General features: G+C 41.8%; 1 protein-coding gene and 1 long non-coding RNA gene across 4 annotated transcripts; one reads left to right on the top strand and one right to left on the bottom strand.

The window, feature by feature from the left end:
• Positions 1-222,493: 222,493 nt before the first annotated feature.
• Plcl1 (phospholipase C like 1 (inactive)) lies at positions 222,494-529,753 on the bottom strand. Of its 3 annotated transcripts, none has more exons than XM_060368372.1 (6): positions 529,053-529,753; positions 276,185-278,659; positions 272,402-272,605; positions 260,148-260,223; positions 257,948-258,057; positions 222,494-224,065 (listed from the first exon to the last, which is right to left on the bottom strand). In XM_060368372.1, exons 1-6 carry the CDS (start codon positions 529,293-529,295, stop codon positions 223,883-223,885), a joined length of 3,291 nt encoding a protein of 1,096 aa, XP_060224355.1. In that variant the 5' UTR covers positions 529,296-529,753; the 3' UTR covers positions 222,494-223,882. The 3 variants fall into 3 exon arrangements, with proteins under 3 accessions (XP_060224355.1, XP_060224356.1, XP_021506690.1); XM_060368373.1 differs by lacking the exon at positions 529,053-529,753 and adding an exon at positions 392,951-393,266; XM_021651015.2 differs by lacking the exon at positions 529,053-529,753 and adding an exon at positions 359,283-359,357.
• On the top strand, positions 278,656-288,070 carry LOC132648064 (uncharacterized). The gene is made up of 3 exons (XR_009586433.1): positions 278,656-279,316; positions 284,016-284,162; positions 287,182-288,070. It is a non-coding gene; the product is annotated as an uncharacterized LOC132648064 (long non-coding RNA).
• Positions 529,754-545,610: the final 15,857 nt, after the last annotated feature.

The raw sequence follows: 545,610 nt of genomic DNA, 5'->3' as shown, positions 1-545,610 counted from the left end.
TGTCCTCTGAGATCCACACAGGTTCACACAGGCAAGCACATACGCAACTCTACAGAAATGGAAAATAAATTGAGAAAAGCGTTTTTAAAATAAAAAATACGGGAGCACAAAGATACAAAGTTACAGTATGGACAAAGCCAGCCACTGAAAGGACAATACTGTTTTAAAGTATGAAGAGATTAAAAACATTTCGGGCATCAATATTTTTAAGAAAGGTGTTAGAGAAACAAAGGCTGTAATAACAGGTCTATTCTGAGAGGCAGAAGCAGCAACTGTGTGTAGAGTGATATAGCCCCTGTGCGGAATGTTAGTTCTCCTCTTATCAATGTGGACAGCCAGCAGAAGTTCTGACCCCTTCGCTAAGAACATATTATGGTAAAGATAAAGACACGAAGCAAATGAGCATTTAGAAGACTGTTAGAGGACACCTGGTAAGTGCATACGAATGAATGAATGAATGAATGAATGAATGAATGAATGAATGAATGGGTGATGACAGCTGATACACTCTGGATGTATCTTTGAAGATGGAGCCATGAAGTTTTCTGATAGATCAGAAAAAGCTGGAATCGGAGACTGTCCACCCAGGTGCCATGTTTTGGGACATGAGCAACCAGCATGAGGGGGCTCACGGTGATTGGAAAGTAATTGAAAGTTGCTGATAGGACTGAGGCACCGGGTCTGGCTTCAGGAAGAGGACAAAATTCTGAACACTTTTTTCTGTGTAACATTTCCCATGGTATTAAGGGACTGTGATGATTGTGGGAGTCATCAGGGAAGAGAAGTTCAAGGAACTGTTAGTGGGTAGAAGGGACAATGGGTGTGTCCTGTCTGGAAGAAAGAAGCCACCAACTTTATCATCATGAAAGTGACATCAATTTTATCTCCATGATGGTATGTTTTCTTCCAGAAATCAAGGTGCTTGCCCTCAATTTTAATTGTCGACACAAAGACACATTTATAGAACTTTGCCCTCCTTTCCTATATATTATTAATGTTTAATGGTGATGGTTCCAGACTATCATCAAATGTTCTTTCAATCTTATCCTTTATATTTTTTTGAAAAAAAAAATGTTATTTAAGTAATATATTTCTGCAGTATTTCAAAGCACTTGTGTATTGCACAATTTGTGCACTTACTCTTATCTTTTCTTCTCCTGGTGTCTGATTTTATTTACACACTTGTTTGGCTATAGTAGCTTCTAACTGGTTATAGGAAACAAGGTACATACTAATTTTTCACCTAAGTTGTTCATACCTGCATGTGTCTATCTCACTCTGATAAATGTGTACTGATCAGTTTGGGTTGGCTCTTTAAGGTTGAAATATTATATCTACTGCACTTTTAAACGGTTGTATTTTAGAATGGTAGGATTTGCTGTTTCTGGTTTACCTTTTCTTCCTCCAGTTTCACTGGCAGATTAAGATTTTGTTGTTACTGTGTATAAAATGATGCTTTGAGGTGCATGCACACTCTTCGGTGCTTAAATCTGGCTAAATGGTGTGCCTCTTACTTCCCATAGAAATAATTTTATGTCAAGAACACTTAACACTCTTTTTATCTAAAGGACGCAGAAGAGTTGGCACAGGAGACATCCCAACAAAGATGTTAAATTTCTTGAAGACAGAAGTTAGCTCAAGCTTTGGGATTCCAAAACCCCTAAAGCAGGAGGTGCGCAGTTATTGACAGCTCACTTATTTCACATATACAACAACAGCCTTGCACGTAAACTGGCCTCACCAACAGACAGACTTCTGTCCTTCCTTCCAAGAGAGACTTGGAAACCAACTGATTGTGTATGTCATGATGTCAAACCCTCCGGGATCTATATAATGCAGTAGTCCTCATTTTATCATGAACATGGGCCTGTATAAATACACACATGGTGCATCTAAAAAGGTTTGTGAAAATAACACCTTTACTATAGAAAATGCTTCTTATGTACTCCAAACAGAATATTTCTTTTCCCATGCCGCTAAAAATTCTTTTTTTATATATATTTTAAATCTATTGCTACAATATGTAGCTTGAAATGATTACTAATTTTATATGCCACTTAATATATTGATGTACAATTAAGAACAATAGCTAACACTCTTTAGAAGGAATGCATAATGAATTATGCATTACATGAGCTCTTTCATCTATTTCAAATAACTCTGAAATAAAAGGGCTATGCTGGATGCTAGAGGAGGAGATAGATATTAGAATTATTGGTTTGTTGACTAACGTCACACAAATGGCCATATCATCCTAGACACAATATTGATAGTTACGACATTGTATTATCTCCCATTGAACCTTTGAAGTCTGATAATATGACTTAGTAAGGCTCTCCCTTTTCTAAGTACACGCAAATTCTGAAATATTTCCAGCAATTACATCTCTGAGTGGGATGTCCCTTGTGGTACCTCTGATTCTCCTTTTATGATGCCCATTCTAATTGTGTAGCAACCTGGGTGATGTCACTTGTTTACTTATATTCTCTACTTCATGCTAAACCTTATCTCTCGACTTTCTAATTAAAGGCCTGCTGCTAATTGGCAACTTCAGTAATCCTGATTCAAACTCTTGAAGGAAAGAACCTGATTGGCTCAGCTGCCTATAGGGTCAGTTTGAGCTTATTTCCACAAGCAAGCACACATTTATCATAGTGTGCATTTATCATAGTCTCAAGACCTTAGCCCGTACATAACTTCACAGCTGCCTTTTAGTCCCCCTAACTAGGTTGAAGACTCCTGTATTAAGGTCATTTTGTTTGTCTTTGTACCAGCTGATTTTATTGAATAGGTCAGACAGGAACTTAACAAGTGAAATCACTAATAAAGTGCAAACCAGAGAAAGGGACAAACAAATGAGGTTGTAGAATAATAAGACAAACTAGAGGAGTGATAGGGAAAGGTATTTATCTCTTTCAACCTTTCAAAACAAGAATTTATCCAGGAAGACTCTATAAAATATAAGTTTGTGAAAGTAGCCCAAGATAGATATATTATAGATGAACTATTTCTTGAGAATGAGAAGTGAAAGATAGAAGCAAAGGGGTTTTGCCTAAGCAGGAGTATGGAGTGAATAATGGAGCGCTGTGTTTGACCAAGCTCAAATCACAGCAAACGCATGTAAGATTGATTCAACAGGTTGGAAACAGAAAGGCAACGTTGGTAGTTTGGCTGTCACCTTTGTGTTAATTAAGAAGTATTTTGAATGTGCTGTTCATACGCATGTTGTCTGATTCGAATCACAAACGTCTAGAGAACTTAGACATGTTAGGTTCTGGGGAGGGCAAAGTTAGAAGGTAAATCATGTCCTAACTGTCAACACGCCAACTCTCAGGAGCCAACTTCAGGTTTTAAACCAACCAATCATTTCCAAGCATAGTACTTGCTAGGATGAAATGTGGCCCTGCCTGCTATGTACCTGTTTATTCATCCTTTGGAAAATAAACAAATGTGAGACCTGCCACGTGGAATGATCAGACTAAGAATGATAACAGGAAGTAATCACATTGCTATACATTCCAGTGAAGATGAAAAAGTCATGTTGGTTTTATAGAACTCAGGTTCATGTGACCCTGAACGTAGCCCAATCTATATGTGCCTTTTCTGATATTACCAGATGGTATGGCATTGCAGTGATACTAGCTTCAATCTGCTTCCCCTTGAACAAACCTAGAGATATGTGAGATGTAAATACAAAAAGTAGAAATTTAGGAAACACTTAAACTATCCCTTTTTGCTAAAATTATGACGACGTTCATATTGCTCCTTTTGTGCCTCCCGATTTTTGGCCTTCACATATCCTTCGAGTTTACACAGAGAAGAATTTACATATCTATACATTTCAAAAACAAAAACCAAAGCAAAACCCTATGCGATCAGATTAGCCGCTGTGAGTTCCTTATCCTGTCACAGTCACTTATTATGAGAGTCTTCCTCTTAGATGGTACAAATATGATTCTGAGGACAGATCCACCAGAGTTCCTTCTCATGTCTCCGTTCCTTGCCATTATCATTGTGCTTTTTTTTTTTTTTAATTTGGTCACCTGAATGGATTTTCACAAGATCGTCTTAGATTTTTCTCAATTTTTTACAAGCGTTTTACAAAGACAAAATGCTAAGTAATTTATGTTTTCATATAGTAACTTACATGGTCAGTTTTAAATGTTCAGGGTTAATTCTTTTGTTTTGTTTTTAATTTTTTTTTTATTTTTTATGTACGTTGATGTTTTGTCTGCAAGTATAAGGGGGTCAGGTCCCCTGGAACAGGAGTTATAGACAGCTAAGAGCTGCCATGTGGGAGCTGGGACTTGAACCCAGGTCCTTTGGAAGAGAAGATAGTGCTCTTAACCACTGAGCCATCTCTCCAGCCCCTGAACCATTCTTTAATTTGATCATATACTTTCTACATGTTAAAGGCTCATTAGTGGTTTGTCAGTGAGTTAATGAATAAACTAGCATAGTTCCTATGAAGAATTTGGCTTCCTAATAAATGAAATAAGCTTGTGGTTTGACACAGTGTCTGGAATGGCAAGTTTTTTTACTTTCATGTTAGGTCTCAGGAGAATATTGTCTATATCCCATTTCTGTCATTCCTTGTTTAGAAAACAAGGAATGGCTACATCAAGCTAAATCACATACTATATACATTTGCAAATATATTGGCACAGAGGCTTCGGGTCAGGCATTCATTTTCTTTATATGTAGAGCTTTCTATGATACAAATTTTTCGTCAAGATCACCGTAATTTTAAATACATAAGACAGGAAAAATTAACCACTAGTTTCTGGTTAGTTAGTGCATCATAGCTATCTATAAGACCCAGGCTTGAGGACCCCAGTGGAAGCTAAATCCAGGGTTCAGGTTATGACTGAGAATCGTATCAGAAGAAATCATATTAGTGAAAAGATATGAAGGTACTATTATAACTAAAATGCATAAATTGGGCAAATTAAGAGTACTAGGAAGTAACCAACACCTATCATGATGAATATGAAGATTAAAAAGGAAAGAAAGAACAATATACATGGTCAGTAATCCTGTTCAAAACTTCATGGCTTTAAAAAGCAGCTTTAAGGATGGAATTTAAAGGAAACATAGTCTAGGCCGATGATTTATGATATAATACAGGAACTATTTCAAACTCCCAAAGGCATATCAGGAAAGAATTCTTAATTAGAGTCACACACACATATGATGGGAGCTAGGGACCACAGTCACTTACGTCACTGATTACATGGGTCTGAAGAGACCTCATAGAGGAGTCCCGTCCCAGAGAGATTTATAGTGAGAAGACAAAGAGAAAAAAAAGAGAAGAACACGAACTAGGCCATTTGTAAAGATGGGGAGCAGATCTGAAATAGTTTTTGTGGTGTTGCACACATGTGTTTTGCTAAGAAATCAAGCTTCTTGGAGAAGCTCTCAATGCACAGGCAGAACTAAGATCTGTGGGCTGAGGTACAGCTCACAGTGCTAAGGTTAGCAAGTGTAAAATGCTAGTTCTGACCGTCGGTCAGAACGTGCTTGAATAATTGAGTCCTGTGAGGATAATTCTGAGTGCTTGTGAGTAAACTTCAAAAAGAAGAAAAAAAAAGGCAAAAATCTTGTAGCCTCAGTTTTCTTCAAAAAAACACAGATTTGTTCTTGGAAGGTGTTTCTGTGCTCTTCCAAGGTATAGCAGATAGGAGAAAGTTTACTTCAGATTATTCATTACAGCCGGATATTGTTATTTGTTTATATACCTGTGTGGAAAAGCATGTATTTGCCATGTGTGTAACGGGTCAGGCATACGCTGCTTGCACTTGCGATTGGCCACTTGACTCATGTGACTCTTCTCAGCTCTTGGTATAAATCGTCTGATGCTCTGAATAAAGTTGGTATTGTGTGAGACTTTAGTCCACTTCCTCTGAGCTCCCTAGACTTTTGTGGTTCGAACCAGACAACATGAGTATGAACAGCACATTCAAAACACTTCTTAATTAACACAAAGGTGACAGCCAAACTACCAACGTTGCCTTTCTGTTTCCAACCTGTTGAATCAATCTTACATGTGTTTGCTGCGGTTAGAGCTTGGTCAAACACAGCGCTCCATTATTCATTTCATACTCCTGCTTAGGCAAAACCCCTTTGCTTCTATCTTTCACTTCCCATTCTCAAGAAATAGTTCATTTATAATATATCTATCTTGGGCTACTTTCACAAACTTATATTTTATAGATAAAATATAAGTTCCTGGATAAATTCTTGTTTTGAAAGGTTGAAAGAGATAAATACCTTTCCCTATCACTCCTCTAGTTTGTCTTATTATTCTACAACCTCATCTGTCTCTCCCTTTCACTGGTTAGTACTTTATTAATGATTTTACTTGTTAAATACCTGTGATGCTGTTATATTTTGTTTTTTGCTTTTTTGTTTTTTTGACAAGGTTTCTCCGTGTAACGTTGCCTATCCTGGAACTCACTGTAGACCAGGGTGGCCTTGAACTCAGAGATGTGCCTTCTTCTGCCTTCCAAGTGCTGGGATTAAAGGTATGCACCACCATCATCCAACGCAATATATTTTTGACAATGAGAAATGAAAGAGGGTCTCTTGGGCTGGAGAGATGACTCAGAGGTGAAGAACACTGGCTGCATTTCCAGAGGTCCTGAGTTCAATTCCCAGCAACCACATGGTGGCTCACAACCATCTATTGTGAGATCTGGTGCCCTCTTCTGGTGTGCAGACAGAACATTGATACATAATAAATAAATCTTAAAAATAAAATAAAATATTCTATTAAAGAAAAGAGGATATATTGAAGAGTTGGTCTCTGAAGGCATTGAGGTACGCCAGAAGGTACTAAGACTGATGTATTTTGGATATTTATGTGTTCCACAGCCTTCGTTCACAAATGGAGAAGCCACCATCTAGAGCAGCATATAGTTACTTTGAGAAGGAACTTACACCCGTGCTTCCTGGTAGCAAAACCCCACAAATCTAAGCCTAATAAAATTATTTCTGAGTTTGGCATAAGAAAAAGAAAGAAAGCAAAGTAGACTGGACTGCTTACCATATGACAGGAACTTTGCTGGGTACCTTTGCCTACATTCCCCAGCTTAATCCTTCAACTCTAACATTTAGAGACATGCTCACCTTTGCAGACAAGGAATTGAGAGAACAGAGGCAAATTCAAAGAACTTCCTACTTTCTTGTTCTTTTTATTGTCATTTTTATTTTTACATTTTTATTTTATTTTTATTAATTACAGTTTATTTACTTTGTATCCCAGCCTTAGCCCCCTCTCTTATTCCCTCCCAGTCCCACCTTCCCTCCTTCATCTCCTCTCATGCCCCTTTCCCAGTCCACTCATAGGGGAGGTCCTCCTTCCCTTCCCTCTAACCCTGGCTTATCAGTTCTCATCAGGACTGGCTGCATTTTCTTCCTCTGTGGCCTGGTAAGGCTGTTCTCCCCTCAGAGGGAGGTAATAGAAGAGCTAGTCACTGAGTTCATGTCAGAAATGGTCCCTGTTCCCATTACTAGGGAACCCACTTGGACACTGAGCTACCATGGGCTACATCTGAGCAGGGGTTCTAGGTTATCTCTGAGCATGGTCCTTCGTTGGAGTATCAGTCTCAGAAAACACCCCTGGGCCCAGATTTTTTTTTTTTTTTTTTGGTTCTGTTGGTCTCCTTGTGGAGCACCTGTCCCTTCCAGGTCTTTCTATCTCCCCCTTTCATAAGATTCCCTGCACTCTGCCCAAAGTTTGGCTATGAGTTTCAGCATCTACTTTGATACACTGCTGGGTGGAGTCTTTCAGAGGCCCTCTGTGGTAGGCTCCTGTCCTGTTTCCTGTTTTCTCCCTCTTCCGATATCTGTCCAGTTTGCCTTTCTGAATGAGGATTAATCATCTTACCCAGGGTCCTCCTTCTTGCTTAACTTCCTTAGAGGTACAGATTTTAGTATGTTTATCCTATATTATATGTCTAATATCCATTTAAAAGTGAGTATATACTGTATGTGTCTTTTTGCTTCTGGAATACCTCACTCAAGATGATCTTTTTTAGATCCCACCATTTTCCTGCAAATTTCATGATTTCTTTGTTTTTAACTGCTGTTCTTTCATTGTTACTCACTGTATGTTCAAATTATAATTCAATAAATATGCTTCACTGTAAGAAGGAAGGCACGTACGTAGGTGGACATGTCAGTCCTTCTGCAGCCTAGAACAACCGGGAGCAACCTTAATCCTTGTTCTGTTGAGCATATGTAGATGGGCTTGCCTCTTCATGATCTGTGGCCACCACTGGTCTTCTGTGTGCTTATTTGCTTTGAGTGGTCACTGTCTTGTGGTCACTGTCCAAGTCATTTGCAAATATTATAGAGTCTTTTAGGCATCATTTGGGTGGTCACACAGTAAGGCCAACTGTATCATGTGTTATCTATCACATATAACAAAATTACATGGCTAGAAAACCCAAAAATGACAGCACACAAATTACAGAGAGATACTTACATCTTTAGACCCATGGCCACAGTGTACCGCAGTCCCTCTGAGAAGCAGGTATTTATTCCCATTAAATTATGCTGCAGAATTAAAAAGAATCTGGAATTTATAAGCTAATTGACTGGAAGTCATCATGGGTAATGAAGTAATAGTGTCTATGTGTTTATGCTTTTCTATATGTAACCTGACCTACATGTTTAAAAGTGTAAGCTAATTTCAGAATTTATTTGTAATTATACCATTATTTATGTTTCTGTCAAGTGTGTTTTAGTGCAGTATACTTTTATTTTGGGTAAAATAATTGACAGATTCTTACAAGAAGACAAAAGGCACAGAGTGCCTACGTATTGAGTTTCCAGTCCGCTTCTCTGACATTAAAATACTAAATTTTTAAAAGTATCATTATGCTACGTTGGCTGCCATAACATATTAGTCTTTCATGATCAAATATATATTAAACACACATCTTTCAGCTGACAGTAAATCCAGTCATTCCCATTTTCTTATCATAATGTGGTCACAGAAACTGATAAAAGATTCTTAGCCCAAATGCATTTCCAAGAATGTCGGTGCTTATTGCTACCAAGTGGGACAAAATTGAGGTGTGGGAACAAGTATATGAAATATATATACAGATTCTAAACACTAAGAGAAGGTCTGTAGGAGTTTATTTCTTTCTCTGAACAATGACCCAGGAAATAAATGCTCTGAAAGATCATCGTGATAAGCAGAATGTTCTGCCCCCACCTCAAGTCTTCCGGTAGTAGAGCCTTGCTCTTACTGATGCAGCTTTGGGCACCATGGTTCCCACCTTTAATCCCAGCACTTAGGAGGCAGAGGCAGATGGATTTCTGTGAGTTTGGTCTACAAAACAAGTATAGGACAGCCAAGGTTACAGAGAGAAAGCCTGTCTCAAAAAAACAAAACAAAATAAAAAAGATGGTTGTGGCTCAACGCCTTTATTTCGTTGCCTCCAAATGCAGCTATTGTCACACCATGCCCTCGTGACATAAATGTGAATCTGACATATTTCCTTCTATCTAAATGTTCACAGCATGGTGAAGGAAAATGACAGTAGACAGTTCCGATGCAGACCCTGCATGATGAAAAGCAGTTCGGCTGAGACGAGGGACGGCATATTCTTCTGCAAATACCTTGTCTTGTGCCCACTAATTCAAATGCTGGGTGAGGAGCTTCTACATAAGTAAAAGCTTGAACTGCAGTTATAATTTGTGCTTAAACTTATCTAGTTCCCTGAAGGGAGGACAGAGCCCTGAGGAGAAATGCTAACATCTCTGAAAGAGAATTGACACGTGGACAAAGTATCTGGAAGAATGACTGGCCTCTGGGGAAGCTTCATGGTTGGTACTTGAGCTCACTGAGACTCAGCAAATCTAGAAGAACGGAATCCTGTGAACCAATGAGCTGACTCCATATGCCATACATCATGCCGGTGCCCAAGCCAGTCCCCTGTGGGAATGTCCCACTGAGAGTACCCCCACCCGGAGGAGGGTGAGGAGTAAGAGAGGCACTGTCAAGCAGTTGCAGCTAACCCAGATCCCCATGGCACACAGGATATGGCTTTAGTGGCTTTATCACAGAGCAGTCAAGGGCAGTACCTAGACTGCTAACGATGAAGCCACAGCCACAGCCAGATTAGGAAGCGTTTACGGAATCTCCTGTAAGGAGGAGTTCATACACCGTCCTAAGAGCTTTTGAAGAATTTTAATAAAGGGAACAGTTTAATCAGATTCACAATTTGGGGCAATCACTCTTCGGCCTGAGAGGACAGACTGAATGGAGTAAGTTTTCAAACACGCTGGCTAGGCTTGACCTGGCAAGATGGCAGAGCACCACCCTTTGTTGTCTTGACCATAGAAAAGCCAGGACAACACGCAAGGATTTCAGAGGTGTTAAAGTTCATTGACCTGACACTAAACATCCAAGAAGTACATGGAATGTGAAGTTTCCCACTGTGACAAGAGTAGGGGAAGACAACATAACAGGTTTTAAACTGTGTTTACAATGAGATAAAGAATTGCAAGAGCCACTCACACTTGGAAGATCTTGCAAACGATGAGAATTATATGCTACATTTTAATCTTTAAATATCATCAAATGGCAACCATTACATTAAGTAGATGCTTGAAGAAATGAATTAAACATTTAGTCAGTGGCTTCCCAAGAAACATCCAGTTCCATAATCCACAAAATGTCTTATAGAACTACATATAATATAATTATATGTATGTATATATAATCCTAAAACTCCACAGGAGACCTTTCTGTGGCCTTAAATCATTCTTACCTATTTACATTTCATAAATTTTTCAATAAAGCAGCCTTTGGTCATAAATACATTGGATTGGAAATAAAAGAGCTTGCTTTGGGAAATACTTTGTGAGTCATCCTTTTCACAGACTACAGCTACCTTATCTTGATGCTTGAGATGATGAAAATGCACAGATTTCCAAATACTCAGAAGGCCCTGTTTAGACAATATTCAAAATGAGTTAGGAAGCTATTTATATGAAGTTAAAATGCAATCTATAAACACAGTCGGAATAACATTAAGTAAGAGTTCAAAAGGAGAAATGAGCAGATCCTAGGGATTTAACAACATCCTAGCTTCATGGAAGTTGTTGGCATGAACCTCCACCTGAATCTCAGAAAATCCTGCTGCTTTTCAATTACTCACAGGTTAGATATTACAGGACGGTTTTATCTCCCCATAAATACGTACATGGTGGAAGGTACTCATACTATTAATTGCAGAGACATTCAAATAAACACGACACCCTTGATCTGTGAAGAATTTTGCTGAGACTGGTTCAGTTGCAAGAAGTATTCTATGACTGCAGTCCATCTGTTTTAAAATAGCTCCACAATAATGTATGATTTCTATTCTTATTTTGAAACCACTGGCATTTGTTCAATCCATAAACAAAAACACTATTCTTAAAACCACCAGACATCAAGTATGCAATTTTCTTCCCTAATACTTTGTCTAAAAGAAAGGCCCCACTAGAGGTTTACTGTAACCATTGTACATGCGCTCACATTCCGCCGCCATCTAGTTAAATTCATTTTAATGAGTCACATTGCAAAGCACTATATTTTTTGTTACTAAATTTATTAACATATACTTATGGGCATAGAGTTATAATGTTTTTTTTCCTTGTGGTGTTTGTGTTAGGACTAATTTTTGCTAATTTTCTTTTGTTTTTCCAAGGGATATTTTTGTCTTCCTAAACCCAAAAAAGTATCTTTGATGTAGTTACCAAGAAGAATGTGAAAGTTTCCATACACTTGGGAATATATTTCTAATATGTGTCTATTCCTCTACTTTCAAAATGGCTTCCATTTTCATCAGTCTCGTGTATTAGAAATGGAAGTCAGCATATATAATGAGTTTCCTATGTCAGTCAACTTAACACTCAGACTCAGGATCTCTGTGTGTGTTTTCAGAAAAAAACTAAAAATGAAGTAATGAAAGCAGCAACATGAGATAGGTTTTATGAAAAGTTATGTGAACTCTCCAAATCTCTGTCTTTTCATAGGTGTTGAAAAGCAATTATACCTTGATATATGAAGTAAATCAATATTAAATGAGAACTCATAAAACAGTATGTTGTGCATACCCATGAGTATTTTACCTGTAATTCTGCATATGTTCACACCTTCGTACGTAAATGTATAGGCACAAAAAATTGCCACACTGGCATACAAAATATTCTACGGTGGAGCCCAGTTACGTGAGGACCTGAGTTGGATAAAGTGTAGAAAGGCCTTATTTTCCTATTAAGGCCAGTTATATGCATGCATCATTGCTAAATAGGAAATTGGAAATTTATCCAACGTCAAGAAAAGCCATTTGGCCACTGATGATTCACATTTCGCCTCGAGTAGCCTGGCAGACTGGCAGAACACTTGCTGGCAAATTTGAATGGTATTAAATTGAACAGGTAAAAAAAAAAAAAATAGGCTTGTGAATTAACCAAATTAAATTTGTGATGTGTATTTCCGAATAGCGTGGACAAGGGAGGCTGATGTAACTTCCAGAAAGCGCAAGGACTCACAGCACAGTCATCCTTCCAAAACCGAACCTCGAGGACATTCCAGAGCCCCCGTTCCCAGCCCTCAAGCAACAAAGCGAAGGCAGGGGCTGTGTGGCCTTGGAGTTCTCAGACTCCTTGCCCCGCCGTCACTGGCCCTCACCTGTCAGATGGTGCGAAAGGCAAAGCCTCACGCAGTCTAGCTTGGGAACCCCGTGTATGTCTGTCTGCTTCTTCGATCAGCACCATCCGTTCCCAGCTTGCCTTCACTGCCATCTTGACTCTGTTTCACATCTGTACTTTGATGCCTACCTTCTGTTTCCTGGATCCAGATGATCCCTTATCTCTTGATTTTTTTTTCCTGATTCAAGACTCTCAGCCTTCAATGACAATGGATGTAGTCTGAATCTATAGTTCCGTTTTCCTTCTTTTACTACCCAATCCCTTTCAGATATCTGATGATAAAAAAAAAGTCTGTATACTATTCCAGCTACCCATACATTCTAGAGCAGAAAGGATTTATCCTAACATTGTCATCGCTGAATGTAAAGGGAAATCCCATTACACTTCTCAGAATAAATGGACAGCATTGACTCTAAGAGAGTATGAGCTGGTTCTCAAAGAAGCATTGCTTGCATGGCCTGAACATTTTCAGAGTGATTTTTTTTTTACACTTTTATGTGTCCAACATAACAACCAAACTGTAATTTCTAGAGAGTTAGGCAGAACCTGAAAGTGCTTCTCTTAGATGGTGATTTTTTTTTCTTTTTTAGTTTTTCCACAAATCCAAGTAAAATCAAAATACAACTAATTTAGAAAACTAAACTTACTCCAAGGACCTGACTAGATCCTTCAGCAAAATAAGAGCTCCTGGACACATTCCCAGGAGACAGGCCGATGTCCTGATGTTTCAAAAACAGTAACAAAGAGAGCTGAGGTTTCCAACCACCAGTCTTTCTCCTGTTTTAAATACACAGATCTTGAAGTACTGATTTAACCATAGCAAATCTATCCTTGGCCTTCGGTCTGAATATCACTGGAAGACAGGGTCTCTGTCAGACAGCACCACATCATGTCTGGGATGAATGGGGATTTTCTTTCCAAAGTGTTCTCTATTTTCACATGTCAGTTCTCTCTACTCCCAAAATATGATAGCTATGAGCTTTGGATTCCCTCACAGGTTTGTAGCTGTGTTTCTCAGGGGAGTGCAAAGGAGAGTAGCCTCCCCAGAAGCAGCCACCAACCTTAGAAATAGTCTTGTTCTTTTACTTTTCTTCTTGGGAAAAGAGGCAAGAGTCCCGTGGTTCACAGAAACCACTTGATTGTCTCCCGAAGAGCATTATTTCTCACTCTCTGCCGGATGGTGCCCTAAAAACACTTCCGCGTCTCACTCTTTCCCCTATTCAAATTCCACCGGATCGCACATTAGGTACTACCAAACACTCCATCATGTTTGAATCTCTTCATCCCTGATGGTCCTGGCATGCTGCCCTGTTGGGACTAATTAGATATCACAGACGCCATTGTTTCACAGGATAAGGAAGAACAGTACAGAAGTCGACATTTTCCTTGAGTAGGAAATAATTGCCATATTGCAGCCACACTCTCATGGATTCATCTATTACACACCTCTATAGTTTTGTTTTGTTTTCTAAAACCTAGAAAATCAAAAGCAGCCTGAAGTTCAAGAGAGAAAGGAATAGAAAAATACTTCACACACCCTGAAAAAACCTTAATGGAGGTGAAATGAACATGTACAATACAGAGGCCTGGTTTGTAGGCATGTCATTTCAAACACAGAGGACATTTGCTGTGTCATATGGAGGTCAGACTTCTTGGACATTCCCCAATACTTGCAAAAACATGAGTTTTCCTTGATGGAACTCCAGTCTGGGCAAGGGGAAAAACAGTGTTCTAAGGCTAGACATAAGCTCAACCTGAGACGAACAGTCTCGGGAAGGAGGCATGAAACACCTTTGGCAGGCAGTGGCAAAGAATGGCATGTCCTGACAGTGGGAAATGGCATACCAAAGCAGACATGCAAAACTGGAAACTTACGGTTATTTTCCAAAACGAATCTGAAAGCCACACAATCTACAAATGCTTCTTCCTCCATGGGAAAAGCTCCTCAATTGTTTCTAAGTCACACCAAATAGTGTCTCCATACTTTGCGCCGATCCTGTGTGTCACACAGAGGTCTGAAAATAAGTGGCACTTAGCCCTCGACAGAGGTCATTTTGGCTTCAGAATAGCTATTACACGCCTTCGTAGGGTGATGATTTCACAGTTGTCTTCACATATGTCTAAACATATGTTCCCACAAACAAGGAGGACTCACGGGAGAAGAGCCTCCATGCTGAAGGGCAGGTTCCAACATAGACCACAGTATTCACACAGTTTACATATGCAAAGATGTGAGACCGTATTACCACCAGTCATGATCTACAAAGGTTAGTTCACCATCTCATTTTCCCCCTCCAAAAAAGCCAAATGTGTGCATGTTGGTAGTCACAGCTAGTTCATGCTTTTAATACTGAACACAAGAAATTAAAAGGCATCCTGTTTAATATTAGGCCATAAACTAAGACATTACATATGATGAAGTATCCATGTAATATATAATTACAATAATATCAATTTTTATTTCTAATAATATGTATTTGATTTTGTGAATGTTAATTATCTCTGAAACGCCTGCAGTGCCACTTCTGATCTTTTTTGGGTTTCCATTCCTGTCTGTAGGTCCTCAATATAGTTAAAGCTATTTGATGGGTGCAGGTGAATGAGGGGATGTCTAATGGAGCTGGTATATGTTTTCTCCTTAACAGTTATTTCTTTAGAACTTCAGATTTCCCACGGCTGTCTCAAATGTATCTCAATATCTTTAATGGCATCTTACCTAAAGAATTGTGGTTTCATTATTTTTTGTTTCATAAACTATCAAGTTTATATTTCTTCCACTTTCTGCAATGATCCAAAGCATCTAGGATACTGAGGGCTCTAAGAAATGGTACATTGAGCCCTGTTCTACCTGATCCTACGAGAGAGGACCTGAGCCTGGATGTTTCACTCTGATATACAAATTTCCTTCAGACCAGCAACTTCTAAGTTCCAGCAACAAAACTGAAATGCCTCCGAGAGACTTACTTCCCCATGCTAAATGATCTGGTGATACGGTCACTTAGTGCTTCAACAAGAGCTAAACAGTGTGAGTGTCAAGCTATAGCGGTTGGGACACAGAAAACCAGTGCATGTGGCAGAATTTCAGATAAGCTGAAAGCTCAGTATGAATCTAAAGGTGTCAGAGAGGAAGAGAGGGTTAAGGCATGGGTGCTGACAGTTGAACACACTGTGGGGACATTCATTAGCCATGTGGTCTGAAGCAAGACACCTATGACGTCTCAGTTCCTCCACAAAATGAGAATATTTTCTGTGCCTGTCACTTAGAGTTAATTTAAAAAGAAAAGAAAAGAAAAACTGCTAGATTACATGAAATGTAGAGAATTGGGCCTGGCAGACAGCAAGTGCTCAATAAACACTTTAGTTCTCAGCATCGCTTCTATTAATACCATTAACGATAATATCACTGCTTTTGGGAAAGAACAAAAGAAAGGGGGGTATATTGTGAAACAGCTTGCTAAGCTCTGAGTAAGACTGAGAGGATCCGGCCTCTCAAATGCCCCATCTGCAGATAGACAGGAAGTCATGGACAATAACTTAACTGCCCCAAATCCCAAACTAAGGGACAAACAACAAAACTCACAGATGCTCCCTTTTCTGCAACTTCTGAAGAATGAAATGCTCAATTTTCTAAGTAGGAATACTATAAGAAAGTTGACTCTTTAGCAGCCTATGAACCCTAGTTCTACACCGAAGCCCTCTTCTGCAAGCCTCAGCCGAGTAGTCTTAATCTCCTGGATATACTATCCCACATTCCGAATACCCCTTTCCTTTTCTCTTGAGATCTTGCTTTGTTTGCTAAGAGAGGCTAAGAAATATTTCTCTCTCTCCCCCTTCCCCAGCCCCAACACCTTTCTAGATGTCCCACTGTTTCATGACAGCAATCTTACCTTCTGTGTTCTCAGGGTCTATTCTCAGGGGGCTCTCTGCTGTCTTTTCTATCTGACCAGTCTATTCTGCTCTGTCCTCCCTTTATCCAAAGAGCTTCATCCCCTCAGTTCATTCACGCATCATATTTACCTGCATCTTCAGTTCCACACTTGGCCACGTTCACATCACTGACAGTCATTGCGCCCCATCTACCACTGGGCATCCTAGAGTTTCAGATAGGGCAGAGACTACATTTCTCCTTTCACAGTTTGCATTCTAGCTAGGAGAGTAAGCAGAGGTGGTAATGGGCTCTACAGCGAAATTAAGCAGATTCCGAGGACGTCATCTGGAGGTAAACCTATTTAGGCACGTTTATAAGAGAGGGCCTTCCTGATGTGGTAGCATTGGAGCGGGCTTCTGAAGGGAAGAAAACAATAAAAACTATTAAAATACTCCATGCTCTCCTCTGGAGCAGTCCTGTCCTCCTCCTGTGGGCTTCAGCTTTCTCCTCTGTTAAATGATGGTCAGAGCAAACCGGTGTGACACTGGTGTTAACAATTATACAGGTGTTTGGAGGAGATCAGAAAAAAAAAATCCAGCACGGTGGATAGTAATTATTCTCCCACACTGCCTCACCCCACACTGCTCAATGCTGAGGCCTTGCACAGCTTTAGGGACTGGCCTAACCGTGGCAGGGAGGGAGTGAAGAAAAGACAAACACAGGCAGCGAAAATCTCGAGTCAAGTGGACTGGCCTCTCTGAGGAACACGCTACCACAGGCCCCTGAAAGTTCAGCGTGGTTACTGGATAGGGACTGGTAGGACAGGGAGGAGGGGCTACGTATCACCAGAACATGGAAGCAGGGTTTGTTTATGGTGGACAGCTGAATCAAGGAGGCAGGTTTGCAGTCTTCCAGCCATAAATATCTTGGGCAGGAGACAGGGATAGCGGACTTGTTCTGCACAGACAGTCATCATCCACACTTGGATCCCTGGGCTTCCTGAGAATGTCTTTGACATCCTTCTCAACCTCACCTGGTAAAAGCTTTGCCATTCCTGTGAGGCTGAGGCCTTGGAGTCCTTGGCCTGGCCACACCCATGTCAACAATAAAAATTCCCTCTCTCCCTCCCTCTCTCGATCCCTCCCTCCCTTCCTCCCTCCCTTTTGACTCCCTCCAGCCTGAAAAGCACTTTAGAGCTTGCAACTCCAGCAAAACAAGCTTATAGTAGAGAAAACAGCACAGTATGTTGAAAAAAATAAATAAACACATTTGAGAAACCCTCAGGTCTCTGAGCCTCCATACTCTAATACTGCACATGTAACATTGCAGGAAAATAATACAACCACTCCAAATTTCAGACTCTTTGTCTTCAGAACACAGGTTGTACTAAGTATTAAAGTTGTTACTATATATAAATGACACTATCAGTTTTTGCCTTGAATGCAGGTTCGGTGCTTTTCCTAAATTTATTTAGAAGAAGTTGTATGGTATGTTTACATAGTTTGAGACACAGGTTACTTCTTCTAGGCTTAATGTTTAAAACTCCATGCAATCACAATAAACTTGATAGTACTGGGGTACTTGGGGGCAGAAAGGAGCAGAACCGACCTCTTCCACCAAGTACCCTCAAAAAGAGTCTGCACAAGGAGAAGCCTTTGCAGAATTATTCTACCAAAATAAAAGTCTTTCTGCTCAAGCAAGCTCACTTCACTGAGAATGATTATCATTTTGTGAAAGGGGGGACATGCCCTCAAACAATAGCCAAGAGTGTTTATACCAAAACAAAACTCCATATGGAATTTCACCCTCCCAATTCCCCATGCAAAATCTCTCTCTCTCCCTCTCTTTCTCTCTCTGGATGGTAGTTCATGCTCAAAAGAGAGAGCTAAAATTTACCTGCAGCTGTATTGATGGCAAGGCCTACTACAGTGGGGAAGGGAATAAATGAGGATGGTGACAAGCTCACAGACCAATCCTGAGAGAGCTCATTCCCTGTTCCTTGACTAGTTTTGTGTCATCATTGCAAGTCTTGGAGGGCTCTGACTCTGAATCTCCTATCTCTACACTAACTGCCTGGGCTCACCTCGCCTTCTCTTGGGAATGAAATGTTGTGTAAACTTTGAATAATCCCAAATTTGTGCTTCTAGCCAGGCCCACTCACTAGGCATGTCTGGATATTGTGCTGGCCACCTTACCAGGCTCCTTCATGTGCCCAACCTTACAACCTTCTGAAACAAATGAGCTGTGTCTTCTCAGTTACCCCGAAACGTATTTGTTTATTCACTCACTTACAAGCTTGCTTTCCTACATTTCGAGGTAAGGTTCCCTGTGTTGTTCAGGCTTACACATGAGTGACGCTGTGCCTGGCTTCCAACCCTCGATGCTCCTTCAAGACTGTCAATAAGTCATCTCAATAGTCATTCTCCTGCTTGTCCCCACTGCAGTGAGGCCATGCGGCCGACAGCCTCAGTGAGATATTAGCTTCCTGTCTCTTCAGAACCTGCCCACGACTCTCCACTTCATCATGAAGGCTACAGTCTGGGTTGTGACTCATCGAGTCTATCGGGGCTGACCTCCTCCCCACTGATCTCCCTGGACTTGAAGGGCATCCTTTCTTTTGTGTTGTAAACTCTGCCTTCTGACATAAACTGGCTCCCCAAAGCCATACAGTTTGTCTTGTCCTTTAAAAGAACAAAAAGAGTCCAGCTCTGAGAAGCCACCTTCAGAACTATTTAGGGAAGAAGGAACCGTGTTGCCCCGTTAAGGGAAGAAGATGCTACTTCTGACCTCTGGGTGAGGACTGACCATAGGTTTCAAAGCGTGGAGATTACTGGAGATCTGAAGAGATTATCCAGGAGACTGGCGGAGGAGAGAAGGGAGGTGTTGGGGAAATCATTCAGATATAACTTGTGGAGGGACTCTGTCCTAAAATGGACCAATAAATTAGGAAGGGAGGCCGGGGGGGGGGGGTTGAAAACATGTAGACAAGAGCAGGAGAAGTTGTGATAGGAGAGGGAAGTTTGGAGATAAGCAGCTAATAAAATACTTATCAAAGCGGTATGTGGGTACAGAAGGGTAACGCTGCCTGGGAGTGTTACCCCCCAAAATAATGCTGTTATCTTCCTAAGGGGTAGCTATGAACCGATCTAAAAGGCCGTGGCGGCTGCACCGGACGCTGACGGGAACGTCGGAAGGGTAGCCCTGCGAAGCTCCCATGCTTGTACCGTGAAACGATCCCCAGAACTTCCACCCAAGGAGATTCTACCGGAGATGGGGAGCGGCAAGGAACGAGAAACGGGGGAAGGAAGCGAGGGGTGCCCAGAAATTCAATATTCCACTCCCACTGGAGATTAGCTGTTTATAGGCTTGGTTGCGAGGCACTTCATTGTATGCAAAATCTATGGGGTTTCCCGCAAGTGAGGCAGAGACAGCGAGCCTGGAGGTGTGCTAAGAAAACCCTAGGCATTATGCACTGCACCTTGAGCCCCGAGAAGAAGGATAGAAAGAAGGACGTCCTGAAAAGTATGCACCTACCCACCCAGGACTGAAGCTTTGTAAATTTCTATTAGCCTCCTGCGGAAGCCAAATGCATGCCTCAATACCTGAGACTGTATTTTTTTTTTTTCTCAATTGTGGCTACGTGTACTTTAAAAACGAACTATGGATTCCTTTAAACTAAATGTCTTGATAACATAATGAATATTAAATACATCTCAGACCCACAGAGAGGGTTCAGTAGTCTCTCTGTGGCAGCTCAGGAGTGCCCCCTACAGGCTGACGCTCAGAACGCAGGCAGAGGACTGGCAAGGAACAGAGCGTTGTGTCTGAGGATTCTCCCGCAGGCTCCACCAAGGAGAGTTAGACCTCTGCTGAGGGAGGATCTAGGAAACAGGCACACAGCACGAATTCTTACTTTTCACCTTACTGTGAAGGGTAAGAAATGGAAAACTGGTGCATGCATTTTCCTCTATTCAAGCACCACCTCCTAACACCCACAACTAGTGAAAACTCGTTAGTAAAAACAAAAAAAACAAAACAAAACAAAAAACTGCTTTCATCCTTTGGTTGAAATCAGTATCAGTATTTGAACACCCGTGAAAATGATAGTTTAAAAAAACAATTAGCTGCTACACACACAAGGAAAGAAGTCCGACCTGTGCCTAGTGTCAGAGATGATTTGCGCTTGGTGTTTGCACCATAAAAAGAAAATGCAAACAGGTTCCTTAAAGTGAAATAGAGGAGCTCTGGGTTGAGATTTTATTTATTCCTTTTTCTGTGAAAAATTCCATAGGGGGAAAGAAACTTTTATCTATGAATGTTATCACTAAAAGCTATTAGTGATTATAAAAATACGAATCAGAAAAAAGGCATGAAAAACATCCTATGGCTATTGGTAAATTTTAATATAAGACATAAATGTAACCATAAATATATTTCTATGCTGATTCTGACTATTATATAGTGTATAAAACATATTATAAATAATTGGAGGCAGAAAATTTTATAGCATATCACCTAACCTAAATTTTTGATCTGTGCTTTTGATAAATTCCACTGTCATTTCCATTTTAAAGAGAAAAGAATGGGCAAAATATTCACCAATGTCTTTGAAATGTTTTACTGAAGAGATTTTAAATACTAATAATAGTGTAGCTTAAGTTATGAATGTATTTGATTTTGAAACTATTAAATTAAAGCCCAGAATTACATAAATGCTCTGCATGGACACACATGTTTATCTAAATTAACAGCCTTTTTACATGATCTTTGAATAAATGCGGATCTTTGGAAAACTTCATTTAACATCATAAAATGTTCATTTAAAGTCAATTTCAGATACATTCATAAGATATACATAAATGTATGTGATTAAATTGACAGATTATACACACAAGCCTTTTTATAAACAGTGTTTTTCCTACTCAGAAAGAAGAGCTCAGGGTCATGGTTTGGTGATTTATTTTCCTTGCAAAAAAAATTTATAACGTATATAAATATATCTGTCCCAGTATTTAAATTACATAGCAATAGTATGAAGTATGCGCTTTCAGTAGGCGATGAGAGCCAATGTAGTTAAGAAGCCCTGTTGGATGCGTCAGTCCCCCTCAGCGTTCAGCATCTGGCCTCAGCACACTGCCTCTACCGTCCACACCGCCGTGATGGACACAAGAGGTGCCCCGATGTAGTCAGAACTTCAGAAATGCCAGCTTTCAACAGCTAGTGTACCTAAGTGTAGACTTATAGCTACTTATCTTGGGGTTCACGCACTTACCTTACAAAATATGCTTTAAAATTAAAACTGCACTCTTAATAATATCAAAAATATCTCGGGACTATGATTATCCTATGAGTTTACATTTTTAAAATTTGGGGGAGTGAGGGAGGACGGACAAAAAGAAAGAAGGCAAGCTGCGAAACGGCCCAATGATTTAAAATAATAATAATAATAATAATAACATTTACAAAACATTTCAATTAGCAATTATTAAACATAGCATTGTTTCAGAAGGAAACTTTAATATACCTCCATAATAATTATAAACTAAAAATATGCATAAGCTTTCAATATTCTATATACAGTCTTTACTTGGAAAATGTACCCAAGTACAAGACAATTTTGAATAAACTTTTATTCACATTGAAAACAGTTTGGGCTTGTATGTATTTCTTTGGTGTTTAAAAAGTGTCTGAAGTTCAGTCATTTCCTTGCACCCCAGAAAATCCCGACATTTTTAAGAAAGGCAATTTCTTTCATACTCTCCCTACCATGAAAAATGCTACCTTTTTTTGGCTAATACAAAGAAACCACAATTAACAGTGAAACCGTAAATACTTTCTGTGCTAACCACAAATGGCCTTTCCCATAGAGAAATGGCTTACATGTGTTCTGAATGTGTTTGGTTTCGTTTTGTATGGAAGGGGCTGTGGGTATGTTTTTATCTGAGAAAATAACGTGGCATGCACATGGAACGCTTTTTAAAATGAGAAACCTTCATTGAATTTACTCGGAGTTTCGACTGGGCCAGGAATTCAGGATGAAACTTCGTGGTGATGGTTTGGGATACTCTGGATCGGACTCTGGGGCCAAACTTGCCTCCGGACTCTTGGTGCAGCAGGCAGCAGGGCCCCTGGCTAATCTGGCCTGTCTGTGGTGGCTCTCAGCAGCCGTCAGTACCCAGTCCCACGCCAGCAGTGGAGCCTGACTCAGTCCCTTCACAGGGTCCACTGTGCCACTGCTCCAGTCCAGGCCTCTTTCGTGGCAGCATGAGAGGTACTGTACCTGATGTCTGCCACGAACAGACTGTGGGAAGTCACCCAAGGTGACATTTCGCATCACTGTCGATTTGAATAGAACAAGATCTCGGTGATTTTCCCCTCTGTTGTTCACACTCCGCAAACACATAGGAGAGGGGAAAGGCTTTCAAACCGGTCTTTCCTCATGCCTGGAACTAGGTCTCCTTGCAAAAGGCTTTGAGTGGAAATGAAATTGAGTCGCCTTCTATAGTTTTCCCGTGGTCATACATGAAATAAAATGAAGAAGTCAAATTGAAAATCAGAATTGGTTAGAGTTGATCTGTACCCAACTGGATTCATGCCCACAACGTATCATTTCTGAGCAAAAGCTTTGCTCTGCACAACATATCTTTGGAAACCCTTCTGTAGCGAGTATCCCGCTACAGTCCTGTTTCAAGTTTATCTTTACAAATCTATAGGATTCCTGGAGAGTAAGAGGACAAGCATCTTAGCATTCACAGGATTAAAGCAATAAACTGGATATTTGCTCTCTCAATCCTTTCTTTAGCTGTGCAAAGAGAATTAGTTAATTTTAAAAGAAGTAAACTATTTTTAAGACACAGTAAAGTGTGTGTGTGTGTGTGTGTGTGTGTGTGTGTGTGTGTGTAAGTAAGCCTGGGAATTCATTGCTTTAAAACTAATTTTAAAAAGAAATAAAAATCATCCACAAAAATAACAAAGCTTATCGTTCAGCATCATGCAGAGCTGTTAATTTAGCCATCAGTTGCCTCCTGTGCTTTGTGACTTTATAGTTAATGGCAAAATGGCTACCTTTGATGCTTATGATTCAAAGTTAGGTGGTCGGTGCTCAAACGTAAGAGGTTTGGGGGGACAGACAGTAGTTATACAGGTGGAGCCCTCTTGCCCAGAAGAAAAAATAATGGAGTTATTCACAGCTAGAGATCTTCATCTACCAGAATAACTATCGATTTTCCGTTTTACTTTGAGCTGTGTGATATTAAACCTGGAAATCCTTTCATTCCGTTTCCGCCCTTTTGGTGTGTTAGAATGTAAGCTCGCATAGACAGGCGTACATTAGAGAAGAAAGTGTCACAGTGTGCGATGCAGAGAGTATTCCATATTCAAAACCTTGTCAAATGCTCACTGACTACTAAAGGGGCAGATGCCTGGAGGTATTGGGTTTAGCTATGACTGAAATCTTCAGGCGTGATATAACCTTACAATATTAAACTAACAGAAAGTCAAAGGAGAAGGCCTTTTGGTTTATTGTCCTAAGAGCTCCTTAAAAAGAAATTGCAAGATAATCTGTAATGAAGTGGGGGGGAGGGACAATTCCTGTGTGAAATGCTGTGACTACGAGCACTTTTAAAGTCTCTGATGAAAGTGGGATTTGTTTTATTACAATGACACCTCATGTCACCCTTCAAGTCAAAACAGGTTTCAGGAAAATACTAAGGAATGGAAAGTAAAGAGAAAGAAAATAAAACTTATATTGTCTGAAAGCATCTCTCTGAGCAATTTAGATCATGCCCTGGAATAACTGTTCTCTCCGGTACGTCTGCATCTTCTAAACGCCACAATTCACGGTACCAAGAAGAAAGAGACAGGCATGACCTGTTAGCATCAAGTTTGCTGTGACATGAACGTTACAAACACACTGTCTTCGAGATGAAGCCTTTCACAAGTGCTTTCACCTTTTACCTGAAGCACGTTTACAGATAACTGTGAGAAACTGTCAATTTTCAAACTTCACCCAGGAGTTACCATGCCTTATATTTTTTTTAAGCTATTAAACACTCCCAGCAGGACGCGTGAGGCTCTTCACCCACCCTGGTCTGCTGTTTCTGAAAGGGAAGCTCTGAAGCCGCTTACTTGAGAGTTTAACTCTGAATCTTGCTTAGGATCCAAACCATAATCTCACTGGAGGCCTCAGGGAACGGCCAGCGGATGTAGTCATTTTCCAGGTCTTTGGTCACGCGGGGTCAGCGGGATGGGAGTGCCGGGCCAGGGCTTTCTGAGGCCACACTTCCTTTGTCCTCTGCAGCTGGACCTGCACCCGGCACACAGGTTAGCTGAGCACACAGCCGATGTTTGCCAAGCAGAGCTGGGCCCTTGGCCTGCGCTCGGCAGCGCAGCATAGGTCACAGCGGAGCAGGGTGGGCACACGCTAGATTTCCGGTCACCAAGCAAGCCTCGCTAACTCATGACTCAGGAGCATGAGAGCCAAGGTGCAACTTCCCGCGCTTCGGAGGCCTTGGAACCAACACCTTGCTCTGCTAAACTCCCTAACCAGGTGAAAATTTAGAAAGAAAAAAAAAAATCTTTTGTTTCATGTGCTTCTTTGGTCATTTCAACACGACAGTATGTATATTTTGTAGTACCGACTCGGTACCTCATACTGTATTTTGGTCTGTGTATGAAATAATCTTTCCTTTTCTTGTTTTTGTTCTTCAAGACAGGGTTTCTCTGTGTAGCCCTGGCTGTCCTGTACTCGCTTTATAGACCAGGCTGGCCTCAAACTCACAAATATCTGCCTGCCTCTGCCTCCCTGAGCGCTGGGATTAAAGGCATGTGTCACCACGCCAAACTACTCACTACTAAAATAGAGGTTCCAGACCCCTCACAGATTATACACACAGTATTTTCTGATGTACTTTTTAATATCTATGCATATATACATATAAATACTTAATCTGTTAGTTTTATTCAATATTACTATATTAGGCACCACAAAATATATATTTATCAAGAGAATATTGGATCTAATATGCTTAAAAACTACCCACTTGAGAATATTTTAATATTGACTCGAAGCTTCTCTTAGCACTAACTAAACTGATATTTACAAAATATTCAATTAATTAGAACTGTAACACTGAATTTAAAAAGTTTTACCAATGATCCCCTGAATGTCCCATACATGTGCCATTACTCAATTTTCCAATAATATTCAAACGCATGCATGCAGCGAACACTGTAATGTAACCATATACACCCGACTGCAGTGACTAAAACCGTGTGAATTTTCAGCTAAGTTGACTATTTTAGCATTTTCCCTGTCATCCTGAGGATATTCTGACCAAATAAATGGTTATCAGTGTCTATCTGAATTTAAACACATAAACTGCGCATAATAGCTTAGCTATATTGTCTAGATCCCTCATTTAAAAAAAAAAAAAAAAAACACCATACTTTTTAAAGTAGATGAGATTTATCCCAAAAATATGTGCATTCCTGATGTTTGTTTCCACACCAAGGACACAGTTCAAGAGATGAAAATAACTCTGATGTTATTAAAAAGCAATAACAACTCTAGGTTTGTGCCACTCTTCCCTTCACTGGAATTCTGCACCACAGGGACACTGGCTACCTTCCACCTTTTTCTTATAGACGATCACGATGGCAATGCGTTGGAATAATTGTCCTGCTCTGACTGCTGCTGCCTCCCGGACAATAGCATCTGATGCGGCCCTTGTGTTTGCACATCCCATCTGAGGGGAATGCCCTTCAGTAGATTTGTTTCACCAGGAGATGAAGAGTCCTAAGCAAGAGAGTGTGATGCAGGGATTTTCCAAGATCTCTTCCATGGACTTTTGGTTGGTACGCTGAGTGAGGACCAGCCCTGTAACCAAGTTATTTTAAGTGTAACTATCCTTTTCTAGCTGTATGAGCAGCGTGAGGCAGGGAATGAAACACCGTAAGTCACCCCCTAGGGAGTAAGGTTGTTAGGCCGTAATGGTGTGTCTGTGTTGCCCCCTTTTAAGATGATGGAATCCTGGACAAACCTCTCCACTCTTCATAGAAGTGTCTGAGCCATGTCACAGACAGAGTACTTAGGGTTACGCAGGCTGGATTCCGAGTTAATCTACTGACTCTTGCCTCAGCTAATGTCTTGATCAGGCATAACTATAAAGACTATAAAAAAGAGTGGCCATCCAGGGGAGCTGGGGATTTCAGGGGGCTTCCAAATTCTTTGTGAGAATAAGAAAGAGGAGCTGGACTTGACCACAGGGAGTCCATTTCTACTCAGCTCCCCAGGCCCTATGCCTCAGCCCAGGATTTCCAGTCCCTTCCTTTTGTATTTTCTTCCCCAGAGGACAATGGGAGGAAGAGGGCTTTATGCATTTCCACACGTTTCCCCAGAAAAAAAAAAAAAAAAAAAAAAAAAAAGAATTGGTCTCAGGCCTGCATCTTAGTTTTTCCCCAGCTGAGGAGGTCCCGACCCCAGAGTTTGGATGTATACTTTCTTAACCGAGACACAAGCATTGACGATTGTTCCCCACAAACAATGTGGTCTCCTGCTTTAGTCATACTACAGAGCCCGGGGAGAAGGATGGAAGTCCCTCTGGCAGTTGCTCAGGGACCCAGGGAATGTCTTACAAGACATTGTCACCTTCGTCAGTACTCACTTGTTCTGGTCATCCTGGGCAAAATGCGGAAGAGACAACTGCCACAACCAGAACTGAACAAAATTGAATTGGTTTGCATTTTTCAGGTATAGATACAGTAATCACTGAAGCTTCAAGTCCTGCATGATGCTATTCAATTCCACCTATCACCATTTTCTTCCTTAGTGTTTCATGGATCTCTTAAAACTTTCATATATCAGCTTTAATTATGTTTGGAGAGTTTTTGCTAAAGCAAACTATTGAAATGGCTCCCTTTGGCCTCCTTCTTTTATGCTGGTTATATATATATATATATATATATATATATATATATATATATATTCAGAATTTGTCATTCCTGGCCACACACTGCTGGGCACACACCTTGAATCTCAGCAGTTGGGAGGCAGAGACAGGACGATCACTGCAAGTTCAAAGTGAATTCCAGGATAGACAGGGCTACATAGAGAAACCCTGTCTTGAAAAACAAAACAAAAAATCTTGTCTTTCCAGATACACTGCGATAGACTGTGAGTTTTCTGAGTACAGAGACCATGCATGTATACTTGTGGGCCAACACTGTATTTCCAAAGTCTATATGTTACATGGAGTAAGTGTTTTAAAAATAATTCCAGTTGATACAGTGAATAATATTTAAGTCACAGCTGGTCGAAACTGCTTTTTGCTGCAGAGTCCCCACACGATGAACAACAGGCCATGGGCAATGTAGATTCACCATAACATTGCTGCAGACAAAAAAATCACTGACAGCAAACAATACCAAATCCTCCAGGCCCACTGTGCAGCAAATACTCTCATGCTGTTCTTTTGGTTTCTCCCATGCATCCACATCCCTTTAGCACCGTAGATGTTTGAAGGGGCTGTTTATTCCATGTGATAGCATGTTCTAAGCATCTCTGTTTTGACTCTGCAAACCATAGCAGCAGAACTGAGCTTTGTATTTGAGTCAATAACCTTTCAGTCTCCGTTAGACTATGTGGTATGTGAACGTGCGATGCTTCTCCTGTGCTTTCTGCATTGTCCTCGTGAACGGAGAGATGACTGCCTCTGACAGACATAGCTGCGTGGTGAGACAAATGGACAAGTGCTTTCCTGTGGCTAACTCGCCCAACTGAAACTACCATCTTCTTGTAGATATTTAATATGATGCTACCTGTAGAGCTGAAAATGATTCTAGTGGTTCTCAACTTTCCTAAGGCCGCAACCCTTTAATACAGTTCCTCGTGTGTTGGTGATCCCAAGCATAAAGTTCTTTTCATTGCTAATTCATAACTGTAGTTTTGCAACCTTTATGAACCAAGGTGTAAATGTTTGTGTTTTCAGAGAGCCTCAGGGGATCCCTGTGAAAGAGCTATTGAACCCCCAAAGGGGTCATGACCCACAAGTTGAGACCCACTGACTTATCCTATGCTTTGTTTCCACTGTATGTTGAAGGAAAGCTAAACATTTGCCACTTACTTCATAGCTTTCTCCCCATGTCAAATCAAGAATTCTCCACAGAAGACCCTACACACCAATTGCTGGGTTTCTACAAGATCATGGCTAGCTTTGCACCCATGGCTTTGGCATTATAACCTTGCATTATGGTCTATCATGTATTCGGCGGCCCTTAATATTGGTTCTTAGCGGATACAAGCTGAATTACTGCTCCTTGAAAGACAGATTCAAGGTGTCTGTATGTGCCAGTCAGGCCAAGGCAATCAAAATTGCTGTGTCCTCCCGGCAGCACGCACTCCCTCCCTTTTGGACAGCACAGAGACATTTTTCTCACTGTTACCCATCTCAGGCTGGATGACTGGAATTGATATTCTGTTTTCTTCACTCAAAATGGCAATGCCTGACATCATCTCTCATCAGAATTATCTGAAATTGATTTCTTAAAATGGGATGAAAGTGACTTTATGGATTGGACAATGGCAGGCTAGACACTGGAGTAGGTTCAGAACAAATAGATAAAAATTTACTTTGCCTTGATCTCAGGAGTGTTCTCGGTGGGAGCATCTTGAAAGCATGAGTTTGGGAGCTAGCATCCCTCCACTTTAACCCCTTCGCAGTAGACATGCCCAGTTAGTCAATCCAACAGGCTTTCTGCTGATCTGGACTTGATTGGGACAGACTATGTGAGAAGTTGACTTTAGTCACCAAACCCAAACTGCTGACAGGTTTATTTGCATTGTGCGTGCTCTGGCTACCAAACAGAGTTTGAAAGTTGTTGGCTCCCTAGCTTGCAATTTAAACATTCGAACAAAAGTGTTTTCTGGGTAGTGTGGGTGCAGTGTTTGCAAGTTCTAAGCTGGGTTGCCCCACAAGGCAATTACTGGCACCATTTCACTATCTTTCTGCTCATCTCATGTGGTATTCATTTTGTCTGAGGTATTTGCCTAATTTAGGAGGTACATGGATTCTGTTAAAATTACCCCCAATCCTCCTAGGCTTGGGGAATGGGTAGTCTGCACAAGCCACAAAAACCCACTGTATAAATTGAAGTACTGAAAAACAAAAGAAAGAAATCTGTAGATCTGCATTTTGTGGGGAAAACTGCCATCTTGAGGTCCAGGACTTTGTCCTTCCTGGGTCCTCTCTCCAATACATGTTTTGAGCAACAAAACAACAGCAAACAAAACAGAAAGCACCTGCATTTAGACGCTGGCCAGGTGTCAACAGCAGCCCCATGCTTCTGTCATTCAAACTTATCAAGAAGACCTTGTGGACCTTGGGAAAGTGTCTTCCAGTGTGTGTAAAAGTGCTCAACTGTGAATGAATAAGGCAGGTCGTCTCAGTACTGCCGAGGTGGAAAGAGAAAAAACAGCCAGAAAAGGAGCCAACGAGTCCCTAGCAACAGGTCACCGTCCGCTATTTTCCTGGATTTTTCATCAGGATCAAATGTTTGGGGGAAAAATATCCCAAGTCCTCCGGACAATGAGAAAAGTGAAGATTTCACCTCCATATTAAGGGATTCACGAAGAGGCACAACCTACAGATGCACAAAGCCAGGGTTGCTGTCAGGGCAGGGCCTTTGCAAGCCTGTCCTTGGAAGTCCATTCTGAAGGAAAACAAACGTATTGGAAGAAGTTGGGGGAGGGGGATAAATATGATATGATCCAAAAGGATTGTAAGAAATTCTCAAACAACTAATAAAAATTTTAAACTGCCTCTTCAGTGAATTACTTAGGAGAGCCGGTAAACTTTAAAATGAAGTGTGCTGAAGGGACCCTATCTTATGAGCAGTCGCTTGCTTTGTTCCATTGGATTTAAGCAGCACAATGATTCAAGTCATTAAGCCAAAAATTTCCAAAGCCTCAGTGGTGAAAATCAATACAGATGCCAAATGGTTGTGCGAGTTTAGTCTAGGACATGAAGACTTCTTCAGAACCCCTTAACTGGAAATTTTTTTTCTTGTCTGTGGTTTCTGTTTGTTTATTTATTTGAGGAGGTTGGGGTGTGTTTTTGTTTTGATCTTGCAAAATGAATACATCCTTTTCACATTCTCAGAACCAGTGACATCACCCAGAGCAATCTCTTTAAGTAAACTAACACAACTGAGACCTATGTTAAGAAGCTCTCACCCCTATCTTGCAGTCCTAAATGTGAGTTCAGGAAGCAGGGAGTTAAAAGTTGGCTCCCCCCACCCCTTAAGTCTGAACAATTGGAATCAGCACTTTGCATTATTTTAAAAATGAATGCTTAGAATCAGCAATTTTCTTGTATGTGTGCGTTTTTTTTTTAAGATCTTGAGGGTTTTTTTTTTTATTTAAAGTGGAAAACTACATTAAGCTCAAAGCAGACAACAAAGAAGGAGCTATAAAAGCCTAAGCTTTCCTAGAGTTATAAAATATGTCCATTGTGCCAATCCCACTGCCAGCGATGAAGTTTTAAGCATTAATATGCCTTCATTGCAGTTTTAATGCCTTAATATTGACTCTATAGCTCTTTGGGGTAATTTTGCTTTCTCTGGTACTTGAAAGGTGATGATGTCAGCGTTCTTCACACTGATTCATATGCAGGTTGATGAAGCTGAGTTATTTATTGAGTTCCATTATATTTTCTATAAACATTAGTTCTCAATAAACAGAGACATTTAGCCGAGGGTTTATTTATTAAATAGGTACTGTACAGATGGTTTTGCCACACATGATGTGCTGCAGAGGATATTACTCAGGGATAATCAGCTGTGTTATAGCTTGGCTAAATTAATAAGATGATAATGATGAAATTGATGCTTTTGAGCTAGGCTTGGTAAATGGTTTTTGCATAAACAAACTGATAAATTTGAGAAGCAATTACTTGCTTGTCAAAGATAAAAACACAACAGGGCCCATTTATAGTTAGGTCCTATTTATTTTTAAAGATTGTACCAGATTTTATGTTTAATATGCTGCAATTAAAAAATAATACTTAAATGAAGAAGAATAAAAACTAACTTTCTAAAATATCCTTCAGAATTGAGGAAGTCGTATTGCTTGATTAGATACCAAGCAAACTTTCTGTTGCATGTGAAATGGAATAATTTCTGAAAGACAACGAGAGCATCCTACATAAAAATTTTAACAATGTAGGCATGTTGCAGAAACATTTGATTGACAACCCTTCCTGTTCTACTTTTACCCTTCTATACACACACACACACACACACAGAGAAAGAGAGAGAGAGAATAGCCTTTTATCTAATCCTAAAATATAAATGAATTAATTGATCTAACTTACAGAAGTCTGTAAGAGATGCAGAATAAATCTATTTTCTTTAATCAAAGACTGAACATTGTTTACTTGGACACAGAATGTGGAAAGCCTGTGTCCATTGATAGAATATACTAATGTATTTTGCTACGTAATGCTGGATTTGATTCTGTGAAAGCCAGAACTGATCTTCAGGGTCAAGAAACTATTACTTTCTCTTATCCAGCTTCATCTGGATTTTTTTTTTTAATCTCTGAAGGGCCCCTTGTACAGGCGTGCATGCTGTATGTGTTCTACTGATAACAGTGGGAGCTGTTCACAAAATATGGTCTGCATCTGTTTGCGTGGAAACGTCTATAAAAATCTTCAGCCAATCTCTGGACACCCCACACTATCTTATCAAAGGTGGTTGCATACCAAAGAGCAGATTGCATACTTTTTCTCCTTAAAGCATTTATGATTACCAGGGGTGATTTTTAGCACACGTTTACTGCTTGAATACTTTGCCTATGCCTGCGATGAATTCTTTGTCATAAAGCATATAACTAACATACACACACAAAAAAATGAGTAATCATGATTTTAAATGTTGAGTTATTAGGGAAAAAAAAACCAAACAAACAAACAAAAAAAAAAAACAGCCCTATTCTCTGATGTAGAATGTGAAACTGCCACCGGTGAGAAGAAATTAAGCAACCTGTTCCACTGAAATCATCACCTCTGTGACTTTTAAAGAGGGCTTTGGTTTTACTCATTTCATACTATGGCATCTAAGAGTAAATTAACAGTGTGGCCATTTCAATGCAAGCTATAGTGTTAAAAGGGATATTCGTATTTTGTTGTGTGTGTCATAGAAAGTAGTCGCAGCCCAATGCTGTTTATATGCATGGTAGAAATCCTACCCTCTGGGAAGCTGCAAAAAAAAAAAAAAAGAAAAATAGATTGCTACAGGAAATGTCAGGAAGTGCAAACTGTAATGAGAGCAAGCCAGAATGAACAGAATTATTTTTTTTAAATATATAATTTTTCTAATTCATGATAAAAGAATGCCTGGTGATTTGTTCTCAAGTTCAGCTGCTATTGCTGTCTCCTGCTTAATTGGAAACAAGTGCTCCCAGGACTAATTACAACTCCATCAAAAGGAAAGACGAGCACAAATATGTTTTAAGGGTACACGAAAACTTAGGTGAGGTCCCAAAGACTAAATTAAGAAATAAAACGTTAAGTCATTCCATTGGGGTGCGACTGGGGCAGAGTATGGAAGAAACAAACACAGGAGTTGTCTTGTGCTGCTATCAAAACGCATGAAAGCGTAAGGTGTTGAGATGTGCTACGTGATGAACCCTACATTGATCAGCTTAAGAATTGATCACAGATAATAGGATTCTGATTGAGACCTGAAACACTGTAGGTTTTACTGAAAATATTTTTTAAGTGTTTAGCAGAAACCGGGCTTCTGGAAGCCCAGCACTAACATGCACACGGACCTCTTCTGGATAATAATATAATCTGGAATATATTATGTAGCTCACACTGTCAAAATCGAAGATGCTGACCACTCCCTATAAAAACCTAAGAATGGAGTAGTGCAAGGTTTACCTGCCCTGATTCCCCATTGATTTCAGAAGTGTGTAGTCACACACTGTGACCCTGGGCACAGAGAGCTGTCTTGGCCTGTTACAAATCTCCTTCGATGGTGATTTCTAACAGTATGCAATCTTCCTAACTAGAAGTTTTTCGTTCCAATTTAAAAAAAAAAAAAGACCTTAATGATTTGTTCTTTATTTATTTGGTAATCTAAGGTTTAATCATATAATAGTAAATTAAGGAAACATAACTTGGAAGATTAAAATTGCCATGTTAGCCAGGTTGCTACAGAACTGTTTTCAGGGGATATTTTTTTTTTCTTGAGGTAAAATCTCTATGGAAACACCTCACTCAGAAGTATTTCACTAGCCTCAAACTTTACATAACTTTAAAGCTTTAACTATTTATTCTATATTCTTTGTTCGTTACATTTTTGTTAATATATACTAATTTATATTTGCTATTTGCCATACTTAATAATCTTATTTTTTAAACATCAGTAGTGTTTTCAGTTAAAGAATCAAAATAAGAATCAAGTTATGGTCTCATTTTAGGCATATTTTGACTACATTAAAGTTTCTAAATTTACAATAGGACTCTAAATTTTTCAGGATTAATTCTATTTTGAAAAGTAGCTCAGAAACATTTCCTCATTTTAAAAATATATGAATGAAACAATCCTAATTCACTTATTTACAATATCAGAAAATAATTGGGGTTTTTTCATATTTATGGCATTCTTTTTTCATCAATAGGCTTTTTAGCTAAGATAATCAAAATCACATCTATTAATCTCATTGCATTAGATGAAAACCAATGGTGGCTTTATAAACTTAGGGAAAGCACAGATATCATCCTTATGAAACTATTGGAGCAGGCTTGTGGGTGAGAAAACTAAATTATGCTGATTACACAGCAATTGTGTAAGATCACTCACATGGAGTGGAACACTAAGCAACCATTCCAAATGAGGGTGGGGAATTGCAAGGGGACAGAGGACAGACTTACAGATCTTGCTCCTTTGTTTCTCAGAATCTGTTTCCTTCATATTTACCTCTCACTTCAATCCTATAGTTTGATATACATATCAAACTATATATATATGTATACATATACATATATATGTATATAAATGGAATATATATATATTTATGGGATATATATATACATATATATATATATCCCATAAAAAGTCATTCATTCAAGCCAGGCATGGTGGCACACGTCTGTAATCCCAGCACTCAGAAGGCAGAGGCAGGCTGATCTCTGTGAGTTCAAGGCCAGCCTGGTCTACAAAACAAGTCCAGGACAGCCAAAGCTACACAGAGAAACCCTGTCACACACACACAAAAAAAAAGAAAAGAAAAAAGAAAAGAGAAGAAAGAAAAATAAAATAGGAAAGAGAGAGAGAGAAAGAAAGGAGGAAGGAAGAACTCATTTATTCATTGATTCATTTACTATTCCTTTTGCTCACTGACAGAATATATGTGCACTATGAGGATGCTAAAATTTGAGTCAAGCAAGGAGCCTCTCCTTAAGGTGCTTAGGGCTGTGGGAGAGGGAGCAGAAGTATAGCCCAGTACAAAGCTCAGTATGTCCTGAAAGAAAAATCTACTTACAAAAAGCAATTGAAATCATAAGCTCAACTTTTTTATACACACACACAAAAAAAAAATGAGGTACCAAAACTTCACGAAGAATGCAAAGAAGAAATTCAGAAAGCAAAAAGACTAAAGTTGAACTGATAAAAAAAAAATGCAGTGGTGGCTAAAGAGGTGATCTTCCAGAGGAAAATGACAGATAACAGAAAAAAGGATTCTTTCAATGTTTGAATTGTCTACACCTCCTGAAAATAGCTCTTATTCCTCTATCCCTAAATCATCTTTAAGATAACAATAACTTTCCATCTTCCATTCATCCCTCGGCTGTTCTGCCAAGATTCTCAGGAAAAGTGCCAATTACTGCCAATTGTCATGATACTGAGATGTAAGAGACCCATCTTCTAATAACTGGACTGAGACTGCCCTTCATCTCAAACAGATTGTAAGCACACGTCAACAAGTAATGTTGTACATTCACTACCAACCTGGGCTCAAGCCAAGATGGCCTCTCCTGTGACCACTTTAGCATTCTCAGCTAAATAGTGAGGTCAGCGTGCATTGAAGGCCTTCCTAGTAAGGGTTCAGGAACGATGGCAGTAAAGCAACTAACTGATCATGGCTCTCGTTCTCCGTGTGAGTTCCAACAGTTAACTTTGCAGTCAGCCTTTCCCAAGGAAGGATTTTCCATCCATTGAAGTGGAATGCAGATTCAGATTTATGCACAACTTTTCAGAATGTGGAAGGCAAATTTACATATTCATGCCCCACCATAAGATGAGGAGGTAATGAAGGCCTGCTGCATGTTAAATTCCAAGGAGCAAAATAAACAGTATCAACCTCAGGGATGCATGAGCTCCATGTAAAACATTTTATAGCCATCTGCATATTGTAATTCTCTAAAATACTCTCTAAAGTAACTTTAGAGTACTTAAGTAGAGTTGATTCTCAATTTCCTATATGTATTTCAGGCTTCAAAGCCAATTCATGTTTCCTTCTGATATGTCAACCCAAATTATAAAAATCTTAGAAGAAAAAGGTAGACTAAATGACAGTGTTTCAAAAAAAAAAATCAAGAGATATGGGTTGAAGAAGAAACATAGCATAACAAAAATAAATAAATAATTATTGTTTTTTTTTTTTTTTCTTTCAGTGGCATGAAATGCAGTTGGAGCACTTAGGGATTTGGGTGGGTAGGGTGCTTTAGGATTGTTTAAATACACTCTATCTGTGTGAAAACACTGAAGAGGAAAAAGACAGTCAGAGGACAGTAACAGTTTTCCACATGAAAGCTGGGGACAGGGCAGGGAACATCCATTTCGGAAATACTACTGGCTGCCATGAAGAACAGACAGAGAAATTTTCAGTTACAAATAATGTGACTTACAAATTGACGAGTAGAAGAGGCACATATGGGGAAAGATAGAGTTGGTCTTAAGTGCTGTCTGGATGCCTAGATGCTAAATACATTAGCAAAACCGAAACACTATAGCAGGTTCAGGGATGAGTCAATGCTCTGTGGGGCATCAGGGCTGTCAAAGAGCTACAGAGAAAGCAAAGCCTGGTTTCCTCCGACCCTGGGAATCACCTGAGAAACAAATGTAATAACAAAATACAGGTAGAAGACGAAAACAGGAAATGCAGAGCTAGAAGAAAGGACATCTAGAAGAGTAAAAGAGAGCTTTGGAAACACACAGACGCTGCAATATTATCCTGCATATTCTCTAGGTTATATATCCAATCGTAGGTCAGAATTTCTGAGCCACCGAACCTGAAGCTTGCCAAATGTCACTGCCCAGTGTCCCCGCGAAGCAGGAACTCCCGGATACAGCTGTCTGGCCTGCCAGGGAACAGTATCTGAAGCCATCCAGGCTTGCCACATTGAGGGGTACTTCAGGCATCACGTACACAGAGGACAGGAATTCTGATGAGCACCTTCCACATCCAAGGACAACTGTTAATTAGGTAGGGCACAGTGTCAATAGCGTTAAAACTGGGAGCTCCGGCACGAAGTGGCTTCACTCTTTGCCTGGTTCTATCTGAGTCATTTGGCCAATAAAGTTCACCAGTGGATTGAGCTAGTATGTATTTATCAGGCTTTTATTTGCATGCTCACAGCAGCTATTCGGGTTATAAGGAATCTGCTAGACTTTCCCAGAGTCATTCCTAAAATACTACTCAGAGCAGCTTATTAAATGCATAGATTTAAGAATGTATTGAAGCTTTCAAATAATTAAGCTATCTAATATTTTCTAGTATGGCTCTGTTCTCTAAATTCTTATTCCAAATTTTTCTAAATCTCTATTTCCATTAACCATTAACTCTTCACACACACAAGCTATTGAAAAGCTTGACTAACAGAATATACACAACTTTCCTTAGCTGGCTTTACTGCTCAGCTCTCTCTTTAAAGTCCTAGAGCCTCTTCTGAATTTCTAGAACATTCCCCTTGTTTTGCATCGTGTTCCCCTTGTTGCTGGGAGTGCCGCTGCATCTGTGCAGAGTTTATTCTGGTGGCATTGCCATTGCTGTGTAAAGACTGACTTTATCTAATCATTCCCAAGAGGAAGCTGGTGACAACCACTCGGCTGGTTTGTGACTTAACTTGCAATGACTTTGGAGGATAATCGTTCACTCAAAGGACATGGCCGTGATAACGGGTTATCAGAATGCCCACAGTGCTGGGTGAAAAAAACTTCAGCCTGAGGAGGGGTGCAGCAGCAGGTCACAAACCAACCTATCTGACTCCTGAGCCGATCAGCTACAAACCTATATGCAATTGACACAACCCCCCCCCCCACGCCTTCTGCTTCTAACTCCAGGCCTGCGGTGTTTCCAAAGGCCATCACTATGACTGTACCCACACATGGCTTCAGGCAAGCTAAATAGACTGTCTCAATAGGTAAAATTCGGACTGTCACACTTTTTTAAGAAAGAGACTTAGCCTGATGGGGTAAAAGCATCCTTTGTCAGATAGAAGGGGAGGATGTCCTCTCCTATCATGGACTACAGGAGGGGCATAGGGGAAGAAGAGAGAGGGAGGGTGATATTGGGAGGAGATGAGAGAGGGAGCCACAGCCGACATACAAAGTGAATAAATTGTACTAAATAATAATAATTAAAAAGACTCCTCTGTAGGCAGCTCCTCTATTTATTTATTTATTTATTTATTCACTTTACATCCTGGTCAAAGCCCCATCCTTCCTCACCTTCAAGTCTCACCCTCCCTCTCTCTCCCCTATACCTTTATCCTATTTCTCAGAAAAAGGGAGGAGCCCTTCCCATCCACCCAAGCTCTTCAATTCGTACTAGGGCTGAGTGTATCCTCTTCCCCCGTGGCCTGGCAAGGCAGGCCCTCCGAGGGGAAGTAATTGAAAAGCTAGCAAGAGAGTCTGTGTCAGAGAGAGCCCCTGCTCCCCTTACTAGAGAGCCCACATGAGGCCTGAACTGCCCCTCAGTTACATCTTGTAGGGGGCCTAGGTCCAGGGGGCAAGGTCCTTGGTTAGTGCTTCAGTCCCAGCAGGCCCCTCTTGGTCCTGTTTGTTGTCTCTCTCCCCATTTCTTTGCAGTTCTAAACCTGAGAGTTTAAGGAGAACAACCAGACCAACAACTTACAATGTTAAACAAAACGAGATTTCCCTTTACCCAGCTATTTTGTTGGATATCCACAGAAGTGTCTGGATGTGAGAGAGAATTCCGCTGGCACACACCAACGTGATTTCTTCCAATCATGAAGGATTCCTTTGGTCTCTCTGTCTCCCATTGTCTGGCCCTCTCCGCCTCTACCAAGTTCCTCCCCGCGTGTTGGCAAATGAGGTAGTTGGTAACTTATCGCCCTGAGATGTAATCAGAAGTTACCAAACCTCACTGTCTGATGAATGAAAAAGCAAGAGGTGTATTCGTAGCTAGTAAGAACTCACAGAGAACATGTAAGACAGAACATCAGAAGGTACGCTACCGTTTATTGTGTATAACAAGTGCATCTTGGGTTGAGAAGATGAACCACAGCGAGGAGAAAGTCGAAATAAACGTAACCATAGCAAACGTATGAGAAATGATGACTGTCTCATGCCCTTTCACCTTCTGCAGTTCTCCCACGCTAATGATGAAAAAGAGCATGCTCCGAATTGCCTCTCCTTCTGGAGTGCTTGTTGTCAGCTGTAAGCTTCCTGTGGCCAGCACTGGGAAGAATGAATTAGGTTCCCTTAAGGCACGGTCTTCAGGCTTCTCTCTACTTTTAAGCGTCTGAGTGCTGGGACCACTAGGACTTCCCATTCGATAAGAAAAGAGGTATTAGACCAAAAAATGTAATCAATCACCGCCATTTTTCCATCCTTAACATGGTGATTAAAGGAACATATTCCTCACTGATGGTTGAAGAAACCAAAATGAGTTATTATTGAAGTATGTGTGCCCACTACCCAGCTCAGGAGCTGATGCTTCACGGGCTACCGGGACAGCGCATGCTCAATCAACAAACACTGCCTGCTATTTTTAGGAATAATTCGGTTGACGCAAGGGGAGGTGCCCAGTCTTACCGCAACTTGACTTGACACGCTGGTTGATATCCATGGGAGGGCTGCCGTTTTCTGAAGAGAAACAGAGGTGGCGTGGGTGGGGAGGGGAGGACTGCGAGAGGAGGAGAGAGAGGAAACTGAGCTCGGGGCGTATCATGAGACAAGAGTAAATTTTATTTTATTTTTTAAAAAAAAAAGTATAGCTATTGACCAAACTCCTGGCTGCTTACTGAAATTCCATGAATACAGTGGTAACAGAAACCAAGCCCTGTAAAGTGTCACCGTGTCCTTGATGGGGATCAGACAATCGGAAAACCATGCAATGACCAGCGCTGCGCCATGCCCTGTTGCGCAGGCTCCCAATGCTCTGTCCTGTTTATGCGCTGTAGTACTAGCAATGCGCATGTTTCTACCTTTAGAATATACAGAGACCAGAACCCCCAGGGACAAGATTAGGGAGGTAACATAGGGAAGGAAAGGTTTGAGACCCAAAGACTTCCCCACCTAAACCAGTTTGGGTTTTCCTTCCCTTAAAGGAGCTCAGGAGAGCATGCAGCATGCCAGGTTAGACTCATCACTGTACATGGAAAGCCGCCAGGCACACCCTGCATATGCTGAGGGTCCGGGGACTTCTGAAGGGTCCTCTCTATCAGCTGGTGTCTGACGCTTACCGGTGATACAATGTGTGTCCCACAAACTTTAGATTTTCATCTCACAGTTCCTTGGCACATGTTTTTCTGCATCGTCGGGTACCATCATTATGCCCCAGTTTATGAGTCATTTCGTTCCAAATGACCCAAACGAAAAAATTATTGTTCGTTATAGATGGAAGCAGATTTTGTTTTGTTTTGTTTTGTTTTTAAGTTTGATAACTTTACGCTGTCCATGCTAAAGAAAATAAGACATGGTACACAGTTTCAAAAAGATTAACTTTTGAGAGTCCATTCTTTGGAAAAGGTAGCCTATAGGAATAAGGCCTCCTGGAATCTCTCTTAGATTAGTAGATACTGAATAATATCTATAGAAGTGACAATACCCTAATAACTAATTTTATCAATTTACTCTGCTGAAAAACACTATTGACGTGTGTGTGTGTGCGTTTGTGTGTGTGTGTGTGTGTGTGTGATTTATGGTGCTTTTTTTTATAAAGTCTCTTAATAAAATTGGAGAGTGTCTAATCCAGGAAGCTCTAACATTAATCTTTATTCCACAAGCATCAATGTATATCACAAGAAATTTTCATTCATCGTGACACTTCACATGTACTGCATTGTTTTAATAGAAAAATCTAAAGTTTCATTATGTTAATGTTTGGCAATGAAAATAAAACATCATAAAAAATAAGCACTTTTTGGTGATTGGCTATAGCAATTTCCTGTAAGCTTCAAACACAATAAAAGCACAGTGCATGGAGATAGACAAGTGTCGGAATCCAGCCGTGCCAAGCTGTCTTCCCTGGAAGTCTGATGTTAAGAAGGGCCACTGCTGGCATTATATGGACAGTGCGGTAGTCAATTGTTCCAGAGAAGAGCATACAGAGTCATTCTGTCTATGCATCAAATCTGGGGACAAATCTATCTGAGCCTTTCAAAATGGCAGGCAGAAAGTCATTCATTTAAAATGTAACAATTAATGCGGGGCAAATTCAAAAAAAGAAATGTAACAAAGTGAACATCACACAACTAAATAACTGTTGTTTTTTTTTATTGTGTAAGCAATCTAATATAGAACTGATAGCCCACTAACAAGATAACCATCTCCTTTGTGATTTTATGCAGATAATGAAACCGCAGCCATTTTTATTACATTCATAAATAAGCCTACTTATTTATTTCCTGTATATGAACATGCATTTATTAAGGAATTTCTGAGAAGTACAGGTAGGGTTTAATGTGTCTCCATATTAACTGGTTAACACTTTCTTCTGAGGTATCAAAGCTTCCCCATCCAGAAGATGGGGTTTCACTTGTATTTTTCCTTTCTGACTTTGGCCTACAACTCCTTCGCAATAATGGCAGTCTAAACATTGACCCAATAGATTCCTTCCTTTCTTTCAATGAATTAGTCAGCTATAATAAAAATAATAAAATAGTTTCTAGGAAATTGGTTTAATCACTTTTCCTGTGCCAAATGAATACACTATTATGAAATACATACTTCCCCTACTTTGGCCAATTTAAATTTGTTTTGTGTCAAAAGGTTTAAGAATTATCTAAATCCTGATTATTTTAAAGAGACATTTCTCTCTTCAATTCCAATAACTTTATATACCAAAACATTGATTGTACAATAAAACAAAAATTGAAATAATCACCCAAATAGGTTTTATGATATCCTTCTTTATGGATGTGAATTTGTTTGACTTCGCCTCTTGTTAGTAACTGACTAGTACTTTACTCAGGATGTGAGTGAACGAACTTTTACCGATCCTTAGAGACAGCAAGCGACAGAGGCCTGCATTGTGCTGCATGCACTTTAGAACACACTGAATTACAAGATGTCTGTCTCTTCCCGGCCATCAAAGGATAGCTACATTGCTACAAACTGACTGTTTCTCATCGGTTTCCCGTGCTTAAAATATAGAAATTGGTGCTTTTCATCTGGCCAAGTATCAAGCCTTACTAACCTATGACAGATAACCAATTTTCAAGAGTTTTTACTATTGACAAGAAAGAGAAATGATTGTCCATCTTCTAAGAGTCCTAGAACGCCTCCTGGATCTCAGGGTCCCAGGCACCATGTCCTTGTGTCACCGACAACAGAACACTCTTGTGATGAAGCCACACACCTTGCCAAACCTTGGCCAAAACCCTGGCTAGAACCCATAAGGACATCTCTTTGTTCTGTGCAAACAAAACATACATGACTACACAACAAGGAGTCCTGGACCGGAGCAGTGTGCACACAAGTAGAACGTTGTTGAATAGTGCCTAAGGAAATAGAAGAACATTATTTTAAATTATCTTGATCATAAAATCCAAGAGAAGATTTGGCAGTATAGTAACAAAAAAAAATCCTCAAAACCGGTTATTCCTTTTAAATAAAAACAAAAATGAGAAACAGTAACTATTAGAAATCCCACCTGGTGCTTTTCCTGCGTTAATGATGCTTCTTAAATTGCATGTGGGTAAATGGTAATTTTGTCTTACACCATTAAAAACTAATGGAACCCTTGATGATAAGAAATGCCATAGCTGGCTTGTTGGAAAACGTTTAATTAATAAAGTAATAAAATTATTGTAAACTAGTGCAGTTTCAGGGAAAATTCAATGGGATATAAAACAGACAAGACATTCTAGAGACTTTGTATAGGAAATAAACATTACTATATAAAATACCATATAAAATTAAAGGGGTTTGTGCCACATAAAATGAAAATTAGCTATTGTACTAATAAAAGTTATCTTTCAGGAAAAATTATTAGAGACTGCATCTTATACAAAGCTATTTTCAGTAATCTAGTATAGTATATTAATTACAAAAATTTTAAGGTTTCATTTTTCCATAAACTGAAATGTAGAATTTGACATGAGCATAATAAGCTTTAAATGAGAAGAAAAATATTAAAATAAAAAACAGTAATTTATTCTTCTGCCTTTAAAAATAAAACTTAAAAAATATCTCTCCTAAGCTTTCCCGAGAACATTTAAAATTTTCATCAGACAATGGGATTTACTCCAGAATGTTTCAAAAGTAAGTTCCAGCATTTATTTTGAATTTGTTTTGAGTTATAGCTCTAATAATGATAAAATAGCATGTCTTTTACATTATTTTATTTTATTTTACAATTTATTCACTTTGTATGCCAATTGTAGCCCCTCCCTCATCTCCTCCTGGTCCCCCTCTCCCTTCCTCTTTCCCCCATCCCTCTCCCCTAGTCAACTGAAAGGGAGGTGTTCTCCTTCCTTACTATCTGACCCTGTCATATCAAATTTCATCAGAACTGCCTCTGTCCTCTTTCCTCTGAGGCCTGGTAAGGCTGCATCACCAGGGGCAAGTGATCAAAGAGCAAGCAAAGGAGATCAAGTCAGAGACAGCCCCTGCTCCCCTTATTAGGACACTCACTTGGAGACTGAGCTGCCCATGGGCTACATCTTAGCAGGGGGTCTAGGTCCTCTCCATGCATGGTCCTTGGTTGATGTATCAGTCCCTGTGCCCCTGCCCCACCCCCGCCTAGATTTTTTGGCTTTGTTTGTCTCCTTATGGAACTACAAAATTTGCAGGCAAATGTATAGAACTAAAAAAGATTATTCTGAGTGAGGTAACCCCTGAAGCAGAAAGACACACATGGTATATACTTACTTATAAGTGGATATTAGCCATATAATATAGGATAAACATACTAAAGTCTATAGATTTAAAGAAGCTAAACAAGGAGAACCCTAGGGAAGATGCTTACTCCTCTTTCAGAAGGTCAAACAATATAAACACTGGAAGAGATTGAAGAAAAGGAACAAGAAGGAAGCCTACCACAGAGGTCCTCTGAAAGACTCCACCCAGCAGGGGATTGAAGCAGATGCAGAGACTCACAGCCAAACTTTGGGCAGAGTGTAGGGAGTCTTACAAAAGAAGGGGGTATAACATAGCAACAGAACCAAACAATCTGGGCCCAGGGATTTTTTCTGAGACTGATACTCCATCCAAGGATCATGCGTGGAGATAACCTAGAACCCCTGCACAGATGTAGCCCATGGCAGTTCAGGGTCCAAGTGGGTTTCATAGTAATGAGAACAGGGACTGTCTCTGACATGAACTGATTGGCCTGCTCTATGATCACCTCCCCCTGAGGGGGGAGCAGCCTTACCAAGCCACAGAGGAAGACAGTGCAGCCAGTCCTGATGAGACCTGATAGACTAGGATCAGAAGGAAGGAGAGGAGGACCTCCCCTATCAGTGGACTGAGGGAGGGGTGTGGGTAGAGAAGGGAGAGTGAGGGTGGGGTTGGGAGGGGAGGAGGGAAGGAGCTACAGGGAGGATACAAAGCGAATAAACTGTAATTAATAAAAGTAAAAATGAAAAAGACAAAAAAGATAGCATATCTTTTTTTTTCCTAGAACATGACAACATTATTTACTTAATTGCTCAAATTATTATTTTGTTGTTATTTTTACTTTTTTAATTTTAATTTTATTTTTAATTACACTTTATTTACTTTGTATCCCCCCTCTAGTTCCCTCCCTCCTCCCCTCCCAACCCCTCCCTTCTTTCCTCTTCTCCACGAATGCCCCTCCCCAAGTCCATTGGTAGGGGAGGGTTTCTTTTTCTTCCTTCTGATCTTAGTCTGTGGTCAGCCTAGCTTTGCCTCAGCTCATCAGTGTGGTGCTGATTGCTGGTTGAGCCCCTAGAGAATGCTCTTACAATATGCCCCAATTGCCCCTTTCATTATCATTATTATTGATATACGCCCTAACAATTCTTCTAATTTTCTTCGGCAGCCTCTCCCTGAATTTTTTCCAATAAAAATTACTGTTCCTTACGTTAGGGGGAGGGACTTTTAACAAATGAAAAACAAATTGTAAGTGTTACACAAACGATAAATAGGACAACAGAAAAATGAGCCAAGAATTTTAACAAGTAATTTTTAAAAAGAAATAAATATACAATATGCAATGAATAAAAATATTGCAATTAAAGTACTCACAAGATTTCTTTTCTTGTCTCTTAGAGAAAATACAATTGATTATAACAAGTTAAATAATAATAAGAGGAGGGTACATTCACCTCTTGTGGACAGTATGGAGTCTCTGTTAATGTAAAACACAGCCAGCCTTCTGCACCTCTGGGTATCAATCGACCCCAGACCAAAAGAATCTGAATAGAAACTGTGCAACTGTAGTTAGCATGCACAGACTTGTGGTCCCTTGATTATTACTTCCTTCAAAATACAGTTTACTGCCTATTTATATAGAATGGATATTGTAATTGGCACTATAACTTAGAGGTTATCGAAATATACAGGGCAAATTCATAGGTTACATGCAAGTCCCTTGCCACTTTTTTGTATGTCTTCAATGTTGGCACCTATACAAGTTCTCAATCGTTGCCCAACAGGTACTGAGGGATAATTACACTTACCAAAATCCCAAACACGTGTTATTTCCAAATCAGTGGTTCTTCATTGGGAATTATCAAATGGACAGAATGGGTTAAAAATGCAGAAACTCGTGTATATATAAGAATATTCACAAAAATTTCCATTTGTTAGTTGAAACTGTAAGGGAAAATCATTACTAAGAGATAAATAAATCATACACACAAAAAGTAAAAATAGGATTAAAGGATAGCTCTGTATCTTTTTGCCTGGAAAAATTTAACACTATTTGTTAAAGGGTGGATTATAAATTCATGCCATGAAGAAAGTGTGTCTGTACATCTAGAAGATAGATGTACCCAAAACTTGGATCTAGCCATCACCCCAGGTGATAGACTATAGTAGACTTAAAGATATTTAAAGATAGATCACGGTAGATTCTATTTTACATATTTCTCTTTTGTTTCTCTATTATCTTAATAAGTATTTTCTTAAGTTTGCAAACAAAGCATGAGAATTTTTCTTTTTTAAAAAATGTACATTATTCTCAAAGATACAGAAATTAAACACGATTGAATTTTTTTGGTTCTCAGGATGGCGAGTGTGCCTAGTTAAAGAGATTAGCTGGGAATTTGAACTATTTGCTTTGCCACAATTCATGAAACTTTCAAATTTGGGTATCAAATATTCTTGGGGAAAGAAAGGAAGTATTCAACCTAGAAATAGCAATACATCTTGGCATATATTTCTGAAGCATGGCGTGACAGTGTTCTTGAACAGTTAAAAGTTGATCAATTATGCAGAGCAACAAGCAAATTAATTTCAGGATATTAGTATCTGCACGTGACCAGTCATCAGCCATACACTGTACATCAAAGCCCAGTATTTTCATGGGTATGTGTGTGTGAGGTATAACATGAATGTTACATGCATGTATAAACTCACATATGTAGGGGTACACATGCACTTGTGTTCATGTGTGTAGATGCCCAAAGCTGGCACTGAGTGTCTTCCTTGATTGTTATCAGCTATATTGACTGAGGCATCATCTTCCATGAAACCTTAAGCTTGCAAATTCTAACTTTTCTAGTCTAGCTCATCAGCTTGCCCTGAGGATCACCCATATTTGCCTCCTAAGTGCTGGGGTCATTGATGGCCACCATAAGTGCCCAGAGTCCATGCGTATTGTAAGGATACAAACTTTACAGCCGAATTTCTCTTTGTGTGACAAGGGCTTTATTTACTGATCCACCTCTCCGAACACTCATGGCCTGTTTTTTTGTTTGCTTGTTTGTTTGTTTGTTTGTTTTTAATTTGGGCATCCAAAGGTATTGAAGATATCATTAAATGACACAACAGTATTTTGAAAGTTTGGTATCAAGAAATTCTTAAATTCCAGCACTGCCTTTGTGTGTGTGTGTGTGTGTGTGTGTGTGTGTGTGTGTGTGTGTGTGTGTATTTTCATGTTGATAACCGAGCTGTTCCAATTATAGAAGATCACACTCAAAGCATTCTATATAGCTACTCAACGGGAGGAATTACTGCTGAAGCCCGTGTGACCATTCACAGGACCCTTCCTCCATGTCACCTAACACTTGTCATTGGGTAAAGCATTTGTCCTGTCATCTGTCCTCCTACTCCTCCGTGCCCATGATGTTATGTCAGGACAGACTGTTTCTCAACTGGCCTTCTGGCCTTACGAGCCTCATCTTCCATCTTCCTAATCCTGCTCTACTGACTGTTATTTCTATAAGACCTAGGGTATTCAGTGCTGACCCTGAACTCTTTGAATCCACAAAGCTTTCCTAAGACCCAACCTCTTTAAACCAAAGCTGTAGGCCTTTGCCTGTGCCTACTTCCCCAGCACTTCCACCATTGGCTTCTCCTCCTGCACCCAGAATCCACACAGTCACAGGCTTGCGAACCCTCTGGGACCCCTGTTCTTTCTGATGCTTATTTGTGTGCAGTGTTCCTTTCTTTTTCCAGGTGTCTCTCTTTCCTCTGTTGATAAGCTCAGGTATCACTTCATCCAGAAAAGAATTGCTTTCTGCTGTTTCTTCAAAGTTCTGGGGACTAAACACTCCTCTCTGGTCCCACAGCCTATTATCCATGCTAAAGGCATCCCACTCCCATTGCAGGCTATTCTAATAGCATGTTGACTTTTGAGTCTCTTGCATGACTGAGACTCCCGTGAGGATGAGGAAATGATGCTGTGTTGTTGGACACAGTAGATCATCAAGAAGTTTTTTTGTAGAATGAATGAATTAATGAGGAAAGTATTTACTTATAACCAGGAACCAGCACACAACCAAATGTTTTCATTGATAATTCAGGACTAAAACCCATAACTGGTTCTTCTTAATGGTAATTCAACCCATAATTCTCCAGTTGACTTAAGGCAAGTTTAAAGAAGTGAGAAGTGAACATAATTCTAGTGAGATTTGCAAATAGAATTCAGCAACCAGACAGTACCCGAAGTACCCAGGTTAAGTTCCAAGCACATAAAATGGATTTGCTCTCTATGCTAATGTATGACTCTAAGTCCACATGTTGTTTAAGATAATGGTGTTTCTAGTGACAGTCGTACAAAAACATGTCCCCAAAATAGGTTACTAAACCGAAGGGAATTTCTCTTGTGAAGTGTCTGGGACTGTGTACGACCTGAATAGCAACAGCAGCTTTATGGTCTGGTGAAGTTAGTCAACACACACCATAGCTGTGGATTCGGAGGAAATAAAAGCAGCAGGCAGGCATGCAGACAGATACGCTTGGCCAAAAGGCAGAATAAAAAAAAAATCTTCATAGAGAAGATCAACCATAATTCAAAGGGCTGCTGGATTTCAAGGGCTGTGGACAATTAGAGCCATGTTTCAGTCCTGGCTCCATAGCATCAGGCGGACAGTCTCCAAGTGCCAGGCCTTCCTACGTTCTGTATGTAGACAGAGTTAGCGCTCTTATACCCTGGCGTTAAACCTTGTCAAGGTATGCTATCAAAATAGTTATAACTTTTTGATATATTATCAAAATAATTTTCAGCCAGCAATACACTGTCAGTGTGGCACGAGAAGAAAGGCCTGGGTACCTTCAGCTTTTTTTAATTCACACTACTCTCCATCTTACACAAACATAAACACACATGCACGCAAGCACTCATGCACATATGTATGTATGTATGTATGTATGTATGTATGTATGTTTGTATCTATGAATGTGTGCGTTTGTACCTGTTCCTCTGTGTGTGCATGTGTGTGTGTATGTGTGCTGAATTTTTTACCCACATCTACTTTTTTTTATGTCTCCTTCATATTTACTTCAGAGCAAAGTCTTTGGGTGAAAATCTAAAAATATTTGCTTTCCCCACTGCCTTGAGGCTTTGAGCCTTAACCCTCTGAAGCCAAATTCTCAAATTCTTCCTAGGTGGTCTCTCTGTGGCTTTTTCCTTTCATTTACCATACCCTTCTTTTTCACATCTCCTGCTGTCTGCCTTCCCACACCTTTGACCATTCTTTCCCAATCTCTCTCACTAGCATGTTTCTTTTTATTGTTTAAGTTCCCATACACACAACCCCAACAAAATCATCCCTTCAAACACATGCCTGCACACAGGCACAAATACATGCATATGCAAGCAAGCACACATGTGTACAGATACACATACATGCACACACATACACACATATGTATACACATACGTGCACACACATATGAACACACATGTACACACCACCAAAGAGGAAGAGAAGTTGCTCCTTGACCCACTCTCCTTCCTGCACTTGAGGTATCTGTAGAAATGAAGAGGAGATTTCAGTTTGCTACATAAATTCTGGGTAAGGGTTTCAGACACTGAAACTTTGCAAGACCATTCTTTCTCACATCTTTTCTAAGAGGGTTGCAACTGAAGAAGCTTCCTCCAAATGTTGTCGGTCAGGAGAAGACATGAAAGTGTTAAATTCCTATCTTCCACAAAGGGAAGTCAGTAAATGATACTAAAAAGTGAAACACCTGTGATATAAGTTATTCATTTTGGAAACGAGGACAAACGCCGGGAAGTCAGCTAGAAAACTGCAAACTCTGAGAGCTGTGACAGAGGTCTTTAGGCAAAGGGCTGCTGTTTGTCACAGAGCTCCTGCCATTTGGCTTTTGAAACTTTATGCACGTTCATGTAAGAGGTGGAATGTGTACTATTCCGAAGTCATCAGTTTTCTCCAACACAAAATCAGTATTTTGATGTAAAATTTGCCTAAATGAAAAGAAAAAGATAACTGGCTTCATTCCAAAGCAGACCTCCAAGTGTAGAGCGACAGAGGGGAGGGGACGACAATAGCAAAGCGATTAAAGGGAGTGGAGGCAAGAACTGCCTGCTGGAGTGACAGAGAATTAGCCACACCCCCTTTTCCAAACTCCATTCTACTAACCAAGCCCCGAGTCTTCATAACACTTCTGCTGTAAGCAGCTCCTGTGCTGGCCGGTAGACTCCCAGGTAAAATCCCCACAGGACAATTCCTGTTTCTGACGTTGATTCTGATTTAAACGAATTTGATTCATAATTTAGATATTGGAATAATTAGTGTAGCTGTATCTTCGAGGTCATTTCTTCTGGCAGATCTCAGATCCGGTCTATTTCTCAACTCTACACACACACACTACAAACCTGAAATCCTTGCTGACACACCAAGTCTAGCATACTTATAAGATACACAGATTTTTGCATAAAATACATTATGATAGAAGTAGACACAAAACTCCCCGTATATATTTTTCCACGTTGCAGGAAGTATAAGTCCCAATGTGGCATCTTATGGCTTTACAAGTGTTATTGAATTCTGGTACCAATAATTGCTCTAATGTATCTTGTTTACAGGCATTTCTGGTTATAAAACGCAAAACAGCCTGGGGGCTTAGAAAGATGACAGAGTATTCGTTAGCAATCTCATACTAAAAGGCCATTATAATCCATAAACTATTGACCCGACAGACAAAAGTTTCCCTTTACCTTCAATCAATTAGCATTTATACATGAGCCACTCCAAAGCCATCATGTTTACAAGCCATTTTAGTATATTCCTAATGCATCGATCAGCACACAGTCAGTTATTAATTAATGACAACATAACTCTCAACGCTCTTGGATGGGTCAGGGCATTAAGGATGCGCGGCGCCCATTGGAGGACTGCACTGTGCCCCTACCCGTCTCCAGAGCCCTGAGCGCACCGTGCCTCTACCACACAGACAGCCTACAGCGCTTGCGCTGCCTCTAAAGCGGACCTTCGCCTCTCATAAGCCTGCTCCACTCTCCAGTGACGCAAGAGGCCTGACATTATCTGCATCAGTGAAGGCAGTACATTAACTTCTCAGCAAAACCCCAGATGAAATGTGCAGAAATTCACAAGGTATATAATATCTATATTACATATAGATAAATATATGTCATATATATTAAATATATAAATATGTTTTATATATATATATATATATATATAGTCAGATGTCTCTTTTGTTCCCCCACTTTAGTCCCACAGTGGCCTACCACACCCAGGCCCAAAACTGTCAGAAAATAATCTACAATAAATTAAAATGTTTTCTTTAATGCAATCACATTAGATTCATAATTTTAAAATATATTCTCCTTTGATAGTCATTCTCAAGATGTAATTTTTATAGGAGCAAATATTGTCTCTAAAACTTTAAGAATTAATTTTAGCATAAATTTCGGGGTAGATGAGAGTTGGAATATGAGCCTAAATCTGGGTCAGCTATACTTAAATACTGAATTCTATTAATGTACTTACCGTCACAGTGATAAAAGTCTTATTAAATGTGCACTGGGTTCTCAAATAAAAACTACCCGAGGAGGACCCAAAATCTATTAGAGAATGTTAACATCTCCTTTCTGTCTAATTAAAATTAACCTCCGAAGAGAATAAACATATCAAAAAGTAATTGTTACTCACCCCATCTTCCACTAGTCATGAATAACTTAGTTATTTTATATTCTCCTTAAAACTGTTTTTAAGTAATACAGAGTTTTAATTAACATTTTTTTTCTTTATGCAATTGTATTTTTTTATTTAAGAAGACTTTCAATAAACTTGCTAAATATAAAAAGAGAGAGAGAAAGAGATCAAACCACCTGAATTAAAATTCTTCATTTTTCCACATTAGGGTCTCAGCAAATTATTAATTATCCTTATTCAGAGTCACTGCAAGAAGTTCGTAGACAAGGCTGCGTTGATGAGGCGTGTGAGGTAGAGGCAGTGTGTGAATCCAGTAATCATGCAGTATTATGTCTGCCTTCAGCATCTTCTAACGCCATTCTGCCTGAAATATGGAATGGAGAACTGCGCAAGACTATAAAATCAAAATCGTCAACAACAGCATCAGCAGCATCATGTGGCCCTAAAAGAATGCTTTCAGAGGAGGTTAGGGACAGACCCAGGGCGCCGAGGAATGACAGTGCAAAAGATGAAAGGGCAAAAGGCAAGTGAACCACAGTTCCTATTCCCAGGGCTACGGATGAGTGACTCAGGTGTAGCTCATTTAATATAAAACTTCTCTTCACAGAACAGATTTTGTATCAATTTTGTCCCCCCACCTTTTTTTTTTTCTACAACAAAGATATGCTTATTTCCTCCATGAAGGAAGACATGTTTTTTTTTTTTTTTAATGGAATTGGCAGGGAGGTTATGTGTAAGGCAAATTGTGACTGAGCCAATAATCTGTCATTCTTACCCACCAGAATGTTCACATGAAGATATAAACAGAAAAAGAAGCCACTTCATATGTAAGAGAAAAGGAAGAACCAGTCTACCTCATCCAGCTTTCAAAAGCTTGTATTCACACTGCTGGTTCTCAGAGGCAAGAGTGAGGTTGAGTGACAGGGAAAGTGTGAAGGACGAGGGAAGGAGCACAGAATGGGAGTCAGACTACAAAAGATCTCCCAGTAAAGAGTAGAGAGGTTATGAGTCATCTAGAGGAGCTGTTCCCACTTCACACCGAACAAGAAATGTCACCATGCTGTGTAGACACAAGTACAAACAGAATCTTTCTTGAGATTACGCACTTCTCTTTTGCAATGGTCTCTGAGGGTTTATGACACAGAGCCAAGAGCCATCCTGCACTGAGACGTGAAGTCAGAGTCACAAGATAGTACGGGCTCAAATGGACTCAGTTCTCCCCTTGGGTTCCTTTACTTCTGTCACTGGGATTCCTAGGTTCCCCATTATTGCACCTTCATTCAGTAGAACAGCCATGGATAGTTAAAAACAACCATTCAATCTTTTGGGTACATCTCACTGTATAAACAAATCAAATCTTAAAACACACGTTATCTGGGCATGGCGGCTCATGCCTGTAATCCCAGCACGTTGGAAGCTGAGGAACTTTGCTTGAGGAACTCACGGCTTTGTCTTGAGTTGAAAGCCAGTGTGAGCTGCAGAATGAGTTATATAGGGACCAGGCTAGGCTACGTTGTAAGAACTGCCTCAAAAACAAAAAAGCCAAAATAATTGAGCTGACCAAACAAACAAAAACAAGACAAAAAGAAGTGTGTGTGTGTGTGTGTGTGTGTGTGACATGTGTGTATACCTTTGTGCAAGCATGTATGTATGAATATATATTTGTATGTATATAGCATATACACTAACTAGCAAACTAGTTATTTGGAGCAGATCATTTTACTGGCCACTTATCCTGGATGTCACTGCCAGACAGTTAACGTCTGTGGGCCTAGGAGACTATTTACTAAAAATCTTGATTTATATTACTATATGTGTATATATTAAGAGTGATGCTTAAAGAATTACATGCTTTCTCTTACTATTCTGAGACCGTGAAGAACAGGGAGCTGAAGGTCATTCATTGACCATCTGTGATGTGCAAGTAATACTTCATGTCATTTGAACACTGATCCCTTCCAATGATATCCTTATTTTACAGATAAGGACAGTGGATCCAATCAAGAAAACAAAGGCTAGATTCAAATCGAGGTCTTCCTAACCCTGATGCTGCCTTCCTCTCCACACTTTTAGTCAATTTCAATCTCGTTTACCTGGACTACTTATCATTGCCATCGCATGAGGCTATGTAACAGAATTCAACACCCTGTTAAGCACAGAAACTGCAAAGCAAGGACTCTTATCGCCGAGCATTGATGCTATCAGAATTCTACAAGAGCACCATGACTCGTGGCCTGCTACCTATCGCCAGCATAGGACTTCATAACACACGATAGGCATTTATTATTCAGTAAATAAAGAAAGCTAGAGCTTAAGGGACAAGGGTCTCTGTATGTTATAGTTTCTTTCAATAGTAGTATACTTTGCTTTCTTATTGATTTCAATAGACTCTTTAAATACCACTTAAGAGGAAATTGAAAGCAATCGTTTAAGCTTCTTCAAAAAATTTTCAAACCTGGAACTTAAAAACAACAAAAATGGCAAAATTAAAATTGATAGCAGCATGAATTTTCATGTACACAAACACACCATATAGCCATGTGTGCTTTAAGGGAAATGTTCCCTGTCTCATGAAAGAGAGGCAACTTGTTATGATTTGTGCACACGCTCATGAAATACCAGGGAGGGGGGACCTCCTGTCACTTGTCAGCTAGCTCAGTTACTGATGCTGCTGTAGAGGTACCCGAACATATGCATGTCTGCTTTTGAAAAGCCATCGAAAGTGGCTTTGGTAAACTCTGCACTAGTCTATCATATGTGCTAAAGTCAAAGTGACTCAAATTCTACTCCCCAACGGAGCCGCATGTCAGCTTCGTAACTGATTAACGACAAGTTACCACAGAAACAGAGGAAATAAATGCTCACCATCCGGATGAACACAGGAGCCACACAAGGATGGCATGTAATACTTTCCCCATGGATGAGAAGGGTGCTCTTCTCCTAGGAGAAAATTTTAGTCTGAGAATTTGGCCTTTTAAAGGATGCATCCTGAAATGAACGGACTCCACTGTTCTTCTTCAAGAATCGCTTAATATGTTCGTTATTAAGATCTGTGAAAGTACAGAAAAATCCATTCTTTAATTAAAAGTAATTCTTTCCCAAATATTCTTCAAATGCCTACCCTGTGCGGTGACATCACCAAGCGATGGGGGAAGCGGGTATTGGGGCATAAAGAAACTAAAATATATGTTGACAAAATTATGCCCTGCTTATATACTAGTAAATTTCCAGCGATGTCAAAAAGTCAGACATCAAAAGCCTTTCAGAATAAGTAAAAGCCCAAGCCAGAAGAAAGCCCAGAAAATAAATATCATAGTGACCAATGAGTATGTGAAAAACAGTGCTGCGCACAGTGGGTCTTCCACTTACATCCTTTTTCGTTCTTCAGGAAACTCAAATAGGCATTTCTCCACTGCGTGGAAAGCCACCTCATATGTTAAAAGTAAGCATTTAAACTAAGCGCAGAAGAAACTTAGCCTTTTTTTAAATGTCCAAGTAGAATCTATATTAGAAAAGTATTTCCACAAGTTCTCGAGTTGGTGAGTTGTTTCTGGGCCTTGCGTTTTACGGATGTTGATTTTCTCTCTGATTGTCCCTCATGTAAGTGTAGGCACGGCTTGCATGCTCGAGCAGAGGGAAAGCATACGGAGGGGCCAGCAGTCAGTGCAAATGCACGCTAGGTCATGCTCCTCCAAGTCTGCTAGTCCATTGACCTCTGCTCACCAAGTACCACACTCTCCAAGGGGACCAGCTATCAAGCTTGCTGGAAAGCTTCCTTCTGCCAAGATGTACCACCAAAAAAAAAAAAAAAAAAAAAAACAACACCTTAAAACGGTCTACCTATTCAAACACAGTGTCCTGGGTGCCCCATCGTAAGTCCTGCATCAGCTGCCAGCCTCAGGGACAGGAGGTGCGGACTGGGGAGACTGGCTTTCCTGTTTGAGCAGGAAGGCGCGTGGGTAGGCACCTGTAACACTCATTCCAGGAAATCCTGGGGGTGGGAGATCAGAGTTCTTGTTTCTGTGTGTCTTCTGAAGCCCGTCCTTCCCCCTCTCCTCTGCCTCCCTCCTCCTTAACACTCTCACAGAAGTAGCTGCGATGCTCTGTGAGCGGCCAGGCTGCTCCGCCCGGCACTTGGGCTGCTTCCTGCGGCTGTGCTTACCCGCGGTTCCAGCCCTCATGCCAACAGCACATTCTAACTTCTGTGAAAAAGCCAGCCATGCCAGAAGGCTATATACTTGAAGTTTTTCATTCCAGGAGAACTGCACATAGAGAAAGATGCATTTTATCATCCCGTGAGAAACAAACACCAAAACAAAACCGTGGGAGCAAGTGAGTCGCTTTCCTAAAGTGAGAACTCAGAAAGCCAAGAACCCAGGCCTTCACAGGATCTCTTCCTCAGGTTTCTCGTCAGAGGAGTTGCTTTTACATTGTTCTTTTTGCAAAAGGAAGAAAAGTTCACACAAATAGCATGCAGATAAATATGTGGCTACTTCTCCTTCCTTAGCCATTGGCACTAAGGGCCTTACTACATTCTCGCGGGTGTGTGTTCTTAGCATAACCCCCACTGTTCCGTGCCGCCACACAAGATGAAGGCTTCCAGTCTCTGCCGGCTGTATTTGCCAGGGATGGTTTGCAGAAAGCAAAGCCAACCTATGTGGAGTTAAGATCTGAAGAAAATTTCGAACTTAGGAGAAAGGAGCTCACTGGAAGCCATTAAAAAAAAATAGTAAATGATCCTACAAGGCAATTAGCAGCTCGCCAAAGTGTTGCCTCCTCTGGGCAGGAGCTGCTTGTCCTTTGCGCCAGTTCCTGATGCTGTTGGCGCTATAAAGAAACTGTAAAATGTAGAAATACAATATTACAAACCAACCTGTTGATATTTTGAAGCCGAAAGCTTCTTATAGCACAGCAAGTAAACACAAACTATAGTATAATACTTGGGGCAATCTTCTACACACTAAGGAAATCGCTGTGGGTTTAAATTCTGATCCGCTCACTCCTGATCATTTTTATGATCCGAAGTAGTTTTCTCTTCAATATAAAGTGTATCTCCAGCCACCTACTAGTTAGGAAAGCCATTAAATTTTTGCAAATTGAAGGTGGAAAAATAAATTGTGTGTATTTTAGACCCCGAATGATCTTCCTATAGCAATTTCAGAACAAACTATGAGGAATTCTGCAATTTTAATCTCCTCAGTAGCTTCCCATCACTGAACAAGCAGAGCGCCACGGTGCAAATGGAGACGTTTCGTGTCATCTTGATCTGCGGCTTTTTTCTTTCATTAAAGCTTTAATGCAGCAATTATGGCTACGTTGCCCTATAAAAAAAGGAAAAGGCAGTTTACTTTAAAAAGTGAAATTGCATAGCCTACTATTTAATTATACACAAATGTAAATGGCCTATTTTTCCATAACTGGTTATTACAGCACTGTTTTACTTTCTGAGTTTTCCCAATCTAGAAAACCTACAAAGCTTCCTGCTATATAATTGTTTTGTTACATTATTGTTTTCATCTTATTTTTTCTTTTAATGTGAGTGCAGCGGGATAAATCTTGGTTTTAAGCCAGCCACTACTTCATCTACTTAAGCTTTTATAGATGAAGATTGCTGTAATTATCAGAATACCCACTTATTTCTGAAGTATTATCCTGGCAACCTGCTGGCATTTACAACCAATTAACAAGCTTTGCCATTAGTTGCATAAGGGGTATAGTAGAGTAAACCCATTGTGTGCTAATTTTCTATTTTAGATAATCAGTTTGGCCGTCCAGAATGGAAAGAAGAAGAAAAGAAAAGGTTTGACACTCAGTGGCAGACATGTAAAAATTACTGCGTGCCCCCCAGAGACAAAGGTACCCTGCAACTCAATGATTGCTGTCGCTGTCACTATTGGTTCTTAAGTATTTCCCTTTGTCTCTTTTGGAAGAAAAAAAAAAGTAGGGATTCGGCAAAGTAATCATGTCCTGTCTCACACACACTGTCTTTTAAAGCTGACTGGTTTCTCTTGCTGTCCTGACCATAATTTGACCAAATTGGTTGAGTGTTAAACACCTTTTAAAAAGACAGAAGGAAATTGAGCATGAGTTCTTTGGCTTTTTTTTTTTAAATATAACAATGCCTTTCAACCTCTTTCCTCTCCCTTCCTTCCTTGCTATTAGAGTTAATTAATGTACAAGCATCTTTCAACTGGGCCTCAAGATTAGCTTGCAAGCTGGGTTAGTTAAAGTTGAGTGTTGTCATTTTATTGCCTTGTTTAAACAGTCTCTGATATTAATATGTCCCCAAGCTCCATCTATGGCAAGACAAGGTGCTGCTTAGACACTGAAGTTCAAGTTCATGGTAAGAAACTAACTGAGCTACCAGCCCAGTACTTCATTGCTGAGCCACACAAGACTGCTGATACTTGCATTAAGAAATAATCTGACACCCCGAGTCTTCATAAATGCTGAGTGTTCATAAATGCTTATTCTCTCTATCCGAAAAGGATTCCTAAAATCTAACTCCTCTTCCCCATGGCCAGATGATATAAAATCCATTGCAATTCTCTCCACTGCGTCAAGAAACATAAACTGATGTTTTTAAAGAGCCGGCACTGGGGGCTGTATAGATGACAGCACAGTGGCTGAGAGCACTTGCCGGGACATAAGTCTGCTTCCCAGCACCCACATGGCGCAGCCCAGAAAAGTACTGTTATGGTAAGCATCCAAATATCCTTAGCCACAGAGCTTCTTATAGGCTCATGCCAAGCTTTTATTTACTGCCTTTGATGGTTCCAAAGGCAGTCAACAGATGACCTCTCTCTGCAGACAAACTCAGCTTGAGAACAGACCAGTATCTGCCTCCCCTTGTTCAGTTTCAAGCAACCTGTCTAGAACAACAGGGTTGGGCAGTGCTACACCAAAAACCAAAAACCGACTTACTCTCATTACATACATGTGCACATGTACACGTGTGCATGTGCTTGGACGTTCCCATACCTGTGAGGAGATACCCACCGGCCTGTTAACCCATGTATCAAGTTCAAAAGTTCGACTAATTACTTTTCATCCAATAGTGTAGCCACCGATGGAGAGCTACAGCCTCAGGGTGTGACATGACACTTCTACCTTCAGGTCCAATTCACAGCTCATTATGCCATTATATGTGAGCATTGTCTTTGCAGCAAATGAAGACATTGTGTGTCCCAAATACATCTTATTCAAATCAGAAAGGGACTTGCTTTACAAAGGTTGTTACAGTCACATCCAATTGTAAAGCTCTCACAAAGAGAATTCTAGCTAACTCTTCTATTCTGTCCCGCGTGTTCATTTTGTACTTATTCCCACAAAAGGAAAGTCAGAAGCCAGCTAAAAGCTTGGAGGGAGAAAGAGAGCTAAAGAAAATACGTTAGAAGAGTCTTTCTCGTTATTACCGTCTACTGAGTGTTTGAGGTGGCTACTAGCCTTGTAACAACACAGTTCTGTTACTATGCCTATGCTTATATGTTGATTATTTTTCAGTGCTGAGATCAAGCCCAAGCTGTATGCATTGTAAGGATACAATTCAACCACTAAACTGTATTCTCAGACCCATTATTGTCTTCTCTAACCATTATTACTGTCATAGGATTCCCTATACTTAAAATTTTCTGATTTCAAATTTCAATAAGCTGAATTTAACCTCGTTTCATCTGTGAGCCCTATGGTGTGAAGAAGGGAGAAAAAGTTAATCTTAAGAGATTTCTTGGAGAAGACTGGAATTAATGGTTTCAAGAGAAGGATCCTGGTCACCCAAACAGAAACTTAGAACATCTCAGCTTACAAGGGACATTATTCGCTCTTCTTTTATGTGTGTGCTAGCTATAGCCCTGCCTCCAACAAGGTCAAGATTTAATGTAAGCAGTCTGGGTTTGCTTGTTTGTTTTTACTTAACCCAAGTGATCGTGAGTATTGTTCCTGGAGTCTTTCTCCACCTTTACTAGACCCATGAGCTTGCTCATGTCCCCTCTCCATGCTCTACTGTCTTATCTGTAAAGTGTGAGTGAGAATAATTACCCCATGGGTTTGCCTTAAGCACTGAATGAAACAATACGCACACAGCACTCAGCACAAACACAAGACATAATAAATACAAACACAAGCTTGTTATTATGTAAGTTTGTCTTACATGCAAATAATGAATGAAACCCTGCCGAAAATTGTACCAGCATCGTGAGCCTTCGGCTGATTTAGAAACAGCCACTATAAAATCTTCATTTCATGAGGGTCCCAACAAGACCAGGCAAATGCTGCTCGGAACCCCACAGCCTAGTAAGAAGCCGAAACCTATCTCTCCCAGCGCTTGAGGATCACTGTATGTCTAGGCCAGTCACGTTGTCTCATAATTCATCATGCCAGGCAGAAAACCGGAGTCACAGAGGCATCGCCATTTACAATTATTAGACAAAGGAGACTGTAAACTTGAATGACTTTACATTCTAAAATAAGTTGACACATTTTCATTTTAGAATCGATCCAGAACATACTTTACAACTTGAAAACATTTCCACTGCTGTCAAAAGGTGAAGCTGGCTCCGCCTCTCCACAGCCTCATCAAAGTTCTCCAAATGGCAGCCTTCAGCTGTTGAGCATTACAGTCCTATTATATGTGAGACAATTTTGTCTGGTGCATTTTAATTGGCAGGGGTTAAAAAACACTTTCCTGTCACAGAGAGTTTTCTTCTAAATTAATGAAAGCGAATAAACCCTTACAAGATCACCCTCTTTCAATTTGAAGTTCAAATTTGTCTACATGATATTAAGTTAAATAATATCAGCTTAAGCCATGGGAAAAGACTCAAAAGGTCAGGTAAAAGACAGGAAATGTGATGTCTTAACGTGTATCTTTCAATGCTTAGGTGGCTTTTAAAGAAGAAAATGACAAGAAAAAAAGCTTCACATTTTCCCCCTTCTATCCCAATAATTAAGAATACATTTTCATCAACCTTAAGTTAAAAAACATCCTTTCATGTTAGGTCACATGGAGACCGATAGTCATCTTCATTTCTTCTGACATCTTTATGAATAACTGTATAAAAACATAACTAAGTTTTAGTGTATCCCAGAAGTCACTCTTACAAATTGTATTATAGCACAAAATTCAAACTCATTTCTGTCACCACTACACTGTCTTCCAAATTTACATCCTGCTACTTCATAGATTATCAAATTTAATAGTAGGAAAAAAACAAAACCTATCAAGGATGTGACAATCCTTTTAAAGTGTCTACACATCCTTTTCTCTATAGTGTAATTTCCAAAGCACATATTTAATTTCCTCTTATACTTTATTAATTCATAGCGATAAGCTTCTCCTTCTGAAAGAGTGAGCATACACACACACACACACACACACACACACAACTACAACTTGTTTCGCCTTTTAACAACTTTCTTCAAAAGTATTAAAACAGCCACATATATAAGCCTATGTTTTTAAGATACTTGTGAAAAGAGTCTAAAGCAGAACAAAAATAAATAAGGGTACACAGACTCTCCCGAGGAACTGTTACAGTGTCGCCATTTGTGAAGGAGAAAACAATGAAAGTTGGGAAGGCAGCTACTCCCACAGCAGTCTAGAGAAAGCAAACCATCGCCGGCAGGTGGAGCAGGGTGGAGCACCCTTCTTGGAGAAGGGTGACCATCTGAAAAACGGTTGCTGAAAGTGGTTTCAGAATCATAACAAAAGGGGATTCTATCCTGCCTGCAGTATGGTAATAATGACCCAAGCTGTCCCAACCAGAGCCTCCTGACTCCCTTGCTGGAGACAGAGGTTGCTTGCTAAACACCTCTATTTCCCATCAGCTCAGTTTATCATTGTTGGCCCTAATGGGATCCAAGCCCCAATCCTGACAACCCACCCTCTCATTGGATACTTCACCAGAGAATGGGGAAGAAGGGGAGCGTAAATGACAAACAGCTCCCAAACACCCATAAGGATCTAGAAATTAGTAGTTCTTGCTCATATTTCAATATCAGGAGCTTGGCCTGGTAGCACAAGCAATTCATGAGGCTTAGGCAGGCAAGTCTAAGGCTCGGCTGGGATCCAGGGAAAATTTGAACTCAGCCTCAGCAAGTTAGTACAAGTCTTTCAATAAATTAGCCAATTAATTCATTAATGCTGGGGACATAGTTCAGTAATAGAATGTGTTTACCTAGCGTATGAAAGTCCTGGGTTCAATTCCTAACACTAGGGGTTGGGTTCAAACCCTAGTGTTGCTACTTTCTAGTTGTGGGGACCTGAAGTAAATTAAAATCTCTGCACTTTAATTTCATGTTCACTAAAACAGAGACACTTGCCTCATCAATGTTGAGACTCAAATGAGTGTCCAGAATCTTTGAGGGAGGACTAGCAAAGGCCTAGCCCACAGCTGCTCTCCTAGCAAGATCAAGCGGGGTTCTCATCCCTCTGCAGGATAGACAGTGTCCATCGAGACTGCCGACCCCTCCTTCCCTCGTGTTCCATAGAACAAGAGTGTCTCTGGCCACTGATTAGGAACCAGAGACTCTGTGCGCAGAGAACATGTGAACTGTTCTCTGTGAAGCCACCAGCTTGGGCATCTGCCACTTGCACATTGTATACTACCCAGAGGTGCTGAGAGGGACCCCCGTGGTCACTGTGGACCCGGAGTCAGACTGGCCTGGTTTGGAGGTCTAGCCTCTCCTGTTTCTTACTTATATAAGAAGTTAATTCGCTTAGAGACAAGAATTTTTAAAACATCAATTCCTTATCTTTAAAATAAGAGTAAATCAATAAAAAACTTGTTTCCACTGTTGTGGGAAAGAAATCAAATAGGAAGAGTGGAGACATCGTCGTGATACTTGGTGTGGTGCCTGGACTGAGAAATGTCTTCTATAGGCCTTTGGATCGGAACACTCCGTCTAAAGCAGCATTGCTGTTCAGGCAAGTTGGTGGGCACAGCCTTGATGGAGGAAGCATGTCACCAGGAGCAGGCTCTGAAAGCTGACAGCCTCACTCTGCTTCCTCTTCACTCTTTCCCCTTTGTGCCATCCCAGCCTCTTCTGGGACTGCCAGCAATTCCTCCACTAGCTGCCATGCCTCCTGGCCACTGCTGACTGCAGCCACGAGCCAAGATAAACGTTTTCTTCCATAAGCTCCTTTGGTCAGTGTACTTTACCACAGCCACGGAAAAGTAATCCACTTGGCCTGCAGAAAGCACTCAAGGATTATCATTAATGCCAGGCAAAGGTGCACTTTAGGCTCGGGATAATGGTGGAGGCCAAATTAAAGTCTCCTCAAATTGTCCACAGCTGGAACCTGGGAAGGTGCTATAATTCACAGCAAAGGGGTCTTTGCAGATAGAAACAAAACACAAAATATCTTGGTTTGGTTATCTCTGTGTCTAGCCACATGATCCCTACAAAGGTGAAATTTTCACCAGGGGTATAGCAGTGTTGGACAAAACAACAGAGCTCACATTGACTCTGAGTATGAGAAATACCCAACTTGGTTTGAAGTCCTGGGATCTAAGCACCGTGGCCACAGCAAAGGCTCAAGGAGCTGAGAGAAGGTGGCCAGCAGGTACCTGGCAAAAGGTCCTGAATGTCGGTCTGAGCCGGGCAAAGAACTACCAGCTGACAGTGAGTTCCTCCCCCAGACTCCTGACAGCCATCCATGGGCCAACACTGGACTGTGTAAGCCTAGAGATGGGCCAATACCACCTGCCAGGGTTCAGTCTACAGAACAGTGAGCCGGTACGATTGTGCTTCAAAATTCTATCTATGGCAATTGTTATAAAGCTAGTAAAAAAAAAATGAATGCCACAATTACTAATTAGTAACTACTAACATAATTACTAATATAAATGAATTTTACTGTGAGATAATGGCCTTCTCGGGTGGAATGTGGGTTGCTGAAAGACAGGCTAGGTATCACATAACAGCTTTCATCTTTAAACATTGGTTTGATAGGACCCAATGGCAAAGGCCTTCTAGACACTATCATCTTTTTACTTTACCAAATATATAAAATTCCGTACTACCAGAAACTGCTATTTTGCTAGCAAAGTAATAAGCAAATGTACAGGACGTTTTAAACAATGTCAATAACCAGATCTTACCCCCATAGAGCTACTCAAACTCTGGAGCCAAGGCACAGCAGCATGCCACAAACCACAGCTTCATGCTGCCCCCAGCAAGGAAGAGCATTGACACAGATTCTGTGCTCCTCATCTTCCTGAGTGGCTGAGCAAACCAATGAGTGGTCACCAAGGAATAGCTCATCTTTTCTGACTCAGCCGGACTTTTACAATCTGAGTTATTGGAAATTATTATAACTCAAGGGAGTCAAGGTGGTGCCACGAAGTTATCTTACTAATAAGTTCAGCCATGTAGTAGTAACAAATAGTGCGCCAAGCCTCCATAGATCAGCACCATTTCTTCTCATTTGTACAAATTCTGTCCTAAGTTCACGGCACACTGCAGACTAGTGTGTTCTCTGTACCTAACCTGAAAAACAAAACAACAACAACAACAACAACAACAAACATCTAGGGCCCTTGGTCTTGTAGATTTGTCTTCTTGGCCAAAGCTCCTTTAGGTTTATGAAGCAGAAGGTCACGTGGCGATGTCACACCTCCCTATTATGCTTCCCATGGACAGGACGACCACTTATACTCACAGGTGATTCATCTAAGTCTCACTGAACCGCAAGAAGCTTAGGATGGACAATTTGCCACATTCCAGGGAGGAGTGAGGGATCAGGTGCTGGTGAGCACTGGTTTGATCAATCAAATTCACTGAATCACCTCCTCAGAAGAAATAGATCAGCGCAAACAGTAATTGCTCTAGCTTCCTTACTGGGTCCAAAAGCCATTCAGTGTCCTGCCTTCCCACCCATACTCCCAAGCCTTCCAGGCCAAGGAAAGTTTACCATGGCTGGCCACCAATAACAATGCAATCTATGTGCCTTCCAGCACTGTAAAGGCTTTCTCCCACGATTCTCTGGCCACAGGTCTGTCCTCACATTGTCCCCACACCTGATATCTTTCAGTCCATTTCCACAGACTCTTATCAATCACTGCCAAGAAGCCAAGAAGACTCAACAATCACAGAGATTTTTTTTTTTGCTTTTTTGTAGTAAAAGTTTATCTCAAACCTACAGAAAGCGCCTCAGTCTGCTCAGTGCAGCTTTCCTATGCCTCATTTAAACACCTGTGCTGCTTTTCTTGGGTTAATTAGGAAGTGTGGGTCTTATTTGGACTTCATGAAGGTGTGAGAGAGCACAGGAAATTTTCTCTAACATTTAGAAAAGCTCCCTAAGTTAATGTATACGTCTGCAGACTTCTGCTGTTTGCCTTTGGTAGTGTGACATTACAAACCTGGAAAATAAAAACCTAAACCTCGGGAGCATTCCTGTGTTCACCTCAGAAATATTACTAGATCTCTCACTTTAGTGGAAACCTGTGAAATGTATAATTTCACGTTTCTAGAAAATTTTAAAAAATAGCTTGAAAGATGCTCTGAGGACATTTTGCCATTTATTCAGAACAATTGTTCTCCAATTAAATTTGTAGGAAAAGGATTTTTTAGAACTATTAAGAATTAAGATTTCTGGTGACACTTCTCCCATCATATAATGCTGAGCCTATGGTTTCCAGCCTACATTTTAACAAATACATAGGTGATTCTGTTTCAGTTAGGGTCACTGGCAGTGTCTGAGCTACAAAGTGCTTGTTTTCTGTCTACAATGAAACACATCACATGTGAATCAACGCATACTTCCTTTATCAATAGTTAGCTATCAACCACAATGCGCTTTGTGATAAGAAGGGAAGAGAGTGTCTTGCCTACCGACTTTCACAATGTGTTTCATGACAAGAAGAGTTTACACACTGACTCTACAGCAAGGATCTTGCCTTAAGAATAAAAAGGGGGGGCACAGAAACAGTTCAGAGGTTAAGAGCCCTTCCTGTTCTTCTAAGGACCCAAATTCTGTTCTTGCCTCATTGGGATGCTAACAGTACTTTAACTCTGGCTCTCGAGGATCTGATGCCCTCTTCTGGCCTCTGTGGGCACTGCATTCACACACACACACACACACACAAGTTAACTCACACACATGATTTAAGAGAAGCCAGTCCTATCAGCAAGTTTACGTCTATTACGCAAGGCTATTCAACACCAAAGCCGTGTGAAAGAAAGGCACATGTGAAGACAGTTTATTTCCTCTTTTCCTCACTATAAAATCACAAATGTATTAATGGCAGAGGGGCAGAGAACATAATTCTCATTTTTGCATTACACATATTAATGTGAACATAAGACGTATGAGCCAACTAAACTGAATTTAAGTAAACATAAAAAGTTATTTCATTTACTGTGTTTAGTACTGGAAATTTTAAATGTGTGTGTAGTTTTAGTCTAATGGATAATTATTGAATATCAAGTATATTCTGAATACCAATATAGAGGTCAAAGTAACCATTTTAAATTCTATTTATTATTCTTCCTGTGTATGTGATGGACACATGTGTGGACATCATGTGCCTTTGGGATGTGTGTAGAAGTCAGAAAAGAATTTTGTGGATTCAGCTCTTTCCTCCACCTTACATGGTTGTCAAGATGGAACTCTGGCCAGCAGGTCGAGCTTACACGGCAAGTGCCTCACCTACCGAGAGCTCTTCACAGGCCCATAAGACAAATGCTTGCCAAAGCTTACTTTCTCATCTCTGAGGCCAACAGTTAGGCAATGACAATCTCGTGTACTAAGAGTGATATGATAATAGTTAATCACGTTCTTAGGACTTTGTTAGCTTGCTACTCTGCAGAAGGACAAAGCAACAGAGATAGGCACTGACAGCCTGAGTAGTAGTTACCCAAAAATCTTACCCGAAGATCAGTGGGGAACTTAAAAAAAAAAGTGAACAGGAAGCTGGAAGACAGGGTCTAAGGATGAGCAGGATCTAAGACCCAAAAGAGAGAAAGTAGGAAGCAGGTTACCCTACTTCCGGTTGGAAAAGCTGCAGATGAGGATGCTGTGTCTTCCCTGTCTCCACTGCGCTTAGGAGTGAGCTCCTTGCCCACTGAATAGGAAGGCTCATCGGAGACGACACTAGAAAGGGCCCTGTTTGATCGAAACTGGTTGTTTCTCCGTGAGGGCAGTAGGGAGGTATTCTAATAACAAAGTGTTTTCCTAAAAAGGAGGACGTGATCAAGGACAACAAAGCTTCTAGACAGGCCAAAAACATAGACCAAAATGAAAATTCAGTGCAAGGAAATAACAAGGGGTGGGGAATAAATTAACATTAAAGATTTCTAAACTAGGACTGGGGGTGGCTCAGTGTGTAGAGTGTTTGCTGTGCAGCCAGCCGTGAAAAACCCCAGAGCTGCTCACCAGTTCGTACATACAAATCTCAGCCTATCACTGCAAGCTTACCATCTCAGTACTGGGGAGGGGCCTGAAACTCTCTGGCCAGTTGAATCAGTGAGCGCCAGGTTAAATGAGACCTGTCTCAGCAACTACAGTGGATAGTGCAAGAAGAGATAACCAGTTCACCCTCCACAAACCAGTACACACACGCACACATGTATATGGTAACACACACACACACACACACACACACACAGAATTTCATCAGTGCATTAGAATTTTAATTCACTGATGTTTGAGGGTGTCTCTAAGTTATTTCTCCACATGGCCTGAGCCACCCAAATTTGCAGCTACTGGTCCAGGAAGAATAAAGCCATTTGGGAGTGTTTTCATAACATTTATTCATCTATTTAATAAAAATCCATCCAAAATCATTTCTGAGATGGACTGCTATGTCCCACAAAATGATGTACAAGTGCAGACTTACTCGGCCTTTCAGGTTCAAGAGTTTAAAAGCAAATTTAATCATAACATAACTCATATCCTTTATTCCTTTTCTTAGTAATAGTGTTTCACATTTAAATAATATATTTTAGCTAAGAATATGTTACCATACCCAACCTCCACATAGGCATTGCCTCTGTCTCTTAAACAGAAAGCCGTCTTCTTTGCACTTTAGAAAATTAAGCCATGTGTTCAAAGTCCTGCTAGATATTAACAGTGGGAATCGCCAGGCAATCCCACAGGCTTACTTGAAGTCACACTATTTTTGTTTTACAAAGTCCAAAACACATAGTGTTGTAATGGAGAGTTATAAAAGAAGTAAGAGTTAACCAGTGCCCCAGGATTTTCTCATTCAATTTTATTGCATCTGAAAATATCCGACGACAAAGCACAAAATAACAATGAGTCTAGACTTAAGTGTTTAGAGAACTAACTTTTTCAGTGGGAACAGCAAAACCTGGGAAGGAGGAAACTCTAAACCACACCTATAATTGGCAGATGAATCAGGCTGTGGCTCAGGCTTTACGCTATTTATTGTTTGCTGGCAGGATATGAACCGCCACCACAAAAACAATGAGATGACCAACACGCAGCTTTCCACAAACTGATTGTGCTAGCCATTTATTTCACACAGAGAACCTGCCTAGAGTGGGAAAAATACTTTTGGAATCCACACCTATTTTACGCAGCTAAAATCTACATGATTATTATAAAGATTAAATGAAATGCATAGAAATACTTCATAAATTATAAGGTAATATATAATGGGACCATAAATAATTTGTTCAAGGACCTGACCTTACCCTATACCAGTTTCCCACTCCTGATTTGGCCTTTCGCAGGCCATGTTGGAAACCCCACTGCCTTAAACTTGTATTTCCCCACAAAAATTTTCATAGACTAGTGTATCAAAAGTTGGCTTTTAAATCTTCTCCCCACTTGATATGCAGAAGTATTAAAACCATGTTAAAAAAAAAAACACTTTCTCCCAATGAGAACAGTGCAATTATTGATAAACCAACGGAGAAAATAACAATGACAGAAGACCAAAGAACAGGAAAGAATGCTTGGGCATCAGCGCTCTCCTGAAAAGCTTGAATCCCTGCTCCCAAGTTTGTCACGCAGTTTGGGTAATGGAAGGCTAAACAAAAATAAACTCCAGGGGCAGCAATTACTACCAAAAATCAAAGTACCAGCTGCACGTGTTCTATAATAACCAGAATAATACACAGCACAGTACGCAGAGAAACAGGAAGGTTGGCCTACACCCTCAGAGGTCACTAACTCCTCAGCAGCTTATTTATTTATTATATTTTATGTGAATATGTGTCTGAGCGGATGTATGTACACCACATGCATGCAGGTGCTCCTGGAAGCCTGAAAAGGGGAATTGGATCTCCTGGAACAAGAGGTACAAACAGATGCGAGCAATCGTGTTCTAGGGTGCTAGGAAGTAAACCCGGGTCCTCTGCAGGAGCGGCAAGCACTGAGAACCAATGAGCCCTCTCCAGCCTGCGTCCTCGGCCAGCTTCTGGTTGATTTCATCCACCAGAGTTCACAGCTTTTCCGTGAGAGGCTAGGAACACCACGCACCTAACTCAGCACCGCCTTTAATTATTTACTTCTTCTTTTTTCTTAGATACCTTGTTGATTGTAAAAAAAAAAATACATTTTTAAATATTTTTGAGGTTGTACTACAATTACATCATTTCCCTCTTCCCTTTCCTTAGTCCAGACCCTCCAGTGTATCTACTTCCTTGCTCTCTCTGAAAACATGGCCTTTTGTTGTTGTTGTTGAGATATATGTATGTAATATATTCCTAATTACATAAATACAAACTGGCCAGTCTGCATCATGGTACTTGTATGTATGCTTTCAGTGCTGACTTTAGTATTGAATGTTCAATTGGTGAGCTCTTCAGTGGAGAAGACTAAACAGTCTCCCACTCTAAGCATGCATTAGTCCCCCTTTGTGTAGGTTGAGGCCTCAAGAACGTTCCTCCATCCACATTAGTGTGTCATTTGTGTTCAGGTCATATTCAGGCAGCCATGTTGTTAAGACTCTATGAGTGCAAATTCAGACATTTTTAGGAAACACTCTTTCAGAAACTCCATTCCGTTGGCTCTCTCCAGCCCCTCCTCTGCAATGATTCATGAAACTCAGGGGCAAGGGTTATACTGTAAATGTATCCTGAGGGACTGGGCTCCTCAACTCTGCATTTTGATCCCTTCAAGTTCTTTGTAATGATCTCTGTTGCAAACAAAAGTCTCCTCGCTGAGGGGTGGGGGCTACACTTATCTATAAGGACAAAACTTTAGAATGAAGGGCAAAGATGCGCCCTTCACACTTACCTCAAGTTTCTTTCGTCATCGTTGGCATTCTTAAAATTGGGGGACAAAAAAACAATGCTCATCTACATTGCAGGGTTATTTGAGAAGTGTTTGGTGGAATAGATGAGAACAAACTCATCCATTCAAAACATGTGCACTGCCTTCTAAACATCAAATATTGCCCTACACACTTGATTTAAAAGAGAACCATGAGCCCAGATGCAGAACTGATTGCCGTGAGAAATGGGTAAGGGACTTCTTAGTTGGATCTTTAAAAATTTAAAATAGAAACATTCAAAATACAAAAATGAAAACTTGGAATAAAGCAAAAAGATTATCAATGGCCCTGGTCTGGTACACCCTTCCAGGCTGCTTCTGCCTGGAAGGGTGTCTTTCAGCTCCTTCATCTCTCTGGTTTCAGAGAATTAGTAATGTCAATGATTCTGCCCCTGCAGAAGGCAACTGCTTATTGCTCTTTACATACTGACCAACCTTGCATCATTTGTAAATGCATTTCAGCTTTCTTTCCTTGCCTGTTTGTGTGAATGTGAATTTGAATTCTCCTTCAAGCAGGTTGCAACATCATACTGCTTCCCTCATTAATTAATGAATTAAATAAAATCTTTAACACATGTTCATTTTATGTTTATATGAGAAGCATAATTATACCTTTTTAAAAAAATTATCCTTTAACCATTTATAATAACTGCTCATTATGGGACCACCTACCTCAAAATAATATGCTTGGGAAGAAACCATAAGTTGTTTCTAAAGCCCTTCCAGTGCAAAGCATTAACTGCAGAGAAGAGGGTCTTCCTAATAGGACTGTAGTATTTGAAGGCATATTTGATAAGGCTTCGAAGTGTCCTTGCACTCTGATCCCACAGAGAGGGATGGAGCTGAGCCGTTGTGGGGGAAAATCCCATGCTTTTTTTTTTTTTTTTTTTTCTTTAAAGAAATAATAAACTGCATTGTTGTAACTCAGTGTAAGTAGATTGGAGTAAGGCAATAGAAAAGGGTGCCAGAAGCTACTCGGATCGTTCTTTAAAATGGAAATTCACCGTCTGCTGCATCACATGGACAAAATACAGAACTATTTTTCACAGCTTGTTCACTGAACAGATTATTGTAGAAAAAAAAAACTTTTACATTTTCTGCAGATTCCCAAATCTTAGTCAAAAAACTCTTGGCAATTTTTAGCAGTGGAACAGATTTCACTTTCAGATTGAGATACTCCATTTAGCAGTAGTCAGATGATCTTCCAAATAAATATAGACTCATTTCACTCTTCATTTTCTTTAAAAAAAAAAAAAAACTGTTTTCATGAGGTGTCTTGGAGGAAACTTGCACTTATTTGGTTTTCCCAAAAGCTAAAGGAAAGAAAACTCAAAGGTCTGAAAACCACAGCTAAACAAAAAAGGAAATGTTAGACTGAAAATGTCATTACAAATAATGCACATCACAGCACAGATAAATAAATAACCCCAGGAAGCTTCAGAATTAGCTGTAAAAATACTACAGCCTTTTTCTTCCCTAAATCTCAGCTCCCCAAAATATTACTAAACAGAAGTGAATGTGTTCGGTACACTCTAACAGGCAGCAATATGCTGAGATGCTTCACACAAAGAGGTCTCTGGGCTGCTTCTCTCTCTCCAGATTAGATTTCACACTCAGGTACAAACCCGGGATCACTGTTTTGCTCGACTACCAGTGTTTGGTGCTAGAGAAAATTAATGAGTGTATCAGCTTGATACAGACTCAATCCATCACTAAAATGTGAGAGTAATGTTAATACAATTATGTTCAAGATCTACTTTTATAAATTCTATACCTCCTTCCCAAATTTCTAAATTTTGCTGAAGATAGAAGGTACCTTTCCACAAAAGGTGTGTGTGTGTGTGTGTGTGTGTGTGTGTGTGTGCCAGAAATCATGGAGAAAGTCCAGAAATACTAGTTATGGCTTTGCTTTCATATTTATAAAAAAAAATCATACTTTTAGCAAACGATGCCCAATAAATTCCAAATAATAACTCTTGATATTTTTAGCATTTTTTATTAATTTGTTAAAAGGTTATTCCACTGACGTTATATGCTCTCAGCCTGGAATGCAAGGCAAAAGGAAAGAAAACTGGAGTTGTCACATGCTGCAGAGAGCATTATATTATTCTTTATATTATTCTTCTGATGACAATTTTCCTGTTTGGGAGACGGTCCATTGTGTCTAATTCCCAAAGCCATGTTTCTCTTGATAATGTGACATATGACAATAGGTTTGGTTTTGAATCCGCTATGACTCATTGAGGAGTTTCAAGTGGCCGAGAAGGAGCTATTTCTTTCACATCCTATTCTTCCACAAATGATTGAAAAATACTAAATAATAAGATCGCTCTTTATGGAGTGCTTTCCTGCTAGAAATTAAACAAATAAAAGTGTGAAAAGTCAGTAAAACTACCACACGACGATGGTGACATATTCAACTATAAAATTTTATGTGTTAAGACCAAGTTTTTGGCTCTGAGGCAACAGCTGAATGAAGCCAGGCTGCTATACTTTGGTAGTTTGGTGAGGATTTTGTTTTTGTAGCATTTACCAAATAGTGGAGGATGGGTCTGAAAGCAAAATGTCAAAGCTCAAAGTCCAAGATTTTTCTTTTTTTAGGCTAAAGAATAGTATTTGAAAGGAACCTAAAATTTTTTGAAATTGTAAGTCAAATGAATGAGAATATCAGACCTATGTTACAAACATTACACCACCAACAATTATATTTTTTTCATTTTATAGAAGTACTCCCAACCTATATGCCTTTAAAAATATTATTAGTGCAAAATATGTTTTGAAACTGAAGCTGGCTTAAGTTCAGACACTAGGAAGAATTTGGAAATCTGACGAGCATCAGACATCTTCATCTCTAGACAGCACAAGCCCAATGGCAAACCTGCCCATGGGTCCAGCAGTGAGCAATAGTCTGGAACAGAAAGGGGAGGAGAATGACATGAAAAGAGTGGGCAAGAAGACAGCAGCAGGTGCTAGTTTTTCTGAGTATGATAAAGTTAAAAGAAAACAAATACACAGGGAGAATTACAAGTTGAAATATTTTTACATCATTCAAAATTTAGCCCCAAATTCTGACCTTTTCTTATTTGAGCCATCTGAGAGCTCATTATATTAAAGAAAATATTAACTTCGTATTAGCATAACTAATTTTTATAGCAATAATAGCTACTGCAATTAGTATTACAATAACGGCCATTCCTAAAGTTAAATGATCTTTCCTAGGTCTCATACCTAATCTTTGAATTTATCTTTAGAAATAAGTTTTGCTACTACCTCTGGCAGCCCACTACCTAGTCTCCAATCCAGACCTGTTCAAGCCCACGCTCCCTTTATGAACCTCTTTCATCGGATGAATTAGAAAAGAACACACTGACAGAAAGGCTGTTTCAGAACAGCCTTATAGACTCGTTACAAGAACCCACAGGAAAAGGTTTAATTAAGCCAATCCGCTGAGGCTAGAATTCAGCTAGTACAGTCCACGGGTACTCAGTTGACAGCTGCAGCTTCCCAGCAAGTGAAGAAGAAAGTAGCAATGAAAGTTGACAGTGCAGACACCAGTAGCCAATGGTGTAACACCACAAACCCTAGGCGCTTAGAGAGGCAGGTACAGAAGTGAACAAGCATGGCCTTCACAGCAGAGCTGCAACCATGCAATCAATCAATCCTAAGGTGTTTCTTCAGTGGCTGTGAGTGATTTTTTTTTTTAATTTCAGCTTTGTAAGGGCTAAAGGTAAAAGCTCGTGGAGACAGCTGCTAAGTGGGGGGTGAAAACTGTGAATTTGCGACCATGTCCATCCCTTGGCAGTCTACCCCTCCCACCTGTTCCTTTTCTTCCACCCAGCTTCCTGCTGCCTGCCTAAGCCCCCAGTCCCTCTGGCCTAGGCATTGCCCTGCCCTCCCCACTACGCATGCACTTGCTCAGGCTCTTCCCACATTGCCTTGACCTTTTAGTGATGTCTTTATATATGTTTCGTGGCCCCAGAGTGTAGTATTCAAGAGGTGAGAATTCTCGTGACCATCAGGAAGCCATCCTTGGCAATCCTCCTGTGCAGACATGGGTGGCTAACGCTTCTCACTGTTACTTTGGCTTTCTTCTCATTCCTGCTCTTCTTTGGTCTTGTTTGGGTGTGGAAGAGGGAGAGAGTTTCTTACTTTGGCATCACTATGATTGTTCAGTGAGTACGGCCTTTCAACAGCTCCCATTTGTATTGGTAGAACCTCTAAATCTTCCCCCAGCGATTCCATTGTTCTCCAGAGCCACTAACTGGGCTCTTCCTCTCTCAACAACTTTAATGGACTCTTCTGTGAGTAACAATAATGTCTAATTTTTTTTAAGCTGGGCATATAACACAGGTAGGTAAAATAGGAGCAACCAGCTGAAACATAAGAACATGCGTGAACAAGGAACTCAAAGGACATTTTATCCATCTACCTCCAACTCCCTAACTTATACAAGGCAAGGCATCTCCCAAATGCAATAGCTAGTCTTCTGGACTTTTAAAATACAATCCTGTGGCTTCTCTTCACATGTATCTTTAATTTTATTATGTCTCAACAAATTAAGACAAACCTAGTTGCATTAGATCAGTGGTTATTTCCCCTTGGGAGGACTTCCTTTATGATGCCCCTGATACACTCTGCATTGTTTTTGTGACTCAGCAGTGCATTGGAACAGCATATCATATTGTCAGGTACAGCTAAGGCAGTTTGCAGTTACAGGTTGATAATTTACAAAAATTTGGGTGTGGACGGGTATTATATTTCTATTCAGATTTTCATGCCTTCGGGACTGCAAAAAAAATCATTTTTACATGAGCTTATATCCCAGGAGGGAATGTAAAGGGCTTTTTTGTCAGGCGCTTTCATTTCTAAGTCTCTGAAGAACCTACTGAGGATCGAGTGCCGCCCTGACCTTGCTCACAGAGAATGACGGAGTGCCACTGAGGTATTTTCCTAAGTAAACTGCATGATCTACTATTCCTGGGCATTCCAAGGCGGACCCTAAGCTGAATACGGAGGGTGTTCCCATATAAAGTTTACAGTAATTTGAACCTCCACGTTCCAGGGCAACCTGAGTTTTTGCACTTAGAAGGGAGTTCTGGGTCATCCGATTGATATCAACTCTACCAAAATTAGCAGAGATCAAAGTATGGACTGTCTCAACCGTCTGATGTTTATTAAAAGCTTCCTTTGACTTCCTGATGGTGCCAGTGGCTTAGATTCTGTAACTTGGTCCCTTTAATTAACCTGAGTATTGAAGCCATACTTCGCTATGAAGATATAATTTCTGTTGTTACCAAAATGATGAAAAGAAAATTATTAATAACTAAGACTTAAAAAGAATATCTTATCCCCAGGTTTAAATCCTTTCTAAGCATCTTAACTCCATGTAGGAATCAGAAGAAAGCTCAATGCATATATACGAGAAAAAAAAAGTTTAGCACATAATAAAATTAAATTGCAATTTTATTTATCCTATTAATTTTTTCTTTCTGTAATCAGTTAAAAATCTCAAAGCCCCAAATTATTCACATGCTACAAAAGAAGCTTAATTGTTTGGTAAAAACATATTATATAAAAATCTCTTCATTTTAAAAACTCCTCTGCTTTAATTTAAGTCTGACTTATTAAACTAAGATTATTTTGCTTCCCATTCAGAGAAAATATACTTACACTTTCTATTGCCATTTAACAATTAAAATCAAAAACCTATTTCCCTCCTCTCTCTCTTTCTCAAGAATGTCTGTGGCTCACATTTCTTGGGTTCTTCTAAGCCCACTACTCTGCTGTCTGCTTATCTCTCTATCCTGCCAGTCACTTCTTCATAAGCTAAACTTTCCTCTTTTAAAATACCTTTTTCTGTTCATCTGGTACCCAGCATAGAGATGAAATATCTAAATTTACAATTGCATATTCCTACCAAAGAGCAAGAACGAAATCTTCTTTAATGCATTTGGGCTTCTTATAATCATTCAATACATTTTTATTTTATTTTAGAAATAAAATGTTATAGCATCCTAACATCTGTACCCTACCACACAAAACAACATACAACTTCTCTTCATTTCTCACCAAGTTTTCAGTCAAAACTTCTTCTTGGCTATTTAAATATACTTAAACTAATGGTTTTCTGTAATTTGTCTTTTTCCCCCTTTGGAAACATACCGCGCTATTGTCAGTTTCTAAAAAGAAGCAATTTCCTGACTTTTGAGATTGAGTGGGTCAAGGAAAAATTACCACTGTTGAAAACCCATAATTAAATAGAAATGCAGCTGCTCTCTCGTGGGAAACTAAATTAAGTTTATTCTATTAATACTTGATTCTGAAATTCTGTTCTGACTTTTTAGCCAGCGTTTTCGCCAGGGCCTCGCCCACTGTCTTCACTGACCACTTGCATAAAGGTAGCATATAGGAGTGTGGTGTGGCCCTGGCCTTTGAGGAAAATTACTGATCTCTCCCTTTCTCCATGTGAAATACCATTTTCTGAAGTGATTTTTAAACACACACACACACACACACACACACAAAATAGTTTTTGCTGATGTACCTCTATTCAGAACATATATTTAAATAAGTTTTAAGCATAAACCTTCTGAATAATTCTTAAAAGGTAAGGTATTTGGGGACCTAATATAAACCCTTGGATTAATTTTTGTTCTTTTTTGATTTTTCCAAATGTACTATCACTTTATTTCAGTAAACAAAACTGACAAAAAGGCGTTTACAAAGAACACAATATTAGATTTATAAAATTCCAGCTCTATTTTCTGACTGTGGCTTTCATCATGAAATTAGGTTTCATTTAAAGAGTTAAAATGTTTTGTATAAACACAAGCCTGGTAAACAAATACAGCCATTTAGAACAATTTTAAAAGTCATAATATTTGTCATTGCTTAATTTGAGTGGAGAAGCACCCTTTAACCTCCTCTGGAAAACTCTCGTCTGAATAACATTTACATAAAATTAGGTACAATGTGAAAGCCTTATTAAAGTAAATATATAAACACCATAAAATTATCTATGTATTTAAACTCTTGCCATTCCCATGTCAAAGCCAAGGCTGGCATAAGAACAGATGAAAATATTTGCTATATCCTTAAGGATGATACATGATTTTTCAGGACATTTTAAAGGGCGCAACATTTTTTTTTGGGGGGAATAGTATTTTAACAACAAATATACTAAAATGCTTAAGCTTTTGAAACTTCTATTTTCAGGCAAAAAGGAGCAGAACTTCTGGAAAAGAATGTTCTGCTTGCTTTTGCTTTGTTTAAAATTCCTTTTAGCACATCTTTATCCAAAGTGTTGATTTTTCTAATGATTACAACTCGCTTCAGTCTAAAGCCACAGCACCGAGGCTAGGAAACAGATATATACAATAAATATACATTCCAGTAGCTACAATTTTACAGGAAGAAATCACCAGGAAGTGACAGAAGCATGCCACCTGAGCAGGAAAAACTCCCATGGAGAGCAGGGCTTTAGTGAAGAGGGTCCTCTGGGTCTCCAGGTCTCTCCTGTTACCGGTGTTACTTGGTCACTTCTATCCACATGTTAATGTGCTAAGGTCCTTGGAATTCTATTTCCTAGATGTTTCTATTCCACGGGAAAGTCTCATCCTGGGAGCTGCTGTTTGCATAAAATGCCTAAGCGAGAAGCGAGTGCCACAGGCTCCTTCCTGTGGAGTTCTGCACCAGAGTTTCTGCAGCTGGTGAGTTCAGCAGATCCCATAGGGGCTTAGGGACATCACTGAGGACAGCAGCTGGGGACAGGGCAGGGGATTCCCTAATTCACAAGCAGTAATACATTTCTGATAGAATGATTATCTGTCTCTCTATCTCTCTCTATCTCTCTTCTCTCTCTCTCTCTCTCTCTCTCTCTCTCTCTCTCTCTCTCACACACACACACACACACACACACTAGCTCATGTTCAGCCCCCAAACAACTGCACCAGATGATATTTTTGTATTTCTTGTCAGAGTCCTGTGCAATGCCTGTGGCTACGTGGCAGTAGAGGTGGAGACTCAGGCAAGGTTCGGCTTCTTTTCAGGCCTTATTTTAGTGGGGATTTTTGCTTTGCTTGGTTTTGTTTTGTCTTTTTCCCCGTCTACTTAAAAGCCCATCCGAGCAAGCTTTCTTTGTGTACTTCACACATGCGGAAGATTGCTTCGACTTAGAATATGGAAGCAATTTGAAAAATGAAGATATATAGTTTCGGGCCATTCTTTTCTCACAGATTTTCCTACCTGGCTCTCAAACCAACAATCCTAAATGTCAAGTTCGATTACAAGAGACGCCTGTTCGTGCCATTCACAGGGTTGTTGCAAAAAATAAAAAAGAAAAAAAAAAAGATTAATATAAGTAAGTTCAAAGCTAAAATTATCTGAAGCAGTTTCTGAAGCTCGTTTGATCTTACAGTATCTAGCACAGGAACAAGATGCTTATAATCCCCCTTTTTGTCATCCAACTGTTGTTTTCCAGTGCCACATATACACTATTATCTGTTTCTTAAGGATGGACACTGCAATCTGTATGACAAAGGTCTTATGACAAAGGTGCTGAGTACCAGGCACATTAACCAGCTGTGAAATCCAGGCTCTGAAATACTAAGAGTCCTGCCCAAGAAGCTCATAAAATAAGACTCAAAGTCTCTCTGCCATAAGATCATCAGCCATCGGATGGGGAGGGAGGGTGGGCTTCTCTGAAACTTTTCTGATTCATAAATGATAGAGTAGTTTACGGAGAGGAAGTTTGTGGAGAGCAGCGTTCCACAGTCTCACGATGCATCTGTTGTTCCAAAACCCAGGAGAGCTGAATCAGGAGTCATGCGGCTACGGTGGGAAAGACGCGGGGGAAATGCTGCGGAAATAATTATTAACCCGCAGTGGCAGGGCTTTCCTAGTGAGAAGCCTGAGCCATCCATGGCTGTGATGGAGGGACCCACCTGTGTGAAGAAATCCGGGAGGCTCACCTGGACTTGTTTGGAAGCATAGCAAATGCAGTTCTTGATCATTCTGTTCAAAGGCTTGCCAGATTGTTTCCATATTCTTTAATTACCAGCTAATTTTTAAAAGTTGTTTTTATATATATTGTTTGTGAATTTTTTTAGAAGAATATATCTTTAGAACTGTGTTAAATAAGGGAGTTGACTAACTGCAGTATAAAGTTAGATTAACCAAAAGCAGAATGTCTTCTATGCTCCTTCCTCCTGACCCTGACCTCACCCCTATTTTCTCCTGACGCCCAGAACATGTACACAGCTGAAAGAAAACAAAAGATTAGCGTCACATTTTCTCCATTATTTCTCTTTTAGGTCCAGAATTTGTTCTTCAGGTCTAACCTGCTTGGTTTAATGTGTCTAAGCTGGAGAGGACGAACTGAGAAATGCGTTTCTACGCAGGAATCTCAACAGGGAGGCACGGTTTGCTGCAGAGTTTCCCCGAATGAGATAAAAATCCAGATTTCTGTCTCGTGCTCGACAGTGATAAATACGTCCTCCCACAGCTGGAGAGCACGGCGGGCTCTCAGCGGAGAGGAGGAGATCTTTCACCTCCTCAAATAGGCGCAGCACAATTACGTCTATAGACTTCCAACAATACAAACTCAGAAATGTCATGCAATTAGTCTGCCATTTGCCCCCATCAGCTGGAAACATATTTTGCCAGTGTGAGGGAAGAGATGAACTAAAAAATCTCGCTGGAGTCACACGCCAGTATCTCACAGCAAATGAGCTGCGCAGCCACCAGGGAAAGAGTGGAGGTGGGGAGGGTGGGGATGGTTCGCGGAGCCAACGCACCTGCCCCGCGCCGCCTTCCGCGAGTTCCAAACCGGTTTGGGATATTTTGTTGTCGCTTACAGGATACCCTTAGCGAAAAAAAAAAAGAAAGAAAAAAAAATCTGCACACGACCGTCCCTTTCAGTACATTTTGTTGGGCTGCGCCACGCAGACACGGCCAGGAGCACAAGCCTTTAGCCATTTCCCCGCAAACGTTGACTGTGGCGCCATCTTCCGGCACGGTGCGTTCAGTGGCTGCTGCGGGCCGCCGGCGAACTGAATCAAGTTCAGGATGTGGAGAAGGGGCCGGCTCCAGCCAGGTTTTCAGGCGGGTTAAGTACTTGGAAGTGAGGTGGTTGAGTGTTCTATTTTTAAAGGTGACAGCTCGAGTCCTGGGTCTGTTCCTTTAAGTACTCACCTGTGTGAGTGGACTGCTCTTGAGTCTTTGTTCTGTCACACCGTTTACCACGGCTCCATTCTTATCTTTCCTTCCAGGGTGTCGTGCCCCCCCCCCAAAGATTTGTTTCTTCATCCACACTTCTTGGTACAGGCCTAGGCTCCTGCTGGGTCTGGTCCCTTTGAATCTCCTGGTGACACCTGAATTTGTTTCTTACTCTGACCCTGCCCTCGTTCCTAGCCTCTGGTTTCTTTTTCTTTATGCCTCTTCACTGAAACCACCATTGCGAATTTTTTTTTTTTTTACAATATTGTCCAAACAAGTAAAAATTAACAAAATGTGAAATGTAAATGATCCCCTAATTGCTTTGAACGGTCCCTGAAGCCGCACAGCTCTAGCTGCTGTTGGAAAGAAGGCTCCATCTTTTCATGTGCATTCGGCAACAGATAAATAACCAAAATAGTAATGTCTCTTTCAACCTTTCAATATGTTCAGTACGGTTAAACACCAAATGGAGCAATGGTAGCGCACGAGGGGAGTTGTGAATCTTTGCAGCGGTTTGCGATCCACCGCGGAAGACAGACAGGCAGGGGTGTGCCTGGGGTGGCTGATCAGGCTACAGACTGAGAAATAATTAGGTGAGCCCAGCAGGTCCGAACAAAAGCTGGGATCTCAGGAAGGAAGGGAGAACTTGTAAATGCCCAATTAAAAGAATACACAAAGGACGTTTGGGCATTTGTTTTTCTAAAATTAAAAAAAAAAGAAAAAGAAAAAGTTGTATGTGTGTGTTTGTAATCGCGCTTGTCAAATTCTAATCAGGGAGACAGATGAGTGACGGATGAGGTGTGGTGAAGGGAAAAAAAATGTAGAAAGCAAGAGAGAAAACAAGTGGCGTTAGGGGGAACAAATGCTGACCCTAAGAAGAAAGCCTCAGCTAGAAGGAACAGGGCTCAGGGCCCAGGGCCCAGGGGAGGCTGGGACCCCTGGCTTCTGCACTTTCTTCCTTTTCTTTAACCTTTTCCTGGTAAGCAAGAAACCAAAATAGCAATAGTTTCCTGAGGCACTGAAGGAGAGCAATGCGTCTGCCAGACCAAAGCAGAAAGCAGAGTGGGCCTCCAGCAGCAGGGCTTCCGCGGTAACCGAGCCAGGATGGTTTCCGGGTGATGCATAGCCCTGTCACAGAAGACCCCATGCGGCTCTGGCCCCGGCCTCACCTCCACGTATCCTAACCTCACTGCGCCTCTCTGCCAGCGGCTCCTGAACTTGGCTCCCTAGCACCTCTTGGGAACTCTTAAAGTTCCTAATGGACTGGAAAGGTAACGAGCAGGTGCTGCTGGAGCGGAGGACTCGGTTCGTCTCTCAGCACTCATATTAGGCAGCTTACAGCAGTATATACTCACAGCTCCAGGGAGATCTGAAGCCTTTGGCCTCTGGTGGCACCTGCACTGACATGTACCCACCCATACACACACACACACACACACACACACACACATACAATTTCAAAATAATAAAAATAAATAGTTTCAGAATAACCTTCTTATGCCTAGGTCATACTCTCATAGAGACTACTTACTAAGCTACTACATTAAATATGGCTCTCTGGGAGTCTATTGGACACTGCTAAGCTCACGTATAGTGACAGGGTTAGGGACCATGCCAGCATGCAACAGAGGCTGGACTCCAGTGCAACACAGACCAAAACTGTCCCCGGGGGCGGAGCAGACAGCTTGAGCCTATTGGTTGCCCAGGGGAACTGAGCCCTGCAATGGCCACTTGACACCCCTCTAAGTGAAAGCAAGCAACATTAACTTTTTGACCTGCTACCGATTCTGTGTCTCGGGGTCCTGTGATTTCCACTCTGAGGCCATTTCCCTTCCCCTGTACTTGAGAGGGGGACAAGTCTGTTTCCGAATTCTATGGCCAAGGACAAGCTACTTAACTCTCCCAGCTTTAGCTCTTCCTTTGTGAAGTGGGCTTTATCACAAAGCTGTTGAGAGGATCAAGTGAGATAATGCGAGCAAATCCCCCGGCTTAGTGCCTGCCAAATAGTCAGCGCTCCAAAAATGTCAGCCGTTATTATTATCCATTTATTCATGAGTCAATTCCCTGCCAACAGAAGGGATTAAAAAAAAAAAAGTCTTGTGAGAAAAGTATGAAGAACTTTATCACAGTAGCCTGGGAAGGGGACATCCAAAGGACAGCAAAAGAAAAGGGTTCTGAAGGTTAGGGGAAAGTGGAAGTGAGGCAGAGGCTGCAGCGTTGCTTTGACATCCAGAGGCAACTCAGCGCCTTATGGCTTTTTGTTTTGTTTTGTTTTAGCCCATATTCCTAATTAGAGAAATGGGGATTTCAAAATCAATCAATACTCCAACAACTGGGGAAACCGAAATGTGCACCAGGGGAAGAGAGACTTTTAAAAGTAGCCATCAGGCTGATGCTCCTTCTCAGCCTCCTGGCCTTCAAGACTGCTCCTTCGGGCCTGGCCTTCAAGACTGCTCCTTCGGGTCTAGACAAGCCAGCCCAAATCCTGCTGTCTGGTACTCCAGCAATGAAGTAGGGCCAGATGCTGCCTTTAAACCAGGCTTCTGATGCAGTTGCTGCTGGTCTGTGAGGAGACCTCCCTGTTCCCATGTGATCAGAAACTCCCCCTGAAAAAGTGAAGCCGCTCCCAGAGACTGGCTCTGTAGCCACCTGCCCTCTGTGCAAATATGGCAAGCCAATGCAAGTGTCCCGATTACAGAAACTCACTTAAGGTGCCCTCACATGAGGGATGGACAGAGCAGGAGATAGATTGAGGCAAGACTGCCAGGCCAGAAGAAACTAAACTACACAGTGAATAAGAAGAATGCTTATAATTGAGTTAAATGTATTATCTTTAAGAGGTTGAATTCTGAAAGACAAATTAACCTAAGGGGCCCATGGTAACCATCACAGTGGGGTAAAACAGCAGCTCACTCTGGGTAGGCAGGGCATCATCAAAGGCCAGGAGAGCTAGATGATTGGCTATTATGTGAAAATTGGAATCTGTTTTCACAATAATCAACTTGTTAATTTTCAATGAAATTATTTCAAAGAAATTTCTCATTTCCTGAACCCTCTATACCCGCCTCTATAACTGTCTTTCACTGGATGGATGTAATGTCAATGTTTAAAAGGAAGTATTTATGTCTTTCTTTCAGTAGTTAATTACTACCTGTCACGCAGTGGAAGATTTCAGGCCAGCCAAGCGGAGGGAAATGAGTAGCCTTTCAAAGCAGAGATGCGCTCTGTCAACACCTGATGCGAGCGGGAACCGGTTAATAAACACACTCAAACTGCAGCCCCACTACAGCGAACTCAGGCCAATAATGAACCAGGGTGTGAGGGATGGAACTGCTTCTCCCTAAAATTCACACGCTGGCACTCTCCTACCTTAAAATGGCCAGGATTAAAGAGAGAGCCTGTGATGCGGTGATCAGATCAAAACAAATCCCTCTGGTTACAGACACCGATGCAATCTGCCCGTGTTCTCGGGAGAGAGCAAAGTTTAGACAACGATATGCCGAGAGCCCACGCTCACAGAGGAAGGGCCTCTGAGGGGACAGGAGGAAGATGGGCCACTTCAAGTCCAGGACAGAGACCTGGGGAGATGCCATCCAGGTGACACTTGGTCTTGAACCTAGTCTATGGAGCTGCAAGGAAAGAAATTTGGTTGTTTTAGCCACCTGGTCTGCAACAGCTTAAAAAACAAATATACCAGCTAAATATTTACAGGCCTGTAGTTCTTCACCCGCGGGAAACTCCAACTTCCTCCAGTTCACTTCCGTGTGCCCCCTTTTCTCTAGAAGTCTCCGCTCCAATTACTCTCCAAGCCCTCCAGACGAAGATCCACCACTCTGTGTATACGAAGGGATTTGTAGTGTGTGTATTAAATATCTCATGACCCCAAGCAACTTCTTAGGGAGCTACAAAGACAACGTGCAGAAAATGTATGCGCCAACTTGTTACATGCGACTAATTCCTTTTCAAACACAATAAAAAGACTTCACTATATCAGAGAATGTAGTTTGTACAAAATAGTACAACTTCCACGCTGAAAGATTAGTTCTGCCTAAATCCAAGACACATGTCATATTTCTGGAAAGCCATTTGACACAAATCAGTCTAAAAAATAAAACAAGCAGGTGCATAATATATTACTCAGAATAAAATAAACGTGGCTTTTCTTCAAGTGCCAGCCAGAGTTTATGCGGACCATTCAATCTCCAGCAGCTACTGCGTGCTTGGTGCCCTCTTGTGTCCATTTTGGGAAAGGTTTGCTCACAGAATCAAGGAGCCATTAACTTCATGACATCTCTTCACTCCGACCCTGTAAATGCCAAGACCATACACAATAGGCATCAAAGTCCATCCCTAGGTAGAAATTATAGATGCGTAAAATGATTGTTTGGTTAGCACATAAATTAGGCTGCAAAGTCTCAAGCGCTTCCATCCCTTTTAACTGCCTGAGTACTTGAGATATCTCTGTGGATCATTACAGATAACAGCTTTTTCTTTTACCGTAAGAATTAATAGGCGCTCATATTTTGGCCCACCAACGTCTTAGTTATAAAATTCCTCTCCAAGTATTCTTTAAACATTGTTAATTTTTATTCCTTCCCTATGGAAAATTATGTAAAAGATTTTGCAAGCAAACCATAAACTGTTGAATGCCACGACAGTATACATTTAGTTTTGCTTGAAATACCAACTGCTAATGCCACCATTAGCAAAAATGAGTATAAACAAATTGCCAACACATGACCTCATGCAGACTAGTTGAGTGTGCTTGTAACTACAGTACAAAAGGTCATAGAAAACATTAAAGTTGATTTCCCCAATTCAGGTCTAATAGGCCTTCACCTTGGTTATTTCCTTGTTTGTGTAGATACCATAAAATATGAATTGGCACCTCTGTCACAAACCATCTGAGCCCTTCCCTATTTCTCATTACTAAAATTTAGTTTGAATAGCATGCATCAAAATCTAACCACCCAATTTATATTTATACTACACTCAGATATACAGCCATGTTCATATGGGACATGGGTCTTACTTCTCCTAAAGGCATTGTTAAATTCCCCCATGAGAAGGCACTCCACAGAACACTGAGTACGAAGACTGGCAAATGGACAGATAAGGACTATTTCAGAAGCTCCCGGAAATTACAAAAGCAGAATAGATATCATCTACGTCCTAAGAGACTGACAGTCGTTAGAACAAAGAGAATCAAATGTAGTCACAGCTAGGAGGCAGGGCAGAATTCGATGGCAAAGCAGAGATGGATGGGCTCTCTGACACCATGTCACCACCTAGGAGAGTTGTCGCTGCACTGTACCAACAAATACTTAAGGAAAACCGTGTGAGTAAAATGTAGCTGATGAGTCAAGGCATTTGAGTGACTTAATATGAGGTTAGGAGTAAATGTGAGAGTAATTCATCCTTTGGGGGGGAATCCTTTATTTTAAATCCTGAGAGTTAGTATAAAATTGGGGCCAAGTATGACATAACTAAGATAAATCCAAATACCTGAATTTTAGAAGATTAATCACCAGGACAAATAACTCAAGGTGATTTTTCCCACTATAATATAAACAGGTGTGTGTTCAAATGTATACCACTTTGTATTGTTTTACAATTAAATGAAATCCTATAATGTCACCGCCAAAGGATGCATCCCATCTCACATTTCAAAAACTGTCCTCAGGCAGCTAAAACAAGAAAGGACACATAAGGTTTTGAGGTTTTTATATAAATTGTCTGCTCCTCCCTCAGAGACAGTGGTATGTGGCCATCTATTGCGGTTATTCTTTTTTTCCCCCTGCCTGAATGAAGAATAAGGAAAAACAACAACAACACAGAACATCAGAAGCATCTAAGTGTGACAACAGGAGGAACCTGTGGCTGTCCCGTGCCCAAGCTGTCAGAGAGAAGCTTCCCCTTCCAGCTTTAGAGTACTCAGTCGCCTTGGTGAGAGAAATATAATGATGTGTAGCTCGCTGAATGTGGCCACAGACATGTGTGACAAAGAGCTAAGCAGGAGGATCCAGCCCTGCATAAACGTCTCGAGTCCTCTTCTCCCGAGGGCCTGTCCCAGACTGCTCCGAGTACAGTCCCCTCCCCGTAAAACAGGCTGATAGAATCTGTATACTTCAGGCTGGAGGGGTGGCTCATGGGAAACACGAGCTGCTGAAACATGAGGATCTGAGCTTAGGCCTCCAGCACCCACAAAAGTAAAGCAGGGCATAGAGGGTGTATCTGTACCCAGCCCTGGGTTCAAGGAGGCAGGTGGCACCCAGGAGCAAAAATGGAGAGCTCAGGATTCGGTGAGAAGAGCCTGTCCAAAGAGTAGTCAAAGACAACACTTGCTGGGCTCTGACCTCCACATGCAAACACATGGGCAATCACAGCACACACATGAACAAACACATACATGCACAAACATACACATACAAAGCACAGAAACACACGTACACACCTGCATAAATACACACACTTACATACATGCACACACGCATATACACATTCACAAACAGACATGCACAACCATCAGTCACACATGCAGTTAGTGTAAACCAGACAAGCCCCTCAGATGTGTCCACACACCAGCCTCATCTAGACAACCCGGCATTAAAGCTGTCTTCCTGATTATTCCAGACTGGCTCAAGCTGACAATTCAGACTAGCCATCACAACCGCTCTCGCCTTTGCTGTTCTCCTCACTGTGACCAAATACCAGACAAAAACAGCTTAAAGAAGACGGACGGGTTTAACTCGACTTCCAGTCCACGGGCCTGAGTCCTCGCAGCAGGAAAGGCATGACAGCGGGAGGAGGAGCAGAGTCCACGAAGGAGAGTGGTGAACGTACGGTGCTCAGCTCGCTTCATCCTTTTCACTCGGCCTGGCACCGCAGCCCACACACCGGCGTTGCTTACGTGGACAGTGGGTCTTCTCACTTCTGTTAACCTCACTCCTCCACAGATAGGCCCACACATTTGTTTCCTAGGTGAGTCTAAGTCATGTCAGGTTGATGGTATTAACCACACACCAACACACACACACACACACACACAAACGAACGCACATGCCTGCTGATTGTGTTCCCTAAGAATAGCATTTCTCACAGAGTCAAGCATGTACATGGACAGTATCTAAGCTAACCACTGAGAAGTATCATCTCATCTTGATTATGATTTGCATTTCCTTGATGGCTTGTTGTATCTGTTAGATACCTGTATTTCTCCTTCGGCAGAAGCCTATTCAGATGATCTCCTTTTAAACTGAATCACTGGTATCTTGGAGGTTGTTTCTTTAGCTGCTTAGTGTGTTGGTTTTTTTTTTTTTTCCTTTCATATTCTGAATGTTACTCTTTTGCCAGATTAAAATATTGAGAAATATTTTCTCCACTCTGTAAGTTTTTCTTTACTTCCTTTGCTCTGATGAGGCTCTTCAGTGTAATGACACTGATCTCTGCTTTTGTTTTTTGTCTTTGTTGGGGTTTTATTAAAGAAACACTTCCTTTACAACTCTCATGATGTAAGGCCTTCTGTTCGGGTGTTTGAACCATTTTGAATGCCTGCGTCTCCCTCAGCGTGGTGACAGGTAGGTGGGTTCATTTCAGTGGTCTCAGCCCCATCAACCTGCACGTGTGTTGTGGTGGCAGGATCACACTGTCTTGCTTCCTGGAGCACCGCAGCACCTTCTGCTGTTGGGCTATGTGCCGCAGCCAGCTTGTACTTTTTCCTTAGGACTTCCTTGGCTCTACGGAGTCCTTTGGGGGCGTCCATGTGGATTCTAGGAGTGCTTTCTCTGGCTTCAGGAGGTATAGGATTGCTCCTTTGTGTGCACCAATTCTGTGAGTTTGGACTTCTTCCCTCCTTAGTTGTGTGAATTCATGGAGGAGAAACAGGGCGAGATGAAAGGCCGACCACACTGTATTTCCTCAGCTTCCTTCGTATTGTCTCCCTGCTCAACACCTTAACCTCCTGCCTGTATTTTCGAATGGTTCTCTCTTATTATTCTCATGAAAATTCAGTATAGACATCCTTAAGGATGCTTGCTCTGTCCATTCCTTGGGCACCACTCATCACTGTCTCCTTAATGAGTTTCTTTACATGGCACCATTATGGTCATCTTTATCCCAAGCTCCTCCTCTCTCCAGCTGTGGCTCTTCTCTATATGACCACCTGTCAGAATTGGAATAGATGCATGAGCTGCCCAAGAGAAAGCCACCATTCTGACTAGTGACTGGAGACAGCTGCTGAGTGGCAAGGTGTCTCTGCACACCCTACCTGGAGCCAAAGAAAACATATGTCTTCCTTTCACCGAAGGCTGGACAAGAAGCCTGGAGTTAGTGAATCAACGACTGACTGATTGAAACAAAAAAGTGCAGGAGGAAATGCTTGAGTGCTGTGTATGGCTGAGAAGATATGAGCTTCAAGGGGAACACGTTGGCACGAGGCCAGAAAGAGGCCATCAGGCCTAGCATCAAGAGACAGATCCCGACTTAGGTAGAGGCTGAGAAATGGTAAACCCAATGAAATGATGATGGTGGTGAGGATGGTGGTGGTAAAAATGATGACAATGACTGGAAGAACAAGCAAGATTGAAAGGGAATGGAAGGTAAAGGGTCAGGAGTAGCAGGAAAAAGAAAAAAAATAGAGAAGAACCCTAGAATGAACCTGGAGGGCCCTCCCCTGACTGACAGTGCCGTGCCAACAGCAAGGAGGAGAGACAGGTGAAACGTCTGTGCTTACAAGCCAGTAACTTGTCTTAAAACGGTAAAAGAATTTGCTATTAATTTCATTGAGGAAAACTTCTTTGGGATGACAAGCCCTCATATGACATCCATGATGCTCTCTTTGAAGTTGCCATGAATTTTTCACGGCTGCCAGCATTAATTATATTGCTTGCCATAATTCCTCTTTTAGGGAAACTCTCCTAGAAAATATTTCAGAATGTGGTCATGAAGTCTTTCAAAAAAAATTACATGATCTTAAATTAATGTGAAGGAAAAAAGTAAAGACATTCAAAAAATACCAAAGAGAACATTTAATTCATTTTTTTCCAAGTACCTAACAAATCCTTTCTAAAGGAATGATTTGTAAAATCAATAATGTCTTCCTTCCTTGCCTGTAAAATCAAAGTAGTTCAAAAAAAGAAGGTAACTTTTTGTATTGAGCCTAACTGGCATTTTAAAATAATTCTTTATAAGTAATAACAGGTTAGACTGTAACTTTAGATAGCAGGCTGGCTCTCAGGACTGGGAAAATGTGCTTGGCCCCATAAAGAACCTCTGACACACTGTGCTTTGGCATCTCCCTTTGCTATTTGAATTCATTTATTCTTGGCAAAACTCAGCTTCCTGCTCCTAAGAAGAAAGGTTTTTAAAGTCTCATAAAACTGATTCCAAAGTTTACTTGGACTTCAAAAGGCTCTTAGGAAACAACATTTTTATTAGTTAAATGCATGGACTAGGCTGCATACGGATTACATTTTCTTATATCTCGAATAAGTAACAATTAGGGCAAAACCAGTGGGATGTGGAATTTGGAGAGGCTTGGCAAAGGGGAAACCCACTGGGAACTTTTTATTTACCACGAGTTACAAGAAATGACCCTCTCTCTCAACAGGAGCTCAGTTCTGTCAGGGAACTCCAGGCCTGGGGTATAGCCCTGCTTCCCTGCAGATTAACCAAGTCCATAGCCCACTGCCAAGGGAGGCAGGCTCACAGTGGGGTCCACCTCCACAGCTTTCAAAGGCAAAATCAAAAATGCCTGTCCACTGGCCTTTTTGTTAATTAATGCAGCCTGTTTCCATTTCTTCATGTCATGAGAACCTCCTCGCAATTCCCTTTTGATGAGACAAATTAGATTCTCTGCATCGTAACTGTCACCAGGCTTGTTCCAATACCAAAGGGCAAAGAGAAACAGGCACGCCTCTTGTAGTCACCTGACCAGGTGGGTCATGACCTTCAAGGGATGGAGAGACTTGAGTTTCCTTCTCGAGTAAATTACGAGCTCGGGGAGGTGGCTCTGTCCTGAGGACCCGAGTTCAGATCGCCAGCACCAGCATAAAAGCCTGGCCCTGGGGTGCACGTCTGTAACCTGACCACTGGGGACGGGATAGAGTCACATTGATTCCCAGAGCTCATTCCCCAGAAAAATCAAGCCAAACCAGAACACAAAGGCTGAGAGATGATTGAGGCAAAGGCATCCAAAACTGACGTCTAGCCTTGCCCAGCACCTGCACATAGGCTATCATGGGCATACACACTAACAAGTAAGCAGGCCACTCCCCCCCCCCGTGTGTATGTGTATGTGTGTGTTGTTTGTTTGCAAATTAAAGACTGAGCACCAACAGGAAGACATGAGGTGAGAAGGGAGCCTGGGAAAGGTGTGAGCAGTCTCCTAAAGAACATAGAACGGAAACTGCCCAACCCTTCCTAAGAGCCAACTGGGTTATTTGTATATTGTGAGTACATGTGTGGTTGAAAGCTTTTAAATTCCATCCATCAGATTTATTTCGTGTAATAGATCCTTTGTTGTCCAGACGTCAATGGCACGATTGTCCAAGGACATCAGATTGCCGAGGAAAGCAAAACATCATCATGGCATTTAATGCTCAATAGTAGCCTGAGAGCTTATAAAATTAGCCCTCTCTCCAGCCTCCCTTGTTCCTGGGTCCATCCCGTTAGGGCTGTCAAATATTCTCGCTGATCCGAGAGTGTAGATGTTGAAGGCAGTTTTCAGCAGCTGGAGCTAACTGTACGGGAAACTCCAAGTCTTGTGAATGAAGTGAGCTTTTGTGGAACCAGGTCATTCTGCATCTTACCCTGGCAGGTGGCTCTAGACAGAAGCTTCCGCCATGCTTGCGGGTGGAGAGCTCAGGGCTGATGAGCCAAAGGAAGATCCCCAGGATACGTTGGGGATACCTCTGGGTTCTAGAAAATGAGAATAATGTGGAGAGTAATAGGAATAGTGTTGGGAGGTGAAGGTCCCCGCTACAGAGGTTCTTACCAAAAAGTCATGATGACTGAGATCAAGAGAGAGAGAGAGCTCAGCAGTTAAAAGCATTTGCTACCCTTCCAGAGGAAGCAAGTTTACCTCTCAGCAACCATCAGCCTGCTTACAACTGCCTAAAACTCCAGCTCCTCCAGGGGACCTGACGCCACCTTCTGGCTTCTTTCGGCTCTTGCTAACACCCCCACACACATACACACACACAAGTAAGAAAAAAAAAACTACAAAATAAGAGAAAAATTGTGAAGATTCAAATTCTAAATGATCTTTAAGTGATAATTAAACAGTAAATTCCTTATTAGTTCTATGACTTACTATAATGAGTTCAAAGTCAGAATCAAAAGAAAAAAAACATAAATCACAAAATGGAATAGGTAATATAAAGGGGAAAAATTGAGTTGCATGTTTAAACCACCTTTTTATTAAACAAGAACTGTATATTGATATGTGCATCTCAATGTGCATAGTATTGTTAATTTTGCTACTATATTATTTTATTAGTGTTTGTACCGTATGTGTGTGCATGTCTGGGTGTATGTGTGTGCATGTGTGTGTTCTACTAAAGTAGAAGAGAATAGACAACAAAATTGGGAGTGAGGTCAACTAATACAAACACAGAAGGACTCTATGAAGGTCAGGAGACTGGCCAGCACCCTGGGCTTGCATTATCACCAAGGAAATCTCCCCTGAAACACTCGGAAAGTCACAAGAAATAACCAACCAGACTGAAGATTCAGCAGTATATTGTTAAGTGATGGCTTAGAAAGATGGTCCAAATGGGAGAGTTCACAGAGCTGGCTGGCTCCTTATCTCCTGGGACCTAAGCTAACGATAAACCAGTGATTTAACTACCTGAAAGAGAGAGAGAGAAAAAAAAAAACTTTATTTGTTGGGAAGATAGAAAAACTCAAACATTAAAGTCAATGTAAGTGCCTTGGGTTGTGAAAGGCTTGAGTACAATATACAATCGATAGTGAGCGGTCAGTTTTGAAGATTCCAACCAACCTAGGGAGGCCCTTCCCATCCAAGGCCGCTGGGTCTGTAGAGTCCAGTTTTTGTATCTCCTGCTGATGTGTGTAGTATGATATAAACGAAGAGCAATCTTAGGAAGGCAGACTCTGAAAACAGAAAGTAAAAATACAGAGTAAATCAGAAAAGCAAAAATAAGGGTACAGCCCCCTCAGTAATTTTTAAGTAGTAGATACTTTAGATATATGAAAGATCACAAGGTAATATATGAGTGACATTCACGGACCTCAAATCCTTACCTGTGGAGCAGAAAACTAGAGAGAGGTTTCTTTCATGAACGATGGGGGTGGGGCTCACCAAGAACAGGGTGGTGACACCAATCCACTCCAGCTCTCACAGGCTTCGGGCAGTGGATTGGCTACTCTGTCCCCCTGACAAATAGCTGACAAAAGCAACCTAAGACATTTCCCTTGGTGCGCGGTTTCAGGACTCTCCGTCCATCCATCGTGGTCGAAATCGTCAGTATCTGACGGCGGCTCCATCATTGGTGGAACTGTGGGGCAGGGTGTCCCGTGGAGGATCAGGAAGCAGAGAACTTTGACTGCCCCTGGAGGAGGCTCTAACCTTCAGGTCAGACCCCTTGAAACCCACTTCTGCTGGCAGGGCTTTGTGAAATCTGGAACAGGATGCAGCTCAAGAAGATACCAGATAGCTGTTTAGCTGTTGCCACAAGTTTACAGCTTAAGATATTTCTTCCTCCCCCTCCCCCTCCCCTCCCCTTCCCCTCCCCTCCCCCTCTTCTTCTTCTTCTCCTTCTCCTTCTCCTTCTCCTTCTCCTTCTCCTTCTCCTTCTCCTTCTCCTTCTCCTTCTCCTTCTTCTTCTTCTTCTTCTTCTTGTCTTTTTAGTTTTTGGTTCTTCACCTTTAGTATAAACACATTGTGTACATGCTCTTTTACCTTGGCTGTGGCTACTCATTGAGCTGGCTGCTTAAAAGAACTGGCTGAATCCTGTCATACTCCTGGGCCTCTTTCCTAACCTACCTCTGAATTACCCTTCAACCTGCCTCCTCCAGGATAGAGATAGGGACTAATTCTCAGATATGTGTCTTCCTGTTAAAGACAACATCCTTGTGAGGTGAGAAAAAGTACAAATAGAGAGCATTTACAGCTGGATCTCAGGACTGGGTGGAGAGTCCTCACAGCTGGGTCTCAGGACTGTAGGGGTGGAGAGCCTCACAGCTGGGTCTCAGGACTGTAGGGGTGGAGAGCCTCACAGCTGGGTCTCAGGACTGGGTGGAGAGCCTCACAGCTGGGTCTCAGGACTGGGTGGAGAGCCTCACAGCTGGGTCTCAGGACTGGGTGGAGAGCCTCACAGCTGGGTCTCAGGACTGGGTGGAGAGCCTCACAGCTGGTTCTCAGGACTGGGTGGAGAGCCTCACAGCTGGGTCTCAGGACTGGGTGGAGTCCTCACAGCTGGGTCTCAGGACTGTAGGGGTGGAGAGCCTCACAGCTGGATCTCAGAACCGGTGGTGAACCCTCACAGCTGGATCTCAGTGAGACCGGCAGTGGGACCTGAGACAAATCGTTGCCTCCCTCCAAGCTCCTGTTTCTAGCTGTGACACTGGGGGAGGCCAGGGAGGCATACAATCCCACTCTCTCTAAAGGCCCTGGCACACCTCGCCACTCCACATGCCACAGACAGCATGAATCCTTGAGCACAAGACTTCATTTTGTGCCCAATAAAACATGAGATAACAAATAGCAGGTTAACCTTAAGCATAAATCTGAAAAAAATTTTTTTTATCTGGGCGTTTCTGCACTCTGTCTCTTGGCCCCAGATCGGATCCAGATTTAATCATTTCACTCCAAGAGACTGAAAGCAAAGCGATGGAGAGTATGCTGCAATGTGGCCACTAGATGGCAGCACGAACCCACCACAGAACTTTTCCAAAGCAAGTTGCTCTCTACCGCGGGGACCAGCTGTTCAAAGGGAACCTCAAGATGGAGCAAATGAGGAATAACGTGCTGTCCTGCCTGGTCTCTCTTCCTGAACCTTCTTCTTCTGCTTGTGATTATGACGAATCTCTGTATTACCATGGAACACAGGCGGCCCGTTGCTTCAAAACCAAGACACGGATGTATAAGTAATGTATATTTTTCCTCATGAAATTTTGCAATTATTACGACATAGTTTTGCAATTCATGCCATTGTTATGACATCAGTGAAGAGTAGATCTGGAATTCCTTGGGTCTAATCCCCAGCAATTCAAAAGGAAAGGGGAAAAGCATATTAAAATCTTGCCTTCCTTACTTTGCTTTCAGCATCCAAGGCAAGTACCCTGCATGGTTAACTTTAGCCGTGGTTAACTTTTTACACACACACATACACACATATGTATATGTATATATGCATATACGTATATTCCTACTTGCTAATATATACATATATGTATGTATGTATGCATATATTCCTACTTCCATTAATATATATATATATATTACTTCCATTGGCCAAGAAAAAAAAAATCAAATGACTGGTCATAGCAGAATGGGTCTACAGCAGAGACCTGAAGCACAAACAGGGGCTCAGGGCTGACATTCTGTCTCAGCCTTCAGGAAATGACTGCAGAAAGATGAGGCTTGACTTGGTTTGGTCTTGCCTTTTGCGCACTGCTCTCTGTCTCACCCAGCACACCTGTCCTGCTGGGGCCCACTGTCCCCCTCAGCTAGGCATCCTCTACCACACCCTCTTTTTAAAAAGCATCCCTTTGTTAGCTCTCCGTTGCTGCAATCACACATTTTCCTGTGTTGCTCTTTACTTTTGTTGGAGCTTAGAGGAAGTAGGAAAATGGGACGGATGAGATAGGAAAATAAAGGGCAATTCAGAGAATGAAAATAACAATAATTGTTTTTAAGGTTCTAGGCCCAGAAGCTAAGGCTCTGTGTTTGTATTGCAAGCTCCTTGGAGACCGACCATCCCACCAGAACTGACAGGTGCCTTACAAAGCAGGTCAGGGCGAGTGTGAGTGTTAGGATGAGAAGTCACAAGTGAGACCATTTGAAACGCTGCCCTATGGATGTCTGAGCAGCTTTGATACCTAACACCGTAGCTGCCTCTGTGCCTTGCCCTTCCTCTGCTGCTTTGGGAGCTTAATTATTTTTCCTCAGAAATAGTTTATTAATTAAATTTGTTCATTGCATCCACTGGGTTTTTTTTTTTTGTTTTGTTTTGTTTTGTTTTGTTTTTTTTCTGCCTTAAGCCCTGCCCAGAAGCCTAGGGGCTAGGAGAGCTAACTGATGAAGCCTGCGCCGGGAGCCCTTGCTTTACCCAGCTCCCAGCATTCTCTGTAGGGTCCTCCATTGCTCTCTGGTCTGGGAACCATCATTACCAGAGCTTCCCAGCCCTCTCGATTCTGTCTGGAAATAGCTAAATTCTGGAATTAGAGGGAGGTAATAGCCCTTGATCCCTTCCTGTAAGCTTATCTGCACATCTCTGGAAAGAAGGTCACACCTCCTCAAAAGCAGAATCTTCCCTGGGACAGCCTAGAGCAGTATATCATGGTGTCACACACAGGTCTGGGGGCCTCTCGCTGGCTTCTCCTGAGCCTACCTATCTGAAGAACACAATGTAGATTTAGAACTTGAATTTTGTACCCAAATTTATCTATCCCTGACTCTAGATTCTGAGCAGGTCTTGTCTCTATTCTCTTCCAGAAGACATAGGGGCTTGGGACATTGGTATCCTAACCCTAGACCCAAACGTGGCCCACAGAGCAGTTCTTTGTGAAACTAAACCAAGGCTGGATGCCTAGTCCTGGATGCTGGCCCAGGATGCTCAAAGTGTTTGTTCAGAACTAGGAGAGGAGGAAGGAGAGGCCTAGGAGCCCATGTTCTCATCACCTTGTTCTGCTACCGCCATCTAATTCTGGAAGCACGTCTGGCCTTTGGGGTCACTCCTGGAGTACTCCGTCTGTTCAAAGAGCGAATAGACAAGCTTTATTCACTAGTGTGCCAGCTGCTGAAACTGGAAAATTCTGGTATGGGGTGTGAGCTGTCGTCCGTACTTCTGCCCTGGGCCCTGCAGAGTCAGGAAAAAGCTAACAAAGCTTCTCACTACTGCGCCAGCCCAGGAGCTTTGAAGTCCCCACACCCACACTTTAGAAATGCACACCTCCACATCGACGCCCCTGGAATCGTGCTGAGTATGCCCTTTGCTCTGTATCAGTAACAGATACACACACTTCTTACAGCAGTCTGTGTATAAAATATCTACTTGGAGGAGAAGTTATTGATCCAAATGTGTAGAAAGGAGGCAGCGACATGAGCCCTGATATAAAATTAATACAGTTAGCTCATGTAAATGGCAACTTGAAACAGGCAGAGCAGGGTAGGCTCTGTATGGGTCATGCTCCCAGGAACATGTGTTCCTAGAAGACACGGGTATGACAAGAGCATAGAGGAGACATGCCCAGAGGAATGTGCCACAGTGCCCCAGGGCTCGTGGGTCACCCAGGGCCGCATCTATTTCCCTGTTGAGGAATCTCATACCTAATCTTTGCTGTTGACAGGACAGGATTTAGAATCACCTGGGAGACGGAAAAGGCACAGCTCTGGCTCCACCTGTAAGGGCGTCTCCAGAGAGGGTTACCCGAGGGGAGACCCATTCTAAGTGTGGGTGCCGTCCCAGGGACTGGTTGGGTCAGACAGACAAAGCAGAAGGGAGGAGAAATCCAGTTGGGAGCCCGTGTTCCCCTGCCTCGGCTTCCTCCCTGCCGTGAGATGAACTTCTCTGACCCACCATGCCCTTGCTACTCTGATAAACCAAACTCTCTGCAAGTGTAAGCCAAGGTGGGTGCTCTTTCCCTGGGGAATCTTTCCATCAGGTATTTGGTAACAGGAACCAAAGAGTAACCAGTAGAACCATTCAGAGTTATTTGTGTAACAATACACCAAAGGGCCTACAAATACTCGGATGTATAGTATGATGATTTAAATAGAAACCTCTGGGTTGTCCTGTTTTGGTTCTTTTAGCCTTCTAGAAACTTCTACAAATAGGTTTCTGGTTTGCAATAGTTATGCTCCAGGCAACATTTTCTCTGTATATTGGTTTCTCCTAGCTATGCCCATGTATTCATTTAATAATATCTGTTGAGCACAGAAATGGTTAATAATAATGATTAAGTTGGCAGAACCTGGAATCAAGAGGAGATAAGCCTGAGGGCACACTTGTGACGGTTTATCTAGATTAGTTTAGCCTCGGGCTAAGCCTGTGAGGGATTAACTTGATTACACTAACACAGAGAGACCCATTCTAAGAGTAGGTGTGCCTGTTCTCTGTTTGGGGTTCTAGAGCACATAGGGAAAGGCTAAGGAAGCATCCACATTTACCATTCTCTGCCTCATGCTTCCTGTCACCTGGACATCCCCACCACGGTGGTGTTACTGGGAGGCCCTGCCCAGACCTGGTGGAGTGTCTCCCATACATTATGGGATGCCAGCTCTAAGACAAGCAAGGTCAGGACATTGTGCTGCTGTGTAAACTTGCAGCGAGTCTATTTTTCCTCTTTACTTTCCAATACAAAGCACTGCTTAAGCATCCATGGCCACTAATTCAGTTACTACTCCTATCATTTCTAGGGCAGTGATGTATCACAGCTTCAGAGGAAAAAAAATGAATCATGAAGGTTTTTCTAAAAGTCCTAGAGCATCAGGGTCTGGCTTACCAGCATCTGACCCAACTTCTTTACCTACAAGCCAGGGGCACATGCAAAGGTCCTGGGGTAGGAAAAGGCATAGTGTCTACATAGCGAAGGGTGGGATGAGCAAGAAGAATGAATGGGTGAAGGATGGCACCAGATGCTGGCAGGGCCCCTCTTTAAGGATCCCAGATGCAGTATCTGTTTCTTCTGAATGGCCCATTCACCCCTGAACACGTTAATCTCTTCTGTGTCTTCACGGAGTAAAGCCGGATGTTCTACAGGGGAAAATGACCAACTACTATGGAAGCATGACCTCTGTCATGCCTCCTCAGATCTCATGTCCTGATCTCTGTGGCCACAGGATATCCCTGACCATAAGTCAAGAAGTTCAAGTTCAGGGACACTGAAAGTGAGAAAATGGATATATTCTTAGCAGTGAATTGGCCATATATCTGTAAAAGCAAAATCGCCTTGAAACTTCATTTGCCACATAGTCTTGTCTTGTATACATCTCCTGGGAGCGACTTTCTTACCCGAAACTGCAGTACGTTTTCTTAACCCCGCTTCTCTCTCTACACTAAGCTATGCATTTTAGGGCTTCCCCACCCCATCACAACTTCCTACAAACTTGCGTTGACATTCTGTCCCTTCATATTTTGCCTCTCTTTATCACGGTAAGCATAGGTGACAAGGAGTGTGTGTTCCTGAGGGCTAAACCACACAGAATCGGGTGTCTGTTCACACATCACCTTCAGGAGACCCTGGGAATGCTCTGCCTAGTGGATTTATCTGGAGGTTCCTGGAAGAAAATTTCACTTGGCGCCTCATAGCATGTAGGACTCAGGGATCATGACATCGTTGCTGTATGACTGGGAGGAGGTCATGAGAGCATTGCTTTGTAGCACTGGGGAAAGGTCACAGGGCATCTATGTAACAGAAAACAAGGCAGAAGTGAGTCCTCCGTGAGTCTTGTTTACCTCGTAAGTTCTTCTCCCAACGGCACAGCAGAGTCAACCACATCAATCCAACATTAGGCTTCTTCCCTGAGATTTATACTGTATAACACAGAGGTAAAGGCCACATGTGGCTGCCATGCCCAGAAACTGTGATGCACACAAATGTATGAAGGAAAAATGTATGCCAATTTCATGAATGAGTAACAACAAACCAAAAGTCAGAAATGCACCTTAATATTTTATATTGATCACATCAACAACAATATTTAAGGGGTACTTGGTGAAATAAACTTGTTTTAAAAGTGAATCTGCTTCCTTTTACCTTTCGTAAGTAGTAACAAACTATAAATGAAGAGAAAGACAGAGAGAAGAGAGAGGAAAAAAGAACAAGATGGAAAAGAAAGAAAAAAATTATTGTTCCACATGGTAACCCACTTCCTCTGTCTGCCCTGGTCCTGGGTGATGGTGTCTCTGTCTTTGGAGCAATCCCCACACTCATGTTCTCAGTCTAGGAAGTTACCTTGGGAGAGCACACCGTGACCTTCCTTTGATCAGCTCTGAGTAGCCTCTGATCTCTCTGGAAGTCCTCGGGCCTTGCTCCATGCAGGTTGAGCCTCTGCTCAGGAACATTGCCAGGAAGGATAGGACCCATTCAGCAACCTTGAGCATTTGAGACTTTTGTCAGAAACGGTGCACCTAAAATGCCTCAGATCCCACCTAACTGGGGCACGGTTCACTAAGAAAGAAAGAAAAAAAAAAGGAAGTGAGAAAGAGAAAGAAAGAAAGAAAGAAAGAAAGAAAGAAAGAAAGAAAGAAAGAAAGAAAGAACAGTGATGGCAGTGATGGGAGAATTAATTATTTTCTTGCAGTGACATTAGTGCACTGAAAAGGAATACACAGGATTTTTCTCCTTGGAATAAATTTATTTCTGAATAATTAAAGACCAATTCTATTTCTCCATCTTGTTAAATGTTATAATAGTCCTAATAATTTTATGTCTTTCAACGACTATAGTCAAGTCATTAAGATATTGCAAGTTTGCCATCTGTAGAGATGCCATGAGAAAGGACAGCCCCTACATCACAAAAGGATAGCGTACCAGATTCATGTAGTGCCCTTCACCATCAATGCATATGTCCTTTCTGTTTTAATTAAATTCTTATTTTTATATTAATTATAGTTTATTCACTTTGTATCCCAGCTGTAGCCTCTTCCCACATTCCCTCCCAATCCCACCCTTCCTCCCTTATCTCCTCCTATGCCCCTTCCCCAGTCCACTGATAGGGGAGGTCCTCCTCCCTTTCCATCTGACCCTAGCCTATCAGGTCTCATCAGGATTGGCTGCATTGTCTTCCTCTGTGGCCTGGCAAAGCAGCTCCCCTCCCCTGGGGAGGTGATCAAAGAGCCAGCCACTGAGTTCATGTCGACAGTCCCTGTTCCCCTTACTAGGGCACCCACTTGGATACTGACCTGCCATGGGCTACATCTGAGCAGTGTTTCTAGGTTATCTCCATGAATGATCCTTGGTTGGAGTATCAGTCTCAGAAAAGATGCCTGTGCTCAGAATTTTTGGTTCTGTTGCTCTCCTTGTGGAGTTCCTGTCCTCTCCAGGTCTTATTATCTCCCCCTTCTTTCATAAGATTCCCTACACTCTGCCCAAAGTTTGGTTATGAGTCTCAACATCTGCTTTGATACACTGCTGGGTAGAGTTTTTCAGAGGCCCTCTGTGATAGGCTCCTGTCCTATTTTCTGTTTTCTCCTTCTTCCAATGCCCACCATTTGTCTTTCTGAATGAGGATTGATCATCTTACCCAGGGTCCTCCTTCTTGTTTATCTTCTTTAGGTGTACAGATTTTAGTATGTTTATCCTATATTATATGTCTAGTGACCACTTATAAGTGAGTATATACCCTGTGTGTCTTTCTGCTTCTGAGATACCTCACTCAGGATGCTCTTTTCTAGATCCCATCATTTGCCTGCAAATTTCATGATTTCCTTGTTTTCAATTGCTGAGTAGTATTCCATTGTGTAAATGTACCACAATTTCCGCATCCATTCCCCCGCTGAGGGACATCTGGATTATTTCCAGGTTCTGGCTATTAGGAATAAAGCTGTACAAACATGGTTGAACAAATGCTCTTGTTGTGTACTTGAGCATCTTTTGGATATATGCCTAGGAGTGGTATAGCTGGAGGAAGCACTATTCTTAAATGACTGAGAAAGTGCCAGATTGATTTCCCTGAGTGGTTGTACAAGTTTTCATTCCCACCAGCAATGGATGTCCTTTCTTTCATTCTGTTTTTTTTTTTTTTCTTTTTTGAGATCATAATCTAATTTAGAGCCCCTTCTCCACCAGTGCATCCACATGTATTCTGAAAGCTACCGTCTCCCACACATCCAGCCTTCCTCCGCTGCAGCTCCCTCCCTCACATCAAGAACCTGGCTCTTCTATTGAGGTTAACTGAAGGGGTGGTGCGCTCCCCACACAGCCTCAGAGAAGCATTTTCCAACTCGGCCACATCATGAGGAAGTGTTTGCCTGGTGACATGCTGCAGATTACTTTCCCCGTGCTTTACAAAATTTCCTGAAGGTTTTGGAGTTCTCCAGCTGGCTTCAGGGAGCATTTAGAGTGTCAGGGGCTAAGACTTTAATGGCTGTCGAGTGCAGAAAAGCTCAGCCTCAAAGCTGACTTCATTACTTCCTTCTGATGCTCCAACTCTCTGGAATACAAACCATGGAACTGGTCCACGCGTGGGCCTAGACGCATATGTCCACCTCCAAACATTTTTTTTTCTTGGTAAGCCCTAGCACCTGGACTCACAGATCCCATGCTTTCAAATAGTGTGGAATCTAAGCCAGCACGGGGTGGAGGGAATATTTCAGGAGGAAGAGAAGACATTTCTTTCATTCTTAGGGACAAAAGGCACAAGAGTTCAGCAAAGCCAGGTGCTTCCTTGTAGAGAGAGTACTCATGTGTCCCCGGACTTCATCCATCTCATCCCAGAGAGGAGTGGAACCCCTGCCACTGAAGCCAAGATGCTAATGCCCTGATGCCCATAAAGGTGATTAGAGGGGGTGGGCGGGCAGAGAGATGGTGCCAGGGAAAGGTTCCTGCTTGAGCTTGCCTCCCAGAACCCATGATAGAACAGATGATATCAGAACACATGATAGAACGATTTCTACAAGTTATGTGTCCTTTGACCTCTGCATATACACCACGACACACACATAGGTGTGTGTGCATGCACTCATGCACACACACACACACACACACACGTGTGTGGAAAAAAATAAGTATTAAAATATTACAGAGAAAGAAAAGGAGTAGAAAAATGAAGATCGCAGATACGTTTCCGAGAATGGCTACACTTTTCCTACTTCTACATATGCCTTCTTCCCAGAGTGAGGTATCTTGTAGAAAGAGACACTTTAACTACTGTGCGTTGCATGCCTGAGGGGCATCTCTTGCTTTGACCTGTTCATGGAAAGAACTGAATTCAGAGATGGGATAAGGCCAGCTAGTCGATCCAGCTGCCGCTCAAGACCGACTGCTGGCCATCTCCCCACTATTCTTCTTCCCTGGCCATAGGACACTAGACCCGTTGCTTCCAGGGAACCTCCACTACCCCGTCCATTGATACAGCTAAATACGACATCAACTGTACATCCAGACGGAGACTCGATCTGCAAGTTACAAAGCAGGGATCAAGACAGGACTCTCCATTTCCCCAGACCACTGAGTAAAGGCCGCACATTCTTCAGTATTCTCAGAAGAGCAGAAACAGTGGAGCCTAAATTCAAGCAGCTCTCGACATACTGATCTCCAACTTCACTATGGGTGAGGGTGACAATATTGTTAAAATAAACAAAAAACAAACCCGTGCGATGGTGTGGATTCACATGGAAGAGGGGACGCCCCTGCTGGAGTCAGGCTGTGTGTGAGCTGGAGATTCGGATTATAGGCTTCTTGCAGCACCCAACATGGCTTTGGGCTGAGGTTCCCACCATCACACACAGTCACAAGACCAAAATCCTCACTTTCTTCCCTGTGCTGGGTTGAGCCTTTCTAATGTCTGATAATTTTAATTTAGGATGGGTGTATTGGAACACTACCCCACAGTAAATTAGGCACAGTAAATTATAAATAAAGAAAGAGAGGGGTTTATTTTTTTTTCTAATTGGTTACTATGAGATGGTGGGGCTGTGGGGGCCCCAAATTTTCAGTTTGAGGTGGAGTCACAAAGAGGAGGTGGGACTGCTGGAATGAGAGGCAGGCCGATGGCCTCTTCTTTTTTCCTTTCTTCTTCCTTGGGAAGGGCTGTGTTTTGTTTTTGTTTTTGTTTTACTGATCTTCAGGCCTTCACCTGACTAACAAGGCCCATTTACATACTTGAAGTATATCTGCCCTTCTCAAACTCTATTGATTTAAATAATAAGATTAAAAACACCCAAAAATATATAAAATAGAATTTGACCAGATTTTTCTTTTTTAAAATTCACTTTTTTTTTAATAAATTACAGTTTATTCACTTTGTATCCCTTCCCTCATTCCCTCCCAATTTCACCCTCCTTCCTTTATCTTCTCCCATCCCCCCCCCCCCAAGTCCACTGATAGGGGCAGTCCTCCTCCCCTTTCCTCTGACCCTAGCCTATCAGATTTCATCAGGACTGGCTGCTTTGTCTTCCTCTGTGGCCTGGTAAGGCTGCTCCCCTCAGTGGGAGCTGATGTAAGAGCCAGCCACTGAGTTCATGTCAGAGACTTCATCATCAGGACTTAGCCAAGACATGAAAATGAACCATGACAAAGTACTCAGCAGAAATACAAATGCAAACATTTGAGACATCAATGGTATGCCCACCCTAATGCGTGCTGTCCATCCAGCAGGAGGCAGCGGGGGGGGGGTTGGTCAGAGCTGTATGGTACCTACTTGTCATCCAGAGAGCAGCACCTACCTCCCATGGCTGCAGACAGGTGTCCAGTCCTCTAGACAAGACCCCGTCACCAAGCTCCATCCCCACTCCTCTTGTTACCTCCTTAAAGGACACAGGGTCTCACGAAGTTGCCCAGGTTAGGACTGAACTCATTCTGCAGCTCAGGCAGGCCTTGACCCTGCTATCCTCCTGGAGTAGTTTGAATTACAGGCCTGCATCATTCGGCTTGACTTGAGACTATTCTTAACAGTCAAAAACAGGAAGTCCCAAACAATATAGTATGGGTTACATACATGTGTGACGAACTCTAAAGGAATGTGTGGGAATAAACTCAGGACAGTGGTGAGTCCTGAGGGATGTGGCAGGAAACACTCTGGGCTGAGGCTCCCAGGGAGCCCCGTGGTCTCACTAGCAGCCCCAGGCCAGCCGGGCACACCCTCTGTGCCCTCTGCTCTCAGCTGTATCCCACATGCTTCCCTGCTGGCCAGCTGCAGAGGTGGCCGCTGCTCCCGGCGGCCTCTGTTGCTAGGGCACCTCAGTGCTAGGCTTCACCGTTCAGTTAGCTGGTAACAGCTACTTTGCAACTCTTACATGGAACTCCCTTTGTGGAAATAAGCAGAACAGCGTTGCTCAGCTGATTAGGCCCTGGCTAGTTAGAGCATCGGTAATGAATATAACAAGTAATCTTGACTTAAAGATTTCATAGTCTCTAAGATGAACATCCAGGTAGGCTCTCTCACTGCCATGACTGGACCCCGCCAGCAGCTGCCTGCTGCTCTGGGGAACTACAGTTTAGCTTGCCACTACTTCCCTGACAGAATCTGATTACAATAAGGCTCAATCACACTTCGTAAGCCAGTGAGCCAACATTCTTTCATCTGAAGATGCTCCGCTCTCCCTCAGCACTGCCAACGTGCTTCCTTCCGCTTGGTCGAGAAACACCTGCCGGAATAACAAGCATAAATTACCGCGGGAGTTGTTATCAAGTGGTTCCTGCCTGCCTCACACAAAGAAAGCACGCGCGGAAATGTGCCAATTAAAATATGGCATTCATTTTTATGGCAATAAAAAGAATTCCTCCCATCCTAGGGAGAAGTCAGCAGGGAAAACAAATGGGTACAAGTTCAGGGGAAACCTATGCCAATTGCCTAGACAAACCAACACGTCCTATATGTGTATGTGTGTTTTAATAAATAATGTGCATTAGCATAGATACATATACTATTTGTAACTCTAAAATGTGTACCTATTACTTTATATAGAAATATGTTCATGCAAGATTCGGGGGGAAACTAGCCAAGGTGGTGAGGTCTTCTTACAAAGGGTGGTCGGCAAAGCTTTGCAGGTACAACATGCCAAACAATTTTTAAATTGTATTTATTATTCGTGTGTATTGTGGAGTAAAACTGAAAGGGGCCGTGTCTGCAGAGAGTGGCTGGCTGATTAGAATTTCAGTGCTGTGGTTAGAGGGAAACACTGCCCATCCAGAAGCTAACTACGTTACTTGGCTTGGCCAGCCCCCCAGAACAGACGTCTTTTGCCCACCTCTGCGTCAGAACTAAAAATCTTCTGACTAATGGACGAAAACCTTTCGGGATCTGTTAGCTTAGCACCACCTTCGACCAACCCAAATCTAAGATAGCATCTGAGGCCAATAGAAAGGCTGTCTCCATCTTCCTGTAACCAGTCTTCCTTTTTATACCTGCCTTGAGTTATGGCTTTCTTTGTTCTGTGAAACTATAGAATGTCATGAAACTGCTTCCACATCCGAACATGGCGTTTGGGGTAATCTAAATCTGAGTTTCTGAGCCATGGACACTCAGGATAAACTGTCTCTTACTCCCTTTAAGATGGGGGCTGTGGTTTTTGTATCAACAGCATGTGTGTGGAAGAATAGCACTGTGAGTCTGCTCTCTCCTTCCACCCTGATGTGGGTTCCAAGGATTAAATTCTGGCTACACACCAAGCACCTTTACCTTCTGAGTCCTCTGACAAGCCCACAAAGTATTTTCTTTTTAAATAATTACTTAATACTTTCTTGGTGAAGCAAAATTGCTTGAATTATTTGGAATTTGTGCTGTGTTGTATTTTAAATGTATCAGACAGACTTGCTTAAAAAAATAATCACTTTAATTGCCAGGTTTTAGGACCAAGCCGATCTTGTTATAATTTGTTTAGCAGCTTAGAGTCTGGCAATGTAAATATTAAACCATGTTGCTTAGTTAGTATTAAGTACATACAAACCAAAAGAAATTGTTGCAGTGTTTGGGACAGTAAATCTAGTCTCCAGAAGCTCTTTAAAATAGAAATCAGAGAAACTAAGAGCGTTTTTCATTTCAGGAGGAGTTATAAGCACACGATGACTCCCAGGACCGCTTTTAGGTTATCAACTCATTCTGACTTAGGTCTAAGACTGTTAAATGTTTTTACCAGCCTGTGAGGCTCTCAGGAGGCCAGAGTTCAGACGACACTAATTCCCCGGGCACAGTTTACACGCTACGGAGAGCAAGACAGAAATAAGCGAAATGTGAAGGTTAGCAGTGCTGCAGATGAAATGCAGACTGAAGGGACGAGTAGCCGAGGTGGAGAGGCCATCCTCACAAAGGGTGGCTGGTGAGCCTTTGTAGGTGAAGACCCAAAGGACGAAAAGCTCCCAAGCATGAGGAGCAAGTGATGGCAGTCCTGGCCCAGGGACAGCCAAACGTGCTGGGAGGTGACTCAATTCAAGGCGACTCTGGAAGGCCAAAGGCACCAGTGTGGCTGCGCCATACATGAACTATGCAAGGGACTAGGCCAGAAGGATAAGGAGGTGTTTGGCATGCGGAAAACTGATGATTATGGGAAGGAGTCATGAGAAGCCACTTTGGGGAGCTGTAGGCAGGATGTCGCACAACGTAACTAGGATGTTCTAACTGTCACTCTTCTCACCCTGTAGAGTGGCTGTTATTGAAAAGGAAAAAAAGAAAGAAATGAGAAGTAACACATGCTGGCGAGGAAGCGGAAGGTCGGAAGTGCTTGTGCGGTGCTCGTGGGACTGTAAAATGGTGCAGCTGCTGTGGGAAGCAGTGCTTCTCACAATATTAAAAATAAGATTTTGAGATTTCCATGTGATCCAGTCACTCTCTTTGTGGGTACAGACTCAGCAATGGTGAAAGCAGAACCCTAAATATCCATAGCAGCATCACTTTACCAAAGCCAAAAGCTGGAAGCAGCCCAGTGTCCATCAGTGGTCGGCCAGAAAAACACAGTGTGCTGGATACATGGACAGGATATGATCCAGCCATCCAACGAAGGATATGTACAACACATTGTGCTGGAGACTTGTGTGTCAGCTTGACACAAGCTAAAGCCACTTGCGAAGAGAGACTGTCAATTGAGAAAATGCCTCCATATGATCTGGCTACAGGCAAGTCTGTAGTGCTTTTTTTTTTTTTTAAATTAGTGACTGTGTGGGAGGTTCTGACTCCAATTGTTGGTGGCGCTATCCTAGGTAGGTGTCCTGGAAGCTGTAAGAAAACAGGCTGAGCAAGCCACGAGGAGCAAGCCAGTAAGCAGCATCCCTCCATGGCCTCTGTATCTGCTCCTGCATCCAGGTTCCTGTCCTGACTTCCTTTGAGGACAGATTGTGATTTGGAAGAGTGAGAAAAATAAACTCTCTATGCTCCAAGTTGCTTTTCATCATCATGTTTTATCACAGCAACAGAGACTCTAAGATACATATGCTTAACAAGTGAGTGCACTTTGGAGATTGTGTGGCAAGCGAAATAAACTAGACACAGAAGTATACACAGTGCATGAGCCCTCTCACATGACATGCCTGAAGTCCAACTGGTGATATAAAATGTATGATGGTGGTTACCAAGGCTGGAGCAAGAGAGAACATGGAGAGCTACTTACTACTTAGTGGGTGCAGAGTTAAACATGTGTTAGAATAAAGCTGAATAATGCCCTATTCACGTAGGTGCCACAGTCTGTGGTAAAAGCAGCCGAGTATGAAAGCACTCAGCCTACTGAAGTGTATCTCCAAGGTGGTGAGATGGTAAATTTTAGCATATATATCCGCTAATATATATATATACATACATATATATGTATGTATGTATGCAGGTACCATGCAGAGGGAGGACATAGGTACCACTCTTTTAAAATGGGGGTCTCCTGTGGTCTACTTGAAGAATTAGCTCAGATTTCCAGCTACTGCTTGTAAGACTTTAAAATCACAAAGAAAGTGTATGAAGCTACAGGTTCCACAAATTCTAAGCCTGAATGAATGATGAGCTACACATTAAAACATTTCTAATGGCCATGTGCTTTTTATTTAAAACTATATCATTATCAGCTGGGCTCTGAAATTTACCCAGTGTAGTTTTGGAGTAAGCTAACACACTTTATATTTGGCCTGTATAGTGTGTACTTACAGAAAAAAACATTTGTGATTATGCTACCATTTTAAATATTATTTGCATTCAGGTGTGGTGGGTGGTTTGAGGCCAACCGCAGCTACCTCGCTGAGACCCCATGTCCACTCATGCTCACTAAAAGATTCAAAGACCCCGTCTGTATGAATATTTGGAAATGCACTCCTTTCAAGACACAACTCCAATTTCAAAATAAGTTCTTTGATTTCTATAGTACAAGTTAGGCATTTAAAAGCAATTTCATTTTAATGTCTTAGAACAGAATCAGCTTGGGTTTAGGACTACTGTTAGCTTTTGGAATACTTGTCTGTTCGCAATAGAATAGCTCAGGGATGAATCCCAAATCTAAATTAAAGTTTACTTATTTTCCCTACGGAGCTTGACTACCTGGCTGGGAGGTGACTTTTCACGGAGGTTGAGTACGCTGTGGAAGTCAAGGGTGTGACTGTCTTCTTGTATCACACTGACTGACACTCAGAACAGACCCAAGGAGACTTTTTGCATTTTAGATGAGGGATGCTTTCTTGGACAGACCACTTCTGACTGTCTCATAAAGAGGAAAGAGCAGCCTCCATGCCAAGCTTTGGGTCTGTCCTTTATGGCTATGGTGCCATATGCCGTAAAAGCACAAATATTTTTATTTTTCAAGAATATGTTTGACTGACTGATGCAAAATGCCTCCCTTATTCTGGTGCCCATGAGTGATACTCGAACACCTCTTCACCCACAAGACTCATCCCAGAATCGTTATCTCCTTTTACATCAAAAATGAAGAATGGACTGTGTCAATTTTCCTCTTCTCTCTGGCTTTTATCTTCACTCTTTACAGCATATGAAAATCTACAAGCGCATAACTTGGTGAGATAATTCAGCATGTCATTTCATTCTGTTCTGCTCTATCCTGGAAGGAACATTATCAAACAATTCCCACTGGCATATGAACATAAATAGCTTCCATTTGTAAAACAATGAGTTTCTGATTTTTAACTCTCTGACTTCCTGAAAGTTATTTCCAAGGAAACAAATATGAAATGCTGCGTTCCCTTTGTTCACATTGGAATGGCTGTTTCCTAATGAATTCACCTTGAGAAATGTTTGTATCTTGTTCAGTAGCCAAAGTTCTGCAAATGGGCTGAGCTACGGCAGCAGAAAATGCAAATGCAAAGGGGGAAAGGTCCCCACAAATCCTCCGTTACTGCTGTGTAACCTTGGCCTAAGCATCAGGAAAGTCTTGCTTCTCATTGGAAGCACACATACTCTTAGAATGTCTTTGCCAGCTGGGACACTGAGGCCCTGCACCTGGGAGCAGGAAATGCTTTAGGTGATTTTTTTTTCCAGTCTGTGGGTTTGAGAAACAGATATTTCCACATAGCTGCTTTAACATAACAAAAAGTTGACTAAATTAGCGGTTTCTAAGAGTTCTAAAATGGGACAAATGGGGACTTGCATTGCAAAGTCAGCTTCTGCTCTGTTTGAAAATGATTTGTTTCACCATCGTGTTTAGGAACACAGCAGGCAGGAGTGCAATTTCATTTCTATTGTGTTTCCTTGGGAACCTAGTTGAAATCATATCAGAACTTCTAACTTGGCCTGGATATCCCCTCGCTGTGAGCAAATAGTAAGACTTCTTCAAAGACTCAGACTAGAGTGACTGGGTTAGGAATGAGGGAAAAGTAAAAGGCCAACCTCAAATAAATTGTGGCTTAGAACACTCTTTAGGAATTTTGTCCTAAATATTTGGAAAGCCAAAATATTATTCTATATTGTTTGAAACCACAAAACAGCTAATCAAAGCTTCTTATGAAATTGCAAAGTGAAATCCAAGTACAAATTAAATAGCCGTATAAACATCAAGAACTGTCTTTTATGGATGTTTTCCCAAAGAAATAATTATTATTTGGTTTTTGTTAAAGGCATACAAAAGCTTTGGCTCATTTTTTATTCACAAGTGAATGTTATGAGGATCAAACTACATTGCTGGCAAACTTTCTGGGTACATGGCTCACCAAAGGCCACTAGGGTGGACTTCCCTCAATGTGTGTACTTTGAATGTGGATTGTATAGAGGATGTCACCATAGACTGTTAGCAGAACAAGTCGGGTTGCCAACCAATGTTCTGTTCTTTGATATCATTTGAACAGAAAAAGAAAAAAAATCATTTTATGCACTATGAATGGTGACACAGCTCCTCTTTGAAACCACAGCTGGTCCAAACTCTCTGCACACAGGAGAAACGGCATCATCTTCCTCCAGCCTTTAAGAGAGATTCTGAAATTGGGACCCCCCTTCCCCTGACAGAAAATGGCCTAGGAAGAGGCATGAGGAAGAACACAGAGCTGTTTCCTAGCAGGGAAGTCATAAGCCTTAGGCTATAGGAGAGTTGAGAGGGAAGAGCTGAGGAGTCATGGAAGCTGAGCCATTCTTGGGACAAAGGAGCTAAAGGATTGGAGAATGGAACTATCCTGAGACCATGCTCTTCAATATAATACTGCTCTGTCTGTCCCCAGCCTCTACCCCACCTCTGAGGTTGTGTAAGACATGACATGACGAAGAAATGACAGGAGAGGAAGCAAAAAAAATTGAAGCAGGCTGTGGCCAGCAGAACCATTAGGCCAGGCTCCCGGTAGTCCCAGGGGTGCCTGAAGGGAAAAACCTTCCCAGTGTGAAGAAAGAGTTGTGGTGTGAATTATATGTAAAATTTACAAAGTAGATGCTTCCCCAGAATTACAGAACTTAGAGTCATCTAAGAGACTGATACTTTGGCTACACATTAAAAAAAAAAAAAAAAAAAAAGACTGGAAATACACACCACATTGTTCACTGTACTTATGTTTGGGTAGTTGGATTATATCTTTCTTATTTCTTCCTTCCTCCTTCCCTTTTTTCTCCCTCCCTCTCTCCATCCCTTCCTTCCTCCCCTTTCTTATCTGTATTTTCCAATTCAATAAATAACTGAAAAATCAATATTTGACTTATACCCTCCCCTTCAGCAAATGGTACCACCTTCCAGAAGTGATATTCAAACTAGGATGTTGAGAATATTCCATTTATCAAGGCTCTTAGTCAGGGAATAGTTAACTGCATCCATAGGGCTCAAGGTGATGCCATGGTAGTCATGTGAAAAACAGTAGTGTGCCCTGGACCAGAACTACACTAGCAGCCATGAGACATGGCACTGAGGGACACAGAAGCCAGAGATAGCAAGTGGACTCTGAGCACAGTGGTAAGTCAGTAAAAGTTCTTAGCTGGCAGTGCCATGACGTGGATTTTGTTTTTCATTGTGGGGAGAGAGTGAATGGGATGAGATCAATGGACATACAGTCCCTGGGGCACTTAGGAGCCCTTTGCAGCTTCCAGGGAGCAGAGGATGTGCTATTGACAGAGCTGGAATTGACAGGTCCTTGAGGCAGATGGGCTAAAGAATTAGAAATTATAACAAACAAACTGACCACAGTGATTGAAACAGACAGACAGACTCCCAGGGAGATCACTCAGTTGGTAACTGCTTCCTAGGAAAACATAAGGAAGCTGAGTTCAAGTCTCCAACATCCACATATAAGGCCAGGCATGATTGGTGCACCTGTAATCCCAGAAAAGACAAACACAGGAGGCTCACTGGACCAGCAGCTGATCAGTGAGATTCAGCCTCAGTAAGAAGCCTTGTCTCAAACAGAGAAGACAGAGGAAGACTGATGAGGATGTTCCACTCTGACCTCTGGCTTCCACATGTACCGGCACACAAATGTACAGGTACACACAAGTACAGGTACATACATGTAACACAACACAAAAAAAAGGAAAGAAAAAAGGAAGACATTGAAATCACAAAAACAGACCGTGAGAAATAAGAATGAGTGGGTGGGAGGGAGAGAAAGGGGTGGCGGAGGGAGGGGGGGATCACAGGTGCAGGGTGACAGGGGGAGGGCAGTGACCTGGCACTAAAGTGGAGATTAGAGATTATTGTGAAGTGCAAGCCTGTGTTTTGAATCATGGAGTTATAGTTGTTTACTGTGCTATGCAGAACGAAAAAGAGATCTTGAGGGTACAGACCTCAAGCAAACAAGTGGAAGGGCGTGCCGTTTTCTGAGATGGTGACTTGGAGAGCTTCAAGGGGGAAAAGGAAAAGTTCCTTTGGGGGACTGTTTAGTTTGAGGTGTTTGTAAAATGCTCACAGAAAGCTGACTGTGGGCTTCACAAGCAGAAATCATCAGACTCTGTGTAGGGAGCATTCACAACTTACTCCCCAAACTGGGACAGTTCTGATACCAAAGGATGGAGCTACTGGGAATGGAGTCGAGACCTGAGGCCACAGTTTAAATAGGGCCACAGGTGGGAGAGCAGCAGGGGAGAGGAAAGGGCCTGGAGCTGACCCAGATGGATTCCAGTAGTTAACTGAGCGGAAAGCAGAGGAGGAAAAGCTGAAGGAAGAATGGGAGCTGAGAAGGCAGCAGCACGGAGACAAAGGCCTGGCAACGTGGAAACCATCGATGACCTCAGCAGAAGTACTGTGGGTGGTACAGTAGACTGAACTGAAGAGAAGAAGCTGAGAAAATACATAGGAGAGTAAAAGAAATGGAAAGAGAGGGACAGAGAGGAGAGGAAAAGAGAGAGCAGATACGACATTTGGAAGGAAGAGGCCAGAGACACCAAAGTTGGAGCTGCACAATGTGAAATGAGGTTAGAAATGGTGAATTCACTATAAAGGACACAGAGTCAGGTTTAAATGCTGATAAAAATTATTCATAATTTTTTTCTTCAAGTACAGTGGTTCTCAACTTTCCTAACACCGTGTGACCCTTTAACACAGGTCTTCATGTTGTGGTGACTCCCAACCATAAAATTATTTTCAATGCTACTTTATAACTGTATAATTTTGCTACTGTTATGGATCATAGTTTAAATATCTGTGTTTTCCAATGGTCTTAGGTGGCCCCTGCGAAAGGGTTGTTCTAACCCCAAAGGGGTCACAATCCACAAGTTGAGTATCCCTGTTTTATCAGTAGCATTTACTGAATGTCCAGTTGTATTGACTACAATAGCAAAAACCTAGAAACAATACAAGAATCAACCAAGAGGAGAGGAAAAAACAAATGCGCTATGGTATATTGAGCCAACGGGGTCTTACGCCAGACTAAAAATGAATAAACTCCAGTGTCACACAAGATTGAAGGTAGATAAGGCCGCCATATGAAAAAGTAAATCCCAATCAATAACTGCATATGGCACTATTTATAAAGTTAGAAATACACTTTCCAGGACCCTGAATAGATACAATAAAGCTGTGCAAACCTAGAAGGGGGAGTGAGATGATGAGCATGGAAAGTTGGAGGTTTGTTATTCTATGCCATTTGTGTCCAAAAAGGTGAGTGACTGGGAAAAGGAAAACCAGTAAGCTAAAATTGACATGGGGATTGTTTCAAATTTCAAATTTGTATGGCAATTCATAGACTTAACAGATGCTTATTAGCTGAAAAACATAAAGAGTTCCATATGGGCTTTCTCTGGGGTTGTAATCTGATACTCACCACACTGATGATTGATTGCACTAGGTCTGAGTTCCTGAGGGGCTTGCCCAGGGCAAGAGTGTGTGAAAGAAATCAGGTCACTTCTTCAAGGATTGAGGATGGTCACATGCGACCTGACACTGATCATCTAGCTCCAACTTAACATTTGAGACAGAGGACAGAAAGGTGCCCCAATAACAGAGCTGGAGGCTGAAGAGAAAGTCAATTTCTAAGGAAGTTAGGGGCACTGTTATGTACAGGTATGGGGATATTCCTTCACCCTCAATCCTGGTCTTTCCTCCACCAGAAACTCTTCAGTCTATCACTGTGAGTTGTTTGGAGACCATTTTATTCCCCAAATATCTTATTCTTGCCTCACATTAACCATTTAGCAGTCTCCTGAGAATGATGAAATGACCATTCTAAGGTTGTGTTTGTTGTAATGTTTCTATCAATGTGAAACCACCTAGCTGTTGCCATCTTAACATGTTCTCATGATTCAGAGTCTCCAACTTACCAGCCAGGTCCCAAAAGAAGGTTTGGCAATGTCTTGGTGCTTGATCATACCCAGCTGAAGGCTGGGTCTTCTTTTCTCCCTACAGGAGCCACCCTACTACATTTCCCTTCACTGACTTCATCGATGTCCCTCATTTATCAAGATCAAGCTGCATCTTAAGAACAACCCGTAACTATTTGTAATTCCTCCCCGATTTTTATCACTTGCAGATGCATTCTATTGAAACACTTTCCACTTTCACCTCCAAGTGCTTTGGAAACACATGGGGGAAAGCAGAAACAGACGCACAACCATAAGCGAGTCAGGAACTTTGTCACACATGACAGCAAATGAGAGAGGACAGTTTGAAGTGAGTCGTTTCTAGCTGGGAGAACTTAGTAGCTTGGCTTTTTGTTCTGTCTTCCTAACATTGCCAGACATTCTACAGATCTAGAGATAGAGTGAAGATTTCCTGGGAATTTCAGTAACTAAATGTTTGCCCTGGGGATAAATATGGCCACATTCTCTCCCACAGAATCCTTCTTTTGAGAGAACTTATTGGCTCTTTAACGTGGTGCCTGAATCTGCGTTGGCAGAGCTGTGTCTCTTCAGACCATGGAGTGCCTGCGCAGAATTCCACTCAGAGTCGGGTAGGCCAGCTGGCACCCGAATTGCCCATCTTTCTTCTGGATCTCTATTAACTCATTGATTTGATAACCTCATTAGCTCGTTTGATCGATTAACCTTTTCATTTATGTAAGTAACTTCAGAGTCTAATACACATTCAGTCTACCATCATTTGGGGTCTACAGGATCTAAGTTAGCTGTTCATACCATGAAGAACTCACTGTGGTCCGCGCCTGCCATGTTTCAATGATTTTTCCTCCCCAGTGCAGTTGCTCTTCTTGAAAGAAAAGACAAGGAGCCAACACTTGTGATTTATGAACTCCAATACGTTGGAACTTAACAGGCTAAGCAGTAAAGGATGTGAGGCCTGACTTCCTGCCACAGCAGAAGATTGGAAGGAGACTAGAGAAACACCAGAGCACCTTCCTCCACAGATGTGGTCTCATGCTCAGGGGCAGGACTTTCAGGTGGGGGAGGGGATAGCTTAGAGGCCACTTCCTGCCCTACCCCAGCTGAGGCCAGCAGGATAAGGAGCACCTGAAATACCCTTTGAGGATGCCATTCAGAGCTACTCTATAGGTGGAAACCTGGGAATTACACACGTTGAGGGGAACGCACGAGTCTTTAAATCTGTAAGGCCTCAAAACAAAACACTGTGCAAAAAAAGTAAGTTCCAGAACTCTTAGCGCTGCCTTGCATGGGAGGCAGATATGTGCATGAAGTGCTGGAATCTTGGTTAAGTCCCATGGGAAGTGTTTGTTGTGATGGAGTCTCAAGAGGAAAACCAGTGTGTCTCCTGGCACTGAAAAGCAATGCGAATGGGATACAGAATGGCAGTAGGCATGGATGGGTCTTGTATTGCAAGGGGTCACAAACCCCTTAGGTAGGTCACAGTATAAACTGCATGAGGACTCTGTGAATCAGGCTCATACAAAGTTGCTGTGAAGAGACACCATGACCATAGCAACTCTTAAAAAATAAAAGTTTTAACTGGGGCTGGCTTATAATTCCGGAGGTTTAGTTCATTATCATCATGGCAGGATGCATGTTGGCACTCAGGCAGACATGAAAAGTTCTATAGCCAGATAAGTAGGCATCAGGAAGAGAGAGACATAGGGCCTGGTTTGAGCATTAGAAACCTTTGAGCATACCCCAGTGAAACACTTTTTCCAACAAGGACACACCTAACTCCAACAAGGACACTCCTCCTAATGCCACTCCCTAATCGTTAAACTCTATGATCCTATGAGGGACACCACACTCCACTCCATGGTATCCATAGGCTTGTAGTCATACAATCATGTAGAAATGCATTCAGTTCAACTTCAAAAAGTCCCCATAGTCTATCACAATCCAAAGTTCAAAGTCTCTTCTGAGACTTGGCAATCTCTTTAACCGTAACCCCCTATAAAATCAAAATAAAAAACAGATCCCATACTTTCAACACATAATGACACAAAATATACATGACCATTCTAAACAGGAGGAAAGGGGTTTGAGTGAGAAAATACTGCACCAACGCAAGACCTAAAACCAGCAGGGCAAATTCCAAACTCTGCATTTCTAGGTCTGATGCCAAATTGTTCTTCAGTTGTCCAAATCTTTTCAACTTTGTTGACCACAACATACTTCTCTCTCTTGGGCTAGTTAAATACTCAGCCTTCAGCTTCCTCGAGCAACTATTCCATGGCTCTTGTATCGGCAACATCTTAGGGTCTCCAAGGCAATCCAGGCTCCACCTTCATAGCTTTATGCAATGGCCTATTTTGGCCTTCATGCAGGGACACCACTAATAAACATCCGTCCTCAGTTGGCCTTCCTTAACCCCTACAGTTACAGGACAACTGATACCACTGAATGGATGAGGTAGCAACTAGAGCCTCCTGCTTTTGAGTATTACTGGGAGCCTCCTCTGGTGGCCTTTGTCCTTGTTGTGGGAAGCATTTCCAGTAAGCTATGTGCCTCCTCTCCCCACTCTCAGCCACTCTGAGGCCTTTCCTCATTCTGGAACTATCTGGTGACATCTGTACTCTGAAGGAATTCTGAGGAGTTATAACTATCCCCATCATGTTTGTTGACCCCAGCAGTACTGGCTTATTTCCACTACCTATGTCCAGTCTGCTCAGGAGCACCAATACAGGGACAGCACTGTCTATCTCTCTGCCACCAAGTCACTCTTATCTGAGGCTTTCCATTTCAACAATTCATTATCTGATTTCCTTCATATTTCAGAACATTTTTATACACAGCTCTTTAAGTCATTAAATAAAATCAGTTACACGAGTTGTGGTATAGTGTCGACCTCTGTCTCTATAAACAGAATCTAAGACATTTTATAAGACTGATAATCTCAACACCGACTTCCCAATACTAATATGGAAGGACAAAAGAGGATTGAAATTATCACTTCACACATTCATAATCTAGTCTTTAATGCTGAATGCATGTTAATAAAATGAAAATGCCAACATGCTTTGACAAGAACAGGATTACTTCTTATGGTTCCTTGTAACTCATCTAGCTCTTCTCCAATCCACACCACAGTCATAATGCTCTTTATATAATACATATCTATTTTAGGTTATTTTTTATTGCTGTAACATAGTGATAGTTTGGATAAAAATAGTCCATAAAGAGTGGCACTATTGGAAGGTGTGGCCTTGTTGGAGTGGGTGTGGCTTTGTTAGAGGAAGCGTGTCACCAGGGGGTGGGCTTTGAGGTCTCAGAAGCTCAAGTCTGGACAGTGTGTCTCAGCCTTCTTTTGTGCTGCCTGCAGGTTAAGGTGCAGAATGCTGAGCTCCTTCTCTAGCACCTTATCTGCCTGCACACAGCCATATCAATAATGGTCTAAACCTCTGAACTATAAACATCCCCAATCAAATGTTTTCCTTTATAATAGTTGTCATGGTCATAGCGTCTCTTCACAGTAATAGAAATCAGTATTACATACTAGGTGACAATTGTGAACGCTGGAAGTCTCAGATCTGTGTGCATCTGGTGAGTTCTTTCTTGCTACAACACGGCATGGTGGAAGTACATCATCAAGACCATAGGCAAGAGGGAAATGAGATGACCTGGTCTCGTTATGAGGGCATTAGTCCGTCAATAAGGGCAAAGTGTCCTCAGGATTTCATCATTTTAAAAAGGTCCTATCATGTTTTCTCCCTCTTCTGATGTTTACCACAGAGGAACTGACTCTACCCTGCAGGGTATCAAGGCAGAGGCTGAGACTCATAGCCAAATGAAAGAAGAGGGAGGTAGAGAGACCTGGAGGAGACAGGAGCTCCACAAAGAGAAAAAATAAATCTGGGCTCAGGGGTCTCTTCTCAGACTGATACTCCAACCAAGGACCTTCTTGGAGATAACCAAAACCCTTGCACAGCTGTAGCCCACAGCAGCTCAGTGTCCCAGTGGGTTCCCTAGTAATAGGAACAGGGACAGTCTATGACATGAACTCAGTGGCTGGCTCTTTAATCACCTCCCCCTAAGAGGGGAGCAGCCTTACCAGTCCACAGAGGAAGACCATGCAGCTAGTCCTGATGAGACCTGCTAGGCTAGGATCAGATGGAAGGGGAGGAAGTCCTCCCTTGTCAGTGGACTGGGGGCGGGGCATGGGTGGGGAAGAGGGAGGGAGGATGAGATTGGGAGGGGATGTGGGAAGGGGTCACAGCTGGGATACAAAGTGAATAAACTATAATTAATAAAAAAAATAAAATTTAAAAAAAAGGTCCTACATTTTCAGACTGTTGAAATGCCAAATAAATTTCAACATTTGGGTTGGAAGAGACAGCCAAGTCACATCACTGACTACTGCAGGGTGAATTTATAGACAGACAGAAAGGAGAAACATCTTTAAATATGCCTAAGTGTCCATATGAGTGTATACTCAGGCATGCCATAAAGAAATGCAGTCTCACGAATGAGAGCAGCTGCTTCTTTCTTTAGATTACAAAGACCTGCAGCTTCTCTGTTCTTCAGCCAATCAGAACTCAGGACTATCGGTGGCTGAACCCTTCTGTCCCTTAGAGATAGAGATGCCAGTGTCCAGTGAGCCTCACCTGGAGTTTATCTCACTTCTTCTCCACAAGGGTAGTCAATGCATCGACTACTAGCTGATTCTCGAGCACAGGTGTGGACCCTCTGCCCCGTGAAGCCCTTGACCAAACCCCTTCTCAGTCTTGGGAACATTACTCCCTTCTTCAACAACCCCTCAGGCTCTCTTCCTGTCCTTAAAGACATACAACTTTTCTTCCACAAACTTACCTTTGGTAAAGCCTAGAAATGTCTATGCTAGTTAGCAGCTTCCCATGAACATTCCTGTGGCAAGAAGAACAAAAGGACCAAAGTGTCCATATTGTTAAAGAAAAAAATATATAAGAAAGAAAATCAAAGATCATCCCACCACTTGACTCTATCGCTCCTGTGTTTAAGGTCCTTCCATGTCTTTTCATTACCCCCAAGGCAGATTCCTTGCTCCTCAATAGGGCTATAAAATCCCTTTCTCTTTCTTCCACCCACAGTTGAGCAGGAAGACCCAAAGGGGTTGCAGAACAGTCCATTGATTTTCTGCCAACTTCAACTATGATTCTTTAAATAGAAGTATGACAGTACTACTAAAAATTATATGTCTTTAAAAAGCTGATTTGCAAATGCTACTATTTGGGTCTAGTGGGCTGTAGATAGTAATTGATGGAAAATAGAAAATATGGTGAAGTCAATGGAGTCCCCACACAGTTCTCAATAAATCTCTCAGTCTCTAGCAAAATAATTGACCATGAAACTCACAGGAAAACATATACATGTAAATAAGAGCTATGGTGCATTGTATTCCCAAAATACTTAACATCAAACATACAAAACATACACAACTTTCTAACCACAGAGCCTGCTTTAAAAAAAAATTTTTAAGCTTATTTGCCAGCATACCCTTATGACAATAATAGACTAAACCTCTGAAACTGTAAACCAGCCCCAATTAAATGTTTTCTTTTGTAACAGTTGCTGTGGTCATCAAGGTATTTTTTCACAGCAATAGAAACCCTAACTAAGACAACAGTATTACAGACTAGGTAAATTATAAATAATGAAAGTTAGACATGACTCCAAAATGGCAGTGCACAGCACACGTGGTGTCTGAGAAGCAGGAAAGCAAAGACCAAGTATGTAGCCCAGCTATGGACTCCTAAACACTGCCTGTGTTTCCTGGATGAAAGGAGGCAACCCAGGAGCTGGGAAGCATAGTCCCAGACCCCCATGGACAACTCCCGTACCCAGGAACACATGGTTACCCAGAGACTTTAACTTACCAGAACACAACTCCCAAATACCAAGCATGTTCAGCCTCGCCACCTGAAGACAATTCCAGATTCCAGATCTAGCCTCCAGGTAGCTTTACCAGCTGCCCTGAGCAGAGCCTCCAGAGCTCAGGTTCACATGAGGTAAACACCCACACTTTAATCCTCCTGCCTATAGGTCCAGCTGGGACACAACCAGAAGAGAAAAGCTGCAGGCATATTGCAGAGATCCAACCCCCAGCACACAACCCAGGCAAGGCTTCTGCTGTATGCCTGAAAATCCCATCTGGCTCCAGAAAAAAAACAGCCAACACCGGTGGCAAACAGATGGCTAAAGGCCAGCATAGGAACACAATCAACAAAAACCAGGCCAATATGACTCCACCAAAACCCCCAGCAAGCACTGGATATCCTAGTACAGCTGAAACACGGGAAAATGACCTTAAATCTATGCTTATGAAGATGTAAGAGGACTTCAAAAAAGAAATGAATAAATCCCTCAAAGATATACAGGAAAATACAATCAAACAAATACAGGCCTTTAAAGACCTACAGGAAAATACAATCAAACAGGTGAAGAAAATGAATAAAACAGTTCAAGACCTAAAAATGGAAATAGATTTGATAAAGAGAACACAAACAGAAAATCCTGGAGATGGAAAACTTAGGGAACAGGTAAGCATCACCAACAGAATATAAGAGAGGGAAGAGAAGATCTCAGGATCAGAAGATACAATTGAAGAAATCGATACATATGTCAAAGGAAATATTAAATTGAAAACATTCCTGACATAAAACATCTGATAAATCAAGGACGAAATGAAAAGATGAAACCTAAGAATAATAAGAATAGAAGAAAAAGAAGACTCACAGATCCAAGGACCTAAAAATATTTTCAACAAAATCATAGAAGAAAATTTCCCCAACCCAAAGAAAGAAATGCCTTTAAACATACATGGGGCTTACAGAGCATATATCAACTAGACCAAAAATGCAATTTCTCCCACCACATAATAATCAAAATACTAAATGTACAGAGCAAAGAAAAATATTAAAAGCAGCAAGGGGAAAAGGTCAAGTAACATATAGAGGCAGACCAATCAGAATAATCAGAATATGTGACTTTTCAGCAGAGTCTATGAAAACCAGAATGGCCTGGAAAGATGTCATTCAGATCCTAAGTGAACACAGATGTCAACACAGACTACTATACTCAGCAAACCTTTCAATCACCATTGATGGATAAAACAAGATATTCCATGACAAAACCAAATTTAAACAATGTATTATGCACAAACCCAGCCCTTTCAGAAGATACTGAAAGAAAATTCCAACTCAAGGAGCTTAACTATACCCAAGAAAACACAAGATATAAATAACTTCACTGCAACAAAACTAAAAGAAGAGAATCACACAAACACTACCAACACCAACAACACAATCAAAGTAACTAACAATCATTGGTCACTAATATTTATCAACAGTAATGAACTCAACTCTCCAATAAAAAGATATAGGTTAACATAATGTTTGTATAAACAGGATCCCACAGTATGCTGCATACAAGAAACATACCTCAGCAACAAAGATAGACATTACTTCGCAATAACAAAAAGCCTACTAACTCATGATGGAAACTGAACACCTCCCTACTCAATGACCACTGGGTCAGGGATGAAATAAAGAAAGAAATTAAATACTTGTTAGATTTCAACAAAAATGAAGGCACAACATACCCAAACTTATGAAACACAAGAAAGCAGTGCTAAGAGGAAAGTTCATACCATTAAGTGCCTTCATAAAGAAATTGGAGAGAGTTCAAACTAGCAATTTAACAACTCACCCGAAAGCTCTATATAAAAAAATGAAAGCAGACACTTCCAAGAAGAGCAGATGGCAGGAAATAATCACACCCAGGACTGAAATCATCAAATTAGAAATAAAGGGGGGCTGTGGATTTAGCTCAGTGGTAGAGCACTTGCCTAGCAAGCCCAAGGCCCTGGGTTTGGTCCTCAGCTCTGGAAAAAAAAAAAAAAGACAAACTAACAAAAAGACCAAAAAAACAAGGTAGAAATAAAGAGAACAATACAAGGAATCAATGAGACCAAGACCTAGTTCTTTGAGAAAAATCAAACAGATAGGCAAACCCTTAGCTAAACTAACTAAAAGGCAGAGAAATAGCATTCAAATCAATAAAATCAGAAATGAAAATGGGGATATAAAAATGGAGACTGATGAAATCCAAAGAATCATTAGTTATTACTTCAAAAGCCTATACTCCATAAAACTTGAAAATCTAAATGAAATGGACAATTTTCTTGATAGATTCCACTTACCAATGTTAAATCACAATCAGGTAAGCAAGTTAAACAGTCCCATAACCGCTAAGGAAATAGAAGCAGCCATTAAAAGTCACCTATCCAAAAACAGCCTGGGGCCAGAAGTTTCAGCAGATAATTCTACCAAACACTCAAAGAAGAGCTACTACCAATACTCCTGAAACCATTCCACAAAACAGGAACAGGAACATTGCCCAACTTATTCTAGGATGCCACACTCAACTCACCCTGACACCTGAACAAAGACCCAGCAGAGAAAGAGAATGTCAGACCAATATTCCTTATGAACATCTATGCAAAAATACTCAATAAAATACTCACAAACCACATCCAAGAATGCATCAAAACTATCATCTACCATGACCAAGTAGGCTTCATCCCAGGCATGCAAGGGTGTTTCAATATATGAAAATCCATCAACGTAATCCACCATATAAATAAACTGAAAGAAAAAAAAACCAAATGACATCTCATTAGATGCCCCCCCAAAAAAAAAGGCATTTTGACAAAATCCAGCACTTCATAAAAGTCTTGAAAAGATCAGGGATACAAGACCCATACCTAAATGTAATAAAGGCAATATACCGGAAACCTATTGCAAACATCAAATTAAATGGAAAGAAACTTAAAGCAATTTCACTGAAATCAGGGACAAAACAAGGTGGCCCACTCTCTCCGTATCTCTTCGCTATAGTTCTTGAAGTCCTAGTCAGAGCAATAAGACAACTAATGGAGATCAAGGGGATACAAATCAGGAAGGAACAAGTTCAAAGTATCACTGTTTGCAGATGACATGAAAGTATTTATGTAAGTAACCCCCAAAAATTCTACCATAGAACTCCTGCCACTGATAAACCCCTTCAGCAAAGTGGTTAGATACAAAGTAACTCAAAAAAGTTAGTAGCCCTCCTGAATACAAATGACAATAAGATTGAAAAAGAAATTAGGGAAAGAACACCTTTCACAATAGCCACAATTATTATAAAGTGCCTTGGTGTAACTATGGCCAAGCAAGGGAAAGACTTGTATGAAAAAACTTCAAGTCTTAAAGAAAGAAATCAAAGAAGAAATCAGAAGATGGAAAGATCTCCCATGATCATAGATCAATAGGATTAATATAGTAAAAATGGCAAAAGCAAATCTACAGTTTCAATGAAATTCCCATCAAAATACCAACACAATTGTTTACAGACCTTGAATGAACAATTCTCCACTTCATATGGAAAAAAACCAAAACCCCAGAATAGCTAAAACAATTTTATACAATGGAAGATCTTCTGGAGGTATCTCCATCCCTGATTTAAAGCTGTATTACAGAATAATAGCAATAAAAACTACATGGTACTGGCATAGAAACAGACTAGTTGATCCATGGAATCAAATTGAAGACCCAGAAATAAACCCACACACCTATAGAAACTTAATTATTGACAAAGAACCCAAAGCCATACAATGGGAGAAAGAAAACGTCTTAAACAAATGGCACTGGCCTAATTGGATATCTGCATGTAGAAAAATGAAAATAAACCCATATCTATCACTCTGCACAAAACTCAAATCCAAGTAAATTAAAGATTTCAACATAAAACCAGACACACTAGACCTATTAAGAGAGAAAGTGGGAAAGAGTCTTTAACTCATTGGCACAGGAGACAACTTCCTGAACAGAACACCAACAGCTCAGGTTGTAAGATCTGTAATAAATGAATTGAATCTCATGGAATTGAAAAGATTCTGTAAGGCAAAGGACACTGTCAATAGGACAGAACAGCAGCCTACAGATTGGAAAAAGATCTTCATCAACCCTATATCTGACAAAGGGCTAATATCTAAAATATATAAAGAACTCAAGATATCAAATAATCCAATTTTTAAAATGGGGTACAGAGCTAAACAGAGAATTCTCAACAGAGGAATCTCAAATGGCAGAGAAGCACTTAAAGAAACGCTCAGCATCCTCAGTCTTCACAGAAATCAAAACAACTCTGAGATTCTGTCTTAAAACTGTCAGAACAGTTAACATAAAAAACTCAAGAGACAACACATGCTGGAGAGGATGTGGAGAAAAGGGAACACTCCTCTATTGCTGGTGGGAGTGCAAACTTTTACAACCACTCAGGGAAATCAATCTGGCACTATCTTATAAAATTGAGAGTAATTCTACCCCAAAACCCAGCTATATCTTTTGGGTATACACCCAAAAGATGTTCTACCATACAACAAGGACACTTGCTCAACAATGTTCATAGCAGCTTTATTCATAATAGCCAGAATCTGGAAACAACCTGGATGTCCCTCAACCAAAGAATGGATAAAGAAACTGTGGTATATTTACATGATGGAATACTACTCAACTATTTAAAACAGGGAAATCATGAAATTTTCAGACAAATGGACAGAACTAAAAAAAGATCATCTTTAATGATGTAACCCAGACCCAGAAAGACACACGTGGTATGTACTCACTCATAAGAGGGTTTTAGCTGTATAGTACAGGATACCCACACTACCCGGACCCAAAGAACATAAGCAACAAAGAGGACGCAAGGGAGAATGCTTGAATCTCACTCAGAAGATAGCAGAAGTGGTTGAAGAGAGGGAACAGGGTCCCTCTCAATATCAGAACTGGAGGGAGCAGGGGCGGAAAGACAGAGGGCTTGCAGAGATAAGAGAAACCTTGTGCTGGGACTTCTCTGTGACTAGCTGGAGACCTATGACAGGGGAAGCTCCTGAGAGGATATGTGGATGACTCTAGTTGAGACTCCTAGTAGCAGGGGTCATGGAGACTGAAGAGGACACCCTCTAACTAGACAGGACTCCTAGTGGAGGGAGGGGAATACCAACCCACCCACAAAAATGTCAACCCAAAATTTACCCTGCCTACAAGATGTGCAGGGCCAAAAATAAAGCAGAGATGGAGGAAATGTCGAACCAATGGCTCGCCCAAACTCACATTTACCCCATGGGAGACAGCCAATCACATGCTTAGCCATACCCTGCTATGTTTACAGATGGGAGCCTCCATAGCATGGAGCCTAGAGGCTCCACCCAGCAGCTGATGGAAACAGGTGCCGAGACCCACAACCAAACTTTGAGTGTAGTGCAGGGAGTCTTGTGGAAGAGTGGGAGGAAGGATAGGAGGGCCTGGAAGGAACAGGATATCCGCAAGAAAACCAACAGAGGCAAGCAACCAGGTCCCAGGGGGGCCTGTGAAGACTGAGGCACTAACCAAGGACCAACCCTGGACTAGACCTAGGCCCCCTACACAGATGTAGCAGATAGGTAGCCTGGTCCTCATATAGGTTCTCTCCTAAGTGAAATGGAGGCTGACTCTGACATGGACTCTGATTACTTTTTGATCACTTTTGCTTGTCAGGCCACAGGGAAAGAGGATGCACTCAGTCCTGATGGGACTTGATATGCTGAGATGGGTGGATGGGGATGGCTTAGGAGTAGGGGAGGGGGAAGCAGGGAGGGAGGGTTTGAATGAGAGGAGAGGAGGGAGGAGGCTACAACCAGGATGTAAAATGAATAAATCAAAACTTTATAAAAATGTTCTTTATTAGTCAATAAAACAAATATTTCATTAAAACTGAAAAAAAAAGAAAGTTGGAGAAGACAATTGTGAAGGCTGGAAGTCTCTGATCTTTGTTATACATACATATATACACACATATACATAAATACACACATATACACATATATACACACATATACACATATCCATATATACATACATACACACATACATTGGGTGTCCTTGGTAGAAGGTCATATATTGCAGCATTTTTTAGAAATGAAATTACTAAACTGGTAATTCTAGCTTCCTCAGAAATGACTGTTTTGTTCATTGGCAGAGTTCCTCATCCATGTGGACCTCACTTTGTGTCAAAACGCTGCTTTACCTGGCTCGGCAATGGACCCTGTAGCAGAGTCATTTGATAACATCAGAAAATGCTTCATAAGTGATGCTGTCACCTGCATCCTGTCAGGAGGAGGAGGCTCACTCCCTGCCTCTTCTCACCTCCAGTGACAGGCCATTCATCACACGGTTCAGTTCCCCATCAATGTTTTACCCTGCAGCTTGACCATCTGGCGACGGGCATCACCTGCACTGACTATTTCCCTGGCACCTATACAGTGTCCTTTTCTCCCATCCTACAATTCCTTTTGCATTTGGTAGCTCCCCCACCCCTTAGCTGCCAATGCCTTTTGAGTTTATAGCAGAGAGGCGAGCTGAATGTGTAACTTCTTTCTTTCAATTACCACTCTTCAGAGTAATGAACTGTGCCCTGGTTCCTCTTGTTCTAGGCCAGCCTGGATGACCCTGAGTGCAGCATATTCATCACTGTGCTGCTCATGCATATTAATGAGTGTTCAGGCACTGCTCTCTACAAAACCCGTTCCCTGGCTCTGGCCAGCTTGTCCTTGTGCTTGAATAGTCTGGGGAGTAGGTACTTTCCTGCCTCCCTGTCCTTCACCCCGACTGATGTTCCTCCCGATCCTCATTGTCTTCAAAGGCTACCTAGACGACCAGAGCTGTGGCAAGCCCGCTTCACTCTGCAATGCCTCTGTACCCAAAGTATTCCTCCCTTCCTACGAGCCCTCCCTCTTTCAGTTTTCAACTACAAACATTTATGAACAAGTAATTGTGTGTCACTGGCTCTGTTTGCATTTGTTACAGATTTGTTATTCCTCCAGTTTTCCCAAACTGTGCCTTACTATGTAACAACTGAAACAGGAGGAAGAGAGTTAACCATGTAAAGCCTCGGCACGGGATTCAGTTGCATCCCTCACACCCCAGCCAGGATGCTTAAAAGTCATTCACCTCAGCATTGTCCCTGATCAGACAAATTGCTCTGGAGGCCCTGTGTGACTAAGGAAAAAACATCCAATACTTTTTTTTTAATGAGTTCTTTTTTTAATATTTTTTTAATTTTAATTTTTATTAATTATAATTTATTCACTTTGTATCCCCCCTACAGTTCCCTCCTTCTTCTCCTCCCAATCCTATCCTCCCTCCCCCTTCTCCACCCATGCCCCTCCCCAAGTCCTCTGGTAGAGAAGGTCTTCCTCCCCTTCCTTCTGATCCTAGTCTATCAGGTTTCATCAGGAGTGGCTGCATTGTCTTCCTCTGTGGCCTGGTAAGGCTGCTCCACTCTCAGGGGGAGGTGATCAAAGAGCCAGCCACTGAGTTCATGTCAGAGACAGTCCCTGTTCCCATTACTATGGAACCCACTAGGACACTAAACTGCCATGGGCTACATCTATGCAGGAGTTCTAGGTTATCTCCATGAATGGTTCTTGGCTGGAGTATCAGTCTCAGAAAAGACCCCTGTGCCCAGGTTTTTTGGTTCTGTTGCTCTCCTTTTAGAGCTCCTGTCCTCTCCAGGTCTTACTATTTCCCACTTCTTTCATAAGGTTCCCTGCACTCTGCCCAAAGGTTGGCCATAAGTCTCAGCATCTGCTTTGATACCCTGCAGGGTAGAGCCTTTCAGAGGCCCTCTGTGGCAGGCTCCTGTCCTGTTCCCTGTTTTCTCCTTCTTCTTCTTCTTCTTCTTCTTCTTCTTCTTCTTCTTCTTCTTCTTCTTCTTCTTCTTCTTCTTCTGATTGCCTTCCTGAATGGGAATTGAGCATTTTAGCCAGCCCTCCTTCTTGATTAGTTTCTTTAGGTGTACAGATTTTAGTAGATGTATCTTATATGTCTAATATCCACTTATGAGTGAGTATATACCCAATGTGTCTTTCTGCTTCTGGGATACCTCACTCGGGATGATCTTTTCCATTTCCCACCATTTACCTGCAAATTTCAAAACAATTTACCTTGTTTTTAATTGCTGATTAGCATTCCATTGTGTAGATGTACCATAATTTCTGTATCCATTCCTCATTTGAGGGGCATCTGGGTTGTTTCCAGCTTCTGGCTATTACAAATAAAGCTGCTATAAACATGGTTGAGCAAATGTCCTTGTTGTGTACTTGAGCATCTTTTGGATATATATATATGCTTAGGAGTGGTATAGCTGGATCTTGAAGAAGTGCTATTCCTAATTGTCTGAGAAAGCACCAGTTTGATTTCCAGAGTGGTTGTACAAGTTTGCATTCCCACCAGCAGTGGAGAAGGGGTCCCCTTTTTCCACATCCTCTCCAGAATGTGTTGTCACTTGAGTTTTTTATCTTAGCCATTCTGATGGGTGTAAGGTGAAATCTCAAGGTCGTTTTGATTTGCACCAATCCTATATCTGACAGAGGGCTAATATCCAGAATATATAAAGAACTCAAGAAGTTAAACAGCAACAAATCAATAATCCAATTTAAAAAATGAGGTATAGAGTTAAACAGAGAAATCCAAATAGAGGAATATCGAATGGCTGAAAAACAATTAAAGAAATGTTCAACGCCCTTAGTCATCAGGGAAATGCAAATCCAATACTTTTAACAGCATTTCTTCAATGAAGGCAGAACTGTATTAGTTCTGCTCATTTTCAATGACTCTTAGGAATATATGTGACTGATAACCTATGAATATTACAAACTCTAGTTGTTTGGATCAGCACCAAACCCAGCTTTTTTTGTTGAGTAAACTGTTCAATACAAACCGAGACATTTGTTTTACCATCCACTAAGCACTATAGGCTTACTGAGAGACTGAGGCTCTGTGTGTGTGTGTGTGTGTGTGTGTGTGTGTGTGTGTGTGTGTGTGCTACTCAACTGTGAAGAGACACTGGGCCTTCTTGAATGTATAGGTTTAAAGCCATGAAACACAGTCTTCCATGGCAGTTGGGTTGAAAATGAGTGTTTTGGCTGAGCACTCCCTGACACTGCAAACACACAAAGTTTCTGATGTTAGTGTCTCACATTTAGATGTATCCTTTGCAGTGTCGACCCTCAGCACTTTCATCTCATCAGTGAAATATCTTCCAGAGCTCTCACCAAAGGGCAGGACAGGTTCAATCAACTTTCCCCTCTCTGCTTCCCGGGGCTGGATCGCCCGTGGCAGTGCCATGCTTTCTCGGGTTCAGCTCGGCTTGGGTTTTCTTCCCTTTGTTTAAATAAAACAACAAAGAAGAGAGGCAAATGCTAAGTTGCCCTTTCACGCCCACCGCCTTCAATGTCAAGTGACACTTTCTAACTTTTTTAACAACCGACTGCGACCCCACAAGCTCCGGCTGGATTCCCGCTGGATGGCGCTGACCTGTCAGTGCCCCTCTCCCCCTGTCCTCCTGTGTCCATGGAGGTGCAGCCGCTGGGAGAGTCCCTGGCACTCTGCAGCAGCCGCAGTGGCGTTACCCACCGTGAGCCAGCCTGCTTGTGTGAAAACACCTCCCTGGACAACACCGGAGCCTCCCGCAGGACTTGTTCTGCCCTCTTTAATTCTCTCAGTGGGGCAGAAAGCAGGCCTACACTCTGAAGCCCCCTGACTCGATCATGTTATTTGGGACCTAGAGAGAAGAAGAGTCTTCTTTAGAAATGTGAGATGCAGAGGAGCGTGGTTTCTAAACAACAGGAGACGCCTGGACAGGACCTTTGTTAAGGATCGTGTTAAGGCTCACGTGTCTCTTCCTGGGCAAAGATGATGTGAGTAAACCCGGCCAGGACCATCTCCATTGCCCTCTTATTCTACTTCCGCTAGAGCCAGAGCAATCCTGTGCTGTGCTGGAAACCTTCAGCTCCTGTCAGACAAGATCTTCCTAGGTACTTTGTATCAAAGGCCAATGTGGCTGTCCCTGGCTGAGCAGACCAGGCTCTACCCATTCTCATCCGGAGCTATGGATGTGTTGGTGAGGAGAAAACAATGCATTTCTCTAAATTGTTTCTGAAAGTGTTGTGATAATTACCTGAGTCCGGTTTTGTTTTGTTTTGTTTTGTTTTTAAGTTTCTGGACTTTACCCCAAAGCACTAGGCTAGTTATCTTAGGATTTGGTTAATGGGAGATTGCATGATGTTCACAATTCTTCCGAGGAACAAGGGATTTTACAGGAAGACATAATAATCCATGGTCTCCATCACACGAGCCATGCTTTGATTATGTGCTGTAGGAGAGTGACCTGGTAGAACACTGTGCTAAGAACTGAAATTTTGACATATCTTAGGAAACGTATAGCATAAAATGAATAGTGGCTTGTACTTTGTAAGCTGATGTTTCAATAATACAAGCTGCTAAATACACTTAGAAATGAATCACACATGTCATTCTCCTACCGTTCCTGGAAAAGCTCGAGGCTTTGTTGAAGGGCAGGAAAATGTGCTAGTTGTACCCACTAAGCTCCTCTTTCCCAGTGGAAACATGTTCTTCCTCAGCCCTGTGGTCTAGAAGGAGATTTTAGTTCGTTTTTAAATTTCTTTTCTGCATTGTGATTGGCAGAAGTGCAGAAGAGTGAACCCTCACAGAGGGCAGAGCGCCTATGAAGTGCTTAATACATTGCTCTTCAATGACAGCTTTGTTCTCTGCGGGGTTTTGCCCTGAGAGGCTCTGAAGCCCTGGGCTGTTCCACATCCGTTTTACTCACTGTCTATTAGGTAGCAGTAAGTCTGAGGCACTGTCTCACTCCCAGCGCTGGTGTTCTATGGAGTAATATCTTCCTCCTAGTCATGGTTGTCCTCTGCATCGGAATGTGCAGCACTTTCCCTGATGACCGAAATAAAGGGAGCCATCTCCTTTCCTGGATAATATGGTGTTTTGCTGAGACACTTTAAGCTGCTTTGGTCATTAGACATTTCAGCCAGTACAAAATATAAGGGGCAGAGTCCCAAACAACCAAACAAAGCAATGCATAAATATATCTTTAAAACGTCTTTGCACCTACAACTGAATATAATTTAGCATTATTTCCTATTTAAACAAAAAAAAAAACAAAAAACAAACAAACAAAAAAAAAAAAACCACAACAATGAATCAGGTACTAAGAATTAAATAAAGCCAGAGAAGACAGACTTGTTGGGAGAGGGTGTGCCAGCTGGGGGCAGTGAAGAGGCCAGCATGCAGGCGCTGCCTCCTGAGACTCATAACTGTGCTGTGATTTTCCTCACAGTGTGGTTTCCTGAACTCAAACCCCCGCTAACGTAAAAATAAATAAATAGAAGGTAGTACGGAGTACTAAGGGCTCCAAAAAGAGAAAAGAAAGACCCGTGCTACTCATTGATATCAGGACAGAAAGAGGAGGAGAAGCACAGCATCTCTGAGGTCCTGGAAGTCGGTACCTCACGAATACCCTGTACCCACACAGACTCACCTGGCTTCTTCAGACGACGTTCAGTCATCTCAGCCAATGAAGTCAGGCACCAAATTAGGCTGTCATGAAGAAGAGAGCATCTCCTTTGATGGCGCCGCCCAAATTACTGTTGTTAATATGCAACCATTTCAGATCTCTCATTCTTGAACTTTTATGGGATTTGTCAGAATAGCTCGTGCTTTTTAGCATTCCTATTTCTCTTAGTTTATTACAATAACTGAACATTACCACGTCAAACCCATCAAGAGTTGGCAGAGTCTTTATAAGAATAGACTTTTAGAACCAGCGTCAGGAAAGAACATTATAATAAACCCAGTTCAGAGGTACCCCACATCTGTTCCTGTGGAGAAGTAGCTGAAAGCGAGGTACCAGGGAACACAGACTTACTTGTGCTTTTGATGAATGGCACACAGTCTAGGAAGAAAGCAGGAAATGAAAACCCAAGCACCTGCCTCCCCAGGAAAAGTACATTTTCACTGGTGTCATAATAAACTCTACTACAGTGGTTCTCAACCCGTGGGTCACAACCCCTTCGGGACTGAATGCCCCTTCCACAGGGGTCACCTAAGGCCACAGGAAAGCACATATATTTGTGTTATGATTCATAACAGTAGCAAAAATACAGTTATGAAGAATCAATAAAAAATAGTTTATGGTTGGGGGTCACCACAGTATTAAAGGGTCGCAGCATCAGGAAGGTTGAGAGCCATCGCTCTGAGACAACACCCAGCAGAGAGCAAAGTTCTGCGCTAGCCTCAACCTCTACAGACACGTCGAGCCGGGATTTCTTTTTTTTTTTTTTTTCAATGCAGTTTATTCAGGAACCTTGAACAATCATCTGACCCTGGGGAAAGCCAGCCCACAGCTTAAATAGCCTCTGGGTAGCCAACCCAGGCGTGTCACGTGGGCAATGCAGATAGGTCCACATACATGGAAGCAAGCCAGATCCTCAGCCTTAGCCAAATGTGGAATTGTTCGTGACACAGAGCACTCACCATCGGGAAGGTGGAAGGCAGAAACCAGCTCCATCTTTAAGGCATAGCATTCCGCAGCTCTCTACAGTTCCCCCTTTTTGTTTTAGATGCATCAGGCAAGAGTAGAGGTCTGATCTCTGATATTAGAAATAAATTGGGACTTTGTACCGATGTTCATTTAGGTGTCATCCACCCAAAGAGCATCAGACCCGTCCGATATCTGTCTAAACAATTGTCGAGCTATATTTTAGGGTAATTGGACTGGAGAATTCGATACTACAATGGAGCAGCTGAGAGTGGCCATTGTCACAGTAAATTCTACCAGAGTGGACGCAGGACTAGCCACAGGATTATCATCATGGATTGCTGCAGCCATGAATCATCTGAAGGAATGGGCGGGCATGGGAGCATTAGCAGGCCTTCTGGCGTTGGTCTCCTTGGTTTGCCTGTGGTATATATGCAAGATTAGAGTCTCACAACAGTGTGATGCAGCCATGATCATTCAGGCCTTTACAGCCATTGAAGCAGGACATTCGCCCCAAGCATGGTTGGATACCATAAAAAGCTAAAATGTTACGCTCAGGATGCGAGGCTAAGCACTGCACTCAGGGTCAGCCACTTTGGACCCAGAGAAGAGCATGTCTGATTGCATGCGGGTTGATACCCCAGGTCCTGCCTCTGAGCCGGGATTTCTAACGACTCGCATTTCCTTTACCTTCAGCCACCGGCAGTTTCTAAAGTCATCAGTTTCAAAATCCAGAGCTTAAATCAACTCTTTTTTTTTTTTTTCAATGCAGTTTATTCAGGAACATTGAACAATCCTCGGACCCCGGGGAAAGCCAGCCCACAGCTTAAATAGCCTCTGGGTAGCCAACCCAGGCGTGCCACGGGGGCAATGCAGATAGGTCCACATACATGGAAGCAAGCCAGATCCTCGGCCTTAGCCAAATGTGGAGTTGTTCGTGACAGAGAGCACTCACCATCGGGAAGGTGGAAGGCGGAAACCAGCTCCATCTTTAAGGCATAGCATTCCGCAGCTCTCTACAGTTCCCCCTTTTTGTTTTAGACGCATCAGGCAAGAGTAGAGGTCTGATCTCTGATATTAGAAATAAATTGGGACTTTGTACAGATGTTCATTTAGGTGTCATCCACCCAAAGAGCATCAGACCCGTCCGATACCTTTTTCTCAGAGGCGGGACCTGGGGCATCAACCCGCATGCAATCAGACATGCTCTTCTCTGGGTCCAAAGCGGCTGACCCTGAGTGCAGTGCTTAGCCTCGCATCCTGAGCGTAACATTTTAGCTTTTTATGGTATCCAACCATGCTTGGGGCGAATGTCCTGCTTCAATGGCTGTAAAGGCCTGAATGATCATGGCTGCATCACACTGTTGTGAGACTCTAATCTTGCATATATACCACAGGCAAACCAAGGAGACCAACGCCAGAAGGCCTGCTAATGCTCCCATGCCCGCCCATTCCTTCAGATGATTCATGGCTGCAGCAATCCATGATGATAATCCTGTGGCTAGTCCTGCGTCCACTCTGGTAGAATTTACTGTGACAATGGCCACTCTCAGCTGCTCCATCGTAATATCGAATTCTCCAGTCCAATTACCTAAAATATAGCTCGACAATTGTTTAGACAGATTTGCAGCGCAGGAAAAATTCTCATGTTGTATGCTAGTGACACAAAGTCCAGCATACTTTCATTGACAGCCAGGTTGAGCGATTTGCCATAGGGTATCAATTTGCTCCTGCAAGAGGTCAATCCTCTGATTGAACACCATCAAGCTTCCTTTTAGTTGAGCATTAATTCCTTTATGTACAACTAAGGCATGAGTTACATTGGCTAAATGATTATTCAGGGTCTGAGCAGTCTGCCCAGTATGACTCATGGTTAATGCCCTGGTGGTAGCTCCAACAGCCGTCAATGAGATGGTAGTAACAATGGTGGCTGTAGTTCCAAGATCCCTTTTCTGTCTGAAGAGAGTCATAGCGTGAGGGACATCAATGGGCACAGGTACCCAGTGAGGCATGCGAGTAACCAGGGCATACCTAACTTTACTAGCATTCCAGCATTGGGCAAAAAAGCAAGTATCATTACCACAATTACTTGGCTCTATCTGGCTAATAATGAATAAAAATGGGGGATATAGACAAACAGGTGTGGGCTTATAGGAAATATTATGAGAAGCCTTAACCCCTTGTTGGAACATCCTGCATCAGTTCTAGAACTAGCAGTGGTGGTGTCCGAGATCTGAGTAGGTTCAGGAGACCATTGCCCCCAGGGGCGAGACGTGCTCCATGCCAATTGACTAACTCCATGTTTTCCTCCAATTTTGAAAGTCAAGTTAAATCAACTCTTTACTAAGCAAAATCCAAGGCAAAATTTTTTGTGACAGTTAAATAGAAACTTAATTTCATCAATATTTTCTCTTTTGCTGAAAAGAAAGACAGATAAGGTGTGTATTTGAATGAGAGGCTCTAAGGGTGGGATAAAAGTTTAGACAGCGTGGACTGAGTCAGCTAAAGATGGCACTCAGGGACTCCTGGGGAACCGTGAATTAGAAAATATGACTACGATATAATCCATTCTATAATATTTCTGGCAAGATGCCACCTTCATGTGACTTTGCATGAGCCTTTCAGTTCCCCTGAAACAATAAAGTATTCCACATTCGCCCATGATCTTCACATTTTCCTTACCTCTCCTCCTTCTCTCTGGCTTCCGGGCTTGGGCCTTATAACATGATGGAAAGGAGAATTTTCCAAGTAGGAGGTAGCTCTAGGGGGTGGGAATGAAAAGTAAATGCTAGGTGTGCTTGCAGCTAGACTGCCTAGCCTGACTCCATCTCTGTCACCATCCCCTGTGAAACACTAGGGAGGTTATTCTCCTTATGCTTCACTTTCCTATGTAAAACAGAGCAGATGACAGTTGCCCATAAAGCTATCAGCCTTGGACAGGCGACATAGTAAGGTCCGTGCCCTAGACCTTCTAGATGATGTCATTGTGCAAGCTGTCAACTATTATCAGGCTAGATAGGTGCTCATGCTTGTTATTTCTAAGAATTTGATGATCGCTTTCCCCGTATTAGTCAACTTGTGACTTGTCCCGCTGACCTGTCGCGTGGTTTTATAACCTGGATTTCCTCTGTTGCTTAGCTGTACTATTTTGTAAATCTTTTTCTAAGGCTGTCTGAATTTTGGAGATACAGTTATACAGACAATGACCTCTGTTAAATTATTTCACAGCAGTGACTATGACACTGATATGGCTCATGGCATAATGCCGTGGCCGGTGGACACTTTCCTCCTTTGTGTTATAGCAAAACTCCCTTCATACAGGAGAAGTAGCAGCTGCTTTAGGCCTGGGGATTTTCTCGCACAAAAAAAAGAGATGTGTCCAGACAAAGGGGGACAGGGATGAGCACATTACTCAAATTGCTATTTTCGGATCTTCTGCCTGCCACGTTACTGCCAACGTTATATCCGAAACACAGGTGGGACTGCTATCCCCTGTCTAAGAGTCTTAAAAGGCTCCTCACTGCCTAGAAATGGTTCAGGCTCCTTCACAGGCCCCACCCTTGAAACAATCTGGTCCACGATGCCTTTGTGAGTCCCCGTCCACTCAGTTCCTCCCCTCCACGGAGTCTGACTTCAGAACACACCTTATATTTGCTTTTAGTCCCTTGTATATATGGTCGCAGTGGCTGGCACACCTTCCTTAGCTACCACACTAGCTTCCGTCAGGGTTAACGCTTGCACAATTGGGGTTATGTCCTACTGACCTGCAGGAAAAGTTAATCACTTCCTCCCCCTCTGGTAGGGGCCCGAGTGTAAATAGTGTTAGGGATACAATGGCAAGTCAAGACAAGTATCAGCTCTGCTTATTGTAAGCAGATAGTAAAAGAGAGAGTTAGATGATAATGTTCCAATATGAAACTTTCAGCTATGTTACAAGATCACTAAGGAAGTTTGAAAAGTTTTGTTGTTGTTGTTGTTTTAGATCTAAAGAATCCTTCACATTCTTTGTAAACTGTCAGGGTCAGGGGAGTACTCTAATAAAAGGGATCATGGAGCAGAAATGCCTGGGGGCAGGAAAGAGCACCCTTTAGAATGGCTGGATGGTCCTAGCAGCTGTCTTAGAAATATTAGTGAGGTACCTAAAGTCAGCTGGCCCTGGAGAGTTACACAACAGCTTTTCCTCTTGTGACTCAATCTCCTCCAACCACTCCTCTTCAGTACCTAGAAGAGGATATCGTGAAATTTCCGGAAAGTTCCAAGCGGACTCCATCAACGGGATACTGAGCACCATCTCCTGAGGCCCGCTTCCAGCCCATGTTTTAAGTGCCTCCCATAAGGCTCCCAACACGCAGCTCATGAGTTGGGAAGTTGAGTGTACCTCCAGGGTAGCTACTGCTTAGGCAACGCTAACAGCTTATTTTCACTGGTGAGGTGAACCCACACACAGCCGCTGATCCCACAGCCAACAAACACCCCACGGTACACATACCCAATGCGCACCTCAGGAGGCAAAGAAACTAATTTCCGGGAAGACCAATGACCCTCACTAAGTATTACAGAGGAACACTTTCGTCACAGTAGTCTGATGCTGTCAGTCTTACGAAATGGAGCATGCTGCTTTGAAAGTAATTATTTCCCCCGATCGTAGAGACTCATTTGCCACGCCACTTTGTTATAATAGAAGGAAGAAAGACGCTCTATCTCTCAGAGCTCTCACTACAAAAGCAAGAGGCTTCCCAGGTGGTAGATTCTTGGGGATGAATGAGGGGGCACATTTCACCTAAGAAACAGAGTTTTGTATGTAAGTTGTGTGTGTATCACAACCACAACTAGAACGTGCAGTAATTCTTACTTGTTTCACATTCCCCACAGGTACTTATTAAGTTCTTATCATGAGGTCGTCTGTAACAACTGTGGTCAAGAATGCTTGTGGCATACGTATTTTACGTCCTTGGCTCAGACAATTAAAAGGTTGTGAAAAACAAAACAGCCTTCCACCTCTCTTTTATGCGCTTGATTTCCATCGACATAAATACCAAACGTTAACTTCTACCACGTGATTGAGGAACATTGGCATGCTGTAACTAATTACAATGCAGATGATAGACGGGGCAGCAGGAATTCTGAAGATGAGTCCAGAATCAAAGCATTTTATCACTCTTGATGGAATCAGGACGGAGCTTTCCATTCCTCTCAAGCCAAGTAGGTTAGAGAGGAAGCAAAACTGCAAGCATCCCGTCTCCATTGTAAAACTCGGGCTTTTGTATTTTTACTGTCTTTTAGGAGCTGTTCTCTATCCATTCAGGACATGGATAAGATGGAGCTGTGGCCGCCAGCAAGGCAATTTGTGTCACTAAGCCTGCTTAGTGCTGCCAGAGGAGCTGTCACCTGCTTGTCCACAGCGAGCCATCTCCATCCAGACGCCCCAGCTCACTTCTACAGCTCCCTACAGAGCTCAGCTTCAAGTTCACAGTTATTTTAAAAAGAGCCCTGCACGAGTGTTGCTTAGATACCAAGACCTCCGACTGGTGGTGCTTCATACTTCTGGCTCCTTTATGTCCTTATATTATCAAACACTCGACCTGGAATTTACGACCGTGGGGAAAGTGAATTCCCATCAGTCAGAAACGGGAAGCAGGGCAGAGTCTTCCTCCCGTTAAATCGCAATTTCGCAAGTAGACGCCTTTGTGATTCCGGAGCACACACACTCAGTATTTTATATTCGACAGAGACTCCCTTCGCTCCCCCTGTCTGGGTTCCTTCTGGAGTGTGTCAGCAACATGACGAGCTCCTCAAAACACTCCTTAAGGATTTTGAAACTCTATGGATATTGGCCATAAAGCAACTGAAAACTGGCCTGTAAACTGCAAAAGTATTACTTGGAGCAAGATACAGTAACTTCAGTTCTCTTGTGAGCTGCTTCTTTGTTATTTATTGTGATACCCTTAGTTACAAGAACAAAAGCAAACAGTGTCTTTGAGGACCACTGTGAACTCCCAGAAACCCTTATACTGGCATTCTGAAGGAGAAGCCAACAGTCCCATGTGCAGGCTTGGAGCGCCGAGACTGTGCTCAGTAAAGCTCATCAGCCAGAAAACACCAGGAAGGTTTTTCCACAGACTGTGCCTGGAAAAGCTTTAGTGCAAGCTTGCAGTAATTTAAGTGCAGCCTAGGAGTCCAAGTTCCTGCCTGCTTGCCCCGGCCACATGCTTTTCTTGAAGCAATGGCTTTCCATTGGCAGGCAAGAAAGGAATGTTGTCATTTTTGAATTGAGGTGTTTCTATTAAAACATCTATCGAGGAGCCCAGAAGGGGTAAAAAGAGGGGTCACAGAGTCCTAAGCAAGCAAAGAGGGCAACATGAAAATTAAGAAAAATGACAAAAGTTCTGTAGTGAACGTTATTAACGATGCAATCTTATCTATTTGGAAAAGCTGCGATGTGAAACTTGTGCTGTATCTTGATGTCTGCCAATTTTTGTTCCCTGACTGCCATAGCACTAATTTGTGGGTAACTTTCTATGTTCTAATTTTAAATAGCAACCACCAAACTTTTGGCCATGGAACTATCTGTGAGGTTCCTCTAAAGGAGGAAAAAAATTGGGCATTAATCAGTAAGCAGAAGGAGGGTGAGGGCTTTGCTGCTGTTTATCTGCCATGTCACCAACAGGACGTGTCACCCTTGGCAGCAGAAGCGGTTTTAAAACTACACCTGGCATGCTGAACTGAAGTATGCCACCTGCTTGGTGAAGACCGAGTCTCCAGTGACACCTGCTAAGAGCAAGTCTCCTGACCCTTCAAGCAACATCCGTAGTTTGTCCTGGGACACTTCCACGCTTTTCCACCAGCTAGTGTGCAGGTGCGGGGCCCATGCTTTCATATGGAGCAGGCCTGGATTCATCGGCATCCCGCTCCATGACCAACAGGCTATGAAAGCAACGGGTGTTCTTGCCAAGAATGTCTGTCGTTGCCACAGTCACAGGGCAGGAGAAGAATATATGTCAATGAGAGAGCCTATGGTGGAAATGCACACGTGTGTGATGGTTTTTGTTGTTGTTGTTGTTGGCAGTGGTGGTTGTGGTGTGTGTGTGTGTGTGTGTGTGTGTGTGTGTGAACACAGTAACATTCAGTAACATTGAAGGCCTGACTATTGCTTGGGCCTTTTTCACATCCATTTTGTAATAAGACAACCAATCCTAATTGTGTTTTCTGAACAAAGTAACCTCCAAGAACATCATTTTATAAATGAGACCCGCAAAAGGCATTGTTCAAGGTCATGAAGGTCAGCCGATTCCTTAGTGTTTGGTCAAAGATGCCAGAGAAAAGTCTGCAGTCTCATAGCTGTGAGGAGAATCTGTATTCTAGCAAATCTCCTGATTCTTATGCAGGTGAGAAATTCTGAAATGATTAATCACCAGTCTTATGCTCTCTCCAGTAGCAGCAAGCACCCTCTTATCTTAAATCCTACATCAGCCTTGGGGCTCCTGCTGAGTCACATTCTCAGTGACCTGGCTCTTGAGCAGCTGAGTTCATGATAATTTATTCAGAAAGCAATGAGGGTATATTAATAGTGATTTTTTTTACTTAGAAGGTATTAAATTACAGAGATAAATTAAAGAACTGTGTGGCAATTGGAGAGCTGGAGGACTTCATTTCAGCAACTGCCCTTTCTTTCAGGTGTTTGGTTGGGGTTAGAAAGAGTGGAGTCAGAGAAGCAGGAACAAGCTGAAGAAGGGTTTTGCCAACCTTCTCCAAAGCACCTGAATTAACCAGCACCACCCAGAACAGGGGAAGGACAAAAAGACAAGGAAGGAGCCACCAGCATGTGAGAGTGGTCACTGGCCTCTGTCTGCTAGCCATGAGCTGGTGACCTCAATTCACTAAATCTGTTAAGTCTTGTTTTCCTATTAGCAAAAGTAAGGCCATTTCCAGCCAGCCATTTCAGGGGGGGGGATTTTAGAGTCTTTGTTCTCAGACTCTGAAGTTTTGATTTCACAGACATCCATCCTCATAAGCGGAGACTGGCAGATCTAGTGGATTCCATGGCAAGCGCATTTCACCCCAAAGTCAAATACTCCTGCAATCCTCAGCCAGGGATGGGAGGGTGTGGGGGTGTGGGCTAAAGAAGAGGGATGAGAAGCCATGTCTATGAAAAATTACCTCCTACTTCCAAACTGAGAGAAGAGCCTCAGTGCAGCACTAGCCGTGTTTACAAAGCATGTTCTGTTTCAGCTAGGAATCCTAAGCTCCTAAAGGATGTTAGATACATAAGTGACCTGTAGGTTTACACACATCTCTTTACCCAGGAAATGCTTCCTCAGTTGCCTGTAGAGGTGTCCATTCTTGACATATTCCACAGCATGCTCCTTGGAAAGGTTCTCCTTTGTAAAAAAATAAAAAATATCAACTACAAGTCTTCTCTATCAAATACTATAAAAAGTGTGTTTAGGACAGAGAATTAAAATATTTTTTATTTCCCCATATTGGAGGACTTTTAAGGAAATGTTTTAATTCCCTCCATCCAGTAAAACCTTTGCTTACACAAAGCCCAGGGTTCTATTCTAGGAATGTGATGCTCTGGGCCGGTGACCTTTTTCTGCTAGGAGCACTGAACTCTTTCCCTTTCTCCTTCATTTCCTGTGCAACAAGGCTTTTCAGACTAGTGAAATGAGTAAGACTGTGGGCTGAGACCCCAGTCAACGGGAAAAACATACAGCCTCTTCCCAAGTTAGAATAAAAACCAAATGCATGCTCTGACTCTATATGTTTGCTCTCCCAGGCACATCTTCTTGATCAAGAGTAAAGTTTGCCTTGCCCAGACATTTCACTTGGAGTGGTGGTCTCTTTCTTTGCCACCCTGACTTATTTTCAACATCCTAAACACATTTCAAGCCATAAAAATGATGACTATATGTTCATTTTTAATCCAATCCTATTTCAAAAATCACTCAATTGTAATCACAAATAGATCTCAAATTAATCAAACCACTTTGTCTGTCTTTTCTGAGAAAAATATAGTTATTACAATTTTATTAGTGAGAGAACAGCTTGTACTTGAGACTTAAATAAAAGTATGCGGGCCAAAGTAATATGTACAAAAAAATAAAAAGACTGTTCAGAGAATTATTTAATACACAGGCGAGTGTTCTATGAGACATAGTCACCAGACTGGCTTTACAAACATTTATTGAGCAAGTATAACCCTCACGCCATCTCCCCACAATCTTCAAGAAGGCTGACCGGCAGGACGGAGGGCCACTGGAATCACCCTCGCTTCTAACACCTCTTGTATACCAAGTTAATATTACACATATTTTACAGAGTTTTGCCGGTTCATACCAGCTTGCAAGATCAGAGTGTTGAAATTTCAGGATTTTTGTAAGCGATGTTATGGGTAAGTTTATTCCCTTTGCCAGGGACTGGCTCAGAAATTGTCACATGACTCAAATTGTGACAGCATACGTCAAGGGGAACCTCAGCCTAAGTACATGGACTGACTGAGAAAAGGGATACCTGAGCACATGGAGTCTTGGAAGAGAATATTGCTGGTGTAGCACACAGAGACACACTTTAAACACAGCACAAGAAACTGGGCAAAGCAGTTCATTTTACAGAAAGGTGCGTGGTGATTCAAAGCGGCTTAGCAAGCATGCCCAAGCGGGAAGCACACTTCTCTAACACAGGCAGTGACAGTGCCTTACCCCACTGGTGAGTGCTAGCACCACATTCTGATTGGCTAACTCATAATCTTCTCAAAGGGTCAGAGAGTCTTAGAAAATACCTAGCACCCAGGGGCCGGGCAAACTGGAACATATACCAAACTGTCACATGATGCTCCCCATCAACAGTTTATGGGACACTGGCCCTCGGCAGGCTAGCCCTCTTTGAAAGATAAAACAAAACTGTTTCTCACAATCTCCCTCTCTTTATCAATATACCCTTATTCTTTTTCTTTCTTAATTCAGCCAATATATACTGACTTTCTGAAGTCTCTAATAACAGAAACTTATTGCTGTGATGAGTATCCGGGGACTGTTTGATGAGAGAAGTCTTGGTGAAGCTCTGAACCAGGCCCCTGTCACAGGAAATAATTATTCTGCCTAACCTCTTTAGCACAGTGAAAAGGTGAGCCCGCCTTCCGAGGAGTGCTCACTGGCCAGATGATTGACTGTGCCCAAAGATATGTTAGGTCTCCATCTCGGCCACAGGTTTTTTTGTTGTTGTTGTTTTTGTTTTGTTTTGTTTTGCTAGAAGTAACTTTCTCTTAATGTATCTTTACTTTTCTCTAACAGGAAGAGAGATCCTGAAATAAACATTAAAGATATATCACAATGGCTTATTTTTCACTTATCCTTTCTGTAAGAACTTATTTTCTTCACAGCTTCCTCCTCAAGCATTTTGAATGTTTGTCCTGAAAGTTTACAGTTAGATGGAAATGACAAAAATATTTGCAGATGGTTAATTATATCCGTACCTGTCACGGCATACAAAATAGTTGGGAAGGAACTACACCGCTAACAAGAGACTGACTAAGGACATCATGGCTTTGCTATAAGTACATTTAACATGATAAAGTTCTCATTAAATACTCTATGAAGGAAAGCATGTTGTAAAATAATATTTTAGTGTCGAATCAGCTTAAGATAAGTGAATATAGAAATATATAGAGAGTATAAGTACTTAAAAAAAAAAGAAATCTATCCATCCTTACAATATGTGTATACCACACACATGCAGAAGGAGCTGTCCTGGCAGGCTAGACAAGGGTTGGAAATACGCGGCTCTGTCCTCCTTCAGCCCTTCTGCTTGTATGTGTGTGTGTGTGTTGGTGTGTGTGTATGTTTGTGTTTGTGTGTGTGTGTGTCTCTGTGTGTGTGTGAAGGTGTGCATGTGAAGGATGTGGAAGTGAAATATTGTGTATGCACAAGGATGCCACAAATCAATGTGGTAAGATTTCTCATGAGCCGTCCACCTTGTTGTCTGTTTATTTTGATAAGGTTTTGCTATTTATTTGCTCTGATAGGCCTGAAACAGTCTATATGTGCCAGGCTAGCCTCACACTCACAGAAAAGGCCTGCCTCTGCCTCCTAAGCGTCTCCCTGGGTTTTTGAGACAAGATCTTTCCCTGGGTTCTGGGGCTTTCCAATCAGCCTGAGTGAGGTGACCATGGAGTCCCAGGGATCTCTCTGCTTCTACATCCGGAGCACTGCCATTGACAGTATAAGCTACCATGCTTGGCTTTTTAATTTTGACATGTGCTCCAGCTCTAATTTGGGTCCTAAGACTTGTGTGGCAAACACTAACAACTGAGCTGTCTCCCAAGCTGCTCAGATCAGATCTTGCTGAAGAGCCAACAATATGGTAATTGAAGTTGTGGAGCTACAGGAAGCACTATCTACAATAGGTACCCCATCCCCATCCTTTGCAAAAAAGGGCTCAGGAGGGAATCTGACTCAGAGCTGCAGAGGCCTTATGCAGAACACTTGTTAATGAAGGACACACATCAGCAGCCTCCAGGGTGTTCACTTATGAAGAATGGTATTTGTTCCCTAACCTAAAATACTTTTGTTTTCTTGTTTTAGTTTACATTTTATAACCTTTCTTTAATGACACATAGATATATTTTTTTTAAATTACAGGTTGTTTTTAAAAAACTGTTACTTGAAAGTGAAATGACATCGCAAGCGTTTGATCATTAAGTCATTGTTGCTTTCATATAATCTTTTGTACTATTGTTTGTGGCAATGGGGTCTCCAAGGGAATGCAGATATGACCCACCATGAGAAATAAAGTCAGATCATACAGGATGGGGTATTTCCAGAAAAAAAAAAAGCTTTCTTTCTGCTTCCCTACACTGTTTCATAATAAAATAGACATACAGAGTGTGCTATCAGAACAGACTCCAAGCTCTTTCAGGGTTGGCTAGCTGGAGAGAAGTGGTTGAAAGAAAAAAATATCAGCCAGGCATTATGGTGCATGCCTGTAATCCCAGCACCAGGGAAGCAGAGACAGGTGGATCTCTGTGAGTGTGAGGCCAGCCTGGCCTACAAAGTGAGGAGCCAAGGCTACAAAAAGAAAGCCTGTATTGGAAGGAAGGAAGGAAGGAAGGAAGGAAGGAAGGAAGGAAGGAAGGAAGGAAGGAAGGAAAGGAAGAAAGAAAGAAAGAAAGAAAAAAAGAAAGAAAGAGAGAAAAAATCAATCTGTCACAATTCTGGTATTAAATAGATGTTCTCCACATACTTATGAGATTTTTTACAAAGAAGCCAAAACCATACAATGAAAAAAGACAGTATCTTTAACAAATGGTGCTGGTCTAACTAGATGTCTGCATGTAGAAGAAGACAAATAGATCCATATTTATCACCCTGCACAAAGCTAAAGTCCAAGTGGATCAAAGACCTCAACATAAAACCAGACACACTAAATCTGTTAGAAGAAAAGGTGGGGGACAGTCTAGAACTCATTGGCACAGGAGACAACTTCCTGGACAGAACACCAAGAGCACAGGCTCTAAGATCAACATTCAATAAATGGCACTGCATGAAATGGAAAAGCTTCTGTAAGGCAAAGGGCACTGTCAATAGAACAAAATAGCACCCTACAGCTGACAGAGGGCTAATATCCAAACTATATAAAAGATTCAAGAAACTAAACACCAATAAAGCAAATAATCCAATTTAAAAGTGGAGTGCAGAGCTAAACCCAGAATTCTTTACAGAGTGATCTCAGATGGCTGAGAAGCATTTAAAGAAATGTTTAAAGTCCTTAGTCATCAGGGAAATGCAAATCAAAATGACCCTGAGATTCCATCTTACACCCATCAAAATGGCTAAGATGAAAAATTCAATCGATAGCACATGCTGGCAAGTATGTGGAGCAAGGGGGGCTCTACTTCATTGCTGGTGGAGTGCAAACATGTGCAACCACTTTGGAAATCAATCTGACACTTTCCCAGAAAACTGAGACCAGTTCTACTCCACGACCCAGCTATACTACTCCTGGGCATATACGCAAAAGATGTTCCACCCTAGAACAAGGACATTTGCTCAGCTGTGTTCATAGCAGCTTTAATTCATACTAGCCAGAAACTGGAAACAAGCTAGATGTCTATCTAAGGAAGAATGGATAATGGAACTGTGGTACATTTATACAATGAAATGCTACTCAGCTATGAAAAACAAGGAAATCATGAAATTTGCAGGCAAATGGATGGAACTACAAAAGATCATCCTGAGTGAGGTATCCTAGAACCAGGAAGACACATAAGCTCTGTACTCACTTATAAATGGATATTAGCCATATAGTACAGGATAACCATACTACAATTCACAGACCCAAAGAAGTTAAGGAACAAGGAGGGCCCAAGGAAGGATGCTTAAATCAGTCAGAAGAGGAAATAAAACAGACACCTGAAGTCTATAGAAGGAGGGAACTTGGTGGGAAAGTGGGCAGGGAGGGGAAAGAGTGTGGGGATCCAGTATAAGGAGAGGGAGGGTGGGGTGCAAGGGCTGGGAGAGAGGGGGTGGGGGAGAGGAGCAGGCATCTCTGGAACAAACTGGAGACCTGTGACAGGATAGGCTCCTGGGAGTATAAAATAAATTTCTATGAAGACCTCTTTAGTAAGAAAAGCAAGAAGCGTAAAAGACTATAAAAAATTTTCACAACAGTTACAAGTCATTAAATACATATTTAATTATGAGCAATATGTCCAGTAGGATGGATGTATTAGTTTCTGGTAGAAAGAGGGAGAGTACTTAAAGGTAAGAATACATACAGAAAAAATGTTTAAAAGAAATGATATAATTACATTTAAGGGAAATTATAAATACAGGAAAGTAAATACAAGAATAATGTATATATGGTTACTAAATTGTTAAATCCTGATGCTTAAAAATGACATGATTAGAAGAGTTTATAATTTATCTCTCTAAAATAAAATAAAGCCTGGGTATGGTGATATACACCTTTAATCCAAGCACCTAGGAAACAGATGGATGGAAGTCTTGAGTTCAAGGCCAGCCTGGTCTACACAGAAAGTTTGAGATGCTGTCTTGAAAGAAAAAAAAGTTGAAAAAATAAAATAACCAGATAGCAAATATCTTTATGATATGGTAAAGCCTCTAATTTTATCCAGCTTGCTCATCTTCATTCCTCAGCACACATTTACAGATTGTCTGTGGTGACCTCACACCCACAGAGACTGAAAACCCAGCAGAGTAACGAGCTTCCTGCTTCCTGTGCTGAAAGCTGAAAGCTTTGCAGAAAGTGCTGAGAGTGATGGGTTCCCTTTCTGTCAGCAAGACCACAAAGATTTAGGGGGTGAGTTAATGGTATTTTAAGATGAATACTCTGTAAGAATGAATAATTCACCCATTAATCTAAAGACTACTTAGAAATGGATTCAAGTGTCATGAAAAACAGAATCACTGACTTTTACAGTATTATGTAAACTTACAAGAGATCCAGAAAAGCATCAGAAAAAATAATTAGGGGACTTGAAAAAATAAAATTTATGAGACAAAGTTAGAAGAAAGTCATGACCAGCAAAGAAGTTGAGAACCCGAGTAATCATTTTCACACCCATAAAAGCTGCAGAGAAGAAGGAACTTGCTGATTCTCATCTCCATTAATGATGTCATCAGAAAGGTCAGGGGAGGACAGAGGGCAGCAGATGGACTGGATGTACAGATCCTGGCGGCAAGAGCTGTCAAACCCAAGATGAGTTACTGAAGGAGGGCGAGATATTTCCTCCTCCCTCACTGTCTGCAGTGCAATTCAAATGCAGCCCAGCCTGGGAAGGGTGGAAAGCTCCATGAATTCCAGGCTCCTCCTGCTCTGTGAGACTAAGGCAGGCTTACATGAGGGCCCATTTAAAGCTAACACAATCCCATTGCCTTCCATCACTCTCTGCCTGCCGCCCAATAATGGGACAGTTACTATAAAAGTTTATGACGCAGCACGGCAAAGGTTGGCTCCAGCCAGCAATTTTCAAAGAGAATGCCTCACAGAACAACATCCGGCTGGCTCTTCTCTGCACAGACTTCAACAAAGAAATTGCATTGTGTCCATAAACCCAATTACAGTGTTGTTTTTCCAGGTTACCTAAACAATTTGTTTGACTTGGACCTTCCTATTAAAAGCAATTCTTAAATGCAGCCATAAGACCCTTCCTTACAACTCTACCCACCAGGGTATCAAAGAAGATACTGAGACTCATAGTCAAACTTTGGCCAGAGTACCGGAATCCTTATGGAAAAAGAGGGAGATAGGAAGACCTGGAGGAGTCAGGATCTCCACAAGGAGAACAACAGAGCCAAAATACCTGGGTCCAGAGGGCCCTGCAGGGACCGATACTCTAACCAAGGACCATGCATGGAGAGGAAGCCAGCCAAAGGAAGCCCATTGGCTGCTCAGTTTCCAAGTGGGTGCCCTAGTAAGGGGCACAGAGGCTGTCTCTGGCATGAACTCAGTGTCTGGTTCTTTGATTACCTCCCCCTGAGGGGTACAGCCTTGCCAGGTCACAGAAGAAGGCAATGCAGCCAGCCCTGCTGAGACCTGATAGGCTATGTTCAGATAGAAGGGAAGAGGTCTTCCCCTATCAAGGGACTAGGGAAAGGGCATAAGGGGGAGAAGAGGGAGGGTGGGTGGGACTAGGATGAAACAAGGGAAGGGGCTGCAGTGGGGATACAAAGTGAATAAATTGTAATAAATATATAAATTAAATTAAATTTTAAAAAGGCCTTTCTTTACAAGATGTCCACAACTGATTTTGCAATCACACCTCACAGAGCTGCTTCTTTGCTCATTAAACCAACACCTGTCATAATATGGCAGTGAAAAGGAGAAGAAAAATCCAACCATAGCAATGAGCTATAAGGATTTGGGGAATGAAGCAGCATGAGGAATGTATGGGATTCAGGCTAAATTCATTGCCAGGCCTTAAATATCACCTAAATAGCTAATGTGTCTGAGTCATGATTTCTTTCTTCTAATTGTGGATTAAATGTACCATGTCATGTAAAGTTAGCATTTTAACCAATTTTTAAGAATTCAGTAATGCCACGAGGTATACTCCTGTGTGCCAATCTCCAGAATTTTTCATTTTGTAATTCTCTACTTTTTAAACTAGCACCTAACATTCCCCCAGGCCCTGGAAACAGTGTTCTCTCTACAGGCCTCATTATGACCCACTTTTATTTAAAATAATAATAATAATAATTTTAGGCAAGTACCATGAGTCTACTGGTTTATCTTATTTAATTCTACTACTTTAGGCATAATAGTGAGGAAACTTTAAGTGTGCTATGCGTTTTTAAGTATGAGCTCTTCTTCAATAGCGGAAGTAACCTGTTCATATTTCATGATGATAGTAGGTATAAATATTAAAAAAGGTTTTTATATTAGACCAGTGGAGACATTCTGGAGAGTAACATTCTGATAATGTTTAATCCAAACAGATTTGATGCCCTCAGACCGTGCGGTCTTACTCTTGGGGTTATAGCCCAGCGAAAACATTGAATAGTCCGAGAGAATTTTCATGGCAGATCTACAGTGGCAGAAAATGAACAATCTTTGTGTCTGTGCTAGGGAAGTCCATAAGTAAAACATGCCGTGTGCTCGTTACCGAGTTCTCTCGGAAGCTCAGCAGCCGCCTCTGTCTCCTGTGCGTCCAGGCTCCAGGCAACTGTAATGGTACTGCTCCGTGGGCTCTCTAAGTCACACAGGCCTGCTGGCTGTGGCAGGGCAGCCTGTTTCCCACTTCTGCCCCCTGCTTGGTAGCGTTACTGTAGCCTTTGGGCCTTAAAACTTCTGTTTAGCCTTCCCCAGGATTCTGAGCTGCTAATTACCCTGTGAAAAAGCCATTTAAGTTTTTCTTCCCTGACTAAAACTACCGAACAATTTTCTGTCTCAAAAAAGGAGGCCCAGGGTATGGCTTGTGGGACCTGACCAGCAACGCGGATCTTTGAAGCAGAGAATCGTCTGCTTAGGTTTCTCTTTCTTCACTAAAAATAACACTTCAGTGTCTAATATGTTTTATGGTCAGTAAATTTGGTGTAAATAAAGCGACTTAAAAATAAACACTCAGCGATCTCTCCAAATCTATACAAAATAGTTAGCAACATAATCTGTCTTATCAGCAGGCACAAACGGGGCTCTATTTAAACCGATCTGCTTTGTGCAAGACTTGCAGGCACCTCCGCGGAGATCTTGAATTATGCTCTGTTTATTTTTGTTTTAATTTAAACTGCAATGCACGTTCTTCATGGATCTAGTTTTACTTTAGCTTATAAGAAAGGAATTTAGGAATCTCCGGAACCTTAAGACAGCGTCTCAGATGTCCTGGAAGCAGAAAGTACATACCATACCGAGGACTGTTTAGGAGAGGCGCGGGCGCCCGTGTCCTTACAAGGTGGGTCTCATGCCCTTTTCCAGACACTTTCGACACACAAGAAGGAGAGACAGAATTTAAGGTTGGCCTTACAAAAAGAGCACAGACCCATCATTTTATAAAGCGTACGCATTTTGTCACAGTGCCTGGACCAAGACTGGACTACTAGGATTAAAGAAAAGGACGAGGAAGTCAATACAAAGAAGCCTCTGCTGACGAGGGAAACAGTTCTCCATCTTGCCACAACCACGGGCCCTTATGCAATGTTCTGTCCTCATCTTCAACTTTACTGCTGCCACTAGATATACCTTGGGGGATGGGGTGGAGGAGAGAATTGGAAAAAAAAATCTGCTCTCGTTTGACGAGCCTACTCCTAGAAAATGAAAAATTACCTCTTAGTGTTCTAAACAGAGAAAGGAGAAAGCAAATTACAACAGCACTGCTTTTGTCATTTATTGAAGTTGCTCAATAATGAGCCAGAGCGTGAAAAGCACGGCTATCAATGCCCACCTCTCCACTCATCAGCTCTGAGCCTCGAGGGAGTCTTCAAATGGGCTTCTGTTGCTTCACTGGAAATAATCCGGTCTAATCCTAGCATTAGATTTAGGAACCTAAATTATTACACCTGAAATATCTTCAAGAACTCAAAGAAAGCCATACAATTGTTATGTATTAATATAACAATGTGTGCTATTCTTATTATCTATGCAATAGCTATAAAGTTCTAAAAACACCTGTCCTTTGTCCCCCCACCCCCCCACACCCCCCAAATCCCTTTACCAGACATGGATAGTGCTCCTTCAGTAAATATTTATCAGGTGCAAATCTTTTACACGTATATGAATGACTAAAGGATGCCCTTCGGAGCGTGATTGATTGCTGGCCTACGGGGAGCTCAGAGCCGGAAGGAGGGAAGGCAGATGCTTCTCTGCTTCATTACGCTCATTCTCCCTGAAGATGCAGTGACTAAACTGTAACCACCTTCAGGATCCCTAGCAGGTGCTTCACTTGGTGCCTCTGCTCAAATTCCAAGGGCTTTGAGTACAACGGCAGAGAACAACGTGTGGAGACTAATTAAATTAGGAAAGAAAGGAAATGTGTGTCTTGGCTACTCAAAACGATTTCAAGTCACAAATCTTGCCTCTGCTGTAATAGGAGGGAGTGGAAGATGTCACACTAAGCGGGGTCCGATCGAACACTGCAGTGCTTTGTTTTATTTTGTTCCTGGAATCATCCTATGGGCTGGGCGCTTCTGTTTTAATAACTGCGTAGCCTCTAATGCTTATAGACTGTGGCACAGAAACAGAAAGTGATGCTTCTGCCTTCGAAGAGAATGTCCTCAACTAACATCAAATTATAAAGTGAATTATTGAATCCTTTGATGGGAAATCGCTTTCCAAACCAATCACTTACAATAATGACTACTTACCTGTGTGGACATTTAGTCTTACTTTTTGAATTTGAAACAAACTCTGAGCTCTTGAGGTTATTTCAGCTCTAATATTTTATAAAAGATAGGATGGCCACACTAAAATCTATAGACCTAAAGAAGCTAAACACTAAGGAGGACCCTAAAGAGGATGCCTAAATCTCATTCAGAATGGCAATCAGGATAGACACCAGAATCAGTGGAAGAGAGGAAACAGGATGAGAGCCTACTATAGAGGGTCCTCTGAAAGGCTCTCCCCAACAGATCATTGAAGCAGATGCTGAGACTCACAGCCAAACTTTGGGCAGAGCACAGGGAGTCTTATGGAATAAGAGGGGGGAAGAGATAAAAGAACATGGAGGGGATAGAAGCTCCACGGGGAGATCAACAAAGTTAAAAAACCTGAGCCCAGGGGGTCCTGTAGAGACTGATGAACCAACCAAAGACCATGCATAGAGAGGCCGTAGACCCCCTGCTCAGATGTAGCCCATAGGCAGCTCAGTCTCCATGTGAGTTTCCTAGTAAGGAGAGCAAGGGCTGCCTCTGTCATCAACTCCATTGCCTGCTCTTTGATAACTTGCCCCTGGTGATGTGGCCTTACCAGGCCACAGAGGAAGAGGATCCAGGCAGTCCTGGTGAGAGTTGACAGGCTATAGGTGGATGGCAAAGGAGAAGAGCCCCCCTTTCAATGGACTAGGGGAGGGGAGGGGGAAGGGGAGGGGGGAGGGGAGGGGGGAGGAGAGGAGGGAGGGTGAGACTGAGAGGAGTTGAGGGAAGGGAGTTCAATTGGGATATATAATGAGTAAATTGTGAAAAGAAAGAAAGAAAGAAAGAAAGAAAGAAAGAAAGAAAGAAAGAAAGAAAGAAAGAAAGAAAGAAAGAAAGAAAGAAAGAAAGATTTCATGAATTTATATACCATGGCAAGTGAACCAGGCATGAGAGAGATCTTAATAACTTCGAACTTTTGCAGAGTTGTTCTTTGGCCATAAGGAAATTGGTCTTAGGAACCCCTGTAGATGCCAAAGCCCACAGATACTCCCCTTGTGTATTTTGAAACGGCATGACCCTTGCCTGTGACTCACACATATCCTGGGTTTCCCTTACCCCTTTATTGTGGGGTCCAGGAGTTCACCAAGGTGTTCTTCAAACTCTGGTTCTTTCAGGCCCTGACTTCTACTCAAGCTCACCCAAAGGCTGACGAGAAAGCACAAGTGTCCACCGCCCAAGTTTCACAACATATAGTCATGTCACACAGTACTGTTAAATATGGACATTTCACACAAGCATACATTATACATGGAACACATCTACTCCGTAGCACTTACCTTCTCTTTGTCAGTCCTCTGCAGTCCCCTTTCTTACCCTGGACATTTTTGTTCTACTTTCATGTCATACAAACATGAGATTTTATGAAGCGTATAAAATCTAGGAACAATAAATGAGCGAAAATGCGTAATATTTGTCTTTCTGGCACTGGCTTAACTCTCTGAACATGCTGTCTCCAGTTGCAGCCCTCTGAGAACAAAGACATAACTTTGTCCTTTAGGATGATAAAAAGCTTTGATCATTCCTCTGTTGTGAAGACACCTAGATTGGTCCCAGACTTGTCTGCTGTGAATATTGCTACTATAAACATGGATGTGCAAATATCTCTATGATATGTTGACCCAGAAATAAGCCAGAGTATTTCTTTCCTCAATCTTCCTCCTCTTCCATATTTTGTGTCTTAGCTAATACCTGTCCCTCTTCATAGCTATTGTCTCTGCCAGGCATCCCTCCTCCGGCAGGTTCTGGTAGCATCATTATCACCTTTCCCTTTCAGTTTTGGACATAGCAATGTCTCCCCATTCTTGCTGGACCAAGCGCCACACATGCTTTGTTTATCTCTGGGTCATGTCTGTGCCTCTATAAGCATTCTTTCATTCGTATTTGTTTGAACATTCTGAATAAGTTCTATTTGTGTCTGGAATTCTTGATACCTTCCAGAAAAATTCTCCCATTGCTACTAGTACTGTTTGCCTGTGATGGTTGTGACTGTCATTTGTAAAGAGATGGTTTTTTTTTTTTTTTAAAGAAAATTGCATGGCGATTTAATCTCCTTTCTAATATTTTATTAAACTGTAAAATAAAAGTCATTTATCAAAAACTCAAGTGACAACCCATGCTGGAGAGGATGTGGAGAAAGGGGAACCCTCCTCCATTGCTGGTGGGAGTGCAAACTTACACAACCACTTTGGAAATCGATCTGGAACTTTCTCAGAAAATTGGGAATAGCACTACCTCAAGATCCAGCTATACCACTTCTGGGCATATACCTGAAAGATACTCAACCATATAACAAGGACATTTGCTCAACTGTGTTCATAGCAGCTTTATTCGTTATAGCCAGAATCTGGAAACAACTTAGATGTCCCATGACTGAAAAATAGATACAGAAATTGTGGTACATTTATACCACGCAGCAATTAAAAACAGGGAAATCATGAAATTTGCAGGCAAATGGATAGAACTAGAAGATATCATTCTGAGTGAGCTATCCCAGAAGCAGAGAGACATGCATGGCATATACTCACTTATAAGTGGATAATAGCCATATAATATAGGATAGCCAACTAAAACCTACAGTCCTAAAGAAGAAAAACAGCAAGGAGGACACTAAGGAGGGTGCTCAATTCTCATTCAGAATGGCAAACAGGATAGACACCCAAAGTGGCAGGAGAGGGAAAAGGACTGGAGCCTATTGTAGGTGTCCCCTGAAAGACTACCCAGCAGAGGATAAAAGCAGGTGCAGAGACTCACAGCCAAACTTTGGGCAGAGCACAGGAAGCCTTATGGAAGAAGAGAGGGGATAGAAGGACCTAAAGGGGACAGGAACTCCACAAGGAGACCAACAAAACCAACAAATCTGGGCCCAGGATGGCCTGCAGAGACTGATGCACCAACTAAGGTCCATTCAAGGAGAGGATCTAGACCCCTGCCCAGATGTAGCCCATAGGCAGCTTAGTCTCCATAGGGGAGCAGAGGCTGTTTCTGACATAATCTCCATCGCCTGCTCTTTGATCACTTCCCCCTGGTAATGTGGCCTTGCCAGCCCACAGAAGAGGATCCAGGCAGTCCTGATGAGGCTTGATAGACTGGGGTCAGACAGTAGGGAAAGAGGACTCCTTTTCAGTGGACCAGGGGAAGGGGATTGGGAGAAGAGGTGGGGAGGATGAGACCAGGAGGAAATGAAGGAGGAGGCGATAACTGGAATACAAAGTGAATAAATCATAAAATATTTTTTAAAAGGGAAAAGGTTCAAAGGGCAAGAGAAATCATGGACTAGAAGGCTGCAGCGAAATAAAGATGGAAGCAGGAATCAAGACACTGAGTGGAAGGAAAAATGATGGTGCAGAAAGCCTACAGGCTAGTAGTGGAATAGATAAGCAAGGGCATCAAGTGAATGCCGCCAGCCACCTACACCTGTGCAAAGCAAGACATTAGATTCACCAGGAACGAGACCTCTGCTCTACTCCTCTAAGTAGAATTAAAGCCTGCACATGAAGTCACTGAAATCCCAGGGCTCCCCCTCCCGCTCTGAAGGAAGCTGAGGATGAACACTGGAGGGTGGGTGTGTCAGCATGACTAGACTCAGGACCCTGTGGGAGCTAGAACACCAGCTCAGATCCAGAATAGCAGCAGCAGGTGTGTGTGTTTGTGTGTGTGTGTGTGTGTGTGTGTGTGTGTGTGTGTGTGCTGGAGAATCTGCTTCTAGATACTGATGACTAGAAATTGCAAAGAGGGCCAGAAAGTTAAGCAAAGTCACTACCCAGAGAAGCTTATAGTTACTAAGCCCCAATGTCACACCCTAAAAGTTCCTTCATTAGTTTTCTGCCCAATTAAGAATGGAAAACTAGAGCAAGAAGAACCCTCTCTCTGGCCTTCAATTTCAGAGACAACCTCATATTATAAGCACAAAAACTTGGAGGACACTGTAATTCTGGACTTATCACAAAGCTGGAAAAGTGACATTTATGTAAAAATTCGTGTTCTACATGTCCTGGATAGAAATAAATTTTGACAGTATATATGAAAATAATCTCTTGTCCTATATTTGCTTTAATTTACATTTATTATGATAAAGTGTTCAAATTGTTTATCCGGAATATAGTTGTGTCTATCGTGACTTTTATTGAGACAGGATTCTGATGGAGCCTAGAGGGCTGGCCTGAAACCCTCTGGCCTCTATAACAACCCATCTGCTGCTTCCCAGGTGCTGGATTCCAGGATTGCACCATCCTTACTCTGGACTCTTTAGACTCATATTTTAAACTTGTAGGTATTTCCTTATAGCAATATAATGTATGCATTTGCAATAATAAAGACAAAATTGGTGAGTTGTATTATTTGCCTGCAAATCTATAGGTCTTTAGAATAGATATCAGCTGTAATATTCAATTCAGTCAGAATAAAAAATGTGCTGATGAAGACATAGATAAACATGGTTCTAATGGAACTGGAGACATAGTCTGGAAAGGTTTCTTACAAAATTAAATATGCAACCACCACTATTCAAACCAATAATTGTACTTTTAAGCATTTATCCCAAACATGTAAAGTTTATCTTTAAAAAGTTACATAAAAATCTGTACAAGAACTTTCACAGTAGCTGTATTTACAGAACTCAAAGCCAGAGGTAACTCAAGTGTCTTCAGTTAGTTGAACTGTTAGATGAGCTGTGGAATATTACCCAGGCATAAGGAGGAAAACAGTACACACAGCTTGCATGAAGCTCGGAGAAAATAAACTGAATGCAAATAGAAAGAAAACCTTTATATGCTACACGATTCCATTGATTTTATTCTTGAAATGAAAAACATGTGAAAATGAAAATAAATTACTGACCACTGGGATGGAGACATAGGGGAGGGAAAGGAGGAGGGTGTAGCTATGGAAGACAAAGCTGAACGGTCCTTTAATTGAAGGCAGTCTTCCTTCTGCATTCTGGTTATCTATAGCCTAGATGTGATACTGCACTGCAGTTTTTGCAAAACAGTGTCACTGATGGGAACCAGCAAAACTCACACAGGTTCAATCTCATTGTATCATCCCTAACAACTGAACATGGATCTATAATTACTTGAAAATCAGAAGTTTAATTTAGTGCTGAAATATCAAGTCAAGATAAACGAGAAAAGAGGATACAAAGACATTTAAATAAGATATAATAAACTTTAAAAATGAAGCCACATATAGCTGGTCCAATATTTAACTAAAATGACTTCCTTTTTTAATTAAATTTTTATTCTTTATATTAATTAGTTTATTCACTTTGTATCCCAGCTGTAGCCCCCTCCCTCATTCCCTGCTAATCCTACCCTCCCTCCTTCATCTCCTTCCCAAGCCTTTCTCCAGGTCCACTCATAGGGGAGGTCCTCCTTCCATCTGACCCTAGCTAATCAGGTCTCACAAGAACTGGCTGCATTGTCCTCCTCTGTGGCCAGGAAAGGCTGCTCTCCCAAGCGGGGAGGGGTGGTCAAAGAGTCAGCCACTGAGTTCATGTCAGAGACAGTCCCTGTTCCTCTTACTAGGAAACCCACTTGGATACTGACCTGCCATGGACTACATCTGAGCAGGGGTTCTAGGTTATCTCCATGAATGGTCCTTGGTTGGAGTATCAATCTCAGAAAAGACTCCTATGCCCAGAGTTTTTTGGTTCTGTTGCTCTACTTTGAGCTCCTGTCCTCTCCAGGTCTTACTATCTCCCCCTTCTTTCATAAGATTCCCTGCACTCTGCCTAAAGTGTGGTTATGAGTCTCAGCATCTGCTTTGATACACTGCTGGGTAGAGTCTTTCAGAGGCCCTCTGTGGTATGCTCCTATCCTGTTTTCCTGTTTTTCCTTCTTCCAATGTCCATGCTGTTTGTCTTTCTGAGTGAGGATTGATCATCTTACCCAGGGTCCTCTTTCTTGCTTAGCTTCTTTAGGTGTACAGATTTTAGTATGTTTATTCTATATTATATGTCTAGTATCCACTTATAAGTGAGCATCTACCGTGTGTGTCTTTTTGTTCCTGGGATAATTCAGTTGGGATGCTCTTTTCTAGGTCCCACCATTTGCCTGCAAATTTCATGATTTTCTTGTTTTTAATTGCTGAGTAGTGTTCCATTGTGTAAATGTACCACAATTTCTGTATCCATTCCTCCACTGAGGGACATCTGGGTTGTTTCCAGGTTCTGGCTATTAAGAATAAAGCTGCTATGAACATAGTTGAGCAAATGTCCTTGAACACTTGAGCCTCTTTTGGATATATGCCTTGGAGTGGTATAGATCGATCTTGAGGAATCACTATTCCTAATTGTCTGAGACAGTGCCAAATTTATTTCCTTGAGTGGTTGTAAAAGTTTACATTCCCACCAGCAGTGGAGAAGGGTTCCTTCCTTCACATACTCTCCAGCATGTATTGTAACTTGAGTTTTTGATCTTAGCCATTCTGATTGATGTAAGAAGTCTCAGGGTTGTTTTGATTTGCATCTCCCTGATGAATAAGAATGCTGAGCATTTCTTTAAGTCTTTCTCTGCCATTCTATATTCCTCTACAGAGAATTCTCTGTTTAGCTCTGTACCCCATTTTTTAATTGGATTGCTTGATATGTTGCTTTTTAACTTCTTTACTTCTTTACATATTCTGGATATTATCCCTCTGTCTGATATAGGGTTGGTGAAGATACTTTCCCAGTCTGTATGCTGTCATTTTGTTCTGATGACAGTTTCCTTTGTTTTACAGAAGCTTTTCAGTTTCATGAGGTCCCATTTATTGATTGTTGACCTTAGAACCTCTGCTGTTGTTGTTCTGTTCAGGAAGTTGTCTTCTGTGCCAATGAGTTCTAGGCTCTTCCCCACTTTTTCTTCTAACCGATTTAGTGTCTGATTTTATGTTGAGGTCTTTGAACCACTTGGACTTTAGTTTTGTGCAGGGTGATAAATATGGATCTATTTGCATTTTTCTACATGTAGACATCCAGTTGGACCAGCACCATTTGTTGAAAATACTGTCTTTTTTCCATTGTATGCTTTTGGCTTTTTTGTCAAAAATCAAGTATTCATAGATGTGTGCGTTTATTTCTGGGTCTTCTTTTCGGTTCCATTGATCTGCCTTTCTGTTTCTATGCCAATACCATGCAGTTTTTATTACTATTGCTCTGTAGTACAGCTTGAGATCAGGGATGGAAATAAGATACCTCCAGATGATCTGTTGTTGTACAGTATCGTTTCGGAAATTCTGAGTTTTCTTGTTTCTCCATATGAAGTTGAGAATTTTTCTTTCAAGGTCTGTAAAGAATTGTGTTGGTATTTTGGTGGGAATCGCATTGAATCTGTAGATTGCTTTTGGCAGGATGACCATTTTCAGTATGTTAATCCTACCAATCTATGAGCACGGGAAATCTTTCCATCTTCTGATATCTTCTTCAATTTCTTTCTTCAGAGAGTTGAAGTTTTTTTCAAACAGGTCTTTCACTTGCTTGGTTAGAGTCACCCCCAGGTACTTTATGTTATTAGTGACTACTGTGAGGGGTGTTGTTTCCCTAATTTCTTTCTCAGTCCTTTTGTCTTTGGTATGCAGGAGGGCTTCTGATATTTTTTGAGTTGATTTTGTATCTAGCCACTTTGCTGAAGGTGTTTATCAGTTGAAGGAGTTCTCTGGTTGAGTTTTTGGGGTCACTCATGTATACTATCATATCATCTGCAAATAGTGGTACTTTGACTTCTTCCTTTCTGATTTGTATCCGCTTGATCTCCTTTAGTTGCTTTATTACTCTACGTAGGACTTCAAGCACTATGTTGAAGAAATATGGAGACAATGGGCAGCCTTGCCTTGTCCCTGATTTCAGTAAGATTGATTTAAGTTTCTCTCCGTTTAGTTTGATGTTGGCTATAGGCTTGTTGTATATTGTCTTTACTATGTTTAGGTATGTGCCTTATATCCCTGATCTCTCCAAGACTTTAAACATGAATTGGTGTTGAATTTTGTCAAATGCTTTTTCAGCTTCTAAGGAGATGAGCATGTGGGTTTTTTCCTTCAGTTTGTTTATATGTGGTAGATTTCATTGATGGATTTCCATATATTGAACCACCCTTGCATGCCTGGGATGAAGCCTACTTGGGCATGGTGGATGATATCTTTCATGTGTAATTGAATTCAGTTTGCAAGTATTTTATTGAGTATTTTTGCATCGATGTTCATAAGAGAGATAAATCTGAAGTTTTCTTTTTTTGTTGGGTCTTTGTGGGGTTTAGGTATCAAGGTGACTTTGGCTTCATAGAATGAGTCTGGTAATGTTCCTTCTGTTTCTATTTTGTGCAATAGTTTGAAGAGAATTGGAGTTAGCTCTTCTCTAAAACTCTGGTGGAATTCTGGTTCTGGGCTTTTTTTGGAAGGGAGGCTTTTGATGACTGCTTCTATTTCCTTGGGGGATATGGGATTATTCAATCTTTCTACCTGATCTTGACTTAATTTATGTGGCTGGAATCTATCAAGAATATTGTCCATTTATTTTGATTTTCAAATTTTGTGGCATATAGGCTTTTGTAGTAAGACCTAATGATTGTTTGGATTTCCTCAGTGTCTGTAGTTATGTCCCCATTTTCATTTCTGATTTTGTTGATTTGGATAGTTTCTCTCTACGTTTTAGTTAGTTTGGCTAAGGTTTTGTCTATCTTGTTGATTTTCTCAAAGAACCAGCTTTTGGTTTCATTGATTCTTTGAATTGTTTTATTTGATTCTAATTTATTGATTTCAGCCCTGAGTTTGATTATTTCCAGCTGTCTGCTTCTCTCAGGTGCATCTGCCTCTTTTTTTTTTCCCTAGGGCTTTCAGGTGGGCCATTAAGTTGCTTTTATGAGATGTTTCAAATTTCTTCTTGAAGGCACTTATTGCTATGAGCTTTCCTCTTAGCACTGCCTTCATTGTGTCCCATATGTTTGGGTATGTTGTGCTTTCATTTTCATTGAATTCTAGGAAGTCTTTAATTTCTTTCTTTAGTTCTTCCCTAACCAAGCTGTCATTGAGTAGCGAGTTGTTCAGTTTCCGTGTATGTGCAGGCTTTTTGCTGTTTCTGTTGTTGTTGAGGTCCAGCTTTAGACTATGATGGTCAGATAGGATACAAGGGATTATTTCAATCTTCTCGTATCTGCTGAGGTTTGCTTTGTGACCAACTATATATTCTATTTTGGAGAAGGTTCCATGAGGTACTGAAAAGAACGTATACTCTTTTGATTTTGGGTGGAAAGTTCTGTAGACATCTATTAGGTCCATTTGATTTGGGGCCTCTGTAAGTGCCCTTGTTTCCCTGTTTTGCTTCTGACTGGATGACCTGTCCCTTGGCGAGAGTAGGGTGTTGAAATCTCCCACTATTAAGGTGTTGGGATCAATGTGTGGTTTCAGCTTTAATAATGTTTCATTTACAAGACTGTATTTGGGGTATAGATGTTCAAAATTGTGATTTCCTCCTGTTGGAATTTTCCTTTGATGAGAAGGAAGTGCCCCTCCTAATATTTTTTTATTAGTTTTGGTTGAAAGTCTATTTTATTAGGATATTAGGATCGTTACCCCAGCTTGTTTTCTGGGTCCATTTCCTTGAAAAACATTTTTCCAGCTCTTTACTCTGAGGTAGTGTTTATCTTTTTTGCATAGGTGTGTTTCTTGGATGCAGCAGTATGTTGGATCCTTTTTCCACAACCATTTTGTTAGTCTGTGTCTTTTTATTGGAAAGTTGAGTCCATTGATGTTGATAGATAATAGTGACCAATGACTGTTAGTTCCTTTTATTGTGGAGTTGATGGTCTTACTATGATTCCTTGCTTTTTTTTTTCTTTTTCTTTTTGTTGCAAAATTATCTGTATCCTATATGTTCTTTGGTGTAGTTGTTTTCATTGGATTGGAGTTTTCCTTCTAGTATCTTCTGTAGGGCTGGGTTGCTGTGCAGATATTGCTTAAATTTAGTCTTATCATGGAATATTTTGTTTTCTCCATCTATGTTGATTGAAAGCTTTGCTGGGTATAGTAGTCTAGGCTGCCATCTTTGTTCCCTTAAAGACTGCATGACCTCTGCCCAGGCCCTTCTGGCTTTCATAGTTTCTGATGAGGTCTGATGTGATTCTGATTGGTCTACCTTCATATGTTACTTGACCTTTTTCCCTTGCTGCCTTTAATATGTTTTGTAGGTTTAGTGTTTTGACGATGATGTGACATGAAGTATTTCTTTTCTGGTCTAGTGTATTTGGTGTTCTGTAGGCTTCTTGTATGTTTATGGACATCTCTTTCTTTAAGTTGGGAAAATTTTCTTCTGTGATTTTCTTAAAAATATTTTCTGGTCCTTGGAGCCTGGAGTCTTCTTTTTCCTCTATTCCTATTATTCTTAGGTTTTGTCTTTTCATGGCGTCCTTGATTTCTTGGATGTTTTGTGTTTGGGACTTTTCTGATTTTACTGATTTTGAGAGAGGAATCATTTCATCTTCAGCACCAAAGATTCTCTCTTCCATCTCTTGTATTCTATTGGTGATGCTTACCTTTGTGGTTCCTGGTCTTTTCTCTAAGTTCTCCAGTTCCAGGGTTTTCTCTGTTTGTGTTTTCTTTATAGATTTTAATTCTGTTTGCACCATTTCCTTTATCTGAGTGAATGTGGCTCCTATGTTTTTGTTTGTTTCTTCTCTATATGTCTCTAATTTTTCCTGTACGTGGGCAGTTATAGTCTTCTGTATTTCTTTGAGAGCTCTGTTCATTTCCTCTTTTTGTTCCTCTAATAACTGCATAAGCATAGTTTAAAGTCATTTTTCCTGTGTTTCCACTGAATTAAAATATCCATTGCTTTTGGGGGTTGCTGGTGTGGCCATGGTGTCCTGATTTTTGTTGGGTGAGTTCTTATGCCTACCTTTGGCCATTTGCTTATATATGGTCTTCACTGTTTTTTCATTGAGTCTGAACTTCAGACTGGAACTGTCTTTCTCTGGTGTCTGGAGTATTTTTCAGGAAGATCAGGGAGGTCCAGTGGTTTTAGAGTGTGTGTCGTTGCTTCAGTTGTAGCTCAGAGAAGAAAACCCGCCGGCTCAGATTCATTATTGTGGGGGAGTAAGCGTGTGCGTGTGCGTGCGAGTGTGTGTGTGTCTGTGTGTGTGTGTGTGTGTGTCTGCATGTGCGTGCACGCAAGCATGTGTGTAAGTGTGTCTTGAAGGGGAGTGCTAGAGGGTGTAGGTGCTTGGGATATGGGGGTTGGGAGCAAACGCAGGAGGGGATGTGGGTGCTGGCACGGTTAACAAGAGCAGATTGTGGGTACAAAGCGCCTGGGCAGGTTTCCTGAATACCCAGTGGTCTCCAATCTTTGGAGGGCCCTGCAGGCTAGACTCTGAGGTCCGTGGCTGACACTGCAGGCAGGACAAGTACTCTCTTGTGGGCTCTGTGTACCAAGCCCTGTGCTCTGTGCTAGAAGCTGTGAGCACAGCAGGCTGGGCTCTGCTATCCACTATGTGCTTCCTCTGCCACTTCCCCCTCAGGCAAGGCTGGAGATTGGAGGTCATGGGGAAAATGTCACGGGGCGGGGGGGTGTTTGAGTGTTCTCAGTCTCAAATCTCAAGGAGGGAGATCTCTGCTTGGAGCATTGGAGCAGGCAGCACTCTGTGCAGGCAAGCTGTGTGTACTGCGGGGCGCCTCCTCTGCTTCAGCTCCTAGTTGGGGTACCCTCTGCTGCTGCCTCCCTGTTGGCTGCACCTCCACCACTTCCTCTGCTGCAGGCTTGGCTACCTCCGCTGCTGCTTTCGCCCATTACAGGAAAGTGCCCAGGAATCGATTCCCCAGGAGAGGTCCATGGAGAGAGGTCCGCGGTTGACCTGTGTCCTATTGGACTCAGATCAGGGTTTGTCCCCCTTCTCCCCGGACTCCTTGTACCGTTGTTTTGGGTTCTGCAGCCCCTTGACGCACCAATTTGGAGTTTCAGCTCCTCTGAATCGCCGCCATCTTGGATCTCCTATTCCTATTATTCTTAGATTCTGTCTTTTCATGGCATCCTTAATTTCTTGGATGTTTTGTGTTTGGAACTTTTCTGATTTTACTTTTTGTTTGAGAGAAGTATCAATTTCCTCAAGTGTGTTTTCAGCACCTGGGATTCTCTCTTCCATCTCTTGTATTCTGTTGGTGATGCTTACCTTTGTGGTTTCTGATCTTTTCTCTAAGTTCTCCAGCTCCAGGGTTTTCTCTGTTTGTGTTTTCTTTATTGATTCTAATTCTGTTTTCACGACTTGCACCATTTCCTTCATCTGTTTGAATGTGGATTCCTGTCTTTCTATGATGGCTTCTATTTTTGTGTTCATTTCTCCTCTATATGCCACTAATTGTGCCAGTATTTGTTTGGCTATATTTGGCTGTAGTTCTTTGAGAGTTTTGTTTGTTTCCTCTTTATTTGCCTCCACTTATGTAGCTATTTCTTTGAGAGATTTGTTCATCTCCTCTTTATATGCCCCTAACAACTGGATAGCCTAGCTTTAAAGCTATTTTCCTGTGTTTCCAATGAATTGAAATGTCCATTGATTTGGGGGGTTGCTGGTGAAGCCATAATGTCCTGATTTTTGTTGGGTGTGCTCTTACACCTACCTCTGGCCATCTGTTTATCTATAACCCTCACTCTTTGTTCCTACAGTCTGTACTTCAGACTGGGTCCATCTTTCTCTGGTGTCTGGAGTATTCTTCCAGAAAAAGAGAGAGGTCCACCGGTTTGAGAGTGTGAGTTAGTGTTTCAGTTGTACCTAAGGGAGAAAGGTTCGCCGGCGCAGATGCACTATTGAGGGCAAGCAAGTTTGCGCATGTGCATGGAAGTATGTCTTGAAGGACAGGGTGCTAGAGAGTGTAGATGCTTGGAATGTGGGGAGGGAGGTGCAGGCACAGGAGGGGATGCGGATGCTAGTGCTGTTCGCAGGTGCGATGTGCATGCACAGATTCCCTGAATACCGCAGGAAATCTACAGGCCACTGAGGTGTTCGATCTGTCTGGGCTCCAGGAATTGTTTGTCTGGAAGCCGCAGAGCAGGGGCTTCAATGCTGAGAAGCTATCCCAAGAATCCCTATGTTGCCCACAATGGGGGTGTGGGTGGAAGGGATCTGATGTCTGGCTACTAGGGGATCCTGGATCTGGCGCTCTGCAAGCACACACTTGAAGGCGCACTCACTCTCTATCAGGATCATCAATCGGAAAGCACAGGGGTTCCCCACATTCTCTACTCTCAGATTTGATCCTGCTGGGGCGAATGCAGGTGGAGGCTATCCATCAGCTCAGTGGTTCTGTAGCCACAGAACTTGATGCCCACCTGTACTGTGTGCGGTGCTAGGAGCCGCAGGCACTGGGAACCAGGCACTGTGCTCCGTGGTGGGCTCTGCAGGCCATCTCAGCAGCAGCTTCTACCTCTGCCAGGGAGGGAGTATGGAGGACCATCAAGGGGGAGTGCCCGGGGGGGGGGGATTGAGTATTCTCTGTCGCAGATCCTGAGCAGGTGATTCTTTGCTAGGAGCAGCAGGCACTGCGGGCTGGGCACTGTGCTCTGTGGCGGGCACTGCAGGCTACCTCCACTGCCTCCACCAAGGAGGGAGTAGGGAGGTGGTCAAGGGGAAGTGTCTGGGGATTGAGTCCCCAGGAGAAGTCCCTAGAGAAGCCTGCAGAGCATAAGACAAATTATAGTTAACTGCCATGGACAGTCTGAAGCAGCCTGATATCCCACACCTGGGAGTAAAGCAAAAACATACTCCCAGCATAACTAGGTTTTAAAAGAAACGAAAATTCTTTCTACAGGACTGATCTGCTACAAGAGTGGCATGATGCCCAGCGAGGGTCCTGTCAGGCGTGGTCTCAAACAGAGACTTTAAATAGCAAACCAATGCAGATGTTGCCTATTGAAGAGCAGTGCTGTGGCTACATTTAGGAAGTGTGGAGAAGCTCGTACAAAGAACTAGAAATGTAGCTGCCCAAAGGCTGCAGTGCTCACCTACCAAAATAAAACCCCTCATTATGCCTACAGATACCAACTGAGAAGTCCCATTTCATTCACAAACATGGACATAACTTCAGAAGAAACAGCTGCAGTGCAGGGAATGGTGATGTTTTTAAAGAGATGGGCTTGGATGTACATGAACAAGGCTATGTAGGACATCCACAGAACGTAGCCAAGTCATTTTATTAACTCAGTACTTGTTGTGTATCTTCCCATGGTTTTCAAAATGTAACAAAATAATAGAGCATAATAAAATAAATTAATAAAAATAAAATACACTTGGAAAGTCAGAAAATTCTCCCTTGTAAGATGTCATATATCAAAAATAGAGCAACAGAGACACAATTTGCAGGTAAAAAATGTGAAATTTTTTCATTCTTGGTTTAAATCAATCCACACTGGCAGTAGACGGACTAAACTAATTTGTGCATTGCAGTTCTTCTCAGGAAATAATTTATATCATTCCAATATAAAATTATATATATTTCACATTTATGTCGGCTAAATTTTATATGTCAAGGTCTCTTGATTGTTAGTAATAGAAGGTCAATTAAAATTAGGTTACAGGAAGTTCTGAACTTCTTGACCTGTGTACATGTAGGTCAGAGGTACAGATCCTTTTGCTCGGTGAATCTGGGAACTCGGATATTAGGCCTCAGCCACCAGTCTCCCCCCACCTTATCATGTTTTATTAAAATGTGTTTTCTTTCCTTAAAAACACAAACTTGGCTTAACTTACTGGTATATACCTAGCACCTAAAATAGTCCCTAGCACTGAACAATTTCCCAATAAAGAAAATACACATGCCAGTTGATGGATGAGTGGTCTTACAAACTAGTAACAAAATTTCTTTTAGGAAAGAAAACTGACTTTGTTTGCAGAATATATTCATTGTTATTATTGTCATATTGCTGAAATGTTGATGTTTTAATATTTTTATTTATTCTTTGAAAAATCCATTCATGTTTTCTTGGTCAGTGTTCTACTGCCATGAAGAAACACCATTGACCACAGCAACTCTTATAAAAGAAAGAATTTAGTTGGGGCTGGCTTACAGTTTCAGAGGTTAAGGCCATTATCATCATGGCGGAAAGCATGCCAGCGTGCAGGAAGACATACTGCAGGAGAAGTAGCTGTGAGTTCTACCTCGGGATCTCCAGGCAGCAGAAAGAATGAGACAGTAGGACTGGCTTGATCTTTTGAAACTCCAGAGACCATCACCAATGACACACTTCCTCCAACAAGGCCACACATACCCCAACAAGACCACACCTCCTAATCCCTCTCAAGTAGGGCCACTTCCTGATGACCAAGCATTCAAATATATGAGCCTATAATTCTTATTCAACACACATGTAAACAATGTATCTTCAGCGTATCTACCCTCAATATCCCTCAAGACTCCCAATCACAATCTTCCAACTTCATGTCATTTATTTATTTATAATCTATTCAGTGTTACCCATATGCACATGGGTATGTGGCCATTCACTGGGTCATAGACAACCCATTAATAGCCACACCTCTAAAAAATTTTTTTGACTCTGCCTTTCCTAGTAGCAGCCACCAACTGCTAATACTTGCTTAAGGTAGGGTCATGGAGGCTCCTTTCCACCACAGCCCTGGAACTCTGAAGCGGCTTGATCTTGAAACCACAGCTATTTCAAGTTCAGCAGCCACATCATGTTCAGAGAGCAACATTTCATAGCCCTACTCCCCATCCTCCAGCTCTTATATTCTTTCCACCCCTTCTTGTGAGATGTTTCCCAAGCCTTGGCAGGAGGTTGATACAGATGTCCCATCTATGGCTGAACACTCACAGTCACTTATTCTCAGCCTTTTGCATGGTAATGAGTCTCAGCAGTAAGTATCTTCTTACAGAGCAGTACGAAGCCCTTCTGATGAAGATTTGGAGCAACAAAAATGGATAAATATAAAAATAATATTTAGAAAGCAATTTGACAACATAAACATTTAGAAAAACAATATTTCCGGGTTCTTCTCCTAGGACCTAAGACCACTGTGGCAAGATATCCTTAAGGTGCAATGGTGACACTTACAACTTGGGGGTAACCAAAAGCTGCCTAACTGAACTTAAGACCTACTCAAAAGGAGGTAGAAGATGTCTGGGACTCTAAACCTAGCTAACTGCCCAGGGCTGGTGAGGTCATAGATCTTGAAGGAGAACCCAGTTCCACTAATTTATTAGACTGGCATAACTCCTGATTTATTCTAAAACTTACCCATAGATAAGTGTGGCTCTCACCCAATATCAAAGAAACTCTTCTTTTTTCCCTTCAGCAGATGGAAACCATAACAGAAAACCACAACTGGTCAATAAATATGCAGAGATCAATTGCTTGTGTGATGCTCAGGCCCAACAGATACATCTACAAACACTTCCTGTACTTTGGGCTCAGGGAACACGGTAGAAGAGGACGCAGAGAGGCTAAAGAGCCAGTGGATCAGAAAGCATGCTGTGAGATTGTGTGTCTTAGAAATGACAGGAAGTATGGCTTTGCCCAGTTTTCTGAAAAAGCACCAGATTGATTTCCAAAGTGGTTGTACAACTTTCCACTTCCCACCAGCAATGGAAGAGTGTTCCCCTTTCTCCACATCCTCACCAGCATGTGCTGTCACTTACTTGAGTTTTTTATCTTAGCCATTCTGACAGGTGTAAGATGGATCTCAGAGTCATTTTGATTTGTATTTTCCTGATAGCTAAGGATGTTGAACATTTCTTTAAGTGTTTCTCAGTCATTCAATATTCCTCTGTTGAGAATTCTGTGTTTAGCTCTGTACCCCATTTTTAATTGGATTATTTGGTATGTTGGTGTTTAATTTCTTGAGTTCTTAAAATATTATGGATATTAGCCTTTGGTCAGAAGTAGGATTGGTGAAAATCTTTTCCCAATCTGGAGACTGCTATTTCATTCTATTGATTTTGTCTATTGCTATATAGAATCTTTTTTGTTTCAAGAGGTCCCATTTATTTATTGCAGATCTTAGACCCTAAGCTGTTGGTGTTCTGTTCAGGAAGTTGTCTCCTGTGCCAATGAGTTCAAGGCTCTTACCCACTTTCTCACTAGCAGATTTAGTGTATCTGGTTTTATGTTGAGGTCTTTGATTCACTTGGACTTGAGTTTTCTGCAGGGTGATAAATATGGATCTACTTGCATTTATTTTACATATAGACATCCAGTTAGACCAGCACCATGTGTTGAAGATGCTGTTTTTTTTTCCATTGTACATGTAACATTTTAAAATATTATTCATGAACTTATAACACCATAATTCCAGCATCATTTACATGTATCAAGTTAACTGGCATATTATCTGACTCTAATACACACTCAACACCCCTGTTCTGGCTAGTTTTTTGTCTCCTTACTATAAGTGAGGTTCATGCGGGAAGAGAGAACCTTAACTCAGAAAATGACTCCATCACATTGTCCTGTAGGCAAGTGTGTGGTGGCATATTCTTAATTAGGGATTGGTGTAGGAGGGCCCAGTGTATTGTGGAGAGTCCTACGCATGAAGATGTGGTCCTGGGGTGATATAAGAAATTAAACCAAGCAAGCCTTGGGGAGCAAGCCAGTAAGCAGCACTCCTTCATGGTTTCTGCATCCTTACCTGCCTCCAGGTTCCTGCCTCAAGTTCTTGCCTCGACTTCTTTCAGCAGCTCCATGTTGCTGAATGGAAATGCCAAAGTAACAAAAAAAATAATAATTTCAAAATCTAAATCTTTTAAAGTGTCCTGTTAGTGCTCCAGAAGTTGGGGGGTTGTAGCATTTCAGATAAGGGTGGCATAATCTTTCTGCTAGGTTTCCTTAACAATCTTCAACAATTTAAGCCCCTACCACCATTACACATTCATGACTATAAAACAATTTCTGATTTGATTGCTATAATATGTATTACTTAACTCAATATGGGTGTATTTTTATGGAGCCTTCAGTTCCTTCTATACATGTCTGCTCACACATAATATCATTAAGGTGAATTTTCCATCTCAACACTACAGACACTGGGGAGAAGGCTTGGAATGACAGGGTGACCAATCTCACAGAGAATAAAACTCAGCCTGTGACCTGCAGATTACAGCATGTGTCTACAGAAGCCATGGGGGAGAATGCCGACCCTTTTCTAATGATTGTTCATTAGCAGTAATGACCCTAACCAAACCAAAGCCATATGCTCTTTGCCTGAAGTGTATGTTGGCTTCCAAATCAGCATGTGAGTTATCTCTCAAGTTTTATCCTTATCAACATTTGCCATTCCACTTGGGTTGAATACTCCACTTTTTCTCTAGTATGTAACTTAATCGTGTATTCTGATTGGCAGAGAAGCACCCAAAGAGAACTCTAGGCATTTCTGGTAAGTGACAGCACAGCACTACAGTAAAGTCCTCATCACCTGGATTTTCATGGTGGTGCTTGCTTGTTGGCTGTCTACCTTTTTGTCCCAACCCTCCTCTGGTTATTTATCCAAATGCTTATCCACCTCAAGACATATATCCATAAATGTACTAAAAATTATTCTAAAAACAGAAGCATAGACTTGACTTGGATTCTCAAGAATACATAATTATTATTTCTTATTTTATATGTTACTATTTTCTCACAGGTATGTATTATACAAATAAAACCCCATGAAAATCAAAGTCAATCCAGCCTATTTTATTCATCATTCTATCCCCAGTGTCTGGTCAAAGTGTAAGCTAAACAATGTGACAGTTGGCTAGGTAAGTGAATGAGTGCCTGGATAGATGACTGGATCAATGGACAAACAGAAGTCATTCATACAGTTATATAAAGAAAGGAAATGTGAAATGTATTAAATTTAGCCAAAACTAACAGAAAAGTCCTTGAATCAATAAAAATTGTAAAAAAAAAAAAAAATATTTTATTATTCTAAGAAAGGGAGGTTCAGTGTTTATCTTGCCAACATACCAGCTTGTGCTAGGGCCAGCTCTTCTCATAGTCACAAGATGGCTACCAATGCTCCATTTTCCACATGTGATGTAAAGACGCTGCTTTTCCCATGTGTCCCTTTAAAATTATACCATCTCTGTGCTTCCCAGTAAAGTTCTTCTGCTCTCACTGGAATCATAAACTTTTTCCTAAAACAGACACAGGAGAAAGAGAGGAACTACAATTATTCCAGGGTAGATGGCTTGTTACATTCCTTGAACACACTGTTGAGATGGATATTTAAAGAAAGCATCATTCTCTATTAATGATAAAAGAGAAAACTTGCCCATGCGACCACAGCAGTGCTTGCCACAGATGCTGGCAATATCGTGAGGAGAAATGGTTTACCCCAAAGTTGAACAATGTGATTTCTGTAGGATCATTTATGGCACTATCTATAGTCATATATTTATAATTACATACCAGTTCATGTTTTCTAATATTTGGATTTTGGATACTGTGGATAAATATTGGCTGCATGGTGAAAATTCCCATTATAAAACCTAAATTCTTGGATTTTTTTCTTCTTTAATTTTTATTAATTACAGTTTATTCACTTTGTATCCCCCCTGTAGCTCCCTCCTCCTTCCCCTCCCAATCCCATCCTAGCTCCCTCTTCTCCATCTAGGCCCTTTCCCGGTCCACTGATAGGGGAGATCCTCCTCCCTTTGCCTCTGATCCTAGTCTATCTGGTCTCATCAGGAGTGGCTTCTTTGTTTTCCTCTGTGGCCTGGTAAAGCTGCTCCCCCCTCAGGGGGAGGTGATCAAAGAGAAGGCCAATCAGTTCCTGTCAGAGACAGTCTCTGTTCCCACTACTATGGAACCCACTTGGACACTGAACTGCCATGGGCTATATCTGTGCAGGGATTCTAGGTTATTTCCATGAATGGCCCTTGGCTGGAGTATCAGTCTCAGAAAAGACCCCTGTGCCCAGACTTTTTGGATCTGTTCCTCTCCTTGTGGAGCTCCTGTCCTCTCCAGGTCTTACCATCTCCCACTTCTTTCATAAGATTCCCTGCACTCTGCCCAAGGTTTAGCTATGAGTCTCAGCATTTGCCTTGATAACCATGACGTTAGGTGGTCTGTTTCTTGAGCAAGCCATGCCCTGTGCATTGACTGCTCTTGAGTCTAAGAGCATCTCCTAATCCTCCACACACATACTCATGTTATTGCTTCCATAGCTTTGTCAAACCCAGACACTGTTGCTGGACCCTCTCCCACAGTCCTCTGTATACAGCAGGGCAGTGGGTGTCCCAGTCCCCAGGTATCCTTAGCCTTCCCTTACCCTCCACACAATGCTTTGATGTTGGTGACACTTTTCTTTCTTTCTTAGACTCCTGACTCTATTCTGCTGTCTCTGGCTCTCTTGTCCAATTTCCTTTGCAGGCTCTCTTCCTTTGTGCATAGACTGTAACATACCTCTCAGACATTTTTGCAGTTGAGAGTTGCTATGTGGTGTCTTCTGGAAGAGAGAGGAAGCAATGCTTATCACCTGTAAGGGCGAGGCCTTAAACCCGGAGTAATGTCCATTCTGCCAAGTGAATTAAAGATCATTAAAGGCCTAGAAGAATATTCTAATGGAATTAGAATATACTGATTAGAATTGGAATATACTGTTTCTAGTGCAGAATCAGTATATAGAGAAGAGTCCATTTGTACCATTATTCCCCATGATGGACTGTAAAGAGATGGAGAAATAAATTCCCTTTGCTAAAACTACTGAAGAGTGGTCTCTTCCAACAATTAATGCAGAGAACAGCTACCACACACATACTCACGTAATTGCTTCCATAGCTTTGTCAAACCCAGACACTGAGAATGGTCATCTTCTAATTCAGATGTCTCTCCCTGAAGACCTCATTCGCCTCACTACCCAAGGGAAAGCAGCTTGTCTTGAGTATCGCTTTCCTGCATCAGACATCAGGTATAACCAGTTGTTGCGATGACCTCACAGCTGCCTCCTCGGCTTGTGTTCTGCACCATCCAGCCCAATCTCCACAGTGCAGTCACAGTGGTCTTGGAAAATCAAGTATGACCCACTTAATATTCTCCCAGTGACCCTGAGGACAAGGCTCAGACCCTTCGGCATGACTTCAATTATCTGTCTGTTCTGTATCTTTCCAGCCGCATCCTGTATCATTTCCTCTTACATTCTATTCACTTCCTGGTGATGAGTTTTGTTATTTGCGCATAGTATAAACCTATGTTTGCTAGCATGAGTAACAGCTAGATCATATTACCTCTGCAAAGTTCCATCATTTATAACTCCGCTAGAGATCCTGAGTCAGCACAATATCATTAACATTCTACCGCGGTCTATGTTAAACATTTGAGAACTTTTCATTCCAGCAGTTAGCCAAGTGGGAACAATCAACACCAAAATATTTTTGATGCTTAAACCAGAGATGTGATCATGTACGAGCAAGCTTCCTGCCTTTGTCTGAGGAACTGTGCCGTGGGACTTCGGATGGCAGAGAGCCATGTGTCGGTTCACTGAACAGGTTTGTTTCCCGTTTTGTATTCACTCCTTCTTGAATCTATAAGCATGACCCTGAAATGACCTTCCTGCTGGCCTCTTTCCATGGAGTTCTTCTCATGCTCACTCTTCCTCAAAATCTCTCTAATAAGCAAAGAAGAAAGAAGAAAGAAACAAGGGCCTGGCCAAGAACTGCAGTATTTCCTTCCTGGTTCTGATTTATCTGCACTCAGCATACCCCACGGTACTAAAGTCACGTGGCTTCCGAGAGCCATGTTGGTGAGCTGTCCTTGTCTCCCCACTTCTATCATTCTAGCACCCCTAAGATATGTGTGCACATGTGATTGTGGGCATATGTGCTATAGCTGTTATTCTAGCCTGCCCTGCGCCCACATGAGTTCTCCAACTAAGACAAAAATTTGTTCTCCAAATATTTACCACTATTTATGGCCCATTCCTTCCTGAAAGGACCTTTGAATTTTAGAGCACGTTCTCCACCTCTTTTTTTTTTTTTTTGGAGTGGGGCAGTGGTGGCACATGCCTGTAATCCCAGCACTTGGGAGCAAAAGACATGTCTTCAGGTTTGAAGCCGCCAGCCTGGTCTACAGAGTTCCAGGACTGCCAGGGCCACACAGAGAAACACTGTCTCAAAAAAAATTTTTTTAAATAGAAGAATTAAAAAAAATTATTATTAACATTTGCTAAGAGAAAGGTTAGGCTGGAATGTGACTAGTTAAGAAAGAGCTGATCAGACTTAGCGGTCTCATCTAGGAAAACGTATGTCTGACTCACCATTGCTCAGAACTGATGTGTGAGGTAGGGCTCACGAAGGTGAGCAGGAGTGTGGGAGAGAAGACAGTAGGTGGGGTGAAGGCTAGAAGAGAGGGAGAGAAAGGAAGGCAGACTGCAGGACACAAGAAAAGAATCTTTTCCCAAGATGCAGTCAACCATGGAGGAGCCAGCACGGTGATTCCTCAGCTGAATGCTTTCTGTGTGCCAGCTCCTCCATAGAGCCACCATTATTCATCACATTGTTGTACATGACGAAACTGGGAACCACTTCTGCAAAAAGCACAGTCTTATTATATACGCAATAGAATATTAATATATTATTGATATAATAATATTTTGCCACAGTCAACATATTATGAAGCCATCATTTAAACTTTGGGGACCAAATCTAAATTCCAAACTTATAACCAAGATATTTGAGCCCATATCAAATGGTCCCATATCAAAAGAGAACAGTATTTCAGGTGTCAAGAGACTCTGCCAGCAGGAAGAGTAAGGGCTGTGGGGTCTATCCCAGAGGAGGTGGGAAGTGGCCTTTATCTTGAATTATGTGGGAGAAATTTCCAAACAATTCTGATTGAGAGAGTTGAGCAGAAGATAAGCCTAAGAGCAAAGCCTGGCACGGGGAAGGGTTCAATAAAAAAGTGTTGGCTGGAAAAGCTGAGCTAGAGTCTGAGAAAACAACCTTTGGACCCCTGGTGGCCAGTTCAGCAGGGAGTCACATTTGGTGCTGGAGAGACTGTAACAGAAGTTATTTTCAGTTCTGGAGAGCTAAGAGGACCTTGGGACAGCAGAGAAGAAGGAAAGCAGCCAGCTCTACTCAAGAGGCTGAGGGAGGCAGACGCTGGAGTTTCCCTGAGCGTGCTCAGCCTAACTTTCTGGAGATGGAGGAGAAAGGGCCCTGGCAGGTCCTGCAGCTTTGATGGACAGCGGGACTGTATGCCAAGCACTCCTAACTCCCACAGTCCCCTGATTCTGCTCCACAGCTGAGAATAAGACATTCGGGCAGAAGTCAGGGGCGAGGGAACAGAGGAAATGAAAGAGAATGCAAAGAGGTAAAGAAAGACGTCCTCGCGTTGCTTCTGCACACTGAGCTTCCCTGTGGTAGCAATAAGGTCGTCACTCAGTCACCTGGGACCCACAGGCAGCTCCTGATCATCTTGCTGACGGATGCTCTTCAAACACTAGAGCGACTTTTAGTAGGCAGTACAAATATGCTATGCCTTATTCTCAAATGCAGAGGAAGACATCTACTCTAATAGTTTTCCAGGCTTCGTAGGACATAATAAATTAATCTCCATCACTACACATTCTTAAAGGATGTCAAAGGTTATTTGAAATTTAATGATTTTTTTCCCTACCTCCTCTGCTCTAATTTGCCTAACCCCACAAGAAGTGTGGCATGATTTTATCACTCAGAGGCCTGATCCTGTTGAGTCAAGAAAAGGTATTTTCTTTCCAGCTTGGGAGCAGGTGGCATTATTTTGTTCAAGAGGGAGATTTGCCAACCTAGTAATATGATGACCGCTTACGGAGATGTGGCTATTTCCCTGTGCTGCTCTAAATATACCAGCATTAGCCAGCGCTTCCTGAGAAGACGTGAGTATTACTTCTCCTTCCTATCAGCTTCATGAAGATTGATTTCTCCATGAATCTTCAGCCTCCTACATCCTCCTTGGTGCTCCCTACTGCAGCTCAAAGGCCGTTACTTCTTTACCACATACTTTCTTGTTCTATGGTCTTCAGGCTGATCCTTCAGTATGAAAAAGTCTTTCTTCCTGTGTTCTGTACTCACAGAAACCATTTTCTTTCAAAGCTAGGCCCTAGTAGTCTCTCTGATGATATTTGTCTTTCTGTATATACTCACTCACCTTACACATTTGCCTAGTTGTTTACTTAAAATCAAAATACAATTATAATGTATTGAATTGTGAGATGGCAGGTCAGAGACCTTTGAACGCTATATTACAGAACATTCCTTTTGTTCCACACATTACATCATGGCTTTCTACCTTTCATTATAATTCTATTGATTCTTATGGTATTGGCTTCTGGTCACCCTACACAAACAATCATAAACAGTGACTTATAGCAGCATGAGGGCTGGGGTATGACTGGTCGAGTGCTCCCCTGGCAGTGGGCTCAGTCCCCAGCACTAAAACAAAATGTTCTGCCCTGTGACTCTTGTAGTTACAATATGGAAATGCTTTCACTGGGTTAACACCACACTGTTCGCAGAACTACACTCATTTTAGAATCTGTAAGAGAGAACTGTCTTGCCTTCTCCTCTAGATGCTGTTACCGCTCGTGGCTCCTGGATCTCGCCTGCATCTTTAAGGCAAACAGCATCCTCACTTCCGTCTTCAGCTGCTGCTCTGCTCCTGACTCCTTCTTTTCAATCACTTTGACTCTTCCTCTCCTCTGTCACTTGCAAAGACCTTGATAAGTTTTGTTTATACCCAGATTACCTGACCCTGTTATTCTTAACCTAATCACACACAGAAATATCTTTCCTGCCACGCAAAGCAAAAGATTGTGGTGATCAGAAAGTAGACATAGTGATGTGGGAAACCCAGTTGAGTTTCCACACACACCAAATTTACCAAAAATGATGGATAAATAAAAGCATATACGTTTAAGGTGTATAATGCTATATTTTTATGGGTGTGTACATTCTGATATAACTGCCACATTCAATCTAATATAGTCCTTATCTCATGGTTTTTTGGATGTGGTTAGAACACTTATGATTTGCTATTTTAAATGAATTTCAAATGCATACTAGCAATATATTTCTATGTATTGGATATCTAGTGCCAACTCATTTTACGCCTGAAGGTCTGTTCCCTGGAAACCAGCATTCTACCATATTACTGTGAGTTTAACTTCTTTAGTTCTCACATATAAAAGAATTCAGGCAGTATTATTCTTTCTGTCTCTGGTTTGTTTCATATAGCACAATTCCCTCAAGCTTTATCTAGATTGTTGCAAAATGAAAAGGTTATGTTCTAGTGCCAAAAATATTCCATGGCATATATTCCATATTCCTATAATTCTCTCTCTCATAAATAATGAGAACAGTATTTCAGGTGTTGATGCACTCTGCCAGCAGGAAGAGTAAGAGCTGTGGGGTCTATCCCAGGGGAGCATATGGAAATGATATTTGTCTTTCTGTATGTACTCACCTTACACATTTGCCTAGTTGTTTACTTTAAGAAGTCAGAGTAGTTTTTGTAATAGCTATACCTGTTTGCCTCCCCCTCAGTAGAAGAAAAGGGTTCTTTTATTCGCTCCATATCTCTGTCAATACCCACTATCTTTGGCCTCTGAGCATAGGCACTCTAATGGGTATGAAGTAATAGCTCACTGAAATTTGATTTACAGTTTTCTGATAATTTCTTATAATGAGAATCTTCTTGATAACAATCGAAAATTTTTATATCTTATTTGGAAAAAAAATGTATGAATAGGGACCTGACAGAGATAGAGATGAACTGAAAAGGAGCAATTACATGCCATTGCAAAGGGTGACACAGGCAACTGATCTGAGGGAGGAGCATCCGCAGGGGCAACCCCAACATGGCTGTCTCTCCTCATGTGGGATGGGATGGTATGCCTCCTGGCTGTAGTGGCACCAATAGTCCCTGCTGTTGGTGATAAGACTTAGCTAAGAGTAGGTCATTCTTTTTTCCTTTTATTACATTCTTATCATTTAAAAACTAGTTTTAAATATACTCTGATCATGTTCTTCCCCCCCCACATCCTTCTAGACCTTCTCATCCTCCTTACCTGCCCAACTTAAATATTCTTTCTCAAAAGAAAAAGCCAAACACCCCAAAACCAAGACATTCTTAAATTGCACCCAAACAAAACAAAATACTAAGCTGTAACCATAGAAAAGCAAAAACACACACCGAAAAGTGAGAATTCATTAAATGTTAGTCAACTACTAAACATGAGACCTGCCCTGGAGTGGATGATATACCCAGTCTCACTCAAGTAGAGAAAATTGATTTTTCCTCTCCCAGCATGTTTAAGTGACAGTTCTGTTGTTAACCTTTACCTTAGTAGCCAGGTTTCCATTCATTCATTCATTATTCTTTCATTAAAAAAAAGTAACAAAATAAAATATGCCTTGTTCAGTCTTCACCAGAGAAGATTCCTTTGACAGCAAATGGGAAGAAATATAGAGTCCTATAGCCAGACATTATACAAAGTATGAGAGGCCTTGGAAGTACATGAGATGTGTCCATCAAATTCCTCCCCTCAGAGCTTGGGAAACCGGCAGAAGAGGATGCAGAAAAGGTGTAAGAACCAGAGAACACCAAGAAAACAAGGCTGTCTAAGCCAGTATGATCAACGCTCACATGAACCCACAGAGACTGAAGCAGCATGCACAAACCATGCATGGGTCTGCCCCAGGTCCCCTGTGTATATATTATGACTGCCAGTTTAGTGCTTTTATGAAGTACCCCTTGGCATTAACCCATGTGCTGATGAGTCTTCCCCACTACCTCCAGCCTTTTGTAGATTAGAGGTATTCCAAACAACTCCTCACTTTTGGTAATGGAGTCTAATTCTTTTCCTTTCTTGGTCAGTGGAACACAAGGGGAAGCCTGTGATATTAGACATTTTGTGGCTTCCATCTCGGAAGGTTCACTCTGACTGTCAGGAGCAGCACTGTAAGAAGCTCATCTTGCCAGGTACAGTGCCACAAGCCTGTAATCCCAGCCCTTGGGGGGGCAGAGGCAGGCAGATCTCTGTGAGCTCAAGGCCAGCCTGGTCTACAAAGCGAGTCCAGGAAGCCAAGGCTACACAGAGAAACCCTGTCTCAAAAATAAAAGAAACAAGAAAAAGCTCAGCTTATCCTGAGTGTCCCACGCTATAAGAAACCCAAGCTAAACAGACGGAAGAGCACAGGTCTCTAGCTGACAGCACCAGCTGTGTTCCTAGCCAGTGGCCAATTTTAAATGATCGTTACATAAGCAAGTCAAACAGGCAAGGTGGGCTTCATTCAAGATATCTCAGTAGAAGACACAAGTCATTGCAGATGGTAGCCAATGTGCAACAGAAGAGAATGCATGGATGGAAGAGGAACACAATGAAATTGGTTGGGTATCAAGGAAGGAGAATTCTTGCTAACCCATCTTGGCAGAATTCTTGCTACAGCTAGGCTGGGTAGGCTAAAACAGCAGTCCAAGAAGTGACTAGAAGGCTCAGAAGAATCTAACAAAAGGAAGGTCATGGAGGAAGTCTTGTCACTACAAACCCACATCAACCACCAGTCTTGTGGGAGAACCTCATGGAGATGCTGCCTCGTCATGTCAAAGCTGCTATCTCACGGCAGTCACTTTACAGAGTACAAGAAAGAACTGCCCTGCTGGTCCTCCCTAACTCACAGAACCAGAGGGAGGATAACCAGTTGTTTTAAAACAGGGCAATTTATACTCTTTTGTTAAGTGACAATAGAGAACCCAGGCATAACCCAAAGCATTATATGTGACATAAAGATCTAGAAGCAGAGTAAACTTCTCTTCATAATAGCGTCTTCTCAGAATTCCAGTGTTAAGCGGCATGACAGCAGGAAGACCGGGACCCCTTCCTTCAGAGGCTGCAGACACCACAACAGGAAAGAGACAGCTAAGCCTTGAAGCCTGAGCAGAAGCCACAGGGTGGGGAGGAGCTGGAAAGAGAAATGCTTTGGAACCCTTCTCACTATGAAAGAAGAACCTGGGAGCTTTGAATCACAGCTTGAACACTCACTGGGTCATCCACAACAGAGTTAACAGAGTTTGAGTTAGAAGTTTGCTGGGGTGCAGATATAAAAGAGTGAATGACTGCACTGTGAAGAGAAGCACAGGCCTGGAACAAGTCGTGGTGGTTTCATTCTTACTGCCTCTCCCTTGCTGCCCAAAGCTAGTATACTGTGCCTGGCTCATCACTGACCCTCAAGCACTGAGGCTTCTCCTCCCATGGTCCTCTTCTTAAATGAAGGCCAGAGAGAGGCATGGCTGTCCTCAGAGCCTTCACCTCAGGTTCTGACCTACCCTTCCACAGCCATCAGCTAGCCATCCCTTATCAAGTGGCCACATGGAAGCTGAGACAGGCACTACCACAGAATGAAGCCTTCAGTCCAACATCTCTTCATTCCCGGAAATGACCTAACATCTGTCCACTTCTGCCCACCACCCCAAACCCTACTATTGGACACAGTCCTGCTAACTCATCTCAACAATCATGAACTGCTCCTCTTTCCCCATCACACACACAACACACACAGACCACTAGCTGGGGAGGAACAGCAGGCAAGGAGCCAAAGAGCTCAGCATCCAGGATGCTTGAGGTCTCTCTTTCCTGGGCTGCAGGGATGTGCTAAGGGAATAGTGCCTCTGCAAGGAAGAGAACAGCTTTCATTTGCCTTTTCTCAGACCCCAGTGCACACAGTATTTGAGAAAAATACAATTTAGCATTCTGGCCCACAAGGGAAAAAAATCATTATGAATGACTACAGTACATTAAATCATCGCTTGAACTAAAGTGAGGAAAGGATATTTCAGAGAAAAGATTTGGAGGTAAAAAGTTCACCGAAGATTTTCCTTATTTATCGCCCAGCCTTCCCTAGAAACGAAGAGTATTTCAGTTCATATGAGGATAATTAATAGACTCAAGAAAGCAGTATTTCTAACAAAGGAGATGCTTAGAGTGCCGATTGCATTAGAAAGCAAAATGTGCGTAAAATGTGCAGCATAAAATCACGCTCCACGTCCATTTCAGAAATTCAATCTTTCCAAGAAGATAAAAATGTCCAAAGGCCCAGCACCTTAGAAATGAAACACTGTCAGCTAAACATGAAAGGAAGCTTTGATGGTGATAGATTAGAGTGCCGTTCCGAAGCAGCGGCATTTAGCAAAAACTAACAGCAATTTAAAAGCGGTCACTTCCGCGGGGATCATCATCCAACCACGTTTCTTGCAAAATAGAAACAGCAAAACAAGGTGGACATGAATACTGTCCTTCAAGCACAGGGGAATGCCGGGAAAGAACCATCTCCAGAGCTGCAAGCAGCACCCGAAGAGAGGGGGCTGCGGCGAGTCAAGACTCAAAAGCTTCTTTCTTGCTCCTCCCTTGGGGATAATGTGACAGGGTAAAGGCTTCTCCAGCTTGTCTCAGCTGAAGCCATCTTTGGTTTCCCCCCTACCCCCACCCCTGCTCTGAAAAGTCCCACTTTGGTCCTGCTGAGTGGCCTCTGGGTTTTTACCCCATAACGATAACACTGCCTACCTCTCCATAATTCCTGAAGGTTTAAGTGGAAGAAATGGGAAATAATATGTGTGATTCTTTTTCCAAATTCTACAGTTACAGCCATTACTGTTGCCGCTAAACCCAGTCTTGCTTATGGCAGATGATGATGCCTGAGGATAGATTGCCTGTGTTCTGTGCACCTAAAGTGCCAAAGATAATGTTGCTGCTGCTGCTGCTGCTGCTGCTGTTGGTGTGTGTGTGTGTGTGTGTGTGTATGTATGTGCTGAACATGTCAGAGACATGAGAAAGACACAAAGAAATATTAGTTTGCACAGAAGTTCTTCCCAGTTACCAAAAGCCCCCCTATTTTACTATTTGTCATGATTTCATTCTAAAACAACAGGAAACTAAGAGGAAAATACAATGAACTCTATCTGACACATACGCAGCGGTCACCATTCTGCCTGTTACAGCCTAAACTGCATCTCCCTCAAGTTTATATAATAAAACTCCACGCCAGAACCTTAGAACATGACTGTTTAGAGATAGGCCCTTCAAAGCAGTAATTAAAGTGAGGCCACTAAGGCAGCCTCTGATCCAATCTGACCGGTATCTTCATAAGAAAGAGAGATCGATACACACAGAGAACATGCCACGGAGTACACAAAAAGCAGACAGCCTCTAGAGGCCAAAGAAAGCTGCACCCGAAACCTGGTATTGGCATTTCAATCTTTGACTTGAGTCTTCGGATTGTGAGAAATTAAGTTTCTGCTCAATCGCCCAGCCGATGGCTCTCTCTTATACTCACCCTTCCAAAGCAGTTCACTGACGCTTATGCAGTCTGTTAGTTTACTTTTGTTTCCCTGGGTATGTGATGCTTGTGACAATATTGCCCTTTGATTCACGGCCACCCTGTGCTCTGACCTGAAGAAGTTAGAGCCGCTTTCACACAGAATGATCAGCACACAGCACACAGGGGTGATTACAGACAAAAGCATACCATCTGTGTCAGCATGGAAAGGAACCGAACCCAAAAGCCTTTGGACAGACATAAACATCAAGATCCAAGCCCACAATTCAGACCAAAGAGTAAACCAAGAAGGGCTAAGCTTTACATATCAGCCAAACATATTCCCAGGGCACATGAGCCACAGGCTCTTTCCACAGTGTTCTTCCAACTTTGTACCAAAGAGGGGAAAGAGTCAAGACTTTTGAGTTGAGAACTAAGGAAAAAGAAGAAAGAGTGGTTTTATAATTGTGAACTAGATGTGTGTGTGCTTATGTGTGTTTGCATGTGTGTATAAAAATATATATGTAAGGATACATATGTATGCAATACATATATATGTATAGGTATATGTATAACTATAGATATAACTGTGGTGTATCAATACATATTGTATGTAGATTATTGTATGGCTATATAAACAAACCTATATATGAAAAAAAAAAAAGAAGAAAGAGTTCGGATCTTCAACTCACTTCTAATCAATCTGAAGAAAGAGAAACCAGATTTACCCTCTTGCACGAAATTGGAACACTCACATGAATGAATGAACGACAAATTAAAAAAAGCTAAACACAAAGCAACAATGACCAGTATCCTCAAAGAAACAGAAAATAAGTAAGAAGAGAATTTCTTAGCCTATGAAGCTGAAACTAGTAACCAGGCAGAGATCAGGGGTTTAAAGACATGGAGTTGACCAACAAAGAAAATGAACTGGCTACAGTTTGCAAGGCAAAGTGGTATAAATGTCATGATACACACACAGAGAAACCCAGTGGCCTATGGGGTACCCCTATTTAAGTACCCAGCTTAAGAGCCATAAAAAACCAGAAATTTGGAGAACACTTCCATTAAGAACTAGCTAAGCCCCCACATGGAAGCGAGGGACCTGCAAGGTGTGGATGTTCTCATTTATCTGTCTAAGGCCTGGGCTGGGTGGCACGATCAGTCACAAAGGTGACACAACAACAAGAAATCTGATTTTTTCCAGGCAGGGCAGAAAGTCTCACAACTCATGGAGGATTGGTTAGGAAACCAAGAAATCGTTTGGCTAAACACTTTGATCAAGGTTAAGGGCCAGACACAAAATAACAATCTATTTATAGGAAATTTAACTATATTGTACAATATTACAGAACATTTAAAGCTATTCAAAAATACTAGTATCTGTGTAGGTATAACATGCAATGCCCTGTACCCAGTCTAGCGTCATTTCCAGACAAGTACAGGGCCAAAAAGTACAAGCCCTAATGAGATGAGAAGTTTCATAGACAAAGTCAGCCAGATGTGGGGGCACACACCTCTGATGCCAGCATTTGGAAAGTTTGAGCACAGCCTTGGCTACATAAGGAGTTTAAGACCAGTCTAGGATACAACAGATTCTGTCTCCAAAAGAAAAACTCCAACTTAATAATGTCATAAAATCATACACTCTTTTTATAATAACACTATTGTAGAGATGATTATGATCCTATTCCACTGGCTCAGTAAGTTGAAGGAAGGATTAAACAAGTAGAAAATATAAAAAGAAGGCCCAATCTGAATTTTAAAGAGAAGTCTTGCATGATAAACATGGGGTAGGATTAACAAGAGTTTAGACATTGCACGGAAAAGAGTAGTGACTTTGAATACACAGCAGCTGACACCACTAAAAACACTGAAGAAAAAGAAGAAGAAGAAGAAGAAGAAGAAGAAGAAGAAGAAGAAGAAGAAGAAGAAGAAGAAGAGAGCATTGATGAACTGCAAGTCAGTTTCAAGAAGCCAAAAACATTTGTGCTTAAAGTCCTAAAAACTATAATCCACTAAGAAGCTTAATAAACCTACAGTATAAGAAACCCAAGACATATCATAATCAAATCTTTAACATCAATGATTAAGTCTTAAATGTTTCAGATATTAAAAGATAGGCTCTACACGGAGAAATGAAGATAATTATAGGAAGTAATGAAAGATACACTAAAAGTGGAGGAATGTTTGGAAGCTACAGAAAGAGAAAATGTAAGCTTCAAATAATTCATTTCAAGAACAAAGGTGCAAGGCTTAGGAGCATTCTCACAATATAGGGCAGAAAAATAGTAAGAGCCAGGGTGCTTCCGCAAGACAGGATCTTGGTGAGAGCCAGAAGTCAGGGAAGACTTCTGCAAGACAGAATCTTGAACATAACAAGGAGGGTCGCGCGCCTGAACTCACAGCAGCAATGGTCACCTACACAACGCCACACAAGATCAATGCAGCAGCATTCCAGACCGCTATGGCTGCTGGGGGAAGAAGAGCAAGTTCTCTCTAAGAGTGTGGCCAGTGGGTGACCTGACATCCATGCACATATGGGCAGCACTGATCAGTTTCTGTGGGTTGTTAAAAAAATAAACTTAAAAGAACATGTAAAGTTTAGAGGGCACTAAAATGGGAGGGCCCGGAAGAAGTAGAAGGAAAATGATAGCAGTATGATTAAATACATGTAGGAATTTCTCAGAATAAATAGATTTAAGTTCTATCAAGACTGAAGGAAGAATCATTACTAATACTTCTTTAAACTCTTCCCTAAAAGTGAGTGAGGAAGATAAATGCTTCAAACACATTTTTGAGGCAAGCATTACCTTATTACAAGACAAAAGCACTGAAAGAAATAAAAATGCTAGAGAGCAATCACTGACATTGACATAACCCCCCCCAATAAAATATTTGCATACCAAGCCCAACATATCAGAAACATTATACACTACAGCCAAGGGGGACTATCCCAAGAGGGATTTCTGAAATGAAAAGACTAGTTTCACATATTTAAATCAACAAGATATATAATATTAGCAAATGGAAACATAAAAACTACATGGGCCCCTCAGATGACACTGAGAAATCATGGGACATAATAACAGCCTTTCTTCATAATCAGTTTGACAATTTAGATATTGGATGGAAGTCCGTCAGCACAATAAAATCCACTTACCTAAACTCTAGCAAAGAGGGAGCAGTAGGATATCTCCCACTAAGCCAAAACCTCTATGAGATACCACCCAATACCCATTAGGGTGGATACTGTTAATAAAAAAAGATCCAAAACATAAATGGCGAGGGAAAGACTCTTAGAAATGTATTTCAGTATGAGTATTATATAACACACAGAGATACTAAAACGTTATGAATAAAAACAGCATGTAATCTAGCCATTTCTCTTCTTAGCACATACCTAGAATCACCAACTAGGAAAGATGGATACACTCTCGTATCCACTGCTGCATTAGTCACAACAGAAGATGTGGGGAGAAAAAAAAAAACAGTTGGTCCAGCAATAAGTAGACGTATAAAGAACTCTTCTTTAGAAATCAAAAATGGACACGAGGGAGTTTATTCAGTCTCAACAGGAAAAACAGCCTGACCTCTTCTGGGGTCAGAGGATATTATGAGAAATGCTGCACAATCTCACTAATATTTGCTATCTTAGAAAAAGAAAAAAAGGGTAAAGGCCAAATATTTAGAAATTAAGAATAAAATAGTGGTTACCACAAAGAGGGAATATGTGGGCTGAAAGAGCATAGAGAAAGGATGTGCACCATGGGAACTATAGTTAAAATCATGCTGCACTATAGATTTTCATTCAATGGCTTTTAGTTGCTCTTACACAGAGGTAATTTGGTAGGATACAGATATGTTATTTGGCTTAACTGTAGTAATCCCTTTACTATTTTTATTAAAAACACATGTTGTGAATCTCAAACATACACAAAAGTTTGTTCTAAAGAGGTGGTGAATTCGGCTTTACCCCTTGCAGGAAACAGAAAGAACGTTTACAGATTCCTGTTATGAAACCGCAGCGCTGTGTTGAAAAGCTTTTTACATAAAAATACTATAAACTACTGTACCTCATGAACACAGCTACAAAAATCATCTGCAAAGACAGCTCTTTAAATTAAATTACATGCCCAAAGCACGTATATATGCTATTTGCACACATAAAACACCGCATGATACTATGAATTGGTTCAGAAAAGGCATTTGTAAGACCGTAACACCCACTAATTATTAAAATGTTAAATGACTGACAATCTAGAAAAAAAAAAGAAACCCTCTCAAACTAAAAGGGGCATTAAACTACATACAAATTTATTATTCATGTCTAAAAACTCAGTGATTTTCTATGACAGCAGGAGCCAGGCAAGGGTCGCCACTGTATCCACTGCCTTTCATCATATAAGGATGTTGTAGGCGCTCTAGTGAGGCAAGGAAATGAAAGAAAACTCCCTTTACTTGCAAATGAAATCATTACTTACGAAAGAAAATTCTAAGGAATCTACAACTAGTTTCCTAGAATGAGTTTAACAAGGTTTTAGGAAACAAATTCATAACATAAAAATTAATCATCAGTGGGAGGAAGAGGGGAACAAGGCAGAATGGCCAACGCAAGCAAATTATATGATACAGATGTGAAGATGTCATAATGAAACCCATTATTTTACGTATTTACTAATTTTTAAATTGTATGCTTTAAGAAAACAATTCACCCTTTATCTCTATACTAGCAATGAGTAACTAGAAATTAAATTTGTAAAGAAAATTATATTTGTGCTAGCTCAAAGACTGCAATACTACTATCAGTATATGACACCACATACCTTGGTCACAGGGTGAAAACAAGCCAAGCTGCAGGTGAGCTAGAGGCTTACTTCCTGCTAGCTAGGCCTCACGTTGATGAAATAATCTAGATGAATGGCTAGGAAGAGATGTCATTCACAGTTTGCTTAGCTGTGGATTCTGCATGTAGAATACCGAATGGCTAGGCAATAGTGCTCACTGGTGCAATAGTGGTCAACTCTGTTTTGGGAGTAACCAAACACTTTCTGATTGGATTTAATGTCCACTCCGGGGGAGATAATTTATGTCTGGGACTGTCAACCTGGTCAAAAACCACAGCTGGGACAGTCCCAGGGCCCTGCTAAAGAAGCTACAGCTGTCACCCTGTTAAGTGGGTGAAACGTACCTATCAAATTGTCTTCTGAATGATTGTCTTCTATGCAAATAAGTCATTGTTTAGGTTAGGGAAGAAAAGAGATACTTTCTTCAGTGGTGTAGTCATTGGGGAAGTGACATATCCTGTAAACAAATTCCCACTCTTGCTCCTACGAGCATGTTTCACTCTAGTGAAACATGTTGGAACCTCACCCTCATACACATGCACACACACACACACACACACACACACACACGTACATGCACAAGACATAAATAGAGAGGAAAGAGAACCTAGTTGGAAAGAGAAAGAGATTAACCAGAGTGGGAAAGAACAAGAAAGGATGATGCAGAGTGAATATGATCAAAATACATTATGTACATATAGGAAGAAATGATGAAACTCATTACTATATGTAAGTAACATATTCCAATGAAGACATTTATATTCAGTGTGTTTATGAGGAAAACATACACATGACATGCCAATGAAAGAAGCCAAAGAAGACTTACATGAGAAACATTAGCATCTTCTTGAGATAATTGTAAGACTCACTGTGAAGTCCTACTCACCAACACAGTGATATATTGTGGAAAAGATAAATACATTAATCAGGGGCAAAGAAATAAAAATTCAGGAATAGACCTCTATAAATCCAATAAATTGATTTTTTTACAAACACACAAGTGAAACAGTGGAGAAAGGAAAATCTTCTCAGCAAATAATTCTGGACCTTCAATCCAAATTTTGCAACTAGTTCAGAAATTGACTCAAAAGTGATCATAAACCAAGATGTGAAATGTAAATCTAATTTCAGGAGAAAACCTGTGTGGCAGGCAGATATAACAACAAAAGCATTGAGAAATAAGTTTTGAATAATAAGCTCCGTGAAGACCTAGAGCTTTTGTTTTGCAGGCTTGAGAGAAGGCTTAGCAGTGCTTGTTACTCTTGCAGAGGACCCAAGTCCAGCTCCCCAAACCCACACGGCGCAGCTCACAATTGCCTGTAACTCCGGCTCCATAGGATGCAATGTCATCTTTTGGTCCAAAAATGCAAACACACACACATACACACACACACACACACACACACACACACACACAAATCTTATTTACAAAGTCAAGCAGGATGAGAGGAAAATACTTACAAATATCTTACTTGATGTTAGAATAAAGAATTCTCAAAATTCAACACATGAAAAATAAACCACCCATTATTTTAAACGGACAAAAATTTGAAAAAGTCATTTTGTTGACAGTTACACGGTAATGGCGAAGAAATATGTGCACAAATAGCCATCAGAGAAAAACACATAGATCAAAACTAAACCACAGTGAAAGATCCCTGTGATCACTGTTGGCCTTCTAACATGACTCGATGTACGAATAACAAATGGGGGAAAGCTGCCCAGTCCAAGCGCTGAAACGGAAGAGGATCCAGCAGACCTCTGTTGTGAGTGAGACTCCTGGGCAGTGGAACTGTTTCAGAAGATAGCTGGAGGATCCTTATCAGGTTACACACAGGGCCCGTTGATCCCATGCTTAAATACTACCCCTAGAGCAAGATTTATACTTTCTGTGAAGTTGCATAGGAATGCCAACATTCTTTTGTGCAACGCCTGCAGCTCTGTTCACACTTGAGTAGTGAGGTGAGGCCTCGCAGCAGAAAACATTGCTGATTCCCACTCCACCCCCAGAGAAATGTGCACAGGTGCTCACACAAAATCCTGAGCATAAATACTCATTGCCTTTTTCTTCATAATTGCAGAGAAGCGACTCACGCGTCTCTCAAGAAGCCAGTGGATTATTTACACCCTGTGGGAAATCCATGCAATGGATTTTTATGCAACAGCAAGAAAGAATGGATAATCAACACCCACAAAATAAGTGAATCAAAATCCTTGCACGGGATTAAAGAAGGCTGACAAAAGAGCCCATACTGGATGTTTAGAAAATTTAGAAATGTTTAGAAGTTATAGGAAATGCCAAATAATCTATAAATGACAAAAGGCAAATCAGATGTTGCTAGACATAGGCAGTACAGCAGAGGAGAAGATGGGGATTACAGGAGAAGAGTGGGGCTGTATTTGCTCATTATTGTGACTTCAACTTCAAGTGGACCTCATTGCATGTTGATTAAATGATAAGGCTATTAAGATCCAGACAATGGGCTACATCTGTGCAGGGGTTCTAGGTTATTTCCATGCATGGTCCTTGGTTGGAGTATGAGTCTCAGGAAAGACCTCTGTGCTCAATATTTTTTTTGGTTCTGTAGCCCATGGTAGTTTAGTGTCCAAGTGGGTTCCATAGTAATGGGAAGAGGGACTGTCTCTGACATGAACTGATTGGCCTGCTCTTTGATCACCTCCCCCTGAGGGGGGAGCAGCCTTACCAGGCCACAGAGGAAGACAATGCAGCCACTCCTGATGAGATCTGATAGACTAGGATCAGAAGGAAGGAAAAGAAAACCTCCCCTATCAGTGGACTGAGAGAGGGGTGTGGGTGGAGAAGGGCGAGGGAGGGTGAAGGGGAGGAGAGAGGGGTTTATGGGGGATACAAAGTGAATAAACTGTAATTAATAAAAATTAAAAAAAAAAGATCCAGACCGTTACAACTTCATTGCCTATAATTCTTTGCAGGTCGCTATTTTCTCTTCCATGACAGGAAAGAACTAACTCATGAAGAGCCTGGATGGTGGCAGCTAGAGCTTTAGTCTTTAATCCCAAATGATCTGAGTTTGCTCAGACGGACAAAACCTCTCTTCCTAAAGCTCTTACGGCCATCAGAACCAGAGCCACAGCCCACTCCCGGGATGGCCAAGCAGTTCTTGCCATTTGTCTGCCTGGTCTCTCAGAAGTCCCGGGGGAAGCCTCAGCAACTCCATGTTTTTATTTCAAGAAGCCAGGGAAGCATTGATCTTTCAGATGATATTGTCTGTCACTGCTGTGGGTCCAGCATTGTGGAAGCAAATCCTGAGGTGGAGACTTGGGGAAAGGAAGGGACGAGAGCACAACTGGACCAAGGGACAATGGAACTACTGTCAAAAGCCAGCAAAGCTGGGCTACCTTGGAGGGAGTTCTGAACTGTCCTGCTGGCTGATAGTGTATCTGCCTGCCACACCCCATCGGTAGATGTCAGTGCTTAAGAAGGAATGTGCAGGCTAGTGCAGTTAGTGGGTGTCCTCTTCAGTCTCTGTGGTCTCTGCTCCTGGTGGTCTCTGCTTGAGTCCCCCTCATATTCTCTCAGGAGCCTAGCTGACTTAGGTCCCTAGCTTGTCACAAAGATACCCCCACCCTCAGTTTGTCTTTTCGCTACAGTCCTTCTATCCTCTTGCCCTCACTCTCTCTGGGTCTGATCTCCATCCTCTTAACTTCTTGTGCCTCCTCTTTTACCTTGTTCCCTCTCTTCAGCCATTACCTCTGTCTATTCTATCTCCCCTTCCTAATGAGACTTATGCATCCTCCCTTGGATCCTCCATGTTACTTATCTTCTTTGGGTCTGTGCCTTAGGGTATGTTTATTCTGAACTATATAGCTGAAATCCACTTATAAGTAAGTATATACCATGTGTGTCTTTGCGGGCCTGGGTTACCTCACTCAGGATGATCTTGTCTAGTTCCATCCATTTGCTTGAAAATTTGTTTTTTGTTTGTTTGTTTGTTTTTGTTTTATAGCTGAGTAGTATTCCATTGTGTAAATGTGCCACAGTTTCTCTATCATTCTTCAGTTGTGGGATATCTAGGTTGTTTCCAGATTCTGGCTATTGTGAATAAAGCTGCTATGAAAATGGTTAAGCAAGTGTCCTTGTTGTATGGTGGAGTGTCTTTTAGGTATATGCCCAGGAAAGGTACAGCTGGGCCTTGAGGTCTCCTAGCAGAGGAAGGGAAACACCAACCCACCCATAAAACATTCGACTCAAAATTTACCCTGTCAGAGAGATGTGCAGGGATAAAGATACAGCAGATAAAGCAGAGATTGAGGGAATGCCAACCAATATCTGGTCCCAGGCAACACCCACCCTATGGGAGAGTGCCAATCCCTGGCACCATAAATAATACTCTGCTAAGCTTGCAGACAGGAGCCTGTCAGAGTTGTCCTCTGAGAGGCTCTACCCAGAGGTGCCTCAAAACAAATGCAGAGACTCACAGCTAAACATTGGGTGATGAGTAGGGAGTCTGTGGAAAAGTGGGTGGAAAGAGAATAAGACCTGGAGGTGACAGGAGCTCCACAAGAAATCAACAGAGACAGCTAACCAAGGCCCACAGGGGCTTGCTGAGACAAGGACCATGCAAGAACTGGCCTAGGCCTCTTGTGGGTCCTCTAGTAAGGGAAGCGGGGACTGCATGGAACAGACTCACTTGCCAGCTTTTTTATCACTTCTCCCTGGCTGGACTGCCTTGCCAGGACACAGGGGAAGAGAACATGCTCAGTCCTGATACAACTTGATGAGCTGGGGTGGATGGGAAAGGGAGCTCTCCTCTTCTGAGGAAAAGAGGAGAGGAAGGGGAGGGAGAGCCTGTTGGACTGGGAGGGGAGGAGGGATGGGGTGACAACAAAGATGTAACCGAATAAAAAAATAGATAGATAGACAGACAGACAGACAGAGGGACTTGGAGCTGCTATTCACCCCCAACACCCTACACCCAAAAGGCTAATGGCTAGAGGCTGCCCTGTCTGTCACCTAGACCAGGTACAGTCAAGGTGACTTAAAATAGTTATACCATGTTTGCTGGTCATTAAAATTCCACAGGCCAAAACAATCTGGATGCCAACCGTAAACATGGCCTCCCAGCTACTTTGTTAGGAGGGAAATGCAACGTGTAAGAAAAGAATTGGGGTGCCCCAATTAGACACAGATCTACTTCCCTCATTTCTCTTCTGTACCTTTTATGTACTGCCCAAGGATCCCAAACCTTTTCACCTCCTGGAGGGGGGAGGGGATAGGTTTCAGAGATGACTAATTAAAATAAATAAATAAAATGTAAAACCACATGCTGAACCTACCAGGGAGAAACAGCAACTCAGAAAGAGCAAGCACTGCGCGTTAATGACAGGTGTTCCTGTCTGGTTGTAGGAAACTGGCTAGCTGTAATGTAGGAAGAAAGGGACTGGAGATAATGAGCCAGCATGGGGCCGAGGATCCTATTTATGGCGCTAAGAGCTTATACTAGCTGTTGGCAGACACAGCAGGAGGAGCGTGGGCTGCCAGGGCTGTGGTTAGCGGCAGAATCTCAAGAAGCCACTGCCACAGCAGTATGAGCTTGTCAAATATCAAGAGCAAAAGGTTCATATGCTGCAGAAGCCAGAATATAACAGATCAGGAACGAGTGACTCCTGACTCCGAGTCGGTTTTCTGGAAGATGCGTCGTAGGCAGACGCTTTCCTTAATGCGGCGAGGACGCTTTGCTTCACCCTAACAGCGTGTGCAGGGTGTGGGAAAATAATGAATCGGAAATCGTGGCGTGTTTTAAACTCTCGCCCGTGTGAATGAAACGCCTTGTTTTTAATGAAGGAACACTTTGAGAGGTTTCATACATGAAGTCAGGGAACGAATGTAAACAGGGTTGGCATCGGACAGCGTGGTACAAATCGGCACCATGGGCGGGCCTTGGGTGTTTTCTGCCTCCTCCAGTTTCTCCTAGCCAGCCTCTCGTGGCAGTTTACCCACTGTAGCATGGGCTGCTTATCCCTTCGCCCTCCCCAAGCTACCCATCCATCATGCCCTGTCCATCACACCGGCTTGTCCTCTCCTCCCCTAGGACCTTAAAATTGTGCCCCTTACTAATCTCCAATTAAACGCTTCTACACTAATACGGATGCTTCTTTTAGTAGCATTTGGGTTCTTTAAAAAACCAAGGCACTTTCCTGTCTGTTGATGGAAGCAACATGACCAAGTTGCTTAGGAGTCTCCAGGGCGTCTCAGGCTCACAGTCCTAGGGGTAGTGTCTAGGTGTCCGGATAGCTCACGATTTAGCTTTCATTAAGCAAAGTTCATGAGCACGAACCTTCCATCTCCCACTTCTACGCTGAGGACGGTCTTTTCTCTCCATGATTCTCTCCTTGCCTCAATGTTGAATCCCCTCTAAGCACATTGTGGAGAGACTGGACACAGGAGAAAGAGCAGGACCCTGGACTACAGGCTGCGTTTTCTATACCTTTCACTGGGCCTTGATGAAGATAAACCTCCATGAATGTGTAACTCAGCTGTCAAAGCCAACAGCTGGCTGAGCAAGCATAAGGACCAGGTTTCAAATCCCCGGGATTTACATAAAAAGCCAGGTGTGATCTCACACACAGGCACCTGTTACTCCATTACTGTGGGAAATGGAGACAGGAGGATCACTGGGGCTTTCTGGCTACCAGTGAACCCCAAGTTCAAGTAAAGAGCCTGTTTCAAGGAAATAAGGCAGAGAGTGATAGGTCAGACTCCTGATATCCTCCTCTGGCTTCCATGTGTGCACAGGTACACACACATAAACACACACTCAGATACACACACATACAGACAGATATGCAAGGACTGACATCTAAAATATATAAAGAACTCAAAAATCTAAACAGCAAGGTAACAATCCAAACCAGAAGAAGGGATGCTAAGGGAATGAATGCAGAGGTACAAGTGGCCAATTACCACTTTAATAAGTGTCCACATGTCCTTAGCCTTTAGGGAAATGCAAATGAAAACTTCTTACTCTAGTCAGAATGGCTCTCACCAAGAAAGCAAATGGCAACACATATTGGTAAGGATGTGAGGAAAGTGGACCACTTATTCTCTATCGGTGGAAGTGTAAACTGGTGGAATCAGATGGAGCCTTCTAAAAAAACAAAACCAGAATTACTTCACGAACCAGCTATATTACTCCTGGGCTCCATATCCTGCTGTCGATATTTTTACACATATATGTTTATTACTGCTCTCTTCACATCAAGAAAACACGGAATTAGCCTGATGAGCGAATAATAAAAATGTGGCTGCATGCACAGTAGAATTTTTTTTCACCTAAAAAAAAAGAAAATTTCAGCAAAACAATACTGGACAATGGACTGTGTGTGTATGTGAATACTTTTCAAGTCATTTGCATACGTATATGGAGGTCAAGATTGACATAGGGTGTTTTGACTAACTACTCTCCACTTCATGTTTTGAGACAGGGTCTCTCACCCGAGGTCCTACTGTCTCTATCTCCCCAGTGCTGGGAGGACGAGCATGGCTGCCACACCTGACCTCTTTACATGGGTGTAGAGGATTGAATTCAGCCCCTCAGACTTGACAGCTGAGACAGCTCTTTGCCAACCAGCCCCTGAACAATATTTCGAGGGGACTGAGGCTCAGAGAAACAAATACTGCGTGTTGTTTCTCACGAGCAGATCCTAGCTTCTAACTCTCGGATATGTGTGTTTACGTGGGAGTGGGTAGAGAGGTGGGGAAACTGGAAAGGGACCTACGAGAGGCTTTTAAAAAGGGATTTAAGGGAGAGGAAGAAGGATGGAGCACCTGTGGTATGAAGATGCAGAAAGAGAACAAAAACCCTGAAGGTAGAAGAGTGAGAAGGAAGGGGCATCAGGAAGATGGAGGAGAAGGGAGGGCTGTGGGGAGGGTCCCCATGGGGAGGGTCAGCCAAAACTATGTATGAAAATGCCCTAAGGAACCCTGCTGGTGTGGAGACTAATTTACATGTTCTAAAGTTAGTTTATTTTCTCTACTCCAGAAAGAGGGTCATGGGTCAGGGCAGCCTCATGCACTCTCTTGCTTACCAGCCTAGACATTACTGTAGAAAGAATTCCTAGGCATTAAATGCACAGGAAAGTGGAAGGTGCGTTCATAGCACAAAAACCACGGGAGGAAGACTGCAGACTGCGAACACAAGCTGCCCGGAGGCTTGCAAGCTGATGGCCTCTGGCAGCCGAAGGCCTTTCTCTGCCTCTTCCTCCTCAGGGGCAAAAGGAAGGTCCTTGATGCTTTCTTCCAGAGGAGCACGCTGAAGATGAGTTGGAATCAGAAAGGCTTGGTAACTATCATTGTACAAGGTAATATCATGGGTCTGTAACTCCTTTCAGGAACATAAAAGAAAATGTTAATGGACGAAATAAGGATTCCTGAGAAGAGATGCTAGTGTAAGAAGCAACCTGTCATCCCGACGGAAAATTGACCTGGCTTCATATATTATTACCAACATCTACAAGGTAATACTCGTTTTTTTCTTAATCTCATATTTTGAAGTAAAATACCATTTAGTCTTAATAACGGTTTACATAAGCAAGTACCAAATGCTGAGGTTAGAAAGTGTTTACACCCATCTAGGACCTTGGAGCATTCAAACAACACATTCTTGCGAAGGTATGAGAACTGATGGCAGCGATGAAGGCCTTAATGAGTCTGTAGGAGTTCTCTGAGGACTCCCAGAAAGCACTAGTTAGGGATTTCAGCCAGTTGGGCTGCAGATCCCTCGGCCATGAGGGCGAGGGGCAGAAAAGCAGACCACTGGTTTGCTGCATGGATCCTCCAATTGTACTCACAGGCTGCGGAAGCTGGAGAGACATCCCGACACCTGCCAGGCTTTTTCGTCCCTACAAATTGTGATAGCACAGAAAACAAAGAAGCAAGACACCTGTGAAATGCCCCCACCCTTCAGAGCAAACCTTCAGAAAGCTTCCCAAGGCCCCTCAGAAGAAGACTGCCAAAGCAAAGTGCTCAATCTTTTCAATGTCACCTTCCCTGAATACATTTTAATTAGGAAGAGGATATATTCCCCGCCGTTCTCTGAATCTTGGTATGGTCATGACACGAAGCAGTGGGATAGCCTGCACTGATGTAAACAAGGCCATATCTCAGGGGGTGTCCCTGGGTTTAGCTCAGGCTCTACAAAGATTTTCAAACAGAATGCTAATCCTGAAAAAATGCAAACATGTACTTATGTGCCGGCGTGAGGAAGTGCCGGCCGTACTCCGAGTTGACAGAGCAGAGGAGGCGGCGGAGGGAGGAGAGAAGTTAGCGACTATGGCACACACAGTCCAGTTAGGGCATTCCCCTGACACACTCTGACAGGTGTACAGAAGCACCGTGCTTGCCTGACTTGTCAACAACACATTTATAAACAACGCTTATCTAAAAGATAGAAAAGAAACTTGGAGAGAATAGGTGGCGATGTACAGACCTCCAATTCCCTCCAGTCACAGGGTGGAGAAGAGCCATGGATCCTGACATAACTGGTACACATCTGAGAGCAGGTAGAAGACACTGGGTCTCTCTATAAAATGCTTAGATGGTACCAAACTCTGATGCTGAAGTTATGCCTTACTGGCCTCACAGGTCTGATAGTGAGATTCTGCCTTACTGGCCTCACAGGTCTGGTAGACTCTGTCTCATGTCAGACTCGGTGTTTCCAACTGGCAATTCTCCTGCTGTGACTGTTAGCAAACACCTGTCTCTAGAAAGGTGTTCTTCACAGCTCTTCCACCTGGGTGCATCAGCATTTCTGTGGTGTTCCAGAGCCATCCTTTGTGGAAAACAATTGGCACCACTATGAAACGTGATGCCCCTTTGTGGGTCCTCCTGTAAATTCACCCAGCTCCACTCACAGCTGACTCGACACACCGGGGATCAATTCCTTCAGCAGGGAGCCTGTGGCTTTCTCTTGAGGCTTCCAAATCTCATTTAGTGGCTGCAAAGACCAAATAGACGGTACTTCCTGTTGAGCAAATGGGTACAAACAGGAGGGAGACCCTTGCTGGCCTGTTGTGTGCTAGTGACCAGCTGCCTGGAAAGTTCTCCTCAGCATCTGTTTCTCCTGTGGAATTCTTTAGTACTTCTAGAGATCTGCCCGCATCCTCCAGCATTCCCCCAGGGCTGCCTCTGTCACAGTTTCTCATAATTCCCTCCAGCCTACTGCATCGCACAGAATACAGGGGCGGCATTTTCTCACAGGTGGATCACACCAGCCTCCGAACAGTGACGGCAGTGAGTGAGCACCCCCAATTTCTGTCCACCTGGATTTGGTAGATATGTGAGGAGGGCACTCTGAGGAGCAAGCTCCTGCACGAATGCACCTTTACAACGCCCTGCCCTTCCCTGTCAAGCAAACTCTTTGGGGGTGTGCCAATAGTGTCCCTGTGCCACCACTTAAACTTTCAAACGTGTGTCCTTGACTGCCAGTGTAGCATGCTCAGGAAGGTGTGCATGTGTGTGCGCAAGCATGTGTTACAGTAGTGCATGAGTGTGTTAATGAGTGTGTGTGTGTGTGCATGTGTGTGTGCATCAGGTGTGTGTGTGTGTCTGTGTGTGTGTGTGTGTGTGTGTGTGATGCCTGCCATCAGGAAGTACATGATGTTTCACTTCCCTTTTCTGATGAAGACAAGTAACATGCTCCCTATTGACAAGCTAATTCCAAAAATTATGTGATCGTGTGTGTGTGTGTGTGTGTGTGTGTGTGTGTGTCGGGGTGGGGTGGTGCTTTGAACCATTTAGAAGCATGCAAGTGTTCCCTGACTGAAATGAGAAAGTAGCCCACGTCAGCGAGATGGGTGGAAAAGGAACCATTTTAAAGCCAGTGGTCTTGAGGCTGATCAACCTGATGCCTTGTTCAGACACTGAAATCTCTTGGCGATGTTTCCAAACATTAACCCCACACAGACCATCTCCTGGGAATGGGTAGCATAGACCCATGATTTAAAATATCTGTGTAACCTTCAGTGTTTGTCTCCATTCCCAGGACATACTTCTTTCAATAGATTATATCTAGTGATGTCCCTAATAGTTTGCTGCCCTCAAGTCACATGACAGAAAATATGATGAAAGAATGAAGGTTCAGATGCATGAATACAGCCGTGCCCAGAACAGTGACCCTTGCAAACCTCCCTAATAGCAGAGATGCTTAGAGGAAAGGACTCAGCTGATCAGCACCTTCTTCTCCAAAACAAATTTCACCATCAAGATGGCTGAGAGCAAAGCCCTCCACTTCACGGCTGAATACTCCGAGGGGCTGCTTATTACACCAAGGTGTCTACTCTGCTTTGTTGTTGATGTCATTGTCTCTCTGTTGGTGTGTGTGAAATGCACATTTGTGTACATGAGCATATTTCCCGACACTGATGCCTAATTTGTGTCTCTCTGTCTCCTTAGCTAATTCCATCTTAGTCATATAAAAAGCCCCCATGATTCAGCCTTGCAAAATGCCTTAGTATAATCCAAAGTTTTTCCTTTGTGAAGAGGCACTGATTGCCTTCCTTGCCCTCTCCAGAGCATGTAGCAAATGTCACATCAGCAGTCACAGTGCACCACAATGGATCCCAAAATAAATATTAGCCAAGAAAATAGCTTTGACTTACATATATGGTATGTAGCCCAACGTACAGAGAAAATCTCGTGGTGTCCCTGGTGATAGTTGCCTGTTGCCATGGGAATGAAGCTGAAGACTCTGTGACATTTTCTGGGACCACATGAACTAAGTAGAATGCTGGGTAGACAAAAGGCCCATCTTTGTGTATTTACCTGCTGAAACATGGGGGGAGGGAAACCTCCAGAGGAACGCAATGAGAAAGAGCTGTGTGACTCAGGCATTTTGGGAGATTCTGTCTTATCACAAACCGAAGAAAGACAAAATGAGAAAAGTAAATAGATTGCCTAAATCTTAATCACATTAAATGCAGTGGTCTTCAACCTCCCTGATGCTATGGCCCTTTATAATACAGTTCCTTGTGCTGTGGTGACCCCCAAGGATAAAATTTTGGTTGCTACTTCGTAATCATCATTTTGCTACTATTATGAAATGTAATGTAAGCAGGTGTGTTTTCCAGTGGTCTTAGGCGATCCCTTGTGAAAGGGTCATTCGACCCCTAAAGCAATCATGACCTACAAGTTGAGAATCACTGGGACAGACTAGCAAAAGTCTCCCTCGACTCCAGGAAGCTTCTTATTTGCATGTTTCTAACCTTCTCTGTGACAAGCAGCACTAAGATCTGCTGTCTGCACAGTTTGGGGCCCCCAGGTTTGCAGGTTGCCACTCAATGCCTGCCATCATACACTTCTTATCTGGGCTTCGAGTAATCTGACAGGCTCCACTGCCAGCAGACACTGAACAAGGAAACCTCGCCAACCTGCACTCTCTCCTTGACCATCGAAGCCATGTTGGGCATCAAGACAAATGCTGGCCCTTTTCTACAGTCCATGGACCCTGAAAGAGGATCACCATGGGAAATCTTAACTCTGAACTCAAAGGAATGGGTCATTAGTGGCCAGTTTTCCACACAATCGTGCACCTCGGGAAAGTCCATCCTTTTCCAAGAGCTGCTGTTCCTAGACAATTAGGTTGAAAAATCAAACTAGCAATTCTCAGCTAGTTCTAACTTACAAAGCTGGCAAATTCTTAGTCCACCCACTGTATTGGTGTTTCGCTTGGTACTAATCAGAATATATACATTGAATGCCCGTGTTTGATATTTCAATTTCTTTACCTTTTGAAATATTTAAATATGTGTAAGTGAGACTTCAGCATACATCTATGTATTACCTCTCCTGGCTAAAACAATTCACTTTAAAATGTTTCAATCTTTCTATAAATATTGAACATTTACTACATGCTAGATTCTGGGCTGGGCATCATGCTCTGTGATTTTTTTTTAATGCAGTAATACTATAAGATAAATATAGTTACTACTCAATTTTATATATCGTATTGAGGCCAGATTGGAGAAAGTACCCTATTCTAGGTCTCAGGGCCCATAAGAGGTGAAACGCAATGTTACCTTAAAGAACCAGAGCGAACTAGGATCTTATGGTGTGTTCGAGCTAGAAAGAGCTTTACAAAGGAGAAAACGTAAAGCCTCCGGGTCCCCGGCAGCTGCAGAAATCTATCAAACGAAAGTGTTATGGAAACCTTGGAGATGAAACAGCAGGAACAGAGCTCCTTAGTCTATTTGGAGAAAGAAAAATGTTGCCTGACATATGAGTCCCACCCAGGCCTATCTGCCATTAACTATAGGCGTGTGCGTGTGCGTGTGCGTGTGCGTGTGTGTGTGTGTGTGTGTGCATGTGTGTGTGTGCGTGTGTGTGCATCAGCAAGCCTGCTGGAAAACAGGTGATCATGACCAGCTCTAAGTCCTCTGTAAGAAAGCAGTGCAGTGAGAGGATTCCTCACGTCAACATAAACTCTCCAGTAGAGTTCATATTGTGAATTTTTTTTTCTGATCCGAGACTTTCAAGATCCCTGCCCCGCAGCTTTCTCCTGGCTACACCCAGGCAATGATTTCTGAGGCAGTTGTTGCACAGGGGTAAGGAACCTGCTTTCAGCAAAAGATAGAGCCATTATGCAGGACCCAGTCTGGAGGCATGTGACAGGGCGACACTTGAAGAGGACAGGTTTCAACTTTAGCGTGTCTTCCTGGTTGGCCTTTGGTCTCCAGGAATGGAAGGGTAGACTGTCCTCTATATCCAAGAGGCTGATTATGGTGGTCTGGCGATTCCAGAAGCATCGGAAGACTTGAACGTCTCAGAGCTTATCTATACAAATGCTCTCATACTGAGCCTTCTCTATCAGAATCCTCCCTTCTGTCCATCCTTCCTCTCTTGTTCTCCACCATGAAAACCTGACCTCCATTGCAGTTTCCCAGACAGTTTTCCTAACAAGGGAATCTCTTTGAATGCTGCATTGAAGGACTCTGGGATTTTCTGCTTCACACTATCTACTGGGGTTGTCTGAACCGAATGTGGCCTTTTCTTTTTAAAGACTTCCATAAGCAACGCTGACGTCTTTATTACCATTAGCCTGAAACCACTGAGGGCACTGAAGAGGACCGTGGGAGCCCAAAGCAAGTCTCAACAGAAGAAAGTCAGAGCCAGGACAGAGCTGCTGTTCTATAGCTGGAATCAGCGTTATGGCTGGAGGATGCCAAGGTGGCCCCAGCACCTGACACTTGTGCTAACGAAGCCTTCCTGTAAGCTTTCTTCCGTATAAGTATGGCAGCAGAATTCTTTATTTTATTTTAAATTTTTATATTAATTACAGTTTATTCACTTTGTATGGCAGCTGTAGCTCCCTCACTCATTCCCTCCCAATCTTCCCTTTCCCTCCCCTCATCTCCTCCCATGCTCCTCTCCAAGTCCACTGATAGTGGAGATCCTGCTCCACTTCCATCTGGCCCTAGCCTATCAGGTCTCATCAGGACTGGCTGCATCTGTCTTCCTCTGTGGCCTGGCAAGGCTGCTCCCAGATGCCCCTCATCTGAGGAATGGATACAGAAATTGTGGTACATTTACACAATGGAATACTGCTCAGCAATTAAAAACAAGTTAATCATGAAATTTGCAGGCAAATGGTAGGAACTAGAAAAGATCATCCTGAGTGAGGTATCACAGAAGCAGAAAGACACACACAGTATATACTCACTTATAAGTGGATATTAGACATATAATATAGGATAAACATACTAAAATCTTTACACCTAAAGAAGCTAAGCAAGAAGGGGGCCCTGGGTAAGATGATCAATCCTCACTCAGAAAGGTCAAATGGGACGGACATCAGGAGAGGGCAGCAGAAGTCTATAGGTTAGAACGCTCACATTGTTTAGAAAGAACTCTACCAAAACCACTGAGTAACATTTGGCTTCAAGGTTTTCTCCAAGGACGTACCCTGAAAGAATTGCTCTGAGCCTTGTGTGCCGATACTGCAGGTGTTATCATCTTAATGTGTATTTGATGTCACCTCACCCCAAAACTCCTCAGAGAAGTCCCATCCATTCCTGCTCCACACACACCTGGGGGAGGTAGACACTACCTGCACCTCCCATCGTGACTTGGCCGTCACGTCCACATCTGTCAGCACCTCCCGGCACTCTCAGTGGCTTACCTGCCGCCTTAGGTGGAAAGCGTCCCCAGGTTCTTCCAGCGGTGACCCATTTCCTAGACTCCGAGTCTGCCACAACCGCACACAAAGCCCAATTTTTAGTGCCATGTAGTTCACCACTACCGTTATCCTGGTAAACATAACTAACTCCTGGCTTGCTCCACTACAGCCTGAATCTTCTAAGCAAAATTTATTCTTTTGCCGAGACCTGTTCCTTCTATACCACCCCAGTGTTTATCCCTTTGTGCTGGTTCCTTGTCAGATTGTCATACCCAGGGTCATCTGGGAAGAGGGGACCTCAATAAGAAATAAAAAGAGTCTCCATCAGCTCAGCCTGCAGGGGAGTCTGCAGAGCATTTTCTTGGTCACTGATTGAGGTGGTAGGGTCCAGCCCACTGTGGGCGGCACCACGCCTAGGAAGGTTGTCCAGGGTTGTATTAAGAAAGCAGGCTGAGCAAGCCATGAGGAGTAAGCAGCACTCCTCCATGGCCTCTGCTTCAGTTCCTGCCTCCAGGTTCCGACGTGCAGATCATGCCCTAACTTCCCTTCATGGTAAATTTAAAGCTATAATGCTTAAATTAACTCTTTCTTCCCCAAGTTGCTTTTGGTTATGGTCTTTATCCCAGCAACAGAAACCCACAACACCATGAAAACTTTCATATCGAAACCCGTGAATCATGCTAATGCCTACCTGATCCTTCATTCGCATAATCCAAAATGCCATTCTCCTAAATTCCGTCTCCCCAAATCTCCTTCAAGCCTGCCTGCTCTTCACTGTCCTCACAGCTTATTGCCTGGGTTAAGGAACTTGTCACCTTTCTAGATTGAAACAGTGCCCTTTTTGTGACAATGTCGTTGAGGACCTCCTAATCTGCTCAACTATGCTTCATGGATCCCTCCTCCCAGGAGCAACTGTATCATGGCTCTTTCATCCTATCCACACTACATGGAAACTACCTACACAGCCCCAGTTCTCCACAAGTCTCGGACTTATCGAGCTACCACTTAACGTAAAAGGTAGAAACTATCTAAGAATAAATTTGCTCATATTCCTGACAAGAAACCTGACATTGTATCTGTAGCTATTTTTATTCCTTCTCCATTTACACTGGGGGAAACAGGTAATTCTTGCTCTTGTTGAGTTTGAGCCCTTCATGTAAACACTGGGTCCCAAATAGCAGAGACTGGATCTGCCCATTAGTAGATTTTTATATCACACCTTAACTCTTCTTTCTTTTTCAGAGCTCCCCTCACAATCTAAACAGACTCAAACTGTAATTTATTTTTAGGTTGTGTTAAGATATAATCCATATGGCCCATAATTCAACCCTTCAAACAAGTGGTACTTACAGTAATTGTGAGCATACTCAGAAATTAATGATACATGATTAGTAATGGGGTAGGCAGTTTTACCATGGTCTAACTTTAGAACATTTTTATCTCCCTCTGAAAGACCCATTCACTATCGATCACACCTTATTTCCTCTTCTGGCCTACTTTTTGACAATTCTACCTCCCATGTCTGTGCATTAGCTGTTTCAGGACATTTTATGGAAATAGAATTGTGGAATTTGTGTCCCTTTGTCTGCCTTTTTCACTTAGAACAATGCTTTTGAGGTATACGAATGTTGTAGAATCTTCCAGTCATTCATTCTTTGCTGTAGCTGAAGTGGTTCTGCAGTATTGTTATGCCACCATTTATTTATTCATTAGTTAATGAGTATGTGGGCTCTCTCTCTCTCTCTCTCTCTCTCTCTCCATATATATATATATATATATATATATATATATATATATATAATTAAATAATGTCATATTTATAATTGAATAATTTACTCATACTATAATAGAAGCTGACAAGTCCCACTATCTTCAGCAAGGTGCTGAGTTAGGAGGGTCAGAGCATTTGTCCCTGAGGCAAGCAGCATAGAGACCCAATACAAACCCAAATTTCAAGCAGAAAAAAAAAAGCTAAGGTTCCACTTAGAAAGCCATCAATTTGGAATTCTTCTTATTCAGTAGAATCATCCTTTTTTTCTATTCAAGCTCTTAGTTATTGTAACACACACATACAGAGGATTGAAAGACAATCTGCTTTGTTGAGTTTGCCAAGTTAAATGTGGCTCACATCTAAAAGCACCTTAATAATAATACCCAGAATATTGCTTGGCCAAATATCAAACCATCCCATATCTCAGTTTACGTAACAAACAGTACAGGCTCATTTCCACTCTTTGTCAGTCATGGATACTCCTGCTGTGGATGGTATTTTGTGTGTGGATCTACGTTTTCAATTCTCTTGGGTCCATAGCTAGGAGTAGAGTTACTGGATCACGTAATGACCCTCTTCGACCTTTGGAGGAAGTGCCAAGCTGTTTTCCAAGCAGCTGCTCCAGTTTGCTTTCCTAGTAGTGGTCTCAGACAGTTCCAACTATATCCTCAACCACACCAACACTTGTTATTTCTGTCTTCTGGGTAAGGGCCATGCTGATGATTGCTAAGTGATATCTCATTGTGGGTTTGGCTTTAATTTCCCTGGTAGCTAATGGATATAAGCTTTTTCTACATGTGTCTTTGTAATTTCTTGAGAAGTCAATTCAGATGCTTGGCCAACTTTTAAATTGAGTTACTCTTTCTTTGTTGGCTTATAATTAATAGATCCCTATAGAGTCATATTTTCTTTATAAACAAATTCTGTAACCAAACACTGTTCTAGAAACCTCAGGACAAGCCCTGACCGTTTGGTCCTTCATCCTCAGTCCTCATTTGGGTCCTTTTTCTGTGAGATCTCTTCCCAGAAATCCTATAAGTGAGCTCAAAAATTTACCCATGGACTTGTTGCTGCCCTGTGCTTCCTCCATCATGACATTACCATTGCCTATGATGTAATGACACTCATCTTATTTTCTCCACAGGCTTATGAGATGTGTGCTACTATAATTCTTATTTTATAGATTTTCAAACTCCATTTCCTAATAAATTCAGGATCTAGAATGAGAGCCTAGTGAGTCTGATCTTGAGCCTGAATTCTTTGTGCTCTATTGTTTCTTTTTTTTATCTTTTATTAATATACTTTGTCAAGAAGATGTGTAGCAATTGCTTTTCTTAGCTTTTTATCCTCGCCATCTACCCACTATATGCTGGTCAAAGAATAATTCTAATTTGTTCAGCACTAACTTTCCAGACATATTCTAATGCTTGCTGAATCGAGTGCCTTAATAAAGCACTTTCGAATTAACTACTTAATTGATTGCTCAGATAATCAGATCACAACCACATCACACTCTGCCTAAAGACTCCAGGTGGCTTTCTTTGGAATAAATCTGTGTCATTTTGCAAGGGATAGAAGTCCTATCTTTACAAAAACAGACCCTTCTTGCTTTTATTTCCCTCACTTAAATCACATGTATCACATTTTGCAATACTCAGCTATTTATGCATAATCGTTTGCAAATCTTGTGTGTGTTTTTCATCACTGCAACATAGACTCAAGGAAAACTTAAATGTCAAAGATTCATTCTGGCTTGTGGTTTTGGGAGTTTCAGCCTTTGGTCAGCTGTCCCCACTGCTATGGGATGATGGTGGGATGGACATCATGGCAGTGGGAGCACTGGAGAGAGGAGACTGCTTTTCTCATGGCAGGCTGGAAGCCAAGAAAGAGACAGACAAGGGTCAGAATAAGAGACAGACAAATACATACTCCTAGTCTCCCACTTCCCCCCACCAGGCCCCACCTTCCACAGTTCTTGCCATCCCCCAATAACATGTTTAATTATGAAAAATCATCAGTGAATTAGTCCATACATTAGGTCAAGGCCCTCATGATTGAGTCACATCCTAAAAGCTCTATCCTGGAACACCATCACCCTAGAGAACAAGTCTTCAACGCTAAAACTTTGGGAGGAGATTTTTATTTCCAAACCATATTATTTCACTCTTGGGCTCTTCAGGTTCTTACCCATGCCATAATGCAAATTGCACTAAGTGCATCCCAGGAATTCCCAAGGTTTTCTACAACCTTGAGCATTTCTACAATTGAGCATTTCTTTGAAGTTCCAGTTCGTAGACTCCTCTGAAGTTGAAGACAAGCCCTTGACTGCAAGCCTCTATAAAAACCAAAAGCCCTTTTGCATACTCCAACATACAGTGGCACAGAATAAATAATCTTGGACTTCATAAAGCTTGAAATATTCGATCCTTCATTTGTTTTCCCTAAAAATATCTTATTTATCCATTGAAGATAACTACTTTTTCCAGGGAATTTTTTCTGACAAACACAAAACACTCTCACCACACAGCTATACATTAGCCCAATACATCAGGGAAGCCTAATGTATTGAATTTGGATTGTTTTAGTTCCCCTTCATAGAGCCACATATACCTTATAGTACTATTTGTAATATTTCTTTTTCAATCACGGAAATACAGAGCTGCAAAACTATCCTAGTGGAGATGAAAGAATCCCAGGCACAGTCCTCCTGAATCAAGGACACTGTGGTTTCTTTTAGTGCACCATAGCTTTACCATAGTCAGGAAACAGTTGGGGCATTTTCTAGGTGCCAGGCTCTATGCTAGACTCCAGAGGCAGATTGATGAGTTAGACAGGTGAGGTGTCTGCTTTTTGTCGTGTTTGTATTTCCCTGGGAGAGGCCGATAGTAAACAAGTCAATCAATAGATAAACCCCATGCTCCAAAGAGACCAGACAATAAAAGCCTGGAGAGTATTGGAGCGTATTGCTGGACAGTATATGGTCTAGGAAGGTCGTTTCTGACAAGATGATACCTGAAACAAACAAAAAATTGACACGGTCAACATGTTTCTCTAAGGAATAAGGCCTAGTACAGAGGCAGCAATAAGCCTTGTGGGCTGGAGGCTAGACCATGGTAGGAAAGGGGCAGCAGAAGATTGGCAGCAAGAAGGTGGGACCAGAGTTTGTAGACCACAGCCATGCTTGAGAATGTGGGTTTAAGTACCATCTATACTGTGTAGGGGTTTTTAAGCAGAAGCATCTCACAGCTGTGTGCATATACATGTGGTAGTGGAGAGAAAAACACATATACATCTTTCTTTTTCCCATTTTGACTGCTGCCCAATAAAACAGATGAATGATAATTTAGAAGAAAATTCAATACCACTAACAAGGCAAGAGGGGCTATGAGGTAACAGAGAGAAAAGATTCCAGATATATTTGGGCGAAGACCTTATGGAAACCTGGTTATAGATTGGACTTTAGAGGAGACAAGGATGAGTGAAAAAGTTGGTAGGTGTGAGCCACTGGGCCCTGACCTGTAGGGGGTAGGGCAGGGGATAGCCAGATCCAGGAGTAGAAATTTAGCATTGAAGGGTGAAGCCCTGTTTGTTTGTTGCTTGCTTGCTTTTGACAGAATTCTACTTTAAAATTCTCTAGTTTTTTTTTTCTTTTTAAAATGAATTAACTCAATTTGCATGTTGGTCATAGGCCCCTTCCTCCTCTCCACCCAGTCCCACCCTCTTTCCTTTATCCCCTCTCCCTTTCAGAATAGGAGAGCCCCCACACCCAGACACCCCAGCTCATCTATTCATATGAGGACCGGGTTCCTCTTCCTCACCTGTGGCCTTATAGGGAAGTCCCATCAGGGGGAAGTGATCAGAAAGCAGGCAACACAGTCCCTGTCAGAGAAGTCCCCCACTCCCCTAACTAGTGAGCCCACATGAAGCCTAAGTGCCCATCAGACTTATCTTCTTGGGGTCAATGCACTGTGGTATATCTATCCTGTACTATATGACTAAAATCTACTTATAAGTGAGTACATTCTATCTATGTCCTTCTGGGTCTGTGTTACCTCACTCAGGATGATCATTTCTAGGTCCCACCATTTGCCTGCAAATTTCATGATTTCCTTGTTTTTAACAGCTGAATAATATTCTATTATGTAAATTGCCACAATTTCTTTATCCATTCTTCAGTTGAGAGATATCTGGGTTGTTTCCAGTTTCTGGCTATTACAAATAAGATTGCTCTGAACATGGCTTATCAAATGTTGTATGGTAGAACATCTTTTGAGTATATACCCAGGAGTGATACAGCTGGGTTTTTATGTTAAACATCTCTGGTTTTAAGGGCAGGATGCATGTTTATGGCTTAAGAGAAAAGCAGTATTTTGTAAACTGCACCACAGAGGAATTGTCATGTGTTATTTCTTATTTCTCACTCAAAGAATAGTAGAATCTACTTATCATGGGTAGAAAACTGAGCTTCTGGCTGCTCAGGAATTGTTCATGAAGCAGAGCATTAACAACTGAGTATTTTCTGACTCTGATTTATTTCAAACCTTAGAGGTGCTGAAATGCTCTCTCCAAGAAAAAAAAAGGTGGTAAAGAACCTGATACTCTTAACAGATGAACAAACATAGAAACCATTTTAAAGCATTTCCTCTCACAATTTGATTTTTTTAGTAACAGTTAAAATTCCCTCAATGATCATGTTAGAGTTCTTCCTTCCAACTAAATTACATGAATGGCACAGAGAAATTAACTGACAGTGACAAAATCCATTGTAGTATTTCAACCAAAAAATAAAGTGGAAATAGAAAGGTGATCTGACTGTTGTCCAAGTACGCAGATTCAACATGAAAGCCCTTTGTTTTCCCAATGGAAAATGACCTAACCCTGTAACATCCGGTTCATCAGACAGGTTCAGAGATGGAAACGCAACCTTACCCAGGAACTGAGAAGTTAAGACGTAGATGTGGGAGTGGTACCTGAAAGTCAAAAAGCAATAAAAATGGGGCAAGGGCACTGGACTCTGAGGAGAAGGAGCATTCATAGGCAGCTATGGATGGTCGTTGATGAGCGAGATTTAATATTTTTTCAGGGATCTTGGTCTTTACTCATTTGTTTGTTTATTTTCATGAGACCTTGTGTAGTCCAAGCCGGCTCCAAATTTCTTATGTAACCGAGGAAGGTCCTGGACTCCTGGGATTATGGGTGTGTACCATGTGTAGTGCAAGGAATAAAAACCCTGGATTCCCGCATTAGCTCTAGCCATAGTGAACTTCTGTATTTAGCTGGCTTAAAATGCTAGTTGAAAACCTCAGCACAAGAAGAAATCAATGAGCTAAAGTATAATGGGATCAGGGTGTGAAGACTGCCATTTAAAATGAGAAAAGAAATCTTAAGATGAATCAGTGATAAGTCTGGGTCTTAGACCATGTGTCTCCCTATGCTCTGCTTGAGTGTTAAAACCTTAAGAGGCACAAGGAAAGAAACTAGCTCCTTGCAAATTCAATGTATCACGCAAGCTTCTTTTCCTAAGCACTATGATCGATGTACTCACCTGCCTATGTCTGACAGGATTATATTTTATGAAGGATAATTCAGTTTACATAGATGTGCTGATGAAGGAGCAGGCAATCTCAGATCTAGACCCTTTGTCTTGCGAGAGCCCATTACTTACTCTATACTTGCTGACTTGTCACAGTCGTATCATCTCAGTGAAAAAGACAAAGGCAACTCGGAGAACAGAGAATTTTAATATTAGCTACTGAGAAAACATCTCACCATTGAGCACGTGCAATGCCCCCGAGATTACATTTGAATAACACTCTTTCTCACTCAGCTGCATCCCATTATTTTCCTTAGCGATAAGGACTGCAGCGTGTTCTTATGGAAGCCATTGTTACCCTTCCCCGTGTTGGTGGTTTGTTTTCACCCATCAAGAGATTGTGAATTCCTTGTTGAGAAACTTGTGCTTACAAACATAAAAGACAGATAAAAAGGCTTGACAGCAGCAGTGTGCCAGGAGCTGTATGTTTGCTTGCTTTGGCAGCCTAAAATCCCAATATTTATCTGCTCTACTTTATGAAGCAATTATACAGAGGGGATATGACTTATGTGATGTGTTTGGATGGATAAATGCAGGTATAAAGAGTCAGTAGAACAATACCCACTAAAAAAAAAAAGAAAATAAAAAAATCTCCCTCATGTGTTCTAGAATGTATTTTCAATATATTCCAACATATATAATATTTATATGCTATTTCCAATTAGGGACTCTGGGAATTTAGGGAACATAGGGAATTTAGGGCCTAGGAGTCCATCTATACTGAATCCCAGCAAGACATAATAACAGGCTCATCATGATCAAAGATTTAAGGAGGCACAGCACTACATCTTTGAAACTACCTTAAGTTTAAACGTCAGTCCACTATGACTGCACCATGCTTTGAATGGCTTGTTTGTTTTCCTTGTGTTGTTGACAGAACACTGCAAATATTCACCAGTTTCAGAGCTACTGAGTATAACCTCTAGGACCTATTAGATAAATTCTCCAACAGCTGACTGAAGGTCATAAAACCCATCTTACAGCCTAAGAACATGGCAGAACAAAACACTAAATAACCATTCATGCAGGAATGAAATCCAAAAGAGAGAATAAACCATTACCTTTTAGTAGCACACTGTTGTCTCTTTAGTAGGAACCGAATCCCTTGAGACTTCCTATGCCGGAGATAACACGATCGCTAAATGAGTAACATCACAGCTAAACCAGAATCATTTACTTCTTCAACTAAATTTTAAAATGAGCTCACACAACACTCAAGCCAGAGTGAGAGAAACTAGCAGGAATAAGCTCATGAAATTTCTTGAGAAACAATAGGTTTTGATCCTTTTTATTTTCTTTTAATACATTTTCATTAAAATATAATTACATTGATTTCCTCCTTCCCTTTCCTCTCCCTGTGCTCTCTCTGTCCCCAGTTTTTAAATTAATAGCTTTTCCTTTTTTATTGTTACACACACATATACATGCAGATTTATTGTTACACATGTATATACATGTATATTTATTATTACACACACATACATGAATATACACAAATATATAAATAGAACTATCAAGCCAAGTCTGTTTTTGTTGTTTGTGTGTATGTGGTTTCAGAACAGATCATTTTATATTGGACAACCGATAAGGGGGCTCAGCCCTGGGAATGACTAATGCTCCCTGTCTCAGGAGTCATTTGTTGCCTGTAATTCTTTCTCAGGGGTGAGACACATAAATTTCTCCTCTCCCACATTCGCACATCTATGATGTTGCCATTGTCCTGGTCTTGTTTACACGGCCATTTATTTCTAGGAGAGGCTTTCACAGGATTTCTGTGAGGATTTCTCAATCTTCCTGCACCCTCATCTGCGATGTTCCCTAAGTCATAGATGCCAATACCCAGACAGACAGACAGACAGACAGAGAGTGCACATGCAAAAGCACGCTGCAAGAAGCACATACAAGTACTCACATGTGTATAATCTTGAAGTTATACCACTTGAGCTGACAATGCTCTGCTCTCTCACAAGAACCAAAGACTAACAAAGGCTCTCTTCCCACCCTCCACCCTACCCCTGTACCAGGCATGAGAAATCTCCTTTTGGATGGTTGGTCAGAGCAGTCCAAGTGACTCCCAAAACAGTGCAGAGAGACTACCGAGAGAGCCCTGGGTTGCCTCTCGGAAGGTAGGACCAGATCATTCCCCCGGATCTGACCTGAAAGGCTCTTTCCTGAGGTCTAGCTGCCATGGTACCAGAAAATACTATGCAAGCTGCCAGGGGAGAGAAGCAATCAATAGTCCCATCCAGATGCAACACCCATGCAGCAATGACCACGTGGCAAGATATCCACAATAATTGGCATTCACATGTTACTGGTTACCCACAGATGTCTAATTGGACACGCCCTCCTCAACAAGTGGGAAATCATGCTTAGTTCTGCAAACCTAGCCAGTGTCCCAGGACTAGTGAGGTCACAGACTTTAGAAAAGAATCTCGTACTACCTCTTTGTTCGACCAGCAAAATTCCTGACTACATTCTAAATCTCGTTCTTCTACTTACAGGTAAGCGTAGCTACCACAGTGTAGCTTCTATTTACGCTAATGCAAACCATCACAGAAAACCACAAGTAAGTAGAACACATATTTAACTGTGGTCACAGCCCTGATGAATACATCTGCATCAAACAGGTTTCTACATTACAGGAGCAAAACAAAAAGAAAATCAGAACTTATCTTGTGAAAGTTCATTGTAACATTAAGGCATACACCATAATACAAGGCCTCTTCTTAAGGAAGCACAAAAGACAAAGTCAAATTCTACTTTGAGAAAACACTAGATAGCATCTTGTTTACGGTCGATAAAGAGTAAAAACCAGTGTTTTCATGAATAAATTCTACTTCAGTTAAGTTCCTTGTGAAAACTGCTGACTTTACCTGTAGCAGACAATAGGTTTCAAGAGCAGCTAACAGTGACAGTAATGGTTTTGAATGCTTTCCCAGAACCTTCCCAGTCTTCATCATGATTGAAAGGAGTGGGGTCCACCGCATGTTGCTTATACAGATTTAATGTGGTAGGAAAGGGACCATCTGACCAAAGTGTAGCTAGACCAAGCAAGATGATGTGGTGGTAGGCCTCCCGGAATCCACCCACCTCTCTGGGTGATTTCAGTCTCTAACCTTCCAATAACCCCTCCTGATGCCAGAATAGCCCTTTGAGAATCCCACTGAGTTCTACCTAAGTGTGAGTTTCACGGTATATCTGTAAATGAAACAGCGGGCTTGGGGCTTGAGTATGATTTGTTACACGGTAACCCATGCCAAGATCTTCCTTCATCCTCAGTTCCTCTTCTAAGATGAGGATAAAAACATAAATCTCTGCAGTTACTAAGTAACAGATTTTGTATTAAGAACAGTGTTCGGCATGGAAAGGACACAGAAAACTTTAAACGTTAAAAAATGCTCCCCAAAATTCTTCAAAGATAAAAATCATTGAGCAGGGTGAAAAGAAATTTTTTGTGAAAGACAAGATGTAACAGAACATTTAAAATCAAAATCTACGATATACATACTTGAATTTCTAGTTCAAGTAGAAGTATAAGAAAATCTCCTAGGGTACAGAGGAAAGTGAAAGAAAGTAGATGATTCAGAAAAGAAACAGGAAAAGGGTATGGTGTTGACGGTGCCCAAGATGGGACAACTGCAGCACATGACACTCCATACATACATGTAACAGGTGCCAGAAAAAAAATCCATATACTGAAAAGAAAGCTTAGGCAGACATGAAAAGTCCAACTACTCATATACACATGTTCCCAGATAAAAGGACAAACCAAACTACTCAGAGGCAAAATCTCCAACATCAGAGAAAAACTGCAAATGTATAGGGAGGGGAAATGATTACTTATAAATAAAAATTTCTTACCCACTTATAGCACTGCTATGCATTTAAAGAGGTTTATTGTGGTATAACTCCATTTAATAAACAATACATATTTAAAGTACGGTTTAAACTTTAATGTTAATATGGCATATAAAATTATCCCACAACCAAGGTTAGACACACCTTGATCAGCCTTCAGCATATCAAGGGCTGAGCTCACTCCCTCCCTGTTCTTCACTGTTTCCAGGCACTCTTCATTACACTGCATATATATATATATATATATATATATATATATATATATATATGACCTGCAATGTGTAATTTGACTCTGGTTCTCTATTCATAACTACTTTTATGTCTTGCAGGAAATTACTCTATTTTGTTGAAGCTGTTAAATTTTTAAAAATTCTTTATTATTTATACTTTATTCACTTTGTATCCCCCCTGTAGTTCCCTCCCTCCTCCCTTCCCAATCCCTCCCTTCCTCCCTCTTCTGCACACATGCCCTTCCTCAAGTCCACTGATAGGGGAGGTCTTCTTTTTCTTCCTTCTGATCCTAGTCTATCAGATCTCATCAGGAGTGGCTGCATTGTCTTCCTCTGTGGCCTGGTAAGGCTGCTCCACTCAGGGGGAGGTGATCAAAGAACAGGCCAATCAGTTCATGTCAGAGACAGTCTCTGTTCCCATTACTATGGAACTCACTTGGACACTGAACTGCCATGGGCTACACCTGTGCAGGGGTCCTAGGTTAAATCCATGAATGGCCCTTGGTTGGAGTATCCGTCTCAGGAAAGACCCATGTGCGCAGATTTTTTGGTTCTGTTCCTCTTCTTGTGGCTTTCCTGTCCTCTCCAGTTCCTACTATTTCCCACTTCTTTCATAAAATTTCCTGCACTCTGCCCAAAGGGTGGCACAGTCCTCATGAGGCCACCTTTTAGCATAATCCTTATTAGTATCATCTGAATTGGTCTCTTTCTCAGGCAGCATTGGTAAATTGTGCCTTCTCTGTTTTCCTCTCATCTGTTTGATATGAAGCTTACAGTTCTATTGATCTTTTCCAAAGAACTAACCTTGATTTGTCCCACTCAATGTTATCTCTTATTTCACCACTTTCAGCTCTGATCTTTCTTTCTATTAGGTTCAATTTTCTATCATAGATTCTAAAAAAAAGTAGAAGACATTTCTGAATTTAATTAATTTTAACTTAAACTCAAAACAATATCCCTTTTTATTCTGGTTCTCATTTAATGAGATATTTAGAAATAAATTATATAGTTTGTTTCTTATTCTTTTGAGAACCCCCGAAACCAAAAACAAGCAAACAAACAGATAGATAGATAGATAGATAGATAGATAGATAGATAGATAGATAGGCACCAATCCATCTGATGAGGGAAATACAAAAAAAATGGGAGATTCTAATGGGAGGGGTACAAATAAATGAAGATAAAGAAGAAAAATGAAATAACAGTAAAGATATCTGAAAAGGTCATAAGGAATCATAGTATTTACCACCTACCTAAAAACATCTATAATACATGTAATTTGGTATAAACGTATAAAATGAGACTGATACTACAAACAAGGACCATGCATGGAGATAACTTAGAACCCCTGCACAGAAGTAGCGCATGGCAGCTCAGTGTCCAAGAGGGTTCTTCAATAATAGGAACAGGGACAGTCCCTGACATGAACTGCTTGGCCTGCTCTTTGAACACCTTCCCCTGAGGGGGGAACAGCCTTACAGGCAAGAAAGGAAGACAATGAAGCCAGTTCTGATGAGACCTGATAGACTAGGGTCAGATGGAAGGAGAGGAGGACCTCCCCTATCATTGGACTGGGGAAGGGGCACAGAAGAAGAGGAGGGAGGATGGGACTAAGAGGGGATGGGGAAGGGGGATACAAAGTGAATAAGCTGTAATTAATAAAAGTAAATAAATAATAAGAAAAATTCCATTGAGACTGCAATGATTTCTCCAAGAGCCAAAGGCTATCTAACAAAAACCCTAACACCAAGCCTTCTTGTGACTTGTTGGTCAAGGTTCCTCAAGAGATTCCCAAAATACTGTAGGCTGTTTCTACTGGCTTTTGTTGTCCCTCACTTCCAGAGGTGGAAGATGGGCCCCTATTGCTGAAAACACCATGCACTTCGGACCCGGGGTCCAGATACTCCTGAGCTTGGATAGACTTGAAAGCCTCCTTCCTCCCAGTGGGCTAGCTTTCTTGGCCTGGAAGGATCTATGTAAGATTCCAAAGGAGTGAATAAACAAACCTAACTATGATTCCTTCAGACACAACAATGACCAGCATGTCATGATTGGAGGCAACTGCCAGCTCTCTAACTGGACTTAAGACCCATTCAACAAGTGGGACTTTATGCCTGGTCCAGGAACCCGAGCTCATCACCCAGGGCTAGTGACATCACAGATCTTGAAGAAGAAACCACAATTTCCATGTCACTAATCCAACAGAATCCCTAACTCCATTCTAAATATCTGTCCTTATGCCCAGAGATAAGTGTAGACCTCACATTTCATTGAGGAAACATGGATGCAGGAAGCTCATGAAGCTTCAACCCAACGTAAAAAGACTGAAGATAGCTAATGATGCTTAGAGCAGGGGAAATAGTCTTTCACAGCAAAGGGCACATCAATCAGTTATGCATTTAACATACATACATACATTATACAGCCTGAGTAGGTTGTATTTATGTATTTAGGAATAAGTGTGTGTGTGCTCGAGTGCATGCACACAAGCGTGCGCCTGCTTGCTTGTGTGTTTAAAAAAATTAATGAAAAAGAGATCATGTCAAGGTCACCCATGACAACTTTGGCACCAGGGTAAGACTTATGACCACAGTCCAGGCCATCACTGCTACCCAGAAGACTGTATTTGGCTCTTCTGGAAAGCTGTGGTGTGATGGCCATGGGGCTGCCCAGAACGTCAACCTCACATTCACTGGTGCTGCCAAGGTAGTGGGCAAGGTCATCCCAGAGCTGAACGGGAAGCTCACTGGCATGGCCTTCCGTGTTCCTGCTTCTAACATGTCTGTCATAGATCTGACATGCCGATAGGAGAAATCTGGCAAGTATGATGACATCAAGAAAGTGGTGAAGCAGGCATCTGAGGGCCCATAAAGGGCATCCTGGGCTACACTGAGGACCAGGTTGTCTCCTGCAACTGCAACAGTGACTCCCACTCTTCCACCTTTGATTCTGGGGCTGGTGTTGCCTTCAAGAACAACCTGTAAAGCTCATTTCCTGGTATGACAATGAATTCAGCTACAGCAACAGGGTGGTGGACCTCATGGCCTACATGGCCTCCAAGGAGTAAGAAGCCCTGGACCAGGGCTCGACCCCAGCAAGGACACAAGAGCAAGAGGGAGGCCCTTGGCTGCAAAGGAGTCCCTGTCCCAGTTCAGCCCCTGACACTGAGCATCTCCCTCACAGTTTCCATCCTAGATCCCCAGAATAGTGGGAGGGGCCCAGGGAGCCCCACTCTCTTGAATAAAGCTCATAAATAAGGCTCACTGCACCCACAAAAACAAGAAAGAAAGAAAAAAAGAGATGATGAATTTGAAAGATGGCAAGAAGATATGGGAGGTTGGAAGGAAGAAAGGGAAAAGAGAATTGATGATCTCAAAACTAAAAGAAGTAATTAAAAACATTGTATTATGATAAAAATAAGCAATTCAGTTGGCTGATTTGATGAATAACTAATTAAAAGTACATAAAATAGTTTAAGCTTTATCTCGTATTTCAAAATAGCAGATTGAATTCACTGCTTGAGCCATATGCTTTGACACATATTCAAGAAAAATGATGCAACTGATAATGTATACCATATATTGTAGACTAATGAAAAATCGTGTAAACCCTAAACATATGTGTCTTTGTCATTTAAAACAGAATAGATGGTGTACAGTGTGAGCACAAAATAATTTGAGTGCTCTGATTTTTCCTTCTCATCTCTTATTTAAATGTATCAATTATATTTATTATAACAAACTTAACCTAAAGTTTAATGCAGCAAACATATTAATGACTGATACTGGAAACCTCTTTAAATGTTACAGTTTCTTCACATATTCAACGTCATATAGTAATCAAGAACTTATTTCCAGTTGTAGTTATCAATGTAGGTCACCGTTAATACACTCTACTCACTCCTGTAAAGTCAGCGACCTCCCACACAAGCCATCAACCAGAGCGCGGCACCGACACAGCCGCGGGCAGTGGCTAAGAGGCTCAGTATGGTTATGCCTATTCGCTATTTTCTTGTTATAATCAATTATCCCCCACACTCATCATGCAGGTGACTAAAACGTTGGAGATTAGACCTGGATTTGTTCTGTTTAATAATTTTAAGTGAGAACTTCCTCATGAGCACTGCATCTATATTGCTCCCACCTTCCCCCCTCCTCATCTAATGCGTCCTGTGTACCCTTCCCTACTCCATCATCTGTTCTTTAAGGATTATTGTTGCATGTAGAATGGTATTTTATTTAAAATTTAAAAAACAGCATGGAAGGCATTCATTTACCTGTTTACTGAAACATTCTGTTTCCTGGTTGGCATTCCTTCTAGCATGTGTAGGACATTGCTTTCCTTTTGTTAATACCTGGAAGAGCCCCGAGAAGAAGGAAAAGATGAGGGGGAAGTGGTGTAATGCTATTTCAGTTAAAAACAGTTTTTAGGGCTGGAGAGATGGCTCAGCAGTTAGGAACACTGGCTGTTCTTTCAGGGGTCCTGGGTTTAATTCCCAGCAACCATATGGTGGCTCACAACCATCTATAACATGATCTGATGCCACCCTCTGGCGTTTAGGTGTGCATGCAGATAGAGCACTCCTATACATTAAATAAATAAATACTTCTAAAACATTTAATAAAATATATTGAAGTCTATTTTATGATTTTATCAGTTTGTCTTTTATCAGTCGGTTTACACACCTTTGTACTGCTTCTGCTTTTTCACTGATATGGAATAACAGTGCCACGAACATTTGTGTCCCTTTTTGTGGACACGTTTTCATGTCTTTTAATGCAAACCTATGGGTCACACAGTCAGTACATTTAGCTTTTTGAGGACCTGGCGAGCTCTGCTCCAAAGCGGCTGCATCACCGTCTAGTCTCCCTAGCAGCACAGAATGGGCCCAGGTTGTGTGACCACAGCACTTGTTATGGTCTTTCTTACCACAGTGCACCCAGTTGGCGTCAAGTATTGTCTCACCATGACTTTGAGTATCCTGAGTGGCTAGATGATGCTCATCTGTGTATCTTCTTTGAAGCAAAGCTTTTCCAGAAGTTCCGCCCGTTTTGGACACTGAGTTTAGACAAAGTAGCTCCTCACATACTCTGGAGATGTGTAGCTTCTAACTGCGAGTCTCCAGGTCTTCTTGATTCCCTTTGGCGTACAAATTATAAATATATGTATTATCTATAAATATATGTAATTTATTTATATATAAATATATAGTTTATTTACATAAATATATAGAATTTTTGTATATGAATATAAAATTTATTTTATATAAAAATATATAATTTTTTGTGTATAAATATATATTCTATATATAAATATATATTTCTGATGAGACTATGATTGGTAATAAAATGTTATTAAATTTCTCTAGACACTGAAAATAGAAAAAATTAACAGTGCATTGGCAGTGATGAAATTAGAAAAAGACAATGTATTTTCAACATTGAAATACTTTTATAAATTCCTTGTCAAAACTTCAATTGTAAAATTTTCTTAAGACTATTTGGCAATTTATATCAAAACCAAAAATGCATTGGATTCAATCACACCACTTCTAGAAATTTCTTCTAAAGAAAAGTTTAAATAACTTTACAGTAGATTTTATTACTGTAATGTTTGCATATCAAAAATAAAATAAAGAATAGAGAAAGTCTAACAATAAGATACTAGCCAAACAATTATGATATAATTATTATACTTAATTATAAATTATTTTATGGCCCAAAGATCACCACTTACATGTCCACTGTCACCAGAAATAGCATCATGAGTCAGGTTCTCTGACTAATGGGACAGCATGTGTCCTTTCTAGAGAGTTATCTTCAACTGATGCCAAGCAGCATTGTGTGCATGTTAAGATGAAGAAGGAAAAGTGTCCTGGGTTGTTAAAACATCCAAGATTTTAAAGAACGAAATTGAATTGAATAGGATTTTTTTTCATTTCTCTAGCTTACCCACTTTTGCAAGACATTCAATGACTACAAAAATGCACATTTACAATTTTATCAAAATATCATGCACACTTACATACAATGCCTGAGGAAATATAAATCAAAAAGTTAGTAAGTGATAGTTTTATTTTTATGTCATACACCTATCTGTTTTTGAGCTTTCATATCAATTGTTAATGTTTTATTTTCAGAAGAAAGATGATATACCTTTCTTGTGGTGATAAGAGAGTTACGGATCTAGTTAGAATTTTAAGAATAAAGTTAAAATCACTGAATAAACACTTTTGTGCATATCAGACAGACATGAGCTTAAGTTTAGTTTTTCCATTTGCTACATCAATGACCATGACTTCTCATTCTATAAAGGTCAGTGATTATGGTTACCATCCCTTCCTCAAATTCCATTAGAGACGTGAAAGTAGAATTAATAACCGAAAGGTAATGGGTAAAAGTGCTTTCTGTATGGCAGTTCAAGACTACCATATGTGGATAGACATGTGTAGACTGGAAAATGTGGTGTGCAAATAGCAAAGCTTATCTGTCAATCTGCTTTTACTAGTTTATCCCAAGGCAATACTGTCATAAGGGCATCCTTTTAGCACTTTTTAAAGTTCCTTTCTGGGCTGTGTCTGACTAGCAGAACTTCTTGAACTCTTTCTGGCTAACAGAGATGCTCAGGGAATGGATAAAAAGGTGCTGACACTGAGTTCATGTCAGAAACAGCCTCTGTTCCCCTTACTAGGATATCCCCGTGGAGACTGAGCTGCCACGGGCTACATCCGAGCAGAGGTCTAGGTCCTCCCCATGCATGGTCCTTGCCCTGGGCCTACATTTTTTGGTTCTGTTGATCTCCTTGTGGAGCTCCTTTCTCTTACAGGTCTTTCTATCTCTCCCTTCTTTCATAAGATTCCCTGCCCTCTGTCCAAAGTTTGGCTATAAGTCTCAGCATCTGCTCTGATACCCTGCAGGATAGAGTCTTTCAGAGGCCTTCTGTGTCAGGCTCCTGTTCTGTTCTCTGTTTTCTTCTGCTTCTGCTATCCCATTTGCCTTTCTGAATGAGGACTGAGCAACTTCCCTAGGGTCCTCATTCTTGTTTAGCTTCTTTTATTTTCCATTTTTATTTTAATTTTTATTAATTATACTTTATTCATTTTTTCTCCCCCCATGGTCCCCTCCCTCCTCACCTCCCAATCCCACCCTCCCTCTCCCTTCTCCACGAATGCCCCTCCCCAAATCCACTGATAGGGGAGGTCCTCCTCTCCTTCCTTCTGATCTTAGTCTATCAGATCTCATCAGGAGTAGTTGCACTGTCTTCCTCTGTGGCCTGGTAAGGCTGCTCCCCCTCAGGGGGAAGTGATCAAAGAACAGGCCAATCAGTTCATGTCAGAGACAGTCTCTGTTCCCATTACTATGGAACCTACTTGGACACTAAACTGCCATGGGCTACATCTGTACAGGGGTTCTAGTTTATCTCCATCAATGGTCCTTGGTTGGAGTATCAGTCTCAGAAAAGATCCCTGTGCCCAGATTTTTTGGTTCTGTTGCTCTCCTTGTGGAGCTCCTGTCCTCTCCAGGTCTCATTATTTCCTACATTCATGAAATTCCCTGCACTCTGCCCAAAGGTTGGCCATAAGTCTCAGCATCTGCTTTGATACCCTGCAGGGTAGATCCTTTTTAAAAGTTCTCTGTGTCAGGCTCCTGTCCTGATCCGTTTTCTCTCTCTTCTGATGTCCATCCTCTTTGCCTTTCTGTATAGGGTTTGAGCATTTGGCCAGAGTCCCACTGTCGTCAGAACAAAATGACAGCCTACAGATTGGGAAAGGATCTTCACCAACCTTTTATCTGACGGAGGGATAATATCCAGAATATATAAAGAACTCAAGAAGTTAAACAGCAACATATAAAATAATCCAATTTAAAAATGGGGTGCAAAGCTAAACAGAGAATTCTCAACAGAGGAATATCAAATGGCCGAAAAACACATAAAAAAATGTTCAACGTCGTTAGTCATCAGGGAAATGCAAATCAAAACAACCCTGGGATTTCACCTTACACCCATCAGAATGGCTAAGATCAAAAACTCAAGTGACAACACATGCTGGAGAGGTTGTGAAGAAAGGGGAACCCTCCCCCACTACTGGTGGGAATGTGAACTTGTACAACCACTTTGGAAATCAATCTGGTGCTTTCTCAGACAATTAGGAATAATGCTTCCTCAAGGTCCAGCTATACCACTCCTAGGCATATCAGGACATTTGCTCAACCATGTTTGTAGCAGCTTTATTTGTAATAGCCAGAAGCTGGAAACAACCCAGATGCCCCTCAACTGAGGAATGGATATAGAAATGTGGTACATCTACACAATGGAATACTACTCAGCGATAAAAAACAAGAAAATCATGAAATTTGCAGGTAAATGGTGGGAACCGAAAAAGATCATCCTGAGTGAGGTATCCCAGAAGCAAAAAGACACAAGGTATATACTCACTCATAAGTGGATATTAGACATATAATATAGGATACACCTACTAAAATCTGTACACGTAAAGAAACTAATCAAGAAGGAGGACTCTGACTAAATGCTCACTTAGCTTCTTTAGGTGTTCAGATTTTAGTATGTTTATCCTATAGGCCACAGAAGAAGACAATGCAGCCAGTCCTGATGATGCCTGATAGGCTAGAGCCAGAAAGAAGGGGAGGAGGACCTCCCCATCAGTGGACTATGGGAGGGCCATAAAGGGAAAAGAGGGAGGGAAGGTGAGCCTGGGAGGAGATGAGGGAGGGGCTACAGGTGGGATACAATGTGAATACGTTGTATTAGATAAATAAATAAATTCAAGGAAAACAAACAAAAAATTGAACATAAAAAAAAGGTGCTGACAACTTCCCGGAGAGTATCAGAGGAGAAAGAGTCCACAGAATATTCTCCACAAGATGGAATAGATGCTACATATGAACGGAGCTTAAGGATGGATGGAATGAACTAGGGACTTCTAAAGACTATGTTTGACCCCAAAGCAAAGAAAAAAATTATGTATATTCTTTATGTTTTTGCCACCCAGCTTTATCACGTGTAAGTCATGGACTGATCCAAATGAAGTTTGAGACACCGAGGAAGCCTCCAGCTGGCTGATGTGAGGCAGCTCTTCTTTCTGTCAGTAGTGCTTACCCTTCCTCATATGGAATCACAACAACTCTTCTTCACTGTTAATCTCACGGTGGCTTCAGTGTAACAGGTAAAAACCATCAGGCAATCATTGCATCCTTGGGAATTTGTCTTCAAATGAACCCAGTCCTCTCCCCACACGTTCCTGGTTTTAGCCTGGTGAGTAAACTTATGATATATGGTCTGTGAAAATGGTGTGCTCTCTAACATTTTTACATAAGAAAAAAAAAACTTTGTTTTGTGGTTTGTTTGATTTTTTTTTTTTCAATAAATTCACAAGAAAAGAGAACAAGAGACCTGTTTTTGACATCTTTACTTTTTTGGTAGTGTGCAACAAGAACAGAGAATAAGAAAACTCAGAAAGAACACAGTAGCTATAGAGGATGTTGCTATTTGCAAAATTTCAACAATTATCTTCTCTAGGCTCCCCCAAATTAGCGTATTTGTTAATCAAATTAATTAAGAAGCTTTTCAAAATAAAAGCAATGTTTTAAATAAATATATTCTTTCATAACCATAGAACATTTAGTTCTGTTGGTGGTAATGAATAAACATTATATTTAAGAAGTTTATGAAGACATTAGGGTAAAATTATCTAGATAAAATTATGTACTCTAATTAGCCATTTGCTTGTGTTTTACTGTATGTTTTAAAATTATCCCATACATGCTGCCTAATTTGCTAGCTCCCAAATCTTCATAAAGATGTTATCTGACTTATAGAATTTGTCAGCTCAACATGATGGTATGATATTATTTTAACAATGTCTTTAAATTTAGTACCCTATATGAAATTTAATCCTTGCCAAGTACTTGTGTCTGCCCACAACTGATAATAGAAAATTAATCCCAAGCTCACACCTCAGGAGAAGAGGTCTTCCTACAAACCTTGAAATTTCACAAGTGAATGCCACTGTCAAATCAACAATCCTAGCTACAACAGATCATTTAGTGTGCTTCAGAGTACCGCCTGGTAGCTACCAATTTACTGTGTCGAGCTTTTCTACCAAAAGCACACGCTTAGTAAACACCTACAGAAACTTCCTAAATTTGATGTTGTATAGTAAATATTTTAATGATTTTGCTAAATGAAGAAATTAATTTATCTTTCCAGATTTCTAATTTTAAAAGATTTTTTATTCACTTTTATTTCTACTATAATTTTGAGGTTTTTTTTTAAATCTACATGTAATCTATGAAACACTTTTGCTTTGATAATTTGGTTTTCTTCAATGATAAGCTGTGCTAAGATCTCCAAAATTAAATGACAAAGGCAGAGAGACAAAACTAACCACGCAATGAGTTACAATAAATGTCCATTAGGATTCAGATTATCAGCTGTCTCCAAATGATGATCAAGATAAAAACTAAAACCAATAATACGACAGAGAACAGATTTTAACAGGGTCTCTCTCTCTCTCTCTCTCTCTCTCTCTCACACACACACACACACACACACACACACACATGCACACAGACAGCCACAGCTCAGAGTTTAAAACACTGTTACTAAAAGTTTTAACTTAGATAAATTAACTACAGGAAAATACTGACACTGTGAAAACATATGTTTATGTACAGCAGCCCATAGAGGGCATCATTTCTGTGAGCATTTGAAGAATGTAACAAAACAGAAAGACAAGAATGGGAAATCAGAGTCCCTGACAAGGGCATGTGCACTGCCCAGGTCACAACTTCCCATTCTCCTCGCTACTTTCCTTCTCCTCTATTGCTTCCAGGCTGCGCTTGCCCTTGGCCTCGGCCCCACTGCCAGGGCCTTTACTCAGTCCACAAGACAAACAGGCCAGCTGCATCTGCTTCATGTTCTCTATAGCTTCATTCTTGGCGTTCTTCAGCAGGTCTCCTTGTCCCTACAAATGGTAGAAACAGCAAAGAAGAACGTTATGGGCCAGGCTCATGCAGTGACATTGCTCTGTTTCTTGAGAGACGCCGACAAGGTATGAGACACACCCAGACTTAGGCGCTCACTTTTCCAGGGACATACCCAAAGTTCTTTTCCAGCAAGATGGGAGCCATTTTCTTGGCTCTTCAGTTCTGCAACCTCAGACCTAGCCCCCCAGCTCACTGCACGCTTGCTGGCCACGCTTTGGCATAGGAACCGCATCGGGACCTCGTGTGAATGCACTGAGAACACCGGGACCCCCCATCCCACAGTCTGAGAGTTGGTACGCTATCGCGGTTCCTGTCCAGTCAGACCGACACTTCCAGATTCTGACGAAAGCAAGGAAAGATGTTCTCCCACACAACTGAAAATTAAGCTGGCTCACCAGAGAAAACAGCACAAAGGAAAGCATCCGGTGGTGGACGGCACACAGCCTCACGCCTGCTGAGCTGCTCTAGGACTGGGTTATCTCCTCAGACCTCTGCTGGTGCATCGGTAGCTGGTGCATCGCTCTCCTGTGCTTTGCAGCATCCTGAGGACAAGGTTCCTGTCTTCCTCTCAAGGCACCACACACCCATCAAAACAAAGGGCGCACCAGGGTTGCTGGGACACGCTGGCTGTCGTTTGCATCAACGTGCCAGAAAAAAGTTTTTCCTGCTAGTTTTATTTTTGACTTGAATTTATTATATTACAGTGTTTAAGTGTGTGCACTGACACTGGCTCAGGGCCTGAAGGATGTCAGAAGTGTGCCGAAGTGGGCTGTGTTTCTGTGGCACACAGACAAAAGAGGAAGTAACTTCCCCCCCTCTCCTCCTATCCTCACACCAGTGTAGGCGACCATGACCCTGAAAAGCTGAGGGTGCAGGGGCTGCAAGAGCATTCTATGAAGCGCAGTCTCACTCGGAGAGATGACCATTGTCTGCCAGGCAACATATTCCACGATGGAATGCAACCTTTCTTTAATTTTATGGATGCCATTTTCTCGTGATGTATATAGACCACTTGCTTTTAAATGCCTGAAAATGTTCATTACCACAAACTACATAAAGTCAGTAGCTGACTCTGACTTAGCTGTTGCAGGGACAGCTAAGTCCTTTTGCTCATACCTCACAGTAAGCCGTGGCTCCACGTCGCCCAGGGTTTGTGCTAACATGAATTGACTTCAATAACCCCAAACATGGACCAGGATTTTAGAAGTATGCTTGGAGGATGGATGGGTGAAGCTTTCTTGTGAGGAGATAGGAATTACGAGGTTACAGGGCTGGCACAAGCTCACAGCCTCCTAAGGATGGACTATAGTCTTTCCTTCTAGGCCTAGGGCCCCTTCCAACACACCCTGAGACTAAGATCCTCAAAGGCAATAAGCAGAGACTGCAGGCAGAGGCCTGTCAGTTAGAGATGCATTTCCTGGGGGCAAGTGTTCACAGCATCCCTGGAAACTGGAAAAGTCTCTTAACAGCATGAATAATGAATGAAGCCTCTCTGGACCTGAATACTGAAGGCCCCTATAATTTATAGAATGAAATTATTAGGAAGTAAAGGTATTAGAACACATAAAGGACCTACTCTGTGCAGGTAATCTTTCATTCAGATGTCACAACCTCCCAGGAGATAGCTATTTTTATTAAGCTCAGTTTACCTACTGAAAAACAGAGCCCCCGTGTGACCACCTTTTCCTGAGTCACATCGCTCCTGGGTGTGGATCTACAGTTACTTCAAGGGTCCGTGGTCCTCACCACTTCAAGATATGGGCTCTTTCAAGAGTAAATCATACCCTCCCCAAAGTACAATGAAGTCACCTACTCATTGTTACCCACGGAACAACAGAGACAAAGAAAATGGCTGCCCATATGACCCTGACTGACAGACTCTGCAGATGGGATGTGGGACCAGAAATACAGGACAGAGTAAGAGCCCCCCAGGCAGGGACAAGTGTCAGAGTGCCTCCCACCAGTGGCAGTGTGGGCCACTTTCCCTTCTGTGAAGATAACTGGGACGTCTTTTGGCTTCCTCAAAGTTCTAAGAATGAAGAAAACAGGTTGAAAGGCTGTTTATGATTTAATGATCACAATAAACTGCTATAAATGATCTGAAAAGCACTTAAGCCTTTCTACTACCATTGTAAATAACCTGCAACTATTGTGTAATACGGACTTGGGGAGCATGTTTAAAATGCTTCTACAAGAGTCTGTTTGCAAGGGTGTGCATATTGATAGCATTTTTAAAAATGGAAAACTTTCTTTATTAAAAAGTCACACCTAAGATCATTTTCATAGTTTTGTTTGAAAGTCTTTAGACTTAGTTTGAAAATGATCATCAGTTCTAAAAGTAAACTGGTTTTTTGTTTTGTTTTGTTTTGTTTTTTTTGTAGTTGTAAGAGAGAAAAAAAAGAGAAACACACCAAGCTATCAGTCTTGGTGACATAAATGCATAACAAACACGCTCACATCCCTTTTCCTGCAGCAGGTTCTGAAGTGCATTTTAATCAGCCCACTGTCATTGCCCCAGTTTTGAGAGGTGGCATCCAAGCCTAAATGCCAGACCGTGCCAGTTCTGGTGAACAGAAGTCAGTCTCTCTAGAATACAATGGTCTATTGGAGAAAACAGTTTGTACCAGTGCACAAGAACACAGATACATCATGTCCTATAGACCCAGGCGACGGCACACACTAGCAGAGGAAACACACACACATACAAATTAAAATCAGTAGTGAATGAAGGAATAAAAATGAAAGGCTATGAAGAACTTGCATACAAGGGTTGGATTTACAGGAGCTAGGATTAGGGTATCTTTCTGTTCTGTGGCTCAAGAAACCATACAGTCTTTCTCTCTTGGAACTTCCCAATTAAGACATTGGAACTAGAAGAGCAATTTAGTTTCTTATTCTAGAAAATTTTACAGCGGTGATGTATGTTACTAAGGACCCTATTTCTCTGTAGTGATTCTTCCCAGTTTTTGCTCAGAAATTTCCCCTAACAAGGAATCTGCCCCTCTCTCCGTTCTGTCACAAACATCTCCGTCCTCATAGCATGTCCCTCAAGCTATATCAGGCAATTGACTCTTGAATAGTGTGTACTTAAGGCACATTCCACAAAGGCATTTTAAAGCATGTTTTGATGCTCCTCTCCTCAAGCAGAGGTCTTGGAGGGAGCGTGAAACAAAGAGGGTTTTATTTTCTTAGTGGCATATAAATTGAAACACTTCTTGTACACAAAAAAGAATCTGAGGCTGTCATGCATATAAAGCAAAATTAATGCACACACACAAAAAAATTCTCAACTTGAAAGAATGTCAAGCTGCCACTCCTGTCAGGAAGCCTGTGGGAATTCATAGCTCAGAGGGGAAGGTAAGAGTAGCATGGAGTCTCCCCAGCATACAATGCTGATGGGACACAAAGAACAGCCATGACAGGCATGTACCACTCCCTCGGCCTCCATGATTATTTGGCTTCTAAACATAAGGTTGCACAGCAGTTGCAACAAACTGAGAATGTACCAGTTGGAAACATGAAAAATCACAACACTTCATTGCAAGAAGTTGAAGCTAAAAACTAATGATAGTTAATACATATTTAAAAACAAACACTAGACATTCCTCGCCAAATTCTGTTAACTGCATAATGGCAATTAAAGTACATTGCCTAGAAATCAGGAAATATCCAACAGGATTTGGACTGTATCACAGCACTACCTCTTTAAATAATTCTGACAAGTTAGTCCTTATGATATCTAGGAAGATATCATACAATAATATCTTTCATACAATAATATCTCATAGGTTTGGGATTCATAAACAGATTGCAGTCAATAACATACTATCAGGACATCAAATAATAGCCAATGCCATATTGAAAACTGAGATACCAAGTATGAAGTGATGTCTCATTATCTCATGATACCACACCCATGAAAGGAAACAGAATTCTAACTACAAATCATAATATGTTTTTTATAATCTATTGGAAGATATTTAAGACTTTAGTGTTTTTTTTTCCTTCTTCTCTTACCAAAACCTGCAGTCTCCTCCAATGTTTCAGAATCTGGCAGAGTCACTCTCAGAAGCCATCACAGCTCTTCCACACCCACCCTTCCCGTGAGCGGCACCTCCCTTGTGAAGTCACTTCGTGAGAGCAGAGGAAAATACAGTGGCCAGTGCCTTTGTCACGTGTGAAGGAAATGTGTGGACTGTCTCAGGGCATACCACAAATATTCAAGGCAGCTGGCTGGGACTCTGGGAACAGAAAGAGCCGTACATGTACACAAAAACACACCCAAAGAAGTGAAGGTTATCTCTAAGCTGTGTGAGTATCTGAGTGTATACCCAGATACTCAATTTCAGGCAGATTTACTTCCTGATAGTCTTTCTATGGGAGAGAACAGATCCACAGCCAGGGATCCCATACCCACTAGACGCCACTGATGGAAAAGCTGCCCATAGAGACCAACATGACGTAGACAGTATGGTTTACTCCACCCACTATATGGTAGCTAGACAACGGTAGGCTTGCATGGCCATCACTGACTCGAAAGCTAAAGGTCAGGGAGTCTCCACATTATTTTAAAAGGTTAAAAGCCCAGGAGATGGGAGGAATTCTCAGAGTTAAAGGTTTAAGTGAGGGTACAGGGATTACGGAAAGGAGAGGGTAGAGTGTGGGTTAGCCAAAACTAAGGATACAGGAAGAAGTTTTAAAGCTAATTAAGAGATATAATACCGACAAAAATGAATTTGAACAGAGGTACCCTGCATGAGTAAGCAAACATGGGTTATACATTACAAGTTTTTATGCCTGGAGTTGAATCCCTCCCTAGTGGGGTATCAGGGAAGACCTGAAGCACCCCCAATAACACAGGCTATTGCCCCTGATCTTGGTTGCTGTGGTGCTTGAATGAAAATGTTCCCCATAGGTCTGTAGGGAGTGGCACTATTAGGAAGAATAGCTTTTTGGGAGTAGGCATGACTCTGTTCATTGAGGTCTGAGATGTTCAAGCCAAGCCCAGTCTTTCTCTCTCCCCCTTTCCTCTCTCTCTCTCTTCCTCTTCCTGTCTGTCTCTCTCTCCCCTCTTCCTCTTTCCCTCTCCCCCTCTCTCCCTCTCCCTCCCTCCCCCTTCTCTGTGTGTGTATTCTTGCTTGTCTGTCGATCCACATGTAGAACTCTCAGCTACCTCTCCAGCACCATGTCTGCCTGAATGCCACCATGCTTCCCACCGTGACAAAAACGGACTAAGCCCCTGAACTGTAAGGCAGCCCCAGTGAAATGTGTTTCTTTATAAGAGTTGCCGTGGCCACAGTGTCTCTTCACAGCAACAGAAACCCTACAACAGTTACCCACCATAAGTAGATGGTAACACCCTGAAGACACTGCTCACTTTTGGGCACAAAGAAAACAACCTCCAGATCATAGTGCCAGAAAGTGCTCTGTGTTGTTGGGGAAGAAAAGACATCAGTAGTCTCACCAAGTGGTGGACTCTGCACGCTGTAATACTGGCCCTCCTGTGAGATGTGTGCACGGGGAGAAGCCCTGTGGACTATCCTACTGTTGCTACTTTGCTAAATGCTCACGCTGCCAAACTGCATTCTAAATATTTATGTTTACCCCACACATTTGTGCTGCTACCGCTCTGGTCAGAATTAATGCAGAGACTAAAGAATGAGTCAAAATATGAAGCATAAATAGATGAGTGATCAACAGCCGGTGCATCATCCATTTCCACACCGCCCAGCCAAGGCTCGGAAACATCCTGGAATAATGGACAGAAAGAACACGAGAGCCGGCGGATGGGAGGAAGAGCTGTGAAATGCAGGTGTCTGAACATGATGTGACGCTAAGCACATCAACTCACAGCAGCTGTCATCACCTGCACATGAGGCACACAAGATAAAGCCTGTCAAAATTCCTGCATGGGGAGACGTGGAACTATTGGCATCTGACGGCTCCCGGGAGAAGTCAACTCTCATTTGGAGACATGGCTGCTGGGAGGTTGCTCATGTCCATGTGCATAAGCATAGCATGAATTGCACTAAAGGGGTTAATGGTAATGTGAACTGGGAGGACACGAAGTTGAGAGGGAGGTGGGAGGTGCGACTATGAAAGTTGGAGGGAGGTAATGGTGGATGGATGCAAACAAAATATTTTATAAACTATATGAACTTTATAAAAAATAAAAACTAGCATTAAAAAATAAGCCAAAACCCCTTTATCAACATCCTTCACTTGAGAAACTAAAACAGCATCCCAAGTATGTTGCTGTATTTGGAATATTGCATGAAACTATTTAAACATGGTCTGGGATTGTTGCACCACAGAATGACATTTTAACTGTGTAGGGAATAAAGATGTTTACAAGGGCTACAGGGTGCACAGGACTGCTTATTAGAATATGCATCACTTGATTGCAATAATAATTGAAAGGTCTTATTTAAGTTATCAGTGTTCAGATCACTTTTGGGAAAAATGGCAATGTATAATTTAGAGACATTCTACTTGTCACTGAAAAAGTTCAAATACATGTGAGGCCCTTGTTCCATACATATCGTCATGACAAGAAGAATGCTGAATTTTTAATTTCAGGGGGTTTTGGAGAACTATAGATTGATCACAGTGAGCATGTGTGCTTTCAGTTTCCGCTCAACACAGCTTTGGCTGTGGCTCTTCTGAACTCTGAGCCCCAAACAAACAAAACATCGCTTTTTAAACTGTTATGCTAAACTACAATTTACATACTTTATAAAACAAAAAGATAGTTCCATTGTGCACGCTCATCGATCCATTAGAATTTTAGATTTTTTTAATTGATTTTCTTTGACAATTTCACATGTATATAATACATGCTGATTACTCTCATCATCCCATAGCTTCTTTTACCTTCCTCCTACCCTGCCTATTTCCCTTCTCTATAAATCTCTGTCTCATATTCTTGTCTATTCATTTTATTTTGTGACCAACAGAGGGCTATCTGTATGACCATGGATTTAAACTATATTACTGGAGTCTGCTTGGCTTGGCTGTAGATATACAAACAAAGAGAATGACTTCCCCTCTCCCGGATTCAATAGCCAACAGTTTAAGTAAGTAGCGGGGGCCCGTGAGCTCTTTCCCCAAGACTGCTGACTGTTCTTGCCTGGCTAGCAACCCAGCTGCTTTGAGTTCATGACTGCAATGGTTATGTTATGCCAAGGTGATGGCATTTAACAGCCATTTCCCCCATATTCTAGCTCTCACCTTTCTTTTATCCCCCATTTCACAATGTTCTTTGAAACTTAGAATATTTTATTTAGGGCTGGGTCTTCAACAACTACTTATTCTCAGAATCTTGGATATCCATAGTCTCTGTATTTACTAACGTTCACTAAAAAGAGAAGATCCTCTGATTAAAGCTGAGAGTAGCTTTTGTCATGGGTGTAAACAAAGACAATGGGAAGAAAATTTGGTGCCTTGTGAATTTTGTTAAACAACAGTAGCAAGCTCTTCACTTAGGCCTATGAACTGCCTAGGCATGGGTTGCTGGCTGCGTTTACAGCACTACTCAGAGGACTCAGTTGGTGGTTCAGGCCTCAAATCCAACCAGAAGATAGCTGGTTGCACCCATAACAGTTGTGCTACTGTTTTATATCTGGGCATATCTTGCCTGGAAGGTTGACTTTATAATTCACAGAGTTTGTAGCTGGATAAGGCCACTGATGCCCTTTCTCACCCACGTGTCTGCATTTACCTTCTCCCACTTTGAACATTAACCGGTAGAGAGGACAATTCCAGCTCCAGTCCAGCCTGCAGCTGAGCTATGTGGTGGTGTCTTTAGCGATAGGGTCTACTCTCTAGTCCTGGTTGACAGCAGCAGAAATTACTAGAGCCTGCATTGTTTGGGGGCCTCTGAAGCCCCCCTTGACCAACAGCTCCTGAGGAAAACTCCCACACCTGTCACCACAAGGTTGTTTAGTAGAGTGCTGTTGCAGGTGTGGGATTATCTACCTATGCGGGTTTCCCCTATGTCTCTGTTTCACTTGCTCAGTAAGTAATGCAATACTTTACTGTCAAGAGTAACAGTGCTGTCCACTTCCTAATATATGAGGAAATTACTTACATTTTACTCCAGTCATTTACTCCAGCCCCAGGAAGTCCAATACCCTCTTCTGGCCTCCATAGGCACTGATACACATGGCACACAGACATATATGCAGGTAAAACAACTTCAAAAATAAAACTAAAATAAATCTTTAAGAAGATACCATCCTAAATCCTAATAGATCAGTTCCAAAGAGATCATTAAAGAACTCGGTTCCTAACGGACATCAACTAAGACTCTGAAGGACTCTATTAATGTGAGGGACTCATCATTTAATTCTCAGAGATGATTCCTCCTTGTAATAGCAATGAGCCCAGGTACCTCCCATGCAAGTTGGTCTGCAAAGATGGCGGCTCACAAAATTTGAGAAGAACCAGAACTCCGAGAAGGATGAACCTTGAGAGCTAAAGACATTTTGACAGTGACACAAAGAATCCAGTGAAGCTTGGGAAGATGGCCCCACGAATAAAATCAGGATTGCAACACTACTCTATCCTGGAAAAGAGCCAGGCTGTTTTTTAAGAGGTACCCGCACGAATGTGGAAGCTTTATTTGGGGATCCCCAGGATGAGTCATCCTCCTTCACCTCCAGTAACTGACTGTCTCATCACTTCAAGGCTACAGAATTCTGTGATATGCAGAAGGGTTGCTTACTCCACAGTAAAGGTTTTTTTAAACCGCTATTTAAAAAAAAAAAAAAAAAAAAAAAAAAAAAACAGGAGAAAGCAAAAATGAACTGAAGGCGTCTGTCAGCAAAAGGGGTTAATGGTGAACAGCACTGTCTGTGACAGACCTGCTATCGTTCTCTAGATTCCCTGTGATGGGTTCCTTCAAGGGTGCAACATTTGAAAGGCCATCTGGGTGCTGTGGGCAATGATTGCAAGCCTAATCCACTTACAGAAAATGTCAACAAAATTGCTTCACCACCACTGAGCTGAATAATAGAAAAACCTAAGCTAAACTTGAAAAATGTGATTCTGAAAGCTTTATGAATTTCAGTTCCCAGTGTTAAAGAATCCTTGCCACTGTTTTCACAAAAGAACCATTCAGCAGGATGACGGAAGGCAAGGCTTGTTGATTCCTCTACTCTGCCTTGCGTGCTTATGCTCTCCACCTCTAGGTTAACAGAGCTAATAAGAAAAGATAGAAGATTGACATTCACCTCTGCATTGGTGCTAAAGTAACTTCCTGCATTTCAAATAAAAATTCAACAAACCAGCATTCTTCATTCTTGCAATGTTCTAATATCTCAAAGGACCTTCCACTGGGGGAAAAAATGACCTTGAAATCTAAGTTCATCATTCCTTGTATTTGCCATCAGACAGCACTGAAAGACCTGGCGAAGCCACCACTGCAGAAGCTTCAAACCGTTTCCATCTCCAAAGACTCACCCATAACAACTTGAAAGATGTAGGATGCTCCAAAGGTCCTGGCAGACAAGAGCTGGAGCGGTCCTTACTAACATTAGAAGAGCATGTTTCTAAAGTGCAATCTGATATTTTCTGCGTAAGGTTTCTTTTTGAGAAGTTTCTAATTACAAGGCTCCAATTAGTGATTACTTGGTTGATCATCAAAGGCAATTTTGATAGAATAAGAGTGCAGGCGTAAAACCAACAGCCCGCAGCAAAGGTGAACTGACCTCAAAACAGCTTCAGCTGCTCTGCCCCAAGCTGTGCCCACAGATGTCAAAAGCAAACAGGTTTTTCTAACACTGAACCCCTTGTTCTGCAACTCCAAAGACAGCTGCCATGCCACTTTCCGGTGTTGGCACCCTACCACCCCATTACTGTGTCTGGTCTACACGTGTCCTTTCACCAAGGACATTCACTCTTTAGTCTCTGCTACTAATGTTTAAGTAGGCTGGATATGAGCATCTGTAGCCCAGGCCTATTCCCAGAACTGGAAAGCACCCGTTCCTGCTGGCCCGAGTCCCAGTTCTGTGTAAACTGGAGGGAAGGGTTGCCAAGAAGACTCGCCAGAGGGCTGACTGCAATATACTGTCTACCCAGCGAGTGAGGCTGGTGAAGCTCCTGGTGTGTGTTCTGCCTCTTCATCCTAACCAAGCTGAGTCTATGGCCAACTCGGCCTCCACAGCCATGGCTGATTGGAGAACTGGTCCGTTATGAATGTTTATTCTGTTGTCTCAAATCCATCATAGCATTTGATTAAACACCAAACCAATGGCTGCTCCACGGGAAGGCCTATACCTCTTCTCCACAAGGCTGACATCCTCTCAAGTTAGGGCTCTCACACTCAAGCTGCCCTCAACACAAACTGATACATCAGGAGTCTGTTCGTGCTGAATGTTTTTAACGCCCTACATAGGTAGGAGGGAGGTCTAGCAACTTTACTTTCCATTTACTTTCCAGTTGTTCATTCCGGGTCACACTGGCTTGACAAGTCACCACATATGTCAACACCACTCTACACATCTCTCTACAGACACAATACTTCTACTGATTAATATCCATGGAATGGACCTTAATATTCATACACTGTTAACATCTGCTGTACAGCACACACCGACTCAGCCTAAGCATCCCAGAAAAACTTTCACGCTGTTGATTTTTTTAACCGAGAGCCCAAACCAAAGTTCACATAACCCTAACACCTTTGAAGAGAATGCCTCCATCCTCAGTGGCCTCGGTGAAAGCAGAAGTGACAGACAGACACTGTTGTGAGAAATGGCAAGGCCACAGCAGCGAGCAAGCGCCATCTCCAAGGAGACTTATGTTCCCCAGTCTCACTCCTGCTGACTTTATGGAATTCGCACCACTAACTCATATATATGTGTCAAAACATTTCTTCTAAATGTCAAATAACATCATTTTTACCTTTTTATTTTTAAATCAACTTTATAAATGTATATGCCTGGGGGGGACAAAACCCACCATACATTCACAAAACCTACAGTTTTGTGTCATTCCATCGCCTCCCTGATCCTTCCTTCTATCTGGGCTTCAGATTTCTTCCCAGAATAGATTACTGTGAAAATGGAGCTAGTGGAAGCAGTGCGGAATGTTCTGCTCTTTGACAAGACAGTAGCTGATATTCCTTAGAACTTGATATGTGAACTAAGAAAACAAAGAAAAGAGTTAGAAGAACTTTCAGTTACTCTTGTAGAAAATCAGGAACTCTCTGACAAGGTTTGATGATACCTTCTGTAACCATGGATCCATAATAAACAAAGCAACCCACGACCCCTCATCTTTAACCTCTTCAGAGTACTCCTGAGTGCCAATGTTATGGGTGTTTTCAAAAGCCACATAAAATCATATAATTTTAAATCTAATCAAAATTACACATAATACACAAATGCACGCATGTATATTTTAAAAATATATGTTAATATGTATGTATATAGTTTAAATGAAGTTATGTCATTTGGAGCCATAATGCCACCCTCAAGAGCCATACACTATCTAAAACTCCAGGACCAAGCATGAAAATCCTCCTTTTGGGTGTTTGTCCAGGTAGTCCAAGAAACTCCCAGAACAAGAAGCGATTGCTGCTCTTGGTTACCTCCAGAAGGCGCTATGGCTGAAGACACCACAGACACAGGATTTAGAGGACTTAAGCTTAATCTGACCTGAAATCTCTCCCTCCATGAGGACTAGCTTCCCTGGTATTAAGAGGTGTGAGGTAAACTGCCAATGGAGGAAAACATCCAACAGTCCTACCCGACTGGGAGGCCTGTGAATCACAACAATGATCCGCACGGCAAGAGTTCCTAAAGGTGCAATAGCGGCGCTTTTATCTTGGCAGTAACCAACAGCTATCTAATTGGACCTACGGCATACTCAACAGGAGGGAAAGGGTGCCAGGCACTATAAATCTAGCCAATCACCGCCGGCTGGTGGGATCACAGATGTCAAAGGAGAGCCTCCTACCGCCACCTTCCTAAGCCAGTGTAAGGTCCGACTGTATTCTGAACACCCACAGTAACTGTAGCTCTCAGCCTACATCAAAGAACATTCTTTTCTCAGAGGACAGACAAAAAGCCTTCAGTGAAAGCCACAACACAGTCAAAATGCAGAAAACAAGCCTGGGGAATACCCAACTCCAGTATATATACTTACAACACCTTTCCTGCACCTGAGAACATTGAAGAATGAGAAACTGATGGTAAGAGCCAGAGAAGCAGAAAATCTGCTACAGGATTGTGTCTTCCAGATACGACGGGGAAGCTATACCCATGAAATGTCAGCAATACAGCTGCCTAAATGAGACATAAATAACTCCAACACCAGATTGATAACCCAGTGTAGGATGTCTCACCCCTGGACAAAGAGCTACAGTCACTTAACCGCTGCTGAGAGAGGGAGAATGAGCCTTTCCTAGAGGGGAGTCCCTAACCAGTTATCCAATCTCAAGTCGCCAGTGATGCTAAACAGACTCAGCAGGTGGCATTTACACACTTATTCACCCAAATGTCTGGATCTATACATAAAAATAACAATTAAAGAACAAGAAGACTGAATTTGAAAGGGAATGTGGGGGTTAACGTGGGGGGTCCTGAAGGGAGGCGAAGGGGGGAAACAATGTAATTCTATTCTAATTAAGTAAAAAGAAGAAAGAAAGCAGCACAAACTGACCTGGAGCTGAGGTGTACTGCCTCTCTGAACACATCCGCTCTGGCCAGATCAGTAACTGGGCCAGTGAGCTGCGAGATGGCCGAACACCAGGTAAGAATCAGGAAAACCAACTTTAACCCTTTCAGAGACTGGAAGTGGGACGTTCAAAGAGCCTTAGCCAGGTGTCACGTGAAAGAGCTACACAAAATTAAAGAGCGAGAGAAAGATGCAGAGCCAAACCTTCCTAAAGGCCACAGACCCAGAAAGACATCCAAGGACTTCCCCTCCCAAGGGAGAGGAAAAGAGCTCAGCTCGCCGTGGCCTGTTCACAGAGTGAGGGGCCTCCAGGCTCCACCCAGAAGATGCGCTCAGTGCCTCTGCTAAAGAACTCAAAAAAGTAGTCTGTGTTCCTGTAATTCAAGGAAAACTGTGCTAGGTGGGAAGGGACAAGCCTGCTGCTTTTTTGCTCTCACCACTTGCCTAGTCAATAACAATGGGAAAATTAGCTTTGAACTATGCTGCTGTCGCACTGTACGGCTTCCCAGGCACCTCGCAGAGAAAAACCAACATATTGAAAAGGAAAGAATGGAGCTGTGCCTGCTGGCAGCTCTGGGAAGAACGAGTAATACTTTCTGAATTGGCTAAGTGACCTTAAAAATGCCACTAGCTCTCCTTCTCTGGGAAACACGGGATTTAATGAGAGCTTCTCTGAGCTCGCCTGACATCCTAAAAGTTTATTAATTAGAACTTGGTCTGAACGTGCTGCATTGAGATTTACTTAATTGTGTGAAACAGAAAAGAGCACCGAGTGAAGAGGGAGATAAGAAAGTAATTAAGCGGGGAGGAACAGGATCTCTTGGGAACTCAGAGCAAGGACACATGCTTGAGTGTGGAGCGGCCAGTGAAGGCATCCTGAAGACGTGATGACTGAAGCTCAGGGGAGGAGGCATGGAGGGTAGGGTGGGCCCCCTGTGACTATGAGTACGAGACCTATGCGTGTGTGAAAGTTGGGCAGAAGTGTCTCTCACTTATCTGGCTAAAGTGGCAGCCAACAGCCATAATGGTTCTCTTGCCTCTGAGCTGCTGGGATTACAGGTTCCCACCTCCAGGCCTGGCTTTTTTACAGATCTTTGCTCATGCTCGTAGCAAGCATTTTCCTGGCTTGAAAAGAGGCCGAGGCTGTAAGGTGGCCATGCCATTTTTATATCTAGGAAAGTTTCCCCATCTGCTGTGCTATTTAAGGGGCAGGGACATATAAGAAAGAGGAGAATTAACAAATGCATGGCAAGGAAAGGCAGCCACGATGGTGGGGGCTGAGGGAAGAGACAGCTCTTAAAGGGATGTCCAGGAGGCTGGTCCAACAGGACCTGGATCAGCAAAAGGTCTCCCCCTCAAAAACCCAGTTTCCTGCCTGGGATAATTAGGGTTCGCTGGTTCGTTGAGGTAAGAATCTGACAGGCTCCACCGGAGCAGGCAGGAGAGGCATTGGCTCTGTGGGAATGAGTGGGATCATCCAGAAATAAGCAGAGATACCTCAGCAACAGAGCCACATGAGCTGACAGCACAGAGAGGATCAAAACCGTCTGAACGACACTTGAGAGAGAGAGAGGTGAAGAGATCCAATCCAGGATTGGATTTAACAGGAAGGGAAGAGTGAAGGAGACCTGCAAAGGCTTCTGAGAAGACAGCCTTAGATGCAGTAAGGAGACAGGAGCAGCATGTAACAGCGAGGACGAGGAGAAGCTCCCAAGCAGTCAAATAAAAGAAAAGCTGAGAAGTGTTTGAGGTACTTCACAATGAGGTTTTGCTGACCTTGGAGAGAATCATTTAACGGCCTGTCGGGAAGGAAGACAGATTAAAGCTGGTTTAGAATGAGTGGGAGGGAAGGAGGTGGATTCGGCATGTATAAACGACTTTGTCACTGAAGTTTGGATGTGGATGAAGACAGGAAAAACGCTAGAGGGGCCAAGTTCGTTTCTAAGAGTATTTCATATGTATGAGAAGTACACATAAATTCAGTTAAGCTGAACAATGGGTAACTAAACAATGAACTGTGAAAGGAAAAAGGCAAAATATGAAACAGAGTGCAGACAAGCCTAAACTTGAGGGCTATTTCTCAAGCTCGATTTATCCCAGCATCCTCATGTCTATTTTCTCCTTATTTCAGAATTCCTTACCTGTGTGAGGAAAACCTATTCAGGAAATAAAAATATGAGGCACGTTAATTTGAGTATCTGTAAATATACCTAAAGTTAAAAGTTTATAAAAGAGATTCCTTACGCCGGTGCACAGCTACTGCCATACAATGGGAAATTTTCACATTGTCCAGCAGGGGGCACCCCTGCTTCGAGCTTGGGTAGAAAGAGTGACTGTCCACGCACCACGTGCTTCAGGGATTATTAACATCCTTAGGAAGCCATTTAGTTCATGCCTCTGCTTCCATGTAGAGCTGCAAACAAATTCTGATAGCTTTCGGAGCCATCCAACACAATGGTGTATCCCTAACCTGCATAAGCCGACATTGCCGTTCTAAGTGAACACGCTGGTCACAGACCTCAGTGGAAGATGGTCTTAGCAAACTCTGAAACTGTCATGCATCTCCAAAGGCCTGTCATTTTATTTTCCACCATGATGCAACACACACACACACACACACACACACACACACACAAACATACATATACTTTTTCCAATATTAGTTAAAACCGGTTTTCTCGTCTGTCAGTCGGCTCAGGAAATGATTCCGTATTTTTAACTTGCTAATAGTGAAAAATGAATGTTTGAAACTTAGGTTTATAAGCCGAGCTACATAACAAGACCAGTGTGCAGTAGAGATGTCAAGGGCCTCTCCCTGTGGTCAAGGACAGCAACATTTTTGATCTCTTACTCTCCTCTTTCTTCCCTTTCTGAAAATTTATAATCTTAGGTTTACTTCCTTTTTAAGGATTCGTCTGGAGAAGTTGTGAGGAGCAGCCAAAGGAAGAGTGTGCAGAGAGAGAGAGAGGGCCAGGAGTAAGAACGGCTACCTGTAGAATTACAGGAGGACCACCATAGTTGAAGCACACCGCGAAGATGAAAACCACCAGGCGAAAAGGTGAGCACATCATTAAAGGGCATTCCTCACTTACTAAGAGGCAACAGCCCTTCTAGGAACAAATTTAAGGCACTGGGCACACCTCCCTCCACAGGATTCTGTAGCTCTGTTACCTAGGGACTCGGGGCGCTGCAGGCATGCCTGGGAATTATGTTTATGGGCATGTGCGCACTCTATGAGGCCGTGTTTGCAGGGCTGCCTAAGTGAACCAACGTTGATGGAGCACCCCAAACAGTCTAGGGCGGGATCCCCTGAGCCACTCTAACTTTCCGTGGTCACCTATTCAAGCTGACACCTGCCAGAAGACATCTCAAAGCTAGCAAGGAACCAGTGGATCTGGGCAGCATCTCAGCTCCCTTCAAAGGGCGAGCTTGAGAGGGGGAGGGAAAACAGCCCCTACTCCATACAACACAGTATTTTTCCTAATCCGTGGCCTTTTAAGTGTACCTTTTAATAAATAAATGCTAATCTCAAGGGCATTAGGCCACCACGGCCACTTTTCTTAGCCTACGCCCATAGATTGTTGTTTTGTTTTGTTTTGTTTTGTTTTGGTTTGTTTTGTTTTGGTTTGGTTTGGTTTGGTTTGGTTTGGTTTGTGCTTGGAACACACGCAGATTGACCCACAATGTATTCGCATGCAGTGCTATGCCACTTTAAAGTGAAAGTCTCCAACTTTATTCAGCTCCCCATCTACGCATATACATGGCATTTATTTTACGGAGTAGGGGAAATACAAAGACTTCCTTAGCAGGAACAAACTTCTTAAAACATATACAAAGAACAGACTCTAATTGCAAAACCTCAATATTCCGACTACTAAAAGAAATGGAAATGTGTTTCTATTTTAAGATCAAGCCTCGTTCATCATTCTGAAGGCCAGAGGAAGATGAGATTCAGACTGGGACCTGCTGACAAGAGTGTGCCAGGTCGGTAGCTATGCCCAACTTCACCATCTAAGGAATTAACAGTTCAGGGATCTCTCTTTGTCCTTTAGAATTCTGGTGTTGCTCAACAGCCAAGACAGTGTTCTCAGGGAAAGTCTGCTGCCCGTAATGCAAGAACGAGAATCTCATTTAACCTGAATGAGGCACTGCACATTTCAATAGACACTTGTGGCTAGCATTTACTGGACGGCAGAGAGGGCGGCGCCAACCTCCAGCCAGGGTGTGAATGAAGCAACAGAGTTTTCGCTTCAGCCTCTTTACTATGGTAACCTCCACCCACGGCTGCTGCACTTCCATAGGCAACGGTGCTGCGCTCTGACACCCACCTCTCCCACGTGAACGAAAGTCCCGTGTGCAGCAGCTGCGCACTTTCTATGTTAGAGCCCACTGTATGGCCTCGGAGAAACTTTACCTCTTTAAGGGTCCTCCTTCTGAAACCGGTCACAGTCTGAGGTGCCGCCATTAGGATGAGAACACATAAACCTCTGGTGACAGCACCCAGTCTGTGACATCACCCCCTCTCCTCTAGTCACACGCTATCTACATGCAACCACACTGCACTCCTTTTTTCACTTAGAGCAAGGCTGCCTACTAGACTGTGCAAGCAAGCCCGGCCTGGCCCTCTGAACACGGGCGCCTCCTTCTCTGCATTTGCACATCCGGGTTTTAAGAGCTCAGTCCAATGATACCGTGTAGCTTTTCAGTGGAAAAGCTGATCTGCCTTTTTTTTTTCTCGCTGGGTCAGACACGGCCACGTAGCGGGTGGGGGATCTTGTCAGGCTATAAGCAAGGATCCCAGGTTTAGACTGCTTGGGTCTCCGTCCTGGCCTAACCCTCATGCCTGGATGAAAATGATGACCATATTGTGATGAAGGGGTTATTCTAGAAGTATGGGAGAAAAGAAGCAGGGCGTTTGTCAGTCTGGAGTCTAGGAAAGGGTGCTCTTCCTCTAAGCATCTTCATGTCTGGGGAGCTCTAGATAAATATTTAAAGAGTGACAGTGATAAAGAAGGTGATTATTCACAAAAGGGGAAGAAACTCAAAGACTAAAAGTCACCCAGACCCTTAGAAAGATTGTATGAAAACCTCTGAAGTCCACTTGCATTATTAATAATGGGACCTTACCATAATAAACCAAAATTCTGGAGAGAATATGTGTGCCCTTCCCAATCCTCCTACAAGCCACCAAGGACAAAAGTTTCTAAAGGCTTATCCTACCAGAGCAATTTTTGACATCCTTTTTTTAATAGGTTTATATCCACTAAGTCAATTCGACAAACACATGTTGAGAACCTACCCCCATATTTCTACTCTTGCAATAAGAAAATGTGATATGAACATTAGAACTATAAAATAAAAAGTAAGGCCAGCAAAAATTCCTTATACTCTGCTGCTCTGTACTGTGCATACACCCAGGACATGGGTGCGGGGAGACAGAGCACTCGCTGCTGGAGGAACCTGTGCATCAGCGGCAGTCATCAGCAACAGTCAAGAGGCCACCATCCAGAGGAGGAGAAAACCAAGAATGGCAACGAACATTAAGACCCAATTCCCAGTCCAGTGTGTAAGCGAGCCTGTCTGTAGCCCACAAAGATAGAACACCAGGGGTTGGGTGAGGGAGACTGAGTTACACAGAGGTGAAGGAAGGAAATCTTCAGGAAGTGCAGAAGCAATCTGAGTCCCAAGAGACAAAGAGGCTTTGAATCTGTGGATTCAGGACAGGTTTGGCACGGTAGTGTCAGACTGGAATGGTGCACACGTTGAATGAGGCTGTTAACAGGCTTTGCAGTCACACAGGACAAGGGTTTTACTCTCCTGCTTATTGGTTAGTCACCTGTCTGGCGCCCACCCTGTGGCCTCGGCACACTTGTTTTTCTGACCTGAAGTTAATAGCTGTGCTCACCTTCAGTCCCAACCCGAAGGAGCTGACTCAGCATTCTCAAAGGAACAAACCGTGAGAATATGGTGACTTAGCAGAACTCAGGGATGACACGGTGTAAGCCTCGGGTATTTTTAAAGAGAAGGGGTGTTGAGTGTTGTGGGCAGAAAGCTTCCATAGAAAGTAAGAGAGGAGCCTGTGTAGGCTTGAGAGAGCAGCTAGCTGGTCAGGTGACTAGGGAGGGCAAGAGGACACCTAGGAGGGCGCGTTCCTGAAGCCGCATTGGTGTGGGTGGGTGGTGCTCCGTGATCTGGAACACACAGCCCAGATGAAGGCGCAGAGCCTCCTGACAGCGGCCTTTTCCAGGCCAAGAGCATAAAGGCTTTTCTCTCATCTGAAAGACAAACAGCAAATCATTTCTCTCATCCAAGTATGCCTGGGTTATTTATAAGAGTGTTCTTATTTTAATGTCCTTAAATAAATTCAGAGCCTTTGTTTATTCAGGAGACTAAGATCTGTCCCTTGAGTTTTCGATTATCAGACGTTATACTAGACTTGAAAAAGAGGACCAAATGTCCTGAAAATATGAGCTCTGGCAAAAATCTAATTCTCCTGTGGAGTTAGAAATTAAACTATGTTTACTTGTCAAATTCATCTAAGGCTAAGATCTAGCTGAAGGGCAACTGAAATTCCCTCCTTTAACATTCTCTGGGTCTTTAAGATTCTCTATTGTGCTTTAGTAGAAAGATAAATAGATAGATAGATAGATAGATAGATAGATAGATAGATAGACAGACAGATAGATAACAAGCAGGTCCACAAGGACACTCACCAGTACATGTGGACCCTTGTGAAATTATGAAAGTTCCCTGTTAAGTAAAATATTCATAAGGAAAAATCACTATATTATACAATAATTACAATGAACACAAATGAATGTGAAAAGTACTCAAAATTTCATAGGAGACAGAAGCCAGAGAGTAGATGAAGAGACCGACACCTTCAGAGCAGCCATATGGCAAACGTAAAATGGGATTCAGACAGATCCCATGGGAACAGTACCCCAAGGCTTTGCTCAGTGCAAACCTCATGTATTAGGATACACAAGTCTGTCCAGCTCCAGGATCAACTAATAAACCTCAGATGCAGAAAAGGAGCAGTGTCACAGACATTTCTAGCAAGATGATTTGGTTGTACTAATGTTTAACTTCAGTGAAATTCATGAACTCTCATGTGACTAATTGTCAAGGCCAGTACAATTCCAGAATCCCTCTGCAAACAGCTACTGGGCATCCTTGACAAAGAAGCCCAGAAAACCGACTTACCCAGGAGCAGCTGTCTAAACAGTAAGAACATTTAAAAACCAAGGACAGTAGTAACCATTGCACTCTTTGATTTATCCTTCTCACCGGAGAAGAATTTCTAGAACAAAATTCTACTTAGTGGGATGAAATCAATACTTTTTCAGCAGCGATTATGAAGTACAGGTCACAGAAGTGATTTCATCCTGTTGGTTTACAGTGATGTAGATGCAAAGAAGATGCTTCCCGGAACCTGGAATACGAATCTCCTCTCTGATGGTGCTTGTAGCTGTTGTTCTGTTTGTACAGTCTCCCGCTTGTCCTGAGAACAGATTTCGCTAGCTGGGAGGACAGTGCCATTGCTCTAGCACTGTTACCCCCATCTCCATCTGTCCTGGCAGAGCTTACAGCGAGTGGGGTCAGAAAGTGAGTCGCCTGATCAAGCAGCAGCGACACCCCACACATGTGCTACGTGTTCACGTAGCTGACAGTTCCTTTCAATGGAACCCGTTCTCTCCCAGGCTAAATAGTGTTATACATAAGGGAGAACAGGGAGGAAGCGGCTGCTCTCTCCTCTGGACTTCAGCTGGAAAGGACTTTACAAGTTGATGTGGGACACACACTGTCATTGTCAAGAATCCCTGGCTCAATTTACTCACTGCAGTTAGTGCTAATAGACACTTTGCTCAGATGTAAGAATTCACATGCTGGCTTCATGTTTAGCAGCCACAGAGAGCTGTTTCTTGGATATATCAAGCCCCCAATAAGCATGAACCAGTTTCCCTCAACACGTTGTAACAAGAGAATGAGGGCAGAGTGTGTAAATGTTCTCACCAGCAGGTAAGCCCTGCAAAGTTCTCAAAATTCTGTATAATCATTCCAGCATAAATTCAAATCGTGAGCTTTAAAGCAGACTGGAGGGATAAAATGCCATTTCAGTAATGTGCCCCCATAGGCCAAGAGTAATTCTAAAGCAATTAACAATGAAGCCTGACTCGGTCTGAGTTTGGGAGGGTGGGAACAAAATTAGAGTAAGCCCAACCCATACATGTGACTGAGCAACTGGGATATTTGCAGATAGTTTATATAGTTTGTGTCTGTTAGAAAACGCCTGAAAGCAACAACTTTTTATAAGTGAAAGATGCATCTTGGCTCACGACTTCAGAGGTTTCAGCCTACAGATGGCCTGTTGCCATCTGGCCTTCGGCACTGTGGGAGTGCAGGAGGGGGAAGCAAAGAAAGAGAAGGGAGGGTGGCGGATATCAACAGCCCCCTCCAGGCCAATCAGCGAATAACCCCCACTCACTCTACCCCTTAGAAGTTACATACCCTCTCCCAGTGACTCCACAGGCCTGGCAACCAAGCCAGCCTTCAGCCCTGCTCTGGGCCCCATTAAGAACCACCCCACGGCAGCCATATATTTTACGTGTGTGTGAGAAATATGTTGTTTGACACATGTTTAGGGAAAGCAGCTTAACTTCCTAAAACTGAAGTTGTTTTCTGCCCATTAGAGACTCCCAGACAAAACCCACAAACCACTTTTGTTCTGAGTGATTCATAATGTTGACGGCTAGTAGCACGTGACAGTTGACTGAGAGATGCTTATGAAAGATTTAGGTGGTAATCTTCTTATACTAGAGAGCATTGTAAAACAATTTAAGAGCTCTCCATCCAGAGCACAATTGACTCAGAAGTCCATCGAAACAGTATCCTCTAAAAAAAAACAATACTCAGAAGATTTCCACTGTTTTTAGGACACGTAAGTTTGTCCTGGCTCATCACAAGGGGCTGGTGTGTTTATCACCAGAGAGAGGATTCTATTCCACTACAAAGAACCTACACAGCATCTCTGAAAGTTTGCAACATGACTACTGCAAGCCTACGTCTCTACCATCATTACTTTGTGGTATGCTGGTTAGGTTTTTATTTTGTCAAATTGACACAAGCGGGCATCATATGGGAAGGGGGAACCTCAATGGAGAAAACCCCTGAAAACAAGAAAGAGAAAACAAGAAAGTTGCTGCCCTGTGGCCATGGTTGAATACTTTGGCCAAAGGAGTTTAAGGAAGAAAACATTTATTTTGGCTCACTGTTCTAGAGGGATGCAATCCATTGCGGCTGAGAAGATAGGGATTCCTGCAGGGAAGGCGTGATGGCACCAGCAGGAGGCTGGCTGCTCACGCTGTATGCATACCCAGGGAGTGGGGCGGAGGAAGCCGGGCCAGGCTATAAAGTCTCGAGGACTGCTCCCAGTGACCCGCTTCTGCTGAGGCTCTGATTCCTAAAGGTTCCGCAGCCATCTAAGCAGCACGGCCAGCTGAGAAGAAGTGGAACTTGGGAACACCTCGCATTCAGACCCCAATACCACCTGACCTTCAAGATGCTTGTGGAACTTATGATGGGAACAAGCAATCAAAGCAGTTCCTACTGCACCAGCCCGTAGCCCTCTGTTCAATCATCCCCCTCAAAGGACGTCCTCATGGTGCTTGAAATCTAGATTTGTCTTGCTTGACCCATAGGTGTGTGTGTGTGTGTGTGTGTGTGTGTGTGTGTGTGCTAGCTGTGTAATGACTACAGTACACACTTATATATTCAGAGATTTGAGTTCACTTCGCATTTATTTCTTTTTCTCCAGTGACTAATAAAGTCAGAGGAGGAACTCATTCATACACTTAAAATAAAAATGAAATCATTTTACCATCAGCATTCTTTCTGCTTGACAGCTGTATAAAGTTGTGTTTAATTTACTCTAGCTACCACTCACCACAATCCGAATGTATGCAAAAGTGGATTTCTCTAAAGAAAGTTTCACTGTAAGGAAAGAGATCTTAGATAACCTAACGAGCTGGAGCCAAGCCCTTTGGTCTATGATGTATCTATTCATCAAGCTCCTGCCACTTCTGAATTATTCAGAATCATTATAAAATGCAGCTTTCATTTGACCAAAAAAAAAAAAAAAAAAAAGTGTGCCTCTGAGAGACTAAATTTAGTTCTGCCGGAGATAGAGTAAAGCGGTGTGCGCTTCCATAAGCATGTCAACAGCCCAGCTTTTATCTCTACTAAACTCTGGGGCGGCACAGCTGGGACGCAGCCACCCAAGGCAGAAATCCGGACGCCACGCGACCAGCCTGCTTAACGCTCGAAAGCATTAATATTCTATCTTATCTGAACTGGCCTCTATCGCTGGAGAAGAGCTGCTGAAAATAAAACAATGTTTTAAACATGTGACTTTGTATAAGGGTTTGCCTATATATATATAGGCAAAACTCTTACCTTTGCTTCCCATGTGTTGCTGCTATCATTTTACACCACTGACGCCCAGAGAGCAGGGACTCAAAACTCGACTGTGGGGTTTTATTTTATTTTTATTTGTGTGTGTGTGTGTTGTTTTGTTTTTGTTTTTTTTTAAAGTTCTAAAAATTACTTATTTATTTGTTTGTTTGCTTTGGTGAAGCCAAATCCATCCATTCCGTGAATATGCTCGCGGCTGACAGAGAGATGGGGAGTTAAACGTAATCCCCTCGGGCCCCTGGAGCAGGCCGAGTTGTTACGGATACTAGACACACAGTGAGTGCTGACCCTGTGACTGGCAGGAGAGCCTCGCACCGTGGGACACTGTGCGTACGGAAGAGGGCATGGCAGTGCACAATTGCAATTCCACACTTGAGTGGCGGAGGCAGAAGGATCACTGGCCTTGAAGCCAGTTTGGGCCACATGGTAAATTCCAGGCTGGTTTGGGCTACAGAATGAAACTGCGTCTCAAAAGTAAATAAACAAATAAATAACTGAAACACAAACTAGAAAGAAGGGAGAAAAAAAGAGAATGCGCCGTGAGAGTTGACCTTATTGGAGAGGTCAGGGAAGTCCCACATGAAGAAACACATAGTGAGTACCGTAAGCCTTTCATGGACCCCAAAACCTGCCTGTGTCTTGAATCTGGACAGCAGTTGTCAAAACAATCTGAAAATAGTAATGGAAATGAAACAAACCAAAATGAAGATATGGTGGAGTGTTTCGGTCCGGCATGAGGTGCACTAAAACTGCATGACCATTTAATCACCATTCATAGCCTCAGGGCTAAGCTGCTATTCCGGAAACCTGGTCCTGAACCTCAGGGCCCCATTGCCCACCTTCTAGGAAGTGATCTCTAGCAACGTTTGACCTTCTCAAGTCAAAAAATTCATTGACACTTTTAGTTGTGGTGGAAGATACTGTACAGTTATTTTTTGAGAGACATAATTTAAAGCTGGTAAGGGAGAGAGTGATGAGAGTGATGATGTGTGTGTGTGTGTGTGTGTGCGTGTGTGTGTGTGCTGTGTGAATATGTGTGTGTGCATGTGTTGTGCATGTGTACCTGTGAGTGTGTGTGCCCCTGTGAATGTGTGTCTGTATGTCAGTGTGTGTGCCTAGAAGTATCGTTCCATTCTCTCTCTTACTATCCATCCATTCCCGGTGTTCAGTGGCACGCCTTCAGAGGCCGCTGGCCGAGATCACGTGTGTCAGGGCTTGACAGAGTGAGACTGAGCCAGCTGCCACTGGAATCAGCCCTCCACTGGGCCCTCATGAGTGCTCAGCTGTTGTCACTAAACATCTCTAACAGGACAGGCGCCACAACCACCAAGGCTCAAACATTATTCTTAAACTGGTGAATATCTCAGAAAGATAATTTTATTTAAATGGAAAGAATTTAAGTAAATGTAGCCCACAGAGGACGCAGCCCAACGCACAACACCACTTCCACAGCCGTGGATCACATTTGACCTGTAAAATCTGTACCGACTTCGGTCAGCTGGTAAATTTTTGAGCAGCGAGTTGGCTGGTGTAAGTGAGCAGACAAGTGGGCATCATACAGTAGCTGTCATCCGTGTTTCGGCCCTGGACATGTGTTTTCACTGTAGGGCACTAAGCCCATGGAATTTAGTGCACTGGTGTCTGTTTTTTCATGACACAAGGCTGTGAGGCGTGAGCTGATGTCAACTACCAGAACTTCTACAATGTTGTTTTCGTGTCCTCAGTGCAGTTCAGCTTTGAAAAAGGAACAAGAAGACGTCATTTTGTTTGCAAAAATTCCCAGTAGGGCAGAATGTCAAGTGTGGGCCATGCTCCCATTTAAAATGGCAGTCTGGAAAAGAGTCACGTGAGGAACAAAACAGAAACGTGTCACTAGTAGACCTTCGTGCGTATAGGGCCTTTTGGGGCTGTGGGAAGGAAAATAAAATGGAAGATGCCAAATGTAAAAGAAAGAGTGTATGTATATGCAGAGAGATTTACCACCAATTGGTGAATTTGGTGATAAGAAGTCCAATGTATTTAAGAAAGGAAACACAGTTAAACTATTATAGAAAAGGATTGAAAAGGAAGCCTTTCATGTTATCATAAAATATAAGAGGTTGTAAGGATATTAGCAGTCATAAAGAATGATCTTGTTTTCAGTTTAGAAAACTCATCCCCCAAAGAGGCAAGACAGTTTAAGAGCTCCTGTGGCAGACCGGAAGTTCTGGTGCACAAATTCACGACCTGAGACATTTTAATCTGACCTCCCATGTGCGGAAACTCTTAGACGATCCTCAGATAAGTCAGAAGAAAACTTTGGGTCCAAGACTCCATTCTGCATGTATTGTTGGAAAATGTTTTCTTCAGACAGAGTGGAATTCAAAGCTTTATTTAAACCCTCTTAATGTTCACCTGTCAAGGCTAGTGACTTAAAGGCTCCGTCAACCGTAATCCTAAGGAGTCGACTTTCTTCTCAGGAGCCTTCGAGGACTCTTGGGAAGCTTACTCACCTCTCATTTATAAATCAGCTCAGGCCTGCTAGTCAAAGGAAAAGATCCCATGGTTCTGCTCTAAGAGCTTAGGTACCAGAGAACAGCTTAGGACTCCGGGCGCAGAATCTTAGCTACAGCAAGGAAGTGATGCCGAAGCAACAAGGTTTTGGGAAGCTTGTGTTTGAAACGGAGCTCCGAAACTCACTTCGTTTCCTGGAGAAGTGGTGGGCTGCCAGGACAGCCACTGAGGTAAAGCACTTGCTCTCAAGCAGGAAGGCCTGAGTTTGAACCCTCGGAACCCGTGAACGCCATCTCTGCAGCAGTGAACATCTGTGATCCCAGCTTCTACAACCAGGTGAGAGGCTGCAATGTAAAAGTCCCCAGAACCTCACCAGCTAGCTAGCCCGGTATACGCAACACCAAACACCCCAAAGAGACCCTGTCTCAAGGTGAAAGACAACATCCAAGCTGTCCACTGACTTCCGCATATGGACCATGGTGCCTGCGCAGGTGGGTGCTCATGCACACGTATCAGACACATATCGTACACAAACATAGCACGCACACACACACTCAAACATACATGATTGCACAGTTGTAGTGGGCCCTGCAATGTTAGTTGTCCATGCCTGTAATCTTAATCCCAGCTACTGGTGAGGCTGAGGCAGGGGAATATCAAGAGGTCAGCCTGGACAACAATTCCCAAAGACACAGAAAAGACTTTTTTATTAATAAAAAAGAAAAAAACTTGCAGCTAGGAACGTTGACTAAAGGCCAGTGAATGACAACACTGGGCGAGAGACCTGGCTGTGCACTCGAGGGCCTGGGGTCTGGTCCTTCTCTCTGACTCTCCTCATTTCAAGGGCATCTTCCCAAAAGCTCAGCTGCATCCATGCTCTCATGGGCGAGGACAAGGTCGATGCACACTCATTGAGTAAGGCTGAGGAGACAGACCTGGAATAAAGGAAGTAACTACTCCATTTATAAGAGAAACGTGACTGCTGGGCCATTGGAAATAGTCATGTCCCTTGGGCCCTGCATTCTACTTTCACTACAAAAGTATATTCGGGAAAGCAGGACGAGCAAGCTCCTTGGGAAACAGAGGGCTAGAGGTGAGCAATTCTAACGGCCTTGGTTTACCTCTGTGCACTATAGGAATCTGCTGCCATGCGAAGGGGATACTCCCTTGACACAGAAAGAACTCAGCTACCACAAGCCTCCTTACTAAAGTGCTGCTTTGATGATATGGCGCGGTTACTGGGCTTTGGGGTGGAATCCTTGCCTCATCAACTCCTAACTCTATGCCCTGTGATCCATCCACTTGACTACGTCTGGAATGAAGTGGAAACTCAACCAGCTGGGCACACCTGTAAGAGAGTTTTAGTTAACTGTTTCATTGGGAGAACTCCTGGTCCTACGTTTGGACCATCTTCAGTCAGAGGACACCCCTAAATCTGGTGTCAGCCTGTATAAAGGAGATGAAGGGAAGAAGAGAGAAGTGTTTGCCTTCTGTCTGCCTGCCCTTGTTCTCACTGGCAGGTTCACCCTGCTGCTGAGGCGTTCCTTCGCTGGCATTAGAGCCTACATCTTAGGGATTCTGAGGTATACTGAAGACCAGCTGAGACATCTGGCCTCATGAACTGAGCAACCGACAAATACCAATTCCCCCATATGTATAAATGACTTCTGTAAGAGCCTGGAACCCTCCCCTAACAAACAGCCTAGACATACACACACACACATATACATACATACATTCTACGTACCTCCACACACACGCACATACATACATACATGCACACATACATATGCACACACATGCGCACATACATACATACACATACATACATACACAAAGTATCTTATAAAGTACTTGTAACCCTCTTCCTATCTCACTCAATCTTTCAGTGATAGACTCATGCCTCTCCTCCACCTTCTTTTCCTATTAACCTATCATCCTGTTTCTCTTCTCTTACCTTATCTTTCAATGATTTAAAGATTTTATTTGTAAGTGTGTGTGTGTGTGTGTGTGTGTGTGTGTGTGCGCGCGCGCGCGCGCGCGAGCCCATGTGAGAGCCGATACCCATGTAGGGCTGAAGTATTTATTTATGAGGAAAGTCACATGACTGTGGCACAATGTGTTCTTTTCATATATATATATATATATATATATATATATATATATTACAATTTATTCATTCTATATCCTGATTGTAGCCCCTGTCTCATCTCCTCCTGGTCCTACCCACCCTCCCTCTTCTTCCCTGTCCCCTTCCCCTAGTCCACTGAAAGGGGGAGTTCTCCTCCTCTGCCATCTGCCCATAGCTCATCAAGTCTCATCAGGACTGCCTGTATCCTCTTCCTCTGTGGCCTGGAAAGGCTGAATCACCAGGGGCAAGTGAGAGCAGGCAACCGAGTTCATGACAAAGGCAGCCACTGCTCTCCTTATTCAATCACCCACATGGAGACTGAGCTGCCAATCAGCCACATCTGAGCAGGTTGGGGTGGGAGTTTAGGTTCTCTCCATGCATGGCTTTTGCTTCGTATATCAGTCTCTGCAGGGCCCGGTGGGCTCAGAATTTTTTAGCTTTGTTGGTCTCCTTGTGGAGCTCCTATTCTTCTGCCCTCCCCCCCCTTCTTCAATAAGACTCCCTGTGCTCTGCCCAAAGTTTGGATGTGAGTCTCAGAAGCTGCTGCAATCCCATGTTGGGTGGACACACGTGACGTTTTTTGTGGTTGTTGAAAAGTATGAGAAAAAGCTTCACCTAACAGGGGATCTTCTCTTGCTTTCAACAACCACCAAACATGTCACGTGTGTTTTCTGGCTCTGTTAAAAAGCACATCACTATACTAGTGTCCATGTAGTTTCCCTTATGTAGCAGTATTTTCCAGAGTTTTGAGGGCCTGAAATCTTGGAACTCTGTAAGGGAATCTGCTTAAGCTAGGAACCAAGTACCCAAACTGAAGGATCGAGAAACATAAGCTCCTACTCTTCCCAAAGAAGATGAAAATGCTCTTAAGACAAGATAGAAGGACCTCACAGTGAGAAAAGTTGGGCAGAAAGATGATTCACACCTACATAACAGAAATCTGTAAATAGGGCCATTTTGTAGTGCACACTGACATGCATTAAAATATAAGATGAAAATCTATTCAAGGAAAAGTAAACACCTAACAGGAAACCCCACTAACAAAGCCATAGTTTGATTCATTTTTATTTTTACCTGTCATTCAACTAGAAACCAGGGGAATTTATGACTAGCATAAATTTTTCTAGTCCTTTCTCCCTTGATCTCGAGTGATCACTTATGTCACTGATTTGCCTTTATGATAAAATACTTGTCTAAACTTTAGACAGTTTGACTTTATCCTTCCCATCCTGCTAAAACTTCATAAATGTTTTAAAATGAAGAGATAAAAAAATTAGCTCCTTAAAATACCTACCAGGCCAACAATAATAACAAAATAGATGCTGAGAAACTCACCTTGGTTCGTGTCTAAGTCTCTGATTTTGGTGTTATAGACATGACAGGAGTTCAAAGAAGTCATTCTCATATTTCAAAAGTCAAATCACTATGGACAGAGTCTAAGACTTTAACCAATTCTACCTCATATCAAATTGTTCTTACTAGTGATAAGAACTTGCATGAATGAAATTCTTCCAAAACTTTAAACAGTATGCTGGCTCTGTAAGGAAAGTTGTATTTTCACCTTGGGAAATCTTAGGGCCCAACAAAGACGTTCCCGTTGGGATAGTTTAAGATTCCATCAATGACAGAGTGCTATGGTTAGAATTATTGTCTCGCCTCTGAGATTGGTGCTGACATCTTGATTCCTGGCAACAATATGAAGACGTGGGGCTTCAGATGCTGATTACCTCATGAGGACTTCACGCCCATGAACAGGATTAGTGCCCTGTAACCAGGTTTGCGGGGGCTAGCTATAACTTTTTGTTCTTCCTTCCTGCCAGCCATTTGGACAGCATTCACCACCACCCTGCCAGGGAACGCAATAGCCATATACCATCTTGGAGCCAGCTGTGGACCTCTCACCAGATCCCAAACCTGACAGTACCTTAATCTTAGACTACGTGGGCCCCAGAAATATTAAAAAAAAATTGACATTTATAAATTACCCAGCCTCAGCTATTTTATCACAACAGTGCAAACTAAGACACAAAACTTGTTTCTGAAGGACGCCATGGAGAAGCAACAGATGGAAGAGACTGTTAGCTTAGGAGGAAAAAGCAGGACAGAATCACTACGGTCCACTGACTATCATGAAGACAGTCGGGGGGTAGGGGTGGGGAAGCAGGAAGCACTCATCATTGTATCATTGCAATGAGCTGTTTGAGGAATCAAGTGCTGTGGACAAATAGTAAGAAAAAAGAGGAAGTTGGCTGTTTCAGTTTGATACACTCATATTGTAAAAGTGTTGGGAGAGAGAGAGGAAGGGTTAGGCAAGCCCCTCTTCTAGGTCCATGTGTGGTGCCAGAATATACATTTTAAAAACACTTGTGTATAGGAAATTTCAGGGCCATCTTGATTTCAGCTCCATGCTAGATTCCAAGGTATGAACTCTGGGCAAATTTGGTCATTGTAATTATAGTCCATTCACTCTATGGGAGAGCTTCTCTCTCCAATAAACTAAATAATTTTCTTTTCAGTCTGAGATAAATTTTTTTCTACTCCATGGTGACAACCAACCATCACTGGGCATTTCTCTTTTTCCTCCCGTTTTACCCTGAGTTGGCAATTACACTGAAATTAAATGTCCTTAGAGACATGAACCCACATATTTACTTGCTCTTGACAAATGCACACTCCATTCTCCTAGATATTGGAGACTATCTACAGTCAGCTTTGCAGCACACTTTGAGGGGTATAAAAGGTTTGCCCCATAACTATGATAAATGCTATGATTATGTCTTAACAAAGTGAATATTAATAATTTAACCAAGCAAATTGACTGAAATAAACTCAAATATAAATCAGTAATTCATTAAAACTTAAAGAATTAATACCAAGCTGGAAAACCCATCAGCAGCAAGGTTCTCTGGGTATGAGAAGGTTCATAGGGAAAACTCTTCTCAGAGCAGAGCCAATAGGAAAGCATCTACAGGACCAGAGCCCATGTTTCTGTTACCCAATAATTCAAATTCCAAAGACATGACTTTTCTAGCACTAGGATAATGGATACATGATTAATAAGCTCAATAAACCCAGTAGGAGAAATGCTGAAATATTTCCAATGAAATAATTGATGTTTGGAAGGATCCACTATTGTTGCTTAGGATTCTGTGCTCGGGCTGCCGTGCGAGCAGCCAGTGCACAGCTGTAATTACAGAAGATCAATTCTGTTTTAAAGATCTGTCTTGGAGCGATTTATACAACATTTGCTCGGTCACATCTAGAAATCAGCTCCTGCCATTAAAGCAAACAAACATACCAGCAGACCTTACAAAAACTAAGTGGCCTGATGTCAGAAGTTAATAGCAAAATAAAAACAACAAAAGAAAGCCTGATTCTGTGAGGCAAGGTCTCATCTGGAAAACTAATGGCAGAAGATTCAATAGCCTCCGGTCTTGTGAATTGAGAGTTGGCTCTTTTTGTATATTATCTCACTTAACTCTTCATGGAATCACCGATGTGAGCATTCTTACCATGAGCACAGACACTGAAATCTCACCACTGTCCAGCAGCCTGCACATATATGTGCTCATCCCTGCATAAGGCCACCTGGAAACATGGCTGGAGCTCTACAGGAGGCAGCTCAGGGTAACAGGACTAGGGGTAACCAGTTAAAAATCTCGGCATTGCCATTTGCTAGCTATGTGACTCAACAAACGCAAGCCAGCCTCAGCCCGTTTCTTCAACTGGAGGGTGTAGAAACTATCACGGACACAAGTAATGTTGCCAGAACACACAGCTGGTTAAGCGTAATGGAGGAAATATATAAGCGTGCGTGAGTGTGTGTGTGTGTGTGTGTGTGTGTGTGTGTGTGTGTGTGTGTCACCTAGTTGTGAACGCTGGTCTCATCTTAAACTCTGAATCATTAAGTGTGAATTAGAACAGTAAGTAGTTGTATGCCCATCTCCCCTTTTCAGTCTAGCCCTGGAGGGCCAGGTGATACATAGTCTTGATTCTCAGATCTCTGAGCAGCATTCTTGAATACTTCCCCTTTAACAAGCCCAAAGAATCACTCGCTACTCAGAAGGTGTTTATATTCAGTTCAGGGTGCTGTGTTAGGCCCTCGGGTTCAGTTTGTTCAACTTTGGGTCACAATGTTATGTGAAGCTAGATAACAGTACGTGGGCATTGCAATATGAATGTACAACAACCAAAACTAAATCAAACCCTCAAACTTACAACAAACTGATGTGCTCCTGGCAGCGCCTGGCTGTGCCGCCTGGCTTCACGGCAGCCTTGGTTCTTAACATACAGCACGCGTGCTTGCCCTGTGTGTGCTTTCACGCTAGCCAACACCGTCTGAAGACCTCATCCTCTTCTTGAGACTACTTAACATGATGCATTGCTCTTACTGTAGGGACAAAATGTTCTGTCTTTACAGAAACAGGACCGTGTAAGTACCAGCTACAAAGACCGGCTGTTCCTACTCTTGTTCTTCAGCATGCAAATAGCAAATCAGCACACTTTTGGATTGACTTGTTTCAGAATTACTGATTTGAGAACTGATGTCTGAATTGGTAACGGTGGGTTCATAAAACAACCATTAGATGAATTATAGCCTAGGATTAGAAGCAATTTTATAGGGTTCCTGAAGTGGCTCTAACATAGCACTGCCTTTTTGGAGTATACAAAGCGACCATCTTAGCACTGATGATGATAAAGTCAAAATATCATAAACACTGAGATGCTCTACACCCCGCACTATTAAATCCTTAGCCAAGACCCAAGTTTATGTGAAGACAAATAACTACATCTATCTCGTAAGTATGAAAATTTGGATTTGTCTTTATTAAACGGTATAATTATCTATTTTATAAGCTGTTTAAAAATGAATGTCTTTGTGGTTACCATCAGCAAATGATCTGTGTGCCTATTTCATGTATCTATACACCTGGTATTGCATAAAAATGTCTCAGGGAAAATTTTCCCAAGTGGAGAGGGCTTAAAAATCTTGTGCTAAAAGTCTAGTGTTTTCTTCTTCTAATGCCACAGACAGAGCCCACCCCTCAGATGAACAATGCCCCACTCCACCACACCCTCAGTTGCTAACTAAATGAGCTCATAGTCTTTTACTCTTGCATTATCTGTGTTCTGCCAATGCCCACCACAGATCGCACACAGTAGGAGCTACTAAATGCCAATGGACTGAATTTTTAAGAGACCCGAGGAATGTGCCTTACAGCTCACTTTCACAGAGCTATGCAGCAGCTCTCTCAGACAAGTGAAAGCCAGGGCCCTGGGTTCAAACCTTAGCTGTGCCATTAACTAGCTGAGGGACCTTTGGTAATGTATAAGCTCTCAATGCCTCCATCTCCTCATTTGACAGTGATGGGAGGAGGGGAACATTGTACTAAATTATTATTTCATATAACTGCCATTAAATGACACTAGGCATAACAGGCATTGTCTAAGTAGTAGCAATTATTAATTTTTGTTTATGGTTGTTTTTTCCCAATACAATGTCTAGAGTAAATTTTTCTAACCACCTACATTGTTTCTCCTCGCATGCCAGAAAACATAAAACATGGCATCCTTACTTCAAACTCCAAAATAAATTTGTAGCAGAAAGCAATTACAATCTCAAGAAACTGATTTCCAAAACGCACTCAAAAAGAAGTATATTTATAGTGACTATTCTTAAAATAAAAATCCTAAGTGGCCCCAGATATTGTAGTTTTAAGACTGTTCCAAATCGCTTACACTGGAACCCTCCCAGCAGCATTTGGCATGACTTTACACAAATGAGAAAGCCATATTGACTTGCAGAAGTATTCTCATAAACACACACACACACACACAGCAATAAAATTAGGTCTCATTCATGTGTTGTCCTCAGCCTCCATCATGGACTGTGTTGTCCTATTAAGAAAAATAAAAACAAGTTCTGCCCAGGCTTTGTCTTCCATCACTTAGAGCTAAACGTGGTGATCAGGCTCCCTGTGGCTTAAAATTCAAATCACTGTATTGAGTCGATGATGCTTCTCTCTACCCTAGAGAGAAAAGCAGAGAAATAGCAAAAAAGGCATCGAGGGAAGTCATGTACCTTCAGCACAGTGATGTTCCAAGCAAAGCTCTCAATTGCCTTGTTGAGTTTTCTTCCTTTCAAGCCCTCCTTTGCCCCCAGATCATGAAGCTCTTCTCGGAACTCCATCCCTTTGAAAAGAACACACATAAGGAACATTAGAGCACATTTCAGGAAAACGTGCGTTTCTACCATGAAAAGTTCTCAGCAAAATATAATTTCATGTTTCTGCTCACTCTTATAATTTCTAAAACCTTAAATTGAATTCTGTTTTATACATCCCATGTTGAAGGTGTCTAGGAGTTACTGATACCGGCTAAATTACATTTTAAGCACCCTGGATGCATAGATAAACACAAGAGAAAAAATAAAAGGCAAACCCTCCCAATGGGTATCACTGACCTTACTTGTCTCTTTCCTGGTTTTTATGTGGAAAGCTGTGGAGAGTGAAGGTAAACTCGTGTGTGTGTACATCTCTCACTTTCATTCATGAACCAGCCCTGGGGTTTAAAAGCAAGCTGTGGAGCCCATGCAGGTTAAACAGTCATTAGCAGATTTGTTCCCAAATAAAGACTTTAAAAAAACAACAGTCTTAGGAATACCCACATGGTTCATCTTTGGGAATAGCCTTTCAGGTACTTTTTGCTTTGCCATTCACTCGGGCTTGCATGTCATAAAACAACATTGCTATCATCTGTTTCTGCAGCCTTTCCCCTAGAACCTTAGGATGAGAGTCACATTCTCTAACAGACAATTTGTTCCATCTTTGGAGGGCTGGGACTGACACTGAGCCACGATCTTCTTTCCCAGAGCTTATATTCCTCAGTGCTGCCTGGCCTCAGAGCAACAAGGTCTAATCTCTCATCCACAGACCAGCCCTTTGTATATATAAAGCTACTGAATTAAATCCCCATGGATCCTCTGTGCTCTGTGGTGGCTGTTCTAACCTGTTTCTGATTACTGGTGACTCATCTTTGAGGATGGCATCCAGGCAGGGCCACGGTACCAGCTGACTTTCTGGATTTGAGTAATGTAGACAGCTGCATCTTGGAATGGACAGTGTCCTAGCCGGGCTTGAAGCAGCTCACACTGGGTAGGGATCTGATGCCATTCTCCTTATGCTAGTCACCTTACTTTTATTGCTGTGGCCTAAAACCACATTGACTTTCCAGATGCTCATTTAACAAAGCCCCTCAGTACCGACAGGAGCACACAGCACAGGCTTTCACGCTAATTCACTCACGCACTAGTTGTGTGAGTCTGAACTTCCCTTGAAACTCACTGGGCTTCAAGCTCCTCCCTGGTAAAAGGGCGGGATTAAGTATCACTGAATGGGACTGTGGTAAAGACCAAATGGCTCAATGCATATAAAGCTTGCAAAACAATGTCTGGGCTCTTGTATGCACTTGGTATTTTGATCTGTGTGAGTGTGTGTGTGTGTGTGCTCTTTCAATAAAAGCATCTAAGGTTGCTTGCCGGTAAGTTTAGCAAGGAGCATCAATCTCCAAGCTACACCGTGTTCACAAGTAAATGCTATTGAGTGCTGATGCAGCCTGGCTCGTTCACCAGCCTCTTACGTATCCCATCTGTATAAGGGATATGATGCATAGCCTTTATGAGGACCAAGCACGACAGTGCATGCACATCAAACATCATAAGCATATTGATATAGCAGCTGTCAGAATTGTCCTGCCTTCCTCCTCCTCATCACTTCATGTGTGCACAGAGGAGCACATCTGAGCCAAGAAAGTAAAGCCCATGGATATGGACAAAAGTGAGCACAAACAAACCTAAGTTTGTTGACGCCCACAGAAATGTCATCCTAGCCTAGCCTTAAAGAAAGAACAGATCTAAAATGATAACCAGGAAGAGCAAAACCACAGGAGTAAATAGGACTACAGTTCAAATCATAACTGTGAAGTGGTCTTTAAAGGCCCCCACAAGACCACAATGTCCTCGCTAGCAGTGAGAGACTCTATGAGGCTCCCAACCCCAGGGTTTATTTGTAAGTCCTCCCCTCCTGACATCTTCTAACACCACCCTCCCATACACAAATAAACACTCACCACCTAAAGTCTCTTTTGCCAGACAACAAAGACAAACATAACTTGAGCTGCAAACACTTCCTGAAATATCTTAATTTTATGTGGAAGAAGAGAAACTTTTTGAAGCTGCTATGACTTGCCACTGCGGTTTCTAAACAAAGTAGAAAAAAAATTACCTGCTTTCTGACACTGTACAATCTTTTCATGGACTGAGTCGGCCATTTCTATGAGGACCCGGCTCTCTTGAATCATCTGTCACAAAACATCAAAGAGCAGTTGTTAGGAACCCGTAAACTGGCTCACAGGGAAGACAATGTAGAAGAGATGCTCTCAGATCACATCCAGGAATGAGGGACCATGATGAGAAAAGGAAAAAGATGGGAAAATCTCTGCCCCAGCTCCCATCCAGACACTGAGACAAGAGTCACCTTTCTTACAATTGCACCGGCTGTAACATACAATGTCTGTAACATACCAGACATGCAGTGGGTGCCAAATAATTATTGTTGAATAAATGAATACAAATTATAAATTAGTAATCAGCACCATGAAACTTGAGAAGGTTTAGACTGAATAAAACTGTTGATTTACATTAACACCTTTGGTTTCCAAGGAGTGATACCCAAGGTGCATGCCTGTTACCAACGGCATGTGGGAAGCTGGGTCAAGACAGTGGCTGCAAGTTCAAAGCCTACCCAAGGTCAATCAGGACTATATAGCGGGGTTCAATCCAGCCAGGGATAAATATCAAGAAAGAAGGAGAAAGAGCAGGGATGGAAAAGAAGAAAAGGGAAGGAAGGGACAAGAGACAGGAGTAAGAGTTGTAGGCCTAGAACAACTCATCAAATGGCCAATGGCAGCCTGGGACAGTGAAGCCTTCTTTTGTTTAGCAGGGAATTTCTCCGGGAAGTCAATCTAATTTAGTCTTTTTCAGCATTTACAAATGCATCATCAGTTGACTTTTTATTTTCAAAACTTATCATATGTTCCAATGAGTCAAATCATAGGCAAAATGTTTTCCTGACATTCAGGCAAGAGAAACATTCTCAGAGTTTGGACAATCCCCACATTTTACATAATTGAAATATGTTACCGCTACAGTCTGGATCCTAAGTGTTTCCCAAGTCCCATGTGTTAAAGGCTGGAGCCCCAGGAAGGTGCTCACAGCAGGCGGGGGAAGCCTCTGGGAGGTCTTCATGTCACTGGACTATAACCTCCATGATCTTCAGTGGGACTGGGGGTTGGAATCCCTTCCCTTCCTCTTCCTCCCTTTTACTTCAAGCCATGAGGTAAAGTGTTGACTCTGCCAAGTGCCCTGGATATTGCCACTCGGCACTCCACTACAAGCTGGTTATCTGTTTCACACGCACTAGGACCTCTAAAATTGTGAGCCCAAACAGACCATCTCAGGTATTTGTTATAGTAACAGAACTACAACCAATTCATGTACCTGCTTTTAAAATATGGATTTTAAGGCTTAAGGAAACTTAGATACCATGATCAACCCCTTTCTTTTGTAGATACAGAAACTATAAGATTAAAACTCCTGACCAGCAAAATGGAATTAATTAATGATGGAGCCAACCTCAGAATCCTTATTCCTGGCATGCAACCTCTTCATTCATCTGTTTGATTTTGCCTGCCATCATCATACCCACACGAGAATGCATGGGCTCACACACAGAGCATGCCTGCCCCAGCCCACAGGCACAGATAAGGACAAATACACAATCCGTTACAGCCAGATTCTAACCTGCTCTTTGGAAGACAATCTTTTAAAAAGATGACTGATAAGTTACTTTGATAGTATCTTAACTGAAATCACTTTCATTTGAGTTGGTTTTACATTCAAACAAAACAGCATGACATCATTCTCTACTAAGGAGCCCTCTTTCTATTGATTTGTGGCTGGTTTTCTTTGCATTGTTTTATTAAAGATCTCCTTTGTGTTTAAGACAAGTGAACTATATTTCCTGCAAAATTCCATAATGCCACTGCCTCTATATCAAGCCGAGAGTCCTCTTTGCCAGCTCTGGTTCTGTCTAGACTGTCAATGTCATTTCTTCCTACAACTCATGGAGACCCTTTTCTAATTAATGATCCCCTTCTAGTCCACTTGGAGTTTTTTTCTCTTCCTCTCTAGTCTTATCTCTTAAAAGGAGATAACAAAACCAGTAATGAAGTGTTGCAGTGACATTGGGTAGTTGTCTCCACTCTCCTTCCTGACAAAACCAGCTGACACACACTGCTTCAGCTCTGTGCAGGACTCGACTGTCAAACTTGAGTCCTGGCCATCATCCATTTCCCCCTGGCCAATTCTCTGTCCTGACTCTCTCCAGATCAGCAATAAACACAACTCATTATCCTCAAGTTCTCTGGCTCTGTTTCATATTCCCTTTCCATTTCCACATATGTAGGAAACAGTTCCTATTCTCCTATTTCTCAGTTCTATTTCTCCTCTCTGTTAATCTCTTCTCTTAGTGTTTTATCCCTTCTTGAAGTCAAACATTCTGTACCCATTACTGTCATTTCATAACTAACACTGCCTCTCTCTTCAATTCCAATGGCCCACAATCACAGTTTTCAAGGCAGGAGGTCCATGTTCCCTGTGGCATGAAGTGGGGATGCACGTCACGGGTATTTGATGTGTAAGATGAAACAGGACTTTTTACATTTATTTTATTTGTAAAAATGAAAAGGATTGGTTGTGCTACCTTGCTAAATCAAAACCATGTGTTCCCAATATGGTAGCCAGGGTATCACAGGGAAAGAAATTAATTTCACATCAGAAAGAAGCTGAAAGACAGTTGGCCCTCCAGTATTTCTTCCAGAGTATCTCAATTTGCAAATAGCTGCAGAGCAGCAAAGTGGTCCCATTTATGTTACATTGTTCTAAACTATATGGAATCCAACAGGAAAAATGAAAACCATCTTAGAAGCTCGAGCAAATAGCAACTTACAATAGATTCTCCATGATTACTTCCCCAGACACACTAGGCGCTGAAAAACCACTACAGTGTGATCAAATCTGCCAGGCCCACTCACGAACACAGGAAAATTCTACACTAGTTTCTACTTTTTGTATTTTATTATGTGTGTACTGCTCTAGCAGTGTGCATATATAACTTACGATGAGACTATTCTCAATATTTACAGCGAATGCTTAAGCGCTGTTTGTGCTGAGAGATCTGCTTGCCCTTCTTCAAGCCACTCAGGCTCAGGCTCAGGCTTGGGCTAAGGAGGTTGATCCCTGTGGGCAGCACTGCGCATGCTCTCCCACCTTCCGACTTTTCTTGACACTGGCCAAGAGAAGCTTCGACGAGGATGGAGAGTAGAAGGCAGTAGATCAGAGGGATTAAGAGAGCTACTTCTCATGGTTCCTTCCCTGCTGGGCTATAGTGTTAGAGCTTCTCTGCACGGCAACAGCTCCAGATAGGGGCAGAAGTAGAAAAGTACTGAATCCCAGAAACAGCTTTCCCTTGCTTCCTCAGGGCTAGTGTCACCACAGCTTTTCACTGTTGCGAACTGGATGCTCCCCACCTACTGTAGCCAACTCGCTCTTGTCCCCTGACCTTACCCACTTGCTCCAGCCTCCGAGCCCAGCCCCGGTTGAGAAGTGTAGATGTCGGCACTCAACAAAGAAGTTCCTTTTTGTAGCAGAAGACCATTACAGAGAGCTACTTCTGGGCAAACTACAAGAGGAACGCTGACTGTTGGGTGGCCAGCCCCAACTGACACATGTACCATACAACTTTTATACTTCGTGCTCAGAAAATAGCAAAGATGAGGGGGCAGTGCCAGGGGCCCAGGAAGCCTGCTGGGAGAATACATCTACATGCAAGGAGGCCAAAGTGGTCAATTTTCATCCCATTATGACTCAAAAACCGTGTACATCAGTTTTCTGTGGAATCCCATTTAAATTCATACTCACACATAACTTTAATTTAGAGTCACTTTAAGGACAGTTTATCGTAGACAATGCCATTTTGTAGAAAAAAAAGAAAATTGGGCTGAAAGTTGACCTGCCTAAAGGCGCAGGGTTAGAGAACCAACTGAGGGTGAACAGGGGGATTGTGAACACCAGACCTAAGCTTACGAGTCACCCCGTGATCGGTGTAACTGATTGGTTACCAATTAACGGAAAGGCTGAGTTTCTAATACAAGAACAAGTTGGGACGCATCATTTAGCAGCACAGATCAGGTGAAGCACCCATGAGAATGGAAACTTTCCATGGCCGTGTCTCCTTCCAGGTAGAATCCACGGCGCACATCAGTCATGAGCAGTCTTCCTATGCAATCTAGTAGGAGATGCTCTCACTCAGGCCCCTACTCTTTTAGGAAGCAGCTAGAACTTTGGACAGGTTACTGCTTGAGGATATTTCTGAAGCTATGCAGACCCACGGATGTGCTCTCCCTTAAGACCCATCTATTGCCTTCCTTCTAGTAAAAACCAGGTCCTGGGTCTCTAGTTGAACCGTGGACTCTCTGTTCAAATTCTTGAAAGCCATCAGGCTTGAATTCTATTAAACCCAGCACACGTGTAGGTGGGATTGCTGCTGCAGATGGATTTGCTGACTAGGCGAAGACAGTTCTCATCAGTTGTGAATGCTTTACGTTAAACGGAACAAATACAACCATTGTTTGTAGACTGACATCTTTTTTATCTTAAGCATTCAACCCCAAAGAGATGGCCAACTATCTATGAAACAAAAACAAGTGTAAAACTCGGAATGCCTGCCGGCTGCCCGGAAACCCACGCCACCTCTCTCCCACTCCCATGTCGGCAATGCTGTCTCCCCCTGCTGGACCAGGCCTCCACTCATACCCCCAGCCTGATTCATGATGGTGCAGGGTCAAAGAACCAGAGAAGAGTGGACCGAAGACTGCTGTCTCCACATCTGTGGTGGTGACAATTCTACCGCAGTCAATGCTTTCTTCATAAAGGGGTATTATATCTTCTCAGTTCATCTATTTTCAATGCAGCTGTCAACTAATCTTGAGAAACTGCTTGAAATACTGGCTTTTAGCCAGCTCTTAGTACAATTTACCTAATTCATAAAATCTGCTAGGTGAAGAAATTTTATGAACTTTTCCAGTTGATGTGAGTAAAAACCTGGCAAAAAAAAAAAAAAAAAAAAAAAAACACGAGAAAGAAAGGTGCTTTTGGCTCTTTCTGAGGAAGACATCTGTCAGGGCGTGCAAAGTACAGTGGCAGGATTGTGAGGCTGCTTCCTTCTGGGAGACTGGAGCGCCGGGGGAGGGAGATGCTGCCACTGGCCAGCACTTTTCTTCTTCCTGGTCTACTCAGTTTGGGACTTTGACTTATGGAACAGGGTCTCCCACATTCAGAGTAGATCTTCACCTTCAATTCAGTTCATCTTCTTTGAAAAAAAAAAAATCCTTACAGATATATCCAAAGTTGTACCTCATCATTCCAGCCGTGGAGGACCCTTACTCCAACCAGACCGACAATCAAAATTGGTAACTGCACGAAACCGCTCTACAGTTTCCAGGCCAGTGTGACTGGCCCACACCGCCTTCAACTAAAGTGTTACAAAGATTCGAGAAGTGAGGCACCCAGGGTAAAATAGGGATGGATGCCTGTATGCTAGATCAAGCAGATACCTTGGAATAGTTGCTGATTCATCCTTGATATCCAATGTTGTTGAGAACCCGTCGCCAACCTGTCACCCCTCAAGATGACAACAATTACTCTATTATTCAACAACTTCCTGAAAAATGTTTCAGGAGACATTGCTGTACCCAAGAGGGAGGAGGTTTTCATGAGCCAAGTTTATTGTTTCCAAATAGCAAGCTCTAGTTGAGCACATACACTTACAAAGCCATTTTTCTGAGTTCTATTGTTGGGTAAACTTATATACCTTCTGAATTTCAAACTGATAGAGTGCTTTACACAGACTTGACGGGAGACAGGGGCGGGAGAAGAATACCGTTGAGTTATTCACTTCTTTCAACTGAAATTGCTTTCATTAAGCAGAACTACATTGTGAGGGGAGGAGGCTGAAGAGGTGGCTCGGCAGGTAAGTGAATGCTGCTCCCTTCACACGTGGAATCCAGCACCCATGTCAGAGGGCCCACAGACTCCTGTAACTCTAGCTCCAGCAGACCCAGGAGCCTCTTCTAACCTCTGCAGACACACGCACACTTGTAAATACACACAGAGGGGAGGGGAGACTACTTTTGGTAACTACAGACAACTTTTTTCCATCTTGAGGCTAACTATCTTTTGGCAATAACACTAACATAAGAGAGTATAGTTAATCCAAGCCATTATTCCTGGCTTAATTGTGATACCCCTCCACTAGTTCAGTTGCCGAATATGATTAGATGGGAGTACTTCTTTTTTGCTACATTCCTTCTTGTGCCAGCACAACCAGCTGCTTTCCAGATCACAGCCCAACAGACTTAGTAAATGATTAATCCTCAATTCATGATCTCTAGACTGACTTCTTTTTCATCAGAAAATCTGTTTTCTCTTGCCATGGTAAAGTTTTAACTTTTATGCTAATGTCAAATAATTCAGTCCAGAAGTCACCTTTGAAGAAAGCTCTGGTTTGCATTTTATATAGTTGCAGCCCTCTATAACTAATCTACCTTTGAATGATGCGTGTTCAGAACACAAACTACCCAAAATCTCCCACGTTAACTTAAAACACATAAAAGGTTAGAATATATTAAGCCAATACTTCTTGACTGTGAGTGAAAAATTAAGCTGGCAAAACATGAGAAAAGTGAAAACTCAGCCATCCAAAGAAAAAAAAAGCACATAAAGGTCAGATACCATTTTCCTTTCCAAATTATTTGCAAATACAATTCTGCGAAAGGCCAGGGGAGCCACGGTGGGGCTGCTGATGGGTGGAGAAGGAGCACATTGGTCCCATAATGTCTCATGGGACTCCAGGTCAGTAGTTCTCAACCTGTGGGTGAAGGCCCATTTGGGAGTTGAATGATCCTTTCACAGATGTCCATATCAGATATCCTGCCTATCAGATAGCCTCCATGTTAGAGTCATAACAGAAGGAAAATTACAGTCATGAGGAGCAAAGAAATAACTTTATGGTCAGAAGTCACCGCAACACAAAGATCTGTATTAAAGGGTGGCAGCATTGGGGAGGTGGAGGACCACTGATCTCAGTCTTTAGACTCCATCTGAGGACATACAGTAAGATCTGATCATCTCTGCATGCTGAGTGTTACTGTTCCTCCTCTCTTAATTGTAAGTTTTATACTTGTGTCAGAACCACCCACTCCATAAGGAATCCCTAGCACTGCACACAGCACCTTGACTAGATCAGGCATCCGAAATGTATCTGTTCCTTGACTAATATAAAGAGTAAGGACACAGACATGTCAAAGGAGAAGCTGATATAATGTATAAAGTCAATAAATGAAGGGTACCTACCTAATAATATTTGATATTGCAAAATAAACATCTGGACTTGAACCACTGGAGAAGTAAGAGTAGGGAGTTACTCCAAGTGGTATGGGGGAGAAATCAAAGGATGGAGAATGAGGAGGTGGCAGGAAGTAAATCGGAGTGGCAGAAGAATAAAGAAGGCTGGGAATAGTAAACTAGGCTGTCAAAATGGTCCTTCTGGCCGAGTCTATAGGACAGGGAGCAAGCCACCAAGGCTGGCACCAGAGAGGCAAAACAAAAGTGGGACCCCCGCCATAGGCCAGAACTACTACATTATCTGCACAAGCAACAGATGCTTGCAGCTCTTATTTAATCAACTAAAATTGATTGTAGCATATTGAGTGCTAACACTGTTTTAAAGAGAACAGTGTGAAACAAACAGGTTCTCCATCCTTGCAGAGCTCACACTCAAGTCAGGAGATTAAGACAAAATAAAGGAGTTTAAAAATATTTTGGGGAAGTTGTAAGCTACATAGTAAAATCAAATATTTATGATCCTTTAGGAACAAAAAAATATTAGTACTTAGGAAATGTGAATTGTTTTTGTTTGTTTGTTTTGTTTTTTACAATTTATTCACTTTGTATCCCAGCTGCAGCCCCCTCCCTTGTTCCTTCTCAATCTCTCCCTTCCTCCCTATTCTCAACCCATGCCCCTTCCCCAGTCCACTGATAGGGGAGGTCCTTGTCCCCTTCCCTCTGACCCTAGCCTATCAGGTCTCATCAGAACTGTCTGCACTGTCTTCCTCTGTGGCCTGGTAAGGCTGTTCCCTCTCAGGGGGAGGTGATAAAAGAGCCAGCCACTGAGTTCATGTCAGAGACAATCCCTGTTCCCCTTACTAGGGAACCCACTTAGAGGCTCAGCTGCCATGGGCTACATCTGTGCAAGGGTTCTAGGTTATCTCCATGAATGGTCCTTGGTTGGAGTATCAGTCTCTGAAAAGAACCCTGGACCCAGATTTTTTTGGTTCTGTTGCTCTCCTTGTGGAGCTCCTGTCCCCTCCAGGTCTTTCTATCTCCCCCTTCTTTCATAAGATCCCCTGCACTGTGCTCAAAGTTTGGCTATGACTCTCAGCATCTGCTTGGATACTCTGCTGGGTAGAGTCTTTCTGTGGTAGGCTCCTGTCCTGTTCCCTGTTTTCTCCCTCTTCAGATGTCCATCCTGTTTGCCTTTCTGAATGAGGATTGAGCATCTTACCCAGGGTCCTCCTTCCTGATTAGCTTCACATGTTCCACTCAACTGTTATTTTGTACCTTCGTCTTATGGTGCTGGGGACTCAGGACCTGAGGCATGGCAGGCAAAGTGTCTTTACCACAAGCAACACCCCCAAGTGTGTTATTTCTAAGGGTAGTCAATAAGAACATTCTCATGCAGTTGCCCCTGCAAACAATAGCTGTCAACAGTCTTTTACACTGCTAGGTCTCATGTCAATGACATATCACTGTTGTATTTTTGTTTCTTGATCACTATTAAAGTCAGATGGATCTTTTAAATAAAGAGAAGATAAAGGAAATTAAATTTTTAAAAGATCAAGAAGACTGCTGCTCATGCTTCTGAACAGTGTGGTGGGGAAACACCTGTGAGAGAGAGTGGCAGGTGAGGTCACTGCTCTTGTGGGAACTGTATGGCTAAGACTTTAGGGGTAAAATGCAACTTTCCAGGCAAGGGAAGGGCATTCCAGAGACAAAAAACGGTGTGGTTCATAATGGAGACCAGAACACACTCGGTCTTACTGAAGGAAGTCGGTATGGCTGCTGCATGAGAGTGAGGGCCGCAGCACGTCTGCAGAGGCATTAGATCACAGAGCACCCTAACTCTGAAGCCACCGCAGAATCTGATGAAGTACTGGGACGTGATGTAGTCCACGTTTTCACACGCTTACCCTGGGCCTGCGCAGTATCGCAGCAAACTTCTTAAAAACACACTGGGAGCAGAAAAGATGCCCACCAACACATCACAGTCCTACAAAGTGAAAATGATGCTTCTTTTTTCAGGTCAATGCGTTAGAGGCCTATCCCCTCCTCACCCTCTGCACTGTTAAAAGAAATAACCAATAGAGACATTACAGTGTTTTCAATCACGTCTGTAGTATGCTGGCTGCACAATTTGGAGCAGGTTATTTTCACTCAATTTCCCACCAAAATAAAAAGCCATTCCTATGGTGAATTTTAACTGGACTCCATTTAACTATTTCTGCTTTTCATGGTAAACTATTTCAGATTTTGTTAAAACCTGCTCTGCCTACAATTCTAAGCTATATTATAAAAAAAAAAAAAAAAAAAACAGAAATGAAAGAAATGCTACTATTCAGATTTTCATTTAATAAGTAAAACAGAAAGGACCAAAACGCCATCAGACACTTGCGATGGGAAGCAGAAACTGTCCGGCAACCACCGGGAGCCATTCTGCTTCTTACAGAGCCAGCTCTGACTGCTGGCTGCCCTCACAGTAGATTACTTTTCTTTCTGAGCTCACAAGGGAGTAAGTGATGTCTACCGTCTGTCTCTATGGCAACTAGTACCCTAATTTCACCTCTTTGATGGCAATTATACCTATTCACTGAACAGCTTTCAATCCCCACTTTCATGATGAAGAAATTGATTTCACAAAAAACTGTGACACAGGCAATAGGTGAGCCCTGCCCACCCTGCAAAAGCAGGCTCCATGCAAGCGTTTGTGGGCAGAGTGCATTCAGAAGATATTTTTCCATCTCATTTAGAAAATGTTTATACCAGATGCGTTTCTCCTAGCTATACTTAATGGTAAAACATTAGTATTTTCTTCACTGACAGCCTATTTAACTATAAAATTTATCATGTTTGTTAGAAAGAATTTTGTGAATACAGGAAGCATATAGAAAAGAAGAAATAAGAAAATAATTTCACTCATGACAAACAAAAGTAATCACTGTTTATGTCTTCCTGGCATTGCGTGTGCATATACATACAAATGCAATTTAAATCTCCCAGCACATATATTATTACAACAGACTGCCTCACAAAACAAATTGAATTAGCCTCCATACCATTACGATCTTCTAAACAACTGATCTCGACAGCTTCAAAGGGGTTTCTTGGATGAATCCCTATCTTCTCAAAAATTATATTATTTCAATTTATACATTTGCATAAGTTATGCCACATGTGTGTGGTTGCCTGTGGAGGCCAAAAGAGGAAGTGAGATCCCCTGAGCTAGAGTTACAAACAGATGTGTGGTGGCATGGAGGAACTGGGAATGGAACCTGTGTCCTTTGCAGAAGTAGCAAGAGCTCTGAACTGCCGGGCCACCTCTCCAGTTCCTGGGTTCCTATTTGTAATTTAGCTAATCCCTCCATGTCAACATTTTGAAAATCCAATATTTTTTCATATATAAACCCTAATGTTAAACTTTTAAAAAAAAATCACATTTTGGTATGTGAGCATATCTTTTACTGAACCTGAGGCTTGGTGTTTTGGCTAAATGTAAGGTCAGAATGCCCAGGGATCTACTTGCCTCCATTTTCCATCACTGCGCTTATTGATTGTTTGGCCACATGTGGCATTTTACGTGGGCACTGGGGATTCAAACTCAGGTCTTCATGCTTGCACAGTAAACACTTTACTTACCGAGCTATCTCCCCAGATCACTGTCTTCTTAAATTCCTGAACAGAAGCACTGTGTTTAAAGGCACAAGGCATGGCTGATGATTTCATAAAAAGGGGGATATCTTGTTACATGACTATTAAGACATGGGTCTTGTTATCTTATCTGGACTAGATTGGCCTTGGTCTTTTGGGCTCAAACAACTGTCTTGCTGGAGTAGCTGAGTCTGTAAGGGCATACCATCATGCTTAATTTAATATATTAACTTATCTAATTAGAACTTGTCTTAAAAATAAATGTGTCGTATATTTAATTGACAGTTTTTGTTTGTTTGTTTTTTAAGCAATAGGGATTGCCTGTCAACTTCTGCAGGAGGCTTTGTGCTATCCTCTGACATCCATTCTCAGTAACAGAGGAGACAGCTTCTAGCCCCCTTGAAACACATTTTACATTGTGTTTTGCAATTAACTGTGGCCATCTATTAGCTCCAGGTTGATGAACAGGAAGGAAAGTAATATTTTTCTTGTCTGTAGTTTCAGAAAATAATATCCTACACGAAGGAAGACATGTCCTCTCCATCACTCCTGATGGCTGGACTGCAAATGTTACAAGTAGAGTTTAGGCAGCCATTGTGGACCTTGAAGATAAGGGCTAAATTCTAGAAATAGAAAAAAGGACAATTAGAAAGAGTCTGGGCACCTAAGGACTTGGCAAAAGCAACCACAGATAACTGCTGTCTAAATTTCTGAATAAAAGTTTGCATTTTAAGCTATAATTAGGTTGCTTTTAAAAATATAAATTATTTTTAAAATTTTATCTCTGAAATGTCATGTATCACATGTAGGAGAATACAATCTTGATTGATATAAGCAGTTCCTACATCTTTCTATTCCTACTGCTTCATAAGGTTTCTTCTAGTGGAATATATTTATTTATTCCTAATTGGGTAGGTTATACATTTTGTCATTTGCTCTATAATTTTGTTTACAGCATGTAACACCAAAATAAAGTTATTCCCAAATCTAATCAGTGCATAAATTCTATTATATAGTCAGAATAAGATCAGGGAGCATCATTAGCTTAGAAATGTTTACAGACCAGCTCCCTGTCTCAGCCATCACCGAGCAGCGCCGAGACCTGACTCTCTCTGTCAGGAGCCATCGTTCAGAAGAAAAGGAGGCATGCTTCTGAGGACTGGAGAAGTCACTCACTCTTTGTCAAAGCAGAGATTGTTCCATTTGCCAAGTCTCCCTGGGGCTTGACACATTCCGAGCGGCAAGCTCTGGCTGCTACCTCCAAACACATCTGACAGGCGGCCGCCATGTTCTAGGCATTGGAAACCCACCCAAGAAGGTCTGCTTTTAGAGATTTCTACACACAGAGAGAAGAAACGGGGAGTTGCAGCCGCTTACCAGGTCATAGGCGGCTAGCATCCTCTTTTGCACGTCTGGAATGGCCCCCAGAGGCTCCAGGTAAGGAAAGCTGTCCTTCATCACTAGAGACACGGAGGGAAGACTGTCACTGGTGATGAGACGAGAGGACAGGGTTAGCAGGCACTGTTTCAGACTGGCGATGGGCGGGAGTCCACACAGCTCCTTAACAGACACTATGGCGTTCTACGAGGAGAAAACATGGAGTCACATGTTTGACCACGTGGAACTGCGCCCCAGTTTACACCCATGTGAACTCACCAAGTCATACCCTCAGAGGCGTGCACAGTGCCGCCTGGATGACAGGCAGGTGACACACAGCTGCCTCACGGCCTGACCGCAGACAGCCATCAGAAACAAGGTAGATGCTGCTCAAATGGAATACACACACACACACACACACACACACACACACACACACCAGCAGTGCCTAGACATCAATACTTGATTCGAATTTCATCATGCAGATCAGAAAAAAACATCATGGCACTGCCATGTCCCTTAGCATCTCAAGACAGTGCTCACCAGACTCCATTTGACCAAACAATATTGCCTTGTGGCCCCACCAGAGATGCGTGCCACACAGAGAAAGGGGCCTGGATGGGCATCTTATTCATTAATGTTACAATCTTTAACAAAATCGAGGCACTATAACGTTAAGAAAATGTCTCATATTCAAAGAGATTGGAACTTTGGCTGGGCTGCAGAGCCAGTTAGTAACAAACCCTGAGGTCACTTAACACCAATATCCTTCTGTGTACCCTGCCATTAAGAGAGCAATGTGACAACCAATCTTATTTGCTGTGGATTTCCCAGATAATCACCTTTTACGGCCTAAGCTAATTAATAGCTTAATCCAAAACTGTCTTCTCTTCCATGGCCCTGACCCAAGAGTAACACATGTGTGTATGTATGTTATGGTAATAAATGCAGGAAATGGCAAGTAGATTGAGAGCAACCTTATAAAATAAGTATCTTCCATAAATGTTGAAGACAGCCAATGGATTTTGCCTTTGTTTGTTTGCAACCTGGGTCAGCTGGGGTCAGATGGAGTATGTGACTTGATCCCTTGTAAGTCCCTAACTAAAGATTTCTGTTAAGTGTCCCATCCTTACCCACGTGATGCTCTCAGTGCTATTCAGTCCACACCAGCAAAAGCTCTTTGTTGTAGACACACAGGAACAGACACACATAGAAAGAAAGATTCACTAGACAAACAGGCAAAAGTCAGACAACAGAGAAATGACAGAAGACAAAGGGAGAAAGGAGGAGCTGATTCAAGCCTGGCCTCACTCTTGGTTAAGTTACACCATGGGAAGTGTTTTTGTTTTTTGTTTTTTTTTTTTTTTTTTAGTTTCTTTTTCTTAATAAGACAGTGACACATTTTGGGCACTCTGGGACTCTTATTAATGTGCTCAACCTGAGGCTCAAGTAATAACTTGGAATAGAAATTGTGTGTTTTACATTTATTAATAATGAGCAGCATCTAATCTACTGAATGTCTCATGAATGCATTAATTATCACAGTATTTTTGTCTCTTTCAGATTGCTCTCCAAACAATTCTTTATCCAAACTACTTTGTTAGAATACCATTAATTATTAACGCTGCTTGAAAAATCCTCATGAACAGCTTTTATTTTTGAGAATGTGTATGCGGCATGCGTACGTGTGTGTGTGTGTGTGTGTGTGTGTGTGTGTGTGTGTGTGTTTCTATTTGTGGGCACGTGTGTGCAGGTGCACACAAACATGTATGGGCATACATGAGGAGCCCTGGTGTCTTCTTCGATCACCCTTTACATATTGAGGCGGGCTCTCTCACTAGATCCAGAAATCACGGGTTTTGGTAATGCAGCTCCCTGTCCTGCTCCAGTGAACCTCTCCAGTGGTCCTTGGCCTCAGACATTCACTGTGCTCATGGGAGGTCTCCACACACCTTCTAAGCAGGTTCTTCTGGGGATCTGAGCTCCATGCCAAGTGATTTCCCGCCTGAGTCATAACCCCAGCAAAATACTCTTCTCAAGAGAGTCTAAAAATATTATCAAAAGGTTGTATTTCAAGAATTACATAGTAATACATAGAGCTGACCTCTAATAAAGTTAGGTACAGAAATTGCTTATAGCTGGTCTCATCTAGGACTTTTCAATAAAGTCATATTTACATAAGAGATAGAAGATAATAGCACAGTCAAGGGCTAATTTTAACGAAGTGGTTAAGCAGCCTATCCTGAACCAAATACATGCGCACTCTGACTGCAGGTGTTCATAGGTGAGTTTTCATATCACACTATTTTCCAGCATTTGGATATCTGAAGAACTTCTCTATGAGTTAATAATCTCACTAAGTCACAGCTTGGTGGTTCTGCTTTACATGAATTATAACGGATTTTGGCATCAGGCACTCTGGGATTTAAAGTCTAACTTTGACGTTTATTAACTGCAAGATTTGAGAAATTATGTTTTCTAATGCATCTGCTCTCCTGAGGGCAGAGCTTCTGGGTGGGTGAGTATTCTTATAAACACTCCAGCTAGTGGAATGAAGTAACTGATCTATTCTCAGTTTGCTATACAAGACCTTAGTGAATACTTGTCTGTTCAGGTCTCAAAAATGCTATCCTCAATTAACTATGTTAAGCAGTGTGAAAAGAAGTTTGCAATCATGTCTGAGTATGCATCACAAGGAAGGGAAGGGCACTGTGGGTTCCTCCAGGTCAAAGCTGGGCAGCTGCTATTTGCTCTCACTCAGTTCTCACTCAGTCCTGCGGTAGAGGTCTCATGGCCTTGCCTTGTGCAGAGAAAACTGATGATCAGAAACCAGGACCACCCAGGGACAGATTCATCCAAGAATTCACATTCCTTCAGTTAAACCACCTTTCTCGGAGAAAGGTAAATGCATGCTGGTTCTAATTTAAGTGCGAGTTTTGTTTGGTTAGCTGTGTTTTCTCTTGTGGGTAATAACTTCTTAGTACATGCTTACATAACTAAAAGTATAACAGGCATGGCTTTTATAATGTACGACTTCAAATTCTCTTCTATATTCACATCTGCAAGTATTTTACATATATGCTTTCAAATCACATGCATATGTCTGAGTATGTATTTTAGACACCACCCACATGAGGGGTGTGTGTGTGTGTTTGTGTGTGTGTGTGTGTGTGTTCATGTCACATAGATATGCCTGTCTCGCAAAGAGACCAGAGGAGAATGCAGGGTACCTGATCCATCCATCATTCTCCAACTTACTTCTTTGAGGCAGGGTTTCTCATTGAACCTGGAGCTAGGCTAGTGGCCAACAAGCCCCAGAGCACTTCCTGTCTCCGCCCACGCTAAACAGGAGGTTACAGACACATTTAGCCACACTTTTTACAGGGATGCCAGGGATTCCAACCTAGCTCCTCACCCTTGCATAGCCAGTGTTCTTACCTTTTGAGCCACGTCCCCAGCTCTTACCCACGTTTTATATTTCACGTTTTCCACATTGTCCATGTACATACTCCTGTTAATCAATTATTACAAGCTAAATGTGTAGGAAAGATACCCAGCATTTTGCTATACATTTTGCACCATTTTGGCCAAACTCAACCTCGCATTCACAATTAGAAACCAACCTGCTTTCTCACAGGTGACAGAGAGCAGGATGTAGTGGTGCCTGGGCCCTCACAGTATTTCTGAACATGTGCAAACCAACCATTAGAGAACCACAGCAGTCACTCGTGTAAGTGGGCGTGGATAACGGGCAGGGAGAGCGGGGGGAGGGGGGCCGTCTACCTGCATGTTCTCTCTCATGTCTATGGCTTCTCGTAAGGGATGAACCGCGATTTTGAAGACATCATCTATGGTCTTCAGCCCGATATTCCTGAGCATGGTGTATTCTCGAACTTTCTTCCCCATTCTCACAGAGAGGCTACGCTTCTGCGCCTTCCCTCCTCCACTTCTATTGGTTATTGCTATGTGGACAAAAAGGGTCACGTGCTCCATGACGTCCCCCACAAAGGAGCGCAGGGGGACATGCCGGTACCCGGGCTGCAGACATTCAAACGGTATCGTGTACTGCCCGATGAACTCGTCACCGATGTAATCATCATCCAGAACAACAAACCGGACCATGGTCAGCTCAGGAAGGTTGACTTGGAACTCGAAAGTTTCATCAAAAATGGGATTATCGCTGTTCTGCTGCACGGTTTTAGTTCTTTGCTCGGAGCAGTCAGCCGGAATCCCATGAATCTCCACACAAACATAGGGGTCTATGACATCCCCTTTGGCACAAGCCCCCTTGGGCTTCGGGAAGTTCTGACCGCTGATGATCTTGATGTGAAGAACCAGGGGAGACACCCCAGGCACAATGCCCTTTGTATTTGCACTGAAGTATGAAACCTCATCTCGCATGATAGATGGCCTCAGGACATAGCCACATCCCCCGTTCTGAAGAAACCAGCCGGTATGGAGGTCCATCATTGGACCAGGTGTTTGAAAATTCATTGCCACAATTTGACAGCCACAATTCCAGAAGTCCTGTGGGTTCAAATTACTGGAATCTATCCGCATGGCACTAGGGTAGATCCTTGATAAGAACTTCTTGTTGTAATTCACGAAATCCTCTGGGTATTCATTTGCAATTCGGCTGGCCTCTGTTTCACTAAATGAACAAATTTCCCAGTAGTTTTGGGTTTTCATAGACAGCTCAAAATCCCTGTACTGAACAGATTTGCAGATGGATACCAAGTCAGAGAGTTCTCGGCAGAGCCAGATATGTTTCTGCTCACCGTTGTAATCCCCTGACATCCTCCGAGACATCTCAGCTTCTTCATCCTCATCAGTTACTTCCCCCTCTAGCAAATCTGACTCTGAAGGCAGCTTCTTTCCTTTCACAATGATCATATTCTTTAGTTTTTCGGGTGATGGGAGGTAGGATTCAGATGACAAAGGCGCTTCTGTATAGAGTTTATTGCCAAACACCTTTTTCATCTGCTGAGCCATGACTGTCTGCTGAGGTAGAGAACAGTGATTCCCCAAGCAGAGGATGAGCGGGTATTCTGAAGCAACAAAGGCAAACTTATTGATGACCTCTAGAACGCTTCGAAAGGAAAGATGTGTGGCCATGTTGTTTCTGTTACAAAGGATGGGCTCATTATCCGAACCATCACTCACATCAAGCTCAATGCTTCGACAGCCCATTTTCAAAGCCCTCACATACCCATTGATATCAGCTGGTCCCCTGAACTGGTCTTCTATCAGGTAGGTATTATGAGACGCATTGATATAGTAGTGGGATAAGGGTTGGGTCATGTCTTGGGCAACCTTCTTTTGCTCTGGATCAAAAATGTCACATTCTGGTGACAGTAAATACTGGGTAAAACCATCAATGGCAAGAAACCCTTTCTGACGGCCCTCTTCGGAAAACTCATACCTCCTGATGATATCTAAGCACATATCCTCAGTGATGTGGGTAACCCCTTGCTCAGCTTCTAAGAAGAGCATGAGGTCATTGGCATCCAGATATTCCTTGTTCTTAGATATCTGGACAAGTAAGAAATACACTTCTGGCCTGGTACAGAGCTCACAGAAAGCTTCACAAAATTCCTCCTCAGTCACCCGGGTGGTAAGTTTTTCTTTGCTCTTCTGGATTTCTTTAAACTTTAACCGGATCTTAGATTCCTTCAGGGTAGGGTTGAGTTGTTTTATTAACTCCACGGAAGTGTCTTCTAACATAATCCCGTTCCCATCAACATCTGCGGCCTCAAACACCGTTTTCAGCCACATGAGCCGTGGAGTGTTCTGGTTACCCTCCATAAAATCAAGTGGTTGTTTACTACGTGAGACCAAGTACCGCAACCCGGACACCCAGATGTTTGCCACATCTGCTGAATTGGCAACCAGGTCCAGAGACTCATAGTTTTCCCCGTGGAGGATGGAGAAGGCGCAGTCTTCACAGATCTGGTCAGCGAGCCCATTGTTTCTGAATGTCTCTGTGTTCTTCCCCAGCCGGATCTCTTTGATGGCGGAAATGTCCAGCTTGGCTTTGTCAAGGTCTTTCTTGGATGGTTCCCAGCGGAGAGCCTGGAGGTCTGCATCTAGGGTGAAGAACCGGTTGTAGATGCGGGAGTTTGGCCGTACTTTCTTCAGCTCGCAGCCAGCCTGCATGAAGCTGATGCAGTCGCTGGCACTGCTGATCTTCTTCTCCGACGGCATGCTGCTGAAGGACACTGTTTTCTTCCTCCCACCGCATTTTTGGTTCGAAGGATCCTGTAAAATAATCAGAAAAGTCTGATCAATCTCCTTTAGGAGACCTAAAGTCAGTAACACTCTAGGAGGCCCTCAAACTCCGTTCAGACAGTCTGGTTACCGGGCAGAAGCCGGCCTGACCTTTACCTTTTCACTGTTTCAGAAGATACATTATGGAGAGTAGAGATATCCTTAGGCTCCAAAGGAAACTCATTTCACAAATGCATGTGTGCACTCCAGGTTAAGATAAATATTAAGTACAAAGCCCAGCACACCAGACAGCATCCACCGGACGGACCGTGCTCAGCAGGGCACATGTGTCCTGTGGCTCTTCCCATTCTTGCAGCCCTTCTTGCTTACAGTCCCTTCTAAAGCACATGTCCGGGCCGATGAATATCATAATTCTAGATGATGGATTTCATCTTCGTGTTGGACTGTCTACTCTCTCTGTTGCTGCCAACTCATTTACACCGAGCACCTGACCTCTTCCACTTAAAACTGGATAAGTCTTCATTTTGATAAAGTTTAAACCAGTTCTCAGCTGCATTACTGATTCAAACTATTCCCCCCAGCACATATTCCTAAACTGCATCTTTAATGTGCTTCGAGTGCTAGATCTCATAAGCACGCCAGTGACGGAGTATGAATGCTTCAAAGGACAGTGTCATCGGGTCAAAAGTAAGTAGTCAGTAATTTCCTTTATTCAAGTCACTAGGTATGTTATCTGGGATAAACCATTTAACATCTCTGAATCTTAATTTCCACTTCTCAGGTAAGATTTGAATGCATAATCTTTATGCTACTGTTCTGTGTTATCATGACACTCAAAAGAGAAAAACACATGCCCATTTTGGTTTGTAAATGATAAGTCCTCACAAAGGTTTTCTTCTGAAAGGAAGATGGTCTCTATTCCCTGTGCCTATAAGGCCATCTATAGATGTCGGCTGGAATACTGGGAGTTAGCAAGACGGTAACTCATTCCTGACTCTTAAATATTTAAGAGAAACCTTCAATAGTAAGTTGAAATATTTTTAAACATCCAAATGATATCATCACTTTCAACACTGGAAAGTATAACCAAGGCAATCTGGGCTGTCTCATTGCTGGCATCTTTTTAGAATCTGTTCTCTGGGGCAGTGGCATCATCTAATCCATCCAGCCCGCATCAGCCTGTTTATCCTATATTCAGCAAAGGCAGGGTGATTTATTATTTAACTGGCTAAACCTCTGCAGGCAAAAGGAAAATAAATTTCGCTTTAGTTATGGTATACCGTTGGGATGATTCATTGACTAAACTGCATATCAGATCTTCAAGTGACACTGATATAAATGACCCAATTTGTGTTACAGAACACTGCCCCTTGGTTCTGTGACATTTGACAACTTGGCTGTTCTTTCCCAAAGAGTTGCTATTTTTAATTATCTTAGAGTGGTCAATTTCCTCCCTATTTAAGTTAAAAAAAAAACAATGATGAATCTTCAGCTGTTTCAACACACATGCTCCACCAGAACACATTTAAGCTCATCACAGCCCACATGCTCAGAAATACCGGACATTTGTGTGTATTTTTCTACCCCATCCAAGTAGGAACTTAATGGCACTGCTAGCTGAGATTAATCTACCAAATAAAATAAAGAGGAAAACTGGGTTGTGGAGCAAATTAGAGTGTGATTAAGCTTTCAAGGTAACCATTTGCCTAGACTTTTATACTAATAAGAGCTTCACATAAAAAAAAAGACAGCTTTATTTGAGATCATGTTCCAGATGAAATTGTTGTCAGCAGAGTCACAGAACCTACAACAGTTCCCAGGAAACTGAAAATGGGGAACCAGCGTCCCTCTAAGTGCACATTTGCTTCCTTGGCCCTGTGTGTGCAACTGCAGTAGCCTCTCTGTGATCTAACACTCCTCTCCTGATTTAAGACACTTTTCTGTGAGAACCATCCGCCACTGCCAGGATGGCTTCCTATATGAGCCTCTCTTCTTTGTAATGAGAGCTCCTTAGAGTAAGTCTATGCCACTAGTAAGACGAGATTTCAAGGGAAGAATGTTTTCTACCAAGTCTATAAAAGAATCCACCTGCTCTAGGATGCTAGGTTCTTGCCAGGACTTGAAAATCATGTGTAATTATAAAATATATCCCAAACATGGGATCTGAAAAAAAAATGTGGCTCTCGTGTTGTCATTCCACAAAAGATAAAATCCAGTTATTATAAGTCTCCAAGTGAGCCAGAAACCAGCCATGCATGTGTGAACAAGTAATTAGCATGTCTACTGATGGCTGGAGCCAAGGTTATTTATATTAAAATATGCTGGAAAAGATTCAGGATGCTGTATTCCTCTAGTTCTGCTGTAGAAAAAGAAAATGGCTGGCCCTGGACAGCGTTCCTCAGACTATTACTGCAATGTTCTTGCATGGGCAGGCTGGGAGAAGCAGTAGGGACATCATCTTTCTGGACAGTCTCTTTTGGAGCCACTTGACTCCCATGACCTTCTGGAAAAGTGCTCTATACACCATACCTGTATTCACTGCAACACAGTTGCAGATAAGGTCCTGGAGAAGAAGAAATATTACGGTAAATAGCCTGATAAATATTAGAGTGTTGGTTATGGGAGTTGGATAGAAACTCCAAGCAGCTGTTACATAATGAGTGAAGAGTTTGCAGTTATCTGTGTATTGTGGAGACCAGTCCTACTCGCACTTGGGCAGATCCCACGAAAAGCCAGGCTTGATCTCAGTCTAGGTGTGCTCTTTCCAGCTTCCACCCAATGAGATGATGGAAAAGACTCCATTGCCCAGAACATGTAACTAAGAGATTCTGGTAAAGAAATTAGATTTTAGTTCTTCCCAAAGCTAACTTTCCTCCCTATGAAGAAAGACAAAGGGCTGAAGTCCACCAGGATAAAATAGCACATTGTAGTGGTCTTGTCTTCTAAGTCAAAAGCTGGCCTCCGAGTCTAGGAGAACATAAGACTCAGATCTTTAGCATAATCCCTTCAATGTCCTGAAACTCTCACTTAAGTTTCTAAATGATCACTTTCTGTGAAGCAATCACATTTAAACAAGCTAAACAATAAAACAAATAGGCCAAGATGGGTTAATATGGTCCCTGAAGGGCTCTAAGCATTGCTGCATGTTTTAGAACTACAGTCTTTGTAAATAAAAACACTAACTGATAAAGGATTTAGCCACCAGCACCAGAAGATCCTTAGGTCCCTGTAGCATGCAATAAATATTCCAACCTTTAGATAAAACAATGCATTTTTTTAACCTAACACACTATTCATAGTACATTCGTATCATTTTTAAATAATTCCACATAATCTCATGGTATCAGCACTAATTTTTAATCTAGAAATAATTTTTAATGCTATGGTAAATAGTGAGATATTGTTTTTCATTGTTTTCTACATTTTTTTAATTTATGGTAAAGAAAAGAAAACCAATCCTGATTAAATGAGAATCCTGCTTATACAACAGTAAAAGAATTGAAGCTCTTTAAACATATTTCATTAAATTAAGATTGGGAACAGGGCAGGAGGGAGTTCATATAAGCTAAATTAATAAAATCTGCTTCTTCAAATTCCCACTGACATTTACTCTCTTGTTTTCCATCTAGCAACATTAATATGCAGGAACATAACAGGAAAATAACTTTTCTTCCCAATGCACTGATGAGCCCCAGAAAAAAAAAACAGTCTGTTTGGGGGATCACAGTTTTAAATCTTGGTCATGAAAACATAATTTTGATAGAATATCTCTAGGGGAAAACTGTACTGAGGCAAGAGACACCGTAGTTATCATCAAGCCTAAAGAACTGAGTTTGATCCCTGGGCTCCACATGGTGGAAGGAGAGAATTGATTCCTGCAAGTTGTCCTCTGACCTCCACACATGTGTCATGCGTGATACATGCATGCCCTCCCACACACACATAGATAGATAACCGTAATGAAGCTTTTCTAAGAAACAACAGGAAAAGATAACAACAAGTGTTATTGCTGTAGGACGATTTGTAGGTTCCTAGCTTGAATGAGAGGTAAACATAAGTACCACTTCGTGGATTATGGGATACAAGGGTGGTAGCATCAAAGAGAAAGTATTTACTGTGGGCTAGTTTGGATTTTAAATGACTGTGGATGGCCTACACAAACATCTCCAAAGGAAGGATAGCTCCAGGAGCTGGTAGTCAAGTAAGCTTTGGAGCTGGGAGTTACAGCTGAAAAGATTAAATGCCATACACTAATAACATTGAAATATGAGCTAAGCCCATAGGGTCATTCAACTTTAGAAGCTGAATAAAGAAAGAGATGTAAAATGATGATGACGAGGAGGACGGGAAGGAGGAGGAAACAGAGGAAGAATAACAAGATGAGGGGAAGGAAGAAAACAGATGTAAGAGCTCTCACAGAGGCCACAGCAGAGAGGGCTGTAAATTCAGACCTACGATAGTTCCCTGGACTCCGTAGATAACACGTTCCTGCGAACTTTAACAAGAAAAGATTTTTATGCTCCATTCAGAATGTTGAAGACCAACTGCAGCCATGAGAACTGCTGAGACTGAGAAGTGAGGAGAGAAAAGCAGGCATCCAGTCTTGTTGTGGGGCCAGGGGCCAGGATGCAGCAGTGCAATACTGAAGGTTAGGTTGGCTCCAAATGAGGCTAGAGCAACAGGCAGAAACAGAGCAGAGACCTTTTTTTTTTTCCACTCTCATTGGTTATCATCCAGAGGAATTCAGTTCTCAAGCACACAGCACACGTTTTTCCTCATCCACCCAACTACACATAAACGTTTGGCAAACAGTCAAGAAAAACCTTAATTCTCTCATATGATGCCTAACTTTACACAACACTGCAAAGGTGAGGGAAGAGAGAACAGTCATACCCACCCTGTTGCCTTCACATTCCAGCCAAAGGGAGGTTGCAGCCTTAGATTACACCTCAACTTCCACATTAAAACTCCTGAAGTAATTTTTCCATTCAAACTCTAATCACTTAAGGCAGAGTTGTATGTGGCTGACACATGGGTCACTGCTAACAGCATGTGGCCAACGCCATGCACAGTGGCAATAAGTCCCAGTTACTCACCAGTGTCAGGAAGCTAGAGTTTGGCCCAGGGTCCATGAACCATGAGCTTCCCCTGATGGCTCTCTTCCATCCAGGTTTGAACCTGGCCAGGTTTAAACCCACATTTCATTATTAAATAACATCCATTTCATGAAATCCACTGACCACCCAGAAACATCTCAAGAAACAGGGATGAACACGAATTAAAATAAAGAGCTCAGTCAATGAGGTGATTTCTGCAAACTAAAATACTGGGAGCTGGTGACTGAGGTTTGCGCTTAGTCTCTTAAATGATTCTTCTCTTTTGAAAGGAAACCCCACTTTGTTCTAGAGACAAAGCTGAGGAGACGGTGTACAGCAAGTCCGTTCCAGCGTGGTTTCTTGGGACTTTATTTGTTTAAGAAGAACAAGCATCCCTCATGCTACCCTGAAGTCATTGGGAGAGGACACGCAGAGAGGTTAACTCAGGTTCTTCTTTGGTGTGCTTCTATCTGGTGGTGACTCTCCTACAAAGATGACTCCTATCCTGTGTACCTGATGTTATCTAAAATCTGATCTTTATTTTCACCAAGTTCCCTCTGTGTCTACAATGTGCTATGTGCTGTGCAGTGGTTTGTCCTTTAAATTTTTTTAATGTCCCTTAAGATGGCAAAATCAGTTACATGCCATCATTTCCATGTTTGAGACATGAGGTTTCTTTGTTGTCTCCTAGATCATGCTTTTCACAGATGAGGAAAGATAATGGTTGAAATGTTTAACAACAACAAAAATAGAAAGAAAGCAAAAAAACAACATAAGGGAATTCTAATGACAAAACTAAGGAAGGCCAAAATAACTGCTGAGCGACAAGTTAAAGAATGGTGCACTACGATCTACATCTGGAATACATAATTTATTAAATATCTGAATACTCCTTGAACACTTAATCACTGACACAGGGGAAGCAAAGCAGTACCCTTGAACCTTCTCTAGAGCCCCTCATTTCTCTAACATATTTGAAAAACAAAATTAGTAAGATCGGCCAAAAGTCACCGAATTTTCATTTGCCCAGCAGTTCTCACACATAGAACAAACATCTGTCACCCTTGTTGGGATTTTAAAATTATTTTTTACTAAGAAAATTAAATTTTATAGACATGAGGGGACAGGGCAGATAATGGCTTTAGAAACTCCCAGTCTCCAGACATCAGTTTATTCCATTTTCCATCGATCCCTGGCATTTCTGTCTCTCCTCAGCATCAGGACACAAAGCCTGTGGTTGTTTACTAGGAAACCTCCCCGAGCTACTGCTTTTCTATTCTCAGTTCAGTTTCCCATCAAGTCCACAGTGCACACGCTCCTCTAACTGCCTTCTGAGGGCTTGCTTCTCTCGTCAGTCTTACTGCTCTCCTCTGGCATCCCTCACTCTACATACAACTGTCAAGGGCATTTCCACGCCACATTAGACAACATGACCTTTTCAGTGATCCAGCTGCTGAAACACCAGCATGAACAAAAGCAGGGAGATGCCACGAAAGGTCATCTGACAATTCTTGAGCATCCTCTGGGGAATGGTTTGTGGCTATCAGTCCTGCTCCTCCAGGATGGAGAGACGTCTGCCTCACGCTCAAACGCACTGCATTCAAAATTTATCAGAAGCCCATGTGCCTCCTAAGCAGAGATGCCAAGAACCCAGTGGGCTTGGAAACTGAGATACGATTTTCCCCTTCCCCAAGAGACCCCTGCGCAGCAGGACACAGGAATCCTGGCTGACCTTGATTGTTTCTCTTGTGGGGATTAACTGGAGGCTAGCTTTATAAAAAATAGGATGTTGTGTTTCCTTCCAAGTCCACAGTGGTGAACATCTAAATGCCCATCACTTTGAATCTGTATGTACATTACAAACACATATCGTTCAGTGGATCACTGCATAGATTAAATGTAACGACACAGTCATTTTCTAGGCATAAACACAAGCTTGGTGCTTGATTAGGGCCTTCATCAGAAATCTATTTAAGTGCTCCTTCAAATATATGCGTAATTTTACTTTTATCATTCTAACTAATGTTGCTTAAAATACTTGATTTGAAATTTTAAATATTAACAAGAATGGAACATTATGAACTAGAACTCATTTCACAAATGTGCCCGATAAGGGTTCCCCCTCCCCCATTCTTATGTGCGAAATAGACAAGTCACAAAATAGTCCTTCCTTCACTGTGGACTTTCTATTGTAATTGGAATATTTACCCTCAAATATGAGAAAACAATATTGTTTACATTAACGTCAGTTGCTTCTAAATTTAGATATATTCTCCAGTCACCTCATTTTAATATGGTGTATTTAAAGCTGAAAAGACAATAGCCAGTATGTTTCGGCACAATGTAAATTTTACCATGCGCTATCAGTACCTTTTTCTGAGGCTGAGTCAGAAACAGATATCATAAGACTAAGTAAATAACTGTAAATTAGATACCTTAAGTAGAAATAAGAAATGTAATCAGCCTTGCTTTAGAGCATAAAGTTTTCATTAATAAAGTACAGCTTGAAGAATGATCTCCAAGAATTTGTGGTTTCCTGTACATTTCATAAGACCAAGAGTCTAGATTATATGTACCACTTATAAATTCCAAGCAACGAATAAAACATGTCACTATTAACCTGTTGCTTAGAGACCAGAGTTGAAGCTATGTGATAATAAACATGGTTTTTTATTTTAGAAAAAAGTCACAGACTATTTATTTATATATTTTTATTATTACACTTTATTCACTTTGTATCCCAGCTGTAGCACCATCCCTTGTCCCCTCTCAATCCCACCCATGTCCCTCTTCTCCCATACCCCTTCCCCAGCCCACTGATAGAGGAGGTCCTCCTCCCCTTCCATCTGACCCTAGCCTATCAGGTCTCATCAGGACTGGCTGCATTGTCCTCCTCTGTGGCCTGGTACAGCTGATCCACCCCCACTCAGGGGGAGGTGATCAAAGAGCCAGCCACTGAGTTCATGTCAGAGACAGTTCCTGTTCCCTTTACTATTGGAAGCTGAGCTACCATGAGCTACATCTGAGCAAGGGGTATAGGTTATCTCCATGCATGGTCCTTGATCTTTACATAGACCCCTGGGCCCAGATTATTAGGTTCTATTGGTCTCCTTGTGGAGCTCCTGTCTCCTCCAGGTCTTTCTATATCCCTTCTTTCATAAGATTTCCTGCACTCTGCCCAAAGTTTGGCTATGACTCTCAGCATCTGCTTGGATACCCTGATGGATAGAGTCTTTCAGACACCCTCTTTGATAGGCTCCTGTCCTGTTACCTGTTTTCTCCTGCTTCCAATGTCTATCCCATTTGCTTTCTGAGTGAAGATTTAGGAACTTCCCTAGGGTCCTCCTTGTTGTTTAGCTTCTTTAGGACTATAGATTTTAGTATGTTTATCCTATATTATATGACTAATATCCACTTATAAGTGAGTATATACCATGTGTGTCTTTCTGCTTCTAGGATACCTCACTCAGGATGATCTTTTCTACAGACTGAAAAAGGATCTTCACCAACCCTATATCTGACAAAGAGCTAATATCCAGAATATATAAAGAACTCAAAAAGTTAAACACCAGCAAATCAAGTAATCCAATTAAAAAATGGGTTACAGAGCTAAATGGAGAATTCTCAATAGAGGAATATCAAATGGCAGAGAAACACTTAAAGAAATGCTCAACGTCCTTAGTCATCAGGGAAATGTAAATCAAAACTATCCTGAGATTTCACCTTACACCCATCAGAATGGCTAAGATTAAAAACTCAAGTGAGAACACATGCTAAAGAGGATGTGGAGAAAGGGGAACCCTCCTCTGCTGGTGGGAGTGCAAACTTGTACAACCACTTTGGAAATCAATCTGGCACTTTCTCAGACAATTAGGAATAGTGCTACCTCAAGACCCAGCTATACCACTCCTAGGCATATACCCAAAAGATGCTCATGTATACAACAAGGGCATTTGCTCAACTATGTTCATAACAGCTTTATTTGTAATAGCCAGAACTTGGAAACAACCAAGATGTCCCTCAACTGAAGAATGTAGACAGAAATTGTGGCACATTTACACAATGGAATACTACTCAGCAATTACAAACAAGGAAATCATGAAATTTGCAGGCAAATGGTGGGAACTAGAAAACAATGACTATTTTAAAACAAGGAATTTACAAGCCCAGCAGAGGTGATGCACACCTTTAATGCCAGCACTTGGGAGGCAGAGGCAGGCCGATTTGTGTAAGTTCTCTGTAAGAGCGAGCTCCTGGACAGCCAGGGCTATGCAGAGAAACCCTGTCTCAAAAGACCAACCAACCAACCAACAAATAATCTCCCCCCCAAAACAACAAAAAATCCAAGGAATTTATTTTAAAATATTTCATATCTCTGACTTACGAAAAAGCTATTCCACTTCAGTGACATGCAAACAAAATCTTATTCAAACTTAAGAAATAATGGAACAACCTGAATTCATCTTTCTCAAAGAAATCTAATTTAGTCTAATTAATAGGTGCGTAGTATCTTTAAATAGACCAGTTTTTATAGTCTTTCAATGCAATGTTTCTAACTTATTAAATCCTTCATTAAAATATGCTAGCTTTCTACAACATAGCTCTCTGAATCATGCAGAAAATAGCATGCCGATTCTCTTGACTCAAATACTTTGTACAAACATATTTTTTTTTCTCCCACGATGAAAACAGAATATGTTCATTGGCATTAGTTACTAATGTGATACAAATTCTTCGGATCAAACAGTCTAGCTGACCATCAAGATGAATCTGATTAAAGGTTTCAGATTTGACACAAAGCTTCCGGAATGGGTTCAGGCCATCTCACACTTTAATCCTGCTGCATTACCTTTGATTAACTGAACATCAACATCTGCCCATGGGCAGGGAGCAGATGGCTCATCGCAGAGAGTGAACGTTCCTGGCCACAGAGACTACTTCCAGGTGAACTCTGCCTTCTCCCTCTCAGCGAAGCCTCCACATTTAAAGGAGAAATAAATCCACTCCCCGTTAATGTAGAAAAATGAAAAAGGAAACCATGTAAAGGTATTTTTTTAATTTGAGAAAAAAAAAACTCATAGCTTAAAAATACTGAACTGGTAGAAGTGACTGAAATAATTAAATCTCTTCTCCCTGGATTTACCTGAAATTGCCTTAATTGGGGAGTTAATGAATTTTACTCAACAGTATTTCTTATTTTTTGACTTTGGGTCACTAAAATTTATATGACTTTCACTTTTCATTTGTCAAAAATAGTACAACAATTCTAGACCTAATTTAAAGAGCCATATTAAGGAAAAAAGAAAAGAGGCATTTTACAGTGCCATGTGATAGAATTCTCAACTGGAAGATCTGTCTCTCTTGTGAGTAAATTCATGCATTAAAACAGCAACAAATGCTTCATAAAGTCAGGTTTATTCCAGGTATGCAAGACTGAACACCATTAGTCAATCCATTAATGTATTTCAATAAAAAGGTTAAAAGAACAGGAGTAAGTCAAAGAGAAAAGTTATGGAATAACTATAACTTCCAGAAGGTACTCAGCAAAATTCTTAGTAAACTTGAAAAAGATGAAAACCTCCTTAACGTGATAAAAATACTTTCAGAATTCTGAAGAAAATAACAGCTGGTGAGGATTTGGACACATTCTCATTCCAGTAAAAATCAAAACAGGCCATGGTTGACTTTGTTGGATCAGAAGTTTGGATGGTTAAACCAACGCAGTGAGTGGAACTCGAAAATTAAATGTAAAAATCAGATGGACTAGCACATAGGTGTAATCCCAGTTTGTGGGACACAGAGACAGGAGGATTAGGAGTTCCAGGTCATCTCAGGTCATATGATGAGTTTGAGGCCAGCCTAGACTATACAAAATTATCTCTAAGCACGCACACATGTGCGCGCAAATACACACACACAAAGAGAGAGAGAATGAGAACTTAATTAGGAAATATCCCAAAGGAGGTGATAGATACTTACTGTTAGCAAAGAATAGATTTACTTAGAAAAATCTCAAAACATCAACTGAAAAAACCAGTAAAAGAAAAGTAACCAATAAAACCAGTAAAAAGTTAAGAGTGACAAAATGCAACATACAGACAAATGAGTACCTGCCTCACAGACCACCCTTTCAGGAGAAGAAGAGGTTGAGAGGAAGCCTTTACAAATCAACACCATAGGCTAAGCATGAGAGGAGTGGATATGTTACAAAATATGAAAAAAAGTATTTCACAGAAAATTTGAAAAGGAAGGACTGAATGAATAAATGTTTACACATATTACCAGAGACATCATAGAAATCATAAAAGGAAAGATTAGGTTTGAACACACATGAAAAAAAACAAAAAAACAAACAAACAAACTTGAAACTAGGGCCGAGTGTGTACTGTAGAAAATATTGAAGTTCATAAATTAGAACTTGGTTACAAGCTAATTTTGAAAAAAGAGAAAAATCTCAAAATTACTGAACTGTTTAAAAATATGTTCAAATATAAATTACATGTACATACATTCATGTATGTTTATTTGTTCAAAAATATTAAAAATGTGAGATGGAAGGGAAAGAGACATTTCCAAGCATGCTATGCTGAATGTAGACTGATCTGGCTTTTGGAAAAGATAATTTGACAATGTGTTTGAAATTCTACTGACACATGGACTGATACCCAATAATGTCAGGTATGAAGACCTGGTGACACTTTAAGAAATTACGTGGAAAACTGGGAGCGAAATACTGCTGCATGCCATGTTACAATGCTTAGCATAGATCTGCAAACCCTAAAATACACACTGTGTGTGCATGTGTGTATCTGTGGGTCCTCATCATTCACCTAAGACAAGTCTTAGGGGATGCATTGTAGTTTATAATGGGGATATCTCTGAGGGGAAGGAAACAAAGTATGGGGTGGATATTGTGGACATTATTTTTAAATTAGCATACATTAGCATATTTTATGAGAAAACATTAAACATATTGCCATATTAAAGATATTTTTTAAATGTTAGTCCTGTAATTACTTCATTAATTATTATAAGGATGAACTTTATAAAGATAATTAATATCTCTAACTTTTATTATTTGAAATTTAATTAAAATTTCAATGCACATAGGAATTTTTTAATTGCACTGAAATTTTAATCAAATACTATTTCTTAAACATGAGTGTCCTTAGAGATGACCAGCGTACTAGTAATATACTATGGCAAAATATCTCAAAACTGACAAAACTTTGATTTATAAACTATTTTAGAATCTTCAACATCAGGACTATGGACTACAGCTAGCCTGGGTGATAAAAACGCCGAAAGCACAATTGATATTTATAACATATCTGTACAATTATTTTTGTCAGTATTTAATCAATTAAAACGATTGCATGTTTGTCATTTCTCCTTCAGTCAAGCTCTGTCTGCCCTTGAGCCTCAAAAGCCAATCTAAGTTGATAAACATTCCCAGAAGGGAAGGTTAAACCGACATTTCCTTACTGATTGCTCAAATCAATTTGATTTCTATTAAATGCATTCCACTGATGATGAGACGCCAATCTGTTGTAGTAAATTAGGACTTAACTATATCTCAGAGAATAATTCCTTCTGGATGAGTATTTAATCATCCCGTAGCCTAATGATGAACTTTCAGCCCTAAGTCTCAAGTTCAGAGGTCAGCCCCAGCTGCTCTCGCAGGTGGTTTCACCCTGACCCTTCATAGTCATGTCTAGATTTGTGCCTGTATTTCTCTAGAGTCCTCGTGAGCCCCCACCTCCTGCCCAAGCCTTCAGAAAACACAGCCTAGCATATCAGAATCTCTCCTGGTATTCTAACTACATTCCTTTATTTCTTTAATTATAGCAACACATCCTCAACTATAATAGTTTCTCATCTAAGTTCATCTCGACACACATGCATGAGAGCACCCCCCACGCACATGCACAGGCACACACACACACGTGCACAATTTTGCCCTTCCCCCTCACTTAAACCGCGCTTCATTCTATATTTACTGCATGAGGCTGAGGGCACTCAGCTAATGCAACCAATATTCTGCCTGAATGTCACTTAAAATAGTAAACGTTTTCCTGAATCATCTTTTCACTCTGGAGCAAGATAAGGGCTGCTGCTACACCAAATCAGATGAAATATGCTCAGCAGGACTGAAGCCTTCGAATTCAGAGGAAAGAATCTTCCTATTGCAACGGAGGCCTCAAGGTCCTCAGAGCTGAGGTGCGTACCATGGAGCCATGTTTTTGTGGAGCTTGGGGCTCCCAGCCCACTGTCTCTAGCCCAAGGAGAAGTTCTCCCCATGTCTGGACATCTGGGCCACAGGGACTCCCTTGGCAGCAGGCTCTGTGAAGTGACAGTAGCCAAGATGCTGCTTTACTTTGAGGGGCAACGGCTACATGGGTGGGCAGGCAAGTCTGGAAACGGGTGACAGCCATCACTCCACTCTGGCTCCTTGCCCTGAGTCACAGCCCTCAGACCTGGCTGCTCCCTCGCAGAACCACCTCAAGGAGTGAAATCTCATTAAGACTCAGAGCCTTTCCATGATGCATCTGCCATGACCAAATCAAGTAGAGATCACTGTCCGGGGCCCTCATCTCTGGGGGGGATGTGTCTCCCCAGAATTCAGCTTTGGACTGGCCCTGATCCTGCTCTCCACCTCTCCCAGAATGCCTCCAAGTCTCCTACCCACCCTCCTGCCTTGGTTCCTCTTCTCCAGCTGAAACTGCAGGCAGTCGGTAGAGAAGGCCTTTGCAGCCACGCTGGGCTGGTGACAGTTCCCACTTCGAATAAAGTCTTCAACAGTAGAGTAAAAACAATAAATAAATAAAAGAAGCCACAGTAAGATTGCCCTCATATCTTATGCACATCAAAGCCAAATTTAGTCACAATACTGTGTCTTCTAGTAATCTTTTGTTGTTGTTGTTTTGTTTTTTTCAAGACAGGGTTTCTCTGCGTATCCTTGGCTGTCCTGGTCTCACTTTGTAGACCAGGCTGGCCTTGAACTCACAGTGATCTTCCTGAGTGCTGGGATTAAAGACATGCACCACTATGCCCAGCTCTAGGACATATTTTTAGCATTGTTTCACTAAAATAACAATAATAATAGTAATAATAATAATAATAATAATAATAATAATGGCAGGTGGCTTGCTTTCTTGGCACCAATGGGAGGTTACAAAGTTGCATAAAGCCTACAATGGTTTTGCTTGCCCTTCTTAGTGGCTTTTAGATGAGGTGAGCATCACAGCCTTTGTTGGTACAGTAAGCTAAGTTAACTATGACATCCTATTTACTAGAACATCAGTCTGGCATAACACAGCTATTTAAGACCCAAGCAGAGCTGTGGTTTTTGCTTGGTTGGTTCGTTTTGGCTTGGTTGGTTCGTTTTGGCTTGGTTGCTACAATAAGGTGTCCATTTTGCTAGAGGCCCATCCGAGTTGCCATTTGTGGATGAAAATGATGAGCAGAACTTGCGAGAAGATAACATTCTAATACATTCACTGACGTAGCTGAAAGACATTGTCTCTCCAAAGCAGCATTCATCCATGGAAATAAAGAAAAATCTTCCCTTAACAAATTCTTCTCTGGTACTTAATCATAAAAGTATCACAAGCAGCAAGGATTCCAAGCCGTGTTGGGTCAATTAAATTAAACTTGTTTCAAAATAATGTTTCATCTTCTAGATCTCATTTAAATTATCAGTACAAAGAATATTAAAGTCATTTATTTCTGTAGACCTGGGAGAATGACAGAGAAATGAAGTACCTAATGAAACCATTTATAATCTATAATCATTTTCCTAAACAGCATTTCCACTAAACACTTAACAATGAAAAAGTACAGTAATTTACAATTAGTGTGGAGCCTGGTCTCTAACGAATCTCTCAGAGAAGGAGACCTGACACCCTCAACACAGTTAAACTCGATTAGCGCGGCTCCCGGGGAAGCGAGCAAAGACGTGAAGTGGGAATCCGTAATGAATTCACTGTATTTACTTAGTTTCACATTTCCGTCCTGAGGTAGTTTCTTAACAATAACGTGTACGAGCCGAGAGATAGTGACAGTTCATCCTGTCCATGAGAGTGACTGTGTCCATTACCACTTTAAGAACCTGCAAGCAAGAGCATATCACATTTATACGTGGAAGACAGGTATGGAAGGCAGGAGTGGCTCACATTTCTAAGAAATTTTACACCTTTCCAGGGGCTTCTGTATTTGTTTCCTTGTGAAATCTCTGTAGGATTTCAAAGATGACAAAACCCTAGCCATTAGGAAACTAAATGGCGTGCTGAAAGCGTAAAATTCAGTGGCAGAGCTGGTTGCCAAGCCCACAGAGTCCTGTTCCTGGTGGCATTTTTCTGTAGGCATACTGGCCTCTGCATTACTTATTCTAGTGTTTTTGCTTACGATTTGTGGTGGTAAGGATTGCAAATATTCCAGCGGTACTGTACCGTTCCACTATACATGTACACACACATACATGTAGAGACACACACATACATGCACAAACAGAGGCACATGCAAACACATACACATATATGCTCACACAGAGAAACACACAAAGGCATATATACATAGACATGTACACTCGCATAGAGAGACACACAGACAGAGACACATACACAGACATACAGATGCACACACACATGAATATTTAAGGATATTGGTAAGTTTGGTAAGAAGAAAAGTTAACAAAAGAAATGGGAGACAAACAATGAAGCAATAGGGAGAAACCAGAAGTGAATGTTGTGGCAGTTTTTAAAGACAGAGCAATGTGTGTAGAGACACAGATATATAGAGGTTGACCACCTCATGGATGTATGTTGTTCCAAGAAAGGGAGAGCAGCTGAGATGAAGGTGCAGAGGAAGCAAGAAGGAAGAAGAGAAGCGGTCTGGGTTTATGTTGCTTTGAGAACAGAAATTATTCCTCTGCTCTAACAGAAGGGGGTGGATGAAAAGGAAGCAGGTGATAAACAATGTGTTCCCCTCTGGGGACACGTGTTTAATCTCTCAAGAATAAGGTAAAGTCACTTGTTCAGAGTAGAACAGAAGAGAAAAGAAGTCAGGAGCTTGCTGAGTACAAGGCAGGTGGTCCTAGGGGCCTGGTTCAGTCCCACCCACATCCCTCTCAGGTGTTTTTACCTAGGGCATCATCTTTCCCTGACATCAGTGTCTAATCTGGAAATGAAGCTGGGGAGAATTTGCCCCTCTGGGTTGGGAGTCAGTGACCTGATCCTTAGTGTTGGCATGCTCAGGCTGACCAACCAAGGCATTTGCTGCCCAGTGAAACCACTGACACCCATCATGCTCTCATCTGGAGGTGACTATGAGAAACACAGGGCAGAGCCATAGACAGAGGAGAGGCTTCTGATGACCTCCTGATACCCTGGGCTCAGCTCAGTACTCCCAGACTTGAAGATTGAGCCAATAACGTCTGCTCAAGACACTGTGAACTTGATTGGCTATCACGTGCATCCTGACATGACCATTTGGTATAATCCTTGTGGCGAGCAAGAGAGAGACTCTATAGAAAACAGTGGCTGGCACTGTGGAGAGTCTATTCGTCACTGGTTATTGAAAATTCATAGTAATATAAACATCAAACTTTCCACTAAATAAGTCACATTCTTTAAAAATTTCATCATAAAAAGCAACTCTTAGATATATTAGTAGTTTAATATTGTATATTAAACTATTATGTAACAAACCAAAACAAAAAATGCTAATAATATATTCCATTTTCTCAGGCTTGAAGAGATAATTAAATATAAAAATGACAGAATAAAAAGTTGTTTGCTGTTTATCTGCTTAGGCTGGCAAATGACAAATTAAAAGATGTCTGTCTTCTTTCCATGTTTGTAAGCATGATAAGGCAGGGGATATTTGTTTCCCATCAAATGAAGAAAGAAAAGACCCCCATAAATTCCATTAAATTATTTAAGAGCTACAAACAGACGCAATAATCTCTATTGTTGGTGACACAAATCATTTCCTCTCTTCCCTTCCAGTGCAATAAAGCAAACACTTGAGGGTACTAAATCAGCATCTTCATGAAAGGCCAAATAACAGGACCCCACCATAAATCACAGAAAGGCATGTACATATATAGATAGGGTAGCAAGATGAACCACCAACACATCAAATATTTGGAGAAGAAAGAAAACTACTCTGAAAGATATTACAAAAGTATTGTCACCATGATTCAAATGTAAATGTCATTTCACTGGACTAACATTTATCACATAACTGGAGTGAAGATGGTAAGAATGAAGTTATTAAGATTTCCCTCCAGTCCAATTACCTAAAATATAGCTCGACAATTGTTTAGACAAATTTGCAGAACAGAAAAAGTTCTCATGTTGTATGCTAGTGACACAAAGTCCAGCATACTTTCATTGACAGCCAGGTTGAGCGATTTGCCAGAGGGTATCAATTTGCTCCTGCAAGAGGTCAATCCTCTGATTGACCACAATCAAGCTTCCTTTTAGTTGAGCATTAATTCCTTTATGTACAACTAAGGCATGAGCTACATTGGCTAAATGATTATTCAGGGTCTGAGCAGTCTGCCCAGTATGACTCATGGCTAATGCCCTGGTGGTAGCTCCAACAGCCACCAATGAGATGGTAGAAACAATGGTGGCTGTAGTTCCAAGATCCCTTTTCTGTCTGAAGAGAGTCATAGCATGAGGGGCATCAAGGGGCACAGGCACCCAGTGAGGCATGCGAGTAACCAGGGCATACCTAAATTTACTAGCATTCCAGCATTGGACAAAAAAGCAAGTATCATTACCACAATTACTTGGCTCTATCTGGCTAATAATGAATAAAAATGGGGGATATAAACAAACAGGTGTGGGCTGGAGAATTCGATACTACGATGGAGCAGCTGAGAGTGGCCATTGTCACAGTAAATTCTACCAGAGTGGACGCAGGACTAGCCACAGGATTATCAACATGGATTGCTGCAGCCATGAATCATCTGAAGGAATGGGCGGGCATGGGAACGTTAGCAGGCCTTCTGGTGTTGGTCTCCTTGGTTTGCCTGTGGTATATATGCAAGATTAGAGTCTCACAACAGTGTGATGCAGCCATGATCATTCAGGCCTTTACAGCCATTGAAGCAGGACATTCTCCCCAAGCATGGTTGGATACCATAAAAAGCTAAAATGATACGCTCAGGATGCGAGGCTAAGCACTGCACTCAGGGTCAGCCGCTTTCGACCCAGAGAAGAGCATGTCTGATTGCATGCGGGTTGATGCCCCAGGTCCCGCCTCTGAGAAAAAGGTATCGGATGGGTCTGATGCTCTTTGGGTGGATGACACCTAAATGAACATCAGTACAAAGTCCCTATTTATTTCTAATATCAGAGATCAGACCTCTACTCTTGCCTGATGCGTCTAAAACAAAAAGGGGGAACTGTAGAGAGCTGCGGAATGCTATGCCTTAAAGATGGAGCTGGTTTCCGCCTTCCACCTTCCCGATGGTGAGTGCTCTCTGTCACGAACAACTCCACATTTGGCTAAGGCTGAGGATCTGGCTTGCTTCCATGTATGTGGACCTATCTGCATTGCCCCCGTGGCACGCCTGGGTTGGCTACCCAGAGGCTATTTAAGCTGTGGGCTGGCTTTCCCCAGGGTCCGAGGATTGTTCAAGGTTCCTGAATAAACTGCATTGAAAAAAAAAAAAAAAAAAAGAAGAAGATAGTATTGCCTGCATAAAGAGTTCAAGGATATTCTCGGTTAGAGGGTAAGATGCTATCTTGTAAAAAATAGATTGTAAAAAATAAACCTCATCTATATGTTAGATAAAAAAAAAAAAAAAAAAGATTTCCCTCAAAATCATTCTTACTCTCTTGGCCTGTTCTGAGCTGGGCATGCCTTCAGATGACGTAAACTCTCTAGCAAAAGAAGATTTTCTAATGACATTTCCTAGTGTCTCACAAGGTGATAACTACACCTCTCTAGAAAAGAACACCAACTCAGGTGCACGGTGCTCTCTGTAGGCTATCCCTGACCCTCCACACAATCGATGTCCTTCTAGTCTAGCCTGAGGATGTGGAGCCTGCTTATCTTTTGAGACAGGGTCCTTCATCACTGAGCTCAGCTCTGATTTTCCAGACTGGGTAGTCACTGTGCTCCAGAGATCTGTCTCCCGGACCTCAGACTGTAGTCACGTGTTAGGCTTTCAGATGAACAGGACACATCCCACTTCCATAATACAGCTTATTAAAAACTTCACACAACATATTTTAATTATATTCCTCCTCTCCCAACTGCCCCCAGGACCACTCCCTCCTTTCTCTCCCCCTACCTTGCTTTATTTCATCTCAACGTGTACACGTTATCCTAAGTGCTTTTACAGACTCTTTGCTGCCTCTCAATACTTTCTTGCATTTCAAAACTCTTACTGTCTTTCATTTCTATGAGTCTGATTTTCTGAAACTTAAGCCATGTCAGAACCAATCATCCTCCTTCCCTGGCCAAATTATTGACATCCGGGCTAGGACCCTGTGATAAGAAGCATTAAGAAAGGCTCCTAGGGGCTTGCAGATCCTAGGAGCTTTTGAACTGCTTTTGGATATCGGTCACATGATGCATCCCTCCAACCACCACTGAAACCCTAGGTTATTGTCTGTGAGATTTTTCAAATCTCCATTAGGTTTTTAATTTTCTGGTACTGTATTTTGTTGCTTTTGTGGGACTCTGTCGGGTCTCAACACATGCAAATCTGTGCCTCTAACGCATACTGTGGGTACTAAAATCTTCCAGCTAGGTTGACTCCAGAGCAGAAATAATGTTGGAATATCTTCTGTGTATCAGAGAAAGAAGTCTGCTTAGCCTGTTCACATTCAGCCTCTATAGTGGTAATACCAAATTGTTCCAACAGTGCACTTACCTGAAAATAAATGAATGATGTCTTGTATGCAAAAGGTAGAGTTTCATTTAATTTTTGCTTTAAATTGGTTTAAAAGGGGAAAGTCGAGTCACAGTTAATAACTAATATGATTACAGCACATTTTAGTAAGACTAGACTTTCTTGTGAGCTCAGGAAAATAGTTTTACTTCAAATTTCAAGATTAGATGACAAAAAATGTCAAAAAATTTAGGAATCAATAGCTATTGATTCATCAACAAAATGAAAATTACTAAACTGCAAAAAGTAGAATTCTTATGAAATTATCAAGTAAATTAAATACATTTTAATTGTGGCCATTTAAAATTAAAACTATATCAAATGGAGAGTAAAACACAAATAATCCTCTGTTGTTTGAACTGATATACACAAATTTATTTTGATTTTGGCTTTTTTTTTTTGAGTTGCAAACTGATATGTTAAACTATTAAACTTAGGGGTACAGTTAAAGAAGAAACTCTGGGCAACAGAAAGAATAAAAATTACAAGCTGCTTATAACTAACATCATTGTTTGAACACAGGGCCCTAAGCTTACTGGAATGGACATTTTTGCTCTAATTGCTTCTTTAGCAGTGAGTGCTTTGTGTTGACTCCTTATTCAGAGGTTCCCCCACTAATCCCCAGGCCTGACTGGCCACTGATGTCCCCAGGAGCTGCAACTGTGTATCAGTCATACCACTAGGACTGGGTAAGTATTTGAACAAAGCTTTGCAGAAATCCCATACCTATGTTCTGTAATCATTCATTTAAGCACTGTGGCCTAGGCACTGAGCAAAGAATGCTATGTGGTGAAACCCAGATCTGAGTCCAAGTCTGACTCCTGAGCTCTTATTTTCATTATCTCCATATAACATAGCATTACATGACCATTGGGTTTTTACACCTAAATTGGCTTTACAGGAGAAGAATACATCTTAGATATTTGACTTGCGTGAAAAGCTAATGGAACTAAAGGACACATCTATTGAATAACCATTTTGATTCCTCAATGACACCTATACTTCTTTCTGAGACCACAGTTAGAGCTGCAAATATGACATTCCTTAGTCACCTGCATTAGGAGCAGGCAGAAATCATTTTTATCCTCAGGTAACATGGGGAACATCTCTCAAACAGTCACTTTCTCTGTTCTGCAGTTGTTTTCCTCTCTTCTCTATCTGGGCTTTCAGAATCTCAACGAACATGATTCAGGAAAAGCATCAACATTAATCAATGTTATCGTACCCCAACAGCCAAGGAACCTTTGTCTTTTCACGAAGTTATCTTGAATTTTAACAGGTTCACCTTGGATTTTCAAGTTGCATGCAGGCTGGGTTCTTTTACTGGAATTGGCTTTCGGTGACCCCTCACCCACTCTGACGTGTAGCATTCATTCCCCGCTTGTTGTCATTTCTGCCTTTTCTTTCTCAGAGTCCCTCTGCACTGCACTTCATCCATCATAGATTTTATGGTGTTTCCTGACCATCACAGAGTCCTCATTGCCCTGAATTCCTTCTGAATCAGTTGGGTAGGACCAAGAAGTAAATGATGTTTACAAGCCCTCTTTACGACTTAGAAAGTGACCTTTATTATTGGGACCGTTGCTGTTGTGCTGTTAAGACTTCAAGGTGCCATCACATACATGTGTGTATGTATATAAATTTATGAGAAAACTGAAAATAGAGGAAGAGAGAGAAATACTCCAAGTTGCCAGGAAACTATTCTGAAACTCCCCAAAGAAAAAACGGAATCCAGATGTGTCCTGATGCCAACTTCCCACCGTGTCAGTGTGCCTTGTCCTGTGAACTGACGGCGGCAGCACTGCCAGATTCCTTCCGGGGTCTCCTAAGACAAGGGTGACTTTTGTGTGCCTCGGAGCTCTACAGCCCTATCTCCCCGGTCCCAATTGTACATTCTCATTAAAATCTCCAGAAGTGCTTCATAAGAGAGGGTCTCCAGATCCTCTCTCTGAAATTCAGTAATGTAGAGGGAAAGATAAGGGAACACACAGACACACACACACACACACACACACACACACATTAGCAAAGCGTGACCTTCCTTCACCTCTAGTCCTGTAGTCAGGGAAGCCTGAGCGCAATGAAAATCAGGATGCCTTGGATAGTGCGTGTAGTTCCCCTGAGAAGGCAAATACTACATTTCGTTGTGTGCTGCTTAGTTCCAAGTCAGAAACAGCTATATTGAAATGGCTCTTTTGTCGTTTCAATTCTATTATTGGAACAAAAAGAAGGGTAAGGCTAAGTCCATGGATTGGGGAGGACCTCCTCCCCTTCATCTGACCCTGTTTTATCAGGTATCTTCAGGACTGGCTGCAAAGCCCTCCTCTGTGGCCTAGCAGGATTGCTCCTCCCTTGGGGGGTGGGGAACTCAAAGAGCCTGCCATTGAGTTCCTGCCAGAAATAGTCCCTGTTCCCCTTACTATGGGAAAACAATTGGTTATTGAGCTGCCACGGGCTTCATCTGAGCAGAGGTTCTAGGTTATATCCATACATGGTCCTTGGTGGAGCATTAGTCTCAGAAAAATCCCTGTGCCCAGATATATTTGGTCCTTGTGGAACTCCTATCCTTTCCACGTCATACTAACTCCCCCTTCTTTCATAGGATTCCCTGGACTTGGAAAGGGGCAGGGAGGAAATGAGGGAGGGTGGGATTGGGAGGGAATGAGGGGACAGAATACAACTGGGATACAGAGTTAATAAAATGTAACTAATAATAAAAATAAATAAATAAATAAATATGGTGTCAGGAAAATGTGAAAAAAAAAAGACATAAAATAAAAAAAAAGAAGGGTAAGGCTGTGACAAAATCAGGAAGAGGGTATTGCTGTTGAAAACTGGCAAGCAACTCTGCTTTAGAAAAATTGTTCTAGAGAATTCGTACTATTCCAGCGTTGTGGGGACTAGGATAGCCAGCTATGCAGCATTTTTCAAGCATAGAGAAAAGGCCAATATTCACTCAGTCAGGTGAAACTTCCAAGAGGTCTATTTGCATTACAAAGGAGTCCTCCCCACAGAAAGAATTCATTGCGGCAATCTTATATAAACCAGAACTCTATTATAACTAATACTTGGTTTTTAATTCACAAAATTTATCAGAAAGATCGTCATTGTCATTTTTTTTAAGTTAGTTACGTGTATAGCAAGACGAACTTTGAAGTTCTGGTTTGAAGCCCTCCGGGACCTCCTTTTAATCTCCACTTTTATGAGCAATCGGCTTAACGGGGATCTAGAGAATTCAAATTTGTGCTTAATGGCTTTCAGTTGTTCAGTGTGTTCGGTTCAAGGGGAAGGGAGCTGTCTTAACCTCAAAGTACAACCAATGTCAAGCTAGACGAGGTGAAATATCACATATTCTTTCACTGTGCTGTGGTGTCAGACAAAGTGTATGGGGTGGAAAAGTAAGAATAAAATCAGCTATTGGTTTGAGGGTATTTTTGGTGGGTGTACAGTGTACCCACGTGAGCACGTGTGTGGGGGAGTATGCTGATCCATGTGGGTGTGCATGGAGGTCAGAGGTTGAAGATGTCTTCTCCGTCATTTCTCTGCCTTGCCTTGTGAGTCAAGGATCTTCTTATTAATTCTGTAGCTCTCAATTTCAGCGAAGCTGATTGGCCACGGAGCTTTGGGATGGATGCACTTGCCTCCATCACCCCTGTCCTTCAGTGCCAGCATTACGGCAACCGTTGTCACACCGGTTTTTATGTAGGTGCTGGGGATGTGAACGGAGGTCTCATGCCTGTACAGCAAACACTGCACCCACTGAGCCATCTCTCCAGCTCCACCCTTGCTCTTAATTACGCATTCATAGACAGGACTGACGCCATCATTGATAAGCCAGGGTTTCTTATGCTCCCACACCACACTTCAGCCACACCGTCTTCACCAGCAGCGCCTCTTAACTCCCTTCTCAGCCTTTGCTTCATCTCTCCTCTGAAGGCCTACCCTTGGGCCCGGGGGGGGGAGGGCTGTTCCCGTATGGGAATGGCTAAAGTCTCTTCAGAGTGAATTTGTTACCCGAGCATCCTCTGGCATTCAAAAAGCTGTTGAAATGCTTACCTGCATGTGTTGGAAGTTGCTAATTAACAAAGTGCAGGTTCGACATAAGAATTTCACCTCACAACTGTGATCGGTGGCTTTTAGCGAGCAGTCACTCCCTTTACGTCTCATTCACTCCACACACTGCATTCATGATTGTAATTACACACGCTCTTCTTCAGGAGCAGATGGAGCTGGAGTTCCACAATGGGACATTTCCATTGCTAATCATTACACTTGGCTGCACTGAATTTGCAGCCCTTACTTTTGCTCACCCCAAAAGTAGGTTGCTAAGAAGGTTTCTATTTAAGCTCCGCAGGGTTGCTGAATTATTAAACAATAAACACTTTGTGCAAATAACCACAGTATCAGTTAATTGATCTAAGACAGTTCCATTAATATCCCATTAATATCCCTTGTGTTCAGTTACCTTAACGGTACTTTAGAGGAAGTTGACAGGACAAAGATACTTGTCACCTCAGGAATGAAACCTCAAGAATTCAACTTGATTTTTAAGACCAAATAGCTGTGCGAGCTGGGCTCGGTGAGTTGATTATTTACAAAGCCTTGGTTTGAAATTATTTAAAATATTTGGTACTAAAGTCTTGTGAGATGAGCCGGGAAGGAAAAGGAAGGGCTCCACTAAGGTTTCGGGAGCAGGTGTCTGCCTCCTGCCACACCTCTCCACAGACACACTCAAGCAGAGTGAGCTGGAGGCTCCCACTCACCCACAAGTGGGCAGCGGAGTGGGAAAACGGTCTGAGCTGGCTGAGCAGAAGAGCCAGCGGTGCTGTTGACCGCTGCAGCACCCAGCAGTTCCCACACAGGCTTGCGTACATCTGCACTAAATTTAACAGCCGCAGTGACTTACCACGGAAGCAGCTTCAACACACAGACATGTGCCTTATTCAGAATTACATTTTCCTTCCTGTGGGGAGGACGGCAGGAAGCAAACGGGCTATACATCAAAGGCCTTATTTCTATGCATTTAAAGTGGAAGGGTGGTTTCTGATTTCTTCATGTTTAAGGTAACAGGCATAAGAAAATATAACTAATAGCCTTTTAATTCTTTTCATTTTCTTTACTTATTGGTTTGTTTTCTTTTTGGGGTTTTGAGATATGGTGTCCTATAGTCCAGACTGAGCTCTAACTATGTAGATGAGGAGGACCTTGAACTCTTGATCCTCCTTCTTCCATTTCCCAAGCACTGGTTTTGACAAGCATGAACTACCATGCCTGGCTATTTTAAAGGGTCCTAGTGGTATAGCAGACACTTGTGAACAGTGAGCACCCTATCTCCTGTATATGTGGATCCAGGAAAGACACGCACTGTTCATTACAGTATGGAGCCAGAGCTTGCTAAGCCAGCCCAGCCCAACACCCTCGGAGACTGGGTACAGTGGGGTACGGCTCCATACCCACAGCCCAACACAGCATAATCTCCCTCTGGATCCCATGCTTCTCTGGAGTCCCTCAACATGAAGACCACCCCACGGCCCCCCACTTCTTCTCCTTTGCCTAGGCTACCTCTATAGGACCCTTAATGAAAATATACTATTCAGAACCTTTCCACATTTCCTTAGAAACCCACACACAAATAAACCTGATAGTTTCACTGGGGAACCTAAGCGTGTGTGCCCAGGATGGGAGAAGCCACTGCTTATTCGCAGCAGCCCCGTTGTCTGGTTCCTCAATGTGAAAGGTCCATTTTTCCTAGCTGCCGCTGCGCCCATCAGGGGCTCTTCATTCTCCAGAAGCAACGTACACCTTTTTCTCCCAAATGAAAAATGTGCCTTACCTAACTGAAGTGAAACAGATAATGTCTTTCAGAAATAGTTCCTCCTACCTCACAATCAATTTTACTGTTACTATATGAAAACTAAGCAGTGGGGTTTCCAGAAAAAAAAATACTTATGGTTTGTGCATTCTAATAAATGAAATTTGTTAAGTGTGTTTTGTTTTTATTTTTAGAAACTCTGTAGCTACACACGAATCACTCCACAAATTAAAGAGAACTTACTAGAGCACGTTTTCATGCTCAGAGCCACATGTGTTCAAAAGCCAGAGCTTGCTGAAGCCTGGAAGTGTCACCGGTTAATGATGGATAAATTCAGACAGGGGTGGAAGAGTGCATTCCAGATCAGGGAACACACTTCCCCAAAGGAATAACTGCTCAGGTGCTGTTAATTGTTGGGGAGGTAGTTATTCTAACATCAGCTGGAGCTCTGGATTTGCACTGGGCCTGTAGTGATGAAACAGCATATATTCCTGAAGCCTCCAGAGAGATGCACTCAGGGTTCTCTTATGTGAACTTCTTAGAAATAAAAAAAAAAGGCAGGAAAAGAAAGCCGTACCATGCTCTGTTATATGTTTCTACATGAATGTATAAGTCACTGTCCTTATTCTTCCTGGCTGTAAGAGGGGTAGACACCAAAATAAAATAGAATAAATAATCACGTTTTAATGATTATGTAAAAATCTAAAGAACACAGGATTTTTAAAACAAAGACGTATGTTTTGGTCAGTAGATTACATTTTAGATCACTGTGTGGCCTGCTAAGCAGACCCTAAGATGACTACAGGTCTGCTTCCACATGTGATAGCATGCTTCCACACATGGTAACATGCTTCCACACATGGTAACATGCTTCCACACATGGTAACATTTTTCCACACATGGTAACATGCTTCCACACATGGTAACATGCTTCCACACATGGTAACATGCTTCCACACATGGTAACATGCTTCCATACATGGTAACATTCTTCCACACATGGTAACATGCTTCCACACATGCTAACATGCTTCCACACATGGTGACATTCTTCCACAATGGTAACATTCTTCCACACATGGTGACATGCTTCCACACACACGGTATCAAAAATATTTTATTATGCTTAATACTGTAGATGATTTACTTCACAATATTTGAGGTACTTAAAGAAGCTAATCTAGGATTGCATGTTTGATCTTACCTCTGAAAATGTTTCCTTCGAGTTTAATTCTAACATAATATTATTTTAATGTGTCAAAAACTCCTACTTTAGAAGGAGCCTTCCTCCTTCATGGAAGAAACCTTGAGAAGGCACATACTGAATTCAGGATGCAGCTTATTTTTTCTGGCTGGCATTATTCTACTAAAAATAAAATTTCTGTGTATAGAACTATAGGAAAACAATTCCAAGCAGGATAGGAAGGTATAGAAAGGGAAGTGACGTCAACTGATATCACAAACTACAGATATAACACTGTTAGTACCTTATCATCCATCTTTCCAGGGACTTACTTTGGTACACATTCTGTACACAACATCTATAAGGTGTCATGATACATGGATAAAATTCCATGGCCATTTCCACCCCATATATTTATGACTTTAACATAGCATCATTCAAATTGGATTTTTAAGCCATACAGTATCCATTTATTAAGTCATCTTTTCTCATAAATCTTTTCAGTGTTTTATATAATTCTGCAGGCGTTTTGGAATCCACTGAGTCTCACACAAATGCAACCTTAGTCAAATCTTCAAAATTCTATCTAGTCATCTGGAGAAGCTCCTCTGGGCTCCCCTGGCTGCAACTGATGGAAGAAATTCCTCATGAATCACTTGAGTCGGTACAGAGGAAGAAGCATAGACATCAAGTTCAGAGAATGTGTTTGTTTCTAGAAATATTTGTATAGAAGTATAACACATAAACAGAAAAGTATGTGACAGATGTAAGTACATTTTCACAAAATATAGCAAATAAACAAAATGGCATTTTTAATCCACCTTTTGATACTGCTTTTCTATCCTCTGTGTGATCTTGGACAAAGCATCCTATTGAGCATGGTGATACAGGCCTTGAAGATGTACTGAGAGAAACAAATAAAACGATGTACACAGATGTCAGCTGCTGATAAATAAATCCCAGTTCCCTCAGTCTTTTTCCATACCAGGATGCTCTCCTACCCACACCCTAATCAATGCCTCTTTTCCTTATCCTAGTACACAGAGAGCCTGGAACATCCCTCTCCCCAGACTGTTCATATCGAGACCCTCTCCACTAGGTGAGTACTTCAAAGTGTCTGAGAGGAAGTGCAATCACACTAAGGATCCTAATTTAGAAACACAAAGCCCCATCTCCATTAAGAAAAGTGGATGCTAAGATGATTCACAAGTTTAGTTCTCCGCTGTGCTATGTGCTGTTGAAATTACAATGGCATGCAAACTTCCTCAGGTTTTCACCAGGGCACCCACACAGGCCAGGTGCAGGCTCAGCCAGCAGCTCAATCCTGTTACATTCTCAGGCATGAAACTCCATTCAAGCTGCCAGAATTAAAGACTGCAGATGCACAGATGGAAATTAGATGTGTGATTTGCCATTGCTGCTGAAGCTATGCAGGTGCAAAATGTGGGACCCAGGGGTCGAGGGAGCATCAGCAACCTGCAAAATGTGGTGCCCTGGGGGTCGAGGGAGCATCAGCAACCCTTAGAATGTGGTGCCCTGGGAGTCAAGGGAGCATCAACAACCATCAGAATGTGGGACCCAGAGGGTCGAGAGAGCATCAGCAACCCTCAGAATGTGGTGCCCTGGGGGTCGAGGGAGCATCAGCCACCTTCAGCTCCTCAGTATATCTATGTATTCGGTAAAGTCTCAACTATTACATGCCTCCTTCTCCATGAAGACAACATTTAGTGATGTAATAAGCAGACTGTTGAGTACTAACAGCTACAAAACAAATAATGCACAAATACTTTTTAAAGAAACAGAACTATTATCTGTATGCCAGACTGCCCGGTCTGCAGCTCTTTACACATTTTCTCATTTTCTTCCACAAAAGTTCCTTGTAGGGGTTCCATGATCCCTCCTTTGTATATGACACTGGGGCTTAGAGAGATCAAGAGTAACTGCCTCTGTCCCTACGAATGTTTACATACAATGCATTGCGCTTTGCCCTGCTGTCTACAGTGATTTTTTTTAAGCTAATCAGTCACTTTTGAGTAAAAGCAGTTCTGCATTATAAAAGGAAGACAAAATTCTTAAACTAAAACACTTTTCCTGGTGAAAAAGCTTTGCTTCTAGAATGTTCCATTATTTTGTTTTTGCATAACTGGGTTATTAATGATGGGATACGGAACACAAAGATGCAGAGCTGTTATTGAAATGACTGTGGTCGTCAGTAGCAGCGTTCTTTATTTCTTTGCTGCATTCATTTCAAAATTGAAACAGAGTCGTCTTAAAAGAGCTAAATCCAAAGCCAAGCAATGGTGGAAATTTCATATGGAAATTTTAATAACCCCTTTCTTTCGGAGGCCAATTGTTTCTTTCTTTCTTCTCCTGTCTGCTTGGAACCAGCCCACCACATTTGACTTGCAGCCATGAGCCTGGAGCGTGGTGGAAGCTGTAATGAGCCGAGGCTGCCAGCATGTCAGGTCCCATTGTGTTTGTGTGATTGCAGGTCAGGGTGATGAAGCAGGAATCAGCTTCATCCCCACCACTGCAAAGAAATGCGATTTTACGACAGCACCGGAGCCTCCCTCGTTTATTAAAAAGGAAAGAAGAGATGTAATATGGCTGGACAATCATTACCATAAAATTCTGCTTGCTCCCTGAGGTCAGCAGTTGGTTTTAATTTCATATTATCTACACTGTTGTGAGACAAAGGCGTTATTAAGGTAAACATCAGTGCAAGGAGATTCATGTTTCAGCTTATCATACTTCCCAGGATATAAGAAAAATGGTTTCCTCCAACCAAATCAAATTCACTGAGGTAGGAAGAAGAGGACAAAAAGGCATAGGAAGCTACTGGATATTGATGCATTTAAAATTTAAATGAAGCAGTTATTCAATTAACTGCATATAAGTTAGACAAAATGTGACACTCAAGGACATAAGGAGTGGAGCTATGTCTTTCCCAATTTGATGTGCATCTCTGTCTCTTGTCTCCTACACACGTGCGCGCATGCGCGCGCGCGCACACACACACACACACATACACACACACACACACACACACACAGTTTGACCGGCCATCCTTGAGGACTGTTAAAATCATAAGTCTATCAGTTGGTTTGCACATGTTCACCCCCAGTTCCCACAAAACAGGAAACATTATATTTGTAGAAGGCAAGGCAGAGAACTCGCTGTTTCTTCCCAGAACCTTCGACCTGCACAACGTGACTGGAGAGTGTCTGGGAAGAAAGCTGAGGAAGAGCTTCCTGTTTGTCTTCATGTATTAGCCTCATCCTCTCTTTCCCAACATATATAATACTTCATGAATCCACACCACGTGCTCTCTCTGAGCTGACAAGCTGTTTTTGCTTTTCATCTGAGGTCATGTCTTAATATATCTAGATGTTGTTCCCAAAGACACAGAATCACTTCTCTCCCTTAGTCCCCCAAGGAAGTGGACTCCAGGCTGCTGCCCTCTGCTGACAGTCCTCAACCTATCTTCACCCGTGGAGAGATCAAAGCCTCTCGTTTCTGCTTGGTTTTCCCCCCTAAATCTGGACCTAAAAGCTAGTCCCAAAAGTGTGTCTGGCTCTCTACAGGCCACGTGGAAGTCTGTTATATCTCCTCTCACAGAGCATCTCTCATGAATGTTGCACAGATAGAGGAGCAGCCGTTCATCTTGATCTCACAGTAAAAGGCTCCTGCCCACAGGCAATGAATGGCTCTGAGCAACAGTACCTCCCCTGCTCCCTGAAAAATCTACACACGAGCCTGCAGGACATAGAGATTCAAGCCAGCCCCTCAGGTTTCCACAGGGTGTTCCCTTTTGGGCTAAGTCTCTCTCTCTCTCTCTCTCTCTCTCTCTCTCTCTCTCTCTCTCTCTCTCTCTCCCTTTCCCTCTCCTCACCCTTCCCCTTGCTTCTCCCTTCCCTATGCTCATCCCTCTCCCCTTCCCTTCCCTTCCCTTCCCCTTCCTTTCCCTCTCTCTCTCTCCTCTAAACATTCTCTTAACCCTTTCCAAGAGAGAACAGCAATCCCAGAAAGGTTTGTATAAAGCAGCACACTGGAGAAGGCAATGGGCACAGAGATGGAAATTAAATGCAACCTTCTCTTGACATGCTTACACCAAATCCTTGCCGTTACTCCAACCCAGCTTCCCTCCCAACAGCCTGTCACCTGTGACAACAGTCATTGTCATCGTCGTCGTCATCATCATCATCACTGGATGAACTGACTAATTTCTTAGCTTTGTCCCATGTGTAGAATCAGTTAGGACATTTCATATGCCGGACACTGAGTACGCCTACAATTTTTTTAAAAGAATAGTGGAACTCCACACAAAAGAAGTTGTGCTGATCGATTTTAGCATTTCACTTGAAAGTTTATAGCCAGGCATATAGAAGGGGGTGTGGTATCCCCCCCTCCTTTTCTTTCAACCCAATAGCTGTAGCAAGGCGGTAGCATGAACTCACACCATGGGGCAAACAAAGTTCCAGAGATTACTAGAGTCTCATTTTAAAGCAAACCTTAGTTTTAGACACACATATTTTATATTCTGCTCTAAAATAAGCTAATGGGAATTTCTTTAATATAAAGATAGTTAGATTGGCCAATGGAAGTTGCAGGGGAAAGTGTCCCAGCAACATTTCTCACTCAGAAAGCTTGGGTATGAATGCAAGTTAGTATGAATGCAGCCAGGAGTTGTTCAAAGGTGGATTTGAACAGTAAGGGAGACAGGAGGCTGAGACCATCAGCTAACTGTGCAGGCGGGAACGACTGTCAACGAGGAGCCAGGCCCACAAAACCGGCCCTTTCTCACTTCGTCCTTGTAGATAGAATGGAGAGAGGCGTGTCTCTTAGGCTGGAAAAGATGAGTCTCCCTCTCCCTTGCACAATCCATGTCTCATCGGAACTAGACACTTCAGAAGATACCCTGCCATCTTAAAAGATAAACTATAAAATGCTGGGCAGAATATTCATTGATTCTTATTTCATCTACATAAGGAGAAACATGGACCCAGGGCCACCTGGGTCCTTCCAGTCACCCTTCAGCCTTTCCATCTAGCTCATCTCCATTCCCGTGTGTCATCTGCCAGCCGGCAGAGGCATTTCTACGGGGATCCCCCGTAACCACATTAGGCCAGCTCAGATCCATGCTTCACTCAACCCTTATCAGAGGAGACCCTTCATGTAGTGGATGGGAATTAATAGGGAGACAATGTGCAGAGACTACGAAACTGTGGAGCATTTGGTCCTAAATGGGGTGCTCACATCCAACCCCTCCCGTCAAGTGAGGCTCAGGGGTCCGTGTGGAAGAGAGCGTGGAAACACTGTAAGAGCCAAAGATGACGGACAGCTCCAAGGAAACAGCGTCTTCCGGTCGCAACGAGACTGATGCACACGAATTAGCAGAGACTGCACAAATTCAAAGTGGATGGTGTTCCAGCACCGAAAAGAAGAAGTGGACATGCGGTCCCCAGCCCAACCAAAAAGATATGTGCAACTGATGCTCACTGGCAAATGGAAAATCAATCTTTTCCAATGAGTGTCGCTGGGTATATCGATCACACTCCAGGGCAGGCCCCATGCCCAGGGGTAACTGGCTAATTCAAAATGAACTCCACACATTTTGTTGCAATTTTTTTTTTCAGTTTTTTGTTTTGTTTTGTTTTGTCATTTTTTTTGTCTTATTGGTCTTTTGCTCGTTTGTTTTGTTTTTCATTTCAATGTTTTTATGTGTTCCTTTTGATAGAGAACAAAGTTGTGTAGATAGGAAAAATCTTGAGGGAATTGGGAGAGGGGAAACATGATCAAAATTTGTTGTTATAGTTGAATTTTTTTAAATAAAAATTTTAAAATGTTGGCATATAAAAACCAGAGACTCACATTTATAGTAATCTCAAAACTATAAAATTTTACGATGTTATTATGAGAGAAATCTGGCAAAGATTTTTTTCAGAAACTATGCTATCTTTATGAATTTCCTATTAATATAAAATGATGAAAATATAAAAACTTATTTTTAAAATGTGCTGCATATTTAAAGTCATGCTGGAACCTGGGAACATTTTTCCAGTGAAATAGAAAACCCCTGTTTATTCTTGTTTGCAAGTTTTTAGTCCCCTTTCTGATGGCTTTTGTTCTCATTATAACCTTGTCATCCCCACCTCTTTAATTTTTTTCATTTTGTAGTCAAGCCAGGAAAATCAAGCAATTTAAACTTGAAAGAGACAGAACTGACTCAGCTAAATTTCAATTTTATACACTGTGCCTGAGTTGTACTAAAATCTTTCCCCTTCAAATAATTACACTGCACAGCATTTTCAAACATGACTTTTTGTAGAAAACCAAATTTCCAAACATCAGAAACTGCTCAGGAGGCGCCGACGAGGTGACACTGCTTACTCCAGGATTATAGAAGCCTCTAACGAGGTCATTGCCAGGTGTTCTCACAGCTGAGATCAATGAAGGAAGAATTAACAAAGAAGAGGCAAGGGAGAAAAGGAGCACGTAGGAGATGGGTAGTTTTTAAGGAAAAGAGCCAGAAAGAGCAATTTTTCATTCTGATCTTTATCATCGATCAAACCATCAACTCTATCAACTGCACCTGAGTCTCAAAGGCTACCCTAAAGGAGGGCCATGAGGCACGTTTGAAAATCCCTCCCGTTATATATGACACATCACAATGGTATAGGTCCAGTTCTGAATTGCAAGTATCAAATCATTTCTACCTCTCTTTTATCTGGTTCTTAGTTGACATACAATAATTGTACATGTTTTACGGCATGGCGTGAGTTTCAAATCATGTATACACTATGTTAAAATCAAATTACAGTATTTAGGAAAGTCATTATCTCTCACAGTTGCCGTTTCATTGTGGCAGCAATGCTGAGTGTCCCGTCTCCTAACTATCTGGAAACAGTTGTCACCGTGCCGTTTACTCTAGTGACCCTAACGCTCACGAAGCTCCAGAGAGCATCCTCCAGGCTAAGCACATCCTGGTACCTGTTGCGAAATCTCTTCCTGTTGCCTCTCTCTCAGTGGGCCCCAAAGATACCTTCACTACATCAAATAAAAGACAAATTTCATTCCTTTCTCTTTTTTTCCCACCTACTCTTCACCATCACCTACTTTCCTGGAACAGCCACAAGCATCCTCAAATGTCTGTTGATCATGTTATTGTAATAGTATCATATTATACTGAAAGAGTGACTTTCTTATAATGTCGATTTTCCTTGTCTTTTTTTGTTGTTGTTGTTCAAATCTCATCTACAATTCTTTAACATTCAATATTAATCACCAGGAAGAAAGGAAAGAAAAGACAAGCCTTAGCAAACAGATGTCCCAGATGTTATCAATCCTGAATGATTTCATGCCGCAACCAGGAAATGTGAGTAAAACTCTTGCTGCATCAGACTGAGCACCAGGCCCCAAAGCTTTGCCTCTGGACCTGGCTGCAGAGCCCCACACTCTTGTAGTACTTGCTAAAGTTTCTCAAGGCCTTCACACACACAAGCTCTTCTAAGATGTAGCAACACAGGGTGATTGATGCCCTCACCGACTTTTAATATTTCCAGTCTTTTTGTTGGAAAAGACAGGCTACTTTGGCAGCCTCTTGCCATCTTTCTGCTTCCCAATCCATCATTACTGGCATGGTCTCACCAGTTTTATTGTTCGGTGGGAGGTATCATCTATTAAATTACGGAGGTGAAGGACAGTGTGCCCACCACGCCGTGGTGAGCTGGAGGTGCCAATTTTCACTCAAAGGGTGTGAAAATGTTATTATTTGAAGAAGTCCTAATGAGCTGGATCTCACTGGGTCTCTCTCTCAGCACCTGCTGCTTCTGCAGATTCTGCCAGCTCCATTGTCATCCTTGGGGTACAGTGCACCCCACCCCACTTAGGAGACTGTGATGAAACCGCATTGAATGTATTCTGTCATCCATTCACTTTCATGAAAGAGCAGCTCTCAGGAAAGTCCATTTGAGGACATGAGGGAAGGAGTCCTATTTCTTTTCCCTTTCCCTCTGTGGCCATGCTCAAAAGGAGATCTGGAACCAGCTCTGCAGTGCGATACAATCAAAGGCAATTTCATTTCCTATTTACATCCTGTGTGGTGCTTTTGCCTTCTTGCTGTATGCTCCACCATCCCCACTGACTCCCTGACTCTTTCCACACCACTGCTTAGCCACTCAACGAATATACACATGAAGCATACGCCATTCACTGCACAGGCCTCTTCTGCACAAACTGTGCTAAATGCTGTGATCCAGATGTCTGTCTCACCCTAACCTTTACATGTGGACACTGAACTCTGAGGGCACTAATACTGGAAAACCAGTATGGGGAACTCCAGGTTATAAAAGACCTGAGAGAATTTGCACACTCCCTTGGCCGCATGAAGACATAGAGAAAGCCACTCCTGAGACTCAAACCCATATCAGACACCAGACCTCCTGGCACGTTGGTCCTGGACTACCCGGCCTCAGATCTATAACAACAAATGTCTTTTTTATAAATTACTCAGTTCAAACTCTTGCTCCATGACATCCCTAGAGGAGTAGGACATTTATTCAAAGCCTGCACTGGTTAGTTTTACATCGACTTGATACAAGCTAGAGTCAGTCATCCGAGAAGAAGGAGCTTCAACTGAGAAAGTGCCTCCATAAAATTTGCCTGTAGGCAAGTCTGCAGTGCAGTTAATTTATGAATGACTGGCGTGGAGGGGCCCAGCTCACCACAGGTAGGGCCATCCCTGGGTAGGCAGTCCTGGGGGGGTATCACAAAGCCGAGCAAACCATGAGGAGTGGCCAGTAAGCAGCATCCCTCCACAGCTTCTGCTTCTGTTTCAGGTGTTCCATCCAGGGTTCTGCCTCAAGCTCCTGCCATGATTTCCTCCAATGATGAACTTTGATATAGAACTGTGAGCTGAAATGAACTCTTTCCTCCCTGAGCTGCTTTTGATTTCACAGTGTTTTATCACAGCAATAGAAAAGGAACTAAGACAACCCCCTTCATGTATCTCTCCATGAAGCTGATTTAATTCTTCACTGAAAGACTGAGGTCAAATCCAGTGCTCTCCATAAATCTTTTCCCCAGTTTGTCCAAACCAACGACTACTACCTTTAACCCCTCTTTTCTTTGATTCTATGGACTTTTGTAGCTGATGCAGGATGACAAACTGGTGCTCCTGTAGAGAGTTCTTAACCTTCCACTGTTTGTGAAGGAGTTGTTCCGTGAGAGTAACTGTCCAGTGCTCATACTGTAATCCCCTTGCTCTCTGCTGCCCGTGGTAAGAAGAGCAGAGGCACTCCACTGATTAATGGCAGGACCTGCTTTAGCATCAAGGCATAAGATCAACAATGTAATGAAGCCAAGTGCCTCATGTCACTGTGTCAGCCTGTGGATCACACTAATTTGTACTTCTAGTGCCCCTCCAAATTTACCCTTTTCCCAAACTCATGCCCAGTTGTCCACTGTGTTAGCTGCCCCAGCTCTACTTAATCCTCAAAAGTGTAATCTTACTCTGTTCTCATCCCAAGCCTTTCCACATCGGTCCCGTTAAAAAGTGATCATAGACAGCTGCACTGGTGATTCAATTATCCTAAGACAATGTCTCTTTTCTAGTCTATAAAGCCAAGTACAGCATCCTTTCTGATCCTACATTTTTTAGAAAAGTTTAAGGTTCTCTTAAAACCCTGGTTTATACCAAACATAATCTAACTAAATGGCAAAACTTGACACTCCTCTTTCCGAGTCAAAGTGCCCAGACACTGCCTGATGCCCAAACACAGTGCATTCATATTATAACTGTAAGGACTTTAGCTCTGATCCAATGAAAGAAGCTTTCCAATCCTATATGCTCTCCATGCACCATGTTAAAAACGTTGTTTTCCACTGTTACATAGTCTACTCCTGGATTGCAGGCATGTATTCTGTGTCTGTCATTTATTCTGTGTCTCTGTCATTTATTGGTATATGTCTCCCCTGGAAAGTTGTCTGAGAGAAAAACAGTTATTTTACTTTTGTGCGTGTGTGTTCATATGTCTACATCAGTGCATTTTGCAGGTAAGCATGTCCGTGTATGTCCATGTGTATATGTTGGTGCATGTGCATGTGTGCAGGTACACATGTATGTGCATATTTATGTGTATATGCCAGTGCATATGTGCAGCTACATGTGTATGTACATGTTTGTTCTATGTCACTGTGTGTATATGTGTGCAGGTACGCACGTGTGTGTGTGTGAATACTTATGTGCATATATGGGTGCATTGTGCAATTGTGTGTGTGTGTGTGTGTGTGTGTGTGTGTGAATGAGAGAAGGACAACATCACATGCTACTATGCAGGTGCGATTCACCTTGTGTTTTAAGGTACAGTTTCTCCATGGCCTGGAACTTTTCTGGAAATGAAACTCAGGTCCTCATGCTTTCAAGGTTAAGTATTTTACTGGTGTCTATCTCCCAAGCCCGTTTTCTTACTTTTCTACCTCCTTTTTGTATTTTGGTAACCTCGGTTTCAGACTGACAGGTAAGCAGCAGTGTGCTATCAGGTGTAAATACGACCACAAACACTACTAGTTTACGCACACTAGAAGTTTTTTTTAGTAAAGAACTAGATAGCTAAATTTTTAGGCTTTGAAGTCGACACCCTCTGCTGCGGTTCTGTAACACTGCTCGATAGCACCAAATGAGGCAACTAACAAATAAATAAATGTGTCTGTGATCCAACAAAACTGAAAATGGAAAAGGGAGATTTAACTGAGAGGGGAAATGGCAGGATAGGCAGAGGAAAGAGGAAGGTATAAGTAACGCTAAGAATGTTTAAAAGAACCATATGGAAATCTATTATTTAAGATTACTAAAAAAAATTATGTGTGCATGCGTCTGAGTCAGTATGTTTAATTTGGATGACACTATACAACAACACAAAGGGCCAATGTTACCCAGAGCTCATAGGTTACGTAGCAAAACACTCAGTGCTAGGTATAAATATCCCCTTCAAGTTTTTGGTCAGGAGGGTCTAAAAGAATCCTAAAACAATACAGAATACTGCCATGGCTCTCGGTTACCCATCAGAAACTGATCATAAGACCAAGACCATACCACTGAAGACAACACATATTTTGATAAAAAATAAAATAAAGAAAAACATGGAGAAATAAAGCTGGATTTATTTGAATCTTTTCTTGTTGGCTTTCATGGTACCAGAAGGTATTTTGCAGGCTTTGGGCTATCAGTTGTGCAGAGGGCATCAATTGTGTGAATAATTCAGCGGTCAGGTCTACAGACTTCAATAATGTCTAATAATGAATATTATGGAGTAACCAACAGCTTTCTCATTAGACTTAGACCTGCTACCCAGGAGGGAACTAGTACTGTAAACCTGACCAAGAAGCCATGGCTGGGGAGAGCCATGGGGAGGGACCTATTACTATTGTTTTGCTAAAGGAACATAGAATCAAACTGCCTTTGAAATGGTTTTTAATTTCTATAAATGGGTGCATCTCTCATCCCTCATCAGGGCTTCTTTCCTTAACACATGGCAATTAAAAGAGAGACAGCTGATAAAGCACAAAAGAATAAGTGACTGTGGAGAGCTCAGCTTTAACTGGGATATCTATATCACACTTTGACCTCACTTAAAGCTCAGAGAACTTCATAGAAGAGAAGTAGAAAGAACATAAAATTCAGAAGCTTGGGAATGCTCCTTCAAAACAGTGCCTTATGAACATTACAGGGCTATTGTACCCTTTAACTCATAGAAGCTGTGTCTGTTTGCAGAAGACCAAGCCAATCAACACGCACTCATGAAGAATCAAGAGGTTTGTGAGGACCAACCCAGAGTTGGGGTGCTTTTGGCAAGTGATGCCTGTTGAGAGAGGGATGATCAGTTTTCTTCAGTGAAATGGCCCATAATAGGTTGCCTGTTCTCCAGTTGGTATCCCTACACAGATGAGCAAATGGGCAACATCAATTGTATTCTGTGGGGAAGAAGAAGGAAATAGGGAAAAAGAAGGAGGAGGAGAAGGAGGAAGAGGAGGAAGAGGAGGGGGGAAGGGAAAAGAAGAAAAGAAAGAAAGAAAAGAAGGAAGGAAGGAAGGAAGGAAGGAAGGAAGGAAGGAAGGAAGGAAAGGAAGAAGGAAGGAAGGAAGGAAGGAAGGAAGGAAGGAAGGAAGGAAGGAAAGAAAAAAGTGATAGGAGGTTCAGGAGCAGTTGGGAAAATGTGGACAGATAAAGGTTACAGATCTTGCATCTCTGCATAAAATTATGAATCTATAGATACGTACACGAAAGGAATGAAAGGATGGATGCGGCCTACAGATCATAGTTTGCTAACCATTTTTTAAAAACACTCCTTTTTAGGATTTCATATATGCGCAGCAGTGCGCTAATCTTAAACTGTGAAAACATCGAACGGAAAATGCTCATTTCTCATATTGACATTAGCGTGTATCAGCTGTACATGACACTTCCACGCATGTCTATGATGTACTTTGATCACTTCAGCCCCTATTATTCTCCTGTGTCTCCCATCCTTACCCCCTTCTTCCCAACCCTGTGCCACCGCTTTACCATTCACCATTTTAACTCTAACTCAGTTTAACTAGAAACATCCAACTACTGAGTAAATGGAAGCTAAGATATGGCTATCCTTAGCAAATTAAGGGCTACATGTGTATGCCGGAAGAGCTCACTCTCAAGAGTTCCATGCCCCCTTAAGATGACTGTGTACTTAAGGATTCCATTCTAAAGATAATGAGAGCAAAACTCAAATAGGTGTTATATGCTGTTTTTCAGTTTTTTCCATGTTTTATGAGACTGGTGTCAAGTCAATTTCTCAATAAACGTGTATTTATTACAAACTAAGGTGTCAACCGTTGGCTGATTTATTGATTGCGATAATTACATTCATCACTCTAGAATGTACATCCAGGATTGCCATCTTCCTCTCCCTCTTGGCTACATCTCTAGTGCTTATGTTAGAATAATTACATAAGCCAAGATGAACCAAAAAAAAAAAAATATATGTCTACACTTGACAGAATGATAAGATGGCTTATGTAATAAAAATTAGGACAACATATCCAAAGTACAATTTAACTTTCCACCTAGAATAATGCAATGTGCTTTTTATTATCTAGACTGCTGTGAGTCATAACTCTCATAAAATGACACTATTAATTGAAACTAAATAAACATTTTAAAAGATGAGAGAAAATCTGGCATGAATAGTTAGTTAATTCCATCTGAGCTCCATTAGGAAATAGAGTGCAAGAGTGAACACACTCACATTCAAAGAAAAATAACCTGACAATATAAGACAGTTAATCACTTAAAATTAATTTCCGTGCCTTGGTCTGTGAATAAGCAATTATAATCCAGGCGTAAGACAGAAATATAGAATACAGTATAACCCATCATAAAGTTAAGCCATTACCACTACTGTGGCCTGGTAAGGCTGCTCCCCCCCCCCCAGAGGGAGGTGAGAAGAGCATGTCTGATTGCATGCGGATTGATGCCCCAGGTCCCGCCTCTGAGAAAAAGGTATCGGATGGGTCTGATGCTCTTTGGGTGGATGACACCTAAATGAACATCAGTACAAAGTCCCAATTTATTTCTAATATCAGAGATCAGACCTCTACTCTTGCCTGATGCGTCTAAAACAAAAAGGGGGAACTGTAGAGAGCTGCGGAATGCTATGCCTTAAAGATGGAGCTGGTTTCCGCCTTCCACCTTCCCGATGGTGAGTGCTCTCTGTCACGAACAACTCCACATTTGGCTAAGGCCGAGGATCTGGCTTGCTTCCATGTATGTGGACCTATCTGCATTGCCCCCGTGGCACGCCTGGGTTGGCTACCCAGAGGCTATTTAAGCTGTGGGCTGGCTTTCCCCGGGGTCCGAGGATTGTTCAATGTTCCTGAATAAACTGCATTGAAAAAAAAAAAAAAAAAAGTTAAGCCATTACTGCGTAAATAAAGCTGGTATCATAAGACATACGATATTTGGTCCCAAAACGTACAAATTGACTCTGAAAATAAGTACGAAGTTGAGTTTCACAGGATTCTTCCTGAGCGAAGTTCTTCACATGGCTCAATTACAGCGTGAAAGGAACTAACACCATCAAGGGACTCATGCAACATGCCATCTGCCGTCTCACTAAGGTGGCATGCAATTTAGGGACTGCGTGATAGGTGTCGCTAGGAGAGGAGGCCTCTGTGAATGCATGGCTGCTTCTGAAACACGGAAGGATGCCCAAGGCTGGGTCCAGCAAGAACCCAGTTGAATCCATCAAATAACAAGATACTGCCAGTGGCAGAGCACTGAGAGATTTTTACTCCCTAGTTAGAAATTGTCTCGGTCACTTCTCTTTTGCTGTGATAAAATGCTACAACCAAGCCAACTCACAGAAGGAAGGGTTTATATGGGCTTATCCCAGAGAGATGAGTCCATTACCATCACTGTGGAGGCGTGAGGCAGGAGGCGGGCAGGGCAGCTGGAGCAGCAAGCCCAGAGCAGGCATGTCAAGCCGCAAACAGGAAGCAAAGACAGAACGGCACGAGGTTTTAAAATCTCAGCGCCTGCCCCAAGCACACACTTCCTCCAGCAAGCCTCTCCAAACAGCTCCACAAACTGGGGACCAGGAATTCAAACATCTGAGTTTGCCGGAGATTTTTCTCCTTCAAGCCAACACGGGAAGCCTTAGCAAAGTGAGATAGAACTTGTTAGCCTTATCAACTTTAAATTCAGTATAAACTGCATCTCTAAATAAACAATACGTCAATATGTTTTCAAAATACATCCAAGAACCATTTCCTCATCTTTTCCACATCTTATGACTAGAGAAGAGGGAAACCTTACAGAGCAGAACATATTACATGATAAAATGGATAAGTTATTCAAATATCCATACTCTGATTTGATTATTATACGTGGTGCTGAGTTATCAAGTAGCACATATTAAAACTGAGTTCTGCTAAATCAGTAATTATAAATACCGTAAATCAAAGAGAAGTTTTTTAAAGAACAAGAATAAACCTCTTGTAAACAAGTCACTGGCTTTGGTGCTGCAGGTAGTGGCTGGGCCTCACCATGCCAGGGTCTGACCCACAGCTGAGAACTGGATTTACTTTACACAGGGCCCACCACTCCCTAGCATACTTTCCAAAACTACTTTTTATCTTCTGGGAAATTTCCCTGTCTCCTTGGACATTAATCTCTTCCTGGGCACAAAGCATTTTGCCTCCTCCAGCCTCTCCAGAAACATTCTAGGTTCCCTGCTCTTTTTTTAAAATTTTATTTTATTTTTATTAATTACAGTTTATTCACTTCATATCCCAGCTGTAGCCCCTCCCACTCCCATCTCCCTCATCTCCCTCCCTCACCTCCTCCCATGCCCCTCTCCAAGTCCACTGATAGGGGAGGAGGAGCCCTTCCATCTGACCATAGCTTATCAGGTCTCATTAGGACTGGCTGCATTGTCTTCCTCTGTGGCCTGGTAAGGCTGCTCCCCCTTCAGGTGGAGGTGATCAAAGAGCCAGCCTCTGAGTTCATGTCAGAGACAACCCCTGTTCCCCTTACTAGGGTACCCACTTGGAGATTGAGCTGCCATGGGCTACATCTGAGCAGGGGTTATAGGTTATCTCCATGAATGGTCCTTGGTTGGAGTATCATTCTCAGGAAGGACCCCTATGCCCAGATTTTTTGGTTCTGTTGCTCTCCTTTTGGAGCTCCTGTCCTTTCCCTGCTCTTTTAAGCAAGTGTCTTCGTTGCTCTCCTTTTGGAGCTCCTGTCCTTTCCCTGCTCTTTTTAGCAAGTGTCTTCGTTGCTTTTGTACTGCTGTGATAAAGCACCATCACTTGTACAAGAAACGTTTCTGTGGGCTGAATTGCTGAACGTTGGGTCTCCACTCATTTCCAGGTCTCTGTGATAGCCCTGCCTGAGGAAATATAGACTATGCAGCCCTGGCGTTGGTAGACTATTACTACCTAACTTAAGACAAGCCCCATGACCTCTGCAAGCATGCCTCTATGACACAGATCCTCACAATATAGGCTCCAGAATTTGTCTTTCCCAAAGGTCCCTGGTCATGGCTCCCCGCCACAGTCCAGCTAACACACAACCTTAGCTAGTCCTGTGGAGATGCACCTGTATCTGCTTCTACTGCTAGTGTTGTGAATGCCCTTATTGTGGCCTGCTTCAACCTCGGAGGAGTGTCTGAGCCTCCCTAAACATGAGATCCTCTCTGTGGTACCATCTGCTCCTTCTCTACATGTTTAAACAGTTCCACACTCTTTCAAGGGACGATCTTTCTTTGCCCCTCTGAGCCTCTGCTCTCTTTCCTCTCCTCTGACTTCCTTATCCTCTTCTCAGATGCTGGCACCACTTCATCACTTTCAAGCCTGTAGAAACTTCTGCATCAGAAATCCTTGCTCTAATTTTTTCTGAATATGTTCTCCTCCACTCTCATTCCATCGATTTCTTCTCTCCTCTGTCTTTATCTTCCTTGGCCCCTATATCATCAGACACTGAGGATTACTGTATTCTTCTTTATAGCATGAACTCATTTACGCCCCACTGAGTACCCTTTGCTCTGGTGATATTGGCCTGCTTCATCCTCTAGTCTTGGGTTACTTTCTTTCTTTCTCCATAGGTATATGCCTGACCTTCTTACTCTCTTCAACTCAAACCAGAGGCTGTGATGTTTTTTGTATGCTCCTGTCTATGGTCATAGGCATCATGACAGATTCATCGAAGGAGCCCATTGTTACCAACATATCTTCCTATGTCCAAATACAAGCAGCTACCATCATCTTCCTCTTTGATTTATCTGGTTTTCTCCTTCACCAAGTCTATACCTAGATCTCTAAAATGCCAGCCTCCTTCTCCTTCATTCTCCTTTCCACAAGACTTGCACAGAACTTCATATCAGTCTTGTCCACCACCTCAGATCTTATCCTTTTCCAGTTTCCCTTGTGCACTGTTCCTCTCCAAAATATTGTAAAAACACCACATGTTACAAAAAGAAAAATCATGACTTTCATGTTTTATATAAACAACAGCTTTTTTTTTTCTTCTCTCATAGTCAGTGGTGCCAGAAACAATGCTTCTCCGCCTTTCACCCATGACTGCAGGGTTGCTATGTAGTAGTTCCAGACTCTGTACCTTCACTCAAGGAATGGGGGCAGGAGCTCCAACACTCTACTAAGAGAACAATGACATTTCTATAATTGCTATCAGTAGTCTTCAGATAGACCAGAAAGAGCACATACAGCTGCCCTAAAACAGAGGATGCTGGAGAAATAGAAGATAGAATCCTTTGAGGAGATTAGACAAAACAAATCCATCTCTTAGAGACAGGAAAGAAACAGGTCACTTATCAAGGAAAGGGCATGCCCATCCCGAGTTTTCATTCCTGTGTTTTTGTCATCTGGTCTCTTCTCTCCCTGTTCCAAACATGCTTTATCCGGTTCTACCTTTCAGCCTTTACTTTCCTTACTTGAAAATATCTCCTCAATACTTGCTCTTATCAAATATTACTTCCCTCTCATGGTTCTAATTTCTCCAATCCATTTAATAACCTATCCCAATCTAAAACATGTAACTAATTTCATCCGTTCATTCATCCCTATGCAGTGTTTACCTACAGGTGGTTCCTAGAGTAAGCCATGGCCTCAGCGAGCATTCATCTCATTGTTCTTTGTTTATTCTGACTTGGTTTCCTTTCTCTACAAGTACTATAATCTACATAGGCTATGAGAATTCGTCAGATTCCCTTGTATGCCTCAGTACCTTGTAAGTACTGAAAATATGATAATCTTGCAAATACTGAAAATACTACATATGCTTAGTAAATTACTGATGTCAAAATCCTGTGAAAGAGCAATTTATGAAATGCTAAATGTTAAAAAAAAATAACTTTGAAAAAAGGACATTATCTACTTATTTTGGTCAAAATATGCTCCATAAGACAAAAAAATAACAATGATTTGTACAACATTAGCAAAGGTAGCAAAAATATTCCATTCCTTTGAGAAAGCTAATAAAACCAACAAAGTAAACTTTAAAGCCAACAGGGAGGTCATTTTCAAACCTTTCAGATCTAAGCATTAGTTAGTGTCCTAACTTATCCCCTGCAAGTTTGGCAGGGAAAGCAAAGTGATTTAATTTAGAGGGACACCGCTCAGTGCAGGAATTAAGAGTCTTCAGTCTAACACCACTGTCAGCCAGAGAGCAGCTTCAGAAGATAACTAGAAGATTCCAGAGGGGAGCACCTAATGCAAGAGGGTCAATTTCGTACCTCCCTATAGACCAGGGCTTAAGAGCCCTGGGATTGTCTCATAGTGTTCTCCTTGTTCTATCTATTCAGGAGAGACAGCACATTCCCACAGTTTTGTGGCCCAAATATCTAGGTACAGTTGTTCCATCTACCATAGTCTACGAGACACTCTAAGAGATAATCAAATGAAGGCCCACTTCAACCCCTGCATATCGGGCTCTTCTCAGATAACGTGACACACTTGGCAACATGTTTGTCCCAGCTAGGAAGCCTCCAGGAGCTTAGCTGCTTGGCACACAGGACTTCAAAATAGCCAGCTTTACAGTGTCTGACCTCTTCTTTTGGGGGAAATAAATTAGGATAATCTTTCATAAAGCAGAAAAAAAAAGAAAAAGAAAAACTTTGAGAAAAAGCTCAAAGGCCTGGTCAAGTGTGCCCCCCCTCCCCCGCCACCAGTCCCCAGGGAGCTGTACACTTGCTGGCATTACTCTGTTATATTACATTAAAAAAAGAAAAAGACCCAATGGCAGTTCCTGGAAAAATGCTGAAATAAGACAGTCTCTCTCAGTAAGTAAAAGTGACAAATAATAGCTTCTGTGAAATGATGACTGAGTAAGACTCTTATTCGAACCGTTCAACACTGAAAACCAGAGAGTCAGTTTTTCAGTTGAGCATCTCAGACCATGCTCTCTTTGCCTGTATTTTATTTTTGCTTTCTTTGCTAAGAACAAGCATGAGCTCTCTGGCTTTTAGTATAAAGAGTCAATAAAGGAAGTATACCCCAAAAAATGAAAGCTACAGCCATCTCAGTCTCAGATTTCGTGGTGCTATGGTATGGTCTTGTGCTTTGTATTTAATTAATGTCTTGTCCCCAGAGATCTTTACTGTTCTACGAGCAAATGCTCATGTATGCCAAATGATTCTGTGTAACCTTGCCTCCAAAATTATCCCTGATTGGCTAATAAAATGCCTATACCTGAGTTGGGCAGAAGAGAAGCAGAGCTAAGGTTCACAGGCTTGGGGGACAGGAGGATCAGGAGAGGGAGAAGAGGCAGGAGAGAGGTACAGGAAAGGAAAAGAAGAAAGCAGAGTTTCCAGGGGTTAAACATGAACTAGCAGCACATGGCTAGAAGGAGCCTGCTCTGAGGATTGGCAAATGGAGAGAAGCAGCCCAGATGAAAAACATATGCAAGTATTTATGGGATTTTGGATGGGAAATAGCCCAGATAGGAATGATTAAAGCAAATGGCATGAGAAGTGGTTCAGGGAGATAACAGGTAGCTTAGGGGGTTAGTTTCTGCCCAGTTCCAGTGTAGAGGTATATAAAAATCTGACAAGTGTCTGTGTCTTTCATTGATATGATAGCAGGTTAAATAATAGCCACCATAATAATCTATGGACTAATAAAAGGTATAACTAACAATTTTCTACAACACTCGAATATTAAATCATACTTAAGACACCACAAATTCATTTGTCATATAGTCCTCCTTCCTAACTCCAATCTCAGCATCAGTTCTTCATAGGTGCAGGGGGATCTTTATGCCATTCCAGTAAAAAGTGCATGTTCTCCATTTCAACTGTGTTTTCATGACTTTTCTCATCCACCATGTCTCTAGTTCTCTACATGCTTCTGGCCCACTCATTGAATGGGGAAAGTCTTGACCCGTGTTAACTGTACAACATGTAGCATAAAAGGCTCCTCAAATATCTACCAGTATCAACGATAGCTTCTGCTCAGCTTCCAGTTAGGTCACTATAAACTCTGGTGATCTAGATCACTAACACTGAACATTCTTTGTTGGCTCCAGAGCAACCACATGCATAGCCTGAAACATTCATGTAACTCTTCTTCTTGGGAAGGAGAGCCACGTCATTATCCTATACATGTTATGCCCAACATGTTTACCCCCCCCCCAAAAAAAAAGATGTGCAACAAACCTGCCGAAATGAAGCACGTGGGGGTCGCTTTTTACAGCATCCTTCAATGAGTACCTTAACACCGCAACTTTTATTCCTTCAAAGCACGGTATTGTACTGGGTAGGAATATTCTTTTCATACTCAAGTTTATTAGGTACACTTCTGTTTCTGCTATGTGTGAAAAAAAAAACAAGACAAAAAAATCAAGAGAACTCTCAATTTCACTAAGGGTTCCTCTCTTCCCTCTTTAATAAAAGGATCAAGACTTTTTTTTCTGTTTGTTTCATTTGGCTTGTGACAGAACATTTCTTCCAACTGTGCATCTTCTGTACAAACAGTCTTGCTTAAAACTAAGACATGATAGTTATATTAGGCATTTCAAAAGAAAAAGTCTGCTCCACAGTAGAATAATTGTTTTGTTTAGACAGCACATGAGTACAAAGGTTAAATAACAACTTGACCCTAACCTTGAACCTTAAATTGTAGCCCATCATGGAACCAAGCCTAAGAGGATCCAGATAGAAATCAAACTTTATTTAGTGCACATTCCTTCAAAATCTTCTGCTACAAAACAACACTAAAAAAAATATAAATAAAATTCCTTTCTAGCCACAAAACAAAACATAGAAAGCTGGACTAAAAGAGATGAACATGTGAACATTCATGGTCTAGATGTAAACTAGGATTTCAACGCTCACCTTTTGACACAGAAAATTATAAACCACATGGAGGAAAGCTGAGCCCGACTTGATAAGGCATAGACAAGATCTGCATAGAGTAACTTCAAACACGCCACAAAGTATACATGTCTGTATGACAATTCTCCTTCATACACTCACTCTCTCCCTCCCCCTCCTCTGCCCTTTCTTTCTCCACCTCTGTCTTTCCCTCCCCCTTTCTCTGTCCCTCCTCCCAATCCCTTATCTAATATCCACAGGAAAAAAAAATGACTAATCACTTCAACAAAAGTTCAGCCCAAGCAGGAATTGGTATATTTGAATTTAAAATTCTTTATTTAATACTTTATTTAAAGACTTTAAGTATGGCATTACTAATTGTAGAATGATGATACATTCAAGTTCAATTATTATTATCATTATTATTTACGTGTCTGTGAATGTATGTCCTGTATATATGCCTATGAATTCCAGATGAGAAAGGAAGATCCCTGCAGTGGCAAGGGGTTATGGGTGCTGGGAACTGAATTTGGGTCTTCTGAAAGAGGATGATGTACTTCTAATGACCAAACAACCTCTCCAGCTCCTCATGTTTCTTTAACATGAATAACTTGAAAAAATAACAGATACACAGAAATTGACTTTACTATTCTTTTTTACACTTCCCCCCCAAATCTTTGGCAGTTATCCTGCCTCACCTATTTTAATAACACTTTTTCATCAGCCTTCCTTTACTGAGCCATTCCAAAGCAGTCAACTGATTCCTGGAGGAAACAATAACTCTTTATATTTACACTCAAAAGTCGCAGGATTATGTAATATTTAATTAGGTTACATAATTGTAATTAGAAGTACAAATGGGATAAACAGGTTTTGGGGAAATCTCAATTGACTCTTTGTACGCACATGTGGTGGAGAGCACAGTAGAAAGGAGGCCACCATCTCGTTTGACTGAGGGATCGCTGGGAGGCAGACAAGTAGATGCTGGTTGAGAAAGCTCTACCATAATTTCTATACAGCATTTTGCAGGCAAACTAATTGCAAGGGCACAATGAAAAGAACTGCTGATCTACTCCATGATAAAGGAGATGCCAGAAATCTTCTTCGACACCAGGCTCCCTCTTCCCCGCTTCACAGGTAGATATCTTCTCCTTACCTACCCATAGTTTAGTAACAGCGTATTTGAAAGTATATTAGCTGGGGAGGAAGGACACTTCCAAGGCATGTCTCTAGCCTCCTCTTCATACCCAAAAGGAAAATGGATTGTTCCCTTAGAAAGGCTGAAGAGTCTCCTTGGATGAGTTAAGATTCCCCAGTAGTGGGAAAGATGGTTATTCTTTGGTCTTAGAAATTGAGTCACTGTCCCATTCCCTGTCTTCTCCTGCTTCCAATGTCTATCGCATTTGTCCTTCTGAATGAGGATTGAGCATCTTCCCTAGGGTGTTCCTTGTTGTTTAGCTTCTTTAGGAGTATAGACTTTAGTATGATTATCCTATATTATATGGCTAAGAGCCACTAGAGGGCCTCTGAAAGACTCTACTGAGTGAGGTATGGAAGCAGAGGCTGACACTCATAGCCAAACTTTGGGCAGAATGCATGGAATTTTATGAAGAAGGGGGAGATAGAAAGACTGAGACCAACAGAGCCAAAAAAAAAATCTGAGCCCTGGGAGACCTGCAGAGACTGATACCCCAACCAAGGACAATGCATGGAGAAGACCTAAAACCCCAGCTCAGATGTAGCCCATAGACTTAGTATCCAAGTGGGGTCACTTGAAAGGGGAACAGGGGCTTTCTCTGGCATGAACTCAGTGACAGGCTCTCTGATCACCTCCCCCTCGGGGGTGCAGCCTTGCCAGGCCACAAAGAAAAGACAATGCAGCCAGTCCTGATGAGACCTGATAGGCTAGGCTAGGGTCAGAAGGAAGGGGAGGAGGACATCCCCTACCAGTTGACTAGGGGAGGGGCATAGGGGGAGAAGAAGGAGGGAGGGAGAGATTGGGAGGAGACAAGGGAGGGGGCCACAGCTGGGATACAATAAATTGTAATAAATAATAATAATAATAATAATAATAATAATAATAATAAAGAAATTTAGTCACATGACAAAGGGGTGGAGATCAGGTCAACTTAAGAACAACTTGACCTAGAGAACTGTGTGTTGAAGAGTGAATGCCCGGGAAAGGAGGAGTCAGGGAAGAAAATCCAACATTACTAAAAGTGGAAAGAATCCACTGACCATACAAAGGCCCAGATGATCTCCAATCATTCCTTCTCCATTTATGTGCTATAATTATAATACACAGTCGTTTTCTTTATCCATTTTTCATATGACTATTTATTGTAGTATGGCCTTGGAGATTCTTACTTTATCCCAGCGGATGCTACCATTTACATGTATGTTCAGGCTATACTGTGATTGCCTGTTGGGAACACCTTTAAAACTAGTTCCAGAATCCTGTTCCTGTTGGCATAGTTCTGCCCTGTGCCACTTCTTTGCCTTCTGGAAAAATAAGCTATCCAATATTTATCGTGCCTTTATTTATTTATTTATTTATTTATTTGGTCTCAGCACAGCAGATTCAGTTGTTTTTAAGTGAAAACTGGTGTTTAGAAGCCAAGATAATGGCACTATTTATGTTTGTCACTACTGAGATATTAACGCTTCTCTCAGAGGGTAGGGTCAGGAGATAGACACATACATGGCAGGTAAGCACACACTCATATCCACACAAAATAAAAGCCATGAGCTCATTTCAATACCTTTGCTCCAAACCCAGCATCACGTTTTTATTAAGACTTCAGTAAGCATTCGCTTTGTTCTAACGACAGTGTCCTTTGCTTTCAAATTTTCAGTTTCATGAGGTCCCATTTATTAATTGTTGCTCTTAGAGCCTGTTCTGTTCAGAAAATAAACTCCTGTGCCAATGAGTTCAAGGCTCTTCCCCACTTTTTCTTCTAACAGGTTTAGTGTGTCTGTTTTTATATTGAGGTCTTTGATCCACATGGATTTTAGTTTTGTGCAGGCTAATAAGTATGGATCTATTTTCACTTTTCTACATGTAGACATCCAGTTAGACCAGCACCATTTGTTGAAGATGCTATCTTTTTTCCATTGTATGGTTTTGGTATCTTTGTCAAAAATCAGGTGGCCGTAAGTGTGTTGATTTATTTCAGGTTCTTCTATTTGATTTCAATGGTCCACTATTCTGTTTCTAAGCCAGTACCATGCAGTTTTTATTACTGTTGCTCTATGGTACAGCTTGAGATCAGGGATGGAGATACCTCCAGAAGATCTTTTATTGTAGAGGATTGTTTTAGCAATTCTGGGTTTCTTGTTATTCCATATGAAGCTGAGAATTTGTGTTATTAGTGGCTATTATGAAGGGTGGTGTTTCCTTAATTTCTTTATTTGACAGAGAGCTAATATCCAGAATATATAAAGTTAAAAAGCAACAAATCAAGTAATCCAATTTAAAAATGGGGTATGGAGCTAAACAGAGAATTCTCAATAGAGGAATAGGGAATTACAGAAAAACACTTAAAGAAATGATCAAGGTCCTTAGTCATCAAAACAAAATGACTCTGAGATATCACCTTACAGCCATCAGAATGGCTAAGATCAAAAACTCAAGTGACAACACTTGCTAAAGAGGTTGTGGAGAAAGAGGAACCCTCCATTGCTGGTGGGAATGTAAACTTGTACAATTACTTTGGAAATCGATCTGGTGCTTCCTCAGACAATTAGGAGTAGTGCTTCCTCAAGATCCAGCTATACCACTCCTAGGCATATATCCAAAATATGCTCAAGTACACAACAAGGACATTTGCCCAACCATGTTCATAGCAGCTTTACTCATAACAGCCAGGACCAGAAAGCAACGCAGATGTCCCTCAGTCGAGGAATGGATACAGAAATTGTGGTACATTTACACAATGGAATACTACTCAGCAATTAAAAACAAGGAAATCATGAAGTTTGCAGGCAAATCGTGGAAACTGGAAAAGATCATTCTGAGAAGCAGAAAGACACACAGGGTATACACTCACTTATAAGTGGATATTAGACATATAATATAGGATAAACATACTAAAATCTGTACACCTAAAGAAGGTAAGCATGAAGGAGGACCCGGAGTAAGATGATCAATCCTCACTTAGAAAGATAAATGAGGTGGACATTGGAAGAAGGAGAAAACAAGAAACAGGACAGGAGCCTACAATAGAGGGCCTCTGAAAGACTCTACCTAGCAGTGTACCAAAGCAGACGCTGAGACTCATAACCAAACCGTGGGCAGAGTGCAGGGAATCATATGAAAGAAGGGGGAGTTAGTAAGACTTGGAGAGGACAGGAGCTCCACAAAGAGAGCAACAGAACAAAAAACTCTGGGCACAGGGGTCTTTTCTGAGACTGATTCTCCAACCAAGGACTATGCATGGATATAATCTAAAATCCCTGCTCAGTCATAGCCCATGGTAGCATAGTATCCAAGTGGGTCTCCTCAATAAGGGGAACAGGGACTGTCTCATGAACTCAATGGCTGGCTCTTTGATGCCCCCTGCCCCAGGGAGGAGCAGCCTTACTAGGCCACAGAGGAGGACATTGCAGCCAGTCTGGATGAGACCTGATAATCTAGGGTCAGATGGAAGGGAAGAAGGACCTCCCCTCTCAGAGGGAGGGGGCTACAGTTGGGATACAAAGTAAATAAACTGTAATTAATATAAAATTAAAATTTAATTAAAAATGTAATTAAAAAATTATTTTTTCACAATAAAAAAACATGACACTCTCAGGCTATAAGAGTTGGAATAAGAAGTGTGTAATAGTATGTTCAGGACATGGCACAGGCATTGCAAATATGATTTCAGAGCAGCTGTCGTTCTCTGCACTGGGCCTGCACAGATGGGCAAAAGCCTGTCAGTAATTTGTGACTATCAACGACCATTCATCAGGGATGGGCTCATGGACTCTCCACCTCTCTGCTGAGCTACTAGCGACTGATAGATGCTGAGGAGAGACGGTCACTGCTTTCAGTAGTGTACCAAATGGTGCACACATCAGGCTCCAATGGTGTTCCAAACCCATGGCCCACCAGACAGTCTTGGTTAAACACAGAAAATCATAAAACAAAGAGGTATGAATGCGATAAAGGCATGTGTACGAAGAAGTGGGGCTAAAAGTAATGAGAGAGAACTAAAAGAGAGTGAGGGTGAGACAAACAACTCACCACATACATATGAGATTGTAAAATATCAGTCAATAAAGAAAGTAGCCAGACACTTTCTCAGACAATTAGGAATAGTGTTTCCCCAAGACCCAGCTATACCACTGCTAGGCATATACCCAAAATTTGCTCAAGTACACAACAAGGACATTTGCTCAACCATGTTTGTAGCAGCTTTATTTGTAATAGCCAGAACCTGGAAACAACCCAGATGTCCAACAATGGAGGAATGGATACAGAAATTGTGGTATTTTTACACAATGGAATACTACTCAGCAATCAAAAAAGAGGAAATCATGAAATTTGCAGGAAAATGGTGGGATCTAGAAGAGATCATTCTGAGTGAAGTATCTCAGAAGGAGAAAGACAAACATGGAATATACTCATTTATATAGACATAAAAGATATGATAAACATAATGAAATCTATACATCTAAAGAAGATAATCAAGAAAGCAGACATGGGGTATGATGATCAATCCTCATTTAGAAAGACAAATGGGTTATGCATTGAACGTATGACAGGAGTCTACTGCAAAAGGCATCTGAAAGACTCTACCTAGCAGTGTTCCAAAGTAGACACTAAGACTCATAACCAAACCTTCGGCAGAGTGCAGGGAATCATATGAAAGAAGGGGAGTTTGATGTGGAAAGGATAGGAACTCCACAAGGACCAAACATATCTAGGCACAGGGTCTTTTCTGAGATGGACACTCAACCAAAGACCATGAGTGGATAAAACCTAGAACCTCTGCTCAGATGTGACCCGTGATAGCTCAGTAATCAATTGGTTTCCCATAGTAAGTGGAACAAGGACTATTTCTAACAGGAACTCAATGACTGGCTCTTTGACCTCCCCACCCCACAAGGGAGGAGCAGTACTGTTAGGCCACAGAGGAGGACTTTGCAGCCAGTCCGGAAAATACCTGACAAAAGCGAGTCATATGAAAGGGGAGGAAGTCCTCCCCTATCAGTGGACTTGGAAAAGGGCAGGGAGGAGATGAGGGAGGGAGGGTGGGATTGGGGAGGGAATGGGGGAGCAGGATACAGCTGGGATACAGAATTAACAAAATGTAACTAATAAAAATAATTTAAATAAATAAATAAATAAAAGAAGCCAGAATCTAGAAACAACCCAGATGTCCCTAAACTGAGGGATGGATACAGAAATTGTGGTACATTTACACAATGGAATACTACTCAGCAATTAAAAAACAAGGAAATCACGAAATTTTCAGGCAAATGGTGGGAACTAGAAAAGATCATCCTGAGTGAGGTAACCGAGAAACAGAAACACATATGGTATAAACTCACTTATAAGTGGATATATAGCTATAAAATATAGGATAAACATACTAAAATCCATAGTCCTAAAGAAGTTAAGCAACAGGAAGAACCCTAGAGAAGATGCTTAATCCTCATTCAGAAGGGCAAACAGGATTAGACATTGGAAGTAGAAGACAAGGAACAGGACAGGAGCCTTCCCCAGACGACCTCTCATTGACTTTACCCACCAGGGTATCGAAGGAGATGCTGAGACTCATAGCCAAACTTTGGACAGAGTGCCAGAAGCCTTATGGAAGAAGAGGGAAATAGAAAGACCTGAAAGTGACAGGAGCTCCACAAGGAGACCAACAGAGCCAAAAAATCTGGGCCCAGGAGTGCCTGTATAGACTGATACTCCAACCAAAGAATGGTACTGTGGAGAGTACCTAAAACCCCTCCTCAAAGGAAGCCCATGGACTCAGTTTCCAAGTGGGTTCCCTAATAAGGGGAGCAGGTGCTGTCTCTGACATGAACTCAGTGGCTGGCTCTTTGATCACCTCCCCCTAGGGGTGCACCCTTGCAAGGCCACAGAGGAAGATGATGCAGCCAGCCCTGATGAGACCTGATAGTCTAGGGTCATATAGATTGGAGGACGTCCTCCCCATCAGGGGACTAGGGAAAGGGCATAGGGGGAGAAGAGGGAGGGTGGATGGGACTGAGAGGAGATGAGGGAGGGGGCTGCAGCAAGGATACAAACTGAATAAATTGCGATAGATAGATAGATAGATAGATAGATAGATAGATAGATAGATAGATAGATAGATAGATAGATAGATAGATAAATGAAACACACACAAGAAGAAAGACGCCTGACTCTCATTGTCTGCAATAAGTGTGCTTCTTTCTATAACCTCAAGGCATCTCCCCTCAAGGTGATTACTAATTACAGAGGAACACAGCAACGACAATCTAGAAATGCGGCACATTACACACCAACTCAGTGAGGACACATGCTAGCACCAGCAGACATGCCTGTGCCCTGCCTAGAGACACTAAAAATAACACGCATCTTCTCTCCGGAACTCATTCTTGCCAAAATATATATAATCTAAATCTAATCATTAGGAAACATCAGACAACCCCAAAATAACTGTCCCGTACACTTCAAAAATGTCAAGGTCATGGAGAACAAAGAAATAGCAAGGAACTGCTTCAAATTAAAAAAAGATAAAAAAAAAAAAAAATGACAGCCAAATGTAGCCTGTTATCCAGGGTTGAGTTTTGAGGGGACCAAGGCTGAGTTTGCCTTTCTAAATAAAAGACACCAAAGACACAAGTGGTAAAGTCTGAATGAACTGATTGTATTATTGCTGTTAATTTTTATCACTACATTAAAATTGTCTGAAATACATACTGAGTTGTAAAGAAATGCTGAATTTGCAATTTTCAAGTATTTCCAATGTATACACAAGTATATGTGTGTGCGTGTGTGTGTGCATGTGCATACATGTGCATACGTTCGTGTGTGTGTGTGTGTGTGTAACCTACACAAACTGGGGGATGGGGAGGAGTGGACCTCCAGGCAATTCTAAACCTCAGCCAGAGAAAAAATGCACAGCAAAGGATGAAAACAGGAGCTAAGAAGACGCCAGCTTAAGAGAAAAAGGACGGAGACGCACAGGAAGAGCCACAGTGAGACTTGCCTGTAGAAGGAGGACTCTTTAAGTAAGTGTCCAGCATCAGAGGAAAGCAGTGGTCTTCAAAGCTACGTGAGTTAAAGCAGGGTGTGCCAAGGAAAGGCTCATGGTCATGGGCAGCCTGGGCTTAGGAGTTGTTAAGGTTTGGCACTGTAACGTTCCCCTCTTCTGACTGCTCAGACCCCACACTGTGGAGCCTGTCTCCTAGCTGAGAGAAGTCATCCCAGGGGCATGACTTGAAGGTCATCTGTACCCTTGTTCCTGCCTAGCACTCTCTGCCTGCTACCTGCCACTGTGTGGATAAGACACCATACTACCTTCCCTTCTGTGAGAACTAAAACCTCTGAAACTGTGAGCCCAAGTAAACCTTTTTCTCTTATTTCTGTTTGGTATTTTGGTTACAGCAACATGGAAGTTAATGTAAACATGCTTCTTCAACAACATGTAGTCGTGAGAAGGTGACAGAAATACAGGTGCTCTCCTCAAACACTATCCTGCCCCCCCACCCCAGTGTCAGTAAATTCTGTCCCACTTGAGAACCCCTGATATGTCTAAAGCCCCTCCTCAAATCAGCTCCTCCAGTAAAAGGGGAATTCTTTGGAAAATGAAGCTTCTCCTGAAAGAGAAAATTGGGCATTTGTGAGGAGAACCTACATTCGCCAAGTCCTTTCATCTGACTGGGTTTAAAAAGGGCTCAAAGTAAGGTTAGCGTAGCTCCTTTCATGTAGTAAATGTACGGAACGGCTGCCAATGCTTCCTTGACTGTATCTTATCTTTGAAATCCTGATTCTGGCTTTGTCGTCACCATGAAATTTTTTGTTGTTGTCTGTGTACCACAAGATTCAAATTTTACCTCCCTTACAAAACATATGTGCAACTAGGTATGGAAGCTGAACGGAGATAAAACATCACCCAAAGGCCCTATTTGATTTTGTAAAGTCCATTTTGTAAACTCCATTTCCATTCTTGAAAGAGATGCAGCAGAGAAAATCCTTGATTTCCTAATATAGTAATTTAGGTCCAAGAGAAGTGAATTAGCACACATGCTTACTTTGTTGTCAAGATAATGATGATGAAGATGATAAGTAACATTTTAGATTGTACAAACTCTTTGAAGTAGGTATTTATTTGATCTCGCATCCTTGTGCAGACTAAAGGATATTTCAAATAAAAAGCCATTGACAAAAGTCATTTCCATCTCAAGATTCTATTATCACTGTGTCAGCGTAGAATTCAAGCACACACTAGATTAAGTTCTCAAACCAGGACATCTACATGAGAGACTTGGAAATGCACTAACCCAAAGAAAATTGTGTTAGTCACCAGTATTTGGCTTACTTTCTTAGCAAACTGTTCGATTTGTTTTTCAAGTAATGGCAATATTATTTGACTATTTCTCTGCACATTTCTTTTGCCTTTCTGAAAGGCAAAGGCAGACATGCTTGCTCTGTCTTTCTGGGTAATCTCCTGTCCCTGAAACAGGGAGGTTTTAATTAAAATGATTAGTGCAGTGATTGGAAGAATGGTTGTAAAAAAAATTCTCATTCATTTTGAGCCTTCTTTGGAAATGTTAATGCCAGTGTTTGCTGAGCACAGCAGTATCTCAGAGAAAAATGTCCAAATATTTAAAGGCTGACTTCTTTCAGCTTTGGATTTTTAAAAAAGAAAATAAAATGATAGCTTTTCACAGTCTGTTAGCACACACAAAGATCTGTTCTTAGAAAATTATTATTTTGGGTTTTTTTTTGTTTTGAGGGGGGGTTAAAGAATGGAAAGATGTATACGATAAAACTGTCATAGAGACCACAAAGAAATGTCACTCATTAACTTTTCCTCTTTGTCCAATGACAGTATTTCCTCTCTGCCTAAACACATATACAGAAACATGCTTTCCATTAACTGATTATGGATTCTTTCTACCTGCCAACAAACAAAAAAGACTGAGTCTTCAGGCAAACCTTCCTTGGCAAGGCAATGGGAACTGTTCCCTCAAGTTATTTTTGATACTATCATTATCTTCCATTTTTAAATTATCATCCAAAATATGTAGAGGTTCAAGTGCCATAGCAACACATAATATTCAGTTATTTCTATTACAAGGATTAGAGGGTCTACGTAAAAAAAAAAAAGCACTCAGTAAAAACAAGACATACACGAAATAATGAAACCCCAAAGATGATGTGAAGAAAGATAACAGGAGCAGGTATGAATGTGCTGTAAAGTCCTTCTCGGATGGGTGTAGACGCCTGAATCTGATCCCAGGAGGGAGGGAGAGAAGAAAGGAATGATTATGCCACTGAATGGTTATTCCCAAAGTTATAAACATAAAAGTGTATCTTTTCCCTTAGTGTTGTTGATATTTTTAAATAAAGTTGACATTGTCATTGAAACCCAACTGATTATAATAAAGAAGTGTTGTTTCAGATTGAAATTCTCACTTGTTCAAGAGTTCAATACCTGAACCCCAGATGAATCAATCCTAAAACCACTATACTGATTCATCATGAAAAAATACATATATTCTTATAAACCAAGTAATGATGTAATCACAAAAAGTAGAGGATAGTTATCACCATATCACTCAAGAAACTCATGTTGAGAAACCTGCTTAAGTGTTTTTGAGATGCTATGTTTGATAACTGGCGTTTTCATTGAGCTTACTAACTTTGCACCCTTCAATAAAATCTGAAAAGAAACAATACAGGAAAACTTTGGTCAACCTCATGCTTCCACATGGAAAACCAATGCTTTGTATTACAAAACAGAATGTCTTAGTTAGCTACTTACAATGTCCATGATAATGGAGTAGAAAGCATGTAATTTAGACTTCGGCCTTTCTCTTGCATTAACTGTGTTAACTCAACTAACTGCCCCCTCCCCAAACTGGCCATGTTTACTAAACTACAGTTGTCTTAGTCATAAAACAGTGAGAAAGCATGTTCAGCTCAGCATAGGGATTCCAAGAAACTACAAAGCAGATCACACAGTAGTCGGTAAATGGCCACTGGCACTAAAACCACTCCTGTAGAGCTAGTGGGTGGCGAAAGTATGCACAAATTAAATATCTACACCAAGTCCATCCAAAGAGGAAATGGCTCTTTAAAACCCCATGGTCACCTGCCCTGCTTTCTAAACTTCATCTTTCCTCTCCAAAATTGAAGAAAACATTTTACCTACCAGTAATTCAAAGATGTGAAAATACAGGGTGACAGAATGATAGGAGAATACTGTTGTCAGTGTCTGTGCTAATTCCCACTTACTACAAGAGGAAGCTTCTCTGATGAAGGCAATGCACTGATTTATGGCTATAGGAATGCCATTAGGAGTCATTTTATGTTCATTTAGCAGAATAATAGTAATAGATTTTCTCCTGGGGGCCATGAATTGGTCAATATTCGCAGATTGAGAGGCTATGGAGTGCTCGGCCCTAAATGGGATGTTTATATAAACGACTCCCCTCATGTGGAAGAGGGAGCAGAAAGCCCGTAAGAGCCAAAGGTTGCCAATAACTCAAGGAAACAGAGCAGATTCACATATGAGCGCATAGTGATCCTGATGGCATTCACGAGACTAGCACAAGCTCAAGAAAGAGAAAATCTGACCATGGAAAATAGGAGGTGGCACTTGATTGCTGCTGGGTGAGGGAAATCTCATTTTCATCACTAGATCAAAGAAAGTGGCCCTCTCCAGAGCAGCTTCTAGGCCCAAATTGAGCCGGCCAACACAAGCTTAACTTCACAGATTTCATTTTTAAAAGAGAGAGGGGAGGGAAGGAGAGATGAAGACAGAGCTAGAGGGAGAGAGAAAGAGGGAAGGATGGAGAGAGCTAGAGAAAAAAAGAAAGAGGGAGGGAAGGAGAGAAGAGAGAAAGAGGGAGAGAGAGAAGGGGAGAGAGAAGGAGAGCGAGAGAGCATGAAGTTGAGTGACTAGGGAGGAAGGAGAAGATCTGGAAGAAACCGGGGAAGGGGAATGAATATGTTCAAAATATGTTATGTGAAACTCTCAAAAATAAATAAAAACATATAAAGTAGACACACACACACACATACCACAATAGTTCCGCCACAGCAAGAAATAAATGAGCATGGCTGGAAGGACTCAGCCTGTTTGGCAGGGCCTCAGCGGCTTCCACCAGCCTCCTCTTGAGCTTGTGGTTCCAAGCTCAGCAGTAAGCTATAACATAACCCTGTATCATTTCTCTGAAATATTGCTTTTTCCTGTACTCCAGTAGTTCCTCAGAGGTACGGAGATAATAACACACAAAATCCCCTGTCACTATAGCAAATTAGACCCAAACAGTGCAATTCACATTCTTATTACAAGGAAAATATTTCTAACAATAAGCCTGAACAAACAGTCTAGCTGGAAATGACCAATGCTGCAGTAGATGGCCACACCCATGAAGCATATGGGCAGCACAATCAGGACTCATTGGCCATCTGAAAAAGAAATCACAAAGTTGGGAGGACATGGGGTGATACATCTGGGGGGTAGTTATGGGGAGGCATGAGGAGTGAGTGTGATAAAAATACACTGTAAACATGTATGAACTTCTCTAAGAATTAACAGAAATGTCATGTTCTATTCTTTTTAAATATGTAAATTACATTTCCATACATAAAGTGTGGCTTTAATTTTTAAGTGGTTGTCAAGATGATACCATAAAAAAAAATCTTAGATTGCTCTCTGGCGAGGTTAGTTTTTATTGTCAACTTGACGTAACCTTATAGTCACCTGGGAAGGAGAAACCGCAACTGGAAACTTGCCTCCATCAGACCTGTGGCCGCGTCGATGAGAGGCCATCTTGACTGACAGTTGACTAGGAAGGTCTAGCCTCCTGAGTGGTATCACACCCAGGCAGGTGGGGTTTGGCTATGTTAGAGAGAGTCGATAAGTAGCATTCTTCCACGGTTTCCTCTTCAGCTCCTGCTTCGAGTTCCTCCCCTGACATCCGTAAATAACGGACTATGACGTGGACCTGGAAGCTGAAACAAACCCTTTCCCCCCTAAGGTGTTTATTTGACTGTCTGTCGGTTGGTTGGTTGGTTGGTTGGTTGGTTGGTTGGTTGGTTGGTTGGTAATGGTGTTTATCACAGCAACAGAAAAGCAAACTAGAACAGTTAGGTTTACTGAGTTGGATAAGGCAGAAAAAATAAATCTGAGACTCAAGAGTTGGACGTAAACATGGCTAAAAGCAAGCAATGAGGCATTCCAAAACTAATTAAGTTACAGAACCATTAGAAAAGCCTTAGCTATCACCTCCCAGAAGACAGAAAGTCTTTCTAAAGATTCATTACTCTTTGCCTCAGCATCAGAAAGTTCTGGAACACTTATGAAGATCATGAGCCCACTGTGAATAATGAAGTAAACTTGATCACTGTTTTACCGATGAGCTGTGCACATACCAAAAGAAGAGCCATCACCCATTTGTGTGTCCATTCATTCATTCAGTGAATCTGGATGTATTATATTCAGTTTCAGAATGTTTGAAAATCATGATGTACTTGTTTGAAATCTCTTCTCTTTAGGTTTAAAATGTATGTTCAGCAAAAGGCAAGGAGAGGAGAAGCCCAAAAATAAAACAGTTGTGTAAACTTGCTTTTGTAACTGCTCTCAACATCAAAATCTGGAGAGCCTGGTAAACAGAAGTCCTAACAAGGCGGTAAGGAATTTACATTAGACATAGTAACAGTTTTCTGTTTAATGAGTGCAGCTCTATGTATTTCATGTTTGTGAGTATAATTTCTTTTCCTTTAAATTTTTGTTTTGTAGTAATTGTTGAGAATTACTTTTCTTCCATCTTCCCTGAATGTTTGCATTTTACATATACATACTAAAACTCTTTTTAAAAAAATTAGGCCAGTAGAAGCATCATCTAAACCACAGATATCATTTGGATATTTGGATTATACAGCATTCTATACTAACATTAATTTTACCTTTCTATCAATTTTTCATGACTAATTAAATTATATATATATATAAAACAAATAATATATAATGTGATGTTTGACATGCATGAGTATATATTTATAATTTGGTGGAGGAAAACACTAAAAGCATATTCTTTTGAAGATTTTCAGGTTTATAATATATTGCTATTAGCTTGGGCATTATGGTATATCAGGCATAGCCCGCAGTCTAACTGAAACTTTGTGTCCTTTGGACAACAGCTCCCCATTTCCCCTGGCCCCATCTCCCGGTAACAGATAACCTTTCTACTGTCACTTTCTTATGGATAAAACTGTATGTGTAAAATGTCATGCAGATCTGCCATTCTGTGCCTAGCTTACCCCACTTGGCATAATGCCCTCCAGGCTCATCTGTGTTGTCACAAAACATAGGCTTTACTTCTTTACAAAATCTAGGTTCTATTGCCGTGTGTAAACGTTCTACCTTTTCAAGACCCACCCACCCCCTCCTGGACACTTAGATTGGTTCTGTCTCTTGACTATTGTGAACAGTTTTGCAATAAATGTGGAAGTTAAAATACCTCTTTGGCACACTGATTTTATTTCTCTTGCAAATGCATTCAGTACTAAACTGCCTCCAGCACACAGTCCTTTTATCTGCAAGTTTTTAATAAACACACATACTACTTATGATAACGGCTTCACTAATTTACTGGTTTAATCCTTCTCCCTCCAACACACTCTCTAAATCATTCAAAACTACAAAAAAAAATAGCTATTACATACAGCTTCCCCAACAGAGGCACCATGAAAAACAGGCTTCATAAAAGTCTATACGAAAATGAGCAATCTTCATGCACTCACTTGAGAAGTTACTTGCACAAGATATGAGCCATCTTACAATCGATGGACTTACTTAAGTAGACATTTTCAAATGTATTTGCTAACACAACCCTTTGTTCTCAAGAGGCCATGGTGGCAAATATTGCACAAGGCCATGCATCAAGCGATATATGCCTTGCTTGATGGCCTTTCCACAACTTCAAACAGTGTTCAGAAATTTAAAAATAAATGCCCTTTGAAAGTCTCTTAAATGCCAACCTTGTGACCAAAAAGAAACGACAAATAATTCCATTGCAAACTAAAATTTAATTTTCAGAAAACAGATGGGATCAGTCTAACTTCCTAAATACTCACATTCTAGGTTCTTAATGTTTACATAGGAGTTTTCTCAGATGATCTAGGATATGGAGAATGAAGGGCATTGCCCTGGCAGTAGAGGCCACTGCCGTAATTTTTATCTTGGAAGTCCTATTTACAGTCTGATATGACAAACCATGTGAATGCCAGTAGGCAATCTAATACCTGGTCACAATACAGCTAAAAAAAAAAAACAAGGAGAGTGATCTTAGCATCTACAATTACATGAAGAAAGAAAAATCTGGAACAACATGTCCAGTGTTTACATGTACATAAAACAGAGAAGAGATTTATGACTAAGCATAGACATGAATATTCATATGCTTATTTAATATAATTGCTTACGCTTTCAAAAACTAACAAAACAAAAATTATTTTATTTTAGTGAATTTCTTATTTACGTTCTGACTGCATTTTCCCTCCTCTCTTCCTCGCTTTCTCCTCCAAAAAGGGCAGGCCTCCCGTGAGTATCAACCAGCCTTGGCTTAGTAAGCTGCAGTAAGACTAAGTTCATCTTCTCCTATACACAAGGAAGCCCAGCAGGAGGAGAGGGACCCAAAAGCAGGGAACAGAGTTAGGGGCAGCCCCTGCTCCCACTGTTAGGAGTCCCATATGAAGACCCAGCTGCACAACTGTTATATATGTACAGAGGGACTAGGTCAGTCCCATGCAGGCTCCCTGGTTAAAGTTCATCAGTGGGGCTATGGGCCCAGGTTAGTTGATTCTGTAGGGTTTTGTTTTATTTTGCTTTCTGTTTTTGTTTTTGTGGTGTCCTTGACCCCTCTGGCTCCTATAATCCTTCCTCTCCCTCTTCCACAGGATTCCCCAGGCTCCACCTAATGTTTGGCTGTGGGCCTCTGCACCTGTTTCCATCAGTAAAAGCCTCTGATGACAGTCATGCTAGGCTCCTGTCTGCAAATATAGCAGAGTCTCATTAACAGTGTTAGAGGTGGGCTTCCTCTCATGGCATGGGTCTCAACATGGGCCAGTCATTGGTTGACTATTCCTTCAATTTCTGCTCCATCTTTACCCCTGCACATCTTGTACTCAGAACAAATTGTAGGTCAAAGGTTTTATGGCTGAGTTGGTGTCCCAATCGGAAATGTCACCTGGTACAGGCTTTGTTTCTTTGTTTGTTTGGATTTGGTTTTGGTTTTTTGAGACAGAATTTGCCTTGTAGCCTTGGCTGTCCTGGACTTGCTTTGTAGACCAGGCTCCTCCATGAGCTTAAAGAGATCCTCCTGCCTCTGCCTCCCGAGTGCTTGGATTACAGCATGTGCCTCTGTGCCCAGGGTTGCAGGCATTTTTAAACAGGAGTAGAAGATGGACAGGAATGAATTCTCCAAATATATTTTGATTTTTTTAGTTTTAACTTCAAACTGTATCTAGTTTTAGGTTATTAAAAAGGAGAACACTAAAACAGTCCCCAAAGTAAAAAATTTAAAACCTGAAACAAATGGAAACTAATTAAGCATCAAGTTGAATTTAAACCATCAAATGTTTAGTGTCCCTTACAGTCGAAAATAGCCTAAGGGCAAAAGAGCTACAGAGGGCTGGGAATGAGAATTAGGTGGTAAAGCATTTGCCTAGCATGTGCAAGGCGCTCTGCTCATCACCAATCACACACACTGAGCCAGCAAGAGAGAAAACGAGAGGAGCAAGAGAGAAAACAAGAGGGAGGGAGGGAGGAAGGAAGGAAAGGAAAGGAAAAAGAGGAGAGAAAGGGAAAGAAAGGGAGAGAGAGAGTGGGAGAGAGGGGAAGAGGAGGAGAGGGAGGGGGAGAGAGAGAGATTGGGCTGGAGAGGTTGCTCAGTGCTGAGGTCACTTTCTACTCTTCCAGACGATGGAGGTTCGGTTCCCAGCACCCACATTCTCAGCAACTGCTTATAATTCTAGCCACAAGGCACCCAACACCTTCAAAAGCATTCAAGCACATATGGCACACATTCACACATACTCACAAATAAAAAGAAACCTTAAAAACTGTATTTAGTGGCCCTACAGCTATGATGCTATTAGGAATTATAAACTATAAACAGTACAATTAAGCCAATTTTTTAAAATTCACTTATCTAGAATTTCCCATGATGCCACATAAAAGATATTAATATAAACTATTTAATCTCCTTATAAGTGTTTAAGAAATAAAGTGTCCATGTAACAGGTAATTGAAATGTCTTAAGGCAAAGACAGACTCTCACTTGTCTTTGAAATGCAGTCCGCAGCAGCATTCAGCACGCATGTGAACAAATATTTACCATCCGATATTTTCCCGATAGTTTCCTGAATACATATACCTGCTAAAAACTTGCTTCACATTAGAATTTCTCATAACAGAGTTTAGCTTTCTGAACAACATTATTCACAATACATTAGAAGCAATATTGCCAGAAGCAAAGAGTCTTTAGATTGAAAAATCAATAAGACAAATATCATTACTGCAACCATACAATTAGTTCAAATCTTTGTTATATTAGGAGAGGGCTAAGTGTTGGGTTGGAAGTTTTAGGGTTATGCAAAGATATTTGAAAAGAGTATTTTGGGGTCTTCTCCCCTTCTTTCATTTATTAAGTCCTGTTTAACATATACAAGACAGTACTTTGGTTCCTCTATGTTTGCATACTGGAGTGCACACATGCATGCATGAGGAAGAGAATGTGTGTGTGCCTGCATGTAAAAGTGAAAGTTCGAAGTCGGGTGACATCCCAAATGAGCCTTCTACCTGTTTTGTTGGGGTTTTTTTTTTTTGGTTGGTTGGTTGGGTTTGGGTTTGGTTGTTGTTATATTTTTGTTGCTGTTGTTTTGTTTTGTCTTTTTGGAGACAGTCTTTCATCAATTTGTGTGTGGCAGTTGGCTAAGTTACCGTGCCAGAGAGCTCCATGTATCCGCCTGTCTCTGTGTACTCAATGCTGGGATTAGAGCAGTGCCACCCGGCCTTCTCTGTGGGCTTGGGGCATCAGACTCAAGTCCCCTCCCTGGCACGGAAAGCACTTAAACGACTGAGCCGTCTTCTCAGCCCTGGCTTCCCTTTTATGGTAGGACAGTAACCGAGATTCTGGAAGCATCTCCTCACAGGATGGAACGCAGCCCCTGCAGAATTAGTGACCCAAAGGAGCTGCCCTATGCACTCAGCCAACCTGGACCCGCTGGGTGCTTGGGCATAAACAAGTGCTCTGCTTTCTAGAACAGTTTAAAGACTAAACAGTTGTAGGCGCTTTCAAGAGGCCAGAATCCAAGACCTTGGCTGGTACACCTAGCCCTGATGGGCTGAATTCACCTGGTCCTGATGGGCTGAGTTCACCTGGTCCTCATGGGTCTTGATGGGATGAGTTTGCAGTGTGTTTGGGCCTACACTAAAAAGGTGCTGCTTGTGAGCTGCCAGTGTAAAAACATCCTCTAGGGCTCCTAATTTTAAGGAACATTGAAAGTGTAAAAAAGTTGAGGTTCGGCAGAGTGAAATGGGGTACAGAAACAGCCCTGTGAAATGTGTCTTGATGCCAAGACTCTCACCAAAGCCTGGAGAAATGAGACTTTCCAAAGAAACCACCAAAGGCCTGGCCCTGAGCTTTGTAAACACTGGTGCTTTCAGAGTTGAGTCTGCAGAGCCACCTGCCATGCCCCAGCTCTATACAATGGGCAATGTGGCTGTCTTGTTATCTGCATACAGCTCTGCGGGAGAGGCTGATTTCAGAGTAAAGGAATCTGGGTGTAAACCATGCCTGTTGAACTAACTCGCTCTGGCCAAGCAGTCCCAGCCGATATTCGAATTCCGAACTACCACAAGGCATCCCTTTGGGGTCAAGGCTGCAGGCTCTGTACAGCTGCCCAAAACATGGTGGCTGGCAAATGGCCATCTTAGAAGAGCAGAGGCCACATGGGACCAAAGGCAGAGTGTCAGAGGTGGCTCGCTGTCCTTGCTTTCAAGTTGGAAGAAAATCGTTTTCTCACACAAAAGCAGTTTGCTTTCTGTGAACAGTGCACGGCGGCTGAGTCTAAGGATCTTCTACTCAGCCTGCTCTCCTATTAACGGGCTGTTAACCACCTTGCCCTGGAAATGAAAGACTCCATTGATCAGCCAGATCTTCAAAGGCACTGCTGCCAGCCAGGACTGCTCCTCTGTCGCTCATCAGCATCTGCCTCCCCCTGAACAGGCATCAGAGTCACTATTTCACATGATCTAAGACACATCAGCATTTGTGAATACTTTAGAAATCTGCAAGTCAAACTATAACACATTTACCAAAGTTGGGGGGGGGTTCTTTATTGCTTACAATTCATCATGATTAAAAAAAAATATCATGGGATTGTAAATGAGCTTAGCCTCAGTGAAAATCCATATGCATTTGCACACACACACACATGCACACACACACATCATTCTACATATCTCTACTATAAAAAGCACTTTCAGATGTACTCAAGGTTGGGGCTTCAGCATTCTGAGCACAAGTAACAGCTTGTGCAACAGACACAAGAGCCAGCACACTGGTAAGTGTCCACCATGATTGTCACCCCCAGAGCTGCCCTCCTTGCCTTACCCTGAGTAAACATGCTTTTACTCACTTGCCAGTTTGGAACCAACCATCTCTCCCGTTAGACATAAGCATCTCACCATTTGTATTCAAAGCAGCACATGATCCAGTTTACAAATGTCTATGAAATGAAGAATTGCTGTGCCCAGAAACACAGTCAAGACGTGTTTTTCTAACAGTCATTAGCTTAACAGCCATTAAGTGACGAATAACCAGAGCCAATAATATTTATTATAAACTGACTAGATTTAGGACAAAATAACCTGCTTTCCGATTGTTCAAGCAAGTATTTTACATTGTGAAGAAGCTGAGAAAGCAGTGCTTAAGAGATGGTGTGGGGAGTCAGTAAGGAGCAGGTGACTTCTTTATCTGTTCTCATAACAAACCTCCCAGTGACACCTCACATGAATTTAGAATTGTATTTACCTTCTCTGTGTTAATGAACAATACAATTGAGACAAGTGATGGGGAGGGAGAAGAGGGAGAGGGGGAGAAAAAGAGGGATAGGGTCATAATCCCTCAAAGCCAAAGCTGCAGATTAAATGAACTAAAAGAAAATCGGTTTATTTTTAGTGGAATGAGAATCAGAGTTCCACCTTTCATTTTCCTCTGAACCTCTGGGCATGTGTGCAACCGGCGTAAAGCAGACAGTAAGTTTGGAAGAATTTGGATAAATTGGTTCAGAGACCATATCATAGAAAGCAACAAGGATAACTCTCCCGAGTATGACACGCTCAAGGCTCCAAACTCACTGAGGATGAGGGGAAAACCGGAACCACTTACCCTTCCAAGATTTCTAAACAGACCAGAAAAAACATCTCTGTTCACCCCACAGAGATCAGGAACCTCGGAATAACTGGCATAGGTTGCTGTTTGTAGTAAGTGGATTATTTACAAAGGTGAGCCTAATTGTACATTTGAACTAAGCCATGCATTGTTCATTTCCAACAGATTTTGCACTTGGGAGAAAAGTAAGACTTGCTTATGCATTCCTTGCAGATGCTATATGAATTCTCCATTGCACACCCACTATCAATTACCATTCGGCAAAAAAATGCCCCACATTGTTAGAGTAAAAGAACAACATCAACAACAAATGCACCAATGACAAAGCGATAAAGAACCAAGCTGTTCATTCCTTCACAAGGACCAGTGCATGGATCTGTAAACAAAGCTCCTACCACTGCACCCACTACATAGAAGAGGAAAATGAGGGTTACAGGAGGAACTCGACCAAGGAGGGCACATAGAGAGCAAACAGAGAGCTCTGTACTTGAATTTTAGGCAGCCTGGCACTAGAAACAGAACTGATCTCCTCTTGTTGTTTATCTTTGAGATTATATTTTAGTCATGACATTTCCCTCTTCCCTTCCTCCCTCCAAACCTTCCACATACACCCCTCCCTGCTCTCCTTCAAATTCAAGGCTTCATTTTCATCAGCTACTATGACATGTGTGTATGTATTTCTACGCACACATTTTACATTTATATGATATGTGATGTTATATACTACACTTATTCCTAAGTATAACCTGCTGGGTTTATATAGTAGTATTTGTATGTATGTTTTCTGGGCTGACCATTTGGCACTGGACAACCTTGGGGAGGCCCACCCACCAGTCCCAGCTTTACCTATTTGTTTATAGTTCCTTGTGTAGGGTTGAGGCCTTGTGGGCTTTTCCACTATACCAGGGGCATGTTCACTGGTGTCCTCCTTTGGAATTAAGGTCTTAACTAATATACTACTATAGTTGTACCCTAAGAAGGCCCATGCATTTGAAACTTATGTCTCCTTTCTTTCAAACTGAAACTGGCCTGCCTGAGCCAGAGAGTGCTTCAGTAAGCCAGAGCTTGTCTTCAGGTGCAGCCTGCGATACTGCTTTCCCAGAAATAAAAGGGCTAACGAATTGTCCCTGTGAAGAATGTGCTGAGGTGTGTTTCCAGGAAGGCTCTACACTCCTTTAACTAGTTTAACTTGAGAGTGGGGACGGACTGAAACAGGGAAGAAGAGCGAGAGGCAAATGCTATAGTCAGGAGAAACGCAGAGTCGGCTGCATTAGGCTCTCACAGGCTCACCTGCCCACATATAACACAAAGAACTGAAGAGAAGTGAGAACTGCGTATGCTAAAATGTAACGATCTGCCATTCCAATCCCCACACGGGCGCACAGGAAAGATGTTTGATGTTCATGTGAAGTACTGTTTTCATTTGCTCCAGCTCTGTAGAAATAGTAAGGTAGGCCCTCTGCAAGCCTCACACCCAGCTGTGCTGGCTCACTGCTACTGAACAATGATGCATTTCACATATGTTCTTACGGCTTCTCTACCTATTCATCTGCAGGTCTAATCACCACTCATGTTTGCTTTAAACTGCAGACCACCTGCAGAAGGCTTTCCCAGATTTTCCCAGTGAAAGTCCAGAGTTTGAGTTTAGCCGTGGCTGACTGACATAAGAGGCCAATCTCCAGCACAGGACTACTCAGCACACGACATGGATCAGACTTGGTTAGAGCCACGGGGGAAATTTTGCCCCAAAAGCAAATCCTAGAAGTCAGTTAAGGGGATTCATCGGCCAAGTAAACCATGAGAGAGAAAGAAGCCATGAGAGAGAGAAGGAAGTATTCACAATCATAAGACAGTGACAGACATGTTAAGTCGCAGAACTTCCTGTCATAGCATGGTCCTCAGTAAGTGCATGGCAAAAGAGAAAGCTCAGAGTCTCCTCCCCAAACAAACCGGGTAATCCTTCACTGAGAAATCCAGAAGCCAGTTACAGGATGCTTGTACCCCAGGCAAGCAGCAAGCCAGACATATCAAAGCCCATTACAAAAACACAAACGTGAAAACCAATTATAACTGTGTGATGTAAAAGGAGGTCATTTGTGCAGCCCGTTACGTAATGTAGAGGGAACAGAGATGTCAAGGGACAGTTTGTACATGTTATTATAGTTGTTCCAAGTTTTAAATTATTATGACAGTTTTATAGTTGTTATTTAATATTTAATAAAGTTTCAATGAAACACTTATAGAATATACATAAAAGAAAAAGTACAAGGGAGCCAAAAATGCCTCCTCAAGAAAAGTAATGGGTCACAACGGAAAACAAATGCCTCAAAACAAAATTTGTAGGCAGACTGAAAAGAATGACAGGCAAAAGGAATTTCCCTCCATCTTTGTAACTGCCTTAAGTAAAGACAGGTTAAAGATTATTAATGGATTACTGAAACATTAATTAAAAAACAAGATCCAAATATATGCTATCTACAAGAGATTCACTCTATATCTAAGAACAATGAACTATAAACTCCCAGACATAGGAAACTCTGTATATGAAAAGGCTTTTGTTAACATAACTCAACAAAGTAAGACTGGCAGCTTTTTCTCTAAGATCAGGAGGCAGAGAGGAACACCCGCTCTCTCTGCTACTATCCAACACAGTGGAAGTTCTACCCAGAGCACTTAGACAAGAAAAAGAAATAAAATCTACTACGTATTGAAAAAGAAATAAAACTATCTCTGTTCATAATGGCAGATCTAATGAATAGAAAACCCTAAATAACTGGTTAGACAAATATATTTAGCAATATCACAGGCTATTAAACTAGAATCAAAATTCCCTAGTGGTTTTTGTGTACTAAGATAACCCAGAAATGAAAATAAATCATCTCAGTTAGAATATCATTTAAAAGGATGAAATACATAGGAATAAACTTAAGCTGGCAGGGAACAGGGGGAGTGAAATATTTGCACACTGGACACTAAAAAGAAATTCTAAAGCAAATAAGAGAAAATGTGAACAAGTGAAAAAGCATGCTATACTCATGGATGACAGAAGCAGTATGCACAAAATGCCTTCAATGCTCAAAGCAATCCACAAATACAATACTACCATAACCCCGGCTGCTGTGGTTCAAAGCAAGGTAACCAACATTTTCATCACCTTATCGTTGCTTTGGGCTTGCAGTCTTCAGACTCCTCTCTATTTTATTAAATGATTATTAATGTTAAATAGTTTATTCTGATGTATAGCGCCCTCCCTATTCTGTAAAGCATGAGAACTTAATACTTGTATGTTTGAGTATCCATCTTCTGCCTCTAGTGATCACTAGCATATATTCCAGCTGACTTTCAAGAAGTTCACACAACCCCCTCTTTTAGTTTCCTGGGCTCTCCACACACTTGCTCCAGTGTAAGTTGTTTGGGCATGAACATAACATTGTTTCTTTCTGAACCTAAGTTACTCCAGCCGATGTATTTTCTGGTTCCATACATTCTCCTGACATTTTCATGACTTTGTTTTCTTTCCAACGGAGTAAAATTCCGTGATGTGCATGTGCCACATTTTCGCTATCTGTTCATCAATGATGAACATCGAGGATGATTCCATATCTTTGATATTGTGAAGAGGGGAGCAACAGGCATGGATGTGCAAGCATCTCAGTGGTGGAAAATAGAGTCCTATGGACACGTGCCCGGAGTGGTATCACTAGGTCACGTAGAAGATCTACTTTCAGGTTTTAGTGGGGGAGCTCCCCGACTTCCGTAGTGGCTGCACCGTTTACACCCCCATCAGCTGTGAATAAGGGTTCCTCTTTCTCCATATCCTCAGCATTATTTGCTCTCATTTGTTTTCTTGATGACAGACATTCTGTGGTGTGAATATAGATGCAATTTTCATTCTCCAGTCCCATGGCTAAGACTGTTGAGCATTTAAAATATATACATATACTTATTGGGTATTTGTGTTTCTTCTTCTGAAAGCTCCCTGTTCAGGTCTTTATCCTATTTTTTGTTGTGTTATTTCTATCTTTGTTTAGTTTTTTGAACTTTTGTATATTTTGGCTATTAACCCTTGCCAGATGTATAACCAGCAAAAATTATCTCCCATTCTACAGACTGTCTCTTCCCTTGATAAATTATTTCCTTTGGTGAACAGAAGCTTTCGATTCATAAGCTCCCACTTGTCTGTCGTTGCCCTTATGTCCTGAACCATCATTGCCAGGACCTGCAGTGAGGAGCAATGCCAGAGCTGTTTAATAGTTTAAGTACTGCAAGATGAAATGGTCTAGAGAGATCTGCTCTGCAAAGCTGGGACTCTTTACATCTTCCACTTACGGGCGGGTGAGATGTAGAATTGCATGCACTCTGTTAGAAACAGGGGTGTGAAGCAGCTCACCTCCAAGCTCTCAGAAGGAACTTCTCTTCTAAAGCATTTAGGGTGCACACACGTGCACACATACAGAGACACTATATATTTGACTTTCAGTTTAAACAACTGGAAGTTTTTCTTCCTGGCAACTTTGCTCTAGTAAACCAAAACTGACTTTGTTTTCTGCATGCCAGCACATATGTGCCACATGTACATATAAACCCCTAACATTAATGGGGGAAAGAACTGCCCACTTCAGAAAATTAATGCCATTATTACTCTGGACAATCATGGCAATTTCTAAATCAAAGTATTACAGACTTCATTTTCTTTCTGTCATTGGATAGCTCACCCCATTTTTAACCACTCCAGTAATTCTGTTTCTTCCTTTAACAAGGAGAAATTATTACACTACCTTTCTTTTCCCTTAGTTTAAAATGTTATTTTCCAGGCCCCCAGAAATCCTCAACTGCTGGCCCAAATGCCTCGATCACCTGTCCATTCCAACTGTCTATCACACACACACACACACACACACACACACACAGAGAGAGAGAGACACACAGAGAGAGGGGGGGCAGGGATTACTAGACAAAAAAACAAATGGAAATGAAGAAATAGGTAATTTGTCCAGCTGGAAGTCCCTCAATCCCCTCCCATCTCTGGAATCACCAGTATGAAGGTTAATCTCCAGGCCTCAGAGTGCCAGCTACCAGTCCTGACTTCTCCTCAGGGGACTTGCCTGCATTCTTTTCCTTTTCCTCTTTGGCTAGGTAACCAGCTCCAGGCTTGAAGGCAACCCAAATATGTCACTTAGTCTAGAAGCCAAAAATTTTTCTTCCCAGTTTTTAAATATAGTCAGTCCGCTGTATCTACAAGTCTCATATCAGGAGCCCAACAACATTTGGGAAGATACTGCACTGTGCCTGCACTGGACACTTGCAACCTTGTGTCATTATTCCCCATACATACGGAATAGCAGCTACTTAAATATACCTTACATCAGAAATAATATACATATTCAGAGTGTATGTGGGAGGATATGCAAGGTTGTATAAATACTGTGCCATTCTACAAAAGGAGCTTGGACATTTGCGTATTTTGGCATCCAAAGGGACCATAAAGAGTGGAAATAAGAGCAGGAGGGGGGGGAGGAAAGAATGAAAGTTAGGTTTGCGGTTTTTTTTTAAATCATCTGAAAATTCACCTCCCTCCTTGCATTAAATGAAAATTTTCTTTTCACTGAGCTATCTTAAGAACTGAAAGCTAGGAAGTGGCTATTTCTAGATGTGTTAATGGCCTCATGATTTCTTTTTGTGTTCTGCAGTAGCAGCTAAATTAGCAATAAGAGCTTTTATGTTCATTGGCTGTAGGACCTTTTTAAGAATTTGAAATTGGAAACAGAACTTTAATTTGAAATAATCTGTCTAACATGGCAAATTTCTTCTCATTCAAGAAACGTCTTGTGAAAAAGGATTCAGGGTATAACCTGTTCCATGAGACTGTATGTCAACATGTTTACACATGAGACCAAAATATTTTAAAGGATCTATTTTGTCTAGTACATAAGATTAAATACTGAAATACTGTCAGTGGAAAAACCACAACTGTCATCTAAAGGGAATAAGAGATAGTATATTCTAGGGCCATTTTGAGTGACCATGATCCAGGAACACAGATTTAAATTCATGTTCCAATATGGAAGCGGTTTCATGGAGTTCTATAGTTTCATATAACAAAGTTATAAATCATGTAACTTTAAAGTGTATTGATTAGCACATCAGAGAGGTTGTTACAGCAAGATGGAGGAAGCTTTTCTGTAGGTCTATGATGTTATTTGATGGCATTCTTAGCTTTTGGGTTGGTGAAAGTCAGTGGGTCTATCTAAGTCAATAGATTCTAAAGGTTTTTAATTTACTAGTCAGTTACAGGATGTTAGTTCTGACACACCACCGGGAAAGGCATGGCTATGCTCAGGGCTGAAGCTTGCCCACATAAGATAATTATCCCCTGGACCTCTAACATCCCAATCTCTGCACAGAAGTGAGATTCTAATCAGTCAGTCTCTGCAGACCAAGATACTTCTTGGGCGTTTTCTTTCACAATACATGGCAGTAAAAGGCTCTAATAGCAATCATGCCACTTTGGTATTCATCACTTATAAGCATGACCACCGGAGACTTAATACATAATACTGATGAGTCCATTAGTATTTCTTTCAAGACTACAAAGATTCTTGAAACATAAACATCATGGATGTAACCTGAACGCACAATCTATGGCTAAGCTAGCCACAGCTTCTTGTGAATTAATATTGGAAGAAAGCCCAAGCAATAGCAGTGGGATGCCAATGGACGAAAGACATTCATTCAAAGATTGTCCTCATATGACAAATTCATTCAGAACATTTTAATCGGTTAAATGTTCCCAGCACTAGTGTTTGTGAGCTGGTCCATCAAAGAACAGAACGACTAATTTCTAAATCTCCCTTTAACTTTTCTCAATCTTTCTTGAAAACAAAACAAAAAAAAGAGTAATTTGAATAAGCTGAATGTTTAAAATCTACTGAATTTCCACAAAAGGCTAGCTACCAAGAAGAACATTTATAGAAATAAGAACAGATTCCAGATTTTTTTAATGTTAAATATGTTACACTGAAGCCTTACATAGTGCTTAAGGTTCATTTTAACTTGCAGTAATACAGCAGTGAAGAGACAACTTAGTACAAGCTTTTAATTATCCTGGAAGTTGATTAATTTATTAGAACATGACCTCCTTGTCTTATACATGCACTGGCTAATATTAATCACTTCACCTTCAGAAAAGCATCACATGTATAAATTAAACCACAGACCAGTTTAAGCTATTTTTAATGGATTCTCTAATTAGGATCCTCAGTTCTGTGCCTGGGGTGAGGGAAGGTTTTGAAGAACAACCTCAAACCATCAGGAACTGAAACTCCTCCAACTACAACACTTTGAAACAGCTCCATCTCCATTTCAGGTATGTCTTTATTGTTTGAAAATTGATATGTGAATAATAATGTGTTTTAATCAAATCCCACCCATTCTTCCTCCCCATCTTCTCCCATATCCTCATGTTACTTTTTCCTCCCAGCTTCATATGCTGTTTTATAAGCCTGCTGAGTCCAGTCAGTGCTGTGTTGTATGTTGTATGGGCACAGACCATCCACTAGAACATGAGTACCTATGGTGGGTTTTGAGGGCATGCTCTGCTCTTAGGCTTGGTTCTGATACCCTAGGGTGACCATCTATTTTATTTAGATCTATATTGAGCAATCAGATACCACGAGTACTAGTAGCAACATCTATATGACCATTGAAGCATCTATTCTAGTTGGTTACTCTTCACTGACTGTTCTATTACAAAACAAACAAACAAACAAAACTCACCTATCCCTTCCCTGTCAGCCATCAATTGTTAGTAGCCATTCAGCCAGAGGTGATACTTTATAACTTTGTCCCTGATTCATGCTAGAATTTTGGTTAGATTGATTTTGTGTAGGTCTTGTGCCGTGCAATGAGTTCATGTGCGCAGTGAACTCTGGTCATATTTAGAAAACAGTTTTTCAGCAGTCCTCCACTGCACCTGGCCCTTACGATCTTTATGCCTCCCTGCTTTCTGCAGTGGGGTTTTTATGGAAATATTCGTATAAGAGAGAAAATATGCCCAAAAAGGTAGTTTCAGAAAGGCTATGTTCTCTCTCATAAGCCATGTAGTCTTTTATCAACCACTGAGATGATAGCAGAGTAGGCATTATCTAAAAACACTGAGCATAATTTACTGAGCATAATTTACTGGGCCAAACCCAGGGGAAATTGTAATACCCAGGAAATGGGTGAGTTGAAATATCAACATTCTCTTCTTCAAGTTAAAGATCTAAAAGCAAGAATCAAGAATATAAGCTTTTGGTTATTACTTCTCAAATTACAACTAAATCTGTTGGCCATATAAAAAGGTTCTAGTAAATAACTCCCAGATGTGATCTATAGGGGCAAGTCTTTCTTACGCTTGACGGGACTCAAGAGAGCACGGTGCCATCTCCCTAAGTCACATCTTTCTTCTCTGCAAACTTGCTCATGAGGGCAAAACTGTTTGGACCTGACTCTCTGGCTTCCTGCAGAGGATTCTGTTTTTGTCTAACATATGAACTAAGCACAAAATGCCAAGCTGTGCTATTTGCTTAACATACAGTGAATCATAAAGCCACTTATAAGCAGCCCTAGTGGAGGACTACTGTGATAGCTATTCTTTGTTGTCAATTTATCAGCATCCCGGATTAACTAGAACTGAAAAATAGAGTGACACACCTGTGATGGATTGTTGCTAAATTTGAAGTGGGAAGATCTACTTCTAATCCTGATCTTTGAGGCAGGAAGACAAACCTCTAATCCAGATCCTTGGAGCTGGGAAAACCCAACTCTGTCTAATCTGGGCCATGCCTTTCTTCTGCTAGAAGCCTATGTAAGATCACAGGAGGAGGAAGATTTTGCTCTTTTTCTCACTAGCAAGTCCTTCAATAGCATTAGAGCCTACTGAAGACTAGCTGAGACATCCAGCCTTGTGGACTGAGCAATTATTGGATTCTTAGATTTTCATTCTTAGCCAACCATTGTTGTATTAGCTGGACCACAGCCTGTACGTCATTCTAATAAATCCCATAGATAGATAGATAGATAGATAGATAGATAGATAGATAGACAGATAAATGGATAGATCTCAAAACAGTCATTCTATAAGTTCTGTTACTCTAGAGAACTCACAATATTAAATCAAAATTATGGTTGTTAAACTTTTCTTTTGACTTTCTTATTATGGTTCTATGTACTTCATTTAACATGTAACCTTTTTACACTTGAGTGTAAGTGTGTCCATGGCCATGCCATGGTACAGATCATAGGACAACTTGCATCCCGAAAGTCACACTCAAGCTGGTAGTCCTGGCAGCAATCATCTGTGTCACTGGCCCTAACACCAAATTTAGAGAGTGGCTCACTCCAGTCATCTTCGTACATACATCTGCTCCGCATGAACGAAAGGCAACAGGAGGCATCCAGGGGGTTCAACCTAGAAACTGTACGTAGGCCAGACAGAAAGCTGAAGTTCTGACAAGCAATTGAAAAAAAAATGTTCCTGGTCAAAAGGGTGATGATGGAAAGGTTTAGCACAGCAGGTGGTGGAGAGCGGCCAACCAGACAGATGTTCCGACAGCCTGGGGGTGACTACTAGCCCTTATGGTACCTGAACGGAGATCCAGTGGAGAGAGACACCCCATGGGATGTTAGAACCAGACCTAGCGCATCACTCGCCATGTCTGAGTGCAGCACCTCTACAACTCTCTGGTGTTTTTAAAGCCACACACTTCAGATTTCTCTAAATTCACATGCATATGTCTCTTCATAACAACAGCCTTCTCCCTATGAGACTGTGTTTCATGTTATCTAAAAACATAACTCAAGCAGCACATCAACCCAGAAAAAACAAAAACAAAAACAAACAAACAAAAAACCCACCTTTCACATGACTCAAGCCCTCTTTCTGTATAACCCTACTATGGACATACAAAATTTTATAGATGCTAACAGGTATCTATTTGCAGAAATTACTTATAATCACTGGAAAGTTATTTGTCAGTATCTATTAACATCAATCACATGTGTAACTATCCTGTCACCCAGCATATGTTCTGTAAGGTGTGTGTGTGTGTGTGTGTGTGTGTGTGTGTGTGTATTCTAAAAAGACAGGTATATGCATACTAAATGGGCCAATAAAATGGCTCAGTGGGTAAGATGCTTGCTGATGACTGAGTCCCTGAAGCTCACATGGTGGGAGAAGAGAACTCGCTCCCACAGGTTTCCTATGACTGACTCAAGTTGTGGTATACACACACTCCCACGTACACACACAAATAAAAAAATACATATTTTTAGAAAAGAATGTTCATTGCAGCATTACCCACAAAACTCAAAATGCAGAACAACCCATATGCCGATCAGCTGAAAAAAATAGATACATAAAATTTTTGGAATATTCATACAACAAAAAAAAAATGTTTTTTTCATGATAGTGAATGAAATACAACTGTACAAAACAGAAAGGACCAACATGTCAAGCGTAACGAAGATCAAAGAAGGCAAAATTGAAGAGGACAGTGTGTGGAATTCCATTCATAAGAAACTCCTGAACAGGAAAAACTGTGGTGTAAGAAGTCGAGAGAATTTGCTGAGCCTGGGGTCATCTGCCTGCAATCTCAGGTACTCAGAAAACTGAGACAGGAGGATAATGAGATGGGAGCCAGCTTGAGCTACAGAGTAACTTAAAGGCAAGGCTAGGAAAATTAATAAGCTCAAAATAAACATTTTTAAGGGTTACAGATACAGCACACTGGTATAGCTTTTCCCTAGCATGAAGTAAAACCTGGGTTTCCTCAGCACCCCAGGAAGAGAGAAGTTAGAAAGAGTGTCCTTCAGGTGATACTGGCTAAGAAAGGCTGCCTTCTGCTAGACCCTACTTGGTAGTGTAATAGCATCCTTCATCCTTCTTTATCCATTGCCTTCACAAGACTACAGCTTTGGCCAAGATATTATACAGCAACACTTCCAAGCCCAGGTGTATTAAGGGAATAAATACCACAATCCTTACATAGATTACCTCCTTTTATTACCTACACACCATGAGGAGGCTATTATCCCTCTATGACTTCATTACACAAGTAGGAAACAGTAAACTCAGGATTCAAACAATACCTTTCTGTCTTCAAAGCCCATTAATTTCCAGGAAAACTCACTGGGGGGGGGGGGAATATACATCACTGGAAGGTGAAATGGCTTCACCAAGTCAATCACTGGCTGTTGTCACGGAGTCCCATCTGAGCACTAGTCTGTGGAGATCAGAACTAACTTGGCCTCATGTTCTACCCTTCAAGGCTGCAGGGTCTAGCTGTCCAGCTCACCAGGTCTGGGGCCCTGAACATGTCCCATGAGTTTCCGCGGACATCAGGTCTCTCATTCGTAAAGTGAAGGCTTAAACCATCCCCTCTCTCACCCCTTCAAACTGTGATCAGTTGGACTCCCACAACCACACACACCTTAAAACTGGATCAGATGTGAAAGTCCTTTAATGAAGTAAATAATTCTATGACAGAGATGCTTTCCCAGACTTGGGCCCATGAACAAGAAGAGAAGAAAATAGCTAGTTTTAGGTAGTCTTTGGTTTTTTTCCCCTTTTAAAACTCCAAACAAGGCACACATCTCTGCACTTTCAAGTCCTTACTGAACTGCAGACTACTGCAATCAGGTGGAGGGCGGGCGACACTGACCCAGAACAAAGCAGGGAGTCTCCTCCCCGGGGAGCTCAGGGTGAGTCTAGGAGCAGTGATACTGGTTGAGAAGAGTAAATCCTATGCCAGGCTCTTCCCAGCCATAATTTCCTAAACCAGCCCTCTCAACACACTTGCACATGGACAGCCTCCGGCACCACACAGCACACACCTGCTCAAGTGCTCACAAGGAAACTGCCAGAGGGAAAGAATAAGCAAGCCTGATGTCCTTTCCGTTGACTTCAGTCCACACTCTGCCTCCCTCTGTTTCAGTCCCCACAACGTTACCAAAACCAGGCCACCAGACCCTTGCTTCTGCTTCCCCTTGCTCAGAGACTCGAACTCTTGGTAACTTGCCTACCGTGAAGGAACAGCGAGGAAGTGTTCATATTCCAATATGAGACAGTAATCCTTAGTCCAAAAGTGTTACTCAGAGCAATATTAACTATGGAGTTAGAGGAACTACCTTTTTGGGAGCCAGGGACCCTCCTTGCAGCTCCTGAAGTGTTCAGGCCACAGGTGTTCAAGGCTTTCTTTCGCTGTTTCTCTAATCTCTCCACTCTAAGGGCTTAGGAAATGGAAAGCAAAAGTCATGAGCTCCCTGCCTTCTAAACCTGCAACACATCGCTTGGGTTCCAGTCTAATGAGATACCAGAAACCAAGTAGTCCCTTCACACACAGAAGGGACTGAGCCAGGTTGCTGCACCTTTGGCACTGCCATCTGGCTGTGTGCATGAACAGTGCAGAACCCTCTCTTGGGAAGTGACCCTGGGGTCCCCCCAGGGTCTAGAACAAGCTCCATTCACAAATGACCTTTGCAACCCCCAGAGGGTGGTGTAGCTGAAGGTTGCAGAGAAGGCTATCACCTGGCACTTCTGATGACAAGGGGCTGACCCCAAAGATCACAGGAAAGCACTCAGCTGCTTTCCTTGGGCTTTCCCCTAAAACATGGAAAGGAGCTGGGGGGGAGGGAGGCGGGGGGCACCTCCAGCAGCTCACAGGGTAGCGAGGGAGAAGGGGATACATTCTTGGAGGAGCTGGTGTCTCCTGTTCTGTGCTGCTCTCCCCACAGCAATGCTGCGAAGCCAGGCGGAGTAGGTGCTCAGCATTCGGCTTAGTACAAAAATCCACGGTAAGGATGCTCTACAACTGAGCCCAGCTCTGTGACTGAATACAGTGCAGCCTCTCTCTGTCTTCTCTCCTCCTTACCTCCTCACCTCATTCATGAAAGACTCTTAAAACTTCAACCCCCATGCCTACCCCACACTGCTCCACCACCACCACCACCACCACTCTCCACCCCCCACCCCCCACCGGCTCTGTGCAGCAGGAATGGGCTCTCCTCTGGTGCCCTTACAATTCTAATTACTTCAATGCAGCCATGGAATCAATTAAAGGCTCCCTTTTCTGTGCGATTCGGGTTGCTTTACTAGTAAATAAGTAGGGCTAGAAAAACAGGATGTACCACAGCCTGCATTCTGATAACTACCGATTTGTTCAGCTGATTATTTCTTTCTGGAAGGAGTGTTGTTTTTCTTTCTTGTAACTGTATTATGTAAGCCTCAAAGGAACATGCTCACCAAGAAGATTCTGCAAAAAGTTGTTGTGCACATAACTGACCTACAGGGACCCTTATTATTTCTTCATTAATAGGCCTGACCTTGTTTTCACAGCAGTTTTAAGTTTCCAGGAAAAAAAACGCACTTTAAGCACAAAGTTCCTATGCATGCCTTCCCCCCATGATCTAGTTTATTATAAATATTTTTCATGCATGTATATCAATATTGATGAAACATTACTGAGACATTATAATTAACTGAAGTCTGTGGTTCTTTTGATAGCTCGGTGAGTTTGGTCATGTTTCCATTTATTTAAAGTATCATATAGTTGTTTCCCTGGCTTGTACCATACCTTGACACTGGTACACAGATCCTTTCACTGTCTACAAAGTTTTGTCTTTCCCAGGATATCATATATTTACAACCAATCCGTATGTAGGCTGTAGGAGAAAATGCAGGCATGACCTGGCAGCTAGCCTACCTGGCACACTGAGCTTCTAGAAAAGAATCATGGCACAGAAGTCAGTATTCTGACTTCTGTGGTTTATCTCTGAGCCCTTTACCTACCCACAGGCATTACTTCCTTGTTGGGCACCCAGGTAATGATGGCATTAGGCCACCCAACTGGCTTTCTGATTTAGCTACATTCATTCATGTTTCCTCCATGGCTTCCTGTAGAGTGACAGCCTTACCCTAGTCCTCACCCACCATTCGGTTCTCTTCCAATGTTTTTACTTCCATCTTATCTAGACACAGTGTTTCCTAAAAGCGGCTCGCAGCTTTCATAACCCAGTCATTCATTATTACCATTTCAATTTGATTTTCTGCCTCTAAACCATCACCAAGGTCACCAGATTCCCAAATCCAACTGGCACTTTTCATTACTTATATGAAATATTCCTCAGCAATCTTTGATGCATTTAATCTGAACTTTCATCCTTTCTAGAGAGTCCACTGTGACTCTCTCTCCTTCCTCTTTCCTTACTTCTCTTTGCATTCCTTCTTGGTGTCTCTTATTTCCTGACCCACTAACCTTTCTGTGCATGGATCTAGGTGACTGCATCCACCCCACACCTCTAGCCTCAGAGCACCAGTGCCTTCCTAACTTCCCTTCACAGCCTGGAGGAGAACCCTCCCACACACTCTTACCTATAGGCGCCTAAACTCCCAACTCAGTAAGAAAAATACCATCTCTTCCTCTTTATCCCCTGCCCTTCCTTTCCCTGACCCACTCACTGCCCAGCAAGTATGTACAAATCCACCCCTCATCTAATACCCTGTTTTCTTACATGTGCTGACAAGGCACTGTCTAAGGAGAAGGCTTGCCATCATGGTCATGGCTAGCAACACCTGTATCTGCAATACTTTCCTTCCCAAACTGCGGTTCTGCGCCCATACATATGTTACCGTTTAACTGCCCTTTCAGCTGGCCATTAGCCCCTGAGACGTTTGTGTTCATTTCACAGGAGCTGTATGTATAGGATGATAAGCCAATGGTGGAGCCAAGCAGAGAAGTAGGTATCAAACAGCCAGCCAGACTTGTGGCCTACCTACGTGACGTGCTCCTGTACGCTGGACACCAAGAACAATGCTTTCAAATCTGTGCTTCTGCAACATGACCACCACAGGCAAAGCTGACATGATGTATCCTGTCGAGCAAAGTCAGGTTTTGAACCCCTGATCCTCCTGCTTCTGCCTCCAACATGCTGGGATTTCAAGCCTGTGTCATCAGGTCCAGCTCTGAAGTCTTTATTATAGGTTGTGAATTCCTGGCCACATTAGGTTAGGAGCACTGGTTGCCTTTTGTCCTGGATGTCTACTTAGACACGTGCAATGCAAACAGGTGCTATGCGGCATTGAAAGGCAGGCTGAAGAACACACCCAGAACCTGCACCCACCAACTCATATCTTCAAGAGTAATAACAGAAACCACATTTGATATCTCACTTCCATATTTTTAACTGTCTTGTCTGCACAGCTCCCTGAGCAAGTAAAAATAGTACTGGTGGGTCACTTAAGTCTAATGTAGCTCCCTAAATAGTACACTGATGCTCAAAAAGGTAACGAGTGAGAGCCCTGCAACATGAGAGACTTCACAAGGATCCTACGTAAGGATTTCCCCTAGGCATACTCTGGAACCGAAAATAAAACAGCATTCTAGAGCCAACATTATCAGAATAGTATTCCTCCCCTGTCCTGGGCTGAAAAGAGGCCTTCCTCTGTACATCTCCCTTTGTTCACTGTGTAGCTTGTGTTACACTTCGGAGGATCTCCCCGGGTGAGCCCAGGTGAGAGCCTGGGGAGAGGGTTCTGCTCAGGGAAGCTTTGGTTCTCTCCTGAGCAAACGTTCCTGTGTATCTCAGCTACTTACGAAGGTGTTTTCAAAACTCCACTGAGCGCTCTCTATCCCCAGACACGTGTTACCTCCAGCAGACCCCAGAAAAACATTAACAAGCATAGTGACATTCCAATGCCCCATCCTTCAAAGTCTAGCCAAGTCCTGAGTCCTCATCTCCCAGAAAGCCTTTCTCCAGCTCACACTGAGAAAAGGATCTCTTTCCCCAAAGAGGAAAAAAAAAAAAAAAAAAACGCTGATTCACAGCCTTACGCTGTGCTGTGCAGACTACTTCCTCTCTTCCTTTCCTACCTCCCTAACAAGGCCGAAAATAACCCAAAAGCAGAAAAGGGGGGAAAAAAAGGCAATGATTTTTACTTTGGGGAAAGTAAACTGATACACACAGCAAACTGCCATAAATAATTATCAAATGAATGAATGAACGAATGATAACAAGAACCGACACAATTATCTAGAGATGTTCTCATTAAATTCCATAAGCATTTAAAAATCTCAACAATGTACTGTTTATTACAGTTGTTTTTTTTTTCAAGTCCTTCAGATTAGATTTTTTTTCCCCTCAATAGAATGTGATTTTTGAGTTAAACTGTATAATCCATCCTAAAAATTACATTTCAGGAACAAACCGGGTGACAAACAGGAGGCCCCACTCGGCCATCTGTGTGCCAGACACCCTTCTTGTCGGTGAAGAGACTTTTTTTGACCTGCCTGTACTCACTAGTCTCTGCCCCTTGTGACAGATGGTATCTGTCCAAGCTTACCATTGTTCTTCCTTGCATTCTTTCAGTAGGTGCTCACAATGATCGCTCATTACCTCTCTTTCACACATGAGGCTTTCAACGAAAGAAAGAATTATTCGCCTGATGATAATGCTAAGAAGAAATAAGCTCCTTCTAAAACAGATTTAGTCTTGGTGCTGAAATTCATTCTAAATATTTACCTTCCAATCAATTTCTCAAGTAGAATAAATTTGGTTAACCCTAGAGACCTTTATTTTCCATACAATACATTTTTTTCTACAATAATAAGCTGGTTTTAGCCTTGTTATAAAATATTTGAAATCTGGCTCGTAAGGCACAAGTATGAAATATGAAGCAGGCCTTCGCTAGAACATTAACCATTTGATTAAATGTATGCATCCCCTCTCGCCCAATCTCTATTCCCTTGCTGTTGGTTTATTATTCAGTACTGATAAATAATCTGGCCATAGAGTTAGCATATAAGAAAAGCCCATGTTTCGGGGAAGGTCTAACTGCCAAGCTACCACACATACACACACACACACACACACACACACACACACTATTCTTGAAGTCTCATTTCCTTATTACGTAAACTAGTGCTCAAGTCTAGACTAGGAGTCTGGAACTCAGAGGCTCCCGGGAGCCAGAAAAGTGTCTAGAGTGGCGTTTGGGCAACAGAACATCAGGGAGTGGGAGATGCTGGGAGAAACTCACAAGCTACAGCCTGCTTCCGGGAGATGCTGCTGTTTCACTATAGCCCATGGCCATACAGGAACGTGAGCTCCATACCTGATGCTTCTCCAACGCAGCTGGAAACTGGGCCTCACTGGGATATTACCTAAGGCTCAGTTCTATGTATTATTATTATTTTATATCTATAGGCAGGTACTGTCTGAACTCATCCAAATATGTTTAAGGCCAGGGGAGACCAAAGGTCAGCATTTTGCAGCCTCTAACTTAGGTGCTCTTTTTATTTCTTCCTGATGTAAAGTTCTGCTTTCTCTTTGGTGTTTATTTGATAAGAAAGACATGTTGTACTTTACCCATCTTTGAAACACTTTGGCTGAGAGAAATCAGGTTAAATGGCGTGCCAACAGAGCTCTGGAGGCAAAGACAAGAAGCCCCTCTCCCCCTTCCCTTTTTAAAGTCTCAGGGCTTCAGGAAAGCAGCTTAGCTTCTCAGAACCGAACATTTTCATCATCTAACAAAACAGGAGTAATTCTTCTAACTTCATAATTTCATTGTGTTATTTGAATGGGATTATATTCATGGGAGAATATTTAAACTCTAAAGCACTGATCAGCTGTCAGGAATAATGGCTGTATTGACAATCTTCCCGAAAATCAAACAGTATTTAGGAGAGCAGGCCATCACTTACAAAGACAGACAGACAGACAGACAGGGACACAGAGAGACAGACAGACACACAGAGAGAGACCCTCAGGACTTTGAGTAGGGATCACCAATTATCATGTTGCTAAATATATCTAAATCTTCATATAATCTTCATATATGTAGTTCAAACCAAGACTTGGCTACTTTTGCACAGCCTGGCACTGGAACTGCCCGTGCTAGTAACCAAGCCAGAGTCACTCAGTCCAAGATCTCCAGAGTCTGAGGGCTATCTAACTGCAGTCGTTCAACTTGGGGCTTGGGATGGCTCACAAAGACCTATGACACTTAACTAGATCCACATGTTGTCAAGAAAGCTGAATGATTTCCCTCGCTCTAGGCAAACGGCAGTCACCACCCAATAAAATGTGGCATCTGCCTCTGGCACCTCCCCACCCTGAAGTTGAATTAGGAAGTTTTGGCTCTATCCACAGCCCCCTGGGGGGGGGGGGGTCTAGACTTGCTGCTCCCAAGATTTCTAAGAAATAAGCACTGTCACCGCTAGGCACAGGTAATCCTCAGCCTTCTCCAGGGAACAACTAAGTGGTGCTGCACTCCATCCTGTCATCCTCACTCCCAACAGGTCTTCCAGCTTGTTTAAACCAAACACTCCATGCTATAAATGAAACAAGTCCATGAAAACAGTTTAGGCCAAAGTCTGACAATTTTTTATGGAATCAAAGTACATATCATAGGATTTGTAGGTCATAGCATATATGTCACAAGTACTCTGTATGGTCACATGACAGCAGCCAGGACAATCTTTAAATGTTATGGCCTAGCAAGCAAATATGAAACTGTCACTACAAAGACAGCTTTAGTTTGTCCACTCTTTGCTTACACTCTTCTGTTCATTCTCTATAAAGTGAGTCATTTCACTAGCAGATGATATGCAACTGCTGATGAAGAATTATTCTCATGAAAACCGTTGCCAGATAGAACAAAACACTGCAAAATGCTTTACCAAGGGACTTCAGTCCCTTCTCAAAGCTACCCCATGAGGTGTCTGTTTCATTTCCTACTTCCCCAGTAATGAAACTAAAGAACTGGCTTAGCATCTGTCCCACGGGTACAAAGGAGTAGACACAGGCAGAGCCATACCCCAGGTTTCTCTGCCCTCTCCCCTGCCTCCACTAAAGCAGCTACCCATGAATTACACACAGGAATTTCAAAGATGCCTCTAAAATCCCTGAGCACATCTGAGACTGAGTACTCACTATACTTTCACTAAATAATATTTATCATAATAGTGAACATTTTTAAAGTTTAGCTGAAATGAATTCCATTTTAATGTCAAAGAAAAACTGGTGTTAAGTTCCATTTACCAGCCTCTTAGTTTCGATTAAGACTATAAAATTTACTTACGTACTCTACAGAAGATAGTAATGAGGCAATAATGGACCCATTTCTAAAGCAATACACAATTTTAGGTAAGATAAGTCATTTTTCTGGTAGCTTTTATTGGGTCTCAGTAGACACATCCAGCTTTTTCTTATACTTAATTTGAAATACAAATCTATTTTACAGATTTAGCACCCTATATTATGGAGCATCCTGGGAACAACTATTAAATTGAAAGAACCCCCATCATTTAAAAATACAAATACTTAACATGAAGAAACCATGAATATGATACTATTTCTATTGAGCACCTGATAAAGCATAATATGCTTTTAAAAATGCAGATGCTGAGACTCAGGGCTGAACTTTGGGCAGAGCACAGGGAGTCTGGAGGAAGGGAGGGCTGGGATTGGAGAGACATGGAGGGGCCAGGTGCCCCAAAGGGAGACCAACAAAACTGGGAGATCTGAGCCCAGGGGGTCCTGAAGACACTGATGTAACAATGGAGGACCATGCTTGGAGAGGACCTAGACCCCCTGCTCAGATGTGGCTGACTGGCAGCTCAGTCTCCATGTGGGTTCCCAAGTAAGGGGAGCAGGGGCTGCCTCTGTGATGAACAAGGTTGCCTGCTCTTTGATCACTTGCCCCTGGTGACGAGGCCTTATCAGGCCACAGAGGAAGAGGATCCAGGCAGTCCTGGTGAGAGGTGACAGGCTATAGGTGGGTGGCAGTGGTGTGGACTGGGGGAAGAGGATAAGGAGGATGAGAGAGGGAGGGTGGGACTGGGGGAGCTGAGGAAGGGGGCTTCAATCGAGATATATGGTGAATAAATTGTGAAGAAAGGGAATAAAAATTAAAAATGCTCCTTTAAACATTTTTTTCTTAATGTTGAAGGTGTTTTAATAAAATAATTTCCAAGTCTTTGGCAGACATAGCCAGTCCCTGCTGAAGGTTCTTGCCCTCAGCTGAACATTGCCATCTATGGCGTTAAAAGCAGTTGGTTTCAAATGTTTTAAGCTAACCATCGTCTTCTCATTATTAATTACCATTTGATAAAAACAAAAAGTTAATAAATGAAGTCAAAAGAGTTCTTGGTCTCCTCACCTGTCCACATGCCCTTAGCTGCAAACCATAAAAAGTACAACATGGTTAGATTTTTAAGAACTGGAAAGTAGCCATTTTTCACAGATCTGCCTAATCAGTACAGGGGCTGATGGAAAACAACTCTCCAAAGTTCAGCAAAGCAAGATGTGCTCCCTGATAACCAGCCAGGGGGGGGGGGGAGAGCGAATATTAAGTACAATGGGCAGCTAGCTGTGTTCCAGTTAGCATCTCTTGAAGGGATATGAAAAATGCAACAGATAAGGGAAAACCAGGAACCTAGAAGCATGGTACAGCTTTCACCCGAGGCTATGCTGAGAGGGGTCAACACAGTGTCAGGATGCAAATTTACTGTCAACTCATGCTTCTATGCGCTTTGTCCGTTTGTGTCGTAGATCCATGTATTACATCAAAAGCTAAGAAACGCTTAGACTGGAGTGTGTGCTGGCCTGAGGCTGTGAATCCAACCTACAAAACAACCAAACTTCTATCTTCATAGAATTGTTGTCATTCAACCCACATCCCTACAGTCCTCCTGATCCAGGCTACAATTTCTTTGAGATAATACATTTTTATCTTAATCTTCTGTCTTTAGTGCCTAGCACAGGGTATGTCAAAGATAATAATAACATTCCATCCCTTCCAAATGCCAGGTTCTATGCCAAGTCATCTTTTGCAAAAAGTGCTTTACTCCTCAAAACAACCTTCTGGTGCTAAATATTTAAATGAATGAAAAAAATAGTGTTAAGTCATATTTGTAAATTATACTTTAAATGAAGAGGTTCATTCTTGCAAGAAGCTCTTCAAAAGCACATTAACACACACATAAACACATAAATACACACAGACACACACACACACCAAAGCAGTGATTAACACCCATGTCAAATATGAAGTGGTATATTAAAGTTTATACACAAACAAATCTCCATAACTAATTTGTACCCAGGATTCCCAGTAGCTTTCAAACTCTTGAGAGTCATAAAATTCTGGAAGCAAAATATACATTAAACTTAGGAAGAAGAAGAGTTGGTCTGGTGCTGAATAAAACAGATGGAAAGAAATCAAAACTCAGGAAGAAAAAAAAACCATTAACTTCACAGGAAAATATGGAAAGTTTTCCAGACAGTTAGAGGTGAGCTGTTTCATATCTCTTCAGCAAGCTCCCAGCTCTCCTTCAGAGCTATGCTGTTAGACTTGACAGGTAGACATCATTAGAAGTGGAAATAATGTGAAGACAAAAACAAAATCAGAGAGGTATGCAAGGGCCTCATCAAGTATGCTCTCCTTTTATTTCGTTGTCACTTTGAACTGCTATATATGCACTTAGCTAAAGCTCATCCCTGATTCATATAAGCTGAGTCAATAAAATGTATCTGCTGATCAGAGATGCCAGGCTGAATGAATGATAGTTGTGCTTTTCTAGAGTTAAATATAAACTGTGCATCTGATTAAACCATTACTTCTGCAGAAAATAGAATATAGTGATATGTAAAATGACATTGTAAAGTTGTCTTTATAAAAGGGACCAGCATTTTTGGATAAGAATTTAAATGGGGGCTGGGTATGTTGGTGCATGCCCTTAATCCCAGCACTCAGAAGGCAGAGGCAGGTGGATCTCTGTAAGTCTGAGGACAGCCTGGTCTATGAAGCAAGTCCAAGACATCCAGGGCTCTGTTTGTTACACAGAGAAACCTGTTTTGAAAACAAAAAGGAAGAGGAGGATAAAGGATGAGGAGAAGGAGATGGAGACAAAGAAGAAGGAGGGAGGAGAAGACAGATGGAGAAGGAAGAGAAGGAAAAAGGATAGCTTTAAGCAAATATGTGAGTCTGCCAAAAAAAATTCTCCCCAGAGCCTCATGATTTTGAAGTTGAGACTTTGGGTGAAAGGCCTTTCTCTGTGGGCTTCTTTCCCTGATTGGTGTTGATAAACTCATCCTGGAATACAGAAGCTCCTTTCTGCAATGAGGAGCATTTCAGATTCTCATGCCCTTCTCTCCCCATGACCATTAAACTATAATCAAAATCTCTGTCTACTACAAACAGAGAAAATATCCTTATGAATTTCTTGCAGGCTACCTCTGCAGATATGGGCAAAGATGCAAGAAAGGGAATGGTTTTTTTAAAAGGCAGCATCCTTGCTCAGCCTTGAGAACCTTTGCCTCTAGAATCTAGCCAGTGCTGGCCAGCAGATAAAGCAGGTGTACTTTTATAATTTTGCTGGGTCTGGTGTTTCCCTACTTAGTATCTCTTACAATCTGAACCTGTCTTCCAATGTTTTCATGTCATTTTCTTGGTGCTCTTTACTAAACATTAGTAATTAGAAATGAGTCATGATTCCCCAGTTTCGTGACCACCAAGAGCTAAGCAGGTCTTAATTAAATCTCTTAATTAACATTGAAAGGTTATTGGCTCTCACCTGAGATTCTGTAATGAACTAGTGCTGGTTTGACTTACTGTAGATGGACGGAGATATGGGGTATTTGGAGGTTAATGAACACAACTTGTAATATTTGCAAGTATTATTCACATAGAATTTAAAAAGAAGGAAGAGGGTAAGATTTAACTTTACTCCAACTTTCACCCTCCAACATCATAAAAATTAATTTTTCTTGCACTGTGTATGGAACTTTATCCTCCAGATGTCACAGCTGCCTCCTCCTCTACTCAGCTCTCATGTAACCCTGGACAGTGTTCTCTGCTTAGTCATTCCAGGCAAAGGAGGTCCCTGCTTCCTTTATTACCACATGTTCCTGTTTGATTTCCCAAATAGAATGTGGTGCTGCTTACGTTTAACATATTGTGAGCATTGAACTTTTAAATGCATGTTAAACAGGGCCTGACACAAAAGATCTCCACAATACTAGCTCTTATCGTTCCGTTGCCTGCCATTATCTTGTCTGTCTACTTTATTCTTCTTGCTATTATTTTCATTGCTGCATTTGCATTGCTTAGGATACGGCTGTGTGCGTATGTGCATGTGTGTTCAAAATGGTTTACTAAATCAATTTTACCTCATTCTTCTTTCATCCGTAATTGCAATGGTACACTTAACTCACATATATTTTCCTCCCACTTGAAGTGAAATTCTAAGTGTAATGTGATTGTCACTGGGAATCCAAGGTAAATTAATAAATGTCCTTGTGGGGAAAGCAAAGCATACCAATGGATAATTATGTCACAGTATGGTAATAAAATAAAAGGCAGCTAAAAATAGAGTACCGCTTAAGAACAGAAAGCACCTTAACATCTCCATTTTGCTTGTTAGAATTTCCCAGAAATGTATAAGATCTGCCATTCTTCCTGAAGCTCTTGATCCTTTTGTCTTACCATGTGCGGGATACACACATTCCACACTCCTGCCTTCCCCACTCCCCCTCACAGTTCAGGCACTGTCCTTGTGTCTTTTCTAAACCATGGGATCACTCAAGTTTAACCTCAGATCTGTATCACCTGGTTATTGTCCGCTTTCTTACACAGGCTTTTACAGTCCAAAGACTCCAATGTCTACAGCAGTGCATCTCCGCCATTTTTTTTTACTATGTGGAGTCCAACATATAAACAAACTAATACTATCAGAGCAAAGAAAAGAGACCACTCTCTCAGAAGGTCATGAAAGGTACTACAGATGAGCGACACTTCAGTTTGTCCTAAGAAATAAATGGGAAACTTCCAAGGTAAGAAATTAGGATATTTCATGCTTTAGAAAGCATTGGCTTTGGGGAGAGTCATAAAAATTCCAGTGCAGCCAAAATAGGGATGCACAGTTGAGAAGGTGGCAAGAGATGAAAGCAAAGAAGGCAGAGGGATCCAAACCCCAGCTGGGATGTGGAGGTGCCGGTTCTACCTGGGCTGTAATGAGAAAATGTGTACGAGCGAGGACACAGCATTAACAGAACTGTGCTGGGTGAAGACAGTCTTGCTGAGGGGAGAGACTGGTGGAATAAAGCTGGTAGCAGAGAGGAGAGGTCAGGGTCAAAACTGAGGTGCCAACGTGGAGAATGGAGAGATGCTTGTTTGGGATTGCTTCATTAGCAAAAGATTGAGCGCGATGTTAATTTGATGGCACTTACTTATGTCTTTTTGCTATATGTCTTAATTAAAATTAAAATTTCTTAAAACCTGAGATACAAAAATCACTCTGGAAATAAAACTAAATACACAGGGAAGGGAACAATTTGCACTTTTTCCAGGCAAAATTATGTACAATCCCAGAGGACTCCAGAGGCCGGATGTCCTCTAAGTGCATAACAAATAATATTCACTTGGGAGGATCATAGGTCATAAAAAAGGAAAAGCAATAAGTCTAAACAACAACTAAATAAAACACCAACTACTTGAAGAACTACTCAAATTTGAACAGAGAATATGAAATTGGGGCTACAGAACAATGAATAGTGATATATATATATATATAAAAAGCAAAACAATGAATGAAATAATAGCATATGGAAATATAGCTTGCTGGAAATGTGCTTTTCTAACATCAAAAAGGCCTGTGTTAAATCCCCAGAACAATAATACAAAGTAAAACATAACCTAGGGTATGATAATGCAAATTCAAAACTGTCGTTTCTTGCTAGAAATGGGAAAGACTGGGGAAGCCTTCAAAATAAATGACAACAGAGTTAAACCTAAAAGTGTGTAGTAAGTGCATTTGTAGAGCTGAATGGACGTCCTTTTCAAAAGCAAGCAAAGACAGAGGTGAAGGGATTGAGGAAACATAAAAGGAACAGTCCTTGGCAAAGTAACAATATACCCTGAGCTTCAAGGACCCACTAGAGACAGGTTGGATAAAAAGGGTCATGCTGAGGGTCATGCCTCAGAGAACGTGAGTTGCCAGTGGCAATTACTGTAGAATAAATGGACAGGAGCAAAGCAATCAAATGCAGAGTAGGAGTTAGGATGGAAACCAACAGACAGATAGGGAAGTAACTTTTGAATTAAAAAAAAAAAAAGAAAGAAAGAAAGCACTGAAGTTCCCTTGAGCTCCCGAGAGGGGTTAAGGACACCAGGAGAACGCAGCCCACAGGAACAACCTAGCAGGACTCATAGAGGCTCACAGAGATTGAAGAAGCAGTCGTAAAGCCTGCACGGTTCTGCACTTTGTCCTCTGCATATATGCTATGGTTGTGAGGTTGGTGTTTTGTGGGACTCCTAGCAGTAGGAGCAGGGGTGTCTCTGATTCTTTCACCTGTCCCTAGGACCCTTTCCCTCCTACTGGGTTGCCTCACCAGCCCTGATATGAGGGGATCTGTAACTTGTTCATATATATATCCCTCCATTTCTTTTTCTGAAAAGAAATGGATGGGGAGGAGATGGGAATGGGGATTTGGAGGAGTGGAGGGAGGGGCGACTGTGGCTGGGGATATATTGTATGAGAGAAGGATAAACAAATAAATAAAAAAGCAGGTGAAGCTTAATAACTGACATTAGAAAAACCATAAGCAAATCAAACCCAGTGAGGAATATAGCTGAGAGCTCGTGCTAGCACCTGAAATAATTCTATTAGTTGAAACCAGGTGCTGTTTCCTGCTAAATCTGGCCCCAGTCAGGCCCTGAAAGTGTAGCAGATTCCCTGAACTTGAGAAGGTAATTCACAAAGGAAGGAAGGAAGAAAGAGAAAGATAGAGCAAGAAAGAAGGGGAAAAAAAGGCAATTAACCATAGGCTAAAAGAGGCAGTGGAAGACAGGCAGCCTGGAGAGACCCCACTCTTCCATGGGATTACCAGATCATGAAACTTTGAGTCACGTGTTAAAATGGTCCAAAAAATTTTTCCTTCTTGTTTAAATGTGTGTGTGTGCACATACATACATGGGCTGATTTCTTTGTTGCTGTTCTCAGTAACGTGATAGCAAAAGAGGACAGATAAATAATAATCACAGATTAGAGATGTTTAGAGCAAGCAACAATAGGGCAGAGAGACCAGAGCATGAAGGCTTGAAGAAGTAACAACAGCCAACTTTCACTGATCGGCCAGAAGGTCGCCCACAAACTCGGGGACAAGTGAGACCATGAGGCATGTCAAAGCAATGGGTGGGACAGAGAGCTGGAGAGAGTAAGGCCAAGACTGGACCAAAAAAAAAAAAAAAAAAAAAAAAAACAGGCATAAAAGGGTTACCTGGGGTTAATGGGACTAGAACATACTACAGGACGTTTTGGCACTTTAAGAGCCTGGATAGGAAAAACTGAAGATGAATTTAGAAGCAAACAGACCTAGATCAGAATTCTGGCTCTGCCATTTACTACTAGCCAGGTGACCTCAAGGTTCTGTTTCCTGATCACTGTGATGAACATAAACGTGTCTGCCTTGCAAGCATCTTAGTAACACTGAGAGATCCTCTATGCAAACAGGGGACACTGGGTCACGTGAGGCATCACTATTTTGATGCTACTGGCTTTACATTGTCCTTACTGAACAGCTCAGATGAGAATTAAGTGGCAGATAGGAATTTCCCCCACTAGTTTTCCCCCAAATATACACACAAATTAGCAGTGAAAACACTGAATTAAACTCTTCTAACTCATCAGCCCCAAACTTCAAAAGCCTAAAGAGGAACTTCCCACTCCCAGTTGATAAGACAGACTTTGTATTCTGCATTTTGTTTACTTGTGAGTCAGCCTATTATCAGTGCTTACAAATCAGCCCTAATTATCAGAAGAAAGCAATGTGGTTGTTCTAACTGGCTGATCATCAATTACCACAGGAAGTCTAACTAGTAAGCAATAATTACTAGATTATTTCATAAAGAATGTTGCTGATTATTTTTCCTGGAGGTGCTGCACTTGTTCAAGATAAATTACAGCACTGTCTACATCTTTACCTATTTTGTCAAAATTCAGAATCAGTCCATGACAGGAAGTTCCAAGGCCTTGAGGTTCAAGCTGCCTTTCTGACACCTAGCCTCCAACTTAACAGCAGCTCAAACGCAACAAGGTAGAACAGAGAGAACTCTTGGTATGCCTCCTGCCACATCTTCAGTAGGTATTCCATCTTCAACCCACCTCTCCAAACCCCAACACAGGAAGCTCCAAGAATTCTGCTTATTCTCACTCTCCTACTCTCATCCATCAACCAGTCTGGTGGGCTCTGCATGTTCCAAAGCCATGAACTTCTCAGTTACCACTAACTGAGAAGGCTGAGGTGACGTCATCTTGAACTTGGGTTTCTGGGTTTACAAACTCCTGATGATGTTATCTTTGACCCTTGATCATTCACTGTCTACCTAGCAACAAGTGGAACCATGAAAAGTGTTATCAGATTGCATCTTTCTGTAAACTCTATGATGTCTCTGATTGCTATTCTGAGAACATCCAAGTTTTCCCTGTGGGGCTCTCACCTTATCTCCCATACCCGTATGTGACCTCAGCTCTTGTCATTCTTCTCATCATTCACTCACTTCTCTGTTTCCTGACTATGTCAAGCTCATCCCTTACCAGTTCGGTATTTCTACTGAGGAGGAAACATAACCTCTACAATGAGTCCATCCCAAACTTAATTAAAACCTAATGTTTCTCCATTGCACTACCGTGTTTTAATTTTTCATTGCCAAGATGACATATCATAGATACTCAACACATAACTAATAAATAATCCGTTTACAATTACCTTCAGAGTATACTAAACACACCATCCAGGCTTCTGTATCACTCTACTTGGGATACTAAAATGTTGCTCAAAATTCATCCGAGTTGATACCCACCAACTTCCTGCGTGAAGGTGCACGGTCCTAGAACAAAAGGAACTTATGAATCTGGGACTATAAGCGGGTAAAGTACCTGCCTGCAGGCATGAGGTCCTGTATTAGATCCCTAGCATCCTACAGACCAGGTGTGGTGGCATGTGTCTGTAATCTAAGACTTGGGAGGCAGAGATAGAAGGATCAGTTCATCTTCAGGGACATGGGGAGTTTGAGTCTAGTCTGGAATCCATGCAGTCCAATCTGAAAGGAAGAAGAGAGAGAGAGAGAGAGAGAGAGAGAGAGAGAGAGAGAGAGAGAGAGAGAGAAAGAAAGAAAAGAAAGAAAGGAAGGAAGGAAGGAAGGAAGGAAGGAAGGAAGAAAGAAAGAAAGAAAGAAAGAAAGAAAGAAAGAAAGAAAGAAAGAAAGAAAGAAAGAAAGAAAGGAAAGAAGAAATGAATGAACAAAGAAGAAAAGAAACTTAGTATCCGTGTATCCTTCCTCAAGTTTGTTTACAGGGGGACACAGTATTGCAGCTGGGACCCTCTCCTAACAGCTGGGACTCACCTCACAAACACCCACATTGTGTCTCCTTGAAGAACACGAAGAACAAGCAGTCCTCCCACTTCAGTCAGGGAGAGTCCTCACAGCAGGAAAACACCAAGAACGCGTGAAGACAAGGCCTTCACCCAGGCCCTTATGCCTGCTATGGGGATAACACTCTTTCATCCTGCTCTGTGGATACAGACAAAACCTCTATCAGTTGGATTCTTCCTGCTCATTGCCACAACCCTTTGACAACAGGAAGCTTCTACCTTTGTGGGAAACCTGAAGGCCCACCTTCTAGGGGATGCCAGAAAGTCAACGGAAATGTTTTCCACACCAGGTAAGAAGTAGATATTTTGAAAAACATTTTGTTGATAAATATCACACAGGATATAAATATGTAAAAACAAAAATATAGTACGGGCTTTACTTTGAAAATCTTAATCCCAAGAGACATCATAGCAGTTTCTATAACTTTGGTCCTCCAAAGCAAACAAAAAATAGGAATGTATGTACTACCAACAGCTCAGAATACTCTTAGAATAGAATTTCTGTCTTTCCATAAAATAAGATAAAGAACAGTGAATTAATACTGAAGGATAGTTGTTTGTTTTGTTTTTAATTTCTCCTTTTTCAGGAGTTTCAGTAAAATTAACCTTACAAGGACATTTTCCACGTGGCTGTCAGCCATACAATGAAAATTAACAAGGTCAGGATGTCTTGAGAAAGACATTTTCTCACAGCTTCCATTTGGCATCGCCTTTTCTCTTGCTATGGGTAGTTCCTTGAGCTAGAATGCCTCCACACTGACTTTATCGTGGAAAGATTTTTTTTTCCAAGAAATTAGAGTTCCATGTTTTCCAGACATTGCAAAACAAATGCTGCACTTGCATTTCCTTGACAAAACCTGGCGGCCTGCCTTAAAAGCACATTACTCAGCATGTGCCCGGGTGGCCTAACTCCCAAGTCCTCCAGAATCTTACAACATGGGGTCTTCTTCTTTCTTAAGAAGCATTCACTTTCAGATAAGATGCTTCCATGAACTAAATCAGCTATTTCCCCTTGTCAGAAAATCAACTGGAGCCAAGCATAGGGAGAAAGAATTCAGCTCTGCAAAAACAAACTAAAAAATACAGCCCCCAGGAGATGTGTGTGTGTGTGTGTATAGTCCTTAATAAATCAAATGAATTTTTGAAAGTCTATTTCTAATAATATTTTTATTTGTAACAATGACACCTGCATTTAATCTAACCAGTGTGTTGGTTTGAATAATGATCACAGCCGCCCCTCCCATAGGCTCAGATGTGTGAATATTTGGCCTCATTTAGTGGCACTGTTTAGGGAGGTTTAGGAGGTGTGAACCTTGCTGGAGGAAGTACGTCACGGGGGGGGCGGGCTTTGAGGTTTCAAAGCCATGGGGCATTTGCAGTTTGCTCTCTCTGCTTGCTGCTTGTGTTTTGAGGTATGAGCTCTCAGCTGTTCCTGACACCATGTCTGCCTGTTGCTACACTCCCCGTGATAGATGGGCTCTTATCCCTCTGGACCTGTAAGCTCAAATGAGCCTTTCCTTCTATAAGTTGCCCTGGCCAAATGGTGTTTTATCACAACAGAAAAGTAACTAAGACCTAAGACAACCTGCATTCAAGAGAGGGCAAATAATATGGGCAACTTTGGGGGAGTTGAGTTCTCAAATGTTGTCCTGATGTTTCTGAGAAATGTAAAACTGCTAGAGCTGATTGCATAGTCTACAAATGAGAAGTGCTTACAGGAGAAAAGTACAAAAGGTATGACAAAGTGGAAATGCATATCTTGATAGCCACCTTGCCTCTTTGTATTTCTATAAAACATGCATTTGGTATGTAAGTTGATTTATGGCCAAGTCCTTTCTCAGTCTAAGGTCTTTTGATCTCCCGTCTGAAGTCAATGAAACAGGCAGTATGCACCATCATTCTGTAACTCCCTCTGTAACAAGAAGTACTGGAGGTATTTCACAGGTGTATGGTACTTTGTTTCTCTCTGCTTCTGTTCAGTAAAGACAGGCTGTTCATTCCCAGGGCTCCTTCCTCTGTTCTCTGTCTTATTTGTGCAGCAGCCGAGGGATCTTCTTCCTCAGGAGGAAGGGGGGAGAAGCCCCACACTCCAGAGATGCCAAAGGAACTCATGGTTTCTCACTTCTCTTCCTCAGTTTCCTTGTCATTTGTAGCACAGGGCCTCATTTAATACATATAAATTAATAAGAACAATAAATAGTAATTAAGTGGTAAATACTAGAAAAATAAAAGTTACAGGTATGATTGAACAAGAAGTTGACCTTGCTGAAAATACGGTCAGCATATTTAAGGAGCAGTATGAAACATTTCAAAACAATTACTATAGTAAGTTCATATACTATCTATGTCTGCATAGCACTTCATTTTCTAAGAGTGTAAAAATATTTAAGTATTATTTTAGCTATAAGAAATTTAAGATGAAACTGTTATGTATAAAAGTACAAGTAATTAAATATGAATGGAGACATGGTTACTAATTAAGCTTTCATTTATTTAATACACTGCACCTCCTAGACACTGCTAGATGTGCTTAGAAAACAAAAACTGGAACCAACAGGGTCCTACCCTCAGAAGGTCAGAGTTAAGGGAAGTATTATGCCACAGAAAAATAATTTAAGTTGTTTTTAATTTTTTAAGTAAAAAGAAACTGGAAAACCTAATTTAGCAAAATATGTTAATATGTAATTAATATTCAAATTTTTTGTTTGTTTTCAAGACAGTGTTTCTCTGTGTAGCCTTGGCTATCCTGGACTTGCTTTGTAGACCAGGCTGGCCTCCAACTCACAGAGATCCACCTGCCTCTGCCTCTGCCTCTGCCTCTCTGAATGAATATTCAGAGGTTTAATGAGATATTCTACATATTCTTTGTCATTGAAAATCTTCAGAATCTGGTATGTGTTGTACAAATTTAGACTAGCTACACTTTAATGACTCAAGAGCCTCCTACAGTTGATGTGTATCATATTGGAACACACACCTGCCTTATCTGTAAGAATAAACTAGGCTATGTAGTATACAAACACACCTCTAAACTCAGCATCAAAAATACATTCCTTGCATAAATGAGATGAACCTCAGAGAATGGCAGGAGGTGCTGACCATCATAGTCACCTGTGGGCCCTCAGTACACCAACACAGTTAACTGGAGAGAAAAATAGCGGCTGAGTCGTTATTAAATGACTGCACCCAAAAATGACTTGCATTGTTTCTCTTCATGTTTAATTGATCAAAGAAAGTAACAGATATCAAATATCACAAATATCAAGAAGTAAACTTTTATCATTTGCCCATAAGGCTGACGGCTGGAAATATTTGCTGTTACAACACCAGTAATTATCATAGGGATTTAGCAAACAGCATGAGCCAAGTAATTTGAAAAATCAGAAGAATGATAAAGAGGCAGAGGTTTCCAGAGTTATAACGCAGAGTGGAAATGATAAAAGGCCACCAGTGAGGGGAAGATCAAAGGCTGAGCAAGGCGAGGGAGAACACAGTAACTGTTGGCAGCTATGGAGATGCATCCATGATCAGTACTTGCAAGAACTATCTTGCAGAGCTGGAGGATGACCCTCCCTAGTTAACTTGAGGAACCCATCTCTGCCCCACTTCACATCTTCGAGTCTCCATACTTTATAAAAAAATATGTAGAATACAGCAAATGCCAAATTCACAAGCATGTTTTAAGTGTAGTTCTATGTAAATTATACTTTTAGGCCATTTATTCTAAGGCCAGCGAGATGGCTCAGAGACTAAAAGCACTTCTGCTTTTCCAGGGGACCCAAGCTTAGTTCTCAGCACCCATGCTGGACAGCTTACAACCACCTGTAAGTCCAGCTGCAGCAGGCCCAACACCGTCTTCCAGCCTCTGAAGGCACCCACACAGATGGTATATGTCACATAATTAACACTAAATACTAATAACATAAATAACAATAAAAGCTAACATAAACCACTCATGTTGAGTTTAGTCAACTCTGAAACAGTCATCAGACCATCCAGACTGTTCTGGGATCTCGGAACTAATAGCACACTTAACTGTTTTCTAGAACGCGACAGAACAAAGTTACCATGAAAACTCATGCCCTGGACACTCTCAATTCCTACGTGGTGCCCGGTATTGTAATTGAGAGGGTGTTTTGTTGAAAAGCCTCCTTTCCTCCTGAAGAACTCACTGGGCACTTGGGGAAATGCTAACTACATCTAGAAATGCTTTATAATTGCTGCAGTTGTGAGATTATTAGAATCTGAGGGAGCAGGGCGTGGCAGCACACACAATCCTCGTTCTGGGAGGGTAAGACAGGAGGACCATAAGTTCCAATTTAGTATGCACTGGTCTACATTAAAAGACCCTGTATCAGAGAAGAAATAAAAGTCTTCAAGGAATATAGCACTGGTGGATGCCATCTCACTAGGAATACCTCATGAAACGCAGAGGCAACCGCTCATCACTTGTCTGTGTAGGCAGAGGGGCTCAGTGCTGTAATCTTACGAAAGGACAATTCTGACTTCCGAAAGTGTCTGATTTGTCATACCTTACAGAGATACATTCTGTCAATCACAAAAAAGAAGAAAAAAACCCTATGGTACTTCTCATCAAATCTAATCTTATCTCCCAAATCGTACACTCAACCAGAAACCAAAAGGTCAGTAATTTTCTACTAAGCCTGAAAATGGTACAGGAACTAACACATAACACAGGAAAAAAAGTAACGATTTGAAGAGTGCTCACTGTTTCACTGTGCTAACAAACCGCGGGTCTTAATGCTGTCAAGTCCCTTCTCATCAATGAAGCCCCTTCTCATCAATGAAGCCTTCTCCACAAAGACAGAATGTCAGGTCATTACTTAATAAACCCATTTATATAAACACCAATGAATGCTGTTCTTTTAAAATGAAGTAGAGGCTAGAATTCATAATCTACTTAACATAATCATTATTAATGGCATAAAAATTACAGAATATCACCATGAAATAGCAACATCTTTGATTACCTCCTATATCACAAATTCGGTCATATTATAAAATGTAGACTATGAAAGAGGGAGAACCAAGGAAAATCCACTGTTTTCTATTAACTTGGACAGCAGCATAAGGGGACACTGCCAGCGTGTCCACACGGCAGGTTCTAAAACCATACAAGATCCAGGTCCCTCCCTTTACCTGTATCTAAAGAAGACACATGAAGAAACAGTTAAATTCCCGTGAAAAGATAAGTTAAAAGGAGAGAAATCAGTGTAGAAGAACGCAGTCCAAAGACATCTCAGAAAAAGCAGAAGGTGACATTAAAAAGAAAAAAAAATACATTTGAAAGCCAAGAAGGCAGAAAAGCATTTTGAAAACAAAAATCAAGTTCAACACTACAAACAATTGGGCATCCACATGCAAAGGAGTGAAACTGGCCAGGTGCCAGCTGTCTGTGACTGTAGTCCCAACTACAAAGGGTGAGGTGGAAAGATCGCTTGATCCCTGGAGTTGAAAGGCAGCCTGGGCAACACAGAGTTCTCCAAAAAGCAGAAACAGAAAACAGCATAGTAATAAAAACAGCAACCGCAAAGAGCGAAGTTGGGCTGCTAGCTTACACGGAAATTCACTCAGGTGGATAAAGAATGAAACATAAGAGCTTGACTATAAAACTCTCAGATGATACATGGGGGTAAACCTTTGTGAGTTTACATTAGACAACGACAGTTCACAGTGTGGCAATAAAAGTTTAGTCAGCAATAGAAAAAGATAAATGAATGGTAATTGAAATTAGAAACTTTTGTGCTTCAAGGTGAAAAGGCTACTCCCATCATGAGAGAAAATTCAGCAATTCATGGATTAATTTTTTTCTAAATTGCGTGTAGAACTCCTACCCATCAGTAATACACAGGTAATCCTGTTTAAAAATGGACAAAGGATATGAATAGATATTTCTCCAAGGAAGATATACCATAAAGGGTGTGGAAAGTTGTTTAATATTAGACAAAAGCAAAATGAAAGTCAAACCGACAATGACATATCATTTCACACTACCAGGGCTCAATATAATCCAAGAAGTAACTAAGTGTTAGCAAGGACATAAAGAAACTTAGAATATTTGTACACTGCTGATGGGAATGAAAGATAGGGCATTTGGTGTGAGAAATGGGATGTCACTGACTCAAAATGTTACACATAAAATTACTGTAAGATCAAACATTTCCATTCTTAGGTAAACACATAAGTGAAATGAAAGCATATGTCCATACAAAACTCATGCACGAATGTCCATAGCAGGACATTCAAAATAGTCAAAGAATAGAAACCACCTAAATGTCCAACAGTTTGACAAGTGAATGGACAATACTATTGGATCATGCAAGAGTATTTGGCGAGAAAAAGGAATATAAATGCCAGTATATACTATAACATGGATGAACCTTCAAAATACTGTGATGAGTAGAATAAACCAATCACAGAAGGCCACTTTTATGTGTCCATTTATCTGAAATATCAAAAACAGGAAGCTCTTTACAAAAGGAGATCAGTGGCTCAGGAGAGGGAGAGTTGGAGATTTCTGATAATGGAAATGGAACATTTGGAGAGAGGTGATGAGTATGTGGTAATGGTTCCACAGCTCTGTAATTGTACTATAGGCTGTGTGATAACGCTTTAAGTGGTAAACATTGTGGTGCTATGAATTACATCACAGCAAAGCTTTCTTTGAAACACTTCCGGAGAACTTTGTGGGGATCTATAAACACAACACTCAGGCCAGGGAGGACAGTTTTAAAAGTAGAGAAATGGAAGCAAAACTAGAAAGCTAAGTTAGCACATGGGTACAAAAGACTACAGTGCAAACTAATTTCAACTTTCTTCTTACTTGCCCAGACAGCAGCCTAGGGATAATGTTTAGGGTTCACAGTCTAGAAAACACACCCAAATCACAACCATCTTGTTAATATTTTATAGCGCTCTTCCACAAATCTCCATGTGCATTCTCCTTCCTGGTACTTCCAGACTGGCCTCTTAGGGCCAGTGTTTCTGGGTTTAGTGTGACTTTTTAGAGTTAGCAATTCCAAAACCAAAGCGTCATTTAATCTAATTTACTTAAACATTGTGAGGATTAAAGAAATAACAGGAAACAGTTTGACTTGAGGGCACATAGAGGGCAAAAAGAATCATTTCTGAATCTTGAAATTCTAAAGCTTAATGTAATGCACAAAAGCAGTGTCTACATAGGTAAATTAGACTTGCAAATTACCTTGAAGTAATGTCACTGGAATACTAAATGAGAGATGATTAAGCTCAATAATGGCTATGTTCACTAGAAGCTATTCAGCCAAATAACACCACCAGTGGGAAGCTATTAGGGAATATTAGTGTATGAAAAAGAGAGTGTCATACAAGCAAGGGAGAGACTGAAAGACAAGCATGATGGCCACCAGTCCTCAGGCTTTAATGGATCAGACTTGGGGTTACATGAGGAAGTATATCATTTCTTTCCACTTTCCTTTAGAAAATATTTCAAAATACGTATGTATCACAAAGTTCAGCATTGAAAGGGTCCTGACATTTATTACAAGCCTAGTGGAACAGGATTGCAATCCCATCACTCAGAACAGTGGCAGGAGGACAGGGAATTCAAAGTCAGCCTGGGCTAGGGATACTGAGACCCTATCACAATATATATAGTATATATTATATATGCAGCTATAATATATGTGTGAACAGCAAAGATAAGATAAACCAAGGGTGTCATTTTTTTTTCATCTGGGGTTCTTACCTTTTCATTTCATACCGTGAGGAAAATGTAATTTTTCTGACCAATTTTTAACCTATCAAACGAATGACGAATACATACACATGACACCGAGGTGGGCGCACAAATGGAAAACGGAAAGAGGCTCTTCTACTTCTGAGCGGACTAATTATACCAGTTCTCGCCTGTCAGTTTAGAACAATCCTGAAGGATGTCCACTGCTCGTGAGTCCCTAACGAGAGCAGAATTAATTTTACATTACCCATACTACGCAGAATGTGAATGAAACCTCTCACCTAGGCAGCACATCTCGCCGGGAGCGGAAAAGGAAGCTTGTGTGAGGCTGCAGGCACGGGTCTCTGCTGTTTAACTCCTTGGCCCTCTTGCCCCTGAGCTTGGGGCAAGCGTAGCCTCCATGATCAGGATTTGCCCTCTGGCCTCCCGCACCTCCACGACTACTACAAGAAAGGAGTGCACCCTGGCGGTCACGTGATAACTAACGGGTTGTCTAGACCCTCAGAGGCAAAGAAACAAAACTACGCAGATTTAGAATCCACCAGAAAAGCCAGTCCTCCTGTGTGTAATCAAGCAGTCACCCATTCAAGCACTTTGCATTTCTCGGCTTCAGGTATCTCACACTGAATGTGGTGGCTCTAGGCATCAGCCATCTGCTCAGGGCCACACTGAGTCATCTCTGTATTGACGCCTCACACAGTCCGCCAATCAGTCCTTCCATCTGAAGTTATGTATGTTTAAGGGACAAATGATAATAACAAAGAAGATAAGGGGGTTATGAACAAATCTGGAAGTTATCCTGAGGACGTCGTATATTTTACAATTCGTTTTCACTCTTAAAATGTTCTCAGCTCTCCAGAGTGGAGCCAGGAAGTTCAAGGTCGTCCTCAGTTACGCTGTGAGTATGAGGTCAGCAGGGCTACAGAAATATAAGCTTTAAAGGCAGGAGTGGTAGCTCACACCTCTAATGCTAGCACACCTAAGGAGGTTGTGGCAGGAGAAAGATCGCTGCACGTTCAGGGTCAGCCTGGGCTATGTGAGTCCTAGACCATATAAGCTATAGAATATGACCTTGTCGTTTATTATGCTATATAATTATCAAGAATAATTCAATTACTTCTATTATTTAAATGCAAATAATTTAGGCTTCTAAATATAATGCCTACTTCAACTGAAGCCTCCTTCTACCAAGCTCACGTATTTATGTTCCCAGAGCACAGTATGTTTTCTTGTTATTTTCCTCCTTTTACCTGAATTGAAGAAGCAGGGAACATCTTGGTCTTTGTTCCACATGAAAGCACCATCATTCCTATCCCTGCAGATCAGAAATAACCCTGAGGTCTAAAGCTTCATTACAAAACCCCTCTCACACAGTCTATTATCTGCTTGGAGGAAGAGCATGCTAACTGCAGCAGCCCCAGGGACTAAGCTTGTTCTGTCTCGGAGCCCAAAAGCCTAGTTCCTAACTGAATGGTGATAAAGACTCTGCCAAGACCCACAGCCCATGATCTACTAAAGTCACTCAGGAAGGCATAGCGGGGTTCAAAACATTGGCAAAGGGTGATATTCCTCCTCCTATGACTTAAAAGAAACAGAAGGTAGAAATGAACTCCCAGGTACACTCAGGAGAGAAATAGGCAGGTAACTACAGTTCATGATAGGCTTAAAAAGTAATAGAGAGAGGAAGTGAGAGAAGATAGTCTAAGAGTGGGAAACCTACGGCAATCATAGGCTTCTCAAGCAGAAAATTACCACTAGGCTAGCTCACATCTGAGCCTCTGTGCTTTCTCTCCCCACTGCCATTCCCCTCTCCGCCATCCCTATCACCTCCATTCTCCTTGTGAATGCTTTTCATACTACATAGTTACATGAATCCAAATATTTAAAAGAATCTTCCATACCAAAATCGCTATTCAAATTTCCACCCTGGGAAAAGGTAACACCAAAAACATTCGTGATGAAATGGAATACAGCCGCTTCCTGAACTTAACACATTAATTTATGACTACTATAAACTATTATTGATTTAGATTACTAAAGTGAAACCAAATGCCAAGTTCCAAAATAAAATGTGGAAGCATCCCAGAATACTTCTAAACGTATGTGTCCTATAGAGCATAAATTTATAATTGAGTAGCATTTGCCAAGAAACTGACAGCGATTCTTACATTCCTGAATCATTTTATGAAGGATGACTCCAAGGGAAGCCGAAGTAACACCAAACATCTGAAATGCATTTTTTAAAGCAGGAGAAGTAGAGCGTGTTTGCAAACCATACGCTCGATGGAATTAATTTTCAAGGCCCAGAGGGAAATTTATATAAATTCTGTCAAAAATAAAAAAAAAGAACCATAGCATGTTAACATGAAGAAACGAAAAAAAAATCATGTGGCCGGGCAGGCGCGTTAAGCAGCGAGAGGACAAAGCCTGGCCCTATGGAGCTCCTGAGCAGTACGCTCCTTTACCCTTCGCTGACAGACAAGGCCCCTGGGTTTCGTCACTCCGCCAGGTCCCCGTCAGAATCTATTTGCAGTGTAGCGCTTACGTCACCGCCGTAAGCCACGTGCTACTGCTCTCAGTGTCTGCTGCGTGAGCTCCTTTCCCTGCTGTGAAATTCAAGGCTTTGTCCCTTGTTGAGCTAATTCCAACATTCTGGAAGAAACTAGCGAAGCAACAAGGCCACGTCAAACTGGAAGTTGACTGTTAAACAGCCTACCAATCTCTTTTCCCTGTAAAGCCAGCCTTGATCGCTGGAAATGTAGCTCTCACACCTGAAGCTGCTTTATAATTCATTCGCATTATGCAGAGCGAACGGGTTCCATTCTTATGTCTAACGCCATCTTTTCTATCTTCCTCCATCTTTTTCTGACAACCCCAGTTAGAAATGCTCAGGAACCTAGTTCAACAACTTCCAGTACTTTCCTAACAGTGTGTGTGGGAGTATGAAGATACCCTTGTTAATTCAAAGGCAGACAATGGCCTGAGGAGCCTGAAGAGAGTAATTCTGTTAAAGGACATAAACACATGAACAGGGCAAAGAAATACCTCTGCATTCACTGTGTCTCCGTGTCCTGGTGACAGCTTCCTGCTGCATCCAGCCCCGCGCTCTGCTGCTCTTAGGGAGAGAATCTAATGGGGGGGGGGGTCACATGTGTTTGGCAGAGCTGCACCCAGCACCCCATCACTGTGCTGTGTGTGTGTGTGTGTGTGTGTGTGTGTGTGTTCCCAGGGGTGGAATATAAGCCGTTGCACACGAGAGGCAAGCGTTGCACACTGAGATACATTTCCAGATCCCTTTACCGCTTTCAGTCAGGGTGATAAGAGTTGATACAGATACTTAACAGGTAGCAAGGGAAAGGCTCAAACACTCAAGTGCCTGGAGAAAGAGCGCCGTGGTTAAGAGCTCAAACGGTCCTTTCAGAGAACTTGTGTTTAGCTCCCAGGTGGAACTATGTCTCTGCCCTCTGAGGGCACCTGCGCGTGTACACACCAGCCCCCGCTCCCAGACAAGCACACACACACACCTTAACTTTTTTTCAAGTTCCCATAGGAGCCCTGAAACTCATAATAAAAATGTAGTACACCAAATGAAACACAGATGGAGAGTACCAGAGTTACAAACCCCGTCTGCAGGTGCTATCTGTGATTCAGTTACACTGTGGTCAGGCAACGTCTGAGATTCAGCCCTTCGTTTTGTGTTGTTTTGTTTTGTTTCCTTTTGTTTTAGGGACCCAGAAATAAAGATTTTTCATGTGTAATTTGCTAGGAACTACCAAATCTTCAAATTTTAGAAAATCTTAAATAGAACAATCCTAGGTGAGGCAAATTAAAACTGCCCGTTATGAAGGTGTGTCCCGTGGTCACGCATTCAGTGCCTCTACTCCACAACTGTCACTGGCTGACCCACTCAGTCCCTGTCAGTCTTACCCACAAAACTTTTGAGTAGCATGATGGGTGGCTTTGTCAACATGGAGAATGTTTTTAGGTGAGATTAATACTAAAAACCCTGAATTTTCTCTGTGTGGGCTGGTCTCACCCTAGCGATTGCAGACAGCCACACCCTCTGCGCGAGAGGGATTTTCTCAGAGCCTACTTCCAGATATCAGCACACCCTTCTCTCCTGGGTCTCCAGCCTGCCAGCCATGCTGCAGCTTTCGGACTCAGCAGCTAACCTAATCATATGAGCTGATTCCTGAAGATAAATCTCTTTCTATACACACACACACACCTTTTTAACTCACCTTCTCTGGAGAGTACTAACTAAAACCAGTGACTTGGCCAAAGAAAAATAGCTAAAATTGCTAGTTTAAGGTTGTTTTTTTTTTTCTTAAGTGGTCTTTCTCTAGGGTATCCCATATTGAAACAATAATCCTGGTAGAATGAGACATGAGGTTCTATATTTGTCTGCAAACATATACAGATAGATATAGATACAGATCGTATAGATATAGATATATCCCAGAGGCCACACATGCTGCAAAGTGTGCCCGCAGGACTGCAGACACGTGTAGGTACTTGTCTTAGATGCAGATTCTTGGGGCTCAGCTCCAGATCTGCTGAACCCAGCCCTCTGCAACTGAAGCCCTGGACTCTGTATTTTGGCAGTTCCCCCAAGATGGCTTGCACGCGTACCAAAGTTTGAGAACAGTGGCCGAATTAAGAGTCAAAAGATTGATAGTTAATAATATAAATACTAAAGGCAAACTGCCTGGGCTGAAGCCCAACACACCTACACGCTGCCATTGTGTGACACGGAGCAAGTGCCTTAGCTACTGTGCCTCAGAATAGAGTCCACGTCACACCTCACATCTCAGCCAGGTAAGAGGACAATGCTCACACGTAATAACAGCCAATAAATAGCAACTGTGACTGCTGAAGCATCCTGTCCCAGGTGTTCTGGCACATTTTCAGACTTGTGCTCGCTGACATTTACTGGTGACATTCACATTGGTGCTTTACGAGCTTAAATGCCTTCTAAAGGAAAGTTCACTGTGCTTACGTGCTCTGTGCCTCATTTTGTACAAAGTCTTAGTAATTTGGTGATTTTTTTTTTTTTGTATAATCTCCATGGTGACTTTCTGGGGATCTAAACATTGGATTAGCGAAGCAGCAGTCAGCGACTGTGTCATGCAGCCAAGCACGGCTGTATAGGCTGCCGTGCGCCGTGAGTACCCGCTGGGAGATTTTCTTAAGAACCGCAGCCTTTCTTCAGTCCACTGACGTTTCTCTTTCTCTCTCTCTCTCTCTCTCTTTCTATGACAAGATTTTATTTATATTTGGCACAATAGCTCCAAGCTCAGACAGCTTCATAAAGGACTTCAAACATAAACATTTGTTAGTTGAAAATTTCACACTTACAGTGGGCTTTATCCAACATTCTTCCACTAGCCAGCCCCCACAATGACGTCTAAAGACAGATACAGATAGTTAGAAAGAAAGTCTACAAGTCACATGTGATATGTGAAATACTGAAATCTTCTCTACCTCATAAAGAATGAACTCACTTACCTTTCAACATTTTGTCACATCAAACTCCTAACCAGAGATCAACTGAATGCCAGCTGGCAAAGTGAAACTACAAGCACAGAAACTATGAGATAAGAAAAGAAAATCATAAGAGATAATCGAGAGGGGCCGGGAATGTGATAGATTTTGCTTATTGCTTAAAATTAGATATAAATGTTGGACCATTTTGTGTTTGAATTTTAGAAGGTTAAAAAATGCTTTAATAGGATGAATCTACATTAAGACAAGGCATAGGAAATAGTTTGCAGCCTTGTTCAACATAATGAAATAATTAATTCAGTCAACTAATTAAGGGTGAAAAGGAAACATGAAGATTAACAATTATCACATAGTTTGAGGCTGAGCACAAGATTACGCCTAATAAAAATAAGGATGCAAGTGCAGCTTCCTCCATTTAGACCTTGAAGTAAGACAGGCGCCCTGCAGGATAAGTTACCCGGATGAACACAGGCAGAGGGCTGGGAAGGAATGGAGAGGAGACAGTCTAGGAATGTGTGAGAAGATCAGAGCTCAAGAGCTTCAAGATAACAGTGCTTTCACCATAACAGCCTGAGGACAGACTAACACATCTGTGTCTGCCACTGTCACAGAAAACTCATCAACACTCTAGTACTGAGAGGTAGCATAGGACTACAAAAAAAAAAGCAGGCAAAAATTAGCCCCCCCCAAAAAAATTATAATCTGATGAACGAATATAAAATAAATGGCATATACTGAAGATAGTAACAAAAAAATTAAAAATCTTTGAGTTTTGGTGTTTTCACCGAGTTTAACAAAAAAAGTTAGTCAGCAAAATTTAATTGAATGGAATAAATGGATTTTAAGTTTTGAGAAGGCCTAAATAGTCCAGCCTGACTTGGTTATGAGGCTGGAAGAAAGCATGATGAGAAAACACTAGTGTAAGAGTGAGGAAGTGAGCGAGTAGACAGTAAGAGAGTAGACAGAACAAGCAGCTAAACCTGCAATGAGACTCCCATTTACCCTGTGGGATGAAGCTCCGATCAAAGGGCAACCTACATCCCACTCAGACTGTAGACCATATATCAGTGGTTCTGTGCTGGGATACTGTCCCTGGTGGGCTGCCAGAGGTCTTCTGTTCTCTTGGGATCACCATAGCAACCACTGCCCACTTCCTACCTAAAGTGAGGGAGAGAAGAAACTGATATAGACCCAATGTGAAGAAGGCAGCATCAATGAGCATCCTTGAAAGTATCAGAATGGTGTGGAAAATCACAGTCTGAAGACCATGTTTGAGTAAGCAACCCTGAGTCATGTCCTTTATTAATCACATGGCCTCAGTCACCTTCTCTATAGTTAGGTTTTTTGTATTGTAGAACAAAGAGAGTAAAGATCACAGAACCTACTGTTCTAAAGAATGATTTTAATGAGATAGAGCAGGAAAACACCAGCGGTGTCAAGCACACTGCAGCTCCCGCAAATGGTACCCTTTATTACGCGTGATGAAGGAATGGTTCATCCATTCAAGAGTAATGATGCGAGGCCCACACAAGCAGCATACACTGATGAGACAAAACGCTATTCACCAAGATCCGCAATGCCCTGACAGGTTTCCCATTCAGAGAAGAATTTCAGCACAAATAAATCAAATTGCACTTTCCTGAATTTCTTAATTCATACATTGCACTTCAAGTCCAAAACTAACTCGTTCTGGAGAAGGAAAGAATAAATAGAAAAACATCAAGAAAGTAAGTTACCATTGGTGATTTCACTCAGCACTGAATGGATTATCACTAACAGTTAACTGACACTGGGCTGGGAGGTTTAAGATAGGCCATAAGTTGACAATCAAGTGTGTGATTTGATTTCCTAAAGTAGCAGCATTCTTAGACACTGGGGATATTGGATGAGAAGAGAGGCAGTGGGTAAATGGAAGAATTGGAAAGACACACTCAGATGGGACCCTGCTGCCAATAAACAGTCAGGGATACCTTGGCTGTCATGACTAGGGTTTCAGAAAGGACCTGATTCTCAGCTGAGAGACAAAGAAACACAGCCATAGCAGTCCTGGTAAATTGATCATGAATGCTCAGCACCCAGACAAATTAAGTGTGGCTGTCCTAACCAACCAAAAGAGACCAACAGTTGTCAAGCTTCCGAACTATTTTGATGGACAGTTTGTGTGTCAGAGGACAGTCACACAGTTAATCTGCAGGGTTTCTATTGGCTCCGTGTTCCTTGGTAACATCCCAAAGCCAACCACTGAAGTCCTGTAAACTTCAGGATCACTTCAATGAAAACCTTCTAACCTGTAGTTAGATATTATCCTACAGAGCTTAGATGCTCATTAAGGGTTTTGTTGCATTTCTTGCTGCTGTTCTTAAGTGACAGGCTTAAGAGAAATTGAAAAACAGAAACAATGCTAAAGCACCGTATTAAGAAACTGTTATACTCAGAGTTTTGAGGGGAGCAAGCCTGTTCCCATCACCATCCAACTTTCTCACCACAGTCTCATCTACCCTGAGCAGCAATCCTAGCTGTCAGATCCTCTAAATTTTATATTGCATATAATCTGTACTCAAACAGGACTTCTCTTTCATAGTGAGTGTGACATTTTCAAGGGAAGGGCCAGCTTCAATCAGGTACCCTCTCCTGGCCATCCACTCTTGCTCTATAAAAGAGCAGGTGGGAATAGAGAAGAGGGAGGGTTCTGTAAAGAAACATGAGTGTTCAATGGAAACTGGCACCATTCCCAAAAGAAAGTGGGCATTATTCTAGAAGAAAGGTTGGGTCTGGGGTCAACAAGACTGTTTATGTGTATTTTTACTCCAAAGTAAACAGGATATAAAGGACATGTTTGCTAATTTTATAACTACACTTTCACCAAACTCAACCCCACATCATAAATCTCGTGCCATTCAAATCTTGTAAGCAACTGTACCCTTGACCTTCTCTGCCCATTATTTTCATCATTCCTACCTCGAGATTCTTGGCTGGAAGACAGTGATCTTCCCCGGAAGCAACCTCTCCAGAAGGAAATACATTACCATGATTTCACAACCATGCTGCTCCTGCGCAGAGCAGCCTTGAGACTAGAATTATTTTCTTGCCACTCTAGGTGTTTCAATCTGGCCCTGGGTAACCAAAGAAGGTTTTATAATATAATTTTCTGGTGGAACACAACTTCATTACTGTACAGAGAACTCCAACCTTCAGTCCGAATGAACACAAGTGCCAGTATACACATATAAACCACAGGCATATTTTACAGTTCTGTCTACTTATCTCGAGCCAATCTGAATCATCCAAACAGACTCAGAAGAAATACACAGTATCTTAATTATATTAGCACTGGTAATTGTTTCCTAGGAAACATTTTATGCTGACTTTGGTGTTTTCGGTGTAGGGTGTTTTTGAGGCATTGGCTCAGGGTGTTAGAGTTTGGCAAACAGTGAAGGTTTTGTGGCCATCTCTTTAGTGAAGTAACCTTTCAAAATTGTTTGATATGCCATAAACCCTTTTCTGTTTAAAATCATGTAATATATGACACTTGAAAAACAAATGTTCCACCCATGTTCATACCCAGAAAAAAACAACTTCCAAAATTGTTAGTCATGTCTGACCTCCCATCCTGAGTGACTGGAGATCTAGCTGGGTTTAAGTTCTAAACAGGATACAAGAGAGACCTGCAGAGGACCCATGCAGGACAGAGGGACCAAAAAAAAAAAAAGGAAAGAAATGGGGTAAGGGAATCAGGCAACAACACCTATACTAGCTGGAGAGATGACAACAGCAAGATCCTTGGGAGAGAACTTGGATGAAACATTTCAAAAAGCTGAAGAAGAGTCAGTAGGACCCTGGTCACATAAATAAAGGAGGGACCCTAATCTGTCAGGAGAAACTATCTTTGTGTCCAAACTTTTCCAATTCAAGTATAATATGAATTTAGAGTCCTCCATCAAGGGCCTCCCAAAAGCTTTTAAGAGTCCCTTAAATGTGTAATTGGAAGTAGGGTAAAATTTACATCCTCAAAATCAGTTCAACTCCACCTTGCACAGTTCTGTCTGCTTACCACTAGAAAGATGCAGAACTCACCCTTCCTTGGCTTCCTCACCCACACTAGTTATAAGCATAAGAGACTTACTTGGTGCATCTTCTGGTTATTGCTCATGCATCTGTTGTCTAAGACAGAGTCTCATGTATCCCAGGATGATCTTGAAATTGTTTCCACGGACAAGGCCGCCCCAGATCCCAATCCTTCTGCCTCTCTCCCAAATGCTGAGGCTATAGGCATGTACCCTACTTGGTCCATTTTAAGGGAGGTAGACAAAGGGTTTGCAGAGCAGCAAAGAAAACTATTTCACACTCAACAGCAAAACATCTCATCTTGAATTTCCTTTTGGATAGCCTGACACTGTACTGTTTCACAGACCCCTTCACCCAGCTCTGCAGCAATGTAAGCTCCTCTCTCCTACCCCTGTTCTTTATTGCTTTACAGGACAATGAATTCCCTTCACCATTGTTGTGATTTGAATGAGAACTGCCCCCATCCCCCACAAGCTCCTATAGTTGAACACTTGTTGTCAATGCATGTATTTATGTGGGGGGGGAGAGTTATAGAACAATAAGGAGGTCGAGAAGGAAATATGTCACAGAGGTTTTGAGGGCTTTGAGGGCTTATACCCTCACTGCACTTCCTGTTCTGTGTCTGTCCTTCCTGTGACCTCCCAGCTTCTTGCCATCACACATTCCTCACTATGATGGACTCCATAGCTCTGGAACCATAGGCAAAATAAATCCCTTCATCACTTATTTGTTTTTGGTGTGGGTGGCCATTCTTCTCTGCTACCTTGTCCCTCACCTCCAACATGTTCTCCAGTTTAATTTTGTATCCCTCATTGAATTATGAAGGCATTTTCACAAAAAAGAGTCACACACACACACACACTTAAGAAGACTATGAGAGCAGCTAGAATGATCCAATTGACTTCACGCTCCTTTATACAAGGGTGGAGTGTAGTCTTTGGTGCCTGTGTGGGGCTGGCAACTAGAAGTGGGTGCAGGGACTATCCAAAGATGCGTCAGCCTGGAGTAGGTAGAGCTACCATCTGCTTATTCACACAACTGGGCATCTGAGCAAGTATGCGAACAGGCCTCAGCAGCTCTCTGTCTTCCTAACCGTAAAGGTAATTTTTCTTTCTAGAAATAAATCCTGACATTTGGTTCATCTGAGAAGGAACTTACATGTTCGACCTCTTTGACATCTCGTATAAATCAGCTCTGACCCCATAGGGAGGGTTCCAGGAAGCAACAAGCTCAGGTTTTAAGTATTCACTTCAGTAGAGCACTGCTCCTGGCCTGCTTCTTGTCGCCCTTTCAGCCATCACACGGAAGCTTCACTGCCTCCGTTTTCCACAGAGGAGCCTGGGATGCTCCTCCCTTTCCCATCCTCCTCTCCACCATGGATCATCTTTACCTCCTAGGCTGTGTCTCCTCACTTACACTTCTGCCCACAACCACCACATCTTCCCTGGGACCACCTCTACCTAGTACCAGTAAATCTTAAAATGCAGTCTCTGGGGCCTGGGGAAATGGTTCAGTGGGCAAAGGTGCTTGTTGTGAAAACATGGGGACCTGACTTTTAGAACCCCAGCACCCACATTAAAAGCCTGGCATGGCCAAGCACACTTGTAACTCCAGTGTTGGGGAGTCACAAGGGAAGAAGAATCAATGGTACTTACTGGGCAGCTAGCACTAGCCCCAAACCAGTGAGTTACAGGCTCAGTGAGAGACTTTGTGTCTTAAGGAAATAAGGCTAAGAGTGATGGAGCAAGACACCTATGTTCCCCTCTGGCCTCTATATGGGGCGCAGTCACACAAAGACACACATACACAAGTACATATATAACACACATGCAAACATAATTTTGGAAAGCAAACAGAACCACAACGCCTGAAGATGCAGCCCAGGGCTCTCACATAAGAACCCTGAAGAATCAGAAACTAAGACAGATTTTGCTGCTTTCCTGAACAAGTCCCTAAGAGATTCTGAAGCGTGCTGAAGTTTGAGGTGCACTATCTTACATATGTATTATGTAATGTATGCATTTACTACCATGGACTACCTTGGCTTCTCTATTCTCTCTACGTGATGTTATCTTTCCTTCACAGCAACCATCTGAAATTCACAATAGCCTTTTTCAACAACTTGTCCCCACACTCCCACATATGTTCCATGCAAATTATACTCACCTCCTATGTTGGACACACACTAAGCACTCAATAAATATGTGTTGAATAAGTGAACTCAGAAACCAATGTAGTCCCTTCCTCCTCCAGAAGCCCTAAGGGCTGGTTTGGTTTTATTTCCTTTTGTTTTCCTCTAGAGACCGCCCCTTAGCAAGATGGGCATAGGGATCTACAGTAGGATGTCTCAGAAAGTGACATCAGACCCAACGAAATGGCTCACACCAGCCAATTCTGGCTCCTTCAGGAAGGAGTCATTTAAGATGATGAGCATCTTGGCTCCCGGGAAGTAGCTGCCACCTGTGACTCATGCACAGCTGGACTGCCTTATTAAATCCTAGGTGAACTGCCAAGGCATTTTCCAAGAAATGGATCTGCAGAAAAACAGCACTCAGGGGATCACTGTGGAAAGAGAGAGAGGGAGGAGGCTGGCCATCCAGGTCAGAGGCCCGAGACCCCCACCCCGGAGTGCTCAGCCTCGCCTTCCCAGTCACTGGTTTTGGTTAAGCTTCTTTCAGCTGGAGGAAGGGCCTTTGCTTATCTTTGCTGTAATTTTGCTCCATTATCAGTGAGCAACGTCTGTCCTTGTTTCCTGTCGGGCCGTTCGCCAGCCTCTGATTGACTGATGATCACGGTTACCCGTGTCTGTCGTGTGATCTGCAGGGTTCTTCCTACTTTGTGCTTCGATCTCTTTTCTTTGTTTGAGTGATTCCTCCTCAGTCAGAGCCACACGATGTATGTAGTCACACACGCCAATCTTCCACTTGAGGACTTGTGATTATTTTGTGTCAATAAATAGAAAGGCCTCTTATACTCCCAAATAAATAAAAATACTCCCTTCTGCCTCCTACCAATGCTGCCAAGGTTTTTCATTACTTTTTTAATGGGGGAAAGTTATGATAATTCATCTTCTGCAGTTTTCTTTGGTGAAGCAGGCTGAGGGAAGTTTTATTTTTCTAAATGATTTATTATTTTCTTTTCTGCTTGAAAATTGTATTTTCGGCACTCAGTGTAGTAAAATCAGTTGGCATTCGTGTTCGGTGAGATAGTGTGATGGTGCAGAACAGCATGGGTCGCAAGGCTACAAATGTCCCCGTGGAATGTGTGTACTTGAGACTGTAGGGCGTTTGCTGATGTATAGTAATACAAACGTGAACACAGCCAAATGTCAGCCAGTACCAGTGGGCTATCGCTAGGGTCAACAACAGGAACGACAGCCACCAGCGAAGACTCACACAGGCTTGGGTACTCTACATCCGTTCACTCGCTTAATCCTCAGGACAAGCTCATGTCTGATTTCTGCTGTTGTCTTAATTTCACAGGTAAGAATATTCAGGTATCACGAGGAGAAGAAACTTGTTCTGAGTCTCACAATAAACAACAGATGCTCAGAGACTGAAGCAACTTAAAACTTCAACTGTGCACTCTTCTGTCTCAAAAAACAAAAGACAAACAAACAAAAGCGTCTCTGGAGCCACTGCGGTGGTGGCTCACAGGCACACATCTTTGTTCCCAACCCTTGAGAGGCAGAGGCTGACCTCTGTAAGTCTGAGGCTGACTTGGTCTATAGAGTGAGACCCTGTATATTTTTTTTAATAATATAAAATAACATACTCTGGACAGAATAGGAAAAAGTATAGGACATTTATGCTACTATTATCTAAAAAAAAAACTGTGTGTGTGTGTGTGTGTGTGTGTGTGTGTGTGTGTGTGTGTGTTACAAAAACAGACTAAACACATCCCTAACCCCAACTTCCTCTACCTGCAAAAAGGAAAGACACAACTACCGTAGGAAGGACCCGGGTCCTACAGGAGGTACATGCAGTGGACAGAATAAGAACGGCCCCCACAGGCTCAGAGAATTGGAAGCTTGGTCACTGGGGAGCAGCGCTACTTGAGGGGGACTAGGAGGTACAGCCTGTTCAAGGAAGTGTGTCCCTTGGGGTGGGCAAACCAGGCCGCAGCTATGTCTCCAGTCAGTATCTGCCTGCATGGCACCATGCTCCCTGCCATGATGATAATGAAGCAAACCTCTGACACTGTAATCAAACCCCAATTAAATGCTTTCTCTTCTGAGAGTTGATGTAGTCATGGTGTCTCTTCAAAGCAAGAGACTAAGACAGTAAATCAAATCTTACTGTCTCCTTAAACTTGCCTACTTTCCTTCACATCTTTTAAGTTCAAAATCTCACCACGAACTGCGGTGATTTTCATATAAGAGCTGATCTAAAATGTGTGCGGTTCAAAGCTTCATTGAACAATTTGGCTTATATATTGAAGTCAAAAAGTGCTTCTCATAACCTTATACATTAAAGACTTATGTAAGTCTTTAATGAAATTGTTGAAAATAGCATTTGCAACAAAAGATGTTTTGGGTTTTGTTTTTTTTTTTTTTTTCCTTTGAGACAGTGCCTCATTATGTATCCCAGGTTGGCTCCAAGCTCACCAACAGCTGCCCTCCAAGGGCTTAGATTGTCTGTAAACGCCACTGTGCCTGATAAGGTGTCAGTTAATAATAATTAGTTTTTATTTCCGTTGTGAAAATGAGTAGAGCTTTTAGCTTCATGATAGCAAGGGATCTCAGCTTCTCAGGTGCCAACCTGAGGGATCTCCTGAAGCTGTGGTGAAACACCCTGACAAAGGCAGGCTACGGGAGGAAGGGCTGAGCTCACAGTTCCAGGTCACACCCACCCGTGAAGGCAAGTCACCGAGGCAGGAGCTTGAGGGGGCTGATCGCATCGCACTGTACAAACTTTCAAAAAACAGGGAGAGACAAATGAATGCATACTGGTGCCCAGCTTACTCCCCCCATCTTATCCAGTCCACTTTCCAGTCAGAGAACCCCCTGGTAGCCCTGCGACACTTAACTCAAGATAATCCTCTAGAGCCTGTCCATCTGCCTGGTAACTCTAGATTCTATCCGGCAGACACTACTAACTATCACAACTTTTATCTTTGTTAAAGTATAATTGAGATTCGAAGGCCTATCCACTGTGGGCGGGATGATTCCCTGGGCAGGGAGGTCCTGGAACATAGAAGAGGGAGAAAGAGCAGATGACTGTAGGTGCAATACGACCAGCTGCTGCAAGTTCCCAATGCCTTGAGACTACCTTGAACATGAACTAAATAACACCACCTCCCTCCTTAAGTTGCTTTCGTCAGAGTATCTCATCCCAGCAACTGAAAAGGAAATAAGACACAAAGGAAAGATAATTCTGCTCCTTTTTGATCCAAAATTCCAAGACCAGGTAGACGGCAGGAGACAAAAACACAAACTCCAACTTCAGTAAAAGGAAGAAGTAACTGTGATATAACATTTGAAGATAGAGACAAGATTCAGAAAAAAACATCTTAACACAGAAAAAAAAAGTTAAAGCGTTGGCACCTGAGATCTAACAAATGGATAAAAGCTGGGAGATAAAAGCCTTCACTGAAAGAAAGCTGTCTTAGGGTGGGTGGGTGACAAGCAGGACCTAGCTCTAAGCAGTGCTCTACCTCTGTAGATTTCAGGCCAGGATTCTGAAATCAACCAACCCCCATGAGGACATTTACATCACTGACACAAGTCAATGCTACAAATTTGAATTTTGATTTCTGGGTTGGCTTTTTTGCTGTGTTGTTCCTTCTGTTGATGTTTGCTTGTTTATTTTCTAGAAATCTAAAAAGTATTTACCAGCATATCCCGGATCCCAAGAACTAATTGTCACCACCCACAAGAAATATGATACTTATTCTTCAGAGAGTTGGGCTCGGGCACAGAAGTCACTAAGGGAGGCAATTGAAAGGTCTTAGTACCGAGAACATTTTCTGTGAAAAAAGCCATGCATGGAACACTCAGATCCTTCAAATCCACATCACCATTCTGCTTTTATTCCCCTGGTAGGTGAATGAAGACTCTTCTCTGGAAAAATAAACTGCCTAAGAGAAGAAAGAGTTCTATAAAATGATACTTATTTGGGGAGGGGCCTAAACAACAGAGAAAACCACCTGAGCCATCTGCCCATAGAGTCTACTATGCCTAAGTATCGAGTTATGCACAAATCTAAAAACCTCATTTCTGAACACCTTTCTGCAAGAAGCTACTATAGAACATGCCCCACAAAAATAAAGTAATAAACAAACACCAGTAAGAAGAGATGACATAAATTAAGGACCCCAAGAAAGCAGCAATGGGCATACCCAGAGTGACACTTACCTGTGGCCTGACAATGCTTTGCATACTGGGAGCCATGGTTCCAAGAAGCAGAAATGAAAAGGGAGTGGAGTGCAGAATTATTTGGCTGACTATGTGGAACACTTAGATTTTATGGACTGTTTAGAGAATGTTGGAAGGTTCCAACAAAGAAAAGTAAATAGACAATGAAACAAAGCAATTGCTAGCTCCATGTAAAAATAACCACAAAGTGAAGCATAAGATGGAGTCATACAGCAGACCCCTTAACATTGTAGCCATTTACATAGTCAGAACTGTCAATGCAAAAAACACAAGTCTCACCTCAAAAGGCATAAGTGGTAGTTTATCCTAGAACCGTAAACCACAACAGAGATTCAGGTTATAGCAAACTGTATATTCCAACGTGGTAACAATTCCTGACTTTCCAAAAAGGAGCTTTTTACTATATATTTTACTATATATTCTTACTATATATTTTTATTTCCTCCATTGAAAAACACACATAACTACTAGGATGAAAAATGACTTTGTAATTAAAGGAGGAAATTACTGGGGTGGGGCAGGGAGTAGACCATATTAGAATAAGAGCCAGAAAATAGGTCTTCCTAGAAGTTTGGTAGAGAAAAGAATAAAGAAAAATAAATAACCCAATGATAATGGTGTTTTGTTTTTGTTTTTGTTTTCTTTGGGCGGGGGGTGTCCAGATAGGATGATCTGTGTTGCTCAATGGCAAAAGGAAAAGATGTAATTGAAAAACAAAGTTACATAACTGTGTGACAGAGACTAAGGGCCTTAGGGTACAGGGGTTTGCTCTCTGACCAGAATGTCAATCACATACTGTGAAATTAAGACAATGACTACCTAGGGAAACAATAGGAAACATGAAGGGTATTTCCTGTATCCCATAGTATTTTACTGAAAGGAGACAGTCATCATCTAAGCGGAATACTTAGACTGAGACATTCCAAAAGTGGGAAGATTCAAAAAGTGCCATTCTCAAGAACAGACAGATCAACAGAAGCCCCCAAAGGCCTTTCCATAGGCCAGTGTAAGGCTACACCCCGGCCCCTCTGGCCCCAAAGTTACCGAGGGAGATTTCCCTGTTCTGTCCTCAGATACTCCAGTGAGTGCAGAATGAGTCAGCCGCTAATAGGCTCCCTGGGAGATTTTTGTAAGTAGCTAATCCTGGAGCTAATAGATAAGAGTTCTTAGTGTAAAAGCCACCAGTGGGGCCAAAAGGTAAGTTGGTAGAAGATTATATCTACTAAGGTTATTGTTTTCTCCAACAAGGGAGGAAAGGCGATGAAGGAAGCTTCAACAAGCAGTCAGTAACTACCACTCAAAACTGCAGCGACCAGCTGCCCACCCTCACCTTCCAGTTCCATGTAGCCATTCAACCAGCACACAGACCCTCTTTCTCTTTCTTTTTATTCAACCAACTTTCAGACAAGAGTAGCCCCTTCACTGACGGTATCATCACCCCCACATTCTTGGATCCCAGGTCAGTCCCGTATGAACAATGAAGGGGGTGTTGTGGGGTTTCCCACTCTTTGGGCATTTTGTTCTAGACATCAGGGGCTGCGTTCTTGAGCGTTTTTAGACAATATATGAAAACGTGACATATTTAAAGCCGTTTTAATCTTGGTCTCTAGAATTCTTGAGAGTTTTCAGCAAGACATGCATATCTCATAACTTAGAAAGTTAAAAGTTCGCATCAGCACATATCTACATCAAAATCAACAGAGAAAATGGACAAAATAGGAGGGGTGTGAATATGAGCAGAGTACAATGATATCCGTGGACAAAAATATCTTTACAAACCTATTACTTTGTACCCTTGGAAAAACAAACCAATTAGGAGCCATGTAATGGCACACACCCACAATCCCAGCACTAAAGTGGCAAAGGCAGAAATACTGTGAAATCAGAGTCATAGTGGACTCTCTCCTAGTGAGCCTGCTTTAGGGAAATAATAAATACAGGCCTGTAAATAAGCAAATTGATTATATATAAGTAAGTTGACTATAAGTTAATAATAAATATGACATAAAATGTAAAATAGGTGACTGTATAAATATTTCAGCTAGGACTCTTGCAAGTATACTCATATATAGTTTAAGAGGTCTTTACTTGATCTTAAACACTGCTTTGAATAACTTGCTCCAAAGCTAAGTATGCTATCAAAATAGAAATCACACTATTTAAAAATGAATACAATGACATAAATCTGAAGATACTATTAGGGCACAGTTAAAAAGATGGTGTGTCAGGGTGTAGCAGAGCACGGCAGAGTGATCCTTTGCCACTGAAATAACAGTTCCCTCACCCAAGTGGAGTGTTCAGTTGCACCCAGTGAGTGAGGAAAATGCACACACAATCAATTTAAGAAAATTACAAAGGCAGCTGATCCGTAGCTTCATAAGATAATCTGTCACAGAACAGTATTATGGGAGGCAGCCAGCTGTTTGGAGGCCTTAATGAAAACTGCCAGATAAGTGGCTTTGTTTCAAAACACAGAAATCGGCCTGATTAAATCAAGGCGTTTCTATCAAAGGTTGATATCATCTGGAGAGTCTAGCCTTCTCCTGGAAGCTGAGAAACACTGCTTCAGTCAAGGAATTCCTCCACTGTACGTTACATTTTAGTCAACTCAATCAATGAAGCAGCCATTACTTTACCCCACTGGCTTTCTGAATGATATGCTCAAGTTTCTTTGACTTTTTTTTTCATTAAATGTGAAAAAAAGTTTTTTTTTTCATTAAATGTGAAAAAAAGTATGCTGCATGCAAAATTATATCCAAAACCCATGCTTTGCATTTGAAACTATACGATCTTAGACATGTCCACTTGCTTTTCAGACCTGAATATTCTATTGTTTGGTGTATATATCCAACGAGAAGCTCTATTTCAACGGTACCTCCATTTGTACCATTAGGAATTACAAACTTTAAACAGAAGTGTTCAGACCTGAGTACGCATGAAACTCACCTGAGAAATCTTGTAAGCTAACACTGACACAAGAGCAACAGTCCCCAATAAGGATGCAGGTGCCTGGCCTTCGGTGTGTGGGGTTCATCGTCTTTATGCTAAGCTACTCAAATGAGCCTGAGCAGCAAAGTTTCAGAGTATTCCTGAGGGCACTGGCTCCAACCTGCCTGCACACGACAATCATTCAGGCCCAGGGCTGTCAGGAATATTAATGCTAAGCTGAAAACCTAAACTGCTATAGGTTGAATTGCCTTTCTCAAAATTTTGTTACATTATTTAAAAGAAAAAAATTCCTGTGTTGAAGTCCTGACCCCTGTACCCCAGAATGTGATCTTACCGGGACAGTATGTTTTTTTTTAAGGTAAAATAAGGTCACAAGAGTGGGTCTTACTCCACAGTAACTGTCTTAATAAGAGGAGCTCAAGACACAGGTGTAAATAGATGGAAGATGAACACAGAACAAACCGTTTATCTACAAGCCAAGAAAAGAAATGTCAGAAGAAACAAAATCTACTGGCAACTGGACTTCAAGCTTCCAGACATGGAAGAAATGTACCTTTGCTCCTGAGGCCAGGCAGGATATGGGACTTCCCCATGGAAGTCAGGTAGATTAATGTAGGTTCCACCTCTGCATTCTGGCCCGAAATGAGAACCTTTAAATCCTTTCTGGATGGTTCCATTGGGTATTCTAAAGTCTGGTTTCATCTGTTCTCTGCTTGATCCTAAGACATCCTCATGATAACATCTCTTCACTAATATGACTGAGACGTTGAGTAGACAGTTTAAGTTTCAATTTTTTTTGAAGGCTGTTCTCTACCCCAGTTAAGAACTTATTTAGGAGATTGTGTCCCAAAAATATTTTCTTTGGTTGTATTACATCTGTTTCCTATAATTCACAGATTCATAAATAGCATTCCGATCATTTATGTTCACAAAGAACGTAAAAAATCTTATTCATATTTATTTACCTCTTCACCCCCAATACTGTAATATTTAACTTCTTCTTGAGATTAATGGAAATTTTACATAATTATGTCAATTTATTTTGACATAATTTATTATAGAATTTATTTTGTCTAGTGTTAATTGGCAGTAAAGCAGCTATAATTTTTTCTCTCACAATGGCTTATGAATCACAAAATCCTCAGACTTTTAAGAAGTTGTATAAACTCTCCAAGCTTCTGGGTCCTGCCCTTAAAAGAACTGGGTATGTGTTCCTTGGCTCTGCCCCTACTCTTTGTTGGCTAGAAATAGAAACAAGTAGAGACTGCAGTGAGCCATGTCTTGAAGCTGGTAGGCTTCTAACTGCAGAGGGGCCCAAGTTGCCTTGTTGAGATATTGCTTGAGAGAGAGGTTGCATCTCATCTTGTTTGAAGAGCTCCTTTTGTGCCATATTCTGACCACTATTTGGAAAGAGTCTGAAGAAAGGAACCGTGTAAGATGCATGTTAGAATTAGTCACATGAAAGTTTAAGCACACGGGTTGCCGGCCTCTACTAAGACAGTGTAATTGGAAACTGGTAAAAGTGCCAGTGAAAACTGGAAGTGAAATTGGCCTAACTGACGGTGTACTGGCTGTAGAGGAAAAAGCCAGAGATGACCCCAAGGTTCTCAGTAGATAAAACCATTCTTTACGCAGGATGATCCAAGCAGAAACATCCTTCTAGAAGAACTCAAAAAATGTTAATGTGTGAAATTTGAAATATGTATGAGATGTAACTGTGGTCACTGCGGAGGTGATGGTTGTGTCCCTTTACCAAAGACAACTTGGGAGTCACTCCTCTGTCACCAACCTTGGGATTTTACCAGACTAATCAGAAGCACAGAGTGAGCATCAACATCAAAGCAGTGCCTTAAAAGCTGAAGCAACGTGAGGGAGCGAGAGAGAGCTTGAAGCTGCAGTCCCCTGATAATGAGAAAGATCACAATTCTCTCTGGTTTTGCCTTTATCTTATTTTATATACCTGTTTCTTGGAGACAAAGTTCTTCATTCCTTTTGTAAACACTGGCTTTATCTCTGCTTAATCTTTCATTGTCACTGTGACGTTTATGTTTGTTCCAAAAGTCTATGGATGATTCAAAACATAATAAAACTCTCAGCAATAAATTCAACCAAAGAGGTGGAAGATCTGTGGAGTAAAAACTATAAAATGTTGATGAACGATATTAGGAAGATACAAATAAGTTTAGGTTCATGGACTGGAAAAATTAATATTGTTAAATGCCCTTTCCTTTCATAGTGGCACACAGATTAAATGTAATCTCCATTGAAATTTTAATGTCTTTTTAAAAAGTGATATAGAGGGGAATCCTAAAACGTACATGAAATATTAAGGGAATTAAGTAACAAGACAATTTTGAAAAAAGAACAAAGCTGGAAGCCTTCTCCTTCCTCACCTCCAAGACGGGCCTAGTGAAACAGTAGTTGAGATGGTGTGGCATGGCATAAACTCATTAATGTACAGAACAGAACAGAAAGCACATATTACACTCAGCTAATCTTCACCATGGTACCAGGCAGCAGGGGGGGAAAGAACAGTCCCTTCAATAACGTGTCAGGAAAACTAGATACAGAAGAGGAGAATTAGATCCTTATCTCACGTAAATCTGAAAAACAACTCAAAACAAATAAGATTTCTTTCTTTATTATTTATATAGCATTCTGCCTGTGTGTGCCTATATACCAGAAGAGGGCACCAAATCTCACTATAGATGGTTGTGAGCAAACATATGGTTGCTGGGAATTGAACTCAGGACCTTTGGAAGAACAGTGCTCTTAACAGCCAGTGCTCTTAACCTCTGAGCCATCTCTCCAGCTCCAGATAAGAGCCTAAATGCAGGACTGAAAACTACAAAACTGCTAGGAAAAACCAGAGGGAAAGTACCATGACATTGATATAGGCAATGCATTTTGGGCATGACTCCATAAGCAAGGGTAGCCAAAGTTCAAACGGACAAGTTGGTTTACATCAAACTAAGACAGAAAGGAAAACAATCAAAAGAAAAGAGAAAGAACCTTTGGGGAGAGGAGTAAGTCCTGCCAGAATGCATTGTTGACATGAGGGCAGCCATGTCAAGACTCCAATGCCCCAGGCATATGGGAATGGTGAAGCCTTCCCCTGGCCCATGAGTGAATGTTGACAGAGTGCAAAAAAACAAAATCTCTGAAAGCAGCCCCCCCACCGCGATAGTTACAGTCTGATATTGCTCCCGACAGAGAACTCCTACTGAGATTAGCTAACCCTACCACCTAGTCTGCTGTTTACAATAAACTGGCTTTTCCATTTCAGTGTATAAAATAAACAAACTCACCACTGGTTACTGCTGATACATCTCCATCAGAGCACTCGGCCCACCCAATCCCAGCTTTTCTGTATGTGTAGCTTTGGCTTATTCATTCCCTATCACCCCAGTCAGGTTAATGCCTAAGCAGTGCAGGTCATGACAACAGTCTTGAAAACTACAAAACATATTTGCAGCCATATAACTGAGAAGGAGTTGTATCAAAAATGCATTGACTAACACTGATAATTCAATAGCTAGCTACTAAAGAAAATCCAGTTTTAAAATAGTCAAAGTACTCACGCAGACATTTCTCGAAAGAAGACTTGTAATGACCAACAAATATATAAAAAATCATAATTGCTAATTATTAGGAAAGCACAAATTAAACCACAATGAAATAATACCTGAAGCACAATAAAATGTCTATTAGAAGTTGTATTTTTAATGTGTTAGTCATCTTTCCGTTGCTATAATAAAATAGCTGATGTCAATTAAAAAAAGATAAAAGGAAAAGAAAGGTTTGATTTTCTTGGGAAAGCAGAGGTGCTCCCAGTTTTGGAGCCTTCAGTCCGTGATTGCTTGTCTCAATGGCTTTGGACCTTCGGCAGGATGGTACACAATGAAAGCACACATAGCTGAGGAGACTTCTTGAGCATATCGTTTCCAGGAAATAAAGGGCCAGGATACTAACACTTTCTTCGAAGACAGCCTGATGTCTTTCCACCAGCTCCTACCTCCTAAAGTTCACACCACACCCCTGAAATGTCATCAGCATCTTCTAAGTTACACTGCTGTGAGGTACATGGCAACAGGGAGCTATAAAGTCTGCCTTCCGCCAGATCTTTGCTCTTTGTAGGAGCAAAGGAACCCAGGCACCACTTCTGGAGCCCAGGCTCCGCCTCCGGAACCTAGGCTCCACCTCTGAAACCCAGGCTCCGCCTCTGAAACCCAGGCTCTACCTCCTTCTGAGATACATCCAAGGTTTTGTTTCCATTTTCATTGTACAAGAACTTATCCACATGACATATCAGAGGACGTTAAAAATGTGTCACAGCCCAAAGCCTTCATTTGTCTTCCTTGTCATCAGCTCATCCTTCTCTTATGACCCTGCTCACCCAGAGTTTTGATAACGAACACAGCAGAAACATTGTAAAGTGTAACTTTCCATGTCTGTGTACAATAAGCTATCTTCATTGAGGACAAAGAAGTAATAGGAGGTCAAATAAGCCATTCCCAGATGGCAAGCACTTTGAGGGTGGGTATGTTCCTTTCCTTATGTGGGAACTTTTGTGACTTAAAAATATAAACAGGAGTTCAAACATGTTCTTTGTGATAAGAGGGTTCCCTAGAAATTCTAGGTGCAGAAGACATACTAAATCTCCCATAAGTATTTGTCTTGTGTAGCCCAAGACAGCTACTGGCAACCATGTGACACAAACCAATATCTGAGAACTACATCACTTTTCCTACATGTGCAATAGATGAAAAGTAATCAATAAATAAGGCCTCATAGGAAGATGTGGTCTCTACACAGTAAAATATTAAGAGTAAGAACAACTGAGAAACCTTGTCTCAAAAAAAAAAAAGGGGGGGGAATGAAAAGGAAAGTCCCAGTTACTTCATTTCATTTTAACCCCTTATTTCTAACATAAAGTTATCGGATAGAAAGGATGCTTCACCAAATTAACAACTGCCAGACATCTAAAGGGAAGGCCCGCTAGCGTTTTCATGGATTCTATTTTGTGACAAACAGATCTCCTTGAGTGGCGTTTCTACTGCACACAGTTGTAGTCTCTTAGATCAGTAGTAAGCTCATTTTGACTGATGCCTTCTAAGGCATCTCTTTAGAGTGATGTGAGAAGTCTTCTGTGCTATGGGATCACTACCTCTCATTTAGTAGTGTGAGATTGCTAAAAGACCCCAAGTGGCACATATTCCAGTTTGGACCATCAGTGCTTTTAGGTTGCTGATGTCAATACAAAGCAACTATAGTGGATGTGACTTTACTTTGGAAGTTCTGCATCTAGTTCTCACGTGCGCAAATTTCCCATGCACCCCTCCATGCCAATAGATACCAGGAGAGTGGCCTTCTCTTTCCTCTTATGACATTCTATATCACAGAACAAATGGCAAAAGAAAAACATTAGACAATGTTTGACTCAGTAATGCTTTTAGTATTAAGTGTATTGGGCTTTCCTCCCCACCTTTTTTTCTTTCCATTATTCTATGACCACAACTGAACAAAGCAGAGAAAAGATGAGCTGGTACAAGCCGAAGAAAAAGAAACAGGAGAGGCATGAGGAGAAAGCTGTCGCTGTTCCTCATTTTTCTTCACACCCTTCTACCTAATCTGCTAAAGCGCCTTAGATCCTACAAGAGCTGGGTGGAATTTTTGCAGACCATTCCTGTGAGTCACAACACTTGGCCAAGCCACCCCTGCTGGCCAGGTGATAAGAGGGCCACCCAGCCTTCCAGACAAAATGCAAGAGGGAGAGCCTTCCCTCACCCTGAGGAACACGCTGGGAACTCACGTTTCCTTCTAGCATGATTACAAGGCTACAATGAATGTATCGATCCCAAAGCAAGAGATGTATATGTAAAAAAATGTCACTGTGGCATAAGGAGGCTAGGAAACAGCTGCCTAGAAACTACAATGTGCCCGTGACCATAATTTAAGAAGTAACAGTTCACTGAGGCATGCATATTAGCAACCACAGGCTCTCATTTAGTTATTTGACATATGCCTGTGCCAAAATGCTCCCACTGCAAAGAGTATTTTTAAAATTAAACTATAAAGGCAGAGATTATAGAAAGAAAGAAATCAGCTAAATACACTCAGCCAGTGACTATCCACAGGTTTCTTCCTATTTTTCCATATGTTTCTTAGGTATGATTACTTCTGTATTGTTTGTGACAAGGTGTATAAATAATAATGGATTCTTCTGTGTCTCTTACTATTGCAGCATCTAAATGATTGAAATGCTTTATAAATATCATGTTTGTTGCCCAGTTCTGTCTCAGAATTAAACAGACATCAATAGTGACTCACCAGTCATTTCATTTTTGAAAACACTTCATGGATACATTTGTATCATTAATGTGTCATCATGTTGGTCTTATAATATTTTTCAGTTATGGGGACTAGCGAAAACTGGAGGGGGTAGCTAAGAGCACTTGAAAACAATTTCAAAATCTACAGGGCTAAGACGATAATGCTAGCACAGAGTCTACCCGGAGTGTCTGGAACACTTATCTACACATACCTTAAGAGTGGGCTAGTCTCCAACTCGTTTCTTTACAAATAAGATGGGTTAAGGATTATTTTTTTTCTGTAAGTGACTGTCTGGACACTCCTAGCCTAGCAGCTCACACATTTGGTGTTTGGCATAAAATACACCACACTTACATGTTTAATGCTACAGGATGCAAAGACAGGAATTTTAACATTGACAGTTAAAGCACTGATGTGAGCAATAATATAAAACAGGAGACACGCCTTTATAAAAGTAGGTTGAGTTTTTATCCACAAGGTAGACCAGAAGAAAACATTTTAATCACCTTGTATGGAATGAGGCTCCTGAAACTCCGTGTCCTTGGCTCAATGTATGATGACTAGATGCAGAAAGCAGCATCTCAACAGTGAAAGCGCAAATACACTGTCACTTCTGGCTCTAAACTTAGGCTTAAAAGTACGTATTTCTCACAAAACAGATCCTTCATGTGGTTCCTGAAAGAGGGGGGAAATACTCTTTCTTTGCCTATTTTCACATCACCTGGCCATAACTTCACTAATTATAAGTGCTAATGTCTGGATGCAGGCCCAGCCCAGTCCTCAGAACTGCAAGAAAACTAACTGTAAATTGAAAAAAAAAGTAACAAACATGAATTTGGAAGGGGCCATGTGGGGTGGGCCAGGGGCAGTCAGAGAAAGGCATGTATGAAACTCTCAAAGAAAAATTAAAAATATTTTTAAATTAATTATAAATTTAACTGTTCAGTTTATACTTAACATTACCTAAAATCTCTCTGTAATATGTATAGATGTTGATACTGCTTTTAGGATAGAACCAAACTAACTAACCCGTGGGGAGACTATTAATATCTCACCTAGGCACACTTAAATCAGATGTCTTAGCCATGGGAAAAGGAGTCTGCTGAGGATCCAACATTCCAAATAGCCTTTTCAAGTGAGCCAGAAATGTTTCTAAATCTGGCAAAGTGTAGCCACTTCTCAAGAATTCTTATGAAGGCATCCTGAGGGTTGACTTACATAACACCTGGCTGTTTGCCTTGGAAAAACCAAAATTAGTTGTTACGATGACATTTTTGGCTCTCTACCTTTCTATGTTTCTAGCATTAGAAAAAAAGGCGAAGGTAATTCTCAAGAGATGTGAGGATGTATCCAACAAACGCTTGCATGGATCTTGCAGTACGTTATCATTGAAGTAAATGCACTAAGGTGAGATGGCACCAGAAATGCTGAATTACAGATTTGAAAAGTTTGCCCCATTTCAGCTCTCTCTGTCTTTCATTACACTAAAGAACTCCAGTGGCAGCTGTGGTAGGTTAATGACAAACACAAGTTCTTTAGTCTCAAATCTGGAACAGACTTGGTGATTTCTTAAAGAAGTAGGTTAAGGTTGAGAAGGTAGGTGGACAGAGAGGTGGCTCAGTGAGTAAAACTCTTACCAGCAAGACTGATGACCTGATTTGGATCCCTGGAAGCCTACATTGTGGAAGAACAGTAGCCCTTCTCAATACCTGAAAGTTCATTCTCAACTACCAGAAAAGGAAAATGTTAAGTCAAGGAAACCTATGAGTATGCTGTATTCGTGGGGAAGAAATTTCTTCTGAGAGGCTGAACACTGGTGCCTAATTAAGAAGCTCAATGGTTAGAATACCCAACCAAAACGCATGCTAACTTGCTTTTGTTTTCCCATTGAGCTGGCCAGTTTTTAATGTCCCCTTCCATCACACTTCTATGACATATAAATAAATCTTCCACATATTTTCACATTGCCACGAATAGTTCTGTAAATATTTAGTATTTTCTGCAACAGAAACTGTCTATGTTGTTGATAATTTCCTAACCAGTGTGTTTTTAAATTAAAGACTAAGAATTACATCACTGTGTGCAAATGCTCATCAGGAAAAAAAAAAAAAGGTATTCTCCATCTTTTTATTCATTACTGCATTTCGGATTTATTTGTTTTGTTTTGTTTTGTTTTCTCATGATGCTTTGGACTAAATCCAGAGATTTAGATAGGCAAAGCAAACACTTTACACCAGCCCTTCACTTTCACCATCTTAAAACATGAATAACGTCCATATGCCCTTGCTTTATTCTGTGGTTAGTTCTATATCAGCTCCAACTATTATAAATATCACCCATAAAGGCATGGTGTTGTCAATGAGCCATCCTCAGACCATCATGAACATGTTTCTACTTGTGACTCCAAGAATGAGGGCATTTAACTCGGTGGCCACCTCGCCCTGGCTTACAGGCAGCCTCCGCAGCATGTAGACAGCAAACGCTGAAACCAGTCCTGGTCCTGTGAGACTTCACTTCATCAAACTGCCCCAGCCCAACGCACCTTAGTTCTAAGGTCTATAAAGCACTGACAGTTATGGTGTCACTCCTCAAAGGAGCTGTCATGAGTATTAAATGGGGAAGAGAGCATAAGATGCTCAATATAATATAGGACAGAGAAAGAACAGACCGTGCAGATTTCAGCTGCTATGATTACTATTACTGGGGTCACTACGAATCAGATTAACTAACCATAGAGGTGAGTCCGCTCGGAAGCCCGCCGCTGCCAGCACCAGTGGAACATTCGCCTGAAAAGATATTTGTGGTGACATGACCGCCTTCAATTTCCCAGCAACTGAAAGTTCATCAGTCTGAGGCTTTTAACTCATGGTTAAGCACACTTTCTTCTGCTCTTCAAAAGGGCTCAATTTCTGTTTCTAGTACCTATGTCTAGCAGCACACAACCATCTGTAATTTAGCTCTAAGGACTCTGTCGTAGTAGCTCTTCTGCTGCTGTGAAGAGATACCATGACCAAGGCAACTTACAAAAGAAAGCATTTAATTGACAGCTCACTCAGGGTTTTCGAGGGTGAATTCATGACCATCGCGGTGGGAAGAATGGCAGGAGGCAGGAGCACTGGAGCACGAAGCAGAGAGAGCTAGACTGGGTCTGACAGGGGTTTTTGAAATGCCAAGGCCCACCCTCAGTGACACACTTCCTCCAACAAGACCACACCTCCTAGTCCTTCCCCAACCGGAAGCCAGATATTCAAATATCTGAGCATATGGGACCATTCTCATTCAAACCACCACAGAATACAACACCCACTTCTAGCCTCTGAAGGCACCAGACACATAGACTGTACATACATGTATACAATCAAATACTCACTTCCACAAAATTTTTTAAAAAAATAATAATATTTTAAAAGAAGAAGAGGAAGGGGAGGAATATGGTGAAGGAGGAGGAAGAGAAGGACAAAGAAGAAGAGGAGGAGGAGGAAGAAGAAAGTAGTAGTTGTTGTTGTCATCTTTGGTCAACCTGTACTTGTCCTCACATATGCTGAGAATTGCTACATGGGGTGTTTTCTTGGGGTAACTGAACCCAAAGAATGCAGAGACAGGAACTGAGAGGAACCCCAGACTGTATAACTCCTGTTGAATTATGAGATAGAAATTTAAAGTTTGTAAACATCCTGAAAAGAGAAAGATTAGTATGGACTGTAGAAGTCAGCCAATGTTTTAGGGAAGATTATTCTTTTTCTGCTGCAATTTAACCTCCAGAAAATTCTGGTGGGGGAGATGGAAACAGAAGGGAATAAACGTGGAAACTAAGAGAGTAGAAACAGGTCTTGGCAGGCATACACAGGAGTGCTTCTCCAAGAGAAGAAGATGCTTTTCTATAAAAACTGTATTTGTGAACATTTTATCTGTTTAAAGTTTATTGCTTTTTAGTACAAGCTCATCTAGTTCTCAAAATTAAACATGTATATTCTCTGCATGCCAATATTTATACCCAAAGCACACACTCGTAACACAGCTAGAAATTTTTGAATTTTGGAAAAGAGCACAATTGAGAAGAGTGATTGTTGTCTTCTTATCTCATAGTTTCCTTGTCATTATAACAGTCAACCCTGAAAGCTTTACTATCACTCATTTGCAATATATATATACTCACTCAGTAGATCTAAAGGCACAAATTTATCTTTATCTCCCATATCTTCTCTTGTTGATCTGGGAAAATAATTGATCATAAATCAGAATATGAATGTTTGTCTTACAAATGACACTAACTATATAGCCCACTTTTGGCTGCCATAAATTCATAGAAATGTGCTAGTTGCTTCATATGTTGTTTATATATTCTTCTAAAAGGACAAGACCTAGTCATTATTATATACAACTATGTTTATTTTTTATTTTTATACATGTATTTTTTTAATATTAGTTACAGTTTGTATCCCAGCTGTATCCCACTCTCTCATTCCCTCCCAATCCCACCCTCCCTCTCTCATCTCCTCCCTACCCCTTTCCAAGTCCAGTGATAGGGAAGGACCTCCTCCCCTTTCATCTGACCCTGGTTTATCAGGTATCTTCAGGACTGGCTGCAAAGTCCTCCTCTGTGGCCTAGCAGGGCTGCTCCTCCCTTGGGGGGGGGGCGGGTAAAAGAGCCTACCATTGAGTTCATGTCAGAAATATTCCCTGTTCCCCTTACTAGAGTACCCACTTGGATACTGAGCTACCATGGGCTACATCTGAGCAGAGGTTCTAGGTTAAATCCATACATGGTCCTTGGTTGGAGAAATAGTCTCATAAAAGAACCCTGTGCCCTGATATATTTGGTCCTTGTGGAGCTCCTGTCCTCACCAGGTCATACTAACTCCCCCTTCTTTCTTATGATTCCCTGCACTCTGCTGAAGGTTTGGTTATGAGTCTTAGTATATGCTTTGATACACTGCTAGGTAGAGTCTTTCAGAGGCCCTCTGTGGTGGGCTCCTGTCCTGCTACTTGTTTTCTCCTATATCTAACGTCCATCCCATTTGTCTTTCTAAGTGAGGATTGTTCATCTTACTCCGGGTCCTCTTTCTTGTTTATCTTCTTTAGGTGTATAGATTTCAGTTGTTTATCCTATCTTATAGGTCTATATAAGTGAGTATATACCATGTATGTCTTTCTGCTTTTGGGATACCTCACTCAGGATGATCTTTTCTAGGTCCCACCATTTGCCTGCAAATTTCATGATTTCCTTGTTTTTGAATGCTGAGTAGTATTCCATTGTGTAAAAGTACCACAATTTCTGTATCCATCCCTCAACTGAGGACCATCTTTATTGTGAGCATGAAACGTGGATGCTTCCTTCATATCTTATTGTGCACTTGTTTTATTTTTAACTGCTCCACTGATTTAAAAGTTAACAAAAATGCTGTAATAGCGTGAAGCTGTCATTTGATCCACAATAAAGAAAAAAAGCAAGTTTCTATTCAGGAGCTAGAAAACTAGTGACAATTTATAATTCCAAGAACGAAACGCAGTCTCTCTTGGGGCTTTGCTCTCTCTCTGATATCACATCCCAAACTACATTGCCGCGCCCGTCTCCTTGTGTTTCCCAAACCAGTCGCTTGACATCCAAAGCACCAGAGAGAAAGAGGATAGAAGCCAGTCTTCCCGGGAACACTCCAAGACAGTGTACGAGACAATTGTCCTATGTATGACACAGCATGAAGAACAGCTGGGCTATTGTGAACAGGATTGCACTGACTACATTATATGAAGAAGTATACATGAGGGGCCGCTGACAAATTTTGAGTTAAGAGCCCAAAATATCGGAAGGCAAACAAGACCGCAGTTGCCGGAGACTCTGCGCCAAAGAACGGCATCCATTATTCGTTTAATCCTACAATGACCCTGTGACAAATGTATCATTATCTTCATTTTCACATAAGAAAAACAGAGCACAGAGAAGCCAAGGGGCTTCACCTAATGCATGGTGCAGCAGGATTTCAATGCAAGCTACCTGTCAAGAAGGTGTCATTTCCTCCCCATGACTTAATACAATAAAATTTACCTTAGTGTTATATCCTACACAGGTCATGAAGGGCCTCCTCTCTCTAGAAACTCAGAATCAGACATTTAGAAGCTCTATCAGAACACAGAATTCCCAGAATATGAAGGCAGGAAAAGAAAATGAGGGCAATTTCATAATACGACCTTAGAATTTCCACCCGAAAGGAACATTAGGTCACTTCCTCTCTTGTCTCCTTGATCATTATAAGACATATGTCTGTGCCTGGCTTTACAGGAAGTGGGCCATGCAATCTTGCCTTGTGTCAAGACAGCAGAGAAACAAGTATTTCAGAAGAGACCTGATGATACTCATAGAGGATGTCAGCAAATGGGGTTTTCAAATATGGGAGGTGTTAAATGTGGTGGATGGTCAAGCTTCCAAGAAACTCCTCCATGTTTTAGCTATGTTGAAGAATCATGTGTGTCAGTGCCGCAGTAGAAAATTGTACCCTGTCTAAAAGGCATGCTCTGGGCATCTGATTCTAGTCCCATGGATGCTATTTTATGACTGTACATTGTAGATCACTGGTTGCCGATGCAAAAGGAGCCTGACCTGTCCAGTAAAGCTAAGTTCATTTGTCTCCCTCACAGCGGCAGAAGTCGGTTTTGCTTTCCTGTGCTCATGCATCTCAGTCTTCTTGATAATAAACGTGACTGGTCCTTAGGTTCTTTACACGGACTTGACTGACTTACACTGGTTCCTTGACTATGAATTAAGCACAAGTCTTCACTGTAAACATTTTACGTGAATGCGGGTCATGATTTTAAGTTTTTACAAGTCCTCTTTTAGCTGTACCATTATTTTCATAATAAACTTTAATTTTATGACAGTTTCAGGTGATTAAAGAAAAGCTGTGAAGACAGTACAGAAAAATTCCATCCACTTAACATTCAACTTTTCTTATTAAGGTTTTACATGCATGTTACTTTATTAACAATTAATGGACCATTACAACTAAGCAAAAGCTCACGTCCTCTTCATATTTCCTACTTTTAAACCAATGTCCTTTTCTGGTTCCAGAATTCCAATAGGATACCACAGTGCAGAAAGTTAACTTTCCCCTCAAGCTTGTAATGGCTGAGAATGTGCCTTAGGATGTTGGTAATTGGAAGATGTGTCAATAGGGAACTTTGTACAACAGTCCCCAGTTGGTGTCTATCCCGTATCTCTCTATGATCAGACTGTGAGTGTGGGCTTTGAGAGGAACCGCATGCTTGCCACATGCTTTTCACACCATATCAAGAAATACAGGATGTACAAAGTGAATAAACGGCAATTAATAAAAAATAAATATATTTTAAAAAAAAGAAAGACAAGATGAAACAACCTTAATCAATCGTTTGCTTTTTGTCATTTGTCCCCTCCTTTGCATGTTGTATTTTTAAATCAAAATTATCTTAAAGGGTGAAGGGGATGGCTCAGTAGACCAGCTGCTTCCCATGCCACCATGAGGACCAGAGTTCAGATCCATAGAACCTATGTAAACTTTGGGCGGGCACAGAGGGCACCTGTAATCCCAGCATTTGTGAACAGAGATGGGATCCTCAGGGCTAATTAGACTAGCAGAATCAGCCAGCTCTAGATTCTGTGAGACCCACATCAGTAAATAAAGCAAGAGCAACCAAGAAAAACATCAAATGGTCAACTTCAACTTCGGGCCTCCACATTCACATGGAGTTCATGAATACTGCACACGCACACATGTGAACATACACACACACATGCACACGCACACACAGAGACAGGAAAAATAAGACACTCATGGATCCTCATTTTCTGCACAGGACCCTAATTGACAGTACATTACATCCTAACAGGTACAGTTTTGGTGACCTGGAGTTCTTTATTCGGCCTCTAAGTCTCTTAGATATTATGTATATCATTGCTGATTCAGTGCTGTTTTCTTTCCTCTAAAGCACTTTCATACTTTCTGGCATTAACAAATCTAAAGGCCCATTTGTATATTTCCTGATCAGTTTCTCTAAGAAACTCCCAATTTATTAGCGAATGATTAGAAACGAGGATCCTGACAGTTTGCTTTTCATTCCTCGTGCCTCGTGCCTCCTGCCTCGTTGCTTCTAAGCCCTCTCAGCCGACAGAGGAAGGAAATACATGTATATATAACTCTTCTGTAAACAAGGACCAGTAAAATTTTCCCAAATGCATACAGCTCTAGCCATAGTAAGATACATACAACACTCAAAATCTAAACCATAATGATCATTCTGGCCACTTCCTGTGGCTCCTCCACGAGCTTCCATCCCAACAACAAAAGACTTGGCCCTGGACGCCTCCATCCAGTTACTGAACTGTGTGGTTCCAGGTACCATCTGCAGCAGGATCATGGCCAGCAGTCCATACCCTGCGTGAAACAATCTTTTCAACTGCAGCACAACGTTTACACCTAGTTTCTTCTTTGCCTTTATTCTCCCGGGCTCCGTTCTGCTCAAAGTTCTTCAGGTCCCCACCCTTTTCTCTCATCCCCTTTAGTAATACTGTTCCACACACAGCTAATACCATCATATTGCTTTATCTTTTTCTGCACTGACCCTACAATCCCACATCTTCTAAATGATTTTTTTTTAATTTCTATACATTAAAGTTCAGTCATAGTACTATACATTTATACAAATTTATCGAATAAATGATTATCACCATAACTTCACAATGACAATCTCAAACGAAAAACTTTCATCAACTTCAAAATGTCCTGTGCTTCACATATTCAGTCCTGCCCTCAGACTCCCACCAAACTGTAATCCTTTTACTGTCAGTATCATTTAACCTTTTCCAGACTCTAATTAGAATCATACACTACTTCGCTTTCCACACAGATGTATGCATTTAAGATTCAGCCACTGAATGGTGTGTAGTTATATGGATGTGTCTATCACAGGTCAGCCATCCACTGAAAGACATCTGGGTCGATTCCAGGTTTTAGTGATTTTTGAATGTCCACAAACATTCTTGAGTTTTTATGTAGACATAAGCTTTCAGATCGATTTGGTTAAGTACCTAAGAGCATAAGTTCCTGATTGTATAAAACTATTTATGGCACCGTTAGCTTGTAAGATTTTTTTAACTAGCAGTCTGTTACACGGTTTTCTATTCTCACCATCAGTGAGCAAGGGTTCCTGTTGCTTTGTACCCTTGTGAGCAACTAGTGCTATTGCTGCAGATTTTCACTTCGTGTCATCGATGTCTGCTACTCTGATAGATGTATGGTGGTATCATGTTGTTGTTTTAATTTGCAATCCCCTGATTACAATAAAGTTGAGAAAGTTCACATGCTTCTTTGTCTCATAATAATATGTTACACACACATATACATATATATGTGTGTGTGTACTCTGTAGACAGACTGGAGAGAGAGAGGGGGGGGAAAAGAGGAAAGATGTGGAGGAAAGAGAGCGACTCTTCTTTAGCGGAGTATATGTCCAGCTTTTTCATCCATTCAAGTGAGAACTCGGTAGAATAAATTCTTTTCACGGGCACCGACGTATATTTAATTTCCTCTTATTTGGGGGCAGTTGTCGACTGCTGTCTGGACTACCTTTCTCTAGAGGCAGCACACTTAGCGAGTGCACCATCCTCGCCTCTGAGTTGTTACCTCTTGTGAGAGTGATGTTGATCGCAGTCACACCAACAGCTATTCCGTGCTGACTGTGTGTCGTGGTGCAAGTGATGATGATCAGGGTCAGTCGTGCCGACAGCTTCTGGGTGCTGACTGTGTGCTGAGCGTGAACACTGCGTGTTTCATGGAGTCTTTCATCTACCCACCACAACTACCCTAGAAGTTAGGTACATCCAGTGACTCTGTTGTTTAAACAGGGACACTGAGACTTAGGTAACACTCAGAAATGAGCCCGCGTTCATAGGTAGCAACCAATTGCAGCACTATAGAAAACATTAAGAGCCCAAAGCCTGTGTGATCTCACTCAGTATAGAACATCCATACTGCCTGGAAACCAGAAAGCTAAAAAGCTAGAAATAACTTCTATTCTTTCTCAGTTCAAAAAAAAAAAAAAAAAAAACCCTCCTCTCAGATACAAATTAGTCATTTTGGAAATGACCAGAGGGAGAAAATCATCACTACCTATGAACCAGAAATGAATGGAACAACACTCACCTCCCACAAATAACTCACAAGTAGTAAAAATAATATTATCCCGGACAAAAGCACACTGCCGCTGACTAAGGTGCAGAGGAGCAGGGCCTGTTAGCCTCAAGCACGGACTGCTGAGATGGAGGGAGATTCGGCCCTCTATAAGTCACAGCAGTGTTCTGCCAGGAACCGCCACAGTGCTGTGCCTCCCGGACCGTCACCTGCAGCATCCAGAGGTGACACTGTCTCCCGGTGATTCAGCGAACCCCCCCCTTTGTTCTGTGAAAGCAAAACTTGTGCTAGTGCTGAGAGTGGCGATCCCTCTAGAAACCCCAGCCACTAAGGTATGGTGGGAATGCCTGGATAAAAGAATGGCCCCTCACTGTCTCACAGTCTCCCTACCACCAAAACCCTCCAGCACCTGAACTACAGCCCTGAGATAGAAATCATTACCCCATAAGACACAGATTGAGGGATCAGTGCCTTGCGGGAATGAATGATGCCGCCTGCACATCACCATCAGGCTATCTGATGTTTCTACTGAGCCTGGACCAGGCCTCTGCAGAAGGAACGAAAGAGCAGGTACCGTGGAGAAAGCCCCCACCTCCCTGTGCTCAGGTCCTAGCTCCAGATCCTAGGACTACAGGTCCAACTGTCACCCGGAGTTGGGTGTTCTGTTTCAATATTGTTCCTGAAGATGATGTTTTGAGTCTGGGTAAAAAAAAAAAAAAAAAAAAAAAAAAAAAAAAAAAAAAAAAACATTGCTGGCTCGTTTTGTGTGGCCTTGACAAAAGTTTGAACCATTTTGGAAGATGGAACCTCACATGAGAAAATGCCCCCACCAGACTGTCTGTAGGAAAGCCTGCAGCAGATTTTCTCAGTTGATGATTGATGTGGGAGGGTCCAGATCACTGTGGGCAGGGATACCCCTGGGCTTGCTAGTCCTGGGAGCTAAAAGAAATGAGCCTGAGCAACCCATGCAGAGAAAGCTGGTAAGCAGCATTCTCTTGTGGCCTCTGCATCAGCTCCTGCCTCCAAGTTCCTGCCTTGAGTTGTGCCCTGACTTCCTGTAACGATAAACCTGAGGGATGTAAGAAAAAGAATATAAACCATTTTCTCCCCAGGATGCGTTTGGTTCTTGGTATCGAATCACAGCAGTAGAAACCCTAAAACATGTATCTTCTGGCTTCTGAATCCACTCCTCACTTTAATGTGTGTCAGAAATAAGACATAAGCTCGGCCTCCTGTATGATGGAATTCCTTATACGCAAATCCCATACTTCACTTTACATTATCGATTTGGCTGATACTTTTTATCACTGCTTGATCCCTGAAAGCAACTTAAAGCAAGTGAAGCAGTGTTTCAAAGCCTTCCAACACCCAAACCACATAGGTGGGCTGGTTTTAGGCAAGCCCCCTTCAGAGTGTTAACTGCATTAACCAACTGACTCATCTGGAAGAGGCTTGTTCTCACCTCACGACAAGCTCCCTAGGGCACAGGACCAGAACAAGAATCAGGGTTCTCTGGAACTCTAAATGGTATTTTGGCTTCTTGAGAAGAGTCCCATTTTAAACAAATGTTCCTTTATCCAACGTTATCCAACTCCTGATTCCAGGGACATGAGTCATGTTCCAAATTAGCTTAGGAGGGAATGAGCAGCCCAGCCACTGTGTCACTCCTGTCCAGGCCACTACTCCAGGGCCAGCCACTGCCATGCAATGAGGAGCACCCCTACTGTTGTACAGCAACAGATTCATGCTTTATGGCCCCATTTCAACTAGTCCAGATGGACTACAAGTTCTGTCCTTTAATCTCTGCATCCCCTGTCCACCATTGAGACTCAATAAATGTTTATATTGAAGTAATTGGTTTTATAAATCATCCAGAGACTTTCACAAAATTGTGAAACTGCTTCTGTCTTATGCGATGAGGATCTTAACATAAACATACGATGGGGACCAGGCAGATATCTTAGTGGCTAAAGTACTTGCTGCTCAAGTATGATGATCTAAGTTTGGATTCCCAACACCCACATAAAAAAAGAATCTGTGTGTAGTGGTACATACCCATAACCCCAGATCCTGTGGAGAAGGGCTGATCCTGGAGGCTCACTAACCATGCAGTATAGCCAAATAGCTCTGTGTTCAGTAAGAGACCCTGACTCAAAAAAATAATGTGGAAAGCAATAGAAGACATCTAAAGTCCACTTCTGACACACATATATATAATACACTCAGAACTGTACCTAAGAGCACAAACACACATACAAACACATGCATGTACCCCCAAACAGGGTCTATGTATTTTTGCTAATATATAAATGAGATACTTACTTGGTATTTGCTTTTTGCTGTCCTATGCCATGATGTCTCAACAGTATGAAGCTACATTAAAGCATACTCTCACTGGGCACTTACTCTCCCAAAATGGTGAACAAACTTTAATCAGAAAGCCATGCAATAACCACCTACAGCACATGCTCCAAAACTCAGTATCTATAACTACAACTTAGCATAATGGCCTTTAGAAATAAATTCATATTGTTAGTGAAAATAGCAAAGCAGCCTGTTAATTAGAATGGGGGGTACTAAAGATGGACAGCCATTGGTCAAATTAGATACATTCAAGACCAATGAATCCACCTGTTAAGAATTAGAGTCACTTTTCCACCTTAGATGCAAAGAGTATAGGAGCATTGCTACTACCACAGGGTCCAGAGTTGATCTCAAAATAATACTGTGCTAGGTCTGTACAATTCTAGTTAATGAAGTTTTACCCCTAGAATATTGTCTTACCAGCTTCAGGTAAACTTTTCAGGCAATGTGTGAACAAGGTATTTCTACCCTGATCAACTTAAACTTACTCAACTCTATAAAGCAGGCTGTCCAGCAAAAATATCTTTTTGAAAATCTGTTTATAAAATGGAATTTGGTCAAGTCTTGATATCGGTATAATCAAGTAGTGACTATAACTTTTGCCTACCCATATCTATATATAAAAGGCATCTATCAGAAAAAAAAAAAAAAAACAGTAGTCACATTGGTTTCACTCAGGCAATACACACTGGTTTCACTCAAGTAATACACACACACACAGGCACACACACACAGGTACACACACACAAACACACATACATACACACACATACATATTTGCATTTCCCTTTATGCTAAGAAGGCTTTAACAATGAAGCAGTCTTTTTAACAGCTGAATACCATTGATGCAGAATAAAATTAGCAACCTCATTAGCACATGGGACTAACTTGGCAAACTGCTTAGGGTACCCAGTATGATTAACATATACATGAAAATCTTCCAAGTGTTTTCACATGGACATTTTTGCCTAGTAACAAGAAGCCACATGTGCCCCCAGAAGGAGCACTCATAAAGCCACCCCAAAAGGAAAATGATTCACCCCCTATCCTGCTGCTAAAAGGCACAATCTCTGCTTAATGTTACTTACTCCAACTTGTCTCGATTGAGTCAAGGGACCCAAACCAAAGTCTAAGATGTAGCAAAAGGAGCAAGGCTGTCACAAGCCTTGCCCCATGGGAAACCTATTTGGTGGGCTTCAGAGAGTGACCTCTTCCTCATCCTTTACTAGCTGTGACAAATAGTTGACACATCCCATAACTTCTGAGATACTCTCCAATGCTGAGTCACAAGCAGCCTTCTGTGCTGCTTGTGCTCCCTGCGTGTTTAAGTGTGGACAGATGAGCAATGGTGTGAGGTCAGAGGACAGCGTCAGGAGCCAGTCCTCAACTTCCACCTTGTCTGAGCCCCCATCTCGCTGCTATTTTACTGCTGGCACATCATCTGGCTGTGAACTACCAGTCATTGTCATGACTCTGCCTCTACTTCCTGAACACACCGAGATATGTTCTAGGGTTCTGAACTCAGGTCATCATGCTTGTACAACAGGCACTTTGCCCACTGGGCCATACCCACAGCCTGGCACAAACATCTTTGGGGTTTTGTTTTTGTTTTGAGATGAGGTCTTGCTATGTTTCCCAGGCGGCTCCTTAACTTTGGATTCAAGCCACCTTCACAGCTCAGTCTTCTTCAGTTAGGATGACAGACGTACCGCTATGCCTGGCTTCAGATATATCTTCAATGAAACCTAAGGGGCCTGCCTGGCCTAAGGAAATCACCCACAAGAACAGAGCTGCGTGTAGTGACCACGAATCTCTCCTCCTTCTTCCTGTGTGCTCGGGAATGCACTTCCTGGAATGCTTCTCTGTGTTTTTACAGGGATTCACGGGCAGCCTGTGTTAGAACTTAAGACAAAAGTACAGGTTATCTCACAGGTCGTTGAGTAAGTACGCAATTTTTTTTTTAATTCATCATCTGTCACTCCAGTCAACACAAGATTCTAAAAGTATGCAGACCCTGGGCTCGGCATTTTAAGCATTCCACACACACTGAGCAGGTGCCAAATCAATAAGAGTAGAAATGGGGATCATTCGAAGCTCGGAGCCTTCATATCCTGTCTATGTAGTCATAGTGATAACTGGAAGCAGGCAAAAAAAAAAAATACATCACATAGCGCTAGTTTCTATTAAGCCTTTATCATTTCTGAAACACACCGTTATTACTTTAATAACTGAAAACATCCTGACTTTGCATAGGAATAGCCTCTCAAATATTTCCCTTTTCTAAACGGTTAAGCTAGTATTAAGATTGTCAAATCACACTGGGGATATGGCTCAGCTGGGTGAATGTCTGCCTACCATTCCTGAACTCCTAGTTTCAATCTCCAGCAGCAATAAGACTTGGTGGTGCACACCTGCAACCCTAGAATTCAGGAGTGGAAGAAAGGGAATGAAAAGTTGAAGCTATTCAGAAATACATAAGACACTGTCTCAAAAACAAACAAACAAACAAACAAAAAACATTAACTCTCCATCACAGGATCACAGGTGTTGTTCAGTGGCCAAGAGCACATGCTACTACTATGCATGAGGACCTGAGCTCAAATGCTTACACCTACATAAAAAGGCACAGCCAGGCACATGCATGTAACTTCAGCACTGTGGCAAGGTTGAGGACAAAGACAGAAGTTTCGCTGGGAAACCTCGCTCCAGGCTCAGTGAGAAGCCTTGTCTCAAGAGAACAAGGCAGAGAATGGCAGAGAGAGCACCTGATGTCCTCTGGCCTCTGGGTGTGCCTGGGCACATGCATATCTGCTCTAGCAAACACACACAACACACTCACATAAACACGCAACATCACATTTGGAACATTTGAACAAGGTATATCACGTTCAAAATATACATATTCTGAACTGTGAGCCACCTCTGGATTTGTGCAAGCTTGAGTTGTTTCAAGTGGGGACTGTGTCCATGATCTCCTATCAGTGCGAGAGGGTTTCATTTCTTGATAACATTCATTCCAGCCTCTTTCTTATCACTTTGCAGACCAGCCAAAAGCATAGAGTTATTAGATTTTCAGTGCTGAACCCAACATGCATAACACTAAATATAAAGCCATTCACTTCTCCAGCAACTTACTGCAGGATACTGGAACCAGTAAGAACCAGTTTTTTTTATATTAATATTTTTTTATTTTTAAATAATTTTATACATTCACTTGTATCCCAGCTGTAGCCCTCTCCCTCTTTCCCTCCCAACCCTCCCCCCCTCCCTCATCTCCTTCCTGCCCCCTTCCGAGTCCACTGAGAGGATGTGTTCTCCTCTTCCTCCATCTGGCCCTAGCATATCAGGTATCTTCAGGATGGTTGCAATGTCCTTATCTGTGGCCTAAAGAAACAGTTTTTAAAAAAATTCTGAGTGGCTAAACAGATGGCTCATCTGTTAAGGGCACTCGCTGGTCTTTTGGAGGACCCAGCTTCAGTCCCCAGCACCCACACACAGGCTCACAAGCATCCAGAACAGCAGTCCTGGGGTATCTGAGGCTCTCCTTGTCTTCCTCAGGTACCAGGCATGAATGTGACTTACAAATATCCATGCAGGCAAATACTCATACACATAAAAATAAATAATTATTTTACAAATAATCCTGGATTAACCTGAAATTCAAGTTTAAGGGAATTAGAGGGAAAAATTTTTTTCTAGGTTTTTGAGAATAAAGGAACTTGGTTCAACATGCACAACTGTGGGATGAGCAGATGAACAGAGTGAAGACTAGGATTCCACGCAACTGCCTACTAAGAGCCACTGAGAAAATAAAATTGGAGACTACAAACAACAACAATAACATTGAATAGATCATCAAAGGAACCAAAGGAACAAGCTCTCTGAGGAAGGGGTGGGTGAGGGAGGGACTGACTGAAAAGACTCTGGGAGAAGGGGAGCTGACATTTCCTGAATCTCTGTTAATTGCTGCCCAGGTCTACTTCAGACTTTAAAAAGGCTCTGAGGAGGGTTCAGAGGACAAAGTCAAGGATGCCTAAATATAAATGCCTGGACATCTTAAGCTGCAGTCAGAACCAAGATAAAACACAGATGTGAATGGGTTGAAACCCAAGATGCTGTGATCAAAGGCACTTGCGTTCCTGAAAAGATCTGCTAACCCCCTTGTGTATACTACACCACCTAATCCATTTAAACTTCTTCTAAAACCCCGTGTAATAAACATTGCTATTTTACAGGTGACAAAAACAAATCCAAAGAAACAAAAATGAGCTGGAACAAAAAGCCACATCTCAAAGTATGTCCAAGATCCAAGCCCAGGTCTGACTCATTCTGACTTGAAAATGAGCTAATGACAAGACAGTAAGTAAAGAACGAGCGCAAGGAGCCACCTGCCTCTGGACACTGATGCTAAAGGTAACTAAACTAGTATTAAGTATAAAGCTAGAACTGACATTGACTGGACTTCTCCTTTTCCCAAAGAACAATTACTACATCACACGACCCTTAGCAAAGGGCAGACAGCACAGACTGCATAAGCTGACTGCTACCAGCACAACTTTTCCCAAGAGAACTCCACGCTCCAAAATTCCAGGCCTCCATCCAAAATTCCAAATACCCTCCCCGAGAGGGAACTCTGAGGTAAACAGCTCCCATTCTCAGAGTAACTGGGGAGCCTCTGGCTATGACTCAGGGAATTAGGCACTGCCTTGATTCATCTCTGCAGAGGCAGTTCTGGGGCTTCCCGGGGGCCATGAGCAGGAAGTGGACCGGAAGAAGCCAATAACTGCCACTACAGATGGACACGTGAACGCTACAGAGAGAGTGACAGAGGACATCCAGAAGGTGCTCAGGACACACAGCCTGTAGCAAGCTTTAGTTCTCCCAGCACAAAATTTCAGTGCCCACTGCTGCTGTTTCCTGAAGGGGGTGGGGGGATAAGAAATAAACTGTGAATACTATCTCCTCAAACCAGAATGGGCAGCAAAGGTTTCTGCAGCTATATATGGAAACACTCCTTGGCTCTGCCAAGTACCTAAAGCAAGACGCTTCAGTTCTCTGACGTATGAATCATGATCTAAACAGCACATCCTGGATTCAAAACAGTTTCTGAGAGGAAAAAAGAGAGAGTTATGCAAATGTGTGCATACCTTCTGGAATAAAAGCAGTGGGAAACTACAAGTCATTTCCATTTCCTTGAAAAATTTACAAGGGGTTGTGGTGTGGCCCCTTGACAGAGCACCTGCCCAGCAGGAATAAGACCCTAGTTTGATGCCCAGCACCTCAAAATAACATAATCTTCCATAAGAGAATTAAGAGAAGTCTCCTTTGGATGGGGGGTTATTGGACCCTTCTTTTTGGTTAAAAAAATTAATAGCAATTCTTAAATGACCATTATCCTCCTCATTTTTCAAACAAAACAGTCATATTTGTCCACATTCAGATAATTTTCTTAAAACAAAGGATATTTTATTCAATAAAGTGCAATGCACTATTACGTAACTTTTTGTTTTAAAAATCTAGTTTTTTTAAATATATAACTAGAAAAGCACTTCATAGAAAAATGCTTCTCCTACAAGGCACATGCATAGCCATCTTTTTTATTCCAACATCAGGTACCTATTGTGGCTGAATCATGACATGGCCTTAATTAATCCAGCTCAGGGAATGAAATTAGCATTTACTTACAGCTGATCTGTAGGAAGATATGGCAGGAAGTGCAGCCACTTCAAGTGTGTTAAATGAGGACCTAGGCCTGGAATCTAAGAAAGACAGCAAGCACTTGGGAGCCAGTGGGAGTTGCGAGGGAGAAACAGCGGACTAAGGACAGCTCCCAGTGCAGAAAAGGATCATCAGGCTTAGAGCGCGCACCACAGACTTCGTAAGAAACTAAACTCCCCTAGCATGCAAAGCTTGAATGGGCAATTCACTGGCCATGGCAAGAAATACTTAAGCAACAACTGATAAGTACTCAGTGGGGATTCATCCATGCTTTAAGCAGTAAGAGACTAAATCCCCATTCCATATTTGGTCAAACCTAACATTTACTAATAACGCTACTCTTTAAGCCGATGTCCTATGTTGCTCAAATTCTCGTGTCTAACTTTCTCCCCTAAGCATATTGCCTTCCTTGGCTGTTTCAGCGGAGGGCACCTTCACCCATCAGCTGCCTGGCAGAGCCCTGTGCTGTGCTCCTCTGTTCCCACAACAATGTCATCTCTCCTCAAGTCCCATCTGTTGTCAAATCTCTCTCCCGTGGGTGACGGTTCAAAGATGGCCCTTTTGGAGAGCAGCGGCTCCCGTGTTCGGCTTCCCATCGGAATCACCTGGAGAAAGATTAAAATTATAATACTGTTCAGTGTGCCAAAGCCGTACCTGGGAGCAATGAAACCCAAACCTCTGTGGGATCGAGCAGGCATCAGTGTACTTTTCAAAGCTCTCAGGTGATTCCAAGGTGTGGCCAAACCTGATGCCAGAGAGGGAGGTACTAAATTAAATAACCAAATTGTGAAGTTACAGTGGGATGACAGTTTAGAAAACACTCTGACATGTCTCCAAGTGATTTCAGGAGACAGCGCCAACCTCTGAGAGTGAAACCCCAGTTCTTCCCATCAGGCACCATCATCCAGTCTCTTCACTAGGGAACCAGCTAAACGCATGGTGGATGAAGGAGCTCAAGTGTTTCGCTGTCCCTACGGGAAATCCTACAGTGAGCAAATTCTGTACAGACAAATGACTTCTTGTTGCTAGTGACGATCAAGTAAAGAGACATATAGGTGTAAACAGGGATAAATGGAAGAACCTTTTGCTAAGCACGCGGCAAAATGACTTTCTTAGAGTCACCACAGCCGTGCTCTGAAAATCCAGGCTCCAAAATTTTTGGTGTACGAAGAAAGGAAGGAAATGTGCTCATCCTAACATCTAGCAAATGTTAGAGCTAATTACTTTTTATAAGGTTGACCTTTCCTGTATACGGCATAACTAAACTTTTTCTTCAAATGCCTTTCTCGGGGCCTCCTGCCTCAAGTGCACGGTGCCATCAGCAATAGGGACTTTCTTACCTGCCGCTTCTGGGAATCAACCAAGGGCACCAGCAATAATCTATACTGTTTTGGAAGTCTCTTGGAGAACCTGACCAACAACTCCAAAGGGGGTTTCTCAGGCCTGGTGTTGGGTTTTTGGTTGTTGTTGTTTAAAGTCTATGACTCCTGGTAGGGATTGCAAGGTATTAATTAGCCCAGGTGGAGAACCTTCACTTAAACTGTCTATGTATGTGTACACAATGACTTACATGTATCATAGGTATTTTTAGGTAGATGGTATGTGTCTGTCTTAATTAGGGTTACTATTGATATGAAAAAAAATACCATGACCGAAAGCAACTCGGGGAGGAAAGGGTTTATTTGATGAATGCTTACATATCACTGTTTATCGGGAAATAAGAACAGGAGGAATTTAAAACAGGGCAGGAACTGGAGGCAGGAGCTGATGCAGAGGCCACGGAGGAGTGCTGCCTACCGGCTTGCTCCCCATGGTCTTCTCAGACTGGTTTCTTATAGAACCAAGGACCCCAGCCCAGGGGTGGCACTCGCCACAGTGGACTTCGCTAATTAAGAAAATGCCTTACAAGCGTGCCCACAGCCCCATCCTAAGGAGGTGTTTTCTCTGTTGAGGTTCCCTCCTCTGAGACGACTTTAGCTTGTGACAAGTTGACATAAAACTGCTCATCACAGATTTCTTATGATTTTTCTCAGATATCAGTTATTTTATCCTCCTCTCTCCTTCCCTAATTAAAGCTTCTCCCTCCATTTTCCCCCATTTTCCCCTTCAAATCACATGTAGCCTGCCATTTCCTTCTACTGCTCCTCCCGTCTTCCCTGTCTCTTTTTTATTCTCCTGGTTTCTGCAGTTACTCCCAAGTTATATGGAGCTAGGAACCTCCTGTGAGAGGGAACATGGGACATTTGTCTTTCTGGACCTGGGTTACATCACCTAACGAGATTTCCCTCCATCAACTGTAAATTTCACAATTTCATTTTCTTCACAATTTCATTCCTCTTTAATATTCTACATTTTAGTATTTAGTATTCCACATTTTCATGATCTATTTTGTCAGTTAGAGGGAGGGAGAAATTATGTAATTACATTACAATATCAAAAAATTAATTTATTTAAATGAAAGCTTTTCTTGAGCTGGAGAGATGGCTCCACAGTTTAAGGAAGGGCTTCCTGCTCTTCTAGAGTTGCTGAGATTAATTCCCAGCATGCTCAGACAGTGCACAACTTCATTAACTCCAGCTCTAGGAAAGTGGTGCCCTCTGTGGCCTTCACAGACACACCCACACGTGGGGAAGAATTCACACAGAAAACACATGCACAAAGCAAAATAAATCTTTTCTAAAAAAGCTTTTCTCCAACTAATGTAACTGAGTAAAGTTGTGGTACTAACATATGTCAAAATAAAATTACCATCAGAACAATAGACCTTTCACTCCAGGAAGTGGCTCTGCTTTTACAACAATGTTCTCAGGGGGGAGGGGGATGGAAACCCACTAAACTCTTGCTCTTCCCATTCTGCGATGACAGAAGATGCCCAACACCAGGCCATTAAGTAAATTAAAAGTCCAGGGCACGGGCACTCTGCAAGGACCCCTGAAAACTGCACTTCTAGCCAGGAGCAAACCCAAAAGGAGATCTGCAGCTATCTCTAAGCAAAATGTAACCATCTTTCTCCAGTTTTTTAATAAATGAAACAAACCACCCAATGGCCATCTTTTTTTAACTCTAGGAAAAGAATCCAAGCATACAGGATGAAGCCAACAAGGAAAACAACAGCGTGAAAAGCCCCAAATCCATACGTAAAAATTCACAGAGCTAGAGAAAAATAAGGGACCGCCCAGGGCCACAGCAGAACTTCGGAGGGACAGCTGTGCTCTCCTTCTCAGTCGCTGCCATCCGTCCCTGTGCCGGTCTCTAACCTAGTGGACATTCTTTCCTAGCTGTGGAACAATTAAAGCAGTTTTTAAAGATCATATGGGGGGAGGGGGTCTGTGTGCTGGTGTGTGTGAAACGTGTGTGCCGATATACTCTCCCAGGTAGGTGCATGTGAAGGCTACAGGGGTACACCTTACTTTTGAGACACTGTGTCTCTTGAACCTGATGCTCACCAAATTATTTAAAGCTCGAGAGATCTGCCTGTCTCTGCTTTTCTCCAATGCTGGACTTACAAGCAACTCAACCATCTCCAGCTTTTTCTATAGGTACTGGGATTTGAACTCAGGACCTCTTGATTTCACAGCAAGCACTCTTAGCCCACTGAACCAGCTCCCAGCACAGAGATTTTTAAATGGGGTAGAAAAGATGACATCGGCATTTCTGCTCCAAACCTACCATTGTGTAACCTATCGTCAGATTCTCCTTAAGGATCAGCTAACTGGCATACCAAGTTCTTGTTGTTTGGTTGGTTGGTTCGTTGGCTGGTTAGGGGTTTTTGAGACAGAGTTTAATCGTGTAGCCAAGGCTGCCTTTATATTCATTCTGTAGCCAAGAGTGGTTGGCCTTCAGTTTACTGTGATCTGGCCTCAGCCTCCCAGGGGCTAGAATTACAGACATGCATCATCATACCAGCACTCACTGCTTTTCTAACTAAAGTTTGTTTGTTTGTTTGTTTGTTTGTTTGTTTGTTTGTTTTAAGACTTACTTATGTTTATTTTATGTATGTGAGTGTTTTGCATCCATGTTTGCAAGTACATTATCATGCATGCCTAGTGCCCACAGAGGTCAGAAGAGGGCAACAGATCCTCCGGAACTGGAGTTACAAATGGCTGTAAGCCTCTCTGTGGGTGCTAGGAACTGAACCCCTGTCCTCTGCAAAGTAGCAGGTGCTCTTAACAGCTGAGCCACCTCTCTAGTCCCCTAAATAAGGCTTCCAGGAACATAAGCAAGCTCATTGGTCTGTGATTGTCCAAAGATGTCTTGTTTTATGTCTCCAGCGGTAGCTTGTGTTGAAATTGTGACCAAGATCACATGGCAAGTCCTGAGATGTCACTAACCCAGTGCTTTCAGAAAAGCCACCAAACTAGTGTTACAAACTATTATAATTTTTCCTCCAAGCAACTAATATTGAAAGGGAAACTGATAGTATTGAAATATGTTAGCATCTGGTGATTCCTTTGGGGTACTTTCCATAAATATTTTATTTATGTTTCCTGTCACACAGCCTGTAAAATCGCATGAAGCATATCAACATGTTTTTGACACGTACTTTATACAATGTGTAACCTTATTTAGAAATGTAGACCAACACTAACACAAGACAGAACTAGCCATCTCCTGGCCTGAATGTTAAGGTCTGTATCTGAAACTAAATATCATAACTGAAATTCTGGCTGAGAAACCTCAGGAGGCTGCAACATCCTTTTTACAGATAAACTCGTGTAGAGTTAGAGAAGCTCATTCACCCCCAAAATTCCCACATTCACTGACCCAAGGTTTCTATCTCAGGGAAAATGTCAGTCTCCCAGCAATTAGGTGAGTGTCCCTGCTCTCCTTACTAGGGAACCCACATACTGAACTACCCATGGGCTAGATCTAAGGAGGGGGTCTAGGTCCTCTCCATGCATGGTCCTTGGTTGATTCATCAGTCTCTGCAGGGCCCCCTGGGCCCAGATATTTTTGGCTCTGTTGGTCTCCTTGTGGAGCTCCTGTCCCCTTCAGGTCTTTCTATCTCCCCCTGTACTCTGCCCAAAGTTTGACAATGAGTCTCAGAGGAGGCATTTAAAGGGGTTGATTTGATTTCTTTTATAGCCTGTATTATCATGTGCATAGATCAAAGTTTCCTACTTAACTTAGAGGGTTATTTTTGGTGTACAGGTCTTCAGGGAATTGTGACTTTTGCTAAGGAAGAACATTCAGAGTAAAAACTAGAGGACCTAGGTTCTAGTTCTTGTAACAAACTGTCACCTTGCAGAGGCATTAAATATTTTTTAAATATTTTATTTATGTATTATATACAATATTCTGTCTGCATGTACATCTGCAGGGCAGAAGAGGGCACCAGATCTTATTATAGATGGTTGTGAGCTGGGAATTGAACTCAGGACCTCTGGAAGAACAGACAGTGCTCTTCACCTCGGAGCTATCTCTCCAGCCCTTGCATTAAGTCTTTTAAGACATGCTTCTGGGGTAAAATTCTTGAGCTCTGTGACCTAAAGATAACGCTCACCTCCTCCTTCCCGCAGACGACCTAAGCCATTATCTAGTGAGCCTCCTCCTTCCCGCAGACGACCTTAGCCATTATCTAGTGAGTGGGAAGCCCTGACAGGGTCTCCTCCACCTCTTTACCTCACATTGCTTTGACTTTTCACCCCCAAGGCTTGTGTCTTTCTAAGGTGACACAGATTTGCCCTTCTTTTCTAAGGTGAGTTTTCTAACTTGGCCCTTGGCTTCATACCTTCTGCCTCATCAGCATTGTTGCTACTCGCTGAACGTGACCTCCATGCCTCTGGCTCATACTGGTTTCATGTGACCCAAGATCCACCAGAATGCTACTCAGCACCCTTGCCTTTCTGAGTCTCTCCATGGAGTCCCTTATTCGTGTTCGTTTCTGCAGCTTTTATGCTATTCATTGATTATAGCTCTACTCTATACCATAGAAATTATATACTTACCTCTTATGCTAGATTATAAGCTCGTTTCTTTCTCAAATTTGGACATGTTCTAACGTCTCTTATACATAACAAGGACTCAACCCAAACTAACAACAACAAAACAGACTCAAAGTCCCTCAGAGATCAACTCTAGGTTGTTATTGGTAAAAAGCTAATTTGCCTTGTGTGCGGTGCCTGTCATGAGAGCGGAAGACCTGAGTAACCGGCATTACTGATATCAGCTGACCACAGATTCGGTTTCCTCAGAATAACACTTTCCAGGGCACATTTTCTATTTCTACTTCATAAACTTGCTCCAAATTTCCATGGTGGTTAAGAGAGATCGGTAATGTGGACTTAAAATGCTTGCAATGTCTGGAGAGAAAAAAAAGTAGATACAGAAACTCAGAGAAGTGACAACATCTCTGCTTTAAATTTCCCTTACAAATTTAGCAAATTGTGTGACCAAAATATAAATGAATTGCTTGTCAGGAAGAAAAACTTCAGTTCTGATAAAAGAAAAAAAAAAAAAAAAACATGGTACATATGACAACTCTTTCACTTTGTAAAGAGTAAGAATTAACTGAAGAAAAGTGAAAAACTTTGGGAAAGAGTTCAGGAGAGCAAAAGGCTGTGATAAAAACCAAAATAAAGCTCAATGCACAGTTGACATTGTTCAGCTTCTTCAAGAATTTGTAGTAGGAGTGAGTTAGATAATGATCCCAGGTCTGAGAAATTCTCTTTCACGCACTGCTACAAGCCACAGCATCTTCTTCCCTCAGTATACACTGGATATTTACACTTTAAAACAATATTTTCAAATAGATAACAGATGGTCTGTCATCTTTCTTTTTCTCTTATCTTCATCTTCATTTTCCCAACTGAGATTTATTTTATTTCCTCGAGGCTCAACCTCTGATTTGTTACTCCAGTCCACCTAAGCTCCATCTTTAATCTTTCCTCCTTGGTACACTCTAGAACACTCTTCTGTAAAGTTGATACGTTCTTTTACATTGGTTAATTGACTGGTTGATTTTTTTTAGTTAATATTTATTCATCTATAACTATATACCATTCACCATCCTAAAGGCTTAGATCAGAACACACAAACACAATTTCCTAGTAGAAGCCATGAACACTAAGCATATGTACACCAGGCAGGGTGGCACACTCCTGCCAATCCAGCACTCCAGACGCTGAGAAAGGAGGGTCTTGAGTTTGAAGACCGCCTGGGCCACACAGTAAGATCTCATCTCAAAACATAACAAAAAAAATTATGGAACAAGATAAGAAACTCAAAACCACCAGGAAGTGAGGTAACAATATTTAGGGTAGTAGGATGAGAGGTGACAGGTGAGAGAAAAATCTCACAAAAATCTGGAACATTCCTTCTACAAAGAATTTATGCACCTGTTCCCTGAGGCAGAAGACTGACTGGCTAGGGTATCGCAGTGAGTAATTGGAAACCCTATAGCCCATCCGATCACACCAACAAAAGATTTCATTTAATTAAGGCTCATAATCTATTTTTAATTACTTCCCCAGCAGAAATTACCACAGGAAACACAAAATAATCTAAACCTGGAATTAATTACTGTTGAGTACCTGCGGGTGTTCAGACAATCCCAGATGGACAGGATGTTCTCCTGGCCCGAAGGCAGCCCAGAAAATGGAGGCGGGCTTATGCGGTAGCAACTCAGCTCCTTCACTGCCCATTCCTAGCCACGGTCTGTCTAGGTGAGTGAAAGAATACCCTGATTGCATCTACACGGCCACATGCATGCCTCAGAACTGGTCACACTTCGCTCTAATGGCACTGATGCCTAGGCACTAGCTTTTTCTTCCACTGAATGTAAGGTTTACAGGGGAAGAAACTCGGCCTTACTTAAAATTCAGTGTCTAGAAAGCAGTACCTAAGTTTTAATCCCAGCACTTGGGAAGTAAGAGACAGAGGATATCTGACAGAGTTCCAGGCCAGCCAGAGCTACACAGTGAGATAGTAATAATAATAATCAGAAGAAGAAGTTATTTTAATCAAAGAGGGGGTACACTGGTCTGGTGATTTTTAAAAAAAGGAAAAAAAAAAAGAAAACAAACTTATTCAGTTCCATGAGTCCTTATTGGAGGGTAGGCACTATGTTAATTATGTTAAAGAGCAATGTACAATTTTTAAACTCTTATGACGCAAGTATCATTATTATTTTAATGCTACAGCAGGATAAAATAATACTGAGAGAGGTGACTATGGCCAGCTCATATAAATAGCTCATGTTTGAACTTGGTGTTCATGTCAAGAATCAAGGAAATACATACAATCTCATGTTTGATAAATTGTAAGTGCTACAGAAAAAGCTCTCCCAGGAATATAAGATGCAGGAACAGAGCACCAAATCAGGATCAACAGGCATTTCACAAATAGGAGAGGGCAAAATTTGAGTGTTCTCTTGGAAGCAATGCCAAGTCGGGACTTGCTGTACATTTTATAAATGGACTAGAAGAGACTGAGTAATCTGATGTTTCAAATTCTGCAAATGACACATTAAGCATCTCTGGGGTGTGAAATGCCAACCTGATAAAAATAAAACACAGTACACTTAGAGAATAACAGGCTGTAAGTTCCCAGAGCCCCAGAATGGGATTTGGCAACTGTATGAGACAGGCAGGTGTCTCTCGGTTTTCATCCCAGGACTGGCTTCCTTGGTTGTCTCTGTCCCACTGTCCTCCAAGTTGTTGAGGCCCTGGGACCCAGTAACCTATCCCACTGCAAAGCTCAGAAAGAGTGGAATAGCCTGGGAGCTCACAGGGCCAGCCACACCCTGAAATCCAAACTAACCACAGGACATCAAGCCACATGTGCTGCGTGCTAGCGAGAGCCAGCACAGCCCAGTCCTCAAAGGAACAGATGTCAGAGCCTTACAGCTGAGCTGTGCCTTCTCAAGGAGGACAAGAGCTCTCTGGAATGTCTGGCTATTCCGCACTGAAATGGTGGGCCTGCTATTACTGTAACACAGGTCCCAGCCTGAAAAGTCAGGTATATTTAAGAATCTCCTAAATCAATGCATGATCACTGCTGCTCTCAATGGGGCTTAAGGTAAGTGAGAGCCACTTTGGAAATGACCAAAAAATTAGCTTGGGCTCTTGTGGCATGCTTCTGAAAGCAGCTCTAGACACATGATGCTACAACCCACTGAAACACATGCGTGACATGTATAAAAGTTACACACATATTTAATAGCCTCCATACCTCAGAATAACAAGTTTGCATTTTGATACTTATAATCTTTCAATTTCATTCACTGATATCCAGAAACCAATCATCATTCTGCTGTAGCATTGACAGCATGAAAAAATTTTTCATTAACAAATATCTTAGTGCATTTAAGGTAAAACTAATGATATTTTTGTTGGGTTTTATCCTAGTTTGATCCATATCCAAAATACAAAAGTTAGTTCATCTTGTTTTCTACATATTATATTTATATAGAGAAACTGAGGCTTTGAAAATTACATGACTTAAGACCGTGGAGCTAATAGCTGGTGAAGCAGGTATTCAAACCCTGACAGTTTGACCCAGAAACCACATTCCAAGCCTAGACAATTGCCAACATCTTTACCGTTCCTGTAAAAATTCATTAGAGTGTACATCTTACCATCTTACACAATACCCTGAGAATCTGTTTAGGTCAAATCTTCTCATCCAACACAAGTGAGTACTACACAGTGCTGAGCTAACAACAATAAAGAGCAGGATCACAAGGCAGTCCCTCAAAGCACGGTGAAAATGTCCAATCCATGTTCCAGCTTAATTGGTGACACTAAGTGTAATTACAGCTTAATGAAAACAAGTCTGCTCTATACCCCAAATCTTAAATGCATGAGTCTTGAGCTGGCTTCCTCTTTCTTTTCTTCTATTCCACAACACAGGAGGTGGTTTCAGGACAGAAAAGCACAGTGGAAAAGCCACCAGAGGTCATGTGGCTAGAGATAATATTTCCATGTAAAACAAAGATCAACTACTCCGTGGACACAAAAATTTCCATTTGGAAAAAAAAAAAAAAGAATCACCAAGGAAAAGAAAACAAACACCAAGCTGTGTTAACACTTTCACCGAGTTGCACGTAAACAAAATCCGCCCGGCCTGAAGCAGGAGCGTGGCGTTTCATAGAAAGTGAGCTAGCACACAGCTAGATCTGTGAGCACTACAAGGACTGCAGTTGATTATGCCTGATGTTAAGTGCCACTCATAGTTTACACATCTGTTATTAAAAAAAAAAAGCCCTTTCAAGCTGCTGATCATTAGGTCTTTCCCATCCAGAACCGCATACTAAAATATTTATGGATGAAATGAAATGATTTGGCTTGAAATCATAGAGTTTGGAAAGCAATCCGTGGAAGGAGGAACAAATGAAGCAGAAAAGCCATGAGTCATGAATTATTAATCTGAGGGACAGTGGCACAAGCTTTGCTCTGTGGTCCCCTTTGCTTCTCATTTGCACAACTCTACTGATTCATGCGTGTGTTTGACATATTCCATAATGAAAGGTTTTGTTTTTTGAAAAACAAAAGAACGCACTTGGGGCTGCTGATAATGGCTCAGCCAGTAAAGCTGCCTGCTGCACGAGTTTGTAACCTGCGTTCGAACCCAGAGCCTACAAAAGTAGGAAGGAGAAAGCTGGTTGCCCAAGGGAGTCCTCTGACCAACATACACACACACACACACACACACACACACACACCACATTCACACAACAGTCGATATATACACATTTTAAAATTTTTAATTTAAAGCTATTTAATAAACTTTAATGTATATACATCCTATGAATTAATTTGGAATTTTAGATACAGCAACATTTAAGATGCTTGCTGCATATAAATTTAGTATACGTGTATGTATGTATGTATGTATGTATGTGTATGTATGAGGAGTAAATATGATAGTGTGTGTTGATATCTGTAATTCAGAGAAAGAGTAGAGGCAGCTCCTGCGTAACTCAGAGTTCAGTTTATAATCCATCTCAGTTCAATGAAGTTCTGGGATAACCAAGTTGAAGGTAGATGTAATCTATTTTAGGATATAATTTATTTTCCTCCGCTCTTCAGAATTCCAGTGCCAATCTCAGCTTGCCGTTTCTATTTCCCGCTAGAAGACAAAGGGTGGTCGGTGATCTTAACCACCAAGGCAGGTCTAGACCCCTGAAATGAAATGTAATCTTAAGGCAGTTTGGGTTTGGTTGGTTGGTTGATGTTAATATCTTAAAGGCAAGCGTGATGACCCAACTCTTGCCCAGGAGCTGAGTTTGGGTCTCAGTACCCACACAGGGCAGTTCACGGTGGCCTGTGATACAGCTCCAGGGCAGCTGACGCTCTCTTCCGGCCTCTGTAGGCATCTGCACTAACATGCTCATACCCGCACACAAACACACACACGTGCACATAATTAAAAATTAAAAATAAATATCTTGTGTCACTCTATGCAGCAAGATCGCCAAAAGTGCTCACTTCGGTAGGAAAGTGGTTCCAATCTGGGTTAAACCTGTCAGGCCTTGGGTCCTCCCTGCCACGCTCATTCTCTTTCCAGCCTTCTCACTGGAGGCCCATATTTCACACTTTAATCCAGTGCTCACAGTCTCTCCACAACACAAAACAACAAAATTCCACACTCTGCTTCTGCTAAACAAGAATGTGCCTTCTATGGTAAAACTCGACTCATTACTGAAAGGCTTCTTGATTATTTACCAAATGTGTACAAAAAGGAAAAATGTCTAAAGTAGATATACAATTTCCTCGAATTATCACTGGAAGTAGCAAACCGAGCAAAAGAGTAACGCTGAGTTCTCTTACATCCAGCTGTAAAAAGAGACAGTGCCTGAAAAGTAGCCTCCACCGGACTGAGTACTGAGCAAACGATTTACATGTGGATACGTGGTTAAATGCATAAAAAAAAAAAAAAATAGTCAAAAGAAAAATATAAATGACTTATATCTTATGTATATTTTCTCATTGATTCATACCACCAAATCAGTATTTTCTCTTCGAAATGACCCTAGACTGACTTTTCCACAGTCTCTTTCTCAAGCTAGCTTCTTGGGATGAGATGGAAGGAGAGGAGGATCTGAGGACTGGAGAGGTGACCAGCACTTTGCTTAAGAGAAGCACTCCTCTCCTGGGCAGAGAGCGTCCTTTCTCCCAAGCAATCCTGATGTTGTTTAACTAAAACTTGCTTTTCTTTCATTAGACACAATTGCTGTGAATTTAATCAGAAGGGAAGTTCCACTGAGCCAAAACTTTTAAATTACTTCCCCTTTCTGTTAGAAACAAAAACCAAAGGTTTTTATCAAAGGAGATAGATAAACAGCTTCCAAGTTCAACAATCCAGGAAGTTGTAAGGGCAAGCAAGAAACTCTAAGGCAAGGAATGCCTTTCATAAGCCAGGCCTGTTTATGAAAGGAAGAAAGGGCAGCACAGGAAGAAAATCCTGAGATTGACTGTCATCTGGCTTCAGTACTTCCTGCCTGCATACCTGGGAACCAGGAATCACTTTTTCCCCCCTTTTTTATTAGAAACATTTTAATTATCTATTTTATTTTAAAGATTTTTAATTTTTTTATTTATTGCAATTTATTTACTTTGTATCCCAGCTGTAGCCCCCTCTCTAGATCCCTCCCAATCCTGCCCTCCTCCCTCCCTCTTCTCCTCCCATGCCCCTTCCCCAATCCACTCCGCTTCCTTCTGACCCTAGTCTATCAGGCATTGTCTTCCTCTGTGACCTGGCAAGGCACCACCCTCTCAGGGGAGGTGATCAAAGAGCTAGCCACTGAGTTCATGTCAGAGACAGTCCCTGTTCCCATTACTAGGGTACACACTTGGAGACTAAGCTGCCATGGGCTACATCTGTGCAGGGGTTCTAGGTTATCTCCGTGCATGGTCCTTGGTTGGAGTGTCAGTCTCAGAAAAGACCCCTGGGCCCAGATTTTTTGGTTCTGTTGCTCTCCTTGTGGTGCTCCAGTCCCCTCCAGGTCTTTCTATCTCCCCTTTCTTTCATCGTGTTTAAAGTAGCCCATGCAGACAAAGCACAACCCCAGGCTTGCTGGCCCAAAGCCATCGTTCCTACAAACAAGCACTCACTCTTTAGCTCCTATTCTTGCTGATCTGTAACTATACTTAAAACGTATTCACAAAGGGGAATAAAGCAGATGTGTAGCTGTCACACAAGCTTTATGAGATAGGACAGCAAAGAGCCATCTAGCAAAACGTGGTCCAACATGTCATTGTTATTGAACCAAAATCAGTGAGACGGGAGCTATCTAAACTTGACCTTCCTTTTGGTGGTTGCAATGGTGGGTGGTCAGAGAAGAGCTGCCCAGAACTCAAAAGTAAGAGCCACGAAACTCCTATGACATCAGCAAACTATAAGGACATCTATTCAGTGTTCATCCAAAGCTGCTTGTTCAATATGAATTTCTGTGAAACTCTGGCAGACAGTGCAGGCTGGCTCACATAGCACTCACTGCTAACCACTTCGCCTAAGTCTGCCTTTTTTTCCTTTTTCTTTCCCAGGAAGAAGGGTGAAGACGAGCAATAGAGAAAAGGGGATGTACCGGTATAACTCAAACTGACGTCAGCAGGTAGGATACGTGGCAGTTTTCTGTTTTCCTGGTACGTGGGAACTCACACCTGCTAAGCATTTACTCCATCACTGTCTGGCAGAGCCAGGACCCCATCTTGTAACTCTCAAAGAACCAACAGGAGGAGGAAAGTCCCAGAGCACAATGGCAAAGTCCGAACAGGGCTGGGTTCTCCACCACCAGCCATCTCCACCAGGGCTGGGTTCTCCACCACCAGCCATCTCCACCAGGGCTAGGTTCTCCACCACCAGCCATCTCCACCAGGGCTGGGTTCTCCCCCAGCCATCTCCACCAGGGCTGGGTTCTCCACCACCAGCCATCTCCACCAGGGCTGGGTTCTCCCCCAGCCATCTCCACCAGGGCTGGGTTCTCCACCACCAGCCATCTCCACCAGGGCTAGGTTCTCCACCAGCCATCTCCACCAGGGCTGGGTTCTCCACCACCAGCCATCTCCACCAGGGCTAGGTTCTCCACCAGCCATCTCCACCAGGGCTGGGTTCTCCACCACCAGCCATCTCCACCAGGGCTGGGTTCTCCACCAGCCATCTCCACCAGGGCTGGGTTCTCCCCATTGGACACTAGTCAGTGCCAACTCTAGCTTCCTGTTATAGAAGTATTAAATCCCTGTTTGCTTAAGGCTCAGTAAGCGAAGCTGTGTTGATGCTTGATGTTGACTATTTCTCGAGAAACTACGGAGAAACGCCACTGTAAGTGTGCGCTTAGACGCCAGACAGCCGTGAGCGTTTGAGCACCCCACTCACTTTGCGTGTGAGTTTTGCACTCTGAGATGAACAACTCTGGAGAGTATGCCAGGCTCTGGCAACAACTTGCTTTAAACCTTAGACAAATTGTTTCCTTTCTGTCCACATCAGTCTTCCCACATTTAAGGGCAGTAGGCTACCCTGCCCACTCACACCACAGTTATAAGGGCCAGGTAAAAGGCCTGACTGACTAAACCCCGAAGTCCTGCGTCGATGTAACCATAGTATGGTCTTCACACACGGTGCATTCCCTGTGTAGTTTTCAGTTCCCTTTGTCCACTATCAAAGAATACAGAGAATTGCTGAAGGCCAATAAACAATTACAGCCTAATGGGTTTTAATTTTTCTGCCAAGGAAAGAAAGGTGTGTTTTAGCTCACAGTTTTGATCTATAGCATGCAGGCATGCAGAACAGCTCAGGCTGTGGCAGCAGGAGCTGGCTAGCAGGGGCTTTTCACATGTCACTGAACCAGAAAGCAGAAAGACAGGACCGGGGCCAGGCTACCTCTGCCACCGAAAGTCCCACAGTCTCCCAAAGCACAGCCACCCCAGTGGAGCCAGCATTGTTTCCTGGGAGTCAGAGAGTCGGTGAAGTGCTTGTCACAGAACCTTGAGGACCTCAGTTCAAATCCCTGGTTCCCACAGGAGAAAACAGAAGTGTAAGCCAAGCTCTGCGGGGAACAGAGATGGGTGGATCCGTGAAGCTCACTGGCTACCCATCCTAGAGGAATGGACCAGCCTCAGCTTCAGTGAAGGATGATACTTCAAAATCTGAAGGGGGAGAACATTTCAGGACAGACCCCAGTCATTGATCTCGGCCTCCACATGCACATGAACACACATGTATGTGTACACATGTGTATGCATACTTACACACATGTGTTCACACAGCCACATTAACACACACACATAGAGACCACATATATAACACTCTCTCACACACATACACATGTGCATGCATACCTACCTGCACATATGTGTGCATAGTCATGCAAATACATATATATACTGCCCATATAACTGCTCTCTCACACATACACACACATGTGCATGCATACCTGTACACATGTGTGTGCACACAGCCACACAAATATATACGCATACCACACATAACATGCACTCACATACATATGTACATGCATACCTGCACACACAAACCACAGATATAACTCTCTCTCACACACACATACCACAGACACACAAATCCATGAGCCTATGTGAGACATTTCAAATACAAGTTCTACTGTGTTTGTCTGATCAACACACAGTCGATTTTGAGCCTGAAGACTCCAAACCCTACATAAAAGAGGACATGGGCAGCCGGGATAGAAAAAGAGCACACTATAAAGTCATAGATATTCTAAAACCTGCTTTTGATTCATCTCTTGGTAGTAATTCATCAAGAAACATGACTACAGAACAACCTTAATATGAAATGAACAACAGCCACTTTGGAACTCAACGTTTAACCAATGTGAACCTCTTATTTCTGTAAAAAGATCCTCCTACTTATGACTCCTAGCTTAACTTGTCAATGGGACATGATCTGGAGTCACTGGGAAAGAGATTTTCAGTGAAGGACCGTCTAGCTCAAGTAGGTGTGCAGGGATGTCGGTGGGCGGGGAGTGTCTTGATTACAATAATTGATGTGGAAAGGCCTGCTCTCCACTGTGGGCGGCACATCCTCTGGGTTTGGGTCCTGGACTGTGAAGAGAAGAGAAAGTAAGCATGTAGAAAGCATGCCTGTTCCTGACTGGAAAATATATTTTACGTTCCTGACTCTTTCTCTTCCCTGATATGACTGGCTCTGACCTAAATTGTGAGCTAAAATAAACCTTTTCTCTCCAAAGTTTGTTGGGGTATTTTATCACATAAACAGAAATGAAACCAAGACACTCCCCCCAAGAATTTTCCACACCTTCAAAAATGTATGGATTTCACTAGAAAAATTGTCTCAAACAGGAAGATATTTGCTCAGAGGAAGGGATCAACTAAAACCTAACTTTACTGAGGACATTAGGATAGCAGTTTGCATAGTGAGATTACTTAGGCCTTAAGGTTACAGGCACACTCTTGTCCAAAGAGTGGAGTAGAAATTCTCACTGGAGAAACACCCTCTACTCGCTCATCTATGCTGGTACACTGCAAAGATCAAGAGTATGAACACTGCCTGGCATCTCCCTAGAGAAGTAGATTCTGGGGCCCCAGGCCTCACCTAGTAAACCAGAACCTGCTTTTGAACAGGATTTCAGGTGATTCCTAAGTACACTCACAGTTGAGAGGCACTGAGTCCCTCTAGCGGGTGCTTAACCCTCAGCAATTGCTGAGGACAACAAATGGCAAACAAAGAGAGCAGCTTATCTGTACAAAAAGCTTGGAACACACTTCCCTCATCGCCTACTCATCTGGTTAGCTTATAAAATAAGATCATAATATAAGATCTCAAGCCCTCGGCTGTGAGGCAGGGTCCTTCAGCATCTGACAGCATTCCCTTTTCACCTTTCTTCTCTGTCTCTGTCATGGACCTTAAACCTATTTCTCAAAATGTGAAGAACAAGCTGCCTGAGGCACAGCAAGGTGGGGGGGGGGGGGCACCCTCAACCTTCTCAGTGAGGATCTTTAAGGGATAGAATTGTGAGGGTGTGATCTTGACCAGCTCTCAAGTTGACTGTTGGGAAACAAGTCTTGGTTAAGTTTCCCCCTGTGTGTCCAAACATGTGGACCACACCACTCTTAGGGCCAACACTGGCCCAAATGCAGCTGTTTCCTCTCACAGTGTGCCATGACACATTCCTGTGCCTATTTTCCTCCTATGCCCCTATGTCTGCTATGTGTCCTGCTCCACAGCATCAAGCATGTACTCCACGGAGCGTGTGCTCACCAGTTACTGACTTAGCATTGTCTATACCAAAAACAATCTAAGACTCTATTGTTCAGAAACTACCCAAATTAACAACAGCACAGGCAGTAAAGCAGGATGCTTTGCTGAAAATAATAGCATATATTGATTTGCAAGGGTGTCAGAATGTATGCTGAAGACAAACAGCAGAGTGTAAATATAAGCTCATCCTGAAGAATACACATCAAAACACGAACAGTGGATATTTGAGAACTTTAAGGTTATGAAGAGCATTGACTCTCTTCTGTATATTATTAGTTGGCTCTTTTAGAATAAAGATATATAACTTTGTTTACATTTTGAACTTTTCCACACTAAATGTTTATGGAACTAATGTTTTCTTGTAAATAATAACTTTCATTTATTGTATCCTAATTCCCCAGGGTTGCAAAGGCTGGAGATGTCGGCAAGATGAAGGAGCAGAAAGTAGAAAATGGTTAGTCTTAGCAACAGACTCTCTGTTCTTTCTATTGCTTGGGATTCTGAAAAGTGATTAACCATCCTTTGGTATATTACAACACTTTTCTAATAATAAAAAAATACAACCTGTGACTCTCATAGAAACAGTATGGCTCAGCTTTGAGAGCATCAGGACAAGTGGCAAGAAGCTATCTGCTGTCCATGTTCTCAGTTGTCAAAATCAGCCTCCAACCTTATCTCACTTCCCCTCTCATCTCATTTTCCACAACGTCCACTGTCCAAGATTAATCTGCTAAACATTGTGTTTTGCTCTGTTTCACACGACTACAGAATTTCATGTGCTAGGTGATGTCAGTAGCCTAGACGCTCTCTCCAGAGCAGAGCATCACGACTGCAAAGAGAAGGAAGAGCACAGAGGTGACAGGAGCTTCTCACCCTTCTCCTGACACAAGGAAGATTCAAGAAAAACCTACATTCTGTTTTAATTAATGTTTTGCACAAGACATGTTAAAGAAAGATAACTAAATTAAAATTTAATCCATGCCTTTAACAAAAGGAAGGAAATGTTAATTAATCTGTTATTTCATTGATTTTGACATTCAACCAAAAAAAATTAAGATTTGTAAGGAAAAAGTAAAAACATTTTTAAGGCCCTACTAAATTTTTTATAATAGCTTGGCTCCAGTTTAAATGTTTTAATATATCCTAAGCTTGAATAATACAAATGAGAAAAATATGTATTGTCACAGCTTACTAACTTTAACATATTTTCAACTTGGGTTCTTCTCAAATTCTGATCTACATAAAAACCTGAGGTAAGTGAAGGATAGAAGACTTAAAAGACATTCTAGAATAGTAAAACTCAATGTAAACTGAAAGCATAAGAGTTCTTTAAGCACAGGGGTGTTGTGTTTTTTTTCCTTCAGCCTAACCCACAACCACCTTTCCAAAACACCAAACTCTACATGCAGAGTAACAGACGTGGAGCTCATTTGACAAGCTTATAGGAAGTCTTGTTCATGTCACAAATCCCAAATACAGACATGTCGTCTACACATCCAACCTGTCATGGAAGGGAAAAGGCCACTTTTCCCTGTGTCCTGCAGTAGCCACATGCCCCAAACTAGCCTCTGGGAATTTTCTGCTTCCCCATCTGAGATGCACACACAGACCTAGAATGTGCTTAGGTTCTTTCCAGAACAAAAGTTCTTAAAGCTCAAGCTCTTTACACTCCCTCCACACACAGCTGCAAAGCCAAAATGACCTTATTTTTGTAATCCAGTGATAATGAAATTAAAAAAAAAAAAACCTGCATGTTAACAAAATTTCCCCTGAAATTTTGAAAAAGGGAAGTAGATACTAACCCTGACATTTTATCGTGAATATTTTACTTTCAGCATCAGGATTGCCCTTTATTCCATATCAACACTGTAAAGCCACCCCCTTTCACTGTCTCACAAATATCTCAAGAAAGTTGTCTTTCTTATCTACAGAACTGGTAAGAATCATGAGATGTGCTAAAGGCAGAAAAACATCTAGTGTACAGTGATAATTAGTTTTCTCTTCCAAAAGTGTAACTGAAAGTAGAAATTCCAATTTCTCAAAACATTATATTCCAGTGTTGCAGATGGCTATTACCAAATCAAAAATAAAAACTAACATTTACCTAGTGTCACACACAGTAGTATACGTATGATGTCACTAAATTTTCAGGACTCTCTGAGAAAGTACTATAATTAATCCCACTGGGTAGCTGAGGAATCTAATATTTCCTCGATTTCAAACGGGAGGCTAAAAATCACTGGACCCATCGCCAACCTCCTGCCCTTTTCCTCGGAGTCTTCTGCTCTTTCCGTGACAGCCTGCCAGCTTACGAGCCCCTACATTTACCATGACCCAGACATTCACCTAATTTAATGAAGATGGTTGCTCAAAAGTATGATAAACAACTTTCGGTGAGGGTTGAACACATATGACAGGAAAAGTCTGCTTCCAATACTTAATATCTGATAAGTCCTTCAAAATTAAAAAGGGGAAACAACCAGACAAGGGAAAAGAAAAATATAACCAAAATTTCAACAACAACAAAAACAACAGTTTGAAAACACTTGGGGGGAAATGACTAATATCTATCAATTAAAAAACTGAGGGTAAGTATAGCTGTTTCTCCCTCACTATTTAACTGTCAGAATGTAAGAAATTGCTTATGCAATGCTAGAGCGGTTTCGGGTAAATGGGAAATTTTATTCATTGCTACTGAGATTGCAAATCAGCAAAAGCACTGTGGAATCAATATGGGTGTTTCTCAAAGAGCTAAATTTGAACTGTGATAAGACCCAATCATACAATTCCTGGGCATACACACCCAAAAACTGTACCTCACATTACATAGACACTTGAACATTCAGAATCCATGTTCATTGCCAACACCATTCAAAAGAGCCAGAGAAAGAAACCTGCCTAAATGGCTATCACCCAGTGAATGGGTAATGAAAATGTGGTTTACATGTACAACGGAAGTTTGGCTGGAATAAATTATAAAATCTACAAAGAAGAAGGACATAACTAGAAAATGTTGTACTAAGTGAGATAGCCTTAGCACAGAATGAGGAATGCTGTATGCTCTCTATCATATGTAAATCCTAGAGGACTGTGTTCAAGTTGGAGTGCTCCTGGAGACCAGAGCAGTAGGAAAAGGACTGTGTGGGTGGTAGAGAAAGGCACCGAGGGAGGGAGGTAAGCAGAACATGGGTTACATGAAGGTGGAAAAGAGAACAAGGGGCTGGAAAGGTTTACGTGGAAAAGAGATAAGGGCAAACCAAAATAATAATAATAATAATAAAATAAATAAATACATAAATAAATAAAGGCATGAAAATTAAAAAAAAAGAAAGGCAAACCGGAGACGAGGAGGGACCCCCCCCAAAAAAAAAAAAAAACAAGAATAATGGTTTAAAAAGCCATATGGAAACCTATTTTATAAGACTATTTATAAATACAATTTTAAATGAGTTTGAACAGAGGCATTCTTCATGGAGGGAGAATGTTCATCCTAGAAGCCAGAGATTAAAAGATGCCACTGTAAGGTGTGGAAGACCTCTCTAGAAGTTACTGGTCAGGAAGGCCCCAGAAGCTCCCAAAACAATCCAGGTTGTTGCCAATCTTCTTGGTTACCCACCGGAACTCCAAGGTAAAGGCCTGTTGGTGAAGACAGCACACATTGGCTCTCGGAACGTGGAGAAGTCAAGCTGGAACTGAGTTGGAAACTTCCTCTTTGCTGCCTAGCTCTCACTGTGTCGGAGGTGCTCTGCAGGCTGCTGGGTGAGAAGGGTCATTAAGAGTCTTAGCCAGCTGTGAACCCTTCAAGCTACAACAATGACTGACCTGGCAAGCTATGCAAAATGCTGTAACAGTGGCATAAATGCTGTGGCGGTAGGTGGTAGCCAACCACTTTCTGCTTGGATCCGAGGCCAGCTCCACAAGGTAGGAGGACACGTGACTAAGACTCAAACCTGGTGAAAAGCTAGCAGCTGGGGAGCTCATAGCCTTAGGGGAAAACCTACTACTATTACTTTGCTAAATGATTTGGCCAAACTACCTTCTAAATCTGTTCATGTTCATCTACATTAATGCTGCACTTAGCCTTCATGAGAAACAAAATGGCAATTTGATAGTATTTAGCAGAACTAAAACCAGAGCCCTCTACAAAGCAAGTTCACTTCTAGGAATTTGTTTGTCCTTTATTTTATTTGTTTGGGCGATGAAAAGAATTGTTAATCATGTAAAGGATTTCCTAAGAATATCAGATATTACAAAAAGAAAGAAAAAAACTGAAAACAATGTAAATGCTCCATTAGAAGTAATTAAATTTGGTATGTTGTACATAGTAAAACAACAGATTGTAATATACAACAAACACAAAAGCAAAAACTACCAGAGTAAACTCACTTCTATATGAAAAGTAAGTAAAGATCACACCCTACAATCTCAGTAGCACGTGCTTAATAAATATTTCTAGAAAGAACGAAAACAATCCCCCCTCCCAGGTAGAGAACTTAGAATTCAAGAGTTTGGTTTACAGGAAGAAACATTCAGTTCTTCTACCCTTTAACCCTGTTTGAAATGCTTAACACTTTGCACACTTAGTCCCAGGGCTGATGTGTCAAACCACTTAGGAAAAAAATCTGTGAAAGACAAACAGAAGAGGATATACACATGTCAGATACCCTGGGAAGCGCTGTTCCACTAGGATTTCAGGTCCTTGATCCAACCCCTGCTGCCTCAAGCCAAACCCAGCAGCACAGTATTCAGTAAGCACTGTGAGGGACTGAGGAGTCCTCCGCTAAAAATGCAAATAGCCACCTAGCTTTAAGCAGTCCTTCCCAAACATTCCCACCAAATTACCCCAAATATCAAATACGCTGAGTTTGCTCCCTCTGGGTCCCAGAGGGCTTCACAGTTTTAGTATGCCTACACGAATTCAAATAAGAAAGAATCCAGAAATAAGTGGTGGGTTTATTTTTAAGCTTACCCTCTAAAACTGAGAGGTGTGATATCATCTCTGCAGGAGAGGTCTTAAGTATGGGGTGAAGGGTGATGAGAACTCACATATACACCATCTAAAAGTAATCTGCGGATTACATGCTGTGTGGCTTCATCCTCTGAGACCCCATTCTCTAAGCAAGTTCTGAACTCCTACTGTGGCTACCGTCCCTGGCACTCCCTAAGCTACAGGTTTGGTTTTTTTTTAGTTTCAATAGATACTGAAAAATTGCCATCCAAAGAGGTTTTAACCAGTACAGATTCCACAAACAGTACATGGTCCTTTCCTGACACCATGTTGGTTAAGCCTGGGGCCATATTCTCTGTCTAGCTAGTTGAACAGAGCAGAGGTATATATCAGAAGCTGAATCAAACATAACTGAATAGCAGGACAAAGGATGGCATGGCAGTGATGTTAGAAAAACTACTATATCCATATTGGTTTCAGGGAAGGCCTATCCCAAGGAGAGACATCTGAGCTAAAACCTAGGGAATGGCATGACAACTCACTTCATAGGTCAACTTGACTGAGCCATGGGAGCACCCAGGTAAAGCATTATTTCTGAGGGCATCTCTGAGAGTGTTTACTCATGAGATTGAACTTGAAATCCTATGCTAAGTGATGTAGATGGCCTTTTCCAACACAGGTGGAATCATCCAATCTCCAGAAAGCCTGTACAGGGCAAAGGCAGAGGAAGGGAGAGGTCAGTTCTCCGTTTCTGCCTGTTTGAGCTAAGCCAGCTCATCTTGTCCCGCCCTTGGACTAGAATACACAGACGAGCTTCCCTGCTTCAGGGGTTTTGAGCTTCCCTGCTTCAGGGGTTTTCAGAATCAGACACAAACAGTCAGTTCCCTGCTACTCCCAGTTTCAGACAGCAAACTGTAGGATTTTCTTTAGGATTTTCTTGCTTTCATGTGAGTCCCATAATAAGCCTTCATAATACAGACATATCAGTCAGTATACTGTTTCACCAGAGTCCTGACTAATACAGAAGGGGTTATGAGGCCAAATATGAGGAATACTCGAAAGCAAAGAACTAAAGAGCATACTTGGTACCTTCAGGCACAGAAAGGTGACCACTGTGGTTGGAATATAAAGACCTGGGAACAAGATCTAAACAATAACTGCAAAGCCTTACCGACTGAAATAAAAAGTGATTTTTTTTTTCAATGGGAAATTTTGGAGGTCCTTAGACAGGAGGATGACATGATTCATTCATGGTACTATGTGGGCAATGATTTGCAGGGAGCCAACACAAGAATGACTTTGAGACAAACGAAATCATCCATGTGATTGACAATGGTGGCAAATTATGAATTTATTAGTGGGGTAAAGGCTGAAATTTCAGTGCATATTTTAGAGCCAGGAGATTGGTAAGAGTTTGGTTCTGGGAAAGAAGGAAGTGAACATTTTTAATTAATGCATTCCAGATTCTATTGGGTGAATGACACATGTTTTCCTAGGAAATGAGGGGCGTGAGGTCTGCTATGCACAGTGTAGTCAAGACTTTTATTTGCCATCCAAAATATCCCTTCTACTTCTTCCTAAAGAACTGAACTTCAAATTTTAAAATTCCAGCTGTATTTCTAAGCCTCCTCCTTCTGGTTAGCAATGTTATAAGGTTAAATTGTAGCCTATTAAGTAAGTGGATTTTTTTTCAGAGCTTCTAGGACAATGGAAAGGAGGCACACTCATCTTTTCTTAGACTGCTAATAATTTTAGACTCTCTATGTCATAAGTATCTCCAGAATTCCTTTAAGTAGAATCAATTATTTTACATTTATAAACATCGTGAGCTTTTTCTAACTTCTACAACCAAACTAAATCATAACTGATGCAAGGTATAAAGATACATAGAATATAGCCAACAAATATTGCATTGAAACAGAACCTTCATTTTAGGCATGATAAAAACTAAATGTCAAAGAGTACTCACAAAGCTAAACTTCTAGTTTTCCATAAAAGATTGAAACCAAAGTTGGAATGACTCTGAAGTTTACATTTTTACAATACACTACCTACCATTGAAAAAGAGAGAGAAAAAAACAGAGTCACGTGTTGCCAAGACCAGCTCTGCACACGCCACCAAAACATGACAGTCTACCCTGGATAACGGTGATCTAGTTACGTGATGCTCTCCGTTACCTAGAACCCAGCCTCGTGTTCACTGCTACAACATACTTGTACCTGTGTTTACAGTTGTTCTTACAAAGGCATTCTGAACATCATTCTGAACTGCTCTTGCCCTATAAGGTAATTGGGTATTCTCAGGCATATTCCAATGCTAAGCGAGAACCTTCCTGTGCTGATTTGAGGAAGAACGGCCCCATAGGTTCACACACCGGAATGCTTAATCACCAGTGTTTAGTGGCCAAATAATTAGAAAAGGAGACTTGATCCAGACCTTGTATACCTTGACATACTGGGGTCGTAAGGAGGGCAGCTCAATGAGATGTCATAGAATGGACCTCCTGTATAGCCAGCATCCAGAGAGAGAGAAGGAGAGAAGGAGTACCTCTACCACCCCCAATCATCAACACTCCCCCAATAAAGCCAAAACATTCCCCAATGAATCTGACTTCTGATTCCATAAAACCATTTGACCTATCGGGACCCCTGGTGTAAATAGGATACAGCAATAAGTGATACTGCATTTGATAGATGTATATAAAGCACATGTAAACCACTTTAGTTCACCATCGCTTATTCTTTTCTGTAAGTGCATTGCACTCCATTCATCCATTTCTGCTGAAAATGGAGATTTCCATTATTTGCAGGTTTGGACGTTTGAACAACGCTGCTGTAACATTCTTGTCCAGTAGTCACAATCATACTGAGAGAAGGTGTTCCCACATGGAACAACTGGATGGCTTTTCAGGCAATTTCAGTTCTTCAAAAATCTGTATCCTGTAAATGGTTCTTTCTTTTTCTTCTGTGCACAAGAGTGTTTCATCCTAGATCCTAAATGTTATAGATAAAAATCTTAACCAAGTCTAGTCTCATTTCTAGTTCTGTTGAGGTTTTATAGACCAAACAGAATTAAATTTTCTTTTATGCTTCCTATTGTATAGTAGAACATCTGAAGCAAGTACAGCAATAAAATTACTTTAAAATGAAAACAGTAATAAAAATAAAACTCTCTTGAGATATCTCTTTATTTTTCACATCAAAAAATATTTCTCTTCTGGTCTGTTTGAAGAGCATGGAAAAAATATGATCTGCACCTATAGCCCACAAGCATATTTTCTTAGCAAATGTTAGTGGTTGACTCGAGGTTCCTGGTTGCCTCTAGAAGAAATAGAAAGAAAGAAAGCTCCAAGATACCTAATTTCATAATCACTAGATCATTTCTCTGTTCATAAATAAGCATTGCCAAAAATGATTTGTAATATAAAACATGTTATAGACTTGGACATTCATAATTTTGCAGAGCTTTTATTCCTACAGTTGGGCAACAGTTCCCTGCCTCATTATAAAACATTTATCCATTCCCACATTCAAATCCCCTGAGCTTTTATGCAGTCTGTCTCATTGCTAGTCTAGCAGTGTGTGAAAACAAAAATTGTTTTGAAAGAAATATAATTGCTCCAAGTTAGAATACTGGGAAATTATTTTTTCTTTCAAAAAGCTAAATACTAATTACCTCCACATTGATTACTAAACACCTCGTGTTTCAGCGCCTGTGTCTTAATTAAGCTGTGGGATTTACAGGGATTAAAAATGTTTTACATAGACCTTCGGTAGCAGCACAATGGCTAAGCCTCCAACAGGCTGAAGGCAGTCATGAGCTGCTGAACAATAGGGGTTTGTTCTGAGCCATGTGCCATTAGTGTTTTCACCATGTGCAGACATCACACGGTGTGCCTAGACCCAGTGAGCCCTGGCTACCTAGTACAGCCTCAGATCCCAGCACCTGCACGCTGGTCACATATCATACCTGGGGGGAGGGCAGCTGTACCCTTAACAAGTAAGTCTGAGTCCTCAGCTCTGCTATGATCTGATAGGACTGCTGCTGTCTAGGCAGTCTGCTGTGGACAGAATCATCATGTATGCAGTGCATGGCTGCACAAGTTTTAGCAAGGGGACACACACACAGCCTCATCAGCAATGTTTGGAAGAAACTGAAGAGCAAAGCTACCTGAATCTTCACAACCCCCATCCTACCCAAAATAGATGAACACTGAAATAATAGCAATTTTCAAACTCATGAATGGAGTCAGACAGTCCAAATTCTTTTTAATGTTCCACAGGAGTTGGGAGACTATGCCTCAAAACAGAAATAAATGACAACATTCCAGGAGTTTGCATGTATCAATCCCTTTCAAATGCATCAACCACTTTTCTGATGAAAAAAAAACTATCTCAACATCAAATTTCGGAATGAAATTTGGTGACAGCATCTCAAAAGACAGTTTCAGACCATCACTGATGAGCAACGGTACAAATTGAGAGCTTAAGACAAACACTTAACCGTCCATGTTTCCCTTACACTGCCTTCCAATGCAAGACTCAAGCTAGGAATTAAAAGTTCTTTGAACTTGATAGTTATCATATTTGATGGTTTGATGTTTATGTCAAAATAAATATAAGATCTCTAGACCAGGACAGTTGGTACACAAATCTAGTTATTTATTAGATTTATGGGACTGGGGTAATCTCAAAGACAACATTATCTAACAGTGTCAAGTTCAGAGGCCCGCAGAAATCACTGATAGTCTGGGGCTAGTTGTGAGGCCACAGCTCACTGGGACAGTATCTATGCCCTGGCCCAGCTGCTCCCTACTCTAGCCAATTGTCCCTCTATCTTCCCATTTTTCAACAAGCCAGAAATGCAGTTTCATATGTGAAATCTTCCCATTAAAATGTTGGCACAAAAAGTTTAAAAGCACAGCACGGGCCAAATAAAACATGTCTGTGGGCAGGAATCAGCCAGCTGGCTGCCAGTTTGAGATCTCACGAGAATTAAGAGAAAGGAAAGAGTCAAATACTCCATTGCTTCCCTCCTCCAACTTGGGAATGAACAATCTTGGAGATCACTGTGAAAGTCTAGACAAGGAAGGTTTTCATAAACGATATGGAGCTTCAGTTAGAGCCCAAGACTGACATTACTTTGCTGAAATACTTTTAGTAGTGTTTACACACACACACACACACACACACACACACACTCAGGATTACAAATACTGTTTAGAGTGCTTCCATCATAGAGATATATCTTATTGCTGTACACTAGAAAATTGAAATACATTTTTATTCCAAAAGACAGGCTGCTGGCCTTAGTCACCATTGTTTTTGCTCTACCAAAAAGCAAAATGTACTTAGCTGAAACTGAAATAACCCTTTCAAAATCCTGAAATCTGGTTCTTGGTGATAAGTCAAATGCTTGCTGCTACCAGGCTGTTCCTGTTTTACTCATTACTCTGTCTGTGATGTGGGACAAGCCAAGTGTGGGAACCAGAGAAGAATAAACAGAAAGTTCAAACTTCTGGTTTGCACACAGCGCTGATAATAAAGAACTAGTTTTTAGTCTTTTTTTTCAAAGGAAAGCAATATTGTACAGAGGGAAATAAAAGTTTTGCATCTCTATCAATAAAGTACCGTGCAAACATTTCAACACTTCAGCTGCCATTTCATTGCATTGCCCAAAATAGAAGTTTTTCTCATTACTATAAACATGGATACATTTTCAGGCCTGCTGTATTTGGAAATTATTTACTAACATTTTAACTTAATCCATGATGATCAAATACGCTTAATCAGTAGTTCCTAACTATTTAAAAAACCAAATACTAGAGGGGTCCCACCTGCCCCCACAAAAATGCCTTGATTTACTTCATTTTACATACAACTGTTAAGGAATCAGCAGTCTGAAAAAGTCCATCCAAGGGTCTGTATTTAAGAACTCCATGGCAAAACTGTAATTTCACTTACCCTAATCTCAAAAAAACAACAAAGCCCTTTAGGATATGAAGTAAGAAATTGAGGCAATAGGCGCCCATCAGCAGTTGTTTGTGATTTAAAATTGCAGTCATTACTAAATCCACCACGCATATATAACTATTAGGCTATCCTGTCAACTATAAAGATTATTCACTTTCTTAAAAAGATACCTTCTTCATTTCTTAACCATATGTAAGTGGTTTTCTTTTTCCTTTCCATGATTAGGTTGTTCCAAATGTCATTACAGATGTCATAGCACACTTATCAGTAAATGCTAAACACTGTTTTGCATAAGTTCTGATGTTGTTACCTTTTCCTTCTGTAACTGAATCTCTGGTGAAATTTGATTAAGCCTGACCTCTGTTTACAAACAAGAGACTGTGTCATGAAAACAGCATGAAGCTCTAGATGCCATATCTGAAAACAAAAAGAACTTCACAAGGTTGCCTGCATTGGTATTAGCATTAAAAATGGAATTTTGCTACCTTGGAACTTTAAATTCACATAAACATCTATAAAAGAAATTGATAGCATAGCACATGTTTTTTTTTTTTTTTAAAATAAAAAAAGACCATTGAAAGGTACATGGCACAACTGAATTTGTCATTGGATTTTGATATGCATGATTTGATGATGTTAAAATGTTTCTGAAACAAAGATGCAAAACTTTGAGTCTGACAGCTCAGAACTTCAGTTTCATGAACAAAGAAGGCAAACAGTGCTTAAAAATGAAGAAATCTCTCTTGACAGAACCACCCTTAGCCCCACAAATATCCTAATGAGTAGGAGTCCGTGATTGGGGTTGGAGGGCCGCAAAAGCGGTATATTCAGAGAGTATCCTATTGCCGTCCGTGAACTTCTATCTGCTTTCAACTTCACTAAGAGCTTATGTAGGTTTTCTTAAAGAAGGGAGGGCAAGATTATAAAGAGAAAATATAGATGATTTGCAAATGAAAATGTGGCTGATGCAGCTTAAAATGGACAAATGGAAGCATGCACATTTCAGATTAGATTCAGATAACACCATCCTGAAGTCTCTTCCCTGGAATCTGATTCCCAGACACTTTCCATGCCCAGCGAGTCCTGTGCAAACCACCATCACATCAATCATCCCATTCTATCTGAGCAACATTTCTGGGTCCATCTCTCCTGGAGACTGGCACAATTATTGCTGCAAAGAAATCATTGAGTAATGCCCTCACTGTGCTTAACCACCGCTCTTAAATATAAATGTAAACTTAATTTTCAAAAAAATATATCTTGTAGTCTGTTTCTATCGGAGCTCATGGAATTTTTTTTTTATCTGAGCATTCAAGGTTTCTTTGGAGACTTATGATCCTTATGAGTACAGCCATGTTCTGTAATCAGACAGCACAGAAGAACATTGAATAAACTGCATTCCAAGCCCAGCTCAGCCAAACATTTACCCTCCTTACATCTGCTTTCCTTATCTGGACAATGGAGACAGGAATACCAGCCTGTCTCTCACATCTGCTGCACACAAGAACTAATATAATTTATCAGCCATCTAAAACTTTTTAAATGAGTTAGAAATTTTATCACAGAAAAGCCAAACGAAGTGCTAAAAGTTCTATAAAAAAAAAAAAAAAAACCCTAACGCATTCTTGGAAGGCATGAATGAATGGCTGTAAAACACATCATATTTCCCAGAGGATAACAGACAGTGAGGTGGTAAAATAGAGATGAGAAAAGATATTAAATCACGGAAACTGTAATAACTATCAAAGCTTCCGCTGACGAGCATCACACACAGAACAACACATACAAATCTAAGTGACGCTTAGGAAATTAATTTTGGAGTGAATATACCTTCTGTGGCCATCATCCCGGTTGACACACAGAAAGGTCATCTTAGGCATGCCGTGCCTTTCCCAATCACTGCCTTACTCTCCTTTCCTAAGTACTAATCACTTCATTTTCCTAACTATATTATAGTTTCCTGACTGCTGACTATGCGCACTACAGTTTAGTTGTACCTGTATATACAGCCATAAAGCACATGTATTATTTTGAACCAAGCTTCTTTCATGCAACATTATCTTCATAAGATTTATTCGTGTCACTGCACATGGCTATAGAATGCCCATCTTTTTCCTATTTAGTGTTCATCCATGTAGATCAGTATTTATCTGTCCTACTATGACAGAATATTTTGGTTGTTTTGAACATTACAAATTGTTAATTCATAGCATGACTTTCAAGACACTAGAATGCAGGCCCTGAATACACTGCATACTATAAATATATATGAAACCTTGGTGAATTCCATATAAACTGAATCCAACAGAAAATTATACTACATGATTTAAAATAAATAACTACCAAGTTGCTAGTGTAAAGAAAAGACACTTGCATAAAATTGCTTAATTTTTGTTTGATTTTGTCTCTTAAAATTTCAGGTAAAATCTGCTTGCTTTAAAAAAAAAGAGTCAGAAGACTTATGAAGCATCAATAAATCTACCAAAATTACTTCAAACAGATAATATAATTTTATGTTAATACATTTTCTGTAATAAACAGTAACTTTTAAAAACTCATTCTGCTAATTAAATTTTAACGTGGGGAATCTCTATATGGTAAAATTATTAAGCATTTTTATTTTTCTTTTGGCACACATACAAACGACCTGTATATTCTTAAGCTTCTATACTATAAACTTATAATTTTGTGTTTATAGATGCATGTGTATGTGTATGCACACATTTGTGAAGGGGTGTGTGTGTGTGTGTGTGTGTGTGTATGTGTGTGTGTGTGTGTGTGTGTGTCGGCCTGAGGAACGTGGAGGCCCAAGGCCAACCTTGGCTGTCATTCCCAGGCCTCTCTCCCCATATGGGCAGGGTCTGTCACCAAGCTGAAGCTCACCAAGTAGTCTTCCTGACCCTGGTCTTGGGACCAGGACCATGCAGCAGCATGCCCAGCTTTTCTACGTGGGTACTGGTGGTTAAACTCAGGTCGTCACTCTTGCACCGCAAGCAATTTACTAACTGATCTGTCATCCTTTCATAGTTTTAAAGTGACTTTTCTCCTTCAACAAAAATAATTTAATGTCTTCAAATTGAAATAGTCAAAATTAATCTAGTTTTTCAAAGCAGAAGTTCTTAGATAAGCCATCAGTAAATCATATGTTCATTTATTGCTACCTTTGAAAATGACTAAAGAAAATAGAGTTTATCTCAAATAAACAAAAATTATAGTGCTGAAATTTTAAAAACAAGGAAGGACTTTTGCCTGCCTATCAATCTGGAAACTGTCACCATAAGCCAGTGAGATCTGACTTGGTCATTACTTTGACAGGTATCGTGTGTCCAGAGTGCGTGCTGTACATTGAGAAGTTTACATACAGCATTTCACAAGCTAGCGTAGAAAGAAGTATTCTAGTTACTACTGATACGATGTGATTCATGCTAATGTTAACAAATACAAAAAAAAGTAGAAGAAAAGGCTATCATCAGTAGCAGAATGTGAAGATAAAACAAATAAAACTGGAAAATCAAGAAATAAATCGGTAAATTAATAGTGATGCCTAACTAAAACACGTCAGAGATTTGGGGTTTTTTTTTTTTCCTTGTTGTTTGCTTGTTTGCTTTTGTTCTTTACGATGTTTCTTAGATTGTTTATTTTATATGTGTGAGTGTTTTGTCTGCATGTATTTCTGTGCAGCCTGTGCGTGTCTGCTATCTGAGGAGGCCAGAAAAGGGTGTTGACTCTCTTGGAACTGGAGTTATGGATGGTTGTGATCCACTATGCAGCTGTTGGGAACCAAATCCACCTTGATGATTGGGGTATCTCTCCAACTCCCACCCCTGCTTTGATATTTTTACTCTAAAACCTTGTGCAGAGTGTTTGGCATCAAATTAAAGGTCTGGTTTTAATGTCCCGAGAATCTGTCAAAGACTAGAACACAGTGTCAACATCTTGTTTTGGTATGGGTTTTGGGTTTGGGTTTTTGGTTTGGTTTGTTTAGATTTTCTTACTTGTAGCAGGCAGATTGATATAATGGGCAGACACAGAAGCAATGATGTCCCCACCCCCAGTCCTGGCTGCATGACATTGTATACAATATGGGTGTCTGAGTTATGACTCACAAGTCCCAAGGATAGCCACAAGTAAGGATTCCATCATATACATGTGTGTAAAACTCACAGCCAGATGGGTGTGGATAGCAGAATCCACATTCTACTTTGCAGAAGCCAATTATAACATGGCTGTGAACACTCAACCCAAAAGAGCCTCTCCCAGGAGGGAAGTTCCCCCCTGGCACAGCTTGATTATACTGTCTGGGACTACTCCTCAGCTGGCTGCTCTTAAATGTCCAGAGCACAGACCTTTCTTCTGGCTAAGTCACAGCTAATAGAGAGAAAAAGAGTACTCTGTCTATGGGCTCCCAGCTTAAAAGATGCTAGGCCTTTTTTGCTTCTTTAGTCCCTAAAAGGAACATATGTCTGTAATGCATATATTAATAAGAAAGTTTTTTTAATAATTTTGCAGAAAGGAATTTTTGTTAAATAAACGTGAACAGCATGTTGAATAATCTATAATAAAAATAAGTCATCTGGAAACCTGGAACAACTGCAAGATGGGATATGGGATATCTTAGACCTCTCTTAACAGACTTCACCATACCATGGTGATTAACCAAGATCATGTAAGTGGGAAGATCAAGTTTGGAATGCTGCTAACACCTGTTAAGACTTAGTGATTAACCAAATAATTATATCCAGTCTACTGTGATGTAGCCAGGTACCATGTGTTACCTGACTGGGACACTGGAACCACCACTGAGAAGCCTTTTACACAAGTCTATCTTAGATACATTTTAAACAAAACAGGATAGAAAAGGCAGTTGAACGAAAATAGTAGCAATAATAAAATAATAGCTATTATAACAGCAATCACAGAAGTAGCTACCTGAGAATCTATGGGGAAACCCTTTACAAAGAGTGCTTAATTGATGTGCACCATCATTCAACAAGGTAGGTATTTTCATCTTCATCATCTTCGATTTTTATATGGGAAAATAGACTTGTGATCAGGACTTGGAGGATGAGTTCATGTCTTAGGATTCTAGCTGGGCAGTTAGAGAGCCCTGTTTAGAGAGCTGACTCAGCTGCTCTTCCAGCACCTACATTATGGCTCACACTTCTGTAACTAGTCCTAGAGAATTAGAGCGGCCTGGATTTGCATTTCCACACTTCTTGACTTTTCAATGAAACCATCCTTTCTCAAGAGAAAGCTACACCTCCCACAAGACCATGAACATTCAGCACAGTGCTCGTTAAACGGGAACTCCTGTTACAGGACATCCTAATGATGCTCCTTTTAGCAAGTGTCTATAAATCCATTCCAGTCTAGAGTGGTGGCACACGCCTTTAATTTTAACACACTCAGGAGGCAGAGGCAGGTGGATATCTGTAAGTTTGAGGCCAGCCTGGTCTATAGAGCAAGCTCCAGGCAAACGAAAGCTATATAGCAAGACTCTGTCTCAAAACAAAACAAAAAGATTTCCAACAGCTACCAAAGTAGAAGAAAGGTATGGAACAAATTCTTCTCAGGCACTCCAGAGTGACCCATCCCTCCTGACACCTTGATTGTAGATTCCTGACCTCCAGAACCATGAAAGAACAGATTTCTGTCGTAAAATGCATGCCAGTTTGCCACAACAGCATTGGCATAATAACATGCCATGCTCAACAGCTCTGGTTTGCATTCTAAGAACCTGCGTAGTCCCCAGTGCCCAGATGAAAAGTGGCACTCACTACTGCTGTGCCCTCTGACATCAGCTGAGCCATGCAGTTCCTCCTCTGGAGGACCCTCACTCTAGGAAAATGTCTGTGGGAAACATGAAGCCAGAAGATGTACAGACTCAACCTAGGACCTCTTTGGGATCACATTGATGAATCTGCCTTTCTGAAGATCCCTTAGCCTATCAGCTACGTCTGTAGACATCTAAGTTAGGGTGGAAACTTTAATGTATCTCCTTGTTCCTATTTGGGCTTAAGTATCAGGTCTGTGTGTGTAATTAGTGTTAGGCCCAGGAGAAAAAACTCCCCTCCCCCGCCCCAATGCCAACCCAAACAAACACAAAATGTCTTCCTTGGCCAAATCCTCAAAGCACTTTCAGCCAGGTGAATCTCCAGTACCAGAGAGTGATTCAAAAAGATTCAAATAAGAAGGGTAGCGGGTAGGAGCAGCTCCCTCTTCCCCTGTCTCAGCCCCACACTGTTGAAGAACTCTGCTTGTAGTGGAAGTTTTGGTTGTGTTGTGTGGATATGTTTTTGTTGTGGTCCCAAGTGCGGAATGCAGGAATGCTTTATCCATAACTGATAGCAGCCTCGTGAGAAGGCAAGTGACCCTTATCAACAGGAAACCACATAGATGTAAGGGAAAGGAAGAAAGAAAGAAAAAGAAAGAGAGAAAGAAAGAAAGAAAGAAAGAAAGAAAGAAAGAAAGAAAGAAAGAAAGAAAGAAAGAAAGAAAGAAAGAGGGAGGGGGAGGGAGGGAGGGAGGGACGGAGGGACGGAGTTACGGAGGGACGGAGGGACGGAGGGACCGAGGGACCGAGGGACCGAGGGACCGAGGGAGGGAGGGAGGGAGGGAGGGAGGGAGGGAGGGAGGGAGGGAGGGAGGGGAAGGAAGAAGGTATAAATAGGCACTCATGACAGAGATTGTGTTGCATGTCCACACTTTGCATTGCTTCACTTCACTCCTAGAGAGAAAAGCCCCAGAGAACTCTTCATGCTGCTTCTGCTGAATCCTGCTGCGGCTGTTGCTGGGCCTGGTTGCTGCTTTTGCTATTACTGGATTGCTGGTTTGCTGTTTGACTGGACGGCTGATATCCTAATTACAAAGAGTGGAATTGCCCCAAGGAACTGCTTCTTAAAAGGTCCACATCCCTGTCCCTATTAACCTTCTTCCTCTCCAACCTGGCGTTTGGATGTTGGAATGGACTGGGGTAGAGAAGGGAGAAAGAGACATAAGGAACCCCAAATAAAGTAAGTTTTAAAAGTCAAAGCCTCAATCTGCTCTCAGAAGACATTCACTCACGTCTCCCACCTCAGACGCTCCATTAGAGCTCAAGGGAAAATCTGCACCTTCAAGCAACATGAACAACCCAAGGCAGCTTATGTGGTGTCTTGGGCGATGGGATAAGGATGTCTTAAGCTTTCCACTGCTTAAGGTTGGTTTTTCTCTCTTCCCTCTCCCCTCACAAATGTGGCTGATGCTCCCAGCTTAGAGCAGCCATGTCTTTGTGAAGTGTTGGCATCCCTGCGAAGCCTGTGCAGAGGTCCTCATACTTGCACGAGACTGTCCTGAGCGCACATCTCTGAGGCCCACGTCGAAGGGTTCTGAGTCAGTGGTGCTGGAACAGGACTCTAAGTGCAGGGGAAGGATGGACGACGCTGATGCACCATTAGTTTATATTTTACGTTAAAATTGTAAAAAAAAAAAAAAATGGGCAAATTGATACCCTATGGCAAATCGCTCAACTTGGCTGTCAATGAAAGTATGCTGAACTTTGAGTCACTAGCATACAACGTGAGAATTTTCCCTGTGCTGCAAATCTGTCTAAACAATTGTCTAGCTATATTTTAGGTAATTGGACTGGAGAATTCGATACTACGATGGAGCAGCTGAGAGTGGCCATTGTCATGGTAAATTCTACCAGAGTGGACGCAGGACTAGCCACAGGATTATCATCATGGATTGCTGCAGCCATGAATCATCTGAAGGAATGGGCGGGCATGGGAGCGTTAGCAGGCCTTCTGGTGTTGGTCTCCTTGGTTTGCCTGTGGTATATATGCAAGATTAGAGTCTCACAACAGCGTAATGCAGCCATGACCATTCAGGCCTTTACAGCCATTGAAGCAGGACAGTCTCCCCAAGCATGGTTGGCTACCATAAAAAGCTAAAATGTTAAGCTCAGGATGCGAGGCTAAGCACTGCACTCAGGGTCAGCCACTTTCGACCCAGAGAAGAGCATGTCTGATTGCATGCCCCAGGTCCCACCTCTGAGGAAAAGGTATCAGACGGGTCTGATGCTCTTTGGGTGGATGACACCTAAATGAACATCGGTACAAAATCCCAATTTATTTCCAATATCAGAGATCAGACCTCTACTCTTGCCTGATGCGTCTAAAACAAAAAGGGGGAACTGTAAAGAGCTGCGTAATGCCGCGCCTTAAAGATGGAGCTGGTTTCCACCTTCTACCTTCCCGATGGTGAGTGCTCTCTGTCACGAACAATTCCACATTTGGCTAAGGCTGAGGATCTGGCTTGCTTCCATATATGTGGACCTATCTGCATTGCCCACGTGGCACGCTGGGGCTGGTTACCCAGAGGCTATTTAAGCTGTGGGCTGGCTTTCCCCAGGGTCCGGTGATTATTCAAGGTTCCTGAATAAACTGCATTGAAAAAAAATAAAAAATTAAAAATTAAAAAATTAAAAAATAAATGGTCACTACTATTCACTACAAAGCAAGTCTAGACAGGAGTGGGGAGTCTGTGTGTTCTGGAGTGTCTCTGTACCACACCCTAAAAGTACACTGGTAATGCTAAGAGAACATACCAGAAGCTGAATCGCAACCAGAGCCCTGAAAACAGGAGCCATCTCCTTAGAGAGAGTACTCCAACATCTACATGCTCTACTGACTTGACTCCTGGAATAACCAATTCTAATCAGTTTTATTTTTAACTCATTTTAGCCAGAGTTCAGTAGAAAGCCTAAATCCAGTTACTGCCAGAGAGAAACGGAACAAGAACTCCACTGTTCTTTGATGCCTCCCTGAAATTGTATTCTTTCATGTTTGACAACATTTGGCTTCTACCATTTCTGATTTCTGATAAGACACCTATGAAAGAAACAAAGGTATGCTTACAGTCTTTTTATTGAATCAGATAAGAAGCCAGAAAATAACTCTGTGGTATTCTTTCATGTTGACCCTGAATTATGCAGGGCTCGGGGTTATGCAGGACCTTCTGCTGACAGTAAAAACGCAGTAGAGATGAAAATCAGTAGTATTAAGAGATGTCTGAGGATTAAAACCAAATGCTGAGATAACACCAAAGCTTCTATCAATCATATCTGTCCCCAATTTTAGAGTCCCTGTGTCAGTCAGTGATGGCTCAGCAAAGAAATGGCTTTTACATAACTGTCTGTCTGTTTAATGACTGTCAGGCTGGTGGCAGTTGCCACAGCGATCTTGAAAAGGGCTCTGATCTCAATGCATTCTGACTGCTCCTTCCTCCACAGGATCCCTCATCGCAAACATTTAGAGAACAAGTGTGTGACTGCAAGTCAAACGTGGACAGGCATGAGGCCAGGAACAGGATTATAAACTGACTACACACAAGCAAGAAGGCTATTTATATAAATACAAACCTAAACAATCAAGATCACTGCATTCCATTCAGAGGCCAAAACACCAGATGTAAATTCCAGGGGTCTCTGGAGAAGGTTATTATGAAGTTCCTCTAAGGAATAGATTGCTCTTAAGGATTGCAACAATATATTATGAAATTGTCCATATGAGGTTTTTTTTTTTCAATGCTGTGATGGAGCCCAGGGTCCACACATGCTAAGCATGCATCCTACAACTCACTGGGCTGCCCCACTCTAGCCTGAAAGGGTCCATATGGAAGCAAGTGGATGGAGCACAAACAATGGAGACTTTTAAAATCAAATGAATCTAGCGACCTAGTTGCTATTAGCGTAGTTACTATTTCTGTGATGAAACACCATGACCAAAAGCAACTTGAGGAGGAAAGGGTTCGCAACTTGATCATCACTGTTTATCAAAGGAAGCCAAGACAGGAACTCAAACAGGGCAGGAACCTGGAGGCAGGAGCTGATGCAGAGGCCATGGAAGGCTGCTGCTTACTGGCTTGCTCACCATGGCTTGCTCAGCCTGCTTTCTTATAGAACCTAGGCCCTCCGGCCAGAGGTAACTCCACCCACAATGAGCTAACCCCCCCTTATCAGTTATTAATTAAGAAAATGCCCTTCAGGCTTCCCTCCAGTCCAATCTTGTGGAGGCATGTCCTCAATTGAGACTCCATCCTCTCCAATGACTCTAGCTTGTGTCAAGTTGGCATAAAACCCAGCACACAATGGGTTGGATTCCAACTCAGTCTCTTAACTGCTTGGCCTTCAGCAAATCAGTTTACTTCTGAGTCTCAAAGGTTTTTCCTTTTTCTTATTTTCAAATGGCAGTAATAACATCTGCCTCAAAGATAGGCAGGAGGAAGTAAAGAACATAGGTAAGGTGGACACTACATTGTTTGATGCATAACTGACTCTAAATAAATGACCAGTCTGAGGCCTTGTAACATAGCTATACATTTTTAATTAAAAATGCGTCTAAAACCAACCTTACTAAGTGTGCTTTCTTCTTGTTTCTCTCTGATCATCTATTTTCCTCCTCCCGCTAAACTAAAAAATCATAGACCTGAACCAAACTCACACATAAAATAAAAAGGAGCTTACATGAGAGTACTCTCCGGGCAATAAACACACAGTATGGGTACCACATAGACACAGCAATATTGCTCACGCTATCTCATGGCCAGTTCTACTTCCTACCTGCTTCATGGCTAGGATCTACCTGGCTGTGGGTGCCAGATAAGCAACGGCTGATTTCAAAAGAGGATGCTACAGTAATCTCCCATTAGCGAACAGCTCACTTGCCAGTAAATGCCTAAATAATTAATTTAAGTAGAAATACTATATGGCCCCTTATTTAGCTCCAAGCAATATGTGTAAACAAATGTCAGCTGTTCCATTTTGGCTGGACAGAAAAAGTTCAGAGAACTTCCAGGAAGAGTTACCATAACTAAGACTACACCTACTTTGATAAATAGTGCAGTGCTAATAAAATAAGTACGCTTCCATGAAAGGAATTCTTGCCTCTTGTTTTCAGTTATTACTTTGTAGTTTACCTATAAACATAGATTACGATCATGTATGAGGTACATGGTATATTCACACAGTTGTTGCCAAGATGATTAAGAGGAGCTAAAAAGTTAGGACTCTGAGGCAGAACATGGTGTTACCTACTTATAAGCCCAATACTTGGGAGACTAAGGCAAGAGGGTGGCAAGTTTTAGGCTGGCCTGGGCTACATATGAGAACCTGTCTCAAAAATAATAATAAATAACTCTGGCCAGGAAACAGGTAGGCAAGTAACTTCAGATCTTTCACCCCAAATCTTCCTCTGCTCCTCCAAATCCATCCCCCAGTCTCATCCTCAGAACCTCAGCTCTGTAGCACACCTGCTATTGTCTCTCCTTCCTCCCTGCTCAAACTGTGACAGATCACTTAGACCTTCTCCTCCAACCCTCCCTCCCCCCAGATCTTGCTTTATCCCAGCCCCTAACTCTAGCAAGCATTCCCTAGGAATAGTCAGACCACTCCAGCCAAGGAAGCAGACTGTAGATATTTCGCTCCCCTCCAAATCCAAACCCCCAGTCTCATCCCCTGCTCTGTGGCCCACAACCTACTGTGACCTTTCCTCACTCACTACAGTCATTCCCAGGGATCTAAGCAGATCCTGGTGGCACACCCTGCTATCCTCCCTCCTGTGATCCCTCTCAGTACCCCCACACCCATCCTCGTTCCTAAGTCTCAGATCCCAATACTCAGAAACACATTTGTCCTAGAACCCTCCAGTGCCCACACCTATTAGGATTCCAGAAGAGCTCCCTTCTAGGCAACACACAGCTACCGAGTGGTCCTAAGAACAGAGAGAACAGTAACAACACACAGCCACTGCACTGTCCTAAGAACAGAGAGAACAGTAACCAAGGAACAACACACCCACCCAACAAAGACAAGACTACATATCAGTACCTAGAATTACAACTTTCCCATTCCCAAGATGCCTGGAGGCCAGTGTAAAATCACAGTAACAGCCAGGACAATCTGTCTCCCCAGAGCCCAGCAACCCTACCACAGCAGACACTGAGAACTGCAGCACAGCTGAAGCACAAGAAACAGGCTTATAACAGCCTTTGTGAGTACGACAGAGTTCGTTAAAGAGGAAATGAAGAAATCACTTAAAGAAACCTATAAAAAGACAAACTCTGAAAGGAAATGAGTAAAACAGTTCAAGACCTGAAGGTGGAAATAGAATGAAAAAGGAAAACCCAAACTGAAAGAAATATTGAAATGAAAAATTTAGGAACTCTAACAGGAACCTCAGAGGCAAGCCAAACTAATAGGATACAAGAGATGGAAGAGAGAATCCATGTATTGAAGACATGATAGGAGAAATGGACAGATCAGTCAAACAAAATATTAAATCTAAAAAAAAAAAAACAAAGTCACAAAACATCCAGGAAATCTCAGACACTATGAAAAGACCAAATCTAAGAATCAGACAATAGACGAAGGAGAAGAAACCCAGGTCAAAGGCACAGAAAGCATTTTCAACAAAATCATAGAAGAAAATTTCACTAACCTAAACAAAGAAATTTCTCTTGGCATGTAATTATCAAAGCACTAAGCATACACAACAAATTAAGAATATTAAAAGCTGCAAGGAGAAAAGACAAAGTAGCATATAAAAGCAGAGCTACTAGAACCAAACCTGACTTCCCAATGGAAACTCTAAAAGCCAGGAGGGCCTGGACAGATGGGCTGCAGACTCTAAGAGACCACAAATGCCAGCCCAGACTACTCTACCCAGCAAAACTTCCAAGTATCATAAACGAAGGGAAAAAAAAAAAAAAAAAAAAAAAAACTTAAGCAATAGCTAACTAAAAATTCAGTCCTGCAGGGGGTGCTAGAAGGAAACCTCCAACCTAACTACACCCAAGAAAACACAGGGAATAAATAAATAATCCCCGACCAGCAAATTAAAAGAGAGGGAATATACACACACACACACACAACCACCACCACCACAACAACAACAACAAAATAACAGGAATCAACAAACACTGCTCTTGATATCTCTCAACATTAATGGTCTCAACTCCCCAATAAAAAGGCACAGACTAACAGAATGGATGTGAAAACAGGATCCATTCTTCTGCTACATCCAATGAACTCACCTTAACATCCAGGTTAGGCATCACCTCAGGGTAAAAGGATGAAAAAAGATATTCCAAGCAAATGGACCTAAGAACCAAGCTGGTGTAGGCATTTTAATATCTCACAAAATAGATTCCCAATCAAACCTAGTCAGAAGAGATAGAGAAGGACCCTACATACTCAAAAGGAAAATGCCACAAGAGAAGATTGCGGTTCTTCCATCTATGCACTGTTGGTATAATGTTCTTGTGGAATATATACAATTTACCCTTGTTCATTCAAATGCTAGTTTCAATATTTTTCAATCTGGAGATTGCATTGTGATGCTTATTCTAAGCATCACCTGTCTCAAGTTTGTGTAAGCATGCCACCATTTGTTCTCTGTAATTTCAGAAAAAACAACCAGCCAATGCTGAGCAATGGGGAGAATAGGTTGGGACATCCTGGTCTGGAGAGGAGAAGAAAGAAGCGACTGGAGAGGAGTCAGAGAGGAGAGATCTGAGAGGAGAGGACTTGGAACCATGAGGAGAGATGAACTGGACCTAAGATATGACTAAAAGCAAGTATAATGTGGGAAATCTGAATGGGAGGAAACTATGCAGGCTTGGAGGTTTAGGATGGAGTAACCATTGCCCAGCATTGTGCTCTTGGTTAATTAAATAAATTCTAATTTCTTGTGTGGTGATTTGGGTATACAGCTGATAACCGCTGTTTAACTAAAAAAATAAATCAATAATAAATATTAATAATCAGCAACAATGCACCAAACACAAAAGCATCCAAGTCTGTAAAAAAAAAAAAAAAACACGACTACAACTTAATTCAACCCTCACACACCGAGACTGGGTAATTTCAGTACCCAACTCTCACCAATACACAGGTCATCCAAACAGAGAAAGATTGGAGCTACCTGACGTTATAAAACAAATAGACCTAACAGATATTTTCAGAACATTTCACTTGGACACAAAAGAATATATGAACCCAGCCACAAACCTTTTGCTCTACAATGGTGCCCTGCCTGGAAGCACAATGGTAGCACAAAGCACAGAGCTTGTTCAAGTAACCAACCAATATCAAGGCTCATGCCACAGGATGAAATCCATACTTGACACAGCTCAGCTGACCAAGAACCTGAGACTAGATAGTTCAGGTACCTAGGGTAAAACCAAATACTGTTGGGGAAAAAAAAGAAAAACAAAACTTTAAGTGACATTCTGCTATCCACATAGATCAGTGCCTTCGTTCAGCCATCATCAGAGAAGCTTCTTCCTGCTGTAGATGGCAACAAATACAGAGAGCCACAGCCAGACAATATGCAAAGACCTTGACACACCCAGCTATGAACAGGATTATCTCCACCAGATCCTTCTCCTCAGGGCTCAGGGAACCCTGCAGAAGAGGAGGTGAGAGAGTATAAGAAGAGCCAGAGGGATGGAGGACACCAAGAAAACAAGGTCCTCTGAAAGAACATAATGGATGACACAGGAACTCACGGAGACTGAGGCAGCATGCATAGGGCTGCACAGGTCAGCATCAGATGGGATCCTAGGGCTAACAGGACAAGTGAATACAAGCCCCCATCCCTAACCCAGACCCTCTTGATAACTGCTTGCAAATGAAAATCTAGTTTCCTCCAAGGGAGTCTCACTGAGGAAACAAACTAATCTCAAGGTGGGCTTCACGCCCGGCTTACATGGCCAACAGAAAACGAACAAAAGGCATCTTTGGAGGTTCCTCATCTCAAAACGTTGCCTCAGGACTTTTTCCTTTTTTAAGGTTACTTTTTATATTTTTATCTTATTCATGTATTTTTTTCCTTCTCTCTTTTTACCCTGCATGTCCTTTGCATATATACTATGGCTTCTAATTCAGTGTTTTTATGGAATTCCCGAGTTTGTGAATCGGTGTGTCTCTGCGTCTGAGGTGGGAGATGTAAGTGAATGTCTTCTGGGAGCAGATTTATGCATTTTCTTGGGCTCTTTTCCTTCTGTTTGTTTGTTTTGTCCAGTTCTGATTATTTTTTTTGTTTTATCTAATTATATGTTATTTTATTTTATTATTCCCTTAAAAGTCTGTTTGCTTTTAAGTGGAAGACAGAAAAGGATGAATCCAAATGCAGGGGAGGGGGGTCACTGGGAAGGGTAGAGGGAAATTGTAATAAGGATACATTACATGATAAATATATATATATATATTCAATAAAAAAAAGAAAAACAATAAATAAATAGGACTACAAACTGAGAACAATTCATGGTTGTTGTGGTTTGAATATAAACAGCTCAGTCTCCAAGTGGGTTCCTGAGTAAGGGGAACAGGGGCTGTCTCTGACATGAACTCAGTGGCTGGCTCTTTGATCACCTACCCCTCAGAGGAAAGCAGCCTTGCCAGGCCACAGAGGAAGACAATGCAGCCAGTTCTGATGAGACCTGATAGGCTAGGGTCAGAGGGAAGGGGAGGAGGATCTCTCCTATCATGGACTTGAGGAGGGGCATCGGAGGAGAAGAGGGAAGGAGGGGGATACAGCTGGGATACAAGTGGATAAATTGTAATAAATAAAAAATAAATTTTTAGAAAAAGATGTCCTTATGGGGGAATACAAAATGAATAAAGTGTAATTAATAGTAAAAAAAATTAATAAAAAAAAAGAAAAAAAAAGATGTCCATGGAATAAAAAAAGATGTGAAAGAGGTTTAGATAGACATTAAAAATAATAAGACTGCTCTGGGGATATTAACATGGAAAGATCTCCAAAATATACAATTAAATTTATTTTAAAAAGCAGAATGTGGGAGAGTTTTCCTGCAGAGAGGGAGAATAATCATGTTTCATGTAAATTTTCTCTTCTAGGAAAATATAAGAAACGTTAAAGAAAGCCATGGCGGCAGGAACAGGGAAATGTGTGTGTGTGTGTGTGTGTGTGTATGTATATATATATATATATTTATATTTATATTTCTCCCCTACTGGCTCATGTGTTTGAGCTCTTGGTCTCCAGATGGTGACACTGTTTGGGAAGGTTAAGAAGCCTTCTGAAGGCAGGGCCTTGCTTGGGAAGGTGGATCACTTCGGGCAGGCCTCAAGGTTTTAGAGCCCAGACCCACTTCCTGTTCTCTGCTCTGCTTCCTGGCGGTCCACGCAATGTGGCCAGCTTTACATCCCCACCACCCTCCATTTCCCGGCCATGACAGACTCTGTCTTCTGAAACTGCAAGCCAAGTTTTCTCACAGCAACAGAAAAGTAGCTGAGACACTGATATGCAGCAATTCTCAATTTCTTCATGAATATTCCTGTACAATCACCCCAAAGGTCAGACTGACAGTTCTAAGGTGTTACTGATAATGACAGCAGCTTTGGATGATAAGGTATACCAGAAACCCTCAAGCTGAGTAGGGGAGAGTATGGCAGTCTTTGCCTAACTGCCTCGGGGACCACAACAAACCACAGCCAGAGAAGCAAGTTTCAAAATAGAGAGGTACCGACAGCACCTAGCCTGATTCTACCAGATAAAGCTGGCAGATTCCTTAACCGTGTAAGCACCCTATCCACAAGATTATGTGTAAGACAAAACTTCACTAAAGCAAAGCTTGAAAGCATGCTTATTTTATAAATTTCTATCACTAATTTTCAAAACAAAGTCATTAGAAGCTAATGTTGTCGAGAACTCCTGGAAGAGAAAAAGTAATCTTCGACAGTGCTCTCTAACGTAATAGCCACAGACACCAGGGGCTGTTTGGTCCATAAGTGAACCTCTGACGGTAAAAGTAACTGACGTAACAGATTTTGATATTGTTCCTGACAGTCCAGTCTTCAGCACACCGTGGCCCATTAATCAACAAGTCTCCACCATCTATTTGTGCAGTGTTGTGGAAGATTTAGAAATAAAGAATAAGATGAGATCACTGACAACAGTGGTCGGGCCATAAAGGAAATGCAGGAGTCGGGGAAGTCATTGCAGAAATGCTCCTCCCTAAACAGCTAGCTCTGCAGCAAATCCACAGACCTGTCAACATAGCGCAACAAAGATCAGCATGTCAAATTCAGCATCACCCTCCAGGCACAGATAAGGGGCTTCCACCCAAGGTCATGTTTGCTAATGCATCTGGGGTCAGGCTGGATACCCCTTCTAATCCATTAGTGTGTGCTATTGATCCCATCAAGCCTTCTTGGGTTTCACAAACAATGCCTCTTAAGTAAAATGCTTGAGACCTCCTAAGCTGTGGTCTGTCTCCTCAGGGGTAGTCCAGGAGGTCCACAGAAGGGTATTAACAATGTTGCATGTGGAACGAGTTTAGTTTGAATTCGCTAGAACAGGAACCATGCAAGGATCCAGGCACAAACTGTTCACTTGGGAGATGTGGGAAATAGTAGAAAGAAAGCAGGAAGGAGAAACAAGGAAGGAAGGGCATCTAACGGGTCAACTGCCAGAGCCATACCCTGAATTCGTGGGAAAATCTCGAGAAACAGTGCAAAGCACGGCTTCAGAATTATCTCATCAGAGGATGAGGGAGCTGATGTATTCATATGCCAACCCGAGAGAGTCACTGGGTGAAGGCTGCTAGGGAATAGGGTGCATTGGTGCCCCAGAACTGACCTCCTGGCTTCAGACAAAGCGGCCTTTGAGGGACAGCCCTCAGACACCAGGATGCAGATGCTGTCAGCTGAGCATCTGCACCACAGAGCAAAGGGGAAAGCCTCGGGGATGAGGCAGGGATGCTGCTCATCATCTGCCAAATCAGTGTTGAGGTATGTAAGCACCCTTCCCGTCTGTCCAATAGAGTACACACAACATTAACTTGATACGAAAGTACTAGGAGATAACAAAAAACGTTCTAATGAAAAAAATAAAAACCGGAGCTTTTCTTACTGTTTATGGAGAACATTTTCAACCAACACACATGCTCAAGATGTTTTCGGTGTAAAGCCTAAAATAATCTTATCTTAAAATTTCCGCCTCACTGCTCATTTTTGCTCATATCTTAATCTGTACTAGTTAAAACATTAAAATGCATCTTTTGAAGTGTGGGATTTAGTTTGATTGATGTTTCAATCTATATTTGGGCTTTTGTTTTAGTCAAAATTGTTAGTAGAGCTTTCTAAGAGGCTAAAGTCAGGACATAAAATTCCTGCTCCTAAGCTTCCATCAGCAACATAAAGCACTGTGTCCAACATACTCCCAGCAAATACCTTGAGGGGTTGGAAGAGAATCTTTAGACCTAGTCCCCTTACTCAAACACAAGCCCATGAGGGCCATGTCACAGGAGAGCAGTAGCCAAAGTATGAAAAAGGCCATAAGAGCAACAGAACTAAGAAAAGATCCATCACCTTGTTTTCTCTTACTCACTTACTCGCCTCCACCCCTCTGGGCTCATGTCTATTCCCACCTCAGGCTTTTGGGATTCCCATTCGTTCTGCCTATCACACTATTTCTTAGATGGTGGCAAAGTGGGTCTCTCTCCTCATCCATCTTAGGCCAGAGTCAGTCACCTCAGTACCATCTGCCACAGGTCTCTCTGCTTTCAGTTCCTCGTGGCATTTACCTTGACCTTGAGTATTCTAGGTTGTCCTGACCTCCATCCCCTCCGGAAGATTCACAGAACTACAGATGCCCTTTGCCATCCTTCCCACTCACCATTCAGCTCTCAAACAGTTTCTGGCACGAATCTGCTGTATATAAGGTAACGTGCTAAATAAAGACAGAAAGAGTCACAGAAGTCCAAGAGGGCTGATCAGTGACAAGGCCCCTGGCAGTGTGTGTGAAAGCTCTGCCTTCAGAAGAGCAGTGAAAGGGTGGTATCCATGTACCAGGAGCTTTCGGAAGCTATTGGTCATCCCAGAGCAGTAGTGCAAGATTGTAGCTGTTGTAGCCATTTGGTACATGGAGAAGCTTGGGCCCTGTTTATCATAGTGGGTAACAATGGTTCCATTTTGATGGTTCCAAAGTTCTCATTCACACCACTAACAAGGCAGAAAAGTGGGACTTCCTTCCTTCTTTTCTTTCTTTCTTTCTTTCTTTCTTTCTTTCTTTCTTTCTTCTTTCCTTCCTTCCTTCCTTCTTTTCCATCTTTCTTTTGACAAGGTCTCACTACGTAGCCCAGGCCGCCATGAACTCTCAACTCCCCCTGCTTCAGGCATCCCAAATGCTGAGATCATAGGCGTGCACCACTATTTCCAACGTCCTTTGTGAAATCAGGTAACAGACAATTTTCAGCTGTAAGAGCAGAAGGACGTGACCTCTAGTAAGGACCTCCACTGTGTTGACTGTGCATAACAAGTCAGTGCGTCACAGTGTGGTTTTCAAATCAGAAGAGAAAGCTTAAATCTTTTACTGTGTAATCTACTGTTAACTATTTAAGGAGAGGTGTTCACTTATATGACTAATTTCTATTATCAAAAGTAAAAAATACATGCACATGATATTTATCTGATTAATTTTAAAGCCTTTTTCAGCGCACATGTAAAAATAAAATTCATCGTATAAAAAGACTGGTAGATGTTTTTGCACAAACGTGTTTTTTAAAAACCTGTTTATTAGTTTTAAAATAAAAAACATAGAATATATTAGCTGACGTGAATAGCTAAGGAGTCACATTGTATTCATAACAGCAAAAATAAAATTAGGGAAACGATCAAATTATAGTATTTCTTTATCATAATTCTACATAAAACATGTGAGAACAAAGAGACTGTGTGAGTGCGATGTGTCTATTGTGATAATTTCAGGAAGTGGTAAAAATAAGCTCATTTTAGGTTAAATTTTTGAAAATCAGACTTCAAACTACATAATTTTATGTTCTGCAATTTTTAAGCACATACATAGTAAGGAAGAAATACTAAAAGGCAAAATAAATAATCTGGAAAACAAGCAAGGGATTGCTGCAGAAGGACGGTGCTTTATAACCTTCTTCACTCTCCCCAATATTGCTCATACTTTCAACAAGAGGCAATGTGTATTTCTAGTCTCTAAAACAACAAATAAGTAAATAAATTATTTTGTTTTAATGGTTGTAAAAGAGAATCAGAATTCAGTAAAATTTCCCTGGTGTGAAGATATGACCCTGACACCATCTAGAACCCACTGCTGGATGTTCTCCTCAGCCTTTCCTTACCAGTTTCCCTGCAGGACCTCAGACCTTCAGCAGAGCCCTTGATCAGATGACCACAGCCCTCAGCTTCTTTCTTGTGCTCTGTCCTTCAATAAGCCACTTACCGCAGTCTAATCGGCTGTAGAGTTTTCCGTCATAAAAGCACGTTTGCTCCTCGTTACCTCGATTCACACACTGATTGTACATTACAATGGGAGCCATTTCACGAAATTAGAGGGTTTCTATGCTGCGCACTCCAGATCTAACTAAAATCCCTGATCCTAAGGTGACTAAGAGTGGCTCTCCTGGAGGTGCACTTACAATTAAGAGCGTTTGATTGACTTGGAGGGTAAGCACCGGGTATGCTGTGCTACCACAGGGGAGGTCAGGGCTGCTTCTGTTAGCGCCGGCATGAAACACACCCTTAGAGCTCTTCAAACCACGAGCAACACAAATTCACACGACTGAGTATTCATTTAGCATCACGAACGATAACTTACATTTAACAATAACAAAAAAAAATCTATCAGTCAAAAATAAAAAAAAACAATATTCTGAGATATAAAAAAAAGCCAAGAGTTACTGTGAGGTTTACTGCCTTCGTCCTTCACCTTGTTACCATACTAAAACCTTAAATATCACACAGAGGGACAAGAATAAGGAAATGGTCATCTCCATGTCACACACTGAAATCAGAGTGTCCTGCTAGGACACTAAGACCCTAACAGACCCTCAGTCTGCTTCCAGCTAAGCCTGTCTTGTTGAGAGCTGTTAATCACACAGAGCTGTACTTCCCAGGCACTGTTCTTACTGCTACCATGTGGAGTCTAAGAGCAGATATGATGGTGGGCAAACTCTGTCGTTAAAAACATGACTTCTTCCTGTTACTGCCAGGAATTAGGGGCTGTGGATGTAATTTCCCAAATGTTATCACATATTTTTTCAATTGTTCTCTCTCTCTCTCTCCCAGTTGAATACAGAGCCTCATGTTCGCTGTATCTCCAGCCCAAACAGTCTATGCCAAAACCTTCACATGACTAATAAATAGCTCACTTATCAGAATACTTTATGGACTAAGAGTGCGCTGAGACTCTTGTGTGGAGAATTCAGAGCTAAGGCTTACAGTGAATAAAGCCTATGCTCTGTGTGCAGGAGCTGGTTTAAAGTCCTGGTCCATCTACATGTCACCTGGACTCCTATCGTAGTTTCCCTTGGCACTCTCGGCAGTGTCGGGCTGGAAGGATTAACTATAGCATTGCCTATTTAGCCCAAAATCTGCAACAATAAAAGGAAATTTCATGATGCCAGATCACATATAGCTTCTAAACTCCTTGAATTTGTCAAGCTGGCAGGAGCTAATTTATCTCTGACTTGAGTCTTACCAACAGGCCAAACAAATTAAAATGTCCATTCTGGTTTTCAAAGTCATACATTAACTGTGCCCCAAATTCTGCAGAGCATTGTCATATGACAAGATGCTCAGAAACACACAGCAGTATATACAAATACTGATAATAGTGTCTTTATCTGACTAATAGTTGTCTTTCCTTAATAACTGATTGGTACTGATACAATAATGCAGCCATTCCAAGGACTTTTACAACATAACTGATGACATTTCCAATGGAAAAAAAATATTTTCTTCTCAGTTTACTCAATGCTGTATTTAATGAATAGCATCAAGTTATTTCATCCTATATAATTTCTACCACCTACAAAATGGAATGTATATTACCACTACATAACTGTGTAAAAAGCAAATGTTATTAAAAAATGCTTTCAGAAACGAGAGCACAAATTCCTATCTGTTCTTACTCAACAGAGGACTGAGAGCAAAATAGGTAGACAGAACCTCAAAACGATTTTCAACAGAAAATCAATTACAATATCCTTTTTATAATAATCCCAAGTTCAAGGTTAATTTATAGGATTTTTACTACATGATAGAAATATGCATGTCGCTTTTGTAGCAGACCTTGGCTGGGCCTGGCTTTTGATCACAGCTCTGCTTTCCTTACATCTACAATCTGCTTACTCCAAACCGCAAGCTGTGGTGTAAGATGAGACTTCCTGACCTGGCTCCAGAAGAGCATGAGAAGCATTAGGGGAACCAAGGACAACCACTGTAACCCATCCTCCTGGCCACACCAGGTGACCTGGGATGGAGAGATGTCATTCACACCTATATAACGCACAAATGTAACGGGCCGGTCAGAACAATGCCAGGTTCTTTCCTTGGTCAACTCCTCTTTGCTATTGCACAAAAATATAAGAAGGACCCAGGACTCTGAACTATTATAACCAAACTGTTCCCTTAGCAAGCCTGAAACCAGTGTCAACAAGATATAGACATGAAACACATAGAGAAAAGCAGGCCCCTGTATCCTGGCAGAGCCTCTTCCTACCTGTACAAACTACCTTCCTCTAGAGCCACCTTTGTAGGGATGACACCTTCCCATCACACAATGAAGTCTTGACCAACCTGACTTTAGTTGGAAGAAACTAAAACAAAACTAAAACAACTAACTGTATAGCCCCAGGCCTCTTTCCCCTCACTGTCCTTGTCGCTTCAACAACCATAAAACCAGGTTTATACATAAGGAAAACATTTAGTATCATCGACTACAGAAAGAGCGAGCATCTCGTTGTGATTTCTCAAATGATTATCCTGAGCTATGATGCTGATTCCTAGGATCATGGTGTCTCCTGGAGGTCCTTGTCAGATCTCAGTGTCTCCAGGAGGACCTGGTTGACTTTCGTAACAATTCAAAAGGCTCATAAAAGTTACAGACGCTGTCTAAATCATTAAACACAGCATGCAGCCCATCTATCTTTAGATTGCAATTAATTCAATTACTCAATTAGCACACAATTATTACTTAGTGGGGAAACTCCTAGATGTTTGCTCTATTGGATTGTTCTGACAGCATTTATGAGTTTCTAAATTGACAAAAGATACCATGGGCCTTCATTAGTAAACTGTTAACCCTGTTCTTTTTCCAGTCTTTTAAATCACTCACTCATGTTAATTTCCAAAACAAGCTTCCTTCATAAACTCTGACATAACCTAAATAAAGGCAAGGTATTCTAATATCTCATGCATAAACTTTTGATTAGAACACCCTAAAAAGTGAAACGTCTTGGTTTGAAAGGGTTATCACTGGGCTAAAGACAAGATCTATGGGATAGATTAAGAATTCACAACCTAAAACGTCAAATCCTTCTGCAGAATTCAATTTATGTGCAGCCTTTCCCCCATCCATAGAATCTGCTCTTCGCTCCTTATTTCTTTAACCTTGTCAGAACCAAGACTTGTGGTGGGAAGAGTAGGACGAAAGAAAATGTATATATCTTAAGATCTTCTGTTTCAGGCATGGAGTTTGTGGAGAATTATATACACGCCCCAGCACTTAAATCTGAATTGACCTATGGCTTCTTGGTAATTGGAAGGTTGCAGAAGGAGGCACTGAGGAGTTCTCAGCCCAGCTCTTGGGAGATCTGCAGCTTCTCACTCTCCCCGCTTCAGTGCTAAAAAGCTTTAACATCCAAGAAGAGTGCCTGCAGGACAGCTCTGAATGGCTGGCTGCCCCTTGTCTTACATGTGAACTGGGATTGGAGACGTAATCCCTTTGTTTACAAAACATATGCTCTTTGCAACAGTCTTACTAGTTTCCATCCATACCTAGCTTCTTCCTGGCTCTGCTGCCACAGGCCCTCACCTTTTTGTAGATTTTGTTTATTCACTAGCATCTCCACCTCCTCCAGCCCTGTCTATTTATACCAAGTTCTTTCCAGCATGTATCCAAAGGTGCCTTTGCAGAATGAGCCCAAAGTGTATGTCAGATTTTAATCATTTCTAATTAATACCCCTGTGTTCAATCGTATCCATCAAGAGACCCTCGTTCTTTCAAATGACCTTCAATGAATCTGGTGAGTCATTATCATAAGGAAACCAGATTTCTCCCCTCTTAACATTTATGTCAGCTGTTTGCAAGGAGTTCCTGGCTTTTTGACTCACTAAACTGATCCAATCAGATGATCATTTATTTTGCAGCTCACTCTCAAGATCAGAAATCAGCAGCACTGCAGTAGTTTATTCAAAGTGCCCATTCCTATCAGAGAACAAACCTGTGTAAGGTTTCTCCTTGGGAAATTTCACTGAGGGGAAACGTCCAGCATTCTCTGCAGAGGTTATTGGGGGGTGGAGGGATACCCATATGTGACAGCCTGAAAGTGCAAAAAGAATTCATGAAGGGACAATCAAATACTGCTTATTTGAGCAATAACTCTGATCTTCAGCATATAAAATTCTACGAAATCTACTATCAGGGTTATCTTAAAGAGAGAAAATGTTCAATTCTCAACCATTTTCAGTATGGGAACTCTAAATATATCCTTTTCTCAGAGTTGGACCACGGGCAGAAAGGCTCCTCAGAATGCATTTAAAAATGCATTTAAAAACAGCAAAACAAAAATAAATGAAGGATAATGTACTTAATAAAGTGTAACTCGCAAATACTGCAAGTAATAGTAAAATAATGGCTTCTCTCATCTTGAGCTGTACATTGGTTAGAGAACTTGGCAAGAAAGCAATGAAGTGTCCTTTGATGTGGCTCTCATATCTTATATGCTACAGTAACTGAGATAGCTGCAATTCTTAAAGTTTCATGAAAAGTAGTCCAGATTTGATTTTTAATAAAATTTCAAACGATTCTCCCTTTAATGGTATAAAACATAGCGAAGTGTTTGGCTGCTATCCAAACTCATTTTTATATAATTTGTAACTGCATATAAACAATAAGTGAAAAACTGTTAAAAAAATAAATGTTTTTCTTATTTTTTTCAAGTTCCTTTTCTGTGCTTGTAGCTCCTGATAGATTGTTTTAAAAGGTGGTGTTTATAAAACTGTCACTACAATAGCAGTCAAGAGAGGCTTATAAACATCACTGAAGTAGCAGCACATTAAACAGCAGAGATCTAGGAATCTGTTGCCACACTGCAATGATTTAGCAATGTCACTCGACTAACAGTGCTGGCTGTAGAAGTCTAAGATGCCATGAACTCAGAGAAGCAGTAAAAGAAAAAAAATGGGTACATGTGTTTTCACTAAAATCAATATAAGAAGAAACAAGGCTGAACAAGTAAATCTAAACCCTCTGCTTTGTTATTAAAGTCAGTTCAAAATTACTTAGAAGGAAAAGCTTAAGCGTTGGGAGAGTTTGCTGGTAACCTTTGCCATAGAAGTGGCTGAATTCTATTTTAGGTCAAAAAGAGGCAGCCAAGTTTAAACAAATGCCCTTACTGAGTAACATTCTGAAGCGGCATTTCACTGTGGTACGTTTGAACAACTGGTTAACCAGAGCGTTTATCTTTCAACAGATAAACTGGTTCAACAGAGCGTTTATGGATCAACAGTGCCACTGAGTAATTCAGCTGTCCAGCTTGGGATTCAGGTGCAGCAAGGTGTGACCGCTATAGAGGGTTAGAACAAAAAGACTAACCAGCTATTCACCCAAGTAGAAAGGTAGCTTAGGACCAGGACATTGAGTGAGCAGGCTAGAGCGCGGAGAGTTAAAAGGTGGCCTAAGGCATGAAGTTCTTGGCATTGACAGGTGTATAAAGAAACTGGGGGAGGGGGGTGGATCAGTATGTAAAGTGCTTATGCACAAGCATGAGGGCATGCGCATTCTCCAGCATACATTTTTAAAGAGCCAGGCATGGTGGCACTCAATAGTAATGATAAGACAGGAAGATCTCTCAGATTTGCTGGCCAGCCTACTCAAAGCAGTGAGCCAGGTTCAGTGATAGCCTGTCTCGAAAAGTAAAGTAGAAAATGATTGAAGAATACATTTGGCCTGGCCTCCCATGCACACATGTACACACACACACACAAACACACAGAGACACACACAGGAAGATATAGCAACAAGTGAGTTAAAACCTGGCCAACAAGGCAGTAGAGAAGAATAGACGTGAAGTAAGGGTCCAGGGCCAGAATAAATGAGCTGACAGAAAACAAAGGTGAAAGGCAAACATGTAGAAGGAGGCCCCACCCACCCCCAAAAAAGCTCTGTTACCAGAATCAGGCATACACAGAGCAAAACCAAGGGTTGGTAAGTTTTAAACAACAAACTATGTTGTTAAGAACAAGATGAGAACCAAAGCCTAAAGCAGGATAGAACCCTCCTGAGGCGAGTAAATGGTTTTTGGATCTGAAAACAAAACAACTGCAAAAACAAAAACAAAACAAAAAACAAAACAAAAACAACAACAACAAAAAAACAGCACTCAGTACTGGGAAAAGATGACAAACCTAAAATGAAGAGTGGAGTTTAGAAGACAGAAAAGGAGAAGTGTGGTGGTTTGAATAGGAATGGCCCCACTGGTCCATGTATTTGAATGCTTGGCCCATAAGGAGCAGCACTGTGAGGAGGCGTGGCCTTTTTGGAGTAGGTGTGGCTTTGTTGGAGAAAGTGCGTCACTGGTGTGAGCTTTGAGGTCTCAGAAACTCTTTCTACTGTCTGCGAATCAAGGTATAGAACTCTCAGCTCCGTCTCCAGCACCATGTCTTCCTGCATGCCATGTTTTTCATAGTAATGGTAATGGACTAAACCTCTGAACTGGAAAGGCATCCCAATTAAATCTTTTCCTTTCTAAGAGTTTCCATAGTCACGGTGTCTCTTCACAGCAATAGAACCCTAACTAAGAGAGAGAGCATCTCAGATAAGAGGAGATAGGTCTTAAACACAAGCCAAGAAAACACAGGTTCAAGAAAACGTTGTGCTGCCCTAGTCCATACTGTTTATCAAAAGGCCCTCTCTCTTTTCCTCAGATTAAATGAGGAAATCAGTTTACCAACTGAACATTCATGATCTTTATCAAGTCATCTTTCCCCAAATCTTAACTGAAGATGGCTTCCACTAACATGAGGATTTTTATCCTGGTGGTCAACCCATTTACTTATCCAAAAGTATGCTCACAATATCACAGGACAGGCAACAGAAGCTGCCTTTATCTTAAACACAAACAAGCTTCTGAATATTTAGCTCGAGCTCTAAAACAAAAGGCCAAAGAAGAGGAGGGAAGATATGGCATTTTAGCACCGAGAAGGGAGACACAGCATCTTAGCGGGCCCCAGGATCACTCAAAGAGTTAATGCTAGTGATGTCAGCCCTTGAGTGATATAGTAAGTGGATGCTCTCTTCTCTCTTTATAATGCCCAAAAGAAAAATTTAAAAAAAAACAACTCACAAAACAAACAAAGTCCAGGATTCTCTTCTCAACACTTCAGAAAAAGTACAGTATACAAGAGTAGTCCTTACAGACAAGCTTTCATATCATATGTATCTTATTTTATATGTTACCATAAATTACAAAATCCAGAAATCTTTATTCCAGCCTGGTGTATAATACACATTTTTAGGAATTATAATTCCCAATAAAGGCTAACTGAAAAGCTTTTCCTACTGACACAGAAACCTACATTGGACAATGTGCAAAGACTCATTTTGGAGCACTCAGTCATAAGTGGGATGTCTTCATCAAACCCCTCCCCTCAGGGATCAGGAAGCTATGCAGAGAAGGAAGAGGAAAGATTGTAAGAGCCAGAAGGGATAGATGACACCAAGGAAACAGTGTCAGACACAACAGGCCTGATGCACACACAACACATGGAGACTGTGGCCACGTGCCCAGGGATGCACAGGCTCAAGCCAGAACGGGTCCCAGCACTGTGAGGGGAAAGTAGACATGAACTCCCATCCCTGACCAGGAAGCTATCTGCATTGACACCTGCTTGCAAAGGAAAGATTAGTCTTCTCAAGTAGAGTCTCAGTAGGCGTACAAACCACACTTAAGGGCAGGCCCCACGCCCAACAGTAGATGGCCAACAAAAAAAAAAAAAAAAAAAGAGCTCAGTGATATTTTTGTAAACTTTTTGTCTCATATTGTTTGCACTTTTTTTTTTTTTTTTGTCTCACTGGTCTTTTGTTTGTATATTATAGCTTCTGATTTTGTGGTTTGGGGGTAGGTGGATGTTTTTCTGTCTCTTTTTTTGTATTTGTTTTTTTTTTTTAATCCTGTTTGTTTGTTTGCTTGTTTGCCTGCTTGTTTCCTTTCAAAAGAGAGAGAATGGGTGTGGAGCGGGGAGTGGAGAGGAAGGAAGGATCTGGGAGTAGTTTGGGAAAGACAAACTGTGATCAGAATACATCGTGTGCAAACATTTTCAAAAAGAAAGAAGAAAAGCTTTCCCTCAAAAAAACTAGAAAAGCCTGAAGACGTCTAGCTAGTTAGCAATCTAAAGCAATTTAAGATTAGGAATAGTCTATTTTCTTCCTCTGGAGAGTGCAGAAGTAAGGCTTCGGGAGGAGAAGCCCTACACTCCACTTGTGAGAACAGGCACAGTTCCTATCTTCCATTACACTGCTGGTCATACCTCCCCTTCTGTTCAGAGTTCTCACCTTTAACAAAGACCTTGGATACGCCTGCTTCCTGCCAGGAACTGTCCTCAGGACTAAGGATGCTGTGTGGAACTGACAGAGGACTTACCCTCCTGGGACCTCTGAGCTTCGCCGTGAGAAGTATGCATGAAAATCACCAAAGGGGGATGTTAAAATTCAGATTCCAGGCTGAGCGGGTCCCCAGCACTTGTGTGTGGTTCTGCGACAGGTGCTCTTGTGCAGCACATCCTGAGAAACTGGTCCAGACCGAGCTCCCAGCAAACAGACTATGAATCTATATTGCATCTGAACCCCCAAGACCAAACACATCAATATGTATTAAATCGCTTTCTGCACATAGGAAATGGGTAAATAATGGCGATCCTGTAGAGTAAGGGAAATGCAATGAAATCATAAAGGGTAGCATGCGACACAGCCTGAGCAGGTGCAGGAACAAGTTTCCAGACAAGGCAACATCTGAAGAGACCTTACAGGGTGATTAGGAGGGAGCCAGTCATGAGGGGGCATCTCAGGATTCAGAAAGAGCCATCAGGTGAAGGAAAGCAAGGCTTGCCCAGAGGTGACATACCTGCTCCGCACCTGCTTGTCTCCTGTGCCTCTCCGACACACTCTCTAACCCTGACAGCCACCTGCCATCAAGGGCTAATGTCATCAGGAAAGTGGGGCACAGCAAAAATAAAATTCATGCTAGGGGTGGCTTGACTTCACTTAAAAATTAAACCCAGGATGACTGCAGTATCCAGCAATTCCACTTTCCTGTACACGTCAGTAAGAATTGAGACTCAGATATTTGTAGACGCATATCTACATCAGCATCGTTCACAACTCCCAAAAGGTGGACGCTATCAGAGGGCCCATCATCAGACGGACAATACAATGTGGCATACAAATACAATGAAATATTATGTAGCCCCGAAAAGGGAGGCAAGTCTGACATTCAAAAGGAGAACTCCTGAAGACATTATGCTAGTGAAATATGATGGTGGTTACAGAGAAACATGGGATGATCCCATAATTCTGTTTATAGAGTCACCGAATTCATGGAGTCAAACAGTCATGCCTTCCAGGTGCTGAGGACAGTGAACAATGTGGAATGAGTGTTTGGTGGGTACGATGGTGAGGATGGCTGCAGCAGGGTGTGAGTGGACACATATCTCAGAATTGGACACTTACAGGTGATTGATTACATGATCAATTGCATGTTCTGTATTTCTACCATGCCCGATAAAAGTAAAATCACGCACACACATCTATAGTAGCTGCAAGGGATTCAAGTCCATCTCTGTTTTGTAGGGGAAAGGCTAGGGACGCCCTTAGACATGAAACAAGAGAAATCGAAAGAGGTCTTCGCCAATGCTCCAGCAACCTACACCACCCCAGAACCTGGGGCGTTGCGGCTGTCACCATTCACGCATAGTCCATCAGCACAAATGTTTTCAGCAAAAGCAGGGTGATGTGAAAACAATAGTTATAGGCTTTCCTTTCCTCCATGGATCTACAAAGAAATCTAAGAGGGAGAATAAGTGCTTCCTCGCATTCTATAATCACACCATCCCATGCCAGGACTGCATAAGAAGCAATTCACAGTTACATAGGTGACAGAACAACATACACCCCAACGACAGTCTAGAGCCACACTGGGCACTCTCCAGCTGATGTGCCAGAGTTTGGTGGACATGGCAGGCTGCAGCGGTGCCCTCTCCCTGCCATGCCCCAGCACCCTCCCCACTGCCTGCACTTCGCAGCTGGGCAGCAGAGCTTGCCAGGAACTGAGAGACACACAGCCCCAAGTGACAAATGCCCTCTTTCCACACACTGTCATGCTCCTCCTACCTCCAACTGTCACAGCCCAGAGCATCACAGGCGTAGCCAAAGCCTATTGTCGCATTCATTCCTACATTTGCCACAGCTTTGAAACATACAGCAGAGTCAAATGCCACCATCCCACTCACCTAGGAGAATGCGTCATTCGGAAAGCATCCTTTTATTCACCTATTTTTACCAACGGCGGGTGTAAGTGTGAGGCCATGACCTTTATACTGCTCCAAACTGGATCTTTACATATATCCTAAGGAGTCAGGTGAGGTACGCTCAGGGTAACAAAGCCACATGTCAGTTCTATGTCACCTGGCAGGGAGGTAAAAGTCCTTGAATTTCATCCAATTGTATCTCCTCATGATCTCCATGCCAGTTTCTGCACAGTATCTTCAAGTACATGAGGAGAGAAGGAAAATGGCCGCACCAGAGCCAAGGGCATCTCTCTTCTGCTGTCTCGGCTGCATCACACCAGCTTCGACATTATTGTCTCTTCTCTCTCTTTTCTCTTGGACCCACATTTCAGGAAGCACCAGAAACATTTTTCTTAATTATTTGGACCACAGGAGACTTTTCCTAGACCAGTGTCTTAGTTAAGAGTTTCTCTGGCTGTGATAAACACAATGACCAAAGGCAGCGGGGTGGAGGAGAGTCTTAAATTCTCCATCACTGAGCAAAGCCAAGGCAGGAACACAAGGCAGGAACCAGGAGGCAGGCACTGGAGCAGAGGTCATGTGATGCGGGAATGCTGCTTACCTGCTTAGTCTCCACAGCTTGGTCATGGGAACTGACACAGAGGCCCACAACTGGGCAATGTGCAGAGAACAAGAGGGTTTGATGTCTTATAAGTGAAATGTCTTTGTCAAACAGCTCTACCCACTTCCTACCCTGTCCCCAGGCCTCGGGGAGCTATGCAGAAGTAGAGGGAAGAAAGGGTGTATGAGCCAGAGGGGATGAATGACACCAAAGAAAGTACGATCTAGACACAACAGGACGTATGAACTCACAGAGACTGTGGCAGCGTGTACAAGTTCAAGCCAGCACGGGATCCCAGCACGGACAGGGGGAAGCAGACATGGATCACATTCCTAACCAGGAAACTATCTGCAACTGACACTTGCTTGCAAAGGAAAAAAAAATATTTTCTCCAGCAGAGTCTCTGAGTATATTAGCCACACTTAAGGGCAGACCAGATGGCCACACAAAATGAGCTCAAAGGTATTTTTATCTCATATTACTTTGTTTGGGCTTTTTTTTTTTTTTTTTGTCTTGCTGGCCTTTTGCTTGTATATTACACATAAAGTTTCTGATTTTGTATTTTTTGTGAGTTTATGTCTATGTTTCTTGTGTTTTTTACCCCCTTTTGAATTCCCCCCCCATTCTGGTTTTCTTTGGGTTTACCTGTTTTCTTTCTAAAAAGAGAGAAAGAATGGAAGTGAAGGTGAGGAGGATCTCAGAGGAGTTGGGGAAAGAGAAACATTGATCAGAATATTGTATTAAAATTTTATTTTCAATAAATATATAATCGCATTTATTTAAATTCATTCTTTCATTGTAAAAATCTCTGAGTTTTGACAAATGCATGTACCCATGTAACTACAAACAACATACAGAAAATTCCCACTACTTAAAAAAAAAAAAAGGTTGTGTCAACACTTTTAACTCCTGATAGTTCCTGGGTTTTCTGCCTTATTGCTTCACCCTTTCCAGGGAGCACACAAATTAACTTTAACAGTGAGCGGCAGACATTTCTCACACACTCCTGGCCTTGCCCAGGGATGGCACAGCCCACAGTGAGGGGCAAGGGCCTCCCCACGCCAACCCCTGGTTAAGAAAATGTCCCACAAGCCAATTGAGGGCATTTTCTCAGCTGTGGTTCCCTCGTCCCAGTAATTCTAACCTGTGCCGGGACAGGCGGTAACACGAAAGACGGTAAAGGTGCCGTGCCTTCCCACAGATTCCAAGTGCTTCACACGCGTCCTGAAATAAAGGCAGCAGCCGCCTGTCGGAACCCACCACTCTTCCAGCGGCAAGCCGGAACAGCCTCAGCGTGAACACACAGCCTGGTATATGTGTATTCGCGATGTATTTCTTTGTGAAAATCTCTGAGTCTCCGGGAATCTCTTTCTACAACAGAAAAATCACATTTATGTTTGATACCTCAAAATGCACCCAACAGCACCCAGAGCTTTGAAAGAAAAAGAAAAAGGAAAAGAGAAAAAAAAAAAAAAAAAAAAAAAAAAAAAACAGCTTGGTTGCTTGGTTTGTCTTATGCAGGGAAAGGGGGAGAGTTTTGACACCGGAGAGAAGATGCAGGCTAATCTCTCACTTGAGTCCCTCAGGGTATGTGAATTACACTGATTTTTTTTTTAATATATGGATGAGCAAGAGGGGGAATTTCACAGTATTTACACCTTCAAGGAATGTCCTGGAGGGTGGTTAGAATTTGGAATTTATATGGCAAAATTTGTAGGGAAAGGAAAATGGGGGAAGGTGTCTGTGAGGACAAATAGTTTTTCCCTTTGAAGAGACAAAGGGGCTTTTCGTGGAGCAAATAAAAGATAAAGATTTTGAAAATGTCTGTTTATGGAGGTCACATCACCTGCTGCCTCCTCATGGCGGTGACACTCCCCAGCCACCTTCTCCAGGCCGTGGGTGACACTCCTCCAGAGAAGGGGTTGGAGAAAAAGTCCAGGCTTTTAGTCAGGTGACAAAAGACAAGACTCTTCTCTCTCCAGCTACTGAACCTTAGAGGTCTTCAGCATGTCTTCAGGGGCAGGAGAGGGGTGGGGATGGCAGTGATGGAACACTTGCCAAGCACACGCCAGGCCCTGCACCCAAACCCCGGGATTCTCGCAAAACAGAGCTAAACGAGCACTTTGTACTGTGGGGGCAGCTCCCTGGAGGTGCAGGGCCTGGATGCTTGTCAACAGAATGGCCTGACTTCTGAGACAACCAGAAGGAGAAATTTGTAAGCAACAAAGTAACTCTCCTGGTGTGTTAACCTTGGGGGAGGGGGGGTGAGTGCGTGGAGGGGTGCATGTACGCTGAATGTGTGGAGTATGTGTGTGTACATTTGTGTGCGTGCGAGTGGTGTGTATCTGGTATGCGTGTATGCAGAATTGTGAAGTGCGTATGTACGTGAGGTGTCTGTGTGGAGGGTGTAGACTGTGTGGGTATATGTGGTGTGATGTGTGTGGTGTGTATATGGTGTGCGTGCGTCTGTCTGTGGGTGATGTTTGTGTGGTATGTGTTTGTGTGTGTATGCAGTGTGTGCAGTGTGGTCTGGATTGGTGTGGGGTGTGTACGTGGGGGGGTGTGGTCTGTGTGTGTTTGCACACATGCAAGTTCTAGTTTACCCTCTAGTAAATGAGCTAGACATCTGTGTTCAGGCAAACACAGATCTGTGCTTCAGTAGTGAGGGGCGCTGAGGAGCCAACCTGAACTCGTCTGGGAGACCGTCTCCAGGCTGCTGCCTCAGTGTTTGGCTGGGCTGACTAAGTGCTCACTCTGCACCTTCAGAAAGAGGTGTGTCCAACCTTTATTATTCTTTAAACTTCCTTGATTCCCTTAGAACTTCTTAACTTCATTGCAGCCCCAACCCCATCCACTGAATATTAAAAAGAAAAAAAAATCAGTTTGTTTTAAAATACCAGCCTTCAACTTGTGGTTTTTTGTTTTTTTTTTTCCAAATGTCTTGCTTTATGCCCAAATTGCCTTTGTAATTAGGAAAAAGAATCAATGCCAGTATATTCTTCTAACTGGACATTTCATAATTAATTTGATTATATAGAAAAACAAGGTTAAAGCAAAGGCTGAGAAAAACCCGAGAGGAGCATCTTTTCTGTCACTGTGCTGTGGTTTTAAAACCACCTGACACACGCAGAGTGCACTGCGCAGCACGGACCTCCTGCATCCCCCAGGAACTGAAGGAGGCGGCAGGGAGCAGGGTGGCTGTGACCTTGGGAACGGAGTCTCCAGCGCCCTGCAATTCCCTCAGTACCAGCTCTGCGGCATCTTCATTAGTCAGCACCTAGAACACAAAACTGCCTCGTGACAGTCATGCGAACAGTAGACACGGGGCTCTGCAAGCACGCAGGTGAGCTGCAGCCAAGAAGAGCAATTTCCCGTGTCGGGATTTTGCCTGGACCTCTCCTCCCGTGGCCTCTATCTCTCCTCTTAAAAGACTGGCTCCAGACTCCAGCTCTTGCATCAGGCCAATCTCCAGGCAGCAAGGCAAGCTCTCTGGCTCGTTTGACTGTCTTTCTTGCTCAGGAAAACAACAACTACATCTCAGCTATCTCAAAAGCCTTCCATTGTGGTTGGTCTTATCAATGTACACTTCAGCGGCGTCTGCCTTGGATGTTCCACAACGTTTTTAGCTTATATCTTGCCTTTTTGTTTGTTCACAATGTTCCTTCCCAGCAATCTGTAAAGACGACCATCCACTTTCATCAAAGATGCTTCTTATGGATTCTTCTCTCCAGGAAAAAAAAAAAAAGTACACTTATAAATCAACAAGGAAAACTCTCAAAGAACTCGATGAATAAAGATATTTATCCTTGTACAAGAGCCCATTTTAAATCCTAAAGCATGCCTCTTCCAGCAGGCAAATTAGATTTCCACATTTTCTTTTAGGTTGTTTTTTTTTTTCTCTCTCTTTCTCTCTCTAGAAATCCTAGTCTCTCTCCCTGGCTATCCAACACAGGCTGCACGTTCAATGCTGAGCAGTGCTGTTAACACGGGCCAGCCATGCCCCTGCTCCAGGAATCTGCAGTTCCCAAGCCCAGGGTTTTGCCTTTCACAGACACAGTTCAGCACATCTGCTCTCAAGTTGCTGACCCCCATTCATGTGACCTCAGGTCACTTATATACTTTAGTACGCCTGAGCTTTAGTCAAAACCCATACAGTGTCCCGTAGTGTGTGCTCTAAACAGCCTGGTGAACATTAACACATCAGCAATCTGATTAGAGTCTCATTTGACTTAGCTCTCTTTAGAGACCAGGGTGAAAAACAAAATCACACATTGCACAGCTGGACTCTCTGACTCAAGCTACCTAGCAACCGTCAAAACACACCCCAAACCACAAAGGTGTTTGAAGTTCTCCGTGAACATGTATGCTGAGAGAAACGACACCACCATCTCCACTGTCGTAATGCTGTTTCAGCCCAAGCACAGTGGGCGGTACCGTGAGAATGGGAAAGGGCTCCACTGGCTAAAGCATTTGCAAATTCTCCCTTCAACTACGTGCAATATGGCGTAAAGAAATAGTTCGAGTCCGAGCTTGAAATATGCATGCTTTAGCACGGGGCTTGGGTGTGCTCATAACTCCTGGTTTTTAGAACTATCACTATCAATGAGGGCACGTGTGCATTGGTCTCCAAATATCTGTTGTGTCTCTTGTCCCAAACCGCTTTGTCCTGCTCCTCAGAGCTCAGGTAGGAGAGGCTGCAGAGGTAGCTCTGTTGGTAAAGGGCTTTTTACGTAAGCACGAAGACCTGAGTTCACGCCCAGGAGCCCACATAGGAAACCGGGTGTGGTAGTACACACTCGTAATCCCAGAAGTGGCCATGCCTGGACCCCTAGAACTGCCAGCCAGCCAATTTAGCCCAATCAGGGAGCCCCAGGTCCAGTAAGAAACAATGGCTCACTAAACAAGGTGGATAGCTCCTGAAGAATGATACCTGAGATTGACAGCTTTTTCATGCATGCACACGTCCAGAAGTGCAACACACACACACACACACACACACACACTTCAGAGTCCGTTTGAAAAATAAATTGCAGAGCATTTGTGGGGTGCAAGGGAACTACTGTTACCTCCCTGCTTTCCACTGTATGGAAAACTCATTAGGAACTGAAACAGTATTTGTCTCTGGGGTGTTGGGTATCTTGGCTTATTATTTATTATATAGTCTTTTATAGGTTGCTTAACTTTTTGCCACATTCGCCTACTTTCAAGAAAGAAAAAGACTTGAATGTTTAACAGGTTTTACAATGAGCTCACCCCCTTGGACTCCAGAGTGGAAACATATTTATGCTGGTGTCTGCACACAATCCCAGGCTCTATGATAATCATAGCCCCCTACCTCCTCAGGACTTACTAGCTGTATTTAAGAAATATACATCTTTTCTCACTTAGACTACTGAGAAAATAAACTAGAGTTCTATTTTGAGAATTCAAAGTACATACCATTCGTGCAAACCCAAGCACACACTCGCTCAACAGCCCTGTCCGACTTCATACTTACAAAATGTGGAAAAGAAGCCATTAGTCTCACATTAGCAATACAGCTGCGCAGCTCCCCAGGTCCTTCCCTTGGGGACAGGCCCTACATTCATCACGATACATTTAACCCATATTTCAGGTTCTAGTATTGACACGGCTCAGCCTCATCAACATTTACTATCTATGCACTGGAAGGTTTCTTTTCTTTCTTGCTCTCTTATCCTTAATACATACCTTCTCCTTACCTAAGGCAAGTTAAACTACAAAGTCATCATTTTTTTAAGTTATTGTGTCCTCTTCAATCACACTGCATGTGCACATAAAGTAAAGTGCTGTTCTTTCCACCACCTTGACTGTCTTCTCTTTGCTGGGGCTACCAGCTTCCTGAGGCTCTGGGCCCATCGTTTTAGTAAGTACAACCCAGTAGACTCTTGACAAACTCTTTTCAAATGTAAATTACTTCCCCCCCCAGAATGCTTCCTTGTGTCAGAACATACTCTCCAGATACAAGTGCATCCACAGCTCCCCCTGCACACCTGTGCACTCTCTCTAGCCTTGCTCTTCCTGAATCCCTGCTGTTCTGTGAGCTTTGCCCTACTTGATCATTTCCTCCCCGCTCTCCTCCCTCCCTCACGGCTGTGGTTACTGCTGCTTCTATCTCTCTGTATCTAAGGTCTTTCTCCTTCTTCACCTCACATCTAAGTGACTTCAAATACTTTTCTTTCTGCAGCTAGCTTATTTAACTTAGCACAATGTCCTCCCGCACCATCCATGTTGCAGCAAATAGCAGGGCCTTAAGGCTAACTAGTATTTGATTGTATTGTTAAATGCAAAACAGCAAATTTTTAGCTGTTCTTGACACAAATGGGGACCCAAAATTCAGTTCCCAGTACCCATATGAAGCAGCTCACAACCTGTGACTTTAGCTCTAAGGTTTTGACATCTTCTGGCTTTCTCAGGTGCCAACATACAAGGCTGTATCTCATACAGATACACACACACACATACACAAACACACACTAAAATTTTAGGTAAATCATACATATATTCTACCATAACCATCATTTATCAATTTAAAATGTACAAAATAAATTTCATTTTAAAAATACACTCTCCTGGGGATTTTCTGTCTGAATAACTGAATAATCAGAGGGAGAAAAAAAATCAATATTTGCTACTCTCTCTCCCTATCAGAAGTTGTCTCTTGCCTGGCTACTCCCCACTTTGCAGAATCCCTGAAACGTAATCAGTCTCCATAATTATAATGAACACCACCATGTGAATTATTTACAAATCTAATCTCTAGTTGTGCTTGTTTCCTCATATTAACTTATCTTTTATTTTCTACTTTTGACAATTACCACAAAAGTCATGTAGGTAAGCAAGCCTTCAAAGTGTTAAGACAATACACTTCATTTCTATCCAAAACCAAAAAATTCTGAGGAAAGTACACATACAACTTATTAATAACTTAGCTCAGAACCTTGAATGCTCCAGAGTTCCCAGCCTTTTCACAAACTTACTTCTTCATGTTCTATTCTGGTCTCACTTTTCTTCTGAACAACTTTTTTCAGCAAGATCTTGTCCTTTGAACACTCCTATTCTACTAACTTTCCAAGCCTGTGACCCTTAATTGTAGTTAACTGGGGAGGGAATTTTATTTTCCTCATGATTTAAAAAAAAAAAATCATTATTTATTTGTGAGTGTGTGTGTGTGTGTGTGTGTGCAGATGACGTGGCTCAGAGCACACATGTAGACGGGAGAGGACAACTTTCAGGAATCAGTTCTCACGTTCCACCATGTGGCTCCCAGAATCACACTCAGTGGGCAGGCATGGCAGCATGTACCTTTATTTAGTGAGCCCCTCTGCACACCTCCCTCAGTGACTAATTTGACTGTGCCTCTTTCGATTGGCAGTGTTCACTGGGCTGATCATGAATGCACACACAGTGTATTAGAATGCTCAAGGGGTCTGTATGTAGCTATGACCTTCACTGATCCAATTTCCATTTAAGAATAAATTCCTTTTCTTACAAACCTTCCGCGGTAAAGTTCAACAGAATAAACTTGGCTGGATACATAGAAAAGAAGCTTTCATCTGTATTTGGAGGAGTAATAATTAAAACATTAGAAGACAGAACTACAGTGATATGTGTTTATATAAAGAAGCGTACATTCTGAAAAGACTGAGGAGCACACATCAGCATCCTATTGACAGGTCTAACTCGAAGCTCTAAGCAAACACTGACCACCACTTCGCTGCCTTTCCTCCATACCCAGGAATGCACCTTTCCTCCCCAGATTCCTTCCCTCCCTTTTCTGCATGGCTTTCACCCTTTTATGTCTACACAACATTTTTTGTCCTCTTATCTCTCTTCTCAGACTTGCAACATCTAGTTCAGCATTCCTGTGTTCTCGGCCCACTTAGGAAAACAGCCTTGCAAGCTTTCCATCTGCCCCTTCCCAGTCTCACACACGTAACAGAGCATTTTAACTCTGCATTAACCCCGCAGAAAGTTTGACTTGCTATTGTCCCAGGTCAATTCTATGTCCCTCCTCAAATATGGGGATTTAAAGCTTTTGTGCCTTTTTTTCCTATATTTGGTTAATTTTAATCTTATGAAGTTCTCTATAAATGTTGGTTCAGATCTGGGAACAGAGCAATAAGATTGAACAGCTTGTTAATAATCCACCTTAGCCAGCCTATATACATGCTACCACCATATGGCGCTAATATTTGTTTAAGCAGAGTGATTAATATGTTTGCTATAGTTTGGGTGCAATGGGAGTGATCCCTAAAGTTCCATAAGCAAAGATCTAGTCCCCAGGACAGTGGTACTGACATGTTACAAGAACCTTAAACTGGTAGCGCCTGATGGGTCATTGATGGTGTGCCTGCAAAAGGGACTTTGGGGCTCCATCCAGCATCCCCACCCCACTTCTGGTTGCAGATGTGTTTTGCTCTCACACATGCTCCTACAATGAGCTACCCTCATGAGAAGTCAAGATTAATGAGGTCACCCAATCTCCGGAACAATGAGCTGAAATAAACCTTTTTACTTCATAAGTAGCCCGCATCAGGGATTTCGTCACAGTGACAGAAAGCTGATCAATACAGTATTTAAGCCTAAACTCCCAATCCTAGTGCTGACAAGAACTATTCGCCCTCACTTGCTTTGTTCAAAATGAACCACAGATTTTAGTTCCTGGGGAAACTGGAGTGGGCTGTTGAATTCAAGAGTTGCAGGTCATTTGGGAATCCTGAAGTTATAAGAACAGGACACATGATATTTACCCTAACAAAGAAAAAACCACTATTTATAAACAAGATTACTTCAAAAGCTTTCCCAAAGTATTTCTGTATGGAAGTCACTTTATTCAGAAAGCTTAGCTATAATCCTAAAAGTTGAGAGCATTCATCAGAAATCCTTAGGTATTAATTTCCATGAAATAAATTTTAATAATGGAACCGATAAGTATGTTATATAACACATGGGATTTGTGTGTGTTCATCTGCATGCATGGTCATATGTATGTATATTATGCATAATTATATATTCTATTTTGATTGAGCTTTACTCAAAATGGTGATAGCAATGTTTGTAAGAGACTCCCAAGCATCTGTGTTTATTGTGTGTTAGTCTTAATAGCTAAGAAGTGGGAATTTACAGTGTTCATCTACAGACGACTGAATAAAGAAGACGTGGTGCACCGTCACAAGAGGAATCATTCAGCAGCGAAGAAAAATTAAACCACACACGTGCAAGAAAATAGGTGGAACCCAAACTCATTACATCACTCAGAGTAAGCCAAACTCAAAAAGGTAATTACTGCAAGTTTTCCTCCCGATGTAGAACTTGCACTTCAATTTGTGTGTATTGCAAGTGCATTATGAGACTAGAAAGGAACCATGAGAGGAGAGAAACAAAGGAATACTCGTGACATGGAAGCAGGAGGGTTATTGGGAGAGGAGAAAAGGACCAGTAACAGGGAACAGAAAGTCGGCAGAGGACAGTGGAGGAGGGTGCCAAATAAGAACAGTGCATGAAAATTCCATGATAAAGTCTGTTATTTCACATGCTAACTTTAAAAAAATTAATTATAAATGTTTTAGCTGGTGACTAAATTTTGCACAAACAAAATTTAAAACTATTTTGTCTGAGAAAGAGCCAGATTGCTTTCCAGAGTGGTTGTACAAGTTTACATTCCCACCAGCAGTGGAGGAGGGCTCCCCTTTCTCCACAACCTCTCCAGCATGTGTCATCTCTTGAGTTTTTGATCTTAGCCATTCTGATGGGTGTAAGGTGAAATCTTAGGGTCATTTTGATTTGCATTTCCCTTATGACTAAGGACACTGAACATTTCTTTTAAGCGTTTCTCTGCCATTCGATATTCCTCTATTGAGAATTCTCTGTTTAGCTCTGTACTCCATTTTTTAATTGGATTACTTGATTTGTTGCTGTTTAACTTCTTGAGTTCTTTATATATACTGGATATTAGCTCTCTGTCAGATATAGGGTTGGTGAAGATCCTTTCCCAATCTGTAGACTGTCATTTTGTTCTAAAAACAGTGTCCTTTGCTTTACAGAAGCTTTTCAGTTTCATGAGGTCCTGTTTATTGATTGTTGCTCTTAGAGCCTGTGCTGTTGGTGTTTTGTTCAGGAAGTTGTCTCCTGTGCCAATGATTTCAAGGCTCTTCCCCACTTTTTCTTCTAAGCGGTTTAGTGTGTCTGGTTTTATGTCTAGGTCTTTGATCCACTTGGACTTTAGTTTTGTGCAGGGTGATAAGTATGGATCTATTTGCATTTTTCTACATGTAGACATCCAGTTAGACCAGCACCATAGCACTTCCTCAAGATCCAGCCATACCACTCCTAGGCATATACCCAAAAGAGGCTCAAGTACACAATAAGGACATTTGCTCAACCATGTTTGTAGCAGCCTTATTTGTAATAGCCAGAAGCTGGAAACAGCCCAGATGCCCCTCAGTGGAGGAATGGATGCACAAATTGTGGAATATTACTCAGCAATAATAATAAAAAAAAAGGAAATCATGAAATTTGCAGGTAAATGGTGGGATCTGGAAAATATCATTCTGAGTGAGCTATCCCAGAAGCAGAAAAATGCACACAGTATATATTCACTCATATAGACATATAATATAGGATAAACTTACTAAAATCTGTACACCTAAAGAAACTAATCAAGAGGGAGGGCCCTTGCTAAAATGCTCAATTCCTATCCAGAAAGGCAAAGAGGATGGACATCAGAAGAAGGAGAAAAGAGGGAACAAGTCAGTAACCTGACACAGAGGACCTCTGAAAGGTTCTGCCCTGCAGACTATCAATGCAGATGCTGAGACTTATGGGCAACCCTTGGACAGAGTGCAGGGAATCTTAGGAAAAAGTGGAAAACAGTAAGATCTGGAGAGGACAGGAACTCCACAAGGAGAGCAACAGAACCAAAAAATCTGAGCACAGGGGTCTTAGATTCATACTCCAACCAAGGACTATGCATGGAGATAACCTAAGACCCCTGCACAGATGTAGCCCATGGCAGTTCAGTATCCAAGTGGACTCCATTGTAATAGGAACAGGGACTGTCTCTGACATGAACTGATTGGCCTGCTCTTTAATTACCTCCCCCTGAGGGGAAAGCAGCATTACCAGGCCACAGAGGAAGACAATGCAGCCACTCTTGATGAGACCTAATTGACTAGGATCAGAAGGAAGGAAAAGAAGACCTCCCCTATCAGTGGACTTGAGGAGGGGCATGCATTCAGAGGGTGGAGGAAGGGAGGGATTGGGATGGGAGGAGGGAGGGAGGGAAACATGGGGGGGGATACAAAGTGAATAAAGTGTAATTAATAAAGAATAAAAAAAGAAAAAATAAATAAAAACTGTTTTGTGATTACAGAAGTGGGAGCAAGAATTTCATATCTTCTGTGGAATTTGTTGAGGAAAACATAGGATAGAAGTTTCATTCATGTCTTCATTGGTTGATTTGTTCAAACAATAAAACTTAGTAAGCAACTACAATGATAATTATAAACAAAAGATGGCAACCTTATTTCCTGCTCTTAAATGTACTTTTTATTTTAATTTTTTCACAATTTATTCATTACATATGCCAATTCAAGCTCCTTCTCAGTCCCACCTTCCCTTCTCTTCCCCACTATCCTCTTCCTCTAGTCCACTGAAAGGGGGAGTTCTCCTCCCCTGCCATCTGTCCATATCTTATCAAGTCTCATCAGGACTGCCTGGATCCTCTTCCTCTGTAGCTTGGTAAGGACACATCATCAGGGGCAAGTGATCAAAGAGCAGGCAATCAAGTTCATGAGAGAGGCAGCCCCTGCTCCCCTTACTCAGGGACCCACATGGAGCCTAAGCAAGGGCTCCTTTGGTCTAAGATAAAATATAAAAAATATTTTCATGTTTAAAATGAAATAATGTCGGTTTCATCTTAACAAAATGTAACTTGCTAAAAAAGGGAACAAAACCTTTTACTATCTATAAAATATTATATTAAGCAAAAGAGAATATTTAAGAATTGTCTGTGGGGGCTGAAGAGATGGCTGAATGGCTAAGAGCAAATGTTATTCTTGTAGATGATTCCAGTTTGGTTCCCAGAACCCACACTTGGTGGCTCAAAACTACCTGTAACTCCAGTTCCAGGGGACTTGACACCCTCTTCTGGACACCATGGTAATTGTACCCACAAGTACAAACCCACACACAGACACACACATAACTGACAATAAAGTTAATATTTAAAAAATTAAAATATCGTCTGTATTTAAGCTAGAAGTGGTGGCATACATCTTTAATCCCAGGAGTTGAGGGCAGAGGCAGGCAGACCTCTGTGAGTTCAAGGCCAATCTAGCCTACATATTGAGTTCCAGGCCAGCCAGGGCTACATAGTGAGACCCTGTCTCAAAAAAAAATTGTCTAAGCCTTGGAGGAGCTAACAATATACTGAGAAAAGAAGCACATATACTCAGTCTTCAAGGAGAGGAAAACGTCTAAAATGATACAGTTAGTTGTCTAGAAAAAAAGTAGAAAAAAAAAGTGGAGAAGCTTTCTTTTGATTAATGATTGACCTAAACTTTGAGAAATAAGTAAAATCTATATGTGTAATACATATAATATAAATATATATTTATTTATAAGTATATATATTATGCTTATATACACACTTATGTAAAGCAGAGAAGAAAAATATATGTCAAAAGCCTGGTAATGCCTAGCTAATGAATAGTTCTTGCATGATCCTCACATCTCCCACTGACAATTGCAATCTCTCTTGATGAGCTCATTCTGATCCCCAGAATCCTTCTCAATGCAGTTCTCCTCATGATCATAACCAAGTAACCAGAGCAGCCTCATAAGATGAAACCTATCTCCATCCTTAATATAAGACATACACACACAGAGACAGACAGTATGATTTGGCAGGAGCACAGAACCCAGCAAGGAGTAGGAAGACACAAATACCATTATTTTAAATACCATTTATGTTAAAACCAAATGATAAAGTGGCATGAACACCAGGATTAACAGACTTGGATTCTTTCCCATTCTTTAACGTTTAGCACTGTTAAAACAGGACTGTCTGTGCATCTGTAAGTGCAAAGAAAAGGACCCACTTTATACATTTCTCCTTTAGGAGAGGTCACTTAGGGGTAAGGGCACATTTGGTAAAAGTTGATGACACAGAAATGGAATGAGAACAACATGAAAAACAACTTCAGACCCTGGAGTAGACTCCATCCAAAAAGAACCAAATAGGCTGGAAGAAGACTGAGAACTCAGAGACAGCAAAATAAAGGTAGAGTGCACATTCATTAACGGCAGAATCAAATGAGGGACAGGAAAGAGGAATGAGGAACTTGCTAGAGAGGGCACCAGACTCACAGAGGCAGTGTTCAGAGGCGCTGACATGGAATGAGGATGAATGTCGTCATTGTCAGCAAGACTGAACAATGAGGAGGCTGGTACTGAATGGCTTATTAATGCTACTGCAACGTCTGGTGCCAGTTATGAGATCAAGACAGAATGAGGAGAGTAGAACTGAAAAGTTTGAGAGTCATAGCAAGGAGCTCTAGTCAGGAGGAGGGTTTCAGTGCCATCCTTCTGCTGACGCCCATGGGAGTCTAGAGCTGAAAGAGGGCACTCAGGCATGGAATGGATGCAATGAGACAGGCATAGGATTGCTAAGGTGAGAAGACAGAGGGAGGATAAAGGAGAAGATGGGGGTTGGGGGATGGGCCGTACCTACAAAAGTCAAGTACTTGAAATAGGTAATCTCAACTCTTCTGAGGCCAAGCAGTGCCTCCAACACTTAGAGAGACCCCTGCTTTTCCCATGCCCGCAATTTTAAGGACTATATTTCCAAGAATATATCCAGAAGCAAAGAAAAATGTTGCTGCATCAGACTCTAGTAAGGTTGAGCTCATCACTGGCTCTTGGTTGTTGAAGCCATTTAAGTGGGAAACACTTAAATCAACAGTGCTCAGAGGAGAAAGTTAGCCTTCAAGTGTCTTGTAAATGTAAACATGCTCCTATCATTTGATCCAGCAACTACATTCATTAGTCACGCAAATGAGATAAACACTATGCCCACACAAAAAAACCTGCAGGTGAAACGATGTTTATAACGGTTTTATTCATGGTTGCCAAAATGTGGAAATAATCAAGATATCTTACAACAGATGGATGTAGAAACAAACAATACAGATTGCATCTGCGTAATGGACTCTATATATGCATCTGTACAGTTTACTCGATGATTAAAAAGAAATTAACTATTATGCTACAAGAGACAAAAACACTTGCATATTGCTAAGTGAAAAAGCTCGTACGGGAAGCCTACGCTATGTGATTATAACTACACCATTCTGAAAAAGGCAAAGTCATACACACAGTAAAAAAGGCCGGTGGTGGCCTGGAGTACGGAGTAAAGAAAAATCAGAACCAGAATTTTTAGGGGTGTGATACTATGTCTCATGATGCTCTAATAGTGGATAGATGGCATTACAAACTTGTCAAAACCACAGACTGGACAACAACAACAACAAAAGCCTAATGTAAACTCTGAATCTCAATTTGCAGTATGTTGATACTGGCTCATCAGTTACAACAAAGGTTGGAGACACTGGGGAGCAAAGGCAGGTCAGTGAGGGCTGAGTGAGTGCACTTTCTGCTCAAGTTGCCCATAAACCTAACACTGTTCCAACAGTGAAGTTTGAAGATTTAAAAAGTGGGGTGGATGGGGGGGATAGTTACCATTATCCAAGAGTGGTGGTTTACGCCTGTAATCTCAGCCCTAGGAGGAAAGCGGGAAGATAAGTTCAAGGCCAGCCTGTCAAACTAATAATTAAATAAACAAACAACATGCTGCTCCTGAGGCATTTAACTACTCTCAGGGGGTTATTTCTGGCTTTAACTACATTTTGGAATATATTCCTATGGTTATGTGTGGTAGCTTTTTCCATGGTCTTCTACCAGGAAGCCAGCTGAATATTTTTGTTCAATTGACAAAAAGAGCATCTCCCTCAACTTACAAAATCAAATAGAGGCCGTAAAGAAGGCGGAATTCTGAGCTCCTTTAAGTTCCACATATGTCATTCCTTTGAGCAAAGCAACAGTTTAGAAGTTGGGCCGTGCACCATGGCAGTGTTCCTGTCCTTCTATCCTTGGCATATCTGTTGGGGAAAGTTTACTCTTCCTGTTTCTATACATGATGGTGCTGAGAGTAAGGCTTGCTCCTTGGAACTCCTAAAGCAAAGCCAAAATTCTCTCCACCCTTAGTCTCCCAACCATACAGAGAGACAGACAGAGAGAAAGAGAACAAGGCAGCTTAGGCAGATGAGGTTGGTGAACAAGCCTATATCAAAAGTCAGACTTGGAGACAGCTGCCTCCCACCGTGGTTTGTACACACAGATCCCTAAAGCTGATAATGCTAATGTTATAATCTCATAAAAAAGATGCAATTTACATTTTTGGTAAGCCAGTGACGTTCAGAAAAGTCTATGAAAATGAAGCCACTCACTGATGGACGTGGGAAAGTGAACCAGAGAAGGTGAACCAAACAACCATTTTTATTACTCTGAAAATTCCAAGCCCTGTTTCAGAAATTCAGCCACAGTTCAAGGCGAAATAAGGAAATTCCCCTCTTGACTCTACCCCCATTTCATTTACACTCTTTGCAAGATAGATTCTTCCCTTGGAAACCTGGAGTCATTTGTACTTGGAGATGACCTTGCATTTTCAGCCATGATTCTCTGTTCACAAGGAAATAGCCTTCAGTTGCCAGCTTTTCAACATTTCTTTCAGGGACGAGAAAGAGATTTCTGTTTACATTTGTTTTCCTACAAGTAATAGGTATTTCCAGTTGTACTCTCAAAGGTTAAAACCACAAAAGAAACAAATACACAGCATTAGCACTTACTGCTGCAGGTTTTCACAAAACGTGTGGGTCATTTTTCTGAGCAGTCTAACTGGCTTTAAGGCCTCCCTGGAGAAATAAAAAGACAGAACTTGTTTCTTTAAACAATGTTTTACCCATCTTGCACTATGTTCTTGTATTGTGTGTTCAAATGGTTTGTTGGAATCATCATTTAACGTAGAAATTTAACATGGCTGTGTCTGTTTCTAAAGGGTGTTTTCTACATTTATTTAATACTACTCTTAGAAATTTTCTCCATGGGGAGAGAGCAAGTAATAATTTGTGTGCTCAGAAACACTTTTCCTTGTAAGTATTTAGAGTAGTATTGGTAAAGATGCAAGAAGAACTAATGCGATACTACATTCTTTTATAAAAATTGGCGACCTCATGAGAGCCTTTAAAACCAGTGTAGTTATATTTAACAACCCCTTCCCCACAAGTAGGCTTCAGCTGAAATGCATGAACATAACGGCAGAGATTCGCTCTTCTTCACAATTTCACTGGTCCTTAAGATTTCAAGACGATCATCTTACCCAGTGTCCTCCTTCCTGCATAGCTTCTTTAGGTGCACAGATTTGAGTGTGTTTATCCTATATTATATGACTAATATCCATTTATAAATGAGTATATACCATGTGTGTCTTTCTGCTTCTGGGATACCTCACTCAGGATGATCTTTTCTAGTTCCTACCATTTGCCTGTAATTTCATGATTTCCCTGTTTTTAATTGCTGAGTAGTATTCCATTGAGTAAACATGCCACAATTTCTGTATCCATTCCTTAGTTGAAATCAGTGGCTGGCTCAGAGGAAGACAATGCAGCCAGTCCTGGTGAGACCTGATAGGCTAGGGTCAGAGGGAAGGTGAAAAGGACCTCCCCTATCAGTGGACTTGGGGAGGGGCATGGGAGGAAAAGAGAGAGAGAGAGAGAGAGTGGGAGTGGGAGGGGATGAAGAAGGGGGCTACAGCTGGGATACAAAGTGAATAAACTGTAATTAATAAAAATAAATAAAATTTTTAAAAGATTTCAAGATGAAGAAGGTTTTCAGAAGAATTATCAAAGATTAGAATTTGGGAAACTTTAGAGATTCCCAGTGTAAGCAGGCTAGATAGACTAGCAGAAAATCTTCAAGTTCTGTGCTCAGCAAGAGACCCGGCCTTCAAAAATAAAAAGGGCAATGATAGATGAAGGTGCCTAATGTCAACTGCAGACCTCCTCAGGCACACACACACACACACACACACACACACACACACACAAACTCACACTCACATTCAAACATACACACGCACACACACAAAAATTGCTCCTTTACATGAGTCAGGGAGATAACTGTTCTTGGACCTGTTACACTGTTCTTGGCCTCTGTGGACCGTTCTGGGTGTTCCTGAGTGTGCAAAGCTAAGCAGGTCCTCTACCGCACCTTCCAGGCTCCTCCGTAAAACCAAGAAGAGTGCCAGGAAGCCCCTGTAATGCTTACACTTTTAAAGTCATTTACTCATTCCATGATGTATGTGCTCACACTTCCTTTAAATGGTGCTTCAAATTCATATCCTAATGGCATAGATGTACCTTATGTAAATAAAAGGCTTTTAAAGATATGTTTAATTCACATCTTTTTTTTTTTTTTTTGACTAAAAGAAACTAAAAGCATGTTGTATGTTCTTTGTGATCCAAAGCTTCTCAAGTCAGGAAGTCATTTGTTTCCCGAGAAGCCCAACTTTATCCTCTCTGCCTCTGAACTGGAGGAAGTAACCACTGTCTCTATTTTCTCCCACTACAAAGTCAAGCATAAATATTAACGACAAAAAACTATTAGCCCTCTTCTGACTCATTCGTTGGATAAGTGCTTGGTTTGGGAGAAACTAAAATCTCTTCAGAAATAAAGTACATGGGGCCGCCTATACAAGTGAGGTCAAAAGGCACTTTATCAGATAGATCTCACGAGATAACCAAAGGGAAACTAGAAGTGTGAGCGGGCCTGCTTGCTGCAGCACAATGGGCAGGACTATCAGTACTCGCTGGGCCCAGCATCTGGCTGCCTCCCTCAAACCCAGGATGTGTCCTACACATCTTCACCCCTCACCCAACCATCAGACCCAGCTACACACTCCCCACTCAGCACTAGAGAATCTGCTCTTAACGTGTTGGGTTTTATTTTTGTTTTTGTTTTTGGTTTTTGGTTTTTTTAAGATTTTACTATGTATTTTAGCAGGCTCTGAAAAACACAGTTGGAAAGCTATTCGTGGTGGCACGGGCCAGAAATCCCAGTACTTGGCAGGAGGAAGCAAGAGGATCAAAATCAAGGCAATCCTTAGCTACACAGCAAGTTCAAGGCCAGCTTGGGCTACATGAGACCTTGTCAAAAGAGAGAGAGAGAGAGAGAAGAGAGAAAAAAATTCAGTTGAAAAAAGGGGAGCCCCCAATTTCAAACATTAAACACAACCACTATTTTCTTTCGCTGGTAATAATAAATTGTGTGGTATTTTAATTATACGTGTGTCTTTTCTTTTTTAGGTTTTTTTTTGGGGGGGGGGTTGTTGTGGTTTTTCTTTTGAGACAGGGTTTTTCTGTGTAGCCTTGGCTGTCATGGACTCACTTTGTGGACCAGGCTGGCCTCAAACTCACAGCAATCTGCCTGCTTCTGCCTCCCAGAGCACTGGGACTAAAGGCCTGGGCCATCATGCCTGGACATTTGTGTCTTTCTTATCAATTCAGACCAAAAGATTTCCATGATTTTTTTAAATGGTGTAGCTATTGGAATAAATCATGACATTTTTCCAGAAACCTAACTGTGATTGAGACATGTAGCTCTGGTGGAGTAGGTGTGGCTTTATTGGAGGAAGAGTGTCACTGGGGGTGGGACTTGAGGATTCAGAAGCTCAAGCCAGGCAGTGCCTCACTCATTCTTTCTGCTGCCTGATGATCTACCTCTCCAGCCCCGTGTCTGCTTCCCACTAAGGGGATAATGGGCTAAACCTCTAAAACTCTTTCTATTAAGTAAGCACACCATAACAATAGCATCATAAATCATGCTTTGTGCTATCTGGCATGTAATTACACAATCAGCTAGCAGCCCTTATGAAGAACTGAAATATATTTAATAGGATTCCTAACTTTTGAAAGAAAGAAGTAACCATTTGTGGAATTCTTTCAAGATAGTCAAAGATGCTCTGTTCCCATCTGTTCTTGATATTTCTTAAAAGGACATGAAGGTTTTCACATCAGTTGCTTTTACACAATTGGTGATGGTTAGAATATTTAATTGTGAGGTTATGCATCTACTTATGAAACTGATCATAGCAATTTACTTTTTTGACCATATAAGTGCACTTAACATCACGATATGTTGTTGTTGTTGCTGTTGTTGTTGTTGCTTTATGAAGTTCCAAGACATTGCATTCCTGTGAACTTTAAAAAGATTTGACCTAAACTTCCAGCTTAGGGCCTGGAAAGATGACTCACAGATATGAGCACTTACTGCTCTTGCAGAAAACCTGGGTTGGGCAACCGATACCCACACAGTGGCTCACAACCACGCGTATTCCAGTTACAGGAGTTCCAATGCCTTCTTCTGACTTCCAAGGGCACTGCATACATGTGATAAATATGAACTCAGGAAAACACGCCCTCACGCATAAAAATAATTCTTCAAACTTCCAAACTAGCAGGAATGGATATTTTATCAAAGCCTATACTTGATTTTTAAATTATAATCATCTAATCACTAAGAATTTCAACGACTCTGTTAAAAAAATTTACTTAAACAAAGATATATATATTGAAATTGCAAAAGAGAAAACCTTGAAACTTGAAGTTTTAAGACTCAATTAAAAATATAAAGGCATAGACAAAATGTTTTAAGCTTTTCTTTTTACTGTCAGTAAAATTTAGTTTGGATTCAAAAGTGATTTTGATCATCAGAACACTTCAACAGTATAAGGAAAGCATCGATTTATACCATTCTAAAGCAATGTGACAAATCATCAAATGAACCAATGAGTCTCTTGCAAGTAGTTTCACTAAATAACCATTTAACATGAACATCAGTGAAATGCTGGTTGTCAAAAAAAATCTATTTACTTCCAAATTAAAATAGATTTTCCGACCACAATTATTACAGCACAGCTGAAAAACAGCATGACAAACTTGTCTTTATGCATCTCCTAAGCATGGCCTATATGACTCAGTTCCAAGTTATGAACCGCTGTCATGCCAGGCATAAAAAGTTAGCAAAGATAAATTTTATGCCCCACTTTACAATAACACGTTTGTTAATCTGGGAAAACAAAAACGTGGAGATTTGTCTACATAAAGATAAAGATCAGAAATCTAAAAGAGAAAACAGTCCCTATGAGTCACCATATTCCATTGATTAAAAGTCACAATTTAAGGAAATTCTGTAGCCATCTAAGCACCTAACAACAGTGCTACCATCACTGGGGGCAATTTGGGAAACAATGTAAAACTCGAAAAGTGACCTTCTGGTGATTTTTATAAACCAGATAGTAATCTCAGGAAACAAACAAAAGAGCAAGGCTCAACAGAGTCCTTTCTTGTATGCTACAGTGTAAATTGTTTCTCAAAAGCCAACCCAATTTTAATGGGTTGAATAATTTTTTAACTACCATGATATCTGTTTAGTTGCCAGCACCTCAATTATAGTGTATCCCCAGGCGAACTCTGAGTGTTTCTCCTTCCAATCTCCTTGTTTAACGCTCCCGACAACATTTTCTCCAGCTGTGCACTTTCTAAGAAAGCATTCTGGGGAAACTGGATAGTTGACACATGCTGAGCAGCTGTAGGCTGGGCACTAGGTGTTATAGGTAAGGTAGCTGGATACACCAGGATGTGAGTGGTAGGGATGGTGTGGTAGGTGTTGGAGCCAGGAAGATGAGCATTGTCCACATTAGGGCTGGCCCTTGTGAACCACGGAGAAGACTCCACACATTATTCATAGAGCAGTAAGATGTCATCAGGGAGTTTTAAGGCATAAATGGGCGCAATAATGTTTGCCGTTTTTGAAACACTAGCTCCCATTCTAGGAAATGTATTCAGAAAAAGAAGATGGTTGGAAGAAAAATGGCCAGTTACATGGTTGCTCTAGTGATAGAAGCCAAGCCCAGGTCTAACAAGAACCAAAGTGCAAATGAAAACTACCAACAGAGACAGAACCCAGCAGCAGATGGCATACGATAGGCAAGAGAGGAACAAAAGATGAGCAACAGATTGCTGTAATGCCAACAGCAGGGTTGGTAGTTTCAGGAGAAAAACACAAAACAGGGGCAGGAGATATGGCTCAGAGGTTAAAAGCAGTTGAGGCTGTTGTAGAGAAGCCAGTTCAGTTCCCAGCACCCGTGCTGGGCAGCTCACAAGAGCCTGTAACTCTCCCTCCAGGCATCCAACACCATCTTCTGGCTTCAATGGACACTTGCACATGCCTGGTGACGACTTACACACACATACATACACACACACACATAAACATAAAAATAAATCTTAAAAAAAAAAACACAGAATGAAGGAACGCGTAAGAACTTGGAAATAGCCAGCGAACGGTTATACACACCTGAGTATATTCATGTACCCGGTGAACATTTTAAAGCATCTGCCTTGTCGGTCAGAGGTACACTTCTGTGACATACCTGCTTTCTGTCTATGGCTGCTCATTACGATAGACTGAATGCAGAGTGTGTCTGTTTTACCTCTGATTCCCTGTTTCGAAAAACAATCTTGTCATAAATATTATAATCATCAATGAACAGATGAATCAGTGAATCAGTCAATAAAACTAACTTTGCCAAATGCATCACAGTATGGGAGAGAAAAAAAAAACGATTAGCACTGCCAAAATGTTAGTAGAGTCAAATTTTAATGACCTTGGCTCCAAAAACAATATTAAGCATATATTTAAAGATTTAACATAAAACATTGAAGAACAGGAGACAAGACCTACACACTTCCTCGCTCTGCCATACACATTAATATGTATAAACTCAGTTTTCAATATCTGGGTGAGTCATAGAATCTTACATAACTAAGAAATCCCTTTATATATTATGACCTAAGAAGATAACACAGTTCTCATTTCACTCACAGAAAGAAAGAAAGAAAATCTGCCATACAGGGCAGGGCACAGGGCCAGATGTGGTGTGCATTCACCTACACTGACCTAAGTTATCACAGGCCAGGCATCTTAAGAGCATTGAAGGGTCATTTGACTGACCATATGTCATAAGTAGTTAAACGATAGTGTTTTCTGAAATGGTGGCACATACCTATAATTCCAGAAGTCATCCTGCGCTAAATAACAAGATCCTCTCTCAAAAGACAGACAGAGAGAGAGAGGCCAAGTGATTAGAAACCGAGGAGGAAATATTGGCTCAAATTGCCAGGAAATGTATGTAATCACTGTTGTCCATTTTTTTCATATAGTTGTAGACTCTCCGTTGTGAGCCAATGGGCAACTTTATTAGTAGTAGATAAATTAATTAATCCTCTCTTTTTTAAGTGGAAGACAAATAGGCAGACACATATATACATACATACACACATACATACATACATGCATACAAAATTTGGGCAGGAAAATGTTGCTGTTTGTTTGTTTGTTTGTTTGTTTTGGTTTTGGTTTTGGTTGGCTGTTTTATTTTGGTTTTTGAGACAGGCCCAGGCTGGCCTCACTAGCTATGTAGCTAAGCATAACATTGAACTCCTGATTTTCTGGCCTCCATCCCCTGAGTGTTGAGACTGCACGTGTAGCCCTCCATACCCAGTTAAGGCAGTGCTTCAAACCCAGGGCAAGTGCTTTACCAGCTGAGCTGCATCCCTGGCCTCTGTGCATACTTTCTTATCTACAAGCTTTCTAGTAAACTTGCAGAATAGAGATCAGATCCCCATCTTAGAACTTAGAGACTCAGCAGTCAAGAGCACTGTCTGCTCTTGCAGAGGATCTAGGTGTGGGTCCCAGCTCTGGCATGGCAGTTCCCCACCATCTGTAACTCCAGCGCTAGGGAAACAGACAGCCTTTTCTGGTCTCTGCAGGCACACACAAGGTGCAATCATATACAGGCAGGCAGAACACTCAACAAATACATCTTTTTTTTAAAAATACCCAACTTAGGACCCAGCATGGTAGCACAGACCTGCAATCTCAACACTCAGTAAACTGAGTCTGAGACCAGCCTGGCCATCCAAAAAGATCCTAACTTAGAGAGAGAGAGAGAGAGAGAGAGAGAGAGAGAGAGAGAGAGAGAATGGAGAAACTGAATGACACTTGGAAAAACAAAAACAAAAATCAAAGCACAGATAGTAAGAGGCAAACATAAAACTGCAGAATCTCAAATCAGATCTTCAAGACTGTATCCTTTTACCATCCCAAAAGATTCACCCATCAAAGATTAAATTCATACTAAGTACTGTTAATCTAATGATAGTAGGTTGCATTAACAGAGGAGACTTTAAGAAGGAGCAAGAAAATTATTCAACTGGGGTCAGTTGGTGGGAGAAAGTTAAGTTTTTATCTAACACTTAAAAAAGCTATAGAAGATGCGTGAACTATCTAAACTCTGGTCCTTCCCTTCATAGAATTGATGAGGAGAAACTAACAAAGAAAAAAAACAAAAGACACAGTAATTCCCTGATGTCTACAGGGTAATGTCTAACTTCTTATGCGCTTGTGAAAATCACAGTTACACGTGATGGGCTAAGAGGAAGCTGTGTGTTCTGTGGAAGGCTTTTAGTCTGGAAACTTCTGGGTACAGCAGTCCCAAGAGGATAAATGCTAGCCTGGGCCCCTGAATCATCCAGCTGGTTGTCTCTAGTTCTTGCTAACAGCCATGCAGATCAAAGCTACGAGAACGTTAGTTAAAATTGCAGTTCTTTCAGGATTCTTTCCTCCAGGAAGCTGGAAGCTGCTTTAAGATACAATCATTTAAAAGAAAGCAACAGAAAACTTTCATCTTTTAAGATCCAACTGTTTAAAGATAACAAGAAAAATAAATAAATAAATAAGTTGTTTAAAAATAAATAAGTAAATGAGTTGTTAAATAAATAAATAAATAAATAAATAAAAGCTAGCAAGAGAAAATATTCACCCTCTTTCAGTGCCTTGAGATCTGGTTACCATCCTGCCATGGGCATTGTTATTAATGATGAACCATCTCCTGAACCCATGTGATGAGAAGCAATATTCCCCAATTATCCCTGATTGACTGATTAAAAGGCCTACACTTGGGCAGGGAAGGAGGTAGTAGGCATGGCTAAAGTTTCAGGGCTTTGGGGACAGAAAGTTCTAGGGAAGAAGATGAGGACTGGAGGAGGAGGAAGGAAGAAGGACACCGCCATGGCCTAGCGTGGGAAGAAGCACACGATGTGGATAGAAGACATTGGCCCAGATAAAGAACATTAACAAGTATTTTGGGATTAGGGATGGGAGATAGCCCAGAGAGGATGATTAAAGCAGATGGCCTGGGATGGGGGCTTAGAAGGGATAAGGATAGTTTTAGAGGGTTAATATCTGCCATGCCCATGTGAAAGAAGGCTATTCTAAAACCTATCAGGTGTCTGTGTCTTTTATTGATTGTGACAGCAGGTTAAATAATACCACTGCAATAATTATAAGGCTAATAATAAACTTTATTAGACCATTACCTTTAAATTAACTGCAATAGACATTGTTTTATAATATTCAAGTTTTCGTTCACATTTTGTAAACAGGCACAAACTTTACTAAAATGAGCACAAATTTGGAGAGTGAAAAGGAGTCTGAACTAGCAGAGGCCTTTTGTTGTTTTACCAAAAGCAAAATTCAAAGATGCAGTTGAAACACCAATGGTGACCATGTCTACAATCTCAAAAACCACAAGCAGACAATGAAGTTCCTCTCACACCAGAGAGGTAACCACACAACCCCATCAGGTTATAACCTAACAGCCCAAACATGGGTGGTGCTCCATGTCTCAAAGGGACCCTTCTTCTCAAAGCCCTCCATCAAAATCTTAAGAATTATTCTTGTTTCCTGATTCCTTCTATGTCTAAAAAGGCCTGATAGCCCATCCTTCAAAACAGAGTCTTTTTTGACAAAGTATTCATTGACAAAATTGTTCCCACCTAACAAAGTCGGCTTCCTGATCTCTTGTTTGATGCCCTCAAGAGCCCTGGGAGGTAGGTTCTACTGCAGAGCCAAAGCTGAAAGCAAAAGAGAATAAGCACCCTATGCAGCTTCACACAGCTGGATGACATCAGCATGCAGTCCCTCTTGCCCACGCCTAGTCTTTAATGGCAGTGTGTATCACCTCCTGAACCTAGCACCTAATTTGAGGAACTTCTAGGCATCCCTAATTCACCTTACATTGTTTCTTAGGGTTAAGAGAATCTTCCTTTTCTCGGCTATTTTTTTTTCACAATCACTTCCCTATTTAAGAAAAGCACAATGGCCTAACACATTAAATAGAATCCAACTGTCAGACCAAGCATGTCTTTGGTCAATTTCTCAAATCTTCTCAAATTCAAAAGCATTGTTTCTCAAATACATATACAAGTCTGCTAAACATCTGTCAGTGGGATAGTAACTTCTTCCCCAGAAGAAAAATTCTCCTGATACAGAATCTACAAAAATGAAGAGAGGATGGAGAACAGATGGTGGATCAGAGCAGCTCTAGCATAGCAACCGATGCTATGATGGGCTAGAAACATGAAACACAGACAAATCAGAACAAGCCATTAAATTATGGCACGAATCTAAGAATGTTATTTAACCTATCTGTTAATCAGTGAGATGGATCTATGAAGTGAGTAGAGAATGGTAAAAATATATATATATATATATTTACTTTAACACACAAAGTACCTAAATGATGTCTAGAACATGGGGGAAATATGCTTCCTAAAGGTGGAAATCGGACTGTCTAGGAAATGTGTCCCATTTGGGCTCAGCATAAGGAAATTTCTAGGCAACAAAAGCAGTGTTAAAAGGTTAGCTTACTCATGAGAGAGGGAGGTCTCTGATGGTGAGAGCCAATCTCATGCATGTGGAGCGATTCCTGCAGCAGCTAGGGGAGTCCCAGCCCTAACGTAACTAACTGTAAGATGACCTCCAGTGACTCTCCCAGGAGAGCCGCTGCTGATTTCTTTCACACGGTGCTCAACGCATGGCAGTCACTCAAGAATTCCTATATTGTTCTTGTCTGGGGTTATTGAATTCACCAGTTATATGCACTGGCAGTCCATATCTATCTGACATAATTTTGAAATACGATCTAGCAGTATATAAGCCACATTATGATCAATTGCCAGTAAAGAACTTAAATCACAGTTAGGCTTCCTCCAGATTCTTCCCAAAGTTCAGAACAGAAGAAAAGTCCAGTACAAAGTCTTCATTTTATGTAAACAAATATATAATATCTATATATAGAAAATTTTAAATTATGTTCCAACTTTTTATCTTAGTTAATGCCACTAAGCCCTCAACACTTGCAGCTGACATGTTCAATGTCAGTGAAGAAAAGCGCTTTTCTCTTTGAGCATCTAACAATCTTCACACAAATGAAAACTTAACTTTTGGTGATGTGAGTTTACATGCAAATCACACTTACAGCAGTAAAACTGAGGAACCTGTATTTTGTTCACGTTTTAATATTTTGAATTGCCGTATAGGCTGGAAACTCATTATACTGCAATACATACAGGTACTCAATAACTCTAGAAATGTGAGAAATGAATGCACACAGTTGTAAGGCACTGAGATTGCAGTATTTTGTTAAAACTGCAATATGAAATCAATATTCTGCATTTATATGTGTGTGTGTGTGTATATGTGTGTGTACTGGTGTTTTGCGACAGGGTTTCTCTGTGTAGCCTTGGCTGTCCTGGACTTGGTTTGTAGACCAGGCTGGCCTTGAACTCACAGAGATCCTGCCTCTGCCTCCTGGAGTACTGGGATTACAGGTGTGTGCTACCATACCCGGCTTACTCAGCATTTCTAACACATGAGTTTTTCCAATCTCCTTAGTCCCACTGGTGATTTCTATATCTCTGTGACTTCAAAATTAAGTAAACTTTAGACCCTGGGCTAAGCGGTGACAATTGCTAATCTAAAGAAAATGCTGTTGAAACTCATAGCCAAACTTTGGGCAGAAGCAGAGAATCTTATGAAAGAAGTGGGAGATAGTAAGACCTGGAGAGGACAGGAGTTCTACAAGGACAGCAACAGATCCAAATAATATGGGCACAGGGGTCTTTTCTGAGACTGATACTCCAGCCAAGGACCACTCATGGAGATGGCCTGGAACCCCTGCACAGAGGTAGCCCATGACAGTTCAGTGTCCAAGTGGGTTCCCTAGAAATCGGACAGGGACTGTCTCTGACATGAACTGATTGGCCTGCTCTTTGGTCACCATCCCCTGAGGGGAGAGCAGCCTTACCAGACCACAGAGGAAGATAATGCAGCCATTCCTGATGAGACCTGATAGACTAGGATCAGAGGGAAGGGGAGGAGGACTTCCCTTATTGGTGGACTTGGGGAGAGGTACAGGTGGGGAAGAAGGAGAGAGGGTGGAATTGGGAGGGGACGAAGGAGGGAGGTACAGGGGGGATTCAAAGGGAATAAACAGTAATTAATAAAAATTAAGATAATTTTTAAAAAAAGAAAATGCAAGTTGAACCATTTTGAACATTTTCCCTACTGGTCGTATTCCAGCCATGTTCAAAAAAAATCTTTAATTTTTGTGGGTTTGTTGTTTGTTTGGTTTTTGTTTGTTTGGTTGGTTTGGTTTTTAGGATATCGGGGCCAAAAAATATTGCAAGACAGATTTTTTTCCCTACGTCCCTACCATTGTTATGTAATAGCCATCAGACCTAGAACAAGTTTCATGAGCTGTCAGAAGCTTGACATTCTCATCTGTGAGGTGGAAATGACAGTTACATCTTGCCAGAGCCTTGGGAGAACTGGGGTGACACGAGAACTTGACGATGTTAGTGCCCATTAGTCAATAATATGAAGTGCTTGAAAGAAACTTCTACCATCTACCTACAATATCACATATAATTATAATTCAGTTGTTTGATTGTTACAAATAATCTAATGTTTCTTTGCAGGAATAAGGGGGATGGGTGGCAGACATCCACACTTCGTAAACAAAGGGACAGATTTTGAGAGTGATCTCTAAGTCCCTATCCTGATCTCCAAGTCTATAATAGTGGAACTGGTTAACTGAGAGGCCTTGGGCTGCTGGGGTGCACATGTGTTACTGTCCCCTAGCTGCCCGAACTAGCACACCTTTACCCCAGTTATCACAATGCCTCCATCAGATTCCATGTTTCTATCTATGTCTGCACTACAGGGCCTTTTCAAGTCCTTAAAACTCAGTCTAGTTCCTTTTAAAGCTTCAACTTGACGCTTAGTTCAAAGTCCTCTTGTGAATGTTGGTTGTAGCAGCTGGTGCAGGCACCTACTCTGCCCACTTCTCCTTTTCTCTTCCTCCTACACTTCCTTTTGAGGATGGTGCTGAAGTGAGAATAGGAAAAGCTCAGATCATCTCAGAGGATGGAACTCAGGGAGACATTTCAGGATCCACTGGGTTGGCTTCCTCTGATCTTTACAATATCCCAGAACTACTGCTTTGGCTCTTTGTAAGGCAGACACGTAATGTTCTCTGTGGGGCTGTCTGTTCTTAAGAGATGTCCTGTGGGTCTTGTCTTTCTTCCATCACTCTTCATTAGCCCCTACCCAGGTGTCGTGACAAGTTAGGGCTTTAATGCTGTGATAAAACACCATGACAAAGGCAACTTATAGATAGAAGGGTTTGTTTGGGCTTACGGTTCCAGGGAGATAAGAGTCCATTACCATCATGGCAGGGCAGCATGGCAGCAGTCAGGCATGGTAGCTAGAGCAGAAAGCGAGGAACTCGTATCTTAAACAGTAAATGGGAAGCAGAAAATGCACTAAGACTGACGCACAGCTTCTGAAGTCTCAAGGTCCACCCCCAGCGACCTACTTCTCCAAGCAAAGCCACACACCTAAACCTACCCAAAATAGCTCCACCAACTGGTGGCCAACTATTCAAACAATGGAGGCTATGGAGAACATCTCATTCAACACCTTGTTCTCACCAGGCCTCCTTTATCCAAGTGGAGGCACTTCGGATGGGGTAATGAGAGGCCTTGACATAATCTAGCGCCCCCTTTCTCAATATCAGGAACAGCTTCAAGGACTCGGGCAGTCTAGTAACTCAGAGGAGATATGAGTGTCAGCCAAGGCTTATAGGGGAACTTGGTGGAAAGGTAGGCCACTGTAAGCCCACAACGTTACTGCATCTTACACTCAAAAACCATCATTTAAGCCAGGCATGGTGGCGTACGCCTGTAACCCCAGCACTCAGGGAGGCAGAAACAGGTGGATCTCTGTGAGTGTGAGGCCAGCCTGGTCTACAAAGCAAGCCCAGGATAGCCAGGGCTACACAGAGAACCCCTGTCTTGAAAAACCATAGATAGGTAGATAGATAGATAGATAGATAGATAGATAGATAGATAGATAGATAGATAGATAGATAGATAGATAGATCTATCACATATGTGCATGTAGAGGTCAGAGGTTGAATCCAGGTGTCTTCATGACTCCTCACCTTATATTTTGAGACAGAGTCTCTCACTGTACCAGAAGCTCATTAGTTTGCTGAAGTTGATTGGCCAATACACCCCAATATCTATTTGCCTCCACCACCGTATTCCCAACAATGGGGTACAAACAGGTTGCATCACTATTCGGCTTTTCTGGTGGTTTGGTAGGTTGATTGGTTGGTTTTTTGAGACTGGGTTTCTCTGTGTAGAGACCCAGGTTTTCTCCAGGTTTCTTGGCTGTCCTGGAATTCACTCTCTAAACCAGGCTGGCCTCGAACTGAGGGATATGCCCTCCTGTGCCTCCTGAGTGTTGGGAATAAAGACATTCACCGCCACCACCTGGCTAACACTATTTTTTAATGTGAATGCTTACTTGGGTAAAACAAATCATCTTTAAGCCCTTTCTCTTCCTACCTCACAAGATTCATAAGCCATTTCCCCTTAAGAAGTGAAAGGAAGAAATAAGCTCTCCTTGGGAGCCATGCTTTCTTTCCCAAAACGATCTCTCTCCCAGTTCTACATACAGCCTACAGGAAGGAGTAACAGGAGGAGCAAGAGTGAAGGCAGATTTAGGAGAGTGGCCTGGGGAACACAACTGAACACAATGAGAATTTCACACTTCTCAAACCTTTTTACTGAAACTGCAGTGGCTAATCAGCACATATTTTTCTCCTACTACACCAATTTGTATGATGACCTGTTTGCCCAAACCCAATCCTCCATATTGTTTAAACTGCCATGCTGAGGGCGCATCCAGGAGGACTCATTTTGGCATTTCCTAGAGCTGGGGCTAAAAACTAGAAAAGCAGACAAAGCTTATATTTTTAATGCCAAGCCTCCCTACCAACATTCACTAACCCTCCCAGAGATCTCTAAATTCAAATAGCTGTTGCTGAATGTGTTACTATGTTTGTTGGTGAAACAGGTCAGTGGGTGGAAGCGTTTGCCATTCAGGGCTGAGGATTTGAATTCAATTCCCAGAACCCACAATTAAAAGAGAAAAGCTGTCCTCTGGCCTCTGTACATGCACTGTGGCATACACATACCTGCACATGCGTGCACACGCACCGACACACACACATACCACAGGTATCAATAATAAACAAAATAAAAAATTTTAAGACATTTTAAAGATAAATAAATGTGTTAAAATGAGATGCTATAATGTACGACAAAGAACCAAAAGCTATCTAAATCCGTAAGAAATTAATTTTCCAAATTTCTGGTTCTGCACAGTGAAGCTAGTAAAGGAACCCTGGTGCCTTTTCTTCAGTCCACTTGACCCGGGCTCCTCCAGCACCTCTTATCATCCTCAGCGCTGGCAAAGTGTAGCCACTGTATGACTTCCCACTGCTATGTGCCTTCCATTGCTGGCCTGGTCATGTTTCTAAGGAATGTGCCTTTGAATGGAAAACTGTGAATCAAAGGTTACCCATTGGGCAGTGTGTTAAAGGACACCTGCCTTTAATCCCATTTGTCAAGAGGGAGAGGCAGATACATCTCTATGATTTTAAGACCAGCTTGGTCTGCACAGCAACTTCCAGGATAGCCAGGGCTACACAGTGAGACCTTGTCTCAAAAAAAAAAATAAAATAAAATAAAAAAAGGCTGCTTGATGCTGATTTCTAATGTCTCTAAAAAACACAAATGCATTTATTGCAAGACTGGCTTGACCTCATTCTAGCAGCATGTCAGAAAATATTAGTTTAAAATCTTTTTCTAAGTTTCAGATGTTTGCTTGGAAGCCCTTTTAGGAAAATAAAATCTTTAATCTGCTTTAAGAGAATGTAAGCAACTATGTCACTGTGCAAAGGCAGCACTGAGGGGAAGCTCTCTGCAGAACTCATCACGTGTCTTTTCAGAAATCCAATATAGTGGCAGGTAGATAGCTACAGCTGACACAGTTGTCTGGACAACAGAACTGACTAATCTTTTGACAGCTGCGCAATCTGCGAATGATGGGAACAAACATTTTGTTACCATTTGGCCCCAGCACCGAGTCTCTGCAGTGGCACAATTACCTCCAATATAATAAAGTAAACACAAAGACAGTTATAACATACTCTTATGTCCAGCTTTCCTACTCAATGACTTCAGAATTTCTCTACCAAAACAAAGAGCATTAAGTGACCGGACAGACTTTCATTTTAATAAATTCATCTAATATCATTAAGTTCCTCCTGGGTGAGGGTCCTATACCTTTCCCAGAGATAATAAGAGGAAATGTCAATTATACTCTGACATAGTCACTTATTAAGAAAATAGCAGTCTCCATCAATTGGGAACTCAGACACTCCTTACTGATTTATTGATAGAAGAAAAAATAATCAAACTATAAAATATCGTATAAGTTTGCAATAAGTAATAGCCTGTCTTTAGCATGTATAATTTATTCTAAAGACGCATCATAAACTACTGCTAAATGCTAACTTTTGTCAAGAGACAAAACCATACTTCCAGGAGGCCCAGTATCTTCAAGGAAAAAATGGAATACAACGTTAATAAAAAATCATCAACATTTGGCATGAACGGTTATAAAACTGAGGGAGAGAAATGTGTCTAAATAATCCCAAAGAGAATCTCCAAAATTGTTTACGGAATGTTTTCTTCTTTGTTTGTCAGCTGAACTTACTATACAAGGTTAACAACATTTTTTTTTTCAAGACAGGGTTTCTCTGTGTAGCCCTAGCTGTCCTGAAACTCACTCTTTAGATCCAGCCTGGCCTCGAACTCACAGAGATGGGCCTGTCTTTGCCTCCCAAGTGCTGGGATTAAAGGTGTGTGTCACCAATGCCCAGAGGTAAAATCTTTTTTAAACCTGCTATTTCCTGCATACCAGATAAGTTTTTTAATCAATATTATCTAGGAGACATGTAGCACAAAGAGTTGAAGCAGTCAGGAGTGGTGGCACACACCCTTAGTCCGAGCACTTGGGAGGTGGAGGCAGAGGCAGGTGGATCTCTGTCAAAGTTTGAACTCTTTCCCTGACTCTGAATTTGTTAGTTATGTGAGACCTCGGAAAAGTCACTCAACATCTCATCTGTAAACACTGATACGATAATAGCGACACTTCCATATGCTTATTGTGATGACTAAATTACTTGATACACATTAAGTGCTCAAAACAAATGCCAGACTCAAAGAACAAATATAAGTATTTATTATTATTATAAAAATTTTTCTCAGTAGGATAACTTATTTAAAATATTGCTGTGTTTGGGCAATTATATTAAAAAGAAAAAGAAAACTTTAATTATTGATAGGGTTTCTAAATATGTACTATTTAATTATGATTTGGAATCAATAACTCCAAAATATCTCAAAACTGAACTTGACCAAAAGCTAAAATTGACTTTGCGTCTTGTATGAAATCCTCTAGAGAAAGCAAAAAGTTCCACTCCATTACAGCAGGTCTTCTATCTCCCTTTCCAAAATTTATTCATGATCAATAAATAAGAAAATACCCCCCCCCTTCTTTCACAGAATTCCCTGCACTCTGCTGAAGGTTGGTTATGAGTCTTAGTATCTGCTTTGATACACTGCTAGGTAGAATCTTTCAGAGGCCCTCTGTGGTAGGCTCCTGTCCTGTTACTTGTTTTCTCCTATGTCCAATGCCCAGCCCATTTGTCTTTCTAAGTGAAGATTGATCATCTTACCCCGGGTCTTCTTTCTCGTTTATCTTCTTTAGGTGTATAGATTTCATTATGTTTATCATATCTTATAGGTCTATATAAGTGAGTATATAACATGTATGTCTTTCTCCTTCTGGGATACCTCACTCAGAATGATCTTTTCCAGATCCCACCATTTGCCTGTAAATTTCATGATTTCCTTGTTTTTGAATGCTGAGTAGTATTCCATTATGTGACGTGGAGAGGATAGGAGCTCCACAAGGACCAAATATATCTGGTCCTATATGAGACTGTTTCTCTAACCAAGGACCATGTATGGCTATAACCTAGAACCTCTGCTCGGATGTAGCCGGTGGTAGCTCAGTAACCAAGTGGGTTTCCCTGGTAAGGGGAACAGGGACTATTTCTGACAGGAACTCAATGGCAGGCTCTTTGACCTCCCCACCCCCCAAGGGAGGAACAGCCCTGCTAGGCCACAGAGGAGGACTTTGCAGCCAATCCTGAAGATACCTGATAAAACAGGGTCAGATTAAAGGGAAGGAGGTCCTCCCCTATCAGTGGACTTGGAAAGGGGCAGGGAGGAGATGAGAGAGGGAGGGTAGGATTGGGAGGGAATGAGGGAGTGGGATACAGCTGGAATACAGAGTTAATAAAATGTAACTAATAATAAAAATAAAAATGAAGAAAATACAAGTGTAAGGATGCTGGGTGGATAGTATTTTTTAAGATGGCATCCCAACGGACAAAGACATCTGGGCACATGTGTTCAACCCAACACTCAAGATGGACTGAAAGAGAAGAGGGCCCATAGGCAGGGCCTGGCCCTACCCCATTCTGAGCCATGGAAGGCCATGGCTCCTCTGACTTCAGTGTGTACCTGAGCATCTCACACCTGAGCTGTTAGGCAGGAGAGAGTGTGTGGCTCTAATCATGCAGGCTCCTCAGCTGCTTTGGTTCGAAATCACTTAGGTTAGGGAAAACTGCCCACAACAAGGTTGGGTCCAGGTCCACAATATAATGTTGGTCTCCACTGAGCATAAAGTGTTCTTCGGTCTCTCTTTGTCTTCTCTGTGCATTAAGCTCCCATGACCTCACATAGAGCAGTGCTTTGACCCTGAATATCTCTAGTTCCCCAAACTGTCGCTGCATCACAGCCTTATACCTTATGCCATGAGAAAAACACTAGCTTGCTAACTTGTGCATACTTTCTGGGCTTAGTCAGTGCTTCATCCAGAATTAGCATATTTTAAAAGGCTCCTGAGAAAGGTCAACATAAAAGAATGAACAAAACAGATGTTATCTCTCAAAGGTATTTTGAACTTTTAATACAAAGTTGTAGAGTTAAGGACAAACGTGATCTCCATGCCTATAATAGTTACACCCTAGGGCTGTGACATATAGCTCAGTGGTTGAAACCCTAAGCTGCATCCCTGATGCTACAATAAAAAGAGGAGAAATAGCTGCACACTTTCATTATTTATAAATACAAACTCAAAAACACTGAAAAACAGTTTAGTTTCCCAACAGTTTAGTTTAATGCTTGGAATGGATTGTTTTCAAAATTGTTCTCCCTAGAGTAATAATGATGACATAAATAATGGCTCTTTTATGCTCACATATGTAATCCTGCTTTTCTCAAAGTAATGCTAAACAGATCACAAATAAGGTGAGTTAAAATGCTACTGCTCAAAATAAAGCAGATAATACCCTCTTTTAAACACAGCCTCACAAGACATTACAAACAAAACTGCAAGTAAACTCAATTTTAAATCTAAGAGACAATTTTAACACTTTTTTTCATACTAGATCTCTTTGCCATTGGTGTTTGCTATAATACACTACCCAGGCCAATACTTTTTTCATTAATTTATTTACTTATTCACTTTAAAGCCTGATCCAAGCCCCCTCCCTCTTCTCCTCCCAGTCCCACACTCATACCCTCCACTCCCTCATTCCCCCTCCCTTCTTCTCAGAAAAGAAGAGGCCTCCGCATGGGTACCAACCCACCCTGGCAGCAGGACCAACTGCATCCTCTCCCAATGAGGCCAGACAAAGCAGCCTAACTATGGGACAGGGATCCAAAGGCAGGTAACAGAGTCAGAGACAGCTGTGCTCCTATTGTTAGGAAACCCACATGAAGAACAAGCTGCACATCTGCTACATATGTGTAGGGGGCCTAGGGATAGCCTATGCATGCTCTTTGGCTGATGGTTCAGGCTCTGTGAGTCTGGGTTCAGACATGGGCTCAGGTTACTTTACTTTGTAGGTCTTCTTGTGGTATCCTTGACCTCTTGGCTCCCTCAATCTTTCTCCCAACACTTCCACAAGACTTCCCAAGCTTTGCCAGGCCAATACTTAAACAATAAAAAATGCCATACAGAAGTTGTCCCTTGGTTATTATTATTGTTATTATTAGTATAGTTACATGCTAATAATTATAGTCACTAATTATAGTAAGTTTTGTTGTAGTCCATTGCAAGAACAGGAATACAAAGATGAACTGGGATGCAGATGTGAATACATTCAATAGAACTCCAAACAAGCCTTGTAGTCCCTGGTGAAAACACTTATAAAAACAGAATACTTTGCAAAACTGACAAAATTTACTACAAAAAAGAAATACTTATTGATGTATTATTACCTTAGATTTATGCTGAGAATCCAATTCAATGACTCTCTCTCCTTCTCTTATAACCAGTGGTTCGTTCAATGGTGATATACAAAGGAAAGCTCAAAAAGCCACTGTGCCCCTGAGCCTCCTGTAGTCATGTAAAGATGGATTCTTTTTACATGTACAGTGCTATGACTATGGCAATCTGGGCGTTCGGCTTGAATGTGGAGTTCTTTTAATAGTCATTGTTACTAAGGCTGAACACAGATGCAGAGAGCTTCGTTGAGCTTCTCCCTGGCCACTCACTGCCTGATCAGTTGCTCTAGCATTCAGAAGCACCAGGCTGTCTTCTGATGTTTCTTCATAATGCCCTGCTGTGCCTGAGGTGTTATTTGGCAGTAAATGTTCAACTGGCATTTTACTATACAAAATTTAATTGCCTGTTTTCTTCACTGTAAAAGGGAATGGTTGGGACAACTATCCAGGGGCGACCACAGTATGTGGTTAACCCCTCAATGGCTGTGTAATTGTATTATATTCTTTAAACCTTAATATAGTCTCCAAAAAAGGGGGGGGCGCAAATCTATAAATTCTAAGAATTATAACAAACACTGATTAACAGGCACTTCTAAAACCTTTCATCAAAATATAAAAAGGCATTTTACCCAGGGTTCTATTCTTCATTCTCTCAAGAAGTGCTATTAAAAGTCACGCCAGGAAAGCACTGAAATACGAAACCACTCCTGAGGTGAAATGTGATCATACTTCTGTGACAATTTCAGAGAGAGTAAGCATTCCGACTGAAGCTGTCGGTACAGTTAAGACAAAGCCACCTAAGAGGTTCAGTGCCTCATGTTCAGCTGGTTCATGCTTCACGGAGTGGGAGCCCATCTGAAGCTCCAAATGCCATGGCATGCTAACAACTATCCTAGCAGCAAAGGCTGGTCAGCTCCATGGGCGGTCAGGTTCTGTTTTGTTTTTAAATTGCGCCTTCAGTTTGTTATTTAAAGGTTGTCTCAGGGTTAAAATTGCTGTCATGAAACACCATGACCAAAGCAACTTGGGGAGGAAAGGGTTTATTCAGCTTAAGCTCCCACAGCACTGTTAATCCTATGTGGACAGGAACTCACACAGAGCAGGAACCTTGACACAGGAGCTGACGCAGAGGTCACAGAAGGGTGGTGCTTACTGTCTTATTCCTCATGGCCTGCTCAGCCTGCTTTCCTATAGAACCTAGGGCTACCAGCCCAAGGATGGCACCACCCACAATGGGCTGGGCCCTCCCCCATCAATCAGAAACTTATACTACCATCTTAAAGTGGTATTTTCTCAGTTGAGGTCAAGACTAGCCAGCATATGAGTAAAGGAATGGAAATCTACATGATGTGGTATATACTCACATATAAGTGGATACTAGACATATAATATAGGATAAATCTACACAAACCTGTATACCTAAAGAAACCAAGGAAGAAGGAGGACCCTCCTGGGTAAGACGATCAATCCTCACTTAGAAAGACTAACAGGGTGGACATTGGAAGAAGGAGAAAACAGGAAACAAGACAGGACCCTACCACAGAGGACTCTGAAAAACTCTACCCAGCAGTGTATCAAAGCAGATGCTGAGACTCATAACCAAACTTTGGGCAGAGTGCAGGAAATCTTATGAAAGAAGGGGGAAATAGGAAGACCTGGAGGGGACTGGAGCACCACAAGGAGCAACAGAACCAAAAAATCTGGGTCCAGGGGTCTTTTCTGAGACTGATACTCCAACCAAGGACCATTCATGGATATAACCTAGAACCCCTGCTCAGATGTAGCCCATGGCAGGTCAAAATCCAAGTGGGTTTCCTAGTAATGGGAACAGGGACTGTCTCTGACATGAACTCAGTGGCTGGCTCTTTGACCACCTCCCCCTGAGGGGGTGGGCAGCCTTGCCAGGACACAGAGGAGGACAATGCAGCCAGTCCTGTGAGACCTGATAAGCTAGGGTCAGATGCAAGGGGAGGAGGACTTCCCCTATCAGTAGACTTGGAGAGGGGCATGGGAGGAGATGAGGAAGGGAGGATGGGATTGGGAGGGAATGAGGGAGGGGGCTACAGCTGGGATACAAAGTGAATAAACTCTCGTTAATATAAAAAAATTTTTAAAAAAACTCTACATGATGATTAATTCCCAAGCTAAACTAAGCATATATAACTCTGGCATGCCTGCAGTTGTTTAAGTAGTTTGTAATCGTATTTCATTTCATATTATAACTGTTTATAAAAATGTGTTCAGAGTTCCAATTGAAATCCTCTTCATCTCACTCCCTATAATAATATGTATTCAGTGTACCAGGTATCTGGTCCCTCTATGTATCAATCTAAAGAAAACACAATTCTTCTCAAAATTCCATTGTCATTTTAGAGACACAGGAAATAAATGGGCCTAGTGTAAAGCAAAAATGAGCTTCAAAACTGACACCACAAAAGAGTTGTGAGTTCCATTAACCAATATGACACCAGCCAAGCTGCTTTTTTTCACACATAGCGTGGGCCAGGCGGGAAGGGCTGTTACTCCCCTCCTGAAGCACGGAGCTCCAGATGTTCTAAACTGGAGAGGGAAGGCACAGAAGAGGCAAATCACCTCACAGCCCAAGGTTCTGAGTCCCCGTGCATTCAGCCTGTCTCTAACCTAGAGACTATTGAATTGTGAGCTTACTGCATCTGAGGACATGCATGATAACACAACTGCAGATGTTCAGCAGACACAGCTTTGAATCCAGACTCCATCACAAAATAGGTCTCTCTGTACCTTCCTTACATCAAAGGACTCACTGGAAGAATATGAAATGCCTGAAATAGGAAATGTGTGTTTAACCCATAGTAGGCAACACTTCATGTAAATTACATTCTCTCTGCCTCTCTGATGAGTCATAAGTTCATCGTGAGTCAACTGGTACCCAAGGTGCATCTCTGAGGCTACAGCTCACAAAACCAGATATGTAAGACTGGTCATGATAACACCTTGATGAAGCATGGACAACAGCAATTTTAAGCATTCCTTTAGATGCTTTGTTGTATGTCTCAGATCCTCACTCCTAACACCTATCTTCATTCCACATACCACGCAGTGTGATGGACGTGACAGGATCTACTCTTCCTTACCTGGGTTAGATATACCTAGTTGGAATCAAAAGAAAACAGACAAGTGTAGAATCTATCAATATGTCATGTGCACTAGGAACAAAAGGAACCACTTTCAAAATATTTGTGCATGTCAGTTCCCACTACCTAATACAAACAATAAGCTACACTGTTTCTTATTTCTACAACATTGTAGTTATAGTATTACTAGCTATAACTTAAAACGATTAATATTTTAAATATTAGACTATTGACATCAAATACTAGACAAGCAATCTAATTTATTAGAAATATAATTAAACACTAAATAGTACAATAATATTAGATATTACTTAACTGTTACCATTTTCCTAGCTTTTCAGCTTAAATCACATATCAAGAAAAAAAACTAAGATGGACTCAATGAATAATATGGTCTATTAAATATACTTAGCAAAACATGACACATTTATCAATGGCAATTCTGTAGAAAATAATCATGCAGGGAAAAAAAGTAAATGAATTACAGGAAATCTAGCTAAATTCTTATAATGTATTTTTTAAAAATCTAAGCCTGAGAGTATAAGGGAGAAAATCACAATGACATTAGAAAGGCTTGGTGAAGATGGGCACAGATAAACAGTGTAATTGTTTCCATCAGCTCAGAAGGAAATTGTTTTCTCAGCTATACACATGTTTTCAAATTAGGAAGGGCAAATTAACTGAAAATATTTTTTTAATTAATATACAAGGAAATCTGTTTTCTGGTAGGACAGAGGAATGCATTTTTCTGATCCAATATTCATGCTAATAGAGAATTCACATTAAAATAATTAAAACCAAGAATCTAAATCAGTCTGAAAAGATTTTAATATTTGACAAATCACCACCTTTTCTTTAGCCCACAGGTATGGTCAGAAATGTCAACTCTTGATGAAACAGCCCAAATGAAAAAGATGCAAGTATTATGGGTTTTTTTTTTTTTTTTTGCAGGAAAAAGTATAGGACAGCTTAGAGAATTGATTATCTATCTGCCTAGCTGTAGAGCTCTAAGGGTTGTGATAAATCTAAACACAATCTAAAAGAAACAGAGGTTAAAGAATAACTGTCACTGTATTAATAACAGCATTAATTAATATTTACAGGATTAATTACATTATAAGGGTTTTTCTATGTAGCCCTGGCTGTCCTGGAATTAGCTCTGTAGACCACACTGGCCTCAAACTCAATATAGAATATGTATTTATGCATTTCTTACATGTATTTTGGGTTGACTATGAAATATCTCCCTACCCACCTCCCAAAAAACTCATGTATTAAAAGTTTGATTCTCAGTGCAATGTTCAGAGGTGGCACTTTGAGAATATAATTGGATCATAAGGGCTGAGACCTAATTAGCAGATTGATCCATCATGAGGTCATAATTTGATGTGATTATTGCGATGTGATTATAGTGAGAAATAGGAGCTGAGGCCCAATTGCAGGAAGCAAATCACTGGGGATACAGGAACATGCCATTGAAATGTAAGCTTTGTCCTCAGTCTCTTTTCTGCTGCTATCCTCCGCTATGCCCTTCTGCTACTGTGTACTGCCTCAAGACAGGCCTAAAAACAGCCAGTGATGGTGGACTGAAATCTCTGAAACCATGAGCCAAAATAAATCTCTCCTCCTGTGATGTGTTAATTACAATACAAAAAGTGACTAATACACATGGTCTGTACCATTTTAGAAATCCTCATCTTTACCACATTAAAGCAACCAGGCCATGGGACAGAAGATTCAAGATGTAATAAAAATGTTCCTGATCTCAATAAAAGATAGAAGAGAGCCCACCTGCCTCTCGTCCCTGAGGAGAAGGAAAGAAAGGCCTCTGGGGACAAATCCCAGCAACTGCCGCCCACCTGTTATCTGTCCACCTTTGGAGCATAAGGTCATCACAGTGACCGTAGTCAATCCTCTAGTCATCAAATGTTTGAGACAAATTTGAAGGTTTGAGGCCAATAAAACACGAGCCAGATTTCATTGTACATGTTAACGACCTCAACGGTAAGTCACAATACACAGTCATAAATACATATGCCTGCAAATGCATGGATTATTTTGGAAACTGTAAATAAGAAAATATAAATGACTGTAGGGCAGACTGTATAAGTGGGAATATGGAGTAGCAAAAGACCTACTTTCACACTCCTTTGCAAGATTTAATTGTTTCAAATCATGTGTACATTCTTCAAATAAACCTGATTTAAAATAGCTCATCTAATTTTGCTGTATCTTTAATTTTAAATACCATTTGTTAAGTGTTTGTTTGATTTTCCTTTAAAGAGAAAATGTAATACTCTACTGTCTTCCCTTTGTCACAAAAACAAATGTCAAAGCAAGAGAGGCACTCTTACTAGTCAATGACCCTTAGGTGACTATACACCACATGCCATTCAGATAATGGGGGTGAGGCTCGTTCATTTTGAGACCAGGTATAACTGTGTACAGGAGGCTACATTCTAAATGAAGATCCTCCTGTGTCAGCTTCTCGAGGGCTGAGTCCCAAGCTTGCATGACCACAACCCTTGGATTTCAAAGCTGTGGTAGAACACCTGGCAGCAAACAGCAATTTCAGAGAGGTAAACCCACTACAAGAATTGGTATGGTCCTTCCACCTCGAGACAACATTATAAATAACTGCTTTTATAGTCATGTGCCTTAAACCACCCTACAATGCCTATTTTCATATACACAGTCCACAAGTAGACTCATTATATTGTAATCTAAATGTACCTGTTTCACAGTTGTGACACTATTAAGCTTCAAGAGAATACAATTTCTGACTTGAGGTGTTAAAAGGAGGCCACTTCTCTTTTATCCAATTCACATCCACAATATAATTCTCTTTGCACATTATAGAAAAGAAAATACAAATAAACAAACTACTACTAATTTTGTTTAAAATTACCATCCACTTTTAACATAGGAATCTCCCTGTCGCTTTTAAATTCCCATGTATCCATGTTGGGGGGAAAGCGTAGGGCTTGGAGATGAGTGTAGGCACAAACACTGGCGCTGGAAGCTTGGGGGGGGGGGGTGCACCTTACACAGTGGTTGCTCCGTTCAAACCTAAGCAAACTTTCTCGGCGACGAGCCTTCCCAGTAAGTCAGGTTGAATAGGAGGTGACTCCACGACCTTCTCTCACTGTCGGCTGTGGTGTGTTGTGAATCCACATGTGAGTGTGTATTCACACTGACTGCTCTACCAAGATCAACCTTAACTCACACGCACGTAGTGGTCACATGGATCTATGCTAAGACGCCCCTATTCCAGAGCCAATGTCAGGGCTCTTACCTAAAAACAAAAACAAAAAAACCTCCAAAGTCACGCACCCAGAAGATGAACTTTCAAACAGGGGAAACAAGTTCAAAGTGGAAGACAGAAATAAATAGATAGGGGTGAAGAAAGGTTTACAATTCCTTGGCAGACGGATAAAGGCAAATCCTCTGGGGGTGGTAGGGGAGTCTGGGAACCTTTTCCCGGATGTGTGTTTTCTGCAGCACGAAGCCCCTGAGCAATTCCTTCATCCTTTCTATGCGGCAGCGTCGGCTGCAAACTCTGCCTGACTATCTGCAAAGTTCAGGCATTTCAGCATTTCGGGACCGTTTGTATCTGGGGGAGATTTTTTTCCACACACGCTTACAAGTAAGCTGTGCTTCCCCTTTGCTGTTCGGGAAAAGCTAGCCCTCCGCTGGAGGACGCACAGCCAGCCGCAGGTCTGCGTTTATCCCAAGTCCTCCCATCCTCCTCTCAGCCACGGGTTAGTGAGGGTTGCAGGGAAAATGAGGGAAAGCATCCACCAAACCGCAGGAGCGCAGAGCGCAGAGAGGAACTTTTCCTCCGCTGTCAGAGGGGAAGTCACTTCTTCTCAAGGCCAAGAGCTGAGTCTGGGAACCTCCGGACTAGGCAGGAAGGTCTGGCACTGAAGAAGGTGGGAGAAAACAATGCCCAGCCTGCGACGCCTGAGGCAAAGAACATCCTGCCAGGGTCCCCTACCTCCCCGTCACCCACATCCACGCTCTGGGCCGCTGCGGCTCCGCTTACCTTGATGATGCTGCTGCGCCGGGGGGTCGCTCGCGCAGCCTCCAGGAGACCGGCCTCGCCGTCTGCGGGGACCCCTGCAGGGCCCGGCAGCGCGACCCCGCTGCGACGGTCCCTCATCCGGCCACCCGAGGCCGCGGGGGCAGCGTCCCCGGAGGCAGCGTCGGCGCTAGCTCGGGGGTCGTCCTCGCCCGCGGCAGCGTCGAGAGGCGCCGGACCCTCCCTGCCAGCCGCGCCCTCAGCCATGGCCAAAGCACGTTCCGGGCTCCCGGCGAGACAGCTCGACCGACCGCGGTGTCCAGCCCCCGGGCACGGGTGCGCTCGGGCACCGGGGAGGCAGCCCCGTTCGACTTTGTTTCAGCGCCCGACGGCGGCTGCAGCGGCGGCCGCAACTTTGTGGAGAGGAGACATCGCTCGCTCGGAGGCGTCCTCGGGCTGTGGTCCAGGAGGTCAGCGGGCCGGCGCGGGCCGGCGGCGGGGGCGGGGAGAAGATGCGAGGAGCGGGAGGGAGAGGCAGGAGGAAAAAAAAAAAAAAAGCAGCGGGAGGCACCGGAGATGTGATGCGAACGCCCGCTCCGCCGCGCAGACAAAAGGCAAGCGGGCGCCGGGCCAGCGGCCTCCCGAGCCGGGACGCGCGTGGCCGGAGCGGAGACTGCGGACGGGCCACCCGCCACCTGCCCGCCGACCGCGGCGCGGTGGCCCCAGGAAGTGCGGCGGCGGCGGCCTCCACTCCGCTGGCCTGTGACAGGGAGGGAAGACTTGTTTTGACAGCCCGTGGGGATTGGCAGGCGTCTGGGCCTCTCAGGAGCCGAGGCTCGCTGGGGGGGTTCGGCCCGACCAATCCCCACCGCCGAGGGGTGTGCCCGAGCGCGAAGAATGGAATGTGTTCGGAGCTCGTAGCCCGCCCGCCCGCCGGGCCCGGCTCGGGTACTAGGCGAGGGTGCGCGCGCCGGTGTGCGCACCCGCAGGCGCTTGGAGTACATTTTAGGAAGTTTGGAAACGCGCAGGCAGCTTGAAGGTGCACCAGGAAGGGGGGGTGGGAGCTGCGGGGGCAGGGAGGAGCCGGAGAAAACACCCTACGAAACAGCAGATCTGGGAGAAAGAGGGTGTTGAGTGAGAATGCCAGAGCGTTTGGTGCGGTGGTGACACTTGGCGCGGCCAGTGGTTAATCACAGGCTCTCCTGCCAATCCTTAGACTTAAGTCCACGCGCTGCGACCCCGGAGTTCCACAGTCTGTTTCAGGTTCTGCCAGTGCGTTCTCCCTTCACTCTGCAATCTAAGGAAACACGACGAGGAGTTGGATGAAGGAGGTTAGGGGATGAGAAAACGGACTAACGCAAACCTGGGAACGGCGACGACTAACCAAACACAGATGATGAAAGTCACATTACTACACAGTCATTGGCAGGTTTAGCCTCTACCGATTGGCAGGTTTAGCCTCTGCCGTAAAATGTTCCTGACAAGGATTCAGCCTCCTTTCTACATGCAAGTCTAGATAAATCCATTTTGCTCCTTTCACCGAGGTAGTAACCAAGAAGAGAGATCTTCGCGTGGATTCAATAGAATTAACCACACCATAGGCAAATGCAGACAACGGCTCTCAGGTCCCCGGACAGTTGGAAGATAACATTTTTCATTTAAAAGATTTGCAGCATCGAGGTCTGCATTAAACACCACTTAGAGCAAAAACGCTTTTCAATTACTAATAATTTCATAATTCAAGATTTTATATCTTCCTTAGCGTGGCCAAAAAGCACCGAGAAATTCTTCAGCAGAGCCAGAATTTTATTAGAATCCTAGAATTGTAAGGAAGCAGTGGGGTCTTGAGGGTCATCCAGGGCAGCTCTTTCATTCAACAGATGAAGTGAGAGCCAGAGAGCCCTGTCTACCGACACTGAAATGAGATCCGCTTTCCTGGGTGCGCCTCTTCACTTCTTTATCTAGCTCCCCTGAGCCTACAGCCGGCCAGAACTGGATGGGGCTCTTGGGAGGATTCATAGTTGACATTTACCAGCTCCTAGGGAAAACTGGCAAGACTTGGCTTTACCTTTTCTTTAAATATAGATGCAGCCCAGAAATGAATGTCCTATGGACGGGCAGGGAGCTCTGGTTTTAGAAGCAACACCACCCTCTAGTGAGATGATGAGAACTGCATCCAAAATAGCAAGTGCTAGTTTACAATGGTGTTACATGGAAAACGTTTTTATTTTTGTCCTCAGAAATGTAACCGGTTTTAGGCTATTGTTTTTCTGATATTCAATGACTGCTTCATCTAACTTTTGTCTTTTACAGATAACAGGACTTCTGGTTTCTGTTACTTTAATAAAATTTCCACTTATGAGTTGTCCTTTGACGATGGTAAAGCTGCAGTTATCCCACTCACCATCTTCTGATAGGAGTATTATTTACCAGCATTTCCTATCCTACAGGTTTGTGTGTCTTTACATCCATATTAAGGTATTAAAATTAGCACCATCTAACAGTAAAGGTCAGTGACTTTCAAATAAGGAAAAACCAGGAAGTACAGCATATGGTTTGCAAAATGTTTTATGTTTCAAGAATATCCAGTTGGGCTCACCTTTCCGTAGCAGTCTTCACTTGTGCCTTTTGTGAACACAAATGCATAGGAATGGCTAAGACATTGAGCGTCTCTTCATGGAAGCTGTCTACCGCGCTCAGCCTTGAGAATATTGGAGTGTTATCATTAGGTCCCAACTGTTAAGATTCTACCACCTTCCAAGAAAGCAAAGCTGCAGGCTATACTACAAGGGGTTCAAGAGACAGTCAAGATCCAAACTCTAGGAGAAATGAAGATGACACTGGTACAGTTAACATGAATGGGTGCTGGGTGTGCAGGATTGATTTTTCAGTGTTCAGGACAGCCATGACCGGATGGGACTTGAATATTATGAGAAATGCATGTAGCAGGAAGAGCGCAGCATTTGAAATGACCATCTAGACATAACTATGATTCCCTTGCCTTTTAGCTGGGTGTAGCTCTCAGCAGTTGAGCTGAGATTTATTTTGGTGTGTGTGTGTGTGTGTGTGTGTGTGTGTGTGTGTGTACCGTAGGTGCATGTGGAGGTTATAGGATAACAGAGGCAGTTGGTTCTCCCCTTCCACCATGTGGGGTCCAGGAACTGGAATCAAGTCGTCAGGATGTAGGTGCCTTCATCCACTAACCCATCTTACAGGCCTCTACTTGAAACTTTCGATTCTTAGTTTCCTTTTCTGTAAACTGGGTTTAGAATTCTTTATAGAGGGTTTTGTGGAACATGGGAAGTAGCTATCAAAATAACTCTCCCTCCCCCACCCCCCGTAACTTCTCAGCGATCAAGTCTCGATTTTCTCACTGGTTTCTTATTAGATCCAGAGTTCTGAAGTGATTTCCCAGGATGAGCAGACTCAAGCTGACCTAGCCAATGGCTAGATAATGGCTGCGTGTTTTCAAGCTGATTAGACCTGATGGGGGGTCTGTCTAGTTGTCATCCAGCTGAGTCTCAGATTTCTAGTTACTCCAACTCACCAATTCTCAGCTTTCTTTGCCAACTGCTTACTCCAATCTTTGGCTTCTACTCTCAAGCATCCTAAGATCCTTGAGTATTAGAAATTCTATTGTTTGGAAGTGCTAGGGTCATTCTTTAACCAAAGTGATTGTTTTCTCTAATTGAAACAATACAAAAATCTTTCCATGAATATCTTTGGAACACTTGCTCGATGCCAGGCAGTTATGGGAATTAGAGATACACTAATGACTAAAGTTGGCAAAGCTGGATTTCACATATAAATTTCACCCTGTTTCAGAAAGACAAATAGGGGTCAGTATAACAGACCACACAATTAAATATCTTCACAAACAGGACACCCCAGGATAATACCGATCTCCCAGTCTAACAATCCAGCAATTGTTGACATGATTCAAAATAAAGAGGCAAAAACTGTGGGTAAAAATAATTTGGCAAGGGGATTTTTAATGTGAGGGTAAGAATGTGATTATAGTTGCTCGATTAAATATGCCCCTTCTCAAAGTCTTCAAAGTAGCCAGAGAGAAGAATTGCCTTTGGGCAGCATACTCTTCCAAGCACCGCACACCTCACCCTACCATGCATTCCATGCTTAGGCCCAAAGCAACAAGGTCATTAAGTCACAGGCTAAAATCTCCAAGACTGTGAGCCAAAATGACCTTTACTCTACATGGAGATTAATCTCAGTTACTTAATACAGTGTTTGAAAGCTGATTGAGATAAATTTGTCTGTTATCAACACAACTAAATGACAGAGGTAAGGAAGTATATTCTCCCATCCACCTGTTTATAATACTTCAGTGTGGCGGGCCTTCAACGTTTTCTTGGTAAACTCCACTGAATACGATCCAGGAAGAATAAAGCACTCTCAGTTGTGTTACAACCACTCAGCCGAGTCCTTCCGATCTACACCATAATCATTGTGATTTACTGGGATGAGAAAACAAACTGTGTAGTGTGATTGTGATGAAAGAATAAAGACACAGTAAAGAAAACATAAGCAAAACTTAAAGATTGTTCAGGGATTTTTTTTATTTTTGAAATTTTCTGTAAGACATATTGTTGCTTATATAAAAAAATTAAAGATTTTGGTAATAAAAATTAAAAAATCAACTAACGTTTTCTCAAAGTACACATAAGCCCATTCCAAGATAAGCCCTACAAGAATAATAAGTTATAAATTGTTTATAGTGGATTTAATATTCCAGTTTAATAAATCTTTAAAGGACTGAAAATATTAAGTTCAAGATACATTTAACTGCAGCCAATGTTCTTCAGTGTCTGACAACTGCTACTTGTCTCCGATGTGGAGAAAGCCTCATACTGCAGAATGCCCAGGCCTCTTCCGTTAGCATGACATATAGACTCTAAGGCTAAGATACAGTATCAGGAGCTCTAGGCCAGCCATCTGGGAACCATCTGTACATGCAGAGCAAATGTCTTTTAAAAACAGACAGGCGGTGCTGGCTCATTTTCTAAGTATAGGCTTACTTTGACATGGATCCCAGAGTGCAAGCTCATGCCATGGCTATGCTCCTGCTGACGCAGAAGCCACAGAGGCATTTCTGAAAATTACGATTGAACTGTGTCAATAAGGCCCGTGAGGACTTGCTTTAGTTGACAACTGGCATCTTCCCTAAGGTTACAATTATTATAAAACTCTTCAAACCAAACATAAATCTGATGTCGTATGCTTTCAGTGCAAGAACAAATAAACAGTGGTTTCCCTTCTCCCCACCCCAGGTACACACCCAACTATGCACCTTGTGGGGGATAACTCCTCCAACTTTGTCAAGATGTGGAGTTTATATGCCTTTTAGCTTCATAGGCTAGAAGATGATATAATCATTTATTTCTCCAACCATTCTTATCCTTGGGTCTTGATAAATTACTCTCATACCTGTTTCATGAATCTCATTGACACATTCACCTTAAGTCTTTTGCAAGTAACAAGCATAAAAAAATAAAATTGTTATGAAGATTTAAGTTAAAAGATAAAACAGTAGTAAAGTATGGTTTCGTTGTAGATTCTTTTTTATTTGTGTGTGTACAAGGACCCTAGTGTAGTGGTCAGACGACATCTTCCTCTTTCTACCATATGGGCCATGGGGGCTCAAACTCAAGGACTGGCAGCAAGCACCTTTACCGGAGAAGCCATCTTTGCAGCCCTAAAGAATGGTTTCTTCAGTAAAACCTTTTTTGTTCTAAGTTTTCCAGTATATGGCACCTTTGTCAATCACAATATGTCTGTCTGCTTCAAAAAATGAATTCCTTTAAAAAAAAATAGTCCTTTCTTTAAGAAAAAAAAAATCCTCTGAGGCCAACTGTCTGATGAAGTTGATGACCAGCATTTGCTCCATCATTAGTCCCCGTGAGAATCCTGAAGCTCCCACTCCCACTGAGTCATGCGGGTCACCATGGATACAAACCGCCTCTACCCTTAGCCTGCGGCACAGTAACAACAGATGTTGAACCACACTTAGGACTTGTGCCATTCTCTGTTCTAAATAAATCGTGCTGGTTAAACAGTTGGGATAGCATCACAATTGTTTGTGAGAGAGTAAAAGGTATGTTCCAGGAAACCCCCAAACATTAAGCGGCTGTGAAGAACCCGAACTTACCCTGTGAGGCAGCATGATAAGGATGAACATTGTACAATGTCATATTCCATACAATGAGATCGAGGAGCTTATCCTTCCAACTTTACCCTAACCCAAACGGTATTTCAAGAACTGACTGGAGAGCTGCGGGTACACGGATACACTCCGTGTCTGGTTAATTTGGGTATACAATGTTAAGCATTAAAGATTCAATGCTTCTTGCATTTAGTCTTGGTCTTGTACAGGAACCAGTACATGCACACAAACACACAATGTCCAGTTTTCTATCAGACCAAATGTCTTTTTGTCATCTGTAAGAGTTCTATGGCAAATACAGAACTGCTTCAATAGAGATGCCAGCCATTGAGGGCATGATTCTCCGACAGCCTTCAATGTTCACTTTCGTAGGGTCCACCTCAGCTTCTACACTGGCATCACAGTCTTCTGGGGCAGTCCATGGCCAGGGGGTGAGAAGCGCACTGGAAGCTGAGGGCATGCGCTTCTCTTCACCAATCACCTCCAGACGGGGGTGCTAGTGTGCCCACCATCACAACACTTCTCCAGTGTCTCGTTCCACAGCCTGGACTGTTGAGTCGAATCACAGCCGAACTGACAGCTGCCTGTGTTCCTTTTCATCCCTACATCTGTTCGTGCCTAACTCTGTGTGCTTCCCAGATGCCCCAGCCAACTCACTGCAGATGACAGCCTTGTTGTGCATCCATATCTGTCTGTAATTATTTTCCTATAACCAGATACATCTCTTCTCTTACAGCTTTTGAGTCTTCGGTATTGGTTAAAAACTACTTTTCAGCTGAAGACTTGACTCGGTGTCCATCTTGCTTACAATCCTGGGTTTGGTCTCCATCATGGCAGGGGAAGGAAAAGAACTTTTCTATTTCTAGATTGTAGGTATTATTTGTTTTGTCTTAAGGTTTTGAATTTTTAAGTTTTATAAACCTTTTTATACTATTTTGTTATTGGTAGTGGAAAAGTGCATAAAAATGTGTTCACTAGTGAAAATGTAAGATCCAATGTGAAGCTCTACTGTTTCAGAATGGTTATAATTATAAAGTTCATTGAGAGGTATACACTTTATGTCTGGTTAACTTTGGTATACAATGTTAATTTTCATAATAAAAACTTTATTATATTGTTTTATAAATATGTAAATAGTGTTCTTCCTATATTTATATTATTATAGAGATTATATTTATATTAAAATTTAATTTATATTTATGTATAAAAGGGCTTTTAAGTTTGTATGAATTTTCTTGCCTAAAAGAATTATCTTTCTTTCCATGAGAGATCTCCCCTTCTCTGAAGAAAAGGGGGAGGGAGAATTGAGGGAGGAGGTGAGGGTGGAACTGGGAAAAGAGGAGGGAGGTGGCTGTGACCAGGCTGTAGAGTGATTAAATTAATTAAAAGAAAAAAAAGAATTATCTTTCTCATCATACAGTAAATTCTTGTGCATTCTTTAGTTTGATTTAGATTACCAGTTCAGAGTCTCATCTAATACCAATTAATTTGATTACAGTGACCCCATCTCCTTCTTCCACGCTGTAGCTAGAGCAATGAGCATAGAGTATGTCTACTTTCTCCAGTGTATACTTCATTGGCTTTTCAGTGCCAGCTGCTTTAGTACACATGGCCATGGCTACTGTCTACAGCCCCAGCTTCCTATCTGGCTCCTCCACTTCTCTTCCTTTATGCTCCAGGTCCTACATCCTAGAACCATCGGGCTCTTAGGAGCTCACAGAATGTAATCTCATGCTTTCATGTCTTGATTGCATGAAATACCGTTACCCTTTACCCATAATTAATACCTTTTACATTTGTCATACTCTATCCCACTGTGTGTATCTGCCTCTACTCTAGAATGAAATTTGGGTCTTATTTGCTTTTACACTGTAAACTTAGTGGACACACACTGGAAATTCAGTGAATTTTTCTCAAACACTTAAACTATAGCAATGGTCTCCCAAAGTTATGGGGAGAATATATTAGGGTTCACATTTACATTCATCTAAATCTATGAAGAAGTAAATTGAGATATTTTCTGTGCTCAATATGCAGATTCTAAAAGAGTATGATGGCTCATGCCTGTGATCACAGAACTTTTGAAAAACTGAGTCAGGAGAACTGCTGTGAGCTTAAGGCCAACCTGGATTATATAATGAGTTCTATACCACAGTGAGACCCTGTCTCAAAAAGAAAAAAAAGTCTACTAGTATTCTCACTTGGCCATATATGTATGTGTGTGTGTGTGTTAGGAAATGTAGGTGGAACATATTTTGAGATAAATTTCGGGTTCCAAAAAACAGAAAGATTGACAACTCCAACTCTTTGCCTGGCTCATGAGCCCAGTCAAATTAATTTTTTAAATTATATTATATAAATTAAAATAACCCAGAATTGAGGAAGTGCTTAACCATTGTTGGAATGCATCATATATCAATGACAGTTTGGGTGAATACTTTTAAAATATCAGATGTTTTTAGACTTGGTATTGTGGCATATGCTTCTCTTAGGTCACTTTCTATTGCTGTGAGGGACATCATCACCAAAAGCAACTTGGTGAGGAAGGGGTTTGTTTCTGCTCACATGTACCAATAACAGTCCATCATAAAGAGAAATCAGGGCAGGAGCTCAAGCAAGAACCTGGACAGAGGAACTGAAGCAGAGGCCATGGGGTAAAACTGCTTATTGGCTTGCTCTCCATGGCTTGCATAGACTGCTTTCTTATATAACCAAGACCACCACAGGAAGGGCACTGCCTCTGTATGCTGGGCCCTCTGACATTGAGCATTGATCAAGCAAATGTCCTATAGACATGCCTACAGGCCAATCTGATGGGGGCATTTTCTCAAATGAAGTTATCTTCTCCAAGGTGACCCTACAGTGTCAAGTTGACTATATATATATACATATATATGTATATATATTTACCAACACAATGCCAAGAAACCAAGAAACATGAGCAGCTGAGACAGTCTTGAAAATATGAGAGCACCCTGGGTGGCATTGTGACTTCCCAGCCAATCAGGACTACACTGTAGGACTTCATCTAAACAAATGTGAGGCCAGAGGTGTTCCAGCAGTTATTTAAGCCCTTCATGTACTCTGGGTTTTTTGTTTAAACTATATAATGTAATTTTAAATTCATTTAACTTAACTCACAAACCAAACATGAGGTGGAACTGACCACTTCTTGTTCTGGAAACCCTTAACATACCTTGACATTTTTACCCACATGTGAACAAAGTAAGGGTACTAGTAAGAATCTTTTGTTTTGTTAATACGGGATCCCTCTATGTAGCCCAAGTTGGCCTGGAATTTACTATGTAATCCAGACTGGCCTTGAACTTGTGGCAATCCTCCTGAATCAACCTCTCACATGTAGTTCAAAATACATCAGCTATATCATGAATAAAAATGATAATAATATACACAAAAGGTCAAATACTCTCAAAACACTATTTCGACATGTAGATATGGACCTACCTCTGGAAAAAAAAATGCTGAAGACCTTAAACAGATTTTGTGTTAGTATACTACTCAATGAAGCTATTAATGTTAGCAGGACAATGTTTGCTTCATCATCTTAAAACTCTTTAGTGTAGGACTTAAACTATTACAGATAAATGATTGAAAGAGAAGAGGAAATAGATAGACAGGGAGACAGGGTATGTATACTCAAACTCAGTGATTATACAAACAAAACATATAGAAACCTCTGCTGAGCATGCTCATTTTATTATGTCAAGAATACAGTAGAGTACCAAAATGGAACCAGCCAGAAGACTTATCACCAATAGCATGGAATGTCTTCCTTTGAACCACCCTGCCACCTTTCCTACGCGCACCTGACACACTGGAATACCCATTTGTAACAGTTCACATGAATAAGAACTTCAAGAAAATAAAGGAACCATTCGCTGAATGCACTGAAGATAAGACTTTCCCTACAGTGAACAAGCAGTGATGAGAGGGAGCCACAAGAAAGAAGAGTTGAAAGTCAGCACCACAGAGAGAGCTGTAAAAGGTTACAAGGGCTCAGAGTTGTAACATACCATTTCATGTATCCTGATCCTACTTTAGTTCAACAAAAGAATTAGTGTTTTCTGATAAAGCATAGTATATTGTAATTTGGTAGCATAAGCATGGCATGTCTATACAAGTTTTAGAGATTTTTTCTTGTTGATCAAAACATATTGTTCTGTAATAATTGTTGCATCCCTCAAAACTCTAAATAGAGTCTTGCTAATAAACACTAATCCTGTAAAAAGAAAGAGAAAGAAAGAAAGAAAGAAAGAAAGAAAGAAAGAAAGAAAGAAGAGTTGAGGAAAGTAAACAGAGCAAAGCAAAAATCTGATGACAGAGAATTGGTCCATCCCAAGGGAATCAGCCAACAACCAGGACATTCAGGACATAAAAGCAACACAGATTTATCCATGAATTACCCAAGAAACTCTCCTACACTGAGAGCCATTGTTCATGTCTACTTTCTACAAGGAACAAAAACAAAAAGCTGAAGAAAACCCTTCATTAACAATTCTCAACTTCATATGGAAAAACCAAAAACCCAGAATAGCTAAAACAATCTTATACAATAGAAAATTTCTGGAGGTATCTCCACCCCTGACTTCACGCTATAGTACAGAGCAACAGTAATAGAAACCACATGGTATTGGCATAGAAACAGACTGGTTGACCAATGGAATCTAATTGAAAACCCAGAAACAAACTCACACAACTATGAATACTTGATTTTTGACAAAGAATCCAAAACCATACAACGAAAGGGGGGAGAAGCATCTTCAAAAAAAATGGTGCTGGTCCAACTGGATGTCTGCATGTAGAAAAATGCAAATAGAGCCATATTCATCACCCTGCAAAAAACTCAAGTTCAACTGGATCAAAGACCTCAACATAAAACCAGAAACACTGAATCTATTAGAAGGGAAAGGTGAGAAACAGCCTAGATTGTTGGCACAGAAGACAACTTCCTGAACAGAACACCAACAGCATAGGCTCTAAGAGCAACAATGGGACCTCATGAAACTGAAAAGATTCTGTGGGGCAAAAGACACTGTTAACAGAACAAAACAGCAGCCTGAAGACTGGGAAAAGATCTTCACCAACCCTACATCTGACAAAGGGCTTACATCCAACATATATAAAGAACTCAAGAAATAAAACATCAATAAACCAAATAATACAATTTTTAAAATGGGCTACAGAGCTAAACAGAGAATTCCCAACAGAGAAATATCAAATGTCAGAAAAGCACTTAAAGAAATGCTCAACATCCTTAGTCGTCAGGGAAATGCAAATCAAAATGACTCTGAGATTCCATCTTACACCTGTCAGAATCACTCTGATCAAAATCTCAAGTGACGGCACATGCTGGTGAGGATGCAGAGAAAGGGGGACCCTCCTTCATTGCTGGTGGAGTGCACACTTGTACAACCACTTGGGAAATCAATCTGGAAATAACGCTACCTCAAGACCCAGCTTTACCACTTCTGGGCATATACCCAAAACATGTTCCACCATACTGCAAGGACATCTGCTCAACTATGTTTATTCATAATAGCCAGAAACTGGAAACAAGCTGAATGTACCTCAACCGAAGAATGGATAAAGAAATTGTGGTACATTTACACAATGGAATACTGCTCAGCTATGAAAAGCAGTGTCATCATGAAATTTGCAGGCAAATGGGGGGAACTAGGAAGAATCATCCTAAGCAACCCAGACACACGAGACACACAGAATGTACTACTTATCAGCAGATACATAGTATAGGACAGACATACTACAATGCATAGACCCAAATAAGCTACGTAAGGAGGCCTCAAGGGAGGATACTTGAATCTCACTCAGACGGGGAAATAGAATAGTCAGTGGAAGAGGAGGTAGACAGGGAATTGGAGAGGGTGTGAGAATGGAAATGAGGTGGTGGATTAGATGTGGGAGAGTACAGAGGGAAGGTTTGAGGGCCTGGAGAGCAATAGGAAAACTGAGGCAGAGTTATCACTGAGGCAAGCTGGAGACTTACGACAGGGTAGGCTACAGGGAGAATATGGGGATGTCTCTAGCTGAGCCGCCTAGCAGCGAGGGACACAAGCCTTGAGGAGGCCACCTTCTAGCCAGGCAGGACCTATAGTGGTGGGAGAAGAACACTAATCCACCCACAAAACAGTCAAACCAAAACTTACCCTACCTACAAGAGGTGCAAGACAAGAGAGTGAGGGGTATCCAACCCATGCCTGGCCCCATCTAATACCCACCCTACGGAATAACGCCGACCCCTGACACCATTAACGATACTCTGCTATGTTTACAGACAGAAGCCTAACTTAACTGTTCTCTGAGGGGCCCCACCCCAAACCCTCAGAGATTGAGACTCACAGCTAACTATCAGGCTGAGCTTGGGGGAAGTCCGTGGAAAAATAGGAGGGGACAAGAACACTGCAAGACCAACAGAGTCAACTAACCTGGACCCATGGGGGTTTATGGAGACGGACGCGCCAACTAGAGAGCGTGCGCGGACTGGACCTAGGCCTCCTACACATATGTAAACAATGCGCGGTTCGATCTTCATGTGGGCTCCCTAGTAAATTAGGTGGGTGCTGTCTATGATATGGACTCTGTTGCCTGACTTAAATCACTTTGCTCGAGGGAGCTGCCTCAGTGACTCAGGAGGAACTGATGTGTTGGGGTGGGTTTGTGGGGTGGGGGGCTCATTATTCTGAGGGCAAGGGGAGAAGGGACTGCAGAAGAGAGTGAGAGGGAGGGACCAGGAGGAGAGAAGAGAGGGGGCTACTAACAGGATGTAAACTAAATATATGAATTAAAAATAAATTTAAAAAAGAAAAGCTTTCATTATGAATTTATAATCAAATGAGTTAACAACTCAGACAAAAATAAATTTTAAAATAACCCAAGCAAGTCTGATGCTCTTTGGGTGGACGACACCTAAATGAACATCTGTACAAAGTCCCAATTTATTTCTAATATCAGAGATCAGACCTCTACTCTTGCCTGATGCGTCTAAAACAAAAAGGGGGAACTGTAGAGAGCTGCGGAATGCTATGCCTTAAAGATGGAGCTGGTTTCCGCCTTCCACCTTCCCGATGGTGAGTGCTCTCTGTCACGAACAACTCCACATTTGGCTAAGGCCGAGGATCTGGCTTGCTTCCATGTATGTGGACCTATCTGCATTGCCCCCGTGGCATGCCTGGGTTGGCTACCCAGAGGCTATTTAAGCTGTGGGCTGGCTTTCCCCGGGGTCCGAGGATTGTTCAATGTTCCTGAATAAACTGCATTGAAAAAAAAAAAATAAAAAAAAAAAAAAAATAACCCAAGCAAAAAAGAGAAAGAAAGAAAGAAAGAAAGAAAGAAAGAAAGAAAACTGTAAATTGACTGATTAACCCAAATTGAATTAAATAATGCCACAGGCCAAAGTAACTCATTGCATGAGCTGAAGTTTAGTGATACATATGTAAACAATGCAATTACACAGCACTTTCATCAGCCAATCAACATTACTATTAATTTTTAAATTTATTTACTTTTTGCTTTGTTAGCTTTATTTGATACTGGTGAGAACCTTCTCTCTTAACAATATTGTGCACTGTAGATACTTTTTCTCTATTTATAGGGATAAACATTCAAAAAAAAGGCAGTAATCAATTACTAAATATGGGCTTTACATGCACTATCTAACTTAATGTTTGTAATAGTTCTATGTAGTAAATGCTGCCATCCTTATTTGGAGGGTGGAAACCATACTTTTTTTTTTAACATACATTCTACAGCTTCTTCAAGAACACACAGCAGAGATGAAACACAAGTCTCTGAATCACTATATGGCACTATATGGTCTAAAACCAAGCCCAAGCCGTGTTGATCAGCCTATCCCATATGCTTAAGTTGTGGCCTTGAATTCTGGTTGTTTCTAAAAAACATTTAGGACTTCAGGAAAGTCGGCCTTAAGTGTGTCTAGACATATAATGTGATGACAAATACAAGTACAGAACAAGAGGCTCCTCCCTGCTGAAAATAAGGTGAGGGAGGGGCTTACTCACCCTTTCTCTTCACTTTCAGGATGTCTTTCTTTCCTGACATGGACAAATCTTAGTAAATCTTAAATAAACTGTTTTTGAGTCTCACAACTCAGAACATTTCCCAAAGACTGGAAAGTAATCTTGGGAATACAAACATCAAAGGAGAGAACTGCCCTGAGCCCCAGGGTGAAGAGCCTGGCCTCAGTGGTCACCTTGCTCCAATTATCAAAACTGCCTTCTGTCATAAACATATGAGAAGTTTGTTTTTCCTAAAGAGAAGTGGTTCTCAACTTTCCTAATACTGGGGCCCTTTAATGCAGTTCCTCATGTTGTGGTGACCCCGCAACCATAAAATTATTTTTTTTCATAAAATTATTTTTGTTGCTACTTCATAACTTTAATTTTCCTAGTTATAAATCGTAATATAAATATCTGTGTTTTCCAATGGTCTCCCCACCCCACCCCCAAAAAGGTAGCGGTTGCAACCCACAGGTTGAGAACCACTGCTCTAGCTAAAGCCGGTGTATTCATTACTTCTCTCGTCCATTTGATAAAATGTTCTTCAGGAATTTGCAGGCAAATGGTGGGATCTAGAAAAGATCATTCTGAGTGAAGTATCCCAGAAGGAGAAAGACAAACATGGAATATACTTGCTTATATAGACCTAAAAGATAGGATAAACAAAATGAAATCTATACACCTAAAGAAGATAATCAAGAAAGCAGACATGGGGTATGAGGATCTATCCTCATTTAGAAAGACAAATGGGATATGCATTGAACGTATGACAGGAGTCTACTGCAGAAAGCATCTGAAAGACTCTACCTAGCAGTGCTCCAAAATAGATACTAAGACTCACAACCAAACCTTCGGCAGAGTGCAGGGAATCATATGAAAGAAGGGGAGTTTGATGTGGAAAGGATAGGAGCTCCACAAGGACCAAACGTATCTGGGCACAGGGTCTTTTCTGAGATGGACACTCAACCAAAGTCCATGAGAGGATAAAACCTAGAACCTCTGCTCAGACGTGACCCGTGATAGCTCAGTAATCAATTGGTTTCCCATAGTAAGGGGAACAAGGACTATTTCTAACATGAACTCAATGACTGGCTCTTTGACCTCCCCACCTCCCAAGGGAGGAGCAGTCCTGTTAGGCCACAGAGGAGGACTTTGCAGCCAGTCCGGAAAATACCTGACAAAAGCGAGTCATATGAAAGGGGAGGAGGTCCTCCCCTATTAGTGGACTTGGAAAGGGGCAGGGAGGAGATGAGGGAGGGAGGGTGGGATTGGGGAGGGAATGAGGGATACAGCTGGGATACAGAATTAACAAAATGTAACTAATGAGAAAAATAAAATTATGGAAAAAAACGTTCTTCAGGAACAAGAGATGAAAGGTTCATTTGGCTCACAGACGCAGATGTATGTCGGGCATCACGGCAGAGAAGTCATGATAGTGGGGATGGCTCTACATCACGTGGTAGGGAGCATGTGATGGGAAGTCTTCGACAGCACATCCCAGTGAGCAGAAAAGACAGACAGAAGCCGAGGCAAGAGTGGGCGCCAAAGACCCGCCTCTAGCAGCCTGCTTCTGCCAGCCAGGCCCCGCCTCCTGAGGACACCATTTGGAGACCTAGTGTACAAACACAGGAACCTGTAGGAGCGCTTCACATTAAAACCTCGTCATCAGGTGAAGAACGCGTGAGCTATATATAATTAAATGGGTTCTGTCTGCAGCTCTGGAGAAGGGGAAGATGTTTTCCTTTACATCTTCAATCTCTTGCCAAATTGCCCATAACAAACACCACATTCTAATTTTAAGCTTATTCAACAAATGAACTGTTTCCTATCTTTATTACCTTTGTGACAAGACTTTTCACCCAGGAGATCTCATTTTTAATTCTCTTTTCCCAACAATTGAATATTGATGCTTTCTTGAGCACACACCTAACAGCAGACAAACTCGAGGAGAGATGTGTCAAGTTTCCAGTTATCCTGCTGTGCTACGTGGAGTTTGGCTGTCACAGTCTTAAATTACCAGTTTTATGGTCCCAATATTTACTCTTTCCTCATAATCACTAAGGAACTCTCTCTAAAGACAACAAAATTAATTTTAATTCCTCTGGGGGTTATTCTCTTTCTATCATGTTTTCTTCTACCTAATGAAAGCCTCAGTGACCACCTTAATGGGATGGAGAAAAAAGTCATTCAAAAGAAATAAACTCACTTTAGCCAAACAGATAACTCCTTGAGCACTGAGCCCAGAGTCTATGCCTGTTGGTGGTGGTCAGTTAAATCCTTTCCCAGAAACTGCCATCTGATAAACAGTACTATCTTGTCCACACTCAAGTCTCTTCCCAAGGAGCAG

Source organism: Meriones unguiculatus, chromosome 15 (genome assembly GCF_030254825.1).
Source record: "Meriones unguiculatus strain TT.TT164.6M chromosome 15, Bangor_MerUng_6.1, whole genome shotgun sequence".
In the NCBI taxonomy this organism is placed as follows: domain Eukaryota; kingdom Metazoa; phylum Chordata; class Mammalia; order Rodentia; family Muridae; genus Meriones; species Meriones unguiculatus.
Note: the sequence above shows the minus strand (reverse complement) of the source record. Positions and strands in the feature narration are given on the sequence as shown.

Coding starts and splice junctions, on each gene's coding strand:
- Plcl1 (XM_060368372.1), bottom strand. CDS start 529,295: ATGGCTGAGGGCGCGGCTGGCAGGGAGGGTCCGGCGCCTCTCGACGCT. Junction 272,606..276,184: donor ACATGAGAGAGAACATGCAG/GTAGACGGCCCC, acceptor TTCTCCTCGTAG/AACGCCATAGTGTCTGTTAA. Junction 224,066..257,947: donor GGAACATCACTGTGCTGAAG/GTACATGACTTC, acceptor TACCATTTGTAG/GGACAAGGAGACCTGCTGAA.